The sequence below is a fragment of the Alligator mississippiensis genome, chromosome 2, assembly GCF_030867095.1.
Source record: "Alligator mississippiensis isolate rAllMis1 chromosome 2, rAllMis1, whole genome shotgun sequence".
NCBI classification, from domain to species: Eukaryota; Metazoa; Chordata; order Crocodylia; family Alligatoridae; genus Alligator; species Alligator mississippiensis.
In genome coordinates, this window is record NC_081825.1 from 282,604,654 (window position 1) to 283,181,369 (window position 576,716).

The 576,716-nt window shown below is 43.9% G+C and overlaps 7 protein-coding genes across 20 annotated transcripts in view; 4 read left to right on the forward strand and 3 right to left on the reverse strand.

Annotated features, from left to right (window-relative positions):
* The first annotated feature begins 11,155 nt into the window (after positions 1–11,155).
* EVL (Enah/Vasp-like) lies at positions 11,156–257,449 on the forward strand. Of its 6 annotated transcripts, none has more exons than XM_059723218.1 (14): positions 11,156–11,354; positions 132,838–133,006; positions 144,037–144,214; positions 207,550–207,613; positions 212,805–212,875; positions 217,029–217,258; positions 218,258–218,379; positions 226,833–226,893; positions 228,463–228,526; positions 231,542–231,608; positions 231,715–231,777; positions 234,013–234,079; positions 235,984–236,041; positions 256,224–257,449. In XM_059723218.1, the coding sequence occupies exons 1-14, from the start codon at positions 11,350–11,352 to the stop codon at positions 256,340–256,342; spliced, it is 1,338 nt and encodes a 445-aa protein (XP_059579201.1). In that variant the 5' UTR covers positions 11,156–11,349; the 3' UTR covers positions 256,343–257,449. The 6 variants fall into 6 exon arrangements, with proteins under 6 accessions (XP_059579201.1, XP_059579199.1, XP_019337137.1 ...); XM_059723216.1 differs by lacking the exon at positions 11,156–11,354 and adding an exon at positions 48,500–48,537; XM_019481592.2 differs by lacking the exons at positions 11,156–11,354; positions 256,224–257,449 and adding exons at positions 48,500–48,537; positions 236,684–237,289.
* On the reverse strand, positions 237,201–269,754 carry DEGS2 (delta 4-desaturase, sphingolipid 2). Its single transcript, XM_006267203.4, has 3 exons — positions 269,637–269,754; positions 251,278–252,020; positions 237,201–241,617 (listed from the first exon to the last, which is right to left on the reverse strand). Exons 1-3 carry the CDS (start codon positions 269,716–269,718, stop codon positions 241,471–241,473), a joined length of 972 nt encoding a protein of 323 aa, XP_006267265.2. The 5' UTR covers positions 269,719–269,754; the 3' UTR covers positions 237,201–241,470.
* Positions 269,755–292,894: 23,140 nt separating this feature from the next.
* On the forward strand, positions 292,895–332,491 carry YY1 (YY1 transcription factor). Its single transcript, XM_014596483.3, has 5 exons — positions 292,895–293,867; positions 314,123–314,285; positions 326,445–326,505; positions 328,587–328,745; positions 331,322–332,491. Exons 1-5 carry the CDS (start codon positions 293,132–293,134, stop codon positions 331,502–331,504), a joined length of 1,302 nt encoding a protein of 433 aa, XP_014451969.1. The 5' UTR covers positions 292,895–293,131; the 3' UTR covers positions 331,505–332,491.
* A 9,964-nt stretch (positions 332,492–342,455) lies between these two features.
* Positions 342,456–351,532, reverse strand: SLC25A29 (solute carrier family 25 member 29). Of its 2 annotated transcripts, XM_006260708.4 has the most exons (4): positions 351,344–351,532; positions 350,787–350,830; positions 345,746–345,829; positions 342,456–344,902 (listed from the first exon to the last, which is right to left on the reverse strand). In XM_006260708.4, the coding sequence occupies exons 1-4, from the start codon at positions 351,375–351,377 to the stop codon at positions 344,159–344,161; spliced, it is 906 nt and encodes a 301-aa protein (XP_006260770.1). In that variant the 5' UTR covers positions 351,378–351,532; the 3' UTR covers positions 342,456–344,158. The 2 variants fall into 2 exon arrangements, with proteins under 2 accessions (XP_006260770.1, XP_019337136.1); XM_019481591.1 differs by lacking the exons at positions 350,787–350,830; positions 351,344–351,532 and adding an exon at positions 348,330–348,666.
* A 24,315-nt stretch (positions 351,533–375,847) lies between these two features.
* On the forward strand, positions 375,848–391,182 carry SLC25A47 (solute carrier family 25 member 47). 7 transcript variants are annotated; one of them, XM_019481588.2, is made up of 6 exons: positions 375,848–376,029; positions 384,295–384,338; positions 385,147–385,218; positions 385,654–385,836; positions 387,566–387,836; positions 390,887–391,182. In XM_019481588.2, exons 1-6 carry the CDS (start codon positions 376,002–376,004, stop codon positions 391,165–391,167), a joined length of 879 nt encoding a protein of 292 aa, XP_019337133.1. In that variant the 5' UTR covers positions 375,848–376,001; the 3' UTR covers positions 391,168–391,182. The 7 variants fall into 7 exon arrangements, with proteins under 7 accessions (XP_019337133.1, XP_019337134.1, XP_059579206.1 ...); XM_019481589.2 differs by having other exon boundaries at positions 385,654–385,794; XM_059723223.1 differs by having other exon boundaries at positions 385,734–385,836.
* An 851-nt stretch (positions 391,183–392,033) lies between these two features.
* Positions 392,034–436,251, reverse strand: WARS1 (tryptophanyl-tRNA synthetase 1). Its single transcript, XM_006260706.4, has 11 exons — positions 436,163–436,251; positions 423,139–423,335; positions 421,530–421,737; positions 417,529–417,637; positions 414,848–414,967; positions 413,985–414,167; positions 406,624–406,724; positions 405,657–405,769; positions 404,246–404,419; positions 397,573–397,713; positions 392,034–395,085 (listed from the first exon to the last, which is right to left on the reverse strand). The coding sequence occupies exons 2-11, from the start codon at positions 423,250–423,252 to the stop codon at positions 394,927–394,929; spliced, it is 1,422 nt and encodes a 473-aa protein (XP_006260768.3). The 5' UTR covers positions 423,253–423,335; positions 436,163–436,251; the 3' UTR covers positions 392,034–394,926.
* Positions 436,252–436,318: 67 nt separating this feature from the next.
* WDR25 (WD repeat domain 25) overlaps positions 436,319–576,716 on the forward strand; it is a 180,340-nt gene continuing 39,942 nt past the window's right edge. The window contains exons 1-5 of one of the 2 annotated variants that reach the window (XM_059723221.1): positions 436,319–436,569; positions 440,699–441,498; positions 536,467–536,614; positions 537,106–537,138; positions 566,872–567,002. In XM_059723221.1, coding sequence (XP_059579204.1) covers positions 440,761–441,498; positions 536,467–536,614; positions 537,106–537,138; positions 566,872–567,002 — 1,050 coding nt within the window. In that variant the 5' untranslated portion in view covers positions 436,319–436,569; positions 440,699–440,760. The remainder of the gene's footprint in view (positions 436,570–440,698; positions 441,499–536,466; positions 536,615–537,105; positions 537,139–566,871; positions 567,003–576,716) is intronic. The other variant, XM_014596390.3, reaches the window with a different exon arrangement.

The window sequence follows — 576,716 nt, forward strand, 5'->3', positions numbered from 1 at the left end:
CTCCCACAAGTTGATATTGATGTTCCATTTTTTCAAGTTGGCCTTGAGGATGTCCTGAAACATTTTTTCTGCCCTCCTCTTGAGGGTATGCCTTGACTGAGCTGGGAGAATAAAACTTGCTTCAAGAATCTGGAGTTGGACATCTGGATGATGTGGCTGGCCCAGCAAAGTTAATGTTGGATGATCGTTGTCTTGATGCTCATGGTGTTTGCTTGCAAGAGGATGCTAATGTTGGTGCATCTGTCTATCCACAGGATTCAAAGGATCTTCTGCAGGCAGCATTGATGGAATCTTGTCACTTCGGAAGAGGGGTGCAGGTCTAAGAGAAAGTTCCACTTGCTCTAACATGTATCTAATTTAATCTCTTGAATTTTCATAGCCAATGGAGACCTTAGTGATGTAGGAAGATTGCCTCATGGTGAAGATATTAGGAGGATTTGACAAGAACAAGCGACTGTTCATAAGTGCTTAAATGTTTTTCAAGTAACTGTGTTCTTAATTTCTCTGAGTATAAGGAAGGTCAGTGACAACATAATGGAGGCCACTCTAGAGGAGTGGAAGGGACGTTAGAGAAGGTCTTTAAGAAAAAGGGATTTGACCTATTAGTGGATGACTTTATTATTTCAGACCATTTAGTGCCTGATTTTCAAAAGAGTTATTTTTCATCCCATGTGGGTATCTACTTAGTAGGGCTGTGTGAAGCTTCCATCCCTGATTTGATTTGGCAGAGACTTGTCCTGATTTGGTGGCCGAATCTCCGAATCTGAATTGAATTTAATCTTTCCAAATCAAATCAGAACCCTCCAAATTGATTAGGAGAGATTTGGAAAGATTCAACGATTCGGATATAGACATAGCTTTAAATGTTTTTTCTACATACCTCAAGGTACCAGGTGGCTCGTGAATGCTGAGATGCTGGAGCGCATGGAGTCATCCAACAGGAGTGTGGGGGGCTCCCCAGCATGCTTGGCAGTAGACCCAGAAGTGGACCAGAAGCACTTCCGGGTCTGCCAGGGAACGCACAGAGCCCCACCAGCTCAGTGACTGGTGCCTCCTGGGTCTGGGGGGGCACCCAGGGTCCCCCCTGCAGCTGATAGCCGAGCTGGGGGGTCCCCAGCGCGCTCCCTGGCAGACCTGTAAGTGGACCGGAAGTACTTCCTGTCCACGTCCAGGTTTGCCACCAAGCACACAGGACCCCCCACCCCACGCTCCTGTGGGACCCTTCATCCGCCCCAGCATCGCAGCATTCACAAGCCACTCCTGGTACCTCAAGGTATGTAGAAAAAACATTTAAAGCTGCGTCTATGGCCAAATCACTGATTCTCTGAATCAGCATAGAATCTTCGGATTTGGATTCTATCGAATCGAATCAGGAACATTGATCTGTATCAATGAATCGAATCACTGTCCCTGATTTGGGTTGAATCCGAATCAAATGCAGCCCGTTTTCCACACCCCTATTACTTACTGCTCAGGTTTTCAATGGGAGCTGCTGGGTTTTGAGCCATTGACTTCAAAAACTTTCTGGGGGCTAAAATCTCTCCAAAATTCAGTCCTCTGGTGTTTTTTCTGGAATAAATATATCATCACCCCAACAGGAAACAAATGCTATTGTTCTGTGGAGTCTAGTTATCTAGACTACACGAGCTGCATTTTCTCTAGGTTTCAGATTGATGTCTTAAAAGAATACCCTCTGAGCTTTGAGTTGTTATTGTTAGATGGCAAAATTAAAATGTCGGCTGAGTTTTCCAGCTGTGTTAGATTACTGTAATTCACCATGTCTTTGCATTGCCCTCTTGCTGCTCAGGCATGTTTAGGAGGAGGCAACCTGAAGGAAATGTAATTATGCAGAGGCAATTTACTCGACTGTTCAGTCTGGATTCCCTTTCTCAGTGAGACAGGTGCTGGGGCTTAGGTTCCTTCTTCCTGACCCGTCTTTCCTTTTGCAGCAGCTTTCAGTGAAATCATAATTCTATGTTTATGACGTCAGCATATTGCTATAGAAGTGATTATTCCACAAGTTCAAGTGTTATGGCTTGACTACACCATCTAAGAGCAGAAGCTGAGTTCCAAGACTTCTTGGCCAAGGGTTGTAGGAGCTGGAGAAAGAACTGACAGGAGCTGTAAGCTAAAAGTTGTCTGGCATTTCCAGTATTTACGGTTCCTGTACGACAAAGTATCTGGCCACACACAGTTTAACAATCTGTACATTCCAGACTATCTGCAGCTGGACAAGCACAGCAATCCTCTGTGTCTAACGCTCTTAGATTGGCTGTTGTTGCTTTCCCCTTGTGACTGGCTTTAAGGGTCAAAGCCCAGCCAGGTTCAGCTGTGCTTGACCTTCTGAAACTCTAGGAACTACTGCTGGGATGTAATAATAATAATAATGATGATGATGATAATAATACCCTTACCAAACAAGCCACTACTTGTCTCAGTACAACTTCCTCTTTAAGTCATAGCAAAGATGCAGAGTCCTTTCCAGGGGCCCCATAGGATTGTAGAATCATAGTATCATAGAAGTAGGGCCGGAAGGGACCTTGTAGATCTTCAGGTCTGACCCCCTGCCTGGGCAGGAAGAAAACTGGGCTCAAATGACCCCAGCCAGGTAGGCATCAAGCTGCTTCTTAAAGACCCCCAGGGTAGGAGCCAGCACCACTTCCCTTGGAAGTCGGTTCCAGATCCTAGCTGCCCTAACTGAGAAGTAGTTCCTACGGATGTCTAATCTAAACCTACTCTCCAACAACTTGTGGCCATTATTTCTTGTTATCCGGGGGGGCGCTAGGGGAAACAAGGTCTCCCCCAACCCCTTCTGGTCCCCCCTAGTGAGTTTATAGATGGTCACAAGGTGTCCCCTCAGCCTTCTCTTGTGAAGGCTGAACAGGTTCAGGTCCCGTAGCCTCTCATTGTAGGGTCTGCCCTGCTGTCCCCGGATCATGTGGGTGGCCCTCCTCTGGACCCTCTCAATGTTGTCCACATCCCTCTTGAAGTGGGTTGCCCAGAACTGGACACAGTACTCCAGCTGCAGCCTGACCAGTGTCGCATAGAGGGGGAGGATCACCTCCTTGGACCTACTTGAGATGCCCCAGATCACCTATACACACCACCACAGGGAGCAAGCCTTGGTTAAACTCCCACAGGCTTTGGCAATTCTTGATAAAGGTGGGGCTAAGCCTTATATAAAGTCTCAGCTGCCATTTCTTCAAGGAGATAAAAGTTATTCATTGAAGGAAAAATTAGTTTCTTGCACACAAATTCTGCATCCTGCCCCCACCTCCCTCATATGTAGAAATATCTCTGGAAATGCTGTTAAAACCCTAGTCATTCATTACTCAGAATCCGGCAAGGGACAGTTGGACACATAATGGTTTGGCCTCTTTCAGGACACATTTCTGCACTTCCACCATGTAGTTCTATGCAGACTGAGGGCTGCCTTGTTTTCATCTCCTTTGCTTAAGCTACATGTAAAACTCCTTAAAGGAAGGCATCAATGGCCTTGGATAGATAACTCTAATATAGCTCCCCAAAGGCCTGACACATAGTTGGTTTCCTTCCAGCTTCCTGGAAGACCTTTATTTCCTGCCCAAAGCTCTTTAATGATCATAACCCATACTCTCATGGGGTCTTTACTGGAAAAATAAAAGTTCTGGCATGCTCTTCGCTTTCTCAGCCCATATACTGGCCTGGATAGTCTCCTTCCAACCCCCAATTCCTTCTCTGGGATCCTAGTTGTCTGCTTCCCTTCCATCCAGCTCCCTTTTTCTCATACAAAAGTGTACAATAAAAGCTGAGAGCTTGAGCATACCAAATAAAGCTGACTAGCCTTCTAGGTGCATATCTTTTCCTACCTTCCTTCTTCCCATTCCATTTTCTTACCCCCTTCTCTCTCTCCTTCTTTTTTTCTCTTTCATGTTCATTCTTTCCCCTTCTCCTTTTTTTCCCCTTTTTCTCTACTGGTTTTTCCTTCATTTACCACCCCTTTTTTCTCTCTTGTTCATTTTTCTGAAATAACTGGTGGGTTCCCTCTCAATTTCCCTCCTTTTATTTGCCTTGTTCCCATTTGCTCCCATGAGTCCCATTTGTCCCCTTGCTTTTCTCCTTTGTCCTACTCTCTTCCTCTTACTTGTTGTCCAGCCCTACTATGTTTTTTCTTCTCTAACCACCCAAACTTTCATTGTCTGTTTCTTTTTCTCTCTTCCTCTTCCAATACAGCTTCTGTCTGACCCTCTCTTGCTGTAACATGGCTTTGTTGTTTGTCTGTGATATGCTTAATGTGACACCCTCTCTACCACCAGCTTATAGGTCTCCTATGTGTCATCCATCATATAGTTTCATAGTTGGTAGGGTCAGAAGGGACCTGAGCAGACCATCAAGTCCGACCCCCTGCGATGGCAGGAAAGACTACTGGGGTCAAACAACCCCAGCAAAGTGTTCATCCAGCCTCCTCTTAAAGATGCCCAAGGTAGGAGCCAGCACCACTTCTCTTGGAAGTTGGTTCTAGATCCTAGCTGCCCTGACAGTGACATAGCGCCTCCTGATGTTTAGTCTGAATCTACCCTCTGCCAGCTTGTGACCATTATTTCTTGTCACCTCTGGAAGTGCTTGGGGGAACAGGGACTCTCCCAATGCCTGCTGGTCCCCTCTGACTAGTTTGTAAATGGCCACTAGATCCCCCCTCAGCCTTCTCTTGTGGAGGCTGAACAGGTTCAGGTCCCTTAGCCTCTCCTCGTAGGGCCTGCCCTGCTGACCCCTGATCATGCGAGTGGCCCTCCTCTGGACCCTCTCGACGTTGTCCACATGCCTCCTGAAGTGTGGCACCCAGACCTGGATGCAGTACTCCAACTGCGGCCTGACCAGTGCCGCATAGAGGGGGAGGATCACCTTGGACCTGCTTGAGATGCATCTGTGGATGCATGACAAGGTGTGGTTGGCCTTCCTGACCGCGTCCCCACACTGTCGGCCCATGTTCATTTTGGCATCAATAATGACTCCAAGGTCCTTTTCTGCCTCTGCACTGTTGAGAAGGGAGTTCCCCAGCCTGTAGGTATGCTGCTGATTCTTCCTCCCCAGGTGCAGCACCTTGCACTTGTCAGTGTTGTAACCCATCCTGTTCTCATCCGCCCACCTCTGTAACCTGCCTAGGTCCAATTGCAGCCTATTCCTCCCTTCTAGCGTGCCCACATTCCCCCACATCTTAGTGTTATCTGCGAATTTGAACAGGGTGCTTTTCACCCCCTCGTCCAAGTTGCTGATGAAGATGTTGAACAGCGCGGGTCCGAGGACCTAGCCCTGGGGGACCCCACTGCTCACATCCCTCCAGGTCGAATAAGACCCGTCCACCACCACTCTGAGTGCGGCTCTCCAGCCTACTAGTGACCTATTTGACTGTGTAGGTGTGGACACCACAGTTCCCTAGTTTTTTAATGAGAATGGGGTGAGAGACAGTGTTGAAGGCCTTCCTAAAGTCCAGAAAGACCACGTCCACTGTTACCCCTGTGTCTAAAGATTTTGTGACCTGGTCATAGAAGGCCACCAGGTTGGTCTGACAGGACCTGCCTCGAATGAGCCCATGCTGGTTGCCCCTAAGCATAATCTCCCCTGCTGCCCTCGCGGACATGCGCCAGGATAATTCTCTCAAAAAGCTTACCCAGGACAGAGGTAAGACTAACAAGTCTATAGTTTCTTGGGTCTTCCTTCCTCCCTTTTTTGAAAATGGGAACCACATTGGCCCTTTTCCAGTCCTCTGGCACCACACCAGAGCACCATGAGCACTTGTAAAGCCATGCCAGGGGTCCTGCAATAACCTCTGCTAATTCCCTCAGCACTCGGTGGTGGAGATCGTCAGGACCAGCTGATTTAAATACATCCAGTCCCTCCAGAAGTTCACTGACTAGGTCCTCACTGACCCTGGGCCTGGGTGCACCTCCCCTGGGGCCTATGGGGGTCCTGGTGGGAGAGGTGACCCAATCCCTGCTTAGAAAAATGGAGGCAAAGAAATTGTTAAATAGGTTAGCTTTGTTGTCTGGTGCAATGACCAAATTTCCTAGCACATCTTGCAGTGACCCCACATTCCCCGGTACCTTCTTTTTACCCCGTATGTATTTAAAAAAGGACTTCTGGTTGTCCTTGATCCGGGTATCTTCTGTTGGGGATAGGACCTGGACTGTTACCATGAGGTAATGTTGCAGATGTCAGGGATGCAATCTATCACAGTATACCAGGTCCATTGGTGCTGCATGGATGTTGCATTTTGTCTCAAACCTAAATCCCACACATCTGAATGCTACTGCATGTTGAGGATGATTGATATGAACAGAGGCATTGCAAACTTTTTCAGTGCCGTGGGGGGGGGGGGGAGGATGGGGTGAATTATAAAGACTCCTGGAAAGTGGAGTAGGGTAGGTAGGGAGGGGGAGAGGCTTCCTGGGCTCTTCACTTGAGCAGCAGGTTGTACTGCTGCTGCTTTAATAGCACAGGCTGAGCTGTTGTTGCTGAGGGAGATCCCAGGGGCCCATTTCTCCACACAGGAAAATCTGGTTTTCCCTGCTTACAGAAACATGCCCTAAGATTCCTCAGGGCATTTCTTTGTAGGAGGAGAAAGCCAGTGAGGTGTGCCCAGAGGTTGAGGGGCCCAATCCAGAGAACTTCCAGAATGTACAGAATCAGGCGCCTCAAATCTCTGGAGCACCAGATGGAGAGTGTAGGCAGCTCTGGAGTGCCCAGGCTTTTATGCCACAGAGCAGATAGATGCCAGCTGCTAAATAGCAGGAAAAATTAATATCACCTTTGTCACAGCCACAAATTTTGGGCACATGTGGCATAACAAGGGGCATGGACATCTGTTTGCTTGGCCTTTATGCTGTCATGGAAATTTTTATAGTGGCACAAAGGCAATAAAATATGACTTCTGTTTCCACCCAGTCTCTGATGATAATGGCAATACCAGAATGGCTTGTCCTGCAGCTTGCAGGAGAGGATTCCAGCTAAATCACAAAACATCCAAATGAAATATTCTTCCAAAGTTTCCTTGCTCTGAGACAGGCCCCAAGATACAACATCTGGACCACTGAAACAAGTATTGCAGGTAGTGGAGACAACGGGTACACAACATAGTAGTACCCTTGGACATGTCCTGATGAGCATGCATTTCCTGTGGGACAAATAGCAATGGCAAATAGTAATGTACATATTTGTGCTGGTGCTATTTGTTCCTGGGCATGCCCCTGCCTGCACACTCATGGCAAGGTGACCTGGGTGGGGTAGGGAAGGCTGGGTACAGCACCTGTGCTGGCCCTAGCAGCCTTACCTGGGGTCCTGGGGGCCTCCCAGGGCAGCAGCCGCACTGAGGTCGCCACTTGGAGCCTGGCTAGCAGCCAGAGCATGGTTCTAATGGCCAGGCTCCCTTTCTCATAGCGCACACTGCTGCTACGTGCACCATACCACTTTTTTCAGCGGCTTTTTTCACATTTTTTTTACACCAGGATCTCCCGATTTTCCAGCGTCAACAAAATCTCAGCACTGCAAATTAGCAGCGTGGCAAATGGGTGCATGTGCATCACACACAGTTTGCAGTGCCTCAAACTTTGTGTGCGCTCATCAGGACACACCCCTGGGATCAAATACTGGTTCTACCAAAGCTTAATAGATTTCAGTAAGATAAGGATTTGACCTGAACTACCTGTGTCTAATTAATAGTCTGGAGTTTAAGAAACCTAAACTGTAGCTTGAGCATACATGGCAACATGTGAAATTGCCTCTGTTTTGCCTTTCTCTTTTTTTTAATTGCATATATCTATATATTTATATCTATATATCTATAGATACACACACATTTAACTGCATATATATTACACAATGTGTGTGTGTATTGCAAAATATTTATTAGACTAGCGAATTGCCCATCAAGAATGACAGGGATGGAGCACTACCATAATGGCAGGCCAGCGCTATGCCGCCACTGCCACCACAAAACAGGGCTGAGTGGGGGGTGGGCGGAGGGGGGGGGGGGGGATGGGGACAGCAAGGCCCCTCCATCATGGCAGCGCTCCGCCATCCCACTCTGCCCCCACCATCCCCTCCACCGCCACCCTGTGCCACCCTCACCCCTCTGCTCCATCCCCACTGTCATTCTTGATGGGCAATTTGCCCCCGTGCGCAGCACTGGCTAGAGCCACACCTCCGAAGAGCATTACAGACAGACAGACACAAACAGATGGACTAAGCCCTGTATATATAGAATATATATGCTGTTTGACCAACATTCAGAAAACTCTCTTATCACTTTACTTCTGCTATCTCAAATCATTTGACAAACAAGCTTCAGAACATCTTTAAGAGGTTGAAATTATACACATTTCAGAGCTGGGAAAACCAAGACACTGAAAGGTTGCAACGTCGCTAAGGATACTGCATCTACTCAATAGTTGAGCCAGTAATAGTGACATCCAGCCCCCTTCTCTAATCAGGTGCTTTCTGCTCCTCCTCATGTTCATGAGTAGCTGAATCATTTCTCTGACATGCATCACTTGTAGTATCATTTATAAAGAGGTTCTGTGTAACCTCAGGTGTCCTTGTGTGCTGAGAAGTGTAGGCAGAAGATGTCTGAATAAAAAGTTTTCGCGCAGCTTTACATCAGACTTCCTTGCCTACTCTGGTTTTAAAAAATACAACATGATTTACATGTTTCTTTCCTATTTTATATTGCAGTTTATTATAATCACAACCTTTGCTTTAAGAGGTGATATTTTTAAATAAAAAGTGTGCCCACCGTCAAATTTAGATTTGCAATTTTATTTATATTTCAAATTCTATGAATATTGTCATGAAACAGGAATTTGGTAAGTGTCCTCATTTTTGTGTGCTTTCTACCATATAGCACATGGGCTGGGCAATGACCCATGCTTTGAAGGGTTACTCACTCAGAATCAAAATAAAATAGGTTTTATTTTTCTCATTGCCAGACATGCTTGTTACCTTCTAGTAATCTCATCAGAGAGGTAATTTGGATGAGTCTGTGCAAGTGGGAGAATTTCAGTATCATGCCTAACACTCTTCTGTTTCTTTATGCAAAGAAGTGGATTGCACCTTCTTGAGAGATGCTGAGCTAGATGTATACACACAATGAAGAGAAGATAATTTCCATTTTCTAAGTAAATTTAATCATATATGCAATTTAATATATCATGCCAGATTCTACAACCACTACTCATGTAGAATAGGCTATTATGCTATAGTTAGAAAGTACATACATTACAGGAGTACTTAACATCCCAAATCTGGATTAGTGCTCATTGTGCAAGGTGCTGAACAAACACAGAAGCAGATATTGTCCCTAACCCAAAGTCCTTCTGATGTAAGGCATTAATTCTGTAAGGTGAACTGTGTCTAGACATAGACTTATGGGGGACTCCATACCTTCACAGGGGTTTGGCTTTGGTCAGAGTTGAGTCATATACAAATGGCTGGGGAGAGCCACAAATGATACATACTGTGGACAATCATAACTTTTAACCACATTAAAAGGGGAGGCTGAACTGCTTGGGAGTGCACATCAGCACTTATGATGTATTGTTAAACCTGCATGCTCCTGCAGCAATCCAAGGTAGCTAAATTGCTGTAAACTTAATCCTGAATAAACCAGGATTCAAGTTGCAGTGGTTAAACTTGTATCTGTACAGGAGGGTGCAGATATGACAGTTACACAGTAATAGCTTTATATCCCTATCATTTGATATAGATACAATTGTTACATGTGTCTGTACAGGGAATCCTCAATTGCTATAGGGAAGTCCAACTTGCAAGGGAGCTTGTGCTCAATGGGTATCTTGGCAGATGGTTAAATGCAAATAGTTCTTGAATAATTTCAAACAGGAAGAGCTTCTCTTTCCTTTATATAGCTGGGCTTCTTGAACAGTGAATAGGCACATTAATCAGCAAGGCATCTGAAGCAGATCTTGCAACGTAACCAGAATCAATGCTGCACACTTAGAATTGAATATTTGTGGCTTTTGCTTAGGGCCTTTGCACTTACAGCCCTCTCTCGTATGCTAAAAAGAAAGCCCATGGAAACTGCAGAGACACCATTGATGGGTTTAGCATGCACATTTTCACTATTTTCCTTAGCATCTATCTAACATTTAGCACCTCATAAGTTAAAGCCGCTATGACCAAAAAAAAGCACTTCAAAGACAGGAAACAATCATTGTTTGCCCCTTGTACTGCAAAAAATGTGATTACTTAGATGTTAACAAGTGTTTGGATTTTTTTTTTAGTCAGGTTGAAGCTTGTAGCTGTAACGCTGAAACGTATGAGGCAGAGATTGTTTTTCCTATTAAAACTCCTTTTTGAGAACATCTGGGATATGCACTTTGAATTACCGCTACAAAGCAATTCACTTCCCCTGCAAGCTGCGGCAGCCCCAGGGAGCACGAGGTAGACGTGGCTGCACCCCTTGCAATGCTGCTGAATTGTTGGGCTGGCTGACCGGGCAAAAGCAAGTCAGGGGCTTGCAGCTCAGTGATCTCTGCAGACGGTGTGTGCAGAAAAAGAAACCTCCTCCCATCTAAATGAGGGGCACGCAAAGCTGGACTGCAAATTAAAAAGACAAATAGGCCTGTTTTTATTCTCTTAGGAAAAGGAAAACAGAAATCTGTTTTCTATTGATAATTGTCAAGTCAGCGTGTGCATGACTGCCAACCATGCCACGGTGTCGTCAGTGGAGTCCGGCCACGGAGCGCGTTTTGCCACAGCCAAGTCTGGGGTGCTGCGAAGGCCCCGGCGCTGCAGGTCACCCCGGCCCGGCCCGGCCCGGCCGGCTGCGGCTCGGGGGGAGTGACTCGGCGGCAGTGCCGACCCGTGCCGGCTCCAGGCCGTGCTCTTCGGAGCGTGCTCCCCTTCACCCCGCGCTCCCCGCGGCCGCCGCCTTCCCGCCCCGCGCAGGTCCGTGCCCGTAGCCCCACGCGTGTGCACACGTGCCCGCGGGCGGCGGAGGGGGCGCCGTGCTCCCCGTGCACCTGCCCGTGCCCCCGTGGGCAGCCCCCCACACACGTGCGTGCCCGGGGGCGGCGCCTGGGCGGGGCTGCGGCAGAGCCCCGCGGCCGTGCGTGTGCGTGCGTGTGAGTGCGTGTGCGCCTGTGTGTGCGCGGGCGGCACCTCCCCTCCCGCCGCCCCCCCGATCCCGGCCCCGGCGCGCAGGGCGCGGGGACATGGCAGGGCCCCGCCGGCCGCCCCGGCCCCAGCCCCGGCCCCGCAGCTAGCGCCCGGCACCATGCGCCTGCGGGGGCCCCGGCGCCGCCCCGCGCCCGCCGCCGCCGCCGCCTGACCGCGCCCCGCTCCGCCCCGAGCAGGACCATGAGGTGAGCACGGCGCGGCGCGGCGCGGGCCCCTGCAGCCCCGCCAGGGGGGACGTGGGCGGAGGATCCAGCTGGTGCCCGGTGTGGGACAGGCCCCGCTCGTCCGCCAGGGCCCGGGCGGGGCGCGGCCCCCGGGACGCCGCGCCCTTACTGCGCGGTCGCGCCTGAATCGCGCCATCCCTGTGGACTGGCCATACGTGCAAACCGGCCCGGCAGGATTCGCCCCTGAATCGCGCTCTGGCCACACCCGCGATGTTGTTAAAAACGACTCTCCTGCTATAAATGGAGCCGACCGGCTGTGAAGTTAGTGCTTGGGGATGTGTGACGACTCTGGCGCTGGTTTCTGTCTGGCTTTTTTTTCAAGGCAAGGCAGGACCCTGAGGGTGGCGATGTAGCTGTTTTGGTCGGCAAGGTTTTCTTTGGGTGACCTCTTTTATTGGGCCAGCTGTGCAGTTGGGTAAAGTTAGACACAGTTGAAGACTCAAACCACCTCAGAAGTAGGACCACCTTCCAGCCTTAACATCTATGAAATCTGTGAAGTAGATTTTTTTTAGGATAATGTCTTTTAATGGACCAGCTGGATGGGTGGGATAGAGTTAGGCTTGAAGAAGGCAAACCTCATCCTTCAAGCATCTCTAACTCGTGCATCCAGCTAAGATATAATTTTCCTAAGAAATCTGCTGCTGACCTGGTTTGAGTGGCAGGCGCCAAACTTCTCCCATTTTACTGCCCCTGTGGGGGAAGCTGCAGGTGAGACTGTCAGATTTTTGCCTTTCCTAAACAGCAGTTTCTTCTGCCTAAACAGCCCCCAGATCATCCCTGACCCTCCCAAGTCCCTGATCTAACAGTGGGAGCAGCTCAGACTTGCAGGGGTGTCAAGGCCAGGTCAGATGGCCAGAGCAGCGGGCACTGATTTCTTACAAACCTGCGTTGCAAGGGAGGGCTGCTCTGCCTCCGGCAGGCAGGGGTTCAGTTTTGTTGTAGACATCTCCCAGGGGCGTGGGTAATACTGTATTCCTGGTCCACTGTCTTGTACAGTTGATTCCTCCCTCTTTTGTTATCTGTACTTCAGTAAAACCACTTGGTAGGCCTCAGATTTGGTAATCTTAATCCAAGGCTATAATCTCCTCCCCCACATTGCCAGTGAATTGCAAGATTCGTATTGCTCATAGATAGCCCTCTAGTGCAGGGGATCCCAAAGGTTTTTTCTGACATGGCCCGGCAAACCGCTGCCTGAACGTGGCCGCGACCCGACAAACCGCGGCCCAGCAGTCACAGCCGACCACGGCCAGAATTTCTGGCCAGAAGATGGGTAAGAATACTCCCACGCCCTGCGCGGGGGGGTGGGTCAAATCCTGCGCTGCCGCGGGCCTTGCAAAAAGAGCCGCAGCCTCTCCTCTCGGCTCTGGGGGGGGGCCACTGTTTGCCAGTCTGCCGCCACTTCCCATCTGGCAGCCGACCCATCTTGGCCCAGGGATTGAGAACCCCTGCTCTAGTGGAATTTTAAGAATTTTGGGCTAGATCCAAAACTGCCATCAAGCCCTGTAGAAAGCACCTAAAGGACGTGGGCATCTTGGTTTTTGGTGCTGCAATTCCCCAGGCACCTAAGGTTCTGCTTCTGGGCATGCTCAGTAGTGACTCGGTCATCAGAGTGCCGAGGAGCTTGGCATGCAAGGCCTGTTGGCATCCACAACCCAGACATTATCATTATCATACACATGGTAACCATGCTCAGAGCATGTGTAATAGCAGCCGTCACAAAAAATGAAAGTGTTGGTGCCACTCCCCAACTTTTTCTAGTAGGTCAGTGGTTGGGACCCTCACTCTAGGTGTGGGAGACTTGGGTTTGTTCTCTCAAGAGAGTCCTGCAAGCACCAAGATACAAGCCAAGCTGAGAAGGGGGAAGGCTTACTTGCTCCTGCTGAAGCTGTTCACTTTGCATGAAATACTTGCATGTTCACTGTATGAGAGAGAAATAGAGTGAGGGAACATAACTTTGTAGCTTAGTGGTTAGGTCATTGTCTAGGTAGAGTCCAGACCACAATTTTGGGGAAAGCTTACTGTAAAATCTTAAACAATAATTGAAGCAGAGCTTGGAAACAAAGTCTTCTCTTACAGAGGAGGCTGGCTGACCTCTGGGCTGCAGTGTCAGGACTGCTCTGTCCTGCTGACTGACTTTCTTCTGTGCAGCATGGAACAGATTCAAGAGGAGGGGATGAGAGCACCATACCTGACTCAAGACTAGCCTTGAGCCTTGTGGTCAGGCTACTTATGTGAGGCAGATGTGGGTTTTTATTTGAAGAAATATCTTAGAGGCCTATCTCCAGGATATGGTTTAGGGCTGTGAATACCGAAGCCTGTTAAGAGCTTAAGATGCACTTTGTTCTCATCATTTCCTGTTTGCTACCTTTGCTGGGCTGTTGTGAATCCCATTCAGAGGCATCTGACTTTCCCTGTAAATTGTGTAAGATTTCAGCACAGGGGTCAAGCAGCTAATAGTTAGGTTTTGTGAGTGCTGTGGTGTCTATGTTAGACCATTCACCCTTCTCTCCTTCCTCATCAAGCACTCAGTCCATGGAGGTATATGTCATGCTTAAAAGTCTGTTTTGACAACTATGTTTTTTCTTCCCCCTTTGGGATTGAAATTGGTTTCATCTTCATGGGTAATTTGATTTCCTGTTTTTAAAGCTGTCCATTACTGGCTGTCTCCCTTGCATACAATCTGACTGTAATACATATTGGAGAGTAGCCCAGTGTCAGGATTAAGAGATAGTCAGTAGAGTACTTGTGAACACGTGTATGTCTCTCACTCGATTTTTAACCCCTGGGAAGGGAAAGAAAACCCACTTGGAACGTTTTTAGTACAAAATTCCTTTAGTTACTTGTAGAGTGTGTCACCCTAAGGCAGCAGTTCTGAACCTTTTTCAGTCACCGTACCCCTTGGTCTCAGAGTGAGACTTCACATACCCCGTTTCAATGGGAAATTAATGTTTTAGGCCCTTGGACCTGTGTTAGACAATGTATGAAATATATCTCACGTACCGTACCCCCTGATGAGGCTTCACATACCCCCTGGGGGTAGATGTACCCCCGGTTCAGAACCGCTGCCCTAAGGGATCCTGGCAGAATCTGCAGTTGTTTAATAAAAATCCTGTTAAAACGTTTTCTATGTGCGTGTTTTATTTATATTGTTGAGTGGATTTCAGGGCTTTCCTTTATGCAGTTCCTGAAGTGGCAAGCTTATCATTTTGAAGTAAAAATTTGCCTTTATATTTTGTTAATTCTTGTGTGTCCTCAGTCCTCAACCCAAAGGTAATAACTAGGACCTTAACGTGTGAGTAATTACCCTACCACATGGTGTGGATACCTTATTATAATTAGTTTTGTCACTGATGAATGTCCTTTGAGATCCTCCAATGAAATATGGTATTTAATTGGAAATTATTGTCTTAATTAGCATTTAAACATGCAGAAATATTAGCTCTATTATATACCAAATATTGCACGTTATTACGTTATTAAGTAGCATATTTTATTTATTCTTTCAAGCTATGTATACTCATTACGGAAACATCCCTGAAAAAATAATGTAAGCAAGCATAATCTTTTAATCTTCTGGCAGTTTTTGTGTACTTTCCAAACTATTTCTTAATCTTTAAATTGGTTCCTAAAATATCTACATAGCAGGGACATCTATAATAGCATACAAGCCAACTTTCTGGCTGGGCCCGTGAAATGGTTTTTTACCTTTATTTCTTCAGGTAGCTAATTCATGCTGCTCTACACAAGGCTGTTGAAGATTTTGTATAGAGCTAGCTTGACTTGTTTATGTAAAACAATGATTTTCAACCGGACTGCCATCGCTCCCTGCGGTGCCTTGAGATCCTTTCAAGGGTGTTGCAGGATGCCCTGCAATGTAAGCCCTGATAGGTATGTAAACATGATTCACAATATAAACCCAGAGTTTTCATGTACAAATCCATAGTGTTAAAACAGTCTGACATGTTGTGACCTGAGTTTTTTTGTGACAGAAGAATTACTTTATTTTTTTTTGCTAATTAAAAAAAAAAGAGTGAAAACTAAGAGCTGGCACTTTCCAAGGGGTGCATCAAATCTAAAAAAGTTTAGGTCTACTGATCTAAAAAAGTATGCACAACATAGTTATTACTCCTTCTAGCAGTGATAGGTGATTAATCAAAGAAACTACCAAAGGAGGTGGTAGATTTTCTGTTTCTCTGTCTTCAAATCAAACCTGAATTCCTTTTCGGAAGATATGCTTTAGTTAAACACAAGTTATGGGTTAAATACAAAGGTATCTGGGTGAAATTCAAAGATCTGTATTATAAAGGAGGCCAGACTAGATGGTTTAAATGGCACTTCTGACCTTAAAAACGATGCATCTTTCCAGCCATCTGTTACAAAAGCAAAGTGTACTTATGCTGAGGTCTGTGCCTAGCTACCGACTTAAAAAACTAAACAAAATGAAACAGAAAGATGCCATACCTTTGTACAACTCTAATTAGAAGGGAAGAAACAACTTCTGTACCTTGGGAAAAATAGAACTGAATACATGCACAGTAAATGTATAGTCATACTGTAATGGGTGTGCACGCTAAACTTTCTGATCAAGCTGTTTTAATTTTTCACAAAAGAAGAGCTTTTACATTTGTTCCAGCAAACCCAGCTTGTTAAGCAAGTAATTGCCCTCTATATTTTCTTACTCACTAAAGAGTTCATGAGATGAGCTTGGAGTATATAACTTTGCCACCACCTTTAGTTTTATGGAAAAAGAACTGAGGCTGTATATATGCAGCTTACTATTAATACTTTTCTGTTTGCCTGCATGACAAAATGAATTTTAATCACAGGAAGGGAGAATGTGCTGCTTTTTTTGCATGTTCTAGTTTTTAACAAAGAAATCACCATCCCCAATGTAACGTTAAAGCTGTCTTCTACAGCAGCTACTACATTATTCAGAGGAAGATGAAATACACCTTGAAATGGGTTATTGAAGAACAACCTGTTGGTAGGGAATCATCTTCTAACCATGTCAGTACCTGACTTAAGCCATGAAGCATGAAAATTGCACATTTTTCTAGTTACGTTGATGATGAAGCTAGTGTTGCCACAACCGTAAGTTGGAAGCAGGAAGGCCAGAAAGTGGGCAACAGGTAGAATGGTCAATATCAAAAAGACCTTGGGCTCACGAAGGAGGGCCATAAGGGCATTCATAGGTGATGTGGTTGGCTGTCTGAGCTTGAGCATCACAGTTGCAGCCAGCATTGTTGGAGAGGCCCCAAGAATGCATGCTTGCCTTAGACCATCCAACGCCTGTTGAGACGGTTAAGAGCAATCCAGGCCCTGTGGGGCAGCTGCCATCCTGAGGGGTGGAAGCTGGTGCTGGGAATTAAGTTCTTCAGCCACAGTCCTTGTGCAACATAGTTCCTGCTCCACTGATGGGAGGTCTATGCTACAGGTGACATGCCATCTGCAGATTTGATAAGCTTATTCGCCTGAGTGGAGAATGGGTTCTGAGACTTCAGGCAGTAGTTAGTTTTCTGGCTTGCGGCTACTAGGCCAGAGTGCAGAGAATGGTCTGGATCTTGGGCTTTGAGGCCTAGGGCCAGGGTAGGAGCTTGTCTCCAGATGGAGTGGGGGATGGGAATGCCTGAAAGGACTGGTAAGCAGTCAGCTGGGGTTGTCATAAGGCATCTGGTAATGGTCCTTACGACACTGGAATCCACTAAATTGGTGTGCGCACTCTGGCCCCATACTGGTGCACAGTACTCAGCAGGAATATACGCAAATGAAAAAGTGGAGGTGCATAGTGTTTGGAAACTTGCACCCAGGTGATGCCAGCAAGTCGACTGATAAGAGCTGCTCTGCTGTTAACCTCACTGTAGACCCCTTCCAGATGCTAGCGGTAGATAAGGGTCTGGTCCAGCTTGACTCCTAAATAAGTAACAGTGTAACAATGTCCGACTGTCTGGTCACCAATCTTGATTTTTATTTCTTTATTTCTTTTATTTATTTCCCATCATTTGGATTTTTTTCCCCCCACAACTCTAATTATTGATGTCACATATCTTTGATTTTTTTATATTCCTTGTATAACCATTTTATGGTAGTATAACCAGAACTGAACACAGTATTCCAGGTGAAGGTCTACCATTGATTTATATAATGCCATCTTATTTTCAGTGCACTATTTTAGTTCCATTCTGTTCACATCCTAACTTTTTTGTTTGCTCTTTCGCCAGCTGCTGCCTATTGAGCAGCAGTTTTAGTTGATTTATCTGCAGCAACACCTTTGCTTTTTCTTTCTGTTTTAGTTAATCTACAACATGTATCAGTAACTTGCTTTGCATTTATTAATACTGAATTTCATTTGTTACCATGTTACTTGCTTGTGTAACTTGATGAGGCACTTCTGGAGTTCCTCACAGTTTTCTTGAGTCCTCATTTAATTTGATGTTGTATAATGTGTGCAGAGCTGGCACCTAACTGCTCACCCTCTTTTGCTTAAGAACATGTTAAATGTGATGGCTTCTAAATTTGTAGCATCTTCTGCTTAATAATGTGTATGGTGAAAGCTGACTGTTTGCTCCTTTTTCTGTGTTTTGTTTGTCTCTAGTTTCTACTCGGAGAGTAGAATATTTTTCCCTTTGAGTCCTTAACTTCTTAACCTCTTAACAACCTCTTTTCTTGCACCTTCAGAAAGCTTTCACCAAATTGTCCACCTACTCTCCATGATCTCCTGTCCCACTGACATGCTCAGAGGTTCTAATAGATTATAGGGATGTGGTTTACTTTTACAGAAGTTGTGCTGGTTAGGTCTTAATTTTTAAAACAAAAATGTAAAGAGAGAGGATTTTTTTTTTTGTGTTCCAGTCACTTCCCTTGGTGTCGAAGCAGGTCTTACTAGTTTGTCATTTTCAGAATTACTCCCTTGTGGTCCAGCATACCTACTGGACCTACCTCCCTTGTGGTCAGCATACTGATTCTCTAGTGTGCTTCCTATTTCTGATATATACCAAAAGGATTTATTATTTGTCATGATATCTTTGAATATAGAAAACTCTGTTTAATTCACCTATGAGAGAATTTATCATTCTGGTTTAACTTTCAGTTATTCTGATTTCCCACCAGTGACTCCTTTTCTGCAATTTCCAATTACCGACCCCTGATAATTGCTTACTACTGGATAATTCACCTTTAGTTGCATTGCCTTTGGAGTGGCAAATTAACCAAAGTTTTCTACATTTGTTCTTCAAATGTTCTTCTAGCTTGGTACTCTCAGTTTCCATTCAAACATTGCCCAACTATTTCCTTCATTACAGTTAAATTTTCCATTTTCAAAAGCACATTTGTTTGTTTCTCATAACTTCTTGAACCTTGCTGTTTAGAAGTTTGATGTTTTGTGCCTCCTGTCTTGCTGCTCTTAGTATTATATCTCTGCTCTGTTCAGGACCTGTATTGGTCCTAGTATTCTACCTCTGTTCTTGCCAGCATTGTATCTCTCTCTCTCCTTTTTTTAAGATTTAGTTTACTGAAAGAATATATTAAGCTTTTTCCAAATAAAATGGATTCTCCCTAATGTTCAGTCCCCATAATTAGGAAAATCAAAGGAAATAAATTGAATAAAGTATTGATTTTTTTTATCTGGGGAATGCCTAGTAGCTGTCTCACATTTCCTTGCTGAATGTGCTCTCCCACCTGCTACTTCATTTCCCTTAACCAGGGCTTTATGCCTCAATTAGAATAAGTCTGGTTCTAGGGTCTTCACTTCATTATGTATTGATTTGTTCCCTACAAAATATGTGAGGCTTCAAAACATATCCCCTGTTTTTTCCACTACTCAGAGGTGTCTATGATTCATAATGCCTCTTTTAACCCATTGTGAGCCTTGTATCTGGTCTCAGTTTCTCAGGAGCATCAAGGTGGGATTGAGGTACCCATGACACAGCTTTTTTACCTCACATAACATATAAGCCAACTGCCTAAATAAATATTTCTTGTCCTGGGCCTTTGATGTAGGCAGATTTCTTCAACAGAAATCCCAAGATTTCCATATCATCTGCTTTTCTGAGGTAATGTGTTGTAATGAAGGTGACGCAACTGAAAAGCAACTGAGCAGACATCTTTGCAGCTCAGATCACCACCAGATGTGTTAAGGCACTTGTTGACCAAAGTCCCTTTGCCTGTAGAAATTTTACATCTACCACTGCACGATGCAATGCAGTACAGAGAGCCAAGCTAGCTTCCAGTGGACTACCTGATGTACTGGCAGCAGTTTAGCCTGCTTCTGTTAAATAAGCTCCATGCTACCCTGACCCAGACTACTGCCGGCACATCTGAGCTAGTTCCTTTGAACACCAGGTAGTTGGATGCTACGTGCAGTAGAAAGCGTGGCATCCACTTGGTTCGCGTGTTGCATATCAGTGGTAGGACACTGTTCTCATGGTCACTACCTGTGACGAAGGTATAAGCTATTGATCTGAATTAGAGTTGTGTGAAATTGCAAAAGTTTTTTTTATTTTTTTTTATTTTGCAGTTCAGTTTCAGAGCGTGTTGCAACTACAGAGCTTTTCTTTTTCCACCAGAATTTGCACAATTAAGTTTTCACATTGAACTCAATAAATACATAGTTGGTTGTGGGTTTTTTTTGTTTTTATTTTTACAGACTGAGCCTCAAAATAGAATATGACTCACATGACGTTTAAAAACTATGAAAGCATTAGTTCCCTTTCCGTCCCTTTTATGAAACCCTCTCACTCAAGCTCTGTGGTACTTTATACCCAGAACTTGGCTGTACTGGTTATCCTGTTGGCCTGACCCACCACAAGGAAGAGTCTGAATCAGGTCTTGTTCCTCAGGTTAAATATATTATTTGAACATAAAACAAAGCTATCTTTTAAGGCAGGCAACGGGGGCTTGGAGATCTTTTTTTCTGGATCTCTGCCATAGAACTAATTTCTTGGCTTTCTTAATCCCTAGAACAGTCTTGGCTGGGAGGTGTCTGATCAGCAGGGATCCTGGTTTTCTCTGATTTAAAAAAATACCCAATTTTCAGATTTTAAAAAGTAACCCCATATCCACATTTTTCTGTGGTTAAAATGAAACACTGCCAATATATCTATCTATCTATCTATCGTGGTATTTCATTTTAATGATGGAAAAATGTGGATTTGGGGTTACTTTTTTAAATCCGAAAACTTTATTTTTCTAAATCAGAGAGAACCAGGATCCCTGCTGATCAGTCATGAGCTAAACTTAGTTCCTCTTACAGCCACCTGTGACACTCTTGGATATTGCTTTCATTTAGGCTGGTAGCTTCTTCACTGGCCTAAGTCTCATACCTTGAGCTCTGATGATTCCTCAGTGTCTTCTCTTATGTTCTTAGAACAGACTAGGTCTTACGCAATTCACTGGGAATAATTCATAGAGCAATCTAGCTGACTACAAAGAGTAATGGGGTATGTTCCCAGAAGTACAGCTGATACGGGTGAATACAGTGTGAATGAGGATATAGTAATTTGGGTAAGGCTTCAGTGTGGGATCCTCCTGAGATAGGCTAACATGGATGCTTAGAGCTGGGAGCTTGTGATCTGCATTGCATCTGTTGTGAAGATGTTCCCTGACTTGCTCTCGGGTTTTTTTGTTTTGTTTTGTTTTTGTTCCATTTCTTTGTTTCGGGAACAAGCATGATAATAGCTAAGTTTCTTACTCCCTTTTCACACCATGTCTTAAGATTTAGGTCCTAGTCTACCAAAGAATATAAGCATGTGCTTGACGTCAGTTGCACTGAAGTATTGGTTTTACTACAATGGGGACTTGATGTTAGTGAAGTACTTTGAGGATGAACATTTCTTTATACAGTAAATGGTACGCATCAGTACTGTACCTGTCCTCCATACGCTTCCTTATCCATCTCTTCCCTCCCCTCTCTTCTCCGTCGTCTTCTCTCTGCATCTGTATGTTCTCTTATCCTCCATCAGTACTCTGTTCCTTACTTTTATGCAGGGAAATCTACCTGGTGGCCTGTTGGGCCACATGTGGCCCAGGAGGAGTTGAGTTGTAGCTCCTGTCTGGCTGCTATACCCTGTATTTCTCTGTCTGTAGCAGCAAGAGTGGTCAGTCTTCCCCAGCCTCCTCTAGGTTTAGCTATCTGCCCTGGCCCCAGGGGTCAGAGCAATGCAGTGCAGCATGACTGGAGAGCTGAGGGTGAGCCTAGGGGTGCAGTACATGTGGTGCAGCAGTGAGGTGGGGAGTGGCTGCACGGATGCACAATGCAGTGATGGGGGGATGCCTGTGCACCTTAAGGAGTATGTGGCTCCCCTTGGTGTAAATCTTGGGTATGCAGCCTCCACTTGCTTAGCAGCTGGATGTCCCTGCTTTCATGTGTAGGTGGATCCAGGGGGAGGTGTGGTTTGTTTCCCCCAAGCCCTCCCCCTGCCCTCCTTTGGCTGTGCAGTGTATGTGCAGTGATCTCGCTGCGGCTGCTGGTGGAACGCAGGGGTGAATGCTACCTCTGCTCACCCCCCACTCCCTTGCCTGCTACTGAATTGGGCAGCAGGAAAAAAGGGGGTGAGCAGCAGCATTCACCCCCTGGGTTCTGGAGTGATGCCAAGGCAAGCCCTGGCAGCAGCCATGCTGATAAGCCAGTTTGCTCAGAGACCTCATTGTACGTGCACAGCGCAGCTGAAGCGGGTGTGTGGCTGCCTCCCCTGGATTCTCCTCTGCTTTGATGGTTCTAAATCCATCTCACCGCTATGCCAGTAATAAATAATATGAATGCAGGAAAGACCATGACACACAACTAACAAGACCTAGGCCCATAGGTCTTGTACACAGTCTTCTTCAGACTTTTCTCTGGCATTTATTTAGAGTTTGGGCTGCAGTATGAGTGCCTATCTGCAGCAACCTGGACAGATAGGGCAGCAAGCAGGAAAAAAAGCAAAGGATCAGGTAGGGGAAAGGGATAGGAGTGGAACTCAAGGAGGGCGTGGGTCTTATCTTGCGTATCCATCAAAAACATTGTGTCCCCCCCTCAATCTCAGTTGATTTAGGTAAACTTATCTCCAGAAAATATTTTCTTAAGGATCAAAAATTTGATGGGTTAGAAAATAAACTGTCCTTGCGTTATTCATGTAGCTGTTTTCACTAAAGCCCATGAACCTAATGTAAATGTTATAAAGTCACAGGCTGGTTGATTTATGTTAGGACTTTAATAATGTGGCCTGGATACAGAGTAACTTTTTTCCCTGTTTGTTACTACAGTCATTTATTCTGAAATAAGACCTGTCTGTGTTTTGAATAAATGAAGGGTTGTATAGTTTTGCTGTGGCTTCAGTAAGTTCGGTGCCCTGACAGACATTAGGTAAAATGCTGTTTTATTAAATGTTACAGAATTAGTTCATGGTTTGTAGTAAATAGCCCTAAACTACCACCTTGTACTACAGTAAGTATTTTTCCTTCTTCTCTTGCAATGGAGTGATTGCTGTAGAAGAAAGCTGCTAAACTAAGGTACTGGATATTTACAGCCTGTTAGGTTTTACATTTTAGGTGTAGGCTGAGGAAAGCAAAGTACAAAACAGCTGTTTTTGATTATATCTGTGTGAGAGCAAAAGAACATCAGGCATGCCAAACTTTGCTCACTTCTCATGTGCAACTCTTTTGTCTGAAGGGGACACTTTAAGGTTATAAAGAAATGAACAACAAAGAAATGTTTAATTAAAACAATTAAGAAGAAATTATGTCATCTAGACAGCTTGGAGAGCATGGATATGTGCTGAGAACCATGATAAAGTGGATACTAGTATGTCAAATATAGCATAAGTCAAGTTGTGCCTTAGGAGAGGTAAGATTCCCCTTGAAGTCGAAAGCAATTAAGCACTGTGTATTGAATTCAAAATATGGCATGCCAGAGAGGGTAAAGTATCTTATTTTGGCTCCTGAGGTGTGAAGGTGAGCCTTGTTCCAGCCTAAAGCCAAAGGCTTTCCACAGTTGAGTCAATAGTAAATGGGGGTTTGGTCAACTGGATAGCTGGAAGTAATGGTAGCCACAGCACTTATATTATGCTAGATACAGAAACTGGTGGGCCTTAATTTTACTAGCCCAGGGGTTCCCAACTTATTTAGACTCAAGGTACTGCTTAGACTCAGGCACCCTCAGAAAATGTCATCTCTTAGTTTTCACTTGTGGGGTTTTGTTTTTTTTACTCTGGAAAATATTTTTTTTCTGTTGCAAAGGACTCAGAGAGACTACCACAGGTCTGAATGCTTTTTACACTATGGATTCATATTTGAAATCCCTAGATTTGTCAATCATGTTTACATACCTAACATTGCATGACACCCTTGAAAGGATCTCAAGGCACCTCAGGGTGCTGTGACACGCTGGTTGAGAATCACTGCACTAGCTCTGTAGGCTGCCAGGTTCAAGAGGACCTTTTGACCTTGGCCGATTTCAGGAGCTATACAAGATACGGAGCTGAAATGAGCAAAGAAAGCTTCCAAAAGTTGAACTTGCCACCAAAAGTTATGCTAAATACACTGTGATTGTTTTACTGGATTTAAGGTCCTAATCCTGCAAACACTTATGCACATGCTACTACTTAACTGCTACAAATAGTCTCTCTGACGTACATGAATCTATTCACAGGACTAATGAGACAATTCATGGAAGCAATATTAAATCCATGCAGGCTTGGAGCCTAAAATAGGAGATGAAAATTTTGACCTAACCTTAACATACAAACAACACATATTTCCCTCTAAATTTATTCATCTATGTTAAAGGACAGGATACACTGGAGGAAATCCTGTTCCTGCCCTGTACACAGAAATTGTATCTGTCAGTTAGCAGAGAACAGTGATTCTCAACCAGGGTGGTATGGCACCCTGGGGTACTGAGAGATCCTTTTAAGGATGTCACAAAGTGCTACAGATCATTAACAATGTTAGGTGTGCAAATAACTACTCATGATTCACAAGATAAACCCAGAGGTTTCAAAGGAATCTACATCAGGGGTCAGCAACATTTGTGGACAGAGTGCCAAAAGCACCTGCAACCTTGACTTAGAAAATGTTGGTGTGCCAGGGGTGGAGAGCAGGGAAGTCATGATCCTTGTTGTGCAGTGCTGGCCCCTTCCCCATCATCCACCCTGAGGCACATGTGCCAAGTGAAATGCCTTTGTGCGCCACACTCTGGCACCCCTCCCAGAGTTTATCTACCCCTGGTCTACAGTGTCAAAAACCCTGCCCTGTTGTGGTCTGTCTGGGTGCTTTGCAATAGATTAATCACTCTGTTATTTTTCTGTAGTCAAAAAATAAGTGAAAGCTAGAGCTGACATTTCTGAGGGTGACTTGCTTCTAAAAATGTCAGGAACAACTGCTGTGGAGGAATTGCTTTGGATTTGTTTTAAAGAAAGTTGTATCAGAGATGCAAAATTTTCCAATTTTGATAGGGGGAGGGTCAGCAAGGATAACTTTTTGTCAGTGTTTTTCCAGAAATAGTCCCGTTTTCTGATCAGCTTTGCAGTTTGTATACATGGGCTATCTATTACCCTGGTATCTAAACTCATTTGACAATGAAATGTACATATAGGTCTTCGTGTGCTTTTTATTTCCTATATATCCAGGACCACAGTTCTCCAAAGCTGATTGTCAAGGTTTATGAGACAACTTTTGACCTAAGGTCCTAGGAGAAGATGACCTAATGGTTATTGTTTATACCACTTCATAGTCGGGCATCGTGCTTTATGAGATTTTCTGAACACATTACCATTTGTAGTTAGTGCAGAGACTTAAAATAATAAAAGATCATAGGAGGGCAGCAGTGAGCAAAAGCAGCATGTTAAGTTTCCTGTATTTTCTTCTAAGTACATAGTTATCTAATGAGTTGCTTTTGAAGAATACATAGGATTAAAGGAGGCCTTGTTGCACAGGAAACCTATCACGTGTTTTATCTGAGATTGTGGTAAATATTACTGTGCTGTGTTAAAAGTTGGAAGGTATCCTGAGCAGTCACACAGTAATGGTTACTGTGATCTCAGCCTGCTCTGGATGAAGCTGGCTGTGCTTCCCTGGCACTAACCCTGGTGCTGAGCACTGCAGCTTGGATGTCTGCCTGTGAGGATATACAGCCTTCATGCCCAGAGCCCACAGGCTCCTTGCCACTAGCCTAGCACTACCCATCCTGGGAGTACCTGCTCCTGGCACGCTGGGGTGAGCTGGGTCTCTGCCACTGGTGGTGTGTAGGGGGAGGCACAGGGAGCCAAGCAAGAGAGAGCATACTGCTGCCATTGGATTTATGCCTGCCACTGGATCCATGGAGTGAGTTAGGTCTCTGCTGCTGGCAGACTTGAACTAGCTCTGGTGCTGGAGCTGTGACCAACAATCAACTTATTGTTGGGCACCACACCATAGTCTTGAATCAGCTCTGATGCAGTCCAGTGGCTGGGACTGACAATCAGGTGATTGTCAGTCCCAGCCCTTGTGTCACACTGAAGTCTTGAACTCAAAATATTTCCGTTGGTAACTTTAACAATAGCTGAACGTGTGTTACTTAATATAATGTGGAGATACTCCTCCTGGGAAAAGTCATAACTTTGCTATTATGTGATCATACTCAACACATGCTTTATTGCTTGAACATACAGATGCTTATGTTTTATATGTAGTTAACATGGCCTACATGCAAAATGCAACATGGTCCAAAGAAGGAGCTAAGTAGAAGAAGGAGCTAAGTAGGTATTATAGCAGAAGGTGATAATGAGCAAGGAAAGAGTTATTTGGGGCACGGGATGAGGCTCTTTCAACTGTACTGGAAGGATGCATGAAGAAAGGAACGGGAAGAAGAATCAGTGGCCTGGGCTGAGTGGCTGAGGCAGACTCAAAAGAATTCATAGAAATTAGCAGCACAGTAGATGAGACTGGGGCTATTCAAGGTATATGACCTGCTAACCTTGAAATAAACTTCAGGTAAAACTGGCGGAGAATGTTTTGAATAGTGAAGGAAACCAAAGCTAAGGAAACAAGGGAATAAATAGGAAATGTGGGCAGAACTGCTTCACTTGAAGAGTAGTAAGTAAACTCAGTTACTGGGAGAGGTGCCAGATGAGAGGGATATAGGACTGAAGTCTCTGTTGTGGTAAACTGAGAAGGAGCTGTGTAAAAGAAAGACTTGATTCTGGGCCTGTCAGAGATGAAACATCTCCCACTGGACTGGCTTAGACTGATATTTCCACCACTAGGTTATGCCAACTGCAGCGGTATTGTAGGGGTTGTTGTGTTGGCCAGGGATGACAAATGCAAAGAAGCTGGATCAACATTTTTGAGTAGTGAGGGGTGGGAAAGGAGGTGGAGAGGGGGATTAACTTGGAGCCATCTTGGGGCCCTGTCATAATTTAGAGTAGTCTAAAAGCTGCTCTCAGTTATGCCAACTATAATGTAATTTTATTGGCTGAGTATGAGAAGCCCAATCAGAGGCCATGAATTTGTTTGCAAGTTCAAGCATTGCCTAGACTTCTTTCTGAAAAAAGAAGAGTTTGAAGGATATAATATAAAACAGGAGGATGAGATTAGACACTAAAATAAGCTGGTTCCATTGGGCCAGATATCCTTTTAAAGGCTTCTATGTATTGATTTCAATGGTGCAGACATGAGACATAACAAAAATATAGCGCATATTTTTGACCCTGGTGTTTCCATTTGCAGCATATACTCTGGCTCTCATTAGGCACTAGGAAGGCAGAAGGAGAGGGGATTAGATTTCTTCCAGCTGAACCACAGAAAGTCAGTGGTTTTTTTTTTTTTTTTGAATCGTCATGGAAGGTTTCAGCTAATGGACAACCTGACTGTATTCATCCTTGAAAGCTTGGTAACTCCAGGGTGTTGGCTTGATACCTCTGGAGGTAGGGGAGTAAAACACCAATCATTTCATGGAGTGAGAATTTTTTTAAGTAGGCTGAGATCCTCCTTCATTCTTAGCAGAATTTTAAACTTTTGCTCTTGACTAAAATTTTGGATCCAGACTTCACAGTTTACATCCACCCAATGGAAGTAAGACTTGACTTACTTTTTTGGTGGCACCCTTGATCTCTCCTGCTCTTTCATAGATTCTAGGGTCGGAAGGGACCTCAATAGATCATCGAGTTTGACCCCCTGCATAGGCAGGAAAGAGTGCTGGGTTTAGATGACCCCAGCTAGATGCCTATCTAACCTCCTCTTGAAGATCCCCAGGGTAGGGGAGAGCACCACCTCCCTTGGGAGCCCATTCCAGACCTTGGCCACTCGAACTGTGAAGAAGTTCTTCCTAATGTCTAGTCTAAATCTGCTCTCTGCTAGCTTGTGGCCATTATTTCTTGTAACCCCCAGGGGCACCTTGGTAAATAAAACCTCACCAATTCCCTTCTGTGCCCCCGTGATGAACTTATAGGCAGCCACAAGGTCACCTCTCAGCCTTCTCTTGCGGAGGCTGAAGAGGTCCAGGTGCCCCAGTCTCTCCTCACAGGGCTTGGCCTGCAAGCCCCTAACCATATGAGTGGCCCTTCTCTGGACACTCTCCAGGTTATCCACATCTCTCTTGAAGTGTGGCGCCCAAAATTGAACGCAGTATTCCAACTGTGGTCTGACCAGCGCCCGATAGAGGGGAAGTATCTCCTCTTTGGATCTATTCGTCATGCATCTGCTGATGCATGATAAAGCGCCATTAGCTTTTCTGATGGCTTCGTCACACTGCCGACTCATGTTCATCTTAGAGTCCACTAGGACTCCTAGATCCCTTTCCGCTTCCGTGCCACCAAGCAAGTCATTCCCTAGGCAGTAGGTATGCTGGACATTTTTCCTCCCTAGGTGCAGCACTTTGCATTTCTCCTTGTTGAATTGCATTCTGTTGTTTTCTGCCCATTTGTCCAACCTGTCCAGGTCTGCTTGTAGTTGTTCCCTGCCCTCCGGCGTGTCCACTTCTCCCCACAGTTTTGTGTCATCCGCAAACTTGGACAGAGTACACTTCACTCCCTCGTCCAAGTCACTTTCTTGGTGACACTATTTTTAAAGGATTTTTGTACTAAGGATCTTAAGTTTGTCAAGGCATGTGTCTGGGGGGATGGTGCTATATAATATGGCTGTGTGGTGTGGAGGAAGGATTGCAGAGGGTGTTCTTGTGAACTCTTATACTAAGTGTCTGTTTACATGGGTGCCTGCATCTGCAAGGGACTGGACTCCGAGCCCCCAGTCTTGTGTTCCTGGACTCCCCAACAAAGTGTGAAAGATGAGCGCATTACAGAGTTAACACAGGGGAAGGGTTAGAAGTACATATTGAACTGGAGAAGATTTACGCAGGTTCACAAAGGGTGTAAGTATACATTATAGTTGCCTTATTATGAAGCACATATGTTTAAAAGTCTGAAAGATGACCTTTTCCAGTTTAATGCCATGCAGTCCTTGCCCCGGAGTCAGAAATATATATCGTGTTGCAAGGCTGGTAGATTTTTTTTTTTTTCCAGTTTTTTCCATTTTGAAAGAAGGAAGCATGAAAGTCATTTTTTAATTCGAGTGTCGTGCTCAGGGTCTCTGTTTCCAAAGGGAGCAAGGGTTCTTCATGGATACATCAATTTTTACATGCTCCCTTGAGACTTCACAGAATTTGGCTTGCACTGTGGGATATTCTGAGCAGTCATAGCAATGGAAACCAGGCCTCTTTAGGGTGTTTCAAGTTGAACACAGAAACAGACACTCAGAATCTTGGGTTCTGAGGAACAGTTAGTAGTTAAATTAATTATCATAAATTCCCAAATGCTCATTCTGTCATGAAAATCAGGATGGTGTTGCCTTGCCCCCACACCCTGGGCACTCAAGGAATGCTCCCTTTATGTGAATGTATTTAGATTATAGCCATTTCTAAACCTTCAGGTAAGGTCAGTGATTATGCATAGGACAATTTAGGGGCTTTTATATCATTCATCCCAACTGATTATTAAGCCCCTTTTCAGACATCTGGGAGACTGTTAAAGAATTGGAGAGCGGGCAATGGAGACTGTAACTGTTGTTCTACTCTCTTCACTTCTTGGGTGAACAAGTACAGAAATAAATAAATGAATTCTAGTCTCGCCACTTTTCAAATGGCCAAACTCAGTGTATACATATGGAGCAGAGATTGTTGTAATTATGTAAATGTCTTTGTAGCAGTTGCTGGAACATCATAGAAAGTCAGGCCCTTGGCTCTGTCCCTCCTTAACCTGTTCTAATGCTATTTGGTCGGATGTCAGTCCTCTCTGTCGCTGCTTGTAAGGGCATGAATTGGAGAAGTCAGTTGTTGCAGATCCTAAATGCAAATATCTCCTGGGTTCTTTACCAGTAAGGCCAAAACTGTACCTATGGGACAACTGACTGTTATTTGAATTATAGACTTAATTTACTGCGCAGGATGTTTACTTGCTATGAAAAGTATCGGGTTATTTACTATAGGCATATATTGGTTCTTTGAAGACTTCCAGGTTCAGATGTATTGACACATCAACCTTTTTTCCCCGCAGTGGACACTCTCCTTATTCCCTTGTGCAGCTTGCTTTTCATATTAGTTCTTTCAGTCCCCATCTTTTTTGTTGGACAAAGTTTGTGGCTTTAAAATGGATTAAAGCCTGTTTATCCATGGCTTGCATGAACAGAACTGCTGTTGACATCATTGGTTATTCATCACATTAGGCACTTCCATACTTCCAAAGTATCCTGAACAGATGATACCAAATTGTCTAGAAATCTTCTGATATACGTTAGATGTGACGTGAGCCATTAGAAATTTGAGACTATTTGGAAAAAAAACTTACAAGAATGATGTGAGGTCTTAAAAACATGAGATGTACAGAGTTGGTCCAGTTAGTTTAATAAATGTTAAGCTATACAAAATAAATGCCCTTTTAGCTGCATTAACACTGGACAAAATAGCTAAAGTACTATAGAAACTGTTAGCATCAGGCCAAAAAGAAGGTGTAGAGGTGATTTGCCAGTTCTTAAATATCTGCATAGGAAAAAGACAACTGATGCTAATGGGCTCTCTATCTGACAGAAAAAGGCATAGCAAGAGCCAGTGGCTTGAGACCAATTCAAACTGAAAATAAGGTGCAAAATGTTAATGATGAAAAGAAGCAACCACTGGAACACTTTACTGAGGAATATAGTAGATTCTCTACTGACTAAAACCTTACTCAGAATATTTATTATGAACCAAAATTTCGATATTAACATGATGGGACCTTGAAGATCATGTGGAGGGATTTTCAGAGTTATTCTCTACCTCATCCAGTCTTGCTTCAGGTCTAAATGGTATGATTTAGTTAATATGCAAGTTAAGGGCTTGTGGTTACATTAAGGGCTTGGGGGAAATTCTTATGTGCTATGCAAGATGTCAGATGAGGTGATCATAATGACCCGTTCTGTTCTTATATCCAAGAATCCTTGAAAAATCTCCTTTAATGCTGACTCACCAGGATTAATGTATTTCACCCAGGCATTACCCATTGCCTAGATCTTCCTTTCGTCTTTCCCTCTCCACCTGAGCCATGGAATATTAGTGTCTACATGGGCATAAATAGACATCTTTGTAGTCAGTCCAGCTGTGCTGGGATGTGGCGTGGCCCAGCTAATCCATTTAATGACATTTGAAAATATTGCTGGGGTGGCTGTCCCGCACGGTTGGGCCCTTGCCACTCCTGGGGCTTCAAGGGTCCAGTCCTGTGGAACAGTGTCCCAAGGTACCCCCACATTCAGAGGCATGCGCTGAGTCGGGGCATGGCAGTGCGGTATGCACATTCTGGTAATCTACCTGTTGGGGAATTTCCAGGGCACACATCTGTAAGTACAGATTGGGGAGCCCTGCCCTTGCAGACATGTGGACAAGGAATTCCCCTTGAAGGGTGATTTCTAGGGTATGCATGATTGGGTCCCTGAAGCCCCTAGAAAGCCTGTCTGAGGCAGCTGGAGAGCACGGGCAGCCCTGGGCTGCCTGTGCTCTCTCACCTCTTAAGCAAACACACATCCACTGCAAAAAGGCAGCATAAACTATTACTAGACTTAATCACGCTCACAAATTCAGCATTTCTAGTACAACAAAGGACTTTGGACAGCTGTTCACTTGGCTTTTGTACCACCATAAACATTTTCATGGAGGCACAAAGGCAATGTCTCTTTGCAGCCTATCAGGCAGAAGGTAGGTTAGAGTGGCATCTTAGAGATTAACTGGTTTAGAAAGGCATGAGTTTTCATAGACAACTTATTTTATTAGATTTGTATGTCAGGGGTAGCCAAATGGTGGCTTGTGAGCTGTATGTGGCTCCTAGGCAGTTTAAAGGCGACACCCAAAGAAAGAGAATTAATGGAGTAATGTGTTCAGCATGTTGACTCTGATTTCAGGGCATGCACATCTTGAAAGATTTTGTGTCCTGTGGCTCTTGAACATGCCAAGATTTTTGGCTTGTAGCTAGAAGGTTTAGGAAGTTTGACCAGTCTTGTTCCGTACCTTCGGAGTAGCTGTCAACAACATCATAGGATTTTGGTACGCTCTACTTTACCACAAGCTCCTCTGTCCTGCTTTCTGAATGCTTTTTCGTCTTCAACTTCCTTCCCCTCGATCCAGTCCATGTCCTGGAACTTTTTCACACAATGAATGCAATACATGGGCACAGCATAGATGCAAAGATAGATGCATCCGAAAATGACAGAACATTTTTCTTCTCAAGAAAGTTTCCCTATATTTGTTGAGCATGGATAATCATGAGATATAAGAAATGAAAGCACTTCTAATCAAATAGCACAAAGAAGGTGAAGTACAGTTAATTTTTCCCTTTAGAATTGTATAATTAGTAAGAAAAGATGCCACTGTATATATTCATTTTTGAACATGAAAACATTGTGTGAAATTACCAGTTATGTTTATAAATATTGTGGAAATACATCTTATTTTAATACAAGTCTTAAGGAAAGAATTAGGTGTTTTAATATGTAGCCAAGAGTGTCAGTTGAAAGACTCCACCAGCACAGCTGGTCCCACTCCATACAATTGTGTGAATACAATTTAAGTTTATGCTATTACAGTATATGGAGCAAACTCTAAAATATAAGCTCTAAATGTACAAAATTATAAATTTAGAATGGTAGTTCTGCCATGACTATTCATGTGAATAAAGCGGCATGTATGTGTAGAGTTTTGCAGAATTAGGACTTCAAATGACAAGAAACTTGATTATTTCTCTTTCTGGGGTAATACAGGAAGGAGTAAGTAAATGGAGCCCCACCTTTGGAAATCAGAGATTAGAGTTAGGCCAGGGGTGTGTTTTGTTGACATTGAACTAATGTTTTTAGCTTTTGAGTGAAGTTATCATATGTCCCCCAATGAACCATGCAGCGAGTGTGTTTTAGGTCTTCAATTTTCTGGAAAGTAGCCATATACTTTGCATATGAGGGACTTGGCAGGAAACTTTTAAAAAGATATCAGAATTGTTCAACAATCCATTGTTTTAGCTAGGGAAGTAAAAACCTTATCTCAAACTTAGTCTGGACTTTAATAATGAATCTGTTAAATTCCTAAATCCTTTTGAAACTCTCTCCCAAGAGAATGGGTGTCTTTATGTTCAACTTCAATGTATTTGTACAATTTGTAGTTTCAGCTGAGACTGGTAGAAAAATGCCAACATACTACATGAAGGCTGTTCTCACAAACTAGGAGATTGCAGAAATCTCATGCAATTTCCAGTCCAATTTGATTTGAAGCCAGCCTTTGAACCTTCAGAGCCATCTATCCCTGTGTTTTAATATCAGCAAACCAGGCACTTAAGAAGAATCACATTGTTTATGAGGTGACTAAGATTAGACAGGCTTTGAAAAGATGTCCTGCTCAAAGCCATATATGGAAAGTTGTTCCAAGCTTGGCAGTCACCAGAGAATACTTTGGCTCTGGGACAGTTTCCTTTATATGGGTCTTCAGTGAAGACTCTCCAGCAGTAGGGGTGGGTAGCAAGTATTGGGTACTGTGTTTCCAAAATAATTTTTTTCATTTAAAAAGACTAACCAGAAATTGTGGAGTATATAACTGACTTTGAAAAGTAAGTTTAAACGTGCTAATGTTGCTTGGAATTATTAGGTGGATTAAAGAGGTTTTAGTGTGTTTTAGCTTAATTTGCCCTTGATTTATTTGTTCAGTGCCACCATCTTGGTGTGCAAACACCAGTTTCAATAGGGATGACTACAGAAATTTAGAGGGTTGGTTTCTTCCTGACCTCATCCTCATTTGTGTCACCCTGAACTATCTTTTTTGGGAATTTCAGTGCAGAATGAAAATACAGGCAAATAGCGGAGGAAGGTGAGGAATAGAGCGATAAGCAGGGATCCTGGTTTTCTCTGCTATAAAATTGGGGATTTTTTAAAGAAAATGTATATATATATTTTTTTTTTAATCACAGAAAAATGTGGATTCGGGGTTACTTTTTTTTAACCTGAAAATTGAGGATTTTTTAAAATTGGAGAAAACCAGGATCCCTGGTGATAAGGTGTACTCTATTCACCGTAGAGTAATATGGTGAGAAGAGGAGGATGATAACACAAGTAACAGCATTTTGGAATAACCTGAGTAGGGATAGCTTAGAGAGAGTAAAAGCTTCAAGGAAGCAGTTGGAGTACTGCATCCAGTTTTGGGTGCCACACTTCAAGAGGGATGTGGATAACCTGGAGAGGGTCCAGAGAAGGGCCGCTCGTATGGTTAAGGGCTTGCAGACCAAGCCCTACGAGGAGAGACTAGAGAACCTGGACCTTTTCAGCCTCCGCAAGAGAAGGTTGAGAGAGAGGCTACCTTGTGACTGCCTATAAGTTCATCACGGGGGCACAGAAGGGAATTGGTGAGGATTTATTCACCAAGGCGCCCCCGGGGGTTACAAGAAATAATGGCCGCAAGCTAGCAGAGAGCAGATTTAGATTGGACATTAGGAAGAACTTCTTCACAGTTCGAGTGGCCAAGGTCTGGAACGGGCTCCCAAGGGAGGTGGTGCTCTCCCCTACCCTGGGGGTCTTCAAAAGGAGGTTATATAGGCATCTAGCTGGGGTCATCTAGACCCAGCACTCTTTCCTGCCTATGCAGGGGGTCGGACTCGATGATCTATTGAGGTCCCTTCTGACCCTAACATCTATGAATCTATGAAAAAGTTATAGTTATAAGATAAAGCACATTGGCATGGGAAGTCACAGTAGCAACAAGGAGATGCTGGGGTGTGAAGATACTAAAGGCATGAAGCAACAGTTGAAGATCTGGGGTTGAATAAAGGGGAGGTGTCAGATTAAAGAAACAGATTTGGGACTCTGATGTGGAGGTGGTAGATGAACATGTGGAAGAACACGGGTGATCCACTGAAGTCAGCAGGAAGACCTGTCAGCAAGAGGAGCAGGGTTTGGCTGGTGTTCAGTGGACCCACATTCTGCTTGCCTGCAGGCTTTATATCCAGAATCTTTCCAGTTATAGTTTTAAGTTTAAAGGTGATTGGTTCATACTTATCCCATATATAACTTTGTGGGTTTGACTTGGGATGCTTTGTGTGGTGGCCAGTCTTACCTGGCTACTTCTAGAAAAGCATTTGGCAATGCTAAAATGATTCTGCAGTCTGACATCAAGGGCCATGTTTTGCTCACCCAACATGTTCTGCTATCTGGAGGAAGAATAATTGCATCCAGCACTGAAATAGTTGACAGTTAATCCTTGAAATGTAAGTCAGTCATATAGTGAGAGGGGCCAGATTCAATGGTGTTATGTATCAAATGTTAGATATTAAGAGTTGGAGCTCAGGCAGGGGGTGAATTCATGGTCTGTGCCCTTCTCAACTGAGGCTTGCCCCAGAGTCTGATACAGTATGTAAATGCATGCAGGAGCTCAGCATCCAGTATTCAGCTGCCTCCAAAGCTCATTGGCCATCTCTTCTCCCACCCCAGCAGGCCCTTCTCCTAGATGGGGTACAAGAGGAAAAGCCTTGGAAGGAATTCTGTTGGAAACCATTACACACCTTTATCTAGTTCTTTATCTAGGAAGGAATCTGCTTGTCCCCCACCAGGGGCACCCAGCTTTAGAATAGACTTGAGGTGCACAGATTGCTCAGCCCAGGTCTGAACAATGGAAATGACATGATCAGTGGGAGATAGTTAGCTTTGTTAGTCTGAAGTCAGTCAGAAGGCAGGGTAGATATGCACCTTTAGATACTAGGTAAATAAGATCTATATAGAGACAGAGAGAGAATACGAGCTTCCGTGAGGAAGTGAACTTAGGTTCACAAAAACTTGTGAAACTCAACCTCACAGCTCTGAACACAGCGGTGAAAGTTCCACCATCAACGTCGGGAGTTGACAGTTTCAATAGTAATCCTAGGTGCACGTGCTCTTGATCCTGTGTAACAGTAGCAGCCTGCAGTTGAGAAACAAGACATCTGGCAATTCTAGTTGCCAGTCTGTACTTGAAATATATTTCTGTGGCTACTAAAGCAATTAGTTGGCACTAGTCTAAGAATCACCAACACTGTTATTCCAGGAGCCAGGTAATAGGATAAAATAAATTAATAATGACAGGAAGGACAAGAAGTGCAAATGAACCCTGGGCGGTGCTGTTACATGCTGTTGTAAGTATTCCAGGAGCCTTTGGAGAGGTAGCATCCTCTGGAGCAGAGTTTCTCAGCTTTTTCAGGTTGGCAATCTCTTATTCAGATACGAAAAACACTGTAATTCCCTTAAGTTATAATAAAGCTTAAAGTTAGAAAACAAATCAAAGATGATATGTCTGTACAGTGTATTTGTATGCGTGTCTTTCAGGATATTGACAGAATTCATCATGTTGGGTTGGGCACATGCAGTCAGGGTGGCACGTGTTCCAGTCTACCTGCCTTGTTCCTGTACAGCAGCAGTGGTGCCTGCCCACATGCCTGCCTGGTGCACCATGCTGCTCTGCCGCTCCACCAGACTCTGGCCTCGTACTTCTGACCAACTGGCTGGGACTGGCCTATGGAATCCAGGACTGTCCCAGCCAAACCAGGATGTATGTCCACCCTGTTGCTGGGTTCTCCAGCATCCCAAGGTGCACTGCTCCTTACCCAGCTCACCCACTTTTTGTATCTGCTGATGGTGATGATCAAGTGATTATCAGCACTGGCATAGGTCAGGGGTTCAGCATGACAGCCCCAGTCTAGATGCTGAAAATGGGCTTCCAGGGGATTGGGTTATAGGATTCCTCAGTAGGGAGAGCCAAGCAGCTCCTTCGTATTGGGAATCTTGCCAAGCTCATGAGTTGCCGTCTTTCCTGCCTTGCCCTGCAGTGCTGCAGGGCAGTTTTAAGTGCTGGGTTGCAGGGAGCCAGGCTGAACGCTTGGTTTTTAGAGTTCCCAGGGCACAGGGACTCCAGGATGGAAGAGAGGTTCCCAGATCTCAGGACTTCCAAAAACCATGCATGCATCTGGGCTGTCCTGGGGTTTCCCCTGGGCTGGCCAGTAATCAGCTGATTGTTAGACCCAGCCTCCAACAACCCAGGGTCTTGAAACAGCTCTGTCAGGGGCCAGGTCCAATGATCAGCTGACCATCTGATCGGCTCTAGATGGCATCATGTCTGGAACCTGCTCACCGGAGCCCTGGGTCTGGGACAGTGTCGCGCCCTACTTAATCTTCAGAATCAGGCTGAGGACATCTCTGCAGTGGAACAGTTGGCATTAGAAGAATTGTATGCCTCATCTCAAACATCATAAAGGAACCCCTTCTTGGCACTCTTAATTGGTTCCTGAAAAACTGAGCGTTAAGCAAAATGAGCGTTAAGTGAAACTGAAAGTATTTGATGATCTGAGGTGGGGACCACAAGCGTTATAACGAAATTTGCTGAGCGCTAAGTGAAATTGGGTATCAATTTAAAATGAGCATTGTAGCAAAATAGCACTAAGAGAAACAGCGTTAAGCGGGGGTTGCCTGTATCTCCTGTCATAGGCATCTGGCATGGCAGGAGACATGATGTTTGGGATGGGGCATAAAATTCCTCTGATCCTAACCCAGCCACTGTTTTAACATCTGTCAGGGGCCTAAGGGTCAGATTGCAACTAGGCTTGGCACAGATATGGAGAAGGGGAAGGATAGGGGTGTCACCTGCCTCATCTAGGTTGGGGATCACAGCTGCTGTCTCCTCCCTATATCTCAAGAAACAAGTAATCAAAAATGGTGGGGGACTGCGTCCATGACTCATTTCTGATCCTGTTTACAGAACCAGATGCTAAGGCCGCACCATGCCAAAGGAACAGCACAAACCTTACTCTTTGTGGTCATTAGGGGGCACCTCTTGAGAATGGTGTGGGTATTGCAAAATGTGGACTTCAGCCTAAATAATCATTGGCTATCCCTCAATACAAGGATGATGCTTTCTGGGGGTTGTGTGTGTGTGTGTGTGTGTGTGTGGGGAGGGGGGGGTACTGTTGAATTTTAAGGTGGCTGAAGAGTCCAATCTGTCTTCTGCCAGTTTTTCCACAGGATATGACAAGTGGTGCCTGTGGGAATGGGAAACAACACAACTGTTGGCCAGGATGTTGTGCGCTTTCCTTCCTCCTCTGCTGTGTCTGTTTCCTGAGCAAGATGGTTCTCTTTGAAGTGGATATATGATTTGATATATGGTGCAGCACCATTGAGACCTGTTACAACCAGCACTTCCCAATTTGTAGGGTTGATGCCACCCTTAAAGTATGCTTTATGTTATAGTTATGTTAGCTGCAGAGAGGATGCTGGCATTGGTGCAGTGGTCTTCCCATCTAATGCAAAGGGTCGTTCTGAGGCAATGCTGATGGAACTATTCCAGGTGTTTAAGATGACTTTGATAGGTCACCCATGCCTCACACCCATAGAGGGGCATGACACTGCATTTCAGGGTGTCCTTGCAGCACTTCCTCTGTCCTCCGCAGGCCCTCTTACCATGACTAAGTTGAGAGAAGAGGACAATTCAGGAGACAAGTGTCAGCCATCCACATTCAGTGTCCAGCCCAGCGGAGTTGATGTTTTATGATCTTTGCCTCAATGCTGGTTATGTTAGCTGCAGAGAGGATGCTGGCATTGGTGCAGTGGTCTTCCCATCTAATGCAAAGGGTCGTTCTGCGGCAACGCTGATGGAACTATTCCAGGTGTTTAAGATGGCTTTGATAGGTCACCCATGCCTCACACCCATAGAAGGGATAACCACTGCATTGTAGACCAGGATCTTCATTTCCATCTGCAGATCTTGGTCGGCAAGGACACGGCAAAACAGCTTTCCAAAGTTTATGTTGGCACAGCGAACCCTAAGTTCTATTTCTACATCAAGACTGACTGACTGGGAGAGGTGATTGCCAAAGTATGGGAAATGCTTGATATTTTCCAGGGGCTCTCCACCAATAGTAACTTGTTGGGGGAGGGGGACAGCTGGTGCTGGGGCAGGCTGATGGGAACACCTTGGTCTTCCCAATGTTAAGGGAGAGTCCTAGGCTGTGATAACCCATGACCTTTTTTCAGGAGCCTTACTGCAGATTGGTCTCAGTGTGCGCACAGGTAACACAGTTGTCAGCATACTGACGGATGGTGATGCCTGTCTTGGTAACTTTTGTTTTGCTGTGAAGGCACCGCAGGTTGAAAAGCTGACCATCCATTTGATACTCAACCCCAATTCCAGGAGGAAGGCAGTTGCAGCAAAATAGATGGAAAAAAGGGTTGGGGTGATGACGCAGCCCTGCGTGACACCAGTACACATAGTAAATCGATCTGTCTCTGATACATTCCATACGATGTGACGGTCATCCCATCATGGAGTAGTCTGAGGACACTGAATTTCAGTGGGCAACCAAACCTAGCCAGCACATTTCATAAGGCTTCATGATTGAAGGAATTGAAGGTCTTGGTTAGGTCAGTGAATGCCGTAAACAGCTCCTGGTGTTGCTCTCTACACTTTTTTGGATCTGTTGTGCAACAAAAATCATGTCTGTGGTACCCTGAGATGGTCTAAAGCCACACTGGGATTCTGGAAGGACATCTTCAGCAAGGGTGGGGGGAGGAAGGAGGAGGCGATTTAGAAGGATACAAGTAAGAATCTTCCTGGCAATGGAGAGGAGGGCAATGCCTTGGTAGTTCCCTCACATTTGGGCCTGGCGCCTTATTGTTCTCGATCTGAGTAATGGCACGCCAGACTTCCTTGAAGGATGGGGGATCAGCAAGAGGTTCTATTACTGGGTGTTGAGGGATGGACTCAATGATGGCAGCTGAGACCTCAGATTCATGGCTGAGTAGCGTCTTGAAATGCTTCTTCCAGCGTTACTTGATGGATACATTGTCTGTGAGAAGGGTGGAGCCATCTTGGGATCATAAGGAGGTTGGGCCATTGGGACATGGCCTGTGGGTGGCTTTTATTGCTCGAAAGAAGCTTCTCTTGCCATGTTGGTCAGTGAAACTCTGGATCTCCATGGCCTTCACTTGCCACCACTGCTTCTTGATGTCCCATAGCCTCCTCTGGACTACAGCTTTGAGCCAGTGGTAACCTCCTCATTTTTTTTGGTTGGAGGGTTCATTTTGCCAACTGCTGAATGTGGCTCCCTTCTGATGGATAAGTGCAAGGATTTCCTCATTGTTCTTGTCAAACCAGTCTTGCTGACGGGAAGAGTAGCCAGTTGATTCAGTGCATGCCTGTGAATAACACTCTTAAGCTCTTCCTAGTGTGCCTGGAAGTCCTTGACATCACCAAGTAGGTCAAAAAGCCTCTCATTCCTTTCAGTTGTTTCCGGTGTTGTGGTGCAAGCTGCATGCCCATGATTGATCTGACTAAATGGTGGTCCATCTAGCAGTCATCCAGGTGATATGGACATCAGTAGTCACAGGCTCTGAAAATAATATAGTCAAGAAGATTAGTGTGTGGATGTTTCCAAGTGGTCTTATATTTGTCACCCTGTCCGAAGATAGTATTTGTGATGCGCAAGTCATGCTCTGCACATTTGCTAAGGAAGAGGAGGACACCATTGGAATTGATTTTCCCCACCCCCTCTTTCCCAACGGTGCCATTCCAGAGTTCAGTGTCACCCAACTCTTGCGTTGAAGTCACCCATGAGGTTGAGCTTGTCTTCTTTGGCAGTGGCAGTCAGGACTGTGTCAAGACGCAGTAGAACAGTTCTTTATTGACTTCTTTATTGTCAAGTGTGGGGGTGTTACTGAGCTTGAAGTAGAGAGTCATAAGGTGTTCAGTAATGCCCACAGGGAGAGGAGCCTAAACAGTATGATGTGGCCGTAGGCCGAGGTCCTTCAATGAAGGTTTAGTTCTAATGTAATCAGACCATAGCTCTTGCTTAACTTCCAGCAAAACAGCTGGACAGCTACTCTCCTCCATCTATCCAGTTGGTCCAATAGAAGATATTACCAAACAAGCCTTGCTTCTTGCATCTTCCTTGGACCATCACTGCTGGACCATCACTCCAGCCCTATTACAGCTTTGAAATATATACAGTGCCTGCAGTCATTCATCCATTTGGAGGATGAACAGAAGTGAAAACTTGAGTAGCCTTTCACCTCTAAATATATGTTTCTAGTGGAAGTGTGAGTGATCAATCTTCTGAAATCATGGAGAACCTGAGTTTATTGTTCCTGTTAAATTTTGCAGTGCATTCCTATGAAGTGTCTAACAGTACCTTTTGTGTCCATTATGATGTAGAAATTATTTATTTTATTCAAAATTTATACCCTTTTCCAACAGCCTCTTGAAACATTAGCTCACAGCATAGGGACTCCTACCAGTTTGAGATGTTTATGTAATAACAAAAATAAAATGCAAAAGCTTGACTTTGTGATTTTAGACCATTTAAAAGGGAAAAAAAGCAAGAAACTGTACATTAGGACATTACTTGCTATTAGTGCATTATAATGAATACTAAAAATAGTGGGTTAATTTCCTTCTCTTTTTACTGGGCAATGTGAACTTTAGGTATTATACCCATTCCACTGAAACTTCCAGAAGAGAGTCTCAGAGGGACTAACTACAGAAACCTTATTCAGCAGGCCAGATTTTACTGTGGTGTATGCCTGAGCAATCCCACTGGCTGCAATGGGGGTTACCTTGGTGTAAATAAGAGCCAGATTTGGTCCTCAGCATGTATACATTTGTAGTCTGAACATTAATCGTCATAGTTCCCTTTGCTGCATCTTACCATATAATTAAGGAGTACAGTGCTATAGGAAGACAAAATGTTAATAAGGTTTGTTCTCCTTCCTATGTTTACTTAGGAAGATGTCAAGGAATACATGGTAATATTTTCACCGGGTAAGAATAAACCATGTCCTGACAACACACTTGATAACGATATCCAGGCTTTAATAGGCATTAATGTGCTCAGCTGTGTGTGGGAAGTAGCTTAGTTCATGTTGGCTGCCACTTTTGACTGCAAACACACCACCAACATGTAATTAAATGCTTTATAAGATCCCCTGGGCCATTTGGTTATTTGAAAACTACTGCATAAATTCAGAGTATTTTTGGTGGCGTCTAAATACTCTTTTTTGTATTCCACTGTATAGCATACACATGCTTACTCACCTCCAAATGGCACGTTATCAGTGTGTTGACAGCCAAAAAAGCTCTGGATGTCTACTGAGTCTACTGATGGATATCAGTTCAGAGATTGTTTTCCTTTGTACCTAATCATGGTGTGTCACTACACACAATATGATCAACACCATTGATTTTTCCCCTGCTTTACCCTTCTTCCAAAAAAGCCCAGTTTACTCAAGTATGACCTGCCTGGGAGAAGTTTCCAAATTGAAACCTACAGCTGCTTTTATTTATTTCCTTTTGGTGCCATCCCTGTCTACTGTTCAGCTTTTGTATTGGGATATTGATCAGTAGCAACTGTAATATATTATAGGTGTGTCATCTTATGACTCTTAAAGTAGTATATTTCCTAATTGCAAAGTCAAGCTCTTTAAAAAATAATAATTCCCCCCTACAAAAAACTGTGGCTTACTATTGTTCATCTAGAACTAAGTAAGACGTTACTGCCTGTCTGCCTTTAATTTCAAATTCATGCAGTTCTGTACCTTTCCTTGGTACAGAGTTTATAGTATGTTAAATCCCTTTCTTTAAGGAGTCAGAAATCCAAGTGAATAATCTATTTTTAAGGTTGTGGTTGTATATGTGAATTTTTCAAACACTGTCTGGTGTGGAATCTGGTTAGATTTTAAGATAGATAATGACCTAGTTGCCTTGCTTTCCTAATTAATTCGACATCTAGTTCGAACACTCCATTGGGGTGTGTGTGTGTGTTATCCGTTTCAAAATAGAGACCCTTTCTCACTTTATTATGCTGACACCTGTATAAATATAGGGCCCCAGAGTCTTTGGGGTCTTTGGGCAATACCAAATTAAAATGATCAATAATTTAATTGTTTTGCACTCAACTTTTGAGTTTCTAATTTATCACTAAATTCTGATGACTCTGAAACCCAAGCAGAAACACTGGAAATTGTGGTCTCTCTCCTCATTCCTCCAACCTCCTTCCCTGAGATATAAAACAGAGCAAGTGATTGTGTTGAAAAGCCCTTTCATTTCCGTGCCATGATGATTTGCTGTTATGTGCTCATCAGCACCTTGTAGAGAGCATCTATTAAATAAAATGGAATGCAAGCCCAGTGGGGTGATAGCAAAACTGTCATGTCAGAGCACAGCCTGGGGATTGACCTCAGGACACCCATTCCCATGGTGATGCCTAAGGACTGTAAGACTGCAGGGGAAGAAGTGGTTGATCTCCAGGCGAAAACTATGGGATAGTCAGGGCATACTTTTATTGTGAAAATATCCTTGTTCTGGAATATTCTTAAACCTATATAAATGGGTCCCTACAGAGGCATGTGAATGTAACAGGCAAATTGGAAAACAGGATGTGCTCATTAATGCATTACTTGTATGCTAGTTCGTGTTTTGGGTTGTTTTTCTTTCAAAAACAAATTGTATTTGCATTTATACAGTTGCTATCAATAACAGTAAAGAAGATGGGGGGAAATTTGTTCTTGATTGTATTGTGCAACTTACTAGGGTTGTGCAGGCACGAGGAAGGGTGGAATTAGACTCTGGATATGCATAACATTTTGCCTCAGAATATTTCTTCTTAGATATAGCTTTCTATCACCAGAAAAAACCTATGTGGTATTCAAATGAAGACCACTGACTGAATGAAGTGATGTATTTCTCAAACAATATCACTCTTGAAGTATACAATAATGATCTTATCTAAACCATGCTGTGTCACTGTCTCATGGTAAAACATGTTAGAAATCCCACAGCTGAAAATGGGACTTCATTTTCCCCTTCTCTTTAATTGGACGAAATTTGACTGTGAGCAGTGTTGCTACTTTGCCATGCAAAGTATTTATACCAGCACCTCAGGTGCTGAACATGCATGCTATTATTCATAATAGTCTACAAGGCTAGTCTGATTGTTCCAGGAGGTTCAATACCAGAGAAGCCCTTCCCTTCCCACACTCTGATAATACTTTCAAATATTATTTTTGTAATTCAAACAATTGGACTTTTGAACACAAAGCAAACTGTATCGAAAGGAGATATTTAAGCAGTATCTCTGGATGGTATCTGATCACTGTATCTACCACTGTACAGAAAAAAATAGTGCTGGTATAAATGTCAATGCTGCTCAGTGTATACACTTGTCCTTCCTTATTTCTCTGTTCTGTTGCCACTTTATCTTCTTCCTCATCAATTGAAAATAAATGCTGGATCATTCCAGCCATTTCCTTCTTCAAAGTAGTTTAAATACTGCTTTCCTCAAATCATGACCCAGTCCAGTGATAAATGCTTGCATAGTGAACTTTTTCCTTTGAGATAAATAAGTACTTCATTAAAATATCTTAGTCTGTGATACCAGACGATATCATTTAGGATCTAGGAAGGCGTCATGGCAACTGAAGTCAGCAGAATGAGTCCAGCACAGGGCAAGAGAGTAAAAGCTCAATCCAAGGTGAAATTCAGTTCTGTGCAGAAGGTCACCACCATTCCTGGGGCACCTCAACCCTACTTAAGCCCAAAGGGTGGATTTTACCTGCTGACCAAGCCAATTTGCTTCTGGCCTGTTCTGGATTGTCATATTTCAAATCCCCTTGCTCAGCTGCAAAAATTACCAATAAGGATGACAATTTTGGTTATGTGAACACTTCTCTACTGGATAAACTACCAGCATATTTTACATGAAACCACTGAATTGCTGTCAAATTGTAATAGATTATGGTACCTATCACTGCTTGAGCAACCTGGATTAGATTCAAACATGAGGAGTGGGATTCCTTGTTTGTCATTACCAATAATTATAATTGCCCAAATGTCCAACTAAGTCTGATTTGGATTTATTGTTCTATTCCACAATTACGGGTTTGGGTATGAGGTAGGTATTTATTTTCAGTTGTACTCTTCCCTGCTTACCCAGCTCAAACAAACGAGTTATCACTGAATTATTCTTTGCCTTTTGTGGTTTCTGATGCACACGGCTCCTTTTGTTCTCTCTTAGATACCATAAAGCCACTATTCGGTACTCTTACTCATGGATATCAGAAGTTGCAGTTTGATTGAGATCAGGGTTGCCAGCTATTTGTAAGTTTACAGACATTTTGTTTAAAAAAAAAAAAGCGATAAAAACACTTGTCTGGAAAAAGAAAAAAAAAAGAGAGAAAGAAAAGGCATGGAGCTGTCCATAAAAAAACTAAGAAACTATGAGCTTGATTAAAGATCTGTTATCAGAAAGAGGCTGGATGCCAGTGTTGATGGACAATGAGACCACAGCAACACCACTTTGTGTCTGAGTGGGTGAGCATCCTGCAGGGAGCTCTCTGTCAGGATTTGTGGGCCACAGGAGCCCCCCTTCCCGTCATGTGCTGCCACTGCATCCTATAGGCCATTGCCTGCTTGTAACAGCTGTTTGCCTCAAAGTGGGCAGGTCTGTGCAGTCTGAGGCACCAGGCAGGACAGGGTGGGTGGCAATGTCTGTGTCTCCTTGGGTGAGTCTCTTGTTCCAATGGACTGGGTAGTTTTGCTGCTGACTTAGTCTATTAACTGTTTGGGTTTCACTTGATGTTTAATGGTTAAGGTTTTCTCTATGGTTGTATGTTTATCCCTTGTTACACATGTAATAAACCCTGTTTTAGTAGAACATTACTTGTGAGTGGGAAAGTTTGTTCACTTTAGAACATCCAGTTACATTTGCTTTTCAGGTTTCTTGGTGTGGGCTCAGGCCAGATTTAAGAGTTGTTGTTAAACCCCTAAAGTCGAATGTGGCCCTTGTTACTGCCATCCGGAGCCTGGCAGAAAGGTTACATTCACGTTGCATAAAATACATCAGTTAAAGAATTGTATAGGTTGTCAGTAAAAAATAATAATTGTGTTTAGCAACTGTTTAAGAAGCTTCTGGCAGGATCATTCCATTCTTATTGATCCATAAGGCATTGACATTTTTGCTGCTCCTGTGTTCATTATACCTTTTAAAGTTATACAGACGATTGGGCATTCATACGCTAATCTTCATTGATGTAGACAATGTGACATGTATATGGTCAGATTTTTCCTCATCATGGGACTCTTCATTATTTTGTTTCAAGAAATTACAGTTACTTCCACTGTAGATCAAGGCTCCTAAATGGACGGTACAGAACTCTACAAGTAGCTGGGAAAACATTGGCTTGAAACTAAGGTAACTTGTTAAATGTCAGAATTTTCAGTAAAGGTCCACTGTTGCAAAAGCTTTCTGGAGGGTGTTTGCCCTTTACACCATCCTGCAGCCTGGACAGAGTGGCCATTGATGACCATGTCATGGTTTGAACAGCAGCTTGTTTCTTTGCATATTTGTTCATAGTGGTTGCAGCATCGAAAGTCATGACAGTGATTTAGCGAGCTCAAATCCAAGGGGGATATATTTTTTTAAATGCAATTCATTTTTATGGCAGGCATATCAAAACTGAACATTACACACACTGGCCAAGCTCACTTCCTCTGAAATCAACAGCAGTTTAGCCACTGTCTTCAGAGCAGGATTAGGGGCAAAAATTAGGTAGGCAACCCTCCTTCAGATTTTCTTTCTTTATTTCTGTGGGCTCTCTCCAGATTTAACCTTGACTTCGAAGCTGAAATCCTTGTTTCATTGTAGCTAAGGATGAAACTTCTATTGTTTTCAGTGGTGCCAGGTGGATTCCACTTCTGTGTCTAGGTATTTTACGTGCTTTCACCAGACTGTATTTTGAAGGAGGTGACTTTCTCTTCTGTTTGAAAGCTTCAGTCTCTTCCCTTCTTACACCACCTGAGTGGATCAAAAGTATTCACTTTTCATTTCACCTCTGCATTTTAATATGCATTTCAGAGGATAAAATACTTCTGTGGCCAAATTTACCCTTTGTTTACATCAGATATCAAAAGGGCATAACCAATGGGAAAATTTGACCTTGTGCATTCTAATTACTACAATATTGTAATGGTAATACAACTTTTTATAGCCGACATATCAAAACCTAACATTACGAACTGGCCAACCAGGGCATGTAATGTTATTATGACAGGAGTTTTTATTCCTGTTGTCACAACTTATTTTCTTTTACACAATCAAATTCAGTGTTTTTACTGTTCCTTTCGTACTTTCATCCCTAAAGAAAAACCCTCCTTGCTCCAGAAAAATTCAGTGCCAAGTTTTTGTTAAGATTCTAGTGGCGGTTGGCTCTCTTGGAGGCGTCTTCTTCTTTGAAGGCTCCTTGGGTTTAGGGTTAGCTTCTTGGAATCCTCCAATGAAGTGTCCTCTTTTACAGGTGCAGGTTCTGCCTAAACAGATAATGGCTTTGATCCTGTGTTTCTAGCAGTCTTAAGCTCCCCTCAAAGGTGGTGTGTGGCTCAGCAGGCAGGGAAATGACAGCTCTTTGTCTTCTAATTTTCCACTTTTTTTAGCAGTCATGCTTATTGACATAGGTTCTCTCTGGTTGTTACTGAAGAGCATATGATTCGTCTTTCGAAGCGTTCTAGGAGTGCGTCCTGCATCTTCCTGGGTTTTTTTTCCCCCTTTCTCTACATATAGTAGATGTAATTTTGTTCTCCATAGCCTGTGCTTGGAATATCTTTTAGCTCCAGTTTCTTGCCATAAAGCATTTGTACTTTGGTGGCATCCTTTCACACTCCCTTGTTCCATGTTTTCATCATGTGACTTCAAAGGCTTTAAGTTCTGTTACTGTTTTTGGGAAACTTTCCATTCAGATGAACATGTGTTCTCTTCATCTAAGAACTTCCCGGGGTGTTTTGGTCTGTGACTGGGCAGCTGAAGAATCTTGAATCACATGCCACAAATCACAAAATTGTCAACTCTTCCCATTTCTATTTTTATCTTATTTTAAAATGTGACTATTTGGCTTTTATCCGTCTTTCTTCAGTTGCACTCCTGTGATTTATTGGCATTAAAGCCTGAATTTGACTTGGCACATTCCACACATGTTGTTACAAATTGAATGTGATAGCAGAGAATTCAGGGGTGAAGGAGTTAAATGGTCAGGAATAGTCTGCAGTAGAAAAACTACTTAATATGTTCTGGCATTTATAGAAGGGGGGGCTTATGGTGCTAATCTTCTGTTGTGACACTGACAATTCAATATGCATAAAAAACACCATAAGATAATAAATATCACTGCAAGCTAAGAAAATCAGTGTAAATGGGCCTAATTAATCTATCAGATTGAAACATTAATACCATATGTTAGTTGGCTTTCTCTTTGTCCTCTGTGTGATTCTGATGTAAAATGTGAACAATCATTTAGCTACAGAGTCTGTCATGTAAAGTATTTGACTTATTTGGCTAGAATAATAAAGATACCGGGCTGTATTCTTGGAGTATACTGCATTAATCAGACTTGCTGGAATGATCACATGGTACTCTATCGCCTTTCCCTGTTAGCTGCTGCTTGTCAGCAGCTGGCTGAGCTGTAGGCTGCAGGCCAGTATCTGCATACCCTTTCCCTTCAGAATATTTGCAATATACTGTCTCTTAATTATGCATCTTGCTGCAGATTGACAAACTAAATGGTATTCCTGCACATTAAGAAGAATATTTTAAATTTCAGCGAATTTGTTTAGTTACTAGGCCATGTATGCATTTGAAGAATTCAGGTAGGCTCTCTGTTTTATACATCAGTGTGCTTGGTTTTTGTTCTCACAAGGTTTTTGCTGTGTAATGTCAGCCGGCTCTACAGTTAGTTCTTGAAGACGCAAATGTTTCTTGAATTTTAAAATATCTACCCTATGTGTTGTAAGGAATATCTAGGATGAAATGCAGGTAAACGATAGCTAACTGCATGATGCAGTGCAAAGCTGGATAATTTATTATATCTTGCACATATTTTATAGTCATATAACCAGACACTGCAAGTACAGTATAGAGTTATAAATATAAAGCAAACTGTTCTATTGAAAAGGTCTCTGCTATTTTTGGTTCCTTCAAACCTGACAGATGCTTGTTCTATAAGGAATAGACATCATGATAGTTAAGGGAGAAAATACTGATGTCTGGATCATATATGGGATTAGATTTTGTGCTGCTGCAGAGTATACATGCCATTTTCATAATCTTGTAGCTGCTGAATATCCTATGAATTGCATTAAAAATATAATCTGACTAATTTGGGGTTTGGGTGGGGTTTTGTTGGCAAACATTTGAAGTACTGTGATTGTTAAAGTACAAAATTAGGACCTTGTTGATTAGTGCTGTTCAGTAATGTACCTTCCCCCCCATACCTCAAATATGCATGCATCAAGGTCTGTTAAAATCATGACAGGCTTTTGAAGCTATATGAAAGAAAGCAAATAGAGGTACTAACATAATTGATGATTTAATCTGTAATGAAACTGTATTAGGGTCTATTAATTTTTTTTTGACCTTTCATGGGTCTTCACTTTTTTAGGTTTATATGGTTTCTTAACAGTCATAGCATAAAACTGGCCAGATAAAAATGGTGAAGTGTTATGACAACATCAGGGTCATCTTCTGCTATGTTGTCTTCCTATAGCAATAATTCTTTTATATTAATTTTATAAATACCCCTGAAAACACTGGCGGGTATGATATTACTTAAGTAGTATATAACTAGATGAGCTGATCAGTTTTGCATACACAATTGGCATTCTCCACCCAATTTTTTTTCTCTGAACTTTCAAAATTTCATACCAAATGTAGACAAGGTTGTCTGCTAATCTGTGCTTTGGCAAAATGACTAGGTTTTTAATGTTTTGATACTGAAAAATGTTTGGGGTTTTTTGTCTCATCAATTTCAAATGGAAATGAATGATGGGGGAAGGGAATTAAGAAATTGTCCCATATCCAGGTGTAAAACTGTGAAGAAATGAAGGCTTACAGTGAATAGAAGTTCTGCTGTTTGTGAAATGCAGCAGGATGCTGTTTCAGTAAAATCTTTTTTTAAAAGGATTTTACTGGAACACCATGTAGTACTATGTAACTGCAGTTGTCATAGGATTGTCAAGATATGATCACAAATTTTGATGCAGCCAATTGCTGACAGTAAATTAAGATGTAAATAGGCACCAAACTGACTAGTCATTATATATCCCTGTATCAATTCATAGCTATCTGTATTTCATCTATGGGATTTAAGCATATTATTAATACAGCAATGCTGTGATCAGATTGTTGCTAGAAAAGATACGCTTTTGAAGAGTCTACTTTAAAAGCTCTACCTGTTTTTTTGTTTTGTTTTGTTTGGTTTTTCTTGTGGTAGACCCATTCACATGAAGAGATCTCAGACAAAGACCTTTACTTAGTGTAGCAATGGTATTTAAATGCTGGTCTGCACACTGAATAAGACTTGTGAATTTTCTAGCCTTGTCCTCTTAGGCTTACTTTGAAAATAACATTGAAAATTGCATGTCTAAACTGTGAAGATATTTTAAGATCGTCCACCCATACGGGCTGTGGCGTCTGGTCAGTAGCCTTAAGACTTATATTTTATTTTACTAGGCATTTAAGTGGTGTTCCATTTTAGGTTATATCTTAAAGTTGGTCTTTTTTCAGCATTCTCCCTTATGCCTGGTAAATGTATTTCATTGTAATGAAACAATAGGATATCTTACAAGATAAAAATGTTTGGCCTAGTTCAGTATTTGGATAGAGAACCTGGAGCACCCAGGGGAGTGGTTCTCAACCTTTTAAAACACAAGGTACTCCTTCATAACGTTTCTGAATTTAGCAGCATCCAGTTGCAAAAACTGATTTTAATCATTTCTTGACTACATAAAAGTAACAGAGCAATTATTCTGTTGCAAAGAATTCAGAAAGACCACAGCAAGTCCAACTTTTTTGACATTATGGATTCCTATGTGAAGTCTCTCAGTTTATCTTGGGAATTATGTGTAGGTAGGTGTCTGTATACCTAATAGTGCTAATATTACTGTAACACCCCGAAAAGGATCTTATTATCCCCAGTTGAGAACCACTGATGTAGGGATGTAGAGTTGATGAATCAGTAGATGGCGCTCTTCTCTGAACGAAGGCTTAAATGGCATTAGAGGGCCCTAAATACCCATCAGACTCTGAAAAAGGGGTGCAGGCTAGCACTCTGGCTTAATTCCAAGTGGAGTGATTGCATTCTGTTTATTTAAGTTCCCCCTACAGTTTCAAGTTGATGCAGTGTTCTTCACTGGCCTAAATGGTTGTGGAGCATTGTGCGCTATTGCACAACTGTTGGATTTTTCAAGCGTTTCACTCCGGGGCTGGATGAAGTGACCCTGGCATGCTGTTTATAAAATACTTATTTGTGAAGTGCTTTGGGATGAAATATAGCTTTTGTGATGATGGGGTAATGAGCCAAGACTTAAGCCCCAGAGAAACAAAGGGATGAAACCTCAGTGAGAATTTACTAATTCCAGACGTGGCCCTCACAGGTCATGTTCTTGACAGGGAAGAAGGCATTAACTCCAGAGCACTGTTACTTCTTCCCTGAGAGTCGCAGTGACGCAAGGAGCCCTATGTCAGTAGTAACCTTGCCACTTTGCACCTTTTGAGGATCTGGTTTGTTGTCTTCATTGTTTGTTTCTTTTTACTGTGTCCAGAGGATCATTAGCCCCTGGTATGTTTTATAGTTTTTCACAAACTGGTTCTCTCAGCCTCTTACTAGTGTGCATGCTCTCAGCTTAATGCTCAACATCCTGTGAGAGCTATAGAAGATGCTTTTCCTTTGGCCAAGAATAGACTATACATTTATGCTCAGGCTAGATTAGTCTGTGTAGCACCAGGATGGTTTGTAAAGTGAGTGCATCTTTCATCATGCAGCCACAAAACCAGCATCTGTATGTTTCTGATGCACCTGACACCATTGTATTTCAGTGTTTTTAACAATGAACTTTCTATTTCTTAGGAAAACCAATAACCATACAAAAAGGACAGTAAGAGAAAGTCAAAATGAGCTGTTCCTGAATACAGCAAAAACCATGGTTTGAGGTATTAAGCTGCGGTAAAACACCTCAAAGTAGGCATCCAAAGAAAAAAGGCATCCCAAATCCCTAGTCACTTCTGAAAATGTAAGCCCTTTCATTTTTCTTTCTCAAGAAAATATCAATAACCAAGATGCAGCAAAGCAATAGTTTAAGAAATTTTCCAACCTCTACAAGAATGTGTAGGTTTGGGGTACAGGTTTCAAGAAGTGGAGCCATTGCATTGTTCAGAATTGGTCATTTTGACATCACAGGTTAACGGGAGCAACAAAAGTTACAGAATAGGATAGATAGCTTGTTTGTTTTGGCAAGAAGAGAATAGTCAAGGAAGTAAAAATGTTGAAGTTAAATGATAAAACCAAAGGGGCAGAAGTGTGTTTGAAATGGACTGCATTCAGGGTTTTACAGGACTGGATGCTATTTTTGGGCAGCATTTGACAGCATCTCAAAATTATCTTGCCTGCAGCACTGAACTTACTGCAGTTGCAAAATTACATACAAAGCCTTCATGTGATACTTCATAACCACCAGCAATTAACCAGTAACAATATAAACCAGACATTCCAGCTGCAACGGACTAAATCCAGTTACGGTTGAGGTCATTGCAAGTTCCTAGTAATTAAAAACACTTTCCTCAAATTTTCTCATACGAAGTTCTTCTTCCTTCTTTAAAAACAGGACACAGTATAGAATCTGGCATAAATGTATTGTCAAGGTGGAAGATTTTAATTGCACACAGGAGTCAGAATATCTAGGTACGATTCCCAGATACCCAAAACAAATGCAAGCATGTCATGTTACGCATCTCATAAGACACAGTAAAAGAAAGTAGCTCAAGCATAAGTGGTAAGTTTGTGTTTGCTGTGAGAACCATGGCTCCAAGTCCCTCATAGGTGAGAGAGTTAAAACCTCAGCATTAATATTAAACGTAATTTAAAGCCCAGTTTTGGTGGTCTTACTAAGGCACAACTTTCACCAGACTCAGAAAACTGGAGCCACCGAGTATTCTGCTTCAGTGAGGTCCACAGAATCCGGCTTCATTTTTTCCCCCAAATTGTGTGAATGCTGGGAGTATTTTCAAGTGACTCATCAACAAAGCATAACCCCTGAGAGATTGTTGTTTCCTCATGGGAACATTAAATTCCCTCCCTTAAACAGCCAAATGAGTAAAGAAAAGGTTTCTGTTGCATACATGGTTTATTGTCTTGATAAATGAGTGTCGGAGAGGAAAGCAGAGAAATAACATGAGGAAAACTTCCCTGCTATATGTATGACTCTGAAACCATTTGCTGATGATAATGATGGGAATAACATATTCTAGCTATGTGGTATTATTTACTGAAGATAAAAACAGCTTTGTCCCAGTAAATAAGGTAGTAGGGATATTTTTATTAGCAAGCTAAAATGCTTGTGAATTGTAGTATAAGCTTGTCTTTGAAACAAATAAGCTAGACAGTAGATTTATTCCAAGGTATTTCTTGGATTGTCAGATGTCTGATGCATGCCCCAGGAGGTAAATCTTGGCTCTCTCAAGTCAGTGGTAAGGCTCCCCTTTCCATATAGAGAGTCTAGCATAGGGGTGGGGGATGGGCAGCTGTGATTGAGACATTCAGGAGATCTACTGCAATATCAAACATTTGCAGCAAAAACATCTTCCAAGGGGAAAAATGGCACCAGGTTCCATGGGCCCTCTACCACATGGAAATTGGAGTTGTTTGCTCATCACTGGTATGTCAGTAGCAGAAGTGTTCCAGTTGTACTGTCTGCACATGTTTAGAGTTTGTCTTTAGCTGAGACTCGGCTGCTTTCAGGTCCTGCAACTGTTGCATGTTATCAGAGATGTATTGAAACATATGCCTGTCTTTTAAATAATAAAGAGAACCTGAATAACCTATTACAAAACCCATGAAGGTCTGTCTCGAAAGAAATGAAGCAAGTTAGTTTGCATAATGCAATGATTTAAAAAACATCTCTGTATCCACAAGGGAAGGATGAGTTGGCTTTAGCCCAAACTGCCTCTCTTCGTTCTTGAATCAAAATGCTATAATGGTTTTGGGGGGGGAAAAACCAGTTTAAGGCAGTTCTCAACATGTAGCCTCAACACAGTGCTGCTAGCCTGCAGTGATGAATCCTCCTTGGTTGAAGTGCTGGATTTCCATAGCATAGTGCTTTCTCTTAGCCTTAGGCAGTGTGTCCAAGGGAAGTTACTATAGCTAGCCTCTCACCCTTTCTAGTACAATGCACCTGGTACATATGTTGTTGGACTTGCGATTTCCCTTACTCAAAAAAATGAGTAAGCCAAAGCATCGTGTGCACGATTTGTCCTGTAAAGATACAGCTCCAAATGTATATGTGCCCATAACCCAAAGGTGTTGTTCCATATTACACTTAGACCATACTAAAGGCAGTTAAAACACAAGCATCCACGTACTAAAGTGGGAAAACTCGAGCTAAGTGTCCTCTAAGTGTCTCAAAGTCATGCCACTTTGGGCAAGGTTTATCTTTGAGTTATGCTTTACAGGTCATGGTTCAGTAACAGCAGACTGCTCCCACACAGATAAAGCGAGCAGTTTGGATTCTCCAGAATCCCACGATGCCCTCCTAACCCCCACCCCCTCTGCTTTGTGAATGAGCTACCCTCCTGAGCTGTGCTACCCAGGGGATGGTACTGCTAAAGAGGCGGTAGTCATGGGGGACCTAAACTACCCAGACATCTGCTGGGAGACGCAGACAGCAAGGTCCCATCGCTCACGCAGGTTTCTAACCTGTATACAGGACCTCCACCTGACACAGGAGGTGCATGGTCCCACTAGGGGGAATGCCGTACTGGATCTGGTATTGGCAACAGGAGATGACATGATAGGGGACCTCCAGATCGGTAGCCATTTGGGAGACAGTGATCACCTTATAATAGAATTCAACATAAGACGGTGAGTGGGTAAGGTAACTAGTAGGGTGAAAGTGCTAGACTTTAGGAAAGCTGATCTCAATGCACTCAGGCGATTAGTCAAGGAAGCACTGCAGAGTAGGAGTTTTGAAGGGATGGGAGCCCAAGAAGGGTGGCTGTGCCTAAAGGAAACGATCCTTCGGGCACAAAGCAAGACGATCCCCGAGCGAGGCAAAAAAGGGAAAGGGGCCAGAAGGCTTCCATGGCTGACCAGAGAAATCCAGGGCAGCCTAAGGGCCAAAAGGGGAGCACATAAAAAGTGGAAACAGGGTGAGATCACTAAAGATGAATATACCTCCTCTGCTCGTGCTTGTAGGGAGGCAGTTACACTGGCCAAAGCTACCATGGAGCTGAGGATGGCAACCCAAGTAAAAGACAACAAGAAATTGTTTTTTAGATATATTGGGAGTAAAAGGAAGGCCCAGGGAGGAATAGGACCACTGCTAAATGGGCAGAAACAATTGGTGACAGATAGGGGGGACAAGGCTGAACTCCTCAACGAGTTCTTTGCCTCAGTGTTCCTAAGTGAGGGGCACGACAAGTCTCTCACTGGGGTTGTAGAGAGGCAGCAGCAAGGCGCCACACTTCCATGCGTAGATCCTGAGGTGGTGCAGAGTCATTTGGAAGAACTGGATGCCTTTAAATCGGCAGGCCCGGATGGGCTCCATCCGAGGGTGCTGAAGGCACTGGCCGACATCATTGCAGAGCCACTGGCGGGAATATTCGAACGCTCGTGGCGCACGGGCCAAGTCCCAGAGGACTGGAAAAGGGCTAACGTGGTCCCCATTTTCAAAAAGGGGAGGAAGGAGGACCCGGGCAACTATAGGCCAGTCAGTCTCACCTCCATCCTTGGTAAAGTCTTTGAAAAAATTATCAAGGCTCACATTTGTGAGAGCCCGGCAGGGCAGATTATGCTGAGGGGAAACCAGCACGGGTTTGTGGCGGGCAGATCGTGCCTGACCAACCTAATCTCTTTTTATGACCAGGTTACGAAATGCCTGGACACAGGAGGAGGGGTGGATGTCGTATATTTAGACTTCAGGAAGGCCTCCAATACGGTATCCCACCCCATACTGGTGAACAAGTTAAGAGGCTGTGACGTGGATGACTGCACAGTCCGGTGGGTGACGAATTGGCTAGAGAGTTGCACCCAAAGAGTCGTGGTGGATGGGTCGGTCTCGACCTGGAAGGGTGTGGGCAGTGGGGTCCCGCAGGGCTCGGTCCTTGGACCGGTACTCTTTAATGTCTTCATCAGCGACTTGGACGAGGGAGTCAAATGTACTCTGTCCAAGTTTGCAGATGACACAAAGCTATGGGGAGAAGTGGACACGCCGGAGGGCAGGGAACAGCTGCAGGCAGACCTGGATAGGTTGGACAAGTGGGCAGAAAACAACAGGATGCAGTTCAACAAGGAGAAATGCAAAGTGCTGCACCTCGGGAGGAAAAATGTCCAGCACACCTACAGCCTAGGGAATGACCTGCTGGGTGGCACAGAGGTGGAAAGGGATCTTGGAGTCCTAGTGGACTCCAAGATGAACATGAGCTGGCAGTGTGACGAAGCCATCAAAAAAGCCAATGGCACTTTATCGTGCATCAGCAGATGCATGACGAATAGGTCCAAGGAGGTGATACTTCCCCTCTATCGGGCGCTGGTCAGACCGCAGTTGGAGTACTGCGTGCAATTCTGGGCGCCACACTTCAAAAAGGATGCGGATAACCTGGAGAGGGTCCAGAGAAGGGCAACTCGTATGGTCAAGGGCCTGCAGACCAAGCCCTACGAGGAGAGACTAGAGAAACTGGACCTTTTCAGCCTCCGCAAGAGAAGGTTGAGAGGCAACCTTGTGGCTGCCTATAAGTTCATCACGGGGGCACAGAAGGGAATTGGTGAGTATTTATTCACCAAGGCGCCCCCGGGGGTTACAAGAAACAATGGGCACAAGCTAGCAGAGAGCAGATTTAGATTGGACATTAGGAAGAACTTCTTCACAGTTCGAGTGGCCAAGGTCTGGAAGGGGCTCCCAAGGGAGGTGGTGCTCTCCCCTACCCTGGGGGTCTTCAAGAGGAGGTTAGATGAGTATCTAGCTGGGGTCATCTAGACCCAGCACTCTTTCCTGCTTGTGCAGGGGGTCGGACTCGATCTATTGAGGTCTCTTCCGACCCTAACATCTATGAATCTATGCTCAGAGGCTGCCTGTGCTGGGAGTGGGATTGTGGCAATGGGAACATGGAGCTAGGAAACCCTCTGCAGACTCCTGCCAAGCTGATTCCAGACCCCGGACCCAATTCCAGCTCTCTCAGCTTCCCCAGAGAGGACTGCACCTTTCACTTGGAAGTGGGCAAAAGCCAAGGCAAAGTTCAATTAACCTTGTTTGTGAGAGTTAATTGAAATTTCCCTGTGGTACCAAGTCTCCCTTGTCCGGGTGGTTTGATGGGAGCTGTGACTTCCTTCCTCACCTCCCCCATTCCCATCCTGTGGTTGGAGGGGCTGGGAGAGGGCTGTGCTGTGGAGAGGCTGGAAACTGGAGCACGAAACAACTGGGATCTAGTGAAGCAGGAGCCTGGAGCCATGGGGGAGTTTAGCACTGGGGTTTAGCACAGTGACTCTGCTGGTAGAGGAACCGCCAGGGCTTGGTGTGGCTGGAGCATGGAACTACAGGGAAACATGCCTGCCCGTTCCCCATGGCTCCATGCTCCTGCCTGTGCTAAACGGGTCCCAACTATGGCTCACCAGAGTCCCAGCCCTTTCCTTTACGTGCAAGATGGCACTAAACTGGTTTGATCTCTTGGTTGGACACTAGTTTGAACACTTGGTTCAGCAGCTCATACACAGGGGTCTACTGAACATGAGTAGGTTGCCTAGCCAATTTTGTGGGGAGATCCCAAGGCTGGCTACTGTTTTCACAGGCTGTGTGTGGTGCCCCCCCCCCCCCCCCCCCCCCGATTGGCCAAGGGGCCCCATAGTCCTGCCCCTCCCCTCAGATTGCCACATGGCCCAAAACTGCAGCTTTATTACCCTGATTAAGCCCAGGGAAGCCATTAATCCATGTATTAAACATGGATTAATGGCTTCCCTGGGCTTAATCAGGGTAATTAAGCCATGGTTTTGGGCCATCCCCAGGCAGCAGGCTCCTTGATTTTGGTAGGCTCACTGCAAAAAGAAACAAACATAAAACCCAATTTACTAGCAAGCAGAGAGTCTTGGAGCATGGGGAGAAGGGGGATACAGAGTGGTGCTTCTTGCAGCAGGAGGTACAGAGGATGCAGGCAGCTGCTGTCTGTAGCCCTCGCACCTCCTGCTGCAAGTAGCCCAGCCCTGGAGCCTGCCCTAATTGATGGTTTCTGCAAAAATTGTGCAATCGTGAATTCAGTAGGTCCCTACTCAAAGTTCTCATATGTTCAAACTGTTACGTGTAAACAAATGGAGAATGAAGCAAATACACTACAGCAAAACCACATCGAAGTTTAACACTCCTTCACCTGGAGTTAAAATTGGAGGGGTTTTGCTGCATTTGAATCCTCAGCTCATTCACAGATAACAATTAGAAGGTACCAGCTGTTTCCCTTTTGAAAGGGCAGGCTATGCTCTAGTAAGTCCCAGCCCAGGGAGGTACTGCAGTCGGCCTGTAGCCAGTAGGACTAGAGCCCTCAGATGCTGGTCCTGAAGCTGGAATTTGTGTACTGTCTGAGATTAAAGAAGGTACTTTCCTGATTTTGACACAGAATGTTGGTTACTCAGAATTTTCCCTCCAAGTCAAGTGATTATGGAGTCACTGTCCCTTTACATTAATATTGGTTTAACTAAGCAGCAGCTGAGAGATGAATTGTCAGTACAGCCCACTGTGAAAACTCAGGTTTAGATCTAGAGATTGGACTACATTACACTTTTATGTAAGGGGACATCTCTCCTGTTGAAGTTGGTGGGAGCTGTGCCTCCTAAGAGTGAAGTCTGTAGGATGAGAGCATAATGTGATCCATTGGGTACTGCTGAGTTGCAGCTGAATCTAAAGGTGTGAAATACACCTATACATAACAAGTTGCTGTACTAGGTAACAGCAACTTGTTAAAACAGGTTTCTTTTCTTGCCCTGATTCTGGATCCCTCTCATGTGTCATGTGATAGATCATGGAGGGGACAGGCAGCACAGCAGCAGACAGGGCAGGAAGCAGAGCAGATTAGAAGAGGAAGGGGATTGGAGTGGTACTCGGGGAGGATTTGAGGGTTAGTTGATGGCATACCTGCCAAAGAGGTTGGCCTCCATTGCTCTGAATGTGAGGGGCTGAAGATCAAGTCTGATTCAGAACAGAGGGTTTTTTCCATCCCAGATGACTAAATTAGGTGGATAGTCTTGAACTTGAATTTCCAACCCCCATGTTAGTGACCCTAAGCGTCAAGGTATGTGGCATGAGAGAGTTCCTTGAAACCATTAGGGCTCCAGAAAACATTTTTTGGCTTTGACAAAACAGCATGTTATCATGAAATTTTGTGTGTTCAACAGTGCTCCTCCCAACTCGAGTGATTGCTCAGGCTCATTTTTGCAAGGCCATGTTAACATACCAGCAAAATATTAATCAACAGAGTTCTGATTAAAGGTTGTTCAGTTTCCTTTTTCAGTCCCTGTTACTATATTTGAGATTAAAGTCAGGTCCTACTTCCATCATTCCCATGGAGGAGGACATCTTAGGACCAGGTTTTAAAAAGTCTGCTTAAGCTTTGGTTCACTTCTCTCTGTGGGAATGGCCAGATTTTCAAAGGCCTCTGCACCCAGCAATCATCCAAAGTTTTCAGTAAGAGCTGGTAGATTCTGGGTTACCATTCAAGTGCTGACACATATAAGTTGATTGAAACCTTCTGAAAACACAGCCTACTTGTGAATGCAGAACTGAATGCAGGTGTGCATGTGCATAAAAGGAAGAGATTAGACACAGTCTTAGACTGGAAAACCCCCAGATGCCTTAAAAATATGTCATTTTCTTGCATCCACGATTTTCTTGGTTAATGGCAAGCAAATAAACTAGGTAAAGCATTCTCCCACAAATACTTACATAACCTTCACTGCTCAAATTAGTTTCTTTCAGAAGACTTCAGCATGAAGTCAACAAGATGATTGGGATTCTCTTTTCATAGTTTAATCGTGTGTGTATCTTTTAGTAGCTGAACTAGTAACAGTTACTATAGAATCAGAGAGAGGTAGGGCTAGAAGGGACCTCCAGAGGTCATTTAGTCCAACCCCCTGCCTGAGGCAGGATCATCCCAATCCAAATCATCCTCTACAAACCATCATCTAAACTCTACATAAGATGACCATCAGCCCTGACACAACACAAATCTCACACCCTAACCTGCCACAGGTAAAGCAGGGGAACCATGGCAGCCAATGTCCTGCTTTGGTGAAATGTTGTCAATATATGCTCAAGAGATCCTGGGTAGAGGGCCATAGCCCCTGCAACAGAGAAAGGCAAACACTCCCCCCCCCACCCCCCCACCCCCAGTCCATACCAGCATAACTACTGGGTAAAATTCCTTTCTGACCCCTAATATGGCGATCGATCTGATCCTGAGCGGAGGGCCAAGACCCTCTAGCCAAGAACTTCTGCCGTTGTTCCCAGCAGGAGCATTGGTACACCCCAGTCAGACTACAGTCTTGGCTGTAGCCAATACCCTGTGCCTCAGGGAAGGCTTAAACACTCTGACACATGTAGCAGAACGCATGGGGGGGTGTGGAAATTCAACCAGCAAAGCTCAGCAGCATGGGAAATGCCCCTGGTAGACTATAGACGTAGTTACACCTAGATCAGGGGTTGGCAACCCCCCGGCATGCGTGCCGACCATGGCACGCAGGGCCATTTTCCTCGGCATGAATTGGGGCTGGGGAGGCAGGAGCTGTTTGCAGTCTTCTGTCTGCAGCCGGACCCAGCTCTGGGTAGATGCTGCCAGTCAGGAGCCCAGGCTGCTCCCAGCAAGTAGCTGGGATGCTGCAAGCCCTGCTGTGACCAGCCCAAGCTCTGTGGCTATCAGGAGCTACCCAGAGCTGGGTCCGGCTGCAGCTGGGAGGCTACAAACAGCTGCTGCCTCCTGGCCCCAAAGGGCGCAGCGCCAGCACCTGTGGCCTTCCCGGAGCTGGGAGACAGCTGGGGCCGGAGCTGTTTGTAGCCTCCTGGCTGCAGCCGGCCCCGGCTCCGGATAGCTGCTGATTAGCCACGGAGCCCGGACTGCTCCCATGGAAGCCCTGCTGCAAGCAGCCTGGACTCTGTGGCTATCAGCAGCTACCCAGAACCTGGGCCAGCTGAAAACATCTGCTGCCTTTCCACTCCAGCCCCAGCTGCCCCCCAGGCTCCAGGGACAGGCCACAGGATCCGGGGAGGCAGCGCATACCAGCAGTGCTCGCCACTTCTGCAAAGCAGCATTGGAAACTGGCACAGCAGGGCGCAGTGCAGGGTGCAGAAAGCTGCCTGCTTCCAGCTCCCTACTGCCCTGCCACACTTCCCCTGCAGGTGGGGGCAGCAGCAAGGGGCACATCCCTGCGCTGCTGCCCCCACTGCTCCCATGCACGCAGGGCCGGGGCGGAGAGACAGCAGATGTTTGCAGCTGGCCCAGGTTCTGGGTAGCTGCTGACAGCCACACAGCCCGGGCTGGGGGGGCAGGGGCTTTGGGTGGGAGGCAAGGATCCTGAGCAGGGCTGGGGGGCAGGGGCTTTGAATGGGGGGCAAGGAGCACAAGCAAGGCATCCAGCCATGTACCCCCTGCCCTCATTTTGTTGTTTTCGCATGCCGGCACTCCAAGGTAGACATTGTGGGGGTTTTCAGCAGTCTCGCCAAAAAACATTGCCTACCCCTGACCTAGATCATCCCCGACCGGTAGCTGTCCAATCTCTTGAACACCTCAAGTGATGGAGAGTTCACAGCTTCCCTAGGCAGTCTCTTCCACTGACTCACTATTCTCACAGTGAAGAATTTTTTCTGGAGAGCCAATCTAAACTTATTTTGCTGTGACTTCAAGCCATTGGCCTGTGTCCTTCTCTCTGCAGCCAGAGAGAAAGGGTGCTTTCCCTCCTCTTTATGGCAGTGGTAGCTAAAGTATTTTCTGATCTGAAAATAAGCCAGGGTTAATATTAAAGAGGTCCAGCTAAGCTCCAGGAAAAATGAGTTTACAAGGAATGGCATGTACCATGTATGTGACCTTGTCACCATGGAAAGACTTCAGGCAATAGCATCTATGCCTAATGCTCATTCAAGCAACAGTTACTGGGAATAAACGAAAGCATGTCCCAGTTATGCCAGATAACTGCAGCATCGGTGTGGGTGCTTTGAAAACAAAGAATAAAGCCCAAGCCTATCTGTATTCTAGCACATGCAGAACAAACCCTGTAAACCCATGTTGCAGTGCTAAGACTGCAACCTGTAAGCATGCGGTGTGATGTCATTGGACACGTACTGTTATAAACTTGAGACAATCTTGTTGCAAGAGCTGTGTGTAATGTAGACATAAGTAATGCTGTGGGAGAGAGGGGTGGATCTCTGTCAAAATATGGAGCTGAGATTTCAAAGTACTCACCTGCATGCCCTGATTGACAGCACTGGTGATGGGTAATAAAACCGCCAGCCCAGATCCTCAGTTGGTTTAAAAGTAAATCAGTTTAGCTACCCTAATTTTACTTGCATCAATTCAGAGTCTGGCCAGTTTCAGCTATGCCCAGATTCACACAGGATTAGCTCCAACACCCAATTTGCACATACTTATGAGGGGCAGTATAAAAAGGAACAGAAATCTGTTTTAAAAATAGGCCACAAAATGGTGTAGAGAGCTTGCATGTGAAGAGGTTATGTGAGCTTTGCTGATAGAGGGCATAACAAGATCTAATGGCTGGAAGTTTGCTGGAGATTTTTCCGTTTACATTGGCAGAGGATTTGACATTGCCTCCACACCAGGGGAGCTTGGGCTAACACAAGATCCATTGTAGAGATGGTCCTATTCAGGAATCTCATTTGTACAGTCCCTTGTTTAGCCTGCTGACTAGGAAGTCCCACTCTAAACCACCCCACCTTGAGGGTAGGGCAGATATGACAGTGACACTTGAGACAGGGAACTAAGGCTTTGTCTTCAATGCTGAGATTACTTTCAATAACATTTGTAGAGAATGCCCGAATTACCATGCAATGACAGTAGATTGTATTGGGTGCTTCAAACAAGCCCCCTGTCTTGGAAGCAGGCAGTCTGTTGTCCTCGCTGCAAGTGTAGCGCGGCAGTTAATAGGATGCTTGCAACAGAGGTCAGAACCCCTGTAGTGTGCAAGAGCCTCCTGAAAGAAAAAGGGCCATGACACAATTCCGGCATCAGGGGGATGGGGTAGAATTTGTGTGTCACTGCTGGAATAATTGGATGGTCTTACTAGGCTCCGTCTTAGAGCTTGCAGTGGAATAGCGAGCAGTCTCTCTTATGCTTGCTTGGCTGCATGTGTCCGAGGGGCAATCTGTGGTAGTGACTCAGCGTTTGCATTTATCTAAGGATTTCATTAACCCTCTCTTTACGTTGGTTTTATTTTTCCTCCAATCATTCTCGTTTGCAGCTCCTCTCCTTATAGCAACAGCTATACTTTTGCCTTCAGGCCAAGAGAACATACTGCCTCCTGAAACTGAAGTGCCAGATGACAGAGGCTGCAAAAGATGAATACCCTTGTACTTCTCTTTTCACGTGACTGGGTTATATGGTCCAGTTCTGCAGAGGACTGGGGTATCTGGGAGTGTAGGCCATTTATAACCTCATGGGAGATATTTGGCAACTTGCAGTATCATCTTTTTTTAATACATGGATAAAGCAAGTATGCAGTAATAATGCTTAGCTTTTACAGAGACCTCTTCATTCTTTGGCCTCAAAGCAGTTTACAAATCAAGATATTCTTATTTGTGTTTTAAGGATGGGGAAATAGAGGCTTGAGAGGGAGAGCTGGGAATAGAGCCTATGGGTGAGTTCCTGACTCTACTTAAGTAATCAAACTCCAATTTTTATCAGAGACTGTGGCACAACCTCCAGCTTGGCACAACCCAAGTTCTACTTATGGCAGCACTTGTACTAACTGTTAGGAAAAAGCATCAAGGGCCCAAGTTCCAATCTGAGTGACAGCCACGCTACTCTTGTCTTGGTGTATATTTATACCCGTTTCCACATAGGGTGTGGACAAACGAATGCTTGGAGCTCTTTCAGAAGGGCAGTAGCTGGCATATAACCGAATTGTCTTTTGCGAATGAGCTGAGAACAAATCAAATGCAACAAACCTACTCCAACTCTTACCACCCCTCCACTTTTAACCTCAGGTAAAGTGGGTTTGCTACATTTGAATCATTCTCAGCTCCTTCTGCACAACTATCAGTGTACCAGGCTCTGCCCTTTCAAAACATTCCCCGTTTGAAAGGGTTTCAAGTGTTCTGTGTCCATGCTCTTAGTGCTCTAAATCAGGAGTGTTAAACTTGTACAGACCAAATGAATGACATGGGGCTGGCCACAGGCTGGTCTAGGGGCTGGATTGGGCCTGCATACTGGCCCCACATGCTGGATCCTCTGAGCAGACCCAGTCTGGCATGGACACCACATGCAGCATGCACCCCATACCAGCCCATGTGCTGTGTGCAGCACATGCCCACCCTAGCTCTGAGTAGCACGTGCCCTCCCTAGCCCCATTTACTGCACACAAGGCCGATCCAGTGTACTGCATGCAAATCCACTCCAAGATCCATGGGCAGCACTGCAGGCCAGATAATGAGGCTTCCTGGGCCATATCTTTGATACTTCTGCTCTAAGTGAAGCTATTTCCCCCAATTAAAATGTTCTGTATCCCATGACATTTTTCCTAGAGCAAAAATGCATTTATTTATAATTTGGTGGCATTCCCAAGGTACAGGATGAAGAAGGTATTCTTTTGTATTTTTGTATTTTTTCTCAATTCAAGTTGCTGCTTACAGTGATTCAAATCTGGTTTCTAGATAGGAATTTTGTGTTAGTCCATTCAATTTGGTAAAAGCTTGCAGATTTGCTTTTGTTACTGAAATTCACATCTAGTTGTCTAGTAAACTTTACTGGCAAAAAGTCTTAGTTATAAATATCTTGTCACTTCTAGGTAGACAGGAAGAAAGAAAATGCCTTACATTAATTCTTGTTTGAATAAGACAAGTCTATGGGCGGAATCATGGTAAACTTTCAGAGTATCAGAAAAGATGTGAAACCATAAGGAAATATGGCTATAAATACTCCTACTGGAAGAATTACCCAGAACAGTATCAATTCAGCAGTTATTTCAGTTTGTCTAAAAAGGTAAATGGCAATAGTACTATTTATGGAAATGCAGCTGATAGTTAATAGTACTATTTTAGCACCTCCCGACAAAGAATTCCAGAGCACTTTAAAGGCATGACTCAATTAAGACTTGCAGCACTCCTGAGGGGCAGTTATAATGATCCATACTTCACAGTTCATGGGGAAAAATGAGTCTAAATGTTTGGCCCAAGGTCAGATATCACCTTAGTCACAGGGATTGGAATAGAAGCTGGCCTCCTCACTCTACTCTCCTCCTCCTCAAACCCCTGGGCTGGAAGGTCCTGGCGTGGATTAAAATTACAGCCATGCTTGTGAAGATGCACCTTCTCTGCGGTGGCCATCAGTGGCTAGCAAGTGCTGTAGCTGCACTGTTATCAGTGCCCAATATTGAGGGAGTAAGCCACTTTTGAGTTGGTGCAAATTATAATGTAAAACAGCCTACCCTGTATTCAGCAGGCCTGTGCAGCTTTGTGGCTGCCAAAGCTGCGGTTAGGTGATATTATGGCAAGCATCTGGAGTAAGGAAGGTATAAGGTGCTCCATCTAGCATGTAAAAAGGTTGCTGTGTTCCTGCCCCTCACAGGTTTTACAAAAGAACTGGCTTGGCCTGATTATTTCCAAAACTACTCAAAACAAGGACAAGATCTCCCCATCCATGAGCAACAGTCTCTGGTTAATGTATGTTCCAGAAACTTCAGAATTTGGCTAGTACTGTTTTTCATTTTATGGTCCCTTCTCTTCACCTTCACCCTAACTTCCAGCCCGTGATTTGAACATCGCATTTAGCTTTAGTTTTATATTAAAAAACTCACCATCTCTGACAGAGGTGTGATCACACCTCTAAGACTTGTTATTGCTTGAATATGTCACCTTTATTTTAGTGAACTTTGTAAATATAGTTTAAGTCAAGATAGAAGCCACTTAGGATCCAGGCACAATTAGAAGAATGTTAAATAGTTTAACATTGTTTTACCCTGTTAGCTATGACCCGTTGAACAAGATGACCTATTGCTTTCTTGAAATGAGCATTTATTTGTTTTTTTATTCTTTGAGGTTGTTGTAGAGTATTGTAAGCTTACCTTAAATTCTTCCTTAAGTGTCTGCCTGTGGTGCATACATGGTTTTCTGTCATTTCTTCAAGCCCTCTTTTATATGTAAATGACAGAGAAGTGTCCACTTGTCACCAAGTTATTATTCCATCAGTAAGTTAAATGGATGCAAGTTACAGAAACAGACACTTTTCCCCTCCTTTCATTTGTTGGTTTATGCAAGTTCCTTTCATGCCACTCCATTCTGATTTCACTGCTGTTCTATACCAGCCCAATTTCACTAATACTATCTTTTCCACATTTCATCTTCAGGAAAATGAAACCAGTTGTGCCTCCAACAATCCCATTCTTACATATTTTCCCAAAATGGGTGTTTTATATAATCTGCACTGAAATCTACCCCTTCTTCTGGCTTTGGTGAGCCATGAAGTCATCAAAAATATTGACATTTCAAGTATTATAACTGGAATGTGAATTAGCACTTTTGGAAATTAACAGGGCCGCTCACAGCTTGTTTTAGGCTCTCTGTGAACTGTGTCACAGAGGAACTGCATCAGTTTCATTCAGTTCAGTGTGTTTGAGGAAGGGCACCTGATGCTCAAAAGCTCTCTCAGCTATACAGTTGGTTCATTAAAAGATACCACAAAAGCCTTGCCTCTTGATGTTCCCTAGTCACACCTAGAACAAGGCTTCAACCTTTCATAAAAATAGTAGGGTCAGACTATTGTCATAGCTGTGATGGTCAAGGAAGTGTACAAGAGGCAAAGGGGTTTGTGATGCCTTGTATAGCTGGGAGAACTGTTGGACTAGCTTTTGGGCATTGAGTGCCCTTCTTCAGGTCATCTGAGGAAAGATTTCAAGTACCAGATTTGAAAGCTGAATTTATGGAGACCAATTAAGTCCATATCCCTATCAACTCCCAAGCAATCTTTCATGTTCCATCCCATGTGGGAGTGAATGTCACACTTTTAGAAGTGTTGCAACTGTTACTTTAAAAATATTAGTACAGCAACCTATTCTGTTTCATGTACTGAGATCTACATTTCCCTTCAGACCTCAGTAGCTACATCTCTGTTTCTGCTTGATAGTGAGTTCTGCCATTTGGTAACTATCTGTTTGTTAGCGTATACTTCCTACTATATGTTATCAAATATTAATCAGATGCAAATGTAAGTTTAATTTCACTATGCTAACATCTTCACCACAATTATAAAATACTAGCTGTCATTCCCTTTAGCAAGAGAATTTCTTTCATGTGAAAAGGCATTGAGAGTTTTCCTTGTGTCAGCTAATACATGTGAGAGAATTAACTACACAATGAAATCTAGCTTGTAGTAAAAGCCATCATCTATTTGACCTAGTTTTATTTTAACAAGTGCCTTTTTTAAAAGCAGCTGGCTAAGTAAGCAGATGTTCTGGCTCAGGTCAATCCAGTAGTAAAACAGCATAAAGTAGCAAAAAACCCCTCTTCATTAAAATAAACAGCTGACAGAAGAAATGTTTGTTTAGTAACATATGCCTAACTTCAATGGCAGATATTTCAGCTCTAAAAATGAGCGTTCAGCATCTCTTGAACAATGTTACACAGCATTATTTGAAACAGGAAAGTGCTTCTTTTGTACTTCCTTAAGGAAGAGGAGATGCATTTGTTGAACTGGTAGTTTTAGATCCTGTATTGGGAAACTGCTGTACACTCCACATAGGAGGTATGTCCTTATGAAAGTGCTTTTACAAATGCATAGAAAGGCACTTTCATTCACACAGGCAAAAGAGCAAATCTTTTTGCAAGATCGGACCTTCAATTTTTCCTTTATTTTGATCACATTGGCGTGAATTCATGCCCCGCAAAACATGAAGGTAGTTGGTCTCTCTTCCCCCAAGACAAATAGATTCATGCAATATTGTTCAGGTATTTTCAGACCTGCCCTTTTGGGGTCTATAGGAGTTCCTAGACTCTGCCAGCTCTGGAAACCTAGCCTTACAGTTAACCTTGCCTTTCATTTTTTTAAAAATGTAAAGTTTCTAGTCTTTTTGCTTGCAGAAAGAGGTGTGAAAATGGGAAGTGATCTCTCTACTGGAAGTTCAGTGCTGTTGGGTTTCAGGGAGGGGGGCTGTCACATGGGAGCTATTTTTATGTGCCTGCCTTGCTATTGAAAAGGGCAGCCAAGCATGATGGGAGGCACCCTCACCACTAAATTATGCCTACCAAATTAAATCTGCCAGTTCTCATCCCATCCACTGCCACCTGCCACCAGTGAAACAGTTCCCATCATCTCTGCATACCTTCTACAGCTGCATGTGCCTTGCATCTTGTCTTAAATATTCAAAGGACAGACCATGGTGGGTGATAGTTCTTTACAGAGTTGAGTCAGTTCCTCACAAAAATTTTCTCTAGGCAGTCCCCTTTCTTTTGCATCAAGGGAATTCCAGTATAGGTGGTCCTCCTCGATACAATTATGGTAGTCCTGCAAGATTCTGGCTTGCTCACATCCCATCCTATAGCTACTCAGTCTAGCACTGATGGCATTAGCATTAATGTCTGTGCCCCTAGTTCGCAGTCGCTACCTGAGTTAATGTGGCCTTTGGCTACAAGCAGGAGGAGAAAGCTCAACACTATGTAAGGTCTAGTAATCTAGGTTAAGAGTGTCCTTTGTCTTAATCGCACCTGTGACTAGCTCCACCTTGGTCCTTAAGCATCAGTCCCTTACATTCTTATGTACTCTAATATCCAAAAGATGAGTTTGTATCTCTTGTGGATGTACCTGAGCTAGCTTTAAAATAGCTCACCCAGGTATGTGAAACAGTGCAGACTAGTGGTTTTCAACCATTTTTTCATTTGTGGACCCCTAAAAATCTAGACTGGAGGTGCAGACCCCTTTGAATTTTAAGTGTAGGTATTCACATACTTTTGATTGATTACAGTAATCTTTCATGGATCCCCTAGTCTGCAGACCACAGGTTTGAAAAGTACCAGTGTAGACCACAGAAGAACAGGGTTCAGTACAGCCTGCAAAATCAGCCTTCCTTCAGGCATAGATAGCTACTTGATAGATAGCTCAGCACGTTGTTGCTCCAGTTAGTAGGGCTCTGTAAAACAGCACCGTTCTGATTCGACAGAACAGTGTTTCATTTTGAGTTTAATTTAGTTTCAAAAGCACTGTTACACTTTATTTATTCAAAACTGTTTTGCTGTTTCAGTGTTTTGTCCATGGGTTATTATGGGGAAACATAAAATGCAGCAGACAGGCAGATTGGGGGCTTGCCTGCACCCTGGGGAGGGCTGCGCCGGAGTCCTCCCAGGGGTGCAAGCCCCCGATCTGTCTGCCAGATGAGCGCTGCCACCTGGGACCGGCGCTGGGAACATCAGTGCTGCTGCCGGTCCCAGGGGGCTGCACCCACTCCTTTCATTTGGCAGGCAGATTGAGGCACAGCCCCCGCAACCCTCCCAGGGGTGCAGACAACCCCCGATCTGCCTGCCAGATGAGAGGAGGCGGGGACTGGTGCCAGGAAGATTGGTGCTGCTGCTGGCCCCAGCACTCAGCTTCTGTCATCTGACAGTCAGGTTGGGGGCCTGCACCTCTGGGAGGACTCTGGCACAGCCCCTGCCACCCTCCTGGGGGTGTGGGCAAGCTCCCGATCTGCTTGCTGAATGAGAGGAGGCGGGGACCGGTGCCGGGAAGATCGGAGCTGCCACTGGACCCAGGCAGCAGCACACAGCTCCTCTCAGCCAGCAAGCAGATCGAGGGCCTGCTGGCACCCTCGAGGCCTGTGGGGTCTGTGCCGAAGTCCTCCCAGTGATACGTGCCCCCAATCTTCCTGCTGGATGACAGGAGCCCCAGGTGCTGCTGCCAGGGGCCAGCGGCAGCTCCAAGCTTCCTAGTGTTGGGTGCAGACTATGCCCAGCCACCAGTCTGTCATCTGGCAGGCAGATCGGGGGCTCGCACCCCTGGGAGGACTCCAGCACAGACCCCCGCAGCCCTCCTGGAGGTGAGGGTGAGCCCCTGACCTGCCTGCCGGATGACAGGAGGCAGGTGCTGCCAGATGGGATAGTCACTGAAGCCACTAAGCCTGGCTTTGAAACTCAAAATGTTTTGAAACTTTTGAAACGTTTCAAATTCCTTGTTTCATTTTGAAGATGTTTCAAAGGCTTTTGTTTCATTTCAGTTTTGCTGTTTCGAACTCGAAACAGTTTCGAAATGAAACGCCAGGCGAAATTCACCCCTACCAGTTAGTTCTCAGTCCCAAAGGTAGCTAGTTTATAACTAACTCCGGTATATCTGTATCGGATGCAATCATACCATTTGATTTCAGTGTAGACTTAAGACTAAAGTTTTCTGTAAAAGGACATTTGCCACCCAGGAGAAGGCTGTTTACTTAGTAATAGTTACATAGCTTATAAAATATAACAAAGTGCAGAAATCTTCCAATGGCTGCAATTCTAATTATCCTTCAGCCCGTATCTTACTCCTAATCTATCTTCCTGTTTAGTTTGACACAGCAGAAGCCAACTTGTGTGTGTGTGGCTTTTAGCAATTAATTAGCTTGCCCAGTTGTTTGGAAGGAGTAAGGCATTTTTTTTTTTGTTTTTCAGCAGGAGCTTTTCTTTGAGCCTGAACAGTGCAGGGACAATATTGATAGTTTTTCGGACTGCAGTGTGGAACACCCCAAGTGACAGCCTTATCTTCACTTTCCCGAGCTTAGCATTGGACAAAGTAGGCTGTTGCCTACTAAAGCTCATACCTCTCTCAGCCAGTTAGGCTCCAAGGGTATGTGTGCTCTGGGAGTAGAAGTGCAGGGGGTGCTTTAATTAGAGTGGATCCGAGAACTGATCTAATTAAAGTGCCCAGAGCATCTCGTGAATCAACATCCCTGTGCTTAAAAATGGCAGCAGGGACACTTTAACTAAAGCTCATCGAAGCTTCAGTTAAAGCGCCCCCACTGCCATTTTTAAGTGCAGAGACACTGATGCACGAGACACTGGAGTAGTCTGCAGCATGGTAATTACCACACTCCAGCAGATTCTATTAATCGAGCCTGCTCCAATGCGCTGTCCCACTCTGCCCTGTCTTCTGCCTTTTCTCAACTGTAGGAAAAAAGCAGATTTCAAAAGGGAGACAGTGTTACTATGTGGATAGAGCACTGAGCTGGGATGGGAGAGACCTCCATTTTCTTTCAGACTCTTGCCTGAAGTCTTGCTGCAGAACAGAGCAGTCATTTTGCTTCATTTTGCCTTGGTTTCCTCCTGTGTAAAACAGGGCTAATGGTGTGGAACTTCTTCCTAAAGTGCTTTGAGATCTTGTGATAGAGACTGCTGTAGGAGAGCTAGATGTTGTTATTAAAAGCAGCTGCCACTTGAACTTCATTCAAGGGCATCTCAGGCCATTTCTCATACATTACGTGTTGCTGATTCTGAACCTGACTATTCACTGTGCGGGAGCTAGGTGAAGCTCTAGGTATTTTAAAGCGCTCTCTTGTTTCTAGACAGCTTTCCAGGAAAAAAATTTAAGAGCACTTTCCCCAGATAAAAGGCTTTTTGTTCACATAGATGTCTTAAAACATAATGTGCTACCTCAGGGCAAATGCAGGATCTGTTTGTTGTTTCTAATGCAGTTACTTTAAATTTCTGCCTTAGTAAGGAAATTTGTACTCTGTTGAGAATTACGTTGGTGTACTTGGGGGTCTGAGAGCCAAAGAAGAGTGAGTCACGGGAAACCTCACATCTCTTGGTGCATGTTTGCAAGTATAATTTTAATCAGTACACTACTGCCAAAGATAGATCATGAAGTTACTGTAAGAATTAAAGAGAATCACCGAATAGATAAATTAAAGCAAACCAATTCCCTTTACCCATTTTCAGTCAGAGGTAATGAATTCATAGATTAAGATTTTTTTATAACTAGGTGGCTAAGGCTAAATTTCTAATCTAGGTCCATTGTTAGAGAAAACTCCTGCTGATTTCTATGGGCTTTGGATCTTGTCCTTAACACATTGCAGATATACATCTAAATTGCTGCCTGCTGTTGCCCATCTACTGTTCTGTATAAAGTAATAGTTTCAGCTGCTGGTAATTTCTGAATTTTGCAAATTATCTGATGCTGTTTCTGTAACTTGCCATTAATTTAGCCAAAAAAATGAGTAAGTTGCTAACCCAATCCTGCTATTTGCCATTGTTGTTGTTTTACCTGCAGGCTTTTGTACCAGCTTTGTTACTTTAATATCTGAGCAGTTCATATGATGATAATTTTTGCCTGTGTGCTTCTGTGAAGTGGAAGTATTGCTCCTATTTTGTAGACCTGGCTAGTTTTAATCTTGTAAATGATTTCATGGAACTTGCCATTCCTGTGAAAAACTGACAAGGATTTGATCCCATTTCTTCAGTGCGATGCAGCTGAGTGAAGGAGGTATCTAATGTCATGTTCCAGTTCAGCAAAGCACTGCAGTGGGTGTGCTTTAAGTATGTACTCGAGTCTCAGTGACTGCACTGGGACCTAAGCAGGGTTCTTGTGTTTTGCCGAGTAGGAGACTTAACTAAAGCTTAAAGTTGGACCTGTGCTTTTTGCATTTTTAACTCGGGTCTTATTCCTTAAATGGAACATGACTCAATTTCTTATTACAGAAGATTCAGAGAATGTTTTTGTGACCTGTGTGGTCTACTGTCATTACAAAAAAGTCACATATATGTAGGTGCTGGAGGGGCATATTTAGACAGCCAATTAGGTATAAATGGTATGCCACCTTAAATATTTGGGTCTTCCTTCAAACATCCTACCTATGTTTACGGACAGACATGGAAACAACAACAAAAATGCTTTACTGAAAGAGGAACTGTGTCATTTTGACCTGGCTCGCCAACATCTGTATAGATCATGTGCTTCAGTAGAGCTTTTTGGCACTTTTATCCAGTTGCTGATTCACTTAGCTATTACAGGGGGTTTCAACCTTTTTAGATCATTGTACCTCCAGCAGCCAGGTATGGAAAAGTGTACTCCTGGCCGCAGATTTGGGGAAGGGGTGCCGTGTGGCCGGACGCAGAGCAGCTGCAGCCACTGTGTGCGAGCTTCCCTCACATCCGGCCAGGTGGGTAGTGCCTGCGCAGGATGTTGTGTGTCAGCACTCCGTCCCCACCAGACACGTACCCCTAGGGCCATCTCAAGTACCCCCAGGGTACGTGTACCCCGGTTGACAACCCCTGAGCTATTGGATAAAAGCACCAAAAAGCCCTACTGAAGTGCTCAGTCTGTACAGACTTTGGGTGAACCAGGTCAAACTGATGCAGTTCCTCTTCTGGGCAGGCTCTGCGCTTCGTGTGGGGGCACACTGAGGGAAATTAAAGCACTGTTTTATTTGGGGGGGCGGGGTTTCCAAGTCTGTCAGCGGCCTAATATAATGCCAGACTGTGTGCTTTCTTGATTAATCTCTATTTCTAGATGGAAAGAGAGCTGGGTGGGGAGGTGTTACAACAGAGCTGTTTGCAGAACTCCAAAAAATGATGTGACTCCTGAGTTCCTGTGTCCTGATGCGGAACCTCAGCAAGGCACTTACTTGGTTTCCTGGATGAATGAAAACCAACGCACTCAGCAAATGGACTAGAAAGTGCTGCATCTAAGGCAATTGCAGTGTTTACTGCAGTATTAATTACTTTTGATTGGATTTGCCAAGTTTATTAGACTACAGCACAGTTTATTTTAAAAAAAAATAAATAAATAAAAAAGAAAGATACTGTTCCTTCCTGAATGGTGTCCTGGCCTTTATGCAGTGCCTTTTGGTAGAGCTTGTTGTTGTAATAACTAGGGATCCTGGTTTTCTCGGTTTAAAAATTGCAAATTCCATGAGAAAATCGCTGAATTCTCTGATTAACCCTCCCCCCATCCACATAAATGGAATGCCACTATACCTATAGATATCAATTTAATACAATGTTTTACTGATATATTTACAATTTTAAAGCAATTTGGAAGCCTACCAGTGCCTCAATCATTATAATAAAACAAATTCTAAATACCTATACATTTTGGGGTTTGATTTTGGGTTTTTTTATCATGGAAAAATCAGAGCTCCCCCTGCCACCTTCATTCACCAGGATGTGGGTCCAGCTGTGGCTGTTCCCCTCGCCCTCACTGCTTTGTGGTTCTGAGCAATCCTGATAGGCCAGTGCCCTGCCCATGCTATTGCCCCTCACTCCTAAGCCACAGCCCCACATCCCTGCTGGTGCCCCTCCTGACCTACAGCCCCCTGGCCCTGCCACTGCCCCTTGCTCCCAACCAGCAGTCCCCTGCCCCCTGGGCCACATTGGTGCCCCTCACTCCCATCCTGCAGCCAACCCCCCATCTCTGCCAGTGCCCCTCACTCCTGACTCTCAGTCCCCTGCCCCCCTGGTGCCCCTTCACTCCTAAGCCACAGCGCCCCCCAAGCCCTGCTGGCGCCCCTCACTCATGACCCACAGCCTCCTGTCCCCCCAGCCCTGCTGGAAGGGGCCCCCAGCTGCCCCCCTTGTGTCTGGGCTGGAGCGCAATGGGTGCAGTGGCTCTGACTTCTGCAAGTAGTAGTGGAACGAGTCCAGCCCTGGCGTGGGCTGGAGGCCTGTAGCACCCCCTGCCCTGAGCTGGGGCTCCTACGCCGTGCCAGTGGGCCTGAGTACTGCCTGTCGTCCCCCCGGCAGTGTCTCCCACCTGTCCTGCTCCTGCAAGCACAGGCACTGGCCTCTGTGCCACCAGCCCAGCCAAGCAGCTCCCTGCCACTCCTGAAGGGCCTCCCCACCCCCTTCCTCCACTGAAGGGGCAGGTGCCTTCCCCCTGCCCCATCCTGCCGTAGCCCCAGCACTTAAACGCTTCCCTGAGTGCCAGCAGTCACCTGCCCCCCATCACACACCCATCCCCTGCACATACCCCTGCAACACACACACAAACACAGACTCGCATATCCCACACAGCCCCCACAGCTCCCCCAGACAATCCACAAGCCCTGACCCTCCAACCCCTGACCTCCATAGACTTACCTGTATCCAGCTGCCAGGGCTGCTCCCACCACCCTGCCTCGCTGTATGCTGGTTGTGAGCATGGCACCCCTTGCCTCCAGTTGCCCTACCCCTCCTCCCTCCAACTCCAAGCAGCTCCTTGTAGGCTGGAAGGCTGCCAGCCTGCAAGGGGAAACCTGCAGTTTCCTGTAGTTTTCTCCTTTAAAGAGGAGAATCTGCAGTTTTCTCTTTCAAAGGAGAAAATCTACATTTTTTCACAGCAAACGGAAAACCCAGATGGTTCCCTGGTGATAACTCATTTCAGGTACACAGTCTCCTAGCATTGTCAGGGATCAGCAACCTTCATCAGTATTTTAGATTGCATTCACACCTGCCCAAATGAAAGGTACCATCAACACTACTATGCATTACTGTTCAACTTCGGCTCTGGGTACCCAGGGTCTTGTTTCTTTGCATCCAAACTCATCCCTTTAAGCTTCTTTCCACTATGAGCCCCCATCCCTTTCACTCAGAAGTCTCCTTGCCACAGCCTCCCTGCTCCAGGAGTGGTTCCCTTGAAGGAAAGATGAAACAATAATGGAAAAGCCATACCACTTGTTCTCTGGATAAGTAGAGGGTTTCATTGTTCCACTGCACTCAATTCAGTGCCTTTCTGCAAGCCCAGCATTTGGTTAAAGGGTTTATCTGAGCAAGCAGAGGATGTTTTTGATTTTATGCAGTTTGGCCAAGTTAACTGAGAGCTTCAGTAGAGGCCCTTGCGAGGCCTTTTAAGGTGAAAAAGCAATTTGTAAAGGGCCAGCAAAGAGCTGGCCCTTGTTGCTGGCTCCCTGCAAAGAGGGGCCAGTTGTTCTATTATGAAGGAGTCTAGCTCTCTGTTGAGTGCAGTGGAATGATACTGATAAATGAGCCGAGACTTTGGCTTAGCATGTTAAAAAAGCAAACTAAAACAAACTAATATCCATGTTATGGACCAGTTGCCTAATTAAGCAGTCTCTTAGGCATTCAGCCTCTATCAACAAACTCTGCTCCTAATGTGCTTTTCCCTCTTACTGCCTTCCTCTCTGTGCCTCTTCAGTAGCCTTCTGCCAGTGCAGGGAATGATTTTTGCAAACATGCCAATAAGTAACCTGATTCAAGGGAGTAGTCCTACCTGAAGTCAATCCAGAGCACAGTTCTTTGCAGGACTAGGTTTATAGTCCATTGTGCCTCCCGAATCTTGCCTTTCCTTAGGGCCCCAGCAGTTTTTGCTGCTATTAAATTCCACCTAGTCATGAAGCTAATGCCATCAAAATTAATGGAACCATCTGTGAATGAAGGTGCTACTAAGCATAAATTGAATACATTCAGTGTAAACTTCTCTGTGAAGTCTTGGGCCTGACATGTGACTTCACTTTTGATCCTATAAGCCTCTTCAGCTATAACCCTATATCCATTCTCCCTTTCATCTGTCTTTATAGTGGGAAAGTCATGAATAAGGACCCAAAGTTTATATTTATGGTCATAAGTAAACAGTTCCTAAAAAAAACAAAACACCAAAACCCTATTTTTTCAATCAAAATTACATTTATGCAAACTGTAGGTTTCAGATGCAATCAGTAACTAAAACGCTATGGTGACAAGTGCAGATTGTGGACCTAGCATAAGCCTAAGTGATGGAGAATGTGTGCTTATTCTTGTATGTACTGAAGTGCACAATATTTAATCAACAAGCAGTAGTATGGGAAAGTGGAATAACGTCTTGTTAGTGATGACCATAAACCAAGATGAAAAGAATAAAGAATGGTAGCAAGCACCATTCTATAATAGTAAAGGAAGGAGATTAAAAATCCTCCCTTCCACAATTGTAATGTTCAGGGATGTAAATCTAATCTAATTTACACCTTCCTAGTTGGTAAGAAAACTGGTCCAGTTCCATCCAGTTCCCAAAGTTTCAATGAAACTAAGAAATTTACATAAAACCAATCAAAGAATATTTCTGACCTGGGTAGCGGTATTTAAGGGATTTGTAATTGTTCTTTAATTTTGTGTTTAAAGGTAATCATTAAGGGAATTATAGCTGTACTTTAATTCTGTATCGAAGCTTGCAAAAGAGGTCCTGATTATAGATGGGATGTAGTCTTATTTCTAAAGACTTAGTGGTCCAGAGTTTTTGGTAACAAAGCAAACAAGTTCCCCCGTGTGAAAAGATCCTGGGATTATGTCTCTGTATGTTGCCATACATATCTATATCTTTTAAGTAAGTGATGAACAGAATCAGAGAAATTCTGTCCTCTCGTGTGTATAGCACTGGTGTTCTTAGAGGAACCTGCACAGATATAATGGTCTTCTGCTGCCCCCCATCCTAGGCTATGGCACGTGGATGTGTGGAGATATGAAGATTCTGAGCTAATTCAAACTGGAGCCGCCCATAGGCAAGAGATGGGAGGCTTACAAATTGGGACCATTTCAGACTCTGGTACAATATGGCTTAAAGCCACCCTGGCCTCCCTGAGCTGGGCCTATGTAGGTGGAGAAAACAGAATTTCAGCCTATAGTAACTGAGAAGACTCAACTCAAGGACTCCAGCTGCAGAGACGCAGCTCAATCAGAAGATGTATATTAGACATCCAGTCTAACATATCAGCACTAAGTGTGCAGGGATCCTAGTTTTCCATGGGGAAAAAGGTGGAAAAAAATCTCTGTTGAAAGCACACAAGATCCACGTTTTTCTGTGACCTACTGAAAACATGGTGGCATCCCGTGGCAAGCTGTGCCATTTCTGCTGTTTCTTATTTTTTGCCAATGTTTTTGTCTCTTGGCCAGTCAAAAACAAGTCCCACCCCCAGTGGCAGCCTTAGGGGAGGGCAAACCAGACGACCACCTGGGGGCGCCAAAATTTTGCAAGAAATGTGAGACTTGCTTATAGGTCACCAAAATTAAACCTCTAAGGGGCCCCAAATGACTCTCTTGTCCAGGGCCTCAACAACCCTGAGGCCACCACTGCCTCCTCACTGCTGCTGACTGGCCAAGAGGCAAAAATGGCAGCAAAAATAAAAGAAAGCAGAAATCACACCGCTTGCCACGGGGTGCTGCCACGGTTTCAGTAGGGCATGGAAAAAGCCAGATTCCATGCTTTTCTGTGGTTTACTGTGCCGAGTAGAAAACTAGGATTGAAAGGTGATCTCTAGTACAGTGGTTCTCAGCCTTTTCTGGCATCCCTCAAAAACTGTTGGCTCTAAGGCTTCATTGGGTTTTTGACTACAGAAAAGTAACAGAGCAATTTTTCTGTTTCAAAGAACTTAGAAAGACCAGAGCAGGTCAGAATATTTTCAACACTACAGATTCCTATTTGAAATCTCTGGGTTTACGTTGTGAATTATATGTAGATATTTGCAAACCTAACAGTGCTCATACCTAGCATGGCACCGTGCAACACTTTTAAAAGGATCTCATGCCACCCCAGGGTGGCATAGCACCCAGGTTAAGAATTACTGCTCTAAGTGCTGTCCAAGCTGTATCTCAGAGAGCGGTGGGGGGACTTTCTTAATATTTATAACTAGATAAAAGGAACAAAGCAACCTTTAGACTGAAAAGAAAGATAAACTCACTTTGTTTAATCACTTTGGTTGAGATTAAGTCTTGTGAATAGCACATTGTGACGATTGTTAAGTGTTCTGCTGTTGTTGCAACTTCATTTACAGCATACTCAGAAAGGCTTAGTTAAAGGAGAGAAGAATTCCACGTGAAGAGTACTAATAATCCTATGCAAAGAACAAGAGAGATTTCTGTTTTAAAATTTGAAATACGGTGACAGACAGGTGCCAGAAGAGCCCAGGCTGCTGCTAGGCAGAAGAGAAGCATTAGTCTGTTTTTTCCCATGTGGTACATCTGCAAGCCCTTTGGCAGTGAAGATTCAGCCTGTTACATAGTCCAGAGATTTTTTTTTTACTGGAATCCACATACAGGTGGGAGCAGCCTGTCATACTCTGAGCAATCTTATTTGAAGATAATTTGAATGAAACAGCGGGTTACAGGTTGTACTACCTGAATTTATGGTATGGAATCTCTCCTGACTTCTATTAAACATTTGATATTCTTCTCAAAGATATTTTTGAGAGAAAACACCTGATGTCTGAAATTGCCTGCTATTTCCTTAATCCTGGTCCTATAGAATAAACCAGACAGCAGCAGCAGTTTCCAGCTGTGGGTAGGAATGACCTAGCTAGGATCTGAGGCAAGCTCGCAGTGGGACCCTGCTGCCTCTGCTTCTCCTTGCCCGCTGGGTGCCTTGCAGCATAAGGAGAGCCCTGCCCTCCACAGAAGCCCTACCCCCTGCCAGGGCCTGTCTGCTGAAGCCCCCACTCCCTGGCTGCAGAGCCCCTCACTGCCAAAGTTTCCATTTCCCAGTTGGGGTACAGTGCCCACAAAGCCCACTGCCACCAAAGCTACAGCTCTGTGGGCCAGATCCAGCCCATGGGCCATATGTTATCAGCATCTAGAATAAAGTATTTGTGCATTAAAGTAATGATGACATTGTTTTGGTTATGTACCGACCAGGGCCCGTGAACATCTGAGCTTTCTTTTGGTGAGCGTGGATCTCACTCCAGTCCATGGGGATGGGTGCTGCCGTCAAAGCCCTAAGCAGCACTTTATCTTAGAATCTGAAAGTCCCACTTCCACAGCCTGTCCAGGGTCTATCAGCTGTACTTCCTGCTCTATGGTAAAGCCCCATACATTTATCAGATACCTTGTTTTGGATCCTGTCCCCAATTTTTCTGAGCAGTTCCTGAATTCAATTCGAGAAAAGCTGGAGATGCAAGTGATACAGTTCTCTCTCCTGAAGTGCTGTTCTGGCCATTGGAATAGGTTGTAGATTCATGATTTATGGCTGAACAGACCCAGGTTATGGAAAAGGTTCTTAATTTAAACCGTTTAGCTATCAGCTTCAGCAGCTGGAAAATCATGAATGAAAGCAGGAATAGAGGCTAGGTACCAGCAGCACTCTATATTTGAATTACACAAGCAACACCAGCATATAGGACTCTTTGTGAAAGAACAAGAAAAAAAAGTATGATATGTGGTGGCGGGTTTGTGAGGCTAGTGTTAAAGCATTGGGGTGGAGATTTAAATAGGGCTGAAAGATAGTGCAAGGGGTCTGAGGCTCCAGGCTTCTTTTTGTTCTTTAGGTGTTTAAATGAAAGTGTCTAATAATTGAAAGATCATATGTTTAGCTAGATTTTCTGTCTTTGTATGTCCACTGATATATACATAACTGTTTACCAGGGTGGATAAAAATAAGACCTGTGTATATGTGTGTTTGTATAAATTAGATATTTTAAAATGTAAATATTTTCCTTTAAAAAAATTGTTTGCAATTATGACAAACTATTTGAAGGCCTGCATTTGTTTAATTTTAAAATATTTTAATGGATTAAACTAAGAAATAATATTCAAGGAATCCATTTGGTATGAAAGCTGTAAAGAAAATCAGGCCATTTAACATTTGGATGTTGCTGGCATAGCAGCTGGAAGCAGAATTTTTTTAAGAACTAAATAAACCTTTGGTGGTAATAGCCTCTTCTGTATGTGGAAAGAAATTTTAGTTCATTTTAGCTCTCAATTATTCAGTTAGTTCAGTTTGATTCATTTTAAGTTGAGAACTTTGGAATAGAAAAAGGAAAGCTTTTTCTCCACTATTCCAGTCTTCAAATGAGTAAAAATGTAATATGAGAGAACATGATTTAATAGTTCTAATATCCTGAAGGCCATAATGATCAGGAAAAAAACCCACTTCAGTTTACTAGCTACAGATTAATAGTATTTACTTTATTGAATATATCTATTAGTTTAATAGCAAAATATGTTTCTGTTAAATTTGTATCTAATAGTTGTTTATTTAAATAATAACAACATTTTTAAAAGCTGTTCTTGTACAGTTTTACTTTAATTCTAGTTTCTATCCAAATGCAACTTGACAAAGATCATAACATTAAATAATCTAGTAAATAAGAATGCGTTTCTAAAATAAATTTAATAATTATCTGAATAAAGCTTTATTAAACCATGTAGTAGCTTAAATGTATACAGATGTACTACTGCACCTAGGGAGGAAGAACCAGCAGCATACTTACAGGCTGGGGAACTCCCTTCTAGTCAGTGCAGAGGGAGAAAAGGATCTTGGAGTCATTATTGATTCCAAAATGAACATGAGCCACCAATGTGGGGACACGGTCAGGAAGGCTAACCACACCTTGTCATGCATCCACGGATACATCATGAGCAGGTCCAAGGAGGTGATCCTCCCCCTCTATGTGACACTGGTCAGGCTGCAGTTGGAGTACTGCATCCAGTTCTGGGCGCCGCACTTCAGGAGGGATGTGGACAACATGGAGAGGGTCCAGAGGAGGGCCACTTGCATGATCAGGGGTCAGCAGGGCAGGCCCTATGAGGAGAGGCTAAGGGACCTGAACCTGTTCAGCCTCCACAAGAGAAGGCTGAGAGGGGATCTGGTGGCCGTCTGTAAACTGGCCAAGGGAGACCAGCAGGCAATGAGAGAGTCCCTGTTCCCCAGAGCACTACTGGGAGTGACAAGGAATAATGGCCATAAGTTGACGGAGAGTAGATTCAGACTAGACATCAGGAGGCACTGCTTCACAGTCAGGGCAGCTAGGATCTGGAACCAACTTCCAAGGGAAGTGGTGCTCGCTCCTACCCTGGGGGTCTTTAAAAGGAGGCTGGATAGACACCATGCCAAGGTCCTTTGACTCCAGCATTCTTTCCTGCCCATGACAAGCAGTCGGACTTGACGGTCTGCTCAGGTCCCTTCCAACCCTACCAACTATGAAACTATGTAGGAAAGGCAAGGATTTCTTAGGGTGATATCTTTTATTGGACCAACTGCATTGTTGGGATAGAGTTAGACAAGCATTTAAATGCAAGACATTCTTCTTTAGGTCACCGTATAGATGCAGGGTCAGACATAGGATGGCTTTTAGGATTTCAGTCTCTAAGTGCAATCTTGTCTCACCACATGCAAATTACTAAAGCAAATTAATGGGCCTTCACCTTAGCCTTAAGGGCTAAGCTGCAAAGAGGAGGAAAAAGAAGAGGACCCATCACTCTTGACCTGTAGCATATTGCTTAGGGCAGGAGGGTCAAACCCACAAAGCTGGTCTGCAGGCCAGATCGGATCCACTGACCAGCCCCACTCACCACAGCCAGCACATGGGGCCAGGCTGGTGCTGGCATCTCATTCAGTGTATTTCTTAAACCAGCACTGCAAGCTGCACGCACCGTGTACCAGTCCTGGTCTGGGGCTTGCATGTGGAGCTGACACAGGGCGCACTGTATATGAGGTACTCATGCCAGACAGACGCTGCATGCTGACTCCAGTATGTGGAGCTGGTCTTTGGGCCCAATTCAGAACAGCCCCAGAGCCATTGCACAAGGCCATTCCAGCAGGGCACCATATGTTTCTTCTTCAGCAATATATAAAATAAATAAATAAAAGGGTTTAGTCCATCTGTCTGTCTGTGTGTGTCTGTCCATGTGGGGCGTGGCTTCAACCAGTGCTGCATCAAGAATGCCCATCAAGAATGATGAGCGGGGACGGAGTGCCACCACCCACCACCCTGCACCACCACTGCCTCCTGGGGTGAGGGGCAGGGGTGGCGCGGGGCTGGACATGGAGCAGGGTGGAGGATGGCATGGGGCTGGACATAGAGCAGGGTGGGGGGGGTGGTACAGGGCTGGACAAGGAGTGTTGGCAGTGGCTACTGCCTTGTGCCTTGTGTGGCGGCACTCCATCCCTGCCTGCTGCCCGCCCCACCCCCAATAATCTTGACAGGCAATTCACTAGTCCTTCATAGTTGAGGATGATCATTTTCTGTGATCGTCTTGTCTGTAGGTCTGAAGATGGCTGACAAGGCCAATTCAGGACTAGCCATTTTCATGGAAGATGTCTGTACATCATTTCTTTTATCGTGGAGAAGTTGCTGCATGTCAGCTTCCATACAGTTCTTGACAAAACAGGACCTCAATCCAATGGCAAGGAGGCCAAGACAATTGGAGATCTCGTTCCGCTTCAGCTTTTGTCCACCTGTGCAGCCACTGAGATTCTAACATCTTTTGCTGCTGTTCCGCCATTGAGGACTTATAGACCCATGGCAGACTTATTGCACTGGTGATCATACTCACCATGTCACAGTACCATCAAAGATGTATGTGGCTTTTCAGGAGGGAGAGCATTGCTTTCTGCTGTCCACACCACATTGTGGTGGTGCTCCTGCTGCTGGGCCATGACTGCTTATTCAGTACCATATGCAATGTGCCATGGATCAGCCCCCTGTGCTGTGTGCAGCATGCAAACCTGATCCAGCCCTGCAAATGGCTTACAGCATGCACTGGCCCTAGTCTGGCAGTGTGTGGGGCTGGCACAGAGTGCTGCATGTTGTGCCCGTGCTATACTGGCCCCCAGGCCAGCTCTTGGAGCCACTCTAGTGTGGGTGCTACATGCAGAGTGCACCATAGACTGGGCCCAAGTGCTGTATGCAGCCCCTGTGGTTTTAGGTCCAGCCCTGTACAGTGCATGCAGTGCACAGCAAATGACTCCACATACCACATGAGATGTGAGGCTGGTCTGAAACCCATGGGCCAGATTGTAGGGCTCCATGGGCTGGAACTGGCCTGTGGGCTGTGTCTTTGCCACCCCTCGGTTGGGGTTCTTGCCTATGAAATGGGAGACTAGGGTTTTAGGCCCCAGTGGGCAGGAAAGAATTTGAATTGCATTTCCCAAGAAAGTGACCTGACCACCAGGTTAGCCAGGGCTCAGGGCATTCTCCATCCTCCGTGTTGCAGCTGGGCTACTGAGAAAAAGGGAATGCAAGAGTCATGGACTAGAGAGATGGGAGGGAGGAAGTCCACCTGTAGAAATGAATAGGTCTGACCTTTCCCAGCAGTTGACCCACTATATTGCTGCCCATAGGTTTGGTTCCACATCCCCAATCTCTTCCAGGAGCTTGTGGGCTTCATGTACAAATGATTTATGACATTTAAGCCTCTTAAGCCTCCATCTGTTCAGGTCTTTAGTTAACAGTTGATGGAGCAGGTGATTTTCATCATCTCTTGCCTCTATTGCCAGCAACCATGTTAGGGCCTGTCTTCTATCACTTGGTTAAATGCCTGAGAGTGCAGGGAGTACCTCTGTGTGAGTGTAAGTTGTGCAGCCTGTCTCAGCACATTGTTTAGTACAGTGTTGAGCTTTTTAGTGTGACAACTTCTGGACCATACAGGTACACAGTAGTCTGCTGGGCTGCGGTGGTTCTGAGCACTTTGAAGTTGGCATCCCAGGTTGTGCTGGCTAAACCTCTTAAGGCAGCTACTCGTGCAGAGGCTTTACTGCTGACTCCTAGGTAGGTTCGGGTATGCTCACAGGTACGGATGTGGTTGCCTACTCTGCTATTCATTCAGCATGCTCTTGGCTTGACGATTGTCCAGGTGAAAGAGGGATGATACTGATTTATTGATGCTCAGCTTTTTTAAGCACCACTTACGGAGATAATCAGTAACGAGTTCCATGTCAGTACTCAGTGTTTTTTCCAGTTCTGTCACGTCTATTTGGTGAGCTACTATGGCGACGTCGTCAGTGTACGTGTATCGTGTCGACATTGTACGGGAGAAGTCTGAGGTACATACATTGAAAAGTATTGGTGCTGGCATGGACCCTTGGTGGGGAGACGGTGGGGGGGGACTCCATTCTTTAAGTTTGTACTCTGCTTTTTTTTCCTTGGCTGGTAATGAGTTTGAATGATCTGCTAGAGACAACTTCATGATGAAAGCACATAAATTGTGGTCAGATATCATAGAGTGCAGTTTATATTTGAGGCCTTGGTACTGTACAGTGTCATAGGTGGCTGTAAGGTCAATAAAGACCTAATTTCGATACTAGATCTTATATTATCTTGACCTCATGGATAGCTCCCCAAAGCACAAAAAAGCACATAATTTTACCTTGAACAATTCATATAGAATAAATGCAAGTATGAACATCAAGCTAGGAGTCAGGCAGTGATCCTTGTGAGATTTCTGTAATTGTACTCGCAAGTTCTTTCCTTGAATTCCATAAGGGTGTCTTTCAGGCAGGTATATTCCTTTATTCTGCTTTCTTGAATTTATTTACTTTGAAGTGTGAAGCAAACAGGTAGAGCTGAATATAATTTCCACATTTAGACTAGTTCTTAATATGCCAGGGTTTATCATGGATCCATTCCTCTGAGAAATCTAGAATCCCTCTCAAACACATGGTCAGTGCACTGCCCTGGTCAACGATTCCTTTGTCTTGCTCTAATGACTTGCCTGTATATGAATGCACTACTGCCTGCAAGCTGATAGAGCTATGGCAGAAAATTTAACAGTGTGGGGGTCTGGAATTTAGAAAGGTTTAGAGGTTCCAGGTTTACTCCCAACTGACAAAACACCCAAATTGATGATGGTGATGAATACTCATCTGGACGTGCTCCCCACTGGTAGTTTATGTTGCTTAGATTATATTCAGATTGAGAGTTTTCCAGTGTGGATAGTCTCTGCTCCCAGAAGTGTTTATACATTTTATTCTAAGATTGTCTGATGCATAAACAGGTGCTCAGCACTGGGTTCAGATTTCCAAAAGGCAGGTATTATAAGACTCAGCAAATTAGTTCCTGATTTCTACACCCCCCACCCTCACTACCATTTTTTTGCATCAAGTTCTTATTGCCCCAGACCTCATTGCCCCCTGTTTATGTTAGTAAAAAACTATGATCTTTAGCTAGGATTGCTGGGAGATCTTTTTTCGTCACATAATGGTTTCACGCCAAAATGCATTTCTGGCTTCTCCTCCCCAAAACTACTAATGAATTCCAATTTGATGAACCATTTTGCCCCCAAAATGTGGTAAATATTGTGAATGTTGAAATGATCCATTTTGGCATGTTCAAGACTTTGATTTTTTGGTAGGAAGGATATAACTTTGTCAGGGGACATAAGTATTACTCCAGAACTAGTGGAGGAGATGGTGGTATCAGGCCTCAGGCTGGGATGTGAGAGCCTTGCGTTTGAACTCCTGGATATATGCCTTTGTTGGTAAGAGAGAACATTTTCTGAACGGTACCTAAGTCCTCTTGTAAAAGTAGGTCTTTCATAGTTTCATAATTGTTAGGGGCTGGAAGGGACCTTGCAGATCATCGGGTCCAGCCCCCCTGCACATGGACAGGAAAGACTGCTGGGATCAGATGACCTCAACTTTGTTTATTCCCTCTGCTGCTGTTAGAAAAGCAATTCAGATACACCTAATTAGAATGAAAAATTCAATTTTGGATTAAACCAAACTTTTGGTTCAGTCTGAAACACATTTTCCCCATTAGTTTGATCCAAAATTATTTTTTTTAGAATGGCTACCAAGCTAAGAATTAAATTATTAGCACAGCTAATCTTGTCAGCTGCTTGTCATTGTACGATGGTTTCACGTATCACTCATCTCTGAGATATACGTTAGAATCTCTGAATATACTTGTATGCGTTTGTTTTGAGTGGGGTGAAACTGTTAAACTTATTAACAAAGACTGTTCTTTATATGAAGTTCGTATATGGTTTTCTAAAGTGTATTCTGTTGGTGCAAGCGCGCTGTCACCTATCCAGATAATGAACAGGTTTAATGGAAAGTTGCGCTCCTTATGACTTACAGGTTCCAGTGCTCTCCTCCCCCTCCCTTCTGTCTCTGAACAATTGCTTGAATTTCAGGTAGGAAGTGAATTACTGATGTCACTAAAAATGTAGCAATTTACCCATCACAAGACTTATGTTTGAGTTGAGGCTTTTAATAATCAAAGTACATTGGTGTAGGCTTGGACTGTGGTGTAGTATGGGTCTCCAGCGCCCGGGGGCCAATGCTTCCATTTCCCCCCCCACCCCGCCCTCCACAACCAATCTCCGGAGGGGGGAGGGGGCCCTGGTGGCTGATCACTGAGTCGGCGCCTGGGGGCATGGCCCCCCTGCTGCCCCTCCTGTTGCTACCTGACTGGGCTTGGATAAACAGGAGGGCTACACTGTACTTTGCTCTTTGACCCCCCTCATCTGGGATTCTGGGGGTATAAGATCTATTCCCAGCTCTACCCCTCAGTGTGCCTTTTTTCCCTTCGCTTTCTTTGTCTTTTATCTATATTTATAAACTTTTCCGGGCAAGAGATGTTGCCTGTTATATGTTTATTTAGCACTTGGATCATCTAGGGATGACTATAGTCTAACAAAGTGCTGAATTGAATAGGCTACCACATAATTATTTATTTAAAATATAATTTCAGTGAATATTTATATAACAATAGTGCCTACAGGCTTCATTTGGGGATCAGGTCTCTGTTGCGCAACACACATGTACCACCAACAAATAGATGTAATTTTGGGGAAAACGTATGAATATCATCTGACTATAGGGAGAAGAACTATGCATGTGTTATAAGAGTGGGGGCCAGCCTTTTTGGCAGGTGTGCCACAAATTAGCCCTGCACCGTTCCCAAGTGCTACTACTGCCCTGTTCCCCTGCTGGATCTGTTCTGCTTTCTGCTTCTTTCCCTGTGCTCCATGCCCAATCTGCTACTCTGCTTTGTGCTCCCTTCCCTATCTACCACTGTGCTCTGTTACATGTCACACAGAGGCTGCCTATGCCCCTGATGGCACCTGTGCCACAGGTTGGCCATCCCTACACTGTACAGTCCCATGTGGTATAGTCTAATGACACTTGTTTTTCTGTGGTGGGGAAGGGAAGAATAATTCATTAGAACAGTGAACAAGTAGCTGGAAACAAGAACCTACTGCAAGCACCAACATTTTGCATTAAGTACAGGTCATGTGTCTTTACCCTGTACTTCCCAAAATTTAGGAAAGCATTTAAACTGGTTGTGTATGAAAAAAGAATATAAATATAAGGACCTACTGAAATTGCAACTTTGTGGATTTTTGTGAAATCTGGCATTGCCCATGATATTGGGCAAAGCCTGCAAAATCTGCAAGGTCACATGATGGACAGTTCTTACAGCCAATCGGCAGCAAGGAGCAGGGCTACTGGGCCCTTCAGCCAATCAGAGGTGGGAGGTGGTGCACTTCTCCCACAAAATGGCTGTTGTGCCCCACAATCTACCCATAAAATCATTTGGCAGCTTCTGGGAATTCGAAAGGTCCCTGTGCATATAGCACAGGATTGTGGATTTGGCTGGGAATGTGATGGCCTAGCCAGCTTAATAGCAATTGCTTCTCTCCAGCTCTGTGCTAAGGATTTAACATCGCCTCAAGAGCACGAAATCCACGAGAAAGATTACTCATACACGGGAAACCAGTTAGCGTACAGTTGCTGAATGTGATACAGTTGCTGAGTGAACAGTTCATGATGGAAAAGAATATTTGGCCTCCCTGGCGGAAGAGAAGAATAGGTGTGCACAGAAAAGGATTTATTCCACATAGCCAGAGAGGCCCTAGCTTCAGCATGCAAGTCTTGCTCAGCTTAATGTTCATTCCTGGACTCTTTCAGAGCCAGAGTATGGCTATCCACTCTAATTGAGAGACACTTACACTACTAGAAATCCCAAATTTAATTTACCATATTGTCAAATGCTCCTTTCCAATTTTTCTACTTAAGGCAAGAGATGTAAATCCTAGGTCCCTTACCTCAGTAGCTCACAAGAAATAAACAGGATGCCAGGCCTTTTATGTGCATAGCATGATATAGTGTACCATCCCTCCCAACCTACAGTGGTGAGGGGGATGGGGAGCACAAGGAAATAAAGTAGCAGTGGTTCATAATAGAGGAGAGCTGGGGCTGCAGGGTGCTGTCTGCTGTTAAGTTCTGCTTGCTGCTTCTGTTCTTTTAAAAGCAGGAAGCAACAATCACAACTACAGTACCAATATACACACCATTTTTTAAATAGAATAATTGCAATGTAGCTGCACAATACTCCTGCAAACTGAGTATAAAAATGGCACAAATATATTTGATTAGAATATGTTAGATACTTTATCATAGTCTTCAGCATACTTTCAACAAAATTAGGGGTGCACTGAGTTCTTGGTCAGTACCGATAGCCGATGATTAACCAACCATATCTGCTGATGCTGATCTGATAACTAATATTTAGAAATAAAAATTGCTAACATTTTTAGAGTACTTTAGATGTCCTATAAATAGCTGAGGGATTATACAAGAGTAATTCATGCTGAATGCCTTTATACCCTAACAAACTGCCAAACCTGCACCAAAATCCGGTGGGTGAACTGTGCATAAGGAGCGACATGTGCTTAACTCCAGAGCAATTTTTTCAAATAATTTTTGTGGGAGCTCTGCAGGTATAGGGAGAGGAGATAACTGGCCCCAAGTTCAACAAAGCAATGGATCTCAATGAGATCTGAGCAGAGTTTTTTTTGCCTTGAGTATCTTGTGATCAAATAAATGCTGTGCCCTGTTGGCCAGATTTTCACCAATTTTTTTGTTCTGCTTTTAAAGCTTTTCATTGACAACCTGCTCGTGGTCTTCCCTGCTAAGTGCGAAAGCAGAACATATGTCATAACTCTGGCAGCTAAACTTCAATCTTTGAACTCGCAGCCATAAAAGCAATGGCAATGGAAAGGGCTCTTTTCAAGGCCAAATAAATCATTAGATTGAGACATTACCGTTTGCTCAAAGTAAAAATTCCTGCTGCAGCTAAAGACTGGTCAAGAAAACTAGAAAATAAACATGCTTGTAAAGCAATAAGCAAGACATTTGAATTACCAATTACAATTACTGCTAAAATCAAGACAAAGGAGTGTGAATGTATATGACTATTACTTTAATACTTTTAACCTCTGGTTTTCTATTTCTTTGTTTCTAATTTAGATGCTGTAGTTGTCCTGGGCATGATGTAGGATCAGTATATGCTAATTACAAATATAAGAAAAATATGTTGTTCTAGTGGTGATGTCTTGAATCATGTTCAAAGTGAATTGGTGCAGCCCTGTGAGATCTGATTTTGCTCCATTTTTGTTACCAGTAGATTCATAGATTCATAGATGTTAGGGTCAGAAGGGACCTCAATAGATCATCAAGTCTGACCCCCTGCATAGGCAGGAAAGAGTGCTGGGTTTAGATGACCCCAGCTAGATGCATATCCAACCTCCTCTTGAAGACCCCCAGGGTAGGGGAGAGCACCACCTCCCTTGGGAGCCCATTCCAGACCTTGGCCACTCGAACTGTGAAGAAGTTCTTCCTAATGTCTAGTCTAAATCTGCTCTCTGCTAGCTTGTGGCCATTATTTCTTGTAACCCTCGGGGGCGCCTTGGTGAATAAAACCTCACCAATTCCCTTCTGTGCCCCCGTGATGAACTTATAGGCAGCCACAAGGTCGCCTCTCAACCTTCTCTTGCGGAGGCTGAAAAGGTCCAGGTTCTCTAGTCTCTCCTCGTAGGGCTTGGTCTGCAGGCCCTTAACCATACGAGTTGCCCTTCTCTGGACCCTCTGCAGGTTATCCGCATCCCTCTTGAATTGCGGCGCCCAGAATTGCACGCAGTACTCCAACTGTGGTCTGACCAGCGCCCGATAGAGGGGAAGTATCACCTCTTTGGATCTATTCGCCATGCATCTGCTGATGCATGATAAAGCGCCATTAGCTTTTCTGATGGCTTCGTCACACTGCCGACTCATGTTCATCTTGGAGTCCACTAGGACTCCAAGATCCCTTTCCACTTCCGTGCCACCAAGCATTGATTTGTTACCAGTAGAGCATTGTTTGACAATCTGTTCAGCCATTTGCACCAGTTCTTTTTTTTAACTTGATGTTTTTGTACACCATATTTTTATTAATGATTCAAACACACAACAATACAAGGTCCAATTTTCCCTGATGTCTACTCCAGTCACTTAAAGAGATCCATGGGTAAGTCAGCACACAATTTGGGCTAAAGGTTTAATTTAGGAGTATAGAAAAGAATATTTTATTATTATTGGCAATTGAAAACTCTTCTAAAATAAGTGTTCTATTTTTTCCTTTATATACATCTTAATGGAACGTATTCAACATTTTCAAAGCATAATCTCCTTAATTCAGTTTGGTGTTTCCCTGTTTCATTGTTACAAATGTATCATGACTTCTATAATCCATAGTGTTACCATGCTGACATCAATGATATTATACTAGGGATAGTATTTTTTCTTAGTGTGATTGGAAATATAAGGGCACAAAGTGTAGTTGGTATTGGCTAGTCATGTACCAGAAATTCTGCATAGCATCATAGTATCTGCAGTGAGAGTGCAGGGCAGAAGTTACCCTGAATCTGTGAGCTCCAGAAAGTCACAGTAGAGTAATCCATAGGTCCTCCAGAATTGAGATAGCAAAGGAGAGTGAGGCAAATTGGTGCATTCTACTTGCATATGCTTTTTGATCAGACCAGATTAAGCAAAGATCCGTATTGAAAAACATTAGTCTCCCCAGTTTTCTTTTTGGTGGGATGGGCTGAGAGCGGTGCTGGTAATCTGCAGAACATGCAAAATCACCGTTAGCACTGTAGAGAAGGCTTTTATTCAGCGCTAATATTTTAGCAAGAACAGCAGCTCAGTGGTCTGTGCTGGAAGGTTGCTTCCACCACAATACGCCTCCTTTTGTCCAATCCTGGCAGTTAACTGCAGAAGGCTCTGATCTTGATCAACAGAAAACCAAACCTTGTAGATGCAAGGGAAATGTAAACTTGTATCTATAGTAACCACAGCACTTAAAGGTAGAGTTTCTCACTGGTCACTTTTCAATCTAATGAATTAGCTCATTTTTGTGCCCAGCTTTTTGCAGCAATACATTGCACCCCTGTATTGTGTGCCAATAAAATCATGTTGATTGGTGACAATGCCACTTGTGCTGCATGACAGGGGATGGCTGGTAGCAGCTGGTGTCTTTGCAAAAATTACAGACATCAGTTTGCAGATGTTCTGACCACAGTTCTGGGAGCTGGAACCTCAGTTGTTTCCTGAAACAAACAGGCTTCCATTTTGCAGCACAAAGCCACCCTTAGGCCTCAGTATTATAAAGCCATTTTCAGTTTGTAATTGGATTCAGCCTGAAATCAAATATTTCCTTGTAGCATCAGGCTAGTACCAGAGTTGATTGCTCCAAAAATTGTATCGATGCCTCGTATTTTTCAGCAAGACGTTGTTGTTTCCTTTGCTGCTTAAACAGAGTTCTTCATGATTTTCTTTCTGAAAGCAGAAATTGAAATGCTAGTGCTTTAATTAAGGCATACAAAAAACTAGAAATCTTGGTACCAAAATGATACCTTTTATTAGACCAACTGGGAAATCGCAAGAAAACTGTCCTTTTCTGCAAGCTTTCGAGATCAAAGTCCCTTCATCGGGCTCTGGGAAAAGTATACATGGTACAAGATGGTAAAAAGTCCCCGTAGGTAGGAAATAAATTTGTTTTGCACAGAGGGAGCTGAAGATGGAAGGCTGTCCTTCTGAGAGTGTCTTAATTAAGGCTGGAATTTAGGACATTGCTCTGAGAGTATCCATTGGGACATTTGGGCTTGCCTATACCACTGCAGCAGTGGATCCTGTTGAGGCATAGGTGGATTAATGAACAAATAAGCTGGGCACAAGCCCAGGGGCCCTTACCAATCTGGGGCCCTGGCCCCGGGATCCTCAGCAGGGAAGCGAAAGCCACAGTTTTAAACTCAGCTCCCATTTTCGGCGCCAAGTTTAAAACTGTGCCTTTCAAGGACAAAGCTGAGCATACCCTGACTCAGCTATTGCAAGACAACATAATTCCTGACATAGGTTTAGCAGTCACAATTTACTGTCAAAAGTTTGGAAAATCTGCCTTGAGCATGTCTCTACTTTCTATTCTATTCTTCAGATTCTCTCTCTTTATCCTGCTGTCTTAGAGAGATGATATTTTTAAGATCTAACCAAGAAGAAAAACACCTTCTACTTAAAGGCTTTCTCTGTCCAGCTCAGTAATGGAAAAGCTCATGTATAAATGATAAAGGCTTGTCCTTCTGTCATCCCCACTAGATGAGTATGTCTCTTGTAACATCATTTATAGTCGATCTGTCAGCCTTTGGACCAGTCTCCCAAGGGAAGTGGCAGAAACCCCATCACAAAGAATATCAACTGATAGATTTTCAAATGGAGGTGGTGGTAAATGGGAATGCCACTTTTTTGTTTTTGTAATGTGAGTGCCATTAGAAAATAAACTGCGGTCTTGCTTCTGACTAAAAGCTTGCCTAGACTAACAGCAAGGGGTTTCTTCTCCAAAAAATCTAATGTGAATTCAGATCTGAAGTATGCATATGGCCTCTGCTTTATAACCTGTTCAACCAAACAGTTGCAGTTCTTGTGAGTGGGAATCTTTTACAAGCAATCCTGATCTGCATCTGAATGCTAAAACTTTAGAATCATTCAGGTTTTGTTTTTTGGATGAATCATGCCACTAATGGGAAGATGCAAGGTGGGGGAGACTGCAGAGGGGAAGGCATGCTGCATGGAGATATGAAGGTACATGTTACAGGCAGTACTATGCAGAAATATCCAAGGTATTTCAGAATTAGGAGCTAACTCCAGAATTAGGAGCAGTTAGGGATTGTTGAGTTTTGAGACCAGACTCCGCCAAGCATTTTTGGACTCTGGCTGCACTCCTTCCTTCACAGCCAGTAAACCCAACATTCTTCCACCGTGAACCCTGCAGAGATTTTCCACTGCTAGAGATGGCACAAAATTATTGTACGACAGTGATTTAATCGCTGTGATTGCTCCAGAAACCACAACCATGATATTTGGACAAGATAAAAGGTTTAATAGAAACAAATTCATTCATTAACATATAATTAAATTTATTTAAAGCAGCCTCTGGGGCTATAGAGTACCAGCTGTGTAATCTTCAACACTTGCACTTGGCCAGGCTTAAAAGCAGCAGTAGTACTGGCTCCAGGGAAATCTACTGCCACGCTGTTGTCTGAAGGAAGATGGCTTGATGCTAGCCACTGGAAAGCTTGACAACAGCACACTGAACAGCTAAAGGAAATTTAACGAATGTAGATAATTTGCTCCCTAAGATCTTAAATCACACGAATCCCTGAGATATAAAGGGTCTTACTTGCTCTTGCCCTGCATCTTGCCTGGTCATTTATCTCTGTGGTAGATAGAGGTAGAACATTACCACATCAGACAGTGGCTTTTTGTGCTTGCTTTTTGTACAGGTGGAAATAGCCATGCAAGCTGCCAAGCAGCAAAGATGGAGTCTTAAAGATTTTTCTTCCCAGAGCCATCAGGATTTTCAAACTTCCTAGCATGAAAAGACTTTCCTGCATGCTGAATTTGAGCTCATTGCCATGACCCTGAGCTTCCCACACAATGCTGTGATGACTTGAGAAGAAGACCTGGCTGTACCTCTGTCTTTGGCGTGGTGGAGCACAGCCCCAGATGGGAAACGAAAGGAGCTTTGAGTTTGGACGTCTCGGATGTGTTTTGCAGGAAGATATTTTTCAGACCATTTTTAAATTCCCTCATTTAACATCCCTTCTAAGGGTTAGCATTGTGACGTGTGTCTTCCTCCCACCCGTGCTTAAATAATCTACCCCTCTGCATTTTAGAGGGCTTCTTTGCACACTCAGGTACAAGTTTCCAAGAAGAATCTGACAGAAACCCCTCTTCTCTTGTGATTTATGGCAGGGACCAGGGAATAGAAGTGTGTGTGCTTGGGGAGGACCAGGGATATGACATGTATTGGGCAGTAAGGAAGTCAGGGGCTGTAGCATAGCAAAGCCTGCCCTGATCACAGGGGACATTCGGGAATCAGAAGCTCAGAATGAGTTAGCGTCTCTGATCCAGAAAGAATTAACTTCCTTTTGAGGCTGCATTTGGATCCTAAAGTTGAAGGATACAGGGCAGTTTGTATGTCTGGAAGTGTCCAGCTTGTGACAGTGCCTTAGTGGGCTTGGGCTGCAAGTTCAGAAGGCTGTTGTTAATACTGTCTGCATCCCAAATAAAGCTCTGCGTGCATACAACTATTCACAGGTCTGCACAAAGTGATCTCAAATAGCCTTCACTGAGAAGGTGTTTCTAAGCAGTGTTTAACTCATCCTTAATTTCCTGTGCTGGGCTGTTCTTCTTTCCACCTCTGTCACAATGTTTACCCTGTTGGAGCCACAGGCCGCTCACTTCGTTCTGCAAATAGTTGCTTATGGCCCCCTCTCATTTTATGCTGCCAAGTCAATTCAGGTAAATTAGCAGGACTCCTCCATATTCTAACAATCACCTTCGTGTCTTCTGCACTGCTACCTCTTACGTCGGAAAGGAGCTCCCTGTAAATAGTCACCAAATCACCCTGTTGTCTTCCTTCAAGTCTTTCACAACTCTCCTGCTGTGATGCCTGCAACAGCATTTCAGCCAGCTGATACGTAGTGGCCCCAGCTGTCTACTGTGACAGAGCCAATCCCCGTACAGTGTGGTGGGGACCTCATCTTGGATCAGATTCAGCTGCAGTACAAACTTGGTAAAGAAACATGTGGCAGAAGGGGAATGGAGCCCTTTGGCCTATTTCTTCTGTCACACTAGTGTAAATCGTGAATAACTCTGCCACAGACATGGAGCTGTGCCAGCATAAAGGGACCGGAAGAGGAGAATCAGCCCCTCCTCCCCCCCGCCCCTTTCAGCCCTCGCTTTTCACTTTCTCCTGGAAAGCACTTAGTATAAATGACTTTCTGAGCAGATTTCAAATGGGTTTGGTGGTCAGTAAGAAATAACATAATGGATTTGCGTCCTGTGGAGCAAACCAACCAAGGTCTACAAGGTATAACTACAGGAGGGAAAATTGTGTCACATTGCAGCTGTCCTTCTTTATTCCCATGGTTTTAAAAGTCTCTCGTTACCCTGCATGGTCATATATCTATGTGTTCCCAACCTGTCCAGGTGTTTATACCCTGCCCTGAAGCCTCTGCTGGGTAATTCCACAAACCTCTTCTCCATGGCTTGATATAAGACAGGGGCAGGCAATTATTTCAGACGGAGGGCCGCTTACTGAGTTTTGGCAAGCCATCGAGGGCCGCATGACAGGCAGTCAGGGGTAGATATAAATTAATTTTCTAAATTTTTTAGGGGCCCCACAGGCTGGATAGGATGGCCTGGCAGGCTGCATTTGGCCCATGGGCCGCACTTTGCTCACCCCTGGATAAGAGCTTTGTTATGCCCTGCTATCCATATCTGCATGTGGTTTCTCTGGGACAGCAAGAAGCGCATTTACAATGCTAGATGCTTGCATGCCCTTTCTTAGCAACATCCGAGTAACGCTGCTGAGAACGGGGCGCAGTCTGCAGTAGCCCTGAAGCAGCTGAATCATAGCACAAACATCAGTTGATAAAGAGAGTGAAAGAGTTAGCTATTCTCCCTGTATAAACAAGGATGCTTTTCCTGAGCCTTGTATGGTTTGGCCCTGAGCTCTAATGTAATGCTCTTTCAATTAAAGCAGAGTCTTTGAGATACAGCAACTGTATGGAAACATAATGTTACTATGTGGAGAGTCATACCAGCCAGTAAGATGGTGCAAGCAACCGTGGTTCTGTATCACCTATGATTACAGCAGCGAGCAAAGTCTGGCCCATGGGCCAGATCCAGCTGACAGTGGACTCCATTTCCCAGCAGCCCCTGCCCATGCAGCTAGGGGCAGTTTCTAGAGACACCCCAGCAGCAGCCACCCTGTGATAGCACGGGGCTGGGCTTTGCAGCGCTGGCAGGCAGCAGTGGTGCCAGCCTCTTCCTGGTGGGGGGTTGTGCTGTGGGTGGGAGTGGGCTGGGCTCAGCTGCCACTGCCCGTGTGGGATGGGCAGCAGCAGTGGTGCCACTGGGAGAGATGGCTATGGGGGGCTGTGGAGAATTTTGGGGTGGCTATAGCCCCTCCCCCCCAGTGCTGCCCCTGCTGGCAGGGGGCATGGCAGGGTGGGGAGCAGCTCCAGAGCTTGGCTTGGATATTGCAGCAGTGACAGTGTGGTCCAGAGCCACAATCTCTGGGCAGCCTGCATGCTCTGGCCAGGGGTGTGCAGGCAGTGGATCACGGCTCTGCCTCAGCTCCAGACCACACTGTTACCACTGCAAGGAGCTGGGGCAAAGCCGTGATGCGCTGCCTTCTCATCCTTGCCCAGAGCATGCAGGCTGCAGATCACGACTCTGCCTTGGCTCTGGACCATGTCACTGCCGCAAGATCCCAACTGGGCTCCAGAGCAGCTCTGCACCCTGCTGGGTGCCCTGCCAGTGCTCCTGGGGCCAGTCTGCATGGAAACCCAAGCCTCACACTATCACAGCAGGGCTGTTGCTGTGGTCTCCATGGAAACCAGCTCCAGCCACGTGGGCAGAGGCTGCTGGGAAATGAAGTCTGCCATGTTGCCCACCCATGTTATAACATGATAGTATACTATAGCATTCAAAATGGATGCAAAAACTGCATACTAGAAACAGAAATACTCTGGAATGTATTGTTGGTCTAGGAAACATGTATGCATAGAGACAGGGAGAAAAGCAAGAAGTTGGAGTTTTCCAGACAGAGTCTATGACGTCAGTGGGAAACCTCATTCACAGCTCAGACCCTTCCGTTGGCCACAGTCTTTCCTCTTCCTCTTCCCTTTTCCAGATGGAAATTCCCAGTGTCACCTGTAGGGTGTATGGAAAGAAGGAGTTATTCCTAGTATCTTCTTGTTCCTTTGGGGAACACCTTCAGAGCAGACTCGGTGAGCCAGGTAGGAGCACATTGCTCTCACACCATTGTCTCATCCCCACCAGCCTCAGGGTTTGAGTGGGTTACTATTTGCTTTGGCCCATGTCTTCTCTTTCCCATGCAGGAAGCACCTATAAATGGTCTGTGACAACACTGCTGGGGTCTCAGACCATTTGGATGTATAAAGCCAAGAGCAACTTTTTTAGAACTCTCTGTCTTGGGGAGCTGAGCTAGTTTCAAGGATGGATTCAACCATGTCAGATAACCGTGAGGAATGTCTTGTCTCCTATGCAGGTTATTTGGCTGGTAGTTTATGCCTTTATTATTTTATTTTGGAGGCTACAAACTAATGGGGGCAAACTCTTGCTTCCTTTGCACACCCTCAGCTCCTAGTGACCACAGAAAAGCAGGATCAGGCTTCAGAAGAAAACCATGTGTTCGAAGCAAAGCAGGTTGGATTGCATCCATTAAATTCATGAGTTATGCTAATGGTGTGCTATAGGTCTGGGGTATTGAAAAGAGAATATTCTACAATAACTTTATTTGATCTTGTTCTTTAAATGTGAAGTGTCTTAACGTAGCTATGGGTTCTTTCACTGTCCTTAAGACATACAATACCAAATGTACCCTTCTAGGGAATACAATGAAACAGGATACAGCAAAATCAAAACCTGCCACATTTATTTATAAATTATCAAAGGTAACTAGTTTCATGGTTGGATGTGTCTGACATACGTGAATGCACTAAACCTTCCCCACCAGACAGTCCTGGTACTGCTGTAATAATAAGTTTCAAAAAGAAAAAAAACAATTATATAAATTGTTTGCCTGTGTTCTTTGTAAAAATGGAATGTGTGTAATCTAGGAGGAAGTACTGTACACAACAGAATGAAATCAGTTCATGTCTTGCATGCTCATCTTACCAAATAATCAGTCTGGATATTTTTCTTTTTATTAGTAAAATAAATTAAACACCGAATCAATGAGCACTTGAATATTTAAAAGCCACAGTGTGCAATACTGTGGATGCTGTGATCTTTAGAGGCACCAACAGCTTTCCCTCTGGCTATTAACATGTCTGCTTTACACAACATAAATGTCAAAATCGCTACAAGCCTAATTAGAGCAGTAGGTCAACCAGTGTCTTTCTCTGTAAAGTAACCTGGGCCATTAGCCACACTGAAGGGACTCCCTTTGTTAAACTTGTCCCCCCCCCACCTTTATTGAACAGCATCCTACCAATGCATTTCAGCATGTTGCATCACAGGAATTCCATAAGGGACTGCGCTGTAAAAAAAAATTAGCGGCTTCCTCCACTTTGAAAATACGAGTCATAAGGAAAGACCTGCTGTGATGGCAAGCTTATCCTGGCCCTTAGATCTGACCTACATGAATGAGGTGCATTGATTTGTCTTTGTTCCCAAGCAAAGTGTACATTCAAAATGACATGCAGAGATCATTACAAGCCCTCCACACCTTTGAAGACAGACTAACCTGATTTGCTGAGGTTTAAATAGTGAAGCCATTTCAGACCATTTCTATTAACTCACACGCAGAGTAAAATTGCCATAATCTGATCTATTTTCCCTGCTTTAATGAAGAAATCAATTGGGGTTTGGGGGGCTTTTTTAAGTGGAACTTAGCAATTCTAACTTTTCCATTTAAGATCTAAAAAGCAATGGTGTTTGTACTGAATGTATCAAAGAAGCGACTGCTATTTACAATTAATCCCATTAGATTTTCCAATGGGTTTTTTCAGTTGCTTCTCTTTCAATGTGGATATGTCTTGCCAGTTGAAATGGCCTGAAAACTGTAGCAATAAATTGAAAATTGTTTGAAGCTAAATGCAGACTTTAGTAGCTCTTTGTCACAGTGAATGTGCATGATGTTGAATTCTGTAGTGGGAATCCTTAAAGTGCAGTTTGCAGCGTTTTTCATTAAGGTGGTCAGTGATCAGGTGTGCGGGCAGTGATGGACTGTGCAGTTTGCAGCAGATGTACTGCAGTTGTTTTTCTGACAGAAAATGCAGACTCCATCACTTTAGATCCCAGATAGGCCCTAACAATGGCTAAAGGTCTCTGGGGCTTTGTTTTGGTTTCTTTTTTATTATGTTGTCACTAGCTCTGATGACCTACCCTTGATTACAGCTAACCCTTCACCCCTTCCATATAACGTAGGATGTCTCAAAGGGGACTCATTACAAACTCATTACAGACTGTTTATGGAAGGTCAGATGCACACTCACCTATGCACTCAAGTTAACTCAATCTATAGACACTGCATGGGGAGATCTAAAAGGGCATGTGGGGAAGATCTCTTCTACCCAATACAGTGGCCTGGCTCCACTCCTGCCTCTAGAAGCTTAAAGACACTTTTAGCAGCTGAGGGCATTGCATGCAGGCATTGAGCCCTGTAGATCCATGCACTGGCCCACATACCTTTCCCCTCATCTTGGGCATTAAGAATGCTAGAAAGCATGGTTCCATGCAGCATGGTTTTAGGAGAGCATTAGCTCCTGAACCCTTTTTCAACCCTGGTAGAATTGAAACCCTGTGGGACGGGGCCTCAGATTCCTGCTTGTACAAAGAGAAGGAGCTGGAATAGCTTAAAATGGCAGGCAATAATGCGGGAGCAGGATCTTCCCTCACCTACTTACTTCTCCCTTCTTGCTGCGCCTCCTAGCCAGCACTTTTCAGGAGGGCAGCTTCTGCAGCAATTGAAGCTCCAGATGAAGAGATGTTTCCTCTTCGTTGGAGAGTTACAGCTCATTCCCGTGTGCTTTTTTACTTGTGTAGTGATTGTCTTTCCATGGAAAATTAAAGCTTTTTTTTCCCTGAGTGTGCAGAGTATCTGCAGATCTATGTTGTCCTTTTTTAAAAGCAATGGAGTGGCTGCTGTTGAGTTAGCTGCGGTAGGTCTGTGACTAGGAGCTGCTAACCTGTTTTCAGTGGGAGCCTTAGCTAGATGTTAAGCCTCAGCTTTTCAAAGGAATATGAGGAAAAGAGGCATTAACCCCCCGTTGAATTAGATCGGGGCACCCAGTTGCCTTATGCCTTGCAAGAATTCCAGCCTGTATGACAAGGGCTTATCTGCGCACAGATGGAAACCAGTCAGATTCAATTCGCATATGTCAGGATTTCCTAGCAGGTCTGTATGCACCCGCCCTTATTTGGGGATTGATGTGTCCTGTTCTCACTTTAATGTAAGCCAATGAAATACCACTCTTAAACTAGAACAAAAGTGCTTGCACACGGGCTTGGACCAAATATGAAAGCAAACTAGTCAAATTGCCGCATTCCTAGTTTGTGAATAATCTGCAGAAGATGCGAACAAGATGCCAAGATTATAATCAGCTGCTGAATTTACTCTATTAACATGCAAATGGCACTGTCTTTTTTTAGGGCTAGAGGAATGGGCATCTACTGTTTTAAGTAGTCCAGTGGGCCTGCGTGAATAAAGCTTTCAGTCTTTCTGAACATGCCATTTATAAGATAGTGGCCTTACCTGGGAGTATCGAGCCCCAGATTTATGTACTTCCTCTGTGTAATTCCTGTGCTATTTTGGCTGTTAGCAGAGCGGGGCCCTGTGTTCCCCTAGACTAAGGCGTGTCAAACTCATTTGGGTTGATGAATCAAATTGAAATCATGGGCCTTCTCTCAGGCTGGACAGAATTATCTCTGGTGGTAGAGTGGGTAGCAGCAGCAGCATTAATCCCCACATGCTGACTGCATTGACACAGCAGCTCAGGCTTTAACCCCTGTGCCTGAGCCAGTGTGGTGGTGTGCAGGTTACCACCACCACTTGCCCTGCTGCCACAGAAAAGCATCCCCACTGGGAGTCATGACCCGGAAATTTGGTGATGTGATGACCAGTACCCAGGGGTTAATGCCACTGCCACCGCACAACCCAGAAACTTGGTAACAGGGTGAGCAGTGATGGCATTAACTCCCCAGGTGCTGGCCCCACTGGGAGAATTTCCAGCCCCCTGGGCTAGATCTGGACATGCACCTTCTGGATTGCAAGAAGCTGTACAGGCCACGTTACTCCACAGGCCAGATCTGGGCCAGTCTGTATGTTTGACTTCCCTGCCCTAGACAGATTACTTCCTCAGGTCTAATACCTCCAAGTTCCCATCTTGGCTGTCACATTTAGGATTGAACTGAGGACCTCTGGAATAAAAGGCATGACCCTCTGGAGAAGGGGGTCTCTCACAAAGTCTTATCTTCTGTGGATATGATACGGATAGGGACATGCAAGATGCTGACCAGTGGATAAGGCAAGCAAAGCATGGATCTACAAAAGGGGATCTGAACCTTTTTAGGTTCAGGGCATACATTTTTTTTATCTGGCAGCACTGTTGCACTACCTCAGCTTACCTCAGTGGTTTTCAAGCTAGATGCTGCTGCTGCAGCCAGATGAAACTGCCTCATGCAGAAGCAGGCTGGGAAGGGCTGTGGTGAGGGCACGCTCCTGCATGCATCAAGGTTGTCTGATAAAACCTAAAACAGGCAGGAGCTCCCACTGTAACCCTGCATGCTTCTAGAATCGGAGACGTGTGAGACGGCAGTGGCCACCCCTGCGTGGCTCTGTACAAGGCATGTGGGGCAGTTTTACCCACTTGCAGCAGCAATGGTGGTGCCCACACTGCTGCACCCCCAAGAGGCTCTCATGGCACCTTGGTTGAGAACCAGTCAGCTACATGGCTGGAGATTGATGTACTAGGAAGATGGTGAGCCAGTGAATGCCACAGCCTTGAAGCACATCTCAGGGTTGAGAACTCTAGCCTCCCGCTCCACTAGGTATATATATATCCATGAGCACATGAGCAAAGTCCTTTCATTTGGACCTTGGGCCTTGCCACTTTCTCTGAGGGTTTGGTTTTTTGATGCACTACAGTGGCATCCAGAGACATTAACAGGAACTGGGTCCCCTAAAGCTAAGTACTGTAAAAAACCATAGCAAAATGTTATTGTAAAAAACCACAACAATTTTTTTTTTTTTTTTTACCATCTAAGGTTGAGTTTGCAGTCTAAACCACTAGTACTTGAGCACATAACCCCTTTTCACATTTGCGACACTTCTGTGCAGCCCTATGGTACTGCATTGTGGATCTTTAAACAGTAATGCTGGAGCCTCTCGAGCAGCCAAAGAGTTGGTCTTTGTTTTGTTTTTTTCCCTTTCTGTTCATTTACATTTCTGCTTTCCTGCTTCTTTCTCTCACATACCCCAATTTGAGAAATAGTGAGATGTGATAAGGATCAAAGAATCTGAGAATAAGACCTGCTGCTGCTTTGTTGTTCTCATTTTAACAAACTGTGAGCTTAGTCTCTCACTGTCACCAGCACTTGGAGTTGAGAGCGGTGGGGCATGTGAAACGCACATTAATAGCTCTTTTTCCCTTTTCTTGGGGTGGTGCTACTGAATTTTTTTTATCAGACGAACTTTTTTTTTTTTTTTAACAGTGTGTTGGAAAATAGTAATTGTGGAGGCTAATGCACAACCGAGGGGTGGTGACAGGCCTAAGGGTGTAAGAAATCTTGCATATAGCCAAAGGTGGCAATAGTGCACTTAGGATTCTGCTTCACCCAATCTCAGGAACAAAACATCTCCTGTCCTGCAATAGGTATCCAAAGGGAAAAAACCCAGTAAACAGATTCCACCAGCTACTTAATATAAAACTGCAAGCTGGAAAACATTCCAGGCTCAAAGCTAAGATAATCTTCCGTGTGAGGCAGGGAAGTTTCGTTTTCACACATCATGTGTTTCACAAGAGTGTTCCCAAAATCTACTGTCTGATTTCCAGCTGCAGTTGTGTTATTAAGTAAATAAGGGCCATTGTTTGGGTGTTAGAAGTCAGTCATCCTAAACAGAAAGAGATGAGACAGGCAAAAAGGGCAGAAATAGTGAAGAGAAAAGCTTATGGCAAAAATGCAAACAGTACTTAAAAAGGGTGGTTTGAAGCTAATGCTCCCTAACCCAGTTCCACTTCTTGTCACAAGAATGCAAGTTGGATTTGAAAGGGAGTCTCAGAGGTCAATGTTTTATCCGTTAAGCTGTACTGGAGCTGCTTAAACTGGGTCTGTGGCCCAGGAAACAATAGGGAAGGCTGCCTTGTTTCTCTTTGCAGTTGGGGGAGTTTGTTTAAACAGACCAAACAAGGTTAAGTCATTCCTCAGCTGATCACAGACCAATTATAAAGTTCACCAGGTGACATTCTGCTGTGAATTAATCAAAGTTTTAACCAGTATCTTTAATAAGAGTATGTTCTTTGGATGCTTCAAAACCCTGTTTCCTAATTAACAGGCTAAAAGTAATAGGGCTTTGGGAACTGATTTCCATATTCTTCTTGAAAATTAGATGTGCTGCACTTGAAAGAAAAGAATTTGCCTCTCCATTAGGTTGGCTGTTGTTCCCACCATCACTTCAGAGGCATTTAGGCTACTTCTAACCATTGCTGATATGAAACCGGCTCCCTTGGTAGTTGGCACCTTGCTACCTAATGAGAATGCCTCTGTAGCATTAGCACTTCCAGTTGTTTCTCTAGGAGAGAGAGGGTGCTGACAGACATACAGGCTCCCCACGTAACTCAGGGAGCTCTAAATAAAGTGCCATGAGTTAGAGACCCACCCCCCCCCAACTCAACAGGCATTTGCCTGTTGGGAGGGAGGGGGGAATTGAGCCTGCCTGCAGCAGAGGAGCGGCCCTTCTTCCCAGCCATTTCCCTCTGCCCCCCTCCTAGCAACTGTGCTGCCTACAACAAGGGATAGGAGAGGGGGAGCAGGCTGGGCTTAGCCCTGCCTGAGCTGGAGGGGATTGTGGGGGGCCTCAGGGCAGGGGGCTTCAATCCACCCCCAGCCCTCTAACTTAGGCCAGGCAAACCCCAGCCTGCTGTGTGTTCCCCCTCCCCTCCCCTCCCCTCCCCCCCTTCCCTTCCTGCAGACAGCCCCAGGGATGGAGCTGGGCTGCATGAGCCTAGCCCTGACTGCACCACAGATTAACTCTGGGGAACACAAGTTCCATTAGATAAGGGTTAATTTGTCACATGATAAGCCATTTTAGAAGTGTACAGCTGTGCACGTGTGTCATGGCATGACTAGAGCACTTTCAGGGTGCCAATCATGTGACTTCTGTCTGTGCCCATAAAGCCTTAAAGCTCAGTGGCTGAGTTGTAGGAGTTGAGAGACAAAGGAAAAAACAGGCACTGCTTTAACAAAGGTTGTGGGCCCTCTCCTTTCAATTATTTTTTGATCCTCCAACTCATGACACTAGTTTTATGCCAGTACAACTCTATTTCAGGGATTTTGGAACTGGCCACAAGTCGAGCAAAATTTTAAAATACAGATTGTCAGTATACGGGGGTTGCCCAATTCTGGCCTTGTCTCTGCTCTAGTCACTGATGTTTGGGGAAAGTGGGTAGACACTAAGGTTGAGCCGCCTCCATTTCTCTGACTTAGTGGCATCTGAACTCTCTTTGCAGAGGATAGGGTGGCCATAGAGGTACCTCAAGAATAGAGGACAGTGCCCCCCCATCCCCAGCCTCCAGAGGTTATGGGGGTGTGCCCTGAACCTAAAAAGGTTGAGAGGCTGGGGTGCATGGCGAGCTCCTGCAGGCAGTGGTATCGGCGGCAGAGGGGGCAGGCCGAGCGGGGAGTTCCTGCAGGCAGCCACGGCAGTGTTGGTGGTGGGGGTACCAAGCACTGAAAAATAGAGGACATAAAGGTGTCCGGTAGAGGCCAGAGGATCAGAAAACTAAACTGTTCTCTCTAAAACTGGATGAATGGCCACCCTAGCAGAGGAACATGTAACTGCTGGGTTGAAGGGCAGTGAAGAATTAGGCCTGAAAGACTCAGTATTTAAATTTACTTTGTTCAGTCTTACCTCAACTGTTTGGCCCAATTCTGCCCATCCTTATTCACGTACAGAATTAAGTCATGTTCTTCACAGCTGAAGCCTGCGTGCAAGTGCCATAGACAGATCTGAAGCCTGTCAAGCTCAGTCACTCTTTCCATTTGAGTTCAGAGAGTTGGAGAGCAGACTCCACTCAGGGTCAGACCGACTTCCATATGTGGGGTCAGGAAGGACTTTTACCCCATGGTCACATTGGTATGGACTGTGGGGGGGTTTGCCTTCCTCAATAATGGGGGCATGGCCCTCTTCCTGGGATCTTCTGAGCATATATTAACAATCTTTGCAAAAGCAGACTGTAAACCCCCGTGGTCTCTGCTTTCTGTATGGCAAATTAGGATGTTATGTCTGGTGTTGTGTCAGGGTGTAGTTTTGCTTAGAGGTTAGACAATGGATTTATATGTGATGCTTTGGATAGGATAATCCTGCCTCAGGCAGCGGGTTGGACTAGATGACCTTTCAAGGTCCCTTTCAGCCCTACTTCTTTATTGTTTCTTTATCATTCTGCAATTGTAATATATTTAAGAACTCAAAAGAAGAAATATGGATGCACTCCTATTATTATTCTTACAGTAAATACGATTGAAGTAGGCATGCTATAGTAATATATTGCAGAGGAACTTGAATTCTTCTTTTGGGAAATGCTTGACGAGGGAAAACCGCATATATGGTGGAAGGACTAAAGATGGACTATTGCACTGCTTTGATTCAATCTCTTCTGCTAAGAACCTTTATTCTGCACAGAGCATATCTTCCTTTATGCTTTAGCACTGAACAGTCATTTGCTAGCTATATAGTAGTAGCATTCTATGGTCCCAATCAGCTCAAGGCCAATTATGCCAGCTATTGTAGAAACATAAAAGAAAATTTGCTCTGCAAAGAATGAGAGTTGAAAAGCGAGAAATGTAGAAAATTTCCCAGAGCAATAAGTGGAACACGGCACTAGGTAGGCATTTCCTAGTTTGAACTTACAGACCTAATGCTCACACAATATCCTTTGACTGTGCATGCAGTTTTGAGGGGTAGATGGTAAAACTGTGGCAAGCAAACTTTGCTAGACAGTCATAGCCACCAGCATTAAAAGTCAGCAGGAGCTCAGACTGTGACTTGGGAATCTAGGCTAAGCATCCTTTCATCAGGTTAAACTACATAGTTCAATAGGCCTCAGTCAAACTATAAAATGTTGATTAAAACAAAATTCAACCTTGGCTTTTACATTATTACATTATGTAATATTTTTATAAATATTAAAAGGGTTTTTTTTCCTGTAAATACCCATCTTGAAGACCTCATTACTGTTAACCACATATGCCATACATGAGGGGCCAAAAGCTCATAAATTTGCTCCTCTCTGTTGATTGAAGTGGAACAACACTTACCTCCATTAACTAAGGATCTGGCTCACAATGACCAATACAGTAACAAACGTCTAAATGAAGTGGAATGATCTGTAATACCCTCGAATATGGTTCGCTGCCAAACCTGCCTACCATACTTGAAGGAAATGCTCCGAGGCAGGTGAAACTTCTGGCAGCGTGAACTAACCACCATTTCCAGCCTTCTTTGTTCTGAGAAGTGTTGCTTTTGGAAGCAAGACTTTAGATGAGCATTCACATTGTTGTTTTTTCTCTAATACTTGGCATTGACTTCAACTTGTCATTATTCTAGTCTATTTTCCTTTTATAACCTTGACAAATTTCCCTCTAACTAGACTTCCTTCCATAACAATAAAACTAGTAATTTAGCCCTGCTAGAAAATATGACCTGCTTATTATCCTGCTTTGGGATTTGTTTATTAAGGAAGATACTTAAGTTTGAAAGGTGGTTTCTCAGTGACTAACAAATGCATGCTCCTTCCCTGGAGGATTATACTACTGTATTCCACCTCATTTTGGCGCCTAGGGGAGGGCTGTCTAAAAAGCAACAGTAAATGTCCTTTCTCATTACTTTTGGCACTTTTCAGATTCTTAGCCCACATCTTGCTACTCTGTCATGTCTTCATCCAATCTACCCTTTCTTATTTCATATGATCTAACCATACCTTCCCACTTTGTTATACATCTATAAATTGTATGCTTATGACAAAAATATTTCCATCAGTGTGAGAAGGCTCTGTCATAGTAGGCATCGTAAGCAATGAATCTTACACATATAGATGTATCTTAAGCTGTAAGCAAAACATTAGGTTACTGTAGGAATTTTGCTTGTGATTTTGGGTAGCATCAGGAGTGAGTTTAATGCTAAACCTGAGCAACTACAAAATATGCATATGCGATTCCTCATCTCTGATTTATGCTTCTGTAAAGCTAATACTCCACTTCATGATCTCAAATGTGAAAACTGATAGAACTGCTTTATTTTGGCAATTTTAATATTAAACAGCTCACCTTGTTCTCCCCTGCTGCCAGTTAAAACCACTTGTAATACCTGTTTACAGGAGAAAGGAAATGGTGCTGGGTAAAAGTGAAAGCTATTCTATTCTAGAACGGATGTTCACAAGTGTTCTGTGTTTGATTAAATATATGGAAGAATGTCTCTCAATACCCCTGTAGCTGGCTTGAGCATAAACCAACATTTGAAACCACTGATGGCAGGTGTTTAGATATAAGTTGGTACTTAGCTTTTATTTTTCAATGGAAAAATAAATCCCAGGGAATTCAAAGCAATAGTGTAGAACGGGATATAAAACTTTATGTACACTTGTAGTCTTCAAAGTTTAATTTGAAAGGGCAGGAGGAAATCACAAAGGGTGTAGGCGTTGTGTGCCTAGACTTCACTAGATTTTGGACTAGGCCCACAGGGTGTGGTGGTTTCGACACACAGATGTGGAGCTACCTGCCAGCTGTCTCCAGTAGGACTCCTGCAAGCTGTGTGTAGGGGCCGGGAGACCGTGGCTTTCTTTGTGCTGCTGCTTGAAGCTGAGCAGTGGGGAGCGGGTTGTTCAATAAGCAGTGTAAAAAGTCTGAGGCACCTGCAACCCCAAGTCCTTTCATGCAGTAAGGGAAACTTTCCCTGGCAAACTTGGATCAGATCAAATCAATATTCCTGAATTCCTGGTGCTTCAGTTTCTAGGAATTCACTGATTTGTGAGACGCATTTAGCTGGTTTCAGCATAAATATCTTTGTAGGTGCTCTGTATGGGAAGTGACCAATTATTTTTTCTCCATATGGTCTATAAATTGTTCTGTTGCTGTTTAATGTGGGTTTTGGGCTCATTGCCCACGTATTGCAGGTCATAGGGAGGAGAATTTCAGGCAACCACTGTGTAATACTGTACTTCCTAATGCACTGTCTAAATTGCTAATGTGTTCCAAACTATTTGATATAGACAAAATAATATGCCCCTTGAGACCTGAGGAGAGCCATGTCTTTTGTCATTGTGGAGTCAATGAGGGTTTTGCTGTTAACTTCCAATGGAGCAAGATTGGGTCTTAAAAAAACAAATAAAAAATTAGGGGTGTATAAGGGTTCTTACTAGGAAATGGGTCTCAGCATATGTAGTGGATGCCAATCTGGGAGCAGGAGAAAAATCAATCCTGTATTCAAAGATGGCTAACAGCTGTGAAATGAGTTTTGCAAACATGGATGTGTGTCTATGTATATTTATGCATGTCATTATGCAGCATTCATGCATATATTGGGCATACAATGTTTTCTGATGAATTTCAAAGTTTTAGCGTGCAATTTGAATAGTCAATTCTTACGTCTATTAATCATGCTTTCTTGCATAGAATGTATTAGCATATGCAAATACTTAATTTGCATAGTGCTTTGCAGTGCCTACTCATTGTAACGAGTTGTTTTTAAGGTAAATAATGATAAATATGAAACAACAAATATGAATGCATAAGGATTAGTTGGTATTGTGAGATACTTTGTTCGTTATATCAAAAAAGGAGATATTTGCAGCTCTTCCACCTTCAAATACTTCCTGAATATGACAGGTTAATTTTGGATCATTGTAAATAAGGGGGGAGGGTTATACACACATCCTATTTTGTGCATCTTTTCATTCTTAAAAAATGAAGTAGTATGTTTGATTATTTTCGGCCTGAACCAGGAATCTGTCAGAATTCAATCTGTAAGTCCTAGAACGGATTATCCTCCATGTCATCCAAAAACCATACGTGACTTGGTAATACAGTTTTCTCTCGAAAGGAAACGCACACAGTGTCTAGTCCTACTTATAATAGCATCCCTCATCTAGTGCATTCAGTAGGCATGTTGCTAAAAAGTTCAGAGATATCTACACCATTGCAGTTAAAGCCTGGGTCCTGTGTGCAAGAAATTCTGCCTTCTTGCACAACTGTAAACAGATTGCACCAGCCATGTTCCTTTTGTAAGGTCCAAATTGAAATCACTACTGGGTCCTATTTGTAATTTGTCCCAAGGTGATGTTTTCCTTCTAAGTACTCTCTTTTCCAGTCTTAACCCACTGAGACATTTTAGCAATGCAAATGGGTGATTAGAGACACTTCTGGAATGTATACCATCATGACTAATGGAATTAAGTTGGCTTACAATAGGGCAGTAGAAGTCAGAGCTGGGTTTTATTCCATTCATTGTCACTGTTACACTGTGTGACTTCTAAAATATCAGTTGGGATCTGGTTTTCCAAGTAACTGAGCAACTGCGATTCCAGTGGAAGTCAGTGGGAGCTGCAGGAAGTCAGCACTTCCAAAAATCCAAGTCCTCAGGAAGAGTTACAATTAGAAAAGTAAATCTCAAAGAATAGAGTACTCTTTTTCAGCAAACCCAATCACTGTGCATATTAATCAGATCTTGTTTTTCTATGAAGATGATGAGAGGACTGAATAAGAGTGCTTTTCCTAGCACTCCTCATCACTGGCAGGCAACATAAAATAGTTGTTTGCTAGGTACCAGGCTGGTGCCTAGTAGTAGTTTAAGCCAAACTCTTAAGTGACTTAAAGCCACCTTTGCTGTGCCCACCCCCAAACTTGTGCCAAGTGCAGCTGGATACATTTATTTATGTAATTATGGGCCCAGATCACTAGAGGCAGACTTTTGAAGCTATGCTGCTTTTTTTCCCTCTGAAATACATAATGGCCTGCTGCTTATGCTATGGCAGTACATATAGCAATAATATAAACAGAGTGTAAATTATATATTTTTTTTCTGAGGACTCTTATAGTTGTTTTAAGGGTACTTGGTTTAGACTGATCACTGCTCAACAGACTCAGACTATTGATGGAAAGAGGCCATGTCAGTCTGGTAGGGCTGTGCGAAATTTCGGCAGATGTTTTGGTTCATTTCAGATTCAGACGTTTCAGCAGCCGAAACACCGAAATGAAACACAAGGCTCCAAAACAGCTCTGAAATGAAATGGGCCATCCAAAACATTCCAGAAATGTTTTGAAATGATTCGGATGTTTCCAAAATGTTTTGGATGTTTTGGAGCTCTTTCGAAGACGAGCTTGCAGGGAAAGAGAAACTAAGAGGGAGGGGAAGGAGGGAGGGAAGGACTGCTCTGATATTGACATCGGTAGCTGGCCAGTGGCAATGATCTGTCCCTGAGGTCCCTTCCAATCCCAGTGCTCTGGGGGAGGGACAGAGAAGCACCATAAAAGGCTGTTTGTGAACTGCGCTCTGCTATTTTGCAGCTGCGTCTGTGTCTACAGCAGGAGCAGAGAGCAGCATCCGTAAGCTTGCAGCTTGGTAGTGCATTGCTACCAAGTTGTCACCATTGCCAATCCTTTCCTTTTTATTTAACCTTGGCTAGCCTTCCCCAAAAATCCTGTTATTTGTTCTTATTTCCCCCCCACCCCAAACAAAAAGAATGCAGTACTTTGCCTAGCAGTATTTCATCACCGTGCACTGCAGGAGAGCAGTCAATACACGTACATTTATTACACACACACTTGCACAGACGCACATTTTTTTCCAGCACACAGAATATGAAGCGTTCTGGAAAGGCAGGAGCCAAATCTTCTGGCCAGGAAGGGAGAGGGGGAAGAGGGAGAGCTGTAAGTCTCCTCCCCCCCCCCCCCAACTTAAACCCAGCCTCTTCCCTAGCACTAGCAGGCATGAGGCTTCTGGTGCTAGTGGCAGCAAAGAGGTGGGACCAGTTCCTGCATCTGCACCCCCTCCAATAACACCAGCCATAATAATAACCCCAGCATGCACTACCAGCATGACAGCCTCCTCCACCCCCATTTCAGTTCTCAACCTAAGCCTTCCAGTGCCAGAGGAGGAGTCGGATCTGGAAGCAGGGGACCTGAGTGCACTAGCAAAAGAAATTTTTAGGACCAAGAGCGAATCCATGTTTGTGCTCCACTCCCTCCAAGTTCCCCTACAGCCAGGTCTCCTTCCCCAGAAGGCAGTTTGGAGGAGGTTCATGTTGAGGTTGTGGAGGCAACCTCAGCTGAGTCAGCTTCTCCTGTTCTTATGCTTCTGCCTGCTGAGGAGGGGGTCAGGCAGGATCTGTACCCCAGAAGCGAGGGGGTAGTGTGGTATGGGATCATTTTGAGGTGGCAGATGATCCCAGGTATGCTATTTGCCTGCACTGCTGATGTAAGACCAGCCGGGGAAAGGAGGAGAAATACTTCAGCACCATGGTGATGCTGATGTATTTCAGGAGGCACCACCCCCTGACCCTTGCTTTTCCTCAGCCTGGCACCCGTGGGAGTGTGCCCAAAGGGAAGTCCCCCTCTTGCTGCAAAGCCCCCGTCCCCCCAAAGCAGAGGCAGGCCACCCTGGAATAGTGGGGCAAAGGTGGACAGAAAGGGGTGCAAGATCACTCAGAGCATCGGAGAGATGCTTGCTTTGGATGGCCAGCCCTTCTCCCTAGTTGAACTACCAGGGTTCAGGCGGCTCATGGCACTTGTGGCCCCATCCTACCAAGTGCCTGCATGCACCACCTTCAGCAGGATGGTGGTGCCCTCCCTGTATGAAGCATGCAGGGAGTACTTGAGGGAAGAGCTGCACAAGTCAGGTCCGCAGGTGGCCTTACACTTCACCTTGGACATCTGGGTGCAGTTGGGGTGGAGATCATACCTAGCTCTCCCTCACGGGGCACTGGTTCCATCAGTGGGCTCTCCATCAAGCTGAGGTGATGGATCAGTCCCACACAGCAACAGGGATCCTGGGGGCCATCAACTGAATGGTGCAGGGGTGGCTTGTTGGGCAGGGTGAACTCCGCCATGGGTTCATGGTCACTGACAATGGGGTCAAGATGGTCTATGATGCCAACTTTGTTGGCATCCGCTGTGTGGCACACAAGTTCCACCTTATTGTCAGGGATGCCTTGGAGTGGGGCAGGGCTGCCAGTGATGGCTCCGTCACAACTAGCTAGTTCATTTTGAAATGCAGGAAGGTGGCAGGCTACTTCCACTGGAGCATCAAGGGGGGCAAGATGTTGTGAGACAAACAGGCAGAGTTGAGCATCCTGCAGCACAAAATCAACCAGGATGTAGAGACTCGGTGAAACTCCACATACTTCATGCTGGAAAGGCTGGTGGAGCAACAGAAGGCCATCCATGAGATGGCCTTGCTTGGGGAGATTGGGATCAGCAGCCCCCTTAACAGAGCTGAGTGGGATACCATATCCCAGATCTTGGTGGTCCTCAAGCCCTTTTTCAAGGCCACCAAGACCCTCAGCACTGGCGATGCCCTCCTTAGCCAGGTGATTCCCATAGTGAGGGAACATGAGAACCAAGTGAAGAAGTTCCAGGGCATCAATGTTCCTGGGTGTGGCAAGCCGCTGTCACCAGAGGTGCAGGCACTGGTGAAGTGACTGAGGGAGGGCATCAAGAAACAGCTGGATACATTGCAGTCCAATATGGTCCATATGCTGGCGGCCATGTGTGACCCGAGGATGAAGTTGAGCACGTGTGCCAGCAAAACCCTGGATCACCAGATGGAGGTGCTAGTGAACAGTCCAGGAGGCAGAAGTGCCCAGGTTGGGGTACATGAAAGTGGGGGAATCCACTTTCCCATGTCAGCATTCCCAGCAGCAGCCAATCTCCTCCACAACAGTCACTGCCAATGTGAGTCAAGGGCATGGTTTCAATGGTGGGGTCCAGAGGCACCGGACCCCAGCCTCAAGCAGGTAGCGCTGAGGCCTTGGAGGCTACCTATCTCACCAATGAGATGGAGCCACTGGACTGTGACCCCTTGGTCTCTTGGGCAACCCGCAGCCAGATGTGACAAGATCTGGCCACAGTTGCCCGGGAACACCTGTCCTGTCCACCAGCATTCCAAGCGAGAGGGTGTTCAGTAGAGCTGTATGAAGCTTTGGTTGCTGATTTGATTTGGCAGAAATTTGGCCAGATTCAGTGGCCAAATCTCCGAATCGAATAGGGAGACCCTTTAATCTCTCTGAATCAAATTGGAACCCTCCGAATCTATTCAGAAAAAGGCCAGTGTATGGTTGTCGTGGGAGACTTCAACTACCCAGACATCTCGTGGGAGGAGTGCTCAGCCAAATCTGAGCAGTCGCAAACCTTTCTCTTGTGCGTGGATGACCTCTATCTGACGCAAGAAGTTTACAGGCTGACGAGAGGTAAAACACTGCTCGCCCTGGTACTGGCAACCGAGGGCGACCTAATCAGTGACCTAATGATCGAAGGGAAGCTGGGTGACAGTGACCATGAATCAAATACGGCCCATTTCACACACCCCTAGTGTTTAGCATTGCTAGGGATGTTGTGACACCCCACTGCACCTCCTTGGATCCTGGTTTGGTGAAGCAGGTGGTGTTCCTCAAGGTGAACCTCCTGCTGCTGGGGTTCCCCAAGATCCACCTGCAGATATGTGTAGACGGAGTGAGGAGGGTGGCACTCACTGTATTTCCATTTTTTTTCGTTTTTTTTAAAAACCATGTAATGCCCCTCTCTCAGAGCTGGAGGCAGCACTCACTGCATCACCAGTCAGCAGGTGAACAATATCTCCTTACTGAGGTCCCATGCCAGGATGAACTTGGAGGTATGGGCTGGGACTATGGGGAAGGAAGAGACCCCAGGTCCTGGGCATGAGCTAAACCTGTACCATGCCAGGCTTGGGAGGCCTGGTGGGACTGCCAGCGGCATGGCAGCCCCTAGGAAATGCCAGGACCGAGTACCTCCCTGATGAAAGGCAGGTAGGAGATGCCTTATAACCTCCAGCCATGACATGCACACACAGTCCTGGCTGGGGAAAACCCAGACCTGCAAAATCTTTGAGTGGCCTGAGGCTTACTGGTTGCAGTGCAGTTGTGAGGGTGAGAACAGGGGCTACCATCCCTGCAGTTTTCATCCTGCTGCGCCTTAACACACACAGTGACACATCACGAGTTTTGCTTGTAAGCAGCTTGAGGTGCAGTTTCCCAGAAACCCCTGCACCTTTCTCCTTGAAACTTTGCAGGCTTCATGGCCTAAGAAGGGGCTAGCATCCCTGCAAGTTTCATCTGAATCAGGCAAGAAATGACAAAGTTATAGGCAGTTTTGTGATTCCCCATTATAGCCTATGGCAGAAACACCATCAAAATTCTGAAATAGTTTAAGTCGAAATGAAACGGGTCGGTGATTTGAAACACCAAAATGAATCTCTGTCCCTCCGAAATGCCAAATCCGAAATAAAACTTAACACAGCCTTTTCAGACAGCCCTACAAAACACTGAAACAAAACACTGTCCCTCTGAAAAGCCAAATCCAAAACCGAAATGAAACACAGGCGTTTCGCAGAGCCCTATAGTCTAGGGCAATGGTTCTCAACCTTTTTTGTACCAGGACCCATTTGTAAACATTGATGGCCAGTCACCATCCAGTGGCCTTCATGCCCGACCCAGTGTCCTCTGCCCTCAGCCCCCAATGTGTGGGGGAGGGGGTGGGGTAGAGGGGGCCCCAAGCAGCCCTTTGCAGCTGGAACTCTGCCAGCCTGTAAGGAAAAGCAATGGCTTCCCACGTTTTTGTCCTTTAAAGAAGAATCTGTTTTTAAAGTTTGTTGATCCCTTTTTAAAGGTTGTTCATGACCCTTTCATATATTCTTGCGACCCACTTTTAGATCACAACCCACAGGTTGAGAAACGCTGGTCTAGGCTTACCCTCAGTTCTCAGGAAAATAGCATTGTTATAAAAGTTAATGTGAAGAGGAATGTTTTCACGAGTCATTTTTAAATGTGAATGAAAGCAGTATTTTATTGGGATGTAAACATTCCCCTGCAGGGTTTGCAACCCAGGTATTGCAGCCTTGTGCCAATTACTGCAAGAGAATTTGAAAATGAAACAAACTAGATACTGATGAAAACGAATGGTGAAAGGGACTAGATTATTTTCGTTGTCTGATTGTTACCCATAGGCTGGTAATAATTAGCAGAGAGGATGAAAATCATCTGTGTTTTATAAATATGAATTACAAGCAAGGACATGGAAATCATAGTATCATGTATTAATGTGGAGACACAGCACTCAGGCATTTGCACACTAAGCAGTTGCCATCTCTTACTGAAACGAGTCTTCTTGTTTAAATCTATCTTATTTCTGATCTGTCAAATATAAAAATACCAATGTGTGTGCACTGCAGACTGCTAGCAGAGGCACAGGACAGGGGCTACTTCACCTTCTGATTAGTCTGCTTTCTACAGCAGACCTGCATGCGCTGTATGTACTAAAGTTGCATGCTGTCATAGTGGCCATGTCAAGGATGATTGCTGTGTTCCTTGCACACCAGTGCAATTTGTAGTAATAGTTTGTAAAGTTATCTTGATGCAGTGCCTGATTTCTCCAGGGGAGGTGGGGAAAATGACCAAAATACATACACAAGATAAGGTAGGGCAGGGGAATAATTCACTAACCTTGTAATTCTGAGAACTGGGCACAGGTTAAGCGCTGTGATCCAGTAGGTGCTTTATCATCTTGGGACAGCACAGAGGCTCTATCAGGTATTCAAGCAGAGTGTTGCAATAACACAAAGACTGGTGAGAACCACCTCCCACGTAGCCTACTTTATTTAACTGTGAACACACACTACAAGCCAGTTCAAATAATGTTGTGGGGAAAGGACTGGGGGTTTTAAAGTCAATTTGGTTCATAATGTTAAATGAATGATGTTTAAAAAAAGGACTAAATGAATTCAAGAGAAGCACCATTTTATTTTACAGCATTTTCTGGCGCAGTCTCATTTCTTCTCCAGGAGACTTTACGAATGAGAAGGGCAGCCAGAGCCTCTGGAGTTTCACTGATTTTTTTGCTCTTCAGTTATTTTCATTTTGTAAAGTTAATTTTCAGGACTCTGGACTTTGTATATATTAGACCTGGAATTCCCAATGCTTATGTGCCCAACGGGACATACGAATTTAAAAGAAAAAGCAGCAGGCACCAATATGACATCATTTTTTGTTGGAGTAATGATTTTTACTGATCATGAAAATGCACACAGGCACTTGAATAAACTTCGAGGGGTGCCATGGTGCCCATGGGCACCATGTTGGGAACCACTGTATTAGACTAATTGGAGACAACAAGCAATATGTATCTAGAGCTGCTACGAGAGTTTTGAACATACTGCCAAAAATCAGACTTTTTTAAAGAATTTTTTTTAAAAGCTTAATTTTTCCAGCTTAATTTTTTTCCAGCCTGCTATAATGTTACCTGCAATTTTATCTCATCTTCTCAGTTCTCCCTAGTAAGGCTATCTTGCATAAACTTTTGCACCTACTGTGAATCCATTCACACCCTAGTAAGCCTACCTCCTATGAAAAAGCCTAAAAGGTAGAATTTGTGTCAGGTATGATTTGCAACATACACAGGCCTTTTCAGACCAAGGGCTTGAGGAGAGAAATGAGATCCAGTGAAAGTTTTTACTGCTAGTTTCTTCTTGTGTGACCCAGTCTATCAGCTTGACCGGTTCAGCTCATCGCTGACACGGTAGTTTCACACATGGAGAAGTAGCACTGAAACAACCAGACTTTAATATTCTTCTCTTTTGGTTCCTTGTTCTTGTTTCTAGCTTCAGGTTCTCTTTTTTTTTTTAATTCTCAGGATTCAAAATCTTTTCTCACTGCTACTAGACTGTCTCTCTGCCTCTCATACCAAGACGCACCGTGTTAGGTAGACTTAGCAGCAGAACAGGTCAACTGGAGGATGCATTGGCAACAAGAAAAGTAAATGTTAATTTATTCTCACTGTTGACACGTGCACACACATGTGCTTGTATTTATGCTCATATGCACCACACAGTGGAAAAGAAAGCAAGTAGTCTCTAGAAATGGTCAGCAGTTACCCCTGGCACTCAGCTAACAGAGAATAGGCAAGACACTATGCAGAACAAACTGTATGAAGGAAATAGCAGATGCCATATTTTCCAGAGCAGTAGCTAGGAAATAAAGGACCCTTGCTTCTGAATGAACTTTGAAATGGTATTTAACCTAGACAGACTCTGTGCTACAAATTGAAGGTGGTTTAATTCAGGGCTTATAGGCTAAGTATAGAAATTCAAAAAGCCAGAGGCTGAATCGATTCAATCTTTCCAGGTTAGTATAACCTGTGTAGACTGAACCAATTAGCAAGTGAACAGACATTCACTTCTGATTCCAGAAATGCAGCCACAGGCCTGCGGTGCGTCAGGCCAAAAGTTGGGAAGTACTAGAGTACACCTCCCAGCCACTGCCAAAGCGGAGGGAGGAGAGAAGCCCTTCAAAGCTTTCCCCACCTCCTGCTTGAACAGAGAGCGGGTAGCCAGGCCCCAACCTGGGGCCAGTATACTGAGGGCAGGGGAAGGGGGGCTTTAAACCCTGCTCCCTGGCCTGAATGGGACCCCAGCCCCGGTTTGCCTAGGGGGAAAGCCCCCACCAGACTCCTGTCCTCCACTCCCCACTCAAGGGGGAAGCAGTCCCTGGCAAGATGTTGCCCCCCGTTGAGCAGAGAGTGGGATGCCATGCCCTGGCCAGGGGCTCACAGGCTGAGGTGGGGTGGCCCTCCTTGACTGTATGGAATTGCAACCTGGGTCTGCCTCGGGGAGGGTTTAAATGCCCTGCCTCCTCACTACAGCGCGTCAGCCCCAGGCGGGGGTGTGGCCCCTCCACCTCCCCCACTCTCTGCTCAAGTGAGGGAGAAAACCCATGCAAGGGCTGTCCTCTCTTTGCCTCTAGCAGAGATTGGGGGGGGCAGAAGTGTGGCAGGGTCTGCTTCTCCTCCAGAGCAACCCCCTCCCAAACCCCCTGCTGCCTCAGCATGCTGGCCTGGACGGCGACTGGCCACGGTCCCCACCCCTCTGCCTGAGCGTGGAGCAGGGGAAAAGACGGAGGGGGCTGCTCTGCTCCGCTCCCACCAGGCAGAACCTGGCTGGGATTTAGAGCCAAGTTTCCCACTCCCCCGCAGCCAGCCAGAGCAGTGATAGTGCTCCGGCTTGGATGAAGAGGGGTGGGGCCAACCCTACTCTGCCCTGGAGCAGACAGCAGAGTCCAGGGCTACAAAGCATCCTGGGATGCTGGGGGACTGTGAGTTAACTTGAACGGGGAAGGGGTTTGGGACAGAAGTTCCATAAACCAGCTTGACCTAAATCAGTTAAGTCTGATACTGCATCTAACCAGGTTTGTCTTAAACTGGTTTTGGCCATTTTGTTAAGAGATTTAAGTGCACTGAACTTCTGTTCTCTTACAGGTTTAAATGGTTTCTGATCAGTTAAACCGGTTTATGTGTAACTTCTGTCCCTACCCATAAGGGCTTTTAAAGTAGAGGAAAGGCAGCTAACCCTTCTTTGTCCTCTCCAAAGTGTGCAGTCTCCTATTTGGGGCTGTTTGGTATTGAGTAACCTAGGGCTGCACCAGGTTACTCAATACCAAACGTGCTATTCAGCATGAGTAGGGATATATTAAATATAAATTTCTTGGGGTAGGAACTCCTTGCAGCAAAACTTCTTGCCTTGAATATACTGGGGATGGCTCTGATTTTCAGCAACTGGAATATTTTGCTGAATATTGTTTAAGCCTATAGGTAAGCTCAACCAAGGCAAATGTTAGCTTTCCCTGCCTAGAGTGATAGTTTAAACTGAGACACTGGCTGCCAAGATCAGAGCTGGTCCTCATCATAGGCAAGACTTTAGTGTGAAGAGCACCGAGCACAGTGAGAACATGGAACAAATTAATATCTGTTATTCCTTTGCATGTTACTTTTGTGTCCTTGAACTCATACCAACTAATAAAATGTTTCTAATATAACTTTATCGATAAAGAAAATGGCAACTGGTCTAATCTTAATACATACACCTGTTTCGTTTAATCCAAATATGCTGAAAATGGATTTAAAAAAAAGTAGTGTTATTTCCTGCTCTCTCACTCTCTTTTTTGTAAAACTTCCTTTTCCTGTTTTGGTTGTAAGATTTTGCATAGACTCTCAACCTATATGCCTGCTAAGCTGATGTTCTGCTCTGTTGTCTGGGGAAGCAGAATACACTGTTTAGCACAAAGTTCAGGTGCCCGAAGGGGAGTCTGTTGCTTCTGAATCTCCCCCACACTTCTTTCCTCAATGGCAAGCAGGTGAGTATCAGGAACTCAGCTTGGATGTGTTGTGGTTTCGTTGAACAAAACTGCCATGTTATTAGCACTTGTTTGCAGAAGGATTGTCTTTCAGCCATGAAAGTCTATTGGATTTTTGTGGCAATTATAAATCATTCTCATTCTGCTCTTGACAAGGGAGTGAATTACCTGGATTCAAGTGAGCCACGTTCGTCACTGATGGAACTCACATTTGTTTGTCTCTCTTAGAATTGCAACTCCCATTGATGGATGAAGGCTTTATGTTGTTTTACTATGTTGTATATGTCTTTGTGCTGATTATTAGTGTTGTGCTTGTAATTTGCATCTGTGTGAATATTTGGAAACCTTTGTTTAAAGCATTGTGCTGCTGTAGTACTCAGAGGGCTTCACGGTGACTGAATGCCGCAGTCAGGATCTAGAATTGGCATTTTCTGTTAATGGTGCAGCTTTTGATTTGTTTATGTTGTTTTGGTATTTTCCAAAATTAGTTACTTGTTTTGGTTTCTGTAGTTTAGTGGTGAAAGAAAGTAGTTTGTGATAGCAATGGCTTGCTCATTTATGGTTACTTTTACAACTTTTGTCTTGGCACACGTCACAGTCAAATCAGACCCACAGTATTTTTTTTCTTAATTTACAAACATGATTCTTATTGATGGTTGTTGTGGTCACTTGATGCACAAATGGTGTATTAGGAGTGCTGCAAAATGTGACTTTAGCAATCCTGATCAAACTATGGACATAACAACACTGTCATCTATACAAATTTGACCGTGACATTGCAGAGATGCATTCTCTTTCCTCAAGAGCATTAGACTGGTTAACTAACATTCAAGTGGACTTATAACTGTTGCTCCAAGTCAGTCATACGAAAGAAGACTCTTAAGAACTTGGTGCCTGTACTGGAAGGGTGCTTGCAAGATGGCTTATGGGATGCCAAAAAGAACCACACTTTGTTACAAAAGGAAAAAAGTGAGTGAGTGAAAGTGCTGTAGAAAACAGAGGCAGGCATCTGTGGTTTGAATAACCTGAAGTTCAAGGGGAGGCTTCCTGCTTGGAGCAAGGCACGCTCTTGTGAATGCTCAGTGTTCTGATAGGTAGGGGATTTTTTAATTGCCAAATTGCCAATTATGACTTTTCCACTACAATTTTGATTATATAGTTTTAAGATGCTGCATGGAGATACTCCCAGTTGGAGTTTGTTGTGAAACTTTTCCTTAAGTAATGTGTGCAGTTTCACAATAACTTATCAGAACTGAAAACAGAGTTTAAAATGGAGTCCACCAGCTAGTATTAAAATTTTTGGAGTATGAGCTACATGTAGGGTCAGAATCTGCTCCCAGTTGTATTCACATAAATCTGGAGCAACTCTGGTCTTGATTCTCACCTACCCAGCAGCTTGTTTTGCTATTTACATGTAGCTACATGTACCACTAACCAATCTGGATTCTCTTCTGAATTGCACTGCAGGTGCAGCAGTACAACTGGTCTGAAATTAAATTGAACCCTGTGGAAAATATCTGTTACCCTGGGCTCTCTTCAGTTTGTGTTGTTTTTGCAGTACAGCTTACTTGAAACTCCCTGAACCAGAGAGTGAGACAGGCTAATGCGGTGTGCCAGTGCAGGCTTTACTGATTGTCTGGGCTGCAGGCCTTCGAGTCTGCAGTTCACCTGACAGGCTGCAGGAATGTGGCTGTAGCCTCGTGTCTAGCTAGCCGCTGAGGTTAATGTACGTGGAGGTGATGCAAACCAAACGTCTCAACATAGATAATTTTGTACTGACACCTCTTTTTTTAAAGCTAACATTGGATGAAGTAGATTAGCATCCTGAACCTGCTATTTCTTATGTAGCAGGTTTGACCACACGAATATGGCTTCTGGTAGCCAGTCTTAGCGGAGTATTAAAAAGCACAATATGTTGAAAGTATGCTGTGTTTATGTCCCTCGTGCAGTGGGTTTTTTGCAGGGTGGAACAGATCCCTGGTAAATCCATGTAAGTCATTTCTGATCTCAATAATAGTGATTAGACCTGTGAGAAAATTTGATGGAAGCAAAAAAAAAACGATGAAAAATGAAACTAAAAGGTCAGGTAAATGTTTGCAAAGTAGCAGTTCACAGCCTCGGAGAACTTTGCATGTACTTCCTTGTTAATTAAGACTGTTCCCTTGGAGGTTGGGGTGAACATGTGAGAGCTAGTATGATCTTGAGCCATGATAGTCATGTGGGCTTTATTGGATCAAAATCAGAGTTCATACTTTGTAGAATCCAGCATTGAGTTCATAAGCAGCTAGTTCCTGTGGGGGTCACTCTGTAGTTTTGTGGTACCCCAGCACAGGGGCAGGCTGAGCTGTGCTTTCAGCCCTTGGCAATCCCTCCCAAATGCACTGCTCCTGGATGGGATCGCACAGACCCACCAGTTTTAGACTGGGTGGCTCCCCCCACTCCCACCCCAGCTTTGCCAACCACGATAATAAGACAGTTCCAGCTTGTCAGACCCCTTTATATCACTCTTCCTTCAGTTACCTCTGATCTACAGCTGACTAAAGGGGCTCAAAATAGCTTCTTTATAGTAAAGGATGGTTTATTTACCCAGCCGTATGCAGCAAAGGATAAAACAGCAAAAGGCCTGTGTGTCTGGGTCTTGGCTAACTTTATTCTTGTCTCAAACTTCCACTTGTCTCTAGAAGCCCCCTTGTAGTCCCCTGAGTATCTCTTGGTGTCTTTACGCATGCTCCAGGGCAGGGTGCTTCAAGTAAAGCACCTGCAGAATCTCTTGCATACCCCCACCGCCATTTTGAAGCATGGGGATGCTGAATACATGTGATGGCGAGGTAGATAGAGCGTGCTAATTGGTCTAATCTGCTTCAACACATGCTGATTAGCATGCGTCAGCAAGCATCCAACCTGTGTGTTGGTGCCCTCTTTGATAGAAAATCCTGTCCAGCAGCTGCTATCCACTCATCCCTTTCCTCTTTAGGCCAGGGCCTTCACAAGAATCTTAAAGTGGGCTAGTTTCATTGCAGTTGCTGGTATTACTTAAGCAGGAATAAGATGTTACTAAATCAGATGGCAGTGTATAAAACAATCGAATTGTTATTACCATTGTTACTGGATTGTCTCGTTGCAGTAGAAGAACTTATTGAATTATTTAAATCCATAGGTCTGCCTAGAATGTAAACGGAAACTTTATTACTTTCTGGAGAGCTCAGATGCAAATGTCCAGGCACCTGGGCTTAATGGCCCTTAAAACACAAGCCAGGCTGTACTGGGTCAGACCAGCAGTCCATCTATCCCAGTGTTCTGTCTCTGACAGTGGCAAGTATTAGATGCTTTGGAAGGAGAGTATATGAACAGGGCATGTCTGTTAGAGGTGCATGAAGCGGGCAGTATTGGATTTGGCCCAGTTTGGAGGGACAGTGATTCAGTTTGCTGGTTCGGATCACTATCCTGATTCATTTTGTCTGAATCTGAAGATTCAATTCTGATTCGGAAAATCAGCGATTCGGCCATAGACTTTATATGTTTTTTCTACATACATCGAGGTACCAGGTGGAGCTTGTGAATGCTGAGATGGTGGGGTGGGTGGAGCGTCCCACAGGAGTGCGGGGGGGGCCTCCACATGCTAGGCAGCAGAACCCCTCCACCACCCTCCCAGCTCGGTGTTCGGCTGGGGGGGACCCCGGGTGCGCGCTCCCCAGACCCAGGAGGCACCAGTCACTGAGCCAGGGGGTGGGGTCTCCTGCACGCCCCACAGCAGACCCAGAAGTGGACTGGAAGTACTTCTGGTCAACTTCCAAGTCCGCCGCCACGCTCCTGTGGGACACTCCATCCACCCCAGCATCTCAGCATTTACAAGCTGCCTGTTACTTCAAGGTATATAGAAAAAATATTTAAAGCTGCATCTATGGCCGAATCATCGAATCTCTTCAAACTGATTTGTAGGATTCCAATTCAATTTGGAGAAATTAAAGGGTCTCCTGATTCGATTCAGATTTGGAGATTCAGCCGCCAAATCTCCGAATCAAATCAGCGACCAAAGCTTTACACAGCTCTGATGTCTATCCCCTGTCATACCCTTCCTGGCCTCAACCATCATTGATTTAAGGGATGTATCCTTGGACATCCCTGACTGTTCTGTTAATAACTCCCAATGGACATGTCTAATTCCTGTTCTGAACCTTGGGTCTGGGAATTGTAAACTTGTAAGCCTAGATAGGGTCCAACAATTAAACATATCCTCAGCTTGTGGCTTCCCTGTTGTTCCATTCTCCAAGGACCTTATTTTCATCATATTTTTGTTTTCTTGCTTGTTCCTTTTCACTGTCTCTGTTTTAATTCCACGTAGCTAGGCAAGATAATATAAAACAAGGAAAGGGAGAGATGTCCCTCATTCACTGCAAAACACTTTTATGGCTTTCCTTTGCAATTATAGCGTGGTAACATGGCATGTTTACCATGTTTACCTTGATGTTTGAGATTTACAGATGAAAAGCATTGTATGCCTAATGGGATAGGGGTCTGATCCAGGACTGGGTTATCCAGTGCCTTCTGTAATAACAGTGGTAATTACAATTGGATTATTTTGTATTTTCATATTAAAATTAAGTTATTTGTATTTGAAAGAAATCAGCAGATTAGTGACTTATAACTTCATATAATTTGGAAGTTAATTTTTATTTGCCACTCTTTTACATAACCAAATCAGATACAGCTTTTCTTTAACAATAGATGTAAAACCTGTTGACACATGTCTTCTGCTACAACAATCAACACCCTCACAACAAACCCATCAGAATCCATGGACCCTACATATATGCCTTTCCCAAAGGCTAAGTATAGGCAGTCAAAAAGCCCAATGCTGAATCGATTCAATCTTCATAGGTTAGTCTAAGCGGCATAGGTTGAATCAATAAGCAAGTGAATCACTTTTGATTCTGGAAATCATGTCTGTGATGTCTGTGCAGCCATGTGTCTGTGATGGGCCAGGCCAGAAGACAGGAGGCGCTAAAGTCTCCCTGCTGGGCTGGATCGGAGAGCTTGGGCCAAAGCTAGCCTGCCCACCCTGCAGGGGAGGGGGGCAAGGGGTTGCAGGAGCAGGGCAAAGCTGACTTGAATCTGGAGGCGATCTGGGACAGAAGTTCAATAAACCGATTAAGCCTAAATCAGTTAAGTCTGATACTACATCCATCCTGGTTTATCTTAAACCAGTTTCAGCCATTTTGAAAGAGGTTCAAGTGCACTGAGCTTCTGTCATGCTACAGATCTGAACCGGTTTCCGATAACTTTTACTGGTTTATGTGTAATTTCCGGCCCTAACCAAAGTGTGCTATATCTCATGATATCATGTAATCTAGCACACCAAATGTCGTCATAGTAACTACGTGGACAAAACTAGACAAAAAATAACCAAATACTGCACTTTACAATAATCGCTCCACAGACTAGAAGCCATACCGCAAGCTGCCATGTTGCTGACCATTACCACAGAATAATTCATTGCTTTTTGCATGAGGGGTTGTTTCTATCCAGCTAAGAATCTTAAGAGGAATATTTCTGTATTAAGAACTCTACCTCAACTATAGGCCCGGGTTACATAACTAAAAAGTGACTACATCTCCCAACTTGAACATAGAAAATAAATTAATTTTGCCATCACCAGTTTTTACCTGTCTATCAAGAGATTATTTTACTTTGTAGTTTTCCTTAAAGAGTGACATATTTTGGCTAAGTTACTGGATTTAAAAAAAAATATTTTGGAGAGTAATTCTTCAATATCCAGAATGCAAAGACAACTTAAATGGTATTTACATACATCCAGAATTTTTGTTTTTTAAGCCCCAGTACCAGTGCATATACATATATTGAAAATACAGGTACATCCAATATGGTATTTCTTCAGGTAGTTTCAGAATCAGCTAAGGCTTAGAATATAGTCTTTGTTTGCTTGATTTTATGTGGAAGTATCCCATTTCAAATAACTCAGAGCTGGAGTTAGATACCCTTAATTGAATGGTATTTATTGTACAAATGGCCCCACTGAAATTAATGGGTCAGATTGTGTTCTGCCTTTCAGGTACTAAATGGTACTTTACCCTAAATACGATACTGTTTCACCCTGACCTGAGTCCTTGACAAACTGATAATACAAAAGGTGGCTGGGTTCCCTTCCTCACCACTTTTTGTGACACTTCTGAGGCTAAAGTGGACAAAGCCAATGTGTTTAGCGATTTTTCAGTGATTTGAGCAGGATGGAATGGACTTACACTTAGATGCCTAATTACTGGGATAGGTTCTGGCCTAATGTGATTACCAATATCAGAATCTTCAGTAATAAAAGAAATTAATGAGATCTGTGACCTAGAAGATATCAGAGCTAAGCCTCTAAAGAGTACTTCATGCATTGACACTGTTAAAGGTGCTCATTACCCTTTGATTTCAGCAGGGGCCCTTTGCATCTACAGGATCAGAGCCTTCAAGGACACCTTCCCTGTCTTCCACTGCAGGTCCCAGCAGCATATTGCATATCCCACCATGAGTAAAATCTTAGCCATTATTCCTGAGTGTCAAAGACTGCACATGGGAGTTTCCAAGCACGCAGGAAGAAATAATACCTATGTTCAGTGAGCCTGTACAGGAAAGCTAGATAGGTCATCAAAAATATGGCTGTATCATTCCTACAAAAAGTAAATTATTCAAATGAAAAACGTTTTTTATTAATAAAAGAGGGTGTTCTTAGGGCCAGCACAAGAGGACCTAACCGTAAATCTAGAAGATTTGGACCCAGCTTTTTGTTAAATACATTTTAAAGTGGAATTTATTAATAACTGTAATTTCAGTTTAAAAGAATCCTGTGGAGAGTGACAAATAAGATCCAGGGTATAAAATTGCTATGTAGTGAATCAAGAAGACCATAGCACTCGGATCTCAGTGATGAAGATCATATAAAGACCTGGGTAGATATAACAATGAGTGATTGTGGCCTCTGCTAGCATGTGATCTGCAAATAACTTCGTTTGCTTTTACTTTAAACAAATTAGTAGAGGTTTGCCATATCGGAGCCATAGTGCATGGTGCATAATGATGTATATTAAAATTTGGGGTGGCGCTGGTTTCCGAGTGGGGGAAAAAAACCTTTATATTAGAATGTCATTAGTCTGGGCCAGCATCATGCCTCACCGCACCTGAAGTCTTAACATACGTGTGAGGCCTCTAAGAAGGGCAGAAAAAAGTCAGTACTAGATTTCAGAAAAGTCAAAGTTCTGTCCCAACTAAGGAAGCAGGATTGGAGCTGGCTCCATTTCTGTAGCCAATGGCACCTAAGAGAGTAACGTGCCTAGGAATTTTGGACTCTCTTACCCAACTAGCCAGATTCTGATTTACAGCCAAGTCAACTGCAGCTTTCAGTGCAGATCTGGAGCAAGGGTTGAACCCACACCTCTTAATAAGTAGCAAGACAACTTAGCTGTACTGCCATTGTGCCCTGGTACTGGACACAGCTTGAAAAGAGTGGACTTTTGTACTGTAGTGTTCTGAATTTGGCATTACAAGATATACAAGGCAGTAATTTCACAGGCCTTTACCACTTTGTAATTAGAGTCCTTGTTTTTTCTAATTTTATCTTCCTCCTGTTCGATTGTCTGTGATGAAAATCCAGGCTGGTGAGAGAGCAGTCTGATAGCTTGCATATTAATGCAATGTGATGTAATTAAAACATCAATAAAGAAATTAATTACATTTTGAATGTTATGTGTAATGAAATAGTTTAAGTGGCCGTCTTCAGTGTATCTCTGTTCTCAATAGATCACATCAAGACAATTTCTGGATGGCTGAATCATGACTAAATACAGATATTATCCACACTGATCTGAGAGAGAGAGGAAGAATGTAGACTGTGCATAATCATATGATACAGAGCATTACTATTAACATGTGGTGTAGAGTTTTAACAGCAATAACAACGGTGTATAGCTTAGAAAAAAAGCTGGGAAATCTGCCCATGAGCTTTATGAGACTCTTATTTTCTGACTTAAGTTAAAAACAATGTAATGAGCCACTCTGTTCCCTTTGCAGACAGTAGAAAGAGTGCCATTGACTTCAGTAGGAGTTGGATCAGATGCTTTCTGAGCTATTTTCAGAGAAGCCCCTTATAGTAGCAGTGGGAATATTTGTCCTCATAGCAGGTACAGTGAGAAAACAGACTTTAGGCATAAAGAGGTGTTCCTTGAGTCCAGATGAGACAGGAGGCAACAGTCAAGTCCCTGGAGGTACCATAGGGTTTGAAAGATTGATGAAGCTCTTTGTAAGGAATAGTTCACCGTGCACTGTATCTCTTGTTTTATGTTACTTACTGTTATGGCACTAGAGGCCACATAACAGATGTTGTCCCATTTCTGTTGAAATGAATGGTAAAAAAACTCCCCTTGACGTAAGGGAGAGCAGAAATTGAGCCTGATAGGTTGTTTTATGTAATGTGAAAGTCTGTTGGTGTATCTCTGTCCCAAGGTGTGAATTAGTATTTCAATTATGGGGACTGCAGCATTGCCATTGTCATTGTTTAGTAATGAGAGTGAGGCTGCTGATGGCAGAATCCAAGTGTGGGCTCCTCTCCTCTGTGTACATGAGTCCTGGGGAACCAAACAGAAATAAAGCTCCCAACTATAAGGCCAAGTTCAACTCAAATCCAATAAACATTGGGTTCATATTTTGGAGTCCAGTCTTGCCTTGTTGAAGTCAGTAGTGAAGATCTTACCGACTTCAATGGGAGTAGGGCCGAGCTAATGTTTAGGTACAAGATTGTGAGGAAAAGGAGGGAGTGGGATGTCGTTTGGGATGACGTTTTGCAATTTTTTTAAGATGCCTCTGGGCGCACAGACCATCATGGGCTGACACATTGCTGTAGTGCCCCTCCAGTCGCTGGAGTTATGCTGATTTATGTAAGCACAGGATCTAGCTTTTCAGCAGTGATGAGGGGCATTAGGAGAGAAATGAGTCCCTCCTGTGCTAGCCAGTGCACAGATGTATGGTGAAAAGAGTCACTGATCTAGAAAGTTTATAATGCTTCTACTAGCCTCTGGCATGCTCTGGGCATAGCCAAAATCTCTGGTTTACCACAAAACCTTGGCTGATACAAGCATTCATATCCTGCGTGACTATATGAGGGCCATATTCACACCCACAAGCACGGAGGGCCGGTTTGCTGTGCCGCGGAGGTGGGGAGATGGTGACAGAATCTGTCGGCATCCATAAGAGCCGCCTGCCTGCAGGAGCTGCCCGTGGAGATGATGAATCAGCACGTCTGGGTGTTAGGCTGGACCCACCTACACATGAAAGCTAATTCAGTGCATTGCTTTTTACTCCCCTCCTTCTTAGCCTAGAAACAAAACTAGACTGACAGTCCTTTCATGACTATTTTAAGAGGCAAGGCAATGCATTTAAATACAGTCGCTCCAGCTAATCTGACGCTGCTATTAGTGAGTCTTTGGATTAAGACTACAGGAGTTAGTTAAAATGCCTTGCTACTTCTGTCAGGCTTGTGGGGAAGCTGCTGTAAGGCATCTGCTCACCTTTAAAGGGGATAAGTACGAAGGGTTTCATCTTTTGTCAATGTACTGGAAGTTGCGCTGATGTCCCGGAGGATAGAGAAAATACCCTTTGGCTGCTGAGGGGAGATACGCTTTGCTCTGGAGCCTGTTCTTGGTGCCCTAACTCCTACTGGCTCCAGGGGAGTCCCTGATGATTAGCAGGTATTCAGCCCCCCTAGCTTGGCCAGTTATCAAGCAGCTACTTTTTTATTATTATTATTATTTTATTTATTTTTTTAGTAAGGATAACTTATGCTTTTAAACAGAATGGGGAAGGGAAGCATGCACCCTTTAACCGTTTAACAGCATGAACTATCCTCCCTATAAGCACCAGGAGCTGAATTCTGATTTGTTCAGAAGCACCCTTCGAGCTAATACCCAGGGGCCTGTCTAAGCTCTTGGGGTGTTTTTGTTCCTAAATGTCCTGCTTGGGATCCCAGACCTTTTGTGGTATAATGAAAATAGGGTCTAGTCATGTACCAGGGTAACATGGATGAACATAGGTTTATTTTTGTAAATCATGTATGTAAATAAATTAATAGCTAATATTTTGGACATATCTGGCTCTTTCCCCATTACTCCAATAACAACGCTTACCCATTTCCATGCTATGGAATATGTACAGCACATTATCCTAGCTTTCTTTGTTTTAGGATAGTGTGTGCCACTATTGTACAGAAAGTAACAACCTCTAATGCTCTGTATCATCTGTGGTCTATCTACTGTTCTCATAAGCATCTTATTCTGATGATTGTGCCCAAGCACTCAGTGAATGATGACAAGATCTGGGTGTTCTTTGTTATTATTTAGTCTCTTTGTTCTTTTAAAGCCTGAAAAGGGAATCCTCAATGGTGTAATTTAGCCATTGAGAGCAATGGGACTGTATGATTTACATCAGCCAAGAAGCTGGTTGTGTTTGTGTGTGTAAAAGTGTGAGCGCTACTGAAGGAAAGCCTGGGCAAAAGGGGGGGGTGTTGCTGTTAGGAGAAAAAAAAGGCCCTGGGTGCAAAGTAGGTGATTTGTTACCACTCTGAACTGGATTAAAATGATATACTAGCCCCTGGACTAAGGAAGACAGCTATGTCAGAAAGCATATAGGCATAAAGTTAGTAGGATTGACATGGGCTTAGGCTTTATAGCATGAATGGTATGACATAAACTATAATAATCCTCCATATTTTTGAAAGGCTGTGGGCTGCGTTTTCATTCAAAACCCTCTTACGTGATGAGTCAGGGCCAGCTTAAGTCTCGCTACAATTTGGGCGTGCTGTTTTTTTGTTTGGTTGTTTTTGCCTCGCATTAGTAGTTCTACTGACTGCAGGTACTGGAGCAATAGCTGATTTACTGTTTGGCAATCCAAAAACATCCATGATAGAAGCTGAGACTTAATATGTTCCGTGTTTGTAAGTGACCTCAGCGATTTTCCCCAGTGATATCCGTTTCTCATGAAAGGTGTATTTCTTATACGAATCTGGAGGAGCTCACTGTGTGTCTGACAAAGTCACTACTATGTGAGCACATTTCAGTGGAGGGAGGGAAGTGATGACCACATGTGAAACTGCAGAACAAAAATAAACATGTTCAGCAACTGCCTTATAATGATTATATACTTAAAGAAGAGCCTTTTATTGCTTAAAACTTCACAGAACTCAGAAATAAAGGGAGCTGTCATATGGGATGTTTAGAAAGGAAGAAAGTCATCCCCAGTAATTTCTCAGGGTGAGGAACTATTTGAAAGACAGTTCCCTCCTGCCACTCCCGACTCTGAAATTCATCATATTATCTGTTAGTTTGAAACTGCTCTTTATGGCCGTGTCCACACATGGTGCACCACCGCTGCTTGTCCCCAGGGAACACCCGTGCCGTACAGGCTCTGGCACACGGTAAGTTACCCTAGGTGGGGTAGGGGAGACTGGGGCAGCACTGAGCTGGCCCCAGCTGCCTTACCTGGGGTTCTGGGGGCTCCCAGGGCTGCAGCAGCGGCAGTTCTGCCATGCGGCACCTGGCTGGCAGCCACAACACATCTCCAGGCAGCCTGGCTCCGCTTTTGAGTGGCGTGCATTGCCCGCGTGTACTGCTCTGCTTTTTTTTTTTCTCCGTGGGTTTTTTTGATCCCTGGATATCCAGATGTTTGACCCCAGATATCCAGGGGTTTTTTGGCCCCTGGATACGCAGGTGTCCTCTGTGTTGCAATGGAGCAGCGCAAAGGGTTTGTTTGTTTGTTTTTAGCTGTTCCATTGCAGCATAGAGAACATCAGAAAAGACATGTCTGCGGCAGTACATACCACACAGCTGCATTCATCTGGACGTGGCCCTTTTTCTTCAGTTTAGGTTTAAATTAACTCAACATTGTGAATCCTTGCATTCTCCCATCCTTTCCTCTTGCTAGTAAACTGAAGTTTACTAACTGGCAAGTCTGTGCATACTTGGTGGTGTATTCTGTGACTTCTAAGTACAAACTAAGTCTCAATAATAGACATTAACTGGATTAGTGTAATGAATGTCTTCAGTTTACCTAATACCATTTTTGGTATGAAAGTCAATTTACCTTTGGTTTTATATGCGTCTAAACTTTGCTCCCAAATATTTTTCCACTCAGCTTTAAAGTATAAATTTGTAACGCAAATAGGACATTCTGAAGGTAACAACAGGAATTAACCTGAACGGAGTAGTGTGGTATCTTTCTGAAAGTGTTTATGATATATGCTTGCTTTGTAGTATTTGTTATAGAATAAAAAAGGACATTAGCAGGTTAGAGATTGTTTGTTTGCGAGTGTATTCTCTCTCTCTCTCTCACTCACACACACACACACACACACACACACACACACACACACACACACACAAATTTAGGAAGCAGAATGAAACATCTCAGCATTTCAAGTATCAACAGACCTGTTGCACAGTATTTGGCTTAAATGTTTTGAATGGTTTCTGTTGTGATTTCTTTAGAATATTTTGTAATAAACTGCACATTTACTGTTTTTTTTATGGTTGTGTTACTTTTGTTCTCCAGTGAACAGAGTATTTGCCAAGCCCGGGCTTCAGTTATGGTCTATGACGATACCAGTAAGAAATGGGTGCCAATAAAACCTGGACAGCAGGGATTCAGCAGAATCAACATATACCACAACACCGCCACGAACACCTTTAGAGTAGTTGGAGTTAAACTACAAGATCAACAAGTGAGTAACCAATATGCGTTGTTTCTCCTTTGATCTCTAAAGAGATCATTTAGTAAGTAGTTAATGCAGTAGAGCATAATTTCCCTCACCTATGAAGTGTTTGTTAATTCATATTTTAGTCCAGCCACTTTACTCCTGTCTGCTTGATTGCCCAGTGAACGTACTTTTATCTGTTAAAATTTGATGCTTTTTCTTTGTTTGTTTGCGAAAAGTATCTTCATTAAATTTCCATCATGGAAGATTTTCATATATTTTCCTTCTCCATTTTCATTTGTGATCATATTATCTGCTGATGTCTTTGCTCCCTGCTGTTTATCATCACAATTCCATTCATAGTACAAACTTTTAGCATTGTACACGCTGAAAAAACCATCATTCAGTCTTCCTTGAGCATCTTCTAGATACGATTCCTGCCTTCCTAATTACCTAACTAATACCTCATATTGTATTTCAAATCCCTAGGCATGTATTCTGACTTCATGTACAACAGCATCAATCTAAAGTAACTTGTTTGGCTTTAATAGAGCTACATGGGATTTACTTAATAAAAACTGAGACCAGAATCAACTCCTTACTCTGCATGACAGGGAGCCATTATTGCTAGTGATGGCACATGTATTGACCTGAAACTTGATAGCATTTGTTCACTTGGTGTTGTATTCACATTTATGATCCAGTAAACTATTAGGACTAGAAATCATTCCCACTTTAATTTTTAGTACAAAGGGCTAGGAGCCAGGGGACCCTTTTTCTGTTCTTAGTGCCACCTCTGACTCATTTGGGTCATAAGGAACATTGCATGCATTCAATGGGTCCCACTTTCTCCCATTGGTAAAATGTGATAATACTTAGTCTGCTTTAAACATGTGCTAAAGTGCAGTGGTTGTTAGTTGTTAGAAAGTCAGCTGGACTCTCAGTACCCTGATTAAAAAAAACAACCCTGAAGTAACTTTAAAATCCTAGTATGCTTGTTTTTAGCTGCTTCTTTGAAACCTCCTTCAAAGCCGTATTTTCCACCTCTGCTTTTACCTTTTCTGGTCAAAACAGATATAGGTGGGTGTGTTGTAATATGAACATAAAACTCATTATATGTATAAGTCTTAATCATTTTCTTGTTATTCTCAATACAGTGAAAATAGCTATATCTGCTGTGATTAATTAATAATGAGATTAGGTATCTTGGTTTTTGCTTGGATGTCAACATGGCTCTGAAGTGCTGCAAATTAGCAAACTTTTACTACCTAGCCAGCACAGAGAAAACAGATCATAAGTTCATGTGGGCCCTGCATAAATATCAGCTGTATAAAAATCACTAGCAATTGAGTGGTGTTTTTTAACTACATATTTATAACCCCCTAGGGCTTACTGAATCAGATTCTACCATTTGAAGGTAGGTCAAATTTGAGGCTTGCACTGTAAATCTTGATGATGCTTTAAATATATTATTACATTAATATTAACAACTAATCTTACTGAAAAAGTACCTATTTATATGAAATACATAAGGGGATACGCATCACAACTGAAAATATCTAAAAGCAGAAGTAAACAAATATAAAATACTCTGCTTCTCTTACTGGTTTGAGCTATTCCAGGTGAAAAAAAGTTGTGAAAGATACCTTGGGGCATGTCCCCATATGCTAGGGCATGTACTTGCAGCAGGGAAAAAAGTAGCAGCAGAAATCTGCACCACTACCAGGATCTCCTGGTAGCAAATTTTGTCCCCAGTCTGCAAATTTGCAGCACAGGGCATGTCTTAATGTGCCAGGCATGTGGTTTGTGGCGCCACAAACTGCATGTGCCTGCACGTCTGGATCCAGCCTTGTTCTTGCTTAAAGTCACTTAAACGTTGCATAAAAACTGGATTTAAAGATAATTGCAGAAATTCATTTATAATCAAATCCATTTGAATATATCATGTATAACATATAGAACTAGTATTTAAAAACCTTTAAAGACATTTTCTGGCATGCAAGGAATGGGGTATTACTGGAACCAAGACTCTCTAAATATGTTGTTTGCCTTTAACAATAACAACAACAAATTCCAATGTTAATTATTCTTCATATAGGCCAGCTCATGCATACTTCCAGCTTGTGTGCTACAAAGCTGGATTGAAAGGCAAAGGTTTGTTAGAAATAAGACATCAAGTTTTCCTGGATAACTGTTTAAAAGGGTCATGTCCTCAGCAGTGTGGACAGGCATAACAAAAATTTAATGGAGCTCTGCCAAGTTATACTAGCTGAAGAACTGGTCAAACAGCTCTAGCACAGTCATGCAGCACAGAGGCATCTTAAATTTGAATTGCGTGCTGATGACTGTAACCTACATGACACAATTCTGGTCTTTTACTTAGTTTTGTCTTCTTACTCTGGATCTTTCAGCAATTTTCATTTTAATTTGCATTCTGTCCTTTCTTATATCTTCCACTGTATGCAGCTTTTCCCTTTTTCTTTTTCTAGCTGATTTTTCTTGCTTATTATCCTGCCCCCCCCCCCTTTTTTTTGGTTCTCCCTTTTATGACATTTTAAGTAGTCTACCCTCATTTTCCTTCTCTTGTTCTCAGTTTTAGTAGTTCTGATCACTGCTAAAAAACTCACTGCAAAAATTCCATCCTGCAAACATGATGTTGAGTGTGATCATATATAAATTTAGTATCTGGAAATGGTCACTGAACCTCAAGAGTTGTTTGCTTTTAATTCGCACGGTTGCTCTCTCTGTCCCAGCTGCCGTGGTTAAGTATATACTAAAGGCCTATGGTAAACAAGTCATCCGTTTCCTCTGCACAGATGCATGTATCTGCAGACTCCTGCCAGCATGATTGACAAACCCAAAATGCAGCAGCAGTAACAGAGGCTAAGGCATTTTTGGAGCTGTAGTCATAATCAGCGTGCTAACTGCTTCCGTTTTGTTAAAGTTCTTCACTTTGAATGTAAGCTTGCAGAAGGCAGCTCCTTTGAGTCAGAGCTATGATTAAGTGATTTTTAAGTGAGAGATTTAATATCAAGTGATCTGGCCTTAGGGGAAAGTAGTTAGTGATCTCACAAGCTGCATATGGCAGGTCTGTCCTAAAGAATAGATGAGGCAAGTCAAACATGAATTGCTCTCCTGGGAGATTTACATAAAGCTTGGACCAGCAAATTCATGTAGAAGTGGGACTTTGGAACAGCTGGGACTTCTCAGATTTGAACACAGCACAGGCTAGGCCAGGATTGAGGCTTCTACTTTGATAGCATCTGCTGAGTTAAGTATACCCCATTTTTTAAAATATAGGGTCATATTCACACATGCTACACTATAATGAAGTTGAGGAGAGTTGGACCTACTTGCAGCAATGCTGAGTCTGAATTGCATTTATGGACATAGGAACCATTCTGAAGTGATTTAGCCAAAATCCTCAAAGTTCTAGGAAATTTTTGAATGTTTTGGGTGCCACAGTACCAAGCTAGTAGGAGATTCCTGTTCACCCTGTATCATCAGTGTCATCATTATCATCATCGTCATCACACAGAGAATAAGACCAAATCATAGATCAGAGCCCCACAGTTTTAGGCTTTGTACAAACCCATAGCAGTACCTGCCCCCAAAAGCCTTCAATCTGAGTATAAGATTGAAGTACAAGACATGGGTACAACAGACAATAAGATAAATCTGGTTAGCATGCAAAGTGATGGGAACACTGAAAGATGATGCATTTTAAAATGGATAATAAGAAATGCTTTTCTTTTTACTATTCACAGCTAGGTTGTGGAGCTTATTGCCACGGGCTGTCATTGATACAAAGAGCTTAGCAGATTCTGAAATGGAATCACACATTTTTATAGGTAATTAGGATACCTGGCCTTACACAGGAAATAGTAAAAGGAGAGGGGAAATGATGTTCCGAAAGGAATAGCAAGCTTATGCTTCAAGGCTTAAGCCAGTTGCTATATCAAGTGGTAAAAAGGAAGCAGAACCTTTCTTTCACAGCTTACTGCTGTGAAAGTTTACTTGCACCTACCTCTGGCACAGCTACTATGAGCTACCAATGGAAAATAATACCAGGCTGGACAGACCACTGGCCGGGTCCAGCGTGGTAGATTCTTGACACACATGGCAGTGGAGGGATCTTCCCCTAGAAGTGTTTATAAAAGCTATCCTTTGAACATTGGTTATTTATTTTATTTGCTGTTTCTGATCATCAGACTTTTAAAGTCATGATTTATCTTGTGATCTCAACACCAGCTACAGCAAATGCCACACTTTGCTTGTTCTTTCGCCAGTGTATAACCAACCTTCTCTTTGCTTTATTCCAAGCTTACTGACTAAGGGAGAGACCATACTCTTGCTATTTCCTTTTTTCTTTGCTGGTTTTAAGGGGGTCACCCTTAGAAACCCCTTTATAATTCTTTTGAAGCCTCAGGATAGATAGTATGTGTGTCTTTCTAAGTGTGTTGCTGCTAGCATAGTGTGAGTTGATGCGATCAGAAAATAAATCTGTCTTCATCCAAGCTAAGTGATGAGAGTGAGACCTCCAAAGTGAGCCTAGTGCTCACTTTGCCCCACCTAGGACCAAATGTCCCACCTAGGACTAAATGCCCTCAGAAGCAAATCAAGCAATTTACCTGTCTTGATGAATCATTTATGGGGAAGCAGTTTTTTACAGTTCATATCTTTCATTATATTAATCACTTGTGTGCCACTCCATGAAATGCTCTTCAGACTTGCATAGACCTGTTTGTCTATAAGTATGATACTCTTTATAGAGGAATAGGACAGACTTTGCGTTGTCCTGAGATGGCCTCAAAATCATCCCAACCCTGTGGGGAGGCTGTGATTCCCTCAGGTAAGTTAGAGATACTTGGAAGGTTTTAAAATACTTGACCATGAAACTTCCCATATTTCTTTGCCTAAATCCCAAGGGACTGCCTGTAGGATGTCATTTAGTCTTTCCTGCTGCTCAGACATTGTCCCTACTGCAGTTAGACTCCATCCTGCTTCCTTTTTCTCTGGCCACATGAATTTCTCACTCTTGGCTTCCCAGTAGTCCAGTTTCAACAGGAATGGTAGAGGCTGCCCTCAGCTTACCTCAGCCCATAACAAGGTGATTCAAGCTGGGAAATGGTTCTGGCTAAATGGCTTATGGGCAAGTGTCCTAACCACTAAATCAAGCACCCCTCCAAATATAGACCTACTTATAGACATAGACATTCTGACCTGCTGTGGTCTTTCTTAAGTTCTTTGCAGCAAAAGAATTGCTCTATTTGTCTGTAGTTGAAAAATGAGTAAAAACTAAAAGCTGGCATTTTTCAAGGGGTGCCTTGAGTCTTAAAAGGTTGAGAAACACTGATCTAGACCATTAGTGTTTGTCCCAGTGTTTGTCTATAAGTGTCTCACTTATAGACACCCCTCCAAAACTTTCCAGAATATAGTGATACCCCATTTACAAAACCGAGATAATTATATATATCATAAACATTATAATAAATGCATTATAATTATATTATTAATTAATGTGTTATTACTTGATTATATAAGTATATTTACCCCTTCACGTTGCTGGTGGGGAGCATTCCCCTAGCTCTGCCTGGCCCAGTGTGCATTTGCTCCTACTACAGCAGTGGACTCCCCCCACACAACTCCAAGTCACTGGTGGGGATCAGAAGCCACTGGGCCAAGTTCCTCTGTTAGTTACCCCAGGATGATTCCATCCTGAGCTCCAGCCCTAGGGCTGTAATGGACAGATTTCAGGGATGCCCAGCTGTCAGGGACAAGGTGCTTGGACTACACGTGCAGCACATGGGGAGTGCAGAGAGGGTGAGAAAGGTAGAAGATGGGCAAAAGGATACACGAGACCTGGGAGGAGGGAGAGGGGACAGGCCAGGGGGGTGCCGCAGCATAGTTGTTGCCGTGACTAGGTGGAACTATGGCACAAGGCTCCTGCAGAGCCGTATTGGGAAGCATCTGTGGCAGAAAGATGCAGGCAGGTGCACTGCTTCTGCTGCAGCTGTTCCTAGTTTGGCTCCAATGTGCCTCCTGAAGACCAAGCACACAGGGCAATCTCCAAGCATGCCTTTCTGCTGCAGCCACTTCTCAGTTCAGCTGCAACGTGCCTTCTGAAATGCAAGGCATGCTGGGCAGTTTCACTCTGCAGCAGCAGTGTCAGCATTGTAACACCCCTGGTAGGTTCTTGTGGCACCGAGTTGAGAACCACTGCACAAGATTGTTGGGCAAAAGGAAAGTAAGTCATCATGTCTTCCTTGTCCTCCTGCTACTCCTCTTCTATTAGATGTAGTCAGAATACTCTGAATAGATTATGGTCTTCAAAGTGCCTATGCACAGGGATAACTGGTTTGTGAACCTCAAACAGCCTCAGGCAAGATGGATAAACTAAGCATGAACAGTAACTGTGTTTTCTAGTGTCTAGGTCTGTCCCCACGTAAGCACTGGAACACACAGAACTGCTGTAAAGTGCCTCAGACTTCACACTCACAGAAACATTTAGGTGGGACTTTGTGAATACATTCCCACTGAAAAGAGCCTAGGGCATTCAAATCCTAATACTTAAATACTCGCTTCTGGGCATGGGAGTCTGAGTATGCCCAGAACTGCGTAAATCTCGATGGTGCTGAGCAAAAAGGTGCCCAAGCCCTTTCAGAATTCACAGACAACATTCCTCTGCCTGTCACCGCAGGATGTAATTCATTAGGCATGACCTGAGTGTGCCTACCAAGTCAGGCCTTGCCCAGAACACAGGTGGAGGTGGTTGTGCCTCCCGTTCCCCTGCCCCTGTCCCCTTCACCAATTGTCCAGTGGTTAGAGAACCTCCTCCCAGATGTGGAAAACGGTAGGTCAGTTCCATCCTTTCTGAGTAGACAGGAACCTCACATCTCCAACTTCCCAGGAGAGTCTCATGACCACCAGGCTATAGACAGTTGGGGAGTTTGTTTTCTTCTATTGAACTGTTTCCTTATATATATAGCAAGATGAGCCAGAGCGAAAGAGTCCCTCTCTAACATAGCAGTGAGGGCCCTTGCATGAAAAGGTATGATCTGGCTTCAGTCCCTGTTCCAAGGACTGTTTCATTATTCTCTACACAGTGGTTTCAGCAGGAAGGACAGAAAGCCCCACTCCAGAATACCCCATAGTCTGGCAGTTAGTGCACACTTCTCAGTTGTGGGAGCTCCAGGTTCAAGTATCTTGTGGCAAAGGGGGGAATTGAAACTCTTATGTCCCAGATGCGTGCTATTAGGTATAAAGGAAGTAGCATCAGCATTGGTTTGTGAGGATGGGTTAGTTTATGTGCTGAAGAATGTGCTGCTACTCACCAGTGAAGGGTTTCATAGTGCTTAGGGTCGGAAGGGACCTAAACAGATCATCAGGTCCGACCCCCTGCCCTGGGCAGGAATGGTGCCGGGGTCATATCGCCCCAGCGAAATCTCTGTCCAGCCTCCTCTTGAAGACCCCCAAGGTAGGAGAGAGTACCACCTCCCTTGGGAGTCCATTCCAGAGCCTAGCAGCCCTAACCATGAAGTAATGTCTCCTGATGTCCAGCCTGAACCTTCTTTCTAACAACTTGTGGCCATTATTCCTAGTAACCCCCAGTGGTGCCCAGGGGAACAGAGCCTCACCCAATTCCCCCTGGTTCCCCCTGCTGAGTTTGTACTTCAGCATTTTCTACTGGCTCAGGTGATTTCCTGACCAGTCTGCTGGGTCTTTTGAACCCCATCTCTCCCCACATATTATGGACAGCACTAATTTGGGGCTGTGGATTTTGGTTGGCAGGAGAGTGCCTGGCTCCTGAGGACAGAGGCAGAAAAATATGGCCCATGAGCTGAATCCACCCCACCCCTTGACTTCATCCAGCCTGCAGGTGCCTGTCAATTAATTGTACCTTGGCCAGCCCATTCACTTCATTCCCACCCTCATGCGCCAGAGGGCCCCGGCCAGCATGCACAGCTTCCAAGCAGGGCTGCTGGTTCCAATGCTGCCACTGTCAGGGGAACTGCCCATCTTCCCCAGCTTCCAGCGGCTCATCAGGGCTCACGCCAGGCAGCAGGTAGGGAAGCTTCAGGTGAGCGGGAACATGGGGCTGGGGCAGGCAGGAGCACGAAGCCTGAGTGGGCAGGGTGTGGGAACCCCCTCCTCATAGCTCCCCCATCGTGCAAAGCCCCTGGCACCAGCAGCAAGCCCTCGGGGTGCTCACGGCCCACGTAGGGAGAGACACCTGGTGGCAAGTGGCTTCAGCCAGTTTCGGGAGCTGCACGTGACAGCAAGGAGTGGAGCCAGGCTGGCTCGTCTCTTTTGCACGGGGTTCACGTGCAGCTCCTGAGACTCGTGCACCACTAGGAGGAAGCCCCACTCCCTGCTGCCACATGCAGCCCTGGGACTCCCACAGAAAAGGTGGGGAGCCCTGCCCCCAGCTTCCCAGTGGAGTCCCATGAGCTGCATGTGGTGGCAGGGAGTGGAGCTAGGCCACTGGCTCTATTGTGTGGGGCTTTCCCCCAGTAGCACTCTCTTCCCCACTGCACCACACATCCCAGTGCCCCCCTACTGCACTGTGCACCTGGGCATACCTGCCGCTGCCCCAGTACGCTGTAAGCCCAGGTGCCCCTGCCTGCTGCACCATGCCTCCAGGCTTCCGCCTCAGCTAAGCTCCCCCACTACAGGGAAGGGGAAGACGGAAGGAGAGGGAGACCCTGGCTGCAGCTGGAGCAATACCAGGAGTAGCGGCTGGGTGGGAATTCTGGAGGTTGCAGTTTAACCCCTCAGCCTGCAGGCTGCCAGTTGGACAGCCGTGCCTTAGTATAGCAGATCTGAGTTTGCTCTTTCTGCAGCTCTGTAGCCAGTCAAAGTAGCATTTGCACTAAGAAAAACGATGGAAGTTTAAACAAAAATAGCCACCTAGAGTTTCTTGTCTAGATCAGTGTTTCTCAACCTTTTAAGACTCAAGGCACCCCTTGATAGTCTCAAAACACCCCTTGGAAAATGCCAGCTCTGAGTTTTTACTCATTTTTCAACTACAGACAAATAGAGCAATTCTTCTGCTGCAGAAAACTCAAGAAAGACCACAGCAGGTCAGAATGTTATCAATGCATTGGATTCCTATTTGAAATCTCTGGGTTTATCTTGTGAATCATGTTTGTATACCAAAGAGTGCTAACATTACATGGCACCCCATGGCACCCTTGAGAGGATCTTGAGGCACACGAGTGTGTCATGACACCCTGGTTGAGACCCGCTGGTCTAAAGTATCACCTAAAGTAGGTATAGAAACTATTTCTGATTTCACACCATTGTGAATTGGGAATTTCTGCAGAGCTGCATTAGTGAAGGAGTAATGTGACATCAGACTGGTAGTTAAAATGAGTTAATGTTGATAATAGATTTGTTGATAATGTTGATAATAGATTTGTATTGGCTCTTGAGTCATTCGGTAAGCATGTGGGACATTTATGCAGCTACCAAGAAAATTGCAATTTGAGGTTGATTTTGAATGACTGTGGACTGTGAAGCATTAAAGGAATAGCGATTGTGTCATTAATTAGCAACGGAGATACTAAGTTTTGCTCAGTTTTTTTCTCTTTATATCTAAAATTATTAGACATTTACTAGCTATTTTGGCAGGACTATGTCATCTGAAAAAGGTAACAGAAATATGTGAAAAGCAAGTACTTCATACATGTATTAGTAACTCATCTAATGTTTTTCAGCCAAATGTAAATTGTTCTATCACACAGAAATGTCAACCATAACAGTTATGACTCATTCATACGTGGAATCATTATTATTATTTAAAATAACATTTTTTCTCACTATGAGTTGAGAATAATTTTATTGAAAATGGATTAAATATAATTAATAATCTATTTAATTAAATGTAAGGTTTTAACATCATTGCTAAAATAATCTCACACCTAACATTAACATAACTGTTCCTACTGCTATAGAATTGTATTGTCATTAGCTTCTACTAACACTCTACTATTTATGTTTAGAGTTGCACTCCTATAACACCAAGCTAATTCTTGCACAGCTTTGGCCTTTTATGCCATGTTTAAGGTACGAGTGAATTTTCATTGTGGTGCTGAAAACAATTTGGGAGGAGGGTTTTAGGAAAGGCTTTTCTATTCCTGTTTCACTCTTTTATTTTACATGCAGAAGTGGTAAATCAGTGGGGTATGGGGCTGCTGGAGATCCAGTATATCAGGTCTTCTGCAGCAGATACAGCTGGAGAGGAACTTAAAGTTCCCATAGTGTCTCATTTTTAGGTTCTGCAGCTAGAGCAGTTTTGCCCCAATCCTGCCTCCAGGCAGATCAAAGCAGTGAATTATTCCCAAAAGAACCTTGTCTGACAACCACTGATTATATGATGAGTTCCAGCTCTTGAGGGGCAGACTTTTAAAAGGGTGGCTTTCCTACATAATTCCTTCCTGCAGTTGAGTGACAGGCACAAATCTTCATACTTAATGATAAATAGTGAATTGAGCAATGGAAGGTGCAGGTAGTCTGACCTACACCTGTACAGTGCTTACCCTTGTATCATTTCTCTTTAGTCTCTTCTGCTTTTTTATGGGATACCAAAACTTCTCTACTTTCTTCTCCCTTCATCCTTTCTCACTCCTACCTTACCATCTCCAGTCATGCTGCCCTTGGCCTGCAAAACAATCTCCCAGCTACTGTGGCATTGGCTCAAACGTTTAGTCTGCTGTGGAGAAGGATTACGGCCAATAAAAGAAATCTTTCTCTTTTCCTAACAGCTGTGGATGATCCATCCCCCAAAAGATGCCAGCGGTTGCTGGCCCCAAGTCAAACACCTGTCTGTACTATGTGCACAGCTGTATGGTAGAAATGTTTAGAAAGGCACAAGCAGGTAACAGATTTTTAAGTTCTGACACTTCTCATCTCATGCACAGATTGGCATCTCCTCATAGCAAAACTCACACTCACCTTGTTCTTGCCCTTACAGGCATCCCAATCCTTTTTCTTCCCACTTAGTTATACATGCATATATACAATATTTTAGCCCTCATCTCTATCTCAAATTGCAGGTAGTGATTAATTATTCAATTGTGAAAGGATTGAAGTACAATCAAGCAACACCCACCTTTCACCAATGGCGTGATGCACGGCAAGTATACGGCTTGAACTTCGCAAGCAAAGAAGAGGCTACCACATTCTCCAATGCAATGCTGTTTGCTCTCAATATCATGAACTCCCAGGATGGAGGTAAACAACTTTGCTTCCTTCTTCTGTTAATTCTGTGATTCTCTTCTATGATGCCTGCTGACAGGATTTATTTACCTCTGTCACATGATATAGGTACAAGAACTGTCTGTTGTTTCGGAACACAGAAAGGTGTAATTGGTTTTCTTGCAGACAGCCTTTAAATAAAACAACGGTTGCTGTGATGAGCACTGTGTGTATTTGTATGCTTTTCCTCCCTTCCTTCTGTTTTGTTCAGTGTATCTAGCCCATACAGGAAAATTCTGCCTTCCTTCCTGTGGATTCAATCTACAGTGTGGGCAGCCCCACTGATTTATATGAACTACTCATAGAGTACGGTTCTACCCATGTAAGTAACAGTAAAATAACAGTATCTGATCCTAAACAAACGAAAGCTGAAGCAAAGCTGCAACATCAACTTGCATGTAAAACTGAGAGCTCGGGTATCAAGCATCTCAACTCTCGGGTCCAGCCATTAACCACACTTCCCTGGCTCCCTAGGTCAGACAAAAATAGTACGCGCAGCATGGGGATCGTGGTTATGTGATACAGTAAGATGCAAAGGCTTACATTCTGGACCTTGGCATATGCCATTATAAATATTATATTAACTGCAGTTCATTTCATAATGGAAAATTATTGCTTCATGAATTGAAAAGGTGACTGGGGGTGTGACTGCTTATCATAGGGGCTTTGCTCTGCTAAGGAGGCCATTTTTCTAAATTTCTGCAAACTCTGTCCTACTGTATATGGACAAATTACCACTTAACCTCAGTTGTAGGGCTGCTACCTTGTTGAAACTCAAGGGGTGACTTGAGAGTAGAATGCAGTTCAGGGTGTTTTCAGTCGACACATCTTTCTCTCCAAAAGATGGTGCAAGCCTCCATTTTCTTTAAGTGTTGCAGTTCCAGCTTTACATCTGGCGTGTATTACAGGATCATGTTACCATCCCATCCAAGTGCAGTGTTCCAGTGGTTATAATGGCAGCCATCTTGAATAAATGTAGCCATAACTTTCACAAATTGTAATAGTTTCTGATTCACACAAAAATGCATTTCTGCTCAGATCAATATCATTCTCGCCCCCTGCCCTAGCACCTGATTTAAAAAAATCAGGAGAGAACAAGCAGATTCACCTCAAATTCTGTATTATGTCCAGAAATATCAGGGCCTAAATTGAATCCTTTTCAGAATAGAAGACTTCTAGGCTAAGTACAGACAGTCAAAAAGCCTGAAGCTGAATTGATTTCATTCTTGCCTGTGGCAGGGGGTCAGGCTAGATGATCTGTTCAGGTCCCTCCTGACCCTAGCTACTATGAAACTATGTTTCAGTCTTCACAGATTACTCTAAACTGTGTAGATTGAACCAATTAGCAAGTGAGCAGACATTCACTTTTGATTCTGGAAATGCAGTCAAATGCTTGCAGTGGCCCAGGCCAGAAGCCAGGGGAAAACAGAGCATGTCTCCCTGCTTGGCTGGAGCAGACAGGTTAGGCCAAGGCTAGCTTGCCCGCCCTGCAAGGGAGTAGGGATTGCGGGGCAGCTGCAAAGCGTCCTGGGATTCTGGGGGACTGTGAGTTGACTCGAGGGCAGGGGATCTGGGACAAAAGTTATAATGATTTAACCAAAATCAGTTAAATCTGATACTACATCCATCCAGGTTTATCTTAAACTAGTTTCAGCCATTTTGAAAGGAGTTATGTGCACTGAACTTCTGTTGTGTTACAGGTTTGAGCCAGTTTCCAATCACTTAAAGCGGTTTATGCCTAATTTCTGTCCTCAGAGAAATTCTGTATGACTCTGCCCCACCTCTCCGATCTGGTCTATTTCTAAGACACAGTTTGACTGTAGACGTCCCTATTACAAATTTGGTTTCTTGCCTACATACTGAGCTCTTCAGTTAAAAAGCAGAATATCGGATATCAGTGTTACAACAGCTGAAGAGTTTCATTATGGAACAGTTATAGTGATTTGATTTTAACAGACTTTCTGTGATGAGCATTATTTCCCTCCACAACTAAAATATTTTGTGTTTGTTAGGCTCCCTCCACATTTACAGGTATTGTACAACTAACTGGCTAACTGTGCAATTACCTTCAAACCAGCTATACCTGCACAGTAGCGATTACACAATAAAAAGCTGCAACCAGCTATAAAGTTAGACCCCAAAAATGTGTGCTAACTTTGTAGCTGATTGCTGTTCAGCTTTCATTTGCACCTGTAGCCAGGGTCTCCTTTGCGGCTGGGAGCCCTGACAGGTGACAGGGCTCCCAATTGCAGGTGTGCAGCCCCCAAGCCCTGGGGATTGACTTCCATGATCACCAAGACTTGGGGGGTGTGAAACCCCTGGGCCCACATGGGGCTCTTGGTCCTGGCTATGCACAGCCAGGACCCAGAGACCTCGCAGCCATGAGGTAGTCAGTACCCAGAGGTCTGTCAGCTACTGGGACTCTCGGTCTTGGCTGTGTGTACCTCCCCCCCACCCCCGGCTCAGCAAAGGGGGCTCCCAGCCATAGGGGCCTGCTTCTTGCTGATGCAGGGGGAGCCCAGAATTGCTCTCCCCGTACGCAGGAATAAGTTGTGAATGGAGCTAATGTGCAGTCCCACCACAGTTGTCTTCTGAATATGTGGCATGGCAGGAGGCACAATTGTGTGGATCACACAGATCTAATTGTGCCTTTACATTCACATGTAGAGGGGACCTTAGGTATCTAGGGAGTACAGGATTTGTGAAATCCTGAGGTTATCTGGGGTACTCTGTAGAGATGGGAATTTAAACCAAAAGGGAGGTTTTGGTTTTTGATTTATTTGATTTTTTTTTTTAATATAATTTGGTCTAGAAAATCCAGTCGTAGGTGTCCTCTGTGAAGATTTGTTCCTCCACTGAACACTTTTATGTTCATCAAACTTTGAGCTCTCAAAATATCTGTCATATTCTGAAGAAACTTAATCTTTTCAATGGTTGATCAGTGACGATTAATATTTACCATGATTTATTTAATATCAAAAGTCTGGGGGGTGATTTACAGATGCATATGAAAATGAAACCCTGTTCCAAAAAGCTTCTGCTCTAAATCCATGTCATGTCAATGGATGAAGAATGGAATCGCATTGATGCAAATATCCATATCTCTAAAAGTTTCTAGCCCCTTTTGTTGCAAAAGCGAATCAGCCACTGAAATTGAAGGCCTGTCCAACCCAGGGTAGTACAATCTATAGTTCATGCCTATTTATTTATATATTTGATATTCAGACATCAGCAATCAATAAAACATTTTCTTGTTGGTGAAAATGTGTGGTCCTATGTTTGTATGTATTTACTTTCAGATTAATGCACTGTTCTGAGAATTCATCCATGATTGGGCTTGTTGCTTAGTTTTTTACAGAATTTGTCCCATTAAGATAAATTGCTCCTGCATCTGCTCATGACATGATTTGTTCTCAGAATTTCTTTACTAGTCTAACATGATTAATTTTAGCCTATACAGTGTTGAAGCCAAGGGGACACAGTGGTGGAAGCTAAAGCCTTGCAGACACCAAAACAATAGGATCAGGGAGCTGATATATGAAGCAAGCAAACTAAAAATAGCACATCCATGCGTAGTACAAGGAGCGGAAGGAGCTGCTGTGTTGTACTTACATACCTCCCTGCTTGTTATAGTTAGACTACAATGTCCAAAGAGAACTTCCCTATTTGTTTTTTGAGCCTGATTGCCTTTCTGCAGCCTCTCCTTATCTGCGCACACAATTTTTCATACCTGCGCATTGTGCTGGCTTTTGCTGCTCCCCCCCTATTGCAAATTCACTCCTTCATGCAGTTATTGGATCTTGCACAGCAAAACCCATTTCTTCTCATGGCTTTTTAATATGCAAAATCTAAACCTGGTACAATGTACAGGTGAGAGAATAATTTGAGTTTACAGGCAGGGGTTGTTGCTGTATTCATGTGCACCAACAAGAGTTTTGTGAATCCACAATGGAGGTTGGGAGGATGGTGTGCTATAAATTTGGCCCTTTATTCCCTTTTGTCCAACATTGTTTCCTGCTTCTCATCCCTCTTGGGTTAAATGGAGCCTCTGCTTTTAAGGGAAGCACTGGTGTATATTCCAAGAGTTGGGAACATGGCATCTTTAAAATTTGACAGGGATTATTTTATTGTGTGGGGTGAATGTCCTTGTACCACACTGAGTTCCTGGCAGGGTGGGGGTAGGGGAAGATCCCCTCTCCCAACAGATTAGGTAAATTATTAAGGCTCCATACTGTCCAAATATTTCTTCTCACAGTATAAAGTGTAGATTGCATTTTTGAAATGCTAGATTAGGAAATTCCAAAACAAAATTCCCAGATACTGAAAATGGGAATGAAACTTTTGGTTTAAGCCCTGCCCTTCGTCTAGAAATTATTTGTAATCCCACCTGGAGGAGTTGGCCCTATTTTGCAATGATGATATTGAATACTTGGATAACAACTGGAGGCCTAGGTCATCTTTAATGTATCCATTGCTCTCCGCATTGTGGAAAAAAAAAAAAAAGCTCTTTCTTGAAAGACTTCAAAATAGAAATCCCAAGCCACTTGCGTGGTAAAGGTAACTTTTTAGTACAGTATCTGACGCTGGCAGGAAGCTCAGCGCCTTAGTTTAGAAGGACTACTACTATGAGCAGAGCACATTTCAATCTTTTTAAAAGATACTTTCCTAGCAAAATATCTTTCATCCTTCTGAGGTTGATACTAGTTGGTGTAAATCATAGTTGTTTACCTGTCAGCTCTTTTATGCACAATTGCTTTATTTCCTTATTTCTCTCTGGGTTTTTTTTTGTTTGTTTTGTTTTCCTTCCATCTTTATGCTAGAAAATAAAAAAATTGTTCCCAAGTAATCAGCAAAATGAGCACAAATGATACCTGTTCAAAACTACTCTCTTGCTTAGAGTTATTAGGGTTGTCATTTAAGATCATTAAGCTGAAAAATGTCTTTCTATTAAATCGATTTTTTTCGTGGGAGTCTGCTTCACAAGGTGAAGTCAATCTTGTTTACTGGCTGCTCCAGAGCCTAGGTCAGTGATCCCTAAAGGAAATGTGTGCCCCGAAAGCAGCAAAATATAGCACAAAAAATAAGTAGCATGGGGCCCTGGCCGTGCTGGCCCCATGCGGTCAGATGGGGTCTCCACTGCACCAGCCCTGCCAGGTGGACTCAGAGCACCAGCCCCGCACAGCAGGTTTGGGGCCCTGGTCCTGCCAGCCCCACATGGCAGGATCGGGCCCACAGACCAGATTTGGCCTACTGACTGGTGAGTGAAGTGTGAGGCCAATTTGAATGCAAAATAAGTGGGCCCCTGGCATCAAAATGTTGTGGAACACTAGCCTGGGTGTTTGCAACACTGCGTAGGCACTACTTTCCCCCATACCCAGATATCATGTAAAAACATTTTTCTATAAGATATACCCACCCCAGAGCTCCTGGATGTCTATTGTGTCAAAGTAGACATGGTGCTTTACAAACTGAAAGAAGACAAGATTTCTGCTCTTGAAATTAGATAAAAAATGCAACAAAGAGCAGCAGGGGAACACAGTGTGTAGGCAGGGGGGAAATATCAGGAAGGTAGAAGAAGCAAAATAACCCCAAGTGCAATTGTATTCATTTCACTGGACTGGCACTGATGATGCATTTTAAACTGAGAAGGGTAGTTACTCACACATTACTAGAACAAGTCTGTAGGTTCAGCATTGCATCTAGTGCAGTGCATGGCTGCTCTATGCGAGAAGGGAACCAGGCTCATTTTTTGTCCTACCAAGCTCCCACTCTGGGAAGAAGGAAGATGTTGATGGTGGAGTCAGGCTGAGCCAAAGCTTGCTGGCAGTGTCTCAAGTAAATCTATACAGAGTTAGCCGGGGTGCTGGCAACTTACCACCTGGGGGCTGAATACAGCCCACCCACGAGTTTTATTCAGCCCACAAAGAAACTGGGAAGGTGGCAGCAATTTGGTGACGAGGTGAATCAGCGGCAGCATTAGTGCAGCCCGTTGCTTCTAGGAGGTTGCCAGCCCGTGCCTTAGGGTAGCCACACACAGAGACTGATCGATTGGCTTTGTTGGTCTCCATTGTGGGTGGTTTTACCTCTTTATGATTTGGAACTGAGAGGAATTTCTTTGTTTTAATGATTAACTGTTGTATGGAGAAAAATGGAGGCTTTGGTTTATTTTTGTGTTGCCTGCTTATTTAGTATTTATCACGTGAATGCTCTTCTTGATATATGCTTCAGTAGCACTTGGATTGTTATGACTGGCCTTATAAGGCTAGAGAATCCATAAAATATTTATATTTCTGAATTTAAATTCAAGCTGCACCGTATGGCTGGAGGGCCTGTTGGACACTGAGAGTTAACACAGGAGTTGGCCGACTGGTACAAATGGCTTCCTTTTCTACATTATTGAGGGCAACATAGAGGAAAGTATGCAAATAACAGTGGAAGAAAGTTCAAAGGAAGTGCTTATGTAATGAGCTTTTACCATAGAAAACCATTTCCTTGTCCTCTGCATATATATGTTACACTAGGGTGCTTTAATTCCATTTGGAGCAGCTCAAGCTTTTAGCTCTGGAGGATCTGGGTTCAGCCCCAGAAATAGGTGTGCTGTTTCATAATTTGATCTACAGTTAGTAGAAATGCTTTGTTAGTGGAGCCATAAGGCTGGGGATGACAAGTCTGTTCCTATTACGTGTAGAAGACATGGGGCTTTACTAAGTCTTCCTGCAGCTCCCCAGGCTTTGCAGAGCTTGTCCGAAGCAGAGAGAGAAACTTAACTGAACTGTATCAGCTCAAGTGAGTGAAACACAGGAAGTAAATTGCCTGAATAGTTGATGAGTAAATTAGATGTGAAGAATCATTTCAGGGTTAATGCTCTAAATATTATCATTAACTTGTCAGGGAATATCTTCCTGGCTTTATTTTTTCTCTTACTAAAGGCTAGGCCTCATTTATTTGTTCAGTTCTCCCAGGAGGAACAATCTGCAGTGGAAAATTTTCTCCCATGTACTTACAAGGCACTGTTTGTGGGGTGGCAGGACACTTTCCCAGTGTTTTGTTAATATAAGCTCAAGACAGTTTCCTGAACACCACATTGCCACTTTCTCTAGGACTCCTGTATTATCTCTGTTCAGGTCATCAGCAATAGCAGAGCAACTGCAACTGCTCTAAAGCAACAAAAGATTTCTGTAATCTTTGAAGAACATAACAAATCTAACAGCTCTTGCAGGCTTTAGTGATGTTTCTGTGGCAGTAAATTCTGCTGCTTTAAACAAAAAGCATTTCAGGAAGGAAGCTGAGTATGAAGAGAAAAGTGGTGAGAGATTTAAGGAGGAGAGGCCTGTAGAGGAAAACGTGCGTACTACAATTGAGATTCTTTGATGCCACGATTCTCAGATTCTTGTTTTCCAGAAATTGCTGTAACATGGTTAAAGTCCCAAAGTTTTTCAGCAAAAAGATGCCTCCCCCAGGCCTTTCTACTCATCTTAGTATCTGCCAAAAGATCATGACAGTCTGAAAAAAGTTAACCCTAGGAAACACAGCAGCATAAGTCATGCCTCCAGTCACTGTTTTACTGGAGAACAGTATAGGCTGTTCTTTTCTTTGGTGAATATGTTTTCTAGACTTGCCCACTAGTGATGTTACATAGGGCTAGATAGTCAGTATAGGCTCAGTTTTGAGCAGGGAGTGTGGCATGAAACCTGCTTCACTTCAGGAGACTGAGTCTACCATGGGCTGCTTTATCCTGTGAGTTGGGTACAAAGCCCCTCTTGCCAACTCCTCTGTTAACACTCAGTGTCCAACAGAGAAAATCATGCTGTTTTTGTTGTTAAGAAATAATTGCTGTGCATGCAGGTATCAAAAGGACAAATTTTTGTAGTTTCATTCTGTGCCCCTCACTCATGCTGAGAAGCAACTAATGGCTGCAAAATAAGGCTCACAGACAAGGTTGTTCAAAGAAACCAAGGGAGGTAGACACCCAAATCCCGATAAAAACTATTGGTCTTGGCTGACCACCTCCCTTGGGTCCTCTAGAAAATGTGGCTAATTGTTTAGTTGCATCTTTCATATGTCTCGTTTCCAGCCTTTGCTAAATTGTGCTTAGAGTCTTTCCTAAGTCTCTGTTTTAAAGTACTGTTGTGTAGAAGGACTAGCTCTCGTTGGTGAAGACTCCATTGCTGTTTGCTTGCTCTGGCTTTATCTGGTGACTTGAGTCTCAGCACCATGTTTTGTTTACCAGTAACAGACTGCAGGATTCATTTGTTTATTGACTGGGCACCCAGTATCTTTCAGAGAAAGAGCAGTTGTTCCTTGAAACATCTCATTTTTAAAGTCTCTTTCAAATTTTATGTTCACTTTCTATCACCCTTAGTTAAGTGCTTCAATCACCAATATCCTTAGGTGGTCTCTTGAAAAATGTGACTTCAGTTCAGTAAAGACAGGAGTTAGTTTAACAGGGTGCTTAGTATCTTTTAGTCTTTGCATTTGGCCCTAGAATTGGGAGGCTGGACCAGACTCTTGTAAGATGTCCTGTCCACAGTGCATTGGACAGGGTGGGATGCACCCTTTACTCCACAATGCCATTCAAATCCATCTCAGTCGGGGCAACAGACCAGCACACCACATCACATTGCTTCAGCTGCGATCCAGTGTGATACCCAAGTAGCTACAAACTATGTATGATATTAGTCCAAAGCCAAAGGCTTATGATTTACCACATTATTTGTTTGGATAGGTCCCAACAGTCAACAGCCTTTCAAGTCATGGTGACCCCATGGCTCAGTCTGTGTGCATGTTTCAGATACTACCCACAAAGGATCCATGTGCTAATTAACCCCCAGTCATGATTGGAACCAGGTGTGCTTCTCATGAGTCCTAAGGTGCTCCAGAAATTTATACGCAGATGAGGCACGAGGCAACCTGATTCAGCTTCACCTCATGGAGGGTGGAGCCGCATAGCCACATTAATCATATGCAACAGACTGAGAGAGGGGGCGGGGGATGATGGTAGAGTGATTCTGGCTGAACTGTCGGGGGCCCTGTGGTGCTATTTTCCAGGCATGTATGGCTGGTGAAAAAACAGGAATCATTGGAAATGGGAAAAGCACAGCTCAGCAGCACGAGTGAAGACAAAGTAAAAATGTATGCAATATCGTGACTCAGCTTGTCTTGAAACAGAGTTGGTGGTGAGAGACTGTGCTTAATGGGCACTACCATATGTCTTGTTCAGATGTGCCGCACTAACCTGTTCTTGTGGTGGGTTTCCATCTGCATCTCTGCTTTTTTGGCTAAGATCAAATGTAGCACTTTTGGCACAAAGGGGAGGGTGTCGAGGGCTGGCTCTGGCCCCCCTGGTGCCTGCCCATTTTTGCCATACCTCCAGGCCCGGTGCCAGTCCCCCGTGTAGGGAAAACCTGCCTGTGTTTTTTTAAGGGACACACACACACACACACACACACACACACACACACACACACACACACACACACACACACACACACACACACACACACACACTCTCTCTCTCTCTCTCTCTCTCTCTCTCTCTCTCTCTCTCTCTCTCTCGCAGTGTGATCAGTATGTTTGCCCAATATGGGCCAAGTGTTTATAGTCATGCTCAGGGTTGGCTGCATTTAATCAACTACATAGTTGGTTTCCATTCCTGAGCACAGGCTGCTTTTGGCAGCAGTTTAATGACAGTGTATTTAGTGAGATTTCCTTGTATGCAGTTATGAAATTGAGGGGCTTTTTCTCCCATGCTAAATGGGAGGGAGGGGTGGAGAAACCTTGTCTTGTATTCAAGTAAATATGGTAAATCTTTGCACAAGCATTGGATTGCCACCCTTTTTTTTTTTAAATTCTCTTAAAACTAAACATTGAAAAGGAAATTATGAGAATTCCTGTTCATCTCCATTATATGAAAAGAGGAAAACAATATTAAAGTATTTTATATGTTTCTGACAATGTAAGGAATACTCTTCTTTCATAAAAAGAAATTTACAGGTGGTGCACTGTAATGATAGCTGTACAGATCAAGATTTGGAAAAGGAATTAGTCATATTTGCCTGCTTAAATTGAAACGTTCTAAAAGGCCTGATTTGGAGAAGGTACTGACCACTTTTTTTGTTCCAAGAAGCCCAGTATCTCAGTCACTACTAACTCTAGGACATTTTGGCTATGCAAACTGACAAGACAAAATAAGGAAAACTAATCTTTCTGACTTTGAGGCATTCAGAAGCACGTGTGTGCCTGTGGGGCCACCCCCATGTGAGAGAACTGCATTTTCAATTTGATGACTCGTCTTTCAAGAAATTACTGCAGGAACATAATACTACTGTTATTTAACAATGTAAACAAAAGGACTTATTCTTGATGTAGCTCTCAGAAATCTATTTCTCTAAAATTATTGGATTTATACCAGGAACAAGCTTGGGAAGAGATTCACTAAGGGTTTTTTAAGCATTTATAGTCATTAGGATCTGGGCCTTGATCCCTTAAGTTTTGATCTATTACTAATTTTAGTTCTTATTTTTGGCAGACAATTATCTGAAATCCCAACCCTGAATAAAATTATACAAAAAACATCTTGTAAAGAAAGAGCTCTTGAATTTTCTTCAGCTATGACACCCTCCCACACAGACCAGTCATGGGATGTTTGGTTCAGCCTAGGGTGGCCATTGGTCCTGTTTTATATTTTTAAACCCTTTGTCCCCTGTCCATTTCTGAATGAGGAACGGACTACAAAAAGTTCTGTTTTTCAGTTAATTGGTAGAAAAACAAGACAAGTCAATCATTTGTCCTCGTGACTCTGTTGGCTGTGCCTAGAGGCAGGGTGGTGCACAGCCAGCAGGAGCAGGGTTCTGAGCCAGCCAGAGAGGGAGAGAGAGAGTGAATTGGCCTTTGTGGTGGCCCTACCCCTTGCTGCTGATTGGCCAAGGAGGTAGTGGCCCCACCCCTCACCACTGATTGGCCAATGGGGTCGGTAGTCCTGCCCCTCACCAAGGGGATGTCCTGTATTCTGGGGATGCATCTGTGACCACCCTAGTTCAGCCACAATCCAATTAGCCATCATGTCCTGGCAAGAAACCAGGGCTACTATGTGAAGTGGTGGATGGCAGGTGGGAATGATGTGTAGGTATTTATTCTGCTGGGAAGGATTGCTAGGGCCCTTGATTGGGAAAGGACTTCTACTGCTAAGGCACCTTGAATGGGGTTTGCAAGTGCTGGAATGAGCTCTTCTTCTCTGCTAGACCTGTTTTGGGCCTGGCAGTCTGTTGCCAGCCCTTCCTAAACTATCAGGGAGTCATTGAGACTGCCAGACTTAGTTATTAGGGACATGGATATCAGCATGCATTTGACCCATATTTTCCATGGTCTTCAACAGATTCCCTTGGAATAGTCAGCAAGTACCCAGGCTGTGGCATTTGAGCACACATCATATTATCCCTTCTCTGACTATCCTGTTTCTATAAGCAGATGGTGCTTCACACAGGCAAATAGGGAGTTTTCATTTGCCAAAAGAAAGTGTCTGTGAATTCTAAGAGCACATACAAGAGAGTTTATTGCAAATTTGTTCCTGAGATATACTTTTTTGTGTGTAATTAAAAATAAAAGTGATAATGTTTCAATATTTTTAACCTACTTCAATTATATATGTTAATCACTGGATGAGAGACATGTTTTTGGCATACTTGAAGTTCAATAGAAGATGCAGTCTCAGTCAAAACACATGCCTGTCAGGAGCTCATGGTGAAGCAGTGACATAGTTAATGATGCAGTTGAAGAATTATAGCACAGCTATGCAGCCCTCTCTTACAACAGACTCAATTGAGAGGAAAGACTCCTCTTTGACTCTAGCTATGCTGAATGAATCACCATATGCTGTCTCTGTCAAGGCATGCAGAGCAGCTTCTGCAGCTGGCTAGTAATCCCTAGAGAGGTCTCGCAAATGTTAGCAATTTCTTTCTGAAGCAGAGGCAGAAAAATCTTACTCCATGTGGTCACCCAGCTTCTTGCTGTTCACTAGGTTTACCATCCCAGGCTGCACATTACATAATGTTCTAAAAAAAAAGCCCCTTTTCCTGTGGCAGTGTCCCTTGTAATTTCTCCAGTCAGCCCCAGCAAAATGCAGAGCACTAGGGAAAAACACATATCCTGCTGCCATCCTGTTCAGGCTACATTACAGGATAAGCAATGTTTGGGTTGGGACATGGGGCAGCCCTGGGTCCCAGTTTGGGACCTGTAGCTGTCCTCTGCCTGATCCCAGGGATCAGGTGGGGTAGGAGGGATTCATGTCCCAGACGCTAAGGCTGTCCTGTGCTTGATCTTGATGCTCAGCTGAGCATCGGGATGGGGCACAGGGCAGCTCCAGGTCTGGGAGACGTACCTCATGTTCAATTTAGGACATGATATAAACCAGCTACAAAGATATTTCAGATTTTAATGAATATTGGATGTATTTAAAAAGATTCCATGTTTAATGTGAAATATCGTGTCTGGCTTGCCATTGTATCACACCATAAATTAGCTGAACATGTGGCATATTTCAATTTATGGTGCAAGTAACAATCACGCCATAAAGGTAATATCTGTCAGGGTCCATAGCACCAGATCTTCAGTTGGTGGAAGGATCATATGCATTTGTATTGGTTTACTATAGGTGTACAAAGCAACCTCAATTATGGAGCTTTATTAACAGAGTGGGATTTGTGCTGATAAGGTAAGTAGAATCCAGCATCCTCACAAGTCAAGAAGTATGCCCTCATCTGCTAGGCCCCAAACTGTACCCGTGTTAATTTTGCATACTAAATATAGGAGGAGATGCATAGTGTTAGAGTCTCTCGCTTTTAGAGAGAGGCAAAGACATGGGAATTTCCAATGGGAGAAAACCTATTGTGCAGTGTCTATTCTGTAGTCAGTATTGAAGCCCAAAGGCCAGGTGTGGAACCTGATAGTGAACTATGTTGCTCAGTGTGCTTCAGCTGAGTGGGGTTGTACTCCATATCTCAGGTGAGTTAATTTATGGCCTGAAGGATGGGGCCTTGACAGCCCTTAGAAACTGTATCCTCATTAGGGTTCACAGCATATGCTGTTCTGTTTTGCACAACTGTATAAATGTGTTTGGAAACTTAACTAAGCTGTTCTTTTCAGTAATATCTTGCATCACCAGGTATCACAGGTCGATTATCTATTTTATAAAGACAGACTGTAGAGGGAAAAGAATTGTTCATATTTTACGTATCACTAAAGCTGTGCCTAATTATCTCCACCAATCCTCTGAAGCATAGAGCATGCACCCTTTGCTATAGCATGAGTTAGATATAAAAATCAGTCAGCTGGAAGTGTGTGTGTCAGTTGTGCCCCCAGGGGAGAATACGTTAAGCCTGCCTAGTGCGAAAGTTGTTATTTATAAACAAAACTAGTGATAGGGGTTAGAGTGCTGGTATTTTGTGGACTGTACAGTAACCCGTCAGCACAGGAGCCTCTGTACAAAAGGCTGTGTACAAGAGCATACTTGAATAACTTCTGCCCTATACTATCTGCTTTGCTCTTTCTCTGTCTCTTTGTGGCTTCCCCTGTGAGTCCTTTTTAAACCCTTTTTAAAAAAATCCTCTTCTACCTTCCTCTCTTTGGGCTTCAGGATGGGCAGAGGATTGTTTTCCCACCAGTTTATATGTTGTTCTGAGCACATGGTCCTTTTATTCTGGTCTTATGTGGGGCTCAGGGGAGAACAAAGAGAGCCAAGGGAGCTGAGGAATTTCCTTTACTTCAGGTCCCAGGTGGCGTTCTGCAGTGCTCTTCTGAGGGACCTGGAAGCAGTTGACTTGATGGTGATTTCTGAAAATAAGCCTCTGTTAACATGTGCAAGAGTTAATGGAGGACTAAGGGGTGAGGCACCTGGGGGTTACTGTGATGCCCCCTAGTGGTTGCCTCAGTCCTGTCTGACTCCTGCTCTTGCCTCCTAGGGTTGTGCCTTGCTTCTTCACCTGCCACAACTTGTTACTGGTAATGAGGGAAGCTGCCCTTGGAGGCTCGAGAGCCTACAGCACTCTCTCTTCTTTCTCCCCTTGGTCATTTCTTGGTCTTTATTGTCCTAAGGGTTAGCCGCTTCACCCCTATAGCCATGCCAATGCCTGGCAGGTGTTACCATTTATCACTGTATGCTGCCTGGTCTCCTGCAGCCTCCAAGCCCTTTTTACAGTCTCGGCCTTCTCAGCTTCCACCCCCTTTTCTGCAGCTGAACTCCTTTAGCTCAGGCCCACAGCACCGGGTCCCAGCTTATGAGCTGCAGCCCCACTCAGTCAAGGCCCCTGGTCCTGGTTTAGCCCCTCGCGGGCTGTGGCCCTCTCGCCCCAGGCTGCCTCTGGCTTGTAGGATACCCTGCCCTGGCAGGGCTCCGAGTCTCGATGTGCCCCACGATGCCCCCCTGGGACCTCCTCATTTCACCCCTCACGGCCACTCCCAATCACTGGTTAACTCTACCATCAAGATAAGCGGGTGCTTTAATGAAAGCCCCTTCCCACACTGGGTAAAGAGTACATAAAGAAAGTGATATATCATTTTAGCAAAAATCTTCTCATTCGGTGTTAACAAACATCACAAGAGAGCGAGCCACCCTGGTGGTGAAAACCTCCTGACTTTTCACCACCTGGCCCCTGGAGCACTCCAGGCCACAAAAGGCTGTTGGACCACGGCTGTCCTCGGAGAGCTCCTTCCCGTCACTGCCCACTCAGACTTCGGGGCAGGGCTTATGTGCCTGGGAGCCCCCCCTCCCTTCCAGTTGCCCACTTGGTCCTCAGCCCTCACACAGGGGCTTTTAATCTTTCAATTAAAAGGCATCCTGTGCTCCTTCTGCTCCATCCTTTTAAAGCAGTATGACCCCAGATCCCTGGTGCAGGTCCCTTCAGTCCAAACTGACTGCTTCAGTCTCTGTCTCTGGAATTTTTCTCAGTTCAATCTTCACTGTCATTAGTCCGAGCTCCCCCCTGCCCATTTTTTACAGGCATCAGGTGCTCCTATTAAGTCCTTCTCCCTTCCACCCTCCTTTGGCTGAGTACCAGGGCTCAGTCCCCCAGTTGCAAGTACTCAGCTGTAAATATCAAAATGTAGTTCATGTGGAGGTGATGCAATTCCAGTCGAGAGTGGGAGAGTGCAAAAATGGCTTCATCATTTTGTGTATGGTGCTTTAAATATCATGTGATATAGTGGTGGTGAGGAACCGTTATTTCTCTTCTAGAAAGTCTCTTATTGTATCAAGATGACTAAGTAATTTGCTCACAATAATTTTAAATGGTTTGTAGTAAGCAATTTCACACTATTACTGTTCACACTAACAATATACACAAACATTGACAGTCCCCCAGGAACTTACCATTCAAAAGGCAGGTATATATAACCAAAGGCTGGATGGACTAGAAGACCCAGAAAGGAGTGGGGGCTAGTTCAGGAGATTTTTATTTGATGTCCTTTTCTCACCCTCCTCTTAACAGCATTTATAGAACCAACCATAATCTTTCTCTATAGTTGAAAAAGGCCAGCTTTTATCTCATGGTTAAAGTATTCAGTGATGAGTTGTCAGACTGGTAAGTTTGACTTTAGCCTGGAATGTACAGTCAGAGGCTGGATGACTGATGATGGGTGTAGTGGATTGGGAGGCCTGGTCCTATTGTTGAGACTTCTGTAATAATTTGTTCTGTGGCTTTCTGATGCAGTGGCTCTTGAAACTAATTATGTTGTCATGGACCAATTTGCACTACATCCTGAGTTTACAGATTATTTTTGGTTCCCAGCTTTGATCTTTCATATTGCATTGATTCAGAGTATTTTTAAGTAGCCCTTGTATCTCTTCAACTGTCCACCTTGTGAACATCTGCCAGAACACAGCTCATGTGGATTTTTAACAGGGAGCCATCATGGATTTTTCTGGGGAGCCAGTTACCAGAATTGTAAATAGGACTAGATCATCTTAGTTGTAATCATGACATCTTCACTTGGCATATCTGTTTGCCAGAGATTTTCAGAATTTGGGATTCTTCCTTGCCGTCTTATTTTTCATTAGCTTAGACAAATTAGGTGGAAATTATTCAACTTCTTGACACGATAGTTTTAGGATACATGTGATTCACAGGAATAGTGTAGGGAGGCCTGGTATATCACTTTGTAGACTGTCAATTTTGCCTGTAGGGTTATGTCTCTCCTGTCCCAAAGCTGTAACCTTCCAATGGCTGAGCTAGCTTTAGCAGTTCCATGGGAACCTTCATCATCAATATGAATTTCCTGTGGAGAAAAATACTAACCAATTCACCTATGATGTAAAACACTGGTCATCTATTACTTTAAGCGTGGTTGACTGGTGATATGTAGGGATTACCAGAAGCAGGCTGGTACATCACTTTAATCTTTTTAATGCTAATAGTTCAAAACATGTGCATGTGGCCAAGAAACAATCTTTGATGACTTGCATATCTTCCTGGGAAAGAACAACCAGGGCACACTTATCAGCAAACAGAAATTCATGGACAAGTTCTTCAAGGTTCCCTTATTTTTGCATGCAGCCAACTGGGTTAACAGTTTTCCATTAGTCCTGAGTCTAATCCTAACATTTATATGAAGATCACAGAATGCAATTGGCAGCATAGCAGCAAACAGGATACTAAATAGTGTAGAGACAGAGCTACAGTTTTACAGTTCATTACTGGAAGTGGATTGGATTTTTCCATCACTGTGGCCATCTTCCCATCATGAAATGATTAACTCTTACAATGAGTTTGTCAGGTTAGCTAGTCTTAGAAACTTCCATAAGCCTTCTTTGCTGACAGTCAACAGAGACACTAGAAGTAAGTGTTCTGACTCCTGTCGTCTTTGCTCTGCAGCAGAGATCAGTTGTGTGGTTCTTCTCCTTTTTATGAAACCAGGCAAAAATTTCTCAGCTACGTGGCAATTCAAGTGTAACCAGCATAACTTATTTTATTTCTGCATTTTGCTATCTGTGCTAAACAATTTCCTGAAGTATTTCACACTTTCTGCCCAAAGACACAAAATCTCTTTAAATGCACATAAATTATGGCAACAAGAGCAGGTTAAATGACTTGCTTAAGGTCAGATTGCAGAACAGTGGCATAGCTGAAAATAGAAGTCTTGTCATTTGATTCCTAGTTGAGCAGCCTGCTCGTTGGAAAAGGGTGTCGTGCAGAAACAAGTTACTGAAAAGATCTGGTAGTTTTTGAGCTGAGCTGTGTTATATTTCAAACAGGTCAGATGCAGGAAGTGCTCCAATCTGGGGTTTTGGTTCAGCCTCTTATTATGTATAAAAGGTGCAGAGAGCATTTAACTATGTGGATGTGGGTTTATATTCTGAACCCTGTTGCAGTCAAGGTTTTCAGATCCAGTTTTGGGTCTTTCCTCTAGCTCAGGGGTTTTCAACCTTTTTGAATCGATGTACCCGCAGCAGCTGGATGTGGAGCAGAGGGGGCAGGGCTGGTGTGTGGTTGAACGTGGAGCAGCGGCAGCTACTGCATGCGAGCTTCCCCTGCCCCCTGTATCTGGCTGGGCAGGCAGTGCCTGCATGGCAGTGTGGGATGGTGCATAGCAGCGCTTCGTCCCCACCTGTCTGCGCATACTCCCTAGGGCCTTCTCAAGTACCCCCGGGGTACACGTACCCTCAGTTGACAACCCCTGCTCTACCTTTCACTATGAGATCACTTTGCTGTTTTTCTTTTACATGCAGTATATAGTTCCACAACCAGACAGGCTATTCCTTTATTTTGTAAAATGTATTGCCATGGCAGCTGAGCAGTTTAACGATTGTTGTCTAAGCACACCATAAACTGTATAGGCCATGAGCAGCAAATAGTGATTTGGGCAGTAAAGATGGGCCTGAGGTGCTATATTTGAAACCAGATTTTGACCATCCTTCTTTGTTTGCACGTGGACACTCAGATTATGCATCACTAATAAAGAATAGCAGTTTTACTCAAGGGGGACAGTTTGGTACCCAGCCAGGTTGGACACTTGGTAAGTGAAAAACAAAACAATTTAAACCAGCAGTAACAACAAAACTAACTGAACTCTGAAGAAAATAAATAGTCTAATGCAGCATCCTGAAGTCTGCCAAATTACTAAGTGCTGCTTGTGACTAACAGGAATGGCACATCGAAGACAAAAGCTGGCAGGAATAGCACCCAAAATGTTATAGGAGAGTCACCATTGTTCGGCAGAGGGAGTGATAGAGCTAAATTTAAATTGTTTTCTTACAGGCTGGATTGCTCTATTGATTAGCCGAGAGCTGTCCAACCTTTAAGTGGCTGGGGTGCTGCATACCCCAAGGACGACTCCAGCAGAGGCCACACACCATGGGGCTGCAGTACGGGAAGCCACAAGCCCTCAGGGTTGTATGTCATGCATGAGTCAGCAGGTGTTTCCCCACTACTTTGCACTGAACGTGCAGGTGCTCCTCCATCCTGCTGCACCAAGCATGTGGACCCTCATCCACCCCACTGCTCTGCTTATGCAGCCAGGTGGGTGCTCTGTTACCCAGTTGCAACATGCACATGAGAGTGGGAACAGTCATTCCTGTGTGGCACAGCACCCTGCCTTACCCACAGTTTCCTGTGGGCTCCCTTATGGCACCGTGGGCTTCCCCAGCACCCTGGGTTGCACCAGGGACACCCAAGCCCTCCACTGCTACAGCTGGAGTGTTAGGGGCAGCTGTGGCCAGGTGGGAGCCCAGGACCTGCATGTTAACCTCCTCACAGGCTGCATGTGGCCTGCAGGCCACCAGTTGGGACAGCCCTGGATTAACCTTTTAATATCTCACCAGCCTGATCTCATCAGCAACTATAAGCTCCCTTCTCACTACTAACTAGAATTTAAAGCTTGTTTTTTCTTGTCTTCCATCACATAATTTATACAGATGATATGTTTTGATGTGTGTTTTTATATCACTTTTATATATGCACTGCAAAGTATGTAGAAAGGCATAGACAAATGAATGCCGAAGCCTACTGTTTTTCTGCCAGGAGACTTAATATTCCAGGAGAGCATTTTTATACCCTACTGAGGAACTATTACAAAAACTTCAGCACTATAGAAAGGAACTGTCTGACCCCTTTGCTCAGGGTCAGACCAATTACTATATTTGGGATCAGGAAGGAATTTTACCCAGTGATCAGATTGGTATGGACTGTGGGGGTTTTGCCTTCTGTAGTGAGGGTGTGGCCTTCTACCCAGGACTTCTTAAGAGTTTATTGACAACATTTCACAGAAGCAGGACATTGGCTGCTGTGGTTCCCCTGCTGTACCTGTGGCAGGTTAGGGTGTTAGGTGTGTGTTGTGTCAGGGTTGATGGTAGTCTTATGTAGAGTTTAGATTATGGTTGTACAGGATGGTTTGGATAGGGATGCAGGCGGTTGACCCAGATGACATCTGGAGGTCCTTTCCAGCCCTACTTCTCTATGACAAAAGAAAATGACATATGGGGAAAAAAATCAAAATATGTTTTTAAATGTTCAAATGAATTGTTCAACACACATTCACAGATAATTTTAGCCATCCTAAAAATTCATTTTTCAGTGGGAAAAAAATTGTCTGGAAATTTTAGGCAGCTGAACTTGTAGGAACTATATGTAACAGTGCCACCTAGTGACTCCTGCCATGACTATCCTGATTCAATGAGTCCCCCATTGTTTCCTTAAAGGTTGTTTGTAATGTTAAGATTCAAATAAGGCTAATGTAAGAACACTAATTTACAAAAATAGTTTTGTGAAACAAGCATATTGTCAGCCTTCATCACACTGCATAATTTAAACCAGCATTTCCTTGTATTATGTTAGAAATTAATGTAGGGGGGCACTTATCATATACCATGACTTGGGAAATATCACTTTCACTCGGTCAGTACCTTGCGATTCTCAGGATGCATATGCAGCACTGTCTTACTAAGCTCAGCAGGAATGTGGACATGCACAGCGAAGAACTGTAGACACCTCTTCTACCACTTCTTCCCAACCTGTTTCCGGAGCTCCAACTGCAGCACTGCCATGAAATAGCTGTAGGCTTAGAAAGCTTTCCAAATGTTGGCATGTACATATCTCATTGTGCAGAGGGCTTTTCCTGCTTCTCCATACCTTAGAGTATGAGTGTAAATAGAGACAAACACGTCTTGTTTAGACATTATTTGTGCTGGCCACCTGCCATTGTTTTCCTTGGGATTCTTTATAAATGGTCATACTAATCAGCTGACTTCCGTGTTCAGTCTTCAAGTCAGAGATTTCATCTTACTAAGTGTTTTAAGTAGTGTTGTTGTTGAATTATTTTGACATGTTCTTCTATGGGCCATATCCTTAATAAACAGGCTGCACACAGCCTCCCTTGAACTCAGTAGCCACTCTTATGGGCAGAATGATAACAAGGTTAGGCCTTAATCTTTTTCAGTCCCTTTTTTAGGAGTATATTCTTCCGTCAGCATCAATTCTATTACTAGTGCACCATTTTAAAGGGCAGCTGAACATATAGGATATGTTACCCTGCCCTGCCCATTCAGTCCTTGTCCTTTCTGACAAAACACTGACAAAGGGACTTTTTAACAGTTGTGTTAAGCAAATGATAGTAAATCCTTTTTTGGTCAGCCACAGAATGTTTTTCAAATGCTTTTATATAAGATGCTTGTGTGGGCCGGGAGCAGTCCTCGGTGGCATGCGGCAGGCTGTGGCCAGCAGCCCTGGCACGCGGGTCGGGGAATGCAGGCCGGCGGACTAGAATTAGACACAGACACGTAGCGATTGATTAAAGATTATTTTACTTACACCGTAGATGGTCGCGGTGCAGCGAGGAAAAACTTGATTGCGTTGCAGTTACAGACAGACACGTGGAGTTTGCTAGGCTCTGCAACATGAACTCGAACAAGGACCCGCAGAAAACTCGAGTCTCTTGAAATAACTCGGACAGAGCTCTGAATACACACACTCATGAAGTTTGCTAGGCTCCGTGGAATAAAAGCGCGCAGGGGAGGGGTTCGTCGAGGGATCGCGCTTGGCGATGGGGAGAGGCCAGAGGTTGATCAGACCCCTATAGCCTTCTTAAGGCACATGCTGGGTCCGTTAGGCTCCGCAGCACTTAGACTTCTTCACGAGACGTGAAGTCCTCCTCCTCCACGAGATGGTTGTGGACTCCTCCAACTTGGGCGGAAACCGCTCAAGCCTCTTATACGGCTAGCAAGCCAATCGCTAGCTGCCACGTGGGAATAATTTAGAACTGGCCAATAGTGGGACACAAATTTGCATGCGGGTGGCGGGAACTCCTTTGCACCGGGGTTTTCTCTTTGAAACTGAGAAATGCACCCTGCAAAGAAAGCTCCTCGTGGCGGGAAATAATTTAGCAGTGCCAAAGCGCGCGCACACAAAATCACACCCTTGGGTTGTGACAATGCTTAATTTCTATTAGTATTTTTGTAAGAGAGGAGATGAAACTGAAGAAGATAATCGTTCTTTTCAAAAGCTGTCGTATCAATCAGCCATACCGTCATTGGGGAAAGGCCTTGTTCTTGCTTGTGAATATCATCATTGATATTACTCATATTGTGGCAGTGCCTAGAGGCTACAGCTCCATCAAGCACTGTGCAAATATACAACAAAGAGACAGCCCTGCTCCACCGAGCCAAGTACAACATATTAGACAGCAGTGAATAAAGAAAACACCAACATAAAGATAATCCTGTCCAATACATTTGCATATACAAAGAGGTAAATGTGTTTTCTTGGTCTAGTGTTCCTTTTCTTTTAGTTCAAGGAAAGCAGCAAAAGCAAAACTCCCAAGAGAGAATACTGTTTCTCCCCTGGAACAAGTTGCAGTCTGACTTGAATGTACACATACACACCCCATTTTGAACTGCTGTATCGTTTAGACCAGTGGTTTTCAACCTGCAGTCTGTGAGCCGTGGGGTCTTCAGACTAAGGGGTCCCTGAAGGATGACCATGATCAGTCAAAAGTATGTGAATACCTACCTTTACAATTCAGAGGGGTCTGCACCTCCATTTGAAATTTCCAAAGGGGTCAGTACCTCCACTCAAAAATTTTTAGGGGTCTGCACATGAAAAAAGGTTGATAACCACTACTTTAGACTGTGTATGATCAATCCCCCTCATAAGAGATGCATCCAGGATCCATGGGGATCAGATCTCTAGCCTGGGAAAATAATTAAATACTAAAATGCTGTCTCATATAGTAGCTGTCTCATATAGTAGCTCTTTGTAGAAGAATCAGGTGTTCTAAACATCACATTGTCAGAAATACCTGTGTTGAACAAGCTTTGTCTTTGTGAGCTAAATATATCACAGGTAGAGTATAAGCAAACAGGCCCTCTTGGGATTGTGTTACCTCTGCATTGCCGCAGTTCCTTGTCTTGCAGGGCTCCATAATAGCCAGAATTGAAATATTTTTGGGGAATGGAAAAGAAGGTTGGAAGCAAAAAAAGAAAGAGCATGAGCAGACAGTTCTCATGGATTTATATCAACTTGCAGGAGGTCTTTTTAAAGAGTGCATGACATTTCCCAAGTAATAAATACACACTGCATTTATGTAAGAGTTTTATATAATCAGCACATGTTAAATTTACATGAGACTGTGTTGTGTGATGCCTCATAAGCCAGTGACCCCTCTCATATGTTACAGTCCTTGCATATTTGTAACCACCTCATGAATCACATGCCAGTTGCACATGGATTTGTGTTTTTAAAAAAAGAAACCCTAAGCCAAATGAATTTTTTACTTGGATTTGATGGATCATTTTTAAGGTCAAGCTGTGCATATATACCTTTCGTGTGGCTGACACATTCAGATAAGCCTTTCATAGGTTAAACCACAAGTACTGCACTAATCAATCCAGATTTTCAGATCCATGCTTCGTTTCTAAGCACTTGGAGCAGAAGGTGATTAGAAAAAGTCAGCATGGATTCATCAAGGGCAGGTCATGCCTCACCAACATGATTGCCTTCTATGATGAGATGACTGGCTCTGTGGATGCGGACAGAGCAGAGGATGTGATATACCTTGACTTTAGCAAAGCTTTTGATATGGTCTCCCACAAAATTGTTGCAAGCAAGCTAAGGAAGTACAGGCTGGATGAATGGACTGTAAAGTAGATAGTAAACTGGCTGGATCATTGGGCTCAAAGGGTAGTAATCTATGGTTCAATATCTAGCTGGCCACTGGTATCAAGTGGACTGCCCAGGTGTCAGTCCTGGGGCCGGTTTTCCTCAGTATCTTCATGAATGATCTGAAAGATGGGATGGAGTGCACCCTCAGCAAGTTTGCCAATAACACAAAGCTGGGGAGGGGCGTGGGGAGTAGTAGATATGTTGGAGGGTAGGGCTAAGATTCAGAGAGACCTAGACAAATTGGAGGATTGGACCAAAAGAAATCTCATGAGGTTCAACAAGGGCTAGTGCAAAGTCCTGCACTTAGGACAGAACAATCCCATGCACCGGTACAGGCTGGGGACTGACCGCCTAAGCAGCAGCTCTGCAGAAAATGACCTGGGGGTTACAGTGGACATTAAGCTGGATATGAGTCAACAGTGTGTCCTTGTTGCCAAGAAGGCTAACTGCATACTGGGCTGCATTGGTTGGAGTGTTGCCACCAGATCAAGGGAAATGGTTCTTCCCTTATATTTGGCACTGGTGAGGTTACATCTGGAGTGCTGTGTCCAGTTTTGGGTCCCCCAGCTGAGAAAGGGTGTGGACAAATTGGGGAGAGCCCAACAGAAGGCAGTGAAAATGGTTAGGGGGTGGGGCACGTGCTTTATGAGGAGAGGCTGAGGGAACTAGGTTTGTTTAGAGAAGAGAAGACTGAGGGGGCATTTATAATAGCCTTCAACTACATGAAGAGGGGTCCCAGGGGATGGAGCTGGACTGTTCTCAGTGGTGGAAGAGGACAGAACAAGGAGCAATGGTCTCAAGTGACAGCAAGGGGAGTTTAGGTCAGATATCAGGAAGAACTCTCTCACGAGGAGGGTAGTAAAACACTGAAACAGGTTACCTGGAGAGGCGGTGAAATCTCCATCCCTGGAGGTTTTTAAGACCTGGCTAGACAAAGCTTTGGCTGGGAAAGGTCCTGTTTTAAGCAGGGCTTAGACTAGATAACCTCTTGAGTTCCTTCCAACCCTAATTTTCTATGATTCCAAGTGCAGCATGAAAGCTGCAATAGGTCTGTTTGCCTCAGCTTCAGATTGTGAGAATCAGTGGCAGAAATGAACGTCATCCTAAGACCTAAGCAAAGAAAATGAGCTCTAAACACACCACTCCCCAAGATAAAACTGTACTCTTGTCAAAAAGACAGCGGTGTGCTTCTACCCAGAATCAGATTTCTTTTTAACTCCTGAAAATGCCTCCCAGGTCTTAAGTGCTTTCTTATAGTCCAGTTGGCATAGGACCATGCCTCTCAGACAGTTACTGTTCTAAGATTTAATATATAGTTATTACGATTCAAGTTGCAGTAGGGAGCAAAAATGATTCAGACTGGAATCATTTAGTAGTTATGATTTAACTGAAGTCAAACAGCACTAGGTTTGCAGAATCTGAGCTCCCAGAGTGAATGCGATTAAACAGCAAACAAGAAAGGCTCCAAACACGGTTGGATTGAACAGCAATTTGGAATTTGAATAACTCAGCTCATTTCTTCCATTCTTAATAGGTGTGAAATCCTGCTTTCCTCCTGTCCCTATTCCTCCTGTCAGCCCACTCAAAACCCCTCTCTCTGACTCCAAGTGGAAGAAAAAGTGTTATTTAACTCTCACTCAGTCAAGCCTGAGGGTAAGGCTCTGATCAGCCCCTCTGCTGCAGTTCAGATGACAAAGCCCTAGCCCACTATTTCCTTCCTTTCTCCTAATAGTACCCGATTCCCTTCTCATTGTCCTCCCACTCTTGGTCCAGGTAGATTCTTCTTCCCACTTGTCCTTGAAACCTCCAAAAATATAAGGAAAGGTTCCTGTGACATTTCTCTTCTTTGAGATTATGAGGTTGAAGACCAGAGCTATAAAGTTAGTATGAATTGAGGAAAATATTGTTGTACCATAATTCATTAAAAATCACAAAATTCCTCCAAAGAAAATCAAAGTTCAGGTCTTGGTCCTTACCTTGAAAGAGATGATTACATTACTGAAGCAGTCTCTTAATTAGATAATAATGACAAATATATGATGGGAAGGGAATACTAAAATAGGCTTCAAACTGAATGAATGCAGTGTTGTCTTTCACCAGCAGTCCTTCTGTTGAAAGCTGTCTACTGAGAAAAAAAATCAATGGCTGTGAAACAAAATGACCTGGAGTGTTGATACTTTTTGGTTATGAGTTGATGATGGCATGAGATGACCCTGCTACTGACCTGAACCAGATTTATATCAATGACAAGATGTTACATATCCCTTACCAGCACACTAAATTTTCTAGCCACCAAATGCATTTGATATTTAATAAATTGGTAATTATTGTTTTGATCTGTTTCCCAGGAAAAATGAATGAATGAATTGCAACTCAACAAGTGCTTTGCAGCTAACCTGAGAATAATTGCTCAGAATTTTAAATGAGCTTGTTTTAGCAGTGGTCTTACCTGTTACATCCCTGTGCTGCAAATCTTGTGAACGAGTTTATTGACAGAAGTGTTTTCAAAGTCAGTGACCTTGAAGCATTTTTTGCAGAATATTGTAGAAACTAAATTTTGAATTAATAGTTACTAGTAGGGATGTACTGATTAAAGATTTTTTTTGGCTGATACGGATGGCTGATTATTAATCAGCCAGATCAGCCAATAACAATCCAATAGCCGATATGCCGCACAGCATCTTGCTTACCAGCTGCATGCTACTCTTCATGTGCAGGGGGAAGGGCTGTGGGGGGCAGATTGAGGCCCCCAAGGCGAGGGAGGAAGGCACTGCCCAGCTGGGGTGGAGCAGGGCATGGGATAGAGCCCATGGGCAGCTCATCCTGGATGGGACGCGGCTCTCCGCCACTGCGCACACCCATGTAGGAGGCATGAGGGGCATGCTACCCCTCCCCCCCCCCCAATGGTGTGTAGGGCGAGGGTGGGCTGTGGGTTCAGAGCCGTGGGGGCTGGGCTAGAGCTGCACTAGGAACAGGCGGGGGTGGGGCAGGCGGCAGCAGCGGCATTGGGAGGGGTGGCTACAGGGGCCTACGGCGAGGGTGGCTGTAGCCCACCCTGTAGTCCCTCCTCCCTGTGCTGCCACTGCCTGCCCCATCCCTGTCCACTCCAAGTGCAGCCCTGGGCCTAGCCCTCTGCCAGGAAGAGGCCCGCGCAGCCCTGAGCCCACAACCCTCCCGTGCCCCATGCATAAATCCAGGGGGGCACATACTCCCATGCCTCCCGCAGGGGTGTGCGCAGCACCAGGGAACCGCCCGCCTCCCTGCCCCTCCATGCTTCCCGGGCAAGACACTTGCAGCTCCATCCCGCTCCACACCTCAGCTAGGCAGCACCTGTCCCAGCTGTACTCCCTCCCTCACTGTGGGGTCCTTGATTTGCCCCCACCACGCCCCTTCCCCCAACCTCCCCCCCACCAAAACGTACTGGCCGGATGCTGCTTTCCAAGCTGCCAGGCTGCATTCCTAGCTGCGTGCATGCATGCTGCAGCTGTGTGCATGCACGTGGCATATACCTGTGACATTATCAGCTACACCGGCCAAAAAAAGCCAATTGCTTATAATGTCAATATTCTTTTTATTGGTACCGATCCAATATGGTCCAATTATATCGGTGCACCTCTAGTTGTAAGTATATGTATCGTTCTAATTACAGCCATCCAATCATAGAACGGAAACAAACCGTGTGACCTGTGTCCAACAGCTCATACTTAGCATCTCAGATACTTTCAGCAAATTATTTGTATGAAAGCTACAGGCCCCAATCTGTAAGACAATATATTTGCAGAAAATCTTCACTTAAACATTTTTTAATAGCAAATGTTGACCAGAAACCCACTCCCACCCCCCCAAAAACCAACCTGTTCACAGTTATGTTGTATATAGAGAAAGGAGGGGAAATTCATTGTGTAACCCAGTGATTAAAAAATATTCATTCAGCTCCTAGCACTATATTGTACAATTATTTTTAACTGTAATATTAAAAAAATATGTTTTGTATCCTTGCTGTCACTCTTCTATCAATTTAGAAAAACTATTATGATTTGTAGCCTCCACTGTAGTTGTGTTTTGCATTTAATATTACTTAAGAGTAAAAATTAAATAAATCTCAAGTGAATATTTGGCAGTAAAAAATGAAAAATCCTGTTGCATTTGTGTTTTAGGGAACAGCCCTTAATGCATCAGTGAATTTAAGAACCAGTTTGCTAAAATAGGTAAATTATGATAAAACTCATTCAAATTCACTGGTAAAATAAGTACTGGTGTAAAATACTTCTGGTCCAAAACTTTAACACAACTTGAATTGTTATTTTTTCTTGTGAGACTCACTAGAGATTTCTACACTACTTTTCTAAATCAGTGCATTTATTTACAGTCTGATTCAAAGAAATGATTTAGCTCTGATGAGTTAGCATAGCTTGCAAGCTATTTCATTTTAGCATTGCCTTGCTTAATTGAAACAAGCAAATGTTACTACATTCACACTGCGATTTAAACTGTTTTGCTTAACAAATGTTCTTTCACCCATTACCCTGCCTCTCAAACAGGACCTCTTAACCCTACTGTATTTCACATTGACAAGTGACATGTGATGCTGGTGATGGGTAGGCCAGGTCTGATCTTGAAGACTCATCTCCTGTTTCAGTCTCTTCAAAGTCTGCCTAATCTACTACATATATGGTCTAGGAGGGCTTGCATTCGTTTTTTCCTGTCACCACGTCTCTGATTGGAGGACTTTAGGTCCAAAATATCCCAAGGAGTCTTAGAGTTCTTGGCTGTATTTCAGATAACTTTTTCCCCCTTTCCCCTGGGGAGTTTCTCTACACATGGGGTTTCCCTGCTTAGGCTGGAGATTGATTCAGTCAGTGTTTAACTCTAAGCTTCTTCCTGATGTATCATTTGGATAAATTAGTCTCTATGTCAAATGCAAAAATCAGTGTAAAGGATTGTTTAAATGCTCTCTCTTCATGTTGTGACGTGGGAAGTAATTTTTTTTCTCTAAAAAATGCCAGTCTGTCAGGCTCGGCAGGGTCACCTGAAAGGAGTAAGTTGGGCCACAATCAGCCTGAGCACCTGTTGTAAGTAAAACCTTAATATTAATTGAGATGATTGCAAGGCAAATGGAACTGTAGCATGTTGTTGGGGTTTCCTGAGATCCCGTTTTTGGTTGATTTAGTTCAACCTGGGCTTCTTCAGAAAAAGCCAGAGTACAGAAGGACCCCTTTGTAATTATTATTTATTTCTATTTAAAAGATAGGAACCAGCTTGTTATAAATTTGTTGTGTTAATATTCACTGTCATCATTGTTAAATCAGTTATTCATTTATATTTGTTCAAAAAATTTACTTGTTGTACCAAGGTTGGAAAATATTAACCAAGGCTAAATCTAACCACTGCATATAGCTCTTCAGTCCAACTTGTAGGATGGTCTTTGCTTGACTCAATATTTGTATTTTCTAAACACTGTGGGCCTTATTCTGGCCTTACACATAGATGTAACTACATTGACTTGATGGAGTTATTCCTGATATACACTTGCTAGAGCAGAGTCCTGGCCCTTCAGACAAGTTTTGATCATAAAAGACCATCTTTTTCTTCTTCTGGAATCAACAACTTGATCTAAGTGTGGCTCCATTATTTCCCTCTTAATGCAAATAGACTGTATGTTCACAGAAGGGCTTCTGTTTTACAGCCACTCACATTGAGAGGCTTTGCTCTTGATTTTGGCTTCTGGTAAGCCCACCATAATTAAATAACAATGCACTACACACTATATGAGTTACTTGTGCACGCGCACACGCACACACACACACACACACTATATATATATATATATATATATATATATATATATATATATATATAAAATTTGGTATTTGGTAAACACACCACAATCTAATAATAATGCACTACACAATAATATATATAGTGTGTAGTAGTGCATTATTATTTAATTGTGGTGCGTTTACCAGATACCAGAATTAGGAGTTGGCAGAATTAGAAGTAGAATGTGACACACTTTTTGCTTGAGCTAAGTTTCCGTTCATGTCATTGTTTGTTACAATGGACATCATTTTATAAGACCTGAGCGCGCTCTCTTACTTTTGAATGTTCTTTTCAGTCCCTGCCAATGTGAGGGCTAATAAGTAAGGGTCTGCTTAACTTGCAACAAGACAAAGCAATTTTCATGGCTTGGTTGTGGCAAGGAGAGCCAATTTTGCAGGCATTTCCCGATGGCCCTGCCCTTTGTTGCTGATTGGCAGAGACATATACCATATAATTTAATAGCAAATTCTATGGAAAGTAAATTATATCCTATAATTTATCATCTTATAAATCTAACTTTAAAATTGAAATATATATTATGGATATAAATGTATATATAGTATGAATTGTAACCTATATCATCATAATTTATTATTATATGTAGCATTCTATAAAAAGTTTAGAAATACTAATTGATGCTAACCTTAATAGAAACATTTTCATTTCACTGACTGCCACCTTTGCTTATTCTGTGTCACTAGCAGACAGTGACTCTGTCATGTCATCTATAGCTGCAGTGCTAGCTGCCTTGTCTTTGTATTGTGGTAAACACTGGGACATTCTAAAACAGTGTATTATATGAAAACTGTGCTGGATTGTTTTTTTTTTTAAGGTTAATTTCATGGGAAATCGTGGCCATTGCAATATTTCCTGGCGATCGTAGACAACAACATTTCTCACAGTTTCTGCAAAAATTGTAAAACCGCAGATTAAGTAGACCCCTACCTATAAAGAGTTGGGTTTTTGCTGGATAAGTGTATACATCTCAAAAGCTGCCTACCTGGTAATTTCAACAGAAAGGGCCAAAGTTTGACCATCTTGCAGAGAGACTAGGTGTCCAATTCCTAGATGTTTTATTCCAAAATGCAGTTAAGGCTCATTAATGGATCCCTGTGTATAAGTATGTGCTGCTGTTATTCAAACCTACCATTTTTGTAGTCTGTGAGTCTAGCAGATTTCACAAACACCAGATGAGTTGAGGGAAATTGAAATGATACTAATTTGGCTCATTCTACAAACGTGTATGAGTAGATATTAAAATGCACTATTTGTAAAAAAAAAAATAAAAAAAAAAAATTGCAAAACTTTATTTATCATGTAACAACATTTCTTTGTCATTATTTATATCTCATGAGTTAAGAATGCTAACGAATACGAGGGGCCTTAGGAAGGGTACTGTGATACCTGAAAGCTTGCCTATGTCTATCCCAACTATGCAGTTAGTCTAATAAATGGTATCGCCCACAAGAATCCTTTCCCCCAAAATTATGAAGTTATCTTTATTTCTTTCACTCTAACTTCTCCCTATTTTGGAACAGTTTCCTGGGCAGGTTGAAAATATGTCGTAGAATGCTTTGTACCTCCTTACAGGGGTGTATGTTGTAGCCATGTTGGTCTAAGGACACAGGCAGACAAGGTTCTTTGGGTTCATCTGAGCTCTTTTATTAGACCAACTAAATATTTGGATTTTTTTTTTTCTTAGCAAGTTTTCAGGGTCCAAAACCCTTCATCAGGCTGAGGAAGCATCTGCAGTTGGTGTGTGTGCTCTTCCTGGATGGAATGAACTCCTAACTAAACTGAACTGGACTAAACTGAACATTTCATTCCATCCAGGAAAGGCACACACCAACTGCAGATGCTTCCTCAGTCAGATGAAAGGTATTTGTACTTAAAAGCTTTCAAAGAAAATTTTTTCTATTTGAGTTGGTTTAATAAAAGATAAAAGATTTACCCAAAGAAACTTGTCTGCCTTGTACCTCCATAAAGCAGCTATATGAAATATAGCAAACGTGAACAGCTACGCTATGGAAATTATATATTTTTTGAGTGCTAAAATAGAAAAACAAATCCCAGCAATCTAACACCACTGCCAGAACTGTAAAATTTGAATGTAAATGGAGCAGGAGGTGCTGTTAGAAACATCTCAAGAAAATGCATTAATGTTAATACCTTCTCCTAGGCTTGGTTCCAGTAAAGCACTTCAGCGTGTGTTTAACATTAATCATGTTCGTAGCCCAGCGGGCCTATTTAACTCTAAACACATGCAAGTACTTTGCTGGAGAGGTGCCCTAGTGACTTGTGCCACCAAAGCATTGAAGAGCGAGGCATTTTCTCACATGCGCTGGGAGGTTTGAGAAGGTCTCGCTCGGGTGTCAGGTTCTTTTTCTCAGTGACTCTGCACAGCGGTCTCTGGCACTGACTGTCCAAACTCAGCACATTATTGCTCCCATGCCAGTCAAGAGTGTTAGAAGAGCATCTCATTTAAGGTGAAACTGTGACCTGCGCACAGGGCCAGCATACCACTTGAGAGGCACCAGTCTTCTTTGCAGGGAGTAAATTGCACTTGGAGGGAAGACCAGCTCTTTGTTTACTTCTTATAAGAGACTTTTCCCCTAGCAGCTCCTACACTTACTTTTCTCCCTGATGCACTTGCACATGAGACAGGTTCTCATCAGTTTAGCAGGTATATTCAGTGCATTTGTCTGAGCAAGAAGTACTAAACTATAAAGTGAGATAACTGTTAGCTGATCTTGCAGAATATATGGCTAATTTGGGCACTGCATTCCTTCAAGTCTGGTCCAAGACCAACTGAGACACTGGTCTCCTCTCTCCCCCTCAACTCCATCCCATCAGCCGGAAAACACAGAAAGCTTCAAAGGCATGATGCAAAAACCAACTTAGTTAAGGTTTTCTATGCCCTGTGTTTTCAGCTGATCAAAAACGATGTCACCCTTTTTGTTGATGTTTTCAGCCAGCTTACGGTGTTTGAAATATTTTGAAAATTAAGAACGTCAGCAATCAAATTTGAGAAAAACTATAATAAATGTTCTCAAAAGATACTTTGGATCTTAACCTGCTTTAAATGTGTTTTGTTTGCAAAACATTTTGTGAAAAAACAGTGATTAGTAGGCAAATGCATATAAAAATACACATACAGTAGCACATACCCTCAAATATACCTGATTTCACTAGCTCACTATCATGTCCCATATTTATGAAACCTCAAAACATTAGAAAGAGCCAGTCATTAAGATGCATGCAAAAGCTTTCCATGTGCCCACTTCTTCCCACTCCTAGAGCAAACCATACCTTTCCATGGGAGTCTAGCACAACCTCAGACCCCATCAGCTGCACCCCAGAGAGTGATGAACCCTTCAGGCAATCCATTAAGTGAGGGAAAGGATTGGGTAGAAGCCATTTTGCTACCTGAGGATCATAGAGAAATGTTCTACTTCTCCATGGCTTGGACTGCTCCCATCACTAAATCCTAGAGAGAAACTCAAGAAATAAGGAAACTGTCAAATTTACAAAAGAAAAAATAATCCCACAATGGAAGAGAAGAAAAAGGTAATGATTCTCTTTTGTTTACTTTGGGTAGTTTCTGTAATGTGCAGAGAGAAAAGTCACAGTCCTTTTCCTGAAGAACTTGCAATTAAACTTAGTAATATTACTGACTAAGCAGTTGAAAAAAAATCAAATCTAGCTTTATTGCCTTGGCCATAGCTCCCAAAGGAAACAACTCTTTAAGGTCCCCAGGGCATACGGGGCCAGTGTGACAGTGGGTAAGGCTGGCATAGGTGCCCTCCACCATATCAGCAAGGAGTGTATAGACCCTTTCTAACGATACAAACCCTTCCTCAGGGCAGAACCATTCCAAACAGGCAACTGATCAGATTGTATCAATCAAATGGTAATCCTTGGGTGAAGCCCTTCAACTTGGGTATCAAAGCAGTCAGGCACCCAAAACTGGCTGCTGATTTTTTGCTAGTTGTCTGAATACCGCAGACTTTGTAACGCAGCTGCCATAAGGAGCTGTGAGAGGGAACTGTGGGATATACATATTGATCAAAGATCGATCCAGCACTGTTTAGGTGGATTGCTGTATACTTGCATAGTACAGGACACCCTCAAAAAAGGATGGTGGTAGAGACACTTTTTGCACTGGTTCAGTTGCATGAATGCGAGTTCCCTAGTATAGGTAAGACTCTACTATGCAAAATCCCCTCTCCACCAGAATGAAGGTAGATAGCAGTCAGGCTCTCAGTCTTTATTGGGCATAACTCTTGGACTGCAAACCCCTACTCGTGTGGGTTTTACTCCGTTGCTGCCACAAGTAGACTGGCTGACTTAAGTGGAACTGCTCGTGATGAACTGCTCATCCCTAAGAGCAGGGATTCACTTTCTGTGCCATAGCAATGCCTGCAGGGAGTTGTTACTGAGAGAGAACTACAGGATTTGACCAATGATGACTAAATATACATTGCTATAGCAACCACTGCATCTCTGACACTCGGAGCTGCAGAGGACCTTTCTAAATTCTGTCATGATCTATGTTCCAGTTTATTTGCACAGTTCAGGAGCTGTTGTGTTACTTCTCCTAGCATTAGTTAATTAAAGTTTGATTGTTTTTCTCTTTCCCAAGCATGAGAGAGTTTTGCAGAATTGGCCTTTATCACCCAAATCACCTTTCAGTTATAAGAGATGTTGAATAAGCTTGCCCAGTATCCCAATTATAAAATTGGTCCAATAAAAGATATCACCAAAAATCCTTGCTTCACGCATATTTCCTGGACCATGAGGGATACAACAATACTCCAAACCTGCTAATTACAGTAGAGTTAATGGTAACTGAAGCAGCTCTTTAGCACAAAACCAGTATAACAACACTGAACTATTTGTCACCATTTAACCTACTTATTTCAATCAAGGCATTTTGAAGATTACAGATGATGTTCCAAGTTAAGGTAGTGTTAGATAGAGAGCTGGCCTTAGGGGTAGGTTACATGGGCAACTGCCCAGGGTGCCATGGTCAACCGCAACCCGCCCCGGCGTATCCCAGCCCCTCCACCTATAGCCACTGCTCAGGAAAAGCTTGGCATGGGCTGGTGGCCAGGAACGGACCATCTGCAAAGCCAGAAGTCCCTGCCGCAGGCATGTCCCTGCAGCACTGCCACGGGTGGAGGCAGCAAGGCTGCCCATTTGTCCCCTTCCCACAGGAGGTCCTGGCCCAGCAGGTTGGAACAGGCCACACACTGTGCTCCATACAAGTTTGCCCAGGGCACCATTTTCCCTAAGGTTGGCTCTGGGTAGAAGAATTTTGTAGCTGTGATGGTCCAGGAATATATGAGAGGCAAAGATTTTTTGGGGTGGTATCTTTTATTGGACCAGCTGTATGGTTGGGATAGAGTTAGGCAAACTTTCAAATACAAAGCATTCTTTCTCAGGTCTGAGGAGGAAAGCAAGCACGGTGATTTTTAAGAACAGTGGGTAGAACTGTAAAATTGGAAGGGGGAGAAATTCCCAGGGGTAGGAGACAAACAATTAGCAGAAGAAAAAAATCTTGATTACTGGAAGATTAAGACCTGTCAAAATGGCATTGGTACCAGTAGTGTGTAGGAAGAATTTCAGGAATCAGGTAGATTATAATATGTCATAAAATCCATATTGATCTTCAGCCCTTGGGTCCAAGTGGCTAGCCAACTTATGAATTTTTGTTCCCAAGTTTGCCTTTTAAAGGTATTTGGTAGGTTACCCTTGAGCGTGGGGATAGTGAGGTCAGAAAGTGGTTCTCTGAAAAATGTGTTCCTACTGATATTTGTGTGTCTCTGTCCTTTATATTTTTTCTGTGAAAGGTCATTTTGATTCATAGTTGCTGTTTAGTTTTACCATGGGGGCATTTGGTGTATTGGATCAGATATATCACATTTTGGGAAAGGCACGTATAGGTTCCATAAATTCTGATGGGTTCACTGGGGGAGTGTTGAATCTAGCAGCAATGGAGATTTTGTTGACAGGTTAAGCGTCTTGTTAAGGTAAGGCTGTGTCCTATTGATGTCTGTTGAGTAGTGAGGAGTTTGCTTTTGGTGATGAGTTTGGCAAGGTTAGGGGATTGTTTGAAAGCCAGGAGCAGAGGGGCTCAAAGTATTTCTCTCAAGGTCTGATTTGTCAAGTATAGGCTGTAATTGTGTAATGATTCTTTTAATTGGTTCCAGTATGGAGTGATAAGTGACCACAGGGGGGTTTCTTTTTGTATTGTAGCAGATTACTGCAGGGTATTTGGATGGTTCTTTCAAAGATGCAGTCTATTTCTCTACTGGAGTGTCCTTGTAGATTTTAGGCTGACCGGGTAAGCATCACAGGTGTTTTCCTCAGAGTAGATGTATTGGTATCTAAGGGTCTGATACAACTTGGCAGCAACTTCACTTTCAATAATCAATACTTTCTCCAAACCATGGGCACAAAGATGGGCCCTCAGTGTGCCAACCTCCATGTGAGCCACCTGCAGGAGGAATTTCTAGAGAACTGTACCACCAAACCTGCACTATCCCTGAGTTACATAGATGATGTTTCCATCATCTAGTCTAAACACCTGGACTCACTTGTTATTATACCTTTCTCCACAAGACCAGCAATTGCCCCAAGCTACAGTCAGGCAGTGGTATCTGAGGGCCTGAGTGTTAAGTTGTTCCCAGGCTCTTTATGGGTACTGACAGAGGTGCAGTTCCCTGCTGTAACTCATGGTGCTTGGCAGGAAGTGCCATGAGTTACAGCTATCCCCCATTTACTTTTGGGTCCCAGGGATTGGGACATAAGCTGAAGTTTAGAGTAGTTGCATTTTTGTAGCCATTCTCCTGTTCTCCCTCCAGTGCTGGAGGTGGGGGGGAAGGGAGTAGAGAGCTTGTTCTGGGGGTTGCCCAACCAGTGCTGGACAGTGGGGCAGGTGGATTGAAGCCCTGCCTCAGGTGGGGGCAGGCTCCAAGCCACCTGTCCCGCCCTCCAGCGCTGACTGGGCAACCCCCAAGACAAGCTTCCTCCACTTCCTTCCCCCGCTCTCATTCCAAAGACAGTGTGGGGAGTAGATCTCGGCTGCATCAGCTGAGCCCTGTTCCTGGATGCTCTGACAGATGTTAATGAAGGTGCTCCACTTTGAATATATATATGAACCCTCATATAACAAGGGCTCAGATTAAAAATGCTCAATCAAGTGACAAAGTGTTCTGCAGCTGTGCACTTCTGTCAATGCATGACTGTAGAGCGCTTTCAGTGGCCAATCCGATAACAAACCATCACGTCTGTCAGCACCACTGTCATGTCTGTCAGCACTTTGTTTCATTCTCTCTCCAAGTGATTCATTATTAAATCAACATAAAGAGTCTAGGTTGGGTTAATTTCCTATAACATACAATGCAGTACTTTGTCTTTGAGAGGTTTTGTGGTGCAGGAAACTAGTACTAAAGCATTATTCTTTCATTTTTAGGTAGGTCATTGGTTTAATTCCACCCACCAGGTCAGCTGTGACAAAAAGCATTACTTATCCTCAAAGGCTCCTATTCAGAAAAGCACTTAAGCATGTGCTGAAGCATTTTTCTTAAGCTAACTTCTGAGTTGGCAGCTTAAAACCTCTTTCATAGCTACTAGAAATCAGTTGATGTTTCATTCCACAGTTTTGCTATGTAAATCACTATTAGCTTAAGATTCCTTTGCTACTGAAACATAGTAATGATTGGCATCTTTTGGTATCATGGTTGACAGTTTCTTTGGTCCACACCAAGTAGGCAGTGAACACTTAAATTGCATCTTACCTCATTGTGGGTATCCCTCAGAGATGAAGGTGAGGTTTGGTGATGTTCTGTCTTGATGTGGATCAAGGCATTTAATTTAAAAGACTCTTATTGTAGCACTGTTCACCAACAGAAAGCTCACTTTAAGTCAGGGTGGTCCAACTTCTAAGCCCCTGGAGGCTACACCGGCAGGGGCCACACCAGGTATACCATGTGGATGCTCCCTTTCCCACGCCCCCCTTGCCCACACTGGTGCCCCTAGCAACACTGCACTGGGTATCCCCCCCAGTGCTTTGCTGAGGAGGCAGGCACGCATGATCCCACCCCCATCACTGCAATGTGTGTCCACATGGGTGCTCCCCCACCCCACTGTTGTGATGTAGAGGTACACAAGTGTCATTTGAACCTCCCTTCCAACTGCAGCACATGAGACCAATTTTCTCCCCCCAACCCCTGCACATGCCCCCTGACCCACCCTCAACCCCCTGTGCAGCCATACTGCTTGACCTTTGGGGAGAGGGCAGGAAGTGGGAGCCCAAGGAGGGAGGGGGAACCTGGAGACTGCGGCTGCTGTTTCAGTCTGAGTGATGGGCAAAACAGTGGCAGAGTAGGGGGGCCACACAGTAACACTTCATATTCCTCATTCAGCCCACAGCCCACTAGTTGGGCAGCCGTGCTTTAAGTGATAAAAAATAAAACATGGCTGTAGAATGAGTTGTGGTTTTCTTTTTAGTATTTGATGTTAATGTAGGTTATATGCTGTTGCTCCATTTGAAACTCCTAAGTATGTGAGATTTCCTCTTTCCAATGATACTTTTTATGAAAGAGAAAAGGCAAAATGCCTATTTAAAAACCGCCATGCCAGGAATACTATGCATATTCTTTAAAGAAAGTAAGAAGGGAAAAATCTATTTTCTTAGGACTCTCTGCACAGCACTCCCCATTAAAATATTAATGCTTATTCTTTAATTATGGACATTAAAATAATGTGCATTACCATAACATTAAACTTATAGAAAACCCCTGCAATACCAAAGTATGACCACTTTCATATGGTAAAACTAACATTTTGATGACAACCACCATGACCCTGATCCAACCCCCCATGAACCAATAGGAGTCTTTCCCCTGATTTCAGTCGGTGTTGGTCTAGGAATTAATTCTGTTACTGTCACCTTTTATTCATGAATCATTGATTACTTTTACAGAGCAATCAAATTTATGCGAAGAAAGGTTAGTTTCCTTTACTTCCTTTCATCAGTGACTGTTGTTCTGTATTAAGGATAAGCATTTCTCAAATTGCCAAACAAAAGTAAATAAATTGAACCATTAAAGAAAAATTGTTTTAATTGTATTTGGCATGCAGGAATAAGCAGGTGTATCTGAGCAAAATTTCACTAAAATTCAACAAGTATTTACATTTATCTGAACCAGCATAGGATACTATTATTAGCAAAGCATTTAATTAACTGTCCATTGAGAGAGAGCTTAAAAAGAAATATCTTGGCTGGCATTTTCCTAAGTAGTCTGTCTTTATAATAGTTCACAGAACAGCACTCTAAATTTAAGATGTGCATCACATAGGGACTAAGCAGTGTTTGATGCTCAAGACTCGAAGCTAAGTTTAACTGTTTTATTATTACCTTCTGATAGGGCAGCCTATAAAAAGCATGCTTTTAAGAACAGTCATAAGACCATATTACATCAATAAGACTAATAAAGCACCTTGGAGTTCACAAAAGGAACAAGCAAATACATATAAGAATTGCCTTGAATAATACAAACCAGTCTCTATTAAGCTGTCTCTGTATCAGTCCCAGTATTTTACTGTGTAGGGTCTTTTGCCCCTACACAGTTAAATCATCAAAGAAGAGATTCACAAATAGTTTTTGGTGTTGTGACAACTCCAGCCACGAGATGAGTCTCCAGGACATGGGAATGAAACCAGGATATAAATAAGGTGTGTGGCAAGGAGCAGTTTGCTTAGGGTTTGATATTGGAGGGTGCTGATCCTTCCTGCTAGGTGCTGAGTGCTTTCAACTCCCAATAACTACAGTGAAAAACGAGGCTGTGTGGCCTTTCAGAAGGGGGCTCATCACTTTGCAGGGTTGAGCAAAAATATTTCCGCATAAAGATCCCTCCTAATCCCATTGTGCCAGGTCCCTGCAACCTCCTCATTCAGACAAACAGGAAAGCATGTATCAGTAGGACATGAAGTCCCTGATGTGGCCCCTTCTTCTGGATTTCTGAGATAAGCTGTGCGCCCAGTGAGGTCAATGAGGGGAGCTTCCACTGAGGGCAGTATGCTTTGGGACTGGCTCCCAATGTACTGTATTTACTTGAATCCAAGACACAGTCAGTTCTTTTAGGGGAGCTTGAGAAGAAACCGTAGCCATCTGATTACAATCTCCATCAGAACAACAACAAAAAACTACAGTAGTTGTAGACTTTGTCTCAAGTATGCAGTGTCCAAAGCAAAAAAATGAAAACTTTTCAAGACCTTTTTGATATTGTATGTAGGAAAGCTATCCAATTCCAGCTGGTTCAGAGGGTAGATATTGTGTTTGACAGTTATGTAGAGAAGTCATTGAAAGAAGGTAAATGCGAGAGGAGAAAGAGTTGCTCCAACAGAGTTTATAAAACTGGATCCTGACATTCCTTTGCCTGTTCAAATGGAGAAGTTTCGGCCTTCTTCAACAAACTAAGAGTTATTACAACTGTCAGCCAAACACTACTTCTGTGAAAAAGGAAGAGAGAGTAGCATACATGCTACAGGGTTAAGTGGAACTATGACAGGAGAAAGTGAGAGAAGGGAGGCCATAATGATCACAGATGATGGAATTCAGGTATGCAATCACCTGTCTGCTGCTCTAGATGAAGTAGATACTTGGCTGGTCATCCATTTATTTGATGCAGTTCATCTGGTCTCACATGTCATAGTGCTGTCTAATGATACAGATGTTTTTGTCCTTCTTCAATGTCTGTTTCAGCTGTTTGAAAAAGGACTTTTGGAACTTTGGATTAAAGTAGGCTTGGGTGATAAAGTAAGATTTTTTCCTCTTCACATGTTTGGACAGAAACTAGGACCAACTTTGTGCAGCATTCGTATTAAGGCTCACATTCTCACAGGATGCGATGTCACCAGCAAAGTGGGAACAAAATTGTCAGCGTTGAACACATCACCAGATAAATTCCTGGTAGGTTTTGCTGAAGATAACACACTTTCTGAGGATGTAGTTAGCAGTGCCAAAGAATACCTTCTTAAGGTCCTACAGCCATCACTTCATTGCAAAACATTTGATGAGCTTTGTTTTGCACTGTACAAAAGTAAACCAATCTCACAACTTCCCCCCACTTCTTTCTCTATTTGAAATGGACATCTGAGGAGATGCTTCTTTGTGACACGTGAATGCTTTAGCCTGGATGATAGCAGCTACAGAAGTATGTTAAATCTGAAATAATTTGGGTGGTACAAAGACCCGGGTAGAGCTTTTTTTCTGGACAAATGTCTCCACTCTATTCCTGATAAATTATTGTTGACATGAAACTGTGCAACATGCAAAACTGCAAGATGCAAGTGCCAAAAAATTACATGTCTTGTACTGAATACTTGAAATGTGGTGAAAACTGTATAAAGAAAACCAAGTAGTCTAATGAATGATGTGTTGGATCACCTCAAAACATTAAAAGAAAAAATTTTTCAATAGTGACATTAACTTGTTTAATATCATGTTGTATGTTATAGCACTTCTTATTAATTCCATATTGATATTCCAGTTGTATATACAGCATTTAGATTTCAACTGGATGGAAAAAAAAAAAATCCATAAAAACATTTCATAAATAATGTTGAGATAATTTTCCTTGAGAAAATTGTGAACCCTGCTTTATTTTGTCACTGTAATATCACATACATCTTTATTGAATTATTTGACCTTGAAAACTTTGAGTTAGACACCAAGATTACCTTTGTACCATACTTAGAAGAGGAGATACCAGTCACCAAAGAGAGACTGTCACCATGTTCAAAGGTGGCGCCCTCCCACGTTCCATGCACCGAGTGGTGAAGTCTACCCAACTGTTTTTTATCCTGTCATGTTTGTTTTCTTAAGTATAGGTGGTTACCTGAGTCAGTTTTGACTTTTCTACAGGGGTCTATGCCAGGGATAGGACTAACTGTTTTTCTTCTTTTTACAGTTAATCCACGAAAAAATGAATATACATTTCCAACTGTTATCTAGTCAGTAATTTCATATTCCTCTTTCTGAGAGGGAATATCAGCACTGGGATTGATTAGGGAAAGTGGCTTATAGTGCAGAGGTGTTTACTGTGGGCCTTCATGCCTTATATAAATGCATAGTCAGAAGTAGGGTTTGAGGAGAAGTAGCAAACATGCACACAAAACATCTGTTACGTTTCCCATTCTTACACTTGTTGGCTAAGTGCGCTGGACCCTGCAGATTCAAATGAAAATTGCTTGCTTTTCACACACCCTTAATATCTTATATCCGGTAAAAAATAAAATACTCAGGCACCATCCCACTCCCCACTGGGAAGCCCTGAGCAAAGGACATGTATTAGACCCAGAACTTGGAATAAACATAGGTTGTGTTGCTCTGCTGAGTAGATATGGGTACTAGTCCCATAAATTCACATCTGTGCAAATCAAAAGGTCTCGTTTGGGTTTCCATTCTGTTGTTTTGTTCCTATGCACAGAAATCCAGAGAAATATTCATGTTCACTCTGCAGAGGTCCCATAATATTAGAATTTGGATCTGACTGGCTGCATGGGCAGGCAGAATATTACCATCTAACATACAGATTCTTCAGATGGTTTTGCGTGTAAATGTAAAAAGTGTATTGTTCCTGTAAAGTTAAGAGTATGCATAAATGTTTGCAGGATGGGAGCCTTCATGAAGAAGGGATGTGTAGTAGATGCATTATATTTTCAGTTGCAATGATTTAGAGATCTGTAGGGCAGGAGCAAACCCCACCGTTATGAGTGAGGCAGTTGAGCTATAATTATCTCCAGTGGGATCAAAGAAGTGACATTAAGGAATGACTTGAGGATCTGGCCCTTGACAGTAGTGAAAACTTGCAGAATATTCTACTGTGGGGGAAACAGTCCAAAAGATTTCATCTGAAGCAGCATTTTCCAAGCCTTGTGGGTTTATAGTTCACCATAATAAAGTCAGCCACTGTTGCACCCACCCAATTCAGCCACCACTACTGCTGATTGCCACCAGTTTTCTTTACTGGCAACAATCAGTATCAGGTAAAATGGCAGCAGCAGCTGAAGTAGAGGGGCATCATGAGAGTGCCTGAAGCAGTGGGTACCACCACTTGCCACTGTGATTCACACATGTCCACCTGGGAATCTTTTGTGCTGTCGCTTTCCTCCCCCTCCAAAGATCACACTTGGACAAATACTGATCTAAAGCCCCAGACCAGGCATTACTTTGCCTTCCCTTCACATTGTAGTGTATATTTATCTGGCTTTTGTCAGAAGGGGTAATAAACAATCACCATGCAGCAAAAAGAGGCAACTATGTGAAAAAGGATTATTCTTCCTTAATAAAATAAAAAGATGTAATTTAGGACACATCAAAGCAACCACAAAAACTGCTACTGTGTTTGAAGATCAGGCATTGCTTAAAAATTCATAACATCTGTCAAAGTTCTTTAGCGCTCTAACTTTACCTGTATCGGGAAATTAAGTCTTGGTCTAAAGATGGTTTTAAAGGTTTATACAGTATTCATAAGCTGGGTGCTTCCTTAAAGGGAAGTGAATTTGTTGTTGTGATGTATTATTTATGAACACCACAGGTAGAAGGAAGTTTAAAAATGGAAAAATCCTACCCAGCTTCATTTGAATTTGTTTGAAACAATCTTTTCTTTTATTATTTTGTCCCCTTTGAAATGTCAGATTTCCAAAATTATTTTTTTGCAAAGGTAGAGATGAAAGTTAAACACACAGGCAAAGGAACCACAGTGCCAAGTTTGGAAAATAAAAGACATTTTTAGGCCATCCTGTCCTACTGAAGTTGATAAGACAGCTATGCATTGCAAGGCTCTCTGAGCCCTGTCTCAGCTCCCCCTCCAGTGCCTGCAGTTCAGCAAGCAGACAGGGACTCTTGTGCTCATCAGTGAACCAGCTGTTGGGCAGATGATCGTGCTGAATTTCAAGTCATTTGATAACTAGGACAGGCAGACATGGTTTGTGGTTCAGCTTTGGTGACATGTAGACTAAAAGCATCATCAGCACAATGCAAAATTGCTCACGTTACTTAGCCACTCCGATATGTTCAGTTGATGCAGGGAGTGGATTCAGCACTGCTCTGACACTGGAAGCATGCTAGAAATTAGTGTCTGCCACTTGCACTGGCTTGGTACATGCAGATGGGAAATTAGTGGAATAACAGCGCAGAAAGTTGCGATTTGTCTTGGTTGGTTTCCCAGCCCTACCATTAATGCCCTTTTGAATGGGTTTATGCTAAAAGCTCTGCACACTCTTTGCAGGCATTGTTGGCTCTGCTTAGTCATGTCAGCAGTTTTGTAGACATAAATTAATTGCAATTCACATAAGAGTCGGCAAAGAAATGGTTTACACAGCTGCAGGGGAATAATGAGGAGTCCTCTCTGGTTCCTCCGACAGCTGGTGAGTGTGAGATAATGGAGGGAATACACAGTCTGGCAGGAGTTGCCAAAAGGATGGAGCTGCCTGACAGCGAACTGTGTCCTTTTTTGTGGTCAGGACTGGAGGAAGGCGACTGTACTTTATTGGACTTCAGTTTATGGGCTTGGAGAAGGAGCTGCTCTTTGGGGGTGGCTGGATGGGCATCTTCTAGGCATTCTTCTGTTCCAAAGCAGGGACAGCTGATCCTTGTGGCAAAGAACATGACTTTCCCTTGGCCCGTATTCAGCCCCTGTATTATTGTCTGTTCTCACCAACAACAAGACAACTGCCATATTATAAGCCGGGGGGGGACCATTATGGTCAATTAATCTGACCACCTCCATAACACAGACCTGACAACCTAGTAACTTCTATTTTTGGACCATACTTTCCGTGTCTGAACTAGAAAGTGTCTTTAGAAAACTGCCTAGTCTTGACTGAAGACCACGAGTGATGGAGAATCCATCGTTTCCCTACTTAAGTTATTCCAGGCATTAAAATTATGTACCTGTTTTCTAGTCTGAATTTGTCTTGCTTCAGCTTCCAACTGCTGGATCTTTCTGTGCCTTTGCCTGCTAGATTAAAGAGCCATCTAATATCAGAAATCATTTGTATTCCAATATCCAGCCTCTTGTGTGAATTGCAGTAACTTGGTCTCAAGTGCAGCTACAGAGAAATGCCCTGAAGCAGGCCCAGTGATACGCTTCTCAGTTTGGAGTGTGAGGAGGGGCAGGACATGTCTATCCTGGGCGCAGTGCCAGATTATGGCAGCTGAGGCCCTAAACTATGTCCAGTTTAAGAGGCCCCATACAATAAAAATAATCCAATGTATGTATATTTTTGTCATATGAGATAAAAATGTCCATATTTAGAGTCATTTTCCCATATCTCCTTTATTTACCAACTGATCATTATAAAATTTGATATTGAATCAGGGTTTTATTTCTTATTTAGAGGTCCCTCATTGTGAGGCCCTAAACTGTAGCTTAAGCCTAAATTTGGCACTGCCTGGGCAGGATTTGCCACTGCTGCAGTGTTTATGTCAGTCATATATCAACTAGCATATGGTGGTTTGAGCTAGTTCACCTATTTCATGTTTAATAATACTGCAATAGACTCTGAGTACTTGGGGACCCAATCTAAAGAAAAACTTAAAGCTCCTTCAAGTTGGGCACTGCAGCATGTAACTTTAGGTGCCTGTCCTAAAAGTGTATTAATTGCTTAGGCTCCCTGTACAGGGCATGGGGTGAGTTAGGCTGCTACTTTGAAGAGCCCAAAAATGTGTATGAAGAACTGGGAGGAACCAAAAGGGAGCACAGGGGTGTGTGCAAATGGTGAGCACAGGAGTGTGTCTCAACCCCTCTTGGATGTCTGAGTCAGGGCTGCGAAGGAGGCACCTCCACCCATTTGATATCCAAAGCCTGGAGCCCTGAACTATCTACCGGTATTCCTTGAAAAAGCTGAGCAGGGCTCACTCTTTGTAAAAACGTAGCTGAAGGAGGTGGTAGTATATATATCTTATATAATAGCCCCATCATAAAAACACTTGCCCAGGAAGATGGAGACCTGGGTTCCAGGTCCATTTCAAAACGGACAAGAGAGTGCTCTAATAACAGGCTTTAGGTTAGGCCATGAGAGGCACTTTCCATCAGCTCCTGCCAAAGCTGGTCCTCGTGGGCTGCCTTGAATGCAAGATTTCTGCTAGAAGGAGAGTACACAAGAGGTCATTTGCCCCCAGTGGTTTGGGCACTCGTGTGGGATGGGGGAGGGATCCCTGGGTTCCCGTTCTTGCTCTTTCTGTTTTTAATCTAATGTCTGTTTAATGTAAAATGCATTAACAGGAAGCAAGGACTTTTTTTCCTTCACTGCATGGTGTAGAAGGGAATTGAAATGCCTCAGTCCATCGGAGAAGAGGGACAGTCATTTGAAAAACATGCTGCTTTATTTCAAGGAGAATCCTTGGAATCCTCTCTGCTAAAATAATATAATAATATTTGTTCTTACTTCATGTATTGATTTTTCATGCTGAATATATAATTGTGTCAAATCCCAAGCATTAAGTACACAGTAACATCTACCATTACTGGTTTGCTTTTCCCTATTATTAATTTTTGTTTTGCAGTAGCACCTGTTCAGGGGTCAGGGCCATGGAGTGCTAAGCAGTGGATGCACATGCAGTGACAAAGAGAGTTCCTGTCTCTTTAGAGCTGAGCATATAACAGGAGATGATGCAGGGGCAGACAGGGGAGCTGATGTCGTAGGGAGATGGTTATGACAGGTGTAATGAACCATTGCTGCAGCACACTTAGCTCCACAACAATTTCCAAGGATTTTGTGGGCTCCACAACATAGGTAAAGGTAAATAATGTCATTACTCAGCAGCTTTGTACAGGCAGCTCTTTTCAAGCATGGGAGCAAAGGCAAAGCGCTTGTGAAAAAAATTGAGTGTAATGGGCAAACTTCCTCATAACTGGAATGTGATGATTATGTTAATGTTGTTGTAAGTCTCCTTCCTGCAGCTGGCAGATGTCAACTTTTACTGGTGCCTGTTGTAGAGGTATTAATACTGTATAGGCTTTATAAAGCTAATAGACACAAACAGTGAAAAACAAGAAATGTGGTTTGGTCATGAAAGTATCTATATAGCTTGTCACCCAGTTGGTCTGGGAACGAGTCACATGTCAAGGATGTGGCTTCTGTCAGTAGGTAGACTGACTGTATGGGTAGTAGCACTCCAGATGTCTCAGCACTGATCGGAGTGCTTCTGTTTGATAAATTTCCAGACACTTACATGATTGACTGCATTAGGGGTTTTACCAGCTCTAACTTGTACCAAGAGCATTTTGGTTTTGCTCAGAAGCTCACCTGTTAGATATCAAAATGCAAAAGGACCATTAAAATCAGTCACCAGATTCATTAGCTGGTGTAAGTGGGGGGAGTTTCCAGTAAGCCAGTGGAGCTAAACCAGTTAGACCAGCTTTGAATTTGGCCCAGCCTGTGAGAACTATGGGATTGGCCCTTTGAAATCACCAGTAGACAGAATAATACAAAGCGCAAAAGATGGATGAAGGTAAAAGGAGTAGGCATGGAAAGAGAGAATTGATGAAAAAATTATAAGGGGAAGAGGACAGTGGATAAATACTCTGTAGAGTGTCCTCAGACAAGTCATTAACTTCCTAACAAGTCCCTTCTGCAGCACCTTCCCCACCTAATTGTGGACAAAGGAGGCAATTAGCAGACAAAGTGAAAAGAGATGCGATGGATGGGGGGAATGGTAGGATGAGGAAAAGAACAGAGAGAACATATAGGGATTTAAACCTGTTCCTATGTAATTCTAAATCCAGCAAGTCTGCCGTGATGTTTAAGCTTAAAGGCTCCAAATTCATCCCTTCTGTAACCCCATTGACTTCTATGGAGCTATACCCAGGGTACATTTCATCTAGCATGTACAGTTGTTTTTCATCGTTATGATCTGGCTTCTTTTATTCACAGGATCTTGGTTTATTAAAATAAATTGCACATAAATAAATCAATAGGACTGAGACAAGTGAACCCAGTGACAGCAATTTCTTTCTGATTCTGCAGTATGTTTTGGCAGTGTTTCTTCTCACTGTCCAGACAACGTGTCAGACTGTGGAGTCCAGCATTCAGACATCCTGAAGTGTTCTGATAGGTTAGGAAGAAGTTCTAATTAAATATTTAAGTGGAGAGGCCCATCTTACTGCTGTGACCAGGTATTGATTACACTTGCTGTAACCTGGTCTGTAGTGGGATGGTAGGTAAGTGCTGATCATGAGAAAGTTGCATAGAGGATTGTTCTAAAGAAGGTGCTGCCATACTATGGTCAGCAGGGAATGGATTTGGCATTGCTTCTGCTTCTGCCACTGTGACTGCATCATCCTTTGCAGAATGTCTTGTAGGTGATGGAAACTTTCTCTTCTGCTGTGCCTTGCATGCTGCTATGTGATTCGAACTGACACTGGAAGAGGGAGGGCTTTTTTTTTAATTTATATTTTCTGTCAACCTATTTTAAATGAAAAACATCCTGCATCTCTGTCAAATTCTTGGGGGGAAAAAGGTTATCTGTTTTAAATTGTATGTGATGAGCTAGTTGGCTTGTATATTGTTAACTTCAGTAGGGTGGTGTTAAAATGCTAAGAAGTTGAAGCAGTTGAAAGAAATACTGGAATGTGTTGAGGGGGCTCTTACACTGGCCAGGAGAAATCATTATATCTACTGCGCAAGATAATTATTTGGAATTAGAAACATGTTCGCCTGTCTTTTGTTTTTCCTCGTATTTACTGTGTTAAAATAATTCACTGTTCATTAGCAGTAGTAGGTGGTTGCTTTAAAAACAATAGCATCTGACCAGGAGCAGCGTATGATACCAGCTATGATTTTACAGACTTTCAGTTGGATCTGGCTCCTACAAGGCAACGAGCACCTTCTGGGAGCTGCCTGGAAGGCAGCTACTGACTTCACTACTAGGGTTGAAAGGGACCTCAGGAGGTCCTCTTCTTGACTTCCGCAGAGTCAAGCATGCTCAGAACCTTGCAGGATTGCACTCTTATGCTACGGAAAGTCACACCATGCAAGGAATCTGTGTAGATTTATTACAGTGGTTTCTAGTTTGTGGACCTGTTCCAGCTCCCATTGAAGCAAACACTTTTGGCATTGAACTGAGTGCAAAGAGGGTCAGGCCCTACAGATGCATTCCTTCCCCCCTGCTATTTAGTTATAATTATGGCTTGTTTGTTTTTTGTGTCAGAATAGTGACATGCTTGAGTTGTGCTTTCAGCTTGACCCATAGAAAGTGAGACAATCGCTGCACATGCACCAGCATAAAGGCCTGTTCTTGCACTATCATTGTTCCCTGTATTTTTCAAAACAGTCCCACACTCCATGGGAGTGGGAGTCTGTGTTAGCTGATCCTACTGCAGTATTGGGATTTATTGTCCATGGTCTTTTCCTTGGTTGAAGGTGAATTGTGCATTTCAAACATACTGTTGTTATGATAAACTGCTTAGAGTCTATGTTCCCCACCTGAGACTGGGACCCGTTGTTCTACCTTGCACTGATAGATATGAAAAGATCTCACCTGCCTATGAGACAAGGTGGGAAGGGAACACAAACAGTGGGAAGGGAAAAAGGCTCACAGTGGCTGACTTGAGAGTAAAAACCAGACTCCTAAGCCAGTGCTTTATCCATACTGCTTCTTTTAGACAAACAAAGTGTGTTATTCTTTTCTCATGTAGTGTATTGTGGCTCTTAGGCTTGATCTGCGCTACATAGGTTTGCCAGCGTAGCTGTGTTAACTAAGGGTATGAAAATGATTGCTTCTCCCAACTGATATTGTCCAGGTAGCACCCCTCACCATTTCTGGCTATAGCTGTGCTGACAGAAGTGGGGGCTAGTAATTTGACTTATGAAGAGAGGCTGAGGAAAAGTGGGCTTTAGTCTGGAAAAGAAAAGACTGGTTGGACTTGATGATCTGCTCAGGTCCCTTCTGACCGTACCAACTATGAAACTATGAGGGGATTTAATAGCAGCCTTCAACTACCTGAAGGGTGATTCCAAAGAGGATAGAGCTGGACTGTTCTCAGTGGTGACAGACAACAGAACAAGAAGCAATGGTCTCAGGTTGCAGGAAGGGAAGTTTTGGTTAGATATTAGGAAAAACGTTGTCATGAGGAGGGTAGTAAAGCACTGGAACAGGCTACCCAGAGAGGTGGTGGAATCTCTACCCTTGCTGTTTTTTAAGACCTGGGTATAACAAACTGTGGCTGGGATGATCTAGTTGGGGATGATCCTGTGTTGAGCATGGGGTTGGTCTAGATGACCTCCTGAGGTCCCTTCCAACCCTAATTTGCTATGACTCTATGATTCTGTGATTTGGGGAGGTGATGTAGTGAAGTCAGTAGAAAAATGTGCAGCTAAGTTTATGAAATGTAAATCAGCCAGTATACATTTGGATGAGCAGATGCATCCTAAGTGTAACTCCATTGCCCTAGAGTGAGGATGAATTGGGCCCAAAGTTGTCCTGTGTTCTGCATTACAAGAGGAATATAAATAAGACATGCCTGCACCTGTTGCCAACCCACCGACCTTGTTGCACTCTAGCTGAAGGCTATAAGATACTGTATTTCTGCATCACCAAGAGAAGTCAGTCACACGGGCCTTGGCACTACCCCACTGGAAATGAATCATAAGGATCCTGTTGTCTTCAGTGGAACAGTTTTATAGTTTCATAGTTGGTAGGGTCAGAAGGGACCTGAGCAGATCATCAAGTCCGACGCCTTGCCATGGCAGGAAAGAATGCCAGGGTCAAACAACCCTGGCTAGGTGTTCATCTAGCCTCCTTTTGAAGACCCCCAGGGTGGGAGTGAGCACCACTTCCCTTGGAAGTTGATTCCAGATCCTAGCCACCCTGACTGTGAAGTAGTGCCTCCTGATATCTAGCCTGAACCTATTCTCAGTCAACTTATGGCTGTTATTTCTAGTTACTCCTGGTAGTACTCAGGAGAACAGGGTCTCTCCCATTCCCCGCTGGTAAGTTCATAGACAGCCACCAGATCCCCTCTCAGCCTTCTCTTGTGGAGGCTGAACAGGTTCAGGTCCCGTAGCCTCTCCTTGTAGGGCCTGCCCTGCTGCCCTCTGATCATGCGAGTGGCCCTCTTCTGGACCCCCTCGATGTTGGCCACATCCCTCCTGAAGTACGGCACCCAGAACTGGATGCAGTACTCCAACCGCGGCCTGACCAATGTCATATAGAGGGGGAGGATCACCTCCTCGGACCTGCTTGTGATGTATCTGTGGATGCATGACAAAGTGCGGTTAGCCATCCTGACTGCATCCCCCCATTGTCGGCCCATGTTCATCTTGGAGTCTATAATGACTCCAAAATCCTTTTCTGCCTCTGTGCTGACAAGAAGGGAGTTCTCCAGCCTGTAGATATGCTGCGGGTTCTTCCTCCCCAGGTGCAGCACCTTGCACCTGTCAGTATTGAAACCCATCCTGTTCTCATCCGTCCACCCTTGTAACCTGTCCAGATCTAGTTGTAGCCTGTCCCTCCCTTCTAGCATGCACACTTCTCCCCACATCTTCATGTCATCCACGTATTTGAACAAGGTGCTTTTCATCCCCTCGTCCAAGTTGCTGATGAAGATGTTGAACAGTGCGGGCCTGAGGACCAAGCCCTGTGGGACCCCACTGCCCACATCCCTCCAGGTCGAAAATGACCCATCCACCATCACTTTTTGGGTGCAGCCCTCCAGCCAATTTGCGACCCATCTGACTGTGTAGGCATCAATGCCACACTTGCCTAATTTTTTAATGAGAATAGGGTGAGAGACAGTGTCGAAGGCGTTCCTAAAGTCCAGAAAGACTATGTCCACCGCGACACCTACGTCCAAGGATTTTGTGACCTAGTCGTAGAAGGCCACCAGGTTGGTCTGACAGGACCTGCCTCTAATGAACCCATGTTGGTTGCCTCTAAGCATAATCTCCCCTGCTGGTCCCTCGCAGATGTGCTCCTGGATAATTTTCTGAAAGAGCTTCCCCAGGACCAAGGTAAGATTAACAGGCCTATAGTTTCCTGTGTCCTCCTTCCTCCCTTTTTTTAAATTGAGGACCACCACTTTGGCCCTTTTCCAGTCCTCTGGCACCTTGCCAGAGCACCACGAGCGCTCATAAATCCGTGCCGGGGTCCCGCAATGACCTCTGCTAATTCCCTCAGCACCCTGGGGTGGAGATTGTCAGGACCTGCTGATTTGAACACGTCTAGTCCCACCAGGAGTTCCCTGACTAAGTCCTCTCTGACCCTAGGCCTGGCTGTGCCTTTCCTGAGTCTGTCCGGGATCCCGGTGTGGGGGGATATCCAGTGGTGGTTGCACATTTTCTCTTATTAAACCAATTTATGCATGCTGCCGTTTTTCTCAGGTTAGTACAGTTCTACCACTGATGAGTCTGACCCAGTCTTACCAAAACAAAACCAAACAAAACACTTCACTAAAATCAAATTCTGGAATCTGCCATTATAGTGCCAATCAGATGATTTAACTGAATCATTAGAAATTACATACTGCCTTACAGATGCAGCACAGAATAGGACATGGAGGGGCACTGCTGCAGCTTTGTGCCTCAGGGAGAGCATGTCTGCTAAGCCCAGGTACCACGTGCATTATCTGCACGGAGCCGTCTTGGTGCCCTAGGTGTCTGGTGAGTGGGTTATTGGCCTCAGCTTGTCCTGAGCCTATTTGGAGAGCCTAGTGCTGGATTTGCCTAGTGGTTGATCCAGGCTGCTGTAGAGTGGAATTAAGGAGCAGGTTTCTCTGTCTTCGGCCCTCTTGCTTTTAATGTTCCACAGTAGTTGGTGCTTCTCTTAAATCCCCATCCCAGTCCTGGAGGTGGGTAATTATGGGGGAACTTGAGATTGTTTCTGTTTTTTAATTTCAATTGATCGTTGCAGGAATAAAAGCTTGAAAGCACAAAGCCAAACAGCTCAGAAGCCAGAAGGCAAATTAAAAAACTCACAATGTGTATTCATGAATTTGATTTGCAGCCTACCGCATGCTTCCAGGGCCTGCGTCAGGTTTTCTGAACCTTTGATGTTGATAATATTGGCTTCTGGTGCCTTCTGTTTCCTTTTCCATCTTTAACATGCACTCAGCAGAGCCCTTACTGGAAGGTTAAATTGACAGGAGCAGCCTGACTTTGTTTCAGTTCCAAAGGCTCAACACATACAGCCTCTGGTTTAATAAACTTTTCTTCTGAACCATTGGCAGGTCCTGTTGTAAATGTAAGTGAACATTAACTGATTAGAGTGCTTATGTACCATAAAACTGTCTATGGAAACAAGGACACTTCTATAAATGTAGCAAGGTTTGAGAAACCCTCCCTGGAGAGAAGGAGCTGCTAACTATTATGATGCTGCTCAGTGCTCCTGTAACAGGTGGCAAGCTTATTAGCCTGTATTTCATTAGGGCATAATTGAACAGTTACTGAATTATTTGTTTCTTGCTCAGGGCTCTACATAGGAAAGAAAATACTCTTGGGATGCTCCAGTTCCACCTCTCCATGACCTATGCTGGATGTATTTTTTAGTTCATCTTACTAATACCACACTCTTAGAAAGCTTTCATGCACACTGAGGGCCTGATTCTGCCATCACACTCCAGTCTAATGCTAGTGGCTTTCATGGATCTAGAGCTAGATTGAATATAAGGATTAGGTACTACAATGCCTAGCTTCTGGTGCCTGGGTCCTGGAGTAGAATTCAGAAGTGTCTTGGCTCCTTATGCAGTGCTCCTTATGAGGAGATCTGGACGACTCAAATCCAAAATAGTTGTCATGCTGAGCAAGTACTGCCTGAAGACCGTATGCTCAGGGTACAGCTGCTGAGCGATGGCCCGCAAAGAAACACTGAGGATAGGGCGAGTCTTAAGTCATATTGTTCAGATGTTACATTCAGGGGTGCTGCAGTGAAACACGAATGTCCACTCCGAACCCACAACCCAGACCCCCCTCCTCAGGGAAGGTGCCTCTTTTTTCAAAGAACTGAACAAGGGCAGTTTTTTTTTTCCTTTTAAAACACCAATGGAGAAAGAAGAGTCTTGCTGACATCCTAATGGTTAGAGCACTCACCCAGGAGGGAAGAAGTTATTGTTCTCATAACTGCTTATGTATTGTGTGTTAAACCCTCTTTGAATAAAATACCAAAACAGTTCTGGTAGCAAAGAACACAAGCCAGGATTCGTGCCTCCCAAGCTTGAGTGCTGGAGTGATGTTCTCTGTTGTGCTTTGTGAACCTTGAATTCCCTTTTTCACAATGGTGTAGCTTCAGCAGAGGTGGTGGCTAGAGCTCCTACCCAAGACAGTCTGGTGGTTGGGGCACTTTCCTACAGGGTGGGGAGTGAGAGGTGGGTTTGAACAGCCCTAGGCAGAGGAGATAATTGAACCTGGGTCTCCCATGTCCTGGGTGAGTGTTCTAAGGGCTAGATTTCTGCAGAAAAGAGAGAATCTGCCTCCCGTGGCCATGCTTTAAAAGGAAGTGGCAGCCATTGTATTTTGCTAGGAGCCTGATCTTGATTGGGGATATGTATTGGCCACGCTCTGAGAATGCCTGTCAGCCTGAGCCAGTAGGGCAAAGGCATGAGTGAGGTGCACAGTTGCTCATTCTCAGCCCTATCAAGACTGGGGCATGTTCAGAGGCACAAATCTAGGCTTCTGGGAGATGTAAAGGCAAAAATTAGTTGCCTGTGAAATTTGTGTCTCTGGGGTAAGGTGGCAACTAAGTGGACTTTTCATGTTTGCAGTTTTGAATTCCCCCTAAATTTTGTGTTGGATCCAGAAGAATTGTCTGCTCGATCTGACCCCTGCACCTACATAACCACAGACAGGCTATGACTCTTTCCATAAAGAGCTTTCACATACAACCATATAAACAGATGTGGAGTGCACTTGCTCTTCAGTATAATAGCAAGACATGGAGTTTCTTAGGACATGTTCTTCAAAGACCAGATGGAGATGTGCATCATATGGGAAAAGCACAGATCTATCAGACCTGTTAGTCTCTTTCCAAGGCTGTGCAGGCTGCATTTGGCCGGTGGACTGGAGGTTGAGCACCCCTGGCCTAGTGGGTAGAGCAGGGAGCTAGAGCAGCAATATGGCCTGCAGGGTGGATCCAGCCCACAGGGCCCCTCCATAAGCCCTTTGTAAGCCCTGGCCCTCACTGCCCCTCTGCAAGCTGGTGCTGCTATGTGGGAGGTGCGGCTGTGGTTCCTAAGCAATCACCCTTCAACCCCAGCCTGGCCTGACCTGCCCCAACCTACGGGGTGCTAGAGACGAGAGACAAAAAGCCTCTGCCTAAGTGCCCCTTGGCTGTTTCCAGCCTTCCCTGCCTGGAGAGTGGGAATTTAGGTAAGGGCCCCACTGGGCTGGGGCGAGGGACTCCCATGGGGAAGAGGAGGACCAGGAGTGCGGGAAGCTGTGCACTATGGGGCCAGGCTGGGCTGGCTTCACACAGTGCAGGAGCTGTACCCTACGGGGCTGGGTTTGGCTGGTCTGCACGCCGCCACCACATGCAGCCAGGGACTGGGGTGGGAGCATGGGAGCTGTGCGCTATGGGGCTGTTGCTGCCATGTGCGGTTGGGGACTTAAAAGTGCTATGGGGCCAGGTGGGGCTGACCCCACACCCTGCCAACATGTACAGCTGGACACTTGGGCAGGAGCACTATTGGTCCGGGTGCGGCATGCCCTGCATGCTGCTACCGTGTGCAGCCAGAGACATGGGCAAGAGCTGCGTGTTACAGGGGCAGGTGGGGCTGGGGTGGGAGCCTGGGGAGCTGTGTACTATCGGCCCAGGAGGGCGGGCCCCGCTTGCTGCCATCATATGCAGCTCCAGGGACTTTGAGGATTCCCCTCACGCACACAACCTCTCTCACCCTCCACTGTACCCCCAAACACACCAACACCCTCCCACAGCCCCCACACACACTCTTATTCACCCACCATAACTTCCCATACCCTGCCACAGCTCCCATCCCCCACCCTCACCGTACCCCCAAACACACCCTCCCACAGCCCCACACACACCCGTCCACTATACCCATACCTTCCCACCCCTGCACCCACCATACTCATACCCACACACACACACACTCCCCAACCACACCCCCCACATACACCCCCTTCCCCCCACACACAATATACAAGAGTTGCCACCCTTAGGCCCCAGCCAGCCACATCAGCATCTACACGTGTGTTGCGGCACATTAAATTACGCTGCTGTAGGATAGTATACTTGTGTTGACAAGTACTAACCTACGGTGGTGTTTATTAGTTTACAGCAGCATAATAGAGACCTGTTTAGATGCTAAGATTTTATTGCAGGGGTCTCAGCAGTAAACATCTCATGTAGACATGCACCCACTGATTAGTTTGTGTGCCCAGCCCTTACGTGGGTTTAAAGTCATACCTATACACACCAACTGTTGCCAGCCACCTCCATTGACAAGGCCTTCAGATAACCTTGGGCAAGCTGTGTAACTGTTTCTGCTTCACAGGCTTCTTGAAACTTAATTAATACTTCTTAAGGTGCTTTGTTGTTCTCAAAGGACACGCAGGTGGTGATATCATAGTATTTCCTTAGTGTGTTATGCTCTAGATGCTTTGAGACAATCTGCATATGAAAAGTGCTCTATAAAACCAAGTTCTGTGTCATGGAGTATTTAATAGCAGTGAGAGAAGTACAGCAGTCATGCAGTACTTGTACCTAAATTACTAATCTACTGGGTGTGTTCTCCTCTAGCAATGAGGCTTGAATTTTATTATTATGATTCACACTATGAAGAGGGGATATTTACAGAAAGCTCTGTGTGCCCTGTGACACAATTAATATCACAGCAACCCTCCACCAACTGGGGCACCAGGAAAGAGGTGGTTCCCCAGCAAAGTCATCCCAAAGCTATTTGAGGCTCTAGGAATCAAAACCAAAGTATTTAATTCCCCTCTGAAGACTGATGGGCAGCCAGTACCAATCTCAGAGCAGTGGTATTAATCCCAATAAGACATGTCACTTATTAAGGGAGCAGCTTTGATCTGTCAGCCTTGGTGTCCATGTGGTTTAGTCCCACATAGGGTGTATTGTGATAGTCTAATGTTGGTAAGGAGCCTGTGGATAAGTGGCAAGATCCATTACCAAAAACAGAGAGGCTGCTCTATTTGTTTAAAATCTATGTCAAAAGCATGCATCCAGTTAGATCAGCATTTCAGTTTCTTTGAATGCCCAAATCATGGATGCTGAAAAATGGTTCTGACTTGCTGTTTACTCGCGTGCCTGCGAGGAGTGCTTTTATCTCCATCTGTAAACACTTTAAAGAGGAACAGGAAAACTACTGCTTGAACCTGTGGACTATTGCAACAGCAAATAGACAGTGAGAGAACTCCTTTCTGCACAGACTTTCTGTACATAGCTGAGTTAAATGCAAACACAAGCACAGGATTTCTTTCAGTAATGATGCCTAAGTTTGCGAAAGATTTGAGCTCATGTCATGGCTCGTTTTCTGAGCTCTAACTACCAGAAATGGCAAAGTGTAATGGGGATAGCCATAATTTTGAGAGAGGGAGAGTTTAGTAGCAGCTGGCTAATAATACACAGTAATAAAGACCATCAGAGAGCCTTGGTAACAGACCTATGCTGCAAAGGTCCCCATTCAAGGACTATTAGTTCATCCAGGAAAATGGCAGGATGGCTATAAAACAAATGTTGGGATGGGGTCAGTACTGAGCAGTTGTATTCAGCTCATTTGGATTATAACCAGGCCTGTGGCAGTGCCACTGGGCTGTGAGTCTCATGTAGGGCCAGGGTCAGTGATAGGAAGTGATAAGAAAACAGTAAAAGTTTTCTGCATTAGGAGGCAGTGTGGATAATTGCTACCAGGGAAGGGGAAGCAAAGCTACCTCGGAAAATGTCCAGTATCTGTCTTCTCAAAAATATTTCTAGGGCTGAGTCACAAAATGTTCATATAAATGCTGTCAATTATTACAAAGCAACGAGGCAAGGGAACTTCAGGCTTTCACAGCCTATCTCCCAAATTAAATCCTGATCACAGTGTTGATTAAATGTAGATCACTACAGCTATGGATTTACAAGTGGGCGATTAGCTAAGGTGTCTCCCCTGATCATTTTCAGTAGCGCTAGTCTCTCTGGGTCCAGTCCCAAAAGCTGTCAGGTTAAGAGGCAAGTCATATTGCAATTTGAGAAGCATGTTTATATGGGGATGCCATTACTGGCAGCACTCTCTGCTCAGTCTGCTCATGTTTGAAAAGCACATGAAAATGTGGGGAGCAGTTAAATGTAAATGGGTTTATTTAATTACAGAACTCTTGATTTAAACAGGTGTCTGTTATCTGTCTCTCACAGAACGTGCATTTATAAAATCAAGCTGTTGCTAAAAATAATCCCAGCCTTCAGTATGTGTATAAGCCGTGGCAGAGTGCACTAAAAAATAAAAACAAGCCCAGAAACAGGGAGAAAGTTTGAGTCTCCTCGGTTGTAGGTCATTAGACTGGTATGTAAAAGATTACAAAGGAACTCAAACTAGAATTAAAAATCCTTCTAAATTAATATTTCACACCAGCTGGTCAGGCCAGGCTCCCCAGTAACTCAGCTGCAATTTGTAAATTTGCCTGGCAAACCTGGCCAGAATGTTGAACTTTTAACAAAATTCTACGATTTTTTTGTCAGGTTTAGCAAAGGAAAATTTCCCATAACTGTAGCAAACAGCCAGTTTTGCCTGCCCCAGGAGATCACAGCTGGAAGGTTTGTGGGGAATGATTTGTAATGCTTCTGTGTAACTTGCCTAGGTGCAAAAAAAAAGTGAAGAACAGTGCTGGCATGTTCTTAACTACAATAGCGAAGGTGCAGGAGGAACAAAAGGACTCAAAAGACCCCAGTTATTCCCCCAGTAAGAATGACTTTCCTCCAACTCTACCCCTGGATGTGGCAGTAATGCAGAGCTCCTATCCACGCTCCACAGCTTCGGCTTGAACCCAGAGACTGACCCTATACTGGGATTTAATGCTGCTTCAAGCAGCGTTATTTTTCTGCAGCTTGGCTAGCTGTCTTGTTTTGCAGGGGAGAGGAGACAAGCAAACTGCCCTTCTCTTTCCACACATTCAAAGAGCCATGCTTTCTGCATAGCCATATTTATGCAGTGCACAACCTCAGCATGGAGCTCTTTCTGGTTTTACTCCCCCTATCCACCCAGGTAGTGGAGCAGAGAGGAGAGGGGACCAACTTGTTAAAGGCTGACAGCTTGTTATTGTCCCTCACTGATGGTGATATTATGCATCCCAGCTGTCAAATCAATTCCATGCTACCACCTCAAAATGTACTTCTTTTTCAGAATTCAATAATAGCAAACATACTTAGATCTAGAACAATTTTAGGCAAAAATTGCATCAAATAGAATATTTGTGGAGAAGCAAAATAACAGCAGAAGGAAGAAAGGCTTTCTTTGGAAAAGATTTAAAGCAATGGATGAGCTTTCAGTCTCTGCAGACTGTTATATTTTCTGTTTCAGTATGGTGATTTAGGAACTCTCACCATCTGGAGACTCATTTCAGTCTTATACGTACAACAGTAATTGTCGCACATCTCCTGACATTCAACAAAGAACTAGGGAGCTTTGTGAGCTATGCAACAATGTATTTCCAACAATGCATCTGAATGACCCTTTAAATGAATGTACAGATGGAAATGCATATGTACTCTGCACCACTTCTATAAATAGGTTTTGTTTATGTGTATGTGAACAGGACAGGTTTGCTTATTTAAGCCCTGAATAACTCCCTCCAATCTGATTCATTCTGTCTTCAGCTAAGGACAGAAGTAACACATAAACCAGTTTAAGTAATCAGAAACTGGTTCAAATCTGTTACACAATGGAAGTTCATTGCATTTAAACCACTTTCAAAACGGCTGAAGCTGGTTTAAGATAAACCCACGGGCAACTGGTGCTGCCTTAGTCAGGGGGGCACGTGCCCTCCCCCCCCCCAACCAGTCCCGCCAATTGGGGGACAGGGGTGTCCCCCTTGGCCGATCCTGCCAACCTGCTGATCGCTGCAGCTGCTTTCAGGAGTGACTGTGGCTGCTCCTAGGAGCATCTGCAACGACTGACCTGTGCTTGCAAGGGGGCGGCACTGGTGTTCCTGCCTGCCCATCGCCTAAGAGGCGAACGCGGCTGGTCAGGGGGTACACCCCCTATGCATCGTCACTGGATAAACCTGTTTGGATGTAGTATCAGACTTGACTTAACTGGTTTACGTCAAACCAGTTTATGGAACTTTTGCCCTGGTCCTTTCCTTGTTCAAGTTAACTCACAGTCCCCCAGCATCCCAGGTTGCTTTGCAGCCCTGGGCTGGGCTGTGTTGTCTGCTCCAGCAGAGCCGGGTTGGCCCCATCTCTCTGCTGCCTAGTCAGAGCACTATCACTGCTACAGCTGGCTGACGGAGGGAGGGAGGGAGGGAGGGAGCGAGGTAGCCTGGGGGTGGGGCTGAATCTGTACCCCAGCTGGGGTCTGCCTGTAGGGTGGGGAGCAGCCCCTCGTAGGCTTTTCCTCCTTCTGAAGGAAATAGTGGGGGGCATGGCCAGGCCCAGGCCTGCCCTGCCAGTCTTCTTCCTGTTCCCCATTCAAGCAGAAAGCAGGGGGATGTAGCCAGGACCTGGCCTGGGATGGGGGTAGGGGGGGAGGTTAAACCCCTCCCTGCCCCTGCCCCCCTGCCTTAGTGTGCCAGCTCCAGCCCAGGGCCTTGGCCATGTGTCCTGCTCTCCACTCGAGTGGGGGGAAGAAGGAAAAGCCTGGCAGGAGCTGGCTTCTCTCTCCCCTCCCCAACACAGACCCCAGCTGGGGTCCCATGCAGGCTGGGGAGGGTGTTTAATCCCCTCCCCAGCATGCCCTCCCCACCCCGACAATTTCTGCTCGACTTGGGGAGCGGGAAGTGGCCAGCAGGCCGTGAGCGGTTCTCTAGCACCCCCCCAGCTTCTGGCCTGGGTCACTGCAGGTATGTGGCTGCATTTCCAGAATAAAAAGTGAATGTCTGTTTACTTGGTTCTCAGTTCAATCTATACAGGTTAGACAAATCTGCAGTAATTTAATTGATTCAGCCTCAGGCGTTTTGACTGGCTATACTTAACCTTTCTGTCTGTCTGTCTGTCTGTCTGTCTGTCTGTCTGTCTGTCTGTCTGTGGAGTGTTTCTCAAGAAGTTGTAAATAAGTTTTCCATTTCAACACCTTAAATAAGGTTTTAAATGAGGTGTGAAATGTGCCTAATTTTAAGTATATTTCACACTTTGAACACATTAAAAGTTGCTAATTATTTTTTAATTAGGTTCTTAAATAAGAGACTATGGCATATTTTAAAAAATAATGTAAGGAGTTATTAATATACAGAGCTGAGGTAGTGAGATCATACAAAGGTGGTGTAATCAGGTTATACTGTTGTGATTAAACAAAGAGTTTCAAATTATGTTGACAGAACTGACCTGAAACTGTTTTGGGCTAAAAGGGCCCATAGCCTGCCTGGGAGCTACATGGTTCGATTTTTTGAGAGAAAGGGACAGACTTTTAAAATTCAGCTTCTTTTTTCCAGCCACCATTCTCTGCAATACATATAGTGGCCCCAGCCCTGCTGACACATCTGTGTGTGTGTAAGAACAAACTTATACAACTGACTTAAATGGGAGTCTTTGCATACTGAAAAATAAGCAGGGGTATCTTTGCAGGATCATGTGCTTATGCATCTAACTATTTGATATGCAAGTGCAATCAGTTTAATAGTTTTCCAGATGACAGAGAATTACATCCCGATCTCCCCTCTGTGCTTATTCTAGAGAGACTTCTGCAGCCTGCTTTGCACAAACTGTTCACAACTTTTTTTTTAAACTTTCGCCAGGGCAGGGTGGTAGAGAGAAGACAGAAGAGTCTGACTTTTGTGTGTATTTTTATAAGGTCTGCTCCTAGGTTTCTTCTGCATGGCAAAACGTGGACAAGCTGGTTGTTATACAGTTTTTCTGGGTATTTAGCCTCCAGAGAGGTATCTTGTTAATGCAGCAGATTAACAGGGATCTGGGGGTCTTTCATTTGCTGTGGAAAAATGTGGATTTTGACATTTGAAGGAGGAAAACACGTTTTCTCCTTTAAAGGAGAAAAATGCAGATTTTCCTCTGTAAAGGAGTAAATGGCGGGGAAACTGTGGGTTTCCCTTGGCAGGCTGGCAGCCTTCTAGCCTTCAAGATGATGCTTGGGGCTGGAGAGAGCAGGGGGAGGGTGTTTGGAGGCAGGGGTGCCACATTTGTGCGCATGCGCACATGCACATCACCAGCATATTTCCAGGCAGGGTGGTGGGAGCAGCTCTGGTAACTGGATACAGGTAAATCTATGGGGAGTGGGGTTTGGAGAGCCAGGGATTGGGGATTGTCTGAGGGGGGCTGTGGACAGTGTGTGGGTGGCAGAGGTATGTGGAGGGGGTGGGTATTGCCAGAACTTGCCAAGATGGGGCCCTGTTTGAGGAGGGAGATGCAAGGGCCTTCAAAAGTCTAGCTGTAACCCCAAGAATGTCCGTAGCTGCATAAATGTTTAATGACATATACTTGGCACGTGTAGCTATAAAAAGAGTTTGTGTAGCGTAGATGCTTCACACACAAATCATGAATCCAAACCACATGCTTCCCTGAAATATGGGGATGTTTGGGTCTTACTCTAGACTTCGAGGATGGTTCTTTCATCTCATATACAACTTTTGGAGATTTTGAGATCCAGCATTTTGCTCAGCTGCATCTCTTAACAGTTAAAGCACATCAGCGATGATGATAGGTAACGTTGCCATATGATAGTGTGCAGTTATCTTGTGCCTTTCACATGTCATCTGCAGTCTAACTTCTCAGCTATCACCATCAAGACTATTTCTAACATACAGAATAGCTGAGCAGCTTTCAGTGAGACCACAGACTTCCTTGTCGCATTGCTTTTTTTTTTGTTCCCTACCAAAGACATTTCCCCCTAAACCGTGTTGGCCAATTAGCAAGCAGTAGTCAGTACTAGATCAGTGATGGGTGCAACGAATCAGAATTTTATCCTGTTGGAAGTGTGTTATACTTCTTCCCCTGCCTCACTCTTCCCTTGCACATTTCTAATCAGGCAAAATTTTGGATGGAGCTTCCAAAAGTGACTAGTGACTATACGTGACTTAATTTTGGGCAGTTTCAGACATTGCCAAAAACATTATTTGCAGCAAGTATTAAGTATTCCCTGGAAATAAAGTCCCTTTTGGGTACCCACAGTCAGTGAACAGTTTCCAAGTGGCCAAATTTCTATCTCTGGCAAGTTGTGAGCTATTGGTGTGTATAGACTTTAATAGGGGTAAAACCAATAGAATTATAAAGAAATTGGTCTAAAACACCAAAAGGCTTCATGAAATTCTGTTCCCACTGAATTCAGTGGCAAAGTTTCTGTTGACTTCAGTGGGCAAATAGTTTATAATTGAGCTTCACTTCTCTCAGAAACTAACATTTAACCACTAATGAATATAATAAAAATGACCAAGAACAGAAGCAGATTCCAGAGCCAAATGCAGGCATGACCTAGATGGTGACATAAGTTGTGTTCAGCTGGGTGTCTCCTGCTGAGAAAGGAGACCGACAGAATTGTAGAAGGCAAAGCAAAACTGTAACCAGCCTTCTTTATCTAACACCTTCTCTGTAGCACCACAATGCTTTTTCCTGTTCTAACCGTGCCCTTCTGCCACCTCTCTGCCAAAGTTGCACCAACTTGTATTCATTCACACAAATTCATGGATGTAGCATTTACATCAGCATTTATATCATCTCCCACCCTTGTCCTCATATATATGAACTGGTACATGTGAGGGAGGCAGCCTTGTGAATCATACAGATAAGGGGAATGCAATGTGACATTGAGCAGTTCTTTCATCTGCGCCTTGGCAGTCCTCTTAGGGCAAAGTTCTCCTTTGATCCAAGCTGTGCCATCACATCCTGGGATCTGTATTACTCATCTATATATGGGAAGCTAGTGTAGAAGTTGCTCATGTAAAAACTAGCCGAGTATGTGTAGCAAGGATGCCAAAATGTTTTCAGCTCCACAGAAATCAGAATAGTATCCTGGTAGAATGGTCGTCAGCTCCACTAGGACATTCTTCAGAATGTTATGCACGCACACACACAGCGGATAAAGGATGCTTGCATTATATTCTACATTATATGGTATATGTGTTATAAAATAAATTCAGTGAGACTGAACAGCACTTTTGTCAGAAACTACCACCATGTTGTATCATATTTGCTTAGCTAATTATCCTTTGTTATGTATTCCACAGGTCCAACTACCCAGCGCCAGGTGCAGAATGGACCCTCTCCAGATGAAATGGAAGTGCAGAGAAGGTAAAAGCTGCTACTTAAGTTTAGTGAATTCAGGTAGCTTTACATTCTAGCTTTACATTCTGCAAGTTGATAGCATGGATGTTCCTTGTGAAAGAAGGAAGTGTCTAGTAAAACACCATGTTTTTCATATTTAATATGTTGCATATTTTATGCAGCTAAATTTTACCATGATTCTGACTTCTATGTAATAGTTGTTAGTGATGACCAGGGAGCCTGGTTTTCTTTGATTTAAAAAAAAAAATCCCCAATTTTCACATTAAAAATAGTAACCCAAAATCCACATTTTTCTGTGATTAAAATGAAACACCACTAATATATATATAAAAGTGTATTAATGGCGTTTCATTTTAATCATGGAAAAATGTGGATTTTGGGTTACATTTTTTAAATCTGAAAATTGGGGATTTTTTTATCAGAGAAAAACCAGGATCCCTGGTGATGACTGGTAAAGAATTGAAATCCTGTGGAAACCCTGAACTAGGAGGCACTGATGTCCAGAGATAAGGAGGACACCTGTTTAAAAGCAGTTTGCATAGTATTTAAGCAGGGGTTTCTAAAGCTTATTAAGGAGGCTTAACATGATCCAGTGTGGAATCAGGTGTTAGTGACAGAAGATCAGGTTTCATAGAGACTATCCCACTATTGATTCTGGTGCCTGGTCCTTAATGGGGTACAGTTCCTTTTATTAGTATCTTTCCCTGACCCAGGATAATAATCGCATGAAAACTATAAACTGGAGTTGGAGACCCCAATATGAGCCTTGTCCAGATCAGGTCAGGTCTTACATGTGCATCTTGCCTTTAATGCCACTATTCTCCTCTTCCCCATCCTCTATCTTCCCTCCATCGTATACGTATGGCTGCATATTGACAGCCAACAGGATTTCAGGTTGGGATGCTCTTGTTACCTACTTCATCTGTGATTTAGAGGAGGTTTCCACATCAGTATTAAAGGGAGCCAGAGGGCTTCACGCACAAGCTAAAGATAGTTTTTTGAGCCTGCTAACCTACCAGAAGGCCCAGGGTGTGAACAGATATTACCTTTTATTGCCATGTGCCCCCCTAACAGCTTTGTGGTTGCAACACAAAAAAGAATTGTTGCTGCAACAAAGGTGAGATTAATTTGCATCACTATTTGACAGTGGATCTCTGCTATATAGCAGTGGAAAACCCTGTCTTTCCCTGTTTATAGAGACATACCCTGGAGACCCTGGGGGTTGTGTCTCTGCAAGCAGGAAACCCCATCTTTCTCTGCTTACAGAGATGTGCCCCCTACTCCCTGGGGAGCCTCTCTGTAAGTGGAGAAAGCCACATTCAGATACGCTTCATAGTGAGGAGTCCCTTACTCTGGGAGTTGTCCTTAAAGCATTCATGAGGTCCTTCTCTTCAAACCAATGTGACTATTTGTGTGTATAAGCTCTACTCGAGTATGTGCCTGAGGGAAGGAGCCCTTCAAACCAAGGCAGATGGCACCAGCCTAATACACAAGCTCTTCCTGTGTCTAAATTGGGTCCCTGTCTCCTGGGGAGTGCTGTCCACCTGCGGTTCACTAGCAGTCCCAAACTTCTTTGCTGGCACAGCTGGGCTGGGAACTTGTTGTTAGTGTTTTTTTGTTTCAACCCAGGCCCTGTGACATGAATGGGGTGTGCAGCTTTGGCCAGGGTCCAACCACAGCAGGGCAAACTCTTTGCAGCCTGTCCTGAAGAATGAGATCTGCCCAGAAACATGAATAGAATTTGCTCTATACTTTAGAGAGAAAAATATCCATGAAAATGCGTGTCCCTCTCTTCCTTTTTCTGGCTCCTTCTTGTAACAAGCTATTTAAGGTGACCGAAAATGCTTTGTGTTTTATTTGTACAACTGAGGCTTCATCTGTACAACTGATGCAATTGTCTAGGCTGAACAGCTTGTAACTGGGAAATGAAAGCAGGAGATTAGAGATGAAGAAGGGGATATAGATCCTCACCTGGTACAAATTAGGAGAGCTCCCTTGAAGTCAGTGGTGGTATGACAATTTAAACCAGCTGAGGCAATGCCATTAGGTTGTTTTCCTGTGAATCTACAATATTTTTTCCATATGCATTTAATGGTTTTCCCAAAATTGCACCATTGAGTACTGTACTCTGTGATTTTCGTGTGTAGGAGTTGCATGCCAATTTTCTATTATGAATTTGGTTTAGGATTTATCCCTGGATAAGAAATAATCCTAATTATGGTTATGTCTGTCTCTTCTATTGATTTGGAACCCAAAATGTAGTATGGTTTGTTAGAAAAATTAAAAGACTTAACCTTATTTTACATACCCAAACAGAAATTCTCCAGGTATTTCTGCTTAAAAATTGTAAATTCCACATTAAATCAAAAAAATTAGAAATAATATAAAATGTAACAGGATGGCCCATATAAAGCTTTCCATGGCATATTGATTCGTTATAGGCCAATCATCTATGATCCAGGTTATCCTACTGTGAAAAGAATGAGGCAGAGGTCTTGTAGAAAAAATAGTATACCATTACATGCTTCGAGATGTTGTTATAGTGCATTTGCCCGAAGGGAACAAATTAAGGTTGTACAGGCAACATTGGTTCTGTAATGTCCTAATCTTTGGGTGCTTGGCTTAGCAAATTAACATTTTTTTGAGTTCATTAACTTATTTATGGAATTTCTGAGTCACATCTATACGCTCTTGCAGTGTGTAGTTCCTGTCCATGTATATAGTGAAACAACTAGCTGTTTTTACCTGTTCATTGTTTGAACTGAGCACAGAAATATGAAGTAAGTTATCACAGTTACAGTAAAACATTCCTTGTTTTTAGGATGGTTAAAGTGTGAAAGAGAAGACCTCTAGTGGGAAATTTGGGGAACTGCTACTCTCAGAAATGTGGCAACTTTTTAAATGCTTTTTGCTACTCACCATAATCACAGTTTTAATAGCAATTATGTCGCGTCTCATTCCTACCATGAGCTTAAAACTTTGCCTGTCACAGTACTGAGATCAACAGCTCGTTTATAATCATGAGGTTACTAGAAATTCAACAGAGTAATTTTGTGATCACTGATTATTGAGACAACCCTCAAATATTGGACTTCTAGACTAGGGACAGAAACCGGTATAAGTGATAAGAAACCAATTCAGATCTGTAACACAACAGAAGTTCAGCGCACAGACCACTTTCAAAAAGGGCCAAAACTGGTTTTAGTTAAACTTGGATGGATGTACTATAGTATCAGACTGAACTGATTTAGGTTAAATCGGTTTATTGAACTTCTGTCCTAGCTTCCCTCCAGATTCATAGAAAGTTAGGGTTGGAAGGGACCTGAGGAGGTCATCTAGTCCAACCCCCTGCTCAAAGCAGGACCATCCCGAACTAGATCATCCCAGCCAAAGCTTTGTCTAGCCAGGTTTTGAAAACCTCCAAAGATGGAACTTCCACCACCTCTCTGGGTAACCTGTTCCAGTGTTTTACTACCCTCCTAGTGAGAAATTTCTTCCTAATATCTAACTTAAATTTTCCTTGGTGCAATTTGAGACTCTTGCTCCTTGTTCTGCCATCTGCCACTACTGAGAACAGTCTAGTTCCATCCTCTTTCAAATCCCCTTTCAGGTAGTTGAAGCCTGCTATTAAATCACTCCATCAGTCTTCTCTTCTCTAAACTAAATAAACCCACTTCCCTCATTCTTTCCTCATAAGTCATGTCCCCCAGCCACCTCACCATTTTTGTTGCCCTTTGCTGGACTTTCTCCAATGTATCCACATCCTTTCTGTAGTGGGGGACCCAAAACTGAACACAGTACTCCAGATGTGGTCTCACCAGTGCTGAATAGAGGGGAATAATCACTTCCCTTGACCTATTGGCAACACATCTACCAGTGCAGCCCAGTATGCCATTAGTCCTCTTGGCAACAAGGGCACACTGCTGGCTCATATTCAGCTTACTGTCCACTGTAACCCCCAGGTCCTTTTCTGCAGAACTGCTGCCCAGCCAGTACTGCTGCATGGGCATGTTCCATCCTAATTTCAGGATTTTGCATTTCTCCTTATTGAACTTCATGGATTCAAAGATTCCTTTTGGCCCAATCCTCCAATTTGTCTCGATCACCCTACTCTCCAGTATATCTTCTACTCCGCCCTGGCTTGGTGTCATTTGCAGACTTGCTGAGGGTGCATTCTGTGCCATCTTCCAGGTCATTGATTCATGTTAACTCACAGACCCCCTGTCTCCTAGGATGCTTTGCACCTCCCCTGCACACATACCTCACCCCACCTTGCAGGGTGGGTGGGCTAGGCTTGGCCCAAGCTGTCTGCTCCAGCTGAGCAGGGAGATGTGCTCTAGCATCCCCGGACTTCTGGCCTGGGCCACTGCAGGCATGTGGCTACATTTCCGGAATCAAAAGTGAATGTCTGTTCACTTGCTTATCAGTTCAATCTACACAGCTTAGCCTAAACTGTGAAGATTGAATCAATTCAGTGTTGGGCTTTTTGAGTGTCTGTACTTAGCTGTTGACCTCAGTGGGTTTGCACAGGTGCAGTTGGGCTGCAGTTTGTAGTGTTATATGTTCCTTCTTTTAACTGGGCATCCCAGACTTTGCTCACCTGTGGAGCTCTGTGGTGACAACAAAGGAGCTTGCTATTTAGCTATGTAAAGCAGTGAGTGATTTAGAGGTAGCTGCTAAATACCGACTGTATTTCATTAACCTATTGTTAGTACTGACGGTCCTTTGGATCCAGATCCACATGTCACTAAGGGATGTGCTTCACTTTAAGCTCATCAGATGTCCATCTGTCTTTGGAACTCCTCATATGCTTGATCACGTGCTTCAGTGCAGTTCTGGCTGAGACACCGCAGTGCTCTCCTGCTTTAAGTTCACTGCTAATCCTCATATTGTTATAGAATTATCCTGCACAAAGAAACATGCTTCTGTAGCAGGCGTTTTTAGTACCCCACAAGTGCAAGGCTCTCTTCTGATTTCACTTCCACTGTTATAAATCAGGAGTAATGCTTTCAAAGCCAGGGAACTATATGCTAGCAAATGATATCAGAACTGGCCCGTTTTGGTCTGGCCATTATGTCTATAATGGACTGACCCAAATGACTCTCAGATTTATGACGTGAGCCCATCTCAGCATATAGAGCGTTTACCCCAAAGTGTAACACATAAATCAAGATTATTTTAAAAACCCTTGTTTTAGGCAAGTGATGGAGCAGCAGCAGCAGCAACAGCAACGCCAGGAGTCTCTGGAAAGAAGAACCTCTACCACAGGTATGTATCAAGAATCTGTAAGCAACACAGATGCATTCCTCTGGCTGCTGGTGGTGCCCATGTGTTGTTACTGAAGTACCCAGCATGCTCAATATTGCAATAAGGGTTTTAGGACTTCAAAACATTTTTGGTTAGAAACTTAATACCTTGGGACATGGCTGCATTGATTCCACTGCTTTCATTAATGTTTACGGCCCAGATCTTTGGAGCACAAAGTGCAACAAAGGCAAATTAGATTGAAGCTTTGCACTCTTCCATTATCCTGTGCTCTAAATTGGGCATTGCCACTAGTGCCCAGGGCTAATAGGCCTCTAAGGTACTGATAAAGCCTGGTCACCCTCTCTACATATTCACATAGAGGGGGGATGCCTGTGGCTGGCTATGGGGTCCTTCACATCAAGGGTGTGACACCAAGTGACCAAAGCCCAGAAGGTAACCCCAGCTTGAAAGTTTGCCCTAAGCCTGGGGTTTCTAGGAAGTAAATAGAGTAATTTTTCTGTACAGTTACTAGCAAAATATTGAATGAGCTTTAAAAATATTTTCTAAATATTAACAACTTGGTAAGAGTCAGAGAGACAGTTTTATGGCTGCAAAATGTAGCTTTTACATCCATGAAAAAAACACACAAAGGTCAGGACTTTGTGTAAATCTGGCAGAAGGTTTTTTATTTTTGCCCAGTGTTTTTTAATTTTCAATCAGCTAAATTACGTGCACAAAGAGCCAATGCAGTGAGAGAGGGGCAACACTTGACTCCCAATGTTTGGGAGCATGGTAGATGTGTACTATGTACCGTATCACTTAACACAGACTAGTCCCTGGCTCTGATTTGCAAGGAGCCTTTCAGTGGGACCCAGCCACTGGAATTTCTAGCTGAGCAAACCACAGCATTCACGGAGGCATCGCTGCTGTACACAACCTTTTTACCCGTCTGCGTTCAAAATGTCACTTGCTGTTATCTTTGGAACAAAGGTAATGTGTAAATCTGACTCAGGGTGAGGAGTAGGATTAGAAACAGCTTCACAAACTTCAAAGCAGGAACTCTGGCGCATGATGTGTATTTCCCACTGGTTTGCACTAAAGGAAGGAACAGCTCTCAATTTCTGGGGATATCAGGGCATCACCAAAATCAGTGTCTGCACCATCCTCTTTTTTGTTTGTTTGTTTTTTTCTAAGTTTCTGCTTCATTTGCTCTTTATTTCCATGTTCTCCTTGCAGCTGTGCCTTTCTGTATACCCATGTTATTCTTTTCATGTTTCTTTTCTGTTCTTTTAGTTTCCACACTTCAGATAAAAGTGTGTTCTTCCCCCTCCCACTGCCAGTCTCCTCCTCCCGACTACAGTAACTGCAGCGCACCTACTTCAGCTGGCCCAGCCCCTCCACCACCGTCTTACGCCAGAGCTATCTCTTCAGCATCTGCTGCCCCCAAGCCCAGTAATAAAACCTCTTTCAGATCCTCTGCCAGAGCCAGAGACTCCCCACAGCTTCACCACAGACATTCTGCCTCCGAGCTCTGGCCGTCCTCGGGCTCCTCCCCAGTCCTGCCGAGCCACAGGACTGTCACGCAAAGCATCAAGCAAATCTCATTGTCTCCGCCCCCTGCCCCACCTTCCCATTTTCCATTGACCCCTCGCCAGCTCGTCAGACGGTCCTCTCTCTCATACTCGCCTCAGTTGTCTTCTTCTCTGACAGTTACTTCCCCTGTACAGAAGGGTTTTGTCCTGCAGCCACATATTCCAGTAGTCCTTCCTGTGATTCCTGTCCAGAATGGCAGGATCAGAGGCTCTACAGGTATAACGGTCCAAGAAGCTTGTGCAGATGTACCTCAGATAGGCCTGAATGGCCAACCCAAAGGACCTCTAACCACACAAATTCCTCTAAACTCCTATAGGACCCAGGTAGAAAGTGCAGATGGGTCTTTCTTCTCATACTTAGAAACTGTGCCCATCTCCCAGCTGCCAGTTATCCAGGCTCCTTCTCAGTCCTCCCAGACATCCCCGCACCCTCCACAGCAATTATACCAGTCCGTGTCACACTTTGTCTCGTTACCTCCCACTTACGCTGCTGTGTCTGAGGTGAATATGTCCAAGAGGACCCCTCCTTACATGAGTTCATCAACCATTTCCCAGTTGAGTAAGTACTTGTTTTGAATGAGTTATAACCTTTAAAAGAGCTTTAGCTTTGAACTGATTGTTTATAAAGCCCTGTTTGCCCTGTCCTGAACAAGAAATTGGGAAAATTTTTGAGCAATCTGAGACTAATCCTACTGCACATAATAGTTCAGAGAAATATGAAAAAGCCCACACTTGTTCAGTTTTAGTGTAACAACTACCTCTTGGCCAACTTGGGGGGGAATGAATTGGGACCTCCAGAGATAAAAGCAAGAGCTAAAGAAACAAGGCTCTGTAGCTGCTTAATAAACTCTCATACTTCCGTATTTTCACAGAGGGGCCCTACAGCATGTTCACTGGTGGGCTTCCATGTAATTGGTAATAGTCTTGATACAAAACCCAAGTGAATGCTTCAAACTTAGCATGGTTTGAAATCTAAGGCTCTATATCAGAAACATTTGTTGCTGTGGTAATGTCTGTTAGAGGTTGGGGGGGGGGTGACTTGTTACCAAGATTTCTATACCAGCAAAAGCCCTAATGTAGATAGTTACAGAAAGAAGTCCTTTCTGCCACTATAGTATATTTTGCTTGAGGAGTTACATAAGCTGCATAAACACTTTGTTGGTAGAAACTTCATCTAAACTATCAGGGTTCACAAAAATGTTTAGGCTGGCTAATGTTTTTTAGCTTAGAGAACCCTTGAGTCTGGATCTGTATTTTGCATATTGACTCTATTTTTAAAATTCACCACACTGATAACCTGCATCAGAACAGCCCTGAATTGGACTTATTTGAAATCCAGATCAGACTTTTTTTGCAAATTGGATCCATTGTTATTAATAATGTTATTGTGCATTAATTGATATGTCTAGAGAAGTTAGAAAGCACTGGCATGTATCTTTCATTGACAAATTTTCTGCTAAAGATTTGGACCTGCAGCTGCTATTAATTAATCTTTGCAGATACATTCACTGCAATAAAGTGATTTTAATTCATTCCAGCTGCATAGGTTGCCCCATTATTTTTTACTTCATTCAGTTGATATCATTAAATCATTTTTCAGTGAGGTCTCAGTGTGGCCTCTCGTTTTGCAGGTGAAGTTTTCAACTATAGTTAACTGTGTCATCAGTGAATTGCCAGTTCGTACTTGTGAGCCCAAGTTGGTAGCAAGACATTTAAAGTGTTTCTCATGGCACCCAGAGCTCATTACAAAGGCAGAATTGTGAGTTTAATTAGTTGCTGCAGTATTTTTGCTGCTGCAGTGTTAAGATGTTACCTCCCACCACAGTGATGGATGATAGAAAAGTCAGGCCCTTACTGTCAAAATATCACTTCAAAGCTTACCTTTATACCAGTAAAATCCGCCTTCAAAATAATATACATTACACAGTTTACTTTAAAATAAACTATCAACTGAAGCCTATGACAAGATAGAGTAATGGTAGATAACTACGTGATGATATACTCCCACACATTACAAATAAAGACATGTAACCATACCAAATCAATCAGTTGAACATTGCTACTTTCAGTTACATCTCTTCACCAGTGCTGTAGCTAAAGTTCAATATTTGCCCTTTAATTTTCAGAGACATTAAATTTAGCCACCAATATTTCAGGAAAGTAAGCATGATACATACATAGCTACAGCTTGAAAGTTCATGGAGATGAATGTTGGTGTTCAAATTTAGGTGTTGCTCCTTATTTATCTGCAGATGGGAAGTTACAATAAAGAAATAGAAGAAAGCAGCTGCCTGTGAATTAGCACATGCATGCTGTGTTGTGACTTGTGCACAAGAAAAGAGGGAGAAGAGGAGGGTATCACTTACAGATTTCCACATGAGGGCACAAGTTTATATGACAACTAATGCAGATGTTGAACCATTGGTGCTTTCCCTATGTATCATTCATCTGATGGCATGGTCACCCTTGCACTGATTGCCCATCAGGCCTTCATTCACCTGACTGCCAGCGAAAAGAGAACCTGATAATGTGTGAACCGGGAGGCACTGTTCTTTATTTCTCATTGATTTCCTCTGTTTCAGGCCCCATCCTTCCACCTGGTCATCCTAGTGCTGCTGCTGCAATCCCTGCATCATCCAGTGGACCGCCGCCTCCGCCACCCCCGCCAGTACCTCCTCCACCAATGGGGGCTGCCCCGCCTCCCCCACCTCCACTGCCAGCAGGTGGAGCACAAGGTGCTGGCACTGATGACGGGTCAACGTCGGGATTCGCAGCAGCTCTGGCTAGTGCCAAATTACGGAGAGTACAGCGGGTAAGGACCAGGGCATAAGATGTTCTCAATAGGCCTGTCTTCACTGCAGAGTAAGACTTGCTTGGTCTTGTCTGAGCTGATGTTCTGCTGATTTACTACATGTATATTCAGAAAGCATTACCAAACCCTGTAAAATGTGCTTTACATGTGCGTTCCATGGCCATGAAAAATCAGTTGCCTGGTTCAGATTTGTTCACGTACAGTTGTACTAGAGACATTTAGGGTATAATCCAGGTCAAGATTATGTTGATCTCAGTAAACCTTCACCTTCTGTTTTTAAGTACTACCCAGTTACATGTACAGGAGAGTGGTTTTTTTTATGGCAGTTTGTACCCACATGTCCCTGAGTTGAACATGAATACAAACACAAGTGGAAGGATACATAACATATTTAAAACTCAGGTCTTTATAATGATCATTTTACCAGTCTCACCGCCATAAGAGTATGTTTCTTTTTCTGGTTTCATCAATGTCATGAAGGAATTTCCTTTTTTCCCCCTGAGTTTTGCTCTGACTGTAATTTACCCTTTGCCCCCAATGCTCAGTAAAGATTAATTAGCAGATGGCTGCCCTGAGCTCTCATATTACAGACTTCATTGCTTCTACAAAGTGTGCCAGAGAATGTGTACTTGTATTATACCATCATAATGATTATAAATAGTTTAAATTATACTATGATGGCTGGATTGTTCAGCCTTTGGGTGAATAAGTGCTCAGAATCTGACCATGAACGAACAAAAATCACTGTGGCTGTGTTTGTGGCTTGCCCATATATTTACCCAATCCACAGCGGGTTTCTCAATCCTAAATATGGATTAGGCATTGGTTTTGACCACTTTTGCATGTGGCTTCTTTCTGATGTGGTTGTGCTTTCCTGCCTCTGCCCTCAGGCTGCAGTTATGATCCTTGGCACCTAGTGATGATTTAAGCTTGTCACAAAAGGCAGGTTCCCAATATAAATTCCTTTCTGTGATTTGCAATGTTGATTTGTGTCTTAAGCCAGAAGATGGTTCAGGAGGCTCCAGTCCCTGTGGGGCCTCTAAGAGTGATGCCAATCGAACAAGTAGTGGTGGAGGCGGAGGAGGACTAATGGAAGAAATGAATAAATTACTGGCAAAAAGGTTTGTACTTCATCTTAAAGTGAAAACTAGAACAAGCTGGAGAGCAAACTGCAGAATAGAGCACTGTCCTTATCTACCAGTTGGGTACCTTTGATTTCTCTTTGGAATTGGCAAAACATTACATGGGACCCAGTATTGTGAAGGCTCAAGAAAGGAGGTTAACAGCCTAAGTAGGTGTTATTCACTGGATCCCACTGGCATGACACAGTAGAGGTGTAGGTATTGCCAGCAACTCTAACTGAACCTGCAGAGCCTGTAAGAGTAGGTGCTTCGAACCCCTGGCCAATGTTCATGTAATGGCACAATGGGATCTGATCCCCAATCCCAGCAATTGTGCCTCCTGTCATGCCACATGTGAATGGCAGGATGTGCAATTTGGGATCAAGAATCAGATACCAACTGCACTGTTATTACTTGCCAGTGCAGGTGGAGTCTGGGATCATAATCCTAGGCTCCCCCTGCACCAGCAAGTTGAAAGATGTGTGCCTGCAGTCTGTCATGAACTAGTATGGTCTTGGAGCTTGGGACCCATAATCAGCTGATTGTTGATCCCAGTCCTCAGGACTGCACTGGAACTGGTTGGAGACTTCAGTATAGTCCCAGGGTCAGGGATCAACTGTTAGCTGATTTCAGGTCCCAACCCCAGAACTGCACTGAGGCCAGCCCCAGTGCCCTGTGCACTGGGATGGCAGAAAACCTTGTGTGCAGCTCAGCTGCATGTGCAGTTTTTTAAGGTCCCAGGGCCCTGGGATATGGGAGGTTTCTCAATCCTGGGATCCCAATGCTCCAGGGATGTCAGAAACTGCATGTGCAGACTGGCTGCACACAGTTTTTAAAGATCTTAATGCACAGGGACCCTGTATTCAGGGAAAATCTCCCCTATCCCAATGTCCCCATGGCTAGGATGGGTCAAATACCTTGCTATGCAGATCTCTGGGAGCTGCAACGTAAACTCTCCAGCCCTTGTAGTACACAGGGGTTAATGGTTCTTAAAAACAACATAGGAGTGTTCATTGGGCAGTACTGGGAGTGCAGGCTACCGTTTTGTGTTATTTTTTGGTGTCAGTGCAGCTTCGGTAGAAGGTGTTTGACATATAAATAAAAACTTCCTGCCCATTGCACAAAGAATGTAGACAGGACTGTGGGAACATAGATGGTTCACTTGGAGTATGAGAACCAACTCAGCCTGTCAAGCCCACCAAGGCTAGGGACAGAAGTTACACATAAACCAGTTTAAGTGATCAGAAACTGGTTTAAACCTGTAACAGAACAGAAGTTCAGTGCACAGAAACTGCTTTCAAAATGGCCAAAGCTGGTTTAAGATAAACCTGGTTGAATGCAGTATCAGACGTAACTGATTTGGATCAAACCAGTTTATGGAACTTTTGTCCCAGACCCCTTCCTGGTTCAACTTCATTCACAGTCCCCCCACATCCCAGGATGCTTTGCAGTCCTGAGCTATGCTACCTGCTCCAGTGGAGCACAGACTGCTTTGCCCCTCCGCTCCTTACCCTGCTTCCTGCCTGTGTCCATCAGCCCATAGGGACCTGGTGGGGGGGGGAAGCCCCTAGCCAGGGTTTACAGAGCACTGGGGAGAGGGAAAGCCCCTGTAGTGGGGGCCCCTCCCCCGATGCTGATCACTTCAGTGTCTGCCACAGGAGAGAAGGAGAAAAAGACCTTCAGGATAGGTGCCTGCCCATGAAGCCCAGCATAGGGGCACCAGGGAGCCCCTGCCTTGGGCGGCTTCCTCCCCCCCAGCCTAGGGTCCCTCAGCCCCAGGGAGCTGAGGGGAAGTCTTCCCCTCCCAAAACACATTGCTGCTTGCCTCAGCTGCTGCGAGTCTCAGGCAGCTTCAAGGAGCGGAGGGAAATTCTCCTGCTCCTCCACAGTACCATGGCAAGGAAGTTTGGTGCCCAGGGCAAAGCTTTCAGTGGCAGCCCACTCTTACCCTGCCATAGATACGGGGGCACCCCTTCCCCGCTTGCCTGGGACTTCACAGAGTGGTGAGAGGTGCCCTTCCCCTGTCCTGTTTCCCCCCCCCCCCCCCCCCCACCCCAGCTGGGCAGCACCTGTTGGCACCCTTTTGCTTCAGCACCCAGGGTGGTCGCCCTGCTTGCCTCCTGCTTGCTACAGCACTGCTTCTCTACCGCCAGTTTTGCCATAGCTGCTACAAGTCTGAGGCAAAACTAATGCAGGGGAACAGAGGAATTCCCCTTCTCTCCCTGGGCTATCCCTGAGACTCCTAGCAGCTAAGGCAAGGGGTTGTAAACCCGGAAGGGAAGAATCTCTAGGTTGAATCAATTCAGCCTCATGTTTTTTGACTGTCTGTACTTAGCCCAGAAGTCTCTCAGAACAGTTTAAAAAAGAAGCACTGTAAAGGCATTGTTTTACCCATCAGTGCATCCACACAGCTTCACAGAAATTAAAGCATTCTTATGCTGCAAGATACAACCCCCCTTTTCAGCAGTTGGCTCTACAAGTCCACCTGGCAAAGGGACTACATTTTTAATTTGAACCATGTTTATTCTTTTTTCCTTTCTTTTCCTTAGACCTTCCTCCCACCCCTGGCTGCCAGCTAGCTATGGCCTGTACAATAAAAAGTTCCCTGATAACATTTCTCCTGTTATACAAACTCTCTCTACTGCTTTAAAGTCTCCTCTCTCCATTAGTACTGATATAACACCAGGTTTGACAATTTTTCTCCCTTCATATTTGTGCTGCTAAAATATTACTGGTCCAACATGTCTTTTAGGCAAATTCACCTAAGTGTTTCTCTTGCCTGGGCAGAATGCAGCTATCACACATTGGGTGTTACATAGAGCACTATGCAAATGTGCAGTGCTGTCTGTAGAGTGGTTACTGGTATAACACGCCGAGTCTACAATTTTCTCATATGTCTTGGAATTAAAGCACTGGATTCAGTAGGCCAGACCCTGATTTCACTTTGTGCTGGGGTAAAACAAGTAGCTCCACTGAAATGTAAAACTTTTGTAAGTATGCTTAGTATTGGAGCCAATGCCTGCCAGGGGAGGGAGGCAGATTCCGAGCTGAAACACTTCTGAGAAGAAAGACACATCCTCACACGTGTAAACCTGAGTGCAGGGTTTTACTCTAAAATACGGCTAGATAAATGTGGCCTCTCTTAGGCAACACATCTGGATCTTCTGTGTTCAAAGTCAGATCACCTCACTCTGGGGACAAAAAGGAGTTTTCCTTTCGTTTCTCTCCTGTTTGTGCTGCAGTCAGTACCCCTGAGAGTGGTGGTGCCCTTCCACCTGGCAGGCCAGCAGCAGAATTCTTTGCTGAATTCCACTGGCACAGCCCGTTGCAATACATGGGAGGGCACTGGTGTTCCTGGGAAAATAAGCTGAACTAAGCACATTTACACAGGTGTCAGTGAGGACTTAATTTGGTTGGCAGAAACCTTATTACAGGTAAGAATGCACACAATGGCAAGGCACAGCGGTAGCTTGTATCTTGGATTGCTTTTGCAGGGCCAGCAGTATGGGGGGAAGCCCCTTTTTTTTTTAACACAAGCGTATGCTACAAAGTCCCACAAGACACTTTCAGGAGCACGCTCAGAGGGTAGAATCTATGCAGAGCTGGCAAAGTGGCTGAGAAGCTGGGATTCTAAGGGTTCAAGTGATATAAAGCTTTGCTTTCTAGGTCTAGTGGTTTCTAGGATAGCAGCAGCTGTGATCATCATTTCAGAAGTGCAAACAAAGCAGAATAAAATACAAGCTCACAGCCAGCTTTCCCATCTAGCCCTGTGGAGTTTATTACCATATATCAGAATTTAAATCTAACATTGGCCCCAATATACAGGGGGAGATAATTCTCTCATGGGTCAGGGATGGTGGCTGCAGAATGCCTGAGCTCTGTACAGTAACTGTACTTGTCATGCACTGGAAATATCAAAAACAGTAAAGCTATTAAAAATCTATAAATATTTCCTCCCTCCTCCCAACTCTCTACTTTTTTCCTTTGTTCCTCCTGTGTTCTTTGTCCCTCCCCCTCATACGCAGACACACAGTCATGCACAAGTCATACAGAATGTTACATTTCAATCACATGCTTATTCAGGATCTATGCAGACTCTTATTTGTGAAACCTCTGAGGCTTTTCCTGCCAGCTGCAGGCTAGTGCCTGACCAACTCTTATCACAGGGTTATGAGGTGGAGCTCCATGTTGAGCAAGAAACATCTTTTTTTTACTTAGGGATGTAGCTCCGTGGTAGAGGACTATAGGAAACAAGGGGACCTTGCAAGGTCATCTAATCTAGTCCCCTGCTCAAGGCAAAATCATCCCTAGTTAAATCATCCCAGTTTTCTAATCTGCACTTGAAAATGCCCAGGGATGGAGATTTTTTAATTTCTCTAGGTAGACTGTTCCAATGCTTGACCACTCTTGTAGGCAGGAAGTTCTTCCTGATGGCCGACCTGCATTTCCTCTGCTGCAACTTGAGGCCATTGCTCCTACTCCTGTCCCCTACTGCCACAGAAAACAATCTATCTCCATCCTGTCTGTAATCACCCTTCAGGTATTTGAAGACTGTTGTCAAACTCTCCTCAGTCTTCTCCTCTCCAAATTAAATAGCCCTAGTTCCTTCAGTCTGTCCTCATAAATCATGCTTCCCAGGCCTCGAATAATTTTTGTCACTCTCTGCTGGACTCTTTCCACATTCTTAAAGTGTGGAGCTCAATACTGGGTACAGCACTCCAAGTGAGGCCTCACCACATAAGAACCAGTGCTGAATAAAATAGAAGAATCACTTTCCTTGATTTGCAAGAGACACTTACGTTAATCCAGTATGCTGTTGTCTTTTTTGCAGCGGGAGCATATTGTTGGCTCACATTCAGTTTATGGTCAACTGTAATCCCCAGGTCTTTTTCCATAGTATTGCAGCCTAGCCAGTTGTTCCCCAGTCATATTTGTGCATGCATTTATTCCGTCCCCAGTGTATCTGGTTGATTGCGGACAATTTTTCCAGTCTCTCCAGGTAATTCTGGATCCTACCCCTGCCCTCCAGAGTGTCTGCACCTCCACCCAACTTGGTGTCATCCACAAGTTTGCTAAGTGTGCACTCTATCCCATCATCTAAATCATTAATGAAGATGTTAAACAGTACTGGACCTAGGACAGACCCCTGGGGAACCCCACTTGATACCTCCTCCCAACTAGACATTGAGCCATTGAGGACTACTCATTGAGCACGATGATCCAACCAGTTATGTATCCACCTTATAGTACTTCTGTCTAGTCTGTGTTTCCATAGCTTGTTATGCTGTGCATATATGAGGTCCAGGTTCAGTCCCCAGCATTTCCAGTTTCTTTATTAGAGCAGGGGCAGCCATCCTACAGCATGAGTGCTACAAGTGGCACAGGCAGCTTCTGTGTGGCATACATGGTAGATCAGAGGGGAGGGGAGGATAGGCAGCACAGCAGCTGATAGGGCAGGAAAGCATAGCAGGACATTGGGCAGGGAGCACAGAGTTGGGAGCAGAAAGCAGAGAAGCAGATTGGGCAAGGGAAGGGGATCACAGTGGAACTTAGGTTGTGGGGCTAATTTGTGCAATGCCTGCCAAAAACGGTTGGCCCCCACTGGTTTAGAGATACCATGGATGACAGAGACAATCCACTGTGTACAGGGAATTGGGCTAGGTGAACTCTCAAGGTCTCTTCCACCCTATTTCCCTATGAGTCTGTAAGGAAAAAAATTCTTTCACAGCTTTCCTGCCCAGTAGTTAAAGAGTTCTGAAACTAGGAGGTAATTATGAAGTAGCATGGGGTTTTATTTTTCTTCAATGAGATGAAATGAGTGTTGCCTGTCGGCATGACCTCCCAGATTGGTGTAAGAGGCCTCTAGCAACAAGAAAAGTGGCTTCCGCAGGTGGAGGAACATTCTCTGAATGAGAGTCAATGCACCCAAGGTCAAGTGGAGCCTCATTTCTCCTAGTAATCAACACTACCATATCAGATGTCCTTCAGGTTTTCTCACTGAGAGCCCTTATGCCCAGATAAGATGGATTCTCCTACAGCTGCCACGTAGCATTCACAGGACACAGCACAGCCCTCCCAATAGGAAACAGCCATCCATTAATGTGAGGTGACCTCGGTGATCTTCTCTGTCTCATTACTACTGGTTGCATAACAATGATCATCTATGTGGCTTGTTTCAGAATCAAAAGATGGGCATGTGCTAAGAAGCAGGGTTGAGGGTAAAGAATGAGGGAAGGAAGGATCCTAGCTGGTCCTGGGTTGTCCTTTCATGGGGTATGGTCCATGCTTTGAATATTCACAGGGCCTGATTTTGCTTTCAGTTATGCTGGTGCAAGTCAGGAGTGAGTTGTATTCACATCCACTGAGTTAAACTGATGTAACCTCCATGTATGTGGTGATAGGGCTCACTAACAATGTTTGCACAGCACGTGGGAGATGCAGAACACTAGGCAAGCACTGCAGGTTGTGCACGTTATACATAAAGCTCCCATCAGTCTGCACTTCCCCCCACCCTGAGCATGTGAGCTCATTTTCTTCAGTGTTTTTAAACACAAGCGCTTGAGAATCAGGCAATCTTGTCCTCGGGAATTACCTTGGCCAGTTTTGGCCAATGTACTACAAGAGAAAGAAGAGAAAGGGAATAGTCCCAATTCTTCAGGCAGCAGCTATTATGGCTTGTTCCTCCCACAGGGAAAACAGTAAGAATCCTCAGAGGCAACTGTGACTAATGCAGGATGAATTCCCCTTGTGTTGGCTCCTTTGGCCTTTACTCCCTCACTGCCACCTTCCCGAGGAGCCTAGATATATAAATACTAGCATTAGGCAGTCTTTATGTCCTAAGCCTCAGAGCAGGGACCAACCACTTCCCTGGCCTTTTGTGGTAAAATTATACCATGTCCCTATAGGTACTAGAAGGCTACGATTGAAGTACCATACAGTAAAAGCTCTGTTAACCGGCATCCATGGGGGATGCCGGTTAATCCCATATGCTGCATCCTGGTAAAGCACAGGATAACATGGCTTTTGCTGTATTAGGCTGCTGTTCAATGCCCCTGCCTGTGCAGGATTGTTCCCTTATAAATCATAGCTTTTGTAACCTGGTTGCATCTTGGACAGTCTCAGACTGACTAAGCAACACAGACTCTGGGCCTCAGTTCAGTTATGTTTTATTCAGCTTCCTACAAAGAGCGTGAATGCTACAGGTCCCACGGGCTTAATCATTCCAGGGCTTTTGAATTGAACTTGGGGCACTGCAAAACTCATAGTATCCCCAGTGGGAGAGCACTGTCTAGAGGGAAGCCCATGTCCTTGCACTGTGGCCCACTGTGGGCCATTCCTGCTTCCACACAACCAGAGTCTGTCCTCATCCACTGCTACCCTGGGGCACATCCACACATGCAGGGGTGTGTGCTTGCAGTGGCAAAAAAAGGTAGCAGCATACATTTTTGCAGCTACTTTTTGCCACCATGCATGCCCCTGCACGTGTGCTTTGCTGCAGGGCAAAATGCCCTACTTTGGGAAAACTACCATTTCCCCACTTCTCCTAGCTCCCAGAGTGCTGGAGGAGCCAGGGCAGAATTAGAGGAGGGGAGACATTCTGGCCAGCAGCCAGGGAGAACCGAGCCTCAGTGTCTGCTGGCGCACACTCCTGTGGCATGCTCTGTGCTGCTTTTTTTTGGCTGGTTTTTTTCCAGGGGTTTTTTGTTGTTTTTTTTTGCCCCCGTTAATATGCCAGGTATGTGATCTATGGTACCACAAAGAGGTTTGCGGCACCATAAACTGCACTTTCCTGCACGTCTTTATCCGGCCCTGGAGTCCATATTTAGTAGGGATCCAGACACAGCAGAAATGTTAATATGCCACCAGGTGTAACTGGCTTTCCTGTGAATGCCCTGTGAGAAATGGTTCTTTTCCCCCATCTCCCAGCATGTGTGCAGGTCCTCAGACCTGCTGGCATTCTCTCCGTGTGTCAGGGCTGGGGGTGCAGGATGCTTAAGTTTGGTACATGGGATGTCCAGTCTTCATATGTGTTCTAAGGGGACAGTGGTCTCCTGTATGAGAACATCCTGGACCCAAGTAGCCTCTGAGCCAGCACTTCTTGGTATAGATACAGCCAGTTCCTGTGCCCTGCATCTGAAGAAAAACCGCCTCTTAGATTCTCTGTCACATACAGTTGAATTCCCTCCCTCCTGTTCCTTTATTCTGTTAAACCCCTTACTGCCATGTGAAACCTTGTCTCAAAATACTGAGATCTTATTTTATAGAGGCCTAGTGCAAACCCTGTGCAGCCCATGCCACTTAGCAGTGTCTTGTCAAAGACATTCTGCAAAAGTAAAAAATAGTCCCTGCTAACACCTGAACCAGTCTCTCCTCATTTGAAGACTGATGTCTTATGTAGGAAATGTACTCTTTAAAGTGTTGATCTTTATGTCCTACTTTTCACTTTTGTCAAGGAGAAAAGCAGCATCTCAGTCGGACAAGCCAGCTGACAAAAAGGAAGAGGAAAGCCAAAATGTAAGTGAAGTGTTTACCATTGTTATGTGCTTGTGAACATAAAGGGGGGATGAGGGGTCTCTTGATCCAGCCAACAGGTTGCAGCCCCTGGAAGGCTGAAGTGTGATATCTGCATGTACCTTCTCGTGACAAGTAAATGACAGTTTACTGCTGCTGTACGTTCAGGCAGTCACAGGCTAAATTCATTTGCTTCAAAACTTCACATTATGAGTATCCTAGAAATCAGAATCTCCTTATTCACAGATACAGCATTGTCCAAATCTTCACACTGTCCTCATAAAAGTGTCTTCAGAGTAAAAGAGCCCTGTCCATCCCTTGCCTCACCTGGAATATTTGTGCTACTTCAGATGCATAGCCTACCATGTAATGATTCCAGTATCTCCTCTCAGATACAGTGTACAGTCTTTGTTCAAACTTTTGACTTCCCAGAACACCAGACTTTAGCTGCGTTGAACGGTGTCATCATTTATGCATGATGCCTTTGGAAAGTGGTATACTATCCTCACTGTAAAGCAAAGATCAAGTCACTCCAGATCACCAATTACATTTAAAGCTGGTTTCCCAGAGGGGGAGGGAAAGTGCTTTAGCTACTAGGCTATTCAGGAGCCATAGCATATCTTAGTCATACTTTCTGTACTATCAAGGGCACATATGTTTCAGTTTAATAGATTAAAACCAGTTGGGCAAGTGGGAAGGGCCAGTAGTTTTGATGAATTTCTGTTTTAGCCATTCTGGCCATATGCTGCACACATTCTCAAGAAGATTAAATGGGAGCTTCAGTCTGCTTATGAACCATGTTTTAGCAGGCTTATTTAGCATAGCACATTTTAGGGAGTTGCTAAATAATATTGACATGTCAAGTACATTAGGTTGGGTTTTGCTGTGCTCCACTAGTGCTCAACATTTCAGCCATGTTTATGAAAGTATTTATTTTGCTACTTAGCATGTAGGATGGCAGGTCTGAAAGTGCTGTCACCATAGTTAGCAGACAGATTAGACCAAATCCTGCTCTTAGTTATGTCTGTGTAATTCCACTGAAATGAGTGGAAATACATGAGGATAGGGGACCAAAATCTTGTTTCGTGTTTTCTAGTCAGGCTGTTTTCACAGTACAGGCCATTCCTAAACTTGGGGACTGATTAGCTTCTAGGATAGGGAGTGGTAGCAGGCACCTTTGTCAGAAATTTGAATCCAGCCTGAGTGGTGAGGTGAATGTAGTAAGTGTTTGAGACATGGAGGTAGGAACTGATTACCAGTCACTGCCCATTCAGTGACCCATGTTGGTGGGCTCAGTTCCTGGTGGAAAAACAGCTACATCAAAAGCCCACCTTGCTTGTACAGAGACCAACATCTAAATGAATACTTGAGCATGACATAACTTCAGCAGTCCAGGACTGTCCTGTATTGGTATGAAGCATGACCTGATGCCATCCATGCTGTGACTGATCACTGGCTAAAAGAAGAATGTAGTGCTCCAGAACTGCTGGTTCAGCGCTGTTCACAAGAACACAAGTTCCCTTTAAAACTATGGATCCAAAAATGAAGAACCATTTTCTTCTTCTTGTTTAGGAAGATGCTAGCACCTCGCCTTTGCCTGTTACACGAGGTCCCAGCCAGCCACAGAATTCTTCAGGTACATAATGTAATTATTCATGTTGTTCATCAGTATCATCATCCAGGGCAGACATCTTGCCATTGGGATGCGAAGTCGCTATCTGAGCTCTGAGTAAAGGGGCATTCCTCACAGAATTGTTCCAAGTCAGTTTGGTTTCAAATCTATTTGGAGTCATATGACTGTAGTGGGAATTTGAGCAAAAGGAAGGTGACTGTGAATTTCATTCCCAGGGCCAGATAAAAAACAGAAGAGCCAGTCTCCTTATCTTTATTGAGAGGGCAGTGGGAATTAGGTGCCTTAAATGCCTTTGAGGATCTGTGCCTTGGTTCATCAGACGATATTTGTCTGCAGTGAAGGGAACTGCACTGGGTGCAGACAGGAGTAACAATTAAAAGGTTTCCGAGTGAAATGCACACATGCCCCTTTGCCATTCCTGTTTTAGAAAGCTGAAGCCTCCTCTAGCACCAGCGAGGAGGGCTATTGGGAGTAGTGGGACCCTAACCCAGCTGCCAGGATTTTGACACTACATCCCAAATCCCTTTTCCCTCCCCTCTCTCCCTCTCAACCCAGCAGAGAGGTAAGGTGGGCTAGAGATGAAGGGCTTGGCTCCAGTGGGAGTCTCAGGAATTGGCATAGGTCTGCTGGAACCTATGCCTATTGGCATAGGTTTGCAGCCCAGCAGAGTCAGGACCATCTCTGGGTCTGGCAAGGGCAGGTGGATGGATTCCCAGTGGGTACCCACTAGTGCCTCAAGACACAGAGTGGAGGCTGGCAGCTGGGCACCAAGCAGGCTGTTCACCCCTTCTCCCTCCCTCCCTCTCCCATTCAGATGTAACAAAAAGTGAAATGCTCCCAAATAGTACTTCATGGAAAGAGGTGCTGGTTTAAGTTTCAGCTGTCTGTAAAATGTTTCTAAGGGCTTATACATGTGTCCAGCTGGCCCTGGAAAAGTGCTAGGACTCTGATCATAAATGAAAGCAAGAGACTCCAAGTAACAAATCAGCCGCAAGCTGTGCAGAGACTGCCATGCAGCAGTCCTGGGCCTCACGAGAACTAAGAGGAGTGGAAGAGGCGGCAGTGAAATGAGCATGTAATCAGTCCTTTGTGATCCGCAATCCTGCATCACTTCTGAGCACAGAAGCCAGGCTGTCTGCTGCTTTTTCAGTAAGAAGGAAAGATCAGATAGGAAGGTATCATATAGATGAGGTTAGGGGGCTTATTGCTTCTCAAGATGCTGAGCCCAGTAACTGCCTTGAGTTACATGACAATAAATTGACCTGTAGTCAAGTATTCATGAATGATTATAAAATGCATATCCTAAATGTCTCACGGCAAGAGAATCCTGAGTTTTGGCCTCTGATTTTGTGATAATATATAATGGGTTCTGTAATACAGCCCATAGTTAATAAATCCTCTGTAGTGATGTGCATAGCTGATTGGGCTGTCTTTTCTGAGCTATCCATATCCATTACAAGGAAAATCTTTTGTGCTTTTGAGACATAACCTAGGCATAAGCTTCACATGGTATATTTATGCCTCATGTCAGACCAATCAGCAGAATCTCCCTAGCGGGGAAAGTTTGCAGGATAGTTTCTCAGACAGATTCTCCACCTTTTGCATTTTGTAGAACACTTTATAAGTTCTGGGACCTCTGGTAGAGGCTTCAACTCAGTAACTAGGGTGACCGACAGTTCCGGATTTCGTAGGCTGTCCCAGCCAGTTGGTGAAAATTCAAACAAAAGCCCCAGATTGACACTTCTCTATCTGTACTGCCCAACCTGGCTCCTCCAGAGCAGTGGCTGGGGTGGGGAGACAGGATGGTTTGGATCCCTGCCATGAAGAGAGTGGGGGGTCCCTCCTCCCCTGCCCACCCAGCTGCTGGGGACCCATGTTTGGGGGTGTGGTTCTGGGCTCTGCCCTGGGACTGCAGCCTCAGCTGGCCCCATCCTATCTAGGCCCACTGTCCCTGATATCACCAAGTATGTGTGTAGGCGTGTGTGCGCACGCATGCATGCGCGTTGCAGGGGAGGTGGCAGGGGGCCAAGCTGGAGAGAAGGAGGGAGGGGGAGAGAGAGAGGAGTGAGTGGAGGGTTGCAGAGGCAGCGAGGGTGGGGAGGGAGCAGAATTAGTGGGGGAAGAAGTGGTCTGATAGAGGCAAGAGGAGACTGAACCATGATAGTCAAGCAGCCACACCAGGCATGGCACATGCACAAGCCGATACAGCAGCCTGGATCCACAGCAGCTGCACACACAGACACACACATACACAGATAAATACACACGTTGCACTAACGCTTCCCATGGAATAGGTCTACTTTCTTCCTGCTTGCCAGCAGGCTCCAGCTCAACCCTCCTCTTCCTCCTCCTGATCTCTTGCCCAGCAAAGCGCCAGCCACCTGTTTTCACGGCCTTGCTCTCCCCATTTTCCCAAGGGCAGTCCCTCTGTTGTCCCCCCCACTGCTGCTGCTAGCCAGTCGGGAGAAGGAACAGCCTGGTGGGGGGTGGGGGCCAGTGTCCCAGATTTCCTTAAAAATATGGTCACCCTATCAGTAACCCATTTCCAGGGTCCTTTGTGTGTATCATTGCAGCCCACTGTCCCAATTTAGAGAATAGGCCCTTTATTGCTTTTTGTCTTTCTAGAACTTAAGATTTAAAGTAGAAATGAATAAATAAATGAATTAATAAAACTGTATGCACTGTATTTCTGTAAACTGTATGCTTTATTTCTAACAGGGATTATTTCTTTATTAAACAAAATTCACATAGTTTTTAAGCACTTAATTATTTAGTATTAAGTAAAAGACAGAGTTTTGTAATCTTTATCTAAGCGCATTTTGCTACTGTTGGTACACTTAAGCAGTCATTACTATTCATTATTGTTAGCTTCCAGGAGCTCCTTCATATATATCTCTGGAGCATGTGTTCCTAATATTCAATTAAACCAAAGGTAGAAAAAAAACAATTTAAAGTTTTTGTTATGCAAAGACAAAAAATCAGGATAAGATATCACAATTCTTCATGCTTACTTTACAGAACCAGGGAAGAAGCCATGGGAAAGAAGCAATTCTGTTGAAAAGCCTGTATCTTCATTACTCTCTAGGTGAGCTGCCCTGGTTGCTTTCTAGGTCAGCTGCAAGGTCTGGACTGTAATCACACTATCATTATAATGTACTCAATTCACGTCTTATTTCATTCCATTGCCATAGAAATCCGTCAGTGACGAAGAGTCCAGATGTTAAGAGCCCAGTACAATCTCAACCACCTTTTAGGTACCGAAAAATGCTCTGGCATCTTAACTATCTCAGCTTGTCCTTTGGAAAATCATGTCATCCTGCATTCAGCACTAACATTCTGTTGTCATTGTCATCTTTACTCATCCTGTTGTGATTTGCTTATCTGCTGCTTTATATACTCTGAGCCAGGTATTTGTCTCAGTGGGGTTATGCAGATGGAAGTGGGACTAGAATTTGGTAGATCTAATATCAAAGGGAGCAGATACTAGAACAGTGAACTGCTCTGTGAATATAGCTTTGAGCCCCAATTCAGGTAAGGGCAGGTTGGAGTCATTGGGACCTGAGCACATGCTTTAAGTTCAGCAATCACTCATGTGCTTTCATGAATCAGGGCCCTACTCTTGTTCCTGGCGTTGGCTGGGAGCATATGCTGTGTCCTGGGAAGGGCAAGAACCTAGAGGTTCTCTTTATTGCGTTCCAGCAGGACTTGCAGGATGGTCCTTTTTGAAAGGAGAAGCCTTCATTTCCCAATACCAGAGGGAGTTCAGAAGCAGAGCCTGTATGAGGGGCCTGTCTGCAGCCAGCCGATGGAGGTTATTTCTCCATCTATGCAACTGCAGTGTAGAGAGAGGAAGAAGGAAATTGAATGTGGCAGAGGGTTTAGAGGATTCTGCTGCTAACACTGAAAACCCCAAGCTACCAGCTACTTTACAGCCTGTTTCTGTATCTGACAAATACAGAAACAGGCTGTAAAGCAAAGTAGTCTACAGCAGGGATCCAGCAAACAAAACCCAGTGGTCAAATTATGGACCTAACACACAGTGCCGATCACACATTTAAAGAAAAGGAGAAATCAGTTGGCATGGAAAAAGCTGCTTCCCAGCCCTTCGCCAAAAATAACTTGTTGGCACAGTAGAGAGCTCTGGCAACAAGTGGGATATTGCTGCTATTACAGATTTCATAGACATTAAGGGCTCGAGATCATCGAGTTCAGCCTCCCAATTATTCAATACAAAAATCTGTGCCTTCTTTTATACCAAGTTGTTTCATATCACAGGGCTAATAATCCATAGAAAGAGAAATGGGCAGCAGCCAATGCCTGTGCATACTTAGAGCTGTGTTAAAGACCAATCCTGCCCAAAGTTTCACTGGCTTATGTGGAGATGCACAAGCATAACTGAAAGCAAATTTGGCCTCTCTTATCTGTCCCAAAGCTTCCATGCAATGGATGTCCGTGTACATGTACCAGTGTTCAATAGATCAAGATTATCATGGTATTGCCCGTCCTTGCAAAAACTTAGAAAAAGCTGGTAAAGCACTGGGTCCAGTTTGCAAGGGGGGCCCTATTTTATTCTAGTTCTAGTATGTGGAATTGCACTGACGGTTCACTCATTTGTCTACTGCGTGCAAGGTATTTCCCCAAGTATTCAGTGTTTTACCATAATTCAAGTTGAACCAGCACAGGCTGCTTTTGTAAAAAACATCCCTAGCTTTGCTTGGAGCTCACTTGAATAGCATAACTAACTGACTCTACCAACCAGTGAAGCCAGTCCTGCCTAAGCCAAGAAGAACTAAGAAGAGAGAGAGGGCTCCAGTGGACAGAACATAAACTCTTCAGGATGCAGGGCCCAGGAACACAGCTTGTTAGCACATGGGCTCTGCCTAACTAAGAGTAGGGTGCCCTTGCATTCGTTAGTACATTTAGGAGAAGCACGTTTCACTTTTAAATGTTACCCTCACCTTAGCAGCTGGTGAAGGCATCTGCAGTCAGAAGAGTGGATATTTATGAAAAATAAATTTGGGCATGGAGGACTTTCCAATACTTGAACTGCAGTCCATCCTGCCACCTGCCTCCTTCCCCACCCCACCCCACCCCACCCCTTTCCAGCACAGTAACATCCCAAAACATTAACCATCAAGACTGTGCACTAATGTAGCTGTGAAACCATCTAGCTTCATTTTATTGATCAAGAAACTGTTGGATACAGAAGGTTTCACTGAGTCTTTATCCTCTAGTGCATTTCAGTGTTAGGAAAGCAGATCTTTTGATGTGTAGTGGGGTGTTCAAAAGTATCCTGATGTTCTGTAAGGGAGCTGCTTTGCAAAATCCTCCAGAGTGACACAAGAGGGAGCAGTGGAACATTAGAAAGATTAACTTTATCTCAGAGCTGGATGGTGTAATTTTTCTATTTGCTGACTGCTTGAAGCAGAGATCAGTTGTGTTGGCAAAAAATTGATTTGCTCCTTTATCCTTTGTCTCCCTCTCTCAAGGATGAAGCCAGTAAGCAGCAGCAATGATGTGGCTATGGATGCCTTAGATTTTGATCGAATGAAACAGGTGAGTGAGTGGGTCTTGGGAATCTGATGGAGTATTTTGACAATTCCTTTGTTTTACATATGAAGAACTGTTGTTTGGCCTACATGAAAACAGCAGCTAGGGATAAGGGTGATCCAGTTACTACAGTATATCTGGACGTCCAGAAAGCCTTGGACAAAAGTCCCACACCAGAGACTCTTAATGAACTTGGATTGTTGCAGGATTCAAGGGTAGGTCTGCAGAAACTGACTTAGACAGAAAGCAGAGTGGGTATAAATGGTCAGTATTCAAAATGGAAACAAGTAAACAACGGAGTCCTCCCAGGGATCTCTGTTAGGACCAGTGCTGTGGGAGGGTCAATAGTAAAGTGGCCAAGTTCAGAAATGACATAAAATTATTCAGAGTGGCTACGAACCAAGGCAGACTATGTAGAACTACAGAAGGATCTCACCAAATGGGCAACAAAATGGCAAATTAAATTCAGTGTTGATAAGTGCAAAGTAATGCACATGGGGAAAAATAACCCAAAATCTATATACACAATGGCAGCTTCTACATTAAATTTTACCATGCAGGAAAGATGTTGCTGTCACTGGAGAGAGTTTGCTAAAAACATCAGTTTAGATCTCAGCAGCAGTAAAAGAAGGCAAATAAAATGTTAGGAATTATTAAGAATGGAATGGTAAAGAAAATTAAAGGTATTTTTATGCCCCATTGTAAATCTATGATCCATCCGTAGCTCAAATACTATGTGCAGTTTTGGTCCCCACACTTCAAAAAGGTGACAGAAGAAGTAAAAAAGGTACAAAGGAGAACATCAAGGATGACTGGGAGATTAGAGGGGCTTCCATGTGAGAAGACACTAAATAGGCTAGCACTTTTCAGCTGAGAAAGATATGCTTGAGGGGGGCATGATGGAGGTTTACTAAATAGGAAATGGTACACAGAAAGCAAATAGCGGCTTATCATGTAGAATCTTTTCCAACACCAGAACCAGGGATTATGATATGCAGCTATTAAATCACAGGCTTAAAACTAACAAAAATAAGTTGTTTTGCACATGGCATGCATTTAATTTGTGGGAAGCAGCCTCTGAATCCAAACTTCCTCAATCTCTAAATACTTGAAGTTGCAACAGGAGGAGCATGGTGTGGAAAATTTTGGACATACCTTGTTCACCTTCACCCTCAGCCTCTATTCTCTGCCACATGTGAGACAGGATACTGGGCTAGGGTGGACCTACGGTCTGTCCTATTAAACAGCATTTTTGTGTTCAGCTTTGATTTTTTGGCTCTTATCTGTTTGCTCAAGCCCTGCAAGACCTCTCTTATGACTCTGAGTAAGGCAGAATGGATCATAGTGGCCCCTTGATGCTCAGAAGACAGTCACATAGAGGGTAAAGTGTCTGTACAGCAATGCTTCCCTGTTCTGTAATATATCACATCTAAGATCTCTTTCAGCTTGACCTGGAAGACTATATTTATTTAGCTGGCACCAGCAATAGGCTTTTATCTCTCTGTGGGCCAACCAAGAAAAGAGGACATGAATCAGTTAGGGTCAGATCTTGTGTCATCTATTAAGTGCATAAATAAATTAGATGTTGAAGTAGATTTAGGCAGCTAAGTGTGATTCTGTATCAACCTGCTTAAGTCCCTAGAAAGCTCTTAAAACAAAGGTAGGTCAGCCTCCTTCTCCTCACTGCTTTTGTGCCACTTCATTTTATGGGTTAGATGACAGTGTGTTATAAGAGTTACTGCATTAATAGATTTTCAAAACTTGAATGAAATTAAATGAATTGCACTTAGGCACCTAAGTCCACTTAGCCACCTCATAGGTGGAATAAAGTCTGGCCTCTAGGGTGCTACAAGGCTTTTTCTTCTACAAGTTAAAAGGAAATTCTGATCAGATCACTTTTGTCTTCTCAGGAAATATTGGAGGAAGTTGTAAGAGAGTTACACAAAGTGAAAGAAGAGATAATTGATGGTAAGGAATGGAAAAAATAATTTATTTTGATCCTTTTATCCTGTGAAATTTCATTCATGTTCAAAACAAGACAGAACGAACTACAATGAATGCTTCAGGAAGTACCTTTAAGAGCTGCTTGGAAAAACTCTTTTCTTAAATGTGCATTAGTTTAATGAAGAGAAGAGTGGAGATGCACGTAGGGAGATGTGACCATTCAAGGGCTGTGGTTCTCCTACAAATGCCCTCCTGGTCATGGAGCAATCAAGTGCGCCCCAGAAGTATAAGCACAGGAATTGTGTATGTGTCTGTTTATTCTGAAAAATACACTGCAGTTCTGACACTATATACATAGTGGCATAAGATAACATACTGCAGCTCCCAGTTAATCAATGGAAGCCTGAAAGCAAGAACAGGGAGCAAACTCTAAGTCGGAGGGGACACATTTTAAACCTGTTAGAACTACATAAGAAAATATATGGAGAAAGGCTGGGGCCTAGGACTCCATCCTGCATTTTCCTAATTTTCTCATTTTTCTCAACTACCATCCCACACTTCTGGCCTGTTCGGTTTAACGGTGCAGAGCTTTCAGTCACCACCTTTGCATTTACTTAGTCATTCTAGGAGTAAATGATTGGTTAACCTTTCACTTTGGTTTTCTAGCCATAAGGCAGGAGTTGAGTAGAATCAGTACGACATAATGACTGCACAGTATCTGGAAGGTACTAAGGATGCTAAGAAGACTGGATCATTTCTAAATGTACCAAGGTCATGCAAGATGGAGAAAAAAAGAGGACACCTGCACTGTCTTTGTTCTTAAACCCTTTTTATTAGCAGACTCAGCACACTTTGAAGCTTGCTGCTGCCTTGGATTTGCTTCATTTTAAAAGTCTTAATCTAAAAGAATATTCAATTTTAAATTTCTGGATTTTTTAGATTTCATCTGACACTGCACATTGGATTTGTCAGCCTTTTTTGTATTTTGTATTTGCTTATTTAAATGTATTACATTTCTTTTTAGTAGTAGGTAAGACAACACGTGAACCATTTGCTTTTAATAGATGACTTCAAAGTAATTTTATTAGTAGTCTGCAATGTAAATGAAGCCCCTTTGCCAACAGAAATGTATTGTGGCATCACCAGAAGAAACAGAGACACATCAATTGTCAACTGACAAAGGTTTTTGTCTCAGTTATCACAATATTAAACCGGTACGTCAGTGCACCACAGTATCTGTGTTCATATTGGTAATAAACTGTTTATCGTCCACACGGCCCTCTGCTGGTTTTGTTTATTAGCCTCTGCAGCTTTGTACTTTTAGTCTCCTGTGTCACTCCAGTAGGTTTTCCCTTGGCACCACTGAACACAACAGTGAAGGTGCCTCTTGACTACCAAAAAAAAAAAAAAAAAAGTCACATTTATTTTTAATATAAGGATCAGACAAGGCACATCAATACTGCATTAGCCTGTCCTTGGAATACAACTACACCAAGTGCTTCAGGTTCACAGAGCAGGCAGCTTATATCTTGTCCCTCTCTGAACACTAGCTCTCTAGCAGCTCTGCAGCAGGTCCACAAGGGAGGCTTCAAGACTTGCCAGCCTCGCCTGTCTCCTCACCACTTTCTTACTCTGCCCAGGCACAAGCAGCCATCTAGAAATACTGCCTACCAGTCTCCACTCGGAGTCCTTAGTAGCCTTAGCAACTTCACCTGGTCAGAATACAGAGATTGTACAACAGTTTTCGAACTGCACTGCCCTGTTTCAGCCTGCTGCTCCTCTTAGACACCATAAGTCATGGATAGGCAAAATACGGCCTGCAGGCTGAAGCCAGCCCGTGAGGCCATTCTATCCGGCCTGCGGGGCCCCTAAAAATTTAGAAAATTAATATTTCTCTGCCCTTGGTTCCTGTCAAATGACAGGAACCAGTAGGGCAGTAGGACCCAGGGGAAGCCCGGCAGGCTCCCACAACAGCAGGGCCCACCCAGCCCCGCCCCCGCAGCCAGAAGCCCCAGCCAGAGCTTCTGGCCTGGGACCACGTGGCTGCCCTGCGCCAAAACCGCAGGTAAGGGGGAAGGGCGGGGGGGACCCCGGGCAGGGAAGGAGCCTGGGGACAGGTGGCCCAGGGAAGAGAAAGCGGTCCCTTGCCCGCCCCATGGCCGGCACCCTGCACTGCAGCCGCTCGCAGCCCATGTGGGGCTGCCTGTGCCGCCTCCAGACAGCTCTGCAGGGCCTGCGAGCAACTGCAGCAGGGAGCACCAGCCATGGGGCAGGTGAGGGGCTGCTTTTCCCTGCGCTCAGCACCAGCTCCTTCCCTGCCAGCGAGCAGGGGCTCGGGGCTGTGCACTGCCCCACGCCTGCACCATGGGGCTGGGGGCACTGGGAGTGAGTGGGCAGGGAGCCAGCGGGAGCATGGAGCCCGCACCACTGTCCCAGGGCTAGCATCAGCGGGGCCCAGAGCAGGATGGCAGGAGCACAGGGTCCCAGGCAGCAGGGGCTCTATGGAGCCGGGCCAGCTCCCCCCTCTCCCTGCTGGTGCAGCCCAGCCCGGCTCCACAGACCCCTGCCAGCCCGCGCCCTGCTCTGGGCCCCACTGGTGCTGGCCCTGGGACATTGGTCCCGAGATGGTGACCAGGGGGCGGGGTACTTGTCAAGGGGCGGGACTACCCATGCAGCCCTCAACAGCCTGCCAAAACTGGGTAAGCAGCCTTCTGCCCAAAATAATTGCCCGCCCCTCCCATAAGTCCACCTCAGTCTTAGTCTTGCAATTCATTCATTCCTGCTTGCCCTCACAGTTCCTCCCTGCGGGACTTCCCCTTTCACTCCCCAACATTAGTTTATGAAATCTCAAGTGCTGTGGCCTGTTCAGCACTAGGCTATTTGGCAACTGTAAAACAGTTTTGTCAACAGTCATACATGTTGACACTCTTCTAAATTCCCTGGTACTGCTAACCTGTCACTGCCATTGGTACAGGCTCAGGGTTGGGGTCTTTTTTTAAACACACAAATTGAAATAGGACTTTAAGGCTCATATTACCACAATACAGCCTGCAGGAACACTAATGCAGGGCACTTGCCTTTGATTCTCAGAGCTGTGGCTGAAGTCCAAAAGTGCACACCCAGTCATACTTTGTACAAATAAAGGACCATTCTTCCACAATTCAACCACAATCTTGAGTTTCCACTTGATTTAGTTCAGCCTAAGCTTTACAAGAGCAGAATCTGATATCATCTCCTACCATTGATAACTTTCTGTTGAAAGACAACTGTTTGAACTTGGTTATTAAATCTGTCAAACATTCTCCAGGACCAGTTACTATTGCTGCAGTGCTTCCTGCAGCCAGCTTGCAAAAAATTGCGTGTAGCCCTTCTGTTTTAGGCATGCAGTCCAGTGCGACTTTCCAAGTTTAAAGAGCCTGTCTGGCTAAAAAATACCATTTGGAATAGCAGTAAACAGGCTTTTTCCAGAAAGGAAGCAAAAGCTGGCCAGTGGTACAACCTGGGAAGAACTGCCTAATCAACTAGAGCAGACAGTGCCTGCCTTGCAGTTCATCTTAAAATTTTCTTGGGGTTTCAGCACAAATAGCCCCACTCCCACCTTTTACCTCTTACTAAAGTCCATTTTTACCCAGCTCTCAAACACAACTTGCTGGAGTAAGAACTGCACCAAGCTGGTTATACTGTACATTTAGTTCTGTTCAAAGAATTACGATGGCCCACATTTAGATCCAAGTTGGTCTAAGAGTTTGACACAAGCATCAACTCAGTTGAACACATACTGTTAAATAACTGGAGCCAGGCTTCTAGAACTGCCTTGAAAAGACTTTTCCTTGCATACAAAAGCAGAAGGAATGTTGGAGAAGACAAGGGGCAGCGATTCAAAATAGCTGACAGACACTCAACATACTGACGGATCGATCGATTCCTCTGCTTAATCCTTGCTGACAAAGACAATCTCTAGTTACACAACAGTGTAAAACACTGTATAGCCTGTACTGCTTCTGCAAAGCTTACATCAGGACCCAAGTAAGTTCTTCAGTGACCCTTAAGGTGGTCAGTATTCATGCAAGATTTAGAAACCGCTGTGTCTCAGATATACTAAACCATTAGTTTCCAGTATATGCTCTTCTAGTACCACCATTCTTCACTTCCACTAGGTCTAGAAAAGCTGAGCCTTGTAACATGGTTCTGCTCTGCAGCATAAACCAAAAAGATACCTTCTTTTCCAAAAGCTGTGCAGCCTGACTGTCTTCTAGGTCTTAGAGAATATCTATGGCCTATGATAAATGTTCTTCTAGTTTCTCCTATTAGCCCTGCAGAACTAAATCGAATGAGCTGAATTGTTTGCTGGCTCATTTAGCAGCACTCAGATTAAAGCTTTGCAGGGAAGTTGCTTGGAAGATTTCTTTCCTTCAATATGAAGAAGCTGATCTTGTATCACTGACCATGAACATGGAAATCCAGTGCTCACTTTCAAACCAGAACCTAGAAGGAACAGATTTTTGCTGTTTTGTTTATCATGCGCTGCTGTGGGCTCTACAGTTATATCACCTACTTTCACTTTCATTTTGGGGTCATTCCCTCACATTCTCCTACATATGGTACGTGACAGGAGTGCAGCTGTCCACCCAGCTGCAGAAACCAGAAACAAGAAATTTTGGCTGGAAGAGTACTGCAAGGATACAGCCAAGAAAGCAGGGACTTTGGCATGCATTCAAGGGCAAACTCCTGTTTGCTTGCAATAATAGTATGCCAAATACCTGTTTGAAGAAAATTTCTCCAGTTCTCCAAAATCTGCAGCATTCTGCTTTATAAAACAGGCCTCACCTGAATCTCATAAAAAAATTCAGGACCTTAAATTAAGGGATATGTATTTTCTTGGGTTTTTCTTTGTTTTTTTGCTTCATTGGGGGTTTTGTTTGTTTTTTGATTGTGACCTAACAAGTTCCCAGATGACAGGGGTGGTCAGGCACAGGCGACTGGTAGGGGAGGCACAGGGGGGCACATGCCCCCCCTGAGATTGGCCCTCAACTTGGTACCATGCAGGATGGAGCAACTTTTTTGCCACGTAGGCCAGTGGCGTGTTGGGGGGGTGGAAAGCACCAAGCTGCAGCACAGAAGTATAGGAGTGGATATGGGGCTTTTGGCCCGCCCACAAATTGTCCCCATCCCCCCCCACCCCAGACTCAGGAGGCACCAGTCACCCCTGCATTCAGGAATACATGCATATGTAACGTGCTGTCAGGATAAACACACACACACACAAATCCTTCAATAAAAGCTACATTACTCTAAAATTAATGCCTTTGGTTGCTTCATAACAACATTTCTTTGCCTATATAAAACCTGAAGGCATAAGAATGTTACTTCAGCTCTTTTCAGCAGTCTCTGAAAACTCAGTTTGGGAAATTAGGAGCAAATTATTTATATTAATAAAAGCAAATGACACAAATCTATAGGTTTTCTCTTGCTAGTTTACATATTCTCTTAACTCTTGAGTAAGGGCCAATTGTGTCATCAAAAATGAAATCCCAGAGAACTCGAACCCAAGACTGGTGCTGAGGAAGGTTGTCATAATATTCTGCTGCGATCTTCTTCACCTGAAAAGAAAAAGAAACCCATTTAGCCAAGCATTGTCAAGGCCAGTTTTGTTTTCTAGGTCAGTTTATGCTTTACTTCCTTGTAGCTTTAAAAACAGCCTGAAAGACTTACTGTAGCACAGATCAAACTCCATCAGATCAAGACCTGCTGCGGTACTGAGAGCTGTTGCATTTTAGATAGCTAGTTCTTGTAGCAAAAAGTGCCAAGCAGAAGTTCCAGCTTTGCCTTCTTTTACTCAACGTGTACACATACAGTATTTTGCCCACTTCATCTCCAAAGCACTCTGGCTACACACTTGATTGCACTAACAAAACCAAATATTTCAACTGCAATATCTAACAGGACCATTTCACAGATTCACTATTTAAGGGTTACTATGAATGTCAAACCTAGTTTAATTTTCTTGTGTACGTGGACTTCATCGAGAACCAAAATAGTTTTGGTAAAAATTCAGGTCCATCTGAATCCAGCTGGAGCTTTGTTAGTTGTGTTATGTCCCCAACGGGCTGATCCAGCTCCATCCTCAGAACTTTGAAGAACCTAAATCTGATCATTGGATTTTGACTCCTGACATTCAGCAGCCCCAACCTAGGATTTTCGGAGAAGGGAAGAGAGGGTCTCTGAATTGCCCTAATTTACCCTGAAGTAACAAGTACTAGCTGAGGCCAGGGACAAATAGGTAAGCCTGTGGCACGTTAGAATGCCCCAGTTTAAAACTTGGAATTCATGATGCAATCCCTCCCAAATTATCTAGCCCTGCCCTAACAATGGCAAGTTTACCGCCCCATAGATCAGAGCCAAGCTTGTTGTGCTTCCGGATGCCTATGTTTTCACTGCAGAGCCTGCTCCTTTCTCATGCTTTCAAATGCCCAGCCTGCTTCATTTTACTGACAGTCAGGCTAGTTGCTCCAAATTTATTCCTCAGGATGTGCTTGTCCATATCTCAAATACCACCACAATAGTTACAAGTTCAGGTACTGTCACCTCACTTTAGTGACTGCACAAACCAGTGCAGAAGTGACCAAATACAGCGGCTGCAGCCATCTCCCCATCGGTACCATTACTGGGCATGCAGCAAAAATGCTGACTAATCTCAGATCCCTAATTAAGCTTCCCTCTGCTCTCCCACAGCTCTACAAAGTGATTAGTAAAAGGCCATGTAGGCTGCCCTCCTTATTCACAACTTAATTTACAGGTTTGGGAATGCAAAAAAAACCCAACTAACTAAAACAATAGTCAGATTAAACCTTAATGGTTTTAGCAGGGAGATGGAAAAAAGGTAGCTACTATCTATCTGTGATTACAGTAGTGTTCTAAAATCCTCCTGAATCTAAGTTGTGTGCTGTCTTCTTTATCCTACCCCTACCACTTGAACAGAAATCTGTGATAATCAGCTAGATCACTTTCAGCTACCTGCTGTACTATACTCCTTGTGCGCACCTACACATGCAAATGCTCCAGGGTGGGTTTACTCTAGAGCAATTTACTCCAGAGTAAACCCAGCCCAGGCAGGTGTCTACACATGCAGGAAAGCAGGAACAGATTCTCCTGCTTTCAGTCTGCTCCTTCCCTCACTGGTGCTGCACCAGCCCCATGTAGCAGCCAGGGGGAGCTCTAGCCCAGGGGCTGGTAGGAAGCACTGGGCAAGGAGACATCCATCTCCTGGAAGGGGCTGGGAGATTGCTCCCTGCCCTTGGGAGCTGCCTACTGCTGAGGCAGGCTCTGGTGGTAGAGCCTGGGTGTGGACAATGTTCCCCTGCCCCAACAGCAGGGAGCTCCTAGCCACTGGTCTGCATGTGCAGAGTGGGGACTGGGGGCGCCCTGCTGCCAGGGCAAGGGGACATTGCCCACACCCAGGCTCTAGTGGCAGGCAGCTCCCAGGGGCAGGGAGCAATCTCCTGCCCCCTGCTGCCCAGCTGATGGGGAGCAAATTTGCTCCTGATTGGCTGTCTACACTTGCCATAGTACACAGTAATTACTCAAGTAAATTTGATAATTGTATTTACAGATAGCAAATTTACTCATGATTACAGCAAATTTCTGCGCAGTAAGCATCTGCACATGTATATGGCGACACATACTGCGCAGTAATTTGCGCTAATCTCGAATAAAGCATCTCATGTAGGTGCATCCCTTAGGTACATTCAGGAAACAGTTAAAAAAGTAATTTGGTGTGCTGTATATTTCCAAAAACCTGCAAAGGGAACACACGCACACACACACCCTATAACCAGGTAAGAGTTAAAACTAGAACTCCACCTTCTAGGCAAACAAAAGCCATAGTGTCTCAGGAAGAACAACATCAAAAAACAAGTTTCCTTTCAGCCAATTATTCACTTCCAATTAAAAAGCAAACACCCAAAGATTGTAAAAGCTAGCTAAGTTGAGAGCAATAAGATTTCCCCCCACCTTCATTAAACTATGAGGCCTACGGCTCATGGGAAGCATGACTAATTTGTATGCAGTTTTTTGACCTTCAATTTAAAGAAAAACAAAAAAACAAAACAACCCCTCCAACCTAAGAACCTCAGGTGGAGTTAAAATGTAAACCCGTATCAGCTGCAGCTGGCTGCACTATAATTCCTTCAACTTCCTGTTTTATACATCCCCTTTTGACAATGTCTTGCACACTTTATGGTACACAGGGAATTACTTTTTTTATACCAACTTCCGGTTATGCAGCTTTTTATCCAGAAGGGGTTGAAAAAGTAAACCCTAGCACTCAGATACCCTAGCACTTCTGCAAGAACTTGGATTGCCTCAGCTCTTTGGGTTTAGATAGAGAAACTCTGCTAAAACAGGCTCTGCACCAACACTGTACACCAGGCTTGTCCAACATACGGCCCGCGGGCTGCCACATGGCCCGCCAAGCCATTTTATCTGGCAGTGCTGCCACCGCGGAGCACGGGACCACGGTGGCAGTGGTGTGGAGCCACCACGGCAGCACGGAGCACGGAGCCGCAGCCGCGCAGGGTGCGGAGCCACCGCTGCAAAGCGCGGAGCCACGGCAGCGACAGTAGCAGTGGGGCTGCAGTGGCAGTGGCAAGGCCATGGCGAGGCAGGCAGGGCAGGGCCGCAGCAAGGGGCAGGAACAGCCCACAGGCCCCAGCCAGCAGGAAGGGGAGGGGACCTGCTTACCCCCGCGGGGCCCGGGGGAGCAGCCCTGTGCAGGAGGGCAAGCAGCAGCCGCTGGCACTGCTGGCCTGCGTCTGCCTCATCACCCACCCACTTCAAGCCAGCCCTGCTGCCTGCCCTGCTTGGCCCCACAGCAAGGCGGTGCCTGCTCCCCCGGCCAGTCTCCCCCCGGGCGCTGCGGCTCTCTGGGCCCGGTCATGAGGCCCCAAGGGGGCCGCTTCTCATGTACTGCTGGGACAGGAGGAGGAGCCCGGCTAGGTCTGCACCGGCCAGCAGAAGAGGCGGCGGAGCCATGTGCCGCTCAGGACGGGACAAGCCTGCACTGGTCAGTCCTGAGCAGAACACGGCTCCATCGCTGCTTCTGCTGGCCGGTGCAGACCTGGCCGGCCTCCTCCCGTCCCCAGCAGCACATGGGAAGCCGGCTTCAGCTAGCTGCATGCTGCTTTTCCTGGCTGGTGTCGACCCGGTTCTGCCCAGGCGGGTCCTGCAGCACCATGTCAACCCGGGCATGGCACCAGCAGGCCAGGGGGGCCCCAGGTTAACCCCAGCCTGGCCCCGCGACTTCTCAGCACCAGGTCAACCCAGTTGTAGCCAAGCGGCTCCTGCAGCACCATGTCAATCCGGGCATGCATGCCATGTCAATCAGGACCATGTCAACCCCTGCAACTTCACTGGTGTCAAAGGTCACGTGACATCACTCCTGATATGATACCACTTCCTGTGACATCTTTGAATATGGCTCGCCAGCCCACTGGGTGATAAAAATTTTGTTATCCGGCCCCACATTCAAAAAGGTTAGACACCCTGCTGTACACTAATCCTTGCCTCCAGGAGCTCACAATTTAATGAGAGAAGTGATGGGATCTGGATGTTTCATTAGGGCACAAGGGTTTTTACACTGTGCCTTCTACTTTCCTGCTCATCAGTCAGGAAAGAGTTCTTACTATTTAGCAGAGGTTTAGGTTGTAGCCGTGTTGGTCTAAGGACATAAGCAGACAAGGTTCCTTGGGTGAATTTGATATCTTTTATTAGACCAACCCAAATGGTTGGAGAATGGTTATTAAGCAAGCTTTCGGGTTCAAACACCCTTTGTCAGGCTAAGGAAGCTTCAGCAGTTCATGTGTGCTCTTCCTGGATGGAATGAAAAGTCTTTTCATTCCATCCAGGAAGAGCACACACCAACTGCTGAAGCTTCCTTAGCCTGACAAAGGGTGTTTGAACCCGAAAGCTTGCTTAATAACCATTCTCCAACCATTTGGGTTGGTCTAATAAAAGATATCAAATTCACCCAAGGAACCATGTCTACTATTTAGCAGACACAGATAAAGATTCATGTTGTTCAGGAAAAGGATGATGGGAACTTGTGGGGATATGGATTTAGTTCACAAGCTTTCTGTGATCTTAGCCTCATATAGCATAATTCCTCTGTTACATGACTTCTACTCCCTTCATGAAACAGATTATTTTCCCACCACGTCTATTCAAGTTGTGAGCTCCTGGCAACATGGACTAGTGCCTGCTATGTTTGCGCAGAGCCTGCTCTAGCAGCTTCTAATTCTGGTGCCCAAATACTATGACAATAAATGTTTAATTATGTTTGCAAGACGCTTTCAGAAAGTATTTGATCATCTAAAATGTGGTCATTACCTAGCTAAAACAGCAAGCACACAACAACTTATGGGGTATCAGCAATACATTCACTACAGGAAACTAGAGAATTTAAGGTTTTTTTGTTGCGTTTTTTTTTTTAAAGGAGACTTTGTAAGTGGTCACAGGACATTGGTTTGTGTCATCTGAGAAGCCATCCCCAGCAGAACAGTTCTCATTCCTCCTTCCCCCTAACGCCAAGGCTGGAATTCACTGAGGAAGCAGAAGGGCACTGCCAACTGCCTCACCCTTACACCACCTGCAACACTGGAATTATCCCTCCTCAGCATCCAAAGGGGAGAATGGGTACAAGCTATGAAAGGGCCCTGAGCTCCTCTTCAAGCTGGCCTCCACCCCTACATTTTCTCTCCACCCCTACATTGCCAGACCTCTACATGGGGCTGAAGTTAATGCAACTTCCTTCTCCAGATAGCTCAGGCCTGAACTACACTAGACACAACCAGTGTGCTAAGAACAGTAGTGCTGTCCTGCACTGTGAAGACTACCTTGGTGCAGGAGCAGCACTAATACATTTAAAGCAAAGTAGCTATCTGTCCTACTCTAATGGGGCCATTGATTCAGGGAGGCTTTTACAATGCAGATGTTTCTTACTGGGTCATCCAGATTGTTGATGCTGGGGTCCGCAGAACTTTGCTTGTTCTGCTTTCTATCCAGCATGTAGAGGCTATAGACAAATATGTTACATGTCCTAAATGTATATTTTGATGTCTTGGTTTCCCCGCTGTGCCACCTCACAGAAACTATATGGAAGTTTTATCCTGCATACTAAAACCAGCAACATTCTTTACAGTCTTGCTTTGTTGATGAGATTACCAGGAAGAAATCCAACATCAAGTCACCTAGTGTGTTTAGCTGTATAGTCTAACAGGATCACAAAACACAAACTGTGTACCCTAATCTCCTGGATGCACAGGACAGTCAGGCTGACTGGAGAGATGATGACACATTTACACCTGTATTAAATCAACGCACAAAGCTAGCTTTAAGTCACAATGCACAGAAGGAACTATTATTAAATCTCTCCACTAGGTGGCAGATGAGCAGGTAATAGCCTCGGTCTTGCCCAAACTATCTTACCGCCCTGGAATAAGCTGCAGGCAGACAGTACGTTGTAAATCATAACCTAGCCATATGTTAAAGCAATTCATGGTGTCTTAAAACAAGGAATAAGCCACAAAGTTATGCCACAAAAACCGTACAACTTTGTGGCTGGTTCCTATGATGCCATCAATTGAGTGCGCAGCCAGGAGTGCCCCATAGCTTGGAGCCCTGTCGGCTGATCTAGGCTCCCAGCCTCAGAGGCATGTCATGCGCCTTTGAGGTGAGGATCTCACAGCTGACAGGGTTCCTGGCTGCAGGGATGCACCATGAGCTCCTGCGGCTGGGAGCCCACAGCCGATGGAGCCTGCAGCTGCAAGAGCACGTGAGGTGCCTGTATGTTTGACAGGGTCCTACATATACTGGCCAATAGTGCCCCATTTGTCTGTATCCATCTGATGTTAGTCTTGAATTGTTTGTAAGCTCCTGGGGGCAAGGGCATTCTCTTTGGTTGTTTGCACAGTGCCTGGCATAGGGGGGCAGGTAGCTGACTGGAGCTCCTAGATACCACTGAAATTCCAGCCCCTTACTACAGGTATATGCACTGTCTTCTAGACTATCTGCACTGTAGAAATCCCTGTGTGCTAGAGCCTATCTAAACATTAAGATGATAAAAGTTCTTGCCATAAGAAAAAGTCTAAGAATAAAAAGAGGGGATGATGGCATTAATCCGAAGAACATTTATAGGCTACCTACATGTGCGTTAATGGCTCCAAGTACTTACTTCATTAAAAAAAATTAAGTGATTGAAAAGTTAACACTGGCTCTCATGAGTTAACCTGTGTTTTAAACAAACACAGCCACAATAGATCTTCAGGGTAGCCAGTTTATGTCTGGTTTTATACTCTGCTACATCCTTCCCTCCCACAAGTTTAATAACTAACTACTTTGCCTTGGGTAATACTCAGTGTAACAATAGTTCTTTTATTCTGTTTGTAGAGAAGATTTCCACTATAGTTAATGCATTTTCACAAGGGCGTGCAATTCTACAGATAAACAAAATGTACCCTTTACCCTTGTTTAAAATCTGAGAATGAAGTTTGTGCAAAAGTAAAGCCTAATAACAAGCATCACAATGATCTTTAAAACTAATACTTTGAAACACCATGGTATTAATTTCATGGTATACAAGGTAAGAGGTAACTTGCATCTTAGTGGTAAAGGAGACCCATGCAGCTTACATTTAATGGCTACCAGGTTACAGCATGACCCAGTGTTTCCTGTTTCTGTTCTGTAATCTTTCAAGGATCAGACTAATGCATATTTTTCCAGCAGCAAATACAATGCTGGGACAGTTTGTATGAGCCATCTGTAGCAGCAGGCAAGACCAAGCATCTGATAAACAAGTGGATTGGTTCAAAGTCCAATTATTCTCTCATTCTGCCACCACCCCTTTAATACCAGCCAGCCTGCTTTGTGTGAACCAGGCCAACGTGGCCATACAATGCTCCCCTGTTACTATAGCATACTATATGGCCCCTAATTCTTACTACAGCTCCCGAGAACAGGTGCAGTCTCCAGTACTAGATACAGTGCACTGCATTTTCATTAGGTTTTGATCTGTGGATATCATGGTTTTTTTTCCACGAGTGAGTGCCTTTTACATGAAAAATAGTAATATGTCATACCAGCATCTCTGTGCACCCATGTACCAGCTGATGACTTGCTCCAATACATTCTTCCATAGATTCTGTTCTGTCCAGTCACATAACTAGTCAGGAGCAGAATTTACCTGCTTGAAACAGGTTGGCAAGGGAATGAGGGAAACAGGGGCAAGGGAATGAGATTACGTGTTGTCCTATTACCTACAAATAGGCAGGCTGCATCTTAAAGCTCACCTTGAGATTGGGATTCCCTAAACAATGTAAGCTCTTTGCTTCCTTATTCTTACCGTTGTGCCACTTGTGCAATGAAGCTAGTTGGGAAGAATTTTTTCTGTCCCTTGTAAAAAAAAAATTAAAAAATTATGAATGGGACTGTTTTCTGCAAAATTTGATCTTCAGCTTTTGGGGGGGTTGGCAACAATTTTTTCTATTTTGAGATTTTGCAAAAGTTTCTACCTCTGTGAGCAGTTTTCTATCAAAAGCACTGACAAAAAATTCAGTTGAGTCCACTGTGCAAAAGCTTGATAAGTTCTCTAGTCCTTAGTAGAGGCAGATAGACAAGGAGACTAAGATCCACAGACGTATGTAGTCTGTGCATCGTGACCAGCAGGTGGAACACTTCCAAGCACCTTCATGAGGTTCAACTAGCTCTTCCCTACCATCCTTGTCAAAACATCCTTGCCAAGGGGGTGAACTAATAGCTCCCAACGCCCATGGAAACTGATCAGGGGATGGGGAAGCTCCTCTCTCACTCACACCTGCCTAACAGCATCACCAGCTTTAGCAACCAGCTGAGTACACTTTTGTTCAAACTCATGCGCATGCTTCATGAAGCATGGCAGAGTGACCTCTAATAAAGGAAGACCAAGAGCATGTTGGGGCAGATGAGGAAGACCAACTAAAAAGTAACACCTTCACTACACTCATTTACAGCAGTACTGAAAGGGTTTGCATTGATGCAGTGTAAGGGGAGGCATTTACCAGGCTTGCTCAGAGGCTTTTGCACTCAATAGTCATGGAAATATTTGTGAAGCATCAGAAGCTCTTGGATGACTATGAAGCATTTGCAGACAATTCAGGTAATTGAACCAGTAGGCAAAACCCCATGCATACAGTAAGTACAATCTATTCTACATCAACCCAGCTCTTCTTAAATGGTTCTTTTAGAATGCCCAGTGTTAATCCATTAAATCAGGAACTGCTAGACACTTATACACAAGAAATCAAATCCCTGCATGGCCACAACTTTATTTCCAGAACATGTGACACAAAACAAGCCCAATTTTTCAGAAGGCAAATGCTCAGCACTTTTAGCGATCAAGTCTTTTGCATATATTAAATTTTAGAGGCCTCAAAAAATAAAATACTCAGCAGCCACTGCTGGTCTGTCTCTCCAAACTTAGTTGTTAACTTAGTGTGCTTCAAAGCTGAGCCTATGTCCTCCTAGGTTTTGCACACCAGCAAATACACAAGATCACACTTCAAACTCTCTCTGATCACTGGACAAGTTTAATTGGATACATTTTATGTAAACAAGATGGTGGCAAGCAACCAACTCAGACCTATAAACTAAAAAGATATTCTTTTTTTTCCTCCCAGCTATTCAACTATTCACACATAGTTTAAGAACAGCCAGTGGCATTATTTTTATACTAAATGTAAATAAAACCAACTAGCCCCTTTCACCTGGTATATCAACTATGATATTGCATTGCAAAGTTACTCTAGAGATCAGGCAAACATTTTCAACACAACTGATGATGAAGCCATCTCTCTGCTCCAATTAATTTTCACCTACATGTACTTGTGACACATACCAACATATTTGTCTTGCTTCCACCTTGGTACATACCTACGAGCCTTGTAGAAAGGAAGGTGAACTTAAACTGAAGAGTTGAAGCTGAGGCTACTAGCAATATTTTTTATGCTGAAGCAATTACCATATTATCTAAACCTTATAATGTTGTCCTATAACTTACATTTTGACTCCTTGCCTATCTTCTTCCAGAATAGTCCTTCAGGAAATTTCAAGATATGCTTGCAGTCTTAGTTAAAAATTGTAGGGACCTATTGCTTAATTAAGAAAGGTTGTAGTAGAATGATGTAGCAATTTTTACATGGACCCAATTCAGTTGTTAAAACTTGCATGCTTACCATTGGCAGCTTGCATCCAGGAATGCTGGGGAAATCGTGATGCTCCATGTGGTAGCCAACATTAAAGGTGATCCAGTTCAAAGGTCCATAATATGAATAAGTTTCATACCCTTTTAGGAACATGTAGTGTTCTGCAATGAAGTGTCCAGAAATTGGATGTATGCCCATGCCCAGTAATGAGCCCGCTATTAAATAAATAACAGGCTTCAATCCCCAAAGGAAATATATTATGAAATCTAGAGTAAACTGTACCAGAGCATTACATATTTCCATGTGAGTGATTGCTTTGGGGTTCACATAGAGCGGTCTCAGGCTATAAAACAATGGTTGGAGGGCAAGCCAGATTAGTTTCCGAAACGGAGTACAAAAGAACCAGCCTTCAAAGTCTGTCGGAATATCCACATCCAATGCATCTCCACCAAGGTATCGATGATGGTCAATGTGGTATTTCTTGAACGAAGCAGAATAAGGAACTCCAATTGGCAGGTTGGCAAAGACAGCAAACCATCTATTCCATTTAGCCTGCTTGTTTCCAAAGGCAACATTGTGTGAAATATCATGGATTGCGAGGGTCAACGAGTGGTTGACACAACCCCCAAAAGCATAAGCCCAAAAGAAAATCCATTTCCATGATAAATCCTTCACCAAGTAACAGGCTAGCAGCTGTGAGAAAACCATTCCAAAAACAATCCATTTTAAATGGGGATCTGGTCCCATTAGAGACTTGATTGCTGGATACTTCGCTGAAGAGAAAACAAGAATCTCACGTAAGTAAGCAAGTATGCATGATCATCAGCTGCATTTTCTATTCTAATACCTCACTGAAGGGTTGTTAACCTGGCCCTAGTCTTACAAAGAGGTGATGCTAAGGCACAAGTTACTTCTGGAGTGTGCAAGGATCATATTAAAGAATTGGTCTTTTCCAATACAGTTACATTTGCACAACTGATTTGGTGCAGGTCACTATAGAGGCTACACAGTATGATTATCCTATCACACAAAGTATTTTCCAACTTTCTAATATATACAGGTTAGAAGGATAAAATACCAAGGAAAGGCACTCCTTAAGAGTATTTCTAATGATTCCCCCACCCCAAGATAATGTTCTGCAATCACCAATGGTTACATCATGAACAGATTCTCATATACATTAACATCACAAGGGAAACTGATAGCATAATAACTTGGAACAAAGAATAACATTTTCCACATCATTCTACCTATTAGCTTTTCCCAAACTACCAGAAATAATCATAAATATTACCCTGATAAATCCATAACAGCCTGATATAGCTTTGTCTGTGAAGCTTCACAGTTTCATTAAGAAAAAAAAAAAAATCACAAAAACAAAACCAAAAAAAAACCTGGTAAGAGAAACTAAGCCATCTGACCTACTCCCATACTGATGCAGGATCACCAATTTGTTGCAGTCCATTTTTGACAACTGTCCTCTTGCTCTTCTATTTTAGAGAGCAACATAAAAGTGCATGTTACCCTTTGCCTGCCATTCATTGTATTGTCCCCTCTTACCAGTATTTGTGTCCTCTTTAAAAGAAAGTCTAGCAATACTTCCCTTTTCATTCACATAGCACCCTCCCACATTTGCTCCCTTGCTGCCCATTTTCTAACCCCTTTTATTTCTGTACTATATTCATCCATATATGCAACTTGCATAGCAGAGACTGGATAAAGTCAGCCTGGGAACTGTGGTTGTACAGTATATATCCAGAGGTTCTGATACATGCATTTTTTGTTAAATAGGTAAATGTCATCTGACCATCAAACTACATTCACTATTCCAGTAAAATCAGATTATGAAGGTGTGTGTCTCTGCTGTTGTGGATACTGCAAACAATGGAGACAATGTGAATAGTTCCTTATGACCTTGCCAGAGGCAGAATATGGAAGTTTCACACTGAAACATGATTGAAACAAACAGAAGTCCATTTCCATAAAGCACAGAAAATTTAGCATTAATTGTATGACATTCGTGACAAATGGTGGCATAGATAATACTGTGCTGGACATTGCTTAAACTTATACAAAAAAACCTAAACTCAGTCCTAAAGAGCTTGCAATAGTACAAGATGTAGCAAATGTTTAGTTGCATTCTGTTTCAAAACAAGTCCATACAGTTTTCTGTTGATGTGCCAGGGATTGCTACCCAACATTCAGATGGGCATCTGAATTTCTGACACAAGGCCTGTATGACATCTCGTCATGAAGGACAACAGCTCCTGGTCAGTGTGCCTCTGTAGGAAGTAAAGCCCAAGCCACCCATGTATACTTGCCCCACCCCAAAAATGTATTAAAATGAAATTGTGTCACAAGAGGTGGGAGAGAGGGAGGAAGGGAGTTATCAAAATGAAAGTCCCTCAGTTATATGGTTCACATTATTCCTAGATAAAAATTTTTAGCTAAAATTATTCACTGAAAAATGTAGCTTTGGGTGACCAAGATTATTTGTAAATTCCGGTCAAATTGAGTGATTGTTTTTGCTAAGTTTCAGCCACTAAATAAAGAAGTCTGAACCATTTTTGTTTCAACAGTTAGAAAAAGTTATTTCTATGCAATGCCATAGTTTAGAAAATTGCTATTTAAAAAAGAAAACCCAAAAGACAAAATTAAGTGTTTGCAGTCAAAGAAATGTTTGTCAAGCAAAGATAAGTTTGTTCTGATTTTTCAGCTTGGCCAACAAGTGGAGAACACATTCACACAGCTCTAAATGCTTTTAAGATTCATTATTCTAAAGCCATTCGGTGACTTACTAAAGAGCAGGTTGATGACTATTATAACATATATCTAAGATACAGAACAAGTCATTAATTGCACAATATGAGATATTGCATAAGAATCTGTAGATGCCAATCATGCATGAAGACATTTTATGATCAACCCTTAGTGATTATAAAATAGTGTAATAATACGTATGGGAAATATCAACTTCTAAATATCTTCCAAGATATATTAAGGGACACAACTAAAGTTAGTGTCTGTTATATATATATAGAAAACTCCAAGGTAAATTTTAGCATAATGGTTAATCAATGGTTAACCTGCTGCTCCTCCCGGTATCTGTCCCCTGCTGCACCACCTGCCTGGCACCCTGACTCACCCTTCGGTTCCCAGCTGCAAGCACCTTGCTGCACTGCAGGCTAGGCTGCACCCACTCCACAACAACCTCCTGAGGGCAGGGGCAGAAAGGGGAAGCTAGAGGACTGGGAACCCGGGTCCCCAGCTGCTAATGCGAATGCAATAGGGGGAGTGGTAGCCAGGTGGGAGCCTGAAGGCCGCAATTTAACCCCATTGGGTTATGCACCTGCTGCCAATTGGACAGCTCTGGTTTATACCATCCAAAGAAAACCCTTCAATTCCCAGTCCCAGATTTGCACTATTGCCAAGTAACAAAGTTGAAAATATCTAGGATTGCAATGTTTATTACACTGACATACAGGACAACTAAGCACCTCAGTACATAAGTTACAGCACTATGGGGGCCTACACATTGAAAGCCCCTGGCTGGAGTGCTACAAAGCAGTCAAAGAGATGCTCTCCAGCCAAGGGGCAACAAAGTGCTCTTTCTTCACTCCCTGCAGCTTCTCAGTGACCCCAATCACTGTGAGCCTGCCTTCTCCCCAACCGGAGCAGCAGGAAAAGGGCTGTTGTCCTAGTCCCAGGGGCAATAAGCTGCCTGACACCTCCCCACCCTCCCTGTAATACTAACAGAGGGGGTGAGGGGGAAAGAACTGCTGCTGCCAGGACCACCATTGCCACTGCAGCAGCAGCAGCAGTTCCCACTCCCACTGCTGTAACAGCAACACCTGTTTGTGCTGTCCCTAAATGGAGGCACCCTCTGCAGCGCCACAGCTTCAGGGACAGTGGCACTGGCCTCTGCCATCACCGTGGCAGCAGCAGGGTCCCCAGCAGAGCTGCTGCTTCCTGTTGGGCAGCAGCGGCTGACAGCTCGTGGCTAACACAGGCGTAGCTTTGGTCTCTGTAGGCTGTCAGGGAGCCCCACCACTCTCCCTCCCTCCATATTAGAGCAGGGAAGGAAGAACAGAGCACTGAGAGGCCAAAAACCTTCTGTAGAACTGCTGAGAACTACTGCAGAAATACTGATGCAACCGTCCGTGCTTCATAAAGACGCCACGCAAACACAGTGCTACAGAGAAGTTTCTGCTTGATACACCATCTTTGTAGCACTACAAAACATATGGGCATATATAAGCACAACCAAATATGTCCAAGGCCTAGGATCTCAAAAGCTTCTTTATGACATCTGTACATGCAAAAACATTAAACATTACACTGCTTAGGCATATGCAAAGTTTGATGTCATAGCGTGAGCCTCAGTATCCATCCAGAAGGCAAATTTCATCCCTTAAACAAATTCCTCAAACAGTTCACTAGCATATCAACTTTTATTTATGGTTAAAGACTGACAAGCCAGAAGGAACTCTATTAAAAGGTGAGTGCAACGGACAAAGTAAATGTTTATCCATAATCAAACAGAGATACAAATCTTAAATTTACTGAAGTATTTTACAAAGGAGGAACTTAATGCTTTCAACCGAAAAAGGAATGCACCCATTTGGCATCCCTGTTTTGCTACAGTATTGGTATGTAATGGGTGCCCAAATTAGCTATTGCTTAGCCCATTAACTATTCCACCCAAAGCAGAACATTAGTTCCAAGAAAACCTTGTGAGTGCTACTTGAATTGTCCATACAACCTACTTGCAGGAAAACTCACGTATCTTAATGAATATTTGAGCCCTTTGCTGCTTAGTTAAGCTTCATTCATGATCCACACTTTTTTGGGTACTGATAGAACACAAGTAGCTGAAAACTGGTCAATTCAACTTCAATTTGCTTAATTAAGGCTTTTAGTCCTTAAGGCTACTAGAAGATTTTTAAATCAAAACTATTCTTTTTCCATGTTTGCAGGTCAAATACTGATGGACCTGAACTCCAGGTACCAACATGCAGACTCCCCTATGAAGCAGCCAAATGAAAAGAACAGCACCCATGGAAGCCTCAAGAACTCCCAGCCGGCAGAGCAGTGAACTTCAGTGCCACAGAGCAGCTAGAACCAGCAGCTGACAGGGGGGATAAATGAGCAAACACTAGAAACATCCCCTTAGAAAAATGTTAGGAATCACCCATTATTACCAGAAGTTTTTTTAATGAGATACTGAACGAAAAAAAGTCTTCTGAAACCAGGAGAGCAGCTCATATTGCAGTAATCCCAAAACCTAGTAAGGATTTATCTACTTGTGCTTCAAGCAGACCTAATTCTTTACTGAAGACACACAAAACTTGTCCTTGGTTTTAGCAGATTAAAAATACTCCCTTAATACATTAACCAAACAGGGTTCATTAAGAATAAGTAGTTGATTGATAATATCCACAGTATTAGATTTGATTTTTTTATTCCAAATCAATTAATGAACCCCACCTATTTTACCACTGGATCCTGAAAATGGTTTTGATTGAGTCAATTGGCAGTTTAGGAAAAAAACCCCCAACAAATAGATGCTTTTGGACTAGAAACAACATTTCAAAACTGGATATCAGCTCCACATATAGAGCTGTAAAAATAAATGGACACTTGTCAGAAACATTTCTTATTTTAAGAATTATGTGCCCTGGATGCCCATTATCACCCCTCTGTTTTGTTTCAGTAACAGAACCATTTGCCCATTAGTCGGAAATAATCTGAATATACAGGGAATAAACATAGGACAAGAAGAATATAAATTAGCATGATATGCAGAGGGTATTATGTTATTCATTACAAAACTAATTAACACTATGTGAACTACAAAAAATAAATAATTTTAAATCCTGAAACTTTGCCATATTTTAAGTAAATTATGAAACATCAGAACTCCTAGACATAGGTAAGGGTGGGCAATTATTTTAGGCAGAGGGCTGCTTACCAAGTTTTAGCAAGCTGTTGAGGGTTGCATGGGTAGCCCCGCCCCTTGACAGGTGCCATGCCCCTGATCGCTACCTTGTGACTGGAAGTCCCGCCCCCTAACCCTGATCTTTGCCACCAGAAGTCCCTCCCCTTGCCCCCCAGAAGTACTCATTTCAACAAGGGGTTTTGCCATCTCAGAACCAGAAAAATACCAAATTATATTTTAAAAATTAAACATTTACAACATTCATTAATTTGATTTCAAAAACTATTTTTGTCCTGATTTACATGCATTTGTGTAATGTACATAGAGGTGACTGCACAATAGCTTAAAATGAAATCTTACTCTTGTGTATTATGGGAGGGCGGGGGCATGGAGGGGTGGGTATAGGTTGTGGGGGGGCTGTGGGTATGTGGGGGGCAGGGGGACAGTGTGGGTGTTTCTGTGGGGGTGTGGGGTGGGGGAGCATATGGGTATGTGTGTGGATATATAGGGTGTGGGGGTCTGTGTCTATGGCAGTGTGAGGGGGGGTGTGGGAGTCACCCTATGAACACACGCATGCACTCTGTCCCTCCCTACACACCCACCCACCGTGGGGTACCGGCGTGGCCCCATGCTCTCCAGTCCGGCGATGCAGCTGGGAGTGACATGGTGTTGGAGCAGTGCACAGGCAGGAAGGCAGGGAAATGGCTAGGGATGGGGCAGGGCTGCTTGCTCTTGCCAGCTCCCCCTGGGTCCTACTGCCCCCGGGTCCCATCATCATAGTATCATAGTGCTTAGGGTCAGAAGGGACCTAAACAGATCATCAGATCCAACCCCCTGCCCTGAGCAGAAACAAGTGCTGGGGTCATAACACTGCAGCCAAATATCTGTCCAGCCTCCTCTTGAAGACCCCCAAGGTAGGAGAGAGCACCACCTCCCTTGGGAGTCCATTCCAGAGCCTGGCAGCCCTAACCATGAAGTAATGTCTCCTGATGTCCAGCCTGAGCCTTCTCTCTAACAACTTGTGGCCGTTATTCCTAGTAACCCCCGATGGTGCCCAGGGGAACAGAGTCTCACCCAATTTCTGCTGTCATCTTTGACAGGCAGCCAGGAGCAAATAAATATTAATTCACTAAATTTTTTAGGGGCCCCACAGGCTAGATAGAACGGCCTGGCAGGCTGGATGTGGCCCATGGTCCATATTTTGGCCACCCCTGACATAGGTGTAAAACCAGACACAAAGAAAGAGATAGAAGATAGCTATAAAAAATAGGTAACTACTTCCTTAAAATAATTAGGAGTAAATATTACTAAAAATGGCAAGATTTGTACAGTTTTAATTATATTCCTTTGATTGAAAGAATCAAAACTAACTTAGAAAATTGGTCAAAATATGACATTTCATGGTTAGGTAGAATCACAGCAGTCAAAATGAATTTTTAGCTCAAATTAAATTTTCTGTTCCAAACTCTACCTTTTATAGTGCCAGATCTCTTAGATGAGTGGCAGACTACGATAAATAAAATTTATTTTGGGAAATAAGAAACATATATTTAAAAATTCCATCCTGCGAAGAACTCAGCAAAAGGGTGAACTGATGCTTCCAAACATGAAAAGTTACTACTAAGACAGCCAACTTATAAATTTGGTGTATTGGATAACACCAATTCACTGGGTAAAGAGAGTAAATATACTGTCCATCAGTCACACTTAGCATATTACCATAGCTAAAGAAACCTTTCAAGCCAAACTATATATAATCACCCCTTTATGAGAACTGTCACAACCCAAAGTTGTGATTTTTTGTTTGTGTGTGTGCTTCGGCACCGCTAAATTATTTCCCGCCAATTTATCGTTTTCTTTGCACGGTAGAGTTCTCTGTTGCAAGAGGGAACTCTGGTGCAACAGGGGATTTCCCGCCAAATTGTAGCTTCTTTGCAGGGTGCATCTCTTTTGCATTGTAGTGATACACGTTGTAAAGAAGTTCCCACCATTTGTATTAGGATTCACGCCACATTATTGGCCCATTCCTAATATAGGCACACGAGACGGCTAGCGATTGGCTTGCTAGCCATACATAAGGCTTGGGTAGCTTCCGCCCAAGTCGGAGGGAGAGAGAGAGAGAGAGACTTCATACTGTGTGAAGATCTCCAAGCGCTGCGGACCCTCGCGGACCCAACGCGCCTCTCCTAAGTAGGCAATAGAGGCTTAATAACCGAACCCACGGAGCTTTAACTACTCCGGAGGGAAGAACGAACCACGCCTCTAGCCTCTCCCCGTCGCCGAGCGCAATCCTAGACGTATCCCTTTCCTGTAACCGGAACCGTGGAGCCTAGCAAACTCCGGGGAAAACTTATCGGACCTGCGGAGCCTGAATAACTCCGGGGAAACTTTTTGAACCCAACTTAACCGGACCCGCGGAGCCTAGCAAACTCCGTGGGAGCAATCGATTTGTCGTGTTCCTCTAGTGAGGATCCAAGCAGGAGCTGTGCCTGGAAACCTGTCCAACCTACACCATACCATCTTCGGTGTAAGTAAATAATCTTTTCAATCAACCATTACGCCTCCATCACTAATTTTAACTTGTGTGCGCTAAACCGCCCCGCGGTTCTCTCCAGCCCCATGTGCCCGGGCTGCTGGCCACAGCCCGTGTGCAACGAAGACGGGTCCGGTTCGACCCCGGTTCACCCCCGGCTCGCCCATGGCGACGCACATGGGATCGGAATCGCCGCCGCACATGGCGAGGAGGGGGGGATCGGGGCCCGGCCCGCACAAGAACAACTATGAAAACCTGATATAACACATAAGAAATTAACTCCTACTCATCACCTTCAGCATCTATACATAACAATACTGAATTAATTTTAATTTATTAGGAAGCTTTAGTAGTTCGGAACATACTGGTATAATACATTTTGGACAATTATTCAATGAAAATATATTTAAATCTTGAAGAAATACAATGTACTGCAGGTGAAAAATCTCATGTTTCCCATACCTGCAATTCAAACACTTTTCAACAGATTCCCAAAGAAAGGTAAACCTCAGAAGAAATCTTACACAATGAGAAAATATTGCTTACACCTATAAAACACAGACCTATTGTTTGTGTTATATAAAGCAATTTTCAATAGCCATATAGAAGAAAAAACACTGTTTATGACAAGGTGGGCTAATAATACTGGATCAGAAGTTAGTGCTAAAGAATGAGAGGCCATCTGGAACAATGGTCCTCATACACCCATCTGCATGATAATAAAATAATTATTTTAAAATCCTATATTTATGGCATATCACCCCACTTAAAAATTAAATGCATCTGGTATAGCAACAGGCAAATGTTGGAGGAAGTGTGGTCAGTTGGGTGGCAAACGTGTTCCAATATTAAAATGCTTTGGAAGAAGGTTGGAGACATGGAGAGAGAAATAAAAGGATGGCAACTGTCAGTTGACCCCTAAGAGCAGTGGTGCTCAACCTTTTGACTAGCAGGCCAGATGGGAAGGAACCGGTCCCTCTGCAGGCTGGATCCAGCGCCAATGGACCCACTCCAATGATCGGGTTAGGCACAGCAGGACCACATCCAGCTGCATGGAGAGGGGTGGGGGGCAGCCAGCCCCAATCTAGCTGAAGAATAGTGGTTGACCTGGTCCCAACCTGCCTCTGAGGGGGGAAGGGGGCATAACCCAGCCCCAATCCAAAGTGTGGTCTGACCCCACAGGAGGAAGGGGGCATGGCTCAGCCCCAACCTGGCCAGGCAGAGGGAAAGGGGCATGACCCAGACCCATGGGGGACAAGAAGGGGGCATGGCCCAGCTGCAAACCAGCTGTGTAGGGGGAGGGATGTGACCTGGCCCCAACCCCATCACACAGAGAGAACAGGGCATGGGCTAGCCCCAGTCTGACTGTGCGGGAAGGGTTATGGCCTGGCTCTAGCCCATTACATGGGGCTTGAGATTTTGGCAGCAGGGAGGGGTGGTAGTATTAACTGCCACCGCTCCCCCACCATCACATTTTCTAACCTGTGGGGAACCGCAAGGGCCAAATTCCAAGGCTCCATGGGCTGCCTTTGGCACATGGGCCAAAGGCTGACCACCCCTGCCCCAGTGTTTCTGTTGAAACTTTGTGAGAACCATGCCACCTGTAAGTGTCAAAGGGAATTGATCACTCATCTTCTAGTAGTTGGAAGAAGAATTACAACTGCAAAAACCTGGAAGAGAAGTCACATCCCTAAAAATCACTGACTGGTTTTAAAAAGTTTGTGAAGTTTTAATAATGGACAAATTGTCCTATCAAGTCAGTGTTCTACAGAGCACAAAGCAAAAAGATACTTACCTGGAAATCTTGTGGAAATTTTTTGGAATTTGTTAAAAAATAATCTTCTCCTGCCTCTAAACCAGAAACTAGGAGAAACTTTTTTGAATATTGAACAGAAAGTTCTATGACTAAAGACTTAAGAATACATTTAGAATAAATGTACAAATTAAAAGAAGAGGTGAGAAGATGATGAGATTTGGGTTATGCAGACTTCTAGGGAAAAGGAGAGGATGAATTATTGTGAAGATGAAGAAACACAGGGACATGGCATCAACAGAAACACTGAGGAACTGTTGGAGACTTGTGGGGAGAAAAGGGAACACAAACCTCCTGTGGATATTGATTTGAGTTGTGGTAGCACTGTTGATAGAAGATTAATGTCCATCTTTGTGTATAATTTGGAGGATTAGCATGGTTTTGAATATTAAATCTGTTATTCTGTGTGTTGGATTCATTAATAATGAGGTTTTTTTAAAATGGTACTAATAGAATTAATCCACCACAAGTCATTTAGCAAAGGTGAGCTCAGTGACCAGTTGCAATTGGTAAGTAAATACCATATTCTAAACTAATGCTGCAGAATTACTCTTCTACCCTCTCATACCTAAAAGGCTCCTCCAGTCCTGTCTGTGCTGGGTCGAATTCTAGCTCTACACAGTAAGCCCTAGTTGGGACTGGAGTCATCTCGTAAAAAATGAAAGAAATCCATCCTTCTAATATTAGCCAGGCTACTCAACCTTCTCTCTCTGCATGAGACAAAAGACAGGGTAGAAGTGCGCATGATGGACTAACCGAATCATGATTTCTTGCTCTGGACTCCCCCAGAGATAGGAGTAAGTCTGCACATGGAAACACAACGCAGGAAGTAGCAAATGAAATAGGCCTCTCAGTGGAAGGAGAGAAGGGTCACTTCTTGCTAACGTAAGTGCCTCACATCATAATTATTTAAGCATTTACATAACATGTCAAAGGTGTACAATGCAAGCTAGCTACCTTCTGTTTTTCTTAGATCTCAACCGTAAGGAAAGGGACTTTCAGTTGAGGAGCAATTCTTGAACCTAGAAGAAACCGTATCTCTGTGCTCAGTAGAGAAGGAACCTAAAACCTTCAGCTCCCACATATACTTTAATGGATGTTACAGAGAAGTATGTACAATAAAGTAGAGTTCATTGAACACCATACTTTTAAAAACCCTTTACAAACTCAGGATAAAACCAGGAATATATTAGCCACAATAATGGTCTGTTAAACAAAAACATTAAGTCATCCTAAAATGAATCCCTGCCACAAGAAATACAAGGCACTAAGCACTATTTAACCTTACTCTGCTGTAGCCTGCAACTGATTTGGAATTGAGACAGACGAGCCAAATATTTCTGCCAGTTTGTATGTGAAGGCTTTGGGTGTTTCAACAGCTCACCAGATGAACAATTGGCATTGTTTGTTTTAGGCTACAGTTTGAGCTCACTTTATTTGCTTTTAGACCAAGAACAAACCGAGATGCAAGTACCATGTAATAAATCTATGTATGTGACAAAACCGACTCAGCTATAGAAGTGTTGCTTGCTTCTAGCATCCCCACTAATTTTACGCTTATTTAAAAAAAACAGCATACATTTTGGCATAGCTGATTATGAGGTTTAAGTACCGGCTGTGCCTGTGTGTCCCTGCCAGCTCCCTGAACCAGGACCTTTATCTAGTCCCAGGTTTACTGTATGCAGCATCCTGCTCAGAAGCCAAGCTAGGGGTATACCAACCATGAAACAGCATGAGACCCAGAGTTGTGAAACAGATTGGCAGTTCTTCGTGTTGTAGCTGCTATGGGTATAGGTGACTAGGAGAGAGGAGCAAACCAATTCCAAACCCTTGTTCCAAGCCCCCTAAAAGTACACCCCCATCCCTGGTCCTGCTGTGTTTTCTGAGGGAATATAACACAATGCACTAGGCCAATGGTCAGCAACCTTTTAAGGCTTCTGGCCAGATTGACCCAGTTTGGGTCAGAAACAGGTGCTAGAATCCAGCGGTTTCTGCTGCTTTTCCCAGCAGTGGCCCAGGGAAAGCACCTGCTTGTCATTGATGCTTTTCCCTGTGATGATGGCACAGGGACAGAGTGTCTGCCACTGGCATTTTTCCCTGAAGAAGGGGAAAGCCACTGCTACTGAACCTCCTCCCTCCCCCACCGAATGCCACCAAACCCCATGTCCACAGGCTGGATCCAATGGCTCTGGAGTGCAACCAGCTGGCAGGCCATAGGTAGGCATGTGGCTTTCCAGCTCCTGAGCAGCGAGCAGCATAGCTGCATTCATTTAGCCAGGCCCAAGCTATTTAGCACTGCCTCCAAGCTAATTAGCCCATCAACAGCACCATTCTGGCACCCACAACAACTGGATCTGCAACCAGAACTGATGTAAACCACTTCCTCATTCTGGAGCACCTTGAAAAGTGCCCCAGACTTTGCTCCCCAAGAGCTATTTGCTTTATCAAAACCAGAGCTGAGGCAAGAGACATTTCACCCAATGGGGCAGTTGTGGCGACTTGCTGTTCTCAGCGTTGGTTTTAATGTCAAAAGAGAATGTTTGGTTCTGAAATAGCCCAAAGGCAGTACAAGATTAGAGCAGGCATTATAGTGGAAGATGTATTTTTATAACTTGACCAAAAGTAAAAAATGTAGGACCTAACTTAAATGCTCCCAAAAAGCCAGTCAATGAGGCTTCAAAACCCAAGAAACAGGAAGGAAAGTCTACAATCTTAAACTTCAGTGACTCTTAGTTTGAGCACATTAGTGTTTACATGGGAAAAAATGCTTTGTAAAAAAGCCAAATAGCCATAATGTCAGTGATACACAAGCAAACCCATACCAGAAAATAATGATTTCTTGCAGTTACCAAGATCTAGAATCATGGAAAAGTAGGGCTGGAAGGGATCTCAGGAGGTCATCTAGTTCAGCCCCTCAAATTAAGGCATGATCATTCTTATTTAAGCCATTTTACTAATATGTTTGTCTAACACACGGGTATCAAATACATTGGGATACAGGCTGAATCTGGACAGTGAGGCTCCTTGCAGACCAGATCCAGACCGACCTCTGGCAGCAGGGTGAGCAGTATTAGGAAGCATCAGGCATTAATGTAAGCATCGCTCACCCCTCTGCTGCCAAAACATATCCCCAACAGCGCTCTATGCCCAGGAATTTGACAAAGCCTAGGAATCCCCACCAGGGCTCGATGCCTAGGAATTTCCCAAATCCCTAGCCCCTCCGGGAGTCCTGCGGGCCAGAAATGTTCCACAGGCAGGATTTCTGATACCCTGGTCTAATTTATTCTTACAGACTTCCTGGATAATGCTCAGGCATAACTACAAGGTTTGTCAGAAGCATTAAACACACCTTTGTACTTGGCACAGGTGAAGTGGGGGGAAGGAGCGAGGTAACAAGAGCAGTGCCACTACAAGGAAAGGAAGTTTGTCTTATATTGTAAATTCATTACAATTTTCAAGAACAAAATTAGCTGTGTTATGCCAAAGGCCTGAGTGAATTGCACAACTATCATTAGATGTTAACTCATATTTGGCCATAACATTCAAAGTTCATATTTGGCAACAATGAATCAGTCTTTATCTCAGTTGTATTTTAGCGCTTTCATTCTTAAGGTATATTTTGCTCTGCAGGCCTTTTTAATTAAGTTTAAGTGAATGGTTTTATAAACTGGTCCTGTTTCTGCAATGCAAGTGAGGTCTCCTTCTACCTAGCTTTAATCATCTGTTCATCATGTAATGCTTGTATGCATGTTTCCAAGTGAAACAAATATTCCACGTGTATCTATGGAGTAATTGATTTCTGAATCATAAGATAGAGACTGCCACTCACACTAAGTGGTGCCAAGAGTTCTGCCCCTAGAGCAACACACAGCACCTTGCGTGGTCTTCAACTTATTCTAGGAAACAGCAGAATGCCTTGCATGACACCACTGGAAATTCAACTGTTCCTGCTCAGGCATGGGCTTGAGTATATTGACCCATATGAAGCTTCACATAAGAGTCAGTCTCTAGTTTTCTTACCTATGCAATACTGCATCTGTCTCATACTATGAGAAATAAGAGTGAGTGTCAGAAATAAGAAGGAAATGGGAACTGGGGAAGCAGCTATGACAATTTCTAATTGTTCCAGCACTCCAAGAAATGGTGGTAAGGAGAAAAGCAGTAAAACAGCATCTAGAATGTATCGGATATAGGACATGTCTCATTATCATTTCTCAAGTACTAAGAAGCTAGCCACAAGGAGGTAAAAGAATGGGTCAGGAGAAGGATGGGGAAAGAAAATGGGACAGACCAGACAATAAAAAAAATAGAATGGGAGGGACAGATTAGGGGAACTAAGGGGAGCAAATGGAGACATTTAGAAGAGGGAAATATTTTTCCTAAAAAGAAGAGGCAAAAGGCAGAGACAAAAAAAATAAGTTGGAGAACAAAATGGAACACTAAAATGAGAACAGAAGATGAGACTGAAAGCAAGAGGCAGAAGGCTCACTCGCATATACCCCATTCCAGCTCCAAGAGATGCATTTTAGGATGATCAAAATGTCCAGTTCTGATTCATTTAATTGCTGCAACACACTCTACGGTCCACCCAGCAGTTTGACAAAACCCACACTATAGTATCAAAACCCTGACACTCACTTTCTGGACAAAAAGGTAGCTACTATAAATCCTAGAAATTAATACTACTGGTTAACTAACAGAGCCAGGGAGAACAGTTAGCATGTTTTAAAATTTATTTTCTAGTCCAACCTGCCCTCATTCATTAGCAAAAAGGAAGAGAAAGACAGAAGGAAAAAGTGACAATGAAGGAAAACATCAGCTTCTGAAGTTTTATTGAAAGAAAACTGGGAAATTTAAAACCACACTAACAGTCAATGATGCTTCTCCGAAATGGGGATTTTTCCATTTATCAAAAAAGGTTCAAATAGACAAATTCAGCTAGCTCTACTACCAAACTCTGGTGGAAGGAGAGGAAAAAGGTCTTTTTAGAAAGAAAAAGATTGGTGGAGGGAAACATCATTCTATGCATTAAGTTATTAATAAAGAATGATACAGTGTTGTTGGAATGAGACTTCAGAGCTCCACTCCTACCTTCACATGTCACCTGTTTTGTGACCTTGAACACACACATGCAGACACACTTTATCTTGATGCCCACACCAAGATCAGGGGTCCATTGTACCAAGCACTGCACAAACATACCAAGAGATAGACAGTAAACTCTTTGGTATAAGGACTACCTAGGCAGGAAACACCAATAGAAGAAGAGGTGGAGAGGAGGAGGAGGAAGTTATTACTGCATTTGTTAATCTATTAAACTACACTAAATAGTAGTGCCAGCATAGTTACAACAGGAAGTGGGGTCAAATCATAGTTATTTCAGCAAAATTCTTCCATAAATTGTTATGTAGATGCAACTTCTAGCATATGCATTCAGTGTGGTTTAATTATGGAGATCTAAGAATTTATTTCACTGGTATAAACTACATCTTCACTAGGGGGGTTTGCCAGTATAGCCAAGGCAACTAAATTTTTTAGCGTAGATCAGTAAACCTCAGGACTTGTCCTTACAAAGATTGTGGCAATGCCTTAAACTGAACCTAGATCTCCAGAGACCCTATCTAGTGACTAAGCCATAGCCTCTCCTTAACCTCTATTAAGAAATATTTTAAAACTGTGTCCCCCGATTGACAGAGAAGGACAATACAAAAACATCCCTATCCAAAATGGCACTGAGGCAGGGATGGGCAAAATACAGCCTGGAGGCTGGATGCAGCCCGCCAGGCCATTCTATCCGGCCCACGGGGCCCTTAAAAAATTTAGAAAATTAATATGAATCTGCCCTGGGCTGCCTGTCACATGACCCTCAATGGCTTGCCAAAACTCGTAAGCGGCCCTCTGCCCAAATTAATTGCCCTCCCTGCATTAAAGTCTCTCCAGGAGTATTTAGACAAATTAGCAACAACATTGCTACATGCTATCATACCCACAGAGGAGTGCTTTTCAAAGACTCCCTGCCCTCTATTGGTTACAGGCATTGCTGTTAACTGGTTTATTATGCAGTTACCTTGAGACCAGCTACACCTGCAAGGTAATTATCACAGGATAAAAAGCTCCAACCAGCTGTAAAGTTAGACCAGTGGTCACTAGCCACTGGATCTCAATCTACTGGTAAATCTGAGAGCCACTTGGAGTCAATCTGAGGCGGGGGGGCTGAGTGCAGGGGTGATATGTAGGGGGTGTACAGGGGTGCATATGCACCTCCTGAAAGCACCAGTTCACCCCTGTCAGGCCGCACTCCCTGTTTAGCTGCAGGGCAGGGGGGCCGGTGGGAGCAACAGTACCCTTGCTGCGAGCGCCAGCCAAGGAGCGGGACTGCCAGCAAAAGTGACTGCGCTGCTTTTGGAAGTGGTCACAGGAGTTCCAGAAGCAGCACAGGTGCTTTTATGGTGAGCAGGATTGGCTGCTGGGGGACCCCCCCCCGGTTGCTGACTGGTGTCGGGGGGGGGGGGGCACATGCCCCCCTGACTCCACAGGTACCAGACACACATGGTGTGTGCCCCAGTCCAGCAGATCAGTCCATGGGGGAGGGAAGCGGCAGGGGCTAGATCGAGGTGCCGCACAGGCAGGAGCAGGGGTAAGATGAGTGAGGCCCCAGCTGTATGGGATGTAGCTGCTGGGGAGGCACACCCCCAAATAATTTTTTTTCTCTCTGCCTTGATCTGCCCTCCTCCTGCCCTCCCCATGGACTTACCTGCTTGGTGGGGGGGAGATGGCACATGGTAGATCTTTTAAATGCCAAAGGTGATCTCCTACTTAAAGGTTGGAGACCACTGAGTTAATGCACATTTTTAAATTCTAACTATGCAGCCGGTTGCTATCCAGCTTTAATTTGCACCTGTGGCAGGGTCTTTCCTGCAGCCTGGGAGCCCTCACAGCTGACAGGGCCCCCAGCCGCAGGGATGCAATCCCCAAGTCCTGGGGATCACAGCTGTCATGATCCCCAAGGCTCGAAGGTGCGTGAAACCGCAGGCTCGTCTGGGGGTCTTGGTCCCAGCTGCGCCTCACTTGCAGCAGGTACCCAGAGCCCTGTCAGCTGTGGGACTCTGGGTCCTGGCTGTGCATGGCCCTCATGGCTCGGAGCCCCCTCAGCAATGTGGGCTCCCAGCTGTGGGAGCCTGATCCTTGCCGACACAGGGGAGCCCAGCATTGGTCTCTTCCTACAGTAGCCATAAGGCAGGACTGGATCTAATGTGCAGTTGTGCCTCCTGCCATACACGTGGCATGGTAGGAGGTACAACTGTGGATCATGCATTAGATCCCATTGTGCCTTTACCTGCACGTGTAGAGGGGACCAAAGGTGGCTCCAGTCACACTTTCCAGTAAAGGCAACTGGACATCAGGAAAACACAAATGAAAGGTGCACCTTGACACACAGGAGTGAAAAGCAGGCGCTTTGCTGGGGTTTGACTTCCCTCTGAATTGGAGACAGACATGGAGGAGACAGACCTGGACCCATCCATCCATCCAATGGCCCTGTTTAGGAGCTCTTGCCACAGCCATGCCCGACACCGACAGAGCCCTTTTCTGGCATGTGAAGTGACCCTGTCGGGCAGGCGGCACCTGCGCTCGTGCAAAGGCAAGTCTATAGTCTATAGTCCAAGGCCGTTGTCTCCCAGGGGCAGCTACAGTTCCGGCACAGCCTTGCCCGGGGCTGATGCCTGCCAGGGCCACAAGCCGCTTCCCTGCATCGGGGCCCTGGGGAGGGGAACGCGGTTGTGGCGGAGGGCACTGCGCTGCCGAGGGCGGGACTCTGCTCGCTAGGGCCACCAGAGCCCGGGGAACCTCCGGCGGCTTCCAGCCAGCCCCTGCCCCTGCCCCTGCCCCGGCGCGCCTGAGGGGAGGCAGGCAGCCCGGCCCCGCGGGGACACGCTGCACGAGGCAACCGGGGCCCGGACAGCGCGGTCCCTCAGTGCTCCCACCCCCGCACTTGGACCTCCGCGTCTGCGCACCCCCCCCCGCACTTGCACCCTCCCGGCACTTGCACACTCGCGCGTGCACGCACCCCCCACCCGCACTTGCACACTCGCGCGGCCCGCCCGTACCCAGGATGTCCCGTCGCCGCTGCGTGTGGGGCTGCTCCGTGTAGACCCACTCGAAGTCCCCCCGCGTCACCCTGTTGCCCATGGTCCGGTCCCGTCCCGTCCCGTCCCGTCCCCGCGCCGCCCGCGCTGCGCTTTATGCCCTCGGCTCCCGCAGGGCAGGGCTCAGCGCGCCCCGCCCCGCCCCGCCCCGCCCGCCCGGGAGCCTGCGGGGCTAGGGCGGCTGCCGCGGGCTGCGAGGGGCTCCGGGCTGCCCCCGGGCGCACGCGGCTGGCCGAGGCGGGGGGCGTCGGGAGCCCCCGCGCTGCCCAGGATGGATAGGGCGGGCCGGGCCGGGCCGGGCCGGGCCGGGGGTGACTCCCCGGCCCCGGGGAGCGGCAGGGGCAGGACGGCGCCTCCGCCTGCACCTGCTCTGCCCCCTGCACCACCACAGGATGTAGAGGCTTGACCCGTGCCAGGGGCCGGCTGGTGCCATCTTATTTCGTGTAAGACCCAAGCCAAGAAACCCGAAAGAAGTACTAGCGGGCGCGCTCCTTTGCTAGACGAATTACAAAACACAAAGGGCTGGGCAAAAAAAAAAAGCCAGACTCTCTTGCGACATTCGTTCCGCAGTCGTCACAGTTCAATGGACGTTTATTCAGAGCCACAAACCTAAACCAGGCCACTTGAGTGCCTTGCCAGTGCCTCCAGTATTCCCCTGGGTCACGTCTGCACCGGAGTGACCGTGACCACAGCTGAGGGATTTCTTGCCCGGAGTGCGAGCGGAGCAGGAATGAGAGCGGGGCCTGCGCGCCTAGGTCCTCCCGTCTGTACAACTGGGCCTTTGCCCTGCCTGAATGGAAACCCTCCGTGCCGGAGCTGGGTGCAGTGTCTCTGCTAGATTGGACTAGAAATTAGTGCCTGGTTTGGATGTCAGTTGGGGACTGATTGATGGGCTACTGCGAGCCTGCACACAATTTGGAGCACATCTCTCTCTGCACTTTTTAAAATGCCTGTGTGACACATGATCTCCAAACACTTCAAATTGCTTCCCTCACATTTTGGTGACTGCCCCCTGAAGTCCTTGCACTTGTTTCAGACGTTTGGAAAGCTCCAGATAACTGCCCTCCTCTAACCTGGCCCACTAAGGAAGAGACAAACCTTAGCCCCTGCAATTTAGATAGGGAGATGAACTTTCCTTTATTGCACTCAGGAAGTACCTGAGTGAGAACCAGCCCTGCCCTTTCTCTGCTAGAAATAACATGTCACATTTTCCTGGTCATGTTCAGGTAAGATTTTCAGTAGCCAGGAGAAGTTAACTGTGACAAAAGGGGTGCTGCCCGGCTAAATCTAGATGTCTGAGTGTAATCAACGCTCCTTGCAGGACCTAGACAAAACCTGCCCCTCCTTCTCTCTCCTGAAATCTTTTGCTCCATGCCCCAACAAACAAGGTAGGACCTGAATGCACTCTTAAATCATTTGCCCCTGGTTCCTCCTGGGATCTCTCTTTACAGATCATACTCTCCCTTTCTACGTGGGGTCCTTAGTTTATACCTCCTGGATCCAACTCAGTGAGTTGGGCCTTGACAAAATTGGACAACGGAGGTTTCTTAACCCTAGAGGTTTTGCTAGAGCCCTTCCACCTAGCAGCTTTAGAAAGAATTAAGAGATGTCTCTTCCAAATCCTGATTCCTTTGAGCATAGGATGCCGGAGGAGAGGGGCTGTGCTGTACATAAGTGCCCAGTGGAGCTCCACAGCGCACAAGCTCCCCATTGCTCATGCTGATGCTGGCAGGGAACCGCTCCCAGGCTCCCGCGGGGATCACCCTGGGAGCTCTCAGCCTGCAGAGCTCTGACAGGAGCAATATGTGCTGCACAGCCGGAGGGGCTGCAAGTACAATTCCCTCCATCTGCCCTTGCTCTCTGGAAATAATACGGGAAGAAATGGGTAAATGTCACGGACTCCTTTCCCCGCATCCACCATACCCTTCTTTATGTGATCTGCACAATTTTCTACCTCCTTTCACCTAGGTATTGTGGGATTTTCCATATTCCTTTTGTCCCTCAGCCATCCTTCTAGCCCAGATTAGATTTGACATTTACAGCACCATAAAAATGAGGAGAGGTTTTGGCTACTGTTTTTTTAGCTCTAATGATCAGCTTTATTCAGTTTATTTGTCTTAAGTTACAATGTTTCCCTATCTTTGCTTATAGGGTTAGGTATTTGACCAGTCAAAAAGAGTTTGATCAATTGACAAGTCAAGTATCGGTCAAAAATTGTAAAAAAAAAAAAAAAAAAAAAAAAAAAAAAAAAAAATCCCATATAATACACAGAAAAAGCACAAATTTTCCATTAGTAAATGTGTCAGAACACAATAAAAAATCATATTTGTCAACGAAACTACAAAAAAGCAGCTTTTTTGTAAAATTGTTACAATCTTTGACCTGTCAAAAAATATGCAGTCAATTGATGTGTCAATTGACTGACTTGCCAACCCTACTTGTTTATGCCTTTCTGGGAGCTGTAGATGGTTACCCTGTTTCCAAACCTTTTGAGCCCTCCCTTTGGCAACATTTCTCTCTCTTCTAACCTTTCCTCCTCCTCCTGCCTAGGAGGCTCTTTTCTGAAATCCATCCAGTTCCCAGTGTCTGTCTTGTAGCAAACTCACTGAAACTAACCTTTGTATTCTAGAGTCAGTCACATAAGATTCATGCTGAGAGGGATTATTTCCTCATTCCTCAATGAGGTGATGCTTCTGCACTTGCAGCACAAAGTTATGATCCATTTCAAGTTCTTGTCTGACTTTGTCTCCCCTCACCCCAGGTATCTAGTGGCATTAATGCTTCCGTTTAATTGAGTATGCAGGTTTTGGATCCTGTTTCCCCAGATGTATTAGTTAGCCTTTTGCAGAGCTTAAATTCATTTTGTTATGTTTCTTTCCATATTTCTAATCCTTCCAGGTTCTTCTGTATTTCCCTGTCCCAAATGCCATCCACAATTACTTCTGGATTAGTATAATCTGTGTAATTTACTATGTAAATATAAAGGGTGCAACCTTATCCTCAGGTACAGGTGCCAATTCTCCGTGCAGACAATAAGAGCTTTGTAGGACTATTGCCTGGCAGGATTTAGCAGTAAACAGCAATAAAGATGATTTTGGTCATCACTTGTGGAGGAGGACACGCTCGCCTCGTTTCCAACCAGTTTGTTTGTCAGTCTGTAGATAAAACATTACTTTTTATTTAAAGAAGTAATATTTTATCTACAGAATAGATGTAGCTATAGTGGCGGTATATAGTGGCCATTGCAATAGTGGCCACTGATTGCCCTACTAGTGTGCCATGTGGAAGGTGCACTGCTAGAAGTGAGAGGATTTTTTCCATGCCCACTTGGTTCTTGACGTCTGTATTGATGTAGTTGACTGGACTACCATTAGAGCCAATAAAGGTATCAGTTACTGAAATATTGATGCCCTTCCTTTCTGGAGTCACCAACGCTTTTCACATAAAATGCAGAACAGCTTAATTGGGTTTAGTGACCCACTGTCTGGATTTGATCCTGCAATATTGTAGTAAAATGCCAGATCTCCTATAGTAAAGGTTAAGAACTCATTTTGGTATGAAGGTAATTTTTTTATGTGCTCTAAAATCCACACACATACCAAGAATTCTATTATTTTTGGTATGTATCATATGGGTCAAGAGTACATTTAGTGCTCAAAATTTGGGATTGTTTGAGTAAGCTTTCTGAGATTCAGAGTCCTCCCCCCACGTCCATTGGGAGAATGTGTACAAGTGGAAGGACTTCTCAACATCCAAAAGTGTTGTTTTCCCTTGATTACACAAACAGAGAAAGCATAAAGGCTCATCTCTCCACTCCAGACTCAAAGAGTCATAGACTAGCTCACTACCATTGCAGTCCTCCCAAGGTACTCCCAAGGATAATCTCCTCCCAAGAATAATCTCTCTATCATCCAATACAGCAACACTAAATAAAGTGAATGCAGTGAGAATTTTACAGGTAATTGGCTTTGGCTACTGGTGTCTTCAGGGGGGCAGAGTTAAGTTCGTCTGGCTGTGTACCTCACCTTTGTGTTTTCTGGTTTTCAGAAGTTTGAATTTTATTCAACACAATGTTTTGGAAGGGCATAAAATACCTCTAAGAGTAATCTTAGCACTACGCATTTAATACAAGAGCTCCATATCATGTTACAAACGTGTATCACTTTATGAGTCAACTGAAGAATTCAGTTCCCTCTCCCTTTGTGTGTGTCTAAGGGGAGTTTCATTAGCATGACTCAGTTTACTTAACTGTCAAAATTAAGGCCAACCTATCAGTGTAACTATAAAGTGTGGTTCACAGGCTTTTGTGTTGAAATTAATGATGTCCACTCATACACACATGTTACAAAGAAATGTTTTTGTGAGTATGGTACGATTAACAGGTTATTTCAGATATTTATCCTGGTCAGGCTATTTCTCCTTTTTAAATATTTGGCACTCACATAACAATTTTCATCCACAGATCTCTGAGTGCTCTGAGAAGGTTGATACTGCCATACCCATCTTATGAGGTGGAAGAAAGTAAGGCATAGAGAGAGAAAGAAACTTCCCAAGGTTCGCATGGCAAGTTAGTGGCAGAACTGGAAATAGAACCCAGTTCTCCTTTCCAGCATGACAGAGGTACAAGCATAATATACACCAGTAATTTTAGTATATTAAGTGATTTACAAGATAATTAGCTCTTTCTACTTATAAACCAGCTATATTTTTGCTTATCTCATACAAGTAAACTAGGTTTTTACATGACGTCTTGCTGCTGATTTGCAAGTGAGACTCTCCGCTGAAAACAGAAGGTTTGTGGCATATGGAAGGATAGGGCCATTAATGGAGTGTTTTTGTTTCCCCAGTCAAAGCCCATACTGCTTTAGCAGCTGTTTGGTTGATTGATGGAATTCTGACATCTAGTGGTCAGTCAGATTAATCACAAATGTATTTTCAACAGGTACTAGGTACTTCCATCCAGGAAGAGCACACACCAACTGCTGAAACTTCCTTAGCCTGATGAAGGGTTTTTGAACTTGAAAGCTTGCTTAATAACTATTCTCCAACTATTTGGGTTGGTCTAATAAAAGATATCAAATTCACCCAAGGAACCTTGTCTGCCTAGGTACTACTAATTTTTGGAACAAGATCTGAGGTAACACTCTTCTAAATAAAATTATTCTTCCTTGACATTAGGTAGTGGAGATCTTAACAGAAATTTCATTAACAATCCATCAGCCTACTTATGTGCTCAGTCAACATGGAATCGAGACATATTTAGAGAAATACATCTATAAAACAACAGTATGGATCTTTGGTTGGGTGAATGTGCTTGTAACCCCCTGCCATGTCTGGTCTCCAGAGGATATCAGTTTGCTACAGTAGGTAGCTAGGGAATAAGATATTCAGTTCAAGCTGCAGAGATTCAAGTTTAATCTCCAGAGATGCCAATTCAAGCCCCTGTGAAGACCAAAGTGTTCATTCTTACCTGATGATTTATCCAAAAAAGGATCAACTCTGATTATTATTTATCTTTTCTCCTGCCCAAAAATGGCTTAAAAACTAATTGAATGTATAGATACCATGATGAGAGACATAATAACTAGGCCTAGATAGTTTTTAAATATTATATTGGTAGATTCCCTAAGGTCTATGCCAATGATTTTTCCATGAGATCCTTTTAAGGCTATTAAGTATGCAAACGCCTACACATGATTCACAAAATAAGTCCAGTGGTTTCAAGTAGGAATCCACAGCATCAAAACTTTCTGACAGGTTGCGGTCTTTCTGAGTTCCTTGCAACAGAAGAATTGCTCTGTTAGCTTTTACTCAATTTTTGACTATGGAAAAAATAAGAGCTGGCATTTTCTGAGAGCTGCCTTGAATCTTCTAAGGGGTATTTTGAGTTTAAAAAGGTCAAAGAACAATTTTCAAAGTAAATTTTTAAGGCCAACTCTAAACACTTTTTGTTTAATTAACTAATGATGCGCCTTCCTTTGTATAACTATAAAGTTGTGAACGTAGTGGATAAACCAACATCTAAAAGTATAGTCCAGTTGCCTAAGGGTAATATACATTTTCTAGATTTCAGAGCAATAAATCCATCATTACTTCTCCCACTCATAAATATGGAAATCAACCCAAACTGAAAAAGATTTTTTTCCTTCAGAGAAGGAATCTCTAATTTCCTGTTTACAATAAGAATTGCTTGATTGCAACCCCTAAATGTTTTGAGCCCTTTCGCAATTGCCTATTTGAAAGGCTTTTAAAAAGTATTGACTTGATCTTTACCAAGAGCCTTATCTAATGCAGGCTTACTGCAATTAGCTACAGCAATTTACAGTGTGGTAGGATATACCATACAGGAGAAAGTATGTGCAGGAAGGTCATTCTGAATGAGGATGGAAATACTATCTTCTCTTACAGAAATGCTGCTCCAGTCTTGCTGCTCCAGAAATGCTATCTTCTCTTACAGAAATGCCACACTCCACTCTTGCTTGCTTCCTCCCCACCACCTTCAAAACAATTCTGAGGATGATGGCTCTCCAAAGCAGCAAAGGAGCATTGTTGTCCAATATTAGCTTCTGTGGGTATTCCTTAGAAGTACAAAACAAATTTACTTTCCACATCATGAACACTAAACTATATGAATAGGGCTTGTAACTGTAAACAAGTTTAAAGGCCTGGAATTTCAGGAACAGTTTTACTGTCCCAGAATCTCAATATAAACTGTTAATATACATCAGCCATTTATGATTTCCTTCCAAAGCAAAAATATTAAATCTAAATAGATGAAAATCTTCCTTTCATTACATATAGTTTATTCCATTGTGGTTTCTAATGTGTTGCTTTTCCGATTATGCTTCTATGTAAGTACATTACATTTACCCTAGAATGCATAATACATATGTCCTTAAACATAGAATGCAAAATTTAATAAGTAAACAGAAGCGATGTTCATAAGTTTTTTTCCTAGCATTAATACTGGTAGCATGTGCTTTATTTTAAATGGGAAAATAAGGAGCAATTTGTTAATAAAATTCCTATTTGTGTATGCTGTTTCTGTTTTTCTCCCAATTCACTAATATGTTAGACCTCATAAGATGCACCAGCATATACTGTGGCACTGTATACAGACACTGCATGCAGTCACTATCACATTTTCCATCTAAAAGATACCTGACTCAAAGAATCAATGGAAAATGCATTGCATTGAATGTAAAAATTATCTTCCTCTTCAATATATAAATCCAGCTGCCTTGCATGCAGATGTTTCTGTAATGATGGGTCAGTTGGTAGATGCCAGTAGCTATTCTGAAGAACTGTACAGAGTGTCTAGTCTCAAACATGGGGAGTTATGTCAGGCTAATTTAAAGATATTTTCAAATTATTCAAAATCTGTGGGTCCCCTGATGGAAGCCAGGAGGTTAGGGTAAGCTTCCACAAAGCTGAGTTCCCTCCACTCTTAATATTGGAGATGGGTTTCCTATACAGTACTATATCCCTTACATCCTCAGTGTTCCACACAATGCAGCAGCATTCACTGCACCATAATCATAACTTGGTGGATGTTTGCATAAATAGCCATTATTTTTCACTATTCCACAAAAGATACCTAGGAACTTCCAGAGCTGCTTCACTTGGCAAACAACAGACCCTCACCGTTAAGTTGTAAGATTCAGAGTGCAAGCCCAATGGCATAAAAGCTATAGGATTTCATGGTGGCCAGTGGAAACGATACCTGAATTCCTTGAAAAGTTTGCAGAATTCATTTTGCTGAGAGGATCATTAGTTTATCTGGTGTAGACCAGGCACTGACAGTTGGCATGACATGAACACTGAACCTTTGGCAATCCTGCGGAACACCTATGAAAATCACATGCCTTAAGGCAAACACCCGGAGCCTGAAGTACTCAAAATGAGTAGACTGTTTTGAAAAATTAGGTCACGGACTCAACAGCAACATGATTTGTATTTGAAGACAAGCAGCCTTTTGGGAAACACTACCAATAGAATCAAAGTTTCTAAGTGATAGCTTTGCTCATTCAAAAGACGATCATGTTAAAAGGGGTTTACATGAAGTGCACGAGGTGCTCAGATTTTCTTCTGAGAATGACTGGCCTAAAAAACTAAGCTAAACCAAACCAGGACCCTCAAGTCAGACAGAACTTCAACCACTGAAAAAAATTCCATGTAGAAATGTTCTGTAGATCACAGTTTGTAACTCATTGTATTAAATCTATTTTCTTTAATATTGACAAGCTGCACACACTGAACGCCAACTGTTACATTACATTAAAAAAATCACCTGTTTTGCTTTGTGAAGCATGACTATTATTCAATATTTGTACTTCAGTAGCACACCAAATAAAAATTGTAATAGTTTCCATATTTTGTTTTGTGTGGCAACTTGCAAAATGATCATATTTTATTACATGTGACAGCTGATGGAGCAGGCAATCATTTTGTGTTAACAGGCACAGCATTTACTGTCTTGCAGAAACATGACTGGTATGGAATAAGAAATTTTGCTGCCCTTGGGCTTCCATGGGATTGCAGTAATTTATACACTGTGTTTATTTTTTCCAATTAATTAATGTCATAATTTCAATAAGGAATGATGTTCTCCCATTGTGTCAGTCTCCTCCTAAATATTAGCTTTTGGAAGGACTGTCAGTTCCACTGATTTCAGTAAGAGTACCTGTATGAGTAAGAGGAGCATGATAGGGCTTTGTGTGTATATATAAATATAATGCAATGAGAGAAATAAAGGGTACAATATATCAAAGGAATGCCTTTGTCAGAACAATTGTGTGCAATTATAATGAGTTAGGGGTGATATGAGACCATAAATTAGAAATGAGTTTGCAGTATGAAGCAGCTGTGAAAAATCAGGCCTCCCCTGTGCTGTACAAACACAGATAAGAGACAATTCCTTTCCCCTTCCCCTTGACTACTTGTAGTTGGAAAAAGTCACAAAAAGATAGTAAATGAGGGGTGAGGACATACCATCCATGAAGAAGAATATGGTGATGAATTGGTGCAGCTTCATTAGTTACATGATTTGTTTTTCTGATTCATTATTTTTAGAAAATGGGAATTTTAAATAAGAGAAAGAATGGAGGAAGAAAAGAGGCAGTAGAACCTGGGAGGAGGAAAAAAAGGCATAGAAAACAGATATAATTCATCACCTGCCTCATTGTAATCAGTAAGGGCCCATCTACACATGCAAGTAAAGGCACAATCTGTACAATCATACCTCCTGCCATGCCAAATGTGCCCGGCCGGAGGTGTGATTGTGGGATCTAGAATAAGATCTTCTCCTTTACTGCTGGTACAGGAGAAGCCTACGATCATCATCCCAGGCTCCCCCTGCATAGGCAAATAGCAGGCTCCCGCAGCTGCAAGTCTGGCAGCTGATGGGACTCTCAGCCCCAGCTGCACCCCAGTCCTGTCAGCTGTGTGTGGTGTGTCCGTCCATGTCTGTCCCTCCCACCAGTGGCTGGGAGATTGCAACAGCAGTCTCTGTGCAAATTACAGTTGAATAAACTCCAGCTATAAAGTTATTACACATTTTCCAGCAATACCTGTATAGCTGGTCAGATCTTTTTAATTAATTTGAATGTGTGACCAGTCTAAATTAAATGCACAATTAACTAGATAATTGTGCAGTAGTGTACCTGTGGGGTTTAAAGGCAAGAGTGAGATTTGAAGGAAGGCAAATAGCTGCTGCAGCGATCCCCCCCCCCCCCCAGTTCAGTGAGTGGTATGGGAGAAGGTGCAAAGGTGTTTAAGGGAGAAGTTTACTGGTAGGCTATAAAGGCCAGTAGAAATCAGTGGGCACATATACATGTTCATTAATATACTGTAATTATGGTGCATTAAGCCTAGTACCTGTAACAACAGGTACTAACTTAATGCACTGTAATAGGTACTACTACACAGTAGTGCTGGTGCACACTTTTTGTGATGCTAATACGTAGTAGACTACTTCTACTGCGCATTAGCATGGTTTTTGTTTGCGGTGCTAAGGTGCAGTAGAATTAGTCTACTGTGCATTTAGTGTCTCATGTAGATGCACCCCAGCTGATCACGCTAGATCAGGTCCCTGAGGAAAATTAAGGGATGATGGGCCATGGAGTCAAAAAGTTTACTTGATGTAAAGGAGAAGGCTAATGTGGTCAGAGCAACTAATTAAATACATTGTAGTTTCCCAGTAAGACATTATAAACCCTGAACCTAAACTTTTGCCCCGAGATTAATTGTCAGGTTTTCCCTCCTCCTGTTTTAGCTCTAACACTAGTTATTCCTGGGTAGAGGTAACAATTAACACCTGCCACATTGAGTCAGCAGAACTTATTCCACAAGCTTTATGCAGGTCTCACATAGCTGTTAACAAAGTGGGCCAAGAGGAGAGGTGCTTTTTTTTCTTTAATCAATCAATGACTTTCATTCTCCTCAGTAAATGTGAGCTCTTTCATATGTAATGCACAACTACTTACCTATTTTTTATCTACCTAGTTTATATATATTTTAAAGCTGATGCTAAACAAAAACACCTGCCTTTATATATTATAGATAGGTGTTAGATTACACTACCAGTGCTATTCTTTTCTTCTACAGCTATTTAAGCACCAGGTAGAATGTTCTGAGTGAAACACATTTAACAAGAAACAAGATAAGCTGGAATGAGATAATATCAAGGGTGGGCATTAAGGCAGTTTTGGGGGAAAAAAACCCCATGGAGACACTAGGAGAGAAGAACAAATAGGAGTTGAGGAGGGAAAAGTTATTGAACAGGTTAAAGCATGAGAATAGAAGTCTCAAATAAGTGGAAGTAAGTTAAATAGAAATGCTAGAAGTATGACAATAGAGGAAAAGAGCAAGCTGTGAAAAAATTAGTATTGATACTGGTTCTCCTGCTCTCTCCTTTCATGGGAGTACTTATACAAGTACTAAATAAATGCACAGTAATGACTACGCTGTAGCACCTCGTGTAGATGCACCCAATGTCAACTTCACAATCATCAGTGTATTGAAGATCAGTAATGGAGGTATTGGTTATCCTAGATTTGGAATGTAATTGGTTTGATGTTGGAGAGATTCCTGTCCATGTGATATTGAGTGCTGACTTCAGATGGAAGTCTATTATCAATAAGATGCAAGATAGCTGCAATATAGATGGAAAGGAAAGTTGGTGCAATCATACATCCTTGCTCGACTCCCGTTCTAATAGTGGGGGATCTGTTTCTGAGCCATTGCTTAGGATGCTTGCTGTTATGTTGTCATTGTGGCAGGGCACTGTGGGTGCCTGCTACTTTAAGGGCCTGAAGCTAGTAGCCGGCAAGTGCCTGATGAGGACAGCTATTTTGGATCTAGGGCTGCCCATATAAACAGGGCATTTTGCTGCTGGAAGGCCAGGCAACAACCTTTCCTAGCTGCAGGGCTGCTGGTATCATCTGGAGGTAAGGGAGGAGCTGTAGGGAATGGTCAGGAGGCTCCTGGTCCTGGGTGCAACCTAAAACTGCACCCTGCCAGGAGTGGGTGGCCTGGTGAGGCTCTCAGTGGTGTGGGAGCCCCCAGGAAATGCCAGGCCAGTTACCACCCTGGTGAAAGGCAGGTCAGGGTGCCTTAACCCCAGCTCCCACTTTTGGGTGGGTCAGGACATCAGAGGTAGAGGAGGCCGGGCACGGCTACAGCCACCTGAGCCCACCCAAGGAGGGAAGCCCTGAGACCCCGAGTAGTGGGAGGGGCGTTGTGGGAGCCTCGCGTAGAGGGGGCATTGTGGACGATCTCAGGGTAGCACCATGATCTGCTGCTCCAGGGAGGGAGTGAGAGTCCCTTGTGAGACTCTGGAGCACCAGTCATGGTGCGAGTCACCCCATCTCTCCACATCCAGGAAGGGGGACCCGGAGAAAGTGTGGGGCTAGTGAGGCCGTAGGTAGAGTGCCCCCTGGACTGGTCCATGCTGGGGCCAGGAACAAGGAAGTCAAAAGGGCCAGGTGTCCACTGCGAGGGGCACCCAGAGTTGTGGGCCTGGGACCCCACCTGGCCTTGGAGGTGAGGCCAAGGCCTGTGTGTGGTGGAAGGTCCCGAGTGGGGACCACGCCTGAGAGGGGAGCCAGCTACAAGGAGCTCAGCAGCCTGAATGAAGGCAGTGTAGGCTGCCTGAGTGAAGAGATCAAAGGAGGGTCCTGCCAGGAGGATTCTGGAGCCTAGTGTGGGGCGGGTGTGACATTTAATAACATCTGGATACCATCTGCGAGGCTTGGGCTGTGGTGTAGGGGAGGAACGGAGCCGCAGATAGTGTCCCCTGACATCGGGGCAAGAAATGGGCAATGTCCCGCTTAATTAACATCAATTAATTAATTAACAACAAGACATGGCAGGAGAGAAGGCAGGTGGTTAGCCCAGAAACAGGTGGACAGGCCACAGGGAACTCAGCCCAGAGAAGGCCCCCTGTTGCAGTCATGAAGAAGTCTGATAATGGTAACAAATTTTGGTAGGCATCAAAATCTGATCAGGATCTTCCATAGGGCCTCTCTGTTGAATGAATCAAAGGCTTTGGCCAGGTTAATGAAGGCCATGTAAAGAGCTCAGTACTGCTTGCAGCACTTCTCCTCTAGCTGTCTATAGAGTTACATCGACACAATGGTCCAATATCGGATCAGTACTGATACAAAGAAAACTGGCTGTATTGCAAATTGGCCTGAAGTGGCCAATAATTTGGCTGATAAATGCCCATGTGCGCACGCAACCGCAGTGCAGCATGCAGGCAGTGAGGAGCAGAGCTTAACAGCATGCAGCCGGTTAGTCTGTTGTAGTGGAAGGGGAAGGGGGAGGGAAGGGGCGTGGGGAGTCAGATCAATGCCCCTCACGGTGAGTGAGGGAGGGGGCAAGCGCTGCCCAGTTGGGGTGGGGTCAGTGCGGGATGGAGCTGTGGCTCGTTGAGGTGGAGCAGTGGCTCTTCCCTCCACCTCTTCCTAGTGCGTGGAGGGAGGCAGAGATTGAGCCAGAACTGCACTGGGTGGGCAGCAGCAGGACTGACAGCAGGGCTACAGCAAAATTTGGGGTGGTTGTAGCCCCCTCCATAGCCCCCCTCCCAACGCCACTGCTGCCTGCCCCAAGCCCAGTCCCCACTGAGAAGAGCCTGGCGCAACCCAAGCTTCACCCTGCAGATGCAGCCTGCCCGCCTTGCACAGATCTGGGGGGCACACGCCCCCCCCATGCCCTCCCGGGGTGCATGCAGTAGAGGGAGCCACCACACTCCCCAGTGAGCTGTGGCTCTGTCCTGAACCCTGCCACACTCTGGCTGGGCAGCGCCTGCTCCTGCCCTGCCCCCTCCCTCCCTCACCACGGGGGTCATTGATCTGCCCCCCACCACGGCCCTCCCCTCACCCCTTCCCTTCCACCACAACAGATTTAACAGCTGCATACAGCTGTATCGGAAATCAAAGCAGTATCAGCTGATAGTCCTCCTTAAATATCAGACTCCAAAATCTCTATCGGTGCACCCCTAGCTGTCTAGCAACAAAGATCATACCTAGAGTACCTCTGAGTGGTCTAAAACCACTTTGGGACTTAGGGGCTTTGTCTACATGAGACGCTACTGTGCCATCGTTACTGTGCATTTACTTAGTACTTGTATAAACAAGTACTAAATAAATGTGCAGTAGTGCTGGCAAATGCCTGTTTTGTGATACTGACTGCACAGTAGCTTAGTATACTGCTCAGTAGTGTCACATCATAATTCTTACCATGCAGTATTGGGCTACTGTGTTGTCAGCATCTCATAGTTTCATAGTTGGTTGGTAGGGTCAGAAGAGGCCTGAGCAGATCATCCAGTCTGACCTCCTGCCATGGCAGGAAAATCTCGTGTAGATGCACCCAGATAGAATCTCCTCAGTGAGGAAAGTGAGCCTATGGCGGAGAATGCAGGTGAGGACCTTTCTAGCTCTGGACAGGAGTGTAATTCCACGATTCCTTTCTTGAATACCATAATGATTCTGGTACCTCTCAAGTAACTGAGAATCTGTTCATAATAATGATGTGTAGTGGGTGAAAGAGCTTTTGTCCATTTTGCTTATGTATTTTATCTGGTATTGTTTCAGGACCACATGCTTTGTTGTTCTTCATCTACTTAATGGCTTTCAAGGCCTCTTGAGAAGTTGGTGGATCTGCAAGGTAGTCCTTAATGGGGTATTGTGGAATGGTGTCAATGGTATTGTCTTCAACATTAGAATCTTGGTTCAGGAACTCTTGAAAGTGATTCTTCTACCATGTTGTTCCATCCTTCTGACCTCAAACCTCAGAGGGATGGTTCCTTGTATGCTTGGCTCATAGATAGCTTTGGTTAGGCTGAAGAAACCACTGACTATTGGAAAACTTCTGCATCTCTTTTGCTTTGTCCTCCCACCATTTGTTCTTTCACTCTTGTATTTTCTTCTGGACCTTGGCCTTAATGTAAGGATAAGTGTCTTGCATTTGTTTGGACTTGATGTCATTCTGCCAAGCTTTGAAGGCTCTCCTTTTCCTGTCCATGAGAGATTGTATTTCTGTCAAGGCTCCCTCCCTTCCAAGGGGGGAAGGTGAGTAACCCACAAGTCACACACCAGGGTCAAAGAGACAAGTATAACTTTTATTGCGAGTAACAGCAAGATAGTCTAATAGCAGCAACTCAATACAAAACTGCTAGTGCGTTGGGCTGGAGGACTGGGCCCTGTCCTAAATCATTACCTGACTTGTCTCAGGAACCCCACCCTGTGTCCAGGATGGTGAGACAGTCTCCTTTATTGGGTCCTCAGCCTTGTCCTTCCCCAAAGTGATTCCACCAGGGGCTTAGTTCTCATAACTTTTATACCCTCACTCCCACTCCCTATCTCTTTGGGTTCTCCAAACAAAGTAGCTTCTAGCCTTGTTACCTTTTATGGATTAGGGCAAAGCTTATACTTTTCATGCATTAGAGCAAAGCTATTGTTTTATGTTGCAAAGTTGTCATTTACAAAGTTCCTCTTTCTAATCTTACCCAAAGAATAGCAGATGCATTAGGTCATTATCCTGTGGCTCCTGGGTTCCGCAAAGCTGACCCCCCGCTCCAGGATGCCAGCTTAGCCTCCTCCCAGAAACCTTTTTGGGACGGGCCTTACTCATCAAAACAGTTCCAATTTTTCTTTGTGGAGAAGCCTAGAGATTCTTTGCATGCCTTATGGATGCCTTTCTTGAGGCTCTTCCAGTGATCAATAATTTCCAGATCATTGGGGAGGTTGGAGAGTTTCTCACTGAGGCACTGCTGGAAATTATCACTTTTAGCAGGGTCTTTCTTTTTTTTATGTCATTTTGGGGTGATATGAGCGGGCATGATGGATTGTATCAAATGATAATCCAGCCAGCAGTCACCTGCACTGATGATACAGATGTTGTGACAGTCTCTGGCATGCACTATGACAGGGGTGTCCAACCTTTTTGAATGTGGGACCAGATCATGAACTTTTTATCACCCAGTGCGCTGGTGAGCCATATTCAAAGACGTCACAGGAAGTGGTATCATATCAGGAAGTGATGTCACGTGACCTTTGACACCAATGAAGTTGCAGGGGTTGATATAGTGCTGGTTGACGTGGCAAGCATGACTGGGTTGACCTGGTGCTGGAGAAGCCACAGGGCCAGGTGGGGGTTAACCTGGGGCCCGCCCAGCTTGCCAGTGCCATGCCCAGGTTGACATGGTGCTGAAGGACCCGCCTGGGCAGAACCGGGTCGGCACCGGCCAGGAAAAGCAGCATGCAGCTGAAGCCGGCTTTCCATGTGCTGCTGGGGATGGGAGGAGGCTGGCCAGATCTGCACCGGCCAGCAGAAGCGGTGAAGGGGGCCTGGTGCAGGCTCATCCTGTCCCGAGCGGCACATGGCTCTGCCACTGCTTCTGCTGGCCAGTGCAGACCTAGCCGGGCTCCTTCTGTCCCCAGCAGCACACGAGAAGTGGCCCTGTCGGGGCCTTGCACGCGGGTGGGCAGCCGGGCCCGGAGAGCCATAGCACCCGGGGGGAGACTGGCCGGGGGAGCAGGTGTCGCCTTGCTGAGGGGCAGGGTGGGGCAGGGCAGCAGGGCTGGCTTGAAGCGGGCGGTTGAGGCAAGCGCAGGCCGGCAGTGCCAGTGGCCGCAGCTTGGACTCCTGCGTGGGTAAGCAGCTCCCCTCCCCGCTGGCTGGGGCCTGCGGGCCGGCCTTGCCCACCTCGCTGCCACCACCACGGCTCCGCTCTCTGCTGTGCCTTGGGCCAGATAAAATGGCTTGGCAGGCTGCATGGCAGCCCACAGGCCATATGTTGGACAAGCCTGCACTATGATGTATTTAATCCTGTGCTCGTTTTGAGTGGGGGTGCATCCATGTTTTCCATTTGCTGCTTTGGCAGACTAAGGAATTTGCGATCATGTTACAAACATGACCCCACCCTAACCCCAAATGCATATGACAAAATGTGTATTCTAAACTTGACCAAGTACTATCATCAGCACCCAAAGAAGATAAGACAGTTTTTCTTGGTGACTTCTATGCTAGAGTGAGCAGGGAAAGGAACAGCTGGAAAGGAAGGGGTGGGGAAAGCCAATTAAAATTTAATTCTTCTCCTTAGCAAATGACCCCATATTATAGGAATAAATATTTGGGGAACTCCTTCCAAGTAGAGACTTTTGACTTACTACTCCTGAAATATGTTCATAGCCACACTTTGAGAACCTGTGAGTTAAGAAAAAGGAAGTATTTACTTAATTAGAAAGATAGACAATAAAAAGTGTCATTTAAATAGCAGTAAGGGTCTGATTGAACAGCAAAAACAAAACCTTGAATTAGTGCTTTGGAGGCTTCACTTAGGTTCACTGGAAACTTTATCAACATGATCCAGTTTAGAAGCAGTTTTAACATTGGCTGCATGACTAACTTCATGTTTTAGATTGCATTCACATACACCAACTATGTACCCACGTGGCTACCTTGTGTGGGGTTCTATATTTTCTTCCAACTCTACAAAACCATGTAAATAACTATGATTTTAACTTTCAACTAGAATATCTTTTTGGTTTTGAGAGCTCATGGATATGGTTGGCACAGCTTGTCCAAATATAACCAGGTAGAATGGCTACTATTCAGCCTCAACTAGATGGCATTTCAGGCTGTTATCCCTTAGATTCCTTAAATCTGCCTCAGTCCATAAGGCTGCTGGAAAAAGTAGGCAAATTAGCCATTTAGAATCTAATTGGTGAGGCACAAGAGAAGTGGAAGAGGAGGGAAGGTAGGAGGGAAGACTTAGTAAGAAAAAAAAAAATGTATTGCTCTTTGCAGCAAGATATGCTCAGGCATATCTGGCAAGATTCTTTGGGTAGATGTGATATCTTTTATTAGACCAACTGAGTAGTTGGGGGAAAAAAAAAAGTTCTTAGCAAGCTTTCAGGCGCAGTCACCCTTTCTCAGGCATAGGGAGTCTCTGACCAGCTAGCCAGACTCCCGCTGCCTGACAAAGGGTGACTGCGCCTGAAAGCCTGCTAAGAACCTTTTTCCAACTACTTAGTTGGTCTAATAAAAGATATCACATCTACCCAAAGAAGCTTGCCTGCCTATGTCGGCATGCCTGAAGTTTTTGGTTGTAGCCATATTGGTCTATCTAAAACTTGTGCCTGTGAAAGCACTTAGTAGTGCCAGGGAAAAAGAATGAGGGAAAACAATGGAAGACAATGCCAGTGATAAACAGAATTTATATATTGTCTGCTACAAAATAATGCTAGGTAAAGGATTTAATTTAGCAGGGTTTAAGGAAGGCAATGAGTGGTTTTGGAAAACTAACATAATTGAAACAGAGATTTTTTTCTAGAGCCAGTCAAGAATGGCAATGGATTTTTCATTAAAGGGTAAACTTTTGTGGGGTTCAAAACACAGTGACATGTCATTCCCTTAAAAGTGTTGTCCAAAAAGTACATTCAGAACAGGAAGGTTAGCTAAAATGAAGGAGGGTCCATTTGCTTCCAGTTGATGGACTTTGCCTGACTTAGTCTCTCTCCATCTGCATTGCTGGGGCTTGTCAGCTCAAACTGACAGACAATAACACTGGCCACTAGTTTTTGATTGAAAAAAAAAAATAGGAAGAAATTGTTCAAAAGAGAAAAATTTCACACTCCATTTTCCCAATGGAATTAAAAGAAATCAGAAACTTACAATGAAGTGGGAAGGGAGAAGGAAGAAAATATATAGAAAATAGTATGAAAAAAATGCTCTACCAAAGTAAAAGGAAGTGAGTAAAAAGGAACTAAGAATTTTCTTTCAAGCATATTTTATTCAATAGTTTTAACTCTGTTGTTTGTTGATATACTTTCCATAGGTAGCTATTATCTTATTTAGAAATCCACTGCAGTAGAGATTTGCATATTCATTAAATGTGTATTGAAAAATAACCACACACTAGTTAAACATATTACTGACATTAAGAGGAATAACAAAATACATTTCCATTAAAAATGCAGAGTAATTAACACTGTAACTCTGTTTCAGGAAAGCACTGGCTTGATAAAACTTGTCTCAGTGTAAACTGTGTTAATCAAATTTAATGGAGAACAAATAAAATGGTCAAAATAGGAAGTTTTAACATTTTTTAAATGAAAACTTATTTCCTTTGGTTTGAAATTACTTTTTATTCTGAAATATAAATTAATTAATAAAAAAATGAAGTAGTGTCAAATCAAGAAGGTTAAAAACTAACAATGTCAATATTATTAAAATATTGTGAATGACTTGGCTTTTTTCCCATTTGAAACAATTTAAAATACATTTTTTTTGTCTGTTTGGGATGGGAAAATGGTTTTTATCTTGAATATTTTCTTAAGAAAAATGCAAGGTTCTCCACCTTGCGAAGAAAAATCTGCAGCATCCTTATAGGCTTGGCAGTGTTACGTTGGCTAGCACTACGGATGCAAAGGACTTGGGGGTCATGATTGATCACAAGATAAACATGAGCCTTCAATGTGATGCTGCAGCTAGTAAAGCGAGCAAAATGCTGGCTTGCATCCACAGATGCTTCTCAAGCAAATCCCAGGACGTCATTCTCCCATTGTACTTGGCCTTAGTAAGGCCACAGCTGGAGTACTGTGTCCAGTTTTGGGGTTCACAATTCAAAAAGGATGTGGAGAAGCTTGAGAGAGTGCAGAGGAGAGCCACGAGCATGATCAGAAGTCAGGAAAACAGATCTTATGATGAGAGGCTGAAAGCCATGGGACTCTTCAGCCTGGAAAAGTGCAGGCTCAGGGGTGATCCGGTGGCTGCCTATAAGTTCATTAAGGGAGCTCACCAGGATCTGGGGGAATGTCTGTTCACCAGAGCACCCCAGGGGATGACAAGGTCAAACGGTCACAAACTCCTTCAGGACCGTTTCAGGCTGGACATAAGGAAGAACTTCTTTACAGTCCAAGCCCCCAAGGCCTGGAATAGACTGCCACTGGAGATGGTTCAAGCACCTACTCTGAACACCTTCAAGAGAAATTTGGATGTTTAGGTTGCTGGGATCCTATGACTCCTGCTGACTTCCTGCCTTTGGGGCAGAGGGCTGGACTCGATGATCTTCCGAGGTCCCTTCCAGCCCTAATGTCTATGAAATCTGTAAGATGGGAAAATTGTTTCCCTCTTAGATCCAGTGTCCAGTTATGCATCATGCCCCCTTGCACTCCGGTCAGCTCTACAATTCTATTCCTTGTACTAGTCTGTAATCTACCGCCCTGATTCTGTTCTGTGAAAGCAGTGGTAATACTCAAGTACAGATTAGAAGATCCCATTTTTGAAGTTTATCATAATAAACTGAACAGAAAATGATTAAAATTAAACCGCCACTTGATTTCCTCTGCCCAGACATCAGCAAAGTTTTTACTCCCATAATAATCCCTGGATTTTTTTTCAGGATTGGGTACAATCTGACTTCCCTTGTAGCCAATGGTAGATGTAGCACAATCTCTAGCAAAACAAGAACTAAAACGTGTTATTAACATGACTTTTTGAAAGTGGCTGAAAGTAGCAGTTACTAAGTTGTGCACAAGGTAAGGATCTTCTGGAAGTACTACAGCATGGTGCAGTATGGGTGGTTACTGTGCTGTATGCATGGTGGATGGTTAGATTTCACTGCTACGTCGCTGTAGGTGCACTATGACTGAGGAGTGCACTCCTATGGTGACGTAGCTGGTAGACCCACGTGATCGCTAGGTTGCCAGGTGTTGCTACATTGCCATAGGACCACGTATAGACATGCCCTAAGCGTAGATATAAGTGTGATATTGGGCTAGGATGAAAGGATTCCCAAATACTTCACTCCTAAATGGCATTCTCTTCTGGGCTAGTAGTTCCTGAGAGACTGGAGACTAATCCTGTTGTTGATGCAAGTATTGTCTATCTTGGGCCTCAGACCAGTGTAACTTTGTGGGAAAATTCATGTTCAGGGGCAGCATGAAGAAATAGTTTTCAGCTGAATGGTTTGTTTGTTTTTAAACCGTGGCTACATGAAAGCTGCACAAATATGTGGAGTATCAGTAGTCCTGACAGATGGGTTAGTGGGTTTAGTGCAGGTGTGGTGAAAAATTATGAAAAATGAAATGCATCACAACTACCACCAGCACATGAATTATTATAAAACAAAAATATTATTTCACAGTCAAGAAACTTGATAATTTTTAAGGGGAACGAGTGAAAAGGTATAAAGAAGGAAGAAATGAGAGAATGAGGCAAGGTTTACAGTGTGATAAGAAAGCAGAGCTACATGGTTTTAACTCATTTTAAAATAATGGAGCTTTCAGTAGTAATCTGACAATACTCATGTGTAGCTTTTCTGTCTCTATTAATGTTGTGATAAATTGGTCACTTGTTTCCAAGTTGATTAACTAATTTCATGGATAAATACCTCCATCTTCAGCCTGAACTTAATAACCCCTAGCTCTTTTATGGCACTTTTCCTCAGTAGCTCTTGAAATGTTTTGCAGAGGTCTCCTAAGTCCTATTCTAGCATGCTATTCACCAACCCATCCTTTTTGTAAACACTTTGACCTCTGTATTTTTAGCTCAAGCAATGACCATTACCTTGCAAATAGGAAGCGCTTTCACGTTACTCCAATAGGGAAAACAACACACGTCAGTGTGTTCTGTGTATATTTAAATGCAGACACACTTAACCCATTTTAAGCGTACTGACAAGAAAACACATTGAATGCAGGGTAATTGGAGTGGTATGTTTTTTCCTTTGCAGCTCTTCACATGGGACGCAGCATGTTTGGGGGAAAATGCCTTAAAGGAATTGTGGAACAGAACGGTCCCACGGTGGTGGTGCAAAGAAATGAAGCAGAACAGACTGCAGCAGAAACCCATTGACTTTTTTTAAAGCATTGTGCCTTTTTCAGTGATTGAGGAGTTTGTGTTTTCAGAAGACTAAGACAATAGCATTCTTAAGAAATTTAGTAGTTTGTACCTGGCATCCCTGTCTAGGGGTAAACTGCTTCAATCTTAATCCCTTGGTATGGGGAGGGGAAAGCAACTTGCCTCCACACCCATCCTCCTCCTTCCACCCACATTTAGGAGCAAATATTTTTTCTGCACATGATGGCCACTTTACACAGAGGAATTCCACGGAACTGGTGAATAGAAGAGTGCTACTACTATTCAGCTCTATGTTTTGGAGGTTGGAGTTGTTATTGCTTAGCTTGACAAAGGGGTTCCATTGGTTTTAATCTACAAATTCAAATTGAAGATTGCCTTGATTTCTGATGGATTACCCAGAAGCACTCCTAATGAAAGCCGGATTTTCATTTTCCGTTATTTTGTGAGTGAATGAAACAGTAAAACACTGTGGCTTACAAGTACACAGTATTATAGAAACAAGTAACTTCTCTTCCCCGTGCAGGCAGCAGGCCTGGAAAACTCCAAGAGACTGTCATCGTCTTGCAAAACTTCCTTGTAGACACACGGCGCTTTTCAAGCCCAATTCAGAGAAGGCAGCATCCGAGGCCCCCGTTCCTGCATGGGAACCGACTTCCGGAAGTACCTCCATGGGATCTTGTGCAGGCACCAGCTTTACACCAGTGGATCTTCCTGCGGGATTGAACTCCTAAGGGTACAAGCTTTCTTCGTGCAATCAATGGCTTGTAGGATTGGGTCATAAAGAGAAAGCCACGAAGAAAGGCATTTCACTAAGTGATTGCAACATAAGGGATGCATTTTGCTGGCTTTGGTCTCTTCTTCCAGGCATTGTTTTTGCTGTGGCTCCCCCTGCGGCCCATCGGGGTGTGAGGTCTGTGCTGTGTCGGGGTTTGGAGTCTAGATCAGAGGTTCCCAAACTGACAGACTGAGCACCAGCAACTTAAAACAATACAACCTTAAGTATCACCAGCAAGTTCCTGTCATAGAAAATCATTACGATAAATCTGTTAATGCGTACCACAGGTTGGGAACCGCTGCTCTAGAGGATGGGCTGTAGGGGGACGATCCTGCCTCAGGCCCGGCCTGGACTAGGCCTCCAGGCCCTTCCCACCCCGTTGCATCCATGCCTTGCTGCGTCTCCACGCAGGGACCGGTGGCGCCGCGTGCAGGCCTGGCCCGAGGCTCGGGGTGCCACAGCGGCCCCGACGTTCGCCCGGCCCTGCTCCGGGGAGGCGCCTGAAAGGGGCCGGGACGACCCCGGCTTGCCGCCGCGGCAGGTCCCGGGCCGCCCGGCTCTGGCGTCTCGCCCCTCCCTGGGTCTTCTCTTTCGTCTTTCACTTGAGCCGAGCCGGCCCCGCCCGAGGCCGCGGACAGGCTGCCCGCCGCAGCCGCGCTCCACCCGTCCGTCCGTCCGTCCGTCCGTCCGTCCGCCCGCCCGCGAGACGAGGCGAGGCGAGGCGAGGCCCGGCCGAGGAGGAGGGGAGGGAGGGGAGGGGAGGAGCGGAGCCGGTCAGGCCCGCCCCTCCCCCGGCCGGCACGTCCGTGCGTGTGGGCTGGGCCGCGGGGGAGCACGGTCGTGGGGGGGAAGGCGGGGCCCCACCCCCGCGCCTCCGCATAGGCTGCAGAGCGCTGGGAGACGGGACCCCGCCGCCCGGCGCCCTCCCATAGGCCCTTTGCAGGCAAAGGGCGGGACGTTCGCGCTAAGCGCTTCCCGATAGGTCGCTCCCCGCGTTGGGGCGGGGCGCGCCGCGCCAGGCTTATGGCGATAGGCGGTGACGCGCGGGGGAGGCGGGGGGCGTGTCCCGGAGGCGGCGGCGGCGGCGGCAGCAGCAGCAGCAGCAGCCGCGGCAGCAGCAGCGGCCTCCCGGGGCTGGGGTTCGTCTCGGCGGAAGTCTCGCGAGGGCGCGGAGCCGGGATTTGGCGGCTGCCTGCCTCCCTCGCTGGCTGCGCGGAGCTGGTGTTTGTGTGGAAGGGGGCGGAGGAGGAGGAAGCGGAGCCGAGCCCGAGCCCGAGGGGAGCGGAGCGGCCCCCCGCTCCCCCCCGCCGCCGCCATGGCCTCGGGAGACACCCTGTACATCGCCACGGACGGCTCGGAGATGCCGGCCGAGATCGTGGAGCTGCACGAGATCGAGGTGGAGACCATCCCGGTGGAGACCATCGAGACCACCGTGGTGGGCGGCGAGGAGGACGACGACGAGGACGACGAGGACGAGTGCTGCGAGGACTGCGGCCCGCACCACCCGCCGCACCACTACCACCACCACCACCATCACCACCACCACCACCAGCCCATGATCGCGCTGCAGCCGCTCGTCTCGGACGGCGACCCGAGCGGCGCGGGCGGCGGCGGCGCGGGCGGCGGCGGGGGGCAGCTGCACCTGCACCACCACCACCAGGAGGTGATCCTGGTGCAGACCCGCGAGGAGGTGGTGGGGGGCGACGACTCGGACGGGCTGCGCGCCGACGACGGCTTCGAGGACCAGATCCTCATCCCCGTGCCGGCGCCGGCGGGCGACGACGAGTACATCGAGCAGACGCTGGTCACCGTGGCGGCGGCGGGCAGCAAGAGCGGCGGCGGCGGCGCCGGCGGCGGGTCGTCGTCAGGCGGCGGCGGCGGGCGCGTGAAGAAGGGCGGCAGCGGCAAGAAGAGCAGCAAGAAGAGTTACCTGAGCGGGGCGGGCGGCGGCGGCGGCGGGGCCGAGGGCGGCGGCGGCAGGAAGTGGGAGCAGAAGCAGGTGCAGATCAAGACCCTGGAGGGGGAGTTCTCGGTCACCATGTGGGCCTCGGGTGAGTGCGCGCCGGCCCGGCCCGGCCGGTTTTGTTTTGAAGGGAGGCCATGTTGGGATGTGTGTGATGGGCGCCGCCATGTTCCTCGCCAGGGCAAGTATGGCGGCTCCCCCGAAAAGATGGCGGGGCCTTGCGCTGCTCCGGCTGCTGGCTCCTGCCCGGCTTCGGCGGGGGGAAGGAAAAGATGGCGGCGGCCGCCAAGATGGCGGCGGGGCGGTGGGGATGGGTGGGGGAGGGGCGGCGCGAGGGAGGCCGCTCGCCGCTGGCTCCAGGACTAGGCCGCAATGGCGTAGTTTCTGCGGCAGGGGGAGGGGAGGGAGGGGGGGGGCGGGCGGGGTGCGCGGGCCGAGCCGAGCCAGCCTCCTCCTGCCTCGTCCCTCCCCCGCCACCGCCGCTCCCTTCCCCGCCGGCGGCCCTCGCTCCTCCCCGCCCTTTCTCTGGCGCTCGCGGCCCGCCCCCCGCGCTCGCCTCTTTCTTTCCCCGCCCGCCCGCGGCCCCATTGGGCTGCGCGGTCATGCCGGGCGCGGCTGAGGCGCGACCGTTACCAGCGGGGGGAGCGGGAGCAACCGCGGGGCCGGCCTTGGCCTGGCCTGGCCTAGCCTAGCCTAGCCTAGCCTGGAGCGCGAGGGAGGACGCGCTCTCGCTGGGGCGCCCGGAGCCGAGGGGGCTCCGTCCTCGCCGCAGCGTGGAGGTGGATCTCGATTGTGCTTAGTGCAGCCCCGTCCCTCTCTCCCTGTGCCCGGGCTTGTGCAGGGCAACGTCTAGGCTCTTAGGCTGTGGGATGAGCAGGCGGCAGCCCGTGGGCATGGTCTGCCGGTGGTTTCTGCGGAGCAGCCTCAAGCCACATCAAGTCTCCCCCTCTGGAGGGGAGGGGAGGGGGGGGAATACTTCATCCCTCCCTCCACTTTAAAAGAGCTTTGGAGAATGGAGTGGACCAGACACTAGGCTGTCCCTGCGGAAATTATTTCCGCTGTGGAAATTTATATAGTTGCCTGGGTGTTTCTGTACTAATAAATAGCTGCTGATCAAGTGATGTGGATTGCATTCCCTCCTCCCCCCCCCCTTAGAATTGTTGTAGATTAAAATTTTGCAGATTGAATACCTTGTGTAAAAATATGCTGACAGTTCTGGTTTGGTTTGGTGCATGGGTCCCAAGGAACAGGCTGGGATTTCATCTTTGCCTTGTGTAACTGTCTGATACTCTTTGAATTCCAACCTAAAGATTGCCTCAGTCCTTAAGCAGGTGGAAGATAACAATTTATTTAAGTTCTGGACGTGTTCTCAAGTATTTTTGTACACCTACTTAAGTGACTGGCTGTTCTTTGTCACAGATAGGGAAAGTGCTTTGAATTCTGTTACCTACGAAAGTTGAAATACTATTGCAAAGGGGGAGTGGTATGGGTCTGGTCTGGTCTGCACAAAATGCAAATAGTGTTATGTGGGGTATTACTTCTGTGTTCAGGGTGTCTTGTTCAGAGTTAGTACCTAGAATTTTTGCTAGAAGCCTGATGCTTTAATTGACAGGTAGATCTCCTTAAAATGACCTGCCTCTGAGTATGACAACTTACAACTTTCAGTATAGGTAACCATCAAAATATCAGAGTGTTTCACTGTGTGCCAACAAATGCCATTTAACTCCAGAGAAAGGGTCATTCTTGGCATTTGCCTGAAAGGAAAACCAGAAAGGAACTGAAGTTCACTAAATGATGGCCAGTGGTATCTGCTGTTGAGGTAACTGAAAATCAGCCACGTTTGACCCAGGGGACCACTGAGCAAACGGATTGTGGGAGCTTGCCAGGATCTGTTAGCAATTGCGAGCATGTGTTAAAGCTCTGAATTTCAAAGTGCTTACTACAGTGCATGTTTAGAGCAGCTTTTACATATAAATTGTTACTTGGTTTAAAATTGGGATGTTATGCATGTAATTAGTGGGCCCGATTCACCTCCCACTTAACCCTCTTACGTTATGGCAACTCCATTGATTTCAGTGAATTAGTTAATTTTATAATGAGCATGAGTCTGATCCTGTCTTTCTTTTATCAGGGATTAAATTGGACTGGAACTACTAACTGGATGAGAAATAGTTATGAAGTACCTATTTTGACTTCTTTTCTAGCAGAAAAAATTCCTTTATTTAGGGGAAAAAAGGTCTTTTTACCCTTCCGCTGTTGTGAGGTTCTCGGAATGGTCGTAAGCCTCTTCTAAGGCAGATCAAATGTAAAAGCAGTTGGAGTGGTTTGTGGTCACATGGGGAAGTCCTGAGACTTAATTGTCAAGTCTGTTTTCAGAAGTTCAGAATGTATAAATGGAATTGATACTAGAACTATTCCAGAGGAGAAGACCAAAAACTCCAACTCCCCTGAATGGGGTAGGGTAGAAGCTTACTGTTCCTATTTTGTGCATGACAATACAGTAAGTTAGATGCTGCATAATTCAAATCTGGTTTAAATGATCAAGTTTTAAATCTTTTGGACAATTGAATCAATTTGAGGAAAAACCTATCCCCATGGATGTAAATAAACAAATCTCTACTTGTCTGGCAAGATAAGTTGTCTGATGGGCATATAATAGCAAGTTCATTAAAGATGGGAGAACAAACAAGGGAGCTGTGTCAGGCTAAAACAATGAATTCTATCTATATGGCTGCTCTATTTTAATGGGGAGCAAAAATACTTTGCCTTCAAACACTGATGAGCACCAGAAATTAATTCTGTTTACTGTTTTCCACTGTTATTGAAGTAATCACCCGGTCCGAAAATTAATACTCAAACCTCGTGTGCAAGTGCACATTATATATCTCTTGTAGCCTTATCGTAGCTGTCTGGTAGCAGTGTGCTTCCATAAGTAGTGAGAGACTCCAACCTGCTCTGGTTATATGGTCACTAAGTCAGTTTTACCACTGTTGTTGGCAACCATTTAGGCTGGATGTGAGTTCACTTAAGCTTGCTTGGCAAGGTTCTTTGGGTAGATGTGTGATATCTTTTATTAGATGAACTGAGTAGTTGGAAAAAAGTTCTTAGCAACCTTTCAGGCGCAGTCATCTTTCATCAGGCGTAGGAAGTCTCTTCTGTTCTAAGACTCCAAGGAATGAGAGAAGCTAAAAGTGTGACAGGATGTCAGTGAGAATGTAAATGGGTAGAAATTAGAAAGACAAAAGGTAAAGTAGGGAAGTGGGGGTTGGGAACCAAAGGTGAGTAAGAGTGTTTGCTTGGTGTGCTTCTCTGATATCAGAACTTGTGACAAAGTTGCTTAATTGAAATAGGCAGGAATGCCTTATGCCAGTCTTTCAAATTGGCTTCAGTATTTATTTATTTATTTATTTTTAATCTGGAAAACTCTATGATTCCTTTTTCATGTGCATGGAAATATGTGGAATGTGAATTCTTACCATTTTTACTTTAAATTTGAAATGTACATTGGCCCAGCCTTAACTTTGGCTTGGTGACTTGATCAAATTAAGTGAAATAAATCACGCCCCTCAGAGCTGAATGGTAAAGCTACTAGCCAGAGGTTGCTTGCTGTCAATGAGCAAGGCCATGGTGAATCCTATTCTCCTGGATTTTGGGGAAAGAGAAAATACCAGTTGATGGATGATGTGTGGGCTCAGTTTTCTACTAACCAGAGCCAATATAAATAGAGACCTACTCAAATCGTGATTTCTGTGAATGCTGTGAATAACAGCGATTTCTGCAATTTTGCATAGAATCACTGGGGAGGAAGACTGACTTGCTGAGAATAAGATGGTGGCTCCCAGTGACCACCCACGGGACAGGAGGAAGCTCCAGGCATGAAGGGGAGCAACCAAGGTGGTAGCTGCTTCCTCCACTGCTGACTTGGCTGAGAGGGCCGCCTTTCACGTGGTCCTGCCCCTCTCTGCCATTCAGCAGCAAGGGGGTGGGGCTTGGTGCCCTGTGGCCAATCAGTGGGGGGGGATGGGAGGGGAGCCTGCCACAGTAAGTGCCAGTTGCCATTTTCATTGACTATGATCGCCCCATGAAATCGCCTATCTGCTGCCTCAATTTTGGGTAGGTTCCTAGGTAAAAGTGCCTGATAGATTTGATGTGGTAAGAAGAAGAAATAATGCTTTTGCTTCTACCTGAAATCTTCCTGGTTGTACTGCAAGCAGGTTTAGGCAATGAAACGCTAATCCCTTGGTTTTACAGTGTTTGCAAAGGTGTCCTCTGTCGATGCCTTCCTGTGCTTTGTTTTCAGTCTTTGTCCTCAGTGGGTTGGTCCTTGGGCTAGATTCTGATTGGTAGTTGGAAAAAAAAGGTTACAATTTGCATTTTGCTGGAGTTTGATGAAACTATGAATAGGAAGGGAGGCTTGGACCTGGTCTCTAGATTTGGGCAGGCAGCATTGAAATTGTGGCTTCAGAAAGTCTTAGTGCCTTAAATAACAAGGGCCTGGTCTGCATAAAAATTGAATGTATTAAACTAAATATCACATTTTTTTGTGAAGCCTCCTAAATAAGGAAAACAGTGGCCAAATATGATACTAAAACCACAATGTGGGTTCAAGAATGTACATCCTTGGTAATCATAATCCAGGAAACCCATGAAATGGAACTTGTACTTCAAGGATTTACACTGAGACTGTTTGGGATTTTAAAGGCCAGTTTAAAGATGTATTCCACTTCACACCAACACATTGTAGAAGTTTTCTTCCCTCCAACATCTGCTGCTCTTTGTCATTAGGAACACAGGATCTGCTGTATCTTATCCCTGACATCTAATGCACTGGCATTTGACTCATGCTGAAGAGGAAGGGGCCAAAATCTCAGTAAGTGATAACTATGAATTAAGGTACATACAGAAGATTTTTATTCCCCCCCCACCATGGAAGCAAGCATTTATTGGCCTATTCCTTTAAGTGTTGAGAACAGTCTCTCTTTATCCTCATCAGCAAAAGCATCGACTGTTTTATGATCCAAGAGTATTGAATCTGCCTTCAGATTTGTGGCAGATTTCAGAGGGTAGTTATATATTTTAATCTGTTTAAGTGTAATTGTTTTTAGTTCTGAGTGTAAATTACACCCATCATTCAGTAGCTCAGCTGAGTTGTCTTTTATTTGGTTCATTTCTAAACTGAGTCCTCCTAGAACATGGTGTTTTCTTGAATTGTCATAGCTATATTGATGATATGGAAGGTCAAAGTGCCTCTGAGTAGCCTCACAAAAGCTGAAATCAAATGGTGACAGTATTGATCTATGCAGCACTTTGTCAGTTCAAGATTCTTCCAGCAATCTGATATGTGAGGATAGCTGACATGGGCCGAGGAGAACCTGTTCTCCATCTGCACTGTACGTCAAAGGAGTAACAATCATGAGCAAATTGGGTAAAGAAAGTAGATGAGGTAGAATGGAATTTCTATCCGCAGAAGTCTGCTGTGTAACTGGGAATTTGACATGCTACTTTTGTTTTTTTGCTTCTGAGCACAACCAAGAACTTTTTTTCCTAGAGGTGAGTAGGCACAGATGCCCTGTCCTAGTCTTGGTATATAGGAACAGATGTAGGCTTACCATCCACTTTTCCTTTTGTCCAGGGTACTACAGAAAGCCAGGAAGTAAAAGGTGGTTGCGGCTCTGTAGTAGAACTGGAATTCATATCAGTTAGCAAGCACTTGATCCTGTGTGGAATATCTGTTGGATTCATCTGTTGCAATATAGTATTGAAGAATGAGCTGTTTTCAAACAAAAATGTTTCTGATTTTGCAGTTATAAAGAAATCGTAGAGATGAACAGATCATAAACTGTGCTGGAATGCTCTCTTCCTGAACTTGCAGAAAGCCTGAACAAATTGTTCTTGGGTTCAATTTTCCCTGTGTTTCAGTTGGGAGCTGCAGTGGCTGTAACATTTAGGGGATGCCAAAATTCTCTGTTTCTGCTGCAGATTTCTGTCTTTCTGCTATGCCAGGCGTTCTGGGGTTTGTTTGTTTGTTTCTGCCTGTCTTTGTGGAAACCGTCTGCAGTTTTTCCTTGCTCTCCTGATTTCTTATAATTTAATTGGATTACAGTGTATTCTCTGCTTTGTAATATTTGAGCCAGATAGTACAAGCATTTAGGGATATTGAGCAAGAGTCCAACTTGCAGTTAAGAATGGAAGAACCAGATGCATTGGTAGATATTCCTGAAAAACAGTGCAGTGGGCAGTTGATGTTGAGAAGCCAAGAAGTCAGCCCTCTGAAGCTTCCTGCAGATTTATCTTTTTGGTTTTTTTCAGTTTTGCATGAAGGTTTTGGGTTGGGTGGATGATCTTGACAACATCAGGCTTGCAGAGGCCCAAGAAGCTTTGAGACAAATGAAAAGCAGACCATGGTAGTAAAATGTAACAGGAATAAAAGGGTTTAATGGAGGTCTTAACTGTCGCACAACTCAAGAGTTCTCACATTTTGAGAGCATTTGGTACAAACCTTTGTCCTGTTTTTCCAAAGAGAATGCAGAACCATAATTATAAGCCCTGATATATGTGACAGCTTCACTGCCCCTCCCACACTGGCTGCTTCCTACTTAAGAAGAGACTTGAATAGGGCAAACTACCTTTTAAGTTTCTAGATCAACCGGATAGCTATATAAAATGTGTACAACTTAACTCCACTTTCATTCTGTTAGAGAGATTGTTTTGGGTACTGCCATCCCTTGAAGGTGCTCCTAGGAATTTAAAGGTATCCAACTTAGGATGTATTGCCATTGTCCAAGAGGTGGGAAACCTACAGAAGGAACGTTGAGACTTCAATTTAAGTGTCTTCTAATACAGGTTTCCCTTGCTTTATGCGATGTGTGCGTGCGTGCGTTCCTGGAAAACTGCACATAAATCTTTTTTTTTTTCCCCATAAAGGGAACCCAGTTTATAAAGTAACAAATAGGGATACATTCCCAGGGCGGTGAGGTAGGAGGGGAGTGAGGCTGGGACTAGGGAAGGGGCAGGCACAGGCACTTGGGGCAGGTGGCAGCCTCTTCTCATCCTGTGTGCAGATCTGGGGGTACATGTCCCCGGGAAGAGCCCCGGCTCAGTCCCCCAGCCTGCACCTCTCCTGGGGTGCATGTAGCAGCAAGAGCTGCACCCACTAACAGTTCTGTCCACAGCTGGGGTGAGTGGGAACAAGTGGAGCCCCAGGGGGCATGGGGCACAGCTCAGCTTGTCTGCACTCACCCCCAGCCCCTGCTGCAGTGGCCCCAGGAGCAGCCGATGCCAGCTGCCTGCAGCTGCTGGACTGTGCCATGCTGTGGTGCAGGCAGGTGGTGTTGGCTGCTCCTGGGGCCCCTGCACCAAGCACTGGGGTGAGTGGGGCCCTGAGGGGTTTGGGGCATAGTGCAGCCCAGCATGTGCGGATAGCTGGCGCTGGCCATTCCTGGGGTGGGGTGAGCAGGGGCAAGTTGTGCTACTCACCATGGCTCCGCTTGTCTTCACTCACCACAGCATCTGCTGCAGCAGCCCCAGCAGCAGCAAACGCCAGCTGCCTGCTCCACGGCATGGTGCAGCTCAGGGGCTGGGGTGAGTGGGGACAAGCAGAGCCCCTGGTGGCATGGGGCATGGCACAGCCTAGCGGCTACAGGCAGCCTGCATCAGCTGCTTCCAGAGCAGCTGCAGCAGGGGCTGGGGTGTGTGGGGCCCTGGCCCCACAGCCCTTTCCCCTCCCCCTACAGACTTACCTGCTTTGGGGGGGGAGGGGAGACGGGTGCCTATGCTTATTGCATAAGAGTGAAATCTACCTCTTATAACATTTTGGGCATAAAAAGATTATTGCATAAGAGCGAATTCGCATATACGGAACCTGCATAAGCAAGGGAAACCTGTACTGTCACCAACAGAGACATCTGGCTCCATTTTGGGATGCCCAACATGCCAAGTATCATCTTGCAGCATCCTTTTGATCTGTTAAAGGAGGTGTCTCTATTCCTTTCCTCAAGTTACTCCTTAGATAGCAGCCACATAAAGCAGATGAATATAGGAATTGGAAGGCCTCTCTAGGGCCCCGCATTTTTCATGGGGCTAAAGTGGATGGAGCTAACCTGGTATTCCTCTGCAGAGTCAACTCCTATACAGGGCTGGCCCACCTATCCTGGAGAACCTGCAGCCACAGGGGGCCCCACAGCCAAGGGGTCATGCCCTGCTCGTCCCCCTACCCCCTGCGTCCTGTCCTCTTCCCGGCTGAGCTGGGGAGGAGTCCCTGGCTCTGCTCTGGCCCGGGGGAGAGAACCCAGGCAACCCCAGCATGAACTGCCTCAACTCTGCGCCCCCCACAACGCAGCCCATGTGCATGCAAAACCCCACCCAAACTATTATTTTTCAATTAATATTTTTCAAACTATTATTTTCTGCAATTAACTGTAATTTTGATTATTTTTTTTGATGCATCGGGGGGGGAACTATTTTGCAGGGGGGGCCCCAAATATCGTGGGCTGGCCCTGCTTCTATATAGCTTGTAAGCTGTGGGAAATAGCACGGCCGCTCTGTCTCAAGCCAGAAACTGGGGTGCACCTTTCATGTGGTCACAGTGCTAAACTATTCCTGAACAATTCAGGACTGAAGTGGATCTCCTGCACTTCTCATACCATTGTGAAAGAAAATGTTGGGGGTCTCTCAGTCAGGCCCAACTCTAGGGTGTCTTCACTGCAGGGTTAATTTAGGTCGGGGGTTGGCAACCCCCAGCATGTGTGCCAGAGCATGGTATGTGATGCCATTTTGCTTGGCATGCCATATCTGGCCTAGACTCTGGGCAACTGTCCCTGGCTACAGAGACTGGGTTGCTCACAGCAGGTGGCAGGGAGGCTGCAAGCCCTGCTGTGAGTAGTCCAGGCTCTGCAGCAGGCAGCAGCTGTCCAGAGCCCAGGCCAGATGTGGCAGGCAGCTGGGAGGTTGCAACCAGTCTGGAACCCCCACCCAGCTCCATGGTAGTGCTGGCTGCATGCACTTTGGGTGCACATGGCAGAGAAGGGGCTGGAGTTCCATTGTCCCAGGCCCCTTCTCTACTGTGCACACCAAGGCATGTGTGCAGCTGCTGCTTCCATGGAGCCCAGACTACTTGCAGCAGGTGGTGGGAAGGCTGCAAACAGCTGCACTGGAGCCCTGGCCTGGCTCCATGGCCAGTGGTGTCTGCATGCACATCTCAGGGTGCATAGTGAGGAAGGGGCTGGGAGCAGCGCTGCCTCAGCCCCTTCCCCACCCTGCTCTCTAAGGTGTACATGCAGCTGCTGCCAGTGTTGAGCTGGGCTGAGGTTGTGTGCCCTGGTACAGGCTTGTGAGCAGACTGGGATTTGCGCAGCCCAGCCCTGCTTCCTTGCTCTTTCTTTTGCAGTGTGGGTTATGTGCCCACTGCTTGGGCTTTCCTGGAGATGTGCCCTGTCCTCCCTGTCTTGCTGTGCCCATGTCTGGCAGTCAGCAGCAGCTATCTCTTGTCTTTTCCTCCACTCCCAGCATGCTGCTCTTATGTGTTTTTGAGGGGGGAAGGGTGTTGCATTCATTTGAATGCTGGCTCCCCATCTTCATTCTGTGGGGGGATGTGGCTGCAAACTTCTCCCTCTCTCCCCATGCCATTTTTTGTGTGTGTACTCTGGCCCTTTGCTCAGCTAATGCTTTGTGATTAGGGGAAGGGGGCGCACTGGAAGGCTGATGAAGTTGCTCCGGGGGGGAGGGGGAATGACACACGATGACAGCCTGCCCCTAGAACAGCTCCTTCTCCCCACATGTGGAGGTGGTGATCCAGCTAGAGCCTGGGCTTCTTGTAGCAGGTAACTCATGAGGCTGCAAGCTGTTGTACCGGGGTCTGGAACCCTGGCCTTGTTCGTTGCTGGCAGCAGCTTGCACATGCAACTGAGGTAGCACCATGGGGGGGGGGGTGGAGGAAGGGGCTGGGTGTGCTGCCATAACAAGGATCGGGTCCTTTGCAGCTCCCTTGGCATCCACCCCTGGCACACCACCATCTTTGAAGTTCAGGTTGCGGGGGTTTTTGGCACTGTGGTCAAAAATGTTGCTGACCCCCTGATTTAGGTGATTGGCATCCATATTAGCCGTACCTGTGTATAAGCAGACATTGTAAAGGTGTTGTTAAATGGTACACTTAGATCAGGGGTAGGGCCAGGTGAGCAGTGCAGAGCAACCAGACCAAACCATAGATCAACCCTGTGTTCCAGTGCGTGTCCTGAAGCAGCCAGATAGGGCACTGTGTGCAGCTTCATCCTGCTCCAGCCTCTCCAGGGCTGCATTGTATAACCCCAGAGCTACTCCACTGATAATTCTGATCTCTGACACTCCTGACTTAGACCATACTAAAGGCACTTAAAACATGAGTGTCTGTATTAAAGCACGAAAATTTGTGCCACTTCGGGTGAGGACTATCTCTGGGTTGTGCTACCTAGGTAGTGTTGCAATAACAGCAGTCTGCTCCCATGGAAATAAAGCAAGCAGTTTGGGTCCTCCAGAATCCCAGGATACATTGCTCTTGGCCCTCCTCTCACTCTGCTCTTTTCTCTGGATTATCTGTCCACTCTCCTGAGCTTACTGCCAGGGGGTAGTACAGCCTTGGGGGCATGTGGGGCCCTGCAAGTACTGGGAGGATGGTTGCAATGGCAAGAGGATAGAGCTGGGGAGCCCTCTGCTGACCCAGTTCCAGCTCCCCCTCCAACCTTCCCTGGCTGCACCTTTCACTAAGTTGGGGGAAAGCTGTGGAAAAGTTCAATTAATTGCAGTTACTCAAGGCTTACTGAAATCTCCCCACACTGCTGGGTTTCCTTTGATCAGGCAGCTTGATGGAAGCTATGAGTTACCACCTTACCTCCCCTGTTCCTGTCCTAGAAGTGCAGGGCGTAGAAGAAGGCGGTGCTGTGGAGAAGCTGGAGTATGGAGCTGCTGGAGTTTAGCATGGTGGGATCACAGAGCTGCAGAGAAGTATGCTTCCCTACTCTGCAGCTCCATGCTCCACCCTTGCTAAGGAGGCTCCTTGCTGGCTGTATGGTTTAAAGCAGTGTTTCTCAACCTGTGGGCTGCAACCCAAAAGTGGGTCACAAGAATATATGAAAGGGTCACGAGCAAACTTTAAAAATGGTTCAACAGACTTAAAAAATGAAGAAAAATGTGGGAAACCATGTTTCTTCTCTTGCAAACTGTCAGTTCCAGGCTGCTTGTTCCTCCCCCCTGGCCCCCCACACTCACCTCCTGCCCCACATACGAAGGGGCTGAGGCACACTAAGGGTCTGCGAGTCGGGAGTGAGGGGTACTAGGTTAGGACTGGCCATCAAAGTTTACAAATGGGTCCTGGTATAAAAAATTTTGAGAATCACTGGTCTAAGGCTGTGGTTTTCAACCTTTTATTTTCATTTGCGGACCCCTAAAATATTTTGAATGGAGGTGTTGGACCCCTTTGAATTGTAAGTGTGGGTATTCACATACTTCTTATTGATAGTCATCTTTTGCAGACCCGTTAGGCACAGTCTGTGGACTCCCAGAGGTCTCTGGACTACAGACTGAAAACCACTGGTGTAAGACTTCACACTTGTCTGTGTTGCTAAGATTTCTGTGGGCATTTTCCTTGGGTCTGTGTTCTGCAGTAAGTTGAGGTCTGGCATTGTTTTGCAGTATACGTGGAAGAGCTAACCTGTCTTTCTAGTCACAGTGGGCTGTGGGTATTTAAGCTGTGTCTGTACTTCAAAGTGGTTGGGTTATCAGCCTTAATAAAAGCTTGCTTCGGCTTTACCTTTTAGCCCCAGGCAAGCCAGGTAGTCTATGTTGAAAGCACCATTAGGGTGGCAGGTTATGGAGCTGATTTGAATAAGAACTTAGTTAACTCTACAGTGCAGAGCTCTTAGAAGAGCAGTGCTAGTCTTCTGGAAAATACAAAGATCTTTAGAAAAAACTGTCAGAAGAGCTACCTAGTGATCTTCTGATGCTGTTGATATAACACTTCAGTTTTGGTAAGAGCCTGAACTGCAGGCTGTGCAGTCCGTGTCTCAAAACTGCATGCCACACGGTTATTTCAATTCATTGTAGGCCGGGGTGGGCAAAATGTGGCCTGTGGGTCGCATGCGGCCCACTAGGCCATTCTGTCTGGCCTGCGGGGCCCCTAAAAAATTTAGAAAATTAATATTTATCTGCCGTCTCCTGCCTGTCATGTGGCCCTCGATGGCTTGCCAAAACTTAGCAAGCAGCCCTCCGCCCGAAATAATTGCCCTGTTGTAGGCTATACTAGAAAGTTTTTCCCCTCTGTATACATGATGTGGTCCCCATTTTCAAGAAGGGGAGGAAGGAGGACCCAGGCAACTATAGGCCAGTCAGTCTCACCTCCATCCTAGGCAAAGTCTTCGAAAAAATTATCAAGGCTCACATTTGCGAGAGCCCGGCAGGACAAATTATGCTGAGGGGAAACCAGCACAGGTTCGTAGCAGGTAGATCATGCCTGACTAATCTAGTCTTTTTTTTATGACCAGGTTACAAAACGCCTGGACGCAGGAGTAGGGGTTGATGTCGTATACCTAGATTTCAGGGAGGCCTTCGATATGGTATCCCACACCATGCTGGTAAACAAGTTAAGAGATTGTGACTTAGATGACTACATAGTCCAGTGGGTGGCAAATTGGCTAGAGGGTCGCACCCAGAGAGTCATAGTGGATGGGTCGGTATCGACCTGGAAGGGTGTGGGCAGTGGGGGGGGTCCCACAGGGCTCGGTCCTTGGACTGATACTCTTCAATGTCTTCATCAGCGACTTGGACGAGGGAGTGAAGTGTACTCTGTCCAAGTTTGCAGATGACACAAAACTGTGGGGAGAAGTGGACACACTGGAGGGCAGGGAACAGCTACAAGCAGACCTGGACAGGTTGGACATATGGGCGGAAAACAACAGAATGCAATTCAACAAGGAGAAATGCAAAGTGCTGCACCTAGGGAGGAAAAATGTCCAGCATACCTACTGCCTAGGAAATGACCTGCTTGGTGGAACGGAAGTGGAAAGGGATCTTGGAGTCCTAGTGGACTCCAAGATGAACATGAGTCGTCGGTGTGACAAAGCCATCAGAAAAGCTAATGGCACTTTATCGTGCATCAGCAGATGCATGACTAACAGATCGAAGGAGGTGATACTTCCCCTCTATTGGGTGCTGGTCAGACTGCAGTTGGAATACTGCGTGCAGTCTTGGGTGCCACACTTCAAGAGGGATGTGGATAACCTGGAGAGTGTCCAGAGAAGGGCCACTCGTATGGTTAAGGGCTTGCAGGCCAAGCCCTATGAGGAGAGACTGGGGCACCTGGGCCTCTTCAGCCTCCACAAGAGAAGGTTGAGAGGTGACCTTGTGGCTGCCTATAAGTTCATCATGGAGGCACAGAAGGGAATTGGTGAGGTTTTATTCACCAAGGCACCCCCGGGAGTTAGAAGAAATAATGGCCACAAGCTAGCAGAGAGCAGATTTAAACTAGACATTAGGAAGAACTTCACAGTTCGAGTGGCCAAGGTCTGGAATGGGCTCCCAAGGGAGGTGGTGCTCTCCCCTACCCTGGGGGTCTTCAAGAGGAGGTTAGATAGGCATCTAGCTGGGGTCATCTGAACCCAGCACTCTTTCCTGCCTGTGCAGGGGGTCGGACTCGATCTATTGAGGTCCCTTCCGACCCTAACGTCTATGAATCTATGTGTCTAAATAGAATATAAAAACTGTAATAAGTATTTCTGTTTTGAAAAAAAAGAAATGCCTTATGCCAAATTTCATGTATGTTGATCACCTTGGTAAAGGGGAGCCATAATTGTTACTTGTGTGTTACAAAACAGTTTTCATGATTTGTGGTTGGCACACTTATTGTTGTTCATATTTTATTTGTAAGAGTTCATGTAGGATGCAGTTTTCATCATAGCTGTAGAAGTAAAATCTCACTTGATAAACTTTTTGGAGGGAGAGGTATTCATAGATTCATAGATGCTAGGGTCGGAAGGGACCTCAATAGATCATCGAGTCCGACCCCCTGCATAGGCAGGAAAAAGAGTGCTGGGTCTAGATGAGCCCAGCTAGATGGTTATCTAACTTCTTCTTGAAGACCCCCAGGGTAGGGGAGAGCACCACCTCCCTTGGGAGCCCGTTCCAGACCTTGGCCACTCGAACTGTGAAGAAGTTCTTCCTAATGTCCAATCTAAATCTGCTCTCTGCTAGCTTGTGGCCATTATTTCATGTAACCCCTGGGGGCGCCTTGGTGAATAAATACTCACCAATTCCCTTCTGTGCCCCTGTGATGAACTTATAGGCAGCCACAAGGTCGCCTCTCAACCTTCTCTTGCGGAGGCTGAAAAGGTCCAGTTTCTCTAGTCTCTCCTCGTAGGGCTTGGTCTGCAGGCCCTTAACCATACGAGTGGCCCTTCTCTGGACCCTCTCCAGGTTATCTGCATCCCTCTTGAATTGCGGCGCCCAGAATTGCACGCAGTACTCCAGCTGCGGTCTGACCAGTGCCCGATAGAAGGGAAGTATCACCTCCTTGGACCTATTCGTCATGCATCTGCTGATGCACGATAAAGTGCCATTGGCTTTTCTGATGGCTTCGTCACGCTGCCGACTCATATTCATCTTGGATTCCACTAGGACTCCAAGATCCCTCTCTACTTCTGTGCCACCCAGCAGGTCATTCCCTAGGCTGTAGGTGTGCTGGACATTTTCCCTCCCTAGGTGCAGCACTTTGCATTTCTCCTTGTTGAATTGCATTCTGTTGTTTTCTGCCCACTTGTCTAACCTATTCAGGTCTGCCTGCAGCTGTTCCCTGCCCTCCAGCGTGTCCACCTCTCCCCATAGCTTTGTGTCATCTGCAAACTTGGACAGAGTACATTTCACTCCCTCGTCCAAGTCACTGATGAAGACATTGAAGAGTATCGGTCCAAGGACCGAGCCCTGCGGGACCCAACTGCCCACACCCTTCCAGGTCGAAGCTGACCCATCCACCACAACTCTCTGGGTGCGACCCTCCAGCCAACTCGCCACCCACCGGACTGTGTAGTCATCCAAGTCCCAGCCTCTTAACTTGTTCACCAGTATGGGGTGGGATACCGTATCGAAGGCCTTCCTGAAGTCTAAGTATACGACATTCACCCCTCCTCCTGTGTCCAGGCGTTTCGTAACCTGGTCATAAAAAGAGACTAGATTGGTCAGGCACGATCTGCCTGCCACGAACCCGTGCTGGTTTCTCCTCAGCACAATTTGTCCTGCCGGGCTCTTGCATATGTGAGCCTTGATAATTTTGTCAGTGAGGTAACTGACTTTGAAGCAGCAAGAAAGTGTTCAGGTACGTGTAGGTCTTGAGTTTAGAAGAAGAGATGCTGTGTAGGTCTCGAGACTAGCAGAAAAGCACTGGAGGTGGCGGGGTGTGTTTCCTGCGGAACCTAGCGGTGGGGTCGGCAAGGTGTGGGGCGGCCACTTGAACTGAACTTCGCTCCAAGCGCATGCTGCTTCCAACCCAGCCTGCACAGCTGCTGGAGCCCCAGAGCCCCTGCTGCCCAGGCGAACTCCTCCCTCCTGAAATGCACAGAAGCCCCCCACCCTGTGTCTGTGGGCCATATGAAAAGGCTCTGCAGAATTGCAGACCCCTGGTAGTGCATTTGATTTAGAGGAGAATGTGAAAGCTACACAAAACAGCTCAGATAAGTTTGGGGAGTTTGCAGAATTGTTCAACTCAGATGTAGACATAATTCATTCCAGCCAAAGGATTTGGGACAAGCTGTAACAACTTAGAAGTGCATAAAATTTATGGGAAGAGTACGACTTAAAAAAAAGAAAGAAGAAAGAAACTGCCCTGTTAAGCATATTATAAATGTTATTTAAATATTGTACCTGAGGCTGCTAACCATTTGGGAAAAACATGGCTGTTAAATTTGAGGTTTATCTGCCTGCAATTTTGGAACTAGGGTGGTGGATCATGCTGCCTGTGCTATAAAACCGAGATGGTTAAAAGCAAAGGCTAAGTTTTAGTTCTTTGAACAATTATCAAACAATTCTTTGAGCAATTATTTTTCAGTACTGTTCAAGATGAAAATACAGAAAATGGAAGTTGTTAGGAATAGAAAGCAATGTTTTAGAGAATCACTTTCTTGCTGCTTTTTGGTTTTAATATGGACGATAGGACTTGTTGCTGTGTGGCTTTTTTTATTTGTTTTCTTACCAAAAGAAGAAACGAGGCCTAACGAGAGAGTTTATTCCCCTCTTTCATCATTGAACATGTAAGAGGACTGCTATTTGATCTGGTAGATCAGATTAAACCCCCAAACTAGCAGTAACATTTCTAGAAATAGCTCGGTGATATAGATTGAAAGAAGCCATTCCAAATTAGAGAGAGCTGTCCTTACTTTGGTATGTTTCTTCAGTTTGTGTGTGCACCTTTTTTAACAACTTTTATGTAATGTTGTAAGTCTTTTAGTCCTTTTTTTGCCTAATTTGCTGAGCAGTAGATGGCTATGGAAGAAATACAGTAAAATGTAGGAAGTAATAAGAATAACTAACATATCCTAAGCAGTCTTTTTACTCCTTCCCTATTCCTCTTATTGTTTCTATATTCTTGACATACACCTACCCCGACTATTACATTTTCCCTTGTAGTTCCTTTGCCTTGCCTTGTTTTCTGAATATTTGTGGAGCTACACCTGATGCTCTGAGGTTGTGCTCTTCATCTCTTTAGTCTTTCTAAATTTTGGCTGCAAAGTGGAATTTGATCTCATTCTAGGAAGCTGTAGCTTTTTTTTTTTTTTTCTTTTCAACTTGCTCTTACTACGAAGGCAGCTTGGGAGAGCAGCACTACACAAGTGAAACAGGACAGTGGGAATAACATTACACTACCTAGGGTGTTATTTCTGATTTGCTTTGTGAGCTCAGTTAGGGTATAATTACTGGAGTAGGTAAAGATGTCCCATGTTTACCAGTATTTCATTAACCAAGTTGTTGCTCCTGTTTTCAGAAGGCTCTTTGTAAACGAGTGGGTGAAAAGAAGGGAGATGGCTCTGGGTTTCTGGTGCTATTAGCTTGAACTCTGCAGTGACGAACACCTCGGCTTCTCTCTAGAGTGAAGACGCCACTTGGCTCCCTCTAAAATATCTAGGGTAGCAGTTGGCAACATTTTTAGGTTGCGGGCCAGAGTGACCCAGTTGGGGTCAGAGGCATGTGGACAGGCAGGCTCTAGGACCCAGGCACTGTTACCACTTCTCCTTGCGGAGGCCTGAGAAGAGTGTGGGTTGCCAACCCCTGATGTAGGGACAAAATACAGTAATGTCCTTTTCACAGATTTGGGGAACGGGCAGGGCAGCAGCAGGGTCCTTGCCTGCCTCCTGGCCTGGTGGGAGTAAGAAACTCAAAGAAGGGAGCTGCTGAGCTGGCAGGGAGCAGTACTCCCTTGTCAGCTTTCAGATCAAAGACCTGAATTATCCCTATCCTTTATTTACAAAATGGGGTGGGGAAGAGGGAACCCGGTCTCTTCTATGCACAGGGTGAGAAAGAGAAACCTGTTGATATGATAGATTTTCTTTGTAGGACATGATGGGAGGTCTTGAAACCTGTGATTTGTGGCAAATGCCTTTGGAATGGCAGGTCTGGTGACCATAGTTAGGATGACCATATATCCCAGTTTTCATTGGCTGTCCTGGCTTCCCAGTCGGTTGATGTAAAATGAAGCAAAAGTTGTGGATTTGGCCGCTGCCACCCTTTTTGTGTGACCCAGCTCCTGCTGAGCAGTGGCTGGAGGGGAGGAGGTGGACCAGGGAAGGAGGCCAGGGCCAGAGCTTGGGCACCTTCATGGGGCAAGCCAGCATGGTGGCCCACCCCTAGCAGCCTCCTGCCCTGTTGCTGTGGCTGCTGCTGAGGCCTGGGCTGCATGTAGCGACTGCGATCCGGGGTGGCTGCTAGTGGCAGTGGGGAGGGACTGTTCCTAGCGGAGTTCAGCCTTTGCATATAAGGGGTGGAGCTTGGCTGTAGGCTATCCCTCCCCACACTGCCATCGGGGCTCCTAGGAGCTGCTGGGGGTGGGGCATGCATGGTGGCAGCACCCCCCCCCCCCCCCCCCCCGGTCCCTTACCCCATCCCAGATTCCTTTAACTATATATGGTCACCCTACCCATAGTGTTGTTTCTTTTGAAGCTTTGCTTTCAAAACTTGTCTCAAGAGTGGGACTGTGTTTGCATAGGTGAGCACAACATGCTCTTTCTAATGCATTTACCTAGCCATTCTTTTGTAATAGCATGGAAGAAGAGACTCTTGGAGAACTTTGGAGGGAGATATGGACTGATCTGTAAAGCATCCTGAAGTGTTTTAAGCAATTGAGTGCAACAAGGAAAGCGTGAAAATTCTTGAGAAGGGTGAACAAATTGCTTATTGCATTGGGGGAGGAAAAGGGGTGACCAATGGTGCCATAAAATAGTGAAGTTAGGAAGTGGATTGGGTGTGAAAGGCTGCAAAAAGAAGGATTGGAAGTCTCTCTTTGCAGGGAAGAAGGGAATGATGTAGCAGAATGACTGAGCAGGAAGATGGTCAGTGTGGTGGTGTGTTGAATGGAGCTGAAAAGGGCATAGTGGATTACAATCACAAAGATGAGACATGGAAAGCGGAAAGGTTGGTTCTTCACAATCAGATGCAAGAAGGGCGCAAGTCTTGGAGAGGCACAGCCAAGCAACATGTAAAGAAAAGCTGAGGTTGAAGAGAACGCCCAGTTATTGCCTTTCATGGCTGAGAAGATAATGTTAATCCATTATTCCCACTCCTGTCGTCAGTGACTAGTTCTGGCTGTGTTAGGTGTAACTTGGGTATAGGGTTGGATGCTGGCAGATGACCAGAATGAAACGTACATACCCTGCTATTAGTGACTTGTCTTCTAGATTTGTGATACTTAACTGGGATGCAGCAGCACCCTAGGGTGCTCTAAAGTACTTTTAATGGTGCTCTGGGGTGCCCTTCTCTGGGTGGCCCTAGTCTGTGCTTGTCTACAGCCTGGGGGGGGGGGTGTGTGTGTGTTGCCCAATTTGACAGGAAGGTGGTGTGGCTTCTCACTTGCTCTGTGCTGGGCCTGCCTACCACACATGCTGAAGGACATGGCCAGCTGATTCCACATCAGGTCTGCATGATGGCTGTCTGTCTGAGTTGGGGACTGCCAAACTAATATAGCCAGGTTCAGTCCTCTGGTCCCCCCTCTCCCTCCCCCCCCGTTTCTCCTTCCCAAAGGCCCCCTCCTCCCTGTGTGCTAGGTGGGCAGTCTGGAACCTTGTCCCTGTCAGCTGGGCATACCCAGCATCCAGGTCTTACCCTTAGGCATCTCTCCTTCCATTACAGCCATGAGGCTCTGGTTTGTGGGGGTGGGCAGATGGAATTGCCCTGGGGTTAATTAAGGTAAGAAAATGGCCCACTGGTCCCTGGTACCCAAACATGCACAGGGCTGGCAGCCTGAAGAAATTTTATACTATTGTAGAATAACAATTTAATTAATTGTATATTAATTAATGATGCAACTATAAAGCCTGTATTATAATATTTATGCTGTATTTATATTAGTTTTGAAATAGAGTGCTGCTAAATTGTGAAAACTTACAAAGGGGTGCCTTTGAGGCTAAAAGTTATTAAAATGCTCTGCTGGATCCTCAGTACAGTAAAAGCCTTGTTATCTGGCATTTTACTAACCGGCATTTCTATTAACCAGAATTTCTGGGGGGAGTGGGTTCGTATGCTGCTGTTTCCACCCTGTGCTGCTGCAGCTCTGTATGCAGTTGCCATCACCTCCACCCCCTGCTCCACGTGTGGCCATGGTGCCTGCCCCCCTCCCCCCTGTCTAGCCAGAAACCCCTGTGTCTCAGGTAACCAGCATTTTTAGATTACCAGCACCTCCATTCCCTACTCAAGCCAGAAAGCAGGGCTTTTACTGTATTTTGCCTCTCGGGGTACTTTCTGGAGGAGTAACATTTACATACTTTTCCACATATTACATGTAGCTTGTAATAGGTATGCATTACTTTTAGTATGTTTTTACTTTGTTTTCTGTAACTTTTGTTAGGTTTGGACATGCATCTGAAAATTGTGCTGCTATCTTCTGCGCTTTCCCTTCATCCCACCTGAAAGTGTGCTGTGTATGTGCAGTTTGCAAAATTGTTCTGATTCCTTTAGGTTCTTGCCAGGTGAATTGGAAGTGGCTGGTAAACACCAGGGCAAATTAGAGTAGAAATGTAGCAATGGCTAACTTTGCATTTAAAAAAAAATCCTGTCTACTTAAGATTTTGCCTGGTATTTGAGCTAATGTATACTAAATATCCAGGGCTATTTTGTTTGTTTCAGATGACAAAAAAGATATTGACCATGAAACAGTGGTGGAAGAACAGATCATTGGAGAGAATTCTCCGCCAGATTACTCAGAGTACATGACAGGAAAGAAACTTCCTCCTGGTGGCATACCTGGCATTGACCTGTCAGACCCCAAACAGCTGGCGGAGTTTGCTAGGTAAGTTGCAAGAGAGCATTAGTTGAAACTTTATTTTAAGATGAATACCATTCCATTCTGGGCTTCCTCAAATCTCAAAAAAAAAAAAAAAAAGGAAAAAAAAAAAGTTTGAATATGTGGTAGGTAGACATAATAATAGACTTCTGTCCATTGTGATTTTTAATATCTTAGGTAAGAACATTTAAAGCAGGGAATTGTGTAACAGGAGTTTAGATCTTTGAAAGCAAGGAGTATTGACAGTACTGTACTACAAGGCTGCATGGAGTGTGGAGCTGTAGATCTTAGGGCTTAGTCATCCTCCCCCCACTACGCGCACTTTGCAGGGAGCTTGGCTCCCCCTACCACACACACAACACCCCTACCCCTTTCCTGGCCAGGCATGTTGCAGAGGCAGCACGCAGCGTGGGGAACTTAACATCCCTTTGCCAAGCAGGCAGCACACACAGCACAGGGAATTTGGCCCTGTCCTATTGCATCACCTTGGCCTTAGGAGTAAGGGCAGGAACCAGAAGCTGGAGGAAGAAGAGGCAGTGTGGAGACCCTGGCTGCTGCAGCTGGCAAGAGCAGTGGGCAGAGTGGCAGCCAGTTGGGAGGCCACAGGCCGCATGTTGGCTAGTTGGACAGCCTTGCTGTGACACATTTCAGATATGAAAGCCTTTTAAATCTGTTTTGAATCTATGCCAGAACTTCTGGTCTTCATTTCTTTTCAGCCCAAAAGTACTAATAACGTTGATGAACACAGTCTGTAGCTTGTCGGCCTTCAAATGGCTAGAGAAAATCTAAAAATGAAAATGTGGGGGTGGCACTTCCTTTGACCAGACCAATCACTCTGTTGCTCAGGACAATACGAAAAGGCTAGTATTCACTCTGAACTTCCATTTAGTTATTTCATCCGTAATCAGTTCAACCTGTAGTGGTTTTCACTGGTTCTACAGCTCACTTCTATTGCTTCACTATCTCAGCTGGAATAGGATATCAAATTCAGGCTATTGATATATTTCTTAGTAAAAGAAAACCACTTTCATTTTGTTTGCTTTTATTATTGCCTCTTAAAGCCCACACAAGTAGAATGTTAGGTACTGAGTCAAGCACTTGAAAGGTTAGGAAATTCCAGAACTAATGTTGCCCATGCAGTATTAATTGGTTTCTCTTGCGTGTGCATTTTGTCAGTGTATCTAATTAAGTGCACAGTTTCTTTCTTTCCACAAGGTTGTAGTCTCATAAAGTGCAGTTTTATGTCTGGGGTTTCCTCAGTTTTGAGCATGTAACTATAAATCTTCAATATTTTTTCTATAACTTTTTGTAATTTTATTTTTGTACATAGTGGAAAACTAAATTCTCTCTGCAAAACCAGGGTCATCATCAGTTAAGCTCTTCAGATCCACAGCCCAGACTTCTATGACTTGAGCGAACAAACTGGTAGTAGTTACCTCACCCCCATAAGTAACAGGTTTGGGAGTGGGAAGAGATGAACCTTTTATTAGTGAAATTCACAGCTTTTGTCCAGATGCCAGAAGGATCTTGACTATGGAATCCAGTATTCTTCCAAGTTCTTGAGAGGAATGTGTGTAGACCTTTGCTGTCTGATCATGTTCCTTTAGCATAGTTTTGTTGCTGTCAGCCTTTGTCATCACCTCTACCCTGTGCTACTAAAGCACTATTGGTTAAGCACTGACAGCATTTGTCTGTGTGCATCTCTGATGCTATATTGTCCAGGAAGCTGGAAGGTGTAACTGCAGGAATACTGTGCTCATCTCCCTGGTAGAATATGGCAGAATCTGAGGGTGGTACATGTGATGTTTGGTAGGTATAGAGCTTTGTGGCAGTGAAGCATGGAAAGTGTATGCAGAATCCTTGCTGGCAGCTTGGAGCAGATCTGTACAGGGGAGGTCTAAACTGCTTATCCCATCCCTTCCCCAAGCAGTTTATAGTAGCTTTTTACAGACCTAGTAAAAGGTACCATTCTGACATTAGTATTTTCCCCCTCCCAGCATAATTCCCTGCACTGGACCTTGCACGAGCTAGAGCCTCTCAATGAAATCATTGTAAGAAATTCTTTTTAGCTTGAGAACTAAATGTGGTGCTTTCCACGTTCTCATATTAGAATCTTTGAATGTTTCAGGATACAAATTTCAGCCAAATTACCCTGAGATAGGCAGCATAAAAAAGTCAGCCTTCATATTTGGGCTTGCCAAGCTGAGGTTTTGTTGCAGTTTTTTGTTTTGTTTTTGTTCCAAGATGTATCTGTCTATACAGAACATTCCACAGTTGCTTTTTTGAAGCAGTGCTGCTTGTGTTGGATTCATCCATGTATTGATCCTAAAGAACTAATTTCAAAACATTAAATATTTGCTTTGACCTTTAAACCTTTTAAACCGTCAGTTTAACAAAAATCTTATTTTTGTTACTATTCAGTTAGGATCTGCCTTTTTATGTGAATGCTTAAAAAAATATTTCGCAAGTAATTTTTTAAAGAAGTCTCTCTGTTTATATGCTATGGCCTTCTCAGCAGCATCTGAACATCATAAGGATACTATTTAAAAAAAATAAATAAAAAAAAGACCCAAAGTTGATTTACCTAATGTTTATATGTTTGCTGTAACTAACGCGGCAGGTCAGACTCTATTGATATACGTTTGTATATGACAGATTGGATATGTCGCTAGTTCTCAAACTTCCCTGCGTCTTGTACCCCTTTGGGGTTATTACTGTCCAGTAATATTTTTCATAATTTTGCTATATGAGGAAATAAGAACACTGGCCAAAGATGGCTGTTCAGTGTACAACATGAACAAAGATTGTAGTTCTTCATATGTAACAATCCATTTGCTACTTGTTAATATAAAATGTCAAACGCATGTGATATAAATTGATGGTACCCAGCAAATATTTAGACTTCAGCCGCTTTTTTTTTGTTTATTTTTGCCTGGTGTATAGGTGCAGTGCTGCCATGCTGGCTAATGGCTCTATTCATTAAATTGATGGGGGTAGTGTAGTAGTGACTTCCAGGAGTCACTACTCAGGAATAAGCCATATTCAGCTTGCTTAAGCATAAAGCTGCTTTTGATTTAGGGCCATATTTACTGGGGGGATCTGCATTGATTCCTGGAAACCAACTTTGATAAATTCAACACTTCTTAGATATTGGCCAACCTGATTTTCTTCCTTTTGTGACCTGCTGTTTAGAGTACTTGTAGGTGAAGGTTACATTCATGTTTAGTAGCAGTCAAATTCAGGTAGGATTTTGGGATTTAGGTAGCTCCCCATTGTTTGAATTTTTTAGGTGCCATTGCCTTTCAAAATAAAATGTCCTAATCCTTTGGATACTTCTAGTTGTTGAGCAGCAGGTGGCGCTGGTAGAGTGAATAGCCACATTGTCTCATAGCATGTAATTGTCATGTTTTATTTTGTGTGTTCAGTTCTTGCTGACTCGCGCAACAGGAATCTTAGACACTCTGTTAAACATAGTTGGAGTACAGCTATGCATGGGAAGTAGCTTATCTGCTATCATGAAAACGCAACAACTAAGATTGCACCATAGCAATGTGTTGGGTTGAACTGCACTGTCCAGTCGCAGTATATTCCATCATGAGCAAATGACAATAACTGTAAAATGGCCATACCACTTAATTCTTCCTACAACATTTTTTGAAAAGTACTGGTAGAGTTTGTTACAAGATCACAGAAATGTTAACGGACTCAAACTGTGTGGCTGATAATTTTCCAGATTTAAAAAGTAACCCAAAATCCACGTTTTTCTCTGATTAAAATGAAATACCAGTCATGTATGTGTATACACGAGTTGGCGTTTCATTTTAATCATGGAAAAAAGTGGATTTTGGCTTCCTTGTTTAAATCTGAAATTTGGGGATTGTTTTATTGGAGAGAACCAGGATCCCTGGTGAGTAATCCCTTTTAAATTGGAGGCATCAAACTCAATGGGTTCCATGGACCAGATCAGTGTTATGAAACCTGTTCTTGGGCTGGGTCAGACCCACGGACCAGCTCCATGTTTGGATCTAGTGCACAAGGCTGAGGCCAGTACCATGATGCTTGTGTGTCCAGTCTGAGACCCATAAGCTGCACTGTGGGCTGGACAATAATAGGGCTCCTTAGAATGGATCCAGCCTGCAGGCAGTATCTCTGCCCCTGTTTTAAATTCAAGAAAATGCTTAGTTTTAGTCTGATTTGGAGTTAAGCCAAATGCGTAACCAAGTGAGATGGCTGTAATTCTGGCTATTATGAAAAGCAGTTGGTTTTGTTTTGCTTTTATTCCCTACCTTCAAGAAAACCAAAAACTTGGTTAGTAAAGTTAGCATTACTGATTTTTCCAGATATTTTACAGGCTCTGGGGTTTAAAGATAGCCAGGCACAGACAGGGTTGTTAAGTGGAGACATAATGGGGGGCAGGAATAAAATGGTACAATTCATCCTAGCCTTGAATCTGAACAGTTTCCATTCTCCCTTGCCTCCTTTTTCTCTGGTGTATTCTTTTTGAGCCCTCTTTTTTGTCATTTACTTTGTTCTGTCCCCTTGTGCATGCACGCCCCATATCGCAGTAGCTTTATTTCTTTAGACCTTGCTAGCTGTGTTTGAATGATGGTCAGCTATGACCGTTGCCCTTGATATTGACCTAAGCTCCCAAAAGAATAGAAACTCAAAGAAGTCAATGTCAGCAGTGCTATTCTTGCCACTGCCTAAAGTGCTCTGGTCACTAATTTTGGTAGAACCCGGGAGGCCTTTATCTGTGATCTGCACTGGTGTGGTATCCTTGATCTCAACCAAAGAGAACTTGAAGTATAGTAAACCTGAAAATAATTTGTTTCCTAAGAAAATATGTACAAAAGGTGTAGGTGTCAAAATAGGGTTTCTCTCTGTTGCACAAGAGAATGACATAATAGGACCCCTACAGGATAAACTAGAGCAGTTGGTGACTGGGGGGGGGGGGGGTGACAAAGCTGAGCTCTTCAGTGAGTTTTTTGCATCTGTATTCCTAGACACAGACCAAGACAAATCTCCCAGTTGGATCATAGATAGACACAGGCAGGACTCCAGCCCACCAACTGTTAGCTCAGACTTAGTGAACAGGCACTTGGAGGGGCTGGATGTGTTCAGATCAATAGGCCTGGATGAACTTCATCCAAGGGTGCTGAAGGAATTGGCCAGTGTCATAGCAGAGCCACTGGCACAGCTGTTTGAGCACTCATGGAGCTCCAGTCAGGTCCTGGAGGACTAGAAAAGGGCCAGTGTGGTCCCTATTTTCAAGAAGATGAGGAGGGAGGAACTGGGAAACTATAGGCCAGTTAGTCTCACCTCTATCCTTGGGAAAACTCTGGAAGAAATCATGAAGGATCTTATTTGTGGAAGCCCAGCAGGGAAAATAATGTTAAAAGGAAATCAGCATGGGTTCATTGCAGGTAGATCCTGCCTGACTAACCTTGTTTCTTTTTATGACTAGGTCACAAAATGCTTAGACGCAGGAGTCGAGGTAGATGTCATCTACTTGACTTTAAAAAGGCCTTTGATGCGGTATCTCGTTCTGCTCTCGTAAATAAACTGACAGGTTCTGATGTAGATGATTACATAGTCAGGTGGTTGGCAAACTGGTGTAGGGGTCGCACCCAGATATTGGTGGTGGATGAGTCAATATTGACCTGGAAAGATGTAGGCAGTGGAGTCCTGCAAGTCTCGGTCCTTGGACTGACCAGTGCTATTCAGTGTCTTCATCAGTGGCTTGGACGAGGGTGTGGAGAGTACCCTGTCCAAGTTCGCAGATGACACCAAATTATGGGGCAAAGTTAACACAGAGGATAGGGAATGGATCCAGGTGGATCTGGACAGGTTGGAAAAATGGGCAGAACAAAATAGGATGCAGTTCAACAAAGACAAGTGTAAAGTTCTGCACCTGGGCAAAAAGAACCACCGACACTTAAAGGCTGGGGGAGGACCTTCTCAGCAGCACAACAGCAGAAAGAGATCTTGGAGTCAACAATGACTCCAAGATGAACGTGAGTTGTCAATGTGACGAAGTGATCAACAAGGCTGACTGCACTTTATCATGCATCAGCAGATGCATGATAAAGAGGTCCAGGGAGGTGATGCTTCCCCTTCATGCAACACTGGTCAGGCCAGTTGGAGTACTGCATCCAGTTTTGGGCACCGCACTTCAAGGAGCATGCGGAGAATCATAAGAGAGTTCAGAGGAAGGCCACAAGTATAGTCAGAGGCCTGCAGGCAAGGTCCTACGAGGAGAGACTGAGGGACCTAGATTTCTTCAGCCTTCGCAAGAAAGAATGAGAGCAGCTTTGCATCACTCCTTTACAAAATTCTTCTAAAACTAGTCTTGCTGCCTACATGAGGAACTCCTTGGGGTGGGGAAATCCTGCAATGGCTTATAGCCACTGTGGTGGTTTTTCTATTACTGATCCTTTATCACAGTTGGATAGGGGGTGTATTGGAGTGAAGGGAATGAATGTAGAAGGAATGGTAGTGGCTGACATTGACACCTAATACAGTTTCCTGTTCTGTCTGTTTTTGGAGAGAAGGCCAAACACAAGGGAAGTTGTAGCAGCTGTTCATCATTCAGAGACTGCTGGGGAGATGGGGCATGTTGGAGAAAGTTGCAACCTGAAAACTATGTGTTGTTAGGGATGAGAAATGAGTGCAAGTTCGAGAACAGAAGGGCCAAAGAGGAAAGAAAGGAGATACTAGAGAAGGTGAGCAAAGCAGCATGTCCTGGTGGCTTGACAGCTGTTTTCCCATCTGTGTCATCTACTTTATGGTGCTTTTGAGGGAGTGGAGAGAGCATCTTCCGTTGGTCTTCTCCTATAGACCCCACGTTGTAGACGCTGACTTCCAGTCAGGCCAACCCTCTTGACAGACATCTTCTCGGCTAGGAGGATGGGGGAGCTAGAATTAGCTTTTGTTTTTCTGTAACCACTACTTCCTGATGCTGAACAATCGCAGTGTAGCTTTCTAGAGCAATCAGTCCATTAATCTCTGCTTTTTTTTTTCTCAATCTTTTTTCTTTGTTGTCTTTGTGTAGAAAATAATCTGTTTCTAGAGAGCTGGTCTGCTAGGCAACCAGTTGTTCGTCAGTCCAAACTGTGACTTTACACTTTAAAATATGTAGCAGCCCACCTGATCTTTTATTGTGGTGTCCTAGGGACTGTGGTCCAAGAAGCACATTTTTTAATTCTCCAGACTCATGTATTATGACAGGAATTCATCCTAGGGTATTGCAAGACATAACACACATACCAGAGCTTGCTGCAGAAAAGAAAATCCTGGTCTTGCCATGTAAACTGACTTTCTGCAAAGGTGACCATCACACTGGAAGTTCCACCCAGGTATCAATGCATGTCTGTAGCTGTTTTAAATGTGCTAGAGTTCTGTTTTTGATATTTCAGGCTATGAAAACTTGGACGGAGCCAGTAGAGGTGCTCTACTGGGTGGGACCCAAAAGTCTAACCACCAGCGAGGGTGGAGCTACCTGCAACAATATAAATAAGAGCAGCAGCCCAGATTCTAGTCTGGTGGTCACCTTTTACAGAAAGTTAATTTTAAAGTAAGACCAACATCTTTTTCTAATACATTTCAATATAAAATTTAAGTTTTTTTGAGTGATTGTTCACAGATTCTTGTTGGTGAGCAAGATCAAATTCTTTTGGTCAGCAGTATCTGTTGAGATCGTACACACATGCTAAGAAGATGCCAGCGGCATAGGGCAGCACCCTGTAGAGGTACACCAAGCTAGTTCTGTACATACTAGCCCTGGTACTAGAAGTATTAGAACTTTGTTAAAGTAGTGTTGCATCTGAATTAATAAGCCCTCATTCTCAGGGAAGTAAAATGGCTGAACCCTGCTAACCTGCTCCAGTTCTGCAGATGGATGGTGTGCACTGAGCTGGCTTGGGGTATGTCTGAGTGCTAAAGGCATAACTGGCCAGTTTTGCATGTTGGGCAGCTCCCCCTCCCCCTTGCACCTTCTCTGCTGTGACTAGCTCTGGGAGGGAGGGCAGACCAGTTGCAGCAGCAGCACCTGGAGGTTTTCTGCTCCTGGGGGAGATGTCACTTTATACTGTCAATGTGCCTGTCAAGGGACCAAACACTCTTCTCTTCCTCCCCTCCCTCCAGTGTTTAGTGGCAGAAAACCTCTGTTTAGAACTGCATTTCCCAGAATGCTCTTCACTGAACACGTACATACTTGTTTGCTGCTACTCTGCCCTCCCTGCTGCCAGACCTAGAGCTGCTTCAAGGAAGGTGCAAGGGGAGAGGGAGGCTGAGGTTGTCCCCATCCCCTCTCCCTTCCCTGAGGCAGCACCCAGGACTTTTGCCCACTTTCCTACCTGTCTGTCGCAACCATTGAATGCTGCCTTGGAGTATATAGGCATCCAGGGATATAAAGGGGAAACCCAGCTGTCCCTCAGTTTGTTCATATGGTGCATGGCAGCACAACAGAACCTATGCAATATGTGCGTTGCTTCTCTGTGTGTTGCCACTTTATTTCATACTGCTAGCTTGAAACACAAAGTTTCTTGGTGTTTGGTTATACATGTACCCACATCTTACATGTCCACATACCCCTGTGTAGCAGAAACGAAATGCCAAAGATTTAAACCTGCTTCTATTGAAGCTTCATTGTTATAATAATGGGCAATTTAGGTAGGTGTCTTATATTAGGAGGGGGACGTTCCTGGGTGATATGCTATATGTTGCTTCTCTTGTGTGGCTTCAAAAAGTTAGGGAGCCTCCTTATGGGGTTGCCCCCTTCCCTAGAAGACAGATGCTGTTTTATATCCTTACTGAACCTTGTACAGAAGAAGTACCTTCACTCTTAAGGAAGCATAGTGCAAGTCAGGAAGATATTTGTGGAGAGGGATGCATGAGAGATGGCAAGAAACTACCCAGGCTTCACAGTGAACAGCCTAGTTGATGCCCCTTGACCCAGTTTCCATTTCTGCATCATCCTTCCTTTTATTATGCTAGAGGGGGTCCAGTAGTGTTTTCATGGTTGCTTGGATTCATGTAGCCCCTGCACAGTTTGATCACCCTGCAGAGGTGAGCTGAATGCAGTCAGGTCAGCTAGTCTTATTGTGAAGAACCAGGAGGAAGAAAAGTACAAAGAAGAAAAATTTACAGCAGCTTGTTCTTTTCTCATTCAGTTAGTGAGAATTTAAATATCCTTCTGGGGAAGTTGCAGGGGGAACATCTTTTACTCTTCCATCAAACCTGCTGTACCTAAAAGTAGAGCCTGTAAAAGACTTACCAGGGTCCATTCTGAGTTGAAGAGAGATCAAGTTCCTGACAAGTGGCTAGTGTGCTGTTAAGGATTAAATTAGATGACCTTTCAACCCTGTGATTTCATTACCAGCTGTTAACAGGGTTGCTTGTGATCCAGAGAGGTTGAATACAGAAAGCTAATTGGACAGCCTGCAGATGCTTATGGTCAGCAGCCAAGTACTTTTGTCAAAATATATATGTCCATTAGAATCAGGCCATTTCAGACAGAAAAGAACTACAGACCATGTCTGATGGACAGTTCATAAGACAAGAGACAGTCTTACTGGATGTGTGTGTTAAGGTAACATTAGTGGTTTCAGCCTCAAAGTGTAACCTAACCTCAATATGTCCCAGAGAGGTCCAAGCAGTTGTTCCCTGGTTTCAGAGAGACATCTTTAGTCAAGGACTAATGTGGTCCTCTCTTTCTTAAAGGAATCTAGAATAGTTCCTGATTTCAAGAAAGAAGCCCATAAAACCAGACTTCCCTCAGGCAGTGGTCTTTTCCCCAGTACTGCTAAAACCTCAGAGAACATTGAGGATGCTGAGAAGGAAGAAGAGGTTTCAGCCCTGTGCCTGTCCTGCTGCACAGTTAGTGTCTTCCTAACAAGCAGCCAGTGTTGAGAACCTAGCAGCATCTTCAGGAGATCTTATCTTCTGTTCTCCAGTAACTATCTTCAGTATTTCTGGGAAGCATGGACTCTGATTACCTCAGACTAGAGTTATGGACATTATAAAAGGAAGTATTTTGCCCTTTCCTTGCCATTTTCAGGAATGTCTTGGAGATGTACTGTCCAAACAAGAAGTAAGTCCCTTCTGCCGCTTGGAGAAGGAGAGCAGGGATTGTTATCCCTCTTTATCTTTTAACCCCAGAAATTAAGAGGATTATGATTACAGTCTTTACTTTCAGTAGGTGTTAACAAATTAATCTTTTCAAATTGAGGGTGTCTGGTTTCCAGAATTTCCTTTTTAGAGCCCCCAGGCTGGCTTCATGGCTTTTAACATGCAAGATGCCTGTTGTTGTTTTTTTAATATAACCATAAATCCAGCTGAGAAACAATACCTCTGTTTTCTAGTAGGAACATCTTGCTATCAGAGCAACGACTTGCCTTGCTCTCATTAACCATGTGTAGTTGTAGTGGTTTGTTCTAAGGAGACAAAGAATCTAGGTTTACTCGTACCTCAGTGACTGGATGAATGAAGATGGTTACCTCAACAAGTGATAAGCTTGTCTCAAGTAACCTTAAAAATCTTTGCCACGTTCGGCCTCATTCAGAGAAAGAAATGCACTTATTCTGACTCGGAACATAGAATTCATAAAAACGGGGTTATGTTCCAGGTTAGGGAGAGTTTACTTTCCACAGGAAGCATTCCTGAATTTGGGAGAAACAGTGCTGTGCACCTACATGATGTAGGATTTCACCTGGACTCCATGCAAGGTGCTTGAGTTCTGTGTTTGCACCCAGTCTGCAAATATTAGATGGATGCGCTGGTTATAGTCATTAGTCCTTTTCTTGGCAAACTGGTGGGAAGTCTTACAGATGTAAAAGAGATTTGCTATATCATTGCCTATGAATTCATTGCTAGGAGATGCCTTCACCCTGGGGGAACATATCTTCGACTTCAGGGCCCATGAATTCCCTTGGGAAGCTTCTCTTTTCATAAACCTTGAGCTAGGAGCCAACAGTCTGTCATTGAGGGCTACTTCAGGGGTCCATAGTCCGTGTGCTAACAGGCCACACCATGGCTGTGCGTTACGTTAACAAACAAGGGAAGCAAGATTCTCTGGTGTCGGGCCTGTTTGGCTCTGCAAGTGGTTTGGTTCTTCTTAGGGTTTAAAGGTGGAGTTATTCTCTGGTACCAAGTTTCCTATTATGGGGTTTTCAAGTGACTCATTGTTTTTTGGCTCTCCAGGTTCTCTGCCCCCAACCCAAGCTTCATTCTGTTTCATGTACCTGACATGGCAAAGGGAAAACTAATTCGGGAACACACCCAGACCTGGCCTGTGCAGGAGTTATGGGTTAGATGGTGTTGTCTAACTAAGCAGTCTTCCAGCTGTTTAAGTACATACTGTGAACTAATAAGACTAGCTGTACTTGTTCACATTTGAGAGCTCAGGCAGCCTCAGTTGTTTGTTTGGAAGAATGTCCCTGTTTCTGAAAGCTGTAGGTCGACTATGTCTGAACTCACAAGGCATGGTTCATGAGCATAGGCTTCCAGAGCAGATGTCTGCTTTGGCAGGCTTGTTCTGTAATCTCTCTGTAGGGCAGGTAGTGTCCACCTCCATGCAAATGGATAATTGCTTGTGTGATGCTTTTTGGAGTGAAAACAATTACTTACCTTAAGCAACAGTGTTTTCTGTCCCCATAGATTCCACAGTCTGCTTTCCTTCCCTGCTGCCATAGTGCATTTCAGTAGTGGTGAAGGAACTGAGGATGAGTTGGAGTGAGACTTTTTTTAATGGCCTAGTGGAAGGCTGGAAGAGAGAGCAAAAGTATTAGGTTACAGCAGTGGTACCAAGATGTGTACAGGTGTGTGCACGCCAAAAGCACATCTTGAAGGCCACAGTTAGCATAGGGTAAAAAGACATTTCTAATGTGTTCAGAAGACTGAAAGTGTGAAGGTTTTTATGTATCTTGTTACTAATGGAAACCTCTACAGATTTTAGAGTTTGTCAGGATAAAACATGGTCATTTTGAAAAAACTAAGTGACTGTGTCTTCCTTTTTCAAATCCTGCCCAGGCTCCTGCTAAATTCTCTCTAGTCCACATGAGCACTGTTGAGATGTATGTAATGTTGAAAATTTTTTAAGAAAGTAGTTTCTACCTGCTTTACCAACACTTATTCTTCCCTCCCCCCCCCTATTTTTTTTCTTGTAAGAATGAAGCCAAGAAAAATTAAAGAAGATGACGCTCCAAGAACGATAGCATGCCCTCACAAAGTAAGTGGAACTTGTGGTATTTCGGTGGTGAATTGCTTGTAAGAATCAAATTTTTGCTCATGTTAATTTTCTGTTGGGAAATAGGACTGAAGATTTTATTTTAAATATCAAGGGTTGCTCATTTAACTGAATTTTTGAAAGGATGTTTTTCAGAGGGCATTTCCAGATAATGAAGGATTATTTTAAATTCTTGTATAAACAGTGGTGTCTCTGCCCAGGAAAGGATTCTTGTTTGTGTTAGGTGGTCGTAAGATTGGTGGAAGGATCCTTTGTCCAAGTAGCGTGATATTTGCTTGGACTGCAGGATCAATGAAGTAGGAAGGAACCCATAGGAAGCATATCACTTTAAATTCTATATAGCGGCAACTTGCTGGTTCCATGATCCTGATCACATGAAGTTACATTGGTACACTTCATTCAGTAAGTGTAAAGAGCATTTCAGACTCCCTTCTAGTTGAAGAGGTTGCTTTAAAGAGCTGGGTTATTGTGGCTATTTGTTTCAGTTAAGGGGAGAAACTGCAATTCCTTCTCAGGGTTAGTATGTCCCTAAACTTGTGGCTACCAAAAATGCATTCTTTTCAGTGCTAGTCTAAAGTTTTGTGATGTTCTGTTGTCTTTGTGCATTTAGAGCACACTGACATGAGACCTATTCTGAAAACTATTGAAACCACAGTCCTGTGATCTAAGGCTGATGACAGATGTGAAGGGGATAAAAAAGTGCTTTACCAGAAGAGGAAGCGCATCAGTGTGACCCAGCTCCCCAGTGTCTATAGATTAGGTAATTCAGTGAGGCTTTTTGGCACTTTTATCTAAAAAGCGGGTTCAATCAGCTATTGGATAAAAGACCCACTGAAGTGTGCGAGCTATACAGACATTGGGCAAGCATGGGCAAACTAATGCAGTGCCTCTTCTGGGCATGAGCTGTGCTTAGCATGGGGGCATACCAAACTGGAAATAAAGCACTGTTTTGGGGGGTTTTCACATCCGTAAGCACAGTAGATGAAGCAACAGGTGAACAACGTCAAGTTCTTTTTTAAAAGGGCAGAGGAAATGTGCAGTGCAAGAATTGGGTAGAATTTTAAAGGATTTGTGAATATTAATGAAGAGTGATATCTTGGATAGTGAGAATCTATAAAAAATCACCCTCATTTCTCTAGTTTTCAAATCCTGGCAACCAATAACTACAGAATGGAATTTAATGAATTGGTGGGGTGCAGAAAAAGGATTAGTCAAGGACTGTTATAGTTAGGTGGTATTTTGATGCAAATCTCACTACGTTCAGTAAATGTGACATTCAATAGTAACAGACATGAAGCTACAGGTGCAGAATCTGCCACAAGTAAGGGGACTAAATGATCATGACTAGGGGTTACCATCATCTCCAAAAACAAGTTGTCTACATTCTTCCATGCCTCATGGCCACTAGCAGTCTGTCCTGTCTATGATCTTATTTTGTCAGATAAACCTCATCAGCGCCCTCTGAGGCAGATTTTCTTCTGTACCTGCCATGTCATGGAGATCCTTTTTCTTTATTGGGAATAGGAAGTGGGGGGGAGCAGGAGGTAAAGAGGCAGAAAAACTCCATTTACATCAAAGAATGAGACCCAAGATGGGTAGTAGTGCAGCGATCCTGTCCTACCTTTTGTTAGTTCATGACGTGGTATAAACTGAACACTATCAGTATATCTGTGCTCCTGTCCTTTCACAGGAAGGAAGTTGTGTTAGTTTGACTAACAAAGTTCACTCATTGCATGGTTATAAGGTAGGGCAGAGTAACAGAACTAACCACATCTTGCCTTATTGTGTGGGGGCAAGTTGAGGAGCTTGTGATTTTATTCCAGCTCCTTAAACTGATTTACTGACCATCAGCAATATGCTAGTGTGATTTAACTTTTATTGTGAGTGTGTTTACAATTAAAATATGTAGTGGAGTTAGAAGGGCTGTTCATTTTTAGGATTAGCTTTTAACTTAAGGTAACTTTGTTCTCCTTTTACCTTAAAATTACAATGTTTTGGCAGACAAACTTGTTCTGATAACTGAATGTTCATCTGTTAATTGTTTTACTGTTCTCTTTTTGAAGGGCTGCACAAAGATGTTCAGGGACAACTCTGCTATGAGGAAGCATCTGCACACTCATGGTCCTAGAGTACACGTATGTGCAGAATGTGGCAAGGCCTTTGTGGAGAGCTCCAAACTAAAGCGACATCAGCTAGTTCATACTGGAGAGAAGCCCTTTCAGGTAACGGCCCACTTCTGGGCATGCATTACTACTGCAGTTTTCATTTGGAAATAAGAAAAGCGTGTAGGTTATAATGAGCTATTATAGGCCTAAATTCTCTGTTCATTAAGTATGGATGCTTAAATGGAACTGTGATTTCTATTTCTAGGTACATTTTTTGGAAGCAGGTGTATTTTTGCTAGCAGCACATGATTTTAAATGTAATGATCAGTCTGTCCCAGTTTCGGGTTTTGGATAGCTTGCAAAGAAATTTAATACCCCCTTGTTCAGGGCAGGATCATCCCTGTCTAAACCATCCTAGCCAAGTGTCCTTTTGATCTCCTCTTGAAAATTTCCAGGGGTGAAGATTTCACAGCTTCTCTACATAGCCTGTTCCAATGCCTGACCACCCTCATAGTCAGAAAGCTTTTCCCAGTCTCCAATCTAAATTTCCTCTGCTGCAATTTGAGGCCATTGTTTGTAGTCCTGTCCCCTACAGCCAGGGAGAGGCAGCTATCTCCATAGTCTTTATAATCTCCTTCATCTTTTTGACTACTTATCAAATCCCCCCTTCAGTGACTTGTTCTTCAAGTTAAAACTTAGTTCTTTGCAGTCTTTCCTCATAAATCATGGTTTCCAGGCCTGTAATCATTTTTGTGGCTTACTGTTGGACTCTTTTCAATCCATCCACAGTTTACTTAAGGGTGGGGCCCCAAATTATATGCAGTACTCCAGGCAAGGCCTCTCACCAGTAGTACTGCAGGATCATTGGAATCATTCACATTTACTTCCTCCCTTCTAATGTGCATTTTCCCACAAAGTTGCAGGGATTTTGCTCAGTAGTGTAAGAACAGTAGTCTCATTAGCCATCTAGAGTCACAGATCAAGACTGTGAAGTTAGATGATACTGTATGAAATGTGGGTTTTTGTTTTCCTAGAAGCTGTTTTTGAAATATATTTATAAACTAGGAAATTACCCTCCAGGTTCCAGACTTTTTAAAAAAAAAAGTTAATTCTGAATGAGAGAACTATTCTTATTGTCATGTGAGACTGCTTGGGCTGTTTGATTTACCACTGACCAATTCAAATGTTTAAGTCTTGTCATGAGCACTAACTAACTATAAATGTAGCCACTGAATATCCTCAGGAGTCACTTGAGCTTCTACCACAAGAGGTCCCCAATCATTAAACAATATAGGCTCTGAATAGAGCAACATGAAAAGAAGTACCTGGTGACATGTGCTTCTTAGCACAATTAAGTACAGACTTTTTTCATGGAAAAAATAATTTCTCTAAATACCAAAAAATACTTCTGGAATTTCATTCTGTGCATAGTTCTTTCAGACTAGAAAAACTACAAGTATTTGCACTGTTTTTTTTCTAGTTTTCAAACAAACTGCCACAAAAGGCTGATATCGGTAACTTGAATTGAGGCCCCAAGTTGTTAGATGGCCCTCAGTTACTCATGTACTTACTCAAGTTTCATGGAACTTGACCAATATTTTTTCTAAAATTAATCTTGTGACTGAGGCATCAGGGTTCATACATGGCATTGCAGTTTCTGTGGCATGAAAAAAGATCCTAGGCCAGGTTCCAGTTGTTGCTTCTAGGGTATAAAGTCATAAAAATATGCATTCGCATTCACCCTTTTTTTTTTTTTCTTTGAACCTGTGGGAGAAGATGGGTCTTCCAGTGTTTGCTGAAGGCCAGTGGAATCTAGCAGCTTTGAGTTGGTGAATAAAGAGCACCAAGTTGTGAAGTTGAGAGCTGCTCACAGTAATCGGCAATCCACTCTAGAACCAAGTAGGTTCTGGTGCCTCTTCTGCCTCTGCTGCCATGACTAAGGCAAGCACATTTTTCAACCAGACAAAGTCACAAAACAACTTAGACTTTCAGGAATTAGAATCAGCTCCTTTTTTTAAACCTTCCCCTCCTTCCTCTCCCTCTTTGCCCTCCTCCCAGAAACCAGGAGACCGCCATAATGGGGGGACATAATGGGGAATTGGTGTCATGCTCTAAACAAGTCATGTACTATCCTGTGTCTGCACCACAGCTTCAGTTTCAGCATGGATTTAGGGTGCAGTGTTTTGTAATTCTAACTTGTTTCGTTCACCTTTCAGTGGAAACAAGCAGTGGCTCAAGCTAACTTTGCTTATCTTGCTGTGCTGTCATTCATAGTTGATTTATTTGTATTTTATATATTCTTAATTTAGCTAAATATATCTCCTTAGGGATGTGAAGAGGGAGCATAGATTGAAAGTCCTTTCTTGCAAGTTTGATCTTTCACTTTCTTACAATTCCTCTTCACAATAGTGTTTTAGTATTACTGAGAAGAATACTGTTTTGTTTTTAGTTACCACTTAAAGGGAACATTTACAATCGGGTGTAATAACTGCATGACTGGATATCATTGCACATTTGGTTTTCAGGCAGAACTCCTGCTGGTCCTAATGGGAGCTTTGTGAGACTGGATAGCAAAATCAGGCTTTCTTATTTATACAGAAAGTCCAATAATTCAAAGAATCGCTTGCTGACTTGGCAAATACTTGTTGCTTTTGTGGAGATGGTTTTTAACCTGTGCTCTTTCCTTTCAATAGTGCACATTTGAAGGATGTGGAAAGCGTTTTTCACTGGACTTCAATTTACGCACACATGTGCGAATTCATACTGGCGACAGGCCCTATGTGTGCCCTTTTGACGGCTGTAATAAGAAGTTCGCTCAGTCAACTAACCTGAAATCTCACATCTTAACACATGCTAAGGCCAAAAACAACCAGTGAAAGTAAGCATGGAAGAAGTTCTTGAACTCAAAGCATCTTACAGGAGTATGATTGGGAATAAATATGCCTCCCCTTTGTATATTGTTTCTAGAAAGAATTTTAAAAAAAGAACCCTACGCATCTAAAGGACATGTTTTGATAAGTAGTAAATAAAAATAAACTTTAAGGTGACGTTGCTAAGATGCTCTACCTTGCTCTGTAATCCAGTTTCAAGAACACGGTGTTTTGTAAAGTGTGGTCCCAACTGGAAGGGACGGTTCACGAACTTGTATCAAAAAAGACAATTCTTTATACAACAGTGCTAAAATTGGACTTCTTTTCACATTCTTATAAATATGAAGCTCACCTGTTGCTTACAATTTTTTTAATTTTGTATTTTCCAAGTGTGCATATTGTACACTTTTTGGGGATATGCTTAGTAATGCTATGTGTGATTTTTCTGGAGGTTGATAACTTTGCTTGCAGTAGATTTTCTTTAAAAGAATGGGCAGTTACATGCATACTTCAAAAGTATTTTCCTGTAAAGAAAAAAAAGTTATATAGGTTTTGTTTGCTATCTTAATTTTGGTTGTATTCTTTGATGTTAACACATTTTGTATAATTGTATCGTATAGCTGTAATGAAATCATGTAGTATCAAATATTAGATGTGATTTAATAGTGTTAATCAATTTAAACCCATTTTAGTCACTTTTTTTGGAAAAATACTGCCAGATGCTGATGTTCAGTGTAATTTCTCTTTGCCTGTTCAGTTACGGAAAGTGGTGCTCAGTTGTAGAATGTATTGTACAGGCACTGACCTTTTATTAACACCTGATAATATGTACACCCCATGTAATAGAAAGGGCAACAATAAAACAGTGGTCCGAAAGAAAGAATATGGCAGAAAATGATCTGTAAGCACAGTCTATTCTTTTGTTGTCCAGAGCAATTATAGTTCTTGAACCTCCCAGAAATTGGAAGCTAAATAAAACTCAAGTTTCCTTTACTTTGCATTCATTATAATGATTTTTGACATGATACATCTGCAGTGACATGTCAGGTGGGTTCTGGTACTGTTGAACAGAATTGGTGGTAATCCTGGTCTTAGGAAGGACTTGCATTCAAATTAACTGTTAACGGGGAGACTGGAAATGTTTTCAAAGACTTTTGGGTATCTTGCAACTAGTCAGTAAGTGGAATTATGCTCTGACCTACTTAACTGTGCTTCTCTGCTTAGTCAAGGTAAAGAACTGTAATAGGTAACATTTAGTGTGTGTTTAAATGGAAACTTGAATGGTGACACTAATACTCAGGGCATGCTTTGATTGGACTTGCCTTTATATCACATTTGATGCTTTTTGTTGTCTTGTTGAAAGTGACCACTAATAGTTTGTTACAAGTGTCCAGAGTGCAAATATACATAGGTGTTGCTTCAGGAGAATGTTAGAAGTGCTCTATAATGAGATTGTTATAGATGTCTTATAAGAATATAGTCCAGCCCACTAGCAACTTAAAAATGAAGACCTAAAACTTACATTTTGTTGGGCTCAAACTTTAATTGCAAATCTAAAATGTCTGTGTAATAGAGGTTATTCTGTGAACAGTAAGGAGTGCTTTTCATTTGCACCTACGGAAACTTTAAATTTCATTGCTAAAGCAAATAGCACCTCTCTAGCTATTTGAGTGTTTTAAGGCTACGAAGAATAGTGGGGTATTACGCTTAATGCAATGTATTTTAACTTGATTTAAAAGCAGTGCTTAATTTGTTTTCCTTCTAATGTGGGATTGGTTACATTTTGGGGGCAGGGTGGAGAAGCAGCCCATGAATGAATATTGTATAATTATAATTCTGTAGCTTTTGTCAAAGGGATTCTTTCCTGTACTTGAAATAAACAGTTGCACTTCTTGGAAGGAGACTAGGGCAACTTGGGTCTCGTACAGACATTTAGTTTTTCCTGGGAGCGTAGAAAGAAGGTTCAGAAATTCAGTAAAAATTGCTGCTCCAAGGGAAAAATAACCTGGGAACAACCAGGGTTAAATTTACTCTCAGGAGAGTTTCTATTGGGATAGCAAATATTTGTACATTTTAAGTCTAGTGTTAGCCAAACTAATCTGTTTCCATATAGCACTCATCATGGTATTTGAGTGCCTTCACCAAATAAAGATCTCTCTCTCTCCCACCCCCCACCTATAAAAGGGTTGTTTGGTTGTTTGTTTTAACGTGACGCTGGGGAGAATGGTGAGTTTAAGATGAAGGGTTATACTTCATTCTTAGCTGACTTTGCCCTTGTACAAGACTTTCAGCTGAGACCAGGTTATTTGTTTCATATTGTTCTGTTCTGTTAAATTGTCATGCATTGCTGTTATCACTTAATACGTTTTTTGCAGATGTGGAAGTAGGGAGACTTTGGGCCATTTTGTCAGCTGTTCAGTACCCTGACCAATGGTTCAATTTACTTGCTTAGATTCTCTCTAAGTGACAAAAAGGATGGGTTGTGCACAACCAGACATCATTTGAGAATTCCCAGAGCTGGTTTAAATAGACTCTATTCACCCAGAGAAGCTATTCAACATGGGATGAATATCTTGAAGCATCTTTTAGAAATGTATTTTATTCTTAAAGCTCCACACTTAACTGATTCAGAAGCTCCCCATAGACTTCCAGTGAGGATACTACAAGCAGAAAGCAGTCATAACCAAAGGAATAGTGGTGGAGCTGATTTTGAATCAACGCTGCCAGCCTGTTATCCCCATGAACCTGCTACCAAGCTTGCAAGTAACCTCAGGTAAGGGAAGGAAAGCTTCTGTGGGGTCCCACATAGACAACCACTCTTAATTGCTGAGGGCTTCAGGGTCAGCCTCTGTAGTTCCTGCCATGTGCATATTGACTTGATTACTCATATGTTTTGTGTAACTCAATTAACATTCAGGCAATCAGCAGATAAAAGGGAAGGAACATTCAGAATTTAGGCTTAAAGCAGCTCTAAAAAAGGAGGGGGAGAATAATAAAATTGTACTACCTTCACTTTTAAACTACCTCAGTAACATTAAACAAGAGGGTTTGCTTCAGTAGGAATTTAATGTATGTGGACCCTATTAATAGCTTCAGTGTTGTTTTGTGTGTCATGGGGAAGGATTTGACAATACTCTCCTTTTCCCTAAGGAGAACCTTTGGGCGTTTGTACATGTGTGCACCACAGCACCGGGTGCTTTTAAAAGTGCCCGGTGCTGTGGTGCATACACTTATATACAAGGTGAAATGTGTGTCAGTGCTGAGAAAATGGCACGCTTTTGAACTAAAACACATTGGAAGTGTTTTGGTTCAAAAGTGCACCACCACCATTTTCTCAGTGCTGGTGCACATTTTGCTATTTATACAAATGTGTGTGGTGCAGTGCCAGACACGGTAGCTTGCATGTGGAGCAGACTTAATTAATCCAGTCTGCTCCAATGCACTGGACCTCTGGGGCGTCGAAGCAGACAAACATATGTGTATAAATGCCCTTTATTCCTGAAAGAAAAGTAAGATGGGGGAAAGTCTTGGCTTCAGTCCTGAGTGGGTGAGAGTAAGTGGTTTATAATAAAATGCTTTAACATGCTACTTTTTTTTTTCTCCCTGGTGGGGCCCCCATCTGGAGTGACCCACTTATTTACCCTTTTCCTTAGTCTCCAACAATTCTTTGCTCTGAAATAGAGCAACCTGTTGGTGATATTTTTAGCTCCAGTCTAAGTAATGCTGAAGTGACCTACCAAAAACATTAAGGTGCAGGGCTTGGACTTCTCAGCAATGCCAGGTAGATAAGCCCAGTGCTGATAGCTCTTTGGCTCCCTGAAAAGTCTTTTACCCTTCCTCGTCTTGGCTGCACTTCTTTCTTCCAGATGGTGACAAATTGATAATTGCTTTAGACTGTGGATGGCCATCCCACAGCACAAGTGGCACAGGCAGCTGCTGTGTGTGGTGGTGTTCAGTAAAGCGAGTCCTTTGGAGGGGGAAGAGGCAGGATGCTACCACAAAGTTGGCAGGTGTCACCACCTGCTTAACTTTTCCCTGGCCCTGCAGCTGCTTCCAAATTAAGGGTTTTGGATCCCTTGTCATGTAAAATTGAGGTGGTTGTGAAACCTGGGAAGGGTTAACCTGGCTCTCAGTAGTGATCCCTTCTCTTACAGTAGTGTCCTGCCCCAGCTCCACTCCACACAGTGGAGTGAGGAGTGTGGCCAGAGGCTTGAACCCTGCTGCTTCCTTCCTGGTGCCCCAGGGTGCAAGTTCTTTATCAGGTATGCCAAGGAGGGTAGGGGGGATTACCTTGTGGTATGCCTGGCAAAAAAGGTTAGCTGACACTCATCTTTGCCATTTAAAGCAGTATCAGTAGTGGATGCTGAACAGAAGCCATTTCCATGCCCCCATCCCCTGCTGATTTTGGTACAGAACCAATGGCTGTTGTTTCCAGGCTTGCTTTCTCTTCCCAGTAATCAAATAGTTTCTAAGGGAGAAGACCAAAATGGATGTATAGTGTGTGTGGAGATGCAGGCGTTGCTGCTTCCTGAATATACTGATAGTTGAAAAGCAGCAAAAGACAGATAAGTCTGTTGAGAACAGCTAAATGAAAAGGTCTAATCAGTGAGTCAAAAAGATCATGAAAGTCTATGCCTTGGATGATCCCATCATTCTAGAAGATGCCTCAACAGCTATTGTGGAGTACCTCCAAATTTAGGCAGCATCCTTTATAGAAATTTGGCAATTGGTATCTACAATACAACAACTCAAGATGGGTAAGAAAGTGCTGCTTTTCAGAAGCCTGTCCCAATGTGATTGTCTAGCATCCTATCTCCAGTCACCAAGCTATGCTTCTTTGCTAGTGATGTACTATGCATACTCTTGCACGTGCCAGCCATGACAAATCAAGAACTCTAGTCAAAAGTTCAAAGGTCTTCACTGTGGATGTCTGGATCAAGAGAAAATTTTGAATTGGAAGCAGGCACAGCTACCCCCAGCTATGCAATCTTGTACCATTGAGAAGGTGGACTTGTAATCAAGTTCTGAAAGTGCTAGACAACATGCTTCCTCAGCCAACCCAATTTGGGAAACCCTGTAGCAAAAGAGAAGCTGATCTGGGGATTCTTTTGTAGCATGGTCCTGAAACAGCAAACTTGAAAAACAACTTGAACAAATTAAAGGAATGGATGGGACTCGCTGGTCAGACTGACATCTGCCTTCAACACATGATGTATGTACTAGTTTGGATGCCAAAGTTCTGATAAAAAATAGGAGGACCTGAAGAGAGAGCAAGGGGGTGTGGGTGGTTCAGTTTAGTGTTAAGAGTTCCTGATGTTTTGGTAGCTGGATCTTAAGATGTCACTTCTCAAGCAAATCACTTTGTTTTAATGATCTAGAATTCTTTGCACTTCAAAAAAATTGGTCCCTACCTGCTCCATTCCAAGAATACTAATTTTATGGACAAAGTTCTTCACAAGAATCCATGCTACTTTCAAACTGATATCACTTCCTCAACTGTCCATGCTGTGTCAGGACAGTTCTGTGCAGAATTATTATCAGCTACTTCATTCATTTGAAACCAGCCCTAGAGGACTTCTTAAGTTTTTGAATTTGTCTCTTGCTATAGTAGTTCTTCAGCATCTTAAATGCATAGACTGAATTTGCTGATTCAGGGTTCCTTAAGACAAGAAAAAATGAGAGATGCTTCTCTTTTTTGGTGGGGGGTCACTTTTTCAGGCAAATTAAAAAATATGTAGGGTTTTACTATTTCTGGCAGAAATGTTTAAATTTTAAAAAATTCAAGTGTATCCTTCTTAAGTTGAGAAGTAATTCTAGAATAATAGTTGATGGGCTATCCTTTCCTGCTTTGGAGATGGACAGTGCTTCCCATGCTGACGAGGCTCCCCCTGCTGGCATATATGTGGTTCTGCAGAAATGTTTAATGTTCAGTTCTTTTACAACTACAGTTATCACTTATTTACTTTAAAGTAGATGATGTGACCAGCAGAGACTCCCTATGCCTGAAGAAGGTGACTGTGCCCGAAAGCTTGCTAAGAACGTTCTTCCAACCACTCGGTGTAATAAAAGATATCACATCTACTCAGATAACCTCGCCTGTAGAGTAGATAAGGTTTCCTTGGATTTTGTGTACCTCCTGTCCTTGGAAGGCTTTTTGACAGCTCTTATTCCCACTACTTTATAAGAGATCCTAGTAGGAAGTGAAGTCTTTCAGAAACATTTCAAAAGAACCAAAAAAGTTACCTTGAACCACAGCTAGCTACTAACACTCTCTCTCAACTGATATGATGGTAGCTTGCAGTAAGAGCACATTGGACAATGCAGCGTTCTCAGGCTTTCCATCATCTGCCAGGAGAGGTTGTTGGTTTACTAGTTTGCTCTTCCCTCACTTGACAAAAAGATGAAAACATTTGCAAAAAAGGTTAAGCCTGTGACTCGTCATCATCCAGGAGTCAGAATAATGGGTCAGCTTGCTGATGTGATGGTGCAGGTGCAAAGCCTCATGCAGTTCAGGGCATATAAGACACTCTACATAGTAATGATAATGTCAAAGGGTGTGGGATTTCCCAAAACAAGAGAAGGTTCTTTGTTGGATGACAGGTGAGAAATTCCAATGTTCTCAAGTCAAGTACTTGTAAGCCAAGGTTAGCAAACAGGTGGTGGACAAGGTAAATCCCTGCACCTAGAAGTAGGGATCTCCAATAAAAAGAATCTTGTAGTGTTGACTGACACCTGGCTTTGGTGCCTAGTGAGTCTCTATTAGCTGTTTCAATAGGAAAATACCAACATTTTGTTTCTACACATGGCTTTCCCAGGCCTGGAGAGAGCGCATTTGCATTGCCTTGCACAGGCTTTGCTGATTTGTTTTTTACCCATTTCTTCTAATTGTTTGGTGGATAGAAACATTAAGTAGTAGTGGCAACATTTACTTTATGAAGGCCTCAAAGCCCAAGCTTTTATCAGTATTTATGAAATTTCATTCATGAACAGTGTTGCTCACAGTGCACATTGGGCTTCTCCAGAAAATGCAAGGAATTTTATGGGATCATTAACAGTGAGAGAGGTGTTCTGGTATGGAAATGAGTTGAGTTCCTCATATATTGCAAGCAAATACTACTACGATTTCTTCCAAATGGTTTCCATTAGTCTAACGTTCTCTCCAGGTGTAAGTTTCAGCACTGGCAACAGTGTCTGTTTCCTAGCAAATTGCAGCTTGCTTCTTCACCCCCTGCTGCTTTTAAAACCATCATCCTTTTAAAGACCCTGGCTAAGAGGCTAGCCTAAATAGTGGGGCTTCCTATAAATGTTAAGCTCCCTTTTTAAACCATTCAAACAAAGCATTCTTTTGCTTTCTCATTACCCAGATGGCTGCCTCTAGCAAACCACTTCAAGCAGCAGAATCTGATTTCATAGACATTAGGGCTGGAAGGGATCTTGTAAGATCATCAAGTCCTGCCCCCTGCCCAAAGGGCAGGAAGTCAGCTGGGGTCAAAAGATCCCAGCAAGATAAACATCCAGTTGTCTCTTGAAGGAGTCCAGAGTAGGTGCTTGCACCACCTCTGGTGGCAGTCTGTTCCAGGCCTGGGGGGCTTGGACAGTAAAGAAATTCTTCCTTATGTCCAGCCTGAAATGGTCACGGAGGAGTTTGTGACTGTTTGACCTTGTCATCCCATGGGGTGCTCTGGTGAGCAGGTGTTCCCCCCCACCCGGATCCTGATGTATACTCCTTTATATACTTATAGGTAGCTGTCAGGTCCCCCTTGAGCCTGTGATTTTCCAGGCTGAAGAGTCCCATAGCTCTCAGCCTCTCCTCATAAGGCCTGCTCTTCTGCCCTCTGATCATGCATGTGGCTCTCCTCTGGACTCTCTCAAGCTTCTCAACATCCTTTTTTGAATTGTGGAGCCCAGAATTGGATGCAGTACTCCAGCTGCAGCCTCACCAAGGCCGAGTACAGCAGGAGGATGACATCCTGGGGTTTGCTTGAGAAGCATTTATGGATGCAAACCAGAGTATTGCTCGCTTTACCAGCTGCAACATCGCATTAGTGGCTCATACTCATCTTGTGGTCAATCATGACCCCCAAGTCTCTTTCAGCATAGCACTGCCAAGCCTATAAGCATGCTTCCGGTTTTTCTTCCCAAAGTGAAGTACCTTGCATTTTTCAGTGTTGAACACCATCAGGTTTTCGTTCGCCTATTTTCTGAGCCTGTCAAGGTCGGCCTGGATCACCATCCTGTCCTTGGGTAGACACTTTACCCCAAAGTTTGATGTCAAAGGTGAACTTGGCCAGTCAGCTTCTGTTACCAATGTCCACGTCATTAATAAAGATGTTAAAGAGTATAGGCCTAAGGATGGAGCTTTGGGGGGCCCACTGGCCATGGCACAGCACAATGATTGACTTCTGTCAACTACCACTCTCTGGGTCCAACCTTGGAGCCAATTCCCCAGCCAGCAGACTGATATAGCCGAGGCTGCAGTTGGCCAGTTTTTCTATGAGATGATCATGGGATACCAAATTGAAGGCTTTTTTAAAATCAAGATATATGAGGTCAATCTCTTCTCCCTTGTCCAGGTGATATGTCACCTGGTTGTAGAAGGACATGAGATTGGTCAGGCAAGACCGAGCCATAACAAACCCATGCTGGCTGTCCCTCAGGATGTTGCCATCAGCCAATGTGTCAAGAATGGTCTCTGATAACTTTTTCCAAGACCTTCCCCAGGATGGAGGTCACACTGATGGGCTTGTAGTTCCCTGAATCTACTTTCCTCCCCTTCTTAAAGATAGGCACCATATTGGCCTTCTTCCAACCTTCGGGCATTTCCCCTGAGCACCAGGAGTTCTCAACAATTCATGCCAGTGGCTGAGCTATGATGCCTGCCAGCTCCTTAAGTACCCTGGGGTGTAAACTGTCTGGGCCAGCTGACTTGAAGGTGTCCAGCCTCTCAAGGTGTTCCTTCACATGGTCTACATTGATGAAGGGTAACAATTCTCCCTCACCCTGGCCGTCCCGTACTGTATTGAGCAGGGCCATCCCTTGGGGCTGGTGAAAAACCGACACAAAATACCTATTAAGCAGGTTGACAAGGTTCCTTGCGTATTAAGCAGGTTGGCTTTTTCCTGGGCATCAGTTGTCCCATCTGGTTTAGCAAGGGCCCAGTGTTACCTTTGCTTTTCCTCCGGCTTCCCACGTATCTAAAAAAGGACTTTTTATTATCCTTGATACGTGTAGCCAGTTGGAGTTCAGTCACTGAAGGAAAGTGTGTTTCTCTTCTTAGGAAGTTGATGAGCTGGTTTTTGCTTAGTTCTCCCAGAGGCTGGAGGTTGGTTGGGAGGTAAGACTCTTATGGCATAACCCTTCTGAGAGTCTGTGCTCTGCTTAAGGCTCACATAATGATGTGTGTGCATGTGTGCAATGATGCTATATCTGCAGCTTTTTAGATGAGTAGAATCAGCTATTTTCATGGTTCTAAATGAAGTGGGAATGACTTCATTAGCAGCACCTTGCAGCAACTTGGGCTAATTTGTCCTCCCTTCTGACTAACATGCAGGTAGCCCTTCAGTTGTCTTAATTTAGCTTTGTAATTTAGATAAGGATCTTCCTATCTGCTATTGATCACCAGAGTTGATGACCATTAACAATTTAAAACATTGGTCTCTGAGGTTAATTCTTTTTTCCCCAACCCATAATGGAGGATGTTGGTAACTGCTCAGCACCAGCAGGATGTAACAAGCAATCAGGGCAGCAGATGTCCAAATGGGGGACTGTAATTTCATACCTTCTCCAAGTGGAAACTTGCTGCTTAAAACTTGTCCTGTATTTTTAAGGATCAGCCTCATAACTTTGGAAGCGAGTAACAGTCCATATTTGGAACTAGATGATGCAGGAGGGATAACAATCTGGTAAACCTCCTAATTGTTTTACTTGAAAAGATTTTTCTCTTGTGTGTGCACAAAATGTCAGTCCTTCCCTTCCCTCACACTTGTCATTTGGAGAACTGTCTTCTAACATGGCTTTTACTGCTGTATGTCTCTTCAGCTGTGGGTGGTGGCCCTGGGTTTTGAGTCTGCAACATCTTTGCTGTGCCTGCAGAATGTCTGGCAGTCTCTCAGAAGGAGCAATAAACAAAATGGCCCATCTGTTTCCAGTACCAACGGGTTTTATCCCATGCTTCGGACAGAGAGCAGCAGGGACCTTTCTATTGGGTTCTTCCTTGGGTAGAAATTAGATGAGCCAATTTTGTGGTGCCCAGGAACTTTGACAGAAATGTCTAGTAGTGATCTAAAGCAGGCTTTTAAAGAACAGCTGGAGGGATGCATGCCCCACAAGTTGCAGGCCCCAGGCTGCACAGTGAGCAGGCTGCATGCCATGGGGGTTGCAGAGGTCCCCAGGACCCCTGCCACATGAGCTTTCTGCTGCCCCATGACCCCTCCCTCCTTGCTGCCACCACTCTGTTAATACAATTGCACTTACAAAAAGAGTGTAAACAAGCCTATAAATGAGTTGTTTCTTCCCGCATGATTTCAAGTCTCCAGTCAGTTCTGTGCTTCAAGGGACTCTGGTCTTACTCCAGCAAGTCCTGGGCTGGAGTCTTGCAGGGAGGCAGATCGGCATGGTGCGCCAGGCAGGTGGGTTGGCAGGCATACCACTGCTACTCTGTGGGAGTAAGGCAGGTGGACTGGACCTGGCACATGCAGGCATGGTGGTACCTACTGCAGTCTGCCTGCCCTGCTCTTGCACAGCAGCAGTGGTGCCCAACTGCCCAGCATACCATGCTGTTTCACCTCCCTGCCGGACTCTGGTCCGGACCAACCTACAGACTGTCCTGGCCCAACCAAGATGCACCATCACCCTAGCTCTAAGCAGCAAACACTTTTTTTTTCAAATATATAGAATGAATAAATTCCTGCAGGAAAACCTCCTCCCCCTCCACAAACAAGAAACTCTTGACACTTCCTGAAAACCGGATATATCAGAGTTTAATAAATACATAGGGGGGGGTCATAGTTGTACTTAAAAACATACAGATGACAGATCAAAATTAAAAAAAAACAACAACCCCCCCCCGAAAAACGTATTCCCTCTAAGTTGATATACAATAATTACAGAATACCATACAAAAGGTGTTATCGTCTTTGCTCTGAGTTGTTGTGTATGTGCAGCTTAGTAGACATTTCACATTCAATTTGAATTTCAGTGCAAGTAGGCACAACATCCAACATACCTCCAAGGTATAAAGAGAAATAGCAGTTTTACAGGTTTCTCCACCATATTTTGTTACAGTGCAAAATGCAATATATTGTTTTTCTTAAAAAAAAACAAAACAAAAAAAAGAGACCATATAAATTAAACATATTGCACTTGTCCCAAGTAAAAGTGTAACATGTTCCATGCCTACCATCTTGGTGAAAAAGCTTGATGCTTTTAATATTACCCTCCTTTCCCAACTGGTACCAAATAGTTGTGGCTCCTAACCCAACTTTTAACTAGTCTTAAAAGCAACTAGATTGAAGTTACCACTCTTAAATGTTACAGCTAATGTTACAAAAAGTTTCCAGAGACCTTTCAGTTGTTGCCTCTCCTGTAGCACTGTAACTAAATACACAAAAGTAAATCTGCACTCTGTAGGGTAAGTAGTTCAGAATACAAATGTATTGAATGCCAATAGCTTTGTGTCATTTCAACATCCTTATCACTATTGTGCAGAGGCACAAAACCGTCACTTTACACACACTTAGATATTTTCACCAAAATATGTACACAACACTCCCAACTATACAAGTGACAGTCCTGCATCCTTATATATTAATAGTTTGAGCAGGGACATGAAGGGACTTTGGCTTTAACTCACCACTGTCATTGTGTGTTCAGAGAATGGTGGGCTGTGTCATGTAAACCTCAAAAGAATAGCTTATGCCAAAGCTAATTAATACATTCCATGCACACGCAAGCGAGGAACACATGCAAATCACTGCAATCTCAACTGCGCTGTCTCCTAAAATCTGCAGTTTAAAAGAAACAGTTTGGATGCTACCCCTTTAAAGCAAAAAAATTAAAAAGAAAAATGAAAATGTTTTTCTAAACACAACTAAGAAAGTAGCTAAAAGATGAGATAAAGCCAATATAAACCAAGATATTACCAAACTCTGACATTATACAAGCAAAGGAAAGAGATGTGGTTAGCTAAAGGCTAACTCAATTCATACAATTATGGGTAACCTATTCAACTCCTTTACCATGCGGTTTCTACACCCTCTCCCCCACTATACATCTTCCAATCATGTACAAAACCTTAAAAAATATTTTCAGCATAAATTGTTATCCATCAAGTCATTTAAAACATGGTCAGAAAAAAACCCAAATTTCTGATACTGTGAGATATTTCAGGTTTTTAGTAACAATATACTAGTAGTGTCTGTACAGTACATTTCTAGAGCAGGTCCCAACACAGCTTGGATTTTACAAGCCACTGTAGATCATGAATAAGGCAGTAGGCTGCTCAACCAGTGATGAGATGAAGTCCTAATCCATACATTTAGGAATTCTTTATATACAAAATTTATTTTAAACGGTTTCTACAAATCAAGTGTTTATAAAAATAAGCCAAGTAAAATTTCAGGTTCAGGAAACAAACATGTAACAGTCGCTAAATTGCTGAATTCACAAGCTTGAAGGCTGCTGGATTGCTGGACCCGGCTCACATTCACGGAGGTTCTCTTCTGACCTCATGTACATAAGGAACACGGTGACAGTGGCAAAAGTAGCTGCATTGACAGGGAAAGCTCGGAGAAGTGTAGAAGTAAGGCCCCTTGTAAACACCCTCCAACCTTCATCATGGTAACTCTTCCTAATACAGTCCAGAATGCCTTTGTACTGTGCAACTCCCCCAACTCCATCTGCCTGAAGCCGGGACTTGATCACATCCACAGGATAGGTTGAAAGCCAGGATACAATGCCTGACATGCCTCCAGCTAACAACAGTTTGGGAATGATGTAACTGTCCTCAGCTTCACAGCCTAGGTACCTGGTCAGAGAATCATATGTCAGGAAATAAAAACCAAAACTTGGTGTCTCTCTTATGAATGTGGAAACCATGCCTCTGTTGATGCCTTTCAACCCTTCCTTTCGATAGATCTTAATTAAGCAATCCAGAGAATTCTTGTAATTCTTTGACTTTAATTTGTATTCACCTGTGCCTTGAAGTTGCATTCTTGTTTTTGCTAACTCCATAGGGCAGCAGATGACACACTGAATGGCTCCTGCTGCTGATCCTGCAAGAAACTGGTTTAATGGAGTGTCTTTTCCAAGAGCACGAAGTGTGTTTCCTTGTACGCCAAACACAAGCGCATTAATGAAGGTAAGTCCCATCATTGGTGACCCAATACCTTTATAGAGTCCAAAAGCCTAGAAGACAAAAAGCAAGCGGCCAGTGAAGAAAAAAAGGATGATTACTTTTAAAGTCTGTAAAGAACATTACCTTTTCTTTACAGCTTTTGCAAGGGTGCTGCTCTAACTGACGTAATTGGCGACAGGAATATGGATATGCCCTAATAGCATAACATTGTTCACATTTAAACGTGAATTTGATAGCTCTCATTCCAAAAAAAGTCTTAATAGGAGAATATTCCCAAATATTTATAAGCTTGGTACCTAGTTACTGAATTACACCAAAGTATAGTCTCACTTGTATAGTTTAGTAGGACGGGGGGGGAAGGCTTATCAGGAATATATTCGGAACACTCCTAGCAAGTCTTTAATAGTTTGTTGATTAAGGTTAACACTTTCAGCCCTCTGTACTTTAGTAGGCCGCAGATTTAACTCAGCAATCCCTGTAGGCAGCCTAATAGACAGCCAGACACCTACCCTTGATGTAAGGATTCCAAATCCATTCGACACCTTGATTAGCTGTTCCAGTGGCTAGTTATCCTGTTAAAATTGCATTGCATTTCCAAAGCTTGAATTATTCCAACTTCAAATTTCAGCCATTGCTCATGGTCTTTCATCTAAATTAAAGAACCTACGAGTTTCTCTGCATTTAGGCACACAGGCTTGAAAACTAGTACAGGTTTTTAACAGTTTAAAAGAATATAACGGACCTATCCCAAATGCAAAACTTGTACGTTTGATTCGGAAGTCAGTTAATCTGTCACCACTTTAGTAATCACTGCTGCTTTAATATCTCGGTGCATCTTTTATACAAAGGACAGCATAAAAATTTGGAATTTGTTAACTAAATAGGCTACTTACAGTTTCTTGCTTTATGATAGACTGAAAGCAGTGGAAGGTCCCACGGTAGAGAGGTTTCTCTACATTTTGAACTTGAAGGCGCACCTATAAAAAGTATAGAGAGAGACTTATTTGTACAGCAAGATCAGGGTGATCAGTACATGAGTGCTCAGTACTTATACACTACAGTGGCACATACTCAAAGCACACAGTTACAATACCAGAGTGCCATAATAGCGATGTGAAATCATTTTAGAAAGAAACCTTTCTGTAAATATTTGAACTATATGTTTTTCAGAATCCTGAAGGAGAAGAAGAGAAGGGAGTGTTCATTAATAAGCCTTTATGAGGGAAAAATTTAAGTCATCTCAAAAGTGCAGTAGGGCAAAATGTATCATTTGTAGTCTTTTCCCCACCTACCCTAAAATCAAAACCATCCTAACCAAGATGATGGTGATAATGCTGCCATTAGTTTGGTATTTCTGTAGAATTTGATATGCTTCCAGTACCTATTAGATACAAAGTGTGGCCAGCAACATACCATAAGGCATGAAATGGACAATTTGAGAAAACTGTATGGCTTTCAAAAAAGGCTAGTGTCTTTGGGTGTCCAACTCAAGGCACTCAATGGGGTCTAATTTTTCAGAAGTAGGTGCACACTTTCTGACAAGTCCCTGTCAAAGGATTTTTAACTTGTGAATTGAAAAAACAAATATACTCTTTAAAAATTTAGCCCAGCATTGTATAAAGAGTGCTCATCTGGAAGTTCAGAAACTCTATGCTATATGTAATCTCCACCTACTCTATTAAAGATGGGCCCTATATAACCTATCATTAATCAGTTTTTTCTGCACGGGAAGGAGCATGTGTCATAAAGATGCTATTTTTAAGTGCGAGAAAGTGGGGAAGGCCCATTCTTGGAGGGTTGTAGATCACTTTCCTTAAAACTAAGGCTGCAATATTATTTCTTTCTTAATGTGTCTGCAGCACTTCAAGTTTCCAACTCTCCTCACTTGAGATATATGCATGCAAAAAGCTTACTCTCCAGTAAAGAGCATAGATTTGGGATGAAGTGGTAAAATGAGAACTTTGCCTTTGTGTTGGTTGGTGGTATATTGGAAATGCCTACCAAGTATCAAATATACTGCAATTTCAAAGCAAGGCTTTGACTGTTTTTTTAATTCAGACTTTGGTTAGAAAAACCACCACAAAAGTCTCAGATCTACACGAGATTCTTCAACATTGTTCTCTCCACTCTGTTGGTGGGAGCTTTAAACAAAAGAAGACCCATAAAGAGAGCAGGATACAGATAGTTAATCCAATGTAAGGGTCAGAAACTAATTTTTGGCTATAGGGGTTTTGTTTTAAAAAAAAAAATTCAAGTTTCATATTTAGTGTTAGTATTCAAGGGAAAAAAAGGGACAAGGCATGTTTAAACCTCAAGCATTATTATTTTCCTCAAAGTAAAAACCAGATCATGTAATATGCAAAAAGGTCTCAAAAAGCTGTTTTGAACTAAAGTTTTGGATGTTTAGCCTTTGCAATCCATAAAGAGACTTATTAAAACTTTTCAGTGCATAGTGCGTTTTCAAGCTACACAACTGAAAGCTAAACTCCTCCAAGCTTACTCCGACGCAGAAATTTTATTCTCTGCAGGTCACTCAATGTAAGCATGGTTTTAAGAATTTAACAATTCCCAGCTCACTTATGCCACACATACTACTATATAACTTAAAGTTCATACAGCTCATTAGGATGTGATACCCCACCATCACAAACAAGACAGTAATTAGTTTAATTGTTACTGAGGTTTTTTCATACCCTCCAGCTGTAAAGAAGTTAGATTGTCTTGTTTTACTATGAATCTGAAGTGAGGGGACTTTGAAGGTAAAGACAATAAATAATCCAATTGCTGTTACCTAGTAACTTTTTTGTATGTTAAAGCTAAAACCCAAGTGCTTTTTATACTGCTTGAAGGGGTTCAAGTGGCAGACAATTTCCATTTCTAATTCTGTGGACTGTGAAATACTAACTCAAACTTGTCACTTGTGTAAGATTAAATACAATGTATTCCCAGAACTTTAGCTAACTATTAGGCAAAGCATTCCCAAATCTGGGACTAGTGGACATTTTTTTTTTTTAAACATAACAAAAATTCTGCTGTTTTCTGATTACATTTCAGTTGCAAAGTGCCAGCAGAGATGCATTAATGGGCAATATGTAAGTGAGGAATAAGAATGTTCATGCTTCAAGTTGTTACCACATGGCTGCCACTATCATATAGCTCGTAGTTAATATTTAGAACAACAAAACTGTAAGTTTGCAAGCTATGCAAGACTACATAAAGTGGGTTTTGTTACAGAATTATGCTGCATCCTAACCTACACACAGAATTCTCGCTCATCTTTAAGTTTCTTCTCCCTGCATCTAAATCATTATGGCTTTTCAAGTTTATCACCCCAAGAGTAACAGCACTCTGATATCAGGTCACTAAAGATTTACATTAAGGTATCTGAGTGGAGGAGGAGGAAAAAACCAAAAAAGCAAGCTATTTTGATCTATAGCATTTTTATGCATTTGAGGTGTGTACATGATAAGCACATACCCTCCAAGTGTAAATAGTAGATACAACCGGTCTCAGTTGAGCATGTCTAAGATCCAGTTTTAAAGCGAGTGTGTGCAACCTTAAGCACATAGTGAAAAATACATTAAAAAAGAATATTCAAAACAAAGTCTATAGACTTAATGTTTACATAGAGGGGGAAGCTTATAGCTAGTCCCTCCACCTTTACAGCTCTAGAAATGGGAAGCATCAATTTAAAACTAAAAGTTAGAAAGGTTATAAGGTTGGTTTATTTTTGGTTTTTTTAGGTTTTTATTTGAACTAATACATTTTGGAATAAATTAAGACTGAGAGAAACAGAAGTGTTCACCTGGTCTATACTTACTAGGTAACTCTCCCGTGATGAGGCTTATCTGTCATCTACAACAAAGTAACACTTTTGCTGTTAATGAAGACAGCCCCTAGCTCAGAAAGTAAAGGCAGTTAAAAGCAACAAAGCAACTTTACACATTACATTAATAAACCAGGGATAGGGAGTTTGCCACTTTGGAGATTAAACTCAAAATCTGTTTCAGATTTTTCAGCATGATTTCAAAGATTCATTCTTTATCCCTGCGTGTCCCACCATACCCACATTCTGCCCCTCCCCCTCATACTTTGAACTTGGTGAAACATGATCATTGGCAAAAGAGTTTAAGCTGAAGGCAAAGTAAAACTGTGGCTTGATTTAAGCAGTTTCCCCATGTCAAAACAACTATTAATACAATGATTAAAAAACAAAAATCCACCAAAACACCCCAATTAGTCCCAACTCTCTAGGACTGCTAAAGAGGGCATAATACCCAAGAAATGACACTGTATACACATTTAAAAAAATAAGAACAGTGGTTTGATTGCTTAGTTTCCCCACATTTTAACACCGACTAAATGAGCTGATGATATAAATATTATTTAGTATGACATTCTCCAATACAAAAAAAGGTATCGTTTCCTTCTACCAATATAAAGTGCTATCCTAGACTAAATGAATGCCCAAAGCATAATATGGACAAGGAGAGTATTCCACATTATATTCAGACTACAGCCAATTCAATTCTTGTTCTGCATTAATTCAATGGTTCTCAAACTAGGGGACATAAACCTGGACAATTTTATTCTATATATGTTTGCATTCACAAGTATAGAAGCAATGTACTAACCAGAAACAATTTGGGAGCCACTGATTACATTAAAAACGAAGTTGAATAAAATTGCTAACGCTAGACTGACCTGCAAATGCTTAAGCACATGCTTAGTTCTCTGTGCTGTGTTGTTGTATGGACTTGGGATGGAGTTATTCTTAAGCCTAAGCACGTATTTCAGCTCTGCTAACTCCAATGGACAAACTCACAGTACAGTAGTAAGACGTATCTAATCCTTTGCACCAAGTTTCTCAGTACCCATCAGTGAGGTGCTCAGTGAAATTCAGTTAAATTGTTTACCTAGCTTTAACACACCCTGAAAAGCATACAGCTTTTGCTATTTTGAACAGTTTGTGTTGGACTGACAGGCACTAGTAGCCATAAAGTCTGTCCTAGGACAGAGATCTATGGGGCTAAGACATATAAAGAGGGTGGTCAACTGCTTCAAGTATTTCCCTTACTGCACAGAGATATGCAATCTTATTCTGAACTTAAACACAATGTCTGAAGGTCTGCTCTCCTCAGAGGAGCAAGTGATCCAGCATATTTATTTAGTATTACATAGATTCTCTCCTGGGAGACTATCCTATCCTAGCAGGGACATGGGCTTTTTGCATAAAACTTTCTAAAAGTGACTAAATCCTAAAAAAACTTAAGTACTGTGGAGTCCTGTGGCTTTTGAGTGTTATTAGCTGTTAATAAGCCTCTCTCAGAGGTAGGATACTGGCGTTCTACATCTCACAGAACAAGCAATTCTGCCTTGGAACAGAAAAAAGGCATGATTCAGAGGTAAAGGGGAGTGGAGCCAAAAACAGGATGTCAAACTGAAACTGCTTTGCACTGTATTCCTTTCGTCTGCTGATCTGACGGCCGCCCAGTATAACTAACAAAGTAATGCTTGTTGAATGAATAGGGAAGCTTAAAAAAAATCCTATCCAGTAGTAAAGTAAGATTAAGTTACAGCTGGGGGAATAGGCAGTTTTAGATGTTAGTGATAAGCAGCTGCAGAAAAGCAAGTTTGGAGCCAAATTTTTAAATAATTGTAAGAGCTTGTCATAAATACAGGATATTACACCAATCAGTGTGCAGATTAAGTCAAGCCTTGTCCTGATTTGAATCGGACACAAATAGTTTTCGTTCATGTTTGAGGATGTAGGGACTCGGCAAATCTCCAACCCTATTTTAAAAGGATGGCTCCTAATTTTGGACCATTGAGTTTATGCTTCTGGCACACGTGCGCTTTCACTTGCTCGAGAAGACTTGCGCGATGCCCTGCCTAAAGTCTGCAGTAACGAAACCTGTTCAAAAATCAACCCACCTTAACCGTGTCGAAAGGATGTCCCACTAGCACCCCAGCAGCACCTGAAACACAAACAGAGAGCAGTTGTACGCTGGCAAGAAGCCCCAGTGCTGGCTCTCCCCCGGCCCCGGCTAGCTCGAGGCGTCCCCGTACGAGGTGCTGCGCGTGGGACCAGCGACCCAGGGAGGTCGTGGCTGTGGCTGTGGCCTCGCGAGGAGGCGGGAAGCGCGGCTTCCAGAAGGGAGCAAGTGACAGATCAGCGCGGGGGCACCTGGGCCCTGCGCACCGCGCGACTAAGAGCAGTCGTGGCGTCAAGAGAAAACAAGCGGTGCGGTGCTGTCGTGTCGTGTCGTGTCGCGGGCAGCCCGTGGAGAGGTGCGGCGCAGACTTGCCAGCGGACCCTTAAAAGGCCGGGCCGCGACCTGGGTGCCAGCCCCGCTGTACCGCGCCTCAGACTTTCCCCGGCCGGGGGAGGGCGCTTCCGGCGCGGCCTCCTGCTGCCTCGGCGCGCGGCCCCGCCTCGCCCCGCCCCGCCCCGCCACGCGGCGGCCCAGCCTGCTCGCCCCGCCGCTCACCCCCCACGCATCCCGCTAGGAAGTCCAGCGCCATGACCGGCCCGGCGCCCGCCTCCGCCTCCTCCTCGGCCGCGGGCCGGCGGCGCGGGCGCTGCACAGGACGCTCGAGGCCCGCGGGCAGCGGAGGCGGCTGCAGCAGCGATGCGATCTGCTCCGCTCCGCCCCGCCCCGCGCTGCACGCCCCGCACTGGCTGCGCCGGTCGCCGGCTCCGCCGCTTTGTAGCGGAGACGCGGGGGGCGGGGGGCGCGGCCCCCAATCAGCGGCGGTCCCCGGGACAACACCCCTCCGCCGCGCCCGCCCATTGGCTGCGGCGCTGGGAGGCTCCGCCGGCGCCAGGGGCTGCGGCTGCCGGGGGGCGGGGCCCGCGGACAAAGGCCAGCACGGCACGGTACAGGGCGCGTGTGCGTGAGTCGCCGGCCTCTCACACCCACAGCTGTTGCCACAAAAATCTACCCTGAGAGCAAGAGACCCCGCTCCCCCAGTGCCCCGCACAAACGGGCCATGCGCCCCGCGTGCTCCGCGCCCACCACAGCGCTGCAGTGGGGGCCGGGCGGGGCAGTTTCTGCACCATCAGTGCGGTGTGGGGTTGCAGCCAGCACCTGGCAATAGCGGGGTGGCGGTACACAGCTGTGCTCCCCCCACCCATCAGCTGGGTGTCATCTGTGCCTGGGCACCTGCAGTGCCAGGACAGGATTGCCTGTGCAGAGGCACTGTGTGGCAGCCTACAGTGCTACCCGTGTGTGTAATTGTACACGTGTACACTGCCATAGCAGCAAAGTTCAGGGCTCAGGGCAAAGCCCACAGAGGCAGCCCACCCCCGCTCCATGCACAGATCCTGCCTGGGAGTGCACGCAGAGGCACAAGCGGCCCTTCCCTCATCCCCGTGCCCCCTCCCCCCCAAATGAGCCACTTGCAGCTCCATCCCATGCTTCTCCCCCACTGGGCAGTGCCTGTTGGTGCCCCTTTGCTTCAGCGCCTGGGGCAGTCACCCCACTCACCCCCGCTTCACTGCAGCACTGCATGCGTGTGCACGTACACACATCCACTACAACCAGCCCCTTGCACCACAGCTTTTGCCACATAATCTGCAGTGAGAACAAGTGGGAACAGGGTGTCCCTAATGGCCTCAGCACCTACAATGGCAGGTAAGATTGGCCTCTGCAGATGCAATTGGCAGCAGCTCATAGTGCTTCATGAGTGTGTAGTTGTACACCTGTGTGTAAGTATGTGTGTACACACACACACACACACACACACACACACACACACACACACACACACACATTAGCACCATGTGCTGTTGGAAATTACCTTTCCATCTTGATAGCTTTCCTTTCTTTTGAAATGTAAGAAGTCTCTGCCGAGGAAGAAAAAGAGCTGCATTTGGCTTGGAGGGCTGAGCTCTGCTAACTCCTGTGGACAAACTCACAGCACAGTAGTAAAACTTATGACCAGTCCTCTGCGCCAACTTGATTAGCAAAATTCAGTTAAATTGTTTTCCCAGGTTTAACACAACCTGAAAAGCAAACAGTTTTTCCTACATTGAACAGTTTGTGTTGGACTGACAAGAACTAGTAGCCATAAAGTCTGTCCTAGGACAGAGATCCACGGGGCTAAGAAATACAAAGAGGGTGGTCAACTCATCACCATAACTGCTTCAGGTATTTCCTTTACTGCACAGAGATATGCAATCTTATTCTGAATTGTTTACCCAGGTTTAATGCATTCTGAAATGAGAAACAGAGCAAAGTGGACAATACCTAGTCCCTGCTTGCACTGGCAATTGTCCTCCACAAAAGGGAATTTGTGTCAGTGAATTGCTTGAATGGGAAGTACATTTGGTCTAAACCAGATCTGGTGCAAGCTAAAAAGAAAAGAAAAAAACAAAGAAGGGGGGGGGGGGGGGGATTGTTACAGTAATAGGCAGAAACAATGCATGCAAGAGTGTCACAGTAAGTTCAACTTACAAAAATCATAAGACTTCCAGGAAACAAAAGTGAAACTAATGATGTAATAGCTTTGTTATGTTCGATCCAATGTTTGTCAATGTCAGGCACAAGCATTAGAGTCATGAATGAGGAAGCAAACATTTAAGCACAAATAACTTTTAGACTCTTTTCATTTGCCCTTTTTCAGCCCTTTAAGATAATATTAGTTTAACAAGTTTGCAATTATAGGAGAGTTAGTAACTTGTTTAAAAGTGAGAGAGTTTCACATGATTACCCGACTCCACAAGCTGGAGGAAAACACTGGTTGTGATTCAAGGTTGTGAAACTACAGGAACTGGTAACACTGGAAAGAGGACTGAGAAGTGAGACTGCTGAAAGTCTCCATTGGAGCAGTTTACCTTTCTTTAGTGTAGCTGTGGTCCATTTCTTAGGGACATTTGAATCTATTTTACCCAATTCCCTGCCATTTTAGATGCCCAGGACATAGGAGGCACTCATTCTTCTCACTGGAGATTTTTTGTGGCTGTAGCTGTGGTGTGCAAGAGGGCCCAGCTGGAACGGATGATTTTGTGAACCCTTCTGAACAAATATTGCATGGCCAGTTGCAGTCACAGGGGATTGAACTCAGTGACCTGGGGTCACATCTCATCCTGTAATTCTGTGCTTACATTTTTCCTCTTCATTACTACCGAGCAAAAAAATATATTATTTCATAAATTATTTTTAGTCTGGCACTGTTTCTTTTCAGGATCATTGTCATTTGTCTGCTTTTATGAATAATGTGTCCTGCACTTACCATTCCTAGGAAGTTTTAAGATAGACTGAAGTTGTTTTTCATTGACTGGTTTCTTTAAGATCCTGTCCAGTATAGAGTTCTCTCTCATTCTGCTAGGGGGACACTTAAAATAGCAGATAACAATGAAAATGATACTGATAATATTCAGTTTCTTTTTTTCATCAAAATATAAGCACATAGCCTACCTGTGTGTCTAGGAAAGCCAGTGGCTGCCTGCTTGTGAAGAGCAAGACCCAGGCTGAAATTGAATTTTAGTATAAGTGATAAGGTTATGCAGAGTTGCTTTTCCAATTTATTACAGAAAATTCAATTAAGGAAAAGAACAATGCATTTAAGTTAAACATGAGATACAGTGATTGCTTCCACCAGTGCCAGTGGGAGTTAAGTACTCAGCACCTCCCAGAGCCAGGTCTTGCACAATTTACAGGGGAGCAAAACTAATTGTACACACTGCTCTCATCATTTATGTTCAGAATTGCTGATTGCCAAGGTTTTACCTTCCTTCAGGAGTTTCCTTGTTATTAAATTTTTGTGGATAAAGCAGCTTTAACATCCACCCTCAGTTTAGATTTTGTTTGGCAATTATTACCAGTGGTAACTGTTACAGGGACTAGAGCTTTTGAAAGGGAGTCATTATAAAAAGTGGAGTACTCTATAACTATACCCAGATTTTTAGTTACGTAATAGATCTATTACAGGAATTAAGGTTTTTCCTGTTTTCTTAGTTTTACAGCAGAAGAGAAAACAATTATGCAAGGCAATCAATTAAAACTGACTGTGCATCTGCAAAGCTTTATACCGGGGGTGCAGAGCTGGCCTTAAGGAAAATAGCACCCTGAGCAAACTTACTTTTTGGCACTCCTTCCTCCACCTGGCACCCAACCTCCCCAGTGTCTGCCCTCATGGCCCAGCAGAAAACAGCAGCCTGGAGTAGAAGGTGCCAGCAGTGATGCTTAGATAGAACAGCTTCCCTTTCCACTCAGAGTCCAGGGAGAAGCACTTGAGGCCCAGGGCAGTGATCAAGAACAGCAGGACACAGCTGAAGAGTGCAGCACAGGCTCTCCAGATGCCCCACTTAATCCTCTGCCACTCCCCTACCCCTGCTGGCAACCCCCTGCTGGCTAAGGATATAGATATTCAATTTAATTAAAAAAATAATATCCAAAAATATTTAATATAAACATTTAAAAATATGTAATGCAATTTAATAAGTATTTAAAATATTTAATATCGTTAATATTTGAAAACATTTAATACAATTTTGAAAATGATCTGTTTAACCTCCTCTGATCATATCAGTTAAATGATTAATTGATAACAGCTGCCTCTGGGAGCGGCTCCCCAGACCCTTTGACAGGGTGGGAAGGAGGCAGAGGCAAACCTCACCACACAACACAGCCCACATGAAGCCACAGGCTGGGAGGGAGGGAGCACCTGTGAACAAGTAGCTAATTGCTTAATTGACAAGTCATTAGACCACCTGCCCTTCTTCTCTTTAATCTCATAGATTGATGCCACAAAGTTTTGACCTGGTTAAGTGTACTTCCTCCTGTTCTGTTAAGAAGCCTTGGTAGATTAGCAAAATGGGGTGGTCAGTCTTTGAACCTTGCTCTTTTTGCTGCAGCTGACATCTAGCAGAAAGTGACATTAAGATACTACAACTACTATAGGTCAATTTGAAGTTTGTTTAACATTGTAAAAATGCTTTTAACTTTAAATAGTAGAAGTTACTTCTTAAACATGTTGGTGGGTTCTACATGCAATAAAAAGGGATGGATCAAGATCTCTTCTAAGTACTGTAGGTTTGCATTTTGGGGTTGCATCTTAACAGGTCTTAATAGCTTGACGTATATACACCTAAATCTGATTTACCAAGCCATATGACACCTGGAGTCCAGTTGAAGTAGCAGCGCAATTTCAGACACATATTCTAAAAAAAAATCCCACTTACCACACAATACTTATGTTAAAGAAAGGAAAAGATATTTAAGAGGAGGACTGAACCTTTAAACCCTGTCTGGAACTCAACACCTCTCAGGCTTCCTTTCCCATCAACAGACTGAAGAGGAAGAGTGTAGTGGAAGAAGAAGAATGGGATGTAATGAGTCCTTGATTCCTCTCATGTCTTCTTTACCAATTACAGCCCTCCTTCCATTTGTTTCCTTCTTACCTATGGAAGTTATCAAAACAATTTCTCAGGTGGATCTAGGATCATTGCCATTTCCTACAATGTATTCCTGAAACTGTGCTGGTATGTTAGCCAATTCTGTACCCTTAGACAGTTCATAGGGAAGCAAACAAGTTCTCACCAGAATCCAAGATAATGAGTGAAAAGAAGAAAGTCATCAGCATAGTGTAACAACCAGCTGATGGAAGAGGCAGGTAAATGATGAATTTGCTGGTTCTGCTGGTTTTTGCTGGAATTCATACAAAAGTAGGTTTAGAAGGTACCTCAGGAAGTCATCTAATCTAAACCCTAGCTCAAGGCAGGGTCACCTCTGTCTAAACCATTCATTCCACTTAAGTGTTTTTCTAACCCAGGGGGTGGCAATGCTTTTGTGCAAAGTGCCAAAAATATCCGCAACTTCAACTTGGAAGAAGTTGGCATGCCAGAGGCAGATGTGGGGAGACACAAAGGGCCCTATCTTTGTAGTGGCAGTGCAGCCCCAGCCCCTTCCCTCCTGCCCGATCTGAGGTACGTGGACCAAACAAAATGCCTTTAAGTGTCATGCTCTGGCACCAGTTGTGGGGGTTGCCTACCCCGTGTCTAACCTGTTCTTAAACTTTTAAGGGTGGAGAGTCCACAACCTCTCTGGGTAATCTGTTCTAATGCTTACCCACCCCATAGCAGGAAAATCCTTTTTACTATCCAGCCACCATTTCCATTAACTTTCCCATTCTAAGGCACTTATTCCTTTTCCTATCCCTTTGGCACCAGAGAATAGTCTGCTGTCTTCATCATTAAAACCACCCTTCATGTATTGAAGACTTGGTCAAAACTCTTTTTAGTTTTTTCTTCTTCACACTAAATAGCCTGGAGCTGAAATGGACTTCCTAGCAGTCTGTTTCCAAGTAGCAGCCCTGTTTCATCACAAGACACACCAACTCAGATATATGTCTTCCAGAAAGAGGTGGAGATCAATGACTTAACATTTCATCCACTTCAGAGAGGAATCAGTCCTGGTTACTGTTCTACAGGATAAAGATCAGAAGTTATACTCAGTATAGCTCTTATGTCACAACCATTTGACCTACTTATATGCACTTCCCCCTGCTCTGTTAAGAAGACTGGGGAGATTACCAGGTGCTTTAGAAAGGAATGTTAATAAACCACCTTGGCAGCTGGCACCTTATTCCCTCAGGGTAGTGTATTAAACAGCTGGAGCAATTGGTAGTGACATATAAGGGCTTGTCTAGTGGGACACCTGGGAAATTAAGGAAAATCAGCCAGAGGTGTGAACTTTACACAAGATAAAGTGAGTTAAGCCATTCTGGGGAGTTTCTCATTCAGATACAAAATAGGCTTAAATCTTTGTAGCTTAATCCTTCCAAGTGAGAAAATGGTTACAAGGCAGTTAAATCAAAATAGTTTAGTTCTTTAGGGAAAGGAGAATGAGCTATGTCAGTATTTAGCCCTTTCATATCCCTGTAACTGTATGCCCTCATTAGGGATTGCCCAGTAAACCTATTGGCAAAAAAGACTCACATCCTGTAAATGCAATAGTTATACTAGTACAAAGTCTCTGGGTAGTCCACACAAGGATCTTTGGGTAGATGTGAGATATTTTATTAGACAAACTAAATAGTTGGAAAAAATTGTTCCTTGTAAGCACATCTACCCAAAGAACCTTGTCTGCCTGTGCCCTTAGCCCAACATGGCTTGACTTGAGCCTGCATCTTAACAAGCATTAGCAAGGCATTCCAGCCATGTTAAGCTAATTCAGTTGAGCTAGAAGGATTGAGAAGAACACAACACTTTTCTCCATCAAGACTGGGACATGTTGTGCAGAACAAGGGAATGGTTTTTAAGAGGAAGGTTAATCTAGTACTCAAGGAAGTTCAGAGCTTAGTTTACTCTTAAGAGGAAACAACAGGGTGGGTTATTGCAGGGCGGCCAAACCCATGTCTGATTCTACAGTACTCTCTGGTGACCCACAGTAGACTGAGAGTCAAAGATCATGTGCCAGGTCTTTTGTTAGGTTCTTTGCTTTCAACTCAGCTGAGGGACCAGGCATTTGTTGGACTCGTTCATCTTCTTTTTGAAAAAGTAGTTCCAAATGTAGATTGTGTTTAACTGTGGCTATCATGTAGATGGTAGCAGAAGTTGTGCTTCCCCTTTTTCTGGGTTGGGGAGGATAGCTCCTGCACATCCTTGCTGAATGGTGAAATGTAGAATCACAAGACAGAAGAATTGGAAGGGGAGTGACTGGTTCCTGGTTAGGGATTTCTGGGGCTCCTAGTCCTCTATAGCAGAAGGTACAGCAGGAGCACTATCATTTAATAGCGGGATGGGGGGGATAAGTACACACCTGGTTTTGTTTCATCCTTATTTAAACATCCTGTTCCTTCCTAGAAAGAGAAGCGGGGATAGAGAAGACTCCTTGTTTCTAGGGAAAATTTGAATCAATACTACTTTTCCCTTGCCTTGGGGCAAAGCATTGACCTTGTCAGTTCTCTTTTCCCATTTAGCACTCAACATTGGCTTGGGGAGAGTGACTAATGTGTAATACAAGCCCTGATGGGAATGAGTGGGGATGGAAGATGGAGGGGAAAGAAGCTGGAAGGAATGAGGAAGAGCCAATGTTAGGATCATACTGAAAAACACTAAACACTTTTATGGTCATAAACTACTGCAAGACCGTTTCAGGGTGGACATAAGGAAGAATTTCTTACCTGTCCGAGCCCCCAAGGTCTGGAACAGCCTGCCACCGGAGGTGGTTCAAGCGCCTACATTGAACACCTTCAAGAGCAAACTGAATGCTTATCTTGCTGGGATCCTATGACCCCAGCTGACTTCCTGCCCTTTGGGCAGGGGGCTGGACTCGATGATCTTCCGAGGTCCCTTCCAGCCCTAATGTCTATGAAATCTATGAAACTAAGCGAGGCAGTAGGGAAAAGACCAGAAATGGTGTGGGACAGTAACTGTGTAGAAATTGGGGTACCATGATACATATTCCTCCATAAGGTGTTTTAAAATCCACCTTTCTTATTTGATATCAGTGGAGATTTTTCATTCTGTTGAATCCAGACGATAACATTTCTAAGAGTCAGAGCGGATAGCTCCTGGGACAATTTCTCTTCTCCATCCCATCAGGCACTCGGCTCTTTGGTTGGCTGGAGGGCTGCCTGACAGCCTTTTCAGCTGCTTTGTTTGCCAGCCTTGTTCCTGTTCTCTTGCCAGAGGGTGATGCAATGCTGCGTCGGCATTTGACTTCAATATCTATTGGGTCAATCAGAAAAAAAGCATGGTGCTTTTTCCCATTGTGAACTGTTAGATGGACATGGGCCCAGGTCTAGTCATCCAGGACACTAGAAACCGCCAATTTGTTTTAGTCCTTACTGGCAACCATCATCAGGCTTGTTGGTTTAAAATGTGACTCTGTGATTACAATAATGTTACACAAGGACAATCTAAAATTTTACCAGGGTGGGAGTTAAATTGCATTAATAACAGAAGGTCATAAAAGATGAGGTACCTCTGCTTGACTAATAAGCTAAAATAGGCTGAGACAATAAGAACATTGACATTAGCAAAAGAGCTGAGACCAGACATTAGAACTAGGTTTGAAAGAAATATTTGCCAGTTGAGCTGCCCTTTGGAAAGTCTGTCTCCTAGTGAGTTGCTAAATATCTTTCAGTAATGGCACTGGGTGTGGATTCATACCAGTTTCCCTTTTTTCCTAGGTCCTTGTCCTGTTTGCATTTGTTTCTTGCCACTGGCTAGAAATTAATAAACTTTGTTTGCTCAAGGAGTGGTTGGTTTTTAGGTTAAAGCAGCCATTGAGTTACTTTGAGACAGAATTTTTATTATCCATTAACTTGGTGACCCTAAATAGCCTCAGAGTTTGCTGATCTTATTGTCTCTCTGGCTTCAATGTCCCATATGTCAAGGGTTGAAATTCGACATGTTGAAATATATGATAAGACTGGTGTTTAACAATATTAGAACTGCAGTGAGGGCTGTATGTCACATTGGACAAGAGCTATGTTGTTTGTAGATCTCATCCATGATAAGAAGGAAGCAATGTCATCTGCAAAGACAGTGGTGTTCTCTTCTAAATCACTGCTTCATAGCCACAGGCTCACATCTCTCACTTCTTACTTTACCAATGGCCATTTGGGGCAGTAAAGGAATTTGTAATTTTAGGCAGGATTTCTTTACATTTGGCCTCTGAACTGTGAATACAGACATTAGTATTGGCTTATGTGGTGGGGACACAATACATCTAAAATAAAACCTCTTAACCTAAAATTCTTATCTGAAATTAAACAATACCTGTGGAAGTTCCTCCTTCAGGCTGAAACAACTCTCCCTTCTTTATCTGAATAATCCAAGTCCCCTAGCCTATTGAAATACATGGGCTCAGCCCCTCCCCACCACATCTGCTACATGACCTTAGATTGCAAAGTCTTTTGAAATAGGGTCCATGATTATTTTCATGAAGAGCACAGGGCATGTTTCTGGTGTACAAAAAAAAAAAAATCAATTTAGTAGCTTTTTCTAAAATGACTAGTTTTGGAAATTCCCTGGGGGAGGATGGGGGGAATCTGGAAGTGACATGATTTTTAAGAAATTGGGGACCTACCTGCCTTCTGAAATATAGCCCTTTTAAAGTATCTCAAATATTGAGGGACTCTGAAAAAAATGTCTTGTAGCTAAAGCACAGTTTTAGGATTAATGAGTCCCAGATTCTGTTCCCAAGGATGCATTATATTTCCTGCAGCCTTGAGCACTTAGTGCTGGGGTCAGCAACCCCCGGCACGTGTGCTGAGCATGGCATGTGAGGCCATGTTGCTCAGCACGCCACCACCAGCCTGGGTTCTAGGCAGCTGCTGCCAGCCATGAAGCCTGGGCTGCTCCCAGCAGGTGGCTGGGTAGCTGCAAGCCCTGCTGCAAGCAGATTGGGCTCCATGGTTACCAGCAGCTACCCAGAGCCTGGGCCAGTTGCAGCCAGGAGGCTGCACACACCTGTCCCGGGCTCTGGCATTAGCTCCATACTGGTAGGTGCATCTGTGCTTTGGAGCAGACAGTGGCAGAGCTGCCTGATGCAGCGCAACCCTGGCCTCTCCCCCACTGCCGGCACAGAGATGATGACTCGGCTCTGGAGCCCAGCGCAGCTGTTTGTAGCCAACCTGGGCTCTGGGCAGCTGCAGCAAGCAGTGGGCAGGCTGCAAACAGCTGTGCCAGGCTCCACAGCCCCGGCATCAGCTCCATGCTGGTGGCAACTGCATGTGCACCTCACAGCGGACAGCGGGAGGGCTGTGCTGCCTCAGGCCCTATGCCCACCGTCTGCTCCGAGGTGTACGTGCACCCACCAGTATGGAGCTGATGCCAGAGCCTGGAGCAGCTGTTTGCAGCCTCCCAGCTGCAGTCAGCCCAGGCTCTGGTAGCTGCTGCCAACCACAGAGCCCAGGCTGGTTGCAGCAGGGCTTACAGCTGAGCCCGCCTGACTCCCATGTGCTCTGAGCCCAGCCCCAGCCCAGCCCCACCCCAGGATGAGGTTGGCGTTGCCCCTTGCCAGGAACACTGCACCTTTTGCCAGCTTAGCTGTGTAGGGTGGGTGGGTGGTTGGGCTGATGGGCAGGCTCTGGGCTGCAGCCTGGGGGCTGGCTCCCTTGGGAAACACAGGGGCTCTGGCAGGACCAGGGCATTGTTGTGTCAGACTTTGTCCAGTGGCCCAGGAGCCCGGCTCCGTGCGCCTGCGCATCTGGTTCTGTGTGTTTGTCTGCCTCTGTCTGGTTCTGTGTGCCTACACGTGTCTGTTTCTGGATGTGTGTGTGCATGTGTCTGTTCTGGGTGTGTTCTGGTTCTCTGTGTTTGTGCATGTGGTTCTCTGTGTGCATGTGTGCGTGTCTGGTTCTCTCTCTGTTCTCCTTTTTCTTTGTCTTTCTCTCTCTCCCCTCTTTCTCATATTTGACTCTTTTCTCTCTCTCTCTCTCATTGCAACATGCTCAACAAAAAAGGAATGCACAACAACAAAGGCAACATTTATGGTTATTAAATATACTAATATGCAGTGTGTCCTGCAATGTACCCCGTCCCCACACACACACAGACAATTTTCATAGATTCATAGATTCATAGATGTTAGGATCGGAAGGGACCTCAATAGATCATCGAGTCCGACCCCCTGCATAGGCAGGAAAGAGTGCTGGGTCTAGATGACCCCAGCTAGATACTCATCTAACCTCCTCTTGAAGACCCCCAGGGTAGGGGAGAGCACCACCTCCCTTGGGAGCCCGTTCCAGACCTTGGCCACTCGAACTGTGAAGAAGTTCTTCCTAATGTCCAATCTAAATCTGCTCTCTACTAGCTTGTGCCCATTATTTCTTGTAACCCCCGGGGGTGCCTTGGTGAATAAATACTCACCAATTCCCTTCTGTGCCCTGTGATGAACTTATAGGCGGCCACAAGGTCGCCTCTCAACCTTCTCTTGCGGAGGCTGAAAAGGTCCAGTTTCTCTAGTCTCTCCTCGTAGGGCTTGGACTGCAGGCCCATAACCAAACAAAACCATTTTGTTTTTCTGGCATGCCGGCACTCCGGCACCTTCCAAGGTAGACATTGTGTTTTTTTTGGCGCTCCGGCCAAAAAACGTTGCCTACCCCTGACTTAGTGTTTTCATGCCTTGGTTATTATGTCTGCAAAAATGAAGGTAATAGTCCTTTGTAACCTCAAAGAACTATTGAAACACTTGGTGACATTTAAATACTATCTATAGATGCTCAAAGTTCCTATAGTTACTGCTGTTTTGGGGAAATATATTATTTCACTTCTCTCTATTTGTGTTTATATGACATCTTTTGTGTCTTGTTAATGAGGGAGAATGTGTTAATTATGTCATGACCCAAAGGTCTGATTTTTTTTGTGTGTGCTTCAGCACTAAGAATTATCCCCGTGGGTTTACCTCTTCGTTGCACGGAGGAGTTCTGCTGCGCAGAGAACCCGCGTGCAGGGAAGTGTTCCCGCCACTTTGCAGTGATCTTTGCAAGGTGCATTTCCTTTGCAACACAGAAATGCACGGTGCAAAGATTTCCCGCTCGTCGTATGCAAATTCGTGCCCCGCAATTGGCCAGTTCTAAATTATTCACACGTGGTGGCTAGCGATTGGCCTGCTAGCCGTATAAGAGGCTTGAGCAGTTTCTGCCCAAACTGAAGAGGACTCTGCATCCATCTCGTGGGGACTCTGGGTGTGCGCGGCAGGGTAATAGAAACCCTGTGTGTCGCTCAGAGGGGTTTGGCGGCCTGATCCACCGCCCACCTCTTCCCATCTTCGAACGGAGCCTACTATAAGACGTACCGACGAGTTTTATGCGCTTGTCCTGGACATCCGGAGTTTGTCGTGTTCTGTCTGCGTGGAGCCTTGCAACCTCCACGTGTGTTCGTGTTTTTTGTTGTAACCGCAACTCAAGCAAGTTCTCAGCCTACACCACGACCATCTCGGTGTAAGTAAAACAATCTTAAAATCAACCGTTACGTGTCTGTGCCTAATTCTAACTCGGCGCCCGCCCTCTCCGACCCGGCCTGCCCTGGCTGCTGGCCACAGCCCGCGTGCAGAGCAACGAAAGCGACCCGGGGTCAGACCCGGTGCACACAAATTATACCTCACATATACTTCCCATGTGCTGGAATGTAATTTTGCTCAAAATATTAAAACTTTTAAAATATAGAACAGAAAATTAAAACGATCCTAAATATTGAATTTTCAACCAAACCTTTTACCTTAAATTTGAGAGGACACATGTTCCTATTAACTTGCTATTAAAACATGCTTACCTGACCAGGCTGTTTCTAAAGATGGTGGGGTTCAAGTTGTGTGCTGCTGGGTGCATGCAGAACTTCAGCTTCTGCAGGAGATTCTTGAGAAAACAGATCACAGGCATCCAACTTCTCAATATGCCAAAACCTTTGTTACATCAACTGGACAGTCTAGGAAAGCAGTAGAGAAGGGGCAGTAGGTAACTGGCAGGGTAGACTGGCACCTTATATACTAAATAGATCAGATATATAGCATAAGCTTTTGTGAGCCTAAGCTCACTTCATCAGATGCTGTGAAGGACATGCACAGAGCAGTGTATATGACTACCATTTGAAAGAGGACAATGTGACTTTTTTAGCTTACCAAAAGGGAGCACTTTATAATTTGCAGCCTATGTTACTTTGCTAAAAAAAGGCAGTAAATCTAAGAGCATTCAGGTCTCATTCTTGCAATGCACTAAATGTTACACTGTGGTGCCAAATGTTCTTTTCAGTTTGGAAAATAGTCACTAAAGGCTTTTAAACAGAATTATAAAAAGACGCAGCTGACTGATGTTCAACACTTGGTCTGGTCTTTCTCTCTCCCCAGGGCAAGAAGTGTGGATGCAGAGGACTATTCTTGTTCTGGGAAGGTGCTTTTGGGGGGTTGATTTTGAGTCCATGTGGCAGTGTTAGATGAGGCAGGCTGAAGAAGCGCATCAGGTGCATGGAGCAGAACACAGCGTGCTTTGTGATAGACCTGAGTAAAACTTAATTTCCATTAGTAGTTTTACCTTTTTTTGTTTGTTTGTTTAAAATCTCTTTAGTTGGCTGATCTTGTTCCTGTAAGTGGGTGGCCAGGGACCTAGAATAAAAGTCCCAATAGCTATCCAAACCCTGTCCTTAGGACTGACTCTGTTTTCAGACAAATATACTAGGAGTACTGGGGATTAATCAGCAAAGCGATTTCTAGCTTCCATCAGTTAGGAGGGGAAAAAAGACACATTTTTTCCCCTTTAGTAGCCTTTACTACAGTGGAGGGATTCACTCTAAGTCTTCCCTAAACACATGTCTCTTGTTTTTGCACCTCTGCACCCACCCCAAACTTTAGAGAGGAGGGGGGCAACCTTTGGCAGATGGGCCACAAATTCAGCTCCACACTCTTGCCAAGTGCCACTCCGATGTCCATTTTCTGTTTCCTGCCTTGCCCCTCCCTGATCTGGCACCTGTGCTACTTGAGCCACCCGTGCAGCTGGTTAGCCACCCCTGCTTTAGAGAAAGAAAAGCTCTCTAGTTTCAGATAAGTCAGGTGCTTGCTCTGAGTCACGTGCCACGTGACTGCTGCCCCTGGCATACATTTACATGGCATGTAAATCCTGGTTTGTTATGCTTAGATCTTCCTCATGCTTTCTATGTGGCCTTAAGCGCAGATACCCCAGCTGCAAAATGACAGGAAAAGCTCTTTTCAGTGTCACAGAAATGTGAGATTTAAACAGGATTTCAGCGCATTCTCACCGTACTGAGAAAAGCCTTTAGTTTGTCTGCTGTAGATTTGTGTTCATGTTTCTCTAATCGTCTTTTGTTTCTTAGTAATTGGTGATTGAAATCTAGTTATTTAACTGTGTCTGTTTCACTGGGAATTGATTACAGTTCTGAGAGGTGTGATATCTTATATGAAATTACATTCAAAAGCAAGGAGAACATAATTTAAAAAAATTAAATACTGATTTAAAGCAGAAGGGTGTGGGCAGAATTTAATTTATGCCTTTGGTGTTAATGTCCTATATCTGGCAATCTCTACTTTTAAATGTGATGTGAGTCAGGTACTTGCAGCTGGCTGCTTCAGAAAAAGGCTCTTGAAAGAATGGAAAATGGATACAAATGATTTGTCATGCCAGAAACTTACAGGTGTTTAAAAAGGATTGCTAGGTAACTGCGTTTGATTTTTGGTAGGTGCAATTGCATTTGTTCTGGGATTTTTTTCTGAATGTGGAAGCCAGGGAAATCTCCAGCAGGAAGGGACTGGCTTATACTTTGAAATCAGAACTGCATTGCTTGCAAATTTATGCAGCTTTTAGGTTTTGTTCCTACATTACACACAACTGAATGTCACACAGGGGAAAAATACTCTTTCCGGTTGAAAAGGCTTTTGAGGGAAAAGAAGCAGCAATGGATATCTGACATACGTGGTCTGTTCTTTCCCTCATTCCCCAGAATTATGTATCTAGAGGAGTGGTTTTGTTTGGGGAGTTTGCTTTTGAGGCACTGGTTTGAATGTTCGCTTGGCTGTGTTAGGGAGGCAGCAAGCTGAAGGAGTGCAGCAGGTGCTTGGAGCAGAACAGGTTGTGAAGACACAGGTGAGGAATTGATTCCAATTCACATTCAATTGCCTGACTTTATTTTTACATAAACATAACCCTGCTCTTGCCTGGAGCTCCTCCTACTATAAACTGATGGGATTATTCATGGGCCAGGGAGGAAGAAAAATAACCGTTTGGCCAAACCCCTTTCCTAAGAGCTGGCTTTATTTTCAAACAAGAGCAGGTAAGTTCAGAATACGGGGCACAAACCAGCTAAGTCTTTGGCAGCTTCCACCACTTGGGAAGTGGAGGAAGCATTTTTTTCTTAGTAGCTCTCACTGGGCACATCTACATGTACAATTAATGCACACAAATAAACTCTGGAGCTTATTGCTCTGGAGTTTTTTTGCTCCCTGGCCATGCCAGTTGAATGTGCACCCAGGAGCAAAAAATCTCCAAAATAATTAGTTTCAGAGTTTATTTGTGCCTAGCACGTGTCCAGGTCAGCCTGCCAGCCCAGGGCTTACTCCAGTGGGGCTCCATGTGCTGTGGAGTGGCTGGCTGGGGCACCAGGGTGCTTCAGGGGCTGCCCGCTGGCTTGCTCCACACTGAAGCACCCTCATGCCCCATCACCATCTACACATGCATTTAAGCACAGTAACTTACTGCACTGTCAGATTGTACTTGTGGCTGATGGGACTATCTGACAGTGCAGTAAATTGGTCTGCACTGGCCTAACTGCTGCACACGTGTAAACAGTGACTCTTTATTGCACAGTTCATTAGTCTACTGCACAGTAAAGCGCACATGTAGATGATGTGCCCACTCACTACTGTGGTCAGCCCAGTTTTAAGTTTTCCCTTGCATTAGGTCTCTTTTTCTGCCCCAACCCTCACCTTAGACAAGATGCCAGCTGCCCATGCTTTGTGGCTGCGGTCCTAAGATGAAGCCCCCCAGAGTCATAAACAGTAATACTGCAGGGGTGAGTGTGGGCAGCAAGGCTCAGGGCGCTGTCACATCCCACAAACAATTCTCCTCTATCTGTATACTAGCCTCATGCATGTCAGCACTCACACCTTCCTCTTGGGCAACATGTTCCAACTCCACAGCCTGACAGCAGGGTCCTCTTGGCTCCCCCTCCTCTGGCCTAGAGCCTGACTGTAGTACTTTCTCATGTGCACACACACACGTGCATGCACACACATATATACACACAGGATCTGAGCCTGAGTCCCCAGCCTGACAGCAGTACTCCTCCCTTCACCCCAAGGACTGAACTCTAAGCCTGAAAGAAAGATTCCCCTCTCCCCACCCCACAAGACCTGAGCCCTAGCTAACAACAGCAGTCCTCTCTTTCCACATCCCCAGAAGGGCCTGAGCCCCTACGCTGATAGCAGCAGGGCCTGTGAATAGGCACTGGGTCCTTTGATGAACATGAGGAACCAAGACAAGTTTGGTTGGACACCAGTCTCAGGTTTGGGAGGTCAAGGCTTGTCTTTCAACTGGTGTGTCGTGAGCCAGAGACTTCGTGGACACATTTTAAAGACTGAACAGCTCAAGTTGGGAAGGATGCTTTGGCTAGACAGTCATTAATAGTTGATTTTCCCATTGATTTGTTGAATTTGATGTTAATGCTCATTTTCTGCCTTGTAAATAAAGCATTGATGTTGGGTTTTTTCCTGGTCTGGGCATGTTCCACATAGCAGAGCCCTTGATGCACTGCTTCAGGGTGATGCTGTAGGATTAAGATTTATTTCTAGGCATACGGGGTGGAATTCAGGGGTTTTGCCTGTCTTGTGTGTAGCTTTGCATGGAGTCTTGGGTCTCATATGAACAATTGCCTTACTTTTGGACTATCCATTTGCATCATACAGGAGAGAATAGCAATCTTTTGAATATGAAAGACTTGGTTCCATAGAAGGATTGCTTGAGAATGGAAATGTTCTCATAGATGTAGTTATGCGGCGTTTTTAACTTTCTGTGAATTAAAACTAGGAAAAAAAAACCCTTGGGACTTGATTTGCTCCCACTCGATGGGAAAATAATCCTGTTGGCTTTAATGACACAAGACCAAGCCTTGTTGAGTAAGTATTTGTGTTCACTTCTGGCCTGCCTGCTGAATGCAGTTGGAAAGACCCTGCTTTCAGTAAATGAACCCACTTCTAGCCACTGTGGTGGTTAGACTTGCTGGAACCTGAACTAGCTTGGTCAGAGGTGACTGTGGTAGTTCTTGAGTATTTCTGCACCGCACTGTGCACTGGAGACAATGCCAGGGAGTCCTTGCTAGAGAGTCCTTGGCTTTCGATGCTGGAAAGCTTAATGTATGTCAACTCCATACTTTATATGAGGAAGAAAAATATACAGGGGAAAACAAGAGGATATTTTGTGGGGCATGGAAACCTTGAAGAGGAACTTGGGAAAGAACATGGTAGGGGAATCTTCAGAAACATCCTTCCTGCTGACTCATTTTCTCAGGGACTTGCAGCTGACTGATAATCTTAAATTAAAAATCCCAAGACCTCTGTGCTTTCCCAAGCCAGACTGTGTGAGAAGAGAAAGCCGGTGGCAAAATGGCACAAGGCAGTGGGGAAAAGCTCTCTGGCATGCTCCTTGCCTCATGTAGGTGCTTGACTGACCTTTCTGAAAAGACCTGTGGGTAGGAACTGGGCAGGAAAAATGTGTAGGTGGAAAGGAGAGTTGAATGAAGGCAGGGCTAAGCTTTCTCATGTACGGAACTGCCCTTGAGTTGCAGAAAAATAGATGAGTTAATGCTACTGAAGTCACAAAAGAGCCATGGTTTGGCATCTAGTACTGGCAGAACTACTATCAGTAATACACAGCTCTGGCTCTGAGAATGGAGAATGCCAAGGGATTGCTTCTCTGCCTAACCTGAAGATCTGCACCATGAGGAATCCACATACTAATTTCAAGGATGTTTCTCCATTTTCTGGCTGTCTTTCCGTAGCAAGTTCACAGCTCTGCCAGTCTACTGGCCTAAAAGTAGAATACAAGGATCTGGTGGCTGTTACGTATCAGAATAGTTTTAAATATATGTTTAAATTAGATATTACCCTTTTGGTAGAGGACCTTTTATTGATTCATTACAGGTACCTACATAGAAAAGTTCCCTCTGTCTGTTTCCCACTCTCTAAGAAATAAAATCTTCTTAAACTTGTCTTTATATGTCCCTTCTTAATGTAAGCTCATTACATTAAGAATAATGCCAGCATTTAGAAAAGTTGTTTTTTCCTGAAAGGTTTGGTGCAAGGATACTTAACTAGCAGAACTTGTAATAGCCCTTTCTATAAGATGTTAGCACCGGATATCAATTAAACTCTTAGAGAGTAAAACTTTATAATTTCAGACCTGGATTTCCTTCCAAATTCTAAGATGCACGCACGACTTCAGTCTTGGGTGGCTGATTTGTTAAATATATCAGTAGTTCAAGTGGGGGAAAAAGGCAGGTTAATAATCAGTAGTATGATTTTACGCATGCTAGCACCTACATGACTTTTTCCGGTGTATAAAGCAGAGTGCAAGGATCTCAGTAGGAATTTGAATATGATGCAAGGTGAGACCTAGGAGCCCGTTAAGTGACTGAATGTCGTAGCAATTTTATAGCATTAAAAAGGTGCTGGGGAGGGGAGGGTGGAGTTGCTGCTTCCTAATGAAGCTATTGCTTATTTAACTTATGTGGTAGAGGATTGCCTTTGTTCTGAAACGGGGCATGCTGGGTTCTTTATGTGCTGCTCCTCTAGGGGTGAGGCACTTAAATTTAACTTAATTCTGGATGGCAATATGTATTCTTGCTAGTGGAGGAAACTTGTGTGATTTGTCTTATTCAGTGAAAGTCAGTGTGGAAGCAGGACTCAGATTCTTATTTTCCAAGTCCTGCACTCAGATCATCAGACCAAGCTTTCCTTTCCACAAAATGATCGTAAGTGTGTAAAATACTGGGAAACTGCTGAGTGTGCAGTTATCCATGACAATTCTGACAATCCATCTCTTTGGGACAGCTGCTACTCCTTTTTGAAATAGCAGCTATATATGCCCAAGACTTCTGAGAGTTGATTTAGATGGTCCAGTGTACATTTCCCTTCTAGTTAAATATCAGCACTATGGATGGGTCAATTAGACATGGTAGAAAGGCTTTAAGTGAGACATGTAAGTCAAATTTGCAAAATTAACGTAACATAATTTTAACATAATTAACACCCCCCCCTTTTCTCACTGTTTATCAAGAATACCTCTCTCCCCCCCCCCCCCCCCCCGTTTTTGTCCCTAATCCCTTTTATGTGAAGATTTCAAAGTGTTTTGGAAATGCAAACAGATTCTTGCAGCTGCCACAATGAAGCAGCTAATTACTATCTTCCCTGTAATATGGGTGTGAAGCTGAGACACAGGGAGGTTAAGTGACACCCAAAGTCCCAATGGAGTGTTGTGTCAGTGTTAGCCATCGAACCCTTACCTCCTGACTCAATGCGTCACTGTCTTTTCTGCTCTCAGGAGGATGTGGGGCTGAGTCTTGATGTGCTAACACCACTGTTACGATGACAGAATAATTGGATTTGCATCAGGCTCACCCCCAGTATAAGAGAGCAAAGGATCAGCCTGGTTTATTTCTGTTCGTTGTAGGGCTGGACTATGAATCCTTTGGTTGTATTTCATATTCCCAAAAATAAACCCCTTCGTTCTGAAATTCTATTGTATGGCTTTAGTCGAGAGATTTCACCCTGTCCCACCCACTAAGATGCGGGCCAGGTTTTAGGCCTTTCCAGATTGCTAGTGTCATGATTGCGCTCTTCTGTTCTGCAATTTGCAAGCAGCACAGTGACATAGCCTGGGGGTGTTGTTTGAATTACTCTGGAGTCAAGGCTCTTGTAAAGTAAACTAGACAGGGATCGACTGGTCTATACATGCATCTATTTTTTACCCAGTGCTAGGGCTGTGGAAAATGTAGCATGTAATAGCATGAAATAATGCAGGAAAGTTTTCCCAGCATAGCTGGCCTGATGATCCAGCAGATAAGTGATGGACTGAGGGCTGAAAAGGGAATGCTATTCTTTTACTGAGCAGCATTCCCCTGCCATGGGAAATGTAAGATGAAGGCCTTAGTTTCTCTGTCTCACCCTTGGCATCCTAATTTCTATTACATAATTCTCTTATGCTTCAATCAGTCTTCTAGTCTTCATCCACTCTTCCATCTTTCTTTCTTCAAGGCCTTCCTTAGCACCCACCTCTTCTGAGCAAATCACTTTAAGAAGAATGCTGGCTGATCAAGAGGTCTTTTAAGATGAGTTATTTTCATGTATCAGAAGGTCTTAGACTGATATCAGAACTGAACATGTTTGAGCATTTTAGCTTTTCCTTGGGCAACTGCATTCCTTTGCAAGGGTTGTTACTAACAATCATAAGTGTCTGGAGTGCACAAGCATCACATGTCATAAATGGAATAAAGAGCTTGAAGTTACTAAATTGCTCAACTGAAGAACAAACTTTAAACTATTTCTACTTTTTGGGAACTTCCACATTTTTGTTTCTTTTAAAGTGTGGGTCAGGGAAGTGCGGTGAACTTCAGAGATGTGTGTCCAGTTGGTGGGTTGGGTGGGCTTCACTGTCAAGCCCTAAAGAAAGGAAAATGCAAGAAAGAAATGAGAGGGGAAATTGTAGGCAGTAAGGGGGGCTTAAGTCTACAGCGTCTGCAAGGATCAAAATTCCTAATGCTGACTCCAGGCGAAGTCATTATGTGGTCATGACTGTGTGTCCTTGGGACTGTTTCCTGCAGGGTGGTTTCCTATCACTTCAGTTACATTGCAAAGAGGAGAAGCTTTGCTGTGGTAAGCTTCAGTTCATAGTGGTACAGCATGTGGGCACTCAAGGTTTGTACCATCTGTGCTGCTTTGGTGTAGTTCCCTCTTCATGCAAATATCGTTGTGTGGAAACTGTCTCCCAGGAACGGCTTCTGGTTGGGTAGAAATGCAAAGAAATAGTTGGCACAGCACCAGCAGAGTCTCCCTATGCATTTGTGCCTGAAAGCTTGCAAATAATATTTTTTCCAGCTATTCAGTTGGTCTAATAAAAGATATCACATTTACCCAAAGAACCTTGCCTGCCAAAAACTAGCTGAGATTTTTTTCAGTCCCCTAAGTATTGCTATCTCAAAATGAGTTAGTTTTTTGCTTTGTTTTGTTTTGTGAAAAATACCAATCATTGAGAATTCTTAACTACATTTTATTTATTTTCTATCAAAAAATCTAAAAAAAAATTCTGAAGACTAGTATCAAAACATGATGATAAATCTCTCCTTATTGAAAAGTCAGTTTTCAGTAAATCAGAATTTTCAATCGTTGTTTGATAGGAATTTTGATTGTAAATTATTGAACAGAGATCCATGGAAATGAATTAATTTCATACCCTGCACAATGAGAGTGACATCAAAGTATTTCACTGACAAAGAATTATTTTGAGCAGCTGTCTACCCAGTTAATGAAGGCAGAAACCTTGGCTGGACTTGTACCACTCAAGAGGATTTTTATTAGGTTTACTCTTAATGACTTGATATCCTTTGGTCTGCAAATTACATCGGGTCTATCTTTACACGACAGCACTCATTGCCATGTCCAGATGCTAATACTGCTCTCAAAATGATGATGGGGATGTATATGACAACCCTTTACTGTTTTAGATAGAGTGGGTTTCTTTGCTTACCCCAAGCAGCAGCTGATAAAGGAGTGGTCAAGGGAATGCAAATGAAAATACCTTTAGCTACAGTTGGAAGTATTTGATCACATGAACTGTATGAAGGCCTGTTAATAAAACATATATGGTTACTAAATATAACAAGGGAAAAGCTACTGAATAACCTTGCACATTTGCTGCAGTTGCAATGCTACCTCCTGAGATAATATTTTACTTCTCTTTCTAGCCTTGCTGTGCTCAGATGTGTGGAATTAAATGTTCTCCTCAGCTTGGAAAACGTTTAACAAAGCCTTGTTAAAAATTAAAAATGCAATTTGCTGCAAGCCTCTAAATAATCTACAGTGCCTATCCACTCCCAGCTAGCTGTAAACTATGAATCAAAGCCTGGAGTGGCTCACTGAGAAGTATATCCATCCAAAGAGTGAATTTGATGCTTGTGAAATGAGCCAGGGCCAGAGCCATCACGCTGGGGACTAAACTACTCCATTGGTCAGTGAAACATGCATGGTACGAGAGCAGCTGGGCAATTATCCTCTTATGCTGTGCTGCCAATATGTTCCAACCCTGACCTGGCACAACCTCTTCTAAAGATGTGTGACTCAGGCCTTGATCCAGCAAAGCACTTAAATACTATCACTGTGCCTTTGACACAGCAAATACTTCGGGTCTTCGCGGGGTTAGGACTTTCGTCTCCATGATCACTCAGGCCAAATTTAGTCCCCTCCTTTGCAGATGCAGATGCCCTTTGGGTGGGCATCAGAATTGGTGCAAGGCCAAGGAGTAAGGGACTGTATTTAGGGATGTAGCACGGTTGTGAGTGTGACTCTTCTCTCACTGTGGTTCTCCCTCTCCAGAGGGCAGTCTTTCATGGATAGGACAGAGCAGTAAGCATTGTGTAGTGTTCCCTTCCACTCTTGGCTAACCTTATTGGACAGTCCACGTGGTTTGCTTTTTCTTTTCTCACCAGACTTTGCTAGGTGCAGTGATACCTTCAAAGAGATCAATTCTCTGGCCTTCTAGGCAGAGGAAGGTGATCAGAGTGATACTCAGGCAGGGTGAAGGGCTAATTTGTGGCACACCTGCCCACATCTGCAAAAAGCTTGGCCCCCACTGCTGTAGCATACTAAGCTGAGGGTTTGTGTGAAGTGAGATCACAGAACAGGTTTCACTTTTCTTCCTTAGTTTTGTGGGAGCCGGGGCAGGGGAATGGGCTCAGAATCAGGTTCCCCTGGGGTTAGTGTCAGGGTCCGGGGGTGGCAGTGGGGTGCTAGACATGGCCAGAAAGGCCCAGCAGTCAGGGTGGTGGTCCCAGGGGTTGAGGTGGCAGAGGTGGGGATGGGGACAAGGTTCGGCCACTGGGGCAAGGAGGGCAAAACACAGGTAAAGCTTACCCTGCTGAGGGTAAGTAAAAATATCTCAAAAACTTTGGTTGGAATGTCTTGAGTTCGCACTGCCTCGTGCTTGTGTACAAAAGCACCTGTGTTTTGCAAGCACTGGTTGTGTGTTGGTTATGACATTTGGCTCAGGGAGCCAAACTCATTTCTAGTAAAACTCCATTGACTTGTGATGAATCACACCTGGGACAAGGTCTCTCTACCTGTGCTCTTCAGCTCTGATCCAACCAAGCTGTTACAGACTTAAGCAATTTCTCCTGTGTATATGGAAGCTACAAGTCTGACAGCAGTATGCACTGATGCATCCCATGGCATAGATTTGCGTGTGGACAAATTCTCTCAAACAGCAGCTCCCAGCAATGGAGCTGGGCATCTAAACTAGTTGAAAAATACTGCATTCCAAAATTATTTGATGGAGGAAGGGACATGTTTGCAAAAGATATTTTTGGACCAGCTATCCTAGGAATTGGTGAGTCCCAACTATATGTGGATATGCAGGAACAGTACTGAGAAATGTTGTACCTGTAAGGGAGTAAATGCTGACCCTGTAGCTCTCATGATACTTGGGGATCTGGCACTGTTGGTGCCCCACTAGAGTCCTACCTCATCACTGAAGCCAGCACAATTGCTCTGTATGGCCAATATTAAAAGACTTTTTCCTGATGTCTGTATCTTGCTCCCCATCAATGTGTACAAAAGTGTGTGTGTGAGAGGGAGAGAAAGAGTGAGAGAGGAATGGCTCCCTTTTCTGGCAACCATTATCTGTGAGGTCTAGAAGCTGCTTCAAGGAGAGACCTCCTTCCTATTCCTTCTCCCGCAATACATCTTTGAGGCCTCGCTGTTCTCCAGAGTGCGAATTCTTCCAGAGGCTGACTTCCTCTGGTTCTTGCAAGCACCCACCAGGGAAGGGAAGCAATCCCTCCATGCATAACTGAATTGACTTCTGCTTTTCAACACTCCCCATGGTGCAGGTCACCTGAGAACAGTGCAGGACTGAAAAGCCAGGAGAGTAAGGGGGAAAGGTCTGGATGAATTTCTTGAGCATGACTTGGAAAAGGGCCATATTTTGCCCTTGTGAGAGAATTGGGTCCATTTTGAAAGGGTGCTTCTTGGCAGGACCATTCCACATGGTTGTGTTGCATGTGGCTGTGCACGGACCAGGGATGCAAGCAACCGTCTTCTCCGACTAACGAGTACACCTCCATGTTCTCGACATGGTCTTTGTAAAGCCATGTCATTGCGATTTTGCAGGTGAAAGGCAACCAGAATGGAGGCTTTAGTTCAATGTTCCAGTTCAACTCTGCACAGGATTATTTATTCACCATATTCTTGGAACTGGTCCAGTCTTTTTGTCTCACCCTGCTAATGTATAATTCATTAATTCTTCCCCCCGAGAACATAACCTTTGGAGAAAGCTGGAAATAGGAGGGGGTTGTACAGTGCAAACTGCATCTTCTCTGAAGGACTGAGGGGCTCTTGTTCCTCATAAAGGCTGAATTTGAATCTACTTTTCCTCCACAATTCCAACATTTGATCAGGACAGTTAAGGCAGCAGACCGTACAGATGGATTTCATTGCTGGAGCCATTGGAGGTAAATACATAGATAAAATGGTGCATGTTTGATGAAAGCAGACAGCTGTGCTTCTTTGCTATGTACAAGCAGATACTGATGACACAAGTGGCAATGCGATAGTTAAGGATCATTCAGTGGTTTCATGAGGACTGCCTTTTTATAACATATTCTCTATTACTTTAAGAAGATCAGCAGAGTAAATTTACAGAGCATGAATATCATTAAACTTGGTTAGCTGGGATTGCTGCTTTGCATTACCCCCTCATCTAATATCAAAATGATTAAGCAAAACAACACCAGATACTAAAGCACACTGCTGATACAGCGCTGCTGTTATCCAGAGTTCTGGGGCACATGACATACTGGTGGGCCTTCGGGGTTTTGGAGAACTGAGAACATTTTCAATGGTGAAGTAACTTTGTTGCTGTTAAAAAAGAAGATTTAAATAAGGATAACCTTGGACCAGGATTTATTTGCAGCTTGGTCAGGGGTTATTTCAATGCAGGCTTACTACATAGCAGACCTCGTTCCAGGAACAAATTGTTAACTAGTTTAAAAAATGAACCACTTTTACTTTGAGGCTTCTGGGGGGCCTATATTAGTGCAACTCCGTTTTAAACCATGACATTTCTTTGGTGAATTTGAAAGACAAAATTCTGAAATAGCTATGATGGACGGGACCGGGAGAACTGCACAGAGTGAGGTCCTAGAACGAGTCGTGCCATCTCCCACATGGCCGGGAATGTGCTAAAACTCTCCCATGTCAGTTCCAAGCAGGCTTCCAGATCCTCTGAACTATGACGGCTTCTTGCTGAGCAGATCAGGAGGGAGCAGTTGCCCGTGCAGACATTGATATAGCATGACATACTTAACTGCAGCTTCTGCCTAGTAACTATGTAAGTGAGCCCTGAGTCAACTCTGGAATGGCTGCAGGAGAGGTATATTTAGTCCCCTCACTGTGACTCTCCTTCCTTCCCTCTGGTTTGCCTCTCCTCTCGTTTGTGTGTGGTGGCTGTATGAGCCTGAGCACAGGTGGTTTGCCTGAGAATGTGAACTTGGGGAAAGTGTATAAGGTTCTTTAAACCTGGGTATCAAATGCCCCAGTTCACTGCATGTGTGGAGTACCTTGTGTCTGTGTCAGCCCAGTGTAACGCAGCCCTTTTTTTCTGTCTTTGGACATCTCTCTTGTCCACTGTGATTTGTGAAGATTATATACCGTAATTAAGGAAACTTTTGACACAAATCTTTTGGGCCCTGTCCAGGCCTTCAAACCAGTCAATTGGTATTCATCATGTCCTCTGTCCCACTGCCCTCAGGTTTGCATTTTACTACACCTGCAAAAGTGCGTCTTCTGTGAATGTCACAATATAGTCACAGACCTGATCCAGCAAGGTGCTCATTGTCCTCCTTCCTCACTCAAGTGAATGGAAATGGAGGGCACCCGATACTTCTTTGTCTGATTCTCTAAAATGTATCTGGGATACAGAAGGATCCCTTTGGTTGTAATTCAAAGTACATTTTAATCAGAAGTTCATTTGCTTATCCTAATTGCAGCTCATTGCTACAGGCATGTGAGACTGAGATTTTTTCCTAGCTCTGAAGTGGTCAGCTGTGTTTGTCTGAAGTTGGGCAGAAAGCAGAGCAGGTGGCACCTTAAAGACTAAATGATTCAGAGAAGCTTGAGCATCTGCAGAGAGCAACATACTTTGTCATGCATAGCATCTGACCAAGGTGGTGGCTGCCTTCTGCTCTGCCTTCTGCCTGTCTTCCTACCTGTTACCTATGGGAACTCAGTACCTGCCTATGAGGCATGGCACAGTCTTGCATCTGTAGAAAACAAACTCCTTTCAGATACTTTGCTGCCTAGAGAGCTTGAATGTGAGGTGATGGGGGCTTGTGCACAAACTGCAGCAGCTAGCAGTATGATCATCATCACCAGTCTGATGTGGATAATGCCATTATTTCCTTGATGTGTGCTTCCAAGGTTAGAAGAGCTTCCTACGAGAATAAACTGCCTCTCAGCCCTGCAGTTGGGTCAAGAATTGCTTTGCTATGGAAATATGTATAAGAGTTGGAACAGGGTTGTCTACTGTATTTTCACATATCCAGACACCTTGCAGCCCCAGCTGAACAAACAGCTAAAATGGCAACACAGATAACAGGGTTTGTTTAATATATGATGTGCCTGAGACCTTGATGTGCTTTGAGGGTTGTTTTTTTGAGAAAACCCTCCCTGGCTCCTAGTGTAGAGTAACAAAGGGACACAGTCCCCTTAAATCCTAACTGGTAAGGACCCAGGGTGATAAATTGTTTCCTTGTAAACATACAAATATATTGATGTGTGTCTCTTCCAAATGCTATTTATTGCTTCTGTGGCTCTGGGACTAGCTCAGAGCCTGGGTCTTGTGAAAGCAGAAGTGTATTGCTTAGAGATACGTGCAGTAATCTGAAAATGGGCTGGAGTTGTTAGTTAGCAGATCCCTTTATATATATCTGTATTCACCTATGTTTTCTAGGTGCCCAGGGTGTGTGTGTATGTGACTAAAAGGACTTTTTTTTCGACCCAGGACATAGGAGCTAGTATTCTCATAAGCAGAAGGCAAGGTATGTCTATCACTGCTCATGGGTGAGCAGCCAGGTTAGCAGCAGGCAGTGCTTCTCTCCATCTTGCTGGAGCTGGGACATAAACCAGATGAATACTGCCCAGGGTTATACAAAAAATTACTGTGTACATGGGTTATTCCATATTTGTCCACAAAAAAGTTCCTTGTTCTTTTGGCTAAACTGCTAAAGTATCTGGTATGGGAGACGGTTGGAGACATGTGACCAGATTGGAGGGGGCACAGGTGGGATCAGGTAGGGCAGTTCTTACATTCCCTTAGTGCTTTACAAAGTTTCCCTGAACCAGGATGGCTGCCTCTCCTCAGGCCACATGCTAGCAAGGCAGGATTTTATCTACAGTGCTGAGTCGATGTCGTTTACATAACTGTAATAGATGTGTTTTTTTTATAACTGTACACCGTCATTCATTACTTAATTTTTCACTGAAGGCCATCTGCGTGTTTTGCTTCTGCTCTTTTGTGGCCCCCCAGGCTATGTTGGCTATCCAACGTAAAATGCACTCTCTTGTGAGTGATCATGAGAATTAGCAACACTAACCCTTGTTTGTGAGGGGAGGAGGTATAACGGCTGTAGTTTATCATACCAGATAAGCTAGCCACCAAGAATAACTCCTAAGAAAAGGAATGTAGGTTCTTAACCAGATTTCTCTATTTTACTTGCACATTTTATAAGAGCAGCACTACAGAATGGGGGTCATATCTTGTATATGCTTTCTATACAGACCTAGCCTTGTTTGGTTCTGCTGTGCTATACGCACAGCTCATGCTCTCTCTTCCTAGAGCTATTCGTATGGCGTGACAGAGTTCACAGCTCTCTGGTCTTCCACAGCCTTTGACAGACTTGGCTGGACACCTCAGGTGTTAAAGTTTTGTGTGCTGGATGCTCAACCCCTTCATGGGGATAATCCATGGGGTGCTGAGGTTTTGGAGACTATGGGGCGCAGGGTTTCCCTGGGCTGGAGCTCTGGAAAGTGTATGAAGGGTCAGTGTTGCTAACACTTGTGATTTCTTCTCCCATCAGAGCACTTTGACCCATGCTCCAACAAGTCTGACAAGGGCGGGGGGAACTCCAGCCCTCCTGACCATCAATCCCACCCAAGTGAAGGCTCAGAGGTTGCAGCAGGAAGCCCCCTCTGATTGACTTGTCTGCCTGTTTCCCTTTCCTTGCTCACCTCCTGTGGGCAAATGCTGCTCTAATCCTTTCCTCTCCCTCTGTCCCTGCAGCAGTGGGACTGGAAAGGAGAGAAAAGGATCTGGCTGAGGTGACCCAGGTTTGCAGAGTTGGGGAAGGAGCCCTGGGAGGAACAGAGGTCAGGGGGGATGGGCAGAAAGTGATGTGGCTGTACCCAAGACAGGATTCACATTTAGGGCCTGTCTGCTGTGGTGGGTGACATGTCCCAAATGCTTGTACTACAAACCTGGAACTGCACTGGTGATGCCACTCTGGGGTTATCGTTCAGCAGCAGCTCTCAAGCAGGCCTGAGACTGGCATCGCAAGAGCAGCTGCCTCAGAGCATCTTCAGTGCCCAGTTTAGAGCATGAAGGTGGGAGCAGGTGGCTGGGGGATGCTGCCATCATGGGGTGGACATGCCTTTGGAGCTGGGGGCAGACTTGATTGCTGGTCTAGAAAGGGCTGGGTGGGTACATGAGTGTGTGAGGGGACACATTTAATTACCCTTCTAGGGCTGGGAGGAGCCAGCGGGACCACAAACCCCCAAAGTCTGCAAATTGATCCACTGACTGGGGCGGCCCAGGGAAAGAGCAGAATTTAAAAGACCAACCAAAGAACATGTCCTGTTCTTTGCTTTTTTTTTTTTTTCCATAAAAGGGGTCTCTGGGCCTTTGTGCCCAGCTCAGGAACATGCTGGCATCTGTCTCGTGAGGATGTAACTTTTGGGCTGGGTGCTCCTGGGGGCACAGAGACTAGGAAACTTCCTGCTGCCCTCCAGCAACTGAAAAGAGGGCATGGAGGAGCTGGCTGGGATGAAGTCAGTCCAGGTGCCAGACATGTGGAGTGTACGCTGTGCCTAAATGTGCAGTGATGTCTACTTGAGTCTGCAAACAGCCCTGTACAATAGATGGGTTTGTGTGGAAGGCTGGAGAGCCAGAGCTGATGTCTGTAGCTCCCTAACTCTAAGATTTGCAGATAGTTTCTCTCTGCCCCTTGGGTCCTTGTATCTGTGGAAAGGATGGGGAGGGGCAGTACCGGCCTTGGAAAAGGTGAGGGAAAGGTGTCAATAATAATGTCTAGTCGAAAGGAAGGCGGTTGTTCCCTGGCCCCTGTCTGGGACCTGTGCACATAGTAGTGTGACGGGATGGGTGAGCAGGGCACTGTCCCTAGGTGCTGACTTGGGGAGGGCACTGGAATGGCCACCCCAGGAAGTTTTTGCCATGGCAGTAGCTCTCTTGCAGGACATTGTCCGGGGTGCAGCAGCTGTTAGGGATGTCTCTGTGAGCACGTGCTGCAAGGCAGCACGGATTCCTCCCTCCCTGGGTGCAGTGGGGCAGCCAGAACAGCAACATAGCTCCACCACACACAGTATCTCCCTTTTAACCAGCATAGGCTCCAAGCTGGCAAAAGTGCCACCTTTCAACAGTGAGGGGCATGGTGCAACTTGCATCCATCGGAGAGGCCATGTAAGCAGTGGTGACTGCACAGCAGATGGGCCTGTTACTGGCTGCCCTGCCTTAGCTTTCCAGGTGCCACCATCTAGTGATGTGCCTATAGGCATCGGACCCAGACTGGCCGGGGCACGCTTTCATTCTCTGCCTGTTCTGGAGCCCGGACCCAGTAAGCCCCTGTTTTTAATTCCTTTCTTCCTGGTCTGTGTAGTCTCCCTCCCCATTTCCAACACTGTACCCTTCTTCTGCCTTTGAAATGCAAAAAGGACTGGCTGGCCTACTTTTCACCTGCTTCTGCTGTTGATCTTCCTTGCCAGGCAGACTTGCTGGAGATGCCTGCACAGCAGGTAGGACAAATGTCATTCTCTTTTCTAAGTGGGCGAAGGTCATGTAGGCTTTGTCCAGGATTTTCGTGTCCTGGATTAGCTGTGGGGACTCTGACTTAATCATGCAGATGCTGATTGTGTCAGTGACATAGGGCTATTCAGTCACCAAGATAGCTGTGTTATTTCAGGGGAGTGCATCTGGGGAAGTGACCACAGCAGCCAACATGCCTTTTTTTTTTTTTTAAAGCACTCAGTGATGGACATTATTAAATGGGTAAGCCACCAGGAAACATATGGCTCATAGTCTTTTCGGAGCTTACTTAAAGGCCTGATGCAGTATTTTTAAGACCCTTACAGTTCCTTTCAGAAAATCAGGACTGGTCATTAAAAATATCCTGAATGGATATAGCTTAACTGTCTCAGCTTTTTGCCTTTGAGGTTGGTGGGTGCCTCATATTTTGACCAGATGTTAGCCAGTTGCCTAGTTATAACATTGAAAATAACACTATTCAAGTGCAAAACAATTCATTTACATGTGGAGCCACAGGCTGGGAAATATAGTGGTGATAGATAGCAGCAGTGAAAATCTGTTAGCTGCTGTGATCAAATGAAATGTTCAGGGAAGCAGTTTGTTCCCCCTACACCATCATGGTAGTCGCTTTGCCTCCTAGAATTACTGAGCTTCCATCTCTAGTGACTATTTTAAGACCTAGAAATGTGCCCTGGTTTCTATATTTGGGGCAGACAGATCCCAGGAGCATGTTAAAAGCAATATATTTACTGTCACTCTGTGGCAATAAAGGTCAGCTGGTGCACAGGAGAGCTCCATTAAGCAGGCTGACTTTGTACATACCCCATCATTAATCCTCTTCAGCGTTCTTACTAGAGGGTTGCACTTTAGACTTGCTCAGTTAGAGCTGAACCCTGGGGGCGGCGGGGGTGGGAGGGAGGGAACCGGAGGTCAGCTCTGCCATTTCTGAGTTGCACAGCAGCCAGTGGAATTGTGCGGCATGCTGTACGCGCGTTACTGCCCTGACGTTGCATCACATCCCGCCTCGGGGATTCTGAGTACAGCCTGGCTCCCCATCAAGGGCTGCTTCCTCTTCAGCTGTTAATCTTTGTTTTGTTCAGTTCTGCTTCTCTCTTTGCAGTGTACTGGCACAGTCAGTGCACGTGGAAAGCACACGCATGTAATTCTGGGCTTGATCCTGCCACAGGCTGCCTGCCCTTGAGTCTTCGTCCAGCTGTGCTCTATCATGTTTTTTGACTGCAGTCAGTATCTACTTCCCCTTTGAACAAGGGGTGTTGCTTGCTGAGAAGTTGTAGCCTCCAAGGAATGTAGTTCTTCCTTAGTGTGTGGCTACTTAGCTACATTCTTCACTATATAATACTTCTGGCACAGTTGCATGCACAACCCCCATCAAGACTGCTCAGTAGCCACTAGAGAACGGGTGTCAAACAGATGGCCCACTGCACTACTGGCAGTCCCCCAGAGCTTGGGGGCATGGCCTGTTGTACAGCCCAGGACAAGAGTTGACACAGCCCCATCACCCCCTGGCTGCCTTGCCTGTTGCCACAGCTGTGGCCCTACCTCCCTAGCTGCTGGCCCCTGCTGCATACCCTATGCTGGAGCCTGAGCAGGAGCTGCTGTTGTCTGCACAAGGTTGGACTCGGGGCTCAGTCATAATTGAAATCACCTTGTGCTACATGTGAAGGCATGGCTCCTCAGCCAAGTGCTTACTGTTTAAGACAGGGGTCGGCAAACCCCGGCATGCGTACCGGAGCGTGGCATACGAAGGCATTTTGCTTGGTATGTGCACCTTGGGGTAGATAGCAGGGGAGCCGTGGGGGATCCTTGTTGTGGCAGCCCAGCCCCTGCCTCTTCGATGCTGGCTGCCCCAAGGTACACATACACCTGCTGCTGGCCACAAACTGGGCTGGGGCTCCATGGACCCCGGTGCAGTTGCTTCCAGCTTAGTAGGTGCCTGCCACAGATGGCCCAGGTTCTGGGCAGGCCTCTGCTTCCCGCCACAGAGCCTGGGCTGCTTACAGCAGGTGGCGGGGAGGCTGCAAGCACTTGCATCGGGATCCATGGAGCCCCAGCCCAGCTTGTTGTCCCATCCATGGAGCAGATGGTGGGAAAGGGACAGGGCTGCACTACCATAACAAGGCCTGGGCCCCTGGCATGCCAACATTTTACAAGTAGAGGTTGCAGGTGTTTTTGGCACTCTGCACAAAAACGTTTCTGACCCCTGGTCTAAGAGAATATACTGAGGAGATTGAGGATGGGGGAGTGCAAAACAATTCGTTTGTGCTGATCATCCATTAAAATTCCAAGCACGACTAAAGTCAACAGGACAACTTCTTGTCCGGGGAGGTGGCAGCTCTCCATATCCCTTTCAGCACTTGTTTCTGTGTCCCTGCCAGTTCTGACTTGCACCATGTCTCCGTGCCCTCATGGAAGTTTCTTTTTACAGTCAAAGTTCTTCCGTGAATGTGTCTGGGCCTCTTAGATTAATCTATTAATTTTATCCCTTGATCCTTGCCTTAACCTTTGTGGCTGTTATTGACAAGTTAGAGAGTTTGGTTCTGAGGGCAACTTGACTCTGGCATTGACTATCACTGTAATTCAGTTAATTACTTCCTTGGCAGTAAGAAAATAGCCTGGTTATTGTATATGCTGGTAACCATGTTACATACAATGTCTGTTTCAGGTGGCTTGAGTACTGCTGTGGGTTATCCACTGGATACAGTAAAGGTATTTTTTTTTTAATTTCAATTCTTATCTATCACATGGAACTAAACCCAGGTGGGCAAATATTTTGGCTGGCGGGCCGCTTAATGAGTTTTTCTGAGCTGTTGAGGGTCGCACATACAATCTTTAGAAGATATTTTAATAAATCATACATAAAAAACAAATCATATACTGAAAATCAAACATCTACTTTAACATTTTAAATTTTATTTCAAAAAATATTTTTTGCCCTCCCCCACCACCTGGCTGGACACACGTCCCCACAGCCATCACCACTTCCCTGTGCTACCTGCTGCTCAGAGCAGTGCAGTAGGAGGAGTCATCAGAGGTGGGAAGAGCTGAGCAGTACCTGGGAGGCTGCAGTAGCAGCCAGAGCAACTCTGCTGGGAAGCTGTGTGCCCTGGCCGGGGCCAGGGCTGGAGCTGGGGCGGTGACATGGGCGGCATGGGCAGGAGTTTGGCGTGGGCTGCCCCAGGCAGGACTTGGCTCTATGCAGAGCACCACAGGGGCATCCACGGACTGGATACAATCAATTGCGGGCTGGGTCTAGCCCACGGGCCATATTTTGCCCACCCCTGAACTAAACTGTTCTCTTTTGCCTTTCTCTCTATACTTACTAGATCAATCATACGAAAGAATGCTTTATTTTTTTCCACCACATTGTTATACAAGTCTAGTCTTGCTTGCTTTTTTTTTTTGTGGGGCGGGGGGTGGGGTAAGTATTCCACAGCAAATCAAAAGGCGTGGTATGAATGCATTAGTCAGTAAGTTTAGCATGTTGTTGATGTCAAAGCTTGTTTTATGTTTACAGGTGAGAATTCAGACTGAGAGGAGCTATAATGGAATTTGGCACTGCATTCAGGAAGTGTACAAAACAGAAAAGGTAGGGACAGCTACTTTGATGCATCACATTTATAAAGGAAAACAACAGGAGAAATGATGTGAATTGACTTGAGAGCAGATGATGACCCTGCTTAGCTATTCCTGCTGATGCAAGCTGCAGGTAGCTCATCTCCTCTGGAGAGAAGGGAGGAGTGATCTTAGATGTGAGCCAGAGAGAACTAAGGCAGCTCTAGATTAGTCAGCTTGGGGCTATGTGGGTTTTTGGGGAAGAGAAGTTCCATAAACAGCCACATTTCAGGGAAAAAGGCTTAGTCTGAACCTTATCTTATTAATTTGCTACTAAAGCTATGCTTCTGGGGGAGGTTTGTGACATGACCACGTATGGATTGGATTTCAGACCGGACTGGACTAACACAAATGCCCTCCTTAGGTCATTCCCTTTTTTAATCCTTCCTTTTTCTCTCTTTCATGCTAGATCCTGGGGTTTTACAAAGGCATGTCCATGTCGGTCCTCACAGTGTCGCTCATTTCTTCTGTTTCTTTCGGCACTTACAGAAACTGCCTTTATAACATCTGCAGGTTAAGATATGGCACTTCAGATGCAAAACCCTCAAAGGTGGATATTTCTCTGGCTGGTTGCGCTACTGGGGTGGTTCGGGTAGGTAAAGAGCAAATAAAGTAATCAACAAAGTTCCTGTTTCTATTAATGTGAGGCTGAAAATGTGATGAGTACCTTTTCTCTGGTGCTTGCAGGAAGGTCTTTGAAAACTCCTGTCCACAATATCCCTTTGGAGTCTTGCAAAAGACTGTATATCATCTCCTCCTTTCTTGTCACTGGCAGAGCCCTGGCTTTCCTGTACATGTATGTCTTAGGGTATGAAGGTCTGAAGTGGGGATTCTGTGGGTTAACAACGGCCTAGGAATGCCAGGGGCTGGACTTGATGTCCTTGAAGGTCCCTTCCAGTCCTTTGTTCCCACCATAGTGATGGTGGTTTTTTTAAGATCTCCTCTTCCATTGTTGTTCCCACACACTGGTTTGGCCCATAAAGGTGTGGAGTCCCACTGGGCTCTTAATACTGGGTTTATTTTAGAGGATACCCAAATATTTTTTGGGTATCCTCTAAAATAAACCCACTGAATAAGGGCTTAAAGACTACACAAGGTTTTGTTTTGCTTTTTTTTTTTTAAAAACAGAATACGGGATTCAATACAGGATCTTCCCTTTCCCTCATGAAACTTTTAAAGCTCCTCTAGCCATCTCTGGATAGAGACCATTTATGTAACAGATTCCTGCTTCAGTTAATGAGAGCGCCCTAGTCATTGGTTTGTTAATAATGCAGGTCAAAAGCAATCAGCATCACTGGCTGATGGTGGGTCAGTGTTGTGTGTGTGTGGTCCCGCCTAGGCAGATATCCATAGCACAAAACTGCCTCCTTTATCACCTCTGTAGACATTTCAAACAGGGAGGTTAAGAATGATCTGATCAGAAGGACTGAACCAGTCCAAGCCAGTGAGAACGCATGTAGAATAAGATACATTGGTAAAAATGCAGCATGGGGTTTTTATCATGCTGTGCTCGCTCTGTAGGTAGAGACACTATAAGTACTGTCAATTTAATGCGTTAGGAGAGCACTGAACTGCATCTCTGTGATCATGTCAAAACAGGCAGTATGTCAGGTTTTCCCATTAATTCTCTGAACTGAGCATGGCCCAGGGCACACCAGGGAGGTGTGCAACTGGCAAGTGAAATTACTTGTCAAAATATGCATGTAGCTGAGATAATGTGAAATTGTAAACATCAGTGGAAACTTAGGAGCAATTTTTCACACTCTGAAGAGGCTTATATGAACAGGGTGGGCATGCTGAATGCCAATGGCTCCCCCTCAATGATTATACATAGTGCTTGCATATTTTTGACTAGTCCTCGGTCTGTGCTACAATTGCCTCAGGAGCTTGGTTCCAGTCTATCAGGTAAGTGTTGCCCTGCTCCCACTGGGTGGACCATCCATTGGATAATCTTCCCTCAATGGTCACTTAGTCAGTGCACTAGCAAATTGGTTTAATTTCCAGGATTCTTTATGGCAGTGGTTCCAGTTCACAAGTGCTGGTGCTCTTAGCTTAGGATTTCCCCCCTTCTCTTCACAGCCTGACAAACTGTTGCTGGTGCTGGTTGTTGTTTAATGAGGATCTGTGGTAGTTCTGGGTGTATTGCCTTTGCCTTCATTTCACCCGACTGCAATTCCCAATTCATGATCAGACCTCTTCAGCCTTGTAGTTTCCATAGAGAATGGGGACTCCTGGGGAGGGGCTGAGACTAGCTATTCTTCATTGCTTTTGCCAAAGGTTGAAGATGACATTGCTAATGTTGGTCCGGTCTTGTTTCCCAGGTTCTGTTGATATCCCCTGCTGAGATAACCAAAGTTCGAATGCAAACTCAGAAACCACATCACTCAGTTGCAACTTCCGATCCCAGCTCCAAGCCCAAGTATCGAGGATCTATGCATTGTCTGAAAATGATAGCAAAGGAGGAAGGTTTTGGGGGTTTATACAGAGGGTGTTCAGCACTATTATGCAGGGACTGCTACTCATCTGCCTTATATTTCCTCACATATTCTGTCCTATGTGATTGGCTCACTCCAGCTGGGAAAAGTAAACCAGGTAGGTGGAGCAGGCCTGCCCACAAAATGACTTGATTTATATTGTGCTAGGAGAGAAGGCATACTCTTAATGTACAGAGTTTTACCCACCTGCTAGACAGTTCCCTCCAAATGTGTCCTTATCACAGGCTGCTTGCTTTTGTTTTCATTCACATTTAATTTAAATGCCTTCCAACGTGGTTTCCTTTGGTGACTATATCAAAGCATGGGTGAGTGTTGATCACCCTGCAGTTGCAGGCCCCACAAGCTAAGCTGCATTGGGTGGCTTTCACTAGTTGAAGAGTGGTGGTTCCCTGAACAATCTCAAGCAGTCCTTGCCCCCTGAGCTACAGAAATTAAAAGTACCAATCACTTGCCCCTTGGCTGCCAATGCACTTGTCCCAACAGGACTCCATACACCAGAACTCAGCAGCAAGCTCTGCTTGCCCTGCCCACAAATTCCCAGCCCCTTCAGGAGCCCCGCAGGCTGTATGTTTGACACCCCCTCATCCAGAGGAATCATGCTATCTAAGAATAAATGCAGATGCTGCTGGAGTGGAACTTGGCAAATATTTAAAATGAAGAAGAACCTGCTTAGTTCAGTTGGAACCAAACTGCCATAATTTAGGCTAAACAACAAAATTAGAGGTTCAGAGGCTATTCATGCTAGACAGAAAGGGATTGAAATTTGGTGTCACATGCTGGGGCCAATGCCCTTCTTCCATCTCATGTGGTCTGGGGGTTGTGCTGGACTGTGAAGGCTGGAACCATCCAGGTTGTGGCACCTTTACTATGTGTGTTATGGCCCGGGAACTACTTGTGCCAGGTGCTGTATGAATACACAAGAAGATGGTTCCTCCTCAAGAACAGGCTCCTAGCAGTGATTTGGAGGCAAGGATACAGTTTTTAATGACAATTTGTACAAGCCATTTAAAGGGAGCAGAATTCCAGAATTAAAAGGAAGAGCCTCAGGCCCTGTCAGGCTTGTGTTTTCAGAGGGAAGGACTGGCTACACCACTTTTGGTAGCAGCTCAGGTTTCTTTATGGCTCCTGGGGAGTGAGTGCCCAGTTCTGCCTGCATTGTAAAATCACACAGTTCTGCAAGTGAGATGCATCTTCTGCAGGTAGTAGTACCCACAGGCCCTGCTCAGCCCTCAGTCACAAAAACAAGCCTATCATGTTTCCTAGTATGCAAATAGCCCCAGAGTCATTATGAAATACTTTCTAGTGTGGGCTGAATCCAATGCCAGATGCTTCAGCAAAGAGAATCTCAGCAAGAGTTACAAGGCAACTGCAAACAGAACTGCAGAGGAGCCAGGAGCCCTAGAGCCCATGGCATCTGGCCCATTGTAGTGGCAGGCTCCAGCCCAGACATAACACACAAGGCTGGCTTCACTGGTGGATTATGTGGGCAACTGCCCAGGTTGCTGTGGTCTGGGGGCATGCTGCATGCACACAAGCACTCTCTGCCCTCCCCCCCAACGTGAGCAGTGTGTGGTCACAGCATCATCCTCCTCTTCCCCTTCCCCACCCTGGCCTGGCCAATCCCTGGCCCAGGCAGGAGAAGTGGTGCCCAGCCCAACCCAACCCACCCCTGCCTCCAGCCACTGCTCAGGAGGAGCCAGGCTAGGCATGTGCAGGTAGGGTGGCACCTGCTCCAGTCCACCTGCCTTGCTCCCCTCACAGCAACAGTGGTGCCTGCCCACCTGCCTGGTGCACCGTGCTGCTCCACCTCCCCACCAGACTGTGCCCCATGCTCCTGCCCTGCCTGCAGCAGTGCTACTTAAGGGGTGCTAAAATACAAGTTCACTAAGGGGCCCATTCTCCCAGAGGCCAGCCTTGGTATCACATACTACTTACAGTACATGTAGGAAGCAGGCTCCTTGCCAACTATCTGGGCACAGTGGAAAGTCAAAATATATTTAAAACGTGGCACTGGAAGTATGTACATATCTGTCTGGGAGCCTATACCACTTACTGCTACAGGAAACAGAGACTAACAGCAGCCAGGCTAACTCGAGTCCTAAGGCACAGCTTAGTCAAGCACTAAGCTTTGTCTGTGGGCTGAAGGACATTCCCTTCCTATTCCTCGGTTGGTTAACTGGCAGCATTCATTAGACTCTTTTACCTGTTCTCTGGAGCGTCACATCAGGGAGGCAGGACAGATGGGCTGGCAGCTGTGTGGTGTGAATTGCTCTGGCATGTGGTAGTGGTTCCTTACTTTGATCCTGCAGCCTACCTTTAGAATAAGTGTGATCCAAGGACCAACGCAGACTACAGGGGTAGTGTGGATGGGTGGGCTGTAGGCCTGTGCATGGAGCCCCACATCTAGCTGTGTGTACCATACTCCACATCTGCTTCCAGACACAGCCCCTCCCCATGCACTATCACGTGCAGGCCACTTAATCCCCAACCCCCACAGCCAATTTCCCCTGAAGCCCCGTGGCCTACCTTTCTTGTCAGACATGCTGCAGAGACACCCCAGCTAGCTCTACAGCCCAGCTTTCTCTGGAATCAGTGGATCCCTTTCCAAATATTCTTGTTGCACAAGGCAGCCCTGTGCTGATATAATTCTCCTGAACAGGAGCAGCACAGGTGCCTGTGCATAGTGCAGTGCTATGAAGTTGACCATACTGCTCCCTGCTCAATGGTACAATGTCTTATGACAACCATTTGCAGGGGAGGGGAGGAAGGATCAGCTGCCCCCACTGTATTTACCTTTGCAACTCACCTGTTAAGAAGCCTCAGTATAAGAAATTTGCGTGCTGTGATGATGGGAAAAAATCTAAAATGCTAGACAGCACAGAATGCTCTAATATGACTGACAGAGCCAATAACCAGTACTGAATAGACAGACTACAGGGGAAGGTAATGAGGAGCTGCATGCAGAGTGTGATCTTACATATAGTTCTTTTGGTTTGTCCAACTGTACAACACTACCTTGTGGTTAAGAACAGTGTCTATCCTCTTCCTTAAAACCATTCCAGAGTTAGATGGGAAAAACATTTAATGCTGCACCCATCTCCTTAGCCACCTCTGGGTAACTTCCTATTACGACTTCTCTTTTTGCAGACATATTTGCTGTGCTTGTTTCTGGAGGCTGCGCTGGAATGCTGGGGTGGGGCGTAGCAACTCCTATGGATGTCATTAAGTCTCGGCTGCAAGCAGATGAATTAGGACAACACAAATACAGAGGACTGATGCACTGTGCCAGAGAGAGTGTGAAAGCAGAGGGACTCACCGTTCTTTTCAAAGGACTTGGGTTAAACTGCATCCGTGCTTTTCCCGTGAACATGGTGGTGTTTGTTACATATGAGGCTGTACTGAGACTTGCAGAACATCTTACTAAATAAAAACACATCACATCATTCTCTTCTAAGGTGGCTGCTTTCTTTAAGACAAATTTCATATAACCAGTGTTGAGGTGTCTGATAGTGGAGATCGATCCTGGGTGAAATCAGCACATTTAATAGAACGGAAAACATCAGCAAAGCAGCTCATTGATGTTTCTCTTGCAGAGTCCCAGACTAGTCAAGACACCTCCTGCTTTTCTCCAAACTTGCTTTGACGCGCTCCCAGCCAGCCTACGGCTGCTGCTCAGGCAGGATGCACTTTCACAAATCTTGGTGTTTTGCTGCCCAAGCACATTCCGTACAGTCAACATTAAACATTCAAATAGCAGCCCCTCTGAGTGGGAGCTCATGGGAGAGGGCCAAACACCTCTCCTATAAAAACAAGACTCACTCTGGCAGCAAGACTGCCACAGCACAAGATTGGTTTTTGCTCTACATCTAATGCTACATGCCATCTGCCATTATATGCACTTACATGGCACATGCACCAACCAGGGTGTTGGATCTGTGAATGCTGGATTTTAGGGGTCTACAATTCTGTTTTTCTTAGTGTTGCCTTGACCATGAGCTGTGAAACTGCTACTTTAATAATTGCAGAACTCCTACTTCTGATAAATTCTCCCAGCTAAAGGCCAGCTAGCACAAACACTGCATGCAGAACCGTTTGAGTGGATCCTTCATTTACCTCTGTGGTCACAAACTACTGGGGAGAGAAGCCTCAGACTTTGGGCAACCAGCAGTCAAAAGGATTGCACTGCACCCATGTTCACAAGAGCAAGGAAAGAGGGGTTAAAAGAAAAACAGCAAGAAATGAAGCATAGTGACTCCATTAAATACCAGTGGAGAAATCTGACACAGACTTCCAGTACTTTAATCTGTATTTTTATTATATTGACATGAACAAAATGCCAGTAAGTCAAGAAAAATTTAGCCAGTGATTATGAATCTGACAAAAGCTCTCAGTCATTTCACTGGAGCTTTTGAAGACTTTGCCCTCATTGACCTTTAAATACCTCTGGGATTAAAGTGATCATTTGCAACGGAAAGTTGGGAGTTTCTCAACTCTTCTTTGGGACAGAATCACACTGTTATAAGTCAGGGCTGGTTTTCAGAAGCATGGCATTGTTGTAAGCAGCCAGTGCAATATCAAATTATCCCATCAGCAAGCAAGTGCTTAATTTACTCTGTTTTCACATTCCCTTTTAGAACTTTCTAGTTGGATTTTAATAATTTAATTACAAAATAGACCTGTAAATTCCTGTGCAAGTTTGTCCTATATTGGTTTTTATTAACCAAGTTTTAACTTAACCTTGTTTATTAAACTGATTCTTAGTGATGAACTACATGGGAAATCTGCAAAACCCCCCCCTGAAGTGCAAATCTTTTAAAGAACTGAAATCACTTAAAGCATCTGGCACATGTTACATTTGCTGTATGTTATACATAAGTATTGTTTGACAAACTGTAAATACACCAGACATTAAACCAGCTTATTCCTGGATAAAAACAGCAAATCAGCCACAAAAACTGCTTGCTGAAACAGTGACTTCTGTGACGTGGAAGTATCCTGTGAGAATTCTACGTATCTTGTATGTGGCCATTTGGCAGGCTATAATTTGTCACACAATACTTGCATATAATGCATGACAAACGTAATATCTATCAGGGGCCTTAGATTGAGCCAAATTAAAAAAAAAAAACTGCACAAGCATGGTTCATAGTGGAGTATGGAGAGCTAAAAAAAACACATCATTTAAAAAGTCCACCTCAACCAGTTATATATCACTGTATCTAAAAACTTAAGCTTCTTTTATGTACAAGGTAGGAAGGAAGATGATTTTAACTTTTTTTTAAATATTTGGGAGATACCTAGAATCTATGGTAAAAAAAACCACAAAAATGATCAATAGCTATTGATAAAAACTGACTTCAGTGCATTCATTAAATACCTCTGGTTTTAGTAGTGCTAGATCACAGTACTCTAGGAATAAGAAAATTAAACAGTTCTGTTTTCAGCATAAGGTAGAAAACAAGTGGTAACAAGACTGAAGCTGCTCTCTACTAACAAGCTTTAGCTTCCCCCTGGTCCCTTACAGACCTGTAACACATTGAAAAATACTCCACATGTGGCTTGGCACAACCACCAGCTCCTTCTCAGAAGCCAGACTGCAGAGTAGTTGCTAGCAGGGCCTGGGTGCACTGGCAGAACTAAGACTGGGAAGGCAGTTATTTTCCAGTATCTACCAGCTTGAGGCAGAGACCATCATTCCCCATGGTCTTCTTCAATAAGGGCCTGGGCCAAGGCCTGCTGAAAGTGAGGGGGGAAAGACCTCAGCAGGCCTTAAATTCACCCACAAAACATCTCCCTCCCCACTTGACAGTAACTACGCATCTACCATATGAACCTAAGTGTACGTTTACATAGTTAAAACTACTGCATGACTGCCATATTCTACCGCCACAAACCCTGACAAACTGACTGGCCTCTCCAACCCTTGGAAAAACCCCCCCAATATACTCTCGGGCCAAATACAGGGGGAATCTTACAGAGTTCCAACTACTTTCATTTTGTTTGAAAGGAATTTCAAATGCAAAGCAACTATTAATAATTCTCATCACCTATATTTCTAATTCTATCAGTCAGGTCTGAGCTGTATTCATATAGTCATACATTAGACCTAGTTTTAGTGCTACTGTTTTCAGCACGGTGTAATAATAAAAGCTTCGGTTGAAATATGCATTGTTATTGCACACATCAGAGTAATCACACTAAGACCAAAAGGTTCTTTTTGTCAGACCATTTCCTTGTCCAAATTTGAAGTATTTCAACCAAGTGAAGTTCATTAGAATATATCTTAAAATAAATACCTCTTCACTTACAGAGACTTGCTTGTAAAACAAACACAAATCCCTTTGTCAAGCAATCACTTCATGCGTTTCTTGGCATGATGAGAAGCTTTACCGGTTCCTTGTTATGGATACACAATTTGCCTGTCTCCAGTTCCTTTTGTGTGATCAAAATACTTTACAATCAACCAACTATCTGAGGGTCTGGGCATTAGGAATTATCAGTTTTACAGGTTTACAGAAATGGAGACACAGGGATGTTCTGATTGCCTCAGGTCCAAGCAGAAGGGTGGAGCAGAGAGGGCCTGATTCCCAGCCCCCTGCTTTGGTCAGAAGGACACTCATAGTCTCTGTATTTGGATCCTCAGACACACAGGAGGCTGAATTTTACAGGCAATGTGCATTTATGCAAGTGCAGCATGTCCCTGGTAGCCAGCTTCACAATTCAGTCCCTTAAACTGTGGTATGCAGGACCAAAGTTGGAGCTTTGAATAACTTGGTTTCTCTGAGATAAGAACTTACCATTCCTAGAGCAATTTACAAGTCAGACTTCCACATTACAATGGAAACTTTTATTAATTTTTCTTTATATTTTCAACATGAAATATAATAAATAGGGTGCTTTTACCAACAGAAAGACTGCTCTGAAGAGTCTGAGAAGAGTAGCATTCATATTGCAGTGAATGCAATTCTGCAGTTAACTAGTTTTCATTCCTAAATACTATTTTGAACCAGATTAATTTTTTTTTCTGAACTGTCCTTGAGGATTCATTGCAAGTAATCTGTTAATAGTCATATTTATAAACCAGTGATTGCAGCTGGCACATAATTATGAAGTGATGACAACCAACAGAGGACTATGATGATTCAATATTGGTTTATCTAGTGATAAATTAAATTACAGACATGTCCCTAAAATTCAAATGCCAGTTTCCGTGGAGTCATAAACTGTTTTACCATTTCGTTTGTGACCTGTTTGCGTCTCTCCTGATGAGCTGCTATCAAGGGCTGCAATGTTTCAATAAGCGCCTTCTTCAGCTCTCCTGTGAGCAGTGCCCCACTTGTGTAAGCCTGCCAAGAGAAGGGCAATGGGTTTTTAAAGCCTGGCTTCTGGTGAATAAAGATTTGGCTGTCTCAAAGTTAATTATTTGATTAGGTCCCCTAATATCACCCGTAAGTGCAATTTTCAGCATTACTCACTGATTTTTTTTAAAAGGTTATGATATAGCAGTATGTTACTACACAAACTATACAGACTGAGTAAGCTATGTGAGCAAAGAGTTAACTTGGATATCCAGTTGTAACAATGGGAAACCAAGCATTTTCCTCCTTAGGAGATCAAAATAAACAAAATAACATGTTTCTAGTGGTTGTCTTGAGTTTCACAAGAAAACTGTCACGCTTTTTTGTCGTAGGGTTTCCTAAGAATCCAAATATGGATAGTATAACCCCCCTTACACTATAGGAGTGTGTCCAGATGAGCATGCACATGTGGTTTGCAGAGCTGCAGACCCCTTGTGCGGAGCTGCAAAATGCACATGCCACATATGCAGGCATTTGCCACGCTGCTAAATTTGCAGCGTGGCAGGTTTTCTTGACACCAGGAGATCCCAATGTCAAAAAACCTGTGCCAAAAAAAAGCAGAGCAGGGCGGTGCATGTGGTGGCAGCATACTCTGCCTGAAACTGGAATCTGGCCAGGCAGAGCCACACTCTGGCTGCCAGCAAGGCTCCATGTGCTTGGATCCCTGCTGCTGGAGCCCTGGGAGGCATCCAGGATTCCAGGTAAGGCTGCTGGGGCCAGCCTCCTCTACCCTACCTGGGGCAGCTTGCTGTGTGCCAGACCACATGGGCATGGGCATTCCCCAGGGACAAGCAGCAATAGCACAACTATGCGCCGCTGCTATTTGTCCCTTGGGAAATGCAAGTGTGCTTTCATTTAGATGTGGCCTTAGGGCTCTAACCGTCTCTGTCCAAACTGTACTGTTTACTCATTTCTGGTAATACATGCACCCGCACTGCTTTTGAAAGTGATTTAGTAGCTGGCAAACAGGCTCAGCCTTCATTCAGTGCTATGTTAGAAACTGGTTATGGCCTGGAGAGCTCAACTTTGGTTTGAAATGGTAGCAAATAGTTTGCTCCCATCACCCCTTGCCATTCATGACACCAGTTCAAGCTTCAGCTATTGCAGACACCAGCTCAGCAGTGACTAAATTTCTTAATGAAAACAAAACATAATTATTAAAATGTTTTTCAATGGACTTCTGGTGTTTTTGGATTCCTCTCAGCTATAATGGAGGGCACACATACAATGGCCACTTCTGAAAGTTTCCTATTATGGCACTGTAACTGGTGTAGGTTCATTAAGCTAAGACAGATTGCAATACCATCTTTTCTTAATTTTGCACCAAAGCAGCATGATGGCAAAATGTACTCTAGTGCTAATGCCATGGAAGGAGATTTTTCAGAAAAAAAATAAGGGAGTGGGTCAAGCGTGCTCCTGGAATACATAAGGGATTAGCTATTTTAGTCTAAAAAGATTAACACAGTGTTTGGCAACCTTTCCCAGTTGTAAACTGGAAATGACCCATCCCGGGTCAGAGGCAGGCAGGAAGGTTAGTGCTAGGATGCACCAGCAGTTGGCACCCTCCCCCGTGGTGGCATGGGGAGCATGTCTGCAGCTGAAGCTCCCCCTCCCATCCTTTCCCCTGCTGCATGTTGCCAAAGCTCTGTCTGCAGGCTGGATTCGATTGCTCCATGGATCGGATTCATTTTGCAGGCCATAGATTGCTAACCCCTGGATTAACATCATGCCCAATCCTGTTTCCTTCCCTGTTCAAAGCAGAGGCAAGGTTATGCGGGGGAAACAAAAGGCAGAGTGTGCAGATTCTGCACTAAGTTACTATTTTTGTGCCCCTCTCTTCCTCAAGGTGGGCACCCAGGGCTGCTGTCCTAGTCACCTGCCCACTCTTTAGTATTATTACTGCTACCACGACACCCAGGATGAGAAGAGGAGCCCATTCCAGGCAGGTCACAGAGCAAAGCTGCCTATATTTGTGACAGCTTTTGTTTGGACTTCACTGTATACTAATAGAGAACACTTTTTGACTTTCCCTATGTTTATCAGATGTCTAATTGTAACTGCTAGTGACATTTTCATGGGAGTTAGTAGCTGCAAAGATTTTTAAGGATCTGCACTCTAGACACAAGTAGGGCTTTTTAAATGATGATTAAAAATGCCGAAAAACTGATATAATTTAAATATAGGATATGGGAGAGGAAAAACTCTCTTGTCCAAGATACCCTTACAAAAATATTAGAGGAGACAGAACAAATGACATATGTGAGGAGAAAATGCTGCAAGCATTACACACAAATCTTGAACACTCATTGGCTGGAAACATGACAGCAACTCAAAGGAAGGAGGTGACTGGGGTAATGTCACAGCACAAGTATCTTGCCCAAAGAAGTTCACAGGCACCCTTGGTTATAGGCTGGTCCCTCCCCACACACTTCTGAGGGGACAGATAGCAATTAATATTTTTTCTTGGCTCCTTACCTGCTTCAATTGTTCAAGTTTGTCATCATCTTCAAGGAAGAAGGTTAGGTACATGTAAGACACATCAACATCACAGTTGCCCCCATACTTCCTGTGCTCTTCAATAGTATCTTTTCCTCCAGAGAAGGCATGTTTGTTGATCTAGAATAACATAATGGTTTGATGACCTAACTTTTCTCAAACGTTAATTACTATGCAATAAACACATATAACAAAAATCTACATTAAAGATCAGTTGAACGGCAAGTAAGAGCAGACTGTGTAGTTTTAAAAGGAAAGGCAAGAAGCCTGATTTTAATGAACGAGTTAAAGGGAGTTCAGCAGGAGAAAATGAGGATATACAGAGTCAGTACATAAGCCTTGTGTCTGGTTCAGTAGCAGACACAGTGCACCCCAGTTTTTGCTATGGATTTGCAAGTCTTTTTTTGGTACCATTGCTACTTGTTGGGAAAACCACGTTGGTTTTTGCAAAAAGAAAAACTCTTCATACAAACAACACTAAAGAGATTCAACCTCAACAAGAAATTAACTTTGATGGGAGAGGAACAGGCACAATTCAGAGATATTACATTAGGAAAAGAATGTGTACATTTGGTAACCATAGTAAATGCAAAGGGAAAAATAGCAGAGAGACAAGGAGAGAAGTTGCAGATTCCATCCAGGAAGAGCGCACACACCGCTGAAGCTTCCTTAGCCTGATGAAGGGTTTTTGAACCCGAAAGCTTGCTTAATAACTATTCTCCAACCATTTGGGTTGGTCTAATAAAAGATATCAAATTCACCCAAGGAACCTTGGTTGCAGATAATAAGAACATAAACATAAGAACATGCAAATTACAACTGACTGAGTCAGACCATAGGTCCATATTGCCCAGTGTCCCGTGTCACACAGTGGAAGAGAGTGGATGCTGAAAGGGAGAGTGCACTGGGTATGACTAGGGATGTTTTCCACTGTTCCTCTATCACTTGCACTCTTCAGCATTTAACTAGGAAGTTCTAATTCAGAGGCTGTATCCCTAATTCCCATGTTCCATAACTTACTGGTGCCCCTTTCCTCCAAGAATTTGCCCTCTTCCTTTCTGAATCCAGCTAAACTGTCAGTTTCCACAACATCTGGTGGCAACGAGTTCCACATTTTAATTATACTTTGTGTGAAAAAGAACTTCCTTTTGTTAGTTTTAAACTTACTACCTACTGGTTTCATTTTACGACCCCATCACTTTACATTTATCTACATTGACATGCACCTGCCATTTATCGTTCCAGACCCTTCTGTAGTTTCTCATGGTCTGCCTTGGCCTTTAGCACTTTGAATAATTTTGTGTCATTGACAAATTTGGGCACCTCGCTACTCACCCTCTTTTCCAGATCATTTATGAATACATTTCATAGTTGGTAGGGTCAGAAGGGACCTGAGCAGATCATCAAGTCCAACCCCCTTCCATGGCAGGAAAAAGTACTGGGGTCAAATGACCCCAGCAAGGTGTTCATCTAACCTCCTCTTAAAGACCCCCAGGGTAGGAGCCAGCACCACTTCCCTTGGAAGTTTGTTCCAGATCCTAGGCGCCCTGACTGTGAAGTAGTGCCTCCTGATGTCTAGCCTGAACCTACTCTCAGTCAACGTATGGCCGTTACTCCTAGTTACTCCTGGTAATGCTTTGGGGAACGGGGTCTCTCCTGTTCCCTGCTGGTCCCCCTTGGTAAGTTTATATATGGCCACTAGATCCCTTCTCAGCCTTCTCTTGTGGAGGCTGAACAGATTCAGGTCCCGTAGCCTCTCCTCGTAGGGCCTGCCCTGCTTCCCCCTGATCATGCGAGTGGCCCTCCTCTGGACCCCTTCAGTGCTGGCCACATCCCTCCTGAAGTGCGGTGCCCAGAACTGGACGTAGTACTCCAACTGCAGCCTGACCAATGTCGCACAGAGGGGGAGGATCACCTCCTTGGACCTGCTTGTGATGCATCTGTGGATACATGACAAGGCATGGTTAGCCTTCCTGACTGCGTTCTCACATTGGTGGCCCATGTTCATTTTGGAATAATGACTCCAAGATCCTTTTCTGCCTCTGTGCTGACGAGAAGGGAGTTCCCCAGCCAGTAGGTATGCTGCTGGTTCTTCCTCCCCAGGTGCAGTACCTTGCACTTGTCGGTATTGAAACCCATCCTATTCTCATCCGTCCACCCCGTGACCTGTCTAGATCTAGTTGTAGCCTGTCCCTCCCTTCTAGCATGCCTGCTTCTCCCCACATCTTAGTGTCATCCACGAATTTGAACAGGGTTCTTTTCGCCCCCCTCGTCCAAGTCGCTGATGAAGATGTTGAACAGTGCGGGCCCAAGGACTGAGCCCTGGGGAACCCCACTGCCCACATCCCTCCAGGTCAAAAATGACCCATCCACCATCACTCTCTGGGTGCAGCCCTCCAGCTAATTTGCGGCCCATCTGACTGTGTAGGCATCGACACCACACTCGCCTAATTTTTTAATGAGAATGGGGTGAGAGACAATGTTGAAGGCCTTCCTAAAGTCCAGAAAGACTACGTCTACCACGACACCAGCGTCCAAGGATTTTGTGACCTGGTCATAGAACGCTACCAGGTTGGTTTGATAGGACCTGCCTCTAATGAACCCGTATGGTTTTGCCCCTAAGCATGATCTCCCCTGCTAGTCCCTCGCAGATGTGTTCCTGGATAATTTTCTCAAAGATCTTCCCCAAGACCAAGGTAAGACTAACAGGTCTATAGCTTCCTGGGTCTTCCTTTCTCCCTTCTTTGAAAATGGGGACCACATTGGCCCTTTTCCAGTCCTCTGGCACCTTGCCAGAGCACCACAAATGCTTGTAAAGCTGTGCCAGGGTCCCGCAATGACCTCTGCCAATTCCCTCAGCACCCTGGGGTGGAGATCGTCAGGACCTGCTGATTTGAACATGTCCAGTCCCACCAGGAGTTCCCTAACTCGGTCCTCTCTGACCCAGGGCCCGGCTGTGCCTCTCTTGAGCCCGTCCGGAATCCCAGTGGGGGGATGTCCCGGTCCCTGCTCAGAAAACTGGAGGCAAAGTATTTGTTAAAGAGGTCAGTTTTATTGTCTGGTGTGACCACTAGATTTCTAAGCGTGTCCTGCAGGGGCCCCACATTACCCGGTGCCTTCTTTTTACTCCCTATGTATCTAAAAAAGGACTTCTTGTTATCTTTGATCTGGGTCGCTAGTCCCAGTTCCGTCTCTGTCTTAGCCTTCCTAACATCCCCCCCTACAGTCTCGAGCAATGGAGGTATAAGACTCCTTGGTGATGGCCCCTCCCCTCCATTGGGTGTATGCCTCCTTTTTAGCTTTAGGACGTTCTTGAATGCCTTTGGTGAGCCATGGGTCCTTTTGAGCACTCTTGCCCACTTTGATTCGTGTTGGGACTGTCACCCTTTGGGCTCAGAGGATTGTCTCCTTAAGGAACGAACACTCTTCTTGGACTCCCAACTCCCCTCCCCACCGGGACCTCAGTGCCTCGCCAACTAATCTCCTTAACTCAATTAAATCAGCCCTCCGTTAAACAGCATTTGTTCCAACACAGATCCCTGGGGGTCCCTGCTGTTTACTTCTTTCCATCCTGAAAGCTGACCATTTATACTCCCTCTTTGCTTTCTATCTTTGAGTCAATCTCTAATCCACAAGTGGACGTCTCCTGTAATCCCATGATTACCTCATTTAGTTAAGAGCTTCTGACAACAGATCTTGTGAAAGGCTTTCTGGAAGCCCATATATGTCAACTGGATTGCCCCAGTTCACCTGCTTACTGACTGACACCTTCAAAGAACTCTAGTACAAGGGTAGGCAATCCCCAGCAAGGGTGCCCGAGTGTGGCATGCAAAGACATTTTGCTTGGCACATGAGCCTTGGCACAGAGAGTGGGGAAAGGGCTGGGGCTGCACTCCTCAGTAAGGCAAACAATTTGAACCTGTTATCACAAGAGATTTTCCCTATTCCAAATCACACAAAATTCTACTCTAACTTTCCAATATCTTTTTCTGAGATGAACGGAACATACCATTGTTTTATAAAATGACAAAATATGTTCTATATTATACTTGACCCCATTTCTTATGTATCTTCACATTAGTTATTTTTAATAAAGTGCTTCTGCTTATTCAACAGAGGGTTTCATCGAGATGTCCACAACTTTCTCCTGAGTTTTATACTTTTATTTATATGATTTACATGCTGCCCTTCAAGGCTCAAGGAGGCTTATGGCAAGGGAGACAGAACAGCAATTAAAAGAGTGTCTGGAATAAATAAAATAACAAAATCACAAATTAAAGCAGAGACCCACTGAAAAACATCTCTGCCTAGTTTTGGTTGATAAACACTTGCCCAAACAGAAAGGCCTTGCAGCGCTTCTGAAAACTGATTCAGATCATTTAGTTCCTAGTAAGATTAATAAGTAGTCAAAGATATTATTCTTTCATTTATTAACAGTGAATTTAATCTACCATAGTGTCACCATTTACCTCACTTGATTAGGTCCAGGCTTGACTAACCTAATATTACATTATCTCATTGCTCACAAGCTTCTTCCAGGTCATTAATCATCATCAGTTCTGCCACAGAATCTCAAAGCAGCCCACTGTAAATCTTTTCGCCCCTGTAGAAATTTGTTATTCATTCCTGCTCTTTGTTTTCTGTCTCCTGGTTAGTTCACGATCCACAACAATGTCCACCTTTAGCTACATTACTTCCTTGTTTCCTTAGTGGCCACTTTTTATATTTTTAAAATCTAAAGAAGCATCAGCTTGTTCCCCTTCATCTATTACTTCATTAATGCTCAAAGAATCCTAACGGATTGAACAAGGCATACATTTCCTTTGCACAAGCAGTGTGGGTTACACCTTTATACTGAGATATTCACAGTGGTTAGAACTATATTTCTAGTTACTGTTTCAGCTTGTTTACTAAAACAGTCGATGTAGGCTGGTAGCATCCTGGAGGCTATTTAGAGAGCAGTAGTTAGTCTGAAGTCAGGTACAAGGCAGGGCAGGGTGGCACCTTAGCCTCCTTCTACATGTTACAGATACTGTACAATTGACTGGTTAATTGCACAATTACATTGAGACCAGCTACACATGTAAAGTAGCTATTACACCATAAAAAGCTCCAACTATAAAGTTAGACCTTGAAAATATGTACTAACTTTATAGCTGGTTGTTATCCAGCTTTAAATTTGCATGTGTAGCAGAGTCTGCCCCTGCAGCTGGGAGCCCCATCAGCTGACTGGGCTTTCAGCCATAGGGGTGCACCAGGCGCAGCTGGGGCTGGGAGTCCCACAGCTGATGGGACTCTCCCGCCAAACAGTGCCCCAGCTGTGGCATGGCAGGAGGCCCCATGTATGGATCATGCTTCAGTTCTGTCACACCTTTACTTGAAAGCCCAGAGGGGCCCACAGGTTCAGCTTTCATTGGTGACAGCCTAATTTGTCAGCTAGGGGACGATATTAGTTACTCACCAAAAGAATGGAGGAAAATGACTAATGTCGTATTTGGAAGAGCATAATCTAGTGTAAACCTTTGTTTAAAAAAACAAACCAAACCAAACAACTTCCACCTAACTGTACAGCACTGCAAACTGACACCCACACCACACAAATGCAAGACCCAATCAACAGTGAGTTACAACTGTATTTCTTAAATACTACTTATTCCTACCAGTTCACATGCAAGACACTGGTTCTTCAGTGTGGAAAAGTCTGATCAGTGCACTCCATGATAGCTTGATAACCATGTTAGGGATGCTCCCTAGTCATCTGCCAGATGAAGAGATCTTCCTCCTCTTTTGAGTGACAGCAACCCTTCCCTAATCACAGGCTGGATACTTTACCATTAAACCCTCCATTAAGTGCTAACTTTAGGCATAAAAAGAACACCTGCTTACACGTTAGCAAGTCAAGAGTCTCTCGCAGCCAGAGTCCCAGAAGCAGGTTTCCCCGTCTAACTCGTGATGTTTCCAGAACATTCTAAGGATGACTCATTCCCAGAGCAAATCTACATCACAGGGGCACACCTTGCCTAATGCAGTCTACTACCACCGGCAACCTTTCCTTTAGGATTAACAGAAGTTATGTAAATATGCCTGGTCAGGAGGAAATGCCCGTTTCAATATCAAGGCAGAAGTTAATGTAATATTTCTGTTCGCAAGCTAATTAGCTGGAGGAGTCCACAGCAAAGGCAGATCCATTGAGAGCAGCAGTAAAAGCTGGGCTTGCCTAGCAACCGGCACTGGGTAACACATGGTGTTTGGTACAGTGCGGTATCAATAGAGAACAAGAGCTGCTAATTTAATATACATCACAGATTGTCAGTCTTTACAACTATTGAAACTGCTGAGTATTTTTAGAGGCAAAGAATCAACAGATCTTATTCTTATGCCAGAGCTCTGCAGACACCAGAGGAACCAACCGGATGTTTAGTACATTAAACCTTACTCTGGCAGTCTAGCTGGCAGGGCGAAAGAGTCTATGAGGTCAGTTACATTTGTACGACTCAGTCCATTCCTGAACGTAGGATGAACTGTTCAAGGAAAGAGGATATGGCCAGGTATGAATTGATAGCCATACAACAACAGATTCTTTTGTTACCCTGAAGAAATCTACCCTTCTTCAACAGTGCTGTACATGTTCAATAAATGAACATATTCTTACCTTCGTCTTGATTTGCTTGGGTGTGTCAGCGAGGAAGATGGAAGAGTTGGGATCACTGGCGCTCATTTTTGTCTGAGCTCCTTGCAGGGCTGGGAAAAAGACTGAGTGCAGTAATGCTGGTTTTGGGTATCCAAGTCTAGGTGCTACATCTCGGGTCATTCTGAAATAAGGATCCTGGAACAATCACCAATAAAACTGAATATACCCAGTTGAAAACTGCTTGATTCCTCCTGACTTAGTTCAGCTTCAAAGTACTAATCTTCTGGCAGGATATTCCCTATTCAGTTACCAGTTCCCTTAGGCAGCCAACCTACCCTGAAAAAATCCCTCTCTGCATCTCTGTAGTCTCTTTGTGGACTCATGTCATAAACACTCAATACATTTATTTTAAAAGAAGCTGTGTTGGATGGCTCAGACAAGAGTTGGCCACCTATCAACAGGGGCTGGCAGCTGGACTGCAAGCTTCCACAGGCAAAGAATCTGATCTAGAGCACTGAGCACTCTCCCAGCACGGAGTTAATAGTGCTTTTTTACAAGCCATGTCAGGGGCTGACACACCTAACAAGGGGGGGGGGGGGTCCAACTGTGGTGACAATACAGTATGGATGGAATGCAATGGTTTAGTTCAGGGCTGTCTAACAGGTGACCCAGGGGCTACATGTGGTCCTTGAGGAGTTAACTTGCAGGCCCTGGGCTCCTACCCAGCTGTTTGCTCCCCCCGATGCTCCAGTTGCAGTAACAGCAGGGGCATCCAGGCTCCCCCTCCCTCCTCCTGTTTCAGTTTCCTGAAGTGTAGTGCAGGCTGTAGCGCCCCAAGAGCTGGCAGCCTGGGATGTCTGAGGTACGGTACAGCTGGGGAGCTGAGGGGGAGGCCAGGGTGTCTGCGTGCACAGTGCAGCAGAGGGGGCAGTGGCCATCTGTAGCCCCCAGACACTTACAAGTTGGGGGCTGCTTACAGTCCTGCTTTAGTTCATACATCTCCCAGTGGCTGTTCCCAGAGGAGGTAAAGCCCTGTAACTTATGGCATTCAAATGGTAAAAATCTATTGTTTGGATGGTAAAGGCTGGGGATTTGATCCCTCAAAGAAGGCCATGGTGCCTGACTAGGTGGGCACAACACATGCCTACACCTATACACTACAGGAATTGAGCTGAGATCACGATGGATTAAATACTTAATAGGAACATGTACTAACTAGTAAGGTGTGTACTCTCGGCTGAAGGGCTTTTGTTTTTACTGGACATAGTGTAAGGCCCTTCCACTTTCTCACATGTCTGCCTAAGGAAGTTGCTTGTGGAAAGAAAGTTTTGTAAATGCATTCAAGCCCCTGCAGAGAGGTCTGATGTGTGCATTAAAAAAACCCCACACACCCCTTAAAATAAAGCTGGTGCATATTAAGATGATTTCTCACTTGATCAATGGCACATGGAATAAGACACTGAATGTCCTCCTTGCCCTTGAAAATCTGTGGGAATGTTGAGCTGAAGGACGGAGCAGCTTGAATAGCAGGAAAACTGATCTTTCCTAGAAAAGAAGACATTTTGGAAGATTCTGATTTGCCCTTGCCAGTACACTATCACCCAGGATGCATAATCAATTAATACTAAAGTAAGTTAACTCTAACGAAGTTCACTGGCATCTCTAAACTAATGATGGTGGATGTCAGGAAGGGTAATGAAAAGGACTAGATTACTCTAGGCATTCGGAGACAGGCTACTGGGCTAGATGGACCACTGGTCTGACCTACTATGACACTTCTGATATCCTTAACAAGACATACAACTACACAGAAACAATTAATTTAGTTCAATATCTGAAATATATATTAATTCCATCTTGCTCAGATACTGAACTGAGAAAGAGAGAGAAGCTCTTGTATGGGATGTTTTGGATAGGGATATTTCTGCCTTGAGTCCCTTCCAGTCCTAATTTTAGGCAATTCTTTATGTAAAATATTGAACTGAATTTTATTTATTAATATATAAATACATATAAATATATATAGAGAGACTATATCATAGAAAAGTAGGGATGGAAAGGACTTACAAGAGAAATATTTTTACTGAAACCATTCCAATGCTAATAGTAGTAAAATAAATAATTATTCTCTACACTTAAGCTTATCAGACAAACTTAGATAAATTCTGTATTTAATACTTCATTGCCATTAAGACAACAGCAGTATTTATATTGCAAAAAAAAAACTGATAGCTGTAATTTGGCTTGAAGGACACCAGTTTAAAATATTAACATTGTGCTTTCCTTCTCAGCCTTTTAATGAGCGCAGATCCTAGTCTGTTTATATAACCAAGTTGCCTTTGACTCAAAAAATGTGCAAAAAAGCTGTAATTTCTAGCAATTCATATTCACGATCTTACCAATGCAATCGCTATCTGTAAAGCCAAAGATTCCTTTCACTTGGTTAAATGTAACATGCTTTTGGATCTTTACAATGTTTTTGTAGAATCCAGGACTCATTCTGTAAGGCAAAAAGAAAAGACAAATTCATAGCAAAATATAGTTTCCCTCTTCAACTTTTTCTAATATCATTTCTGCAATAAAACTGACACAATGCAGGTGAGCTGTTACTCCACCTGAGCAGTACTGCTTTATGACACATTCTGGATAGTTATACTTTTTGTTAAAAAAAGATTATTTTACATTTTCTTATTAAAGCTACCATATACTTCGTAGATGGGGCTCATCAAAAGCTTTTTTATGAAAATTGGTTTTACTGGTGGAAGATTGAGGTTTCCTAAGTATGAAACTTCTCACAATCAGTAGTTGCTGTACACTGAAAACATAACCTTTTTGTCAAAAAAACAAATGCCTGGAAACAGAAATATTCTGACTTGCAAATGATGCTGGGGTGATGCTCATGGGAGCTGAAATGGTGTCAGATCCCCATTTCCCTCTCTAGGCCAGGGCACTTTGAACTGAAATCTTCCGTAACATTCTATGGCCAGATACCATCAAGATACTGCATTTGGGCTCTCTTAGAAAGGAGACTATAGGAGATGTATCTGAACTAGGGAGTTTGGCCTACAGAGAACAGGAGTGGGATGCACTTGACTATGATCCCATTAGACAGCATTTCTAAATCAGCATTTCTAACACCATTTCTAAATCAAAACAGTTGTTTTTTGAATTTCTGCTGAAAAGCTGAATTTTTCATGGGAGGCTGTTGTTTCAGTTGGTTACGGATGGGCAGCTCCTATGCTGCAGCTAAATTTTGTAGAGCTATTCCATGTGTTGTCAACCCCAGAAATAATTCCAGTGCAAATGGAACCTGTAGTTATCACTGAATGGAAGTAAAATGGCAGAGAATATTTCTTCATCAGGATGACATCTTTGCAAATTCCTTGTTCTACAAGGAAAAACAAAAATGGTTTCTTTTTCTTTCAGGGAAGCAAGCATTGGGAACACTAGAGAAAACCTCCATAACTTTCTTCCAAAGAGCTAACCTCTCCTGAATTAGAGAGGTTTTTAGTCATGCTTATAACCTCAATATCTGAACACCTACTTGACCTTCCTCTTCCAAGTGCCAATGATATGTTATGGGTCTACTAAGAACAGTTTTTGAAAAACAGATAAAAACTTCTGGGGGAAGGATAAAGAAAACCCAAACACTAACAACTTTCAAGGCTAACCCTACAGTCTTTTCTTAGCCAAGACCTCCTATTAAAATTGCAAGGGGCTTTGCAAGAGTAGTACTGATCAAATCTAGTATTACTGACCCACCTCCCTGCAAAAGAATCTGAAGTTGGCTGGGCTATTACACAAAACAATATACCTGATACAAACATATTAGCACACAACTCGTTTATGTACCTGGAGGTTCTTATTACTGTGACCCTCCTTCTCTCTTCTCTTTGCAAACTCTTCAGGCAGGAATTGTGCTTTCTTGTATATTTTTATGCCTATTAGACAATGTAACCTTGATCCCAATTAGGGCCTTAAACTGTCACATAAATATAACAACATGGCGCTGTACAAGACGGAATGAGTCAAGGTCCCTGTCTCAAGGTTTCTGCAGTTCAGTTGGTACAGAATTGGATCTAAGCTGTACAGACGCTGCAGAACCCATGAAGGTCTGATTATCATAGCTGTAGGGATACCTGCTGCCTATTCCAATTGTTTCTTTCTTCTGTTACTTCAAAATTCTTACTATTTTATTTTTGCTTGGAAGTTACATTTGCTGTAGTCTGTGTGTGGCATAGGAAATTTAGATACAAGTTTGGGAGTATGAGACAATGCCCTAGAGTCTTCCCTTTTTCTGCTTCCCTATTATTAGTTTTTACAGCATTAGAGAGAAGGGGAAAACATTGCTCATAATTTTCTCATGCTTATTCACTTTGCTCATCTTTACTTACTTAAGTAGCTCCTACTCATGCTGACTTAAGTAGGACAGCCATAAGAGTAACAAATACTCACAGAGTAAAAGATTTCAAGATCAGGCTTAATATGCTCTAAGATAACATTTCCTCTCCTCAGTCTGCAGGAAAAGGAAGAGGAATATTACTGAGGTGTGTATATATATGTATATAAGAATGGGGGCACTCTGGAGAATTTTTCTGGGTTTTTGTTGTTGTTAAAATATAAAATATTTTAAAAACTGATTTTTATAAAATGAAAGAAAGAACCATAATAAATGTAAAATGAAAAATATATAGGACCAGTACTTCTATACCAGAACTGACTTGAATCTCTGGGTCAGAAGATCTCTGATATTTAATATTGATCACAGGGACTTAGGAAAGTAGGGCTGTAAGGGACCTTACAAGGTTTAATGCAGGGTAAGTATATAAGCTTATTAAAAAAAAAAAGAGCTCCAAAAATATATATCTGTTCCCTGATCGTAAAGTTTTGCAACTTTAATCTTTCCATGAACTGGAATTAATGGACAGTCAGGTATTAGCTTACACCTTCAGGGCCATTTGGCAATACTGGCAGATGCATGAGAACATGTAGCAATACCGCAGCTTCAGCAACTGCCATTCAGCAGACGTTGCTGCTATTTTTGCTTAAGACTGAGACAGATCTCAAAATATACACTGTGTTTCCACATGTACATGGGTAGAACTTGCAACCACACTTGTGGTCTAACTCTGCTGCCACTGGTCTCCATTAAAGTTTTATTGAGAATACAAATGGAAGCAAACTTAGGTGAACACTGAGGATGTTTGAAAATCCAACCCTAGATGTTCACACAAATATGGCAGGCAGGCATGAACAAGTTAGAAGAAATTCAAAGCCTTATCAAGAAGTCTTTAAACTTAGGCAGTTTGGAACATCTCAGAGGCACTGTCCTCTTGCATACTACTGAAAATGTATTTAATGGCATAAAAACAAAAATCAATATACAATCATTGAGGTCTTATGCCCTCACGTAGCAAACACATACTTAAGTTGGTAAAGATTTGCAAAATTAAGTCCCATAAAAGCAAATTCTTTTTAATGAGTTAAGAACCAATGCCATGTGGGGATACAAAAGGTTAAGTGCTGTCTCTAAAGCGTTCTTCCCCATTCTGAAGTCTTCCTGGAAGCTTTTTCTTGTCACCCATGTGAGAAAGTAAAGCCTACAACTTAATTTTCAAACTCTATTATAGATCAGGCAGTTACAATAAGCTGCTTATTTTTAAATTGTAAGAATCTTGTGAGCTTCTATTAGCAGTGCACCCCCTACTGGAAATTAAAATGGTAACCTTCTTGTTATACTTCAATAAAAGGTGTTCGACAAGTTACTCGTATTCCCTAAAAAAGCAGAAAAGTTATATCAAGCTAAGGACATATAGATCCCAAATAATCAAGTTTCAGTCCTAAGGTTACCAGTGTAAGCCATACATGCATTGTAGACTGTGTGCAACATGTGCTGTGTGTAACAGGCTGACAAGTATGTGAGTGGGCATGAGAGTGAGACAGTCAGTGCTGAAATCTTTAAGGGAATCACAGAAAAGTGTTGTACTTGTTCTGTGTTAGGCTCAGGGCAATCTAGGGAGTATTCCCCCTAGATTAGTGAGCTTAATGGCAGACTCTGTGAGCAAAAAAAAAAAAAAGAGTCAAGAGTTGGAGAAGTGGGTTGTAGACAAAGCCACTCCAAGTTTCTGGGATAAGGACACATTCTGTGGACTGGATCCATTTGTGCAGTTGTGCAACCAGTGGTCTTCCCTGGATAGTCTCCAGACATAAACCCTGGGTGAATAAAAAGGCAAAGAAGTGAGATGCCCTCCAGGGGCTGTTGATTGCATGTAAAGCTTTAACTAAAGAAATGGAGCATTTACAGAATGCAGGGGATGACGCAGAGAAACTGTGGCAAGAGGTAGCGGTCTTAAAGGCACAAATTAATGCATTACAAGGCATGTCCTTAAAGGACAAAGTAGAAATTACAAAGTCAAAAAAACAAGTGGAAGCTTTATAAAACCAAAAAGAAGGAAGCAGATAAAGAAACAGCATTGTGGAAATAGAAAGGACAGGATCCACAAGAAGCTGTGCGAGAGGTCTTGAAACATTCTCCAAATTTAGCTAGGTCTGACCACAGTCAATGACACCAGAAGATAAGAGAGTTGGAAGCTAAATTAGAAGCGTCAGAGGAAATTGTGGCAGAGATACAAGGCTGGGGGGAGACGTGGGGGGACATCTAGGAGAAGATGGGCCTAGTGAAAATGAGTTAGAAGACTGGGATGACAATTGCCCAAATCTATATCTTCCCTATTACAATTATGACTTCAATCACTGGGGTGACCCTCCCTATTGACCATCCTCGTTTCCCCCTTGAGAAGGGAGTTGTAAAGGTTAAGCGATGGCTTGATGCCTGCCAGGGGCCTATGGCCCCTATTGCTGAAAAGGGTCTTCAAGGGTGCCTATACGTGTGCTCTGACATGTTCTAATTAGTTGTTGGAGCAGACTCCATTAATTAGAACGTTCCAGTGCGCCTTACCGTTATGTGTACTCAGCCTCCTGCACATCAAAATGGCTTCAACTAAAACTTGTTGAATGACCATATATAACTGTCTTGCGTAAGGCAGTCAACAAACAAGGTCAGGATACCTTTAATTTTAATGGCGATCAGAAGAACCCGAGCAGTGCATAGGATTACCCCCCTCACCATGCAATGACAGGGAAAAAAAAATAAGGCTCTCAGAGCATTGGTGGGTGAAAGGTCCATCCAATGAGATGCAACCCAGAATTCTCAAAGACGAATGGGTTCAAGAGCTTGTAAAGTCAATTGCAATAGTTAACAGGCAAGTGGCTGTAACCCTAAAAGCAAATATAAAAAAAATGGACAGGAGAATGGGACCTTTACTACCTCCCCAGAAATGGGAAGTAGGAGAGCATGTAATATATAGGTTGTTTAAAGAGAAGGATCACTCACTAAGTCTTTTATGGACAGGGCCCGTCAGGATTGTAAACAAGACTAGCGTCACAGTGCATCAAGTGGAAATCCAAAAAAATAAGCAACCTATACACGAAGGCATGGAGAGACCAATAACAGGAGCAATAAGCTCTTCTTCTTTGTCTTTCAGGGACAATAGTAGTAAGATACAGATCCTCCTGATGATAATTGAAGCAGCAAAACTGTTCAGCTTAGACCAGATGCAGCAGGTGGCAGGGATGATTGTGTCAAGGCCCGTGTCAACAAAAACGTGTGCAATTGACATAATAGCTAGCACATATATACTGAAAGTCACGGGCAACGTGTCTCTATGTTGTAATATAATGACAGCATGAGATCACACTGGACACTGGAAGGTGAAGTCTTCAGCTATTAGTGCCATGTTGGTGGTACAATATACTGAAAACTTTATTATAGTTAGCAACTTTACAAAGGGAAAACATTCAAGTAAAACCATAACCTATTTGGGAAACTATCAATGTGTTCTACAAACTAGTGATGGACAACAGGTGATGGGACAATGGGCTAAGGTGTTTCATAGAATCTAGAAAATTAGGGCTGGAAGGACCTCTGGAGGTCATCTAGTCCAACCCCCTGCTCAAAGCAGGCCCATCTCCAACTAGATCATCCTAGCCAAAACTTTGTCTAGCCGGGTCATGAACACCTCCAAGGATGGAGCTCCCACCTCTCTGGGTAACCTGTTCCAGTGTTTTACTAGCCTCCTAGTGAGAAAATTCTTAATATCTAATGTAAATTTCCCGTGCTGCAACTTGAGACCATTGTTCCTTGTTCTGTCATCTGCCACCACTGAGAACAGTCTAGCTCCAAATAGTTTCCCCTGGTTCCAAAGCAAGATCTTATTTTCAAAGAAATTAGTTTTGGCAACCTCAGTAGTTTGAGACAAACTGTAAAAAATTATACATTTGTGATGTTACATGTATATATGAATGTAATTAGTTTTAATGTTAGTAACATTAACAGCTCTTGTAAAAGGTTTATGCAAAATAACGACGAAAGGTTTAATCAATGCTTAACGTTAATTATGCCAAATTATTTTCAGGGACCACAATCCAAACATAAGCAAAAAATGAAAAAAAGGATTTAGAAGCACTACTGGAAGAAGTAGAAACTGCCGATGTGACCCTTAATTCTACAAATGTAAAAATTCTGGCTAATACATTAATCACAGCAACAGGTACAATAGGGGAGTTGAGGAGCCCCATGTCTAGCTCCATGATACATACCAACATGATTATTAATCTAACAAAAACAGAAGTAAGACAACTGGGAAAATTGTTAATAAAAAAAAGTTAAGAAAACAATTAACATGATAGAAAAAAACACAATTAACATGATAGAGAAAACTGCAAAAAGCAGTGGCATGTACCCAAGCATAATCTTTGTTAAATCAAATGTAAATGCAATTAATTAAAGATGTAGTACTGGGCAGAGTTGAAGCAGAATGAATGGAGATTTGCGAAAAGCATATAAAAACTGGCAGGAAAAATGGGCTTCATGGTAAATAATGGTGAATGGTACCATAAAACAAGGGGAATGGGACTTAGGGCAAGTATGTTAGAAATAAACAGTGGAACCCTAAGAAATATTTATCAAATTAAGTCTCCCAATGTTCCTAATGGAAAAGGGCATACCATAAAATGGGTTCCACCACCCCAATGAGTTACAAAGGATGGACTGTTTGTTAGTCTAAAGTACTGTTGATTGTAAGGGGCAGGGTATATATATGCCCCATAAGCATAGAAACCAATTGCAAAATTAGGACTAAAGTGTAAACAGAAAATATTATGATGGTGAAAGTAAAATGGATGCCATAGGAGGAAACACTGTAAGTGTGGTAGAAAAATGCCATGATGAATATAAACGGGATATTCTCACCCCTAATCACTGTGTAGTAGCATGTTAGAATAATGTAACCACATTACTAATTGGTAATGGTATCAGTTGAAAAGCCTCTCCCATCCATAGCCCAAATAATGTTCAGCTATTAGATAAAAGCGCCAAAAAGTCCCATTGAAGTACCTGGTGTATACAGATGTTGGGTGAACCAGGTCAAACTAACAAGCTGCCTCTTCTGGGCATGTGCCGTGCTTGGCACGGGGTGCATAAAGCACTGTTTTCTTTTTTTTTTTTCCTATGTCTGTAAGCAGGCACAGATAGTAAGAACATTCTCATTAAAAGCAAAGTTCTGTGTTACGTGGCACAAAAAATTGTCTCATAGGTTTCTAATCCAGTCATAAAGCTGTGCTTATGTTGCTGGCTGTTGAAAGTACACAGAAAATACTTTAAAATGTTTGATCATGGGTCATGAAATGTTTATAAACTTACCCCAAGTAGTCAAGATCAGAAAAGATGAAGGTTTTATTGATGTCAAAACCACAGGCTATGATATCCTTTGCATTCTCTATAGTATATTCATAAGCTCTCTCAACCGTCAGATCTTTCCAAAGGTACTTCTCATCATCAGTCAACTGTATAACCAAAGGAATATCAAATACTTCTTGCAGCCACCTATTCAAAGTTAAAAAAATATTTTAAGATAACTTACAGCGAATAGGTTGTAAATTCAGAGAAAAAAATTAAGAGGTTTGAATCTCTACCTCTATGTACATTATTTAGTCATTGATGCTTTCACTAAACCATTGCAAAAAGTCTATCAAGTCAGAACACACAGAGACCCCCTCACCCTCTCTCAGAACTACTTTTTCACACACATTTTGCACAGAACATAAATGGTTACTCAGGCAGAACTGAAATGAAGCTAGGTTTCTATGGTCACATTAGTGGCCTCACTGTATTTGTTAACATTCAGGAACATAAGTCTGAAAGGAATTTTGTGAGTCTTCAAGCCGAGTTCCCAGCTACTGTTGGTACCATGTCATGCAAACTATTACATAAACTTGCTGAGTTGGCATACACTTATTTTACAGGAAAAAGAACAACGAATAATATTTACCTGACACACGGGAAAGTTACAGTGGGTACTGGGACTAAAATATTTACTTCACCGAATGTGACCTTAATATTTCAGTAACAGATTTTTATGTTTGCTCTTATATTTAACTGAAACAAACAATTCTTGGTTGTGATGTACTGTTCAAATGTTAAATGCAATTCAATATGTCACTAGATGAAAACCAAATGTTCTTGTTCAATATGAAGTACATAACATAGTGGCTCAAGCTACTTACTTTGTGAAGATAAATGGGATAAGATGACCAACATGCATTGCCTCAGAAGAGGGGCCTCTACCAGTATAAAGGTAAAAAGGCTTCTTATTTTCATATGCATCAAGAATTTGGTTCATATCTCTAAAGAAAATAAAAAAAAGAGGCAACACGATGTGACTTTTAAAGAAGCTGAGCAACAAGGATAAATGAATGAATTCTAGAAGGACAACTGTAAGAGAAAGTAACATCTTGGATTTGAAGAGTGAAAGCTTCTGACTGCCAAATGTATTCACATATAAAATTGAGCAAATTAACACTCTATTATTAGCATACTTAAAAGGAGTTACCTAAAGAAAAAAAGAAAAGATAAGTTGTGCTTGCCTAAACCTCAGAGAGAACATATAAATAGGTTAAAAAAAGTAAAGCCAGAATTATTTAATAATAGAAAATGTGGCATTTATACTATGACATTGGATGGGAGGCACTGGTTGTCCACTGGATTCCAACAGTGTTGACCAGTGGTTCTTAATCTTTTTGGACTTAAGGCCCCCACTATGTGTCACAACCCAAAGTTGTGATTTTTTTTGTTTGTGTGTGCGCTTCGGCACTGCTAAATTATTTCCCGCCAATTTGTCGCTTTCTTTGCACGGTAGAGTTCTCTGTTGCAAGAGGGAACTCTGGTGCAACGGGGGATTTCCTGCCAAATTGTAGCTTCTTTGCAGGGTGCATCTCTTTTGCATCGTAGTGATACACGTTGTAAAGAAGTTCCCGCCATTTGTATTAGGATTCACGCCACATTATTGGCCCATTCCTAATGTAGGCACACGTGGCGGCTAGCGAGTGGCTTGCTAGCCGTACATAAGGCTTGGGTAGCTTCCGCCCAAGTCGGAGGGAGAGAGAGAGAGAGAGAGAGACTTCATACTCTGTGAAGATCTCCAAGCGCTGTGGACCCTCGTGGACCCAACGCGCCTCTCCTAAGCAGGCAATAGAGGCTTAATAACCGAACCCACGGAGCTTTAACTACTCCGGAGGGAAGAACGAACCACGCCTCTAGCCTCTCCCCGTCGCCGAGAGCAATCCTAGACATATCCCTTTCCTGTAACTGGACTCGCGGAGCCTAGCAAACTCCGGGGAAAACTTATCGGACCTGCGGAGCCTAGCAAACTCCGTGGGAGCAATCGATTTGTTGTGTTCCTCTAGTGAGGATCCAAGCGGGAGCTGTGCCTGGAAACCTGTCCAGCCTACACCATACCATCTTCGGTGTAAGTAAATAATCTTTTCAATCAACCATTACGCCTCCGTCACTAATTTTAACTCGTGTGCGCTAAACCGCCACCGCGGTTCTCTCCAGCCCTGTGTGCCCAGGCTGCTGGCCACAGCCCGTGTGCAACGAAGACGGGTTCGGTTCGACCCCGGTTCACCCCCGGCTCGCCCATGGCGACGCACATGGGATCGGAATCGCCGCCGCACATGGCGAGGAGGGCGGGATCGGGGCCCGGCCCACACACTATGGATTCCCATTTGAAATATCTGGGTTTGTCTTGTGAGTCATGTGCAAGTCTTTGCACACTTACTAGTACTAATATTGCGTGGTACCCTTGAATCTATGTACAGCCTCAAGGAAACCAACAGACACTTTACATGAGCACAGAGAGGTCTATGTCGTTAACTACTGATTGAGGAATGCGCCTAAGCATGACTAGAACTAGACAATACCTAACACTTGAAAATTTTCCTGCTTGAATCAACAACTCGTATCTATCTGCCTTCCCTTGCACCTTGCTCCCAAAAAGTTTGATTGTATCAAGAAATAAGATGTTATTTCCAGGAACAAAGGATAACTTTAAAAAGGACTTAGATGTGGGATTCAAGGGATTTTATTTCTGGAGATGAGCTGCAATACTCCTTCTATAGATGCTGAATGTGAGGAACTGAAGCAAGTAGAAAGTGCTGACTCATACCGTATGACAAACAGCTTTTGAATCCTCCCCCTCAGTTATTTATATGGGGTTATAACATTTCCTGTGCTGCCCACACATTCATTAAGGCCACCTTTGCAAAATCGAGTCATGCAATAGCCATAAATATAACTGCTAGTTGCATCATTTAATATATAAAGATGTGCTGCTTTACAGAAAGCTTTTAATATTTTAGTGCTAGACTTTAAGAGAAAATGACATTCCAAAACTACTTGAGTTCTCTAGACTTAATATTTTAATACAAACTGTTTCTTGTTAAACTAGTGACATGATAGAATATTTTTCTGCTTAACACAACAGCATTTATTTGCTATTTTCTATGCTATTTATTCATGCATGTTATAAAAACAGTGGTGCTTATAATACAAGGTGGAAGGAAGGCATCACAGTGAAATAGAAAAGACTCCCATTGTGCATTCCCCAAATTTTCCCTACTTGCTTTGAATTAATGGTGAAATATTCTAAATCAATGCATATATTCTGAAAGAAATTAACTAGCCTTTGGGGGCAAAATTTTGCTCTCAGTTAGGATGGTGTAAGTCTGGAGTAACAAGCATGATTTCAAGCATGTTCAATTGGGTTTACATTTGTAACGTGACAGCACAGCATGGCTTTCTATTGGACACAGATTGCTCCCACTACATGGACAGGTGCTGTATACATCCTGATTTGCACACAGTCCTTGTCTTTTAAAGTTCTACACGGGTAAGAAAACTCACTCACCTATGAGAAAAAAAGATGCCTCTGCGTAGAAAGTGGTGAGGTTTTTGCCCAGTTACTCTTTCTATTCGATTGATCAGCTCTTTGTCAATTTTACTGCTGCCAAACCGAACTGCAATAAAAATTGCATAATTTATATATGTTGCTAGCTGAAGTACTCTATAGACTTAAACAGAATATATTCCTTAGGCACTAAACTGAAGACATCTAAAACAACATTACAAAGCAGGAAAAATTTGGGTCATAGTTAATTACTATGTTCAGAAAATTTGCAAACAGCTGCTCACCCTTGTCACAGTATGTGAGCACCTCTGACCCCTCCTAGCCTTGTAGGATCACCTTTGTGATCTTTGGCAGAATCATTCAATTCTTCCACTCTCAGACCGGGACCTCGATACAGTCCCCTGGTCCCAACTGTGACTACCACAGCAGGGCATTCTTTCCAGGTGGAAACCAATGACTGATTGTTTACATACTGTATTAACCTCCTTAAGATAGAGCAAGGCAAAAGTATTTTAGAGAAAACATCCCTTTAAAATCAACAAGAAAGTCGCTTCAGGAATGGGTGCTGTGTAGTTCTACAGCTCCCCTCCTTACCTCCCAAAGCTTATAGCCAGCCATAAGCATTCCAACTGTTCTCTTTGCCTTTCATACCTCAGAAGGTTAAAGTCCTTTGCTTTTATTTTGATACCATTATGGAAGCTCCAGCTTGACTGGATTCTCTACAAAAACATAGAGATTGAAACTGTCTGGCAGCACTGCTGTAACCAAGATAGCTGAGTGAGCAAAGACAGTCTGTACCTCAAGGATTAGAATAAATATGACCCCTCCTAAAACCAGTATCAGGAGAGCAGATTCTTCGAGAAAAGTATTCAAGGATGTATCAGACATCAAAAACATTAAGGCACATTAACAGCTGTTTGGGTTTGACATCAAGAAAACGGAAACTGACAGCAAGTTCTCGTTTTGAGAAGACAATATAAATACCCTGAATGCAACCTGAGAAGTCTACAGAACAACTGCAGGACAATGTTAATGATCTCATGAGAAATCATCTGAGACTAGCGCATCTCCAGAGGTAGAAGAAAAAAAGGGCATCACTGGGAATTTTAACCAGATTAATTTTAACCACTGCTCATCCTTCCATCTCTTCCTCTCACCGTAATTTAAAGACAGGGAGAACAAATTGCTTCTTTCTACCAAAGCCCTAGGCCATAATTGTAAAATTGATAATATATAATCTTACAGAGCTTATCCTTTCAGAAGTCTGCCACCTTAAAAAACAATTAAAAAAAACACACCCATATGGACACAGAAGGGACATAGGATGATGTTTATCAAATTATACCAACGAAGTGGTAGAAATAAAGGTTAAGGTCTTAGTTAAAAAATTGAGTTTGAATTATTTTATTTCCTCTTCTGTCACTTTTAAATGTAAAGATGAGGACAATAGGCACAGCTTTATGCCTCCTGTGAGGGTTTTTAAAGTGTTTTAACAATTCAGCTACCAGTATAGAAACTCAACTCAAACTTAAAGTCCAGCTGCCAATCCCGCTGGGAAAACTCACTTGTTTTCAGTTCCCCCATGCTTTCAGTTTCCTTTCTTTAGATCTCCTTGATTATACCAGTGGTGGGAGCCAAATGAAGAGGAAAGGAGTGGTGAAGAACTGATTTCTGGTTAAACTCTGCCCTTTTCCCAGAGACAGGATAAACCTGCTTGTTTCTGTACCCACAGTTACCAGGTCAGAATGCCTACAATACTGGCATGCCTGTCTTGCCAGGGGTTATCCCTTTCTCTTAATGCGTCTAGGTTGCCAGCAGCACAGCCTCCTCTGAGATGACTCCAAGCCAAATGATTAACTGAACTTGGGGGGACTTTTCCCGTTCACAATCAAAATCATTCCGTAGGGAAGTGGAATTTTTCCCCTGTTTAATGGCAGTTTAAATCATACCTTAGAACCACCCAAGTCAGCCAGCTAGTATCCTTTACACTCCTCTGCTTAATTCTGCCCATATTCCAAATTCCAAACAGCAACTAATTTGGAGATTCTTTGTTGAAGAAAATCTTCATTCTCTCCTAATATATATCCTTATACTTATACATGGTTTCTACTGTTTGGCTACACATAGCCATGTACATTCAAGAAAGTTATTTTAAAAAAATATGCCACTGAATTGCATGTTGTTTCTTTGCATTTTTGCTTCATGTCTACAGTTAAAACAAAGGAACTATGGTGTTAACAAATATTCAGTCTGCAGAAATAGCCTCTGCCTTGAAGAGTAGTTACACTGTTTGCAATCAGGGATTAGGATTATAAACCTTTATAGACAGGAAGATTTTTAAAAATATTTATTGATGAATACTATTACATTTCCTGGAGTGCTTATTCTTCATAGGATGAAAAGAATCCTATCATTTAAATCTAATTACATTATTTCTCCACTCAAACTCCCCAAGGAGAAATGAAATCCCATTCTATTCTTAATAAATATCTCCTGCTGAACCCACAGCTTGGTACGAGAGGCCAAAAAACCGTGCATGTCCACGTACACATGCTGCTACTGAAGCAGCACAAGTTGGATCTCATTGTTTTAATACTAAGCCCTCCTATTCTTTTATAGCATTTTTTACAAGCGTTAAAGTTATGATGTAGCTATAATATGCAAGAAGCAAAGATTTTTGTGAGTAATATCTTTTAATGAACCAACTGTGTGATTGGGATAGACTTATATAAGCTTTCAGGTATCACAGTATCCTTCTTCAGGTCCTGACCTGACCTAAAGGGCATCTGTTCCTGAAAACTTGTCTGGATATCTCTCTCAGCTATACTGCTGGACCAACAAAAGATCACTAAATAACCCTTGCTTCCAACATATTCAGACCATCATACTTCCAAACAACATCTGGGGGAACAGGACAAACTGACACTTGCAAACCAACATACATAACATTGCATGTGACAGATAACTGCACAGTTAAGGCTGCACAGTTAAGCCAGAAAATGCATATTGTTGAATAGACACCATCCATTTCAACAGGAGGCCTAGAAGACTTTCCAGATACTGTACAGATCTGTACATGTTGTAGGTACAAAAACTGTATAATGCTATAAATGAAGATTAAATAAATGAGATTAGACAGGACAGTATTTTTGTTTGCACTCCTTACTCGGTTTTCCCTGTTTAACGGCAGTTTAAATCATACCTTAGCACCACTCAAGTCAGCCAGCTAGTATCCTTTACACTCCTCTGCTTAATTCTCCTCATATCCCAAATTCCAAACAGCAACTAATTTGGAGATTCTTTGTTGAAGAAAATCTTCATTCTCTCCTAATATATATCCTTATACTTGGTCAGTTTAGCTATATTTAGTCAGGTTTACCTGCTGTTTATGTCATAAAGCACCAGGAAAAAGAAAAGCATTTTTAAAACATGACCATGCAAAACGTAAAACTAGCAACAGGAGTCATGGCTAAGGTGCACTGGGCCAAAAGTATTCTGTATTAGTTTAATGGCTGCAGCAAGTTTTAAAAAACAATCCTATTGGGAATTTTTTAAAATGGGGACATAACACTTGCCATAAATTTTGTGCTACAGGTATAAGCCATGCAAAAGTATCCTTTAAAAAAAAAAAAAAAAAGAAAAGGAATTCAGCATAAGATAAAACAAAAATCACAAAGAAGAGCAATCTATGGACAGTTTCAGCTTAACAATCAATTCTTTAAAAATTTGTTAGTGTAAAAAGACAGGGTATAATGGAAGCTAGTTTGCAACTAATTATAACGGTCCCTATGAGCAGTCCCCATTATTATACACAGTAATAGCTTCATGGAAGTTCTGTAACTGGAAATGGTCATATTATTAGTTGGACATGCTGACAACACATGAAACTTATGTTTCAAAATGAGAGGATATAACAAAACCTTTGAAAAAGTGTTAGTTTTTAGAATCATTTTACAAAAGTTACGTTTAGAACACTGAATTTATAGTATGAGAGTATATACCTATGAGTTTGTCATAGTCTACGCCTTTTGCACTGGATGTCTGCACTGTCCATGGATCCACAAAATCATCATCTTCTGTAATAGCTGGGGCATTATTTATTGGTGTGAAATCTGTTGGAGGTGAACCAGCTTTGTAATCTTGTCCTGTTGTTGCTTTATACATCAGTTTTAATGACAATAGTAACTTCACAGCTGTGTCAATTTCATCCTGAATAAAGGAAAGTTTTCAAATTTAGTAGACTTCAGTGAAGGTTTTCCACCAACACAGACACTTACACACATACACCCTGACACACCCCGACACACACCCTTCAATGGGACTATATGCATTTAAGTTAACTTTTTGCTTATGTATCTGCAGGATGAAGGACCAAGAAGGGGGAAATGGAAATGATGACAGAGTTTCTGAGCATTTTCCACACACAAATGATAAAAACTTACTAACTTTGGGCAAGTTGCTTAACCCCCTCTGTGCCTTGGTTTTCCATTTATAAAACAAGAACAAGGATATTTACCTACCTTGAAGGGACTGATGAAGCTCAAATTCTTGACATACAAAATTATTAGATATGCTTGGATGATAATGCTTCAGGATATTATGCTAAAAATACTCTTGCAGTGGTTCACCTTAAAACATGAATTCATTTTTTTTTGCAAGTGATCTTGGTGAACCTAAATGACTTCTTTATGACTTACCTAGTTACATTCTATATCGGGGTGTCAAACTCATTTGGCCCCTGTGGGCTGGAGAGGAAGTGTAGAACTCTCCACAGGCCAGATCTGGAGTATGGAGGTAGTCTGCAGGGTCATAAATTTGGCAGTGGGGTAAGCAGTGTCTATGTTAATTGCTGCAGCAAGTAACACTGCCATTGCTTGTCCCACCATCAAATTTCCAGTCCCGTGGACAATATCTTTGACATCCCTGCTTTACATAAGAGAATGTTACTGGAACTGCTCATACACACATAAAATCCCAGGGACTAAGACTTTTGATCAATTAAAAAACCCCCCTGAAACCATGCTGGGATCCCAAATCCTGTAACTTTTTCATATGTACAATTTATATGGAAATGAACACTATTTGCATACACACAGAGGGCAGGATCTGGCACCTTGTTGATCCCACAAAGGTTGACTGAAAAGTGATGATTGACTTCTATCAAACTAGGAGTCTATTTATTGTCCATGTGCGTGCATGTATGCATGTGCACACACACACACTAATTCATAATGGGTATGATAATAAAGTGCATTTCATCCAGGATTCTCAAAATGAGAAGGTTTTGTTATCTGCAGTTTAAAGTTGAGAAAACTGGACTAAAGTAAAGGCAAAGACTTGACTAAAGTTACAAACCAAGTTGCTTAGTGGCAGAACTGAGAGCAGATTTCCATTCTAGTCACTTTCAGTCCTTCCTTCAGGATCAGCAGTTTATTAATATTGAGTTTCAGTCATGTTGACTGAAATTCAACAACACAAATATTTTTAAAACAGAAAAAAAAATTTATTACGCCAACGTAAAATACATCTCAAACCATCATTTTATTTTCAGTGCTGCTACGAGAGAACTAAGCTGCACAAGGGACAATTCAAGAAATGAAATAAACATACCTTTGGTGCTTCTGCTGTTTTAAGTGATCTGACTTTATCTCCTTGCATAGTCACCCTTTCATACAGTTCAAGTGGACTCAAACAGCCAGAGTCACAGTTCTGTCTATTTGACATTTTCCAGGAATGTAAATGATCCTTTTTATTCACAATCTGAAATTGGTCTTGAATGTTTTATTCAGCAAAAAACTGGAGGAGAACTGTAAAGAGATAAACAGGTTATATGATTTACTGTTTTCATTTTAAAGACTGCTGTTCACATCCTATTCTATCTTGAAAGTGACACTGTAAGTAATTTCATTGAAAGTAGGCAATTCATTTGAAGAGTTTTTTTTAAGCACTGGCTTTCAAAAAGCAAAGATGCTGAGGAAAAATAAAATCCTGATTCACATTAGAAGTTAGACTGGTCCTGAAGAAAATAAAATCACAGATTACTTTGTAATATTGTTCTTCTCTCTCTCTATATATGCATACCTAAATAAATAATTCTGGTGCATTTTAAGTTTCATTTTACATTGTAGTATCTCTCCATCTCTTCAATAGTGGACCAAATCCTATCACAAATAAAATCAACTAACTACTTCTGTCAAGAATAGGAGTTTATGGTGGAACAGTGAATGCTCAGGTTATACACATCAGATTCTTAATTCCTACTGTGTTATGCATGCTCTGTAAAAGGGGCAAGCTAGTTTTTTTTGTTTTTTAAAGTTTTTGTAAGACGATTTCCCTAAGAAATAAAGGACTGCTATTTATGACTAAGAAATGTGTCAAACCTATTACCAACTTTAACTAGTCAGAAAGAATACCTGACTGCCCTGTGGGAGTATAGATTTCCCTTGGTGATCCTTATGAGAAAAAAAAAAAATGTGCTCAGAACAATCATCAGTAAACAGATGCCCAATCAAAAATAGGTTGTTTAGAAACTAACAAGTTTTAAAATAATTTGGATGTTCAAGTATAAAAATGAAAGCATCCCTGATGAACTACTATTCAGGTAGTAATCAAGGATAAATTCAGTTTTGTAACTTGGTACAGAAAACAGAATGCTTAAAAACATATTCATGGTTACAGCGAGCTTTCCACACACAGAACTATGAATTAGAATACACTGTGCTGTCGATTAGGGTGGCAAAGTGTTAAATAGTTAAGTTGACTAACATAAAAACCCAAACTATTTTATAGCACAACCTTTTCCTAATCAAAGTCATGTCATCTTATTTCATAAACTAATGCTGCTTTTTATACACACAGAATTCAGATAGGCTGGTGATAGATGCACAGCAAATTGACAGACTAAATTAGTTTTGTATCAGGGCAGCAGCAAACAGTCTGAAAGATATTACTCACACTTGAAGCATTCTTTATCAGTTTAAGACCCTGAAGCCCCATTGTCTTCAAAGGGCCCCACTGTCTACAGAGAACAAACTCCAAGGTCAGAAATTGAAAGATTATCCCTAATACTTATGAGTGGCAGATTTTCTTTAAAGATTAATCTTAATCTTTCTTTAAAGAGTAATCTATTTAGTCTAGTCCAGAACTCTTAAAAAGCCTTTCTCTGCAGAGCAGCATATATAGTACATGATTAGAAGTAGGTTTATAGATTTAGCCATAATACTAAAAGACAGCTACACAAAAAAATAAAAACCACTTAAATACTTGTTTTGCTAACCCAGCATTCCAGAACACCCATGAGACTCACATTAGCTGTTTGGCACTACTTAAATGTCTTCTTCCTATAAAATCAGACTGATTATAGCTTAAGTTATATTTATAACAAATGCACACAAATTTTACCATAGATGAGCCATTTGCCTGCCTTGAAAACATAACAGCAGGTTGCTGTGATTAACTAGATCATAGCTAACCAGTAAAGTTCTTTGTCAGCCACCTGCAATGTTCCCAGGTAACAGCCTCAGCTGAACACATGATGGTAGGTGGGGTTTATCATGGTCCTTTCACGTGTCAATATTTAGAGTTTCAGAGTTAGAATTTAGTGATTCTTTCATAAAGAGCTAACATTAGTGTCCTCTCACAAGCAAATACCATGAGCATCAAGCAATGATTATCCAACATCAACTTTGATGGGTCAGCCACATCATCCAGATGGCCAACTCCAGACTCCCAAAGCAAGTTTTATTATCCCAGTTCGGTCAAGGCATATGCTTAAGATGAGGGCACAGAAAGTGCTTCAAGGACATCCTCAAGGTCAGACTGAAAAACTGTAATATCAACATGAACTCGTGGGAGACTATTGCCTAAGATCATCCCAAATGGAGGAAGAGTCTGCTGCAAGGATCTTCATACTTTGAAACCTTATGTCGACAACAGGAGATGGAAAAATGGGAGTGACAGAAAGTGTGTCATAGACCAAATCAAGAATCTGGAGCCACCCACCCCACATGAAAACGTGCCTGAGTTGCAGCAGAATCTGTCAATTCTGGATCGGCCACATCAGCCATCTTTCAACCCACAGATAAGATGATCGTGGAAGACAACCATCCTTGACTGCGAGGGACTGCTGAGGAAGGGAGCTGGGATTTATTGTGGTCCTTTCACATGTCACTATTCAGAGTTTCAGAATTAGAATGTAGTGATTCTTCTATAAAGGGGAGGTCTCTTCCAAACTCCCACACAACTTATTTATATTCATGTTTGGTTCCTTGTCTTTTCCTTTTAGTTTACAGACACAATGTTTGACTTGATAAGTAAACAGCATTCAATAAACCCACATATGCTAAAGGATTTTTATGAACCCTTATCAAAAGGAAACATATCATCCTTACAAATTCAATAAGCTTAAGCAAAATTCAGATATTGCCATTTTATAATGAAAATGTTTTTAAGAATATTGAGCCCTATGCCAAATAGTGTTAGCTTATTGCTGGCAAAAATCAGAAGAGATCTCAGTCTGTAGTTCTGCACAATAGAAGTGGTCATCTTTTCTCTGATTTATCAGGCACTGTCTACCACCAAAAGCAAGATATTGGACTAATCAATTCATTTTAATGGGAGCTCAGGTGCCCAAATACGTTTCTGCATCTGGCCCTGAATGATTTCATAGACTGCCCTCAAACTTTTCTGCATGTCTGAAATCATTCCTATTACTGTTGACATTTAAATGCTCAAAATATATTAATCTAAATCATAAAATAGGTATCTTCTCGGGCTGGCTCTGGTATGGGGCCCAAGGCATATCAGCTGGGATCAGAGGGGGCGGGGCACGGCAGGTCCCCGCACAAGCTGATATGTCCCGGGCCTGCCTACCATGGGTGCCAGGTGGCACCACCAGCTTCCTGTGATCTGGGAGGCAGATTGGGGGCCTGCATCCCCAGGAGAAGTCTGCCACAGCTCTTGCAGCCCTCCCAGGCAGTACAGGCGGGCCCCAATCTGCCTGCCGGATGGCAGGAGGCTGGTGCTGCCAGCTGGGGCCAGCAGCAACATCAATCTTCCCGGTGCTGGGTGCAGGGTGGCAGGAGCAGCCTCCTGTGATCCGGCAGGCCAACTGGGGCTTCCTTGCACCCCTGGAAGGGCTGCATGTCTCTCCCAACTACTACCGGGTGTGCAGAGGACCCAATCTGCCTGCCGGATGACAGAAGGCTGGTGCTGCTGGCTGGGTGTAGCCTGAGCTGGGAAGAGCAGTTGGTGCTGCCCTGGCTCCAGGCGGCAGCACCAGCCACCTGTGATCTGGCAGTCAGATCAGGGGCTTGCTCGCACCCCTGGGAGGGCTGCGGGGGCTGTGCCAGACTTGTCCCGGGAGTGTGGGGGCCCCAGTCGGCCTGCCAGATGACAGGAGGCTGGTGCTGCCACAGTATTTGGGTCTATTTATGTAACATTGAAAAGAATTCAAAAGAACGTGTCCTGACAAAATATAGAGGAAATCCTGTTTTTATGAACGATACAATACAATACAATAAAGTTTCTCAACCTCAGTTTACAAAGCTGAAGCACTTTGGTCACATCCCAAAGTCTCCAGTACATCAACAAAGCAAGATGCCAAGACTGCAAGCCCCCAATCTGCCTGCTAGATCACAGGAGGTGGGTGCTGCTGGCTGGGGCCAGGGCAGCTCCAATCTTCCCAGCTTGGGCTACACTCAGCTGGGAGCACCAGCCTCCTGTGATCCGGCAGGCCAATCAGGGCCCCCCCACACTCCCGGGAGGGCTGCAGGGCTCTGCCAAGTCCTCCTGGGGGTGCAGGGGGCCCTAACTGGGCTGCCGGATCACAGGAGGCTCCTCCTGCTGCCTGGGATGGTGCTGGGTGCAGCCCACACCCAGCACTGGGAAGATCGGTGCTGCCACTGGCCCCAGCCTCCTGTAATCTGGGAGGCAGATTGGGGCCCGCCCGCACCCCTGAGAGGGCTGCGGGGACTGTGCCAGACTGCTCCCAGGGGTGCGGGCCCCCAATCTGCCTCCCAGATTACAGGAGGCTGGTGCTGCTCCCTGGGGCCAGTGGCAGGCAGGCCTGGGGCAAATCAGCTTGTGCAGGGACCTGTCCCCGCCCAGGGATTGAGCTGATTTGCCCCAGGCCCTGCACCGTCCTCGGGTTGGCTCCGGTACGGGGGCCAGGGCATATTAGCTCATGTGGGGACTTGACGTTGCCCCAATCCCAGGGCACGGATAGCTCCTTGCACGAGCTGATTAGCCCCGGACTCCACGCCCTCCTCGGGCCAGCTCCAGTATGGGGCCCAAGGCATATTACCGAGGATTGGGGCGGGGGTGGGTCCCCACACAAGCTGATATGTCCTGGGCCCGCCTGCCACTGGCCCCAGTTGGCAGCACCAGCCTCCTGTGATCCAGAAGGCAGAATGGGGGCCTACATCCCTGGGAGCAGTCCAGCACAGCCCTTGCAGTGCTCCTGGGGGTACAGGCAGGCCCTGATCTGCTTGCCAGATGACAAGAGGCTATTGCTGCTGGCTGGGGCCAGCGGCAGCACCGATCTTCCCGGTGATGGGTGCAGGGTTTGCCCATTGTCATCCCAGGTGGCAGGAGAAGCCTTCTGTGATCTGGCAGGCCGACTGTGGCCACCCTATGCCACCAGGAGGGCTGCGCAGGCTGTGCCAGACTCCTCCCGGGGATGCAGGGGCCCAAATTTGCCTGCCACAGGAGGCGGGTGCTGCCACAATATTTGGGTCCATTTATGTAACGTTGATAAGAATTCAAAATAACGTGTCCTGACAAAATATGAAGGAAATCCTGTTTTTATGAATGATACAATACAATAGTGTTTCTCAACCTCAGTTTACAAAGCTGAAGCACTTGGTCACATCCCAAGTCTCCAGTTCATCAACAAAACAGGATGCCAAGATTCACTGCACTTTAAAGGTGAGGGAATTGGAGTTTCACTTTCGACAGCAGTCAGTATACTTTGTATCCTGCAACCTCCTGCTCCAATGCTACTATTTCTGTACTTGCAGTTTGGAAAATCCATTGTCACATAACAGGTGCATTGTTTTCCTTATTGCTTTACAAACTTATTTCTTTTGCCTACCTTGGAAACATAACAAAGGGTTGCGGTGGTTAACTAGATCATAGGTAACCAGTAAGGTTCTGTTTGTCAGCCACCTGCAATATTCCCAGGTAACAGCTTTAACTGAATTTACGACGGTCGCCGGGAATTTCACTCACCATGCTCCTGATATATATTTTTATTCAGAATAAAATGAATCTGATCAAAGCCATACGTAGTCTGAATTGCCAGAAGATTTGCTTGTTTAGTCCATTACATTTTCAATAACATATTTAAATGATATGCCATTTAGTCTTATTTCAATAACCATTAATTTTTATGGTTTGGGTTTATCATGGTCCCTTCATGTGTCACTATTTAGTTTCAGCGGTATAATTTAGTGATTCTTCTATAAACGGGAACTCTTCAACACTCCCACACAATTCCCTTAGATCCTCATGTTTGCTTTCTTGTCTTTTCCTTTTTTTTTCCGGACAGAACATGTGTTGACTTGACAAGTAAACAGTATTCATTAAACCCACATATGCAAAAGGATTTTTATGAACTCTTATCAAAATAAAATATTGTTCTTACAAATTTAATGGGCTTATGCAAAATTCATACATTTCAATTTTATATGTTTTAAAGAAAATTGAGCCTTACGTCTCCTAGCGTTAGCTTTATGCTGGTAAAAGTCAAAAGAGATCCTCTTCTCAGTCTGTAGTTTTGTACAAGAGAAGTGGTCTTTTCTCTGACTTACCAGCCACTGTCTACAGCCAAAAGCAAGATATGGGACTGATCAATTCATTTTAATGTGGGTTAGGCACCCAAATGTGTTTCTGGATCTGGCTCTGAATGGTTTCATAGGCAGTCTTCAAACTTTTCTGCATGCTATTTTTCTTTAAATAATTCCTAGTTCCATTGGTATTTAAAGGGCCTGAATATCTTAATCTGAATCATAAAACAGGTATCACACAGTATTTGGGTCTGTTTATATAGTTTTGAAAATAATTCAAAAGAAATGTGCTGACAAAATATGAAGGAAAACCTGTTGTTATGAACAATACAGTGGTGGTTCTCAACCTCAGAGTTCACAATGTTGAAACACTTGGGTCAAATCCTGAGTTCCCATTTCAACAACAAAGCTGGATGCCAAAATTCACTGCATTTAGAAGTGAGGGAACTGGAGTTTCACTTTCGACAGCAGTCAGTATTCTTTGTGTGATGCAGCCATACAAAAGGTGAATGCAGTTTTGGACTGCATCAGTAGAAGCATTAAGTGCAAGACACAGGAGGTGATAGTACCTTTTTACTCAGCACTGATTAGGCCTCATCTGGAATAATGTATGCAGGTCTGGGTCATTTCTAACACATGGAGAGTTAGAGAGGGTTCAAAGGCAGGCAACAAAGTTGATCAAGGACTTAGAAAGCAAGACATAAGAGGAGAGGCTGAAGGAGGTATTAGGGGTGTGAGAAACAGCATTGTTCTGCTTGACTTCTCTTTCGATGGACCAGTGTTTTGTTTTGAGTTTTGTTTCGTTTTGAAAGCACCATTCTGTTTTGTTTCATTGAAACTGTTTTGCTGTTTTGACATTTTGCCCACCCAGCGCTGGCCCCAGCTGGCAGCACCAGCCTCCCGTAATCTGGCAGGCAGATTGGGGCCCGCACTCCCGGGAAGAGGCCGGCACAGCCCCCGCAGCCTTTCCAGGAATGTGGGCAAGCTCCCAGTCTACCTCCTAGATCATGGCTGGGGCCAGGGCAGCACCAATCTTCCCAGCTGGGAGCAACAGCCTCCTGTGATTTGGCAGGCCGATCAGGGCCCCCCTGCACTCCAGGGAGGGCTGCAGGGCTCTGCCAATTCCTCCTGGGGTTGTGGGGGCCTTCTGGATCACAAGAGGCAGCTCCTGTTGCCTGGGATGGTGCTGCGTGTAGCCCATACCCAGCACCAGGAAGATCAGGGCTGCCACTGGCCCCAGCCTCCTGTCATCCAGCAGGCAGATTGGGGCCCACCCGCACCCCTGGCAGGGCTGCGGGGGCTGTGCCAGACTGCTCCCAGGAATGCGGGCCCCCAATCTGCCTCCCAGATTATAGGAGGCTGGTGCTGTTGCCTGGCGCCAGTGGCAGAAGGGCCTGGGGCAAATCAGCTTGTGCGAGGACCTGCCCCAGCCCTGGAGGGCTGCAGGGATCTGCCAACTCCTACCAGGGGTGCAGGGTGCCCCGATCTGCCTGTCAGATGCAAGAGGCTGGTGCTGCTGGCTGGGTGCAGCCCAAGCCAGGAAGATCGGTCGGTGCTGCCCTGGCCCCAGGTGACAGCACTAGCCTCCTGTGATCTGGCAGGCAGATTGGGAGGTTGCCTGCATCCCAGGGAGGGCTGCGGTGGCTGTTCCAGACTCCTCCCAGGGATGTGGGGGCCCCAGTCCACCTGCCGGATCATAGGAGGCTGGTGCTGCCGCTGGCCCCAGTCGATCTTCCTGGTGCTAGGTGCAGGCTGCACCCAGCATCGGTCCCAGCCAGCAGCAGCAGCCTCCTGTCATCTCTCTGGCAGGCAGGTTGGGGGCCCGCACTCTTGGGAGGAGTCCGGCAGAGCCCTGCAGCCCTCCGGGTGCTGCGGGCAAGCCCTTATCTGCCTGCCATATGACAGGAGGCTGCTGCTACCAGCTGGGACCAGCACTGAAGCCAAGTAAACCTGGCTTCAAAACTTGAAATGTGTCGAAACTTTCGAAACATTTTGAGTGCCCTTGTTTCCTTTCAAAGCCATTTCAAAGGCTTTTGTTTCACTTTGATTTCGCTGTTTCAAACTCGAAATGCATTGAAACAGCTTTGAAATGAAACACCAGGCAAAATTTCGCACAGCTCTACTAGGCATACTCAGCTTGCAGAAAACGTGCTTAAGAGGGGTCATGATAGCAGTCTTCCAATACTTAAAGGGCTGCCATAAAGAAGAGGAGAAGCATCTTTTCTGTCTTGCTGCAGAGAGAAGGGTGCAGACCAACGGCTTGAAGTTGCAGCAAAGTTAGCTTAGATTGGATATCCGGAAAAACTGCTTCACTCTTAGAATGGTGAAGCATGCCTGAGGAAGTTGTGGAGTTTCCATCACTAGAGGTGTTCAAGAAGAGGTTGAACAGCCACTAGTTGGGGTGATCTAGGTGTAGGTATGTCAATGTTCTACTATGGGTATTTCCCATGCTTCTGGCCTTTGCTGGCTGCCCCCACCCTCCCTTTTATGCTATATGTGGCAGTGTTTTTAAGTCTTCCCAGAGGCAATGAATATTGGTTACAGCCAAGGCTGGGGACTTTGATTGGGGCGTGCCAATGCTCGTACTGGGACTAAAGCTGGAGATTCCTGGCTAGAGGGACATGCCCCTCCACTCAGTCTGCCCGATTGCCATATTTGGGGTCAGGAAGTCATTTTACCTAGTGGTCAGACTGGTATGGCCTATGAGGGTTTTTGTCTCTCTATAGTGGGGGGCATGGCCCTCTATCTGGGACCTCTTGAGTGTATACTAACATTTTACAGAAGCTGGATGTTGCCTGCCATGGTTCCCCTGCTTTATCTGTGGCAGGTCAGGATATTAGGACTATGTTGTAACATGGCTGGTGAAAGTCTTATGTAGAGTTTAGCTTATGGTTTGTATAGGATGGTCTAGATAGGGATGATCCTGTGTCACACAATGGGCTGGACTATTTGACCTCTGGAGGTCCTTTCCAGCCTGACTTCTCTGTAATTCTACAATAAATTTGTGGGGATCAGGAGTCAAGGAGGAGAGGTTCACTTCATTTTAAGAGGCATTCCTTTACACAAAGATGCTGCATGAAGTTGGATTTGCAAACAATTAATTCAAAGGTCTGGAAGTCAATTTACAGCAGGGGTGGGCAAAATACAGCCCACGGGTTGCATCTGGTGAGGTGAGGCCATTCTATTTGGCCTGTAGGGCCCCTAAAAAATTTAGAAAATTAATATTTCTCTGCCCTTGGTTCCCGCCAAAAATGATAGAAGCCAGGGGTAGTAGGACCCAGGGGAAGCCCATGGCCAGCGCACTCTACTGCAGTTGCTTGCAGCCTGCGCGGGGCTGTCCTGAACAGGCACAGGCAGCCCCACCCAGGCTGTGAGTGGCTGTAGTGCAGGGCATTGGCCATGGTGCAGGCAAGGAGCTGCTTTTCCCTCCCCCTGCGCTTAGCACCAGCTTGTAATCCACCCCCGCTGCCAGCCTGGGCCCCATGCTGGCTCCAGGCTCACCTGTTGGGGTTGTGCGCAGCGGCAGCAGCTATGGCCCCTCTACCTGCCACGCCAGGCAGTGTTTCCACTGCTGCCTCTGTGCTGCCCAGTGTGCGAGCTCTGGGTGGGCAAAAGCAGCAAGCACTGCCTGGCGCGGCAAGTGGGGGGGCCAGGCTGGCAGCGGGGGCAGGTTACAATCTGGTGCTGAGTGAGAGGGAGGAAAAGAGGTCCCTCGCCCGCCCCGTAGCCGGTGCCCCGTGCTGCAGCCGCTCACAGCCTGGGTGGGGCTGCCTGTGCCTGCTCAGGACAGCCCTGTGTGGGCTGCGAGCAGGTGCAGCAGGGAGAGTGAACCACGGGGCGGGAGAGGGGCCACTTTTCCCCATGCTCTCTACCAGCTCCTTCCTTGCCAGTGAGCAGGGGATTGGGGCTGGGGGCACTGGGAGTGAGTGGGTGGGGAGCCAGTGGGAGCATGGGGCCCGCATCGGTGTCCCAGGGCCAGTGCCAGCAGGGCCCAGAGCAGGGCGGCAGGAGTACAGGGTCCTGGCTGGCAGGGGCTCTATGGAGCCAGGCCAGCTCCTCCCTCTCCCTGCTGGTGCAGCCCAGCCCGGCTCCACAGACCCCTGCCAGTGTGCACCCTGCTCTGGGCCCCATCAGTGCTGGCCTTGGGACACTGGTCCCAAGATAGTGACCAAGGGGCAGGGCACCTGTCAAGGGGCAGGGCTACCCATGCAGCCCTCGCCAGCTTGCCAAAACTGGGTAAGTGGCCCTCCGCCCAAAATAATTGCCCGCCCCTGATTTACAGGAATGAATGCAAGCCAACTTCTTGATGTTATATAAACTGTTTACGCTTACAAGTCTGAATGAGAGATTCTATTTTTTCCAGATACTGAAGTCCACTTGTCAACATAATGCATAAGAAAGGTGATTAGTCATGTTAGTCTGAAGTCGAGCAAAAGCCAGATAATATTATGCTTCTCTGAACCAGTAAAATTCTGGGGTTCTTAACATTTTTAGGCTCAAGACACCCTTCCATAACTTTTCTGATCATGGTGGCACCTCAGTTGAGCATTATTATTCCAGCCAAATAACTAGTTATTTCTGTGCCCAGGGCATGGAGGGGATGGTGAGAAGATTGAGCGAAGGGCAGAAGGGGGCTGGCGGTCTTACCTACCACAGTGCAGGCTCACAGGTTCTGCAGGCTTGCAGTGGGGCGAGTCCCTGCCTCACTCACAGGCACTAGTGATTTGCAGGTAGACCTGTCCCTGACTGTAAAAGTATTAATTTGGTTGTGAAGAGATCGACACGGGAGCTGTTACTACATAGCAGAAGCAGCTAATGTAGCAGCACTCTCAAGCTGTTGCCCTCAGGAACAGGCAGCAGCAAAAGTCTCTGGGGCTGCTCTGGGGTTCACCCCTAACTCTGAGGGCAGGGCTGTGCCTCTTATGAGAAAGCCTGAGGGTGGGAGCAGGACTCATTCCAGTCTACCCCCTCCTCTCCCCAAATACTGCTGAGCACAGAGCTGCACCTTCTGGGTTGTCCCTGCTGCAGGAAAAACTCCTGGGGGAAGGAAGCCATACAGGTGCCCCCCCAAAACTGGCACCCAGAGCTGGCACCCTTGCCCCCTGCCTTCCCCCTCCCCCACCCCAGTTACACTACTACCACCCCTACCTACATCCCAGTGCGATCCACATGGTCAATGTCCTGAGCTCATGCCTTGCTTAGTCGCCCAGCTGTGACCAAGCACAGCTGTTCCTGGTGCCTTTGTTTCCAGGAGGGGACATGGATGACAGACTGGGAAGGGCAGAGCAGAAGTGTTCCTGCTGCAGCTGTTTCCCAGTCAGCCCTTTACATCCTCCCAGAAACAAAATTATGCAAGACAGCTCCACCCGGATGCAGTGGAAGTGCATCACTGAAATAGTCTCCTGGTACCCCAGTAGAGAACTACTCAGTGGATGTGTCTACATGTGCAGTAATGCTCTTTTCCTAATGCACATTAAATTTAGTACTGCCAATACAAGGTACTAAATAAATGCTCATAAGGCTGCTCTAATGGCCTATGGCACAGAGGGGATGATTAAAGGATTGTGCTGAGAGCAGAAGAGGGCTGGACAGGCCAGGTCTTTTTAGGTGACACTTTTAGGCAGCCCACAACCACCCTTGCCCTGCTTAAAAAGTGTCCCCTTAAAAATGGTGGTGGTGGTGCTTGAACTAGAGGTCATTTGACAAGTTTTAGTTCAAGTGCCCTCAACATAATTTTTAAGTGCTGGGACACGGACACATGGGATGCAGGAGGCTGCTGAAGTACACCCAAAACAAACCACCAAAAAAAAGCCTTATTTATGTCAGGACTTTAAAATGTCTTGCATGGATGACAAACTGGAAAGGGCAGAGCAGAAGTGTTCCTGCTGCAGCTGTTTCCCAGTCAGCCCTGCACCTCCTCCCAGAAACAAAATTATGCAAGACAGCTCCACCCGGATGCAATGTCTTGCATTTTAAAGTAAATCAGTTATCGGATCAGCATTGGCTGATACGGCTGGTTAACAATGGGCTATTCGTATCAGCCACGAAGATCTTTATCAAGTCACCCCTGCTTGACTCCCGCCATATGCAAGCTGTCACCATCGACACGTCCCAGAAGATGCACAGCAGCCAAAAACCCACAATGAAACATAGAAATAAGCAATTTGCTAGCACAGTAAGAGCTTTAATGCTCCTGCCTTGAAACCCGAGGCCCAGTTCCCACCTCTCTGAAAAAAAACCATGTTAAACGAGAAATATTCGGCCTGTTTCTGGCCTAGAGTCTGAGAGCTCTTTGCGCAGAGCAGAAGGGAACTGGAAGATTTTCCAGAGGCAGGGCAAAGTTTAGTGTTATCCAAGGGCACGAACAGATGTCACCGAACAAAGCAGATCCAGATCCACCCTGGTGGACGTGGCTGCCACAGCTGACCCGCCCCGCCCGGCAAAACGCGCGCGGCCCGCCATGCGGCACTGGGCAGGGCCCGATCCGGGGTGGCGCGGCCCCCTGCGGGGTCCCTCAGCTGAGCCGCCGCCTACAGAGGAGCCCGTCTCTGCAAGCGGGGATCCCAGCTCCTCTCCCGGCCCGTCTGCGGACGCAGGGAAAGCGGGCGCCCCCCGCCTGCCCAGCCCCACAGAAATCCTGCCTGGGAGTCACCCGGGGGTGGAGAGCCGGGGCGATGCAGCAGAAGCCACCGCCCGCCGGGCCGCCAGCACCCGTGTGCAGGACCACAAACGCGGGGTCTGTGACCACCCCGGGCCCTGCCCTGCCCTGCCCTGCCCTGCCCTGCCCTGCCCGCGCCCCCAACCCCGGCCCCGGCCCCGGCCCCGGCCCCGGCCCCGGCCCCGCTCACCCCAGCGCCGCCGGCTCCTCAAGCACCCGTTGCATCAGCCCCGCCCGGTGCAGCGCTCAACGCCTCCCGGCCGGAAACACAGCGCGGCCGGAACCCTCGTGTCCCCTCCTCCCCCAGCCTCCCGCCTCCCGCGGGCGGGCCGCTCCTCCGCCCCCGTCCCCGTCCCCGCCTCAGCCTCCTGAGCCTGCCGCGGCCTCGCGGGGGGCGGCGAGGACCCGCCCGCTCCCACAGCCGCGCGGTCCCCAGGTAGCGGGGCCGCGTTTCCGCCCGGCGCCATTTGCAGACGGACCCCGGCTGTGAGTCCCGCCCCGCGAGAGGGGAGGAGGGAGGCGCCGCCCGGCACCTGCAGCCCCGCGCCGGGCCCGGCACCCCGAGAGACGCTGCGGCTGCCCCGTCCCGGCACCCGGGTTAGCGGCTGAGAGCGAAGGGGGAAGAGCCATCCCCATCCCCTGTGTCTTGGCCTTGTTTGTGCCGCCTCTTTTTTGGGGAGGGGGTTTCGGGCCGCAGCCCTGGTGCCCGGTTGCAAAATGGAGCAGCTGAGGCCGCGGGGTCCGCCCTGCGCCGGGGTTTTACTTGGGCCGCGCTCGCTGGGGCTTGGTGCGGAGAGGTACACACACATTACTGAGGAGCATCCCCTTCACAAACCAAGAGGTGGATTAATAACTTTCAGCTCAGTCGACGAGGCGGCTGCTGCTCCAAGGATTTGCATTTGCTAAATAAATAATCGGCGCCTAAAAGCCGCACGCCTGCCCCTTCCAGCCGGGGGAGGCTGCTCAGGGCCTCGGGTCCCCGGCTCCCGCAGGGTCAGGGTCGCCCTGTCTGGGTCAGCTCTGGGTGCATCTACACATGAGCTTTAATGCACATTAGCTTATTTGAATGTGCAATAAAGTGTCACAAAAAACCCGTGCTTTTTAGCTAATGCCCATTAAAATAGGCCAATGCACATTTTTCTAGTCTCTCACAGTGGGGGGACTGGATTTAATGAGCGTTACCCAAAGCACATTAATGAATGTATGGATGCACCTAGGATGCTCTGTGGAGATAAAGCAAGCCATTTGCAGACCTCCAGCATCCCAGGATGCACCACTTCCAACCCACCGTGTGCCCCAGGGTGGGGATAGAGCCCAGGTGTTCTTGCTGCTGGCCGCAGGCCCTCTAGTGGCAAGTCAGAGCCGTGCAGGCCTGAAGGCCGCATTAGGCCTCAGCACACTGCAACATTGCTGGGTCTGCAGAGTCTAAGCATCGTATGTAACGTCCCCTAAAGCTCAGTTGACTGTAGGCAAATATGGGCAGGCAGATCTTGGCGGGTGTGGAATGGGAGCCTGGGTTTGAGCACGTTGAAGTCGACAGCATCCTTTCAGTCTTCAGGGCCAGTATTTTTTTTTTACCTGATGTTTGTATGTGTTGGATCACAGGTTGAGGCCTGTGAAAATATTTGTCCTTGGCAGGCCTGTTTGTGTTGTGTTATTTAGAAGGCACAATTGTGTTATATATGTAAGCAAAACACTGTTTTTAGTTGTTTGTTACTGTTTTTGATGGGTCCATCTGTTTGTCTTGTGTTCTGACCTGTTATAACTGGTCTCATCCAAGAACAGGATGTTTGGTCTCTAAATTAATGTGGAAATTCCTGTTCCTTATAAAACAGAAATGTACTATTTAGAAGACTTAATTTCTGACTCCTAAGAAAAGCGTCTCATTTTCCTGCATCTGTATTTTTCCTGCTTTCATCTGTCTCTTCTGTTTACAGTTGTCAGTTTCTTATTATACTTGTTCAGTTTTTAGCACCCATCAGGGGTGACTGGTGCCTCCTGAGTCTGGGGTGGGGACACAATTTGTGGGTGGGTGTAGGGACAGGTCTGGGCCAAAAGCGCCATATCCGCTCCTGTACTTCTGTGCTGTGGCTTAGTGCCCCCCCCAACACGCTGGCCTGAGTGGCAGAAAACTGTCCCGTCCTGAGCAGTGCCAAATCGGGGCCAATCTCAGGGAGGGCACGTGCCCCCCCGGTGTTCCTCCTTACCAGTTGCTGGTGGCGCCCATGGAGTACCTGTCATGGCCTGGGCTTTTGGGTGCTAATGTCATGCAAATGTAGTGGACTCTGTTTAAGTGCATATCATCAGGACTGTAAAAAGACTATGCACTTACCTGCACGTAATGTAAATAGTGCTCATTAATTCAGCTCTCAGTGCTATGGAATTAGTAGCCCTGACACTGACTGTTTTCTTTCATTGTCAAGGATCTAATAGTCAGCTTCAGAGCTACTAATGCTGCACAGTTCTGACAGTGCTATAAAGAATGCTTATTAAATGCACAGTGCTGTCAGTGCTGTGGTATTAGCAGCCCCAGAACTGATGAGCTCCATCATTTCCAAGGTTTCTAATAGTCTGTTTTGGGCTGCTATTAGAAGCCTTGAAAATGAGGGAAGATAGCAGCTGGGAAGCTGACTAGCTCCTGTCATTTTCAAGGCTTCTAATAGCAGCCCTTTGACAGCTGTTTCCCTTTCACAGTTCCAGGCAGAGTACATTTAGTTCCAGAATAGATAGTTTCAGTTACAGTCAGTATGCAGTTAACTGGTATACAATTAAGTTGTAGAGAATGAGGCTAAGAGACAGCATGCACTTAAACAATTTATGCACTTAACTGTTATGCAGTTAACAACTGTTTGTATGATGTAAGCAATAGGGAATTAGCATGGGTTGTATGTTGTACTTTTAAGTGAATTATGCACTTTCTGGCATGCATATTAATGCAGTTAACTCTAATAAACATTTGTTAGTTGTAGCTACAGTTATTCTTTATAAAATGGAGCATAAGCAGAATCTTCATGCAGCTTTTTAGGGCCAAGGTGTTTGCATTAGAAAAGTCTTGCATTGGCCACTCAGTGACTTTTTGTCTTAAAGAAGTTCAGTCACTAACACTAATCATTTGATTTTATAAGAGATGCTAGAACAATCTCTGATGAATTTCTCTCATCCAGCTAATTTCAAATAACATTTGATTGTTGTACTGCCACTGTACATTTTTCCATTTTCCCATCCTCTTTGTGCTGGCATTTAAATAAATGAGGTTCTACTGTGCAGCAGAGAGAAGACCTGGATCTTTATCTGTTTTGCTTGTTGGTTATAAAATAGAGACTTACTGTTTCATAGTATCATACACTTCAAATAAAGACCTGGGTTGTCCTGTAGGGGGAGATCTTGATGTTTTTATACTTAGCAGTTAAACATTTAGGTCACTGTCCTGTAAGGGGTATGTAGGGATGAAGCTCAGTCCTTTGTAGAATCTCATTTGATTCAGTATGAGCTTTAGCTTTCTGTGGATGCTGTAGCTGGTAAGGTAGTTTCTTCTGTAGTGTGGAATAAAACATGAATATTAGACATTAGTATTTAAACTTAAACCAAGTCTGACAAGCACTTATACCATTGAGTAATATCTTGGAATTCAATGGGATGAATAAGTGTTTACATGGTAACATTTGTGCAAGAACTTTAATACCATGAATGCCCATTTCAGTTTCATTTCAATGGGGTTACTCTTAATAGTAAAGTTTTAAACACGCGTGTAAGTGTTGATACAATCATGGCCTGCACCTGGAAGAACCATGGATCAAATTAAATGCATGTACTGTACATACCCTACATATGAATGATTACAGATTATAATTTGTCATTTATTCCTACAAACGAAGCCTTATTTCAGATTATAGTAGCATAAGATTACAGGTTACTTTTTTAAATTGATACTACACAAAGTAGCGTCACGAATCTCTTGACCCATTGAGGAAAATATGATGCTCAGGAGCGGACTTTACTTCTGATGTTTAATATTTAAAAGGCTAAAGGTAGTCACCACCATATTTTGGTTCATAGTAAACAACGGCATATGAATATTTTCTAGGGAAGTCAATAAGCACAGTAATTTTGGCATGCCTCTCAACTCGGCTACTGATATAGGAAGTTATGCTGAAGTTACTACATTGGCAACGTTAGATGTACAGATTGTTCTTATAGTGCATTCCTTGATCCATTTAGTAATTCTGTGGGTCCTTTTTTTCCCTTGGACCCTGCTCAGAGTCCTTTACAGTACCAACATTATTAATGGACTCCATATTGTACTAGCTCCATTTGTAGAATTTGCGTTTCACTGAAAAAAAGTACATTTCCTCAAGCCATTTTACAATTAGTATTATTTTGTCAGGGTAAGCCTTATTACAGTTTAGCCTAAAAATATATTGAAATGACCAGATGAAAAAGCTTGTGCTTTCCTTATTGTAATTCTTTGCATTACTATCTGGAATACAACCTGCTTACCTATTCAGATTATAGTTCATGTATGTAAACTGCTGAAACACCCCCGAGTGAAAGATGCTATGTGAAGAAAAGTATACATGTGTTGAAATAAAAAATAAATTATATGGATAACTATGAATAAAAATGCATGGCTATTTATAATTATAGAAATGATGCAGTCTTTAAATGACCAGAACATTAAACATTCAAAATGTACTATTTTCTAAGTTCTCATTTTCTTTAATTGCAGATAATCATCATTGTGGAGGATTTTAGCACAGAGATTACTGGATTTTGCTGTATCTAACCACAATGATTTCATCCTTGGTTGCTTATGATGATTCAGACTCTGAGACAGAGACTGGAAAGGCTGAAGATCCCCATATGTCTAGTAGAAAGACAAATCCTGCAAGTTCTGCTGTGAATCATCTTCAGTGTTTTGCACCTGGTGGTTTAGACAAAAAATTCACCTGCAAAACGCAGCCTGCTGAGAACATTGGCAGTTCCACAGCAAGCATGGTTCGTAAAGATTGCTCTGCATATTATGTACAGACTAATAAGAGGGAGCTGACAACTGCTTATCCTAGCAAAGTATATCCTGGCCATACTACAGTATTCATGTCCTATAAAAGCTGTGACCAAGCATCAGGCTCCTTGATAAAATCAGAACTTCTTTCTGGAAATAGCACCTCCTCTCAGAAGAGAGTACATAAAGATGATGTTGCCGCCATCTCGGGAATCCGACCGTATATCCCTAAAAGACTACGTCAAGAAAAATCTGCTAGTGTGTCTGAAAGAAAAGAATCTGAAGGACAGGGAGAGAAGACAAGTGATGAAATTAAACCAGATAGATCAGGAGAGAAAAGTTCCACAAAAATTTCTGAATTTATTAAGCCATATTTAGGATCTAAGTATAAATCCACTGAAATCCCAAAGAACTTGGTGTTTCAGATAGCCAAACACAGAGGTCCCATTAATAAAGTCCAGTGGTGTCCTGTGCAAGAATGGAGTCATATGCTTCTCTCAGCTTCCATGGATAGTACAGTCAAGGTAATGTACTTATATGACACAACAGTTTTATGTTATGGATTGCTCACAAGACTTGGCTGAATATATTTTAAGCAGATGGGACTAGTGTTTATTTTCTGAAGTTCTCTTTCCTGCCTGCTTGCAACGCCAGTACTAAGTAAGACCTTGAGGAGAACTTTTGCCTGACTAGGGCCTATTATAGAACACAATTTTGTTACCCTTCTTAGGAACATAGTTCCATTGTACTGCTTGCAGGAGTAAGGGTTGTGGGATCCTCCTTTGACTCATGCATAGTAAAAGCCAGTGGGAGTCTTTTTAAAAGCCACTGTCCATTTATGTATTAAGCATAAATTACTTCAAATAGTTGTACTGTAGATAACTATTTGTACTATAGATGACTGCAATATGCCACTAGTGCTTGTAGAACCTCCTATTAATTTTAACTGAATTTATAGTTCAGTGCTTCAATATTAGACACACAGGTTCGGTGCCTGGGTTCCAGCCCTGACATTTAGCATACATGTACAGACCTTGGCTCAGCCAACAGACAGGCAAATAGGAGATATCATGATCTACAAATACTATGACTACATGGAATGGAGAGGAAATATTAGAACAGGAAGCAGACAAGATGTATATAAAAATTAAATCAAGAAAGAAGCTTTAACTAAAAGTTCATCCTGGGGCAGTGGCATATAATTCATGAAACAATTATGTATGGGTGATTATAGTAAACATTTTTACAAGTTAATTTGTACTATTTTCTACAAAGGATACAACTTGTTGTTTAAATTCCCTCATTTAGTTGAACACATAGCTACAATATAAAACAATTACTTGCTTTTTAATAATTGTTTACACTCACTGTGACAAATATAAAATAATTTTACTTAATATTCTTAGATTAATTTTGTATTAATGGATAAGGTGAAAGCTTACCTACTTGGCTAGTATGGTTAAGGCATGCTCATTTCTGTAGCAGGTGGTGCAGAAGGGAGTGATATGGCCAGCATTATGTTCAGCTGCCCTTAACCCAAATGGGTACCAGCTGAAATCACCTGGTACCGATTCAAAGCTAGGTCATGTGGGGGTGGCCCTTGGCCTGATTCCAGAGCAAGGCTTGACCTGTTGTCTTCAGAGGCACAGTGAGATGCCTTTGCCACTCTGGCACTGCACCTCATGTTTTGGATTGCTAAATGTGAAATAAATGTAAATGCTTAATAAAATAGTACACAACTTCTGCTTTTGCAAAGATAAGAAACTTCAGGTATGGCTTGCAAATTCAGGAAAGTAGATGAAAATACAGAAAGCATTTTAGTTCAGACTAATTTTATGTTTGAGCTTTGAACTTCTGAATTAGTTACAAAGGTATTTCCAAAAAGGTGGTAATATAAATTATCAGTTTAGCCCCAAACTACTGTTGCTTGTTTCTAAACAATGAGCCTTTCTTACTGTATATATTATAAATTGCTGTTTACAAGTACTTTATAGTTATTTTATAAGATTGCTTTATAGTTAAAGCATTTTAGATCTTTGTTAAGACTTGCTTAGTGATAGTAGATTTTGATTTAATGTACTCCTCCATCTTTCAGGGGTATAGGTTATAGCTGGGTTGGTCTAAGGACATAGGCAGGCAAGGTTCTTTGGGTAAATCTGATAATGTTTATTAGATCAATTCACATGGTTGGAAAAATTCTTGTTTGCAAGCTTGTGGGTACAAATACCCTTCGTCAGGCTGAGGAAGGATCTGCAGTTGGTCTATGCTCTTTCTGGATGGAATGAATAGTAGAGAAGCCAGAGGCTGGTATGCATGCAAGAAAGGCAGTCTGTGAAGATGTAAATTGAGGAGTAAGTAGGTGAGAGAGAGGTTGGGGATGGAGGGGAATGAATGTAGCTGGTAAATAGTGGAGAGGTACCTGGGGAGTCAGATGTTAGGTAGGTTATAATGCGTCTTAAATCCAAGGTCTGTATTTAGTCCATGATTTTTTTGTATGCAATAGGTTGATGAAGTGAAGTTCATAGGCTTGTCTGTGAAAGGTGTTTTGTAAATTCCCTTTGAGGATTAGAACTGAGAGATTATAGAGAGTGTAGTTTTCTTGTGAGATGTGTGCCCCCACAGGTAATTGGGTATTCTTGTCTTTAATAGATTTCTGGTGTGCATTCATTCTGGTGACAGTTGTTGTTTGGTCTTTCCTTCATATTTTCCATCAGCACATTTGGTGCTTTGGATGAGATGTATTACATTTCTGGAGGAGCAGCTGTAAGATCCAGGAATGCTGATGGTTCTCCTGTAGGGTGTAGTTGTGGGGGTTGGTGGAGATGTGTTGGCAGGATTTGGTGTGTTTTGGGCCATAGGAAGTTTGCTTCTGGTGATGAGGTTAGCGAGGTTTGGTGCTTGTTTGAAGGCTAAGATGGGTGGTTCTGGAAAGATATCTTTAAGAACTGGGTCTCCTTCTAGTATGGGTTGCAACTGTTTAAGGATTTTTCATATAGGTTCCAGGGAGAGGTGATATGTCATAATAATCAGTGGCGTGTGATTCATAGGGGTTTTCCTTCTGTACTGCAGTAATTCTTCATGTGGTGTATCTGGGTGGCTCTTTAAAAAGTGTGATCTGTTTCTCTGGAGGAGTGTCCTTGTTGGATAAAAGCCTTTTTGAGATTTGTGAGGTGACACTCAGGTGTTCTCAGTGAAAATTCAGTGGTATTGGGGGGCTTGGCTGTATATTACAGCTTTCTTGGTGTGTGTAGGGTGATTGCTGGTTCTGTGCAGATGTGTATGTTGGTCCATGGGTTTCTTGTATATTATGGTCTGTATTTTACTGTTCTGGATAGTGATCATTGCATCTAAAATGGAGATGTTGGTGCTGAAGTAGTCAAGAAATAGTCTGATGGAAGGGTGATGATTGTTGAATTTCTGATGGAAATCGGAGATTGCAGGTTTTCTGTCCAAATGATGAAGATGTCATTGATATATCTTAAGTATAGCAAGGGTCTGATGGTGCAGTCCTTGAAATTCCTGGAATTCTTCTTCCAGGTGGCTTATGAAAAGATTGCCATGCTGTGGGACCAAACAACTGCACCGGGCTCTGGAGCCTCAGCTGGGCTCTGTGGCAGTGTGGGGTGCATGCTCCGGAGCCTGGTGCAGCTGTTTGCAACCTCCCAACTGCCTGCCACAGCCAACCTGGGCTCTGGACAGCTGTAGCAGGCGGTGGGCAGGAGGTGTGCATGCACCTGCTGCTGCCATGGAGCCCAGCTAGGGCTCCAGAGACCAGTGCAGCTGTTTGCATCCTCCTGGTTGCAGCCAGCCAGAGCTTGCCCTCCCTGCTACCTGCTGTGAGCAGCCTGGGCTCCGTGGCCAGTGACAGCTGCCCAGAACTTGGGCCTACTGTGGTGTGCCAAGCAACATGGCCTGGTGTGCCAAGCAACATGGCCTGGTGTGCCATGCTCTGGCACGTGCGCCATGGGTTGCTGACCCCTATCTTAGGCTATGGGTACTAGTGCTTTCTGCCCCTTGCACTTCTCCCCTTCTTGCTCCCTCCCGCCGTCTTGCCTTCTGATTCCTGCTGGGGCACTGCGTGACTTCCCATTTCCCCTTCCCTGCCAGACTGTGCCTGGCTCAAGCTAAAGGATCACTGGTAAGTTTAACTGGTTGTTATAGTGCATATCAGTTAAACAATTAATTATTTAACCTTTTACAGCTCCACTGGCTTTTACTGGTTAGCCCCATTTCTGAGAAAATATGTACTTTTGGTAAAACTACCATTTGAAAATACCTTTTCATGCTAAACTTGCAGCTATTTTACTTATTTAGTGAGGCAATCAGGAGTAGAAGTTGTGGCATTTAAGCTTATTGTCATGATTTTTAAAATTTGGGCAGGTTTAATACAATGTTACCAAAGTTCTGAGTTCAGATAATGTTCTCATGATTTGGGTTTACATAGAAAAGCATTTCTGATGGGCAAAATTAACTATTAAGGAGAGCAGATCATTCATCTGCATGAAATATATCAAGAACCATTATTTTAAAAAATGCTTCTACTGAAATAGGAGCCTTTATGTTTTTCTAAATTCATGTTATAAAATGGAGGATGCAATATCAGATTCTATGATGGCCCATGATGTTAAACAGGAAGAACAGACCGTGGTATGAGCACATTTCTGAGAAGCTAAATTAGGGAAAGAAACTCCAAAAATGAAGGTGAGGAGCCTCAACATGCTTATTGAGTAATTTGACTTTAAACTGGTGTAAAAGTGGAGTGGAAACATGACATAGAGCCTTTTGATGGTTCAAGTCACTCCCCTTTGGGATTAAGTTAGCCCCAAGTGGGCTTGAAAAGTGGGTTTGCTGATCTTGTGTTTTCCACTAATGTGTTTCATCACAAGGTAGTCCATTATTCAGTAGTAATCCAATGGCCAAACCCTGTAATAGCATGTACTGTGGGCAGCTTGAATTCATAGTTGAACTCATCATGTGTCCATCCCTATTTATGGAATACATTTATTACAGAAAATAAAGTTCAGGTGAATTACTCCATAGGAGGCATGTTGTGTGTTCACAACCTTTATTTGCACTTCCTTCCCATCTGAGCCTGTCCTAAGCTGTTGTCATGCTTAGTTGTTGCATACTACCACCATGTAGCTGTTGTTTACTGATGAGTGAAATTACTTGTGTGTGTACATGTGTGTATACAGTTTTATAAAACACTTTGGAATGAAAATTGTTATAGGTGTGTTAAATTGTTTATGAAGCATTAACAGAAGCTATCATATTATCCATCCTGTCTTCTGAGCAGGAAGACAGGTGTATTAATGTCCTGGAAAACAAAATAGAATTATCCCTTTTCAAGAACAATGTTAAAATCCTTAAGGTGGGATTTTCAAAGGAATATGTAAAGGTAAGATGCCCAAATTCCACTGAAATTCACAATGAATTGTGCGCATACTCTCTTTTGCATCCTAGAAAATTTCAATCCAAGTATTAGCATAATATTTTAAGAATGTAATTACCATGTAATACATAATATTGTTGTTTAAACTTTAAAAATACTTAAGGGTAGCATGTGTGGGAGTACTGTACTGAATTGGGACCACAGTGCTTCATTCTTTTAATACTCTTATTTAAATAATACTCTTATTTAATCAAATACAATTAATTTCATAAGCTAGAAGAGGCTTGCAGGTAAACCTGCCCCAGAGAGCATGTTGAAAATTAAAAATTCTTTATAGAATGCTTCTTAAATATTTAATAGGGAAAAAAAATTAAAAAACCCCCTCCAGGTGTAAGAAGCTACTAAAGTAGCTGTCATTAACAAAATAAATTAGACACTCAGAAGATGTAAATAACTGGAGTAGGTCGTGGTTATTTCATAAGCAAATGCAGGGTTTTGATGGTATGGTGAATAACATCTTAACACTTTTATAAGTAGCTTTATATTTGTATCCTCAAGCCAGTAGAGGGCACAGTTAGATTAAAGATGAGCTTTGCAGACAACTGAGACTAATTGCACTAACTATTTCAGGGTCCTGGGCCCTAATCACTGTGTGGAAACAATATTTTATAATTTAGGAATTTAGGTAATAGGAACTAGGAAAATGGCTTAAAGGATGGTTTCCCCTGAGAGAAACTTAACTAACATAATTGAAAACAATGATTTATGTTCATAGAAGTGTAGCTTTTAATTGTACAGCCTTATTTTTGATCTATAAACTTGCACGAAGTATGTGAAGTTCTTATAATAGTGTATGAACAAACATTTCTTCTCCAGAGCTTTGTTAGAAGAGAAATAATAAGTCTGTAACATGAAGAATAGATCTTCAGAGTGAACAGCTTATTAGTTTTGGCTTTATGTGAGAAGCTTTAAGCCTTCTTGGAATCACTAGCTTGAATCCTAACAGTGCTGTTTTTGTCCTTTGCCCCTTAATGAGACTATTTGTGGTAGCAGATAATATTTCTAATAGTAAACATTTTCAGGGTTAAATTCACAGGCTGTTATCTAACAACTCTAGTTCTGAAGTTTAATCAACATGTAGAGATACTTATGCTTGCAGAGTCCACTGGGATTTCATGGGGTGGGATGTAGTTCTGCTTGAGAAGGTCAAATTGGCCCTGATACTGCCTAGTTTGGAAGATTTTATTTTAATGAAAAGGTTTATACAAATGTAAAATACTTCACTTATTATAGCTTGGCATTCTTTGAGAATCTGCAGCCAAGTATCAGTGTCTGAATTCTTTCCAGAATTAGCTAAGCATTTCTGCAGCTCTCTATTTATTTTTCCATTTCTCTGCTTAAATATTATGAAGTATTTTTTTCATTACAAACTGAGAACTTTGCATCTGGCTACTTTAAGGAGAGGTCTGGGGGGGAAAAAAAAGAATACTATTGGTAAAGTAAAAATATTTTAGTTCAGGCATTTGATGGGAAGAAGTAAAATCTCTCTCATGAATAAACTGCCTGTGTATTGTATTCCACACTGGAATGCATTCCTACAATATAGATATGAAAGTGATAAGAGTTTGTCCTGTGTTTGAAGTAGCATGGAATGTGATATGCATTCTGACTTAAATCAGGAACATATCACAATCCTCCCTTGGGGTTTTGAATACAGCGAAAATTCAACCATTTCCAACTGTCATTTCACAAAGGAATACCAAAGCACTAGGAAGAGCAGCTGTTTTAGATAATGCATATAAATATCTTGACTACTTAATAAGAAAAACATACCTTTAGAATTTTTTTCATTAAAAGTATTTGCTCCACATAAGGAGGTGTGTGTATGTGTGTGTGCTAAGCCCAGTACTTATCATTTATAACTGTAACTTCCTTCATAGTAATAGTTCCCTTGGAATAAGAATAATTTCTACCAGTAGGTGGAGTGTTCAGCACCTTGGAGAGTAGATAAAGAAGAACTTTTTTTAGAGAAGAAAATTTGGATCCTGCTTCCATTTTATGTATGAAAAAAACAAAGTCAAACATCTTTTTCTTTGTGGACAATGAAAGTTTGAAGCAGTTTTCTGGAGCTTTTTGTACCAACAAAAAATGAAATCTCTAAAAAGCATTCATAGAGAACTAGAAGGATGTTAGAACTTCATAATGATAAATGGTTATAGTGTGTGTATTAGAAATAACTTTATATACTAATCTGTATCCACAGTACCCCAACCTGAAACCTTAATATTAAAATTCCATCCTACTTTTAGGGTTCACTCAACAGTGATACAACTATGATTACTTCCCACCCTGTCTTGTGGCCAACTTTATATTCTTTAAGAATATTCTTATATTTTAACCATTCCCCTTTTAAAAGCTTTACTGAAAGCTTTCAGCTGAGGAGCAGGCTAAATTTCCCATTGTGTCCAACCATCTTTCCTCTTCCTTGGGCAGAGAAACTCATCCTAATAATTGGTAGCACATACTTCACTTGAGGCATTTTTTTTTTTTTCTGCAGTACTTCAAGCTCAGAAAGCTAGAGAACAAGGCAGAAGATTTAAAGATAAGGCAGTGTAGAGCATTTGCATCATAAATAACATATAACCTTTTCAAAGGATTATATAATTTATATTAAACAAATATAAAAATTATACAAGTTTGAGTATTCTTATAAAAAATACAAACACAGGATTGTCTCATTGTCTGTCCAACCTGCTGTGGGGTGAACTCTTTTTTTTTTTTTTTTAAATTCCTTTTGCAAACATTGTTGACATTCTTATGAATACATGATGTTGAACTGCTGCTATAAGTGAACTCTAGGATCATGTGATACATTTACTACTAATGAAATCTGTTTTTGCTTTTATCTTCTAAGTATAGTAGCATATTGTCTGTGGTATTCAAAACTGGCTCATAATTTTGATGCCTTCATTTTGGACTCTGACTTAAGACTTTTAAGTGGCCTGACTTTCATTGGGTGGATTTTTAACACTTTGTGATAATTAATTAGGTCTTACTGGGCATGTCTATGCAAGATGCCACGGCTACGTAGTGTTGGCAGGCACAAACTGTGATACTGATGCTATGTTGCCATAGCAATGAGCTACCATGTCACAGTAGTTCTTTGCTTTGGCGATGTAGCATCTAAAAATGACCATGCACTGCTGGGGCTGTCCAGTCATTTAGTAGTTGCTAAAAAAAAAGTACTAAGTGACTGCACAATACCAAATGTAGTCAGGGGCATGTGTAGATGTGCCCACTAAGGTGTTTTAAGTTGAGCATTTAAAAGTGCAGAACCCCAATCATTGGTCACTTTAACAATCTTGGCAGTCGTTCCTAATTTTTTTATGCCAGGATAGATGAAAGGTGTCCTTTGGAAGATGCTCATTTTAACAGGTGTACTGATAATACTTCTAATTGCAAATCTTTTAGTCTGATATTTGTACTTGCATTATAACTATGCAATGCGATTGAAGTCTAGGCAAGATTTCAATAGTTTGTGACAAATTTCTGACATTTTTTTTTCTGGGAGAAGTGTTTAAAAAAGGGTGTTCATGGTGTTGAAAATGACAGCAGTTATGTTCTGCTTATTGTACAGCATGCCGTTCTCTTTTAGTTTCTTCATTTTTCCCTGCTTGTAGAACTAAGCTCAGGGTGAGTGAGAACTGTGTTGCTCCAATACATAAGCCATTGAAAACAGACATTAAAGTTTGTGAAACTAAGAAACTGTATGATAAACTTAATCATTCTATCATTAACTTGTGATGATTTTTCACAACTTGCAGAAATCAAGCCTGTTATGAAGTTAAAATACCTAGATGTGTTTATTTTCCTTATTACAGTGGGGAGTGGTAGCTGGTTACAGCCAATGATTTGGAATTGGGTCTTATGTATTCTGTCCACTTCTCTTTGGAAATGCAATTTGAACCTGGACAGGGTACTAAACCCTACAGATCTGTATTCACCAATTTTTAAACTTGGTATAATAATGCTATCCTACCTACCAGATGTGAGGTTTGTCATGATTGTGCAGTGCTGTGAAATTCCAGGGTTAGAGGTATTCCTCATAAAATCCAAATATAATAAATAAGTTCTTGTAGCCTGAATCACGTTGAGTGCCTTGTGAAGTAATGTTGTATTTTGATTTTCAAAATCTTTTTTTTTTTTTTTTTTTTTTTGCATATATACTCTGATGAAAGATAGCAGAGTAGATTGTATCTCTCCAGAAGCTTATTCTTTTTTTTCTGTAAATTTCTGTCTAGAATTCCCTGCACTGAACTTAAAAGCAATGTAATGTGACATCCTCTATTCATCTACCTCATGAATACAGTGCTGACACTAGCAATACACATTTCCCCAGCGCTATTATTTTACCTTCTGCTGGACGGATCACTTCTAAAATTATTACAGGTTTTAAACCAATCCAGTGCTGGGTGTATCAGATAAAGTAACCAACATGTGTCAGTTCTGAATGTTTTGTGTCGTGGATGTCAGTTCGTTAGGTAATGACCTAAGACTGCCAACTCATTTCACATAAGGCCATGGACACCCTCAAATGGTTCTCTCCTTGTCACTGCTGGGCTAGATTCAAACTGGTGACCTAGGGACACAAGTGACCTTATTGCATTGCTAATCCCATGTCATTCAGTATCCTTAGGCAGATTCATATGTAAGAATAATGCTTTGATAGTACCTCTTTAATTTCACCTGGAGTATATATAAAATTAGTGCTTGGTGAACCTTTTTTCCAGAAAATTTCTTTTGACTCGTTGTGGAAAGTCTTAACTGAATTGTGAATTGTGGGGGTAACTTTTTTTTAATAATACATTTTAAAAATAACAATAAGTGGTATCCTTTTTCTTTGGGTCAGATGAAATATTCTCCTGATACTAGTTTGAGATGCTTTCAATGGAGTGCTGCTTTACTATTCTTGGGAGAGAAATACTATCTTCCTGGCCTGACACAGCAGGATGAGAAGCTGGTGGATAAAAAGGAGAACAGAGGTGAACACATTTATAGGATGGTTCTACAAGTGATTGGGATCTAATCTGTCCCACTCACTAATGCAGAGTAGCAGTTAATTCCATTTACATACCGGTGAGACTACTTGGATAAATGCAAGTGCTACTCAGCATGAATGAAGATAGCAGAATTAAACACATAGAGGGAATGGAGATTTCCCTGCTGCAAAGAGTCTCCTCTTTTGCAGAAGTCCTTACCTCCTGAAAATGTTAGATCCCTGCTGTAGAATTCTGTCGTGTGTTTAAAGAAATCTAGAACAGATAAAATTTCTGAATTCTTCGCATTTTTAGAGTAATTTTAATTGACCACTATTAAAAAACATAGCATAGTTTATATATAGCATAATAAGCATAGCATATTACTGGTTCCTGTCATATTGAATGAAATAGTTTGAATGTTTGTAAAGGTTGCCCATTAGCCAGTTTCAGGAAGAAGATAAGATTTATCTCCTTATCTAGTTCATTGTTTTGGGACTATGTGCAAAAGGTCCTGACTTTGCTTAAAGTCTTAATTTAAATTTCATCTTTTAGAAATCTTTTACAAAGAGAGCAAATATCCTGAATTCCAAGAGATCAAACTCTGGGGCCTTTTGACCAGGTTGGTAAGAAAAGGGCGTTTGCAGTGATATGGAAGTTTCCCAAAGGTAATTTAAAATGCTCAACAAAGGTAAAAGAATCTGTTGAGTAAGATCCGAGCCCAAATTTGGGAGCAGTGACATATTGAGTAGGAGGAACCCGCTGACGGCAGCTCACTCAATAAAAACTGTAACTTACTGTCCCAATTTGGAGGTGACTATACTTGTAGAACAACGAAGGAAAAATCGCAAGTATAGCCCGGGTCCAGACTGATCACCTGAACCACCCTCTTCGTGAACACGAATCTCTTAGTTCACGCTGAAGCTGCGGAGCACCTGAAAGGGACTGAAGGAAGGGGACTTAGTCCTATCATTGCTGAAGCCAGCCTATTGAATTGTATTGCTGAGCCCATTTCATTGAACCGTACTACTGAGGCCAACCCATTAAATCGTACTACTGAGGAATGAAACCATATTTTGGTATTTGGCTTCTTGGAATTCTAGGATTGTAAGTATAATATGAAAAATAATAGTATTGATTCAAATTTAACTTTTAGTTGTAATTGTAGTTGTTTTTGTAACACTAATTCTTATAGTATTGTTTGGGAAGGAAGTGCATTCGGAGCATTGTTTCTGATATATGTAATTATTGTGTTTTTAATGTTTGTGGTGTTTCTTAAAGCTAAGCAGTGTTATATACGTAGTAAAGAGTTTTAAAATAAAATTGTGTTGTATAAATTAAGTGTGTAATCATTGTGAAATCGTGCAATCAGTCAACTACTACCCGAGCCAGTGCATCAAAACGAATCAGTAAATTGTGTGGGATTCTCTCTATTCCATAACCCACTAGAGACAGTTCCGTCTATCCCCATATGTTCAGTAGGACTCTTTCACAAGTGCTGAACTTTTTAAAGTATCTCCATAAAAGTAAAAAAACTGCTCTTTTCTATTCCTCCAGCATTTCTCTAAGGAGGGGAGCAGACTTCTTTCCTGTTCTAAATTGAGTGCCATCACATCCTTGTAAAGCATTTCAGCACTGTCTCTTCTTTTTTCCCCTCAAGCAGTGTTAAGTTGCTAAGAGAATGGTTGGGGACAAGTCTACCATACCAGAACTTTACACACCAATGATAAGGGGGGAGGAATGCTACACATGCTAAGAGCTGGCATCATGGGGGGTCTTGTGAATAATTACTTGGATAATAAAAATGTTTTGTGGCATAGTGCTTGCAGTTGACACAACCGTCAAGCTTTAACAGTTAACTCATGTTTAGGTAAAGAAAACAGTATGTCTAAGAGTACATATAGAAGGTTGCAAGAAAGGGCGAGGAAAAGGCACTCTGAAAAGAAGTCAGTCTTACTTCTTCAGAGTTGCCAGTGTAGAATTTCTTCACCTCAGGTTTTTTTTTTTTTTTTTAAACTTAAACTACTAAAAGGTAGGCGTTCACGTCCATTTGTAGTAATATGTGTTATCCTGATTATTGTAAATGTGTCTTTTTCAGATATTTTGATACTTTTTAAAACAATGTGATTTGGTAACATTTCAGTGGGCACATCTACATGAGACACCATAATACACAGTAGCCTATTCTACTGCGCTTTAGTACGTCACAGTAAAAACTGCTAATATACAGTAGAATTAGTCTACTGTGCAGTAAGTGTCACAAAAAAAACATTCGCCTTTGCTTCTGCACATTAGCGCAGGCTAATGTGCCTTTATGTAGTACCTCATATTAGAGGTACTGAAATGAATGTGCATTAGCAAAGGCATGTTAGTGTATGTGTAGACTTGCCCAGTGAGAGAGAGACTAGTGAATGCTTGGTTTACATACAAGGGACGATTTATAGGAAGGAAATTGAGTGGTTAGCAGGCAAAGATTATGGCTGTGCTGGTATCCAGATTGTAATACAGGTCAGGACAACAGCCAGTTAAAAGAATTGCTTTATAGAGGCAATTATACACTTCCGCAAAGAGATCTTATTGAGTATTAAGCATGCTTAGCTTTGGCTCCTGCATCCCCAAAGTACTTGGAATTTGCAGATGTATGGAGCTAACAGTTTTGGTGTGTTATTGCTTAGACATGTCAGATGTTTCTTACAAAGAGATTTTTAAATTATTTTCTTGTTCCTGGCAATGCTGTTGTCAAGGAAACAGGAATCCTTGCTTTGCTCCACTTTCTCAGATTCCACAGCTGGAGATTACTTGTGTAGTGTTTATTCTGGTGATACACTCTTCTGCCTCAAAATGTTATTTTTTTTCAAAAGATTTTGTTTCCTTGATTATAAATAGCATCAGCCTGATCTTTGTATTGATGATAGGTCATCATTCCTTTTGGTATTCAAGTCTTAAAAAAAAAGCATGTTCTGTTTTAGACTCCAAGCCCAAATTCATCTTTACACTAATACACAGCTCTATGTGGAGATGACATGGAAAGCATTTGATCTCCCGTTATCTGTGGAGAATATTAATTTCTCATGAGCCTGTTGTAACAGCCTGGCCTGTCTTGACATCCACCAGGCATTTGTCTTTTGGGGGGGAAGGTTGCAGAGCTGCACCCCATAAGCAGGGGATGTTCATGGGTGGTGTTATGGTTCATGTGTCCCAAAGGCTAATTAGTGAACTTCTGACATTCTGTCCCTTTCCTCCTCTTTCCCCTCCCACCTCCCAAAAAAACCCCAACAAAACCAAAACAACCAACCAACCAAACAAAAAAAAAACTTGAACTAAAACCAAAAAACTGGGAAGTGAAGTGTTATAAGAAAATAATGGTATAAAGTGGAAAGTACTTTCTTTGTTTTGTATGCAGGAGAGCCTTTGCATTATTCATGTCCAGAGATGCTAGAATACTGTGGGACATTGTTAAAATGGTCTTGAGATGCCCAGGAGGGGCAGAAAGCTGGATTATGCTTCTCCTAACCCCCTTCATGATTTATAAAATAGAGGGCTGAATATAAGTGTGTTAAAGGCTTTTTCACTCTCACATTTTTACAGTAAGAAAAATAAGCAAGAATATCAAGTTTTATCTTCCTTGTTTCAGAGGTCTTCCTTGACTGAAAGGGTTCTGGTATTATGTTTTTTACTAATGGAGCTTTTCCTTTACCCACATATGAAGGATTTCAGTTAAATTGGTGGTGTAACAAACAACTAACAGATTGGTTAAAAAAAAAAAAAATTACCTCTCTCAGTTAATCAAGAGCCACTTCTTCAGTATCTCAAATGTCAAACTCCTGCAGTTCTCCAGTCATCCGTGGAATCTTTCAGGAAGATTAGTGCAGAATAGAATTTACAGTTAGAGACGAGAGAGAAATGCACCTTTTCCAAATAGAAAAATAATTCAGGCATTGATAAAACACACATTTTCTTTGATAGCTCACCTTCAAGTCAAGTCCTATGGAACAGTGAAAGTGAAAGAAATGTTTTGTGTTGTTTTCCCTGCTTGTGGAGACTTAAATTAGACCTTTAGTGAAAGTGTCATGATTTTTAAGCTTGGAAAAAATAATACAACCAGAAGGAATAGTTTTCAGGTCTGTATTTTTAAAGTAAACTAAAAAGTTATAACAATTCCTTTTTCAATCTTTTTTTTAAACTGTTGGAAAAAAAATCCAAAATAATTATACGTAGTATAAAATATTAAATACGATTACATTAGTGCTCTTTATCAGGAGCGCATCTTTTTGGATATCTACAGTGTATATATAGATGTACATTTACAAGGTCTGCTATCAAAGTGCAATACGTTTTTCAATTTGGTATCTTTACCTCTCTTGGTCTGTCAGTGCTGTTGTCAAGGAAACCAAAATCTTGGAGAAGCTTTGCTCTACTTTTTCAGATTCCTTAGAAAAAAAGAGATTACTTGTGTAGGATTTATTTCAGTGTCAGCAACAGAAAGATTTTGCCTCAAATTTCTGTTCTTTCTGATGTGTCCATGTCTTCTCTCTTTTTTTATCTGAAGCCACCTGTATTTTGAGCCTAGAAGGAAATAATTACATATATTTTCAGAAAGTTCACTGAATGTCTTTGCTTGACTTTGGTTGTTTTGTATCAGTCTTATTTGAAATAATATATCTTTAATTATCTGCTTTAATTATATATATGGTCCTGCAAATCTCTTGGACATGGATCCCTCTCATTCAGAGGGGAGAAATGGTACAAGGAAGAATCTTTGCTTTCATTTTATAAATACCACATTTTCAGCCATATACCTTGTGAATTAGACTTTAGAATGCACAGAGTGAGCGCTAGAGTTGAAATCTTGTCTCTGATCTTTCTCCCCCCCACGCCCCAAACATCTCTGGTTATTGTCTTCTTCAGAAAGAGAAAAAGCACGCAAACTACAGTGGCAAACAACACTAATTGAGAACAACTTGTGTGTGATTATGAAAAAGTGGTTGATCAGTAACCTCCCAAAATATGGCATGTTCAATAATACTGTGTGTAAACCTGAAATAAAATACCATTCATTATTAGTACATAGCAGTAGCTATTATATTAAAGCAAGTATTAAGAAGCAATAACTAATAAATAATATGTGCTAGTTCTTTTTTATTTATATGACTGAAAAAATACGACAGAAGACTCTGTTTTTAAAATACTTTAAAAAAGGTTACTATACTGTGAGTTGAAGTTTTTTAATTTTAATTCAGTATCGATAATGATAGTTCAATATCGATGCAGATGGTGAGGATTTAAAGTAGTTAGTTTTTGCTTTTTTGATTAATGACACATCATGGGAGAATGTGTGGCTACCTGCAGTTGAACGGACACTGCAGTTTGGCATTATATTGTATTCCTTTTGACTTTATTTAGAGTTGAAATTCCTTGCCCAAATGGTGCAAACTACCATCATTGGACCATCTTAATCTGATAGTGAGGGATGGAATGTAGCAGACTTGCCTATGCATCTGTTCTTAATCTTGATTGTGTCCATTACTGTGGCTTCTATATAACATTCTGTTTTTGAAAGTTAAGCCAAACAAGAGCTACTCATGGTCTTCAACAAGTCAAGAAACATCTTACAATCTAGGTAAATCTCTGAAGACCATGGAGTCTGAAATATAAGTTTGTATGCAGATAAATCGGAAAGGTCCATTTGAAATTTGAGCTTGAACTGCTAGTAAGTATTTCCCATTGTTCATTATTTTGAGACTGTTTATGTTTGAAAATAAAAAAAAAACCCACATTGTTTAAAGCCTGACCTCATTTTCAATTGAAAAACAAGTTATTGGGAGTAAAGGTGATATATTCAGGGTGGTTTGAGGACTGACAGAAAAGAAGAAAGTCCGTACATTCCTCCTCCATGTTTCCTGTGCTTTTATCTCCTTACTGTCTCTAATTTTTTCCCTTCTTCTGTGTCCTTCACTTCTATTGCCTTTCTCTTCCTTGAGCATCTTTTCTTGTACTTTTTTTTTCCCCTCCCTCCTTAATCTTTCCCCAGCCACAGCATGCCATAATTTATTGTTAGCTTGTCATGTAAGGCATATAAGTGGAAGAACCTGTGGGGCTCCCAGAGGGACTGAATTCAGGGGGAGGTGATCGAGGGAAAAGCGCCTTACACCAAATTCCCAGGGGTAAAGTTCTGGTGAGTATGTGTATTTGGGATGAGGGTTTGGGGGTTGGAGGGTAGCAATGATGGTTGTGATGCTACTTGTCCCTTCACTGCTGCTAAGTCCAGATCTGCCTTCGAGGAGCCCTGTTGTCCAGATTCAGTCTGGGGTGCAGGTGATTTTGATACCCCTACTCTATAGCTTATATATATATATATATATATAAGATGTTTACAGTTATGATGTCAGAGCTCTTATGAGGAAAATTAGCTGTATTATTCCCAGATTAATGGAAGGGCAGATATCAATGCAATGATGGCATGTAATTTTCCAGGGGTCAACTAGTGAGGACGCAAAGCTTATGTTTTTTTTAAATGGTTAAGAAGTAACATTGTCAAGGCTTAACATTTTGGGTAGCAAATTTTTTGCCTATATAGGGGGATTTGGATATAATTATTACCTCAGTTACAGCAGGAAGTTTTGATTTAAGTGGTAAAGTTAATTACTGATCAGTATATTTAGAACTGTATTGTGGTAATGTATTACTCCCTGAATTACTGTAAAAATGCTGATAATCACTAACACATTGGAAACAGGTGCAGTATGTTATGCTTGGGTGCAGCTGCCACTCATGTAATAACAGGGTTGGCAGCACTTTTCCATAGCTTTCTTCCCTGCTGCTCCATACACTCTCTGTGGAACATACCATGCAGCAATAAGACATCTAAAACTGTTCTTTTCCATTTCTGTGGTTTTGTGATTTATTGTGTTCTTGAGTCTCTTATGCTCCAAAGATATAAAGAATATAGTACAATACACTAAGAGCTGGAGTAATTGCTGTAGCTCTGGTCAGTGGAGATATTTGAGGGAGAACCCATGGTGGGCTGGCTGAGGCACTTGTCAGGATGCTGTGCTGCAATGCAATACAATGACATGCCAGAGTTTCCCCTTTATTTTAATTTACTTGTTCTACCACTTAATACAGATTCAATTTTATTATATTCTTTAGTATTTGAAACATAACTACTAAGATTGCACCCATGCTTTGAGTAAAGTGTCTTCAGTTGCAATTTATGATTAGATTCTGTAAAATCTGAGCACTTCCTTCAAGGTATGCAGCCAGCCATTAATTACCCAGTGGAAAGATGGAGCCCTCACTGCTATACACGGATATACTCTAAAATTACAGAGTTCTGAAACTGATGGACTCGGCTTGAAAGGAACCCCTTTTTACTGGAACATAAAATTATAAATTTGGGAAATGATTGATGATAATGAGTAAGATACATATATGTGAATGGAAAATAAGAGCATTTAATAAAGGGGTGTAGTAATTTAGCTAATTATTACTTAGCGAGTTGTAGTATGTTTGTTCTGCAGTTTTTTTTCATGCTTGCTAGTGAGAGAGAGGTTATACAAAAGTTTTTTCTAGGCACAATTACTGTCTGCTGCTAAACACTGTTATAATTATACAGTTAGGTGTTCTGAACATTTTCTTATTGTACTAGTGATATTGTCAAAGAGAAACTGTGAAATTTGTGCCCTGTTACTCTTTAAAATCCTGTACAGGTGCAGCAGTAACAAAACTATTCTAAAGTAATTCTTATGCTTCTTACTAACTAGCTTCCTATCATAAAGTATTAGTTATCCTTGAGTTACCTGAACGTATGTGGCATCAAACCATGTCAGTTTACCATTTGTCCCTCTAAGTTTATGCAGTACTGTGTATAAAATGAGTGCTTTATTTGAAATAAACTTGGCTTGTAGAACAAATCTCTTTACAAGTAGCACAACAAATATCTAAAGTTTAATGAGTATATGTAGTCTGCCAGTTTAACTGAGGCATTTGATGATATCAGGGGTTCTTTATTCTTTATATAATAAAAACTAATGGAGATTATTCAGATAATGGAGAAACTGTGTTGGAAACCTTGATCTAGTATGCGTAGCCACACAGGTCTTTAAAATAGGACTGCAAAACTTGTGATAATTTTTGTTAGTAAATTGCCTCTCTGCATTGTATCTTCCTAGTATGTGTATATTATAGTTTGCCTGTGTATATACATAAGTAGTTGCACTTATAAAAACTGTAGTTGCGTTGACCATGTCATCATCAATGGGAATGATAATCTTCCAGTAGATAGGGATGTTATCAGTGAGTTTGGAGATGACAAAAGAGGCCAATCTGAGATCTGTATGTTCAACTGCAAACCTGTCATATAGTTCCAGGAGAAAGGAATGGATCCTGATGATGTTGGGTCACAGCTCTTTCTCTTTGTCTTTCTTGTCTATCCACCTCCATAGTGAGACAAGTTTGCTCAAAATGGTGGTATGGTGGTGTCTAGGGCCCAAGTGAGAATACACAGCTGTGGGGCCCAGCCAGCGAGTGGGTTGGAGCCATGGGTGGCTTGTCAGTGGGGAGTAGGGGAATAGACAGGGGGACTAGTTCCCCGCTGATGTGTGCACTCCTGGGCAGGGTGCCATAGGTGATGCATTGCAGGGCCAGGAGGAGCCTATGTCCCCCCACCCAGATTTGTGCACCTGCAGCAGGGCATGGGACTGCAGCCTGGCTGGATTGGCACTTGGTGCAGGAGGGTGGAGCATGGTGGTGAGACTTATTGCTGCTGCCAGCAGGACCCCCACGCCAGCTGCACTGCCATGGAGTAAAGCCACGCCGTCAGCAGCATGAGGAGTAATGGACTGGGGGTGGGAAGCTGCACTGCCCTCGCTGCCTCCTGCTGCTCACATGCTGGGCCACGGCTCTGCCCAGCCTCTTCAGTTCCCCTCAGGCTGCCCATGCTGCCCCCCATCCCACCTCACTTCCAGGGTAGAGCTGTGGCCTGGTATGTGAGTGGCTGGTGCTGGGAGGAGATGACGGCACCCTGCGTGCTTCCCCCCCCCCCCCCCCCAACGCACACTGGGGGGTTGGGGCCTTTGGGCATGGGGCAGCAGGTTGGGAGTGAGGGGCACTAAAAGGTCTGGGGGTGGGGGCTGTGGGTTGGAAGTAAGGAGTACTGGCAGGGATGGGGGGCTGCAGTTTAGGAGTGAAGGGCACCAACAGGGATTGGGGTGGGGGGGTTGTAGGTTGGGAGTGAAGTGCACTAGCAGGGCTGGGGTGGGGGCTGTGGCTTGGGAGTGAGAGGCACCATCATATCAGGACTCAGTGCCACAAAGCAGGGGGGAGCAGGGAGGAACAGCTGCATCTGGACTCGCATCCTGGTTAGTGAATAGGAGGCAGGGGGAGTTCTGATTTTTCTATGACAAAACCAAAATCAACTGCTAACGTATGCAAGTATTTAGAATTTATTTTATTATAATAGTTGAGGTACTGGTAGGCTTCCAAATTGCTTTAAAATTGTAAATATATCAATAAAACATTGTATTCAACTGATACTTTTATATATATATAAAGGTGGTGTTTCATTTTAATTGCACAAAAATGCAGATTTTGGGGGGTTATTAGAGAATTTGGGATTTTTTTAACAGAGATAACCAGGATCCCTGCTAATAACAGTTTCTTGGGGGACACTGTCTTTTTGTCAAAAACCTTTTGAGTACCATTAAACAGGATGCTGGACTCGGAGGCCACTGGCCTCCTGCAGTACTGCCTTTCATCGTTTGCTTTGTTTTCCAGATGGATCAGTATGTATACATTTATGAGGTATGATTCTAGGTATCACAAACCAGGAGGTATCAGTTCTTTTAGAGTAAGTCAGGATTTTTAAAAATGTATTGGAAAATGCTTCAACTGAATTTGTTTTTGAAAAATACCAATTTCTCCAAAGGTTTCTCAGATTGAGAGAGATCAGACCAATTAGTAGCTGATATCCTGCATGTTCACCTGAGATGTGGAAGACTCAGGCTTTGATCTGTCTGAATTAGTTACTTTAAAACTTGGTCCCTCACATACAGTAAGTGGCCTTAACCAGGATAATATTCTATATTGCAGGGGGGTTCCTGAATATACCTTGAGGTGAGATTTCTGAATTTTTAAGCAGATGAATAGATGCAATTTCAATTTTATCTTCACCTGTTGGTATGGACGAATTAGTACCAAGCAGCTGTATATAAAAGCAATTGGGGAAGTTAAGGATTGCTACTTATTGAGCAGTTGTCTAACGGTGCTGTTACGTTTAACATTAGGGAAGTTTCTTAGCGAAGGCCTTTCACTTAGTTTGAGCACGTATTAGCAGGTAAGCAAAGATACCTAATTTTCCAAAACAACAAAATACTTGATTGCAGGTCTAATGATAGTTTAAGAGGTGTTTTCAGATGTGCTGAAATCAAGGACTTTCAGCAGATGATATTCACAATCACATTATGTGCTTAAAATGTCACATTTGGAAAATAGTGCCACATTGCTAGTTAATTAACAATAATTACTCAAGGCAGTACCTGTGTTCTGAAATTTCTTATCGGCTGTGCAAAATATTTGTGCCTGTACAGGCTTAGTGGTCTGAAAATTAGACTCTTAACTCATTCTTAATATGTTGCTGTAACTGAGTCCCAGCATTTCACCTTTAATTTATTTTCACAGAAAATCATAACTGTTACTTAACTTTCGTGTACTCTGTTATGTCCAAAATAGCCAACACTTTTAATGACTATACCCCACAGTTCATAAGCATTTTTTCTTAGAAAATCCAAGCAGCTGAGCTCCTTACAGGCATTTGCTTATTCAAAGTCTAGCTATTAGATATGTTGTGCTGAAATTCTTGGGATGAAAAATCTATGTTTAAAGCATGTCTGTTAGCCATACCTCTGTTATTGCATCATGAGCAAGTCCAAGGAGGTGATTCTCCCCCTCTATGCGACACTGGTCAGGCCTCAGTTGGAGTACTGCGTCCAGTTCTGGGCGCTGCACTTCAGGAGGGATGTGGACGGCATTGAGAGGGTCCAGAGGAGGGCCACTCGCATGATCAGGGGGCAGCAGGGCAGGCCGTACGAGCAGAGGCTACAGGACTTGAACCTGTTTAGCCTCCACAAGGGAAGGCTGAGAGGGGATCTGGTGGCCATCTACAAACTGGCCAAGGAGGACCAGCAGGCTATGGGAGAGTCCCTGTTTCCCCAAGCACTACCGGGAGTAACGAGGAATAATGGCCATAAGTTGACCGAGAGTAGATTCAGGCTAGATATCAGGAGGCACTACTTCACAGTCACTGACTAGGATCTGGAACCAACTTCCAAGAGAAGTGGTGCTCGCTCCTACCCTGGGGATCTTCAAAAGGAGGCTAGATAATCACCTAGTCAGGGTTGTTTGACCCCAGCATGCTTTCCTGCCCATGGCAGGGGGTCGGACTTGATGATCTGCTCAGGTCCCCTCCGACCCTACCTACTATGAAACCATGGCTTCTCACCTGTACAGGACATTAGCTCTGGTAGACCTCATTCTTTTGGTATTTTTAGGACTGCTGTCACCCAAAGATATCTAATCTTTTGTGGAAGCAGAATAAGTCCAGGACCCTCGTTTGTCATTGGTTCTCAGAACAGTGTTTTAAGTGAGGCATTGATCAGGTAATCAGAAGGACCAGGATCCTACCCATCCCTTCCACATTGAGCATATTATTTATCTGATGTTTCCCCAGATTTTCCTTTCATAAAATACTGGTAATATTTCTTTGTTTCTCATGGGTTTTATGAGAATTAATATTTGTGTTGTACTGAGATAAAACGATGGTGTACATTGCCCCAAAAAGTGTATCATAAAATCTATGCCAATAATGAGTTACAGTAAAAAAAACAAAAACAAGAGAGAAACCAAAAATGGGAATGAGCATTTACAAAAAAAAGTTATATTTTATATTTATGAAAAGGATTAAAAAAAACCCATTGGGTACTTTAGACTAAGAAACTGGGCCTTGGGAACAGCCACCACCTCCCTCTAAGCTGTGCACAGGCACGGCTGTGCACAATTAAAAATCTTGCCGCACACAAACTTTTTAATGCCGTGCACCTGCCCAGAGAGGAGCTGGGCGTGGAGCATGGTGTAGGCACTGGGGCTGGAGGGGGCAGCCTGGGGATGAGGCACGGTTAGCAAAACGGGGACCATGTCCCTTCCTGTGTTCTCTTGACTCCGCCTCCAGTGCCTGCTGTCCCAGCCACCTGCGGAGGGTTTGGGATTGAGACTATGGTCGGGAGAAGAAAGGTAAGAAAGGTTTATTGACTTAACAAAAACACAACTACGTGTAGTAACAAGACAAATAATGACAGACAAGAATAATTTGTGTCGGGAACTTATCGGCAGTCCCCTCTGATGCCTGATGTACGACAAGTTTCTCTTTCCACAAAACTTGGCGAAGTCAGGCGTCCCTGATTAGCGCTGTCCAAGAGGTACAGGGAAGGACTGTGGTATTCAGACCTTGGGCTCCTTGAGATCCATGGGCCCACTGATCCAGGTTAACAGCTAATTGATCCTTTTTACAGAGCTGTATCTTACTTCTGAATGATTTCCAGATGTTTTGGCCAATTTGTAACTTCTGAACTGTGCTGATAACTTACAGCCACTCAGATTCTTTGTATATCAACTGTCCTTAGACTGACCAATAGCAGTACAAGCCTTACATTCTTTTGATAAGGTTAATTTTAGCTATGCCACAGGGCCTTACTACTTCAAGACTTTGCTAAATTTACTAGGCCTTACTTTATACAAGGCCTTACTACATCTTAAACTTTAATTAGGCTCTTAGCAGCAACATATAGCTTAATATCTAAACAAATGACAGAATTACACTTGGTCTAATCTTCATAGAGCCTTCAGCAAGCACCTTTATTACATAGACATAATTTCAGCTGTCACACCTGCCGTGATGCTGGCACCTGTGGCTGCTCGGGAGAGCCAGGAGCAGCAATTTAAAACAATTTTTTGTGTGTTAAACAATTTCTTCGCATGCCTCCTGGTGTGCCGGGGAAAATGTCTCCGCGTGCCACTAATTGGCACACGTGCCAGGGGTTCCCTGTCCCTCTACTAGCTAGATGTTCTTTCTGCCTTGGGGCTTCTGCATTACCTTTATGAATTGAAATATTTTATTGTAGTCCTAATATTAGTATATTTATATACAAAGTATCATTTTTATAATTGGCTTTTAAGCAATTCATATATTTTTAAATGTACATCTTTTAATTCAAGATCATGGGCATTTACATGCATGCAGGGAGGCTACTCTGACACGCTGTAAATCCAGTGTATGGGAGCAGATTCGATTAATTGAGTCTGCTGGAGCGCTGAAATTAATATGCTCCAGCAGCTTCCAGCATCACGTGTAGCAGTGTCCTGGTACTGCAAAATGCTGGTGGGGTGCTTTGAACTAAAGCTCATTGAATTACTTTTAGTTCAAAGTGCCTCGCTGCCATTTTTCAGCATGGTGACACTGATACGTGTGATGCTTGGGGACTCTTAATTAGTGTCGCTCGCTAATTAAAGCACCCCCCTTCCCCCACCTTCTAGAGCACGTCTATAAATGCCTTATATCTTCAGCATATGAAAAACATGCTACTAATAGCATCTGTGAATTCAAAGACATGAAGTTGGAGAAAACCAAGAGAAAGTATTAAATGACTGCAGGATTGACATGAAGATTTATAGAACTAATTATGCATGTTTAATACAATGGCAGCTAGTGGAAACAAAGCTACCTATGTACACGTATTTGAAGATGTATACACCAAGGAAAATGAAAGCATAATTTTGAATAGTACAAGGAGGTATAAGTATGGGAACGAGAGATGAAATTTAGGTTTAATATTAGGAAATTGGAATGATGATATCAGTCAGACTATGGAATGATCTTCAACTTTTATAGATAAAAAGCACAATGATAGTGCTAAGTCTTGTCTTGGGGAAAAGTTTGAACAGTGAATTTAGTTCCCCAGTGAAAGTAGTGGAAATCTCATCTCCTCTAAGTAATTTTAAAAAAGTAGTAAATAAACCACTGCAGAATATAATTTGTGTAGCAATTCTGCTTTAGGAAAGCAATGCGTTGGAAGAGGAAATAGATGAATAGAACCATTTTATTTTAAATTCTTTGTACCCAAAGAGCTAGATTTTCAAAACAGCTTACAACCAGACTTCAGTTTAGGTACCTGAATACATGGCTTGATTTGCCAAAATGCTTAGTACCCAGAAACTCCTTTGTTCGTTGTGATCATTTCAGAAACTCTGGCCACTCCACTTATGTACCTAAATAGGAGCTGAACTGTTCTGAAAATCTGCCTTGAATTGTGGGGATTAGGCACTTTAAATCTGCCTTAGAAGTTTTCAGTATTTTTTTTTTAAATCCTCTTTTTTGTATATTGGTGTTTTCAAATGCACAATAGCTGGTTCAAAATATTTGCAACTTTTTTGCCTAGATATTCTTATAATAACATTGTTTTAATTTAAATTGGATTATTCATCTTGGGAGCATCTACATGAGACTACTGTGCAGTAGCAATGAGAAGTAGGGTTGCTGGACACTAACCGTGATGCAATGCTACTGCACAGTAGTATCGGAAAAAAATGTGTGGGAACAGTACTGTGCAGTAATGCTGGTTCTGTGCAGTCAGCTGCTTGTTTAGACCCAGCCCCCATGACACTGAACCCATAAAATTAATTTATTGGAAATTAAATAATGTTTTTGGTATCCTAGTAGTGTTTGCTGAAGCCTAAGTAAGAAACAGTGATGTAAACTCTGCGGTGGAATTTTGCTGTGCAAAAATTATACTTAAAACATTTTTATTGCAATAGCTTCTAAAGTTCAGCAGGTTTGGGTCCCTGTCACGGTAGCCACTATATTAACATAGGAAGTGTAAATGACATTTACATAGTCATATAAATGACACAGTAAATTACAGAACTTTCAGGTTGACTTCAGAATCTGTTGTGTTGTAAATGTGTCACAAATCAGTTTCTGACGCAACCCCAGAACCCCAAGTTTCTTCCCACTGTCCTGCCACTTATCATAGATTCATAGATGTTTGGGTCGGAACGGACCTTAGCAGATCATCGAGTCCGACCCCCTGCCCTGGGCAGGAAAGAGCACTGGGGTCAGATGACCCCAGCCAGGTGCATGTCTCCTCTTAAAGACCCCCAAGGTAGGGGAGAGCACCACCTCCCTTGGAAGCCCATTCCAGATTCTGGCAACTCTTACTGTAAAGAAATTCTTCCTGATGTCTAACCTAAATCTGCTCTTTGTCAGTTTGTGGCTGTTGTTCCTAGTTACTCCAAAGGGCGCCCTGGTAAAGAGAGCATCTCCTATTCCTTGCCTCTCTCCCCTCCCCTCCCCCCCCGATGAATTTGTAGGAGGCCACAAGATCACTTCTCTGCCTTCTCTTAAGGAGGCTGACGAGATCCAGGGTTGTCAATTTCTTCTCATAGGGCTTTGCCTGCAGGCTTCTAACCATATGAGTGACCGTGTTCTGAACCCTCTTGAGGTTGTCCACATCTCTTGAAGTGTGGTGCCCAAAACTGGACTCGGTACTCCAACTGCAGCCTGACCAATGCTGCAAAAAGGGAAAGTATCACCTCCCTGGACCTGTTCGTCATGCACCTGCTAATGCATGATAAAATGCGGTTAGCTTTACTGATTGCTTTGTCACACTGACAACTCATGTTCATCTTGGTGTCAACAATGACTCCGAGATCCCTTTCCGTTGCTGTACTACTGAAAAGGTCCTCCCCCAGCCTGAAAGCATGCTGGTGATTCCTTTTCCCTAGGTGCAGCACTTTGCACTTGTCCTTATTGAATTGCATCCTATTCTGTTCTGCCCACTTTTCCAACCTGTCCAGATCTGCCTGAATTTGGTCCCTACCCTCTAGTATGTTAACTTTACCCCATAATTTGGTATCGTCTGCAAATTTGGACAGAGTGCTTTCCAAGCCCTCATCCAAGTCACTGATGAAGATATTGAACAGCACTGGTCCAAGGACCGAGCTTTGTGGGACTCCACTGCCCACATCTGTCCAGGTTGATATTGACCCATCCACCACCACTCTGGGTGTGACCCCTAAACCAATTTGCCACCCACCCAACCATGTAATCATTTACGTCACAGCCGCTCAGTTCATCTGTGAGAATAGAATGAGATGCCCTATCAAAGGCCTTCTGAAAATCCAAGTAGATGACGTCTACCTCAATTCCTGCATTTAAGCATTTTGTGACCTGGTCATAAAAAGAAACAAGGTTAGTCAGGATCTACCTGCTATGGTTGCCTTTTAGCATTGTCTTCCACCCTTTTCTTCCTACCCTATCATGTCTGTACAGCCTTCAATGCTTACTGCCCAGTCGTGGTTAGGGTCCCACCAAGTTTCACTTAGCCCAACTAAATCAAAGTTCTTGTTTGCAAGCAGGAATGTGAGTTCCTCCTGCTTGTTCCCCATGGGCATTAGTATAGAGACACTTGAGCCCCCTGATGGGTGTCCTTGGTGCCCCCCTGTCCTGTTGCCCGTCGGACCTGTTAGTGTTTATGTGGGATGTTTCAGCGCATGGCTCGTGGTTCATTGATCCTAGGTTCTCTCTGTTGTCTGTATTCCAGGCCCCTGACGAACCTAGTTTAAAGCCCTGTGTAGGACGGCAGCCAAGTCGTAAGAGAACAGACTCTTACCTTTCAAAGAGAAATGAAGACCATTACGTCCTAGGATGCCCCTTTTGTGGAAGTGCAGATTGTGGTTGAAGAAGCCAAAACCCACACGATGACAATCCCAAGGAACAGACCAGATCCTTGTCCCAACGGACCAATCCTTGTCCCAAGGAACAGACCAGAGTTTGCCCTGGGATAACTTCTTATCCCTGTGGGCCTTATCTCCACTGCCCATATATAGGACCTCAAATACAGCAGGGGAGTAGGTGGCTTTTGGGTTGTGAAAGAAATTTTAGGTCCTCCTTTCTGTACAAAGGGCTGGCCTGGAATATTGCTCACCCAAAGATCACTCTTTCCACAGGCAATCAGTAAGGAGACAAAAAACCAAAAGGATTTATTATGTAGGGGGAAAGAATTTTATAAGCAAAACTGACCATTGGTTTGAAGACAGAAAAAGAAGAGAACTACACTTTATTTCTTACCCTCTCATCTGGCTACACCCTAGTTCTCCAGAGAGATCAGCCAGTATTTCCATAGTTCAGCCTTCCTGCTGATTACAAACCTGACTGGTAGGGACATTGAACCTCCAAAGCCTGGGATTCAAAGACCGTGATTCTATTATAGCTAGATTAGATTGAAAAAAACAAACAAAAAAAAGTCTCCAGGCAACTCCCCCCAGTCAACATTACTCTAATTGTTCATAAGTTACCAGAAATTTCCTCCAGAAATTTTTCTCCCTGGGACACCTGGTACTCTTCTGGCTGATGGGCCATTTCTCTCGGATGCCATTGTTGAAGAGGAGTTCATTTCCCCTTTATAGGCAGACAATGCCTTCAGTGCCCAACCTAATCATTTCTTCTGGCTGGGCCTGAGAGTGGCAGTGGCAGATCTTCTTGCCCTAGTGTTATGCTAGCAAAAGAGATTTATCAGTTCTGCCCGCTCTGTTTCTTTGACTAAACCATATCTGAAAACGCAATGATATATACAGACAGCCTAACACAGGGTTTGGTAAAATACGGTTTGCTGGCCGGATCTGGCTTGTGGGCAGCTGACAGTTCTGGTTGTCATGCGGTGCTGGGCAGGTGCGCGAGACTGCTTCTGCCTAGCAGCATGAGCCCTTGACGTGGCGGTATCTGCTGTGGACCCAGGTGGGGCTTCCACTGCAGCAGGCAGACAGCGATGTCAGCTGTGGGTGCTGCCAGCAGGTTCAGGAGCCTGGATGCAGAACCTGCCAGTGGCATCCACAGCTGACACTGGTGCCCTCCTGGCATGGTGGAAGTTCCCGCTGTTACCAGATTTGCCCATTACTTTGGGGTGTGCTCATTTAAGGGGTATGTTTCTAGTGTCTTGGTAATTCTGTCAATGTGCTGCTTGTGTGTCTATATGGAGCTGTATATATCCCTTGTGCAAGTCCCCCCCTCCTCCCCGGAGCTATCTTCCAGGACTCGGTCTCAATGGGGCTGGGTTCCTCCAGTCACCAAATCAGTCATACACACAAATGCACACAGATTAATGTGACACGCCTGACCCCGCTGGGTTGATCAGCATGGACAGGCTGACACCCTCATATGCTAAGAATCAGTTCATCAGAGCAACAATAAACTGCAGTCAGACAAGCACACGGGTAAACAGAATCCCTCTGAATCCGGCTGGGTGTTCAGCTGACACCCTCATGGGCCAGCATTCAGTTCATTAGGGCACGTCTGAGTCAAACTGGGTCAATCAGCCTGTACAAGCTGATCCCCTTATGTGTTTCAAACTTAGGACATCCCAATCTTTAGCCTCTTGATGAGCAGACCCCACAGTATTTTTGGGCTTCACAGGGATCTTTAGCTTAGGTAAAAGAAGCATTGCTGCAGAGCACGTGAGGAAGGGGAAGTAGAGAAGGAAAAATGTACCCAGTTACTACCAGTTTGACTATAAAAGTTATTTATTGCTAAGTATATGAAATATATATAATGGTACTAATAGTAATAGACATGCAAAGGAAAAATAAACACAAACAATTGCAATACTACCCTGATTTCACTAAGTATTTGGGAAAACGTAGCTCAAGTTTAACTAATACAGTTCAGGTTCAGAAATTTATGCCTAGAGAGTAAAGAGAGAGAGAGCGCTGGGATCTCACCAGTCCAAGGTACTCGGGTTGCAAAGCTGACAAAGTTTGTAGCACAATCCTTGAAGGGAGATGATCTGTTCTTCCAGTGTCCCAAGGACAACAGGGGATGGTGTCAGCACACGATTTTTCTTCTTGAACCATACACACTGCTGCTTTTTTACAGATTTTTATACCCTCAGTTCAGCTGCTTTGAAGTGTTCTCAGTAGTGTAAATCATTGTCTTTTCTATTGACAAGGGATTATCTGGTTTGGAACATCTCAAGAAACTGATTGATAATCTGGAAATATGTAAGGTTAGGGAGTAACCAGATACTTGGGAGCCAGCTTGAAATTCCTATGGATAGCAGATATACTGATGGGATATCTCATGGTTTCTTCAGGAACAATAGATAGCTTGCAGCATTAGGATTTTGGATTTTTACTTGTTGTGAACAAGCCTCAGCTTAGCATGACTTTTCCAGATCTTACTATAGTCTTTTAACAGACTTAAGGCAATTATTAGGGTGTTTATAACCTTTGAGCAGGAGGACTTCCACCAATCGTCCCGGGAAAAGTATGACAACACCTGTAGTCAGGGCTCCAATGGGCTGGACTCTGTGATGAACCCCTTTACCATTGTTCAAATGTTGCCCATACCCCCTCTGACTCGGTCTCTTGCCTCAGCATTCCCTAACCCGGCAACTGAGTTTTAGTCAATCAAGTTTAAATAGGCCTCCCATAGTGGGACCGGGGAATATACAGCCTGAGATGCCTATTAAACTTAGAGGTGTGTGTGTGTGTGTGTGTGTCGGGGGGGGGGGGGAGTCCTTTATAAATCCAGATTAGAACTGGTCTGATAAATGCTGAGCTGGGTGTGTGAGAACATGGGTTGATTAGCATTTGGAGCACAGATTCCCCATCATGCAGTGCTCCCCTGCTTCTCTGACCCCAGAATTCACTGCAGTCTCTTCCATGTAAGTGAATGGTCATCTGGTTCTATCTCGGATGCAAGTGAGACCTAGGGCAGTTGTTTCACTCTTGTCACCCTTATCTGGAGGGTCTTAGGTGCATCTCTCACTGCATCTTAATCAGTTTTGTTTAGGTAGAGGAGGGGAGGGAGGGGGAATTCATTGCGAGTCAGACAGACTGTATCCTGTGCCAGGGTTCCCAAGAACACAGAGCTGAGACGTAACATCGCCTGGAACTGGGGACCAGAGCAGAATCTTATGCTGCACCAGGCGGGCGTCAGTGTTAGCTGTGGACACTGCTGGCAGGTCTATGTTGGGGCTCTGGAACCTGCTGGCTGTACCCACGGCTGACGCAGTTGCTGCCTACCCAACACAGCAGAAGCTCCTGCCTGGGTCCACAGCTCAGTGTTGGGGCTCCTGGTGAATGGGGAGCTGGAGAGAGACAGAGAAGGATGTAGTCCTCGACAGGCCCTCAAAACTCATTAAGTGGCCTTCCAGCTGAAATAATTGCCCTCCCCTGGCCTAACATCATCTGTACAGTGATAACAGTAACATAAATGGATATAGCATAACATGGGCTTTTCAATGAAACTACGCATACCGTATCAGTGAAATAAACACAAGGAACCACTCATGGCACCCCACAACCCCCAAACCATAACAGTTCATGACATTATGCTCATCAGACCTTGTAAAAAGATGGTGCATAATCTTGCAAACAGTGCAGCACATGTGCAAATTTGCTTATTTGGATAATCCCACTAGGATGCAATTTAATAAAGATAAATGTAAGGTACTCCACCTGGGAAGGAGGGACCCCCAGCACACCTATAGGTTGGGGAGTGTCCTTCTCAGCAGCTCGGAGGCAGAGAGGGATCTTGGAGTCATAATTGACTCCAAGATTAACATAAGCTGGCAGTGTAACGAGGCCATCAACAAGGCCAATTGCACCTTGTGCATTAGCAGATGCATGACTAATAGATCAAAGGAGGTGATGCTCCCCCTCTACGTGGCACTGGTCAGGCCGCAGCAGGAGCACTGTGTTCAGTTTTGGGCGCTGCACTTCAAGAGGGGTGCAGGGAATCTGGAGAGGGTTCAGAGGAGGCCACTCGCATGATTCGTGGCCTTCATGATAGACCCTACAGGGTGAGGTTGAGAGAGCTGAATCTCTTCAACCTTCACAAGAGGTCTTGTGGCCACCTATAAATTTATTAGGGGAGGTCAACAGGGAGTAGGGGAAGTGCTGTTTACTAAGGCGCCCCAGGGAGTGAATAGGAATAACGGGTGTAAACTAGTTGAGAGTGGATTTAGGTTAGATATTAGGAATAAATTTTTCACAGTAAGGGTGGCCAGGATCTGGAATGGGCTTCCAAGAGAGGTGGTGCTACCACCTAGCTTGGAGGTCTTCAAGAGGAGGCTAGATAGTCACCTGGCTGGGGTCATCTAACCTCGGTCCTCTTTCCTGCCAGGAGTAGGGGGTTGGACACGATGATCCATTGTGGTCCCTTCCGACTCTACAGTCTATGAATTATGGTCTATGTAAATTCCAGGTAATATTACATTTCCCTGTAGTGATGTTCTGTTAGTATCTACTAGGTAATTCTGGACTGTCAGTGATTTAGGGTTTTATGAATGTCTCTTCCTTTTGGCAACACCATAAATAAATTTTTATTTCACCTGATACTAGGTCTTCAGCACCAAGTGCTATTTCAATTCCCAGGGCTCATGATGCAAAGAATTTAACTTTTATAAGAGCTATAAAATGAAGCTTGATAATGTTACCTTTTTAACGTGGCAAAATATGATAATCCGCACAAGCTTTTAATTTAATTTCTAAACTTAACTGTAAAGTGTAGATATTTTTAATTCATTTTAAATATGTATGATTACTAGATCATCATTTTTCCTTCACTTTTCTGTAATAGAGATGTGAAATTCTTGTTAGCTGATCTGTACTGGCACACACTGCCCTGAGGTGTAAAAAAAAAAAAAAAAAAAAAAAAAAAAATCGCTTGAGAAGTCACCTGTATACATCCAGGCTAAAATGATAAAAATAACAATAATCTGTCTCTCTAAATATATACACACTTATGCAAACTGTGAGATGGAACTGATTTGTGGATAAATCTAAAAACAAAGATTTATTGCCTCTTAAAAAAAATCCTGATGTGGCTGCTCTCAAAATATTGAGAGGAGAGACTGAAGTGCTTTGAATTTCAGTACCAGAAATAACAAGTGCCCCTTGTGCATTGATAAATATAGAAAGGATGATTGGTGGAAGCTGTCCGAAGTAGTGTGAAGGGTAGCCACGTGTGTTCAAAATCACACCATATTCTAGGCTTTAAAAGCCTCATCTATACTACAGGTATTTAACATGTTAAATATAAATTGGTCCCCCCAGTAAGGCAATTTTTTTTCTTTAGAGTCAATCAAATTAATGTGGCTCTTTTGCTAAGGTAGAGCATGGCCATTTGATGTTTAATTTTTAATGTAGTATACTACTTGATTGCATGGTAGAAATGTAGTGGAATACATAAAAGCTTGAGCTGCTTATTTTATGAGCATTATGTTCATATAATATCTATTGGTCAGACCAGGTTGAAGAATGTCATGAGATCATCAAAATGACCTGAAGTGGCAGACAGTTGGATAAATCTGGATTACTTTCCAGGAGAAAGAGTACAAAAAATTAGGAAATCTGCATTGATTCTTTGGGCAAGTGAAATGGTATTATGAGATACAAATTGTATTAACATAATTACCAAATAAGGTATTTGTACTCCTTTTAATGTTGTCTGGTAATCATTTGAGATACTTTCTATCAAAAAGATCAGTTAAATGTGAAAAGGTGAAATAACTAATAAAAAGAAAGAAGAAAGGTTCTGTTTCATGTGTACACACTGAATATCTCCAAGAGAAGTGAATCTGAGCGTTCTAAAGACGTGTTGACATTGTGGGAATTCTTTGGAGACATAATTTAAAAAAAAATAAATTTTGCTCAAAGTATAGAGTCATTGATGTTAGTAGCTTAGTGTTACTGGAAAATACTCTGCAATGGTCTATGGTCTTTTCTTTTGAATGTATTAATGACCTATTGTCCCTTGTTTTTGGGTGGTTTTTTTTTGTCCCTTATATGCAAGAGCTGATGCTTAGATTTTTTTTTTTCTGGCCAGTTAAGACTTGCCAAAAGTATCTGCTGCTGGGGAGATTATTGCTAAAATGCTTAGAAGGAAATGTATAGAAAAAGACATTATATTACCTATTGTATTATCATAGTGTATTTTTTCTCCTGCTGTTAAGATAATGTCAGTATATATTTATTTGAAGTTTGTGTTTTATCCATTGTTCTACAGTTTTGTAATGCTGTATAAAAATGATTGAATTAAAAACTGTCTTGATCCATAAAGTGCTAGCTTGGGGCTGACTACATGCCTCATCGTGCAGGCCACCATGAAGGAAAAAGCAAATGTTAGGCACAACTTTGTTTCCCTACTCCAGCTACTTGTACTGTGGGTAGTAGTTCAGAGGAAAGAGGAGCCTCTGTGGTTGTTTTCTTTAATAGAAAGGAAGAAAAAAGTGAACATGTTTAAAAAAACAACCCCCCAAAACAAACAAACCAAAAAACCCCAAACCCCAAACAAACCCAAAACCAACCAAATCCTTTTTAGCTAGTGTGGCTGTGATACAGGAATATGGCATACAAGAGCTTTTGCCTTGAGTTAATTGATTGTCAGTTAATTTGAGACAGCTAATACTTTTGAATTGGTTACTCAAGTAATTCCTGAAGCACTAGTACCTTTCTGTGCATATGGATATAAACAAACAGGGAATGAGTGGAACTTGCGTTTGTGCCCCTTCCACATCAGTCAGGCTAACTGCACTAGTAAATTAGAAGCAATGTGGGGTACATGAAACACAGATTGCACCTAGGGAACAGACTGTGGCTCTTTGGCCCCTGGTAGATGTTACATTATTTAACTGTGTCTTAAATAGTAACCCAGCCACGCATTCAAGTGTTTCATGGTATGACAAAATGGGAAGCCAGTCATAAAATTATTCCACAAAATACAATATTTACTCAAATCGAAGGCAAGGTTTTTTCTCCAGTCAGTCAGCATGGGGGAAAAACATGCCTCATCTTGGATTTGAGTAACAGCTCTCAGACTCTGCCCTGGTCTCGGGCCTTTGGCCTAGCCTGGAGCTTGAGCTGAAGTTGCCAGGGTTGCTGCTGCAGCTTGGAGTCAGCAGCCATGTAGTCCTCAGCAGTGGACTGAGTGTAGGTCAAGGGCCAGGCATAGGGTCAGGGATCAGGTGGGGGATGCGGCAGCAGCACCCCTTTCCTCAGGGTACAAATTACATTCAGACTCTTAAGGGGAGGTCTGCGGTGGTGGCAGCCAGAAGCTGGAAGGAGCCACTGCCTGAGTTGCTTAGAAAGGCACGGTACAGGCCAGGGCTCTTATCTCTTATGGGGGGGCTCTCATGGGAGGTATCTCTAATGGGAGGAGGCTTGGGGGGCTCGTGTCTCTTTGGGAGGCCTGAGCCCCCCCCCCAACCTTACCCCCTCTGTATTTCAAACTCTGCCTTCTCCTGGACTTTGAGATTGGGGCAGGGATTATGCAGCAGTGTGGGGAGTCAGGGATTGGGAGGGTCAGAGATTGGGTGGGGAATGGGCAGCAATGCAGGTCAGAAATTAGATGCGGCATGGGGTAGCAGCATGGGTCAAAGGATTGGACAGCAACATGTGCTACTACCCCATCCTGAAACTGTGCTACTGCCCCATCCCGCACCATGGGCAACAGTGTGGGTCAGGGAGCCAATTTCCCAGCCATTGGACTGTGATGTAGCCGAAGCTGCAGTTGGCCAATTTTTCCGTGAGATAATCATGGGACACCAGATCAAAGGCTTTTTTAAAATCAAGATATATGAGGTTAATCTCTTCTCCCTTGTCCAGGTGATATATCACCTGGTCATAAAAGGAGATGAGATTGGTCAGGCAAGACCTACTCATAACAAACCCATGCTGGCTATCCCTCAGGATGTTGCCATCAGCCAGTTTGTCAAGAATGGTCTCTGATAATTTTTTCCAAAATCTTCCCCAAGATAGAGGTCAGGCTGATAGGCCTGCAGTTCCCTGGATCCACTTTCCTCCCTTTCTTGAAGATAGGCACCACATTGGCCTTCTTCCAGTCTTCAAGCACTTCACCTGAGCACCACGAGTTCTCGAAGATCTGTGCTAGTGGCTGTGCTATGATGCCTGCCAGCTCCTTAAATACCCTGGGGTGTAAACTGTCTGGGCCAGCTGACTTGAAGGTGTCCAGCCTGTCAAGGTGTTCCTTCACATGGTCTACATTGATGAAAGGTAACCCTGGCCATCCCGTACCATACTGAGTAGGGCTGTCCCTTGGGGCTGGTGAAAAACCAACACAAAATACCCATTAAGCAGGTTGGCTTTTTCCTGGGCGTCGGTTGTCAGTTGTCCCATCTGGTTTAGCATGGGTCCAGTGTTACCCTTGCATTTCCTCTGGCTCCCCACCTATCTAAAAAAGGACTTCTTATTGTCTTTGATATGTGTAGCCAGTTGGAGTTCAGTTGCAGCCTTGACTTTTCTGGTTCTTTCCCTACAGGTCTGGACCAGTGCAGAATACTCCTTCTTTGGGGTGAATCCAGTCTTCCATCCTTTATAGGTCTTTCTTTTTAGGTGCAGGAGGTCCACAAGTTCCCTGCAGAGCCAAGGGGCTGCTGTGACTTTCAGCTGCCTGATTCTGGGGTCTTTGTGTGCTGGGGCCTTAAGAAATCGTGTGCAGCCCAGTTGCATGCATGGTTTTCTGACATCCCATTGTGTGGAGTTCTGGGTGCTGGTTGGAGACCTTGGTGTCATTCTGGGGATGAGGCTGATGATCAGCTTGGAACTGTACTGGAGTCTCAGACTAGCTCGACTGTGGTCCTGGGGCTGAAACTGACAATATGCTGATTGTCAGTCTCAGCCTTGGGACCCCACCAGAATCTCAAACTAGCTCTGATGCAGTCTCAGGGCTGAGACTGACATTGAAGTGATTGTCAATCTCAGCTCTGGGAATGCACTGCTTCCAATTTTCGGTGCAGGGGGAGCCCAGGATCATGATCCCAGACTCCCACTGCACTGGCAAGTATTAATGGTGTGACTGGAATCTGATCCCCCCAGCTGAAAATCGCACATCCTGCCATCCATGAGTGGCATGGCAGAAGGCGTGATTGCTGGGACCAGGAAACAGATCCCGTTGTGCCATTAAATGAATTGTGCCGGGGTCTTAATGCCTGCACTTCTCTTGACTTCGAGAGGAGCCCAAGAATCATACTGTAAGCTGAACTAGTTTATGAGAGAAAAAATAGGTTCAGCAATGGGTTATTGTAAAACATTGTTGTGTTTTTCAAAGGATTGTTCCCTAGATTCTACTGCAAAGCAAGTAGACATTTTAACTGCATTCCAACGAGGAAAGGGAAAGGAACATAATGAACAGAATCTATCAGAATGCATACCAGTGTACAGTTCCTCCGACTCTGAGTTAGAGTTAAGAAGCCTAGCTATTCTTAAACGTATTGCTAGTTGAATGGTTCCAAAAGCCTGATAGAAAATCCCTTTTTAGAATAAATCCATGGCATTATATAATTGGTTAATAATAATAATAACAATGATGATGACTACTTAATAATAATAGCTACTGTCACCAACAGCTTTGATATCTGCAACATCTACTCTACATTGAGAAAATTTGCCTCAGCTATGCAGCCTAAATTTTATATGAACTAAGCAGTAATACAGGTCACTCACTCTCAATGCATGTAAAATCTAAACTCTGATTCCAGTGGCCAGATTGAATCAGTGTAATGGTTCCAACTCTGCAAATGAAAGTCAGTTAATAATGAGCAGGTATGGACAAAAGTCCAAAGTCAGGTAGTCTCAATCTCATAAAGGGTGAGAGAAAAGAAGCATCATGTTAGTCTAGAAAAATTTTGCTTTTTTGGGGAGTACCTATGGTGCTTTATCATTTCAAGACAGTAGTCAAAAACTGATGTCAGTAAGCAAGAGGATCATTCCTTCTTTCAAAACAAAATAGTAGAGTTAGTCGAAAAAGCCAAATATATTTCATGAAAAAATGTAGAAGGAACTAACAAACTCAAACATTTTCATAATTTTTTTTGATAAAATATATTAAACCTATACTTTTAAAATGTATGACAGACATTTTCAAAACGTTATATTTGTGGGAGAACTAAATTCCATTTTCCAGTTGAGAAAGTGAGCAGGCAAGGGTGAGAAAAAGAATGAGAGAGGTTTTTGCTTTCTCCTTTCCTTTCATTAAAATATGGCAAGAGAGCATAAGAAAGACAGAACTTTTGCTACCAGAATGAAACTTAAAATTGAAAATTGCAACACAGTTATGTGCATCTACCTCACAGAAACAAATGATGCCATCCGTTAGTAAAATAGCTGGGCATTTAAAGAGCTGGTTTGAACTGTTTGGTGATTCTAGTACAGGAGTGGGCAATTATTTCAGCCCCTTGAGGGCCTGCTGCCTACTGTTGCCACTGGTGGGGTGTGGGTGGGTGGGTGGGAGGGGTGGAGAGACTCACACCCAACAAACCCCTCCACCCCCACTGGCAGGAGCTCCCTTCCCCACTTACCAGCTGCCCTGTTGCATGTCATCGCACTCGGTGCCTCCACCAAGGTGGAAGCACAGAGCCTACCCAGTCCAATGGTGCATGAGCTCATTCTGGCTTTTAGAGGGGCAGCTGCAGGCTGGTAATAATTGTTTTTGGAGGGGCACTGTAGGCCAAATCTGGCCTGTGGGCCATATTTTGCCCTGCCTCTGTTCCTTTTCATTCCATCCAGGAAGAGCACACACCAACTGCTGAAACTTCCTTAGCTTGATGAAGGGTTTTTGAACCCGTAAGCTTGCTTAATAATTGTTTTCCAACTATTTAAGTTGGTCTAATAAAAGATATCAGATTCACCCAAAGAACCTTGTCTGCATATGTCCTTAGACCAACATGGCTACAACCTACACCCCTATAATCATTTGTAGTGACATTTTGGGTTTGGATGGACAGATGAAACTTGCAGGGAAAAGGGGCTGTACCTCAGGGGAAGGATCCTCAAATGTGGAATTGTTTGTTATCAGAGATCATTATAAGCTGGAACACTCCAGCGTGCTGCAGCCTCTCATACATTCAGTGGCCCCGTGTTTTAAATATGGTAGCAGGGGCACTTTAACTGAACCTCATTCAGTGAGCTTTAGTGAAATGCAGGACGCTGAATACATGAGATGCTGAGGGCATTTTAATTACAGTGGCTCTCAGAAGCCACTGTAATTAAAATGCCTCCCTCTGCCTCTACCCTGGAGCACTTGTATAGGTGCCCATCCTTAGCATGAAGGCCAACAGTGGCAGACAACATCTTTAGCACTGAAATCACCTTCTGCTTTGGCACTGTTCCCTGACAAGATATGCTCTTTCTTCTCGTATCCAGGGCACACCTTTTTGCTCACATCAATAGTGAAGGCACCCTTTCTTTCTCTCTCTCAGTTCAGAAAGGTACTCCATGGCACAGTCTGCAGACTTTCACTTTGGAGCCTTGTTGCTTCCTCTGTATGGTTGTCAGTGGACTTCTAACCTCAACTCAGTCAGTCTTATTAGTAACATGCTATCATGGTCAAGCTCTGACAGTACCTTTGCGGGGAACCATCCACTCATCTTCCTGTTCTATCTCTGGAGGATGTTGAGGAGACCTCATTCCTCATTGGTATCTCTGGCAAGGCCATTCTTGTCAGAGAGAGATGATGAACATGGTATACTTGATGAAGTGAAATTGTTGTAACAGCATTCTCTTCCTTCACTTAAAAAATGTTTTTCATAGTCATGAGATAGGCAGTAGATACAATTCCAGTACCACTGCAACACGAACAGGTGGCTCCTGAAAAAATTGCTGAGACTTTGGGTATTGAGACTCCATTATCCAAGAAAAATCTTTCAAACTTTTGGATATTTTGAATTTTTTTGGTTGTCACTAAAGTTGTCCACGTGCTCTTATGGATATACTTGACCTGGCAAACGTATGATGGCAAACAAATGGTATCATTCCTTTAACAATCCAAAAGGGATGAGAGAGGATTTGCTTCAGAAAGGATTTGAATATTAACATGATAGCCAGACCTTTTCTCGATATCTATTCAGCTTCCCATCCTACTTCAATGCTAGTTGATATAAGGTAAATAGTCATTCTCCCCTTTTTTTTAAAATATTGTATCAGTGTAGATGTCACAACATGATCTGTGTTTCATCCTTGTTTTTTGGGATCCTTTTATCTGGGGTTTTGGATTGGTGATGTTAGCACCACTGTCCACCAGACAGTACTTGGGGATCATTAAACTACAATTAACCCTTAAATGGAATGTGAGCTATGAATGCATACAACTCAGTGTCTTTAAAATAAAAGTCTAACTTTATTAGTGCAACAAGTGTTATCTTAGCAGTTTCTATATTCAGAGAGTGAAGAACATTCAGTACAATAATCTCACCCAATCCCAGATGTTACTTTGCTCATCGGAAAAGATGGCCATTCAGTTCCTGGAAGCGCCTATGAGCTCTACAAAAACAACTTAAAGCCAGCTAAAAATAAAAACCAAAAAGTTAATAAGGACAAAATTTAAGCAATGATTAAATAATGCTAAGTATAAACAATACTTTTTAGCAGGTGCAACTTCAAAGCATTAAACATAACAAGCTAGCTTAACAGTGAGGGATGGAAGGCTGGTTGCAGGTGTCCTGTGCTTTGTTTTTGGATTAGAGCCATAAAGAGAGATGCTGTGTAGGTTTTGCTTAGTAGATAAGTCTATTCAAAAGCTTTCATGGTTGCACACTTGAAACCCATATTGCACAAGAATAACTCAGAGAACCATCATTAAGGTAATGTCATAGTCCCCAAATCATAGTTCACAGGCAAAATATTTTTCTCATGCGATCCTCTGATATTGCTCGTGACCATATGACATTTTGCTTTCCACATATACTTGTGTCTTTAGGTTGACAGGCAGAGCAAAATATTATGTTGCCTGAGGTGTGTTTCTTGCTCAGTATTATTGCTCAGAGACTACCAAAGGTTGGGACCACTGCTATTAACCATCTGTACTGTTGCAGCAATGAGAAAATAGCCAGCTACAATAAATGATTTTTCTTTAATTGTTATATTAAGTGCCTAAGTACTATGGTGACAGGCATTTTACAAATAGGAAGATTCAACACAGTAAATCAGTTGTCTAGTGCCTGGATTCTGTCAGCTATTATTGAGTATTGTATGTGTATAGAAGTATTATATCTATATACAACTTTGTAGAACAGCGGTTCTCCACCTTTTTTGTACCAAGACCCATTTGTAAACATCAATGGACAATCCTGACCCAATGCCCTTCACTCCTGACCTGATGTCCCCCACCCCCAACCCCAGTGTGTGGGGCATGGGGGGGGGCTCAAGCAACTTTAAAGGAGAAAAAAGTGGGAAACCGTGGCTTTTCCCTTGCAGGCTGGATAGGCTTTTCCTGCAAGGGAAAAGCCACGGTTTCATGTGTTTTTCTCCTTTAAAAAAGGATCAGCAAACTCAGAAGGTACCTAGTTGGTTACAACCCCACTGCTTCATTTTCCATTATTTTCACAAATATGCTGATACTTTTCTAGTAACCCTTACATTGGATTATAAATTGGGTTTAATGTTGTCAACTGCTGCCTTTTTCTTTAAGGTAGCTGTAAGGGACAGTTAAGCACATATTTCTGACCAGAGCCAAAGCAAATGCAAGTCTGTTTAGGAATTCAGCTACTTTGGGTGAGTCTTGTTAGGGAAGGGGGTGGTATAGAAGTAAGAAAGGGGACAGCACAAAAAGACAAGGAAGATTCAGCATAGTCTGGACAGCATTGTTAGTTGCCTGGAGAGAATCCTGAAGAGAGAGCTTTTGTGGGTCAGGGTCTGGCTGAAAATGTATTGGAGTTGTTAGGTCTGATTCTTCATGTGTTCATGAAAGCAGAACTTTGTTTAATTTCCTATTAAACAGAACTGCATTAGAGACCTGATCTAATCAATACTTTCTTTTCTAATTCAGAATAACCTGCAAGATCCCAAATTCTGGCTAATGGTTCAGGTCAAATGGGGTCCTAGTATATTCAGGAACCAACTAGAGCTTGTTATTGAAAACTTACAATCTAGAACCATCTTGGACAAAGCATTTTGTTTTGAGAGAGCCAGCAAACAGTACTGAGTACATTTTGGTACAGGAGGCATTCATTCTATGTTAAATTACGAAGTTCTCCCATTATAGTATACAAGATGCTTTGTGGTTGTTCTATAACTTCAAAACAGTTTAGTTAATGGAAATCTTTGGGCTACAGAGCAGGAAACTGGTGAGAGATGAAAATGTTGGTCAGCGACATGGTAAAAATATGTAATAGAAAATTAAAATGAAACCTGTAATAGTTTTTCTTCCCAATTAGTCTTCACTGTGAATCACACATAAAGGTTCATTGCTACAATGATGTTATCAGTTGCCCAAGTTGTATGGTGATTCATGATTTTAAAAAAGTAGGACATAGGTTCTATCCAATGAATTCATCATGATCCTTAATATACATTACCAGAAATAGAAAGATCCATTCCCTGCACTCTGAGTTGCCTACATGCTTTAAAGCTGACTTAGATTTTTATTATTTCTAGAAGTATTTAAAGATATGACAAAATTGGATTTTTTTTTCAGTGCTTAGGATAAATTAGTCTTCTTTGCAATGTGAAAACAAGTTATTCAGGTAGAAAATTAAAGATTACTGCTTGGAAAAAAAAATATTGTAGTAGCACTACTTCGTAGAACCCATTTCACAGAAAACTCTGTTACACATTTACTATTTTCTTATAATTAATAAGACAGTATATTTAATAATATATTTAATATATATTTAATAACCAGCAAATTTGATACTTAGGAGAAATGTTCCATCTTCCCAGCAATCTAACATTCTTTAACTTTCCTTGTCTTTCAGTAGTTGTAACTAATTATTTTTGAAAATGTAAAACATACCGTGACTTCCACGACAGCATTAAGTGTAAAGGCTTCATGTACATGTAATAACTTAGGGCAGGGATAGGAAAGGTTTCTTGGCCGAAGTGCCAAAAAACACCACTACCTTGGAAGGTGCCGGAGTGCTGGCATGGCAGAAAAACAAAATGAGGGCAAAGGGTACATGGTAGGATGCCCTGCTTGTGCCCCTTGCCCCCCACCCAAAGCCCCTGCCCCACAGCCCGGGCCCTGTGGGTGTCAGCAGCTATCCTGGCTCTGGATACCTGCTGGAGCCCATGGCGACTGCATGGGCACCTCGGGGCAGGCTGCACACTGTCTGCCCTGAGGTGCGCACACAGTTGCTGCCACTACGGAGCTGATGCTGGAGCTGTGCAGCCCAGTGGAACTGTTTGTACTCTGCTTGCTGCATCTGCCCACAGCCCTGGCTCGCTCCAAACAGCTGTGACGGGCTCATTACCTCTGTGCTGGGAGTGGGGCAGAGACTGGGGCTGCCCTGGCTCAGGCCCCTCCCACTCTGAGGTGTGCCTGCATACGCTGTTGTGGAGCTGATGCTGGAGCCCGGTACACCTGTTTGGAGCCTCCCCGCTGCAGCCGGCCCCAGCTCTGGGGAGCTGCTGCCAGCCAGGATTCTGGGCTGCTCCCAGTAGGGAGCTGGGACGCTGCAAGCCTTGCTAGGAGCAGACTGGGTTCCATCGCTGGCAGCAGCTACCTGGAGCCGGGGCTGGCTGTGGTGTGCCAAGCAAAATGGCCTTATGTGCCACAGTCGGCGCACGTGCCAGGGGTTGCCGACCCCTGACTTAGGGCCTTGTCCTGTAAACATTTACTCATGCATATAGAAAGGTAAAACTCTGTGTCCTTAAAGCTTGAAAAGTTTTAGGTCAAATTTGAACTATATTGAGTGTTAGTCATTGGAAACACTAAATTTACGATTAATCTCAATGAAATTCTCATTGATTTAAAAAATGGGTTGAAGGTAAGATTGCTGCAGTACAGACCACTGAATCAGTAGTTTGATTTTATTTCTCAGTTGACTATTGTGGTATTCTGCTTTTTGAGCAGTGTTTCAAAGGGACACTGAACATTGAATGTGTCATTTTTAAAGGCACACGTGTAAGCAAAAAAAATCTACTAGAGGGCACTAACAAGAAGAAGGCAGAGGTGCATTCTTCAAAAATGTCATTCACATTTCTAAAAATATATGAAATTTCACTTTATACTTGCCTTTGAATACACTGCTGTCCATGCCTAATTTCATATAAAATCCTTTTCACTTATGGAAAAGTTTTGGCCATTTTTGTGCAGTTTTATACACTGTTATAGGAGTGAGGCATTTCTGTTTTGTGATAATGTTTGTCCCTGATTCTGCAAATATTTTAAACATGATTCACTCTTAAGCATACGAGTAATTTCTGTGACTCCCAATGGATATGCACATGTCTGTTTAAGTAAGGTATATACATATGTGTATGCCTTTAAGGCTTTATTAATATGGTTTGGAGTAAGCATATTTAGTTCTAGCTGGAAAACCACCGTTCTGTTTCATAAACAGTTTAAGGACTCAAATTTTTTCATTTGGTGTGGAATAGAAATGTAGGCTTATGAAATTTGAAATATTTTTGCAACTATGTGTGTACATATTTGTCCCACAGTACCAGTAGCCCAGTGCACTCACCTGTGGTTTGGAAGATGCAGGTTCATGTCTGTCCTCTAACTAATTTAGGCAATGGACTTGAACACTCTAAGTGAGTTCCTTCTTTGGAGGTAGGGTGCATATACATGCTCTTCTTGTTTTGCTCAGAGTTCCCACCCTGGACCCAAGAAACTTTTCAACAAAATTTTCAGTTAAACCAACACATATCATATTCAGGCAATGTTCCTTCATTTGTTAAACCAAGTTTCTCAGTTACTGTGATTCCATCTCTGTAGTTCTTAGAAGAAAACCTCTAAAATAGCCTTAGTAGTTTTTTCTTCCTCTGTATTCTGTACCACTTTCAACGGTTGTGTTTGTCTAGAATTACTGTATTTGAAAAGCTGTTTTTTTCAGGTGATATTGTTACCTTTCTGCAGAAATAGGGTTGTTTGAAGTGCAAACTTTCAACCTGAAGTGTATTTCTCTGTGACCGAATGTTTGCAACCAGTGGTCACATAAATCAAAATGAATATAATATTTGTAATGTATTATAATGGTTCTATAAGTTTACTCTGTAAAAGAATACTGTATTTCAAAAGAGTTAAGAATTAAGTTACTTCTGAGGACGTAGCTTTGTCAGAACTTAACTTCTGAAGCATCTTTTTCCACTGTAATTTCTTACAATCATCTTTGGTTTAAAAAAAAAAAAGCCAAACAGGAGAAAAAAAATCATGACTTAAATAATTCTTTAGAAATAGTGCTTGGGATTGTCTTGGTAGTAATAAAGTAGTCTTACCAATATCTGGTATTTTAAAAGGTCTATAAAATGTTGTAGGTCAGTGATGTACAAATGCAGGATTAATATAAGCGTTTTATTTAAGAGCAGTAGAACTGTCAAGTCAGAGTTCTGTAAAGGTTCTTGTATATTTAAAAATGTCCACAATTATGTCCGGTTATGGTCCTTCCAAAGCCCTCTTCAGTGAACAGTTTCAGGTTCTAAACCTCTGTTTTTAGTGTCAGGGTACCCGTCTGCTTGTCTTCAGGAGCAAATGACTGATGTGGCAATACTTCAACTTGGTGGTGCAATTTGAGTCAATGTGTAGATGAATAGTAAATGTCATGACATTGCAGCAGTGTCAGAGCAGACAGGCTCCTAGGCTGAGTGAACAAGGCATTTTGCTCACTCTAACAGATGTCAACAGCTGAGCACCTGTTAGTCACTCTGCTGTGCTGGACTTGCAGGGGGAACAGCTGCCCAAATGGCTTTATAACTAGAACTGATAGGAAATTTATTATATTCTTTTCTTGTTTTTATTGGGAAGTGTTAGTTTGTTAAAACTGAAACTTTCCATGGGAATGGATGTGCCAGTTCTGAGGACATTTTGGTAAAACCCAGGCCTAGAGGGCACTTATACATGTGACGAACACTGGCCATTTTTGTGGTTTAATTGCGTCATGCTGTACATGTGCTGGTATTTTTTTACTATTTAAATGAGTTTATGTTGCAAATTAAACCACATCTATGTGTAGTTTTAGTTTGTAACAGCTATTTATAACATTGAAGCCTTTACATTGTAGCCTTTTGACAGCTTTCCCTGCCTGCCACAGGAGAGGCGGGTTGAAGGCAGAAGTGGTGAGGGGTCCAATCCTTTTATTTATTTTTCCCCGTGGAGCCTGCCTGTGTTTCCTGTGGCTGGGGGCGGGGGCAAGCGCCGGCCGGCTGAGCAGCCCCTGAACTTCAGGGGGTCCTGGTCCTTTCCTTTGGCAGTGGTACCCACCGGGGTCGCCTGGGCGGGCGGCTAGCGAGCAGGTGCTGCCCCAGCTCTGAGGTAGTACCTGGTCCGATCCAACTCTTCCCTGAGCCCAAGCTGAGGCAGCACCTGCCTACTAGCAGCCCTGAGCCAGCCCTGGGGGGCACCACCACTGTGGAAGGAAGGACTGGGGCCCCCTGCAACTTGGGGGCTGCTTGGCTTGCTGGCAGCTATCCCTCCCCTTGCCATGGGAGACACTGGTAGGCTCTGTAGAAAAAAAAAAAGGTTTGGTCCCCTTGCTGTAACAGTGATGGAAGCCCCTAAATTGAAATAGTGGGTTTTTAATCATTGCAATTAAAAACACACCATTTCTGTTTAGGGGACTAAACCCCCATCACGTGTACACACCCGTAGAGAGACAAAGTGAGGAAGGAAGGAGGAAGGGAAAGTCAATAGCTCTATCAGGGAACTCTCTGGGAATGAGAAAATATTGAGTCCCTGCTCTACCTGATTCAGACCAGGGAGCTGAACATCAGCATCCCACACTGTGAGTGCCTTCCCCACCTCACCACCAGGCTTTTCATTGTTCTTTCTTGGGTTAGGGATATTCCTTCTAGCTTTTCATGAAAAATATAGTCTTAATTTCATCCCATTGTGGAATGAGAACATTTTCTGAAACTGCTATGGGGCTGGAAAGCCATTTCCTGTTTCTCTGTGCTGCAGCCAGTCCAGGCCTGTGCTAGGTTGCCTTTTAATCCAGAGCTGTGAAATATCCAAATTAGGATAGAAGTCTCAAAGTATTAGAATTAAACACAAACATTGAAGATAAATCAACCCTGCCAAATGGCCCTTCTGATATTTTCATTAGAAAATTTTAGCTAGAAATACAGGTGTATCTACATATTCCAGCCTCCAAATAGAACCAAAATGCTTTATAATTAGCTTCCCTTTAAATCCAATTAAAAGTATACCACATAGTAAATACAGCCTGGGGATTATTTATTAAAGCATCTGATTAGTTTTTTATGTATTAGAAACTGTTCCTTATGGCCTGAATTATGGGGAATTAAATATTTTGGAACTAATTCAGTATAATGAAATGTAGGAATTTGTTTCAGAATACTTTATCTGCTACTTGGTACCCCAAGTATTGAGCTTTAGTTTAGTGGCACTAGGTTTTACGTTCCTTTTTTTTTCACTAAATGTTTTATGCTATTATGTTAAAATGTTGTCTTGTATTTCTTCAAATAGTTGCCAGGTTTGCTGATTTGGATAACAAATAGCTGGCTTTTTCTGCTCTTTTGCAGGCTTTCATTTAAGGGTGCATGGCTGCCAAAACCCACATTTTTCAAAAGTAATCTTGCAAAAACACATTGGGTGATGCTACATGTTCTGATGCCATAGCATGCTAATGGCTGCTGTTTTCCTCATCTCTCTCCTTTCTCTTTCTTACTCTGACACTGTATATCTCATGAGATCATTTACAAAAATACACATATTCATAACCTTTATTAAAACTCAGGCACTGATTGTAATATAGAAGCAATACCTGCCTTCTAACAAATCATATATTAAATTGTCAACTCATGGAACGAGAAATATGCACAGGTGAAAAGATGAATATCAATCTTTCATAATTTATCAGTAAAATTCAGGAGTATATGCAAAAAATACTAGAATATGAAGCCAGGGTCAAGTTTACATATGCATCACATGAAAATGAATTAATGGGAACATATGGGAAAAGTTGTCGCAGTTCATAGTTGTGACCTTTATGTTGTTCAGAGAGAAAATGAATAACCAATCTCTTAATTGAGATCAGTTGGTATACCTGTGACAACCAGAGGTCTTGATTCATTGACATCCAAAAGGTTTTGCTTTTCTGTTTGATTTAATATTGTTGTTACTAAGTGATTGAGGTTATGCGAGTTCTCTGCCTGAGATACTGATGCTCCCTGCTCTTTGGCTGTGTTTTGTATAATGTGCTGACACAAGTGGTCAAGTTCCCCAAGTCAAATAACACTTGTGTCCTGTGATCCAGGTAATGATCCCAACAGAGAAATTAATATTTAATTTGGCAACTTCTTGTATTTATAATAGGGTCCCATTTTGAGAGCCTATTTATGTTTAAAAAAATATCTGACCTTTTACACGTCTGTTGGCTCAGGCCCAGTTATTGATTGCCCTGCATCTCAGATTGGTGCTGTCCTTCAAGCACTGGAAATTTATCGTTCTTCATTTTAGTCTCTCATTTTCAGCTTCCATTTAGGTTATGAACCTGGAATGAGGAGAATACATCTTGCTTTCCCCCCTGTTTTTTTAAAGAGAAAATCTATCCAGATTAAATGGAAAACAATGGTTGACCCAAGTGAAGTATCAATATTTATTTAATAAGCAAGAAAACCATGTTGCGGTGTTCTTGGAGGCTCAAATATTGATGTATAAACATCTGATTTATTTCACTTCCTTGCATGTGATATATATATATCCCTTATAATTCAATCAGATCTCTTTAAAAGGACAGGATAGAAAGATACAAAAAATATTGCTAAGTATAGATATTGCTCTTCCTGAACAGGCAACCGGAATCTACACAGGTTTGACGATTACTCTCAGGCTATGGTCAGACATAATTTTCAACTGCTCTAAAGGAGGAGTGGGAGTTGCCACCTGCGAACATGCATCAGCTGTTTTCATGAACCGTTATGACTGCCTGCTTCTATGGCCTAGAAGTTAGCTACATTTCTGTAAATTTAACAATTTTTCTGTAACAACTTTTCTGTAACAATTACAATTTGATACCTAGCATCAATTATAAATAATACAGTGCTTGCTCTCATATGTTGACAGGACTCTTATATAATTATATCTATGTATATGATTTGATATAGTTATCTTATGTACATATATTGTATAATATAATAATTTCAGCAGATGACAAGAGAAAGGCTAACATTGCCATTCCTCACTTAGTTGCTTTTTTTGGTCTTGGCAGATTTTAGTTCTTTGCTCCATGAGACATGCTTTTGCTTCTGCTCTATTATTTGTCTGGAACCTTTCCTCCCAGGCAATTGAATCACTTCCTCATTTTTAGTCATGCCTTAACACTTTCTTTTCTTCAGTCTATTAAGTGTTTTACTATACTTTTTCCATGATGACTGCATTTAAGGTTGCCTGTATGTAATTGAAATATACAATTGGAGTATGATCCTATTGACTCCCCAGCTGCTCTGAAATTATCCAGTATTAGGGGGTAGACATAGGTCTACCATAATCCTTTAGTACTGCTCCTTTAATTCAAAACAGAGGCTACTACTGCAGATATTCAAAGACCATGTTCATTGCTTTCTCAGTGATCTCAAATGCTATCAGTAACATCTCATGTTTAGAGACCTACTGAATTTGCAGCAGAAGTAGGCTGTGCAGTGCCTACTTTAATCTTGCAGGTTCCCCTGCAGTCCCCTCCCTCCCCTCCTGATGGATGGAGGGGACCTGCTGCTTACTCCTGATCAGCAGGGAGGCGAAAACTGAAGTTTTAAATATGGCACCATTTTTGCTTCCTGGCCAGTCAGCATCAATAAGCAACAAGAGGCAGAAATGGTACCTTATTTAAACCCAAAGTTTTTGCTTCTCTGCTGATTGGGAACAAGCGGTGGGGGGTGGGTACACGAGGGAACCTTTATGATTAAAGGAACCATCACACAGCCCACTTCTGCCACAAATTCGGTAGGTCACTACTTATGTTGTATTCCTGCTGGCCCAATGACTATCATGGTGATCCACATTGAAACTTTAAAACAGATTTTTACTATGCTTTCCAGGTGCTGTATCTGTATTCATTCATCAGCTTTATTCTTGGGACAGGAACATGATCTAATGGTTGGAGCACTGGGTTGGGAGGCTTCCTTTTTATTCCAGACTCTTCTGGATAACCATGTACAAATCATTTAACAACTCAGACCAGCTCAGACCTGAAGAAGGGCGTCTTTCCCCAAAAGCTTGTCTAACATTTGTCTTGTTCTTGCACAGAAAAAAATATAAAATTGAGCTTCCTCGTTCAGCTGTTAATGTATTTCAGTTCAGCACCTGGCCTCTCCCGTCGATGGGGAAATTAATTCTCAGTTGTTTTGTGCTTTTTGAGTTGTGGGCAAAACAAATGTCCATTTCTGACTTGAGAAGGATGTAACTATTGGGGCTGTGTGAAGCTTTGGTCCCTGATTTGATTTGGCCCGATTTGATGGCTGAATCTCTAAATCCAAATCAAATCAGAGGACCCTCTAATCTCTGCGAATCGAATCAGAACCCTCTGAATTGATTCAGAGAGATTTGGAAAGATTCGGCAATTTGGACATAGACACAGCTTTAAATGTTTTTCCTATGTACCTCTAGGTAGCAGGAGGCTTGTGAGTGCTGTGATGGTGGGGTGCATAGTGTCCCACAGGAACATGGGGGGTCCCCAGCATGCTCAGCAGCAGACCCAGAAGTGGACCAGAAGCACTTCTGGTCTACTTCTGGGTTTGTGGGGGAGTGCACTTGGGGGCCCCCTGTGCCGCCCCCCCCAACTGGCTCAGCGACTGGGTTCTCCTGGGTCTCCCCACAGCCGATCACTGAGCTGGTGGGGTGCAGGGTGGTCCCCCAGCATGCTCCCTGGTAGACCTGAAAGTGGACCGGAAGTACTTCCAGTCCACTTCCAGGTTTGCTGCTGAGCACGTGGAGGGCCCCCCTGCACTCCTGTGGGATGCTCCATCCGCCCCAGCATCTCAGCATTCAGAAGCCGCGCTGTTACCTCGAGGTATGTAGAAAAAACTTTTAAAGCTGTGTCTGTGTGCAAATTGTTGATTCTCCTAATCAGCATCGAATTTTCAGACTTGGATTTGGCCAAATCATATCAGGGACAGTGATTTGAATCAGTCTGTGATGCAGGCCGAATCAGAATCCGAATTGAATAGTTGCCCCCCTGCACACCCCCTAGTCACTATACACTTCTGGGGGCAAAGGGTTAATTTTCAAGCAATCTATTAGCTAATTCCCCAGTACTTAAAAAGTGTTAGTAGAGAATCTATAAATACAAAAAGATCATTGATCTGATACCTCTTGTCCAGACATTTGTTCATGCGTTTTTGTAAATATTATAGTTTTCCACCTTTCCAGCTCAGCATTATATGCTTCAGTAATAATTCCAGTGTTTCAGCGAACTCCTTTTGAGAGAGAGATATTAAAGTGAGCAGGCTGAACATATGGCTGCCAAACAACTTGGAGGTGTCACATGGTTACCTTAGTAAGAACCTGAAAATCCCCTATGTGGAATAATGCATATTCCCTTATACACATCATCCTCTTTCTCTCCATATTCTGTAACTTCTCTTAAAACATGGGTATTCTATTCATGTCTAGAATAGTGGATAAGAATTGGAAAGTCATCATTCTTTCTTTTGAATTCCACATTTCCAGACTGTTAGGTATGTTTATGATTTTGATTAATTTTATTGCAAAATATTATGTAAGTATTTGGTCTGAGAATCAGTACAACTTATTTGGTCATTACAATGACAGCTGAATTTCTAAATTATACATGCCATTAATAGTTTATGATAGTGAAATCATAGAATCTGTAAAGTAGACTGACATGTTTCTGCCTATTGGCCTCAGTTTCCTACCTTTACTCAATTTTTTTCATGCTTTCCTTCAGAGAAGCATACTAGGATTGTGTATCAAAACTGCCTTGAACGTTCCCACTGAGGCTATAATAATGATGCTTACTGGCAGAAAGCAGCCAATGTATATGTTTAAACCAGATTTGTGCTTTCAATTTAAATCTGTTGATTAGGTTTCCCTTGTTATACAAGATAGAGTTTAGTCTACTGACTTATTATTAGGTATTTTTATTTCTTGGAGCAGATGGCCAAACTTAGTTTAAGTTTAGTAGTTCTCATAATTAAACCTTTGCTGTGTGGATTTCTATGTACCCAGCAGCACAGAATTTTTCTACTGTTGTGTTCCAACATATAGCCTTTTTTTTTCCTTTCAGACTTCTCCCATTATAGTATGAAAAATTCTCCTTTGGGTATGAAAGTGTCTGCATGTTTGAGTCTATCAAAGTTTTTTTTTTTTTTTTAATCAGTTCTCTTTGAATTACAGCAAAAGTAAATTAAAAAATTTTTTTTGGCCTGTCAAAAAAAAAAAAAATCAATAAAACTGCACATTTAGCCAGTTGTTCATTCTTGGTTGAAGTCTGATAGCTATTTTTTGCGGGGGTGGGGCGGAAGCAAATGTTTGGAAACCCTTTTCATGGGCTCAGTGAGTATCTGCTAATGTTTTAGAAGAGCATAATGAATTATACCTTCTCTGATATCCCAGGGAAGCTAAGGAAAGCATATGTTTCCACCAAGTTGAGATGCAGTTGCTGAGGCTGTTTGTAGGGGTGAAATAGTAAATATGCAGCTGATACACACTTTCAAAATCTTTATTGCACAAAATATTCTCTACCTTTATGATAGCCATTAAAAAAATCTTGTTCACCCAAAAAAACTACTCCTCTCAGCTGTAAATATTATAGAAAGAGAAATACATAATGCAGATTAAATGAGTTTTCTATGAGTGGCAAAGCATGAGATGCTGTTAGTCTTGTACATATTGGATAACAAACTAGTCTGCAAATAGTCCTTTTGCTTTAAAGGAAGTATTTATGGTAAAAGGTATAACTTGCTGTGAGTGAGGCTGGCAGAATCTGGAGCAATTTAAGGTAGTGACAGAAATAAAAATTGAACATAGATGAATTTGAAATAGGATGGTGATGAGAGATATTTTAGAGTCTACATGGACAAAGAGATCCAATCCTCTGCTTTAGTTATTAAGCTATAATGCTGGCAGGTAGGAAATCAGTATCAGTTTATTGAATGAGGGACTGTTTGACAGGAAAGCATGACAAGATCTGTGTTTTCCATGAGGACAGTCACTAGCAATGGAAAAGAAGAGATTGTGGTTTAAGACAGTTCAAAGGGTGGTCTTCCTATAGCAGGGGTGGGCAGAATACGGCCTACCAACTGATTCGATTCAGCCCATGGGTTGTGCCCACTAAGTGACTGGATCCAGCCCACGGCTGCCACCATGGTGTTTCGCATGGGGTTGAGCCCCACCTGGAGCAGCCCACACTGTGCTCCTACCCATGCCCAGCAGACCCGGCCTCAGTGCACACAGCTTCCCAGCCAACTCCAGATGCTGGCTGCCTTCCACCCACTCAGCAGCCTGCAGGTGGCTGCTCATTGCACCAGGTGAGCTGACTTGGCAGAAGGCAGCCAGGACCTAGAGCGGGAGCCCTGTGCACTGAGGCAGGAGCCAGCTGGCTGAAGCTTCCCCCCACCCAGAGTCGTGCAGCAGGGGCAGGAGGAAGCGGAGAGGAGCTGAGCAGTACTTTGGTGGCTGCAACTGCACTGGGAGCAGCGCCATTGGGAAGTGGTGCATGCTGGCTGGGGTCAGTGGGTGCAGGCTGGAGCACAGCACTGGGTGTCCCAGGCAGGAGCAGGTGGGCTTAGCCCCATGCAGAGCGTCATGAGGGCAGCCACAGACTGCACCTGCACTATACCACTGGGGCGAGCTCTGCAGCTTGTGTCCCCTGCCCCCCACCCCCAACTGGCTTCTGGGACTTGGCACCCAGGCAGCCCCACCCCACACCCACCCAGACCCACCCCCTACACATCCCACAGATACAATATACAAGAGTAAGACTTTATTTTGAACAGTTATACAATCACCTCTATATATACTACTCAAAAAAAACATCAGGACAAAAATATTTTTTAAAATAAAATTAAAATATGTTATATTAGATGCTTGACTTTTAATATATGGTTGGTTTTTATCTATAATCTGCTAAAATGATATCTTCTGAAAAATGTTCTTTGTGCAGCCGTCGAAAGCTCACCAAAACTCATTAAGTGGCCTGCCAGCCGAAATAATTATCCATCCCAGCTGTCGTGGCAACCCATTGGAAGGGAGGAATGCTACTGCAGCGTGGAAGTTCTGCCTCACACCCTAGATATAGTAGGTTGTTTGTAGGCTGCCTTATTTACTCAGGGCCTATCGCCTGCATGTGGGCAAGGACTGAAATCAGGAGTCATGTAGGATGAGCCCATCCAAATGCAATTTGAGTGCTGGCTTAGGTGGGCAGGCCAGGTAAGATTTTATGAACGTAAGTGGCACTTACCTAGCCAGTGATGATCATTAAGTAACACAGCAGAGACTAAATGTACCATGCTTAAGCAAAGAGCAACAAAAGTACTCTGTTTGGGAGTAAGAGACTGTGGCTGCTGGTTTTGTTCTTTGTTGGGGAAGACGGTGTTTCCCTGGATCTAAACATAAAAGATGCAGTACATTACATTCTTACTGGATGGTGTTATTGAACCAGGTGAGGGAAAGTCTGTGAATGATATTTCGTGTTAACTAAAGCTTTACCTAGATAAAACCAGTGGTATCCTTCCTGAATGCATTATTTGTTTCACTGTCTATTTAAGTTCCCTGTGATGGCTGGTAAAAGAACTGCGGCGCTTGGGTCACTGTAGGGGAAAATAGATTTCTCCACTGTCAGGTAAATGGCTTCATGTGTGGAGACTACACCCTTAATGGGGAGCCTAGAGGGCTACCCAGGATTTGTGATACCTTGTAGGCGTGCCAGTTTTGGTTGTTCTTAACAAGCTTTTCTTCAATTACTGTCTGTGCAGAACAGTTGTAGAACATACATTGCAGAGAATTAAATGGTGATAAGCTCCTTAATCAAAATGGCAGTGATTGGCTTACAAAAATACATGTTTATTGCTCCTTGAAACTGTCTCTTGAAATGCTGTGGTAAATGCACCAAGCACATTCAAGGTGAAGCTATGGGAGGTCTATTTGCTTCATTAGGAATATTTTCTTATATTAATATTAAGGTGGAGGGGGGGGTGTAGAAATGTAGCATCCCGTACTGCTAAGCAACTGATATTGTGCCAGTGTTTTTAGAAATTGTGTTCTGAAGGAGGGCAGCAATGACCTTTCTTTGCTTTAGATGGGCTAGTGCAGGGGTAGGCAAAATATGGTCTGCAGGCTGGATCTGGCCCATCAAGTGATTCTGCCTGGGCTGCGGTGGGTACCTCACCTCTGCCCAGCTCAGGCATGGGGAGCAGCCCAAGCTGTGGCATGTGCAGCTGGTCCCACTGTCCCTGGGTATGGAGGTGCCACCTGGCATGGAGCACAGTCCACTGCATCCCCACATATGACTCTTGGACATGCTGCGAGCTGTAGTTCATGGGGGTGGTGCAGCGGCTGGACTCAGCTTCTCAGCAGCCCCTGTGGTTGTGGCTTACTCTGCCCACACACGTGTTTCCATGAAGACTGTCCTGGGACCCCTGCAGGCAAGGCATACTTGGCCAAGCGGATGGGATGGAGCCATGGACAGGCGGGGAGCAGCGTCTGGGAGTGAGATGGGCAGGCAGGGCCAGGGCCGGGGTTGGGGCTAAGATCGCAGAATGGTGACTGCAGTACCGGCGTAGGTCATAAGGGCGTAAGGGGAGCAGACCATGGCTCTGCCCCAGCTCCGTGCTTTCACCACCTTGTGATCCTGGCTCCCACCTTAGCTCCAGCCGTGCCCACCCATCTGTCTTCTGGACAATTCTCCCTGCCCATCCACGGCTCCATCCCATCCACCCAGGTAACCATGCCCCGCTTGCAGCATTCCTAGGCTGGTCTCCATGGAGGCCCTGCCCCATGTGAAGCACCCAGCAGTGGATGTGGGTTGGGCAGGCCTGGGGCTGGATAGGATCAATTGGCTTCTTCCCAGCGTTTCCTCCCCTCCATGCCACACCAGATAGTGTAAGCGGATGGGGTGCTGAGGCCAGGTCAGTGCTCTCTCTACGCAGTTTTCAGCAGCTCACCAAAACTCCTTAAGTGGCCCTCCGGCCTAAATAATTGCCCACCCCTGCCTCAAGCCTTATTTATGTTAAATTTGAAAGCATAGGGTAATCTTACTGAATAACAAACAATTCCTGTTAAATGTCCCTATAAATTAAAAAATATGCTATTTATAAGAATGTATTTTCACAAAGCATTGTTCAGTCCTTTGAAGAACATATGCATAAGTTTAAGCAGAAAAGTATACTAAGATTTTTTTTTTTTTTTAATTTCTGTTTTCTCCTAGTTCTAGGAGACTTCATAGGATTAAATATTTTTATTGTTACATTTCTCAATTAAAACTTGCAATCCATGAGGAGATGCATTTCATGAACCGATGTTATGTTTTCATTCTTTGGGTAGAGCTTTTTAATTATATTTTGAAAATATATGGGTCCCCATAAATCTTTACACAATTCTTTACTAATTCTTTGTTGGTAAGCCTCCACAATATTATAGTGTTTCAGTGGCTCCAAACCTTTTGCGCATAAGTTTTTTCAGAAGTTAAAGTAATGCAATACATAATGTTGTCAGTAAGAGGAAGATAAAGACTGCTTTAAAAAAAAAATGAAATCTGCTGTGGATCATTTCAGTGGCGTGCAGCATTGTTTGTTTCAGTAGGTTTATTAGGTTCGAACTTTGTTTGAAGCTGCTTGTATGCATATACAGATTGTACCTACAGAGCTGAAAGAAATATTTCCTTGACTTAGAGAGTATGCATATATATGTTTAAAATAAAAGAAGCTATACTGTATTCCAATTTTATTATTTAAAATTTCCATATATAATTTTTATTACAACAGTAGGTTTAAAAAAGGATTTTTTTTTTCTTTTTTGATATTAGCATCCAAAAAATTCAATTTAATAAAGTATTTTTGCTCTCTGGAAAGTAGCATCTGAGTTCAAAGGATTGCATTTGCTTTCCTTCTTTTTGCTTTAAACCGAGCCTGTTCATATATTACTGTAAAATGGACAGGGCTCTACCAGTTGTTATCAGGATCATAAGCAGGGAATACAAAAAGGCAGTATAAATAAGCTGTATCTAAAATTGAAAGATAGATGGTAAGAGTTTATTATGGTAAAGAGAAATGTTGGTATTTTACCTACTTTGATACTTTGGGTGATTGGCATTTTACACTACTTAATTATTTTCTTATAACTCATATGCACAGTGGGGTAGTTCTCTAATTCCATTTTAAGGTTAAAGGATTTTCGCGTAGAGCGGTTTAATAAGTTGTCCACAGTTGCACAGAAATCTCTGGCAGAGAAGGGAACTGAATCTGTATTATCTGAGTCTCAGTTTGGTACCTGAAGCATCTGTCTTCCAGATGGATTACTGAAGGTTTTTATGAAAAAAATGTAAGCTCTGAAGTCAATCCAGGAGTGGTGGGTGTAATTCATTTACAATTCTCTATTCGAGATCAAATCATCACACACATTTACCATGCAAGCAAGGTTATCCTTTTTAGGCAGCAACAAAGAGCAGAGACATCTGGTGACAACAAGGCATAGCCCTTCTTACAGTTTCTGGCTATAGCTGTTTGAATCTTAAGGTGTCCAGTTTGTGGGATATTTGTGCATGTTTAAACTTAGGGTTTGCCCTCATTTTTTTCAGTAAAAACAATTTAAAAAATTATTGTGAAACATAATTTTGAAAAATTTGGATTCAGAAACAATGGCACATAGTGTTTTGAAAGCAAAATGTGTTCTCTCTAACCCTTGCAGAAAGTGGCAGAGGTTGAGTAAGTAGGGAAGGCAGCTAGTCTAGAAGTGTGAAAGCCTTGAGGTCTCTGTCCCTGAAATAGTTCTGTTGGTGGAGCCTTGCAGTTGCAGACCCACAAGCCATCACAGGACTTCAAACTCTGTGGCATGAAGCCTGTAATCCCCCAGAAGCCTAGTCAGAGCCATGTTCCCAAGAGTCCCTGCTGTGGAATGAGGAGACAGGAAACAGTGCCTGTCCACATGCAGAACTGCCAGGGAAAGGCCTTCCTAAGCCTGAGGTGGTCATTCTGGCACAGTCTGCAGGATGAGAATACAATGTAGCCACAGAGCCAAGAAGCCAAAACCAGCCTTAGGGTTGGGCAGTGTGGATGACCTCCTGGAGCACCATGCGCGCGCACACACACACACACACACACACACACACACACACACACACACACACACACACACACACACACACACACACACACACTCTCTCTCTCTCTCTCTCTCTCTCTCTCTCTCTCTCTCTCTCTGCCCTACCTTGCTGTTCATGCCAAGTGGTAGCTGTTGGGGGACTTTCGTGGCAACTAATCCTGGGGGCTGGGCAGTAGGACACCCCCCCCCCCCCCCATTTTGTGTGTGGAGCTGATTAGAACTGGCCAGCCGGTGCAGTGGGATACAAGCCCCTGGGTGGTGGCGACAGCAGTGGGCACTGCTAAGCAGTGTGATGGGCTGAGAGGAAGGTGCCAAGGACTAGGTCAAGATGGCAGTGCCTAGCGAGAAGGCAGTGCTGCTGGGCGGCTCCAGCTAGATCGCCTAGGGCTTCGCCATCACTGACCTGCTGGGGCTAGAGGCTGAGCTGCAGGCCCACCCTGGCCACTGCCACCACTGCTGAGGACATTGGCGGCACTGAGCAATGGCGCCCTGCTGCTGAGGCTGCACTTTCTGTGTGGGTAGCCCTGCCTGCTGTCTCTATGCCCTCCTGCCTTTCTGGTCTTCCTGCTACCCCACACCAAGCCTCCACCACCTCCAAGCCCCAGTGCCAGGTTAGCATCTCAGCTGAGCGGACATGCACTTCCCTGCAGTAGCCCACGGGTTCACCTACCACCTGTAGCCACTGGGGCATGTGTGTCCCTCAAGTATGTGCACCCCCCGACCAGAGCCATCCCTAGGGGTGTGCGGGGCCTGGGGAGCAGGGATAGGAAGTGGCTGGAGCCAGCAGAGCAGGAGTGGGTAGCAAACAATGGGAGCTGGTGGAGTGGGAGGGGGGGCTATGTGGCCCCCCAAAGCGTGGGGCCTGGGGCAGTTGTCCCAGTTGGCCCCCCCTAGGGATGGCCATGCCTCCTACACCCCTCCTCCCTCACACTCCCATATCCTCACCCCCCCTAACCCTACACCCCATGCACTCCCCCCCCCCCATGTTGGTGACTGGCAGGGGGAGGGGTGGGAAGGCACCAAAACAAATTTGCCCAGGGTACCATTTTCCATAAGGCTGGCTCTGCAAGAAGCTGCACTGTTTGGCAGGCTTATCCCATGGCATCTGGAGCTGTTACAATTATTGTTGCACTGCTCGTCATACCATCACATTTCTGGACTCATAAGGAGCTCCATGCTCTGGATCCAGAATGTAGAGCTACCTGTGGGGCCAGAAATGCAGTAGTGGTAGGAGTGGCAGTTTCTATGGTAACTAATGCTGCTGTTGCCAAATTGCAGTCCAGATGATGCAGCCCTTTGATCCAGATCCAGCCTGTGGACTGGCCTCTTGCTCCAGGTCTGGCCCTTGAGGTGGCCTTGTGCTCCAGATCTGGCCTGCAGGGGCTGGATGAATTGGACACCACTGGTTGATGTGCTTGAGTTTTAACAGACAGTGGAGTAATGTAGACAAAAGTGGTTTCTGTATTAATTCTAGTTTCTCTAGATTTAATTAGTTGAAATCTAACATCATTTTAATTTATTGCTTTCTTTATGGGGATCCAGCCAAAAAATAAAATGATACCATTACTCTTTTCCTCATTACTAACTTTACATCTACTTAAAATTTTGTAGTGCAAGTGGTTAGCACAACATTTCTTTGTAATGTAGGTGAGTAAAATTTACAGTGCATAGCCTCATAAAAAGCATGTCATTTACCTATATTGGTGTAATACCATAAAAATCCTACAGTTGTATGATGGGTCGGGGATAACTTTTTGTTTGCTTGATGGGAGTAGTAAGCAAAAATTTTGCTATAAATGTTTCTGGTACCAGAAACAGTTTTCAGGGGCATTAGAAGTCGCACAGTTTGGCCTGGAGTTAAAGTTATAATGAATTGCAGATTTAAAAAAGTGATTGGTATGCAAGGGCTTTTTATAATATGCTGGGAGGAACAAGACTTGGAGCCTAGTTTGCCAGTTTTATAGAACTATATATAAAATGATGTATCTTCTTGGTTTCAGTACCACATCCCTCTAGGGAAGATGAAACAGAGCTGACTTTGTAGATAGGTTAGAAAGAAGGTGAAAGTCTAAAAGACAAGCTGTGTTTTAAAAAGAGCCCACTTTTAAAATCAGCAAGTCAAGGTTGGATCAGACTGTATACCTATGCAATTTTCTTTCTGTGTCTCAGAAAGTTAGAGTTCTGCTTTGTAGTTCTTGGAGGTACAGGTGCTTCATATGAACATATATTTCCCTGTCACATCAATTACTCCAGTATGCTCAGTATGAGGATGGGTCTGCAGAACACTTGGCTTCAAGTAGTGATGAATGTCCAGATATTTAAATGCGGGAGGGAGAGCAGGGAAAGGAGGGAAATCTGGTAGCAGAGCATTTTTAGTGAGCTGTGCTCTTGATTTTACTTTCTCCCTTGCTATGGTTTGTAAGGGTGTGAATTTATAGTGAGTATTAACACAGTTTTTTTTTAGTAAATACTGTATATGGGACAGGGGTTATTTCTTTGTGTTGGGGATGTAGGAATACAGGAATTGCTTTACTGGATCAGTCCAGCAGCCCACTAAGTCCAATATCCTACCACTGACAATTGCCAAAATTAGACGCTTGAGAAGGTAGTTGATACCTATGGTAGGCAGCTGTGGAATAATCTCTTCCCATAGAAGTTTTATTTTGATCTCCTGTAGTTAAAGATTAGCTTATGCCTGAAATCACAGTGTAACATCCCTTCCAAAATGTTTCTTTTTATTAATTACACTAATTACTCTTAATATCAGACTTTTTTGAGTCTTAAGTTCTTAGCCTCCATGGCTGCTTGTTACAGTGTATTGCATGCTGCAGTTATCAGTTTTGAATTTTCAACGTTTAAGTTTTATTGAATGCTCCCTTGTTTCTTATACTATGAGATGGAGAACAGAAGTTCCCCATCTACTTTTTCTGTACTAGCCATTATTTTATCTACTTTTATCATGTTCCATCTTTTTGTCTCTTCTATGGTGAGCAGTCCCAGTCTTTTCAAATTCTCTTCATGTGAGATTGCTGATTTTCAGTACTCTTCTAGTAAGCCCTTTTATTTTTCCAGCATCCTTTGAAATGAGGTGACCAGTAATCCACATAGTATTCTGGCACAGGCTCCTGCATCGATTTATATAAAGGCATTGTAGATAGTGTTTTCGGTATTGTTCACCATCCTGTTCCCTATGCATTCTAACACTGTGTTAGCTTTTGGGCCACAGCTGCCCTTTGAGCCAAGGTTTTTATCAAACCAGTGATCGCCAGGTTCATTTCTTGTGCTGATGCATTTAAACCATTATTTCACCTTACAAGGAGTCCAAATGAACTTTTATCCTCAGATGTACTTTACTTTCTATTTGTTGACATTACATTAAATTTGTTACATTACATTTCTCTGGTCCTGACTAACATAAATAACTTTGTGCCTTCTGCAGAATTTCTTGTCTTACTATCCAGTACACGTTGCAGATCGTGAATATATATGATTGACAAAACCAGACCCCACACACAACCTGGAGACACCTAGCTATTCACTTTTTGTCGTAACAAGAATTGCACATTTTTTCTACTATTTGTTTTATCTCCTGTTCTTTTTTTTTTTTGATCCAAGATGATACCTTTGCATATCTCACCTTTTGGTTCTTTACTTATTCATTAATCTTTGTGGGACTTGTGAAAGATCTTTTGAAAGTCTAAAAAAATTAACTGGTTCGCCTTCATTCACAAGTTTTAGAGCCTCAAAAAATAGGAAGAGAATATTTGGAACATGATTTTCTTTTTAATTCATGCCAGTTAAGCCCCATCAGATCATGATCTTCCAGATTGTTGTTGTTGTTCTGCTTTGAATTATCATTTCAACTAATTTGCCAGGTACAGGTGTAAGGTTTACAGGTCTGTAATTCTGTGCATCGTCCTTGGAGCCTTTTTAAAATATGGGTCCAGCATATGCTTTCTTCAAATCCTCAGGAACAGTGTCTCTCTTTAATGAGAGAGTACACATTTTTATTAGAAATGTAACCACTCTATATTTGAACTCCTGTAGAACTCTTAGCTGTACTAATAAGGCCTGGTGCCTTATTGTAAAATACTCATTTTTGGCACCACTTCTGGGGTTTTTTTTTGTCATCCTCATCTCTGGGAATACACAATCTATATTACAAGGAAAGAGCAGTACTGGTTTAGAAATCTCTTTATTATTCTTTGTGTTGGAGACAGATGCAAAGAAATTATTCATCTTCTCAACCATGTCATCATCTTCCATAATTGTTATTGTTCTCTTTAGCACTTTGGAATCCAACCTACCAATTCTTGTACAGATTTCTGGCTCCTAAACCATTTCTGTCTTATTTGTTATATCTTCATCTATTTGCTGTTTGAACTCCACTTTATGCTTTCTAAGTTTGATCTTCATTATTGCCTCAGTACTTTTTTCGTCTGCTTATTGGCATCACTAGGTTTAGATTTCTGTTTGGCTCAAACAGCCTTTCTTGAACCTTGCAATTTATCCAGAAAAGTTTTACTTTTTGCTTTTCTTGGTTCTCTTTTTATTTGGCATTATGACTCTGAGATCCTCTGTTTCCTTTGTAGCATCCCAGCCTCATCTAAAGATTTTCCTTTAGCTTTTATAGTGGTTATGACTTTTCTGAAACTGAACATCTCAGTTTCACTTTTCTTACTTTACTTGCTCTCTGGCAGTTCTAACTGGACACTGTCACTTATTTGTGCTTCTTGAATTAACTCCTGTGTCCTATTTAGGATTAAGTCAAGTATTGCTTGGGTCTTGTATGCTGTAGAACTAGCTTTTCCAAGGAGTTCAAGCACTTCAGGTTGGAGCTGTTTAATTTTGTTTAAACGAATATTCTCTGGGTCAGAGAGAGACAAAGATGCAGAACAAAAACAAATTTCAAAACCTCAGAATTTTCCCCTGAAACAGAATTCTTGTTTTTCAGTCAGCCCCCAGGGTAGCTGTCTGTAAAGCTGGCTTAGTTGTAACTAGTTGTTTCAGCAGGTCCTTTATTCCCATAGAGGGTAATGTCACTCTGCAGCCTTTAATACAGTTTTCACGAGTTCCCCAACACATAATATTGCATATATCTGTTCCTTCAGAGTACTTCGCTAGAGAGTAAGTTGCGTAGCTGTCAATTTTTTTTTTACCATTTGTCAAGTCTCTGCTGAAAGTATTCCAGAGCTTTCCTCTTCTTGATATAACCTCCGTTTATTTACGTAATGCCTCTCAAACTGCAGTCATCTTAGTGTAGCTAAGGTGACTAGAGTTTACAAAGCTACATGGCTGTGTTCATGATCCAGAGGTGAACTTCCTGGAAAAGTTTGTGAATGTGGCCCATCCTAGCCTTCAGACAAGCACCGAACCTCGCCAACCTCATCACCAGAAGCAAACTTCTTCAACCCCAGAACACACCAAAAGGATCCAGACCGTGCCATGACAAGAAATGCAAAACCTGCCCACATATCTCCACCACCCCCACTATTACTACACCCCACAACAGAGCCATCAGCATCCCAGGATCTTACAGCTGCACCTCCAGGAATGTAGTATACCTCATCCAATGCACCAAATGCCCTGATGGAAGATATGTAGGAGAGACCAGACAACAACTGCGCACCAGAATGAACGCACACCGGAAATCCATCAAAGACAGAAACACCCAATTACCGGTGGGGGCACATTTCTCACAGGAGGGCCACTCTCTCTCCAATCTCTCAGTCCTGATCCTCAAGGGAAACTTACACAGCACTTCCCAGAGACGAGCCTATGAGCTCCATTTCATCAACCTGCTGGATACTAGAGATCATGGACTAAACATAGACATTGGATTTTTGATACATTATAATCTGCCTGGCAACTGACTGCCCAGCCCAGCCCAGCCCAGCCCAGCCCCTGGCTTCTTTACTTTTCATTCCATCCAGGAAGAGCACGCAGCAACTGCTGCAGCATCCTTAGCCTGACGAAGGGTTTTTGAACCCGAAAGCTTGCTTAATAACTATTCTCCAACCATTTGGGTTGGTCTAATAAAAGATATCAAATTCACCCAAGGAACCTTGTCTGCACAGCTCTTGCGGCACTAATGGCTTTATAGGTTGTTTGCCAGGAACTCATGGCATGTGACAGCAGCGTGTAGCTTCATACATTTACATACATTTTAACAAATCTGCATGAACTGATGGCATACTCTGTCTCTTCTACAACCTTTTAAAATAATGGGTTAGTGAAATAGACATACTAAATAAAATGCATTGAAACTTGAACTTCTGCATCCCTTCATTGCCTTACATCATTTAATGGATCTATTCCATTTTTTTTCTTCTTTTATTCTTTTAATAGTTCAGTCTGTCCTTTCTCCTCTATTTTTCCCCAACATCTTTTCTGCTTGTCCAATTTATTTTCCCATTCTTTGCTTGTTACCTTATTTTTTATTGTTGCCTCCTTTGACTTCATCCACTAGCCAAAATGTTTGGATCTTGAAGATTTTTCTGAATGGGAGGAGAACTTGATGATAGCTGTGCAGTTTCATATTCTTGTTTGTTTTCAGACAATGGACATGTAAGGTATGTGTGGCCTTGTTTGTACCTTTAAACAAAGAATGGTTTTATTGCTCATGGCATTACCTCTTTCAAGATCTCAAAACTCCATAGGTTTTTATTCAGGGCATTATTAATCCATGTTTTTTGCTGCTATTGTACTTGAAGTCCTTGTTAGTTTCTGATCTGTGTCCCCTTTGTATTCTCATCCCCCTCCCCACTGAAGGTCAAACTCTTGAGCACACTTGAATAGGCCTTGTTGTTGATTTGTTATATGTGCTTTGGTTCAAGGTTCCCTATTTTTTTTCTTAAATTTAACCTGAATGACAGCTAGCTGCTACCAGCTTCACTTAGGTTTAACTAACACTATATCAGTTCTCTCTGCTTCCAGTTCTCTTGTCTCCTTCTGGACTGTTATCAGCTAATGGCAAGGCTCCACTCCTCCAGGCTGTCATTTCCAGGTGGTTTGTTATTTCCATATGTCTTAGCTATCCAGGCGGGAAGCCAATTTCACTTTTGCTCCCAGCTGATTACAGCTGCTGTGTGTGTTGGCCAGGAGGACAGGAACTCAGAAGGAATGATTGGCAACAGGGGGAGAGAAATTTCTGTTGAAGAGCTACTGGAAGCTCTACATGGCAGGAAGTATTGGAGCCCTACAGGGAAATAACAGTGAGCAGCAGTAGCACTCAGTGCCCTGGGGACTGGGTAGCTGTGTGGCAGGGCAGGGAGCTGCTCTGGGGCTGGGATCTTGTGACGGTGACAACGTGGTCTGGAGCTGGGACAGAGCTGTGATCTGCTGCTCGCATGCCCCAGGCAGGGTCATACAGGCAACAGATCGTAGCTCTGCCTCAGGTCTGGACCATGATGTTATTGCTGCAAGATCCTAGCCCTGGCCCTGGAGCAGCTCCTTGCCCAGCCGAATGCCCTGCCAGCACTGCTGGGACTGGTCTCCATGGAAACCCTGGCACCATGCTGTCACAGTGTTGCTGCTCCTGGGGTCTCCATGAAAACTGGTCACAGAGACATGGGCAGGGGTTGATCGGAGATGGAGTCTGGCTGCTGGCTGGATCTGCCATTTTGCCCACCCCGGTTTTCCCACTGGATTTGAATGGTGTTTCACAGGCAGAGTTGATGGTATTTCTCCAGCGGCTGGAGTTGTCACCTGTATGTTGTATATGTCTCAGCTCCATACAGTAAGGTAGGGATCAAAATTGCTTGAAAAACCATGAGCTTGGTTTTGGATCTAATGTCATGATCTTCAAACACCTATGTTCTCAGATGTCTGGAGGCTGCACTTGCACATTTTAGGCAATGTTGGATTTCTTTGTTGATGTCAGCCTCTGTGAGAGATGGCTTCTGAGATGCAGAAAATACATGGTGTTCTCCAGAGTCTCACCGTAAATATGAATTAGTGGAGCTGGGGACTGCTTATTTAAGAGTTTGTTGATGGAGGACCTTATTCTTATGAATGTTAAGTGTTAGTTTCACTTCCTTGTATGCATTGGTAAAGATGTCAACGATTGCCTGAAGATCTGCTTCTGACCGAGCACGCACTACATCAGCATGTGCATCATCGGCATACTGGAGCTCAATGATTGAGGTTGGGGCAGTCTTGGGTTGGGCTCGGAGTCAGCCGAGATTAAACAGATTATTGTTCTTCATCTGCTTGATGGCTTTCCTCACCTCGTTAAGAGTTGGAGGAATTTTGGGTTCATCTCTGACAGGGTGTTGTGGGATGGAATTGAGAACGCTGTCATCAACAACAGAGTCAGGATGGAAAAGGTGTTCAAAATGCATATCTTCGCATATCGTGAGGTGTTGTCTTTGCCTTGTCTTTACCATCTGTTCTTCATATCCTGGGTTCTCTTTTGGACCTCTGCCTTTGCTTGTTGGTGATTCAGGTTTCTTTTTTTTTTGTTTGGAGTTGTTTTGCCCATAAGACCTTTTGTTTGTGGTTGATCAACTCTTGGATCTCCTGGTCATTCTCATCAAACTAGTCTTGGTGTTTCCTGGTAGAGAATCCAAGTGTCTCTTTACAGGCGCTCATGATGGTGGACTTGAAGGCACACCAAGCGCTGCTGACATTGTCTCATTGTTGTTGATTGGAATTTGCCAGTTTTTCATTGAGGCACTGGTGGAAGAAGAGGTCTCACTGAATTGAGTCCTTGAGTCCTTTGATGCTGACCTTCCATCAGCATTGCTTCTGCTGCAGCCATTGTTTGGGAGCTAGTTTGGGTGACATCACCGAGCAGATGAGTTGGTGATTGGTCTAGTAGTCATCAGCTCCTAGCATAGCTCAAGTGATATGGGCATCTTTGTAATTCTGGGCATGAATGATGACATAGTCAAATCAAGTGCCAATGCTTAGATTGCAGGTGTTGCCATGATGTCTTGTACCTACTTTTCTAGTGCAACAAGGTATTGGCGATGCTGAAACCATGTTCTGTGCATGTGGTCAACAGGAGTATGCTGTTGGAGTTAACCTTTCCCACTACTTCTTTGTCAATAATTCTGTTCTAGAGGTTTGAGTCCCTTTTTACTTTGATGTTGAAATCACCAAGTAGAACAAGCCTGTCTCCCTCTGGAACATCAGAAAGGACTTGGTCAAGGTTGGCATAGAATTCCTCCTTGGTTTTGTCAATGGAGTCGAGAGTTGCGGCATATGTGCTTATGACAGTGGCATATTAGTTCCTTGCTAATTTGAGAGAGAGAGTCAGACTTACTAATTCTGATAGGGAAGTGGTTGAGTTGGTTTGTGAGGCCATTCTTAATGGCAAAGCCAGCTCCAGAAAGTTTTATAATTTCATAGTTGGTAGGGTTGGAAGGGACCTGAGCAGATCATCAAGTCCGACCCCCTGTCATGGCAGACTAGTCTGAATCTACCCTCTGCCAGCTTGTGACTGTTATTTCTAGTCACTCCTGGGAGTGCTCGGGGGAACAGGGACTCCCCCAATGCCTGCTGGTCCCCTCTGACTAGCTTGTAACAGGCCACTAGATCCCCCTCAGCCTTCTCTTGTGGAGGCTGAACAGGTTCAGGTCCCTTAGCCTCTCCTTGTAGGGCCTGCCCTGCTGACCCCTCATCATGCGAGTAGCCCTCCTCTGGACCCTCTCCATGTTGTTCACATCCCTCCTGAAGTGCGGTGCCCAGGACTGGACCCAGTACTCCAACTGCGGCCTGACCAATGTCACATAAAGGAGGAGGATCACCTCCTTGGACCTGCTTGAGATGCATCTGTGGATGCATGACAAGGTGTGGTTGGGCTTCCTGACCGCATCCCCACACTGTCAGCCCATGTTCATTTTGGCATCAATAACGACTCCAAGATCCTTTTCTATCTCTGCACTGACAAGAAGGGAGTTCCCCAGCCTATAGGTATGCTGCTGGTTCTTCCTCCCCAGGTGCAGCACCTTGCACTTGTCAGTGTTGAAACCTATCCTGTTCTCCTCTGCCCACCACTGTAACCTGTCTAGATTCAATTGCAGCCTGAAGTTGGTGTTCTCCATCCTCCTTACCCTTCGAGAAAAGGATATGTCCACCTCCTTGTTCCATGAGCTGCCCATCTTCCCGCTCACGAGGTCTCGCTCAGTGCAGCGATGTCAGTGTTTTATTGCCTGAGTTCTTGAATCACAATTGCAGTGCAGTGCTCTGGGTGTTCACTCTTAGGATTGTCCATGAGGGTCCTAATGTTCAAGGTCCCAAAACTTATTAAGGCTTTGTTGATTTTTGACCACAGTAAAGGTGATCCCACTGGATCACCTTTACTGTGAACCAGCACAGGTTTGTGGCGGGCAGATCGTGCCTGACCAATCTAGTCTCTTTTTATGACCAGGTTACAAAATGCCTGGACACAGGAGGAGGGGTGGATGTCGTATACTTGGACTTCAGGAAGGCCTTCGTTACGGTATCCCACCCCATACTGGTGAACAAGTTAAGAGGCTGGGACCTGGATGACTACACAGTCCAGTGGGTGGTGAATTGGCTGGAGGGTCGCACCCAGAGAGTCGTGGTAAATGGGTCGGTTTCGACCTGGAAGGGTGTGGGCAGTGAGGTCCCGCAGGGCTCGGTCCTTGGACCGATACTTTTTAATGTCTTCATCGGTGACTTGGATGAGGGTGTGAAATGTACTCTGTCCAAGTTTGCAGATGACACAAAGCTATGGGGAGAAGTAGACACGCCGGAGGGCAGGGAACAGCTGCAAGCAGACCTGGACAGGTTGGACAAATGGGCAGAAAACAACAGAATGCAGTTCAACAAGGAGAAATGCAAAGTGCTGCACCTAGGGAGGAAAAATGTCCAGCACACCTACAGCCTAGGAAATTACCTGCTGGGTGGCACGGAAGTGGAAAGGGATCTTGGAGTCTTAGTGGACTCCAAGATGAACATGAGCTGGCAGTGTGACGAAGCCATCAGAAAAGCCAATGGCACTTTATCATGCATCAGCAGATGCATGACAAATAGGTCCAAGGAGGTGATACTTCCCCTCTATCGGGCACTGGTCAGACCGCAGTTGGAGTACTGCGTGCAATTCTGGGCACCACACTTCAAGAAGGATGCAGATAACCTGGAGAGTGTCCAGAGAAGGGCCACGCGTATGGTTAAGGGCCTGCAGACCAAGCCCTACAAGGAGAGACTAGAGAAACTGGACCTTTTCAGCCTCCGCAAGAGAAGGTTGAGAGGCGACCTTGTGGCTGCCTATAAGTTCATCACGGGGGCACAGACGGGAATTGGTGAGTATTTATTCACCAAGGCGCCCCCGGGTGTTACAAGAAATAATGGCCACAAGCTAGCAGAGAACAGATTTAGATTGGACATTAGGAAGAACTTCTTCACAGTTCGAGTGGCCAAGGTCTGGAACGGGCTCCCAAGGGAGGTGGTGCTCTCCCCTACCCTGGGGGTCTTCAAGAGGAGGTTAGATGAGTATCTAGCTGGGGTCATCTAGACCCAGCACTCTTTCCAGCTTATGCAGGGGGTTGGACTCGATGATCCATTGAGGTCCCTTCTGACCCTAGCATCTATGAATCTATGGATGCAGTTATCCAGTCAGGAAAAATGTAGGCAGACTATGTTTAGGGCACCTTTTCCTAGTTCCTCTCCCCCATGTGGGGTGAGCAGAGCAGTTCCTAAAGAGGGCTGCTCAGTCACAGTTACAGGTGCTGAATCATACTCCTGCCTTGTCCAAGTGCTAGATGACTTTCTTGCAACTGTCGCTTTCATGCCAGTTTATGACTAGAAGGTTCCAGCCCTCATAATCCTGCTCCCATTGTCACTAGCTGGTCATCAAGAGGCTTAAAAATGTTCTGGAAAAGCCATTTTCATGAAAGATCCTTGTGCATGATTTCTTTTATCATGGAGAAATGGCTGCACATCAGCTTCCACAGTTCTTGATAGAATGGGACCTTCATCCAGTTGCAAGTAGACCAAGGCAATTGGAGATCTTGTTCCACTGCAGCTTTTGTCTGCCTTTGCAGCCATTGAGATTCTAACATCTTTTTCCGCCTGGTCTGCCACTGAGGTCTTGTAGACCCATGGCTGGACAGGCTTACTATGGTGATGATCTGCACTTGCCATGTCACAGCAGCATCGGAGGTTAAATGTGGCATTTCAGGAGGGAGACCATTGCCATCTGCTGTCCCCTCTACATCCTGGTGGTGCTGCCACTGCTTGGTCTGCAACTGCTTATTTGTTAGAGTTTACCTCTGCTTATTTCACAGCTAACTTTTCCCTGAAGGTCATTCCATGGGATGCACTGGGTAGTACAGCTCTGCCACCAGGCTCTCAAGCCTACTGAAATCACTAAATGAAAACGTAAGCGCTATTGTGCAATAATAAAAAGTCAGAAAATGAAGTAAAAAGCTACCAACCAGGAAGATTTATATTGGTTGTGGGGAAGATCTTTGAAACCCTCTAGTAGCTATAGTGGGAAAATGCCTGACGGATTTGGAGTGTAATCTTGACCCCATTGCAGTCAATGGCAAAACTCTGATGGAATTTGGGGCTAGGATTTCCTCAGAGGCTAAGGACTGCTAGCATGACTACTTGCTAGATATCTTTAAACGTATCACTACTTTTATTTAAATCTATTATTGCAGTATTTGTAAAGCCACCACAAGACATTTATGTAGCTCAGTGCCTAAATACTATAGTGACTGGTAGTAAGTATGTGGTTATACACTGATAACTATGTATTAAGAAGATAGTAAAATGGTCTTCTGAGATAGGAACAATAATAAAAACTGTTCTAACCCCTTTTGGGGATTATTAATTTTCTGGTAACCTTGTCTATAGCAAACTCTCATTTTCCTGGAGTGTTAGATAATTCCCTTTTTCAGAGGCTGTGAAATGTAGCTAATTTAAAACTGAAAAATAGAGTATTGCTGATAATGTTGATGCATTACTGACCAGAGCAACAGGAAGATGCCTTTCTTTGCCTCCCAGTCACCTTTATTGCTTGTTTCATGACTTTACCCTTCTTGAATTCATCACTGGCAAAGCTTATTGGCATATATTTGTAGCAGCTGCCTCAGTCTTACAGATCAATTTTTCATATCCTTGGCTAATGCCTAATGATGCTCCTTACCCAAGTCAGCAAACATGACCGCTTATGAAATGCTGTAGCCCAGATGAAAGAAACTACAAAACAAAACAGTCTTAATTTCCTGGTGTGCTAGATTTAAAGAAGGGGGGGTTTCCCCTTCATAGATTGAACGTTTTTGAAGCCCAATAGCCGTGAAAAAAGCTGAGGGACTAAAAACTAGTTGACAAATTCTAATTATTTTACCACTCTCTATATTGCTTCTTGCCATGAGTAATGTGCTTTAATTACAAAAAAATCAACACACAAAACCTAACTCTAAATAAAAGAACTGTCTTGATGCTTGAAGGTCACTGGTGTTAAACTGTAGGCTGCAAGAAAATTGGAAGTACACCCACAGGAAGAAGGAGGCTTACTCAAGCACATGGGGCACTTGCTTAGCTACTCATGCTAACATACACTGCTTCATCTGGGTCTAGGTTAGCAAGATAGGTCATGTTTAAAAACACAACAAAATTGAGACAAGCATTTTTAAATCCTAGTGTAGAAAGGGTTTAATGGTTTTAAAAATATATTAGCTGGTAATAAGCAATGCTTCAGCCATTTGCTAACCAATGTGTGGGAGGACAATGTCATTAACACCTAAAAAGCAGTCTTTTCAAGACTTTAGAAATGATATCCCTTATAATACTATAACAATATTAAGACTTATTTGAAACTGAATTACTGTACAGTGTAAACAATAAGTTTACTAAAACCTATAAGATGGGTCACACAAAAATAATGTTTTCGAATTGGGCCTTTTGTCACTTTTAGTTTTTTAAAATTCCATTCTTAGGTAGATTCTAAACATTCTAAATGCTTTAATGTACTTTTTAGAGGCTGAGCCCTGCATTTAACAATCTTCCTTCTTTCCCCAAACTTCCCAGACTTCATCCATTGCAAATATTGCCATATAGTCCGTAACCAAAACAAAAATGGAACAGCTGACATCTTTCCTCTAGTCGAACAAGGGATAGGTTATGCATTGTGTTAGCTCTATTGTCTTGGTCTTTGAAAGGTGCTCAGGAGTAGAGAAAGATAATTTTCCTTATTATTAAAGGAAGTCTGAATCCAGATCTGTATTCTGGCCAAATGGTCTTGATGGGCAGATCATGACTTCTGGGTCAGGATGGTGCTAGTAGGGCTTCTTTAGTTTTTATGCTCTCTTTATTATATACTGTTTGAACAGGATAATAGTGAGGATGATTGAGTACAAAATAGAAAATATGGAGTGGCTCAGGCAATGTCAAAACTCAAGAAGTTTTAGTAGTACCATGCTGACCAAGAAGTATTAGTTCATAATCTGTGGGATACATATATGTAGTATAGATCCTTGATAATGGCAGGGATACAGCCCATGGGATCTGACCTTCCAAGCTGTAAGTGGCTCACCAAGCTCTGGGACCCTGTGGAGACTGTAAGAAACATCCCGAGCTGCAATATACTTTTGGATTCATGGAGAAGCTGTAGCAGAAGTGCAATCTGTTCTGCCACATGCTGGGCTGGTTAGGGACATACTGGTGCCTCTGTCCCAATCCCTGCTGCTGCAGATGCTGCCCAGCACGTGGCACAGAACAGAATACGCAGCTGCATTTTGTACCACTGGCTGGGCTCGTCAGGGACATGCTGGCACCTCTGTCACAGTCCCTGATGCTGCAGCTGCTGCCTAGCACATAGTGCAGAATGGATCTTGCAGCACATGTTCAGAAGTGCACTGTGCTTTGGGATGGTCCTTGCACTCTGCTGGGTTATGGGGCTTGGTGGGCCACACATTGGGGAGCATGTTCCCAACCAGATGGGCTGGCAGAAAAGTCCAGTAATGATCCACATGGGGTTGTGCTTTTTAGATTGGATTGCAGTGGGTGGGGACTCTCTATGATTAGGGACCTGTGCTGGAGTTTCAGGTGCAGGTGCTTTCAACCAGTGGGTGAGCAAGGGGCTGCCTGCCTCAACTACCTTTGGGTGTGCAGAGCTGGGGACTCTCTTGCCCTACAGCAGGAATTCTCAACCAGGGTGTTGCAGCTTTTGGGGTGCCTTGAGATCCTTTCAAGGGTGCTGTGGGGTGCCATGCAATCTAAGCACTGTAAACATGATTCACAAGATAAACACAGAGATTTCAAATAAGAATCCATAGTGTTCACAACATTCTGTTCAATATTGTATGTGTGGTATAGATCCTTGGCTATGGCAGGGGTTTCTGAGTTTTTTGCAACAGAAGAATTGCTCTGTTACTTTAAAAAAACAAAAGTGAAAACTGGGAGCTGGCATTTTCTGATGGGTGTCTTGAATTTAACAAGGGATGTCTTGAGTTTTAAGAGGTTGAGAACCACTGCCCTAGGGTTTGCAGGGGTATGAGGGTTGCTCTGGTGGGTGCTTTGTGAGTCTTCCCCACTTCTAAGAAACTGTAAGGACCTGAGATGAATCAAGTTAGACGTGGGAGCGGCGAGAGACGCGTGGGTGAAAGCCCACTGCACCCCTGCTGCCCCGAAGCCCCCCAGAGACCCTCCAGCAACCGCGGAGCCCCCCGCCGACCCCCAGCACAGCTGGAGGTAAGCAGGGCCCATGGAGAGAGGGGGCTAACCCCTGTGTGTGTGTGTGTGGGAGGAGGCGGCTGAGTGGAGCCAGGCTGGGTCAAGCCCCGCCCAGGCCCCTACTTGGTCCAGCCCCCCAGGGAGCCACGCGAACAGGCTGCGCAAACAGGAGCGCTTCTCTGCCGGTGCGTGAGTTAGCGCGGAGTTCGCATGGGAGGGAGCACAGGAGGGCCCAGGACCCTGCCTGCGCACCCCCCAGGGTAGACAGTCCCAGCCGTAGCCAGCCTACCAGAGGCATGCCACGGATGGGCACGCGCTGCATCCCGAGGGTCCCCTCGGGCTCCGCGGCCCCCCCCTCTGGCACCTCAGAGACGGTCTCCCAGACGGAGCCCCTGGTTCCGGGCTCCACACAGACGGAGCCCCTGGCTCTCGGCTGCGGGGGCTGCCTGTCCCTTTTTCAGGCTCTGGGGCCTGGGAGCGTGGTGACCTCCCCTTGTGGGGTCTGCTCCCTTTTGGGGTCTCTGGCGCGCCAGCTGGAGGAGCTCCAGGCCACAGTCCAGAGACTGCGTGCCATCAGGGACTATGAGCAGGAGATTGACTCCTACTGCCAGGCCCTTCTCCCCCGGGAGGCGGAGGGTAGATCACAGTCTCCCTCCAGGCCAAAGGAGGACTCTGGGACCTCCCGCTCTGTCCAGCCAGGGGCATGGACCACGGTGGTCAAGGGCCCTAAGGCCCGCTGCACCAAGGCCCCTCCCCTGCTGGAACTGAGCAACAGGTATGCACCTCTTGCCGCTCCAGCAGAGCCTGCTGAGTTGCCGGCTCCCGCAGGCAACAGGGGCCCAACTGCAGCTCCTGCCCCTGCTCTCCCCAAGACAAAACGTAAGGTGTTTGTTGTGGGAGACTCCCTCCTGAGGGGGACTGAGGGGGCAATCTGCCGCCCCGACCCCTTAGCCCGGGAAGTCTGCTGCTTCCCGGGGGCCCGCATCCGGGACATTGTGGAGAGGATCCCAGAGCTCCTCAAACCCACAGACCACTATCCTATGCCCCTAATTCATGCGGGCACCAATGACACGGCTTGGAGCGCTCCCAGCCGGGTCATGAGGCGCTACAGGGATTTGGGAGCGGGGCTAAAGGGTTTGGGGGCACAGGTGGTGTTCTCGTCGATCCTCCCAGTCTCAGGCTATGGGCCGAGGAGGGAGAGGAGGATCCACGTGATCAACCAAAGACTGAGGCGCTGGTGTCGTCGGGAAGGCTTTGGCTTTCATGACCACAGCCTGCTCTTTGGCGAGAGAGGCAGCGAGCTGCTGGGAAGAGATGGCCTCCACCTCTCTCCCCTAGGGAGGAGGCTCTTCTCAGCCAGACTGGCTGACCTGCTCCACTGGGCTTTAAACTAAGCCCACTGGGGGACGGGGGGACTACTGCCCCTGCTGACCCGCTGAGCAACCCTTGCAAAGCCAGCAGTTCAAGGCACTTAAGGGAGCCCAGCCCTGGTAAAATCTGTGGGCAAGGAAGGAGCCCCCCAGGGGGCACTTGCCTGCCTGTACACAAATGCCAGGAGCCTGAGGAATAAGCAGGAGGAACTCATCCTCCTGCTCCATGCAAATAATTATGATGTCATAGGGATAACGGAGACCTGGTAGGACTCCACCCATGACTAGACCACGGGTATAGATGGCTATACCCTGTACAGGAGGGATCGTGTAGAGAAAAGGGGCGGGGGTGTAGCTCTCTATGTTAAGGAAAGCTACACGTCCCTGCAAGCCGATATTGGCGACCAGGGTGGACGGCTGGAGACCCTCTGGGTTAAAATCCATGGGGAACATGGCACAGGGGGCACAATGGTGGGAGTCTACTACAGACCTCCCACCCAAAGTCCTGAGCTTGACCAGGAGTTTGCCCGGGAACTGGCTGAGGCCGCATGCTCCAGGACCATGGTTGTCATGGGTGACTTCAGTTACCTGGACATCTCGTGGGAGGATCGCTCAGCAAAATCTGAGCGGTCGCAAAGCTTCCTCTTGTGCGTGGATGACCTCTACCTGACTCAAGAAGTCTATGGGCCATCGAGAGGCAAAGCGCTGCTCGACCTGGTACTGGCTACTGGGGATGACCTAGTCGGCGACCTAGTGATCGATGGGAAGCTGGGTGACAGCGACCACGAGCTGATCACCTTCACCATCTGCCGAAAAGCTGGCAAGTCAGTCAGCAACACGGAAGTCTTTGACTTCAGGAAAGCCGACTTTGACAAGCTCAGGAGGCTTGTCAGTGAGGTCCTAAGGGACCATGACCACGGGGAGAGGGGAGTTCAAGAAGAGTGGTTGCTCTTCAAGGGAGCGATCCTCAAAGAACACACTAAGTCTATTCCATCTCGGAGGAAAGGCAGCAAGAGGGCACAGCAGCCCCCCTGGCTCTCCAGGGACCTAGCAGACCTCCTGAGGCTAAAAAGAGAGGCCTACAAAGGATGGAGGATGGGAGTCACCTCCAAGGAGGATTATTCTGCACTGGTCCGGTCCTGTAGGGAGCAGACCAGGAAAGCCAAGGCTGCAACTGAACTCCAACTAGCTTTGAGCATCAAGGACAATAAAAAGTCCTTTTTCAGATATGTGGGGAGCAGGAGGAAAAGCAGGGGCAACGTTGGACCCCTGCTGAACCAGATGGGGCAACTGACAACTGACGCCCAGGAAAAAGCCAACCTATTAAATAGGTACTTTGCGTCGGTCTTTCATCAGTCTCATGGGACGCCCATGCCCGCTACGGGACAGGGAAGTCCGGGTGAGGGTGATCCCCTGCCCTCCATTGATGCTGACTTCGTGAAGGAACATCTTGTGAAGCTGGATACCTTCAAGTCAGCCGGCCCTGACAATCTTCACCCCAGGGTACTCAAGGAGCTGGCGAGCATCATAGCCCAGCCTGTAGCGCGGATCTTTGAAAACTCTTGGCGCTCTGGTGTAGTGCCCAAAGACTGGAAGAAGGCCAATGTGGTGCCTATCTTCAAGAAAGGGAGGAAAGTGGATCCGGCTAACTATAGGCCCATTAGCCTGACTTCTATCCCGGGGAAGATCTTAGAAAAGTTTATTAAAGAGGCCATCCTTAATGGACTGGCCAACGCCAACATCTTAAGGGATAGCCAGCATGGGTTTGTTGCGGGTAGGTCTTGCTTGACCAATCTCATTTCCTTCTACGACCAGGTGACCTATCACCTGGACAAGGGAGAAGAGATTGATGTCATATATCTTGACTTCAAAAAAGCCTTCGATCTGGTTTCCCATGATCGCCTCTTGGAGAAACTGTCCAATTGTCGCCTTGGGTCCTCCACGATCCACTGGCTGGAAAATTGGCTCTGGGTCGGACCCAGAGGGTAGTAATTGATGGAAGTCAGTCATCATGGTGTCCTGTGACCAGTGGGGTCCCCCAAGGCTCTGTCCTTGGACCCATACTGTTCAACATCTTCATTAATGATGTGGACACTGGAGTCAGAAGTGGACTGGCCAAGTTCGCCGATGACACCAAAATTTGGGGCAAAGCATCCACACCGGAAGACAGGCGGGTGATCCAGGCTGACCTGGACAGGCTCAGCAAGTGGGCGGACGAGAATCTGATGGTGTTCAACGCTGATAAATGCAAGGTTCTCCACCTTGGGAAGAAAAACCCGCAGCATTCTTATAGGCTCGACAGTGCTATGTTGGCTAGCACTATGGAAGAAAGAGACTTGGGGGTCATCATTGACCACAAGATGAACATGAGCCTGCAGTGCGATGCTGCGGCTAGTAAAGCGACCAAAACGCTGGCTTGCATCCATAGATGCTTCTCAAGCAAATCCCGGGACGTCATTCTCCCCTTGTACTCGGCCTTAGTGAGGTCACAGCTGGAGTACTGCGTCCAGTTTTGGGCTCCACAATTCAAAAAGGATGTGGAGAAGCTTGAGAGAGTCCAGAGAAGAGCCACGCACATGATCAGAGGTCAGGGAAGCAGACCCTATGATGACAGGCTGAGAGCCCTGGTGCTCTTTAGCCTGGAAAAGCGCAGGCTCAGGGCTGATCTGATGGCCACCTATAAGTTTATCAGGGGTGACCACCAGTATCTGGGGGAACGTTTGTTTACCAGAGCCCCCCAAGGGATGATGACTAGGTCGAATGGTCATAAACTACTACAAGACCGTTTCAGGCTGGACATAAGGAAGAATTTCTTTACTGTCTGAGCCCCCAAGGTGTGGAACAGCCTGCCACTGGAGGTGGTTCAAGCGCCTACATTGAACACCTTCAAGAGCAAACTGGATGCTTATCTTGCTGGGATCCTATGACCCCAGCTGACTTCCTGCCCTTTGGGCAGGGGGCTGGACTCGATCTTCCGAGGTCCCTTCTAGCCCTAATGAAATCTAGGAAAGTAGTCCTTGTACATGTGCTTTGGAAGGAGTCACTTGTGGTCATATTGCTGTTTAAGATTAACCCCATAATAAATTATGTACTCCAGCTCTCCTCTTGATCAAGCTGTGTTAATTTGGTCCTCTGTTACTGAAAGGATGGTATAGACTATGGTATAGACTCAGTAATTTGGTGAAGTTCCAAACCAAAAGTTCAGTTAGTGCAAGTAAAAGTATTTTATTGAAATTCATTTGACTTTATTTGACTGCTTTGTGACACATATTTCATTTTCCAGGAAAAAGGAATCCTTTCTCAGCCTTTCTGGTGTTCCTTTTGAATTGGAAGCTATTGTACATGCAGTTTTGATCCCTGAAATTCACCACTAACCTCTGGTGTTTTGACAATTGAATCCTCAAACTAAGCAGTTCTCAGTTTGCTGGGCTATTAGTGATTGACCTGTCTTATAGACATACTATTTCTTGTTCTGTGACAAAACTCTGACATGATCTTTTTTGCATTTTGAATTGTCTAAGGGCAGGTTTATACAGACAAGCATAGACATTACAGGGAAAAGGCCCATTAAGTATCTGGTTCATGGTCATAATTCCCTACAATCTGCTTTTTTTCTCACATGTGCCTTAAATTGTAAAAGGCAGAATGAAGGAAAAAAAGATGTTTTCAGAATCATGGCTACACATACCTGAATCCTGATTGGCACTGCTCAGGTGAAAGTTAAGTGTTAACCCTCTCATAGCCATTGGCGAATTGGCAGCAGTTGGTGGCTACTCAGCGCAAAGCTGCAACAAATTCTGTAGTGGTTGTGAAATGATTAATAATAATTTTGACTATGAAGGGTGAACTCTGTCTGCTCTCCCCCTGAAACTGGTAGAAGGAAGCGCAGCAGCCATCTTACAGCATTTCTATGCTTCCATCCCAACATAAAAAGTCAGTTTGCCCTTGTCGGACATGCACTTTAATTATGGAGGGCTGGTTTTGGGGGAAAAGGTGTGTGGTAAGTAAGTAAATATGGTCACATGTTTACCATACTTTGTTATTATGGCACCATAATCATTTTGTAGAAGGTGCTAGCTCAACTTCAGCATCTGATCCTGCATTATAATCACTACTGCAGACCAGAACTTCATTAATAGCAGTCTACATCAGTGGTGCTCAGCTTCTGGCCTCAGAGATTCCCATGCATCCAAAAATGTGGTGGTTGGAGAGTGGTGGCAGCATTAATTGCCACTCCCCTGCTGCCAGATTTCCAAACTCTTGGGGGAGACCTGTGGGATAGAGCTCTGTGTCCTGGATCATGCTAGTGAGCAGTTGGGCTAGCATGTGGGGATACACCTCAGCTGGGTCTGGGTGCATGAGATTGAGCTGGTGGCAGGGTGAATAAAAATCAGTGATTTAAAAAAAAAATAAAAAAATCAGATTTTTTTGATTTTTCTTTTAAAAATCATCAATAAAATACTACTTTTCTTTCATTTAAAAAATAACAGTTACAATTAAATCTCATCACAAACATGCTAAACCTACACTTATAGTCTCATAAAAATGAATTAATGGCTCTGTTACCCCCCCACCCCGAGTTATGTACCAATCAAACATGGCCATTCATTTCAGTTTTTTATCTCATGAAAATGGTTCTAGTCTGTCTGTCCAGCCTAACTGCCAGCTCTTGCTTCTTGAAAGTCCTGGGCTTTCAGTTTCCGTTTCTCAGCAGATTAAAGTCACATGTTCAAAGACACAGGCTGGATAGGATTGTGGTTGTTCTGTGCTTACATCGTGGTGGAGCTGGGCCAAGCAAGGCAGAGGAGTTAGAGACAGAGAGACAATATAGGAAAGGAAGGAGGCAGAGTAGAAAGGAACATTGGAGTGGACTAGAAAGAAAAAGGGAAGACATTATTCAGTAGTACACACACAGCTTCCTATATATTCCCTTACACTTTTGCCACAGAAAAACTGCCATGGCTTCTGGGTATAAGAGAGACCCTATCTGGGAATATTTTGAAGAAATTCCTTCTCTGGGTAAAAAAGAAAAACGCATCAAGTGTAAGCAGCGCAAGAAGGAGATGCAGGGCCTAGTTGCAAGAATGAAACATCATAATGAAAACTGATTATTGGGAGAAAATGATGTGGATGAAGATGTGGATATGTCTGAAGAACAACAGTTGATGTTGATCAACTGGTTAGTAAATTAAACAATTCACTTTGCAAATGCATTATTCTTCAAGACTGTCTTTATGTCTTTTAGTATAAGTGTGATTTAACAAGTAAATTCCCAAGCAGTTTGCTATGTTGGATGTTGCTAGAAAAGAAAGTTTAGCTTGGCTAATCCTTACGGCTTCTTTAATTAGTTAACTAGGTTTAGAATCTATCACCCAAGTTTACGGTACAGAAAGCTGCAGTAAGAGAAATCTAGAGTGACAGTTGCCCCGGGTGTCATTTTCTTATTTTATATTACATAATACATGCCCCTTATTTTGGAACATCATGGCCCTAGACCATAATGGTGATGCCATAAGTCTATTCCCTATTTTACTTCATCATAACTCAGCTCTCCCAAAGGAACCCCATCCTATACTTGTTTTCTTAAAAAACAGAAGTGCCAGTGAGTTCAATGGGGCTTACTTCAAAATTAAGTGCACTCTAAGTGCAGTCAGTCTTAGCTTTTTTGGTAATTTGGAATTTGAGCTCCATCCTTGGAGAAAAAAATGTAAATGATTAACTCAATAATAGAGTAAGAAGAACTGAGAAGAATGACTATTCAAAAATCATTTTTGTTTCAGGATCCCATTTAAACAGTAGAGACTTTGACTGTCTACCTGCAACAACTTCAGAGTCATCCGTTAGTACTTTTAGCAACAGTGCTGCAACTAAATGTATTCATCCAGTAAAACCACCACCATGGATCACTGCACCACTCCTTCAGCTCATGGGGCCAGAAGGTTGGACACCACTGATCTGTATAAACCCTGTGGTAGTAGATTCCATACTGAATCAAGGCTGTAGTTCTTCAACATGAGTAATTCAAATGCATATAGGTAAGATTACTGTTCAAGGACAAACCAAGCACTTCTAAGCTATTGAATAGGCAGTTAAGGATTATCTTTAACCTGTCCAGAGCCTCAGTGGTTACTAATGCAGATTCTGGGAAGTTCCTCTGGCTGCTATCCAGCTCAGCACAGATGGTAGTACATTTTTTCCTTCCATCAATTTCTTTGTTTGCTGCAGCTCTTCATGTGATCCTGAAGAAAGGCAGCTTCTGGCATCTGTTTTTCTAAAAATTCTTAATCCTCAATGGCAGTTTAGCTGAGAGCATGTAATCTTGAAACAGAAGGTGGAAATGCGCTCTGTAGTAACTCAGTTCTCGTCCACTGTATGATCAGTTGTTTCACATGCGAAGTATCTTCTGGGCTGGTGAGGAAACTGGTCCTACTGGCCCATGGTACTTTGCTGTCCTCTTTGTGTGGTCAGTGTAGTTTTTGGTGTATGTGAGGGCCTTGTCATAGTCTGTACTGCAGTAATTGCTTCAGGCAGTGTATATTCCCTGGAGTCCTTGATGTTATAGGAAGGATGACCATAGGCTCATTCTGTGGCAAAAGCTTGACTAGGTTTATTACCTACAAAGCATCTACTTGTTAACATGCATCGCCAGTGGGTTACACGGTCTTAGCTCTGGGTGCTTGGGGTAATATACTGGCACAACTCACATAACAAATGCATCCCCTAGGCCAAATACAAAGTTCCAAGGATTTCCAGTTCCCCTATTATACACTGATCAAAACAACTTTCTGCTTGTATCACACATGTCCTGTACCATGTTCTTAATAAGTATTAAAACATCTTTACCAGATCATCGTATTTCCTGTTTAAATCATACACCTTCTTGTACATGTCATCGTTATCTTGTGTTATTTAGACCGTCCAGTACCAGCCTTACTGATCAACGTCATGATGAATTTGTATAGTCTACTCCTGTGTGCACATTTCCGCTTCAGCCTCTATAAGCAGTTTGTGAATCAGTAATGTTTTTAGTGAGGCCTATTTTGGTCAATGCTTCGGTAGAGCCTGTATGTGAGCAGTATATATACTGATCAGTGCTCCAGCAAGGTCTACGTAATGTATTGCTAGACCACATGGGAAAACAGGAAACTGCAGAACCATCTTTATTTCCTCATAATCTTAAAGAAGGTGAAACAGTACTTGAAGGTGAAGATGACGCCTTACCTGGTAGACAGCAGACAAGAGGATCACTCTGTCCATGGCACCTTTTCTGTCAGAATTTTTTTAGTTGCTAACATATTTCCTCAGCTGTTTGTGTCTGCTGTTTTGGCCCCCTCAACTAATTCTAGTAGAGGACATGATGGTGAAGTGGAGAAACCTATCTACAAAAAGGGTTGACACTATATCTATGTAATAGCTAATTTGTAAACTATTTATTTCCTTAAAACATTACATCCCATGGAATTATGCAATTATGTGCCTGCACATGATCTCATAATATCGCGTAATTCCCTGGGGTGTAGGTGGTGAGTGAAAAGGGGAGCTTCTGCCTGCGGGGTGTAGGGGTGTGTGTGGGGTTTGTAGGTAGGTGTTGGCTCTTCCACCACATGCCCCTCACCCCATGGTACACAGCCCCTGTTGCCAGCAGCAGCTGGCAGCGGGCCCTCGGGGCACTCCTGGATGGTGCAGGCAGAGCCCCTGGCAGTGTACGGCTCTGGTGAATCCTGGGGGCTGCACGTGACTATCATCCGCAGTGCTGTGATCCACATGTCCTGGCATGGAGCCAGCCTGATCTTGTTTGAAGGCGTGCACCAGTGGGCTGGGCTGAGCTGGCTCTGTACTGCCATGTACAGCCCTCAGGATTTGACAGAGCTGTGCATCACCAGGGGGGCTTTGCCTGCTGCAGCCAGGAGTGGCAACCTGTTGCTGCTGCTGGTGGCAGGGGCTCTGCAGGTGAGGGCATGTGGCATGGAGCTGTGTGTGGTGGGTGGGGGGGGTGCATGGTGGGGTGGACTGTGCACGGTGGGGTGCATGTGATGGCAGGGTCTATGCACGGGGTGGTATGTGGTGGGCAGGAGCTGTGCAGAGGGGGTGTGTGCTGGGGGCTGTGCATGGGGGGGCCATACCCCCCACAAACTGCACACACTCACACATCTCATTTCCTTCTACGACCAGGTGACCTATCACCTGGACAAGGGAGAAGAGATTGATGTCCTATATCTTGACTTCAAAAAAGCCTTCGATCTGGTTTCCCATGATCGCCTCTTGGAGAAACTGGCCAGTTGTTGCCTTGGGTCCTCCACGATCCACTGGCTGGAAAATTGGCTCTGGGGTCGGACCCAGAGGGTAGTAATCAATGGAAGTCGCTCATCATGGTGTCCGGTGAGCAGTGGGGTCCCCCAAGGCTCTGTCCTTGGACCCATACTGTTCAACATCTTCATTAATGATGTGGACACTGGAGTCAGAAGCGGACTAGCCAAGTTCGCTGATGACACCAAACTTTGGGGCAAAGCATCCACACCGGAAGACAGGCGGGTGATCCAGGCTGACCTGGACAGGCTCAGCGAGTGGGCGGACAAGAATCTGATGGTGTTCAACGCCGATAAATGCAAGGTTCTCCACCTTGGGAAGAAAAAACCGCAGCATCCTTATAGGCTCGGCAGTACTATGTTGGCTAGCACTATGGAAGAAAGAGACTTGGGGGTCATCATTGACCACAAGATGAACATGAGCCTGCAGTGCGATGCTGCGGCTAGTAAAGCGACCAAAACGCTGGCCTGCATCCATAGATGCTTCTCAAGCAAATCCCGGGACGTCATTCTCCCCTTGTACTTGGCCTTAGTGAGGCCGCAGCTGGAGTACTGTGTACAGTTTTGGGCTCTACAATTCAAAAAGGATGTGGAGAAGCTTGAGAGAGTCCAGAGAAGAGCCACGCACATGATCAGAGGTCAGGGAAGCAGACCCTACGATGACAGGCTGAGAGCCCTGGTGCTCTTTAGCCTGGAAAAGCGCAGGCTCAGGGCTGATCTGATGGCCACCTACAAGTTTATCAGGGGTGACCACCAGTATCTGGGGGAACGTTTGTTCACCAGAGCACCCCAAGGGATGACAACTAGGTCGAATGGTCATAAACTACTACAAGACCGTTTCAGGCTGGACATAAGGAAGAATTTTTTTACTGTCCGAGCCCCCAAGGTCTGGAACAGCCTGCCACCGGAGGTGGTTCAAGCACCTACATTGAACACCTTCAAGAGCAAACTGGATGCTTATCTTGCTGGGATCCTATGACCCCAGCTGACTTCCTGCCCTTTGGGCAGGGGGCTGGACTCGATGATCTTCCGAGGTCCCTTCCAGCCCTAATGTCTATGAAATCTATGAAATCTCTTCATAACCGCCCATAAACTCCATGCACACCCACGTCTCCCACACCTTCAGAATCCCCCCATGCCACCTCACAAATTCCCCCCCACACCCTCTGCACACAAGTACCCACATGTATTTCTAAAGAATTTTCAAATAGTGTTATATTTAGTTTAATTTGTAAAAATATAAAGTAAGTTTGCATAATTTTGATTTTTTTTTCAGCTGGTCACTGACAGTGGGGCCAATATAGTTAAGGCAGTCCATAATACCAACTTTATTGGCATCTGCTGTGTGGCACACAAGTTCCACCTCATTGTCAGGGACACCTTTGAGGGAGACAAGGATGCTGGTGATGGTGCCAGCACCACCAGCAAGCTCATTTCCAAATGCAGGAAGGTGGCAGCCTCCTTCCACAGAAGCATCCATGGGGGCAAAATGCTGCAGGACAAACAAGCACAGCTGAACATTTTGCAGCACAAAATCATGCAGGATGTGGAGACTCGGTGAAACTCCGCATATCTGATGCTCAAGAGGCTGGTGGAGCAACAGAAGGCCATCCATGAGATGGCCTTGCTCAGGGAGATTGGGATCAGCAGCCCCCTTAACAGAGCTGAGTGGGATACCATGTCTCAGATCTTGGTGGTCCTCAAGTCCTTCCTCAAAGCCACCGAGACCCTCAGCACTGGCAATGCCCTCCTTAGCCAGGTGATCCCCATAGCGAGGGAACTTCAGAGCCAAATGGAGAGCTTCCAGCGGATCAATGTTCCTCATTCCATGGCTTGCTGGTTGCAGCGAAGTTGTGAGATTCCAGGTAAGCTCAGCTTAGCTGCCTGGGATGCCAGCTTTTGACAGATGAGTCTATGAACTGCACTTCATCAACCTCCGAGGTACAGAAACTCATGGACTCAATATAGACGTTGGAATTCTGACACACTACAACCTACCAGACATCTGACTCCCCAGGTACCTCCACTTTTACCTGTGCTGCTACATCCCCCTTTCCCCCAGCCTGTCCCTCATTCCCTGATGCCTCCATTTCCATTTTCACTGACTGGCTTTCTTGCCTGCATTGCATGCCAGCCTCTGGCTTCTTTACTATTTCTTCCATCCAGGAACAGCACATACACCAACTGCAGGTGCTTCCTCAGCCTGACAAAGGGTTTTTCAACCTGAAAGCTTGCTAAGATATATTTCTGTAACTATTCAGTTGGTCTACTAAAATATACCAGATTAGACTGATCCAAAGAATCTTGTCTTCCAGTGCCATGCCCTTAGACCAACACCCCTAGCACCTGTCCCCGGTCAGCTGACCAGAAGGACGAAGGGCCCTGGACACATCTAAGCCCCAGGGCTGGGGCTGGCAGGGAGAGTTCTCTGGCAGCTGCTGGATGTGTGGGCCGGGAGCGGTCCGAGGCTTTTGGGGGCGCGCAGCGGGCTGTGGCCAGCAGCCCTGGCACGTGGGCCAGGGAATTCGGCACGGCGGACTAGAATTAGGCACGGACGCGTAGAGGTTGATTAAAGATTATTTTACTTACACCGTAGATGGTTGCGGTGCAGGCAGGAAAACTTGCTTGCGTTGCAGTTACAGATAGAAAAGAAGAAGAGTGGACAAGAGTTCTAACCGCGAACTCTGGTCCAAGGCCGGCTGAGAGCTCTAGAATTGCGAGCCCATCAAACCAACCAGACGAAATAACCCGAGAAGAGCTCTGGATACCACGATGAGAGTCCGAAAGGTGACTCTCCACGAAAGCACGCAGGGAAGGGTACGTCGAGGGATCAGGCAGCGACGGAGAGAGGCTAGAGGTTGATCAGGCCCCTGTATCCTTCTTAAGGCACACGCTGCGTTCATTAAGTTCCACAGCACGCTTAGAGTTCTTCACGAGATGTGAAGTCCTCCTTCTCCTCCAACTTGGGTGGAAACCGCTCAAGCCTCTTATACGGCTAGCAAGCCAATCGCTAGCTGCCACGTGGGAATAATTTAGAAACAGCCAATAGTGGGACACAAATTTACATATGAATGGCTGGAACTCCTTTGCACCGGGGTTTTCTCTATGCAACTGAGAATTGCACCATGCAAAGAAAGCTCCTCGTGGCAGGAAATAATTCTGCAGTGCCGAAGCACACACAAAATCATACCCTTTGGGTCATGACACTGGAAAAGAAGCTCCTGCAGGAGAGGAAAGAGAGACTGTGACAGTTTGGCTGCCTGAGATGCTGCTGGTGCTACTGTGCTGTTCACTAAGTTATTACCTGTTGTTATTTAAAGTGGTGGACCGAGCTGAGGCTGTAGGGTAGGAGGCCCTGTACACTACCATGTCATGTAGAGGCCCCAGCACCAGTGACAGTGTGCCTTAACACACACAAAGTTACACATCATGAGTTTTTTGCTTGTCAGCAACTTGAGGTGCAGTTTCCCAGAAACTCCTGCACCTATCTCCTTGAAACTTAACAGGCTTCATGCTCTCAGAAGGGGATACCATCCCTGCTGTTTTCATCCATATCTGCCAAAAAATTACAAAGTTATAGGCAGTTTCATGCTTCCCCATTAAAGCCTACGGGCGAAATGTCAAAACAGCAAAACAGTTTCGACTAAACAAAACAGAACAGAGGTTTTGAAATGAAATGAAACTCAAAACGAAACACTGTCCTGTTGAAACAGTAAAATGGAAGTCTAAGGGAAACAGTGCCCTCTCGCACAGCCCTAATGGCCAGGCTGTCAGCTCTATTGCGCAGGGCTCCCCCTGGTGGTGCATTACTTTGGCCAAGTCCCAGGGAGCTGCATGAGCCATGGGAATCCCTGCAGCTGACCTGGCCTTGCTCTCTGCCACCACATGCAGCTCCCAGGACATAACCAGAGCCACACCAGGTGACTCCACCTGCCGCAAGCCATGAGTGCCCCAAAGGCCCACCGCCTGGTGCTGCTGACACTGGAAGCATGTGCAATGCACCATGCGGGGTGGAAATGTAGGGGAGGGCCCCACATGCATACCCCACCATACCCCCACACACCCCCACACCATACCCACTCCCCTCCCACACACCACTCACATACACCCCACAATCCCCATGCCCCCTACAATATACAAGATTGAGACTTTATTTTGAGCTATTATGCAATTGCCTCTACATATACTATGCAAACACACATGAATCAGGACATAATATTTTTTTAAATAAAATTAAAATATGTTATAATAGATGTTTGATTTCTCATTTATGATATGTATTTTTTCTGGTTCCAAGATGGCAAATCCCCCTCCCACAAGGAGTACTTCTTGGGGGAGGGGAGGGACTTCCAGTGGCAAAGACCAGGGGTTGGGTTGGGACTTCCAGTCCCAAATGGTGACCAGGGGCAGGGCACCTCTCAAGAGGCAGAGCCTACACTTGAGGCCCTTGACAGCTCACCAAAACTCAGGAAGTAGCCCTCCAGCTGAAATAATTGCCCATCCCTATACTACATTATTTTGTACTTGGCCTTGAGCAAAGAGCAGCATGTGAAAATAACCCAGCCAAAATGATGCTGTTTAGAGATCGTTTTTCCTGAAGGAGAGTCTCAGCTCTTTCAGTCTGGACATCATATGCACATAAGATTTTTTGATTCAGCAATGCTGAGAGGCTGAAGCCAAAGGCTAGAACGCTACACTACTGAAACAAGTAAACCTTAAAGCACCAATTAAGAACATTTATGTTCACCCATTTCAAAAGTATTTAGAAAATTAGATTTAAAATGCTGTCAAAAGCTACTGAGCTTTTCTAGGCATATCTATGATTATAAACAGTATTAAATAAACCCCCTGAAATCTTCTACATGGTGTAGGAATTTATGTACTATATGTAAAAATAACACTTCAAGAGAAGAAAAAAAATCCATTAATTGAGACTTAGATATACATTCTCTTAGATATGCATGTATTCATTCCTATTAAGTCAAAAGTATGCAACCACGCAAATTTTAGCTATGTATTTCAGAATAATTTAGATAGAATTTATATTTCATTTCTTTGACCAATTTAAAAAATGGTAAGCTGTTTTAAGCGCAGGTGTCACATTCTTTCAAACTCAGTCCTTTAAGGCATTCAGCGTTATCACTGGATGGAGCACTAAAGCTATAAACAGATGTTGTCAAATAAAGCAGATTGGCTGTGTTAGGATGTCTCCTGGAATCACTGATTTACTTCACTGGTGACAAAAAACATTGCAAATGGAGAATCTGGGATTTTTCTGTTTGCAGTGGTCCTGCAAGTTATGAAGATTCAGGGGCCTGACTTTGCAGGACAACAGAATCAGAATTCCTGAAGCACACAGCATCAGGACCCTGAAGCCCCAGGCATCCCTGTCTGGGACACCTGGAAAGCACAGGCAGCTCTGGGTTGCCTGCACTCTCCCACCAAAAGCCAAACAGCAAAAAAGCAGCACAAATTTATACCATCTATTGTCACAGCCACAATTTTGGGCATTTGTGGCAAGACAAGGGGCAGAGACAGGTTGGCTTTTTATGGTGGTACAAAGGTGACATTTATTTCCAGCCAAAATCATGTGCATGTTTTCATCCTATGATGGTATAAAGGATTTCCAATCGTGAAGCTAAGAAATGTGATGCATGTGCTTCCAGCTACTACTTGGAAATATTACTCTAAAATGGAGTTGTCCAACTGGCAGCCTGTGGGCTACATGCAGCACCCTCCCTCCTCCCCCCCCCCCCCCGGGTTAATTTGCAGCCCCTGGGCTCTCAGTCTGGGTGCTGCTCCCCCGCATTGTTTCTCCTGTTGCTGCCACTGGAGTCTCTGGGTTCCCCCTTCAGCTTCCAATTCGTACCCCTGCCCCAGGGGGCAAGGCTGGGCAGCCTGCAGAGCTGAGGGAACCTATGACCAGGGACCTGGGGATCCCATACTGTGCAGGGGTGCAGTGGAAGTTATCTGCTGCATGATGGCTGCCAGGCGCTGGAATGGGCTCCCAAGTGAGGTTGTGCTCTCTCCTACTTTGGGGGTCTTCAAGAGGAGGCTGGAGAGATATTTGGCTGGGGTGATATGACCCCGGCACCCGTTTCTGCCCGGGGCGGGGGGTTGGACCTGATGATCTGTTTAGGTCCCTTTCAACCCTAAGCACTATGATACATAGTGGACGTAGTCTTTCTAGACTTTAAGAAGGCATTTGACACTGTCTCTCACCCCATCCTCATCAATAAATTAAGTGATTACGGCATTGATGTCTGCACAGTTGGATGGGTAAAAAATTGGCTGATGGGGCGCACCCAGAGAGTAGTGGTGGACGGGTTGTACTCAACCTGGAGAGATGTGAGCAGTGGGGTACCCCAGGGCTTGGTCCTCAGGCCCGCACTGTTTAACATCTTCATCAGCAACTTGGATGAGGGGGTGGAAAGCACGCTGTCCAAGTTTGCTGATGACACTAAGATGTGGGGCAAGGTGGACACACTTGAAGGGAGAGAGAGGGCTGCAACTAGATTTAGACAGACTACAAAAGTGGGCAGATGAGAATAGGATGGAGTTCAACATAGACAAATGCAGGGTGCTGCACCTTGGGAGAAGGAATCCACAGCATACATACAGGCTGGGGAGTTTCCTTCTTGAAAGCACAGAGGCGGAAAGGGATCTCGGAGTCATTATTGACTCCAAGATGAACATGAGCTGTCAATATACTGGAATTGTGTTGGTATAGTCATGAAAATTTCTACTCATTTAACCCATAGACTGAAGGGTTTAAACTGATATATTGTTTGAGTTATTTCCTATTCAGGAAATCAACCATGCCTGTAGATTAGCCTCTAATGACTACTTCAATATTTTATACCCCAGGGAATTATGTGCAGAAAAATTCAAAATTATGTGCAGAAAAAAAAATCGCCTGGCACACTGGATCTAGCCCATGGGCTGTATTTTGCCTGCCCCTGTTTTAGTATCTAAAAACCATATTTTTTTTTTTTTTTTTTTGGTACATGGAGTGGATGATTTAAAATATGACCCATGGTTGTTTTATCTCTCTTCTTCTTCCCCCTAGAAATGGGTGCTGTGGAGTGTCTTTTTTATGGTTATGTTGATAACATACTTTAACAATCAAAATGTTATTAAATTGTGTGCTATAACCTTAGTTGTAAGCATATTTTTAGTGCATTATATAACCTGATATGGAGTATGCATTTTTAGGATGTAACTTTTGATCAAACTTACCAAAACTGTTAGGTAAGTTAAAAAAAAAAATAAACAAGCAAAAACAACTGCCACCCCCTGCCCAAAGTGCTAATGATCTTTTGAACTCAGCTAGTGTAGGTATATTAGATAAGAAAAGAAGTATTTGTAGGCCAATTAATGTTTTAGGTTGGAAGATAAGAATTCTAGGAACGAAATATTTTCCAGTCTTAAAACTTGTTTAATTTACATCTTCCAAGAAATGCTTAAGAAATAGTTTGGTTTGATTCTTTGCAGTCCTAGAGAAAAGGATTTCTCAAATGTTCCACCTTTTACTTTAGACTGTAAGTTAGAGCCATAAATACTCATGTTGGGAATAGACATGGAAATAAGCAGGGCTGTCCATTTTGTGCTATCATCCCAGAGTTAAGGTAAAGGAGGAAAAAATTGTCAGAAATAAACTTGCCTCGTGTTCTTTTTTTTTTTCTTCATGTTTAGCACTGTTTTTATTACCATTTGTATCCAAATCTAAGATGAACTTGAGTTTCAGTGACAACCTCCAATGTATAGATTATATACATGAAAAAATGATAAATTTGTTATAATTTTCCATGTATAGAAAATATTTATTGGAGGGTGTGGCAGGCTTGGGCAATCCACCTGGTGTCAGAGGTCCATTAGTGGTTGGATCTGCTTGCTCACAACCCCTGGTCTCTACTTTGCCTCTTACCTCTTGCCTGCCATGACTTGATCTTTAAGGGACCTTCCTAGCTTTGCCTAGTGCACTATCCTCTGGTCTTCCCTGCCCAAAACTCTAAGGGGTGGGCCTCACCTTTTAAGGCAGCCCCCAGTCAATCTTTAGAGGCAATAATTGGGATCTCCAGCTGCCCTCATAATCATGCTTATGGCTCACAGATGTTATCAGCTATCATTCCTGGGTGTCATCTTGCCTCAATACAGTCTATACTGCATCCTCCAAGTACTTGTTGGGGTCTTGGCCTTCTCAGGCTTTCACTTCTTTTTCTAGCTGGGCTCTCTCTGCCTAGGCCCACCACACCAGGACCCGGCTTATGAGCTCCAGATTCTAGGACCTTGACCCTGGTTTCGCCCCTTGCTGGGCTATGGCCCCTGGCTCTCTCAGCCTTTGGCTGCCTCTGACTTGCATCCTTCCCTGGAAGGATACTATGCCTTGGTGAGCCTCTGTGGCCTGCACACTTGCCCCTCCAGCCACATTCAGTCCACTGGTATAACTAACATAAAAGCAAGCTGCTGCTTTAATGAAACCTTCTTGCCTCCCTGGATACAATACAGCAACGGAAACAAAAGTGCTCCTGCTTTAACAGAAATCCTCTCATCCGGAGTACACAGATGTCGTAGGACGGGGCCTCAGTGTGCGTAAGCCGCCTCAGTGTCGTAAGCTGCCTCGGTGTGCGACTGCTCATGAGATTAGTGTCTGGGCCATGGATGTTCCTGGTGCCTATAACACCAGAGCTACTGAGTCTTTGCACTTCCCCAGAGAGCACCTTCTTTCACCATTGGCTCAGCCTGTTGCCCTCACTTTCTCTTGTTCTCCCCCTAATTTCCAGCTTCAGGCAGGGCTTATGTGTCCGAGAGCCCTTTCCCCCTGCTGACGGCTTGCCTTGTCTCACCCTGCTCAGGAGTTTCTCATCTATTAATTAAAGGGCAGCCTCTGTGCCTGCTGCTCCATTCTCTCGAAGTGGTAGGACCCTGGCTTCCTGACGTGGGTCCTTCTCTTTCAGACTGACTGCTCCAGTCCCTGTTTTTGTTTGTCTTTCCCTATCCAGCAGAGTACCAGTGTTAGGGTCCCCTGTTACCAAGGATTATTTTAAATTCTTCCCCCTTCCCCTATCCCTCACTGCTGTGATGGAGAAGGCTGTTTGAGTGAGATGAGCTGATAGAAGCCAGGAGGTAGAGGTAAATACAGTGCCATTTTGTAGTGACTTTTCCTTTTTACTTTAATAGCATCATCCAGATGTGAAAAATGGTTTTTCCTTTCTACAGAATGAATGCAAACATACATGCGTGTTTCACTTCTTTCTCTTGCACTGATTTTCTGTCTAAGCCAGTGCTATTAAATGATTTTGAACTTGTTTTACTTTCCCTTCTCGTTGAAATGTATTTTCATGTTTAATCACTAAAATGTAAGAAAACTTTCTGAAGCATTTATCAGCTACTTTTTCTTGATTCATTCAATAGGTTTCTCATATGAAAAACCCTCCTGGACGTAATTAACCTTCCTGTTTTTTGTTTTTGTTAGAATGGAACTGGAAATAATCATGAAAGTCATTAAACAAGGTAGAAACTTAATTCCAAAAGCTCCTTAATATTATTCTCTCTGATTTTCCTTGCTTATAGTTAGGGTATTTAGGATACATTTGTTAGGGTGTTTAACTTAACTGACCACTCAAATAATTAACAATAATTGGTTGCTTTACAGAGCAGAAATTTAGTCTATACATGATTAGCAGTTACTTTAAACAGTCTCCTAAGACATGTTGTCTGCAATATACAGGTAGAAATGTCAGCAAGTCCTTCCATGGCAGTAACACTTTTCAGTCTAGCAAAAGAAAGAACAAGAATTAAGAGGTTTTTTACTTCCCCTGTTCCCTTTCAGGTAATCTTACTGTTCTGAGAAATCTGTGATGCTACTTCAAGGACATAAATATTCAATCAAGCTTTGACATCTGTTGAATTTTTTTTACACTGCATTTTTTATGTAACAATTATATTTTATAATTAATAACTGACTTCATTGGAGCTTCCTGGTTGTACACAATGGAAGATTGTGGGCCTACAGTCTTATGTATTGTAAGGCCTTTGAGATGAGAATGATCTTTTTTATGTTATAATTTGTTTAGCACACTTCGGGCATAGTAACAGTAGCAGCAACAACAATACTAATATTAATCCAGGCTTAGAAAATGTGCACTTTTTTTTTTAGGGCAGAAGAGCCCTTGGTGGGCTCGCAAAGCAGCCTTTGTTTGAAGCATATAGCAAGATTTCATATGATAAAGATTTAGGTATCATTAACTAATTACCAAGAGTTTTTAGGATTTCTTTAGTATGTTTTAGTAGTTTTAAAATTTCTAACTGCACATACAATAAAACTGTCAATAGTAATAATTAAAACATTGATTTAGTTGCACTGCTATCTCTGGCAGTGAAAATACTGGGGTTCGCTGACCTGTCAACTGTAGAATTTGGCAGAAATATTGTTTGGTTAAGCTCAAACAGCAGAGATAGTAATAAATCATGCAATCATCAGTTCTTTTGTAATCCAGTACTTATTGAAGTAGGATATTAATGAAAAATGAATACTAGTAATTGGCCAACCTCCTATCTAAAAAAAAAATGAACATGCTAGATATTACTTTCTCATATAATTTGTTCAGAAATTTCTGTTGTTGAAATGTATGGTGAAAAAGCACTTCAGCAGAGCCTGTGTTTTTGATTAATGAGGTGAGCTGCATATTTGATAACCTTTTTAATTATGATTTGGGTTATATCCATTTGCTAGGAATACCTTACAATGCTTCTATTGATTCTGCTAACAGTTACCTTTCCTTTTATAAAATAATTGGTTTTATTTTTATAATATGTCTTAGTCTAAGACATTCTAGAAACATTGAAGACTTCATCTTGAATGCTCTACTTCTTGTCCTGTTGACCTCCAAGGTTAAGATAATAAGTAAGGGTGGGCTTTTCAAGTGTTCTTAGTAGTGGCCTAGGTCTGCATATTCTTTTGGCTTTAGAAAAATCCCATTTCTGTCTGTATTATATAGTTTTGCCTCTGTCAATTGAGTCTTGGCTATCCAAACCCTTGGTTATCTGCAGTGCTCCCCCCTTTGGTTTTGCTGATGTTGCCAAACCTCCAGGCTTCCCTGCCTTCCTTCAGCTTCCATTGCCTGTACCTACCCCTGGGGTTGGGGCAGAGCAGTGTAGCTTGCGGGGATGCAGGAGCCTGTAGTCATAGGCTTGGGGAGAGCTGGGGATCTGCATAGCATCTGTGCTGGTGCAGTGCAGTTGAAGTTGCCTCCTGCAGTGGGGACAGAGGGTGGCATGTAGCAAGGGGGTGCTGTGTAGCATGGCACAGTACGTCTGTTTGTGCAGTATGCTTCCATAGCATCCTGGATGCTTCCAGGATGCTGTTACCCTGTGCTGGTAGAGGCCTGTGGCGCAGGTGGGTTGTGGGGACTTATATGATCCTTTGGTGGGGTCAGGGGGGTTGTTCACATGGCATGGCATGCAGCCTGTAGGGCATGTAGCTGGGGGTCCTGTGGCTCCCAGACGCCCAGAAGTTGGACTTGTCTACATGTTGACTTTATGGAAATGGCAGACACCCCCCTCCAGCTTGCTCCTGCGGCCATACGGCCGAGGGCAAGCAAAAATCAGGGGCATCCAAACCCCAGGCCTCCGGGCTTGGACCTGCACGTTGCATACCCACCGAAGGATTTGGAAGTTTCTGAAGCCCCAGGTGGGGGTGGAGGATGCTTTCCAGTAGCAGGGCCAGGTATGGTTCTTGAATGTTTCGCATAGATTTGGAATTGATTTGGCTGATTTGACTTAAAAACAAAACAAAACAAAAAAGGCTGGATAACCCTGCTGTAACTAACCCAAACCAATTTTTCATACTGTTCTTTTTAAGCATTGTTTAGTACTGTGCTCTATGTTTGCTCTTCAGTTCCATACAATAGCTTGCAACTGTTTCAGTTATGCAAAGGACTTCTCAGCAGGTACTTTCCAAAGGAGTTTGGATAATCAAGGATCAGTAATATCCTTCGTGTTAAGTACATTTTGATGGCAGTTGCAGCATTCTATTTGAAGTCACAGATTGCAAGACTAAGGGATTAGATATATCCTACATAGACAGAAGATCTTAAACTTGCCTGCCAGGGTTGTTGGGGGAGGCAGTACAGAAATTACTTTGGGGAATTTGACATGATCTGCCATTTAGAACAGTTTCTGCTTTTCCAGCAATTTACACATACCGTATATAAACTTATTGTCTTGATTTTCTCGCTAGTTAAGAAAACATTTTCATTTTCTAACTTAAGGGAATTTATTATTACTTGAAACCCATACTTTTAGCTTCAGAGATATGAATTTGCTAGTTAAAGCTTTCTCAGCTAAGTCAATTAATTTATTCTAATTCTTTTTCAGCATATTTAATAATTTAATTACTGTAGTTCTTAATATTTAAGAAATGTTATTCTGTTTCTTCTTAAGATATGGGATGCTGTTGATACAGGCCGCTGTTTAAAAACTTATTCCTGTCACTCTTGTGCTGTTCGAGCTGCTCAATGGTCTTTATGTGGAAGAAGAATTCTCAGTGGAGGTTTTGATTTTATGCTTCACTTAACAGATGTTGAAACAGGTAAATGTCATTTATAAGCATATTTGTAATGCTGTTTGCTCATATCCCCTAAGTCTTCATCAATACCTTTGGAGGATATTTTTATTCTCCCATAAAGCATATAAGTGTCCCCCCCTCCCCCCCCACCGGCTGAAATGATTAAAATATCCACAAATGTGGTTAATGTTATCCAGAGTTGCAATTCATAAATTGGTCTGCTACTTCCCAGTGGTATGGAGAATGTATGACTCTTGGTTACCTCAGTGATGCACCATTAGAACATCTGTCTCCTTTCATATCATCATCAATTTAGATTTATATTTCATCCTATACAAAAAGACTCAGGGTGGCTTACAGTAAGACAAGCAACCCACAATAGACTTCCCCAGTGACACCCTAAAACTTGAAAACTCCACTACACCACAGCTGCTCCTGCTTCCCTGTTTATCACCCACAGGAGCAAACACTTCATACCACCCCAACCATGTTTTTCAACCGCTGTTCACATTTAGGTGTAGAAGACCTCTTCCTGCTGCTTTATAAAGGTAGGAGTCCATGTTTATTCAGTAACACATATGCTTAACTTTCAGGTTGACTTCAGTGAGATTTATATATGCAATTAAAGGAAATACATGCTTAAATGTTTTGCTTAAAAAGACTTAAATAGGATTAAATCATGTGTTTAAAGGTGATGAAACAAAAACCGCACTTTGCTGAATTGGTGTCCTAGAGATGTAAATGCTGCACTTGTAACAAAAGTAAAAACGTTGGGTGAAGTTCTTACATAGTAATTTGTAGGGTTCTGGATTTGAGTGGACTTGGCTGTCGTTACCTTGTCACTCTGCTTTTCAAAATGTCATTTACTTCCTATGCTGCTTCAATAAATTGAGAGACATATTTAGATGATCTCTCCATATTCTTTTTTAGCACATGATCATCAGTCCTGTGATGGTATCCACTTTCACAGAGCCTCTTTGACTAGGTACAGGCATTCAAAAAGCCTAAGATAGAATTGACTTAAGTTACTGGTTTTCTGTAAGTGACATAGTTTAGATTGATAATGAAGAGAACACACGTTCACCCTTTGGTGGGGGTGGCAAGTTTTTAGACCAAATTCTGCCATTTTTAGACCAGTCCATGTGTGTTGAACTTCTGTTCTGTTACAGGTATAGACCAGTTTTTGATCATTCATACCTGTAAAAGTGTAATGTCTGTACCTGGCCATTGAGTTCCATGGGGCTGTACTGGGATGTAGACTTTACCTGTCTAAGTAGAATTGCAGGATTAGGATGTAAGAAAGTACCATACCTGATTCATTCTAATAAACTATTGCCATTTAATCTACATTGAAATGAGTTGAACTCTTTTAAAATTAATTCCTTTTGCATGTATATAATTTTATATTGAAAAGGTTATAAATGCAATTCTTGGTCATTTTAAAAATAGCATCTATATATTTTTTTGCTATAAAATTAAAAAGCACTCTGCAAACTAAGATCTGATGCTTGTTAGAGAGCAGAAGAGCTGCAGATTAAGAATGTAGTCCTGTTACAATGAATTAGGAGTATGGCCAAAAAGATGTCTCAGAATTGTTCATACAAATGTTTAAAGAGAAGGTTTCTGTCTGAGAATTGACTTCTCAAGATTTGTCATGCTATGTGAATTTAAATTTGATCATGGCTACAAAGGGTTGCTGTATTTTAAGAATATAAAAACACATGTAATCTAAAATATTGAAATTTCTGGGGTATTCAAGCTTAATGCCAGTATAAATAAGTTTTAAACCACCTGTTTTGGTGGCAGTCTGTGGAATTAATGTACCCAAACCTTCATTTTTAAGAGACTTTATTAAGTTGCCTTCTTGTCTTTACACAATTTTATTTCAGAATATTTTCCTTGTCATTTTCATTGTAGTATGTAACTAGGTTTAAATGAACCAGATAGGTTTAATTTTCTCTGAAGTGACTGATTATAATGGGAATGTGACCCAAAGTAAATTTTGGTTTAGTTACACATTGCCCTTAGCAGGTTTTATATTTAGATCATAGCAAGAATTAATAGGACTTCGAAAGTTTTCTGAATAATCACAAGTTAATGCTGCAATGGTCTAAATATAGATCATAGTACTCTGGAGTCTTGAACCAGCTCCTGGCCCCAGGACTGAGACCTGAAAATCAGCTGAGTTTTGGGTCTCAGCCTTGAGGCCCCAAGGCTTCTGTGTGGCAGGGGTGGAGGACCATAAAGCTGTTTGTCAGCTTCCAACCTCCTTACCTCACTAAGCCTTGAACTAGTAAAGGGAGGCCAGTAAACAGCTTTGGGCTCCCATCTGGCCTCCCTCACATGGGAGTCTTGTCAGTTCAAGGTTCTTGTGTGATGCGGGGACCAGGAGTGACACCAGCATGGCATGGGAGCTGTTCCTGGCTCCTGCCATGAGCAGGAGCTGGTTCAAGGCTCCAGGTGCTGTCGTGGGGCTAAGACCTGTAAATCAGTTGATTCTTGAGTCTCAGTCTTGGGATTGGACGGGAGCCAATTTGAAGCTTCGTATGTGGTGTAGGGACTAGGAACACCCAGCCCCTGCACTACACGGGAGCCAGTTCAAGGCTCTGATGCAGTGAAGGGGCTGGGAGTGACACTGGCACAGCATGGAAACTGTTCCCAGCCCCCACACTGCACCAGAGACTTGAACCATCAAGGCTCTGGTGCAGTGGGGGCTAGGTGGGAGCCTGACAAAGCTGTTTGTTGGGCTCCCGACCTCCTTAGACACCAAGCCTTGAAACAGTGAGGCTCAGGTATGTGGAGGGGTGAGACCCTGACAAACAGCTTTTCAAGGCTTCCATCCTCCCTCCATCTCTGTACCAGATATTTGCTGGTTCAAGGCTCCAGTGTAGTAATGAGGCTGGGAGCCAGACAGACAGCTTTGTCAGGCTCCCCATGATCCCAAAAATGCTGATGGGAACTTCCATAAGGATAGGTTAGTGCAGCTCACCTGAATAAGATATATTATAGTGCCCATTGTGCTCAGTCCTGCTCAGCCCCAACTCTTTCAAGTCATGGTGAGCCTCTACACTGAATACATTGCAACTTCTTCTTCACTCGAAAAGGTGAGCTGCACCCTTCTTTCCTGTTAACAATGAACCCTGTTTGTTAACCAGCCTTAAATGTCTGGCAAACATCACTGAATGGGTCCCCAAAGAGCTTACTCAGAATCTTTCTGTCACCCCCCTCTCTCAGCCTGTCACATATGATTAGTGTGGCACCATTCTTTGTGAGTTGGAGCCAGATCAGGTTGCCCTGTGCCTCATCTGCACCTAAATTTAGGATCCCAGGACTTGTGATAAGAATACCAGGTTCCAGTCATGAGTGGGGACTAATTAGCACCTGGATCATTTGTGGGGGTATCTGGAGTACACTTACATACTGACCAGTGCTGCGCTTTGGGGTTATCATGGCTTGAAATACTGTTGTCTCTGTTGGGGCCCAGCCCAGTGAAGTATATGGTAAAGTATGAGCCTTTTGGCTTTGGACTAATATCATGCATAACTCAACTTTTTTTTATTCTAATACCCAGTGAATGGCATTGTATAGCAAAGGGTGGAGACTTGTCCAATGCACTGTGGGTGGGCCCCCTCCCACAAGAGTCTACTATAGCTTCCCAAGGGGAAGAACTCGGCTTCACGCTTCTTTTTTATGGGGATGGGGGATTTCTCCCTAGCTTGCTCCTTTGGCCTTTTGGCTAAGAATAAGCATGACTTGGGGGCACCGAACTCCAAAGCCTCTGGGCTTTAGGCCTGCACGTAGGATGCCTGCCATGGATTTGGGGGTCTCTGATGCCCCAGGCTGAAGAGTCTGGGAGGGAGGATACTTGCTGGTGGTAGCACCACACAGACTTGAATGATTGAGCTCTGCTCAGTCAATAGAATTTGGAACTGATTTGGCTAATTTGGCCTGACACACAAAATTAAAAAAGAACAAGTTTGTACTGTATATAAATAGAAGTGCTGCTTTAAAGTGTGTTTATAGAGTACCTGTGCTAAAACTTGCAGCAGTTTCAAAAGAGGCAACATGTATTAATTCTGGATGACCTAAGGCTATGGGTACCTGTAATCATTTCCATATATGCAAGTTACTACAGGTATGTTTATTTCTATGTCAGTGTTTTCAAATTTGCTTCTCACTTCCGTGTGTTCAGGGAGAGCAGAGTCTGACAGTAAGGAGCGGGGGAAGGGGCTGCAGGGAAAAGAAGTTGGGAGGGCAAGTAGAGGGCAAAGGGGCTACCTGACCCTCCAGATTTATTTTCCCTGTTGTAGGAGTGGGAAGAGGAAAAAATCAAGGCAAACCTCCAATAATTAGATTCTATATATGGAAAAGTATAACAAATGTATACATTTTCCAGATATAGAATCTAATTATTGTAGTTGTTTTAATATTCAGGGTCATCTTGTATCTGAGTAAATAAGGTATTAATAGTTCATATCTTCTACTTGCTTGACTTACAGAAATGAATCAACATTTCAAAAAACTCTTCCTTGGATTAATTATTTTTAGTATTTTCTTTCCTCTTTGGCTAATTTTAATAATAAAATATTGCTAGTGTTTAAGACCCTGACAGCAGTCTGTGGCAGTTTATCTGGTATTGAGTTCATTAAATGCAATCTTGTAAATGGCCTTTTTATTATTGGTTTTCAAATTGACTGTTTTATGTTGCTAATTGGCTGCTGATGCAACTATGTTAAAATATAAACTGTGTATTTCTAATCAGTTAAGATACCAAAGATTCCTAAATCCTTATTTCGAGAAGAGGGCAGTACTGGTTTTTGTGTTGATATCCAGTACCTCTGAAATCAAAGCCCAAGAATATTAGAAAAACAAACCTTTATCATGATACAGGTAACATGACCCATCCCTGCATACCCCATCCAAAACTTCTGTTTTTCTTGCAACTTGTAAAGTTGCCCTGTCTTTGTCATTCATTTCAGTAATTCTTTCAAAGAAAGCAAATATTTTGCTTCTGGAATTCAAATTAGCTTGATATAAAAAGCCTTATTTTCATTTGAAAAACATGAAGCCAGCTATGAGACTCTGATTTACATTAATTCACAGAATCATTCATTCCTCCCTACTCTTCATCACTGCTAAGATGATTTCTTCTGTGATTAACTTCAGAAGTACACATATTCCTTCACAAAGGGGACTTTTAGACTTCTGTTTTAATTACATTTCTTGCCCAGGTTGAACTAACTGTTAAATCCTTTAACTATATTAATTTCATGCAAGTGGTGCTATAGCATATAATAATGTCACTTTAAATAAGTTGTGACCACAGAGCTGGTGCTGGGAGATAAGGATCTCCCAGCTCCAGCTTCCCAATTGTGAAACAGGAAGAGGGGGGAGCTCCCTGCTGGCAGGGGTTGGGGTACTAGTTCTCTGCCCAGCTCTGTGATCACGAAGCTGGGGAGGGAACAGGCTCTCCAGCTTATTTCCCCACCCAACTCTGCCATCGTGGAGCGGGGACTGGGAACTGTTTTGGTCAGGGGCAAGCCCCAGCCTTGTGTCCTGATTGGGCAATAGAGGCATGGAGCTTGGAAAGAGCTGCAGGGGTGGGGCAGGTCCCAGCTCCTGCCCCAATGCACTGGTGGGGCAGCTAGCAGTGAGCCCCTGGCTGGGTAGGAATCCCCACTGAGCCAGGGGCTTGCTGCTAGCTGCCCCACTGGTGGATCAGGGCAGGGGGCTGGGACCTGCCCCTGCCCTGTAGCTCTTTCCAAGTCTCCTGCCCCCAATCAGGGAGCTGGGACCAGGAGCTCTCTGTTGCTGAGGCAGGAGGACATTGTCCCTGCTCTGGCAGCAGGCATCCCCCTGCAGGCAGGGAGCAATGTCCCAGCCCTTTGGGTATCTACAAGCTACACTATTGCTACTAATTTTAGACTTGTCTAAGGCACCTATCTCCATAGTATCTAAGTCGGGGGTAGGCAACGTTTTTTGGCCGGGGTGCCGAAAAAAACACGTCTACCTTGGAAGGTGCTGGAATACCGGCATGCCAGAAAAACAAAACTGGGGGGAGCAGAGGGGGGGAAAGTACATGGCAGGACACACTGCATATTAGTGTATTTAATAATTATAAATGTTGCCTTTGTTGTTGTGTACTTTTTTTGTTAAGCATGTTGTAGTGAGAGAGAGAGAGAGAGAAAAAAGAGAAAAGAAAGAGGAGAGCAAGAAAGTGGGAAAGAGAAAGAAAAAAGGAGAGAGAGAAAGGAGAGCAGAGAGAGAACCAGGCACACGTGCACACACTCGCACACACAATCACATGTGCACAAACACAGAGAACTAGAGCAGACATATGGGCAGACACACAACCAGAACCAGACACATGGTGCACGCACAAACACACAGAACAAGAGGCAGACAAACGCACAGAGCTGGGCTTTTGGGCCACCAGACAAAGTCCGGCCCAACAATGCCCTGGGCCTGCCAGAGCCCCGGTGCTTCCCTGGGAAGCCAGCCCCCAGGCTGCAGTGCGACCAGCTGAGGCCCCAGCCCAGAGCCTGCCCATCAGCCCAACCACCCACTTACTCCACGCAGCTGAGCCCGCAAATGTGCGGCACTCCTGGCAAGGGGCAGTGCCAGCCTCATCCCAGTAGGGGGGCTGGGCCAGTGCTGGGCTTGGAGTGGGTGGGAATCAGGTGGGCTCAGCTGCAAGCCCTGCTGCAAACAGCCTGGGCTGCGTAGCTGGCAGCAGCTACCCAGAGATGGGGCTGGCTGCATCTGGGAGTCTGCAAACAACAGCTTCACACATGCCTCCAAGCAGACGGTGGGGGTGGGGGGGCCTGAGGCAGTACAACCCCGGCCTCCCCTGCTGCTGGCACAGAGCTTCCCTGCTCCAGAGCCCGGAGCAGCTGCTTGTAGCCAGCCTGGGCTCTGGGCTGCTGCAGCAGGCAGGATGCAAACAGCAGTGCCGGACTCTGGCATCAGCTCTGCACTAGTACGTGTACGTGCCTTGGAGCGGGCGGTGGGAGGGACCTGAGGCAGCGCAACCTTGGTCTCTCCCCTGCTTCTGGCACAGAGGTGATGGAGGGGCTCTGGAGCCCAGTGCAACTGTTTGTAGCCAGCCTGGGCTCTGGGCAGCTTCAGCATTAGCTCCATGCTGGCGGTGACTATGCGCGCACCTCAGAGCAGACAGCGGGAGGGCTGCTCTGCCTCAGGGCCATGTCCTATCCCTGCTGTCCACTTCGAGGTGTGCATGCAGTCACCATCAGCATGGAGCTGATGCCGGAATTTTGGAGCCTTGCACAGCTGTTTGCAGCCTGCCTGCTGCTTGCCGCAGCTGCCCAGAGCCCAGGCTGGCTACGAACAGCTGCGCCGGGCTCTGGAGCCCAGTCATTAGCTCTGTGCCGGCAGTGGGGCAGAGACCAGGGTTGCACTGCCTCAGGCCCCCCCACCGCCTACTCCAAGGCATTCATGGACGCACCGGTACAGAGTTGATGCCAGAGCCCGGCACAGGTGTTTGCAGCCTGCCTGCTGCACCCAGCCCTGGAGCCCAGGCTGCTTGCATACCCTTAATCATGGCACCTAAAAGAGAAGGAAATGATAGTTCAGTGAGTGGGCGAGAGGCTAAAAGGGAAAAAAAAGTGATGACTTTAAGCAAGAAAGTTGAATTATTGGATAAGCTTGCAAGTGGACTTAGTGAAGCCTCGGTAGGTAGCATGTACAGCATTAACGAGTCCACAGTGTGATACACTAAGAAAAAAGAGAAAAACATAAGGGATAGTGTTGCTGCAAGTGCTCCATTTAGTGCAAAAGTGTCATGTGTGAGTCGTGATCCCATAATGGAGAAAATGGAAAAAGCATTAAGCATTTGGATTGAAGATATGGCACAGAAATGAGCACCTGTGGATGGCCCTGTGATTTGTGAAAAGGCTTTGAGCTTATGGAAGTATTTTGCACAAGCATCAGGTGGTGAGGGGCGTAGTGATGGCAGTGCAGTTTCATTCACCGCAAGTAAGGGGTGGTTTGAGAAATTTAAAAAGAGGCACAGCCTACATAATGTGAAGTTGATGGCAGACCGTGAGGCAGCGCGGGATTGTCCCCTACGGCTTCTTAAAATCGTTGAGGAAAAGGGTTACAAGTCCGAACAGGTTTTCAACACAGATGAAACTGCCTTGTTTTGGAAAAGGATGCCAACAAGAACATACTTTTCCAAGGAGGAGAAGAAGGCTTCAGGCTTCAAGGTAGCCAAGGACAGGCTAACACTTTTCCTCTGCACTAATGCCACAGATGACTGCATAGTGAACCCTATGTTGCTGTACCATGCATTGAACCCCAGGGCACTAAAGGGCAAGAATAAGCACAGCTTGCTGTTTTTTTGGTGGTCTAACAGGAGGGCCTGGGTCACAGCTGATTTTATTTTTGGACTGGTTCCACACCTGTTTCATCCGAGAGTTAGAAAAATACCTAGACTCCAAAGAGCTGCCCTTCAAAGTACTACTCATCATGGACAATGTGCCAGGCCACCAACAAAGTCTGCAGTTTGTCCACCCTGACATTGAAGTGGTTTTCCTACCGCCGAACACAACTTCCCTCATCCAGCCTCTGAACCCGGGTGTGATTGCTACTTTCAAAGCTTGTTACACCAGGTGCACCTTGGGTCAAATTCATAATGCGTTGGAAGGTGATCAAACGCTTGATGTTAGGAAGTGCTGGAAGGACTACAACATCGCTAACTGCATCATTAACATAAAGGAGTCGATTGATGAAATAAAGCCATCAACCACCAATGCCTGTTGGAGGAAGTTGTGGAAGGAAGCAGTCAGTGATTTCACAGGTCTCCCATCTGTTGGTGAGGAGATCAAAAGGATTGTGAGAAAGGCCTGTGACATTGGAGGGGAGGGTTTTGAGGATATGGAGGAATCGAAGGTTAAAGAACTGATTGAGTCGCGTGCCAAGGAACTGACTGATGAGGATCTAGCAGAACTCATGACAAATAGTGAAGATGAAGATGATGAAAATGAAGAGATGGAAAGACCTAATTTCAGTTTAGCAACACTGGCCGAGCTGTTCAGATACAGCAAACAACTCACTGACAAAATGTTTGAATATGATCCCTCTATGGAACAGAGCCATAAGGTTAAGAGGGAAACTGAGGCTGCAATGATGCCTTACCGAGAAATTTATAAGGACCTACAGAAAAAGGCTGAACAGTTTCCCATCATGATGTCCCTTTGCAACCCCCCCCCAGTGCCCCCCCCCCAAGTTCTTTGGCCATCACCTCTGCTGATTATGAGACAGAGAGTGAGGCAGTGATTTCAGGAAATGAAAGGGAGATTAGCGATCAGTTAGCACAATTACTGTCTCCTAGTTTATTATCGGTATTTGCAGATTTCGCCATTTGCGGGGATGTCGAGAACGTATCCCCCACAAATGGCGAGGGTTGCCTGTGTTTGGAAATTTTTGTTGATTATTTTTTTGGGGGTGTAGGAAAGTATCGATTAATCTAACCAATTTTTGTAACAGAAAGTTATCAACTTTAATGAAACCTTTGTTGAGAAGATTTCTTATATTCAGATTTTTCATGAAGGAGTTCTGAGAGAGATTTTGTTCTACCTGAGTTAGAGAAGGGGACTTGAACCTGAGCATGCTACATTCCAGGTGACTGTTGGGATAATGGCTATCCTGGAAGGAGGGTTTCTCCTTTCCCCTCTTTTTTCCTCTCTGTCAAATTTCAAAAGGTATTGTCTTCCAGTCAGCACTGTTAGAATTATGGGGATTGTTTCTGGAAGTGGGAATGAAGGGTATGTGTTTATTTAGATGTGATCATACAGTGTTTATAGACGCAAAACTTCCTGTGGTATTTAATGGTAGTTTTGCGTATATAACAAATGCACAGTAAAACCATTGAGATAAAGGGTTCAATTAACTGAGATAAGAAGGAGATTAAGATAGAAATCATTCCTTGTACTTTAATGTGATTAAAATAATGGCTTTTGTTAAATTTTTTTAAATTCAAGTCTTTCTAAAAAGGGTTTGATGCATTATTCTGACCTCTGTTCTGCATAATTTTGACCTCTATTCTGACTTTGTTAGCATATTGTTTGTTTAATGTGGTTTCATTTAAAATTTATCATTGTTGGATACTGCAACAAACAGGCCTGACTCAAAAAGTGCTTAGATAGAAATCTAACATTATTCATGTGAGCAGTCCTGCTGATTTCTATGGGACTAGTCATGGCACTAGGTTGGCAACCCAAGATTTTTACTGAAAACCTGTAAGCTTTTTACGGCCATATTTTTTACTGATATATGTTTTACATAATGTAAATGCAACTATTCTTCTAGGCCCTACCCTACTAGCAAGCCCCAATTAGAAGGGTTGGCTTCAAATTTAGGAGTTTAACATCAACCATAACAAAAAAATAGAGAAAAAAGAAAAGTCTGGCTGTCAGCAAAAAGTTAAAAAAAAATGTAATAGTAAATTTTTAGTAGTAATTTTTTTTTCTTGGGTTGGCAAACCTGCTTGACTGCATCAATGATTTTATACTCCTCCCACCAGAGACCCCCTATTCACCACCACACCCTAATGCCCCCACTTCACCCTGCATCATTCTGGTCCCCCATCTAACCTCCCAGCCTTACCCCCACTGGTCTTGCCATCCCATCCCATCACAGACTTCCAGAGAAGCTTACCTGTACCCCAGCAATATTACAGACAGCCTGGGATGCAGAAGCATGGCTGAGGCTAGGGACAAAAATTACACAAAAATTAAGTGATTGGAAATCTGTGTTCAAATCTGTAACATAGCAGTTCAGTGCACATAAACTGCTTTCAAAATGGCCCAAACCAGTTTAAGATAAACCTGGATGGATGTAGTATCAGTCTTAACTGATTTAGGTTAAATCGGTTTATTGAATTTCTGTCCCAGATCCCCTCCAGATTCAAGTTAACTCACAGTCCCCCAGCATCCCAGAATGCTTTGCAGGGTTGGCAGGCTAGCCTTGGCCCAAGCTGTCTGCTCCAGCTGAGGAGAGAGGTGTGCTATAGCATCCCCCAGCTTCTGGCCTGGGCCACTGCAGGCATGTGGCCGCATTTCTGGAATCAAAAGTGAATGTCTGCTCACTTGCTTATCGGTTCAATCTACACAGCTTAGACTAAACTGCGAAGATTGAATTTATTCAGCCTTGGGCTTTTTGACTGTACTTAGCTTGAGAGAATACTCCTACAGGGTGCTGCATTCCCACTCAGACACCAATTGCTGTGCTCTGTCAGAGCTGCAGTCAGGCTGTGGCTGCTTTGTTGCTTTTACTGATAGCTAAAGATTTTTACTGACTTTGCTTGCATCTGTTTTGGCTTGATTTTTTTTTTTTACTGACAGTAAATTTGCTGATAGTTGGCAACCCTACATGGAACAATTGGCAATGTACTTAATTGCCTGTATGATGAGTATCTAATATTGTGTGTATGTGTGTACACACACACCACACACACACACACACACACGGGACTTGAATATTAGTAAGTTTAAAAAATGTATATGGGAAGCATTACTTTTTTTCTACAGGGTACTTTTGTCACCTTTCCAGATTTTTTTTAATAACATACTGAAACATGTGAAAAAGCCATTACTTTCATTTTTCAATGAACAAATAACACTTGTGTGTGGTAAATGCACTAGAATACTCAAGTATAACATTTGCTACATATGTTCAGTATAAAATCCAATGGAAAATATATTCTTCACTGCAAAGGTTGTTGGTTGCTGTTTTTCAGTACCCTATTATATATTATATAAATATATTAAATATGTATATATTTTCTAAAGCATATAAAGTATAATGTTTCATTATGAAAGTGAAGCCTTCTCCTTTTTTATATTTATAATATCACATTTATCAAACCTTTCATTATTCCATGAATCAGAGAAAATGTTCAGTCATATTTATGCTTGGTGGTATATATTTTTCCCTCTCCCCCACCCCCAAATAACAGTACAGGGCATCCATAATTGCCATAAACATTAGTTACACATTCTGTTCACAAGAGGGGGACCTTGGTTAGATTTCTTGAACTGGTGTGGTTTATTTGTATTTGTTTAAGTATCAGTTTTAGCAGTTGCAGGAACTAATCCCAAAGCAGTTGACACAGCTCTCCCTCTATTCCACTTTGTAGCTGAGATTGTATGCCTTTTATTCTAGTGGGAGCCTTTTAGATGATTCCTCAAAGAACAATGGCTTGATTTTTCTACGGTTCTCAGAGTCTTTGAAAATGAAAACATAAGATATGAAGCAGTAGGGGTTTGTTTAGGTGTCCTTGGCAGAGAGTTTTCCTCCTAGACACAGTTGAGGTGTGTTTATTTGTTGCCCTTCAACTGGCTTTGTATACATGACTTGTGAACTACTTTGGGATTCAAAGGGATGAGAATATTATTTATCATTTTCAAGGGTCTGTGATTCTGTATTATCATGTTCTACAGAGTCCAACCTACTTCAGCTGGAAAAGGCTGTAAAATATATCTAATATTCAATGTTTTAGCTTCACTTTAAAAGTTAAAATAATATAATAATTTAATACTTTATTATGAGTAGATGGCCAAAAGGCCTTTGTTATATTTAGCAGGATTTTTATGTGATTCAGAAATCTTAGTAACACACCATAGAGAGTAGTTCCAAAAAGTAAATAAGGTTCCCTTGATTTTACACTGTTTTTAAAGAGGAAGAATTTTCAGAAGCTTTCTACTTTGGTCTAACTACTCCCATTGAAAACACTGACAGTTTTACCATTGACTTCAGTGGAAGCAGAGTTCGGTGAATATAAAATGCTTTGGAAGTCCTGCCTTGATTGATGACAGACTATCACAGGTCTCCTTTCCTCTGTATGGGAGCAGAGAAAGGAACGCTCATCACCCTCAAATAGTGTTATTACAGGCCAGAGTAGCATAAAGGAACTGCAACGTATGAGGCAACTGGAGCCATTTTGTCATACTAGCATGCATGTATAGAACTTAATCATGTTTCACCTGTTACAGCAGGGGTTTTCAACCAGAGGTACACGTACCCTTGGGGGTACTTTGGAAGGCCTCAGGGGGTACGTGGCAGCACCGCAGAGATGCTGCCAGCACTTCTGGTTTTCCTGCCGGGGGACTTCTCAACCAGCCCCACTTCTCAACCCGTACCCTGACCAAAAAAGATCGAAGACACCTGTGTCAGAGGATCATTCTGATCTCTGAAAAGTCCTCCATGCAAAGAGTAGCAGTATTAATTCATTAACATTAGAAGTTGTTATGTGTCCTTAGTATTACTATTTAATTTGTAAAATATGCCTTCTTGAAGGGGCATTCATGATATTTTAAAGGAAAATTACAGGGGCATAAAAGGCCTCAAAGGCATAAAAAGTAGAGTAGATTCTCTAAATTAACTAACATTAACACAGGGGCAAAATAGAAGAAAAGATCTTCATTAATTTTAGCAATATAGTTAGCCATGTTAGGTACAGTATACCCTTTCACCTGATCTTCATCCTTAATGAAGTCCACATGCAAGTGAAATTCAAACACTCTCCAAAGTCAATATAAAAACTCTGCCCCATTCAGTGGCTCCATTATTTCACCTATTTATGTTAGAGCTCAGTGCATGGAATACAAGACCATTGCATTAGACAACTGGATGTGTGAATCTGAGAATTACTGAACGCAGTACATCTCAGTTACTGAAACATTCTCTACCAAATAACTTTGTATAGGTTCACTGGGAAAGACTCAGAATGTTAAATAGCCTTTAAAATATCTGATATCTTGGTTGAGTAGTTTCACAGTGGGCTGCAACATAAAACATGAAGAAACATATGTTCATGACTTATCAGAAGTCTTTTTCATAAGCTTATATTACCAGTGGGCCTTTAATTTTTTTAAATATAACAACTTTAAAATGAATGAATAAATAAATAAACAAACAAACAATAAAGAGAAACACTCTAGAAGATCATTGTGTTGCAAAAAATGCCCTTAACGTTTGTTACAGACTTCATGGAGGCTAAGGACTGGGAAAGCAATTGCTTCCCCACTTCAGAAAAATAATACCATATTTTCTCACTTATACCACTCCCTAGAATATAATACATGTCTTGTTTTATGAATAAAGGGGTGGGGAATAAAGATTTTTTCCAGAATTATGGCTGTATAGAACAGGACCAGAGCCTTAATCTGGAGTTGACTGAGTTTCTATTTCCTGTTTACTAAGGATGAAACCCTACCTCCTGCTGAAGACTGGTCTCGCTGGGTGGATCGATGATTTTAAAAAGAGCTAAAGAGTCTCCAAAACTGTGAAATAGGAGTGGAGAGATCAGAAGCAGCTAGCAAAATTGTCTTAATAAAGGTTAGCTTGATTAGTGGAACATCAAGACAATTAAAAAGGAGAGACAATTGACACCTATGGAGTGAAAAATAATGAGTCATTTAGTCAACTGACTGTCTCTGCTACCTGAATAGTAATGTAACAGCTGCTACAGCCTGGAGCAGGAATCAAAGCAGTGAATTTTAAGTCCTGGTCAGAAAATCAGCTTCCCAGCTTAAAACGTGCACCCTAATCTAGAGGAGCTGATTTTGGGGAGAAATGTGTGTGTTTATATGCAATAAAATATGATGCATCACATAGGAACAAAGAGCTAAGTCTTAATTTGTATCATAGATTTGCCATAATACAAGCAAGTACATTAATAAAAAAACCTCATAATCTGTAGCCAATGAGTTAACTGAATCTCTTTTATCCTGAGAGTAGGAGCTTCTGAGGCATAGTAAATATATACATTCTTTGGAGCAAATCAGTTTGTTGTTTTGTACTACAGCGGTCCATAATTTTGATTTCACCAGATTTCTAATTTGTCAAGGTCACTTTAAATTCAGGTCCTGTTCTCCATTTCCAGTCTCTGCCCACCAGGCATCATTCACAAGATTTGAAAGTATGCTTTCTCCATTCCAATTTCCAATTTGTTCAATATTTTTCAATAATACTGGGCCTGGGGCAGGTATTTTCATGACCCTTCATGATATGTCCCACTTGGAAAGCAAACCTTTGATAACACACATTGAGAGTGGGTTTTTAAATTTTTTTTTTATAATGAACGGTGTACTGACCTTGTCCTAATTTCATCTAGATCATATTTACCTAGTTTTCTTATGAGAGAGGCTAATTTTGGAGTGTTAGATTGAGACAAAATGAGTTTAGGGTGAATCCTAGTTCTTTTGTATTGTGCCTATTAATAACTGAGTATGGAACAAGTAATATGTTGAATGTAGGGTCATAAATCTGTCTGTGGGGCACCCCCAGCACCACAAATATCTCCCTGTAATCCCGCCACTTGTCTCAAAGAACAGACTGAGGTTTGCCCTGGGATGATAACTCCTTATCCCCACAAGCCTCAACTCTGTTGTCCTTGTACTGAACCTGCTGCAGCAAGGGAATCTCTGCCAGCTCTAGGTGACATCCCTTTGGGTTGTGAAAGAGAAATTTCAGGTTACCCTTTCTGTAGAATGGGCTAGTCTGGAATATCACTTGCCCAGATATCACTCATTCCACAGGCAGTCTGTGAGGAGACAAAACCACAAATCAATTTATTCTGTAAGTGAAAAGAATTATACAAGCAAAACTGACCATAGGTTTGAAGACAAGAAACTTTGCTTGTCTTTTTATTCTGTCTTCTCATCTGTCTGCAACAGGAGCAGGCGAATCCAGCCCATGGGTGTGCAGGCAGCGGATTGTGGCTCTGCCCTGGCTGTGGACCATGCTGTCACCGCTGCAAGATCCCAGCCCTGGGGCAGCTCCCCACCCAGCCATGCTCCTTGCCAGCATTGCTGGGGCAGTCCCCATGGAAACCCTGTCCCAGCCCCACTGATGCTGGGGTCTCCTTGGAAACTGGTCACAGCCACACATTCAGGGGCTGCTGGGAAATGGAGTCCAGCCACTGGCTGGATCTGCCATTTTGCTCACCCCTGGTCTACAACCTAGATCTCAAAGGCCTGCCAGTATCACTAGGCATCAGCCTTCCTGCTGATCCTGCCAGACCTGACCGCTAGGACCTTGGATCCTTCTTCAGCTTGGGAAAAATCCAAAAAAATTTAATTTTCTTATAGACTCTTAAAAACCTAAAAGTCAGCCCCATCTCCATTCCATCCGCTTATTGAACATATGTGATTGTGGCTGTAGAGCCCAATCCTTGAATTACAGTTCCTTCTGCAGTTATTGCATATGAAGTTCATATCTGACAGTCCTGAACGTGGTTCTTCTTGAGGTTTCTTCTTTCTTACACATGTTGGGCTCTTTTTTCCTCAGAAGCCTTGATTCCACACTTAAACTGTTTCCTAGTGCTTTGATTCTTAGCAGTCTCCCAGTCATTTGGCTCAGTGTTCATTGCCTTCATATCTCTCTTGCAAACATCTTTGAAATGGAGATAAGGACATCTGCTTGGTCTTGTTCCTGTAAACAGTTCTCTGTACAAGAGATCCTATTGTGATTAGTGGTGGTGAATCAATATTTTGGCTCATAACATTAGTCATCTTGATTTTGATTGCAAGACCAAACTATTGGCAGGCATGGGTGAAGTGACTGGTGAGGCTTTGAAGGTGCAGCATCATCAGCAAACAGAAGCTCATGCATCAAAACTTTCTGCACTTTAGTCTTCACTTTAAAATGTGAGGTTGAATAATTTGCCATCTGAGGCAGTATTTAGTGCCAAAAGTATGCATGGTCAATTGAGAAGTTTTCACTTTCAAAACAGCTAATTGCAGTCTCTTCCATGTTTCAGGGATATAGGTTGACCAAGAAAAAAGCAAAATTCAGCCCCCTGCTTCAGACTTGGTTCAAGCCTCATTTGCATATTCACAGAACAGCTTTTGCAAAAATGATTTTACCTAACCAGAAGAAACGTACCATCTCGGTTATCCTGTGAAATATGAAACAACCTTACAAAAAAGAAGCAAAATTCAGCATCCTGCCTACCATCGGACACTTTTAAGGGAAACAACATGCCTTTGTTCAAGCCTAATTTGCATACTTGCAAAGCAACTATTCACAACTGAACTTTTCTAGCCAGGAGACCCATAACATGCTTCAACTCTCCTGTGCAATATGAAGTTTTGTTTCTATTTCTGGGAGAAATTTTACAATCTTTGACTTCTCTGCCTGAAGAAGGGAGTTTGAACCCAAAAGCTTGCAAATATATATATATTTTTTTATCTAGTTGCTTTAATATAAGATATTGCCTTCCTCAAGAGTTTTGGATGTCCAGTGTGTGGATGATTTCTTCTTTCACAAGTTCCTGTTCAAATAAGTTTTTAAAAGTTTTCTGTCTAAGAATAGTAACCCTGAGGTCAGCAATAGTGTCCAGGGATGTTAAAGTGTTCTGTCACAGGCCTGCAAGTCTTTCTGTGTCTGACGTCAGTTCAGTGTGCATTAATTCTTTCATGTAGGGTTTGTCCCATCTTCCAATGTAGATAGTAGAGGGGTACTGTAAGTAATCTTTCCTAACTTGCATACTCCAGCAACAACCCTACAATCTACTGTAATGCCACTAGCTTATGCAACCACACTCTCAGCCCAGCTGAGTTCTTTATATTATCCAGTGGTCTTCCCATTTGTCCCACTGCACTACTTATTGTGGTGCAGCTGTATGGAGACCTCAAGGCTTTTTTCCACAGATTAAGACTGAGGGAATATTTCCATGACAAGAAGTAATTCAGTGATCAACCTGCCACAAGAAACACAGGAGACGATAATTGCTTCCACATTCTGGGAGCCCAGGCCAGACATCTTTTGTTTATTACCAAAGATCCACAGATCTGGCAATCCAGAACACCTCATTCTCTTGGCATTAGTGCCATCATGGAAGGACTTTCTGGCTATGTTGACTCTATCCTATTCCCATATGCCACCGGAACTGCCGGCTATTTGAAAGACACCACAGATTCCTTACAGTAACTGGCCTCTGTTGATAAGCTTCTAGTTAATAGCATATTAGCAACCATGGATGTCATATCTCTGTACACCAAAATCCCCAGTGAAGATGGATTACAAGACACAAATAATATTATCCAATGAGAAAACTGCTTCTGTTTCCATTAGAATAATAGAATCATAGAAAATGAGGGTTGGAAGGGACGTCAGAAGGTCATTTAGTCCAACTCCCTGCTCAAAGCAGGTCATCCCCAACTAAATCATCCCAGACAAGGTTTTGTCTAGCCAGGTCTTGAAAACATCCAAGGATGGACATTCTTCAGCCTCTCTGAGTAACCTGTTCTAGTGCTTTACTACCCTCCTAGTACCCTCCTAAACTTATCTTGCTACAATTTGAGACCATTGCTCCTTGTTCTGTTTTCTGCCACTATTGAGAACAGTCCAGCTCCATCCTCTTTGGAACTACCCTTTAGGTAGTTGAAGGTTGTTATTAAATCTCCCCTCAGTCTCTCTTCTCCAGAATAAATAAGCCCAGTTCCCTCAGCTTCTCTTCATAAGTCATGTGCCCCAGGCCTCTAACCATTTTCATTGCCTCTGTTGGACTTTCTCCAATTTGTCCACATCTTTTTTCTATTGGGGGGCACAAAACTGGACGCAGTACTTACTCCAGATGTGGCCTCACCAGTGTTAAATCACTTCCCTTAATCTGCTGGCAATGCTTCTTCTAATTCAGTCTCATATGTTGTTAGTCTTCTTCTCAACAAGGACACAGCTGGCTTATTGTCTACTTATATTCAACTTATTGTCCACTGTAACCCCTTGTCCAGGGGTGGGCAAAATGGCAGATCCAGCTGGTGGCTGGACACCATTTCCTCAGCAGCCCCTGCCCGCATTGCTGCAGCCAGTTTCCATGGAGACCCCAGCAGTGGTGGGGCCATGACAGTGCGGGGCCAGGATTTCCATGGATTCTGGCCCCAGCGGTGCTGATGGTGCAACAGATTTATGCCTGTGTGGGAATGGAGCTCATTTGAAATACTAGCCATAAGTTCCTCTTACTGAATTACAATAGAAGCGATTGATATTTTCTTCAGAAGTAACTTTTAAAAATGTTATTATCTTAGGTTGTTATTACATATTGATCAGTCCTACAGACTAAAATCCTTTCTTTAACCACAAATATGCAAATGTTACAGTGCAAACTTCAGCCTAGACCTAGAAGGATCTACTAGGGTTCAGAAGCTAGGTTACTATGGGTGGTCTAATTCAGTGGTTGTCAACTGGAAGTATGCATACCCCTAGGAGTACTTAAATAGGTCCTAGGGGTACGCAGACCTAATGTGGCTGATAAATGCTGTGTGCATGTGCACAGCTGCAGCACAGCATGCAGGTGTCCAGGAGACCAGCTGGGTCTGGCTGATAAGTATTCTATAAGGGAAGGGGCAGGGGAGGCAGGTGGCGGCTCCAACCACATTGCACATGCTGGGAGAGCACAGGAGCGTGTGCCCCAGGACCTGTACAGGACAGGGCGGGATGCCACTGCTGGCTGTGACTGGGGTTGCACCGGGCTCTTCCCTGCATTCGGGGCGGGTGGTGGCGGTGCTGGGAGGAGGCTACAGGGGGGCTGCAGCCACTCCACAATTTGCTGTAACCCCCCTCATAATCCCTTCCCAGTGCCACCGCCACTTGCCCCAAGTGCAGCGCAGCCCAGTTCCCCCCCCGGGAACTGTCCAGCACCGGGCCCAGCCTACAGCGGCAGCCTTCTCTCCCCTGTGGAGATCTGGGGGCACATGCCCCCATGCCATCCATGGGGTGTACATTGCTGCGGGAGCTGTCCCCCATGTTTCATAGATTCATAGATTCATAGATGTTAGGGTCGGAAGGGACCTCAATAGATCATCGAGTCCGACCCCCTGCATAAGCAGGAAAGAGTGCTGGGTCTAGATGACCCCAGCTAGATACTCATCTAACCTCCTCTTGAAGACCCCCAGGGTAGGGGAGAGCACCACCTCCCTTGGGAGCCCGTTCCAGACCTTGGCCACTCGAACTGTGAAGAAGTTCTTCCTAATGTCCAATCTAAATCTGCTCTCTGCTAGCTTGTGGCCATTGTTTCTTGTAACCCCTGGGGGTGCCTTGGTGAATAAATGCTCACCAATTCCCTTCTGTGCCCCCGTGATGAACTTAAAGGCAGCCACAAGGTCACCTCTCAACCTTCTCTTGTGGAGGCTGAAAAGGTCCAGTTTCTCTAGTCTCTCCTCGTAGGGCTTGGTCTGCAGGCCCTTGACCATACGAGTTGCCCTTCTCTGGACCCTCTCCAGGTTATCCGCATCCTTTTTGAAGTGTGGCGCCCAGAATTGCACGCAGTACTCCAACTGCGGTTTGACCAGCGCCCTATAGAGGGAAAGTATCACCTCCTTGGACCTATTCGTCATGCATCTGCTGATGCACGATAAAGTGCCATTGGCTTTTCTGATGGCTTCGTCACACTGCCGGCTCATGTTCATCTTGGAGTCCACTAGGACTCCAAAATCCCTTTCCACCTCTGTGCCACCCAGCAGGTCATTCCCTAGGCTGTAGGTGTGCTGGACATTTTTCCTCCCTAGGTGCAGCACTTTGCATTTCTCCTTGTTGAACTGCATCCTGTTGTTTTCTGCCCACTTGTCCAACCTATCCAGGTCTGCCTGCAGCTGTTCCCTGCCCTCCGGCGTGTCCACTTCTCCCCATAGCTTTGTGTCATCTGCAAACTTGGACAGAGTACATTTGACTCCCTCGTCCAAGTCGCTGATGAAGACATTAAAGAGTATCGGTCCAAGGACCGAGCCCTGCGGGACCCCACTGCCCACACCCTTCCAGGTTGAGACCGACCCATCTACCACGACTCTTTGGGTGCGACCCTCTAGCCAATTCGCCACCCACGGGACTGTGCAGTCATCCACGTCACAGCCTCTTAACTTGTTCACCAGTATGGGGTGGGATACCGTATTGAAGGCCTTCCTGAAGTCTAAGTATACGACATCCACCCCTCCCCCTGTGTCCAGGCGTTTCGTAACCTGGTCATAGAAAGAGACCAGGTTGGTCAGGCACGATCTGCCCGCCACAAACCCATGCTGGTTTCCCCTCAGCATAATCTGCCCTGCCGGGCTCTCACAAATGTGAGTCTTGATAATTTTTTCAAAGACTTTACCAAGGATGGAGGTGAGACTGACTGGCCTATAGTTGCCCGGGTCCTCCTTCCTCCCCTTTTTGAAAATGGGGACCACGTTAGCCCTTTTCCAGTCCTCCGGGACTTGGCCCGTGTGCCACGAGCGTTCGAATATTCCCGCCAGTGGCTCTGCAATGATGTCGGCCAGTGCCTTCAGCACCCTCGGATGGAGCTCATCCGGGCCTGCCGACTTAAAGGCGTCCAGTTCTTCCAAATGACTCTGCACCACCTCAGGATCTACGTATGGAAGTCTGGCGCCTTGCTGCTGCCTCTCTACAACCCCAGTGAGAGACTTGTCGTGCCCCTCACTTAGGAACACTGAGGCAAAGAACTCGTTGAGGAGTTCAGCTTTGTCCCCCCTATCTGTCACCAATTGTTTCTGCCCATTTAGCAGTGGTCCTATTCCTCCCTGGGCCTTCCTTTTACTCCCAATATATCTAAAAAACAATGTCTTGTTGTCTTTTACTTGGGTTGCCATCCTCAGCTCCATGGTAGCTTTGGCCTGCCTAACTGCCTCCCTACAAGCACGAGCAGAGGAGGTATATTCATCTTTGGTGATCTCACCCTGTTTCCACTTTTTATGTGCTCCCCTTTTGGCCCTTAGGCTGCCCTGGATTTCTCTGGTCAGCCATGGAAGCCTTCTGGCCCCTTTCCCTTTTTTGCCTCGCTCGGGGATCGTCTAGCTTTGTGCCCGAAGGATCGTTTCCTTTAGGCACAGCCACCCTTCTTGGGCTCCCATCCCTTCAAAACTCCTACTCTGCGGTGCGTCCTTGACTAATCGCCTGAGTGCATTGAGATCAGCTTTCCTAAAGTCTAGCACATTCACCCTACTAGCTACCTTACCCACTCGCCGTCTTATGTTGAATTCTATTATAAGGTGATCACTGTCTCCCAAATGGCTACCGATCTGGAGGTCCCCTATCATGTCATCTCCTGTTGCCAATACCAGATCCAGTATGGCATTCCCCCTAGTGGGACCATGCACCTCCTGTGTCAGGTGGAGGTCCTGTATACAGGTTAGAAACCTGCGTGAGCGATGGGACCTTGCTGTCTGCGTCTCCCAGCAGATGTCCGGGTAGTTTAGGTCCCCCATGACTACCGCCTCCTTAGCTTTTATGGTCTCCGAGAGTTGCCTCAGGAGCCCCGCATCTATTTCTTCCCCTTGGTGTGGGGGTCTGTAGCAGACCCCTACACCAAATCCCTTTCTCCTTGCCCCCCATGTAGCCTAACCCACAATCCTTCTACTTCCTCAACCTCGGATTCTGTCTTGATGAGGGTTGATGTATATTGCTCACTGACATAAAGTGCAAGCTCCCCCCCCCTTTCTTCCCCGACCTGTCCTTTCTATACAATCTATAGCCCTCAATATGTACCGCCCAGTCATGGGATGAATCCCACCAGGTCTCTGTTAGCCCCACTAAGTCATAGGTGTTTAGTGCAAGCAGGAGCGTTAATTCATCCTGCTTGTTCCCCATGCTCCTAGCATTAGTATATAGGCACTTGAGCCCTGCGACTGGTGCCTTTGCTGCCCCCCCGCTCCGAGTCCCAAGTGGCCCATTGTTTCTTACCTCCTTGTTTCTTACCTGTTCTGTAGTGCTGGTCTCCCCATGGCTTTCAGGTTCCCAATGCTCTCTTTCTTCAGGCTGGGCTGTCCTTGTGGGTGCCACATGGTTTGGTGGTCCACAGCTTCCCCTGCCCTCGTACTCCCCTCCCCCCGACAAGCCTAGTTTAAAGCCTGCTGGAGGAGATCCGCCAACCTAGTAGAAAACACACGCTTACCTTTGGGGGACAGGTGAAGCCCATCCCAGCTGAGCATGTCCCTCGTCGTGATGTGCGGGTCATTGTCCAGGAAGCCGAAGCCTGCCTTGAGACACCGCTGCCGAAGCCGCCAGTTGGTCTCTCTGATGCAGTTCTCCTGCCGTCTTCCTCGTCCGGTCACTGGTAGGGTGGAAGAGAAAACCACGTGTGCACCGAACTCCTTCAGCACGCCACCCAGAGCACTGTAGTCCGCCATCAGGTGATCGGGGGTTCTCCTAGCCGCATCATTAGTATCCACATGGACTAGGACCATGGGGTAATAATCGGTGGGCTTGATCCTGGCCTGGATTACCTCCGTCACATCCCGAATCTTTGCTCCAGGGAGGCAGCATACCTCTCGTGTCGAGGGGTCCTGGCGACAGATGGGTCCTTCCGTACCTCTCAGGATGGTGTCGCCTGTGACGAGAACTCGTTGCCTCCTCCTCTGGGTCCTCGTAGATCTCTTGTTCTGTTTGGAGTGTGAAGAACGTGGTGTTTCTTCTTGCCCAAGGGTTTCCTCCTCCCCTTCCATCTCCTGCAGGGTCGCCAGGGCCTCGTACCTGTTCACCAGTCAGACTGGAGAAGCTGGTACCGGTTCACTGCGAGCTGCTCCGGTCCTGGCTGTGACCGTCTGCCACTCTGCTGTGGAGGGCATTCCCCGGGCTGCTTCTTCCTTGGGTGCCTGGGCCTGCAGGGAAAGGAAATAACTGTCAATTTCATCCTCTGCCTCCCTGATCCCCCTCAGCCTGCTAACATCCTCCCGGAGCTCCCCCACCTGCACCTCCAGAGCCCTAAGACGGGCACCTGCCGGACAGGTGTGGGGGCCCCCAATCTCTGCCCCCCCCAGCCCTGCTGGGGATCCCCCACAGACCAGGAGGTAGGGGGACATCAGCTCCCCCATGGGCTCAGTCTGGGTGGAGGCCTCAGACCTGCCCCAGGTAGCCTTGCCCCCCTGGGCAGTGGCCCTAGCAGTACTCCTCGTAGACACCATTCTATAAGCTGCTGTTTGTAGACCTGCGCGGTGTCTACTCCCTACCCCTACAGGAGTCCCACTCCTGGCCCGCCCTCCGGCACGAACGCCTGCGCAAACGCCGGCGTGCTCTTACAGAGCGTGCCTGTTTGCACGCTCTGTTCGCGCCGCGCGGCTCGGGAGCGCGGCTCCCTACCGGCTCAGCTATATGGGACCCGGGGGGCTTCCCCTCCGGATCTGGCTCAGCTGCGCCGGGTCCCTCCGCCCCACTTACCTTCGGGGGATCAGCTGCTGCTGCCCTTGCTGCCAATTCCTCTGTTGTTGCTGCTGCCGCCGCCGCCTCCAGTCAGTCGGTTGGTAAAAGGGCACACGTGTGTGCGGGACACACGTGTGCTGCCTCCTCTCCTTCCCGCTGCTGGTTCCTGAGAACCATGTGGCTCAGTCCTGTGCCCTGCCCTTACCCTATCACCAGCCCTTGCTTCAGCTCCACTCCCTACCACTGGGCCAGCCTGTCCTCGCCTGTGCATAGATCCGGGGGCACACGGACCCATGCCCTCCTGAAGTGTGTGCACCAGCTGCTACCCGCTCCCTGTGCCCCCCAGACGAGTTGCTTGTGGCTCTGTCCCGTACTCTGCCCTGGCTGTGCAGCCCCAGCCCCACTCCCTCCCTCACTGCAAGGGCCTTGATTTGCCCCTCCCCCGCTTAAAAAAAAAGAAAAAATATGAAGGGGTACCTGACCTGGAACTTTGAGAGAGAAGGGATACACTTGTTAAGCAAGGTTGAAAACCTCTGGTCTAGTTGGTTGCTTGTTTTTCTACTGAGACAACCATAAAGGTGCCAGTTGAGGTGAAGGTGTTTGGGTCACTTTTTTATCGCTGTATTTCACGTTGTTTATCAGAGAACAATCGTTAGCTCTTAGTCACTACCATTATTTTCTGAATTTGAACTAATGATCCAGGATCTTTTGCGTCATATTACCATTGCCCTGAGCCTTCCAGTCCCCAAGAAGTAAAACTAGGTAAATCAGATATAAATGCCAGAAATATGTTGTGCTTCCTGTAGGCAATGCATAATCACTAGGGATTCTGGTCTTCTCTGTTTAAAAAAAAATAAAAAATTCCCAGATTCTCCAAAAAACCCCAAATGCACAATTTTCCGTGATTAAAATGAAACATCACTATAGATGGATAGAGGCATCAGTTGAACACAATGTTTTATTGATATATTGACAATTTTAAAGCAAATTGGAACCCCACCAGTGCCTCAATCATTATAATAAAATAAATTCTAAATACCTATATATTTTGGCATTTGATTTTGTTTTTTTATCATGGAAAATCAGAGCTTTCTCTGCCCCTTTTGCTGTCCAGGATGTGGGTCCAGCTGCGGCTGGCCCCCCCAGACGCTTTGTGGTGCCGAGCAGTCCTGATATGCTGATACCCTTCCCATGCTGTTGCCCCCCTCTCTCAAGCCACAGCTTCCCCAGACTTGTGGATGCTCCTCACTCCTGACCCAAAGTCCCCCCTTCTAGTGCCCCTGACTCCCAACCCACAGCCCTCCGTCCCTGATGGTGCCCCTTACTGCTGACCCACAGCTTCCTGGCCCTGCCTGTGGCCCCTCACTCCCAACCCACAGTTCCTGGCTCCCCCTTCCCCCCCACCCCCATCCATGCTGGTGTCCCTCACTCCCGACGCACAGTGGCAGGGATGACTTCCAACATGAGGTGCATGCATCACATCTCAAGCAGAAGGCCAGGCAGTGGCTGAGACACCACACGCTGTCCCACACCACGAGCTGGGGCTAGGGTTGTGGCTGCAGTGCAGTAGGGAGAACTGGGGCTGTAGCACAGTGTGGATGACCAGCACCATGCTCTACAGTAGCAGCATGAACCCAAGAGCGCTGTGGCCTGGGCCATGCTGTGGAGAGCAGGAGGAGGGTGAGGGCCTTCAGGCAATCTCTGTCTTACCTGAGCTGGAGTGCAATTGCTGCGGTGACTCTGGCTCAAGTGGATCGTGGTAGCATGAGTCCGGCCCCAGTACATGCTGGAGGAAGGAGGAGGGGACACCCTCACCCTGAGCTGGGGCTCCTGCAGTGTGCCAGGCAGAGGCAGCATCTCTTGGCTGCCTCACCTCTGCCCCTGAGAGTATGGGCATCAGCCCCTGGCATCACCAGCCTGGCCACACAGCACCCTGCTGTCCCTAAAAGACCTCCCCCTCCCTGCTGTCTTCCAGTGGTTCTTTCAGCCTTCACCTCCTGGTTGCCCCTTATCCTTCACAGGCTTTGCAGAGCATACAGGCTTGTGCAACAAAGCAAATGATAAAGCAAGCAAACAAACAGAGAAGAGCCCTGCTCTGGGCTCTCCCGGTGGTGCTTAACCCCTGGTGGCTCTAGGTAGCCTGCTCCCTGGCCAGGTGTAACCCTTTGAGGCTGCTTTCAGTGTCTTTTATCCTTCCCACTCTGGGCTCACGTAGCTAACCCTCTCTCACTTTCCACACCTGTGTCAGCTCCCTTGCTGCCGGACTTGCTACATCCCAGGACATGCCTCCGGTGAGTTCTCCCAGGGCCCTGTAACAGCTCCCACCACCCTGCCTGGCTATACGCCAGCCACGTGTCTGCTGCTTCCAATCATCCTCCCCCTGCTCCCCCCAGTCTCTCTCCTTGGAGGCTGGAAGGCTGCCAGCCTGCAAGGAGAAACCTGTGGTTTCCCACATTTTTCTCCTTTTAAAAGGAATAATTTGTGATTTTTTTCCTTTACAGGAGAAAATCCCAATTTTTCCCTGTTTTTCCAAGGGAAATGGGAAACCTGAATCCCTGATAATGACTGCATGGTCTCCATGTGAAAATATATGACCTCAGAAAACAGTATCCTTATCTCATGTTTGCAACTGTATAAACATCACATTTTTCTCAGAAAAATTGGTGGCGTATTTTTAATGGTGTCAGTTTTGAACAAGAGAAGTTAGGTAGAAAAATCTTTAAATTCCAAAATACCTTTCTTGTACCATTGTACTTTAAAGTGTATTTTTATGGAGACTTTTCCTGCTTTGTTCAAAGCAGAATTTCTCTTTTACTTACCAATGATTAGTTAGTTGCATATTAAATCTAAGAAACTAATTAAGAACAGTTTGCTTTTTAAAGAAGGCAAGACATTTCCCAACTTGGTACCTGCTTTAAGGTCCTAAAAAAGACCTCTGTGTAACATTTTAAATTTTGAATTAATTTAGGTAGATGAAATTAATGTGTGTAGGTCTCAAATTTGAATATGCATTTTCCGCAGGAAAAAGATCATCACCAGAAATGTTGTCCTAATCTAAAGAAAAACAGACATAACATTTTTGTCATAGGTTTTAAAAAAAATGAAGTTGATGAATCATGTATATAATTGGCAAACTGAACTATATATATTTTCTAAAACTTTGCATTCTGCATAAGAGATATAAAACTTTAATTATATTCTACTGTATAGGTTAAACATGTTGTTAAATTCTTGAATATTTATTAGAGTGACAATATATCGTAATTTTTTTTAAAAGTATTATATTTTATAGTTAGTTACGAAATGACTGACTGTATATGTAAAACCCATTCTTAAATTAGAAAGAAATGTTCCAAAACAAAATTCTCTTGTAGTAATGAAAAAAACTAACATTGTGTTCTATGTGGATCAATGTAGATTGAAAAATTCAAAACTTTCAAAATATAGTTTCTTCTGTTATAATTTTTTTCTTGGTTAACATGAATATTTTAAAGGATAGCTTTCTGTACTTATAAAAAAAACTTATGAAACTGTCCATTTTTTATCCACTTGAGGTGTGTTTCAATTGTTTTCTCTTTTTTATTGTTTAATATTTTGCTTAATACTTTACAAGTTAGACATCTTATTAAATTGTTGTTAAAGTAACAATATATTGTAATTAAGCATTAATTAATAACTGTGTTTTATTTCTAATGATTTGCAAAGCTTTGGTGATATCAGAGTAGTAGACATCTTGAAATGAAACTTTTGTTCTTTTTTCCCTTTTTTGTGGTTGTTACAGCATTCAGTGTTCATGGTTTATTTTACCAGTCAGCGTTCAGACATATATTTAGGAGGCCTGTGTGAAGTGACTAATATTCACTTCAGATTCAGCCAATTTGTGGGACAGTGATTCGATTTGGTGATTCGAATTGCTGTCCCGAATCGATTTGGCCATATCTGATTCGGAGATTTGGCTGCCACCAAATCAGCCAAATATCCAAATCAATATCCACATTTGATCTGTCGACTTGCATTATGCTTCTTTCATTCATTGAGAAGTGAGTAGAAGCAAAAGTGTTTATTTTAGTTGTTTGGTATTATTCCATTCTTGCTTATATATTGTTTTTATTTTGGATTTTAAACCACATTTCCTGTGAGGTCTTTATTCAAAAAGGTTGGACACCCCTGGTGTAGTGGGTCCAGTAAAACTCATTACCAAACAAATTTTGCTTCGCTTAAAAACTTTCCTGGATTATCAGAAGGACCAAAATATGTAACCATTATCTCATGTGGCACTGGAAGCAGCACAGGGTTTGGTTTTGTTTCTGTTTTTGCTGAGAGAGAGAGAGAGCACACTAGAGTCACCCAGAACAATGTCTGTAGGGCATCCCGACCATGTCAAATAGACTCACCTGATTAAGGAACCACAACCACTGCCTGTATCAAAACCAACCAAATTGCCTCTGAATTCAAGAAAGTGACATCAAGTATGTTAGATTTTCCTTTGAACCTTGTCCCAGCTGTTCACATCATGAGTTACTGTGAGTCAGGTTATTTTGTGTTAAAATTGGTTTAAAACAGGGATCTGCAACTTATGGCCCAGGGAGCGACTGGTTGTGGTCTGCACAGCTGGAGGGCTTTGCCTTTGCCTGTGCCCATGCCCACACTCACACTGAGACTAGGCAACAAAGAGGTGGGCCAGGGCCTGGCAGTTTCCAGCTGTACCTTTGCTGCTACTGTTCCCTCCCTTCCTCCCCACAAGTGTGGCATGGGGGTGGGTTCCAGCTGGTGGGGGACTGTGCCAGGGCTGGGTAGTTAACAGCTGTGCCTGTGCTACAGCCAGGAGGGAAAAGGAGAGAAGTGGCATGGATGCAGTCTGTAGCTGCCTGGTCCTGGTGCAGCTCCTCACTGGCTAGTAGGAGCAATGGTGGCACAGGTGCAGATCCCAGCTGTCTGGCGCCAGTGTGAGTGCAGGGAAAGCCCCCTGCTACTGAGGTGCCGCTAAGGCCACTCAACCCATGTTGGACTGGAGCTGGGTTGTTCCTGCCTGTGGCTTGTTAAAGATTGCCAGCTTGCTGGTCTGGAAGGCCATTATTTGCTTTATGTCTGGAGTGATGCATGTTTTTATAATGCCCTAATCTTATTTTAAAGTCTGCAGTAGCCCTTGTTGTATTTGGTTCATGCTACATAATATATCCTGTATGTATATGGTCATTACATTTTTTTTTAATGCAGGTATTACACACAGTTCAGTGGAATATAAAATGCAATGACAAATATGAGAACTTGAATTAATGTACCTCAGTGCATAGTACTATTTCAAAATGTGACATTAGCGCCATTCATTTGATAACAGCTATGAACTGGAGATAGAACCTGCAAATTTGTCTGGCTGAATTTTCTATGACTTTGGAAGTGTTGTTTACAAGCCAATTAGTATTAAGCCACAGGATCCTGTGAAGATTACCATACACAATTAAATTTAGACAACAGTGTATCCATGGGAACAGTTATTGCCTTAGTATGAGGCTGTTCAAATTGCATCCTGCCTCCAGAGTGAAGTTTGCCCCTCCTTTGTGACATTCAGGTAAACAACCTGAAGTAAGTAAACGGGGCTTGGGACCTGGAATTGCAAGATCTGCCACTGATGGGTCTTTTGTCGGGATGCTATTACGGCAGCCTTTTCTCTAGCTACTGGTTTGGCTTATATGCATCAGAATGACTGTAGCTCCTCTACAAAGAGGTACCCTTCCAACGTACCTGTGTAACTAACCCCTACCTCCCAGTCTAATTGGACCTTTGTAGAGCACCTACCCAGAGCACATGGGTGACATCATAATCTCCCTGTATTTCTTCTCTGTGCAGGGGCATTGCTGGTAAGCAGCATACGAGGACAGGAGTAGGATGAATTCCATGTAAATGGAATTAAGTAAATTAGATTATTTTTTCATTAAGGCACAACAATCCCACATGTTTTAACTTATGATTATGCTCATATTTATCTATTTGCTTTTGCAAACTGGAGGGTTTTTTGTTTTGTTTTGTTTTGCTTTGCAGTATAAAAATATGAAAGTGAAATATTCCATCTTCTATTCACGTTCAAATTTTAAATTCTCCTTCTCTCTCCTTTCTTTTTTTAATTATAGGGGCACAGGTGTTTACCAGCAAAAATGAATATCGGATCAGCACACTGAAGTTTCACCCTAGTGATCCTAATATTTTTATTTGCGGAGGGTTTGGCCCAGAAGTTAAAGCATGGGATATCAGGAACTGTAAGGTAACAAATTTCTCATTCCTTTCTTTTCCCCCCAGAACATTTTATAATGTCATTCAGGAGGGTAGGGAATGTGGATAGGCAATGGGATTTTTTTTGGCAAGGGGGGCGATAATTGGAAAATAATATTTCTGTTAGCCATGCTTGGTATGAGTGAAAGGCAAACAGTAAGTCAGTGCCCAATTTTGTCTGTCTTTAAAGCAAAAACATTTTTTAAAAACAATTTTATTTCTTTAAAACTGTGATTCTGCGTCTAAGAATTATACAGTACAGTGGGTGTTTGAAGGCTCTGAGCTGTCAGACATTTAATGACTGATGTGTTTTCACCAATCAGTATTGGTGAATAGGTGATAAAAATATGACAATGTAGTCTCTAATTTACTGAGAAGTAAAACTGTTTTTGGAGGGCATTTATCTGTTGAGTTTTTTTAGAAACTCTACAATATTCTTGTTTGCATCTTTGACTGTTTTGTGTGTCAGACTGTCAAGTGTTCAAGTTTTACCGTAGGAGTTAGGATGTGCCCCACATTGACTTTGCTGTGCAGTACTAATGAATTCTGAACTGTTAAACATAACTGTCTTTGGATGAGACATTATTCTGAGATCTCTTCTTCCCATTTCTGGCTTCTTTGCATTTGGAAGTTAAGTGATTCTTTCTGTACTGTATTTGCAGCGCTGTTAAAGAACTGTGTATACAACTTACCTTATTTTACTTTAGTTTTATCACCTGATAACTGGTTCAACTGAATTAACTGGATAATTTGGTGGTGAAAGATGGTTACTTACCTTTATAGTAACTACAATTCCTTGTGTGGTAAGCTATGCACGTGGATCCCACTCACGATTTGCATTCACCTTCTGAATATGTTTGGAGTGTTTTTATCCACAAGTGTTCATGAAGGCTCACACATGGCTCTGTATGCTTTCATGTTTTCCCCCCAAATCCAAGGGTATAAAGGGCCTAGTGATTCCAACTGCTGCTCGCTTTCTTCTCCACCCAGAATTCAGATGACAAGTTGGGGGATGGAAGAGCAGGTCATAGGATCTATGTATACAGAACAATTTGAAGAACTATAGTTATAATAAATGTAAGGAAGTATCCTTTTCTTCTTTCAGTCCCTGGGCTTGTGGATCCTGCTTGTGCTAGTTATATAGCTGTTTGCCCTTCATGGCGGTTGAAGTAGAGCTTCATCTGAATACAGATTAAAGAGCTGCTTTCCATCTCTTTGTCTGACCTCAGTGCTGTAACTAGAGAGTAATGGATAGTAAATGTAGTAACTGAGCTTTGTGTAGCTGCTCTGTATATTTCAGCTATGGGGACTTCAAATAAAGCACTCTGGTGACATGGCTTGCACTCTTGTCTAACAAGCTCAAATAGTAGTTGAAAGAATTGCCTAATTAAAGTTGCATGTTGTCCTTAAACAACTGGCAATGTATATTGAATTTTTTGGATCTGTCACCAAGTGCCAGGAAAATTTTGAATGACTTGTAAAAGGATTTCATTCTATTAAGGGAATATAAGATTACTCTTTTAGCATTTCTCTTAACTCACCCCACATACATGAGGTCTGGGAAAATGTATCAGTAAAAACACATTCCGAGCGATATGAAAATCTGATACCGCTTATAGGATAAATTTAGGCTGATCTCTCCTAGCTACCATGGTTTCATGGAAAAACTGTAGAAAAAGGATTTGATATGAAAGTTTATATCTCGCTCACTTCTCTTACTAATGTGATACCTGGCTTATATTGATAGGCAATGTAAGGCTCTAGTGACTCAAAGAACAGTTTCATTAAGTAATATAATACCAGACTTAGTTTCCACAATGATGGAATCTTGCTTAAGAAATGGAACATGTGCAACATTTCTTTTAAAAATTTATGAGCCGTTTGATGGGAAGAAACAGATGGGCCTCATACTGGCTGATGGTAAACTGATATTGCTGTTCAGTGAATTGTAATAGAGCTTAATGGCAATCCTGAATGCTGTAAAAACACCTGATACTCCAAACCAGCTGGGATCAATGCTTTAAGTGGACCAGAGTCTTGAGAGGTAACCGAATGGGAGAAATGTTCCTGCTTTGTCATAGGTGCCCAGTCAAAGGTTTTCTACTGTGAATCAAAATGTTCCTTATTTCGCAAAGCTGTTCCTGTTCACTACTGTCATCCACATAGCATCCATGTAGGCACATAGAAGAACTTTGATTCTGAATGCAGAAATAGCCCACAATTCAAAGAGATTGTGTTTCTGCTACAGTAGAGTTGTGAAACGGTGATTGGACAGATGTAGCAGATCTGCAAACCAAAATCTGTAAGACTGTGCTTGACTTACAAGGATAACTAGTGCATTGCCTTCTTTCATCTTCAGCAGAACACTGGGAATTTGTGGAACCAGGGGAATAGCTGTATCAAATTATATGACCACAGATTCAGGGAGGTGTCTGTTATGGATCCCAGACTTCCTTCTGCTGAAAAGCAATATTCAGGACTTTTGTAGATGCTGTTGGAGGTATAAAGTTCATCTGGGGAGTTCCCAATGTTGGAAAATATGGAAAGGTAAAAGTCACTTGGTTAATTGCTCAGTTAATTAATTTGATCTCTCCTCACACACACATTTCTGTTATACTAATTTTGCTCATGATACAGTAGTCTCACAACAGATTTGACTTCATGTCTCTGTTCCCTGAACTGCTGCAGACATTTGGAGAACTTAATTTCCTCAAAACAACCAAACATGTAGATAAAGGTTCACATACAACACCAGCCAACAAAGATGAACTATTGTTATTTTTTAATAACACTGAAGCAATTAGCAAGGATGCTTAGTAATATCTTGTATTGGACCAATTGTATAGTTGGGAGAGATGTTAGACAAGCTTTTGGGTACATTTAAGTTCATAGGAAAGCAGAGCTGGAAGAGTCATCTTGTCCAGCCCCCTGCTCAAGCTAGGATCATCCCAGATTAAATCATCCATGTCTAGCGTCTGTATAACCTGCTTTAGAAAGTTTCCAAGGATAAAGATTCTACAGCTTCTCTAGGTAACCTGTTCCAATGCTTGACCACCCTCAGAGTCACAAAGTTCCTCCTAATCTCAAACCTAAATTTCCCCTAATGCTGCTTGCTCCTAGTCTTGTCTCCTACAGCCAAAGAGAAAAGAGCATCTCTAGCCTCCCTGTAATAGACCTTCAGGTATTTGAAGGTTCTTATCAAATCCCCCTTCAGTCTTCTCTTTTCTATGCTAAATGTCCCTAGATCTTTCAGCCTTTCCCCATAAGTCTTATCTTCCAGGCTTCTGGATAATTTTTGTTGTCCTGTGCTGGACTCTTACCAGTCTGTCAATGTGGGGCCCAAAACTACGTTGGAGAACACATAACACCAGCTTCTTTTCTAACTTGGAGAAAACATAGCACCAGCAGAATCTGCCTGTGCCTGACGAAAGGTGTTTGTGCCTGAAAGTTTGCAAAGAACTTTTTTTCCAACTTTTTAGTTGGTCTACTAAAAGATATCACATCTACCCAAAGAACCATGAGGGCCCAAAACTAGATACAGTCTTCCAGGTGAGGCCTCATCAGTGTTGAACAGAGTGGAAGAATCACTTGCTTTGATTTGCAAGTGACTGTTATGAGAATAACCCAGGATGCTGTTGCCTTTTTTTGCAACAAGAACACACTATTGGCTGATATTCAGCTTATGGGTCACTCTAACCCCTAGATCCTTCTCTGCAGTACTGAAGCCTAGCCAGTCGTTCCCCAGTGTGTATCTGTACACGAGGTTATTCTGTTCCAAGTGCAGGACTTTGCATTGGTTCGTGTGGAATCTCATCTGATTGCCTATGGGCAATCCTGTCTATCCAGGTTGTTCTGGATGTGAGCCCCCTTCCCTTTGGCGTGTCTGCAATTCTACCCAACTTGGTGTTATCCACAGATTTGCTAAGCGTGCATTATCAATCCCATAATTCAAATCATTAATGAATGTCTTAAACAATACTGGGCCCAGGACAGACCCTGGGGAACCTGACATAATACTTTTTCCCAACTAGATATTGAGCCAGTGAGGACTAGTCACCGAGCGTGACTTTCCAACCAGTTATGTATCTGCCTTACAGTACTTTCATAGTTTGTATTTCCTTAGCTTGTTAATGAGACTATCATGGGAGACAGTGCCAAAAGCCTTCATCTGTAATTCCCCGTATCCTCCTTCTTCCTCCTTCTTGAAGACGGGCACTGTATTTGCTCTTCCTGTTAAATGATACCATACCAAATGGCTCTGAAATTTCCTCAGCTGGTTCTTTCAGTATCCTCAGATGCTTCTCATCCAGCCCTGCCAAATTGGCAGCATCTAACTCCTCTAAGTAATTCCTAACCCATTCTGTAATTACTCTAGTCCAGTGGTTCTCAACCTGTTTGCCATAGTGGGACCACACTTACAACTCCCAATGTGTTGTGGGCCACACCTACACAACTTACTTCCTGTGTATCTATTTAAAAATGTTTTGTATCTGTTATCTGACAGTAATGCAATACCAATCAATATTCTATAATACCTCTCATTTCTACATTGTCAAATGTCTTTACTTTTTTATCAGGATGTCACATGGGCTGCAGCAGTGTGCTGACTGGGCTGCATGTGGACCGCAGGTTGGGAACCACTGCTCTAGGTTGTTTGTCTCCTTTCCTATCTCTGCTGCCAACTGTTCTTCTCAGCTGGTTGTTGTCTCTATTTGTAAAAACTGAAGCAAAAAGGCACTAAATACCGTAGCCTTCTTTACATCATCTGTGATCCGATTGCCTTCCACATTCCACAAGGAACCTGTGGAATCTCTGGTCTTCCTCTTGATGTACCTGTAGACTCCCTTTTACGTTCCTTGCCAGCTGCATCTCAAATTGTGCCTTGGCCATCCTAATTTTCTCCCTGCATGTCCACGTGACAGTCTTTCCTAGTACCTATTACCAAATTTCCACTTTTTATGAAATTCCTTTTTGAGCTGCAACTCCTTGAAGAGTTGAAGAATCTGTAAGTCTGTATGTCCAGAGCTTTAGACATTGGTATCAGTGGCTGCTTTCTCAATAGTCTTTCTGAACAATGATGTGTCACTTTTGAGTCCAGCCTTTTACCTGGTGCCATTCTTGCTGATCTGTACCTCACTTCATGTGTCTGGGTTTCAAACCTGCTTTTTTTGATACTTGAGAAGTAGACTAATGTCTAAAGGCAGTCTTGGAGCTCACTTCCTTCCTTCCTAGGGCTGCCATAGGAGCTAACTTCTCCTGTATTTGCTTAAGGGAAGGTTTAGGATCCTGGGACAAAAAAGCCTTCAGTCCTTGAGTATCCAGCATGGTGTCTTTAGTAGGTGGAACACTGGAAGCATTTGGCAGTGTCACCTGCTTTGTTCCCCTGAATCATTTTAGTTGGACGCTTGCCTTATTGAACTTCTCATAAAATAAAGTTTCAGTTGAGATTCGCTAGCCTTTGATGTGCATTTTTTAAACAATGTGCCCAGACCATGTTTTGAAATGTGTTGCTCTCCTAAGCGATTCAGGGACTCAGTGAGCCTGCTGTTTAAGGAAGTGAACCCTGAATACAATGGATAGGATTTAAATCTTAGTGACCTAGGCTTAGCCAAAGTCAAAGCCCCAGTATCATTATTGACCTCTCTAATGTACCTCTAATTTCTGAATAGCTGCTGCTATTGTTGTTCATTTTGCCAGGCATTGGTAACTAATGGTGGGCCACCCCTTGTGATCCAGCCTTTGCTGCTGACTGCCAATGTCCTGCTGTCCATACGTCCCTGCGATGTGTGGAAAGCTGTCCTCTTGCCCCCTTCACACTGTCTTCACTGAAAGATGTGCCACTAAAAACTGTAGTGATGGACATTTTGCAGTGACTATTTCAGTAGGGAGTAGATGGTGAGCAGAGGTTACAGTTAGAGAGAGGGGAACAATCAGTTATCTGCATGGAGTAGGGGCAGGTAGCTAACTACAGCGGACCAGTCAGCTGTCAATAAAATGTCCAAAAGTAGCACTGCCAGATTGTATCTGGTGTTGAATATTATCATCTCTGTTTCCTTTTTCAGAAATGTGGCTACCCAGGTAGCGGAAATCTTCAACATTCTTCAAGAACCACCCTCTAATAGTAATATGTGGACATGCAGCTGGTTGGTTTGGGTTGATAAAGTATCTTGGTTTTCATGAAGTTGACAGTGAGCTCAAGCATTTCATATTTTTCACAGAAGCAGTCAAGAGTGACCTGGAGCTCTTCAATTGAGTCAGCACATATGACAAAGTCAGTGTATTGAAGATCAGTATGGAGGTGTTGGTTATCTTGGATTTGGAATGTAACCTGTTGATGTTAAACAGATTCTCGTCCATGTGACAGTGGATGCTGACTCCAGGTGGAAGTCTGTCAAGAATGAAATGCAGAATAGCTAAAGTATAAATTGAAAAGAGGGTTGTTTCAATCACGCATCCTTGCTTGACTCCAGTTCTAATAGAGAAGGGGGACGTTTTCGAAACCCTATCTCCAATGATCATGACATCAGGGCCCAAACCAAACTTCTTGTCTACCAAACTGTTGTCATTCCTACCCTGTTGTATGGTTGTGAAACTGGAACAACATATCAGTGATGTTTTTGGAAAATCCTCTATCAACTGGAAGGACAGAAGAATGAACACCAGCCTTTAGGCTCAAGCAAGCACCGCCAGTATTGCAGCCAAGTTTATATAGTATCAACTACATTAGACAGGACAGATCATAAGGATGCCTGGTAACCTGTTGCTGAAACAGTTCCTGTACTCCCAACTCACTGAGGGTCACCACTGTACAGGTGGGGAAAAGAAGCGATTCAAGGATATCTTAAGAAATGAAATTTTAGCATCAATGCCTGGGAGACTTGAGCACCAAGTAGTCCCCAATAGTGCCATGTTGTACCTAAGGCATTGATCATTTTTAGCAAACTTGCCTCATTATGGAGGCAGATAGATGAGAGAAACAAAGGTTAAGAGCTGTGACCTGACATCACCAGGATCCATTCCTTCCTTCTGGAACTATTTGCCATATCTGCAGTCAAACTAGGCATTTGTTGTCCTTTATAGGTTGATCTTGGATCAGCCTATACAGCCATCTCCAGACTCAGTGATGACTTCTCTATTTACTGGAAGACTCATCTTCATATTGAAGGACTGCCACCACCACCAAGTAAAATGTGGAAAGGAGTGTGGGCCAGATCTGACAGCTGGGTTGCAGCAGAAGATTGGCATCAGTAGTAAAACATAGGCCAGATGCAGTCTCTTTGTGGCCAGAATCAGGCTGTGCCTTGCCAACTTCTGGGTTAACACAATACGCCGTAATAATAATAATAATAATAATAAAACAAAAAAAAACAGGCGGCATACCTTGACGTTCAGACTAGCTGAATGACATATTACTATTTGCCTAGCTGATCACACATTTTCTTTCTTGGTGCTGGAGTTCTGTTTAGAAGGTTTCTTAACTAACAGATTGCTGAACTGTGAATAACGTGTTGTTGTCCTCATAGGCTGATCTTCAGGCAAAACATAAAGATGGTGAGAGATTCTGCACACCACTTTTCTGTACGTCCACTCGAATCAATGGACAATACTAACTTTCTACTATGTTGCAAGGCAGTAATCCAATTCCTAAACTATAAATGAATGTATATTCTGACACATTAAATTGACTATGTTTCTGATCCAGGTTTTGGGCTCAATGACAAATTGATACAAGGGAACATGATTGTCTGTTTTATACCTGCTCTTTATTGGTACAGCTTTTAGAAACAATTATCATCTCAGTTTCTTGAGACAAAATTTGATTTGTGTAGAATGTCTTCAGTCAGGAAACAACTTGTTTAAGCATTTGGGAAACATAGCAATTAATTACCTTTGAAAGCGTAAGGAAAAGCTTTGGGCCAGAAGCAGATATTGACATTTTTGCTTTCATATTTGTTAATTTTAAAACTATAAACTTTATACTTACTGTGATTGATTAAAAACAGCAGTGTAGTTTACCTCCCTGCCTATACAACAATGCTAAAGGATACAGTAACAATATCCTGTTTATCCTGTATATTTTCCTTGGAGATACCTATATATCAATTACATCCATTATTTTTTAGGAGCCTAAAATTATATTGATGTTAAAATATAATGTTGTGAATCATTGGAGAATGTATGCGCACTGGGTGCTATATTGGTAGTCATAACTTAATGGTGCCATAGAGACTTATCTGCCCGAGCAGTGTGATAACAGAAAAAATTAGGATTATTTGTGTGGTTTTGATTGGCCGTAAGCTTCCACTTAGAATCATAGAATGATAGAAAGTTAGGGTTGGAAGGGACCTGAGGAGGTCACATCTAGTCCAACCCCCTGCTCAAAGCAGGACCAGCCCCAACTAGATCATCCCAGCCAAAGCTTTGTGTAACTGGGTCTTAACTTCCAAGGATGGAGTTTCCACCACCTCTCTGGGTAGCCTGTTCCAGTGCTTTACTACCTTCCCTATGTAACATAATATCTAATATCTTTTGAATAAAGGTATACACCACTGTTGAAAAATAATCTGTAAATTCTTCTGCCATAAAACAGTGTGTTGATTAGACATGAATCATCAATATTTAACGCTTGCTTCTCCACATCATTTGCAATTTCAGCAGATTCCTTTAAATTAATCCATTTCCACCCCTATATTATTATCTTTATTCACATGATGCACTAAGCATTCTCTTATTTTGTTTTCCATCATACGTTGGTGACAGGCCAGGGGGCACAAGGGAGGCATGTTCCCCTCCCCCAGATTTTTGTGCCCAGGGCAGGGTACAGACATGGGGCTGCAGTCTGGCTGGAGCCAGCACCTGGCAAAAGCAGCTGCATGGAGTTGTGCCCCTCCACTGTGGTGGTGGTGCAGTTGTTCCCCCCCCAACTGGCAGCACTTGTGTCGCCTATGTCATTATATATTCTTAACGATCATATTTGATGAAGTGTGGTGCCTAATATTTTATATCGTGTTCTATTGTAATTAGTGTTATTTACTTTTAACTTAAACTGATGGCTGGGGCATTTTCCTTGTTAATGGTTATGAAAACATTCTTAATCTCTCTCTAGTGCTTTTATCCCAAATCATTACAAGATCTTTTTGTGGTAATTGTGCTCTGAAAAATTTGCTGCAGCTTTGGTCCTTTTTGCCTCAAATTGGTTTTTCAGGTGGTTTAACTTGTCATACAAGTTGGAGGAGCAATGTATAGCTGTAAGGGTGAAGCAATGAATTTTCTTAATGTTTTCTTCATCACATCTCTTATAGCAGGTTTTGTCAATATAATGAACACTATAAATCAAGGGTTTGAGTCATGTTACTTTCCCATTGAAAGCTCAGGTTTAGTGGTCATTACATTTAAATTTCTAGGGCCAACTGACCAGGATAGCCAGCATTTTCCTTATAGGAAATGTATTTAATACCTCACTTGGAAATTTGGGTTAAGCACTGGGACAGTGTTGCAAGAATACTGGCACATTGGACAGAGTACAGAGGAAAGCAACCTAAATGATCAGGGAGACAGAGAAAGAATTATAAGGAAAATATTAGCTGAGGCTGTATATAATAGCTATGACAAAAATGCTTTTAACAAGAAATATTATCAGTAAGTATAAATTATTATTAACCAGTAATTATTCAAGAATTAATTTGCTTCAGGAAAGAGGAACTGT

Coding starts and splice junctions, on each gene's coding strand:
- EVL (XM_059723216.1), top strand. CDS start 48,515: ATGTATGCATTTGAAGAATTCAG. Junction 144,215..207,549: donor CATGAACTCCCAGGATGGAG/GTAAACAACTTT, acceptor TGTATTCCACAG/GTCCAACTACCCAGCGCCAG. Junction 228,527..231,541: donor CCAGCCACAGAATTCTTCAG/GTACATAATGTA, acceptor CTTACTTTACAG/AACCAGGGAAGAAGCCATGG.
- DEGS2 (XM_006267203.4), bottom strand. CDS start 269,718: ATGGGCAACAGGGTGACGCGGGGGGACTTCGAGTGGGTCTACACGGAG. Junction 252,021..269,636: donor GCGGCGACGGGACATCCTGG/GTACGGGCGGGC, acceptor TTTTCTCTTCAG/CGAAGTATCCAGCAATCAAG. Junction 241,618..251,277: donor CTGGATGCAAGCTGCCAATG/GTAAGCATGCAA, acceptor TTTTCTTTTCAG/GTGAAGAAGATCGCAGCAGA.
- YY1 (XM_014596483.3), top strand. CDS start 293,132: ATGGCCTCGGGAGACACCCTGTACATCGCCACGGACGGCTCGGAGATG. Junction 314,286..326,444: donor CAGCTGGCGGAGTTTGCTAG/GTAAGTTGCAAG, acceptor TTTTCTTGTAAG/AATGAAGCCAAGAAAAATTA. Junction 326,506..328,586: donor CGATAGCATGCCCTCACAAA/GTAAGTGGAACT, acceptor CTCTTTTTGAAG/GGCTGCACAAAGATGTTCAG.
- SLC25A29 (XM_019481591.1), bottom strand. CDS start 348,419: ATGTGCTTAAGGTTGCACACACTCGCTTTAAAACTGGATCTTAGACAT. Junction 345,830..348,329: donor CTACTATTTACACTTGGAGG/GTATGTGCTTAT, acceptor TACTTTTTATAG/GTGCGCCTTCAAGTTCAAAA. Junction 344,903..345,745: donor CTATCATAAAGCAAGAAACT/GTAAGTAGCCTA, acceptor TTTGTCTTCTAG/GCTTTTGGACTCTATAAAGG.
- SLC25A47 (XM_019481588.2), top strand. CDS start 376,002: ATGGATTTCATTGCTGGAGCCATTGGAG. Junction 376,030..384,294: donor CATTGCTGGAGCCATTGGAG/GTAAATACATAG, acceptor TGTCTGTTTCAG/GTGGCTTGAGTACTGCTGTG. Junction 385,219..385,653: donor AAGTGTACAAAACAGAAAAG/GTAGGGACAGCT, acceptor CTTTCATGCTAG/ATCCTGGGGTTTTACAAAGG.
- WARS1 (XM_006260706.4), bottom strand. CDS start 423,252: ATGTCAAATAGACAGAACTGTGACTCTGGCTGTTTGAGTCCACTTGAA. Junction 406,725..413,984: donor TCTGATCTTGACTACTTGGG/GTAAGTTTATAA, acceptor TTTGCCTTACAG/AATGAGTCCTGGATTCTACA. Junction 397,714..404,245: donor CCAAGCAAATCAAGACGAAG/GTAAGAATATGT, acceptor ATGTTATTCTAG/ATCAACAAACATGCCTTCTC.